This window comes from Pongo pygmaeus, chromosome 7, assembly GCF_028885625.2.
Source record: "Pongo pygmaeus isolate AG05252 chromosome 7, NHGRI_mPonPyg2-v2.0_pri, whole genome shotgun sequence".
Taxonomy (NCBI): domain Eukaryota; kingdom Metazoa; phylum Chordata; class Mammalia; order Primates; family Hominidae; genus Pongo; species Pongo pygmaeus.
Window position 1 is genome coordinate 137,224,309 of NC_072380.2, and position 576,716 is coordinate 137,801,024.

The following is a 576,716-nucleotide window of genomic DNA, read 5'->3' on the forward strand; positions in this document are numbered from 1 at the left end:
TTTTTAGATGTGGTCATGCAACCAGTTATTGTTGAAATATCTTGGAAATGTGAAGGGCAACAACAACAACAAAAATAAATGGGAAGATGCCCAATTTTCCGTAGAAAACTTAAGTGAAATCCAGAATGGCAAAGTTTTCCGCCTGCATTTACACAATGGCTTCCTGGGTTAGGGCTTCCTCTAGCAGAGCCCTAACACCAATGATTCCCCTCCTTCTAGGTGGAGACTAGGGGAAAGTCTAGCATGGCTAGAATGCCCCTGAGGCTCAGCAGTTTGCATAAATTGTTTATTAAGGGTTAGGAACAGTCTATCACTTTGCATATGTTAAGTAGATAGGAATCTCAGCCAGGCCCATTGGGGGTTTTAATTAAACTGTTAACATTTATTTTTCTTCATGGAATGTTTATTGTTTCATTAATTATTTAGGCCATCACAGACGCATGGAGGGTTTAAGGTTTTGTTAATGTGTTCTCCTGTAAAAGAAAGAGGAGAATGTTGGTTGGGTAATAAGAGGAATCATGTTTAATATTCATTTGATAGTAAAATAGTTTAATATTCATTTGATAGTAAAAACAAGGGGCCTATGGACTATTTCCCGTTCCCCAGCTGCCCAGCCAGGTCACTTGGTCTCTTTTACTATTTATTTATTTATTTATTTATTTATTTTGGAGACAGAGTCGCACTCTGTCACCCGAACTGGAATGCAGTGGCACAATCTCAGCTCACTGCAACCTCCACTTCCTGGGTCCAAGCAAATCTTGTGCCTCAGCCTCCCAAATAGCTGGGACTACAGGCATGCTCCACAATGTCCAGCTAATTTTTGTATTTTTAGTAGAGACAGGTTTTCACCATGTTGGCCAGGCTGGTCTCAAACTCCTGACCTCAAATGACACACCCACCCCGGCCTCCCAAAGTCCTGAAATTACAGGTGTGAGCCACCGCACCCGGCCAGTCACTTAGTCTCTTAAGTCACTTAGTCTGCCTTTAACATGAGAAGCAGAGACATAAAGGCTTTACATTAGAACTTCTGACTCACAGCCAGGCTCAGTAGTTACCGCCAGTAATTTGAGAACTTTGGGAGGCTGAAGCTAGAAGGTTCCTTGAGGCCAGGAGTTCAAGAACAGCCTTGGCAACATAGCCAGACCCCATCTCTACAAAAACTTTTAAAAAACAATCTCAGCTACTTGGGAGACAGAGGCAAGAGGATCACTTGAGGAAAGGAAAGAAAAACTTCTGAGTCAAGAAAGAAAGAGAGAGAGAAGAAAGAAAGAGAGAGAGAGAGAAGAAAGAGAGAGAGAAACAAAGAAAAGAAAAGGAAGGAGGGAGGGAAGGAAGGAAGGAGAAAAAAATAAAAGAAAGAAAAGAAAGAGAAAGAGAGAGGGAGGGAAGAAGGAGGAGGAGGAGGAGGAGAAGGAAGGAAGGAAGAGAAAGAAAGAAAGAAAAAAAGAAAGAAAGAAAGAAAGAAGACTGACTTTTGAGTCACCTAATGCTAATAGAGTTCTTCTGTGGGCATCCATGCTGTTTTGTTCCACCTTGCCACCCCTTCCCCTATTTCCTCCAAGTGCAGCAGAAGATGCCGCAGCCCCTCAACCAACCAACCATGCTAGTTTGTGGTGGATTTATTTGTAGGGAGCTGATGGTTCTGGTCTTTTCTCTCAAGACTCATTTCCCTGAAATGGGCTATAGACTGGAACTGCTTTGCTGCCCCAGTGTTGCCAACGCCCCTTGTCTGGAATGTATTCCTCCGGTGTAGCCTCAAGGGCATTGTTAGGAAGTATGGTAAGATAAATCTCTGTTGCTGTCAGGTTGTGTCCTCAGATGCCTTCTGAATACCCCCTCTCATGGGCTGAGTCTCTCAACCCCAACATACACAAAATGGAGCAAAGATTTTTATCCAGGACTGGATCCACGACCGTGGGAGATTAGCAGGACCAAACACCATTTATTTCATCATTCATTTCATTGTGTCTTTCTTTTTTCATGTATTCACTCGATCAGCAAGTATTTATTGAATGTTTGCTATGTACTGGTCACTGGGCTAAGCTCTGGAAGACACAATGATGAATAAGGCTAAATAAGACAGCGATGAATAAGGCCATTCCATTTTCTTCCTTGACTTGCTGGAAGAAAATGGAAATATATAATATATAAGTAATGAGCAAATAAAGAAGAGAGCAGGTTATAAGAATGCACTAGGAAAATAGGACGCTGAGAAAAAGCAGCTTGGAAAAGGGCACTTTAGGTGGGCAGGTAAGGCTGCTCTGAATGAGGAGGTGACATTTGAGTTGAGATTCATGAATTAAAAGGGATCCCTGTGAAAACCTGAAGGAGAGCATCCCCAAGAGGGGAAGCAGGGATAAATGCTGTCAGACAGCAGAGGACCTGGATCATGTTAAGAACAAACTGCAGACCAATGTGGCTAGAGGAGAGTGAGCAAGGGTGAAATTGATGTGAGATGAGTTTATAAGGCTGGGCAGGGGCCAGATTGTGCTGGCTTAGGTGGGGGCATGTGGACAATGGCCTAAGTACAATGGGAAGACAGTGGAGGGTTTTAAGTATATGGAAAATGAATTCCAGGTACAAATGAGGATTGCAGCTTCTGGTTAGAAATCTGGGCAGAAGATAATGGTGACTGTACTAGGGTGAAGGAATAGGTGTGGAGAGTTGTGGACACATTCAAGATATGTTTTAGGTTAGAGTTAAAAGAACTTGCTGACAGAATAGTTGTAGAGAATTAGGAAAGGAAAGATGCAAGGATGACTCATAACTTTTTGAAAAGCTGGACAACCAAGGGGTCAAAGAAGAAATAGAAGAGAAATTATAAAGTATCTTGAGACAAAAATGAAAACAGAACATACCAAAACTGACAGGATGCAGCAAAAGCACTACTAAAAGAGAAATTCAGAGTGATAAATACCTACATTAAGAGAGAAGATCTCAAATAAGCAACCTAACTTTACATTTCAAGAAACTAGAAAAATAAAAAAAAATCTAAGCCCAAAGTTAGGAGAAGGAAAGAAATAATAAAAATTAGAGCAGAAATAAATGGAACAGAAAATGAAAAGCAATAGAAAAAAATCAACAAAACTAAGAGTTTTTTGAAAAGATAAACAAAATCGACAAACCCTTACCAAGACTAACTAAAAAAGAGAACACTCAAATAAACAAAATCGCAAATGAAAGTAGAAACTTTACAACTGGTCCTATAGAAATAAAAAGCATAATAAGAGACTACTACAAACAGTTGTGTGTCTATGAACCAGATAACCTGGAAGAAATGGGTAAGTTCCCAGAAACATACAGCCAAGACTAAATCACAAAGAAATAAAAGATTTGATCACTACCATGAAGATTGAATTACTAACCCGAAACCTCCCAAGAAAGAAAGGCCCAGGACTAGAGGGCTTCACTGGTGAATTCTACCAAACATTTAAAGAAGAAATAACACCAGTCCTTCTCAAACCTTGAAAAAATTGAAGAAGAAAGAACATTTCCAAACTCATTTTATGATGCCAGCATTACACTGATATCAAAGCCAGCAGAGAAATCCCAAGAAAAGAAAACTATTGGCCAGGCGTGGTGGCTCACGCCTGTAATCCAGCACTTTGGGAGGCCGAAGTGGGTGGATCACCTAAGGTCAGGAGTTCAAGACCAGCCTGGCCAACATGGCGAAAGCCCATCTCTACTAAAAATATAAAAATGAGCCAGTCATGGTGGTGGGTGCCTGTAATCCCAGCTACTCAGGAGGCTAAGGCTGGAGAATCACTTGAACCCAGGAGGTGGAGGTTGCAATGAGCCAATATCATACCATCTCACTCCAGCCTGGGTGACAAGAGTGAAACTCCATCTCAAAAAAAAAGGAAAGAAAGAAGGAAGGCAGGAAAGAGAGAAAGAAAGAAAGAGAGAAAGAAAGAAAGAAAACTATTCACCAATAACCCTGATGAACATAGATGCAGAAAATCTTACCCATTTTGTCTTGGGATGATGATGACAGTGATGGTGTTGATGATAGGCAGAATATTTTTTGTAAACTCTGAGGAATAGAGAAGCAGCCAGAAATTTTTGATCATTCACTAATGTGCCAGGCACTATACAGAAGACTTCATACATTATCATTTTTAACTCTCCTATAACCCTATAATGTAGGCTCAATTATTAACACCAATGTAAAAATGAAGCTGAATCACAAAGTGTTTAAGTGACTTGCCCCAGGTAATACAATAGAAAGCAACAAGGACGGAGAGCTGGGCTCAGTGGCTCACACCTGTAGTCCCAGCTACTCAGGGGGCTGAAACAAGAGGATCACTTGAGTGCAGGAGTTTGAGGCCAGTCTGGACAACATAGCAAGACTCTGTCTCTTAAAAGATAAAAAAGAGAGAGAGAGAAATGAAGGCAGAAATGGAATTCTACCCACAAGAACCTCCCTAAAAATCCAAGTTCATGACTACCTTGTTTCCTCTGCATCCCCATTACCTAACACAGTACCTGTTACAGAGTAGGAACTCAATTAGTGTTGATTGTAAAGATATGGCTAGGGGTGCCTGATGCCAAGTCCATACACCACGATGTCCATCCACACAGATGTGGCAAGAAAATAATATAAAACCACTTGTGAAGTCATGACTCCCTGACTCACCTGTTTTTCCCCCTGTATCTCCCTTTCTGCTTTAGATCAGGCCCAGTGTAGCATCTTCACGATTTTGGTTACAGAAGAGAGAGCTGCAGGCACCTATATGAAAGAGGACCCATGGGCAGGAGAAGAGATGATTATGAGAAAATCCAGGGAGAGCTATTTCCTGAGATAGAGCTGAAAGTAAACTAGACTTCTCTATGAGGAGATGATAATAGCAAGTAACATCTTCCAAAAGCTAATATGCTCTATTCAATTAATCACAAAAATTTATGAGTTGGGGACTAGTAACATAATCACCATTTTATAGATGTAGAAACTGCAGGAAGGCAGGCTGGGGCAAAGCGGCTCACACCTGTAATCCCAGCACTTTGGGAGGCTGAGGCGGGTGCATCATGAGGTCAGGAGTTCAAGACCAGCCTGGCCAACATGGTGAAACCCCATCACTACTAAAAATACGAAAATTAGCCGGGTGTGGTGGTGGGTACCTGTAATCCCAGCTACTCAGGAGGGTGAGGCCCGAGAATTCTTGAACCTGGGAGGTGGAGGTTGCACTGAGTCAAGATGGCATCACTCCAGCCTGGGCGACAAAGTGAGACTCTGTCTCAAAAAAAAAAAAAAAAAAAGAAAAAAAAAGAAATTGCAAGAAGGAGAGGTTGAATGACCTCTCTAAGGCACCCTGGTAGGTGGCACAACTGGGGCTCAAATCCAGGCAGCCCCTCTGCTCATGACCATTACACCAGAATCTGGGAGGCATGTACTGTGGATGAGATGAGATTTTCCCTAGATTCCATAGCAATAAGCCCCAAACCCTGCCCTGACCACACAATACACCACCATCACCACAGGAGGATTGCCTAGGCTGGGTTAAGACCCACACACGATTTGTGTGGTCTTGTGCAAGTTACCCAGTCTCTCTTGGGCTCAGTTTCATTGTTAATAGAGCAGGTATAAAACTCAGCTCACAGGGCTGTTGATAAGGTTTGGCTCTGTTCCCACCCAAATCTCACCTTGAATTGTGGCTCCCATAATTCCCACATGTTGTTGGAGGGACCAAGTCGGAGATAATTGAATCATGGGCTGTTTCCCCCATACTCTTTTTTGTGGTAGTGAATAAGTCCCACAAGATCTGATGGTTTTGTAAGAGGAATCCCCTTTCACTTGGCTCTCATTCTTTCTTGCCTGCTTCCATGTAAGACATGTCTTTTGCCTTTACCATGATTGTGAGGCCTCTCCAGCCATGTGGATGTGAGTCCATTAAACCTCTTTTTCTTAATAAATTACCCAGTCTCGGGTAATCAAGAGAACGCATGAGTGGCCTGTGTTGCACACATTCCATTTATCAGCAGCATGAAAACGGACTGATATAGCTGTAATGCAGATTAAGTGAAATAGAATGCAAGACTTTTCATGGGACAAGGCCTGAGAAAAATACTGAAAATAAACGTAAGCTTGGACAAGGCCTGAGAAAAATACTGAGAATAAACGTAGGCTTTGGGCTGTATTTTGGGGTATTAATTTACATTGTTTTCTTTTACCCAGTTATTCCTTTCCCTTTGTTGCTATGCATGTTTGTGGCCCGCTACCTACTGGTCACCCCAGGATGGATGTAACGGGAGAGAGTAGAAATAGCCTGCCCATCTTCCTGAAATTTTTTCCCAAAAGCCTAATCCCCAGGATCAGGAAGGAATCCCAGGGACAAACTAAAAGTCTTTACAAGAAGCCTGGGGACAAAATGAAGAAAGGAAAATTCTGCTTGGGATGGGGATTTGAGATTTGGATGGGGGAAATGAGAGATGAGAAAGGTCTATAGGTCCTGGCTGAGGAGGGTGAAGAAAGGAAAATTCTGATGGGAAGGGGATTTGAGATTTGGGATGGGAGAAATGAGGGATGAGAAAGGTCTATAGGTCCTGGCTGAAGAGGGAAGCAGGTCCTACATCCCAATATAGTCTCTGGGTTTATCTGGGCAGGCAGAAGTACAGGAAGACTCCTTCAAAAGTCCCTTGACCCAAGTGCAGTGAAGAACGCTCAGAGGCCACGTAGATGTAGACAGTGGTAATCACAGCTGATCACCCACCATCCTTCCACACTTTGGCATCATCATAATCTTAAAATCACAGCAAAATCTCAGGTATCAGGAGGGCCTGCATAACTATGACCCAGCCCTCAGTGGAGAGAAGTCCAGCAATGAGGTCAGGCCAGGTGCAGTGGCTCATGCCTATAATCCCAGCACTTTGGGAGGCCGATGTGGGAGGAAATCATTTGAGCCCATGAATTCAAGACCGGTTTGAGCATTATAATAAGATCTTGTCTCCACACACACACAAAAATGATTACATTTTTTATTTAAAATTAAAATTTTTAATTTAATTTAATTTAAAATTTAAACCACCAGTATGGTGGTGCAGGTGCCTGTAGTCCCAGCTACCCAGGAGGCTAGGATGGGAGGATCACTTGAGCCAAATAGTTTGGGGCTGCAGTGAGCTATGATTACACCGCTGCACTGCAGCCTGGGGAATAGAGTGAGACCCTGTATCTTAAAAAAGGTGTGGGGCGTTGGGGGATGAGGTCAGTTTTCTATCAGCCAGGAGGAAGACCACCTTGAGATAGAAATAAAGTTGAATTATAGAAAATAATGCAGCCACTACTTGTTCCAAATGTAGGGGTTAAGTGTCCACTCACAATCAAGAGAACGCATGAGTGGCCTGTGCTGCACACATTCCTTATTGCACTGCTGGCTGGGACTCCTTGACCTGTTAAGGTTGAGGGAACAGTGCAAGCTCAGGCCCTTCTTCCAGCACCCCCATGCCATTCCCAGAACAGCCAGGAGCAGATCCAGGTTCAATGGGGCATTGAACTTAAGCATTTGTGGCCCTGTTTAAGAAAAAGAATCAAAATTACACATACAAAGTTAGGAACAAAAGTGACCTCTGCTGGCTTCTGAAGTCATGCCTGGCTCCCGCTGCTGGCACCAGCCTTCGAGTGCCCATGGCCCGTCCCTGCATGACAAACACACTTGCAGCCAGGCCCTCAGTGCTACCTGCCCCTAGACCGAGAGATAATACCAAGGACCTTAACAGCCCTGGTAGTCACTGCAGTGCTTGCTGCCAAGGGTGATGCAGTTGTCCATGTTCCAGAGCCCCGCTGCCTGAGCCAACAAGACACAGCACCTCCCAGACCCCAGAGCAGGCATGTAGCCCACACTTGGCCCTGCTGGAGGGACAGCCACAGCGTACTGCAGCTTAGTCACTGTAATCACAAAAATGTGGTAACAGATTCACAATATAAAACAAGTAAACTCACCCTTCAAGAACACATTGTGGGGCTGAGCACGGTGGCTCATGCCTGTAATCCCAGCAACTCAGGAAACTGAGGCAGGAGGATCACTTGAACCCAGGAGGTGGAGGTTGCAGTGAGCTGAAATTGTGCCACTGCATTCCAGCTTGGGTGACAGAGTGAGACTCTGTCTTAAAAAAAAATGCTTTAAAACTTGGAATGTAAATACATAAGTGTCTACTATATTATTTTCAGTACATTTGACATATTCTGTAATTAAAATAAACTTAATAATATATTTAAAAATAAGTAAATAAATATTTCCAAAAAAAGACTAGTAATAGTCTACACCTCACAGAAACCTTAGAAAACTTAATTAATACAAAGCATTGGAATCAGGGCCAGGCACATGGTAAACACTTGCTGAATATTCATTGTTTTCCTCAGTGCCACTGTTTTACATAATTTTAAAGCTTTCTTTTTTTTTCTTTTTTTTTTTTTAACTGTCCTAGAAGTCAACTGAGATGGGACAGAAAGGAAAGAAAACCCTGGAAGGTCTTCTTGAAGAAGGTGATCCTAAATCTGAATCCAAATTTTCAGAAATGTGTCTCCTGGGTGAAGGTAGCAAGACTTTGCCCAGCAACCCCTCCAACCCCATTTTTTTTTTTTTTTTTGAGACGAGTGGAGTCTCACTCTCTGTCACCCAGGCTGGGGTGCAGTGGCACGATCTCAGCTCACTGCAACCTCCACCTTCTAGGTTCAGGCAATTATTGTGCCTCAGCCTCCTGAGTAGCTGGGACTACAGGCATCTGCCACCATGCTCAGCTAATTTTTGTATTTTTAGTAGATTTGGGGTTTCACCATGTTGGCCAGGCTGGTCTTGAACTCCTGAGCTCAGGTGATCCACCTACCTCAGCCTCCGAAAGTGCTGGGATTACAGGCATAAGCCACAGCACCCAGCCCCACCCAGCTCCCCCCAGCCTCTTTTAACCTCGCCTGTCTTACTCACATATTTTCCCAGCTGCTGGTCTGTGCTCTTCCTCTCCTCTCTGTCTTTCATGTAAACCCCTCTCTAGAGGCTCTGTGGTTCCCAGGGGCCTTTCACGCACTGCCTAGAGAAAGGCCACTTACTGGCTAGTGTTCGCCACTCTCCCTCATGTGTCCTTGATTACAGGGACCAAGAGGTAAAATCAAACCATTTTCCAGCCTCCTCAGTAGTCAGGAGTAGCCATAGGAACCCATTTTGCCTTCTAGAGGCGGGCGGAAGTCCATGGGGCAGATGCTTCTTAGGTCTTTCTGCTCTGTCTTAATTGCTCAGGAAGCCCGGAAGTCCAGAAGCCATCTCAAAACCACAAAATTAAAGGGTCCCACCGAGGCTGAGAAGGAGCCTGGCGGACTGAGGATTTCCCTTTGCAGCAACACCAGCCCTGGACCCCTTTAATGAAAAGTAATGGCAAAAACCGTGATTACTTTTGCACCAACTCGTAAAAAGGGGTCCAGGGCTGCAAAGGGAAATTGTGTTGAAGTTTCCATTACTTGTTGCCAAACACACTCACGCACCTGACTATCCTGTCAGTAAGGGATTGTTTTTTGGTGTTTGTTTGTTTTGAGACGGAGCTTCGCTCTTGTTGCCCAGGCTGGAGTGCAATGGCGCTATCTCGGCTCACCTCAACCTCCGCCTCCGCTTCCCGATTCTTCTGCCTCAGCCTCCGAGTAGCTGAGATTACAGGTATGCGCCACCACGCCCAGCTAATTTTGTATTTTTAGTAGAGATGGGGTTTCTCCATGTTGCTCAGGCTGGTCTGGAACTCCCGACCTCAGGTGATCCGCCCGCCTCGGCCTCCCAAAGTGCTGGGATTACAGGCATGAGCCACCGCGCTAGGCCATAAGGGATATTTAATGGAGATGCATTGACAAAAGCCTGTGGGGGCCCTTGAGGAGCCCTGGACATCCCCTCCATCTGAAGGCCAAATACCGCACATTCCTCACCACCCTCAGCTGCCTCGGTGCAGGTGCCTGCTTCCATCTAGTGTCCGTATTTTAGAACTACACCACTGCTTTGGGACATGAACTATTTTTCCTTCAGCACTTTCTTTTTTCCTTCCATCATTAATTCATTCATTCATTTGTTCATTTATGAAAGGAAAATAAAATCTCAGGATCTCGATTTAACCTACCAAAAGGAAAAAGAATAAGCCAAAAGCCGAGTCACGCAAGAAGCTGCCTTTTCTTTTGTTCCTAAGCAGATGCTACAGATAAAAGGCCAGATATCTCCAGCTGCTGGATGTCCACCTTATCTTATCAAGTGCCGATTTACTGAGCATGAGACAAATACATAACTGACTATTCCCCTACCTGCTCCTTGTCTCTTGCAACATGTGGATTCTGTGATGTGACTGGACCTTCCCTCTTTCCCCTCCAGCCTGCTCTTCCCCTTTAGATCTTGAAGCCCACAAAATCATCTTTGGAGAACGGCACAGATCACAGACTGTTTCTGTGGTTTCTATATTCCCTTCTTCTGGCATGTGCCTTACATTGGCTTCTAAACTTTACAAACTTCTAAATTGACTGAGACTTGTGTCAGACATATTTTGTTTGACAAATTGGCATCCAACAGAAGGGACTCTGAGTGGAGGTGGTCCTGACTTTTGAGAAATCTGCCTTCGGTGCTTGGTACCAGCCCGGGCTACTTTTATTGCTCAGACTGTTACAGGAAAGGGGTCTGGAGCCACACCACAGAGTGAGTTCTTGGATCTCTCACAGGAAAGAATTCTGGGCCAGTCACAGAGCACAGTGAAAAAAGCAAGTTTATTAAAGACTACTCTATTACAGAGTAGGGCATCCTCAGAAAACAACAAGAGGAGGCCAGGCACAGTAGCTCACACCTATAATCCCAGCACTTTGGAAAGTGAGGTGCGACAACTGCTTGAGACCAGGAGTTCAAGACCAGCCTGGACAACATAATGAGACTCCATCTCTACTAAAAATTAAAAAAATTCGCCCTGCGTGGTAGCATACCTGCAGTCCCAGCTGCTAGAGAAACCAGGCAGTAGGATCTCATGAGTCTGGGATGTCAAGGCTGCAGTAAGCCATTATTGCGCCACTGCACTCCTGCCTGGGTGACAGATAAGGCTTATCTCAAAAGAAAAAAAAAGGAAAAGAAAAAAAAGCAAGAGTAGGATTCTGAACACAAATAAAATGCTATATAATAAGGGAGCTGGCCAGGCGCGGTGGCTCACACCTGTAATCCCAACACTTTGGGAGGCCAAGGCGGCTGGATCACTGGAGGTCAGGAGTTCAAGACCAGTCTGGCCAACATGGTGAAACCCTGTCTCCATCAAAAATATAAAAAATTAGCCAGGTATGGTGGTGTGCACCCATAATCCCAGCTACTCAGGAGGCTGAGGCAGGAGAATCATTTGAACCTGGGAGGCAGAGGTTGCAGTGAGCAGAGATCATACCACTGCACTACAGCCTGGGTAAAAAAGCGAGACTCTGTCTCAAAAAAAAAAAAAAAAAAAGAAGAAGAAGAAGAAGAAAGCAAGCTAAGAATAATGAACTTATGTGCTTTATTATAAAGGCTTGTGACCAGCTTGTGACAGGCTGATGTTATCCTCTTGTGTAACTATTGAGTTCAGCAGGAATTTAGGGATATACTATTACCTATTAGTATAAGAAACCTATTATCTATTAGTATAAGAAGCCTATTCTTAGACCAAGAATACTTTTTGGTCTTGAGATATCAGGACATCAAGACTTTTTGTTAAGTTCTGGGTCTTGTTTACTTATCATTAACTTATTCTCTCAACCATAAAGGTCTTGTGAAGGAGAGTGCCTAACTTCCTGGGAATGGAATCCGGCAGGTTTCACTTCATTTGGCCTTATTCAAGACGGAGTCACTCTGGTTTGGACGCTTCTGATATATTTTCCTCCTCCCTTTTATAAGGGGATCCTTAATTCTAAGGGGTACAGAGGGACAGAGGTCCATCTTCAGAAATGTCTTCAAGCTGAACAAGGGCAATGATATTCCTCCCTAACCATTAGGATCCCTTGTATTTAGATTGGAGAGTTCACTCAGCAAGTGTTGGCATGGTGAGGACCAATCATTATTGTGACTTTCAACAAAAGGCGAAATCTGGAAAATTAGTAAGTGTTCAATTTAAAGAAGCTATTTAATAGGTTTACCTTGTTTTCTTTTCTTTTTCTTTTTCTTTTCTTTTCTTTTTGTTTTTTTTTTTTTTTTTTGACAGCATTTTGCTCTTGTTGCACAGGCTGGAGTGCAATGGCATGATCTTGACTCACTGCAACCTCCGCCTCCCAGGTTCAAGCGATTCTTCTGCCTCAGCCTCTTGAGTAGCTGGGATTACAGCTGTGTCCCACTATGCCCTGATAATTTTGTATTTTTAGTAGAGATGGAGTTTCACTATGTTGGCCAGGCTGGTCTTAAACTCCTGACCTCAGGTGATCTGCTTGCCTCAGCCTCCCAAATTGCTGGGATTACTGGTGTGAGCCACTGTTCCCGGCCAGGTTTACCTTGTTTTTTTGCACAAAAATTACAACAGCAATAGATTCCACAGCAACAAAACAGAATCTGTTCCAAGCATCTGAACAAAAAGGTTTTCCATGAACCAGACAATTGCTGGAACCACCCTGATATGGGGTCAACTGATAGTGTGTTAATGGCAGAGATATGGGTGTCTAAGTCCTTCATGGACTGAGTAATATTATGTGAATAGTATGGAATATACAAACAACATTCCATTTTGATGATAGCACAAGATCCTCCTCGAGACGCTGTTAAAATGCCCAAAGCCATGAGGTTTCGTAAGGCTACCTGTCTAATTTGAGAAGTCTCTTCAGTTAGTAGGATAATGGCATGCTGTGTAGTATTGAAAGCTGTAGCTGTATGTTGGAATACAGATTCAACTTGCCACTTGACATCCATTACAGCCACCTCTGACAGTAATATAGCCCTAGAGTAAAACCACCAAGGAGGGTCGGGCGCGGTGGCTCATGCCCATAATCCTAGCACTTTGGGAGGCCAAGGGGGGTGGATCATCTGAGGTCAGGCGTTCGAGACCAGCCTGGCCAACATGGCAAAACCCCGTCTCTACTAAAAATACAAAAAAATTAGCTGGGCGTGGTGGCAGGTGCCTGTAATCCCAGCTACTCCAGAGGCTGAGGCAGGAGAATTGCTTGAACCCAGGAGGCGGAGGTTGCAGTGAGCCGAGATCATGCCACTTCACTCCAGCCTGGGTGTAAGAGTGAAACTCCATCCTGGAAAAAAAAAAAGAAAAAAGAAAAAAAAAAACACCAAGGAGACCTCTTTGGTCACCTGTGGTGAGATTTCCCAACTTTCCAGTTAGACAGGAGAGAGTCTAATTTAGTGAGGATATATCCTGGGAGATAAGGATGACCCCATGTACATCTTCCAATCCAATTACAAGGTAAACACAGCCAGCCATGAGACCCACATGCCAATAGCCAGCCCCAAGAAGAAAGACAAGCAACCAGTGGCTAGGACTTATTCTGCCATTCCATCCACACTTGGTCACTTACAAGGGTGTGATTACGTTGTTGGGGTGGTAACCTTCCCATATTAAAGGTCTCAGTCTTTTCATAACTGTTACTGTGTATTTCAAAGCATAGGGACACAATGCTTGATACCTGCACTTGGACAGCTGTCATCCACCCAAGTCCATCATGCACAGCATAACAGGGCAGGATGGAATTTAGCTGTTTCCTCATTCAACCAAAAAGATGCTTCCTTGTTTCATTGTGGGAAATGAAAGGGCTGGACCCTTTGTTTTCATAGTACATGGAAAACGTGATGGTTATTCACTCCAATCATAATGATGATCCCATAAACTCATATTGGCTGGCAGGATGTATCATGGCAGCACCACGGTGGAGGAGAGCTGTAGTTCTCCACACACCCGGCAATTCATTTTGTTGTGTAGGGAGGCTGAAGTTTGCGCCCATTCAGCAAAGAGATTGCCTCTTAGCTAATACCAATATATGTCCAGAATTGGGATATTAATCCAGATTTTTATGTTATTCATCTTTCTTGTTTCTTCTGAGCAGGAGCCAGAGATCACTGGTTGATTCACAGGAATAAGTGGAATCAGTCTCTTGTGTTCCAGCAGCCTATGGGACTTCATAAGAAACAGACTTAATTCAAGATCAATGAACCCAGCTGCTTCTTCCTTGAAGTGTAACTGTGGTTGAAGCACTAAGGAGTACTTACTTGGTAGGGTCCTTTCCACTGTGGGAAAGTTGATCTACTAGGGACCATTTTTTCAACTCATTAACAGGACCCCATTTCCTGGCTGGATTACAATAGGATTTTTTTTCCTTAGTGAGGGAAGGAAGTCTCTCATTTCTGTATTCAAGAAGAGCTTTTTGCACCTGACCTAAGTTGGCAACATAATTCTGTAATTTGAAAGTATCTATATCTACTAGGAAATCAGCAATTCTTTCAGAAAGGCCTTTCCGTACATTATTTCAAAAGGGTTGAGCCTTCCATTGGGGCAGCCCAAACTTGCAACAAGGCCACAGGCAATAGATAGAGCCCGGTTTCTGATGTTTCCTTTCAGAGCTTAGCAAAGGTCCTCTTTAGAGTTTGATTGGTCCTTTCTACTTTTCCTGAAGACTGTGGCCTCCATGCAGAATGAAGACCATATTGAATTCCTAGAGCGGATGCTATGTCTTGGTTATTGTTGCTGTAAAGATGGGCCATTATCACTCTACAAGCTTTTAGGCAACCTGAATCTGGGAATCACTTCCTTAAATGAAAATTTAGAAACCTTGATTGACTTTTCAGGCCAGATAGGAAAAGCTTCAATCCAACAGGTAAAGAAAGATATCAACCAACACTGATAAATATTGGAATCCTTTACATGGGGAATTTGGGTATAGTGTGTTTGCCAATCTTCTTCTGCGTACGACCCCCTATGCTGAACAGGCTTTACTAATGGAGGAGGTAAAGGTTGGTTGTTTGAGGTTTTTTTTGGGCACACAATTCACAGGCCCAAGTCATTTGTTTTACTGTTCTAAGAAAGTCTTTTCGGCCAGGCACAGTGGCTCACGCCTGTAATCCCAGCACTTTGGGAGGCCGAAGTGGGTGGATCACGAGGTCAGGAGTTCAAGACCAGCCTCGCCAACCAACATGGTGCAACCCCGTCTCTACTAAAAATACAAAAATTAGCTGGGCATAGTGGCAGACGCCTGTAATCCCAGCTACTTGGGAGGCTGAGGCAGAGAATTGCTTGAACCCGGGAGGCAGAGGTTGCAGTGAGCTGAGATCGCACCACTGCACTCCAGCCTGGGTGACAGAGCGAGACTCCATCTCAAAAACAAAAAGAAAGTATTTTCCTATAAACAGATGAGCCCTATTAATTGAAATGAGAAATCTCTTCCCAAATGAGTAGAGCCATGCCAATACTTAACTATTTTCCATTGATCAGCTCTTGGTACATATCGTCTGTCATTTTCATCAATTAGCCATCTGGAACTGCTTATAGTTAACCCATGGGTTTTAGCCCATTTTTGTTCTTTTCTAGTATTAACCATGCTCTAGCTTTATCGTCACCAAGGCAGTGGGCACCAACATGCCTACCAGATTAACTGGTTCCCTCAAATGCAGCTGCCTCAGCTGTAGCATCTGCAAAAGAATGCTCTTTTATTATTTTGGAATTTTCTTTCTTTCTTTCTTTTTTTTTTTTTTTTTTTTTGAGACAGAGCCTTGCTCAAGTTGCCCAGGCTGGAGTGCAATGGCACAATCTCGGGCTCACTGCAACCTCCGCTGCCCAGGTTCAAGCAATTCTCCTGCCTTAGCCTCCCAGATAGCTGGGATTACAGGCACGTGCCACCACGCCCGACTAATTTTTGTATTTTTAGTAGAGATGGGGTTTCACCCTGTTGGCAAGCCTGGTCTCGAACTCCTGACCTCATAATCCGCCCGCGTTAGCCCCTCAAAGTGCTGGGATTACAGGCTTGAGCCACCGTGCCTGGCCTATTTTGGAGTTTTCTTTTTGATGCCCCTTGCAGTGAATCACGGCAACTTCCTTAGGCAGCAAGGAAGCATCTAGCAGATTTAAAATTCCCAAATAATGTTCTATAGGGGAGCCCTTAGCAGTTAAAGAGTCCCCATTATTTCCAAATAGCAGCATGAGCATGAAGCACCAGAAAGCCATACCTGGAGTTTGTGTACATGTTAATTCTTTTTTAAAATTATTATTCTTTTTTGAGACAGAGTCTCGCTCTGTCTCTAGCCTGGAGTGCAGTGGCACAATCTTGGCTCACTGCAACCTCTGCCTCCTGGGTTCAAGTGATTCTCCTCCCTCAGCCTCCTGAGTAATTGGGACTAGAGGTGTGCACCACCACACCCAGGTAATTTTTGTATTTTTAGTAGAGATGGGGTTTCACCATGTTGGCCAGGCTGTTCTGAAACTCCTGACCTCAAGTAATCCGCCTGCCTCAGCCTCCCAAAGTGCTGGGATTACACATGTGAGCCACCACACCCAGCCCTAGTGGCCCATCTTTTAAATCTGGCCAGCTAGAATAAATTTGTTCCATAGCTTGTGTACATGAATGATTTAGGGTGCCTGTGGATCCAAGTAGATAGGTAGCTAGGATTAAGGTCTTCTGTTATACTTTAAGAGTTATATCAAGAGTATCTAGCAATAAAGCCTGATACTTTAATAACTATCCCCTACTCATCTATTGGTGCCCTTTAGCTTCTAGGGCCTCTGTTATTTGGTGTGGGGTCAAAACCTCCAGATGTTGTCCCAAAGTTAATTTATTGTCTTCATCTATGAGAAGAGCAGTTGCTGCAACTGCCCTGAAACATCTGAGTCATCCTGAAGCCACATGGTCACTTGGTTAGAAAAATATGCCACGGGTCAAGGGATGTATCTCTGTTTCTAGACAAGAACATTTAGGGCTGTTCCTTGTTTCTCAACCACATAAAGGAAGAAAGTAAAGCCTGTCCCTAAACCCACAGGGAAGAATTGTCCAAGTTAACACAGAAACCAAATGATTATTAGGTAATCAAAAGTAAAGACCACAATAGGGGACTCAGCAAAAGAAATGTTTCACTAGAGAAGGGAAATGACAAAGGTCTAGAAAGGAATGTCCAAGTTCAGGCCAGTAGTGGCAAGCAGGACAAGATTTACATGGCCTTGCCATTTGTAACCAAAAAGTAAAAGTCATTGCATTAGCAAGGAGATGAAAAAGAACTGCTGAAAAGCAATCTCTGGTTTTCCATCCTGGAGCAGTTCACCTGTGGGGGACTGGTATAATTGCTGCCAGGCTTAATCTTTCACATTGGACCTTTTCATTTAAAACTTCTAAATGCGAAATTCCAAGTAAGCTTTGCAAAAAAGGAGAGACAATAAACAATTCATTTAAGTGGTCTAGATCTAGGGAAAGTAAATATTGCAGAGCCATTTGTCCCCAATGTCTTCTAGCAACATGCCAGAACAGACAGGCAAATGGCCCATAACCCAAAGGCAAACAAGGAAAAGGAAAGTTAGAAACCTCAGGACCGGTTCAGCTAGATCTCTCTCATAAAGCAGCAGTAGACCATAGAAAGCAATCAGGAAACTGGCAAGTGGCAGCCTTTGGAAAGCTCTTACAGAGAGCACAAGGAGGACGAATCCACAGTGAATAATGGTTAACATCCCATTGTGCTAAACCCATTTTCAGCTGTGAGGGGCCTTTAATCCTCCCAAGTAGGCCTCAAACCCAATCTTAGATAAGTGTCCTTGTCCTTCATCGGTATAAAAATGTATTCCCCTACTTACCCAAAGTCAGTCAGTTGGTCCTGCGCAGGCTATTTCTTTTGGGTTGAAGGTCTCACCTCAATAAAGTCCTTGGGAGTTGCCCCAGGAAATGTTACTTAAAAGGAATTTTGTTCCAGACCCAAAAAGCAGGTTCTTGGATCTCAGACAGGAAAGACTTTAGGGCCAGTCACAGAGCACAGTGAAAGAAGCGAGTTTATTAAAGACTACTCTATTACAGAGCAGGGTGTTCTCAGAAAGCAAGATGAGGACCCCACACCAAAAATTATGTAGCTAGCTAAGAATAATGGTCTCGTGTGCTTTAGTACAACAGCTTGTGATCCGCTTGTGGCAGAGTATTAGTAGTGTTATTCTCTGTGTAGCTATTGATTTCAGCAAACATTTATGAAAATACTATTATCTTTAAAGAGAAACCTATTCTTAAACTAATAATGTTTTCTGTTCTCAAGATATCAGGACATCAGGACATTTCCTTAAGTTCTGGGTCTTGTTTAGTGAGTAAGAATCATTATCTTGTTCAACCAAAAGGTCTTCTTATGGGTAGAGGGTGTCCAGGTTCATGACATCTTGAACAAAGAATTGGACAAAATGTACAAACCAAGGAAAGAATGAAGCAACAAAATCAGATTTATTGAAAATGAAAGTACACTCCCCAGGATGGGAGCAGCCCCTGTCTAGGGGCTCAAGAGCCAGGTTACAGAATCTTCTGGGGTCCAAATACCCACTAGAGGTTTCCCATTGGTCACCTGGTGTTCACCCCATGCAAATGAAGTAGTGGCCTGCAATCAGAGGCTGAAGTAAAGTTACAAAGTTGCACTCCTATGCAAACGTCTGATTGAGGCCATTATTTCATTTGCATGGAGTGCACAGCAAGTGGCCAATGGGAAACCTCTAGTGGGTATTTGGATTGATTGGTGGCTTTCTGCAACCAATCAGAGGTACTTTCAATTTTCCATCTGCCCTGCAGAAAAGCAGGTTTGCAAAGGGAGTAACCTCTGGTCCTTCTGTTACTTAGGCATGGATAGTTGGTTTTTTCCTTTTGATTTAGTTCTACCAAGTCAGTGTGAATCAGCCTTAGGTTCCCTGCCTCCAGACCCTATTCTCCTGCCTCAGTCTTATGATGGAGAGTACTTAACTTTCTGGGAATGTAACCCAGCAGGTTTTGCTTTATTCAGCCTTTATTCAAAATGGAGTCACTCTGGTTTGGACTCCTCTGATAGTGGGAGTGAAGTAGAAGTGATAGGGTTTCTTTACAGTTCTTATATCCAACTATTTGATTTAGTCTATAGGGAATTCTCCTTTGTCTTCTTTAGGAATATCAAAGCATTTCAACAGGTATTTAGTACCTGAGAGCTAGCCAACTTGTTACTTTGTATCTTTTTAAGTATCTACTCTTTACTAGTTATTGTCTAAGACACTATAATGTCTCTATTCACTATAGCAATCTTCTGAAGATTAGATTCCATTTTATAAGTGAAGATTCCAATTTTGAGGGGTGATACGATTTATTGGAACTCAGATCCTTCCGACTTTCAAATAGTTGTTTCTTGGACCAAAGGACAGTGAAATGGTGATGACTACATCTGCATGAAAAGGGAACAAGGAAGCTGTATCTGACTCTTCACTTTCAGCAAATAAGGTGGCTGCTGATGCTAACCTGAGAGCAGCATTAGGCTATGGGAAAGCTTTCTCCAAATTCAGATCATCATTTTGTTACAGGAAAGGGGTCCCGATGCAGACTACAACAAGGGGTTCTTGGATCTCATGCAAGAAAGAATTTAGGGCAAGTCCGCAGTGCAAAGTGAAAGCAAGTTTATTAACAAAGTAAAGGAATAAAAGAATGGCTATTCCGTAGACAGAGCAGCTATGAGGGCTGCTAGTTACCCATTTTTATGGTTATTTCTAGATGATATGCTAAACGAAGGGTGGATTATTCATGCCTCCCCTTTTTAGACCATATAGGGTAACTTCCTGATGTTACCATGGCATTTGTAAACTGTCATGGCGCTGGTGGGAGTGTAGCAGTGAGCAGATCAGAGGTCACTCTCGTGGCCATTTTAGTTTTCGTGGGTTTTGGCTGCTCCTTCGCTGCAACCTGTTTTATCAGCAAGGTCTTTATGACCTGTATTTTGTGCTGACCTCCTATCTCATCTGGTGACTTAGAGTGCCTTAACCGTCTGGGAATGCAGCCCAGTAGGTTTCAGCCTCATTTTACCCAGCTCTTATTTAAGATGGAGTTGCTCTGGTTCATGCGCCTCTGACAATTTCATGTTAATTTTTCTCTTTGAATTCATGAGCAGTACTGAAGAGAATGCATGAGGTTTCTGGAAAATACCAATTTGAAGTCTTTTAGTCCATAAGATTCCGTGTTATAAATTTCTTCCTAGGCTGAAAAAAAAGTAATGGTTGACCATAAAAAAGATGGCGGCCACAGCTTCTCCACGGCAACGGCGACGCCATTCTCCAGCAAGCGCATCAATACATTTAGTTCCGGTCTGTGTGCACGTCATTTCCGGCACCGGCATGGCGGGGTGAGCGGCTGTCTTCCTTATTTAAGATCGGGAATTTAGTCAGCCTGGTGAGCGGACTCTGAGGAGATGGAGTATCGCTGAGGTGATGGGAGAGAATGTGGTCGTTAGCGACATGGAGAGAGAAAGTGGGAAGCCCGTGGCTGTTGTCGCAGTTGTGACTGAGCCTCGGTTTACCCAGCGATACAGAGAATATCTCGAGAGGCAGAAACTCTTTGATACACAGCACCGTGTGGAAAAGATGCCGGATGGCTCGGTGGCGCTACCGGTGCTGGGAGAGACGCTTCCAGAGCAGCACCTGCAGGAGCTGAGAAATCGTGTTGCCCCAGGCAGTCCCTGTATGCTCACGCAGCTCCCGGATCCTGTTCCTTCAAAGAGGGCCCAGGGTTGTTCACCTGCCCGAAAATTGTGTCTTGAGGTGAGTCGCTGGGTGGAGGGTCGGGGAGTCAAGTGGTCAGCCGAGTTGGAGGCTGATTTGCCCCGATCATGGCAACGGCATGGTAATCTCATGTTGCTGAGTGAAGACTGTTTCCAAGCCAAGCAGTGGAAAAATCTGGGACCGGAACTCTGGGAGACCGTTGCCTTGGCACTTGGCGTCCAGCGTTTGGCAAAACGAGGGCGGGTATCACCCGATGGTACTCGAACTCCAGCAGTGACACTGCTGCTGGGTGACCATGGCTGGGTAGAGCATGTAGATAATGGTATCCGTTATAAGTTTGACGTGACCCAGTGTATGTTCTCCTTTGGAAACATCACTGAGAAGCTTCGAGTGGCATCGTTGTCCTGTGCTGGAGAAGTGCTGGTGGATCTCTATGCAGGGATTGGTTATTTTACATTGCCTTTCCTAGTTCATGCTGGTGCTGCCTTCGTCCATGCTTGTGAGTGGAATCCCCATGCTGTAGTTGCTCTGAGAAATAACCTTGAGATCAATGGAGTAGCAGATCGGTGCCAAATACACTTTGGAGATAACAGAAAACTGAAGCTCTCAAATATTGCAGATAGGGTGATCCTGGGGCTGATTCCCAGCTCTGAAGAAGGCTGGCCCATTGCCTGCCAAGTGTTAAGGCAGGATGCTGGAGGCATTTTGCATATCCACCAAAATGTGGAATCTTTCCCAGGGAAGAATCTTCAGGCTCTTGGAGTCAGCAAAATAGAGAAAGAGCATTGGCTGTATCCTCAGCAAATTACCACCAACCAATGGAAAAATGGAGCTACCAGGGATTCTAGGGGAAAAATGCTGTCACCAGCCACCAAACCAGAGTGGCAAAGGTGGGCAGAATCTGCAGAAACTCGAATCGCCACTCTTCTTCAGCAGGTGCATGGGAAGCCGTGGAAGACACAAATTCTGCACATCCAACCAGTGAAATCCTATGCTCCCCATGTGGATCACATAGTCCTGGATCTGGAATGCTGCCCCTGTCCTTCAGTTGGCTAGAGGAGGTAGATCCTGGGACACATGGGATCCATGTGCGAGTGGCCCTTAATGTATCAGTTCAGTCCAGGTTGTCATCCCTTTTGTCCCCTGGTGATCAGTTTTTTCCATATTTTGTAGCCCTGAAAGCAGGCTCTAGATCAATTCAAATTATTTCATTTGTCTTTCATTGATAAAATAGAAAATGAAATACCTATTTGGGAGAAGCAGCATGGCCCATTGAAATGAGGCTCATCTGTGCAATTATGAATTCCAAATTCTGACCTCAGTTGTGGAATTGAAGTTTCAGTACGTTTTGGCCTCGGGTTTCGTTATTTGCAAAATGAGAGTTTCTTTGAACTGTCTCATGTGACTATTTATTAAGCAACTATACACAGGACATTGGTTATTTTAGAGTGAAAGACACAGTGCTTTTTCCGAATTGCTCTGGCTGCCATATAGAAAATTGACTGGAAGAGGGCCAAGATGGAAACAGGGAGACCAGTGAGGAGGCTTCTGTGGTTGTCCAGGTCTGAGGTGATGGTAACTTGGACTCGGGTGGTGGTAATGGGAGGTAGATTGATATGATAAATAAAATTAACAGACCAAGCAATGGAATCAGAATTAAGTCCTTAACATGATGCTGCTTTGTTATTATGACTGACTAAATTAGAGAGGGGAACAAAAATTATTTTAGTGTATTTCCATTCCCTTCCTGTGGCATTCCTAAATGATTGTGAGGGGATGTCTTATAAATTTGGTTTGTTGTGGTAGAAATATGGTTAAGAATAACCAGTCTATTTTTCTTTTTTTTTTAAAAGCTCATCTGCTGAGGACGAATCACTATTCTAAATCATAGGGAATCTAGATTTCTAGCCTCAAGCTTGTGCAATAGCTGCCAATTAATAGCTATTAGTTTAAAGTTCCTATTAAAATCTTAGATTTGTATAGGCCTCATACTCCCTCTTCATCTTCCTACCATGGCTGAGAACATGAGGGACAACCTAAGAAGCTACAGGGAATGTGAGATATTCTGCAGAGCATTTCCAGCCATACCTTATTTTATGGCTGTCTGCTGTAAAAGATGGTTTGCCATTGGAGTGACTAATTGTTTGTTGTTTTGTTTGTTTGTGTGTTTGCTTTTTTGTTTTTTGAGACAGAGTCTTGCTCTGTCACCCAGGCTGGAGTGCAGTGGCACCATCTTGGCTCACTGCAACCTCTGCCTCCCAGGCTCAAGCGATTCTCAAGCCTCAGACTCTCAAGTAGCTGGGATTACAGGTGTGCAGCACCATGCCCAGGTAATTTTTGTATTTTTAGTAGAGATGGGGTTTCACCATGTTGGCCAGGCTGTTTTGGAACTCCTTACCTCAAGTGATCTGCCCACCTCGACCTCCCAAAGTGCTGGGATTACAGGTGTGAACCACCACGCATGGCCCGAGATGACTAATTGTTGATTATCACTCAGAGCTTTGTTTTGGTGTATTTTGAAGCTATCTAGGCTGGTTTTCTAGGTGAAGGAAATATAGAAAAGTGTGGCCTTGTATGATTGTACCTGACATTTGGCTGGCTGGATTTGGGCATGGCTATTCATCCTTCTCATGCAACAGTAGCAGTAAAGACAGGTTGGTGCTGTTTGTGTTATCCAACAAATATTAAGTGCCTATTATATACAAAAGCCACAGGAAACATAACGATCCATTAGATAGAGTTCCTGTCTCTGAGGAATCCACAATCTAGCAGCAGAAATAACACAAGTACTCAAAGAAAGACTTGGAGTGCAGTAAGATAAGTGCCATGTGAGTGATAGCACGTTGTAGGAATGCAAAGTTGGGAGAGAAGAGTTCTCAGAACTGAATAGGGAAGTCTTCAGAGGTAGTGTTTGAATTGGCTCATGAAAACTGGGTAAGATTTTGATGGGTAGGTTGTGAGTAGAAACAGGCACTAGTAGAAGAGAATAACAGATGCAAAAGTTTGAATCCTCAGAAAATGGTATGTTGTTACTAGATAAGTTTGGAACAGAGGAAGCAGTGAGAGATGTATTGAAGATGCGGGTTGTTGTAAGGATTAAAAAGCACTGTGTCTTGTACGCAGTAATCCCCTAGGGAGATGTTAGCCAGCATGTGATCTCACCACAAAAACAAACAGCCTGCTTATTTCCATTCCCATCTCTCACAGAGCGGCCTTCCTGTGTTACCTTAATCATCTCCTCTTTTTTTTTTTTTTCTTTTTTTTTTTTGAGACAGAGTCTCGCTCTGTCTCCCAGGCTGGAGTGCAGTGGCGCAATCTCGGCTCACTGAAACCTCCGCCTCCTGGGTTCAAGCAATTCTCCTGCCTGAGCCTCCCAAGTAGCTGGGACTACAGGCGTGTGCCACCACGCCTGGCTAATTTTTTGTGTTTTTAGTAGAGATGGGTTTCACCGAATTAGCCAGGATTGTCTCGATCTCCTCACCTTGTGATCTGCCCACCTCGTCCTCCCAAAGTGCTGAGATTACAGGCATGAGCCACCATGCCCAGCCAGTCATCTTCTCTTTTACATAGTGGGTTTTTCCTCACTTGTGTGTCCATGGCTTGCTCTCCTCAAACTATAAAGATACCAACGTGGAGGTTGAGCCAATATGGGAAGGGAACAAGGAGAAACAATGAGGAAGAGGAGCCAGAGAGTCAGTCTGGGGACTGAGGATTTGCCTTTTTGCTGCAAGCTCTAGATAGACAGCTGATGTCAGGTGTGGCCAGTTGAACTCATTCGACCAATGGTGGTTGGACTCCTGCATGCTTGCACTCTCCCTCTCTCATATGTATACTATACGTATATATATTCATATATATAATATATATATGGGCCCTGTGTGTGCAGTGATGAAAGACTGACATGGCTCTGCCTTCATATAGTTCATTTGTTTTTATTTTTTGGAGATGGAGTCTCGCTCTGTTGCCAGGCTGGAGTGCAGTGGAGCGATCTCAGCTCACTGCCACCTCCGCCTTCCAGGTTCAAGCAATTCTCCTGTCTCAGCCTCCTGAGTAGCTGGGATTACAGGCATCTGCCACTATGCCCAGCTAATTTTTGTATTTTTGGTAGAGAGGGTTTCACCATGTTGGCCAGGCTGGTCTTGAACTCCTGACATCAAGGGATCCACCCGCCTTGGCCTCCCAAATGCCTCTTAGAATTTAGATTCCACTCATTCAACTCCTGACTCCTCTACTTTCTGTGTGACCTCAGGCAAGTCATGAATCTCTCAAGATTTAGTTTCCTTATCTGTACATTAGGGTTAACAATTGTACATATCCTATAGGGTAGTTCTTAGGTTTAAATGAATGTATGTTAAGCTGTCATCATCGTGACTCACTGAGTGGTGAATACTTTTGTAAAATAAAAAGTGTCTGAGACAGGTCTCAATCAGTTTAGAGGCTTATTTTGCCAAGGTTGAGGACACACATGGGAAAAAGACACAAGTCACAGTAGGATCTGTGGCCCGCACATTTTTCCAAAGAGGATTTTGAGGGCTTCAGTATTTAAAGGGGAAAGTGAGGGTAGGAGGGGTAGGGGTAGAGGAGAAAAAACAAAAAGGAGTGTAGGTAGTGAGTTAAGTGGTCACATTCTTGTGAGGCTTTGATTAGTGCTCACTGAATCCACATGTTACATGTGAAGTGGGGTAGAGGAACAGTCAATTATGCATTTGTCTGGACTCAGTAAATCTGCCTATGTCTGAGGTGGGCAGAGGGATGGTTTCTAGTCTTGTCTTTGTGCTGTATCTGTGAAGATAAGCTGTTTACATTGTCAAGGTAAGGGAGGCCAACTCAGGAGATATGTAACCTTCTATCTTGAAGCTGTGTTTAGGCAAAAGGAAAGGCAGTTTTTTTGCATGACTGAGTTTCCAGGCTTCACTTTTCCCTTTGGCATAGTAAGTTTGGGGTCTGACTTTTTTTTTTTGTTTTTTTGTTTGTTTGAGATGGAGTTTCGCTTTTGTTGCCCAGGCTGGAGTGCAATGGTGCGATCTCAGCTCACCACAACCTCCGCCTCTTGGGTTCAAGCGATTCTCCTGCCTCAGCCTCCCGAGTAGCTGGGATTGTAGGCATGTGCCACCATGCCCGGCTAATTTTTGTATTTTTAGTAGAGACAGGGTTTCTCCATGGTCAGGCTGGTCTCGAACTCCCGACCTCAGGTGATCCACCCACCTCAGCCTCCCAAAGTGCTAGGATTACAGGTGTGAGCCACTGCACCCGGCCTGGGGTCTGACATTTTATTTTCCTTTCACACTTCATTCTATCAGTTGGTCTTTGTATATGATGAACCACCACTTTCCAATTTGGCTGTGAGGGGTTGCTGTATGTCTGGCCTACTTGAGGCAGAATGTCATTATTTTGAAAAGCCATTCACTGATTAATTAGGAGATACTGTGTACTCTCTCCATTAAGCGCTGTGCTTGGAGCCAGTGACAGAGATGAATAAAACTGAGTCCTGCCCACAATGGGATCACTATCTGGTGACATGGATACAGAGAAGACAATGTCAGTGCTGTTTACTAAGTGCTTAGATAGAAATAAGGGTTTTTATGGGCACACATAGGAGAGACAGCCACCCTCATTTGAGGATGTGGGTTGAGGATTGGACAGGGTGACTAGGAAGGTAGGAGCAGGGATGCCTAAGGGAGTGTTAAAGAATGAGCAGGAGTTAATGTGTGGATGGAAGAACAGAAGCCTCCCTTAAGCTTTTTCTCTACTTAAGCATGTTCATTTACATTTCAGTTTTCTTTGAGGACTTGCTGGATTGCCCTGGTTGGGAAGAGGCATCTTATGGAACCATTGAAAAAAGACTGAAGGGTTCAGGATACTCATGGGGTCCTTGTCATCTCAGTCCAGCAATTTGTATAAGCTCTAAAGGCTTCCCATGCAAGCTTCAGTATTAGTTGCCAGTCAATGCAGCCACTTGATAGAGATATTGTGATTTTTTAAAAATAGTAATTTTTTAAAACTCCCTCGAACTTGAGCTGCTTTATTAACTTTGTAATTTAAAAAATTATATGAGTGCAGTAATATATGAGTACAATGTGTGCCTTTGAAATACACACATAGGCCAGGTGCGGTGGCTCATGCCTGTGATCCCAGCACTTTGGGAGGCTGTGGCACGTGGACCACCTGAGGTCAGGAGTTTGAGACTAGCCTGTCCAACATGGAAAAACCCTGTCTCTACTAGAAATACAAAAATTAGCCAGGTGTGGTGGTGGGCTTCTATAATCCCAGCTACTTGGGAGGCTGAGGCAGGAGAATCTCTTGAACTCAGGAAGTGGAGGTTGCAGTAAGCCGAGATTGCGCCACTGCACTCCAGCCTGGGAAACAGAGCAAGACTGTCTCAAAAACAAAAAACTGTACATGAACAGAAATTAAAAATAGTAAGAAACAAATAGAATTTAAATTTCATTTTCTCCTACCCTGGGCACACGTGACAAAATCCAATATATATCGTTCTGAACAGCCTCAGGGTATAGCCACTTTGTATTGCACAAGCTGTAAAAGTAGTCATTTTCAAACTAAACTATTATTTAAAATGATTACAAGCATTTAAAATGTTTAAAATAAAGATCCAACCCTGTTCACTTGGGAAACAGTTTGGCAGTTCCTTAAAATGTTGAACATAGGGTTATCATATTACCCAGCAGTGAAAACCAAATAAATAAGACATATGTGATAGAGGTATATATACCCAAGAGAATGCAAACATATGTCCACACAAAGGCTTGTACGTGAATATTTGTAGCAGCATTATTCATAGACAAAATGTGGAAACAACCCAAAGTCCATCAACTGATGAATGGTTAAACAAAATGTCATATATATACAATGGAATCTGTAAAAAGGAATGCAGTACTGATACATGGTTTCTGGATGAACCTTGAAAACATTATGCTGAGTGAAAGAATCCAGTTGCAAAAGGTCATTTATTATATGATCCCATTATATGAAATGGCCAGAATAGGCAAATCTATAGAAACAGAAAGTAAGTTCCCAGGTGCTGGGGGGAGTGGAGAATGGAGAATGACTGCTAATAGGTACTGGGTTTATTTTGTGGGAAGATGAAAATGTTCTGAAAATAGATGGTAGTGATGATTGCACAACTCTGTAATATATGAACCAGCCATTTAATTGTATATTTTTAAAGGGTGAATTTCCCTACTTGCTTCAGCAACATATATACTAAAAGGGTGAATTTTATAGTATGTGAATTATATCTCAATAAAGCTGTTAAAAAAAAAAGCAAAGAAGTTGGAAACACTTCCTACAGGAAGGAACACCAGAGCTGCATTTTATTATTTTTAGGGTCTTGCTTTGTTGCCCAGGCTGGAGTGCAGTGGCGCAATCAAGGTTCACTGCAGGCTGGGCATGGTGGCTCACACCTGTAATCCCAGCTCACACCTGTAAACTTTGGGAGGCCGAGGTGGGCAAATCACCTGAGGTCAGCAGTTTGAGACCAGCCTGGCCAACATGGTGAAATCCTGTCTCTACTAAAAGTACAAAAATTGGCCAGGTGTGGTGGCTGATGCTTGTAATCCCAGCACTTTGGGAGGCTGAGGTGGGTGGATCACAAGGTCAGGAGTTCCAGACCAGCCTGGCCAAGATGGTGAAACCTCGTCTCTACTAAAAATATAAAAATTAGCCAGGGGTGGTGGTGGGCACCTGTAGTCCCAGCTACTCAGGAGGCTGCGGCAAGAGAATCGCTTGAACCCGGGAGGCAGAGGTTGCAGTGAGCCAGTATCACGCCACTGCACTCCAGCCTGGGTGACAGAGCGAGACTCTGTCCCCCCCAAAAAAACATACAAAAATTAGTGAGACATGGTGGCAAACACCTGTAATCCCAGCTACTCAGGAGGCTGAGGCAGGAGAATCGCTTGAACCCGGGAGGTGGAGGTTGCAGTAAACGATCACACCACTGCAGTAAGTGGAGATCATACCACTGCACTGTAGCCTGGGTGACAGAGTGAGACTCTCTACCCCACCAAAAAAAAAAAAAAAAAAAAAAGACTCACTTGTAGCTTTGACCTCCTGGGCTGCAATCCTCCTGCCCCAGCCTCCTGAGTAGCAACCTTCCCCACACCCACCCCCCCCGAGTTCAAGTGATTCTCCTGCCTCACCCTCCCGAGTAGCTGGGATTACAGGTGTGCACCACCGTGCCTAGCCAATTTTTGTTTTTAGTGGAGACAGGGTTTCACCATGTTGGCCAGGCTGGTCTTGAACAACTGACCTCAAGAGATCCACCCACCTCAGCGTCCCAAAGTGCTGGGAATACAGGTGTGAGCCACTGTGCCCACCCATAATTTTTAAATTTTTTTTTATAGATAGAGGGTCTCACTATGTTGCCCAGGCTGGTCTTGAACTCTAGGGCTCAAGTGATCCTCTAACCTCAGCCTCCCAAAGGCTGGGATCATAGGCATGAGCCATGGTGCCTGTCCTAGAGCTGAATTTTGAATAGAATCAACTACGTAAAGGCAGAGGAAGTGAGGGCCCCTTAACCTCTTCTCCAAGATAAGCTATTTGTCTCATTGAAACTTTCTCTTGAATCTTACAGTTACCATTGTGTGTTTCCTGTAGGCCCTTCTCCAGATTCTCCAAGTTGTTACCAAGAACCTTTTCACTGGGGCCCAGAATTGACTCACAGTATCCATCCCAATTCCCCTTTCTCTTAAAAAGGAGAAGCTAGAAAACTCAAGTACTAAATTTCCCAGCCTCTCTTGCACAGATAGTGGCCATGTGAACCAGTTCTGGCAAGGAGCTGCAGGCAGAGGTCCCCGGGGAGGGCTTTGGGTCTCTGACCCTGGAGATGTAGCAGCCATCTCTCCAAGCATGCTAAGGCTGGCAGAGCAGCATTGTAGGACTGATTTCTTAAGGGGATCTTTGATCAGCTACACAGCTCTGAAATGTCTATCTCTGAACTTGTCATGTGAAAAAAAAATAAAATAAAATAACCTGCAATCTCACCCCCAAGTCTATTTAAGTCACTGTGGGAATTTTTTTTAACTTACAGGCAAGAAATATTTCTACCTGATATTCTGAGTACTAGATTAACCAAATAAATTAGACATATATAATAGAGGTGAGTAAATAAAAACTGAGTGGGAATGCTCACAGAGCTCATACCAGCCAAAACAGGGCATCTTGAAATCAATTCTTTTTTTCAGATGTTTCATCTGTTAATGCTTCCATCCAGTGAAATAAAAACTTCATTCAGCCTTGAAATTAATTTATCCATGACTCCAAGGACTGCCTTTGGTCTTTTTTTTTTTTTTTAATCAAAGTGATAGATACTCAATAATGGGATTCGTTCCCTGAACAGGAATCTAAATCAGGCTGTAGCCATAAAAGCGCAGAAGCTTAGCTACTAGACCACAGGCTGGAGTGTTTTGTTTTGTCTCTTTTCCCTTCTCTCTCTTCTTGCCCTTTCATAAATGTTTTTGGGCCCCAATCATGTGCCAGACACTGTGGCAACCACTGGGAGTAAAATAGCCAACAAATCAAGACTCAATCCCAGACTTCATGGACCTTATACTCTAACGAGAGGGATAGGCATTTATCCAGTAATCACACACCACATACAACATTTCATATAACAACTTGCATTCCAGTAAATGCTGTGAGGAGAGGTTCTCGGGGTGCAATTGGAACCTATGACGGGTTGGCCTGGTCAGGAAGGTCAGGGCAGTCTTCCCTGAGAATTTGATGACTTAGCTGCGAGCTGAATGGTGAGTAGGAATTAATGAGTGGCTAAAATGGGGAACAGCTTTCCAGGCTCTGACAGTGTGTGCAAGTGCCATGTGGAGGAATTTGAGGGGCTAAAATGAAGGGTAGGGTGGATGGAGAGGAAAGAGTAAGGGGTGAAGGAATGTTAATTAGGCTGCAGAGTTAAGTGATGGTCAGATCAGGCAGGGGGCAATGTAGGCTATATTAAGAACACCATCCCAACAGCAATGGGATGTCATTGAAGGGTCTAAGCAAAAATGTGACATGGTTAAATATGTGATGTCTTGCAAATTCAGTTTATCAAAATCCTAGTATTCTAAAACATTTAAAAATATACTCAACATATACACTAACCCCTAATATTCCTTCATCTGCCCGCCCTCATTTCCAACAACTTTGGTGACAAGGGATTGTACAAGGAGTTGGCTTCGCATACATAATTCATAGTCAATAAATTTTTTGTTTACGTTCGTGGGAAAAATGCTGGCTCATAGAATTAGTTGACTCAGTTGGGATGTATTCTTCCATTTTCTGGAAAAGTTTATGTACAATTATTATTCTTTCCTTAATGTTTGTTAGAAATCCCCAATGAAGCTATCTGGACCTGGATTTTTTTTCTTTATGGGAAGATTTGTAACTATAAATTCAATTTCTCTAAAAGAGTTTTTTAGGGTATCTATTTCTTGGCTGAGCTTTAGTAGTTTGCATCTTCAAGGAATTTTTCTGTTTTATCTAATTTGTCAAATATACTGATACAAAGTGTTCAAAATGTTCCTTTTAACAACTGTAGAATCTGTAGTGTTATCACCTCTCATTACCGATACTGATAATTTGTCCTCTCTTTCCTGATCAGTCGGCCTAGAGGTTTATCAAACTTAGCTTCTCAAAGAATTAGATTTTGGTTTCATTGATCTTCTCTATTGTATTTCTACTTTTTCTTTATTTTTTTTTTTTTTTCTTTTTGAGATGGAGTCTTGTTCTGTCGCCCAGGCTGGAGTACAGTGGTGCGATCTCAGCTCACTGCAACCTCCGCTTCCTGGGTTCAAGCGATTCTCCTGCCTCAGCCTCCCGAGTAGCTGGAATTACAGGTACCCACCCCCAAGCCCAGCTAATTTTTTGTATTTTTAGTAGAGACGGGGTTTCACCATCTTGGCTAGGCTGGTCTTGAACTCCTGACCTCGTGATCCACTCTCCTCTGCCTCCCAGAGTGCTGGGATTATAGGCATGAGCCACCGCGCCTGGCCTACCTTTTGATTTCTGCTCTATTTCTTTTTTTTCTACTTACTTTGGACTAGACCACCACCATTTTTTGCTCCCCACTCTTCTCCTTCAAGGACTGCAATTATACACATGCATTTGGCTGCCTGAAGTTGTCCCACCCTTTACTGATGCTCTATTTATTTTGGTAGGAGGTGTGTGTCTCATTTTGTTCTTTTTTCTGTCTGTTTCAGGGAGGTTCTACTGCTGTGTCTTCAAGTTCACTAATCTTTCTTTCTGCAATATCTAATCTGCCATTAATCTCATCTAACATATTTTTCATCTCATACATTGGAGTTTTCATCTCTAGAAGTTTGATACGGGTCTTTTTATACCTTCATTATCTGTAATATCTTCAGTCTTTCCTCTGGTTTCTTGAATATATGGAATATAATTATAACTTTTAATGTCCTTGTCTAATAATCTTCATCATCTGTAATTTCTGAGTCAGTTTTGACAGAGTGTTTTATTTTTTGTTTGTTTTGAGATGGAGTCTTGCTCTGTTGCCCAGGCTGGAGTGCAGTGGCACAGTCTCACTGCAACCTCCACCTCCTGGGTTCAAGCAATTCTTCTGCCTTAGCCTCCTGAATAGCTGGGACTACAGGTATATGTTAATCTCATCTAACATATTTTTCATCTCATACATTGGAGTTTTCATCTCTAGAAGTTTGATACGGGTCTTTTTATACCTTCATTATCTGTAATATCTTCAGTCTTTCCTCTGGTTTCTTGAATATATGGAATATAATTATAACTGTTTTAATGTCCTTGTCTAATAATCTTCATCATCTGTAATTTCTGAGTCAGTTTTGACAGAGTGTTTTATTTTTTGTTTTGCGATGGAGTCTTGCTCTGTTGCCCAGGCTGGAGTGCAGTGGCACGATCTCACTGCAACCTCCACCTCCTGGGTTCAAGCAATTCTCCTGCCTTAGCCTCCTGAATAGCTGGGACTACAGGTGAGCACCACCACACCCTGCTAATTTTTGTATTTTTAATAGAGACGGGGTTTCGCCATGTTGGCCAGGCTGGTCTCGAACTCCTGACCTCAGGTCATCCACCTACCTCAGCCTCCCGAAGTGCTGGGATTAAAGGTGTGAGCCACTGCACCCAGCCCAGAATGTTTTATTTTTCTTATTATGGGTTGTATTTTTCTGTTGCATGCCTGGTAATTTTTTATTGGATGCCAGCCATTGTGAATTTTACTTTGTAGATTATTTTCATATCCCTAAAACAGTTTGAACTTTCTTCTGGAGTATGATTAAGTTATTTGGACACAGTTTGAATGTTTTTGGGTCTTGCTTTTAAGCTTTGTTAGGTTATTCTAGAGCATTTAGTCGCGGGTTAATTTTTCCCACTATTGAAGCAAGACCTTTCTTAGTACTCTAACTGGTGCCTTGTGAATTAGGATCTTTTCCACTCTTGCTGACGGGATCAGGAATCATTCACCATCCTGTGTGAGCTTTGAGTATTGTTTTCTCTAATCCTTTCTGATGGTTCTTTGCCAAGCCTTTGGTTATTTCCTCTCATGCATGTACTGATCATTATTTAGCTTAATACTTTAGGAGAATGGTCAGCAGATTTCTGGAGTTCTCTGTGTGTCACTCTGTCCTCTCTAGTATTCTACCCTGTGACTCTAGTTGCCTTGGGCTCTCAGGACTCCCACTTATATCTCCTCACCTCACGGAGTCTTCTGGGTTCCCTCTCCCCATGCCAAAGCCTTTCTTCAGGCAGCAAGTTGGAGCAATTTTATTGCTCACCTTGTTTGCATTCCATCTCTCATGGATTACTATCCTTCACTGCCTGTGTCCAATGCCTTCAGGGCCATTGTTTCATACATTTTGCCCATTTAAAAAAAGTATTTGGAAGTTTATAATTACTTTCTACTTAAATTTAGTAGCTGTCACAATCATTGAAGAAATTCACTCTTGCAATAATATGCATATGTACTTCATTTGACACAGAATTTCAACATGTAAAGCATATAAGAATTTCTTGCCACAATCATGTTTAGAATGCTTACCTATAAGGTGAATATTAAAATATTAGTAAATACAATGACTTTTTTTCAGATTAGACATGATAAATAACCTGCAAGGTTACTTGACCATTGGTCACACAGAATTTCAGAGAGATCAGAACCAGTGTCAAAATAGGTATTTGTCTTTTTGGCTTTTTAAAGGTCAAGGTTGAATCAAGGGTAAACGAAAATATTGCATGAATATGAAGCTAAAATTGAATTTTATATAACACAACAACAGCATTGGGTAAATAGAGATAGGTGGATAGACAGACTGTCTCAGTTTCTTTTTAATTTTTATTTTTTTAATCGAAGCTTTACACATACATAATTTAAAAACTCAAAGGTAACAAAACCTAATATGAAAAAAGCCCACAACACCATGATGAAGCAGCTGTTCTGCAGGTGTTTTGCCCTCATCCTGTGTGTCTACTTTCAATTCCAAATGGGCTTATATGACCAAAGAGATGCAGGATCTAACCAACATGTACCAACAGGAACCATGAGCATGTGTATGGAACTGGGTCCTGAGGGTGCTGGACAAGAATTAAGTTTGTGTTTATATAGGACAGCAGTACCCATTTATAGTATTGGCTTAGGGTTATGTTAACTCTTCCACACTGCGTCATAATCCAAAGAGATCTAGACCATCTGAACATCCCACATAATGTCACAATGACCTACCACATTGATGACATCATGCTAACTGGGTAAGGTGAATAATAAGCAGCTAGCATACTGTACACTGGAGGATGGAAAATAATCCTTAAGACCCAGCAAGCTGTTAACTCAGTGAAATCTTTAGGGCCCAGTAGGCTGCTTGAATGCCAAGATATCCCCTTCACAGTAAAGGACAAATTATTGCATCTCACCCACTCATTTCACCAAAATTATTCTGCCACCAGGGAAGCACACCAAGCTGTGTAGGCTTCTGTGGGAATTCAGAAGTTGGCAGTACTGTTCTGACTCGTAAACTGGGTGAGATAGAAATCTGCCAGTTTTCAGTGGGATCCATAGCATGTAAAAGTTCTCTAGCAGGTATGGTGTATTTAGCCCTGTTGCACGGACCAATTCAGGATATTCTATGGGACAAGAGTAAATGTGATAAGAAGCCATGAAAGTTGACGGCAAGCTCCAATGGGAGAATCAAGGTCGACTCCTGGCATTCTGTGGCAAGGCTGGGCCATCTGCAGTGCAAAACCCCAAAAACAACTCTATCCATGCTAATGTGCCTTGGTAAGAACAAGTGACATCAAGTTCTTGGTAAGAACATGGTGACATCAAGTGACCATGTAGCCAGAGAGGCCCATCATGAGCTGGGCACAGGCAGGTGGTCAGGCTTCCATGTCATATCTGATTCTTTACCAATGTCCCTTCCTCAGCTTACAATTATGGCCACTTGGGAGGCTCTCATGTCTAGCTTATGGAGGACAAAAAAGCCTGAGCTGAATTCACTGAGTTTTCTTGGAATATAGGTTCAAAACAAAAATGAACTGCTACTGCCCTACAGCCCCACACAGGACTGGCCTTAAAAGACAGCAGTGAGGAGAACCTTCCCAAAAGGCATAATGTGGGGCAGTATTCCTGGTCATCGACTTTGTGTGGAAAGAGTCTTGAAGTAAGAACATACTTTCATGGCAAATAAGTTGGCTAGTTGATCAGGGGTCTGGAATAAGACTGGCATATCAGGGACAAGAAGTCTGGAGAAGCAGAGGAGAAATAGATATGGCACATAAGGAGGGGTTTTTGTATTGTATAACACAATCTTTATCTGCCAGAGACAATCCAACATGTAAGCAGCATTAAATAACCAAGTAGACAGATTTAGCCAGTAAACTTCAGCAGTTGCAGCCATCAGCTCCACCGCCCCCTCCCTCCGCCCCCAGGAATGGCATAGGGGGCTTATGACAAAGTAGTCATCTTGCAAGAATGCAAGTGAGCAAGAGGCCAATAGATAGCCTCCACTTATAAAATAGCCAATCCCCAGGCTGGGTGCAATGGCTCCTGTCTGTAATCCCAGCACTTTGGGAGGCTGAGGTGGGCGGATCACCTGAGGTCTGGAGTTTGAGACCAGCCTGACGAACATGGAGAAACCCCGTCTCTACTAAAAATACAAAATTAGCTGGCCGTGGTGGCGCATGCCTGTAATCCCAGCTACTCACGAGGCTGAGGCAGGAGAATCCCTTGAACCCAGGAGGCAGAGGTTGCAGTGAGCCGAGATGGTGCCACTGCACTCCAGCCTGGGCAACCAGTGAAACTCTGTCTCAAACAAAACAAAACAACAACAACAAAATAGCCACTACCCAATGTTAAACACCAAGTTCCTGATACAGCACCAACCCTCAAGGATACCAAACAGCTACTTGGGCAGCAAGTTGATTTATGTTGGATTCCTTCCATCCTAGAATGGGCAGTGATTCTACTTGACTAGAAACTGCCCATCTGCATGTATGAGTTTGACTTCTTTGCCTGTAAGTTGTTGGCCAGCTCTACTATTCACAGGTTTACAGGTATTTGATCCATCAACATGTATCCTGTGTAATATTGCTTTTGATTTAGGGACCCACTTTACAGCAAAGGAGGTGTATCAGCAGGTACATAACCATGAGATCCACTGGTCCTATCACATACTATACAACCGAGAAAATGCTAGCCTGATGGAATGATGGAAAACCCTTTTGAAGGTGAAACTGAAGCAAAAGCTTGAGGATAATAGCCTGTGAAGATGGAATGACCTTGTCCACCAGGGTACAGTACATACTCTAAATCAACACTCATTTTATGGTGCTGTGTCTCATATATACATAACATGCGTGTTTGGGAATTAAAGGATATAAATAGAATTCCCACTGTGTGGTAGGCTGAATAATGGCCCCCAAATATGTTCAGATCCTAATACCTGGATTCTATGAATATTTTACCTTCATGATAAAAGAGACTTTGTGGATATGACTAAGTTAATGACCTCAAGATACAGAGATTATCCTGGACTATCCAATAGGCCCAATATAATCATAAAGATTCTTACAAGAGAGAGGCAGATTTGCTTAGTAGATGCAATGACTTAGGCAGGAGGATGGGGTGATATGAGTAAGGGGCCATGAGCCAAGAAATGTAGGTAGCCTCTAGAAATTGAAAAAGACAAGGAAACAGACTTTTTCTTGAAGACTTCAGGAAAAACAGTCCTGTTGATACCTTGATTTTACGCTTCCAGAACTGTAAGAAAATAAATTTGTGTTGTTTGAAGCCACTAAGTTTGTAGTGTCATAGCAGTGATAAGAAATTAATATAACCACATACTCTCACTCCCAGTGACCCATGTGGGGAGTTTGAACTTCTCATCCCCACAACTTTGTGAGTCTAGAAGTCCTGATTCCCAAGAGAGGAACCTTTTCATGAAGAGACACAATAATAGATCCTTTAAACTTTAACTTGCTGAGGTTTCCCAGTTCAGGGTCCTTGTGCCAGGAGACCAGCAGGCAAGGAAGAGTCACCGTGTTAGTTGGGGTAATTGAATCCAATCATCAGGAGGAAGTAGCATTATCGCTACACGATGATGGCAGGAAGGAATATACCTGTATTTTACACTCAAGGTATAGTGGTCTCTTGAGACGTCCCAATATCAAGTAAAATGGACAACTTCCAAAACAGCAGGGTAAACATCTCCAAATACTGGCTCCTCTATAAAAGCAATGAGAACACAGACAAAAATGGTCAGTCAACTTTTTCAGAACTCTAGAAAGTAACTAAAAGCTTGAAATAATCTGAGGTGCCTTTATTCGAGAAAAACAGCTAAATCTTGGTAAACAGGGAAGCATTTTAACTTGCCTTATTCCCAGCCCCCACCTCTAATACAATGATAAATAGTAATGGTGACAGTGAGCAACCTTCTTACTCGTAAGTTTAGGGAGAATGCTTCCAGCATGTTTCACCATTAAGTGATATGCTGTCCTTTGTTAAGCAGTATCCAGAGTCCTATTATATTGTTGGCTTATCATGTTTCCCACTGCACTTTAGTGTCACTTTTCTAATGAATCAAGTGACTCTATATGTGTGGAGTTTTTCTAGACTTTCTGTTCTGTTCTGTTCCATGGGTCAGTTTTTCTATTCATGCACCAATACTATTTTGTCTTCATTACTATAGCTTAGAATAGGTCCTGATGTCTCACAGTATAAATCCTTCAACTTTGTTTTTTAAGACTGCCTTAGCTATTCTTGACCTTTTCCAGTTTCTTAGGAATTTTAAAATTGGCTTTTTGATTTTTGGAAACAAGAACCTGCTGAGATTTTTTTTAATTGAGATTACATAGAATCTATAGGTCAACATCTTTACAATACTGAATCTTCCATCTTGAAGCTTTTATTGTATCCAGTTGGGTGTAACTGTGAAATGAGAAGCAATTATCAGAAACCCGGATTACAGGATCCCACCTAAGGTGAAAGGTCCTATGCTTCCCATCAGTGGGATACTATAGCCATCTTCTCTGGGCTCTCTGCTTTGACAGATGTTTTCAACTTAAGTATTACCTGTACTCTTCCTCTCAGCAGTATCTCAGTCCTCAGATTATGCTTGACCATCACCCAAGATTAACATATTTTATCATTCATTCATATTCTAATGTAAATTAAGTCCTACTTAATTATTTCATATAATAATTCGAACTAATATCTTCACAGCACTCCTGAGTCATAAATGGAGTCACTGCAAAGTGCTGTGCGTAGTAACAGGGGTTCCAATGAGTGTATCTCCTACAATTTGTTTACTACATGCTATACTAGGTGTTTAAGATATATTGTTTTAATTCTTGTAAAAAGCATGAGAACGTACTTGCAGAGGATCAGATCTTAGGCTCTGGAATCAGAAAAATATGAATCAGAAACCTGGCTCTGCCACTACTATTGACTGATTAGTTCTGTGTCCTTGGACAAGTTTGGTGAGGGCTAAATTGGATAGTGCATGTTATGTATTTCATATCTTATCTGGCAATATTCTTTTTCCAAAATGATACTAAAGATTAGACAGCTTAAATACTTTGTCTCAAGACGCAGAACTAGAAAGAGGCAGAAGAGGGCTAGCATACTGCCAAGCACATAGAAAGTACTCAGTAAATGTCTGCTGAATGAACAAACCACAGTCAGTCAGTATATACTCAACATTTACTTCAAATGCCACTATATTCTCTGTTGTTTCCTTTAACTTACGCAACAAACTTACAAAAACTTTTTTTATTTCCACAGGTTTTTGGGGAACAGGTAGTACTTGGTTACACAAGTAAGTTCTTTAGTGGTGATTTGTGAGATTTTGGTCTACCCATCACCCAAGCAGTATACACTGAACCCAATTTGTGGTCTTTTATCCCTTACCCTCTTCCTACCCTTTACCCGAGTCTCCACATTCTATCGTGTCATTCTTATGCCTTTGCATCTTCACAGCTTAGCTCCCACTTATGAGTGAGAACATACGATGTTTGGTTTTCCATTCCTGAGATACTTCACCTAGAATAATACTCTCCTATCTCATTCAGGTTGCTGTGAATGCCATTAAATCATTCCTTTTTATGGCTGAGTAGTATTCCGTCATATATTTATACCACAGTTTCTTTATCCATTCATTGATTGATAGGCATTTGGGTTGGTTCCACATTTTTGCAATTACGAAGTGTGCTGCTATAAACATGCATGTGCAAGTATCTTTTTCATATAATGACTTCTTTCCCTCTGGGTAGATACCCAGTAGTGGGACTGCTGGATCAAATGGTAATTCTAGTTTTAGTTCTTTAAGGAATCTCCACACTGTTTTCCATAGTGGTTGTACTAGTTTACATTCCCACTTCTACATACACAGTAGTGTAGAAGTAGCAACAACAAACTCTTCCTATTTATTTGGCATCTACAAAACCAGATAATTCAAATAGAATTTTGATGGACACATCTGAATTTAATGAGAAGAGAAAAACCATAAAGTAATTTAGGATAAGAGATCAATTACAGTAATTCCCAGGGTCTAAGAAAAAGTTATGGTATATATTTTCACTGTCAATCCTACCTGCTTTGGTTGGAATGTGTCCCCCAAATTACACATATTGGAAACTTAATCCCTAATATGGCAGTACTGAAAGGTGGGGCCTTTAAGAAGTGATTGGGTCATGAGGGCTGGTGATCCATTCATGGACTAATGGGTTAATAGATTAATGGGTTACTATGAGAGTGGGATTGGTGGCTTTTTTTTTTTTTGAGACAGAGTCTTGCTGTGTTGCCCAGGCTGGAGTGCAGTGGTGTGATCTCGGCTCACTGCAACCTCTGCCTCCCTGGTTCAAGCGATTCTCCTGCCTCAGCCTCCCACCACGCCAGGCTAATTTTTTGTATTTTTAGTAGAGATGGAGTTTCACCACGTTGGCCAGGCTTGTCTCAAACTCCTGACCTTAGGTGATCCACCCACCTCGGCCTCCCAAAGTGCTGGGATTACAGGCGTGAGCCACCGTGCCTGGCCTGGGACTGGTGGCTTCATAAAAAGAGGAAGAAAGGCCTGAGTGGGCATGCTCAGCCCCCTTGATTCCCTGCAGTCCCCACCAGCAACAAGACTCTCCCCAGATGTGGTCCCTCCACCTTGAAGTTCTCAGCCTCCTCCCTAACTGCAAGAAATGAATTCCTTTTCTTTATAAATTACCCAGTTTCAGGTATTCTATTATAAACCACAGAATACAGACTAGGACACTACCCTTCCTACCAGTATCCCTATCTTCCACTTGAAGAAAATACATATTAGTAGAAGTGGGGAGTGAAGGGGTTAAATCCAAGTGCATGTTGCCTACTGCTTCCTCCCACTACAGAAGCTAGGGTGCAGATACATGATCCAATAAGCTTGACCAATTGGATGGTGATGTAGTTTGGATCTCCCCTGCAAATCTGATGTTGAGATGTAATTCCCAGTTAGAGGTAGGGCCTGGTGGTGTTTGGGTCATGGGGACTGATCCCTGATGGCTTGGTGCTGTCCTCACCATAGTGAGTTCTCATGAGATCTGATTGTTTAAAAGTGTGTGACACCTCCCACTACCTCCTTGCTCCTGTTTTTGCCATGTGAAGTGCCTGATCCTACTTCACCTTCTGCCATGAGCAGAAGCTTCCTGAGGCCTCCCCAGAAGCAGATGCAGGTACTAGGCTTCCTGTATAGCCTGTAGAACCGTGAGCCAATTAAACTTCTTTTCTTATAAATTACTCAGCCTTAGGTACTTATAGCAATGCAAGAATGGCCTAATATAGGTGGTCTTTCCTGGGACTTGAAATCTTGAGGAATAATGAAAACAACCCCTTAATAAATTCCCTTTTTGCTTAAGATAACCCAGAAGAATCAGTTTCTGTTGTAGGAAACAAAGACTTCATTAATGCAAATGTCAAGAGAAAATTCAAACTAGTTTTTACACATCCTACCTCTAAAAGTTTTGAAAGCTACTAAAAGCCTTTCTGAGCTGTTAAATCTGAAAGATTTATAACAGATTGTTATTTTTGAACACAGGTATTCTATGTATACAGTTTGTGTGTGTATTCACACACACACACACTCATGAACCACACTATTTGTGCAGACTCAATATAAATGTACACCTGAGTTGTGCAACATTCAAATCAATGCAGAAATCAAGCCAAGATTAGATTAGATTCAGTGAATTGTAGCTATTTCTTGGAAACATTACTTTTTTTTGAGACAGGGTCTCACTCTGTCACCCAGGCTAGAGTACAGTGGCGCGATCTTGGCTCACTGCAACCTCTGCTACCCAGGCTCAAGGCAAGCTCAAGTGATCCTCCCACCTCAGCCTCCTGAGCAGCTGGGACCACAGGCGTATGCCACCACACCCAGCTATTTTCTTTTCTCCCAAGACAGAGTCTCACTGTCACCCAGGCTGCAGTGTGGTGGTGCCATCTTGGCTCACTGCAACCTCTGCCTCTCGGGTTTAAGCAATTCTTCTGCCTCAGCCTCCCAAGTAGCTGGGATTACAGGTGACCACCACTACACCTGGCTAATTTTTGTATATTTAATAGACATGGGGTTTTACCATGTCGGCCAGGCTGATCTCGAACTCCTGACCTTATGATCCGCCCGCCTCGGTCTCTCAAAGTGCTGGAATTACAGGTGTGAGCCACCGCGCCCAGCCCACATCCAGCTATTTTTACAATTTTTTGTAAAGATATAGTTTTGCCTTGTTGGCCAGGCTCGTCTTGAACTTCTGGCTCAAGCGATCCACCCTCCTTGGCCTCCCAAAGTGCTGGGATTTCAGGCATGAGCCACCACACCCAGCTGGAAACATCTTTTATCTTAAAAATTCCTAAGCATCCTATAAATTACCTTACTATAAATTTAATTTTAACGTAGTATTTTAACACAGTTGCCAGGACCTCATTCAAACCTTCATTTTATAGGTGGAGAAAGAGAGCTCACACAGGGGTGTCCAAGGGAGAGAATACAGTCATGGGTTCTTAGTTTCCGCTTCTGGTTGGGTCAGTAAATACTTCCTCATCCCTCTTTTCCGCTTATCACTAGAAACAGAAACTAAAAACCATGGCTTCAGGCTGTTAACAGCCTAAAACAAAACAGAACAACAACAGTAACAAAATAAGGCGGGTTGGACAAGTTTGGCAGAGAGCCTGCTTGGAGAAGTTATGTGAAAAAAAAAAGACTGCCACCACTCCTGAAAGTTCTCGGCCCAAGATGGAATTTAGTCTCAGAAACTCTTACACTAATAAAATTTGTACATCAAATTAAGATCAGGGACAGTTAAAACATTAATAAAGACTGAAGCATTTGTTCATTTAAAAAATTTTATTTAATATTTACATTTACTTTTAAAATGAAAATTAGAGGAAAGCCCATGAACTCATTTTCCATGAACATAATATAATAGTACTCACCTATTTCCTCTACCCAACTTGTGTTTTAGATGAGTCCTTTTGGATCTTTTTCCCCATAATGGCCTTTCTCCTTTTGCTTTACAGTGCAATCAGGGCAGAATAACAGATATGTTGAGTAGCTAATTTATATCTCTGAAGATCTCCATCGAACTCTTAGGTTCTAAGTCTGCACCTTGCCAAGTTTGCTTTCCATTGGGAATTGTCATAACCACAAGGTTATTCCCCAGACATGCAGTTTGAGGAAATTAACCTGGCAGTAGTAAACAGACTGGATTAGAAAAGGTGGCAATCGTAATGAGGATATTGCAATAACCGGGGAAAGCTACAGAAGGATCTTGAGTTAGGATGATGACAGTTACAACAGAAAGGAGACCAGTACAAGAGACGGTTAAAACAGAATGGATACAATTTAGTTGAAGAACTGGCTGTGGGTGAAAAGAAGAAATCAAAGATGCCTGAAGTTGTGAGTTGCAGGTAGCCCTGGGTTTATAATCCTAGTTCTGACTCGTACTATCTTTGGATATACTAGCTGCTGACTACTAACTGAACAAGGTAGTAACCTTGTCATCTTGTAACTTACCTAAGTCTCAGTTTCCTCCTCTATAAAACAAACTACCAAAACAAAGCCGATGAAAAGATTGAAGTAAAATATAAAACCCTTAGCACAGTGCCTAGTATCCATTAAGCAGTAGATAAATGATGGCGGTCATGATTAGGGAGTAGGGTAGAGGATAAGAATAGAAGGTTAAAAACATGAGTAGCAGTAAGGACTTTTGGGTGGGGATTCGATCTTTCTACTACACATCACACATACAAGGGGTTGGAGGGGAGTTTGATAATGTGACTAATAATCCTCCTCCCCTTGGGGGGGATCTTGATAAAGGATAGCCACCCACATGGAGGCCTAATATAAACTGGATTGCAGAATGCACTTGAGCTGGGAGCCCAAGTGGGCCAGGCTTCTTGATTCCTATTTTATCCCCCTTAACCTAGGATAGCTAGGTCTATAGTGCAGACTCAGACCTAACTTACACTTTCATTTGCAGCTGAAGTTTCGGAACAAAGATAAAGATAGCCAGATTATATTAATTACATGGATAGGCAAGAAAGCATGAGCCCTGAGGAGGAAGGAAGGGACTGTCCAGGTGTACTTACCTCTAAGATGAGAAATATCAAAGACAGGAAACCCTAGGTTCTTGCCCTTCAGTCGCTATCTCCTTGCCATTGGTAAAATGCGGCCGATGAATGTCCTCACTTCTGTCCATCTGGGCAGGAGGTGGGAAGGGTAATGTGCAAATGGATGGCAGGAACCTTTTTCTCGGCAGCGCCCACCACACCCAGCCCAGTGCCACGCACCGCAAGCGCTCCATAAACGCACACAGCGTCGCCTCCACCAGGATCTCGGGCGGCCTTCGCGGGATTTCTCCTGGCGTCGGCTTTCAGACTCCCGCGGGTGGGATAAGTCGAGAGGGTGGCATCCTTTGGCTTTTCTTCTCCCAGGCAGCTCTGAACCATGTTTATGAAACGTTTAATGGGCTCTAATAAAACGGCTAATAATTTTGCCCCGCGGAAGCACCGACTGGCTCGCTAAGCCGAGTCTGCGAGGGTGAAGCTGCAACCCCAAGGCCGGAAAGCACGGCTACCGAAAAGCGCATGCGCCACGGGGTGGCACGAAGCTAGAGTAAGCCGAGGAGGTGGGCGGAAACCATGGCAACCATGGGTGATGACGACGTGGGGAGCGTCCCTAGCGCGGGATTATGACGCGGGATTATGACGCAGCCGGTGGGCGCGGACTCTGCGGTTCGCTTGACTGACGGCGCAGCCTCCGGGCCTCGCCACAGCAGCAACGGCAGAGGCCAGCGGGCGAGGTCAAGATGGTGGCTTCGCGGGCGGGGGAGGCGGTGGAGGGAGGAGGAGTCAGACCTTAGCCAGCCGGAAACACCGAAACCCAGAGACCTCTTGGGGAGCCGCCGCCGCCGTCCTCTCGGCCGTCGCTGCCTCCGCCGCCTGCTCCACCTCGAGGGACGCGAGCGGGCGGCGGGGCGGGCCGTGAGAGAGACAGAAGAGGAAGGAGGGCAGGGGCGGAGTTGCCCGCCTTAGCCCCCGCCCCCGGCCGCGGCCCCGGGCCCTGCCCCGCGCGGCCCTGCCCGGCCCGCCGAGCCCCGGTGTGGCAGCGGCTCATGGCGGCCGTGGGGCCCCCGCAGCAGCAGGTGCGGATGGCCCATCAGCAGGTCTGGGCGGCGCTCGAAGTGGCGCTCCGGGTGCCCTGCCTTTACATCATCGACGCCATCTTCAACTCCTACCCCGATTCCAGCCAAAGCCGGTTCTGCATCGTGCTCCAGATCTTCCTCCGGCTCCTTGGTAAGGGAACAGGGTACCGTCCGTCCCGGGACGGCTATGCGGGCCGAGACGTTCCCCGAGGAGCGGGCAGGCGCGCAGAGGCCATGGGTCGAGTATGTGTCTTTGGGAACTACAGTTTCATCCCTCAAAGGGTCGTCTTTACGGGTTGGGAGGGGGAAGGAGATGATACTTGTCTGAGTTGACAGCGGAGCAGTCCCCCTAGCGAGGATTCAGTGTTGTACCTGAGTGAGATGGGGAGAAAGTAAAGATGTGTGAGCATGCAGCTCTTTGCCGGTTTGTCTTGGGAAATGAGTACTGGCTTACGGCGTCCTATGCGACAGCCTTAGAAAAACAACTCTGCTATCCCAGTCTCGTCGTGTGTGACCTTGGACTTCTGCCAAGGCGTGAGCCTCAGTTTCCCTTTATTACAAAATGCAGAGTACTTGTATGTTGTCACTTCTGCTGCACCCAAGGGTCCACAGGATCGTGAAGTGTCTGCAGTAAATGACATCCAAGCGAGGGAGACAGGGTTTCGAATGTCAGACCTTGAAACCATTACCAAAAATTCTCATGAAAGCGGCGATGCTTAAATCGAGTCCTAAAATTTTCCATGAATAAACGAGAAGGTATTGAAGATGACTGTAAAAAGTGATGAGACATTTGCCAGAGACTTCTGAAAGTCATTGTCTTTGTTTCGTATGGATGGAGTGTTAAAAGTATCTTGTATTTCATTTCTTCCTTTCCATCTTCACTTACATCATCAGAGGGAGATGCATTTATGCGTAAAATAATTTTTTAAGTAATTGCAACTTGGCAAATTTTGTTGATGAGGTAATTCTGGTGATCGGTCTTAAGTAGGCTAGTGCTTTTGAAGTGTTGCTGAGGGCAGACTGATGGTGAGGTCTTTACCAAGCCTTTCTGAATTACAAGCCATCTGTTGCTTTATTCCTTCAAAAGAGGAGTGGCAATAGAGGCCGAATTTTGTTCTTAGCAATAAATAGCCATATTTTACATTTCTCTGGTACTTTCCTTTTGCAAAGCATTTTCACTGGTATTATCTAACCTAACCTTCAAACATCCCCCAGAGGTGGGTGGTGGTATTCTCATTTTACAAACCAGGAAACAGGGTCATAGAGGTTAAGTGTTTTGCTCTTGGTAGGCTGCCGGTAAGTGGTTGCCAGAGCCTGGGCTTAAAAATCTTTTGACATTAAATACGGTTTACTTTCCTCCCTAACAGCTGCAATCCAGATACAGAATGCAATAGTAATGATCATATGCTAGATCTTAAAACTAAAGATGTAAACGTGATGTTCAGCCCCAGCTGCTTCAGGAACCCACCTGCTACCTAATTCCAACCTTTCCTACTTGATACTGCTAACGTATACCACCACCATAATTTGTGTTAAAAATTGGGCTCTGTTTGAGAGGATTCTGCATATTCATCCCAGAAACAGTGTAGTGACTGCTTTGAATATTCTTACAGCATGATAACTGCAGATTCTGTGAGAATCCCTTTGGGACCTGGTGCTTTAATGCAGTACTCTGTTGAGCTTCAGGTTAGGCAGCTTCAAGGAAAAGCAGTATTTTCTTTAATTAAATAATTTGTAGTTTAGGAACATTGAACAAAGTAATCTGATATTTTCCTTGTACTAGCCATGCTTCTTTTGTAATAAATCTTGGAAGTTTGTGTTTGACAAAGAACAACATGACTTAAGGCAACTGCTCAGTGTTTTGGTTTCTTATTTTTACCTTTTAAAAGATGGACACCCTATCTGTTTCATAGGGTGTTAAAGACAATACTATTTTAATGCTTCATTTAATACCATATTTTGTTAGATATTTTGGTCTTTTGAAATCATCGCCAAAATATTGGTGTTGTTTATTTGAAAATTTTGATCCCCAGAATCTCTGGATCAGACTTTGAGAAATACGAAATACTCTTCAAATCTATCATCTGACTCTTATTGTGTCATGTAATTATGCTAATTTTTCACATTTGTAAGGATGATACGAATGAAAAAAACTGATTTCGGTGCTAAAAAATTATATGTTACTAAAAGACACAGGTTTGTGTGTAAATATGCCAATGGATAGTTGAAATTAATCGTTCTGCCTTGTTAGTTTTTTTGTAGTTGTAGACTTCTCAGTACTACTGTGTATAAGTCTTACCACTTGTCAACCTCACCTTTTTCTTTAAAATTAATGTGTAAAAATGGAAATGTCTAAGTAAAAAGCATTACCAGTTTTATGTGTAGTGGTAGAAGTATTTACTCCCCTCTACCTACAAAATGGTGCTACAACTGTACCTTCATTTGATATCAAACTAATTTGAGATTTCAACCGGTTAGAAAATAAAGCAACTCATTTTGGAGATCCAAATAAAATTCTATGACAATATATAGAATATTGAAAAACATAAAGCTGTGTTTTAAGGGATGTTAAATAGCAAATGAAACTCAACCCAGAGCAGCATAATGCTGAGTTAGCAAATTTAAATCCAAGGCAGAAAATGCAAGCCTAGGAGTTTGTTTTAATAGTATTACTCATATGGTGATAATTCATTGAGGTGGGAAAAGGCTTTAAACATAACAGAAGACCCAGAAGTTCCAAGGAAAAATCTGATAAATTTCAGTATATAAAAATGAAAAGCTTTTTTATGGCAAAGCTTAAAAAAAAATCCTTACATGACAAACTAAGAGAAAATACTTGTATCATAAGTGATTCACATTTCAGTAAGAGTTTTACCCTGCCAGGGAAGCTGAGGCAGGAGAATTGCTTGAACCAGGGAGTTGCAGGTTGCAGTGAGCCGAGATCGCGCCACTACACTCCAGCCTGGCGATAGAGCGAGACTGTCTAAAAACAAAACAAAACAAAACACAACAAGAAAAAACTTACACTCCCTTAGGAAAATGCCTAAGACAAGCAATTCACAATAAACAAAATGCAGATGTTCAGTAAGCAAGAGAAAAAGTATTTAGCCCTTCCTGCAGGAGCTTGATTTTATGGAAAAAAAGAAAAGTGCTTAGCCTTATTTATAATTAAATACTGTCAAGACCGCTTACAGTAGCTCACGCCTGTAATCCCAGCACTTTGGGAGGCTGAGGCAGGCAGATCGCTTGAGTTCAGGAGTTTGACACCCGCCTGGCCAAATGGCTCAACCCGTGTCTACCAAAAAATTAGCCAGGTGCAGTGACTCCTGCCCATAGTCCCAGCTACTGTGGAGGCTGAGGCACAAGAATCACTCGAACCGGGGAGGTGGAGGTTGCAGTGAGCCAAGATCGCGACTGCACTCCAGCCTGGGCGATAGAGCGAGACTGTCTCAAAAAAAAAAAAAAGTCAAAATTTATCAGATTGGTGAAGAGTTCAAAGTTTTATTAGTTTTGCAAAGGTATTTACCTTTTTGAAATAGGTAAATTTATACAATTTTGGAAGACTTTTTTTTTTTTGAGACGGAGTTTGCTCTTGTTGCCCAGGCCAGAGTGCAATGGCGTGATCTCGGCTCATCACAACCTCCACCTCCTGGGTTCGGGCGGTTCTCCGGCCTCAGCCTCCCGAGTAGCTAGGATGATTACAGGCAAGCGCCACCACCCCCGGCAAATTTTTTTCTATTTTTGGTAGAGACAGGTTTTCTCCATGTTGGTCAGGCTGGTCTCCAACTCCCGACCTCAGGTGATCTGCCCACCTTATCCTCCCAAAGTGCTGGGATTACAGGCGTGAGCCACCGTGCCTGGCCCGGAAGACTCTTAATTTCAGTGTAAAACCGTTTGGCAGTATCAACTGTCATTTACAACTGACTTGTGTTTTGTTTTGTTTTTGAGACAGCCTCGCTCTATCACCAAGGCTGGAGTGCAGTGGCGTGATCTCAGCACACTGCAACCTCCACCTCCCAGGTTCAAGCGATTCTCCTGCCTCACCCTCCCAAGTAGCTGGGATGCCTGGCTCGTACAACTTTTGACTCACAATTTCAATTCTAGGGAATTGGCCTAGAGAGATAGTTGTGCTTAAGGACTATGGGCAAGCATTACTGGAAATAACAAAGCAACAAACTTAATCTAAATATGTATTGATACAAATCTGTTCATTGTATTAGGTCTAGCCATGCAATAAAGTTGTTGAAAGGAATGAGATAGCTACTTTTGGTGCCGAAAAAGACTTCAGAAAACCTATGAAGTGAAAAAACAAAGCTGAAGTAATTATAACTGGCAGAGGAATAGACAGAGATTTCTCAACAGTGGCAGTATTGACATTTTGGACAGGATAATTCATTGTTTGTGGATGGGAGCTCTCCTGTGCACTGTAAGATTTTTAGCAGCATCCCTATCCCCTGCCCATTAGATGCCAGTAGCACCTTGCACCCCCACAACCCAGTGTGACAGCCAAAACTGCCCCTGGATATTGCCAAATCCTGGTTGAGAACCACTGGGATAGACAAATAGATTAGTACTTAGCTTTATTTATAATTACATAGCCCAGAAACAGACACCAATGTATATATAGAAATAATGTGTTTCAGAGATAGAATTGAAGTACATTGAGGTAAACATGGACTGTTGAATTAATGATCATTTTGTTATACCTTTGGAAATAAATTATACTAGATGTCTACCTTATGTCAATATATAAACAGTCACTTCTAGCCTGGGCAGTGTAGTGAGACCCTGTCTCTGCAAAAATAAATATTTAAAATAATAGCCATACTTGGTGGTGGGCGCCTGTAGTCCTATCTACTCAGGAGGCTGGGGTGAGAAGATCGCATGGGCCTAGGAGTTCAAGGCTGCAGTGAGCTATGATTGCATAACTGCATTCCAGCCTGGGTGACAGAGCAAGAGCCTGTCTCTTAAAAAAAAATAGTCACTTCTAAGTGTATTTTTACCTAGATGTATATGTAAATATGAAATGCAGAACTTTAAATTTTTAGAAAAAAATATGGAATATTTTATTTTTCCAATCTTAGATTAAGGAAGAAATTCCTTAAAAATATATGAAAGCAAATACATAATGAAGATTGATAAACTGAATGATATTGAGGTTAAAAACCTATGTTAATCAAAAGATCACGCCACTGCACTCCAGCCTGGGCAACAGAGCGAGACTCCATCACAAAAAAAAAGAAAGGAAGTCAAATCTTGAGTAAGGGGGAACTACTGTACTTATATTCACCTATTTATTATAAAGGCAATTACAAAAGACACAGATGAATTAACCCGATGGAAGGAGATGCACAAGGTGAGGCAAAGGAGGAGAGAAGGGGAGAAGGGGCGTGGAGCTTCAGTGTTCAGCTATCTGAGAGCTCACAGAACTCAGTCCTTTTGGGTTTTTATGGAAGTTCATTAAATAGGCAAGATTGATTAGATCACTAGTTATTGGTTTATGGACTCAAGCTTCAGCTTCTTTCTTCTCCCCAGAAGTGGGGGCTGGGGGTAGGAATCAAAGTTATAACCCTTAATCACTGGGTTGATTCCCCTGGCTACCTAGCCCCCATGCTGAAGCTATCTAGGGGCCCCCAGGCACCAGTCATCTGATTATTGTACAAAACAGTCATCACTCCAGAGATTCCAAGGATTTTAGAAGCTATGTCAGAAAATGGGACAAAGACCAAATATTAATTTTTTTTTTATGATATCACAGATGGGAAAGACAAAATAGAAAAACTTGCTTTAACTCTTCATTTAACACCTCTGTAGGGTTTGGCTTTTTAAAATCCATGTTCATATATTTTTGATAAAAGCATACTTGTTATAATTTTAGTTTAAAAGCAAAAGTTTAATTTTGTGTTATTAATACTTAGAATACGAGTTTTTTTTCCAACCTAAAATGAGAATCCAATAGAAGTTTTTTCTTTATAATTTATCAAGTATACCAACAGATTAACAACATTTCAAGACACTTTGTTGTAAACTTCATTGCGGAAGGCTCCCTTGGGAGTAAGGTAGTAGTAACATTTATTTCTGTGCTTTTCCATATTTATTCTGTCAGGTATTGAAATGTTTTTCCGCAAGTTGCTTTTTATTTTAAAGGTATTTCGGGTACTTGGAGAATTGTAAATATTACGTTTTGTACCCTGATTTTTAGTCATAAGTTTCCAAAAGAGGGTAAGGGTATGAATAGACTTTACACATAAAAGAGTGAATGAAACACTTTGTTATGTAACATGTAGAGTAAGTTTTTATTTTTTCTTTTGTTTTTATTTGCCTGTTTTTGGTAATCCAAATTGAAAAGGCCTGAACTCTTTCATGAGTTGAGTTCATATATAGTTTCAAAGTTCCTGAATTGATTTGGATACCTGCCTCTTTTTGGCTACCTTGAAAACTCTAGTGAACTCTCTTAATCACTGGAGAATTGGACTGAGATCTCTGAGTTGTGATTTCAGTAAATTCTGTTCTCAAAATTTTTTATAAAGCAGCATTTATATACAGCCTTGATTACTTGTGCAAGTCACTTCCAAATCCTAATGAGAAACTGTCTCTGGACTTTTATATTTTCTTAGACCTACAGTTTAAATACCAAGAAAGGGTTTCATGTCTAATGTAAAAATGCAGTGAAACTTTGATATTATTCTGCAAAGGCCATGAGAAAGATGATTACTTTGGAGACTTATTACTTGGGATACTGGCTTTTAAAATGAGAGCAGATTCTTCCCAAATTCCATAGGTAGGAACGTGAATATAAAAGGAAAATCTATGAACCCCATATACCTACAAACTTTGGGTAGGAATTAAAACAAACGTATACTGTTCTTGAAATGTTAACTCACTATTACATCTTGGGGAATGTGATTTTAATCAGGATTTTGTCAGATTGTAACTTGCTGGGACACATCCAAATTTTGAGGTTGTAGTCTTACTACATTATTTGTCTATCTCTGATGCCTTCCCTTTTTTTTCTTTGATACATTTGCATAAAGCAAAATGGCACTTTTTCACTAGAAATGTTTCTAAAACCCAAATAATTTCTTCATTTGTATGTAGTAAAAACAAGCTTCAGGAAAAAAGTTATTAGAATTTTAAAAATTAGTTATAAAATTATGGCAAAGCTCATGAATAGTTACTGAAGATTAATTTACTACTTTGTGAATAGCAAGTTGACAAAAATAATTTACAGTTCCTGCTTGACTTTCTCCCCTCTAAGTGGCATAAAGTAGAACTAGAGTTATTTTGTTTTGGTTTTGACCCAACTTAGAAGATTTGTTTTAAAGTTTCTGAAGTTTTGTCTCAGGAAAATAAGGTTGTTTTCCATGTAGAGAATGTTAGATTACATATGGCATCTGGTAGGCTGAATTAATTCCATTTTCTTGTTACCTTCCATGGAAGAAGTTTCTAATAAAAAAATCTTTTCTGGGCCGAGCACAGTGGCTCACATCTATAATCGCAGCACTTTGGGAGGCCAAAGTGGGCGGATCACCTGAGGTCAGGAGTTTGAGACCAGCCTGACCAACGTGGAGAAACCCTGTCTCTACTGAAAATGCAAAATTAGCCAGGCGTGGTGGTACATGCCTGTAATCCCAGCTACTCGGGAGGCTGAGGCAGAAGAATCGCTTGAACCTGGGAGGCAGAAGTTGCAGTGAACCAAGATCACGCCATTGCACTCCAGTCTGGGCAACAAGAGTGAAACTCCATTTAAAATATGTGTATATATATATATATATATATATTTCCTGTTAAAAGAGCCTGTTCTGAGCTCACAGCTCTTTGGGACATTATTAGTGGCCCATTTTCTTGGGGAATCAGGTGGTTTGTATTTAGAGGTTTATATGTCTTCTACTTTATTGTGTCCTTTTGTTTTCCTTTTCACAAATGACGTGACATTTTGGCACAGAATACATTTTAAATCCCTGGACAGAGTCATCACTTAAATGAACTAGTCCTTGCTTGTATGTGCAATGGATTGTGAAATGCATCCACTGTAATAATATGCAATGTCTTGATTACCTGCTGAAATAAGGTGGATAGATGGATATTTATTTTATTTAATATTTATTTATTTTGAGACAGGGTCTCACTGTGTCACCCAGGCTGGCATGCAGTGGCACGATCTCAGCTAACTGCAACCTCTGCCTCCCGGGTTCAAGTGATTCTCCCACCTCAACCCCCTGAGTAGCTGGGAGTACAGGCACGCGCCACCACGCCTGGCATATTTTTATATTTTTGGTAGAGACAGGGTTTCACCATGTTGACATGGTCTCGAACTCCTGGCCTCAAGTGATCCACCCACCTCAGCCTCCCAAAATGCTGGGATTACCGTTGTGAGCCACCGCACCCAGCCAAGATGGGTTTTTAATTTGGAGTTTGTCACTTTTTCTGTACTCCAGGGTATGGTTTCTCATTGAAACATAGATTTTATTTTTCAAGCAGGCTATATTTTGTGGTTGCCTTTAAAAACATCCAGATGTGACAGACATTTCCTAATGAATATTAATTGTACTTATTTTGAACAAAATATTGTAGGATCCATAGATAGACAGGGTAGGATCCTTGCTTTCTGTTATAGATACATGTGTAATAGGGTAGATTATACTTAGATAACTGCAGACTACAATATCAGGTGATATATGAGTGTTAAATATTTCACTAAGTTCTGCAGGTATGCTGAAAGAACAGGTTCTATCAAAGAAAGGAGGTTTCTAGGATAGGTAGGATTTGAACAGTCAGGGATTGGGAAGTTGGTGGGGACATCATTCCAAGCAAAAAGAATGTAAACACTGCTGTAGCTATAGTGGAGAAAGGAATGTGTTTGGGGAACCCAAGTCTGGAGCACTGATGTGTGTGTGTGTTAGGAGGAATATTACTGTAAAGCAAATTGGATCCTTGAATGCCAGGAGCAAGAATGTAGATTTTAGTTGATAGTAATTTCAGAGCCGCTGAAGTATTTTGAGCAGGGAATGAAGAAAGGCAATTTGGTGATGGCTTGTAGATGGATTTGGACAAGATGAGGGTTTTTTTTTTTTTTTTTGAGACAGACTGATTGATTGGTGTCACAGAAAAGGGAGATAGAGGTGTTAGAAGAATTTGGCAACTAATTGGCAAAGTTTGAGCATATGGCGCTGGGTTGGGAGTATCTCTAAGAGAACAATAACGGTACCTTCAACTGAAATAGCAAATCACAAGGAAAAGCTGATTCTAGTTTAAGGCAAGTTGAGTTTCAGAACTTTGGAGATTTGCAGTTGTAGGAGTGAAAGTAGGTGAGTATTCAGATGTCATTCCCATTGTTGAAACCTTGGATAATAATGTGTTTATTGTAATCCTACTTAAAATATGCATTTCTGTCAGAGTACAAAGAAAGATGGTGTCTGTGGAGTGGGGGAAGGAGAATTACCATTTTCTAAAAACATGTCTTGGTTTTCTGAGTGTTACTTTTGTAATGTGAAGAACAATAAAAAGAGTTGACTATTTTAAGAAACAGATTCAGCATTATTCAGGAAAAAGGGAACTTGGGAGATGTTTCTAAGTCTGAAGGAAACTAGGAGGAAAAAAAAATGGAATTTTGGACCCTTTGGAGAATGCTCAGAGTTAAGGAGTAGGAAATAAGAGCTGGCATGAGTTCACAGTTTGAAGAAAAGGAGGAATTAAGTGGAAGTATAAAACTTGAACTTGATTTCCTAAAGAATCCTTTAAAAAAAAATCTAAAACTTGGCTGGGTGCGGTGGCTCACGCCTGTAATCCCAGCACTTTGGGAGGCAAGGCGGGCGGATCACTTGACGTCAGGAGTCAGAGACCAGTCTGGCCAACATGGTGAAACCCCGTCTACTAAAAATACAAAAATTAGCTGGGCGTAGTGGCAGGTGCCTGTAATCCCAGTTACTTGGGATGCTGAGGCAGGAGAATTGCTTGAACCCGAGAGGCAGAGGTTGCAGTGAGCTGAGATGGCGCCAGTGCACTCCAGCCTGGGCAACAGAGTGAGACTCTGTCTCAGTCAGTCAATAATAAATGGATCTAAAACTTAATAGGAATAAATGTTTTCCATTTGGGTTATTTTTAACCCAATTTTTAAAATTAATTTTAATGATTATGAAATGATAAGGGACATATTGTTTTGAGTTTTAAAACTTGTTAAAATGTATATACCAATACAAATTCATCTTGAAGATAATTTAGTAATTTGGTGCCTTGGGCAGGTACAGTGTTACTTGAAATACTTTGGAAATTAGAAAGTAAGGAATGAAATTTTAGAGAATAGTTTAGTATGTTTGGTCTGTTCTCCTGAACTCTGACATTACAAAACCTTTATCACCTTTTAAGCCTAAATTGTCTTGAGGCTTAATATTCATAACTGAAAATATTCATATTTCCTAATTAAAGGAAGAATATCATAACTCTTAGTGGGGAAACATTCTTACAAATACTTCATTCAAATGACTTTGTCTTTCTTTCTTTTAGGTGTATTTGTATCCAGTATTGTTCTGATCTTGTCACAACGATCACTTTTCAAGTTTTACATGTACAGCTCAGCCTTTCTGTTAGCTGCAACTTCAGTGTTGGTGAATTATTATGCTTCTTTGCACATTGACTTCTATGGTGCCTACAACACGTCAGCTTTTGGAATTGAGCTGCTTCCTCGAAAAGGTCCCTCGCTGTGGATGGCACTTATCGTTCTACAGCTAACATTTGGAATTGGATACGTTACACTACTCCAGATTCATTCCATCTATTCACAATTAATTATTTTGGATCTCTTGGTTCCTGTAATAGGCTTAATCACAGAGCTACCATTACACATCAGAGAGACTTTAGTGTTTACTTCTTCCTTGATTCTCACATTAAATACAGTGCTTGTCCTGGCAGTGAAACTGAAGTGGTTTTATTATTCCACACGATATGTTTATCTTTTGGTGAGGCACATGTATCGAATTTATGGATTACAGTTATTGATGGAGGACACATGGAAGAGGATTCGTTTCCCAGACATACTCCGAGTCTTTTGGCTAACAAGAGTTACAGCTCAGGCTACAGTGTTAATGTACATCTTAAGGATGGCAAATGAAACTGATTCCTTCTTTATTTCTTGGGATGATTTTTGGGACCTCATTTGCAATCTTATAATTAGTGGATGTGATTCTACACTAACTGTACTGGGCATGAGTGCTGTAATTTCCTCAGTAGCCCATTATTTGGGGCTTGGAATATTGGCCTTTATTGGATCAACTGAGGAAGATGACAGGCGTCTTGGCTTTGTTGCACCTGTTTTATTTTTTATTTTGGCTCTTCAGACTGGGTTAAGTGGGCTAAGACCAGAAGAGAGACTTATTCGCTTAAGTAGAAACATGTGCCTTTTATTAACTGCAGTCCTGCATTTTATCCATGGAATGACAGACCCTGTATTAATGTCTCTCAGTGCCTCTCATGTGTCATCTTTTCGTAGACATTTTCCTGTGCTGTTTGTCTCTGCTTGCCTGTTTATTCTTCCTGTCTTACTCAGTTATGTTCTTTGGCATCACTATGCACTAAATACATGGTTGTTTGCAGTTACAGCATTTTGTGTGGAACTGTGCTTAAAAGTAATTGTTTCTCTCACTGTTTATACGTTATTCATGATTGATGGCTACTATAATGTCCTCTGGGAAAAGCTTGACGATTATGTCTACTACGTTCGTTCAACAGGCAGTATTATTGAATTTATATTTGGAGTTGTAATGTTTGGAAATGGGGCTTACACTATGATGTTTGAGTCAGGAAGTAAAATTCGGGCTTTTATGATGTGCCTACATGCATACTTTAACATCTACTTACAAGCCAAAAATGGCTGGAAGACATTTATGAATCGTAGGACTGCTGTGAAGAAAATTAATTCACTTCCTGAAATAAAAGGGAGCCGCTTACAAGAAATAAATGATGTATGTGCAATCTGCTATCATGAGTTTACAACATCTGCTCGTATTACACCATGTAATCATTATTTCCATGCACTTTGCCTTCGGAAGTGGCTGTACATTCAAGATACTTGTCCAATGTGCCATCAGAAAGTATACATCGAAGATGATATCAAGGATAATTCAAATGTATCCAACAACAATGGATTTACTCCACCCAATGAAACTCCAGAGGAAGCTGTAAGAGAAGCTGCTGCTGAATCTGACAGGGAATTGAACGAAGATGACAGTACAGATTGTGATGATGATGTTCAAAGAGAAAGAAATGGAGTGATTCAGCACACAGGCGCAGCAGCTGAAGAATTCAATGATGATACTGACTGATGAAAATAGCATTTATTAATCATTGAGGTATTTGTTTAAAATTCAGTTCATCCAAAATGGAGTAATATCCTTCACCTTCAGTGTGTAACCAAGCACAAAAACAGTATCAGTGTTGAATCTGTGAATGGTTTTCCGTTTACTGTGATGTGCTACTGTAAATATACCTCTTTAATTACTTCTGGTCTCTTTGGTGACCTGTTTAAATTTGTGTACATTATTGTACATAGAATAAAACGTTTTCACATTTTTATGACAAAATTTGAACAAATAGCTTTTTAATAGATGTAATGATCATATGGTGCGTCAACTGTGCCAAATAGTCTTCAATGAAATTATATAATGTATCTAACTTTGGACCTCAGTTTTCTTTAGAAATGGGTGGGAGAATGAAAATGCAAATCAGGAAACCACATTAAAGTCAAGGAAATAAAATAGTTTGACCAGAGGATAAAGGACATGAGAAAGTATTTTAAAACTAAAGAAAAAATTAGCTGCCAGAAGCAACTGAGGAACTTTTTTGAAACTTGAGTAGCAGTGTAATTGAGCTGAATTTGAAAGTCCTGATTCAGAGACTGAGGGTTGAGAAATAAACTGTATCAACTAAACTTTGATATAAACCAGAATGTGCTAAATGTTTTTTATGTAAAATTGGTATATTTGTTAGCCATTCTGTGTCTGCAGTATTGTCATAAAATTGTCCTTTCATTCTTTTGAAGATATTACCAAAAAAAAATAGTTTTTTTTAAAATTGTTTTAAACTAAGGTACTCAATGATACAAAAACATCCTGATCTGATTTTACAAGAAAAAGAAGGGGAATGGTGGGGAATGGTGTGTACCGATATATAGTATTTCTTTAGACAACTTGCAGATAATTTCTTTATTTTGAAGCTATCAGTAAGTTTTACTATGAAATTTTACATACATGATGGAAAGTGGAAGACATATACCAATTATATTCCAGGAAAAAATACTTTAATAGTATTGTTATATAGCGTATTGGCTAATTCCAGTGGATCCTCATCTCTGACTGCTGACATTATCTCCAATATTTGACTAAAACAAAATAAAAACAAAAATGGTTAAATCTCCAAGTATACATTTAGTTCTAAAGCTATATAATATTTTTCCACACAAAGGAAAATATTAGAGCACCTTTAATATAATAAAGCTTAACAGTTATTAAGTCTTTCAGCAATATCAGTAGAAAAACTTACTGCCAGTAACTAGAAACAGATTTATGGACTGTCTTGCATATAATTAGAGCTGAGAACCAGGTTCAAGTAAATTATTAAAGCAGCCATCTGTATTATGTTCACCAGTTATAGCATTAACCGAGTGGAAATGAAGAGTCCTTTTCAATTGTGAGTCATAGCATGTTCATTAGTGGGTCATGATGAGCATTTTAAACATTGACAAGTACATTGTACTTAGGGTAAGTACTGTTCCATTTTTTGTTAGGTTTTATTATGTATGTGTGTCCTAAGTCACAATGTAATTAATTTGTACTGGGGGACAGCGGCCACAGTTGGAAATCTGCTAGAGAACTAGTCCTTGAGAGACAGCAAATGAAGGTAATAGGTTGCTGCAAAAGTAATATTTACTTGGAAAATGTGTGGTTTTTGAGGGGGAGGGCTTTCTGTACCTCCACCCTTGCGAGAGAAATAAGCCCAGGTATCCATCCTTCAGTTTCTTTCTTTCTTTCTCTCTCTCTTCCTTCCCTTCCCTCCCTTCCTTCCTTTCTTTTTCTTTCCTTCCTTTTTTTTTCTTTTCTCTTTTCTTTCTTCTTTGAGATGGAGTCTTACTCTGTCACTGAGGCTGGAGTGCAGTGGCACGATCTCGGCTCACTGCAACCTCTGCCGCCCGGGTTCAAGTGATTCGCCTGCCATCACACTCAGCGAATTTTTGTATTTTTAGTAGAGATGGGGTTTCACTATGTTGGCCGGGCTGGTCTTGAATTCCTGACCTCATGATCCACCCGCCTGGGCCTCCCCAAATGCTGGGATTACAGGTGTGAGCCACCGCGCCTGGCCGCATCTTTCAGTTTCTGTGCTTACGATAAATGATGAGCCATAGTGTCTCCATACTTATACATAAGTAGAAGATTTTTAATACATGAATTAGAAAGTTCCAAAGTCCAAACTGAACATTTAAATATTCTTTGCCTAAGCTTTTTGTTCCCTTGGTGAGTATCTTAAATGTTAACACCTAAAGGAATTAAGGATGGAGATCTAAGACTAATGGGAATTTAAAAAATTGTTTTGTAATGTGACACAAAAGCCTTGCTTGATGTTTATACTAAGCAAACACTACACTACAATTTTATCTGAGTCAAGATACGCTAAAAGCAAATCTGTTAACATTTAAATTAAGATAGTGAAAATCCATTTTTCTTAGGAAACTACCGAATGTCCCTCTGTATGCACTTCTCAGAATTGGAACTCTGGATTCATGCTGCTGCTGACACAGTTTTGAAGGTCACAGCAGCTTTGCTAAGATTATATTGCATAGCAAATTCATTTTATTGAAATCGCTTATAAGAAATCTACTGGGCTGGGCCTGATGGCTCATGCCTGTAATCACAGCACTTTGGGAGGCTGAGGCAGGCAGATTGAGCTCAAGAGTTCAAGACCAGCATGGGCAATATGGTGAAACCCTATTTCTAGTAAAACAAAAAAAATTAGGGTGGTGGACGCCTGTAGTCCCAGCTACTCGGGAGGCTGAGGCAGGAGAATTGCTTCAACCTGGGAGGTGGAGGTTGCAGTGAGCTGAGATTGTGCCTCTGCACTCCAGCCTGGGCAACAGAGCGAGACTCCCTCTCCAAAAAAAAAAAAAAAAAAAAAAAAAAAAATCTATTGGACCTTAGGACATCCTGTTTTACTGTTTGATAATGCAGTTTATGGAAATCTTTGAATAACCCTTCTGTAGCCAAGCCATACTGTTTCCATACATCTTCAGTGGTCAAAGCTACAGTTATTCCAAAATGAATATAAAGTTGTTTAATGTCCCTGAGAATTTAGTGGCTTTTGTTTAATGTGGCACTTTTACAGTAGGCACAGGTTTTTTTTGTTTGTTTGTTTTTTTGAGAGAGTCTTACACTGTGGCCCAAGCTGGAGTGCAGTGGTGTGATCTTGGCTCACTACAACCTCTGCCTCTCAGATTCAAGTGATTCTCCTGCCTCAGCCTCCCAAGTAGCTGGGATTACAGGCGCCCACCACCATGCCCGGCTACTTTTTGTATTTTTAGTAGAGACAGTGTTTCTCCACGTTGGCCAGGCTGGTTTGGAATTCCTGACCTCAAGTGATCTGCCTGCCTCGGCCTCCCAAAATGGTAGATTACAGGTGTGAGCCACTGTGCCCAGCCAGGCAAAGGTTTTTAAAGTCTTGAAAGATCTACATGATTCCTGCCCTATCTCCTTTCTAGCCCTTCTCCATGCTGATACAAGTTATAGCTTTAAAAACAATAATTGCCACTCTGCTGCTTAAAATCCTTTGGGTGGTGATAAAATCTAAGCAAAATGCTGGCATATAAGAGCCCTCACAATCTGGGCTCACTCTACCTTCTCAGACTTGACTTCTACTTATACTGTGCATCCTACTTTCTGCCACACTTGTTCCTCTGGATTAGCCAGGCCCTTCTGCAGTCTGCCTTTGTTTATGGTGTTTGTCTTTCTCTGGCCTAACTCCCAGTCATGGGTAAACAACTGAAATGTCACCTTGGTATAGCTCTCTCCTGTTTCCCCTCAAAGCAGACAGTTGATGTGCCCTATGGTCCTGGTCATATATTCCTACTTGTATAACAGCACTACTGTCTTGGACTCTGTCTGCTTATTTGCTCCAGGAGGGCAAGGGTCCTCGCCTGACTCACTGAATGCCTTATCTAAAGTGCCAGGCACAGTGCACCTATTCATCTGGTGGATGGATAAAGACAGGGACTATCTTGGTTCTTCTGTGTAGCCTTAGTAACTAATACCTTTCCTGACATAGCAGGGGCTCCAAAACATCTGTTGCAAACAATTTATATCTAAAAGACCTCTATAAAAATAATTAGAATGTAAAACTGTTAACAGAATGGAGGTTGAGAAAATGACTTTGCAAGTAGGAATTAACTTGGCCAACTCAATTAGCAGTAGATCAGAGGATTGTGTATTTTTGAAATGTGGTTTAAATCTTTTCAGCTTGCAGATGGTAGATTTTCCTAAGCTCTGCAACTAACTGAAGAACACGTATTGATGAAGCCTTCACAGTTTTTTTTTTTTTTGGAGATGTATTTTCGCTCTTGTCACCCAGGCTAGAGTGCAATGGCGCGGTCTCTGCTCACTGCAACCTCCGCCTCCCAGGTTCAAGCGATTCTCCTGCCTCAGCGTCCTGAGTAGCTGGCATTATGGACATCCGCCACCACACCTGGCTAATTTTTGTATTTTTAGTAGAGACAAGATTTTACCATGTTGGCCAGGCTGGTCTCAAGCTCCTGACCTCAGGTGATCCGCCTGCCTTGGCCTCCCAAAGTGCTGGGATTACAGATGTGAGCCACCATGCCTGGCCAGCCTTCATAGTTCTTAAACAGTCTATATTTAAAAACACCTTGAAATTTTGTCTTGCAAATATATAGCTGAAGTCAACAGCTATAATCTTACATAAGATTAAGGAAATATAAAAAACTTACTTGGATACACTGTTGGCAAATACTTCTTGTAAGCTGGCTGCTGTCAAAATACCAGTTTCTTTTCTCTAGTGTCCTCTTAGTTCCCCAAAAAATTGGCTGGGTGTGATAGCTCACGCCTATAATCCCAGCACTTTGGGAGGCTGAGGTCAGGAGTTTGAGACCAGCCTGGCCAACATGGCAAAACCCCATCTCTACTAAAAATACAAAAATTAACTGGGTGTGGTGGCATGTGCCTATAGTTCCAGCTACTTGGGAGGCTGAGGCAGGAGAATTGCTTGAACCCAGGAGGCGGAGGTTGCAGTGAGCCAAGATCACTCCACTGCACTCCAGCCTGGGCAACAGAGCAAGATGGTCTCAAAAAAAAAAAAAAAAAAAAAGAATTATTTAGAAATACTGTCTTATCACTGAATTTGCAAGTACTTAACATTTCTTTATTTTTTTAAATTTTCTTTATTTCTTTAGAGACAGGGGTCTCCCTATGTTGCCTGAGCTGATCTTGAACTCCTGAGCTCAAGCAGTCTTCCCAAGTAGCTGGGATACAGGCGTAGGCCACCATGCCTGGCTGCTTCAGTTTTAAAGTCTTTGTCAGCTCAAGCATGTTAATAAAGGAAAAGAACCCTTCAAACATATTTTTATAGAATAATTCTTCACTGTTCTTATCTGGCTTATCTTCTAATACTCTTTTCCTGTTAAAAACTACTGAAAAAAAAGATGGTGCATATGCAATGAATAGTCTTAAAAGCAACAATCTATTTTGTTTTCTTTTTTACCCCTCATGAAGACACAGTACCAATTAGTTTTTGTGAATGTGTTATAAGTATGCCCAATTGTCTGAATTGGTAAACCATATAAGACTGATATAATCTAGATTAACTTATCTGTTTGTGCAAACAAAAGAAATTGGATTATGTACCCATTAAAATGATATAACCACCTTCTCCTGTTTGTTACCTTTACAGCTCTTTGACAGATGGGTAATAGCCCCTCTTTTCACCTGTGCTATGTATCACAATTTAAAAGATGATTCTGATCTGTTGCTTTTTTAGGAAATAAAACGTGCCAAAGTCCCACCCCCTTTGATTGGAAAAAGGGGGTAGGAAAAAAGGGGTTTGTCCTTAAGATCACTTATCCTTTTGTTCTGAGGCTTAAAGAAATGTGTTATTTCTTAGATTTATAGAGGCTGTCAAATCATTTAAATCCAAAATATTCTGCTAAGGCTTTCTTGTTACCAAAGAGTAGCAGGAAGCTGCAGTGAGAATGGAACTTAAACCAGGTATGCAAATTCCTCCAAATCACTGCATTAATATGGTGGTCTTGACCCTGAACTTCACTTGGATTTTGCAAAATTTTAATTCTGTCCCTTGCGTTAATTATGTAAGTGGCATCTGGTGGTTGACTAATGATTTTGAAGACCATGAAAGCAAAGTACTCACATTATATGGCAGGGTTCATTTCTGTCTTTTAAGCAGTGCCCACTTTCCCACTTCTTTTTGGTAGGAAATGCAGTTTTTATATATTTTGATCCAGCATGTGTACTTTTGACTCCACACCAAGGTGCATCTAGTTAAGCAAAGAAAGTGTCTCTTAAGGGGTTTACATTTTTAAAGATTTTTTATGACCATTATGTAATACATAACCTCTAAATGATAAACCACGATTCAGCTTCCAAAATGGCACAGTTATTGCAACAGAAAACAGTTCTAAGATAAGCACAAGATAAAATCTTGAATTGCATCTTAAATACCTTCTAAGACTCACTTCTGTTCCTTTTTTCTGCTAACATTGTTGGTGTGCAGCATGCTTTAAAAAAAAGACCTAAACCTTAAATACAATTGTATAACAACATGAAAACATTTAAGTTAAAGTTTTTTTTTGTTTTCAAAATCTTTTTCGCTATGCATGTAGTGAGGTTTGCATAAGTTAAACAAATTTCTATCTCTACTGAATGTGAAACTGGTTTTGAATATTTTTTAATAAAGAATTACACATTTTACAAGCATCGTACTTTTAATCTAATATTTTGTTTTCCTGACTGCCCAAGGAAATGAATGTGATTTCTCCAGAATGGCTCAGTCTTGACTTTCCTGAAGTCCATGGTATAAGGAGAGCCTTGACAGGGTTTAGATAAAAGTTTTAGCTTTTCACCTTATTTATTATTTTTTTGAGATGGAGTCTCACTCTGTCTCCAAGGCTGGAGTACAGTAGCACAATCTCGGCTCACTGCAACCTCTGCCTCCCGGGTTCAAACAATTCTCGTGCCTCAGCCTCCTGAGTAACTGGGACTACAGGCACATGCCACCACGCCCAGCTAATTTTTTGTATTTTTTGTAATTTTTTTTTTTTTTTTTGAGACTGAGTTTTGCCCTTGTTGCCCAGGCTGGAGTGCAATGGCATGATCTTGGCTCACCGCAACCTCTGCCTCCCGGGTTCAAGCAATTCTCCTGCCTCGGCCTCCTAAGTAACTAGGATTACAGGCATGTGCCACCATGCCCAGAAAATTTTGTATTTTTAGTAGAGATGTGGTTTCTCCATGTTGGTCAGGTTGGTCTTGAACTTCCGACCTCAGGTGATCCGCCCACCTCGGCCTCCCAAAGTGCTGGGAATACAGGCGTGAGCCATGGCGCCCAGCCTCACCTCGTTTTATTTTAAGAGGCAGCAGATTCTAAAATTCTTATACTAAACCAATATAAATTGTTGCACTGTACAAAGTGCTGTAGAATTAAGCCATTATAAAGACACTGTGTAAACAAAATTCTGAACAGATTTTGAAACTTGGAAGTGTGATGTGCTTAGTCAAGACCCCTTGTTTAGCTAAGTACTCGTAACTACAACCTCCTGAAGTTATATTCTGACATCTCATTTTCTAAGAGCTTAGACATAGCAAACTTCTAAATTGAAAAAAACCATTTGCATATGTTTTTCCATTAATTAATAACCCCCAAAGATCTTCTGGAAAGCATAATTGTTGAGGTTGAGCATGCTGTTTTAAAATACTTGTTCACTTAAAGTTTGAAGTCAAATTTCTTTCTCTAGCTTTCCTTTTTGTTTGGTATGGTTTAATATGAAACAAAGTTCTGAAAACAAACTTACCTGTCTCAATCATTAATTTTTCACTAGGAATTGACTTCAAAACTTCCAAATTAGCTTCAGTTTTCAGTGAGCTTAAAAAAAAGTGTATACATATATTTATTTTAAAAGGCAGCAATTAACGAATACCTTTTTTCATATCACAACGTGTCTAAAATACTACAAAACCAACCCAAAACCCCGTAACATTTTGTTTTCGGTATACTTTGGAAAGTATTTGCACACCTCCATACTTCAACAATCCAGATTAAGATCTATTTTAACCCAATCTGCCTTCTGGGAATGCAAGTTTCCATGCTTATTAGTTGGTTTCCAATAGCGTTCTGTATCAGTCTAAGTAAAATTTAACTTTTTAAAAGAATTCATCTGCTTCTGAGTGATCTGCATAACTTAGAGGTGCTCCTAAGGCTGTAAATGTTCTTTTCCTGAGTTTTCCACTTTTAGCCCAAGACAGATTCTTCACTCTACTTTAGCAGAATTATGTATCTGTACCCTTGCCATGGTTTCTTTGTAGGATGAATTCTATTCCTTGAATCTGGCTTTGGCCTCAAGACTTGCTATAGCTGCCTGTGGCAGCCTCTATCAGCCAAAACCCAGCTGACTCAAAGATCCATGAATGCAAACATAAATGCTTCCTGTAATGTGGCAGTGAGGTTTGGGATGGTGTAGCATATAATGTGATGACAACTAATACTGTTCTTATATTACTTTAAAAACACAATTTCTGTAATCACAAATTTATTTTAAATTAATTTTTTAGAGCAGTTTTACGTTTACAGCAATAAAAAGTATAGAGATTCCCCAACCATATGCCCCCACTCTCAAAATTCCACACCGTAGTGGTAGGTACGTGTGTCACTGATGAACCTACCTTGACACAAAATTGTCACCCCAAACCCACAGTTTACATCAGGGTTCACTACTACATGTGTTCTGTGGGTCTGGACAAATAGGCAGTGACGTGTATCTACCATCGTGGTATCATACTGAATAGTTTCGCAGTCTTAAAAATCTGTGGTCTGCCTATTCATCCCTCCTTCCCTCTAACCCCTTATCTTTCGACAGTCTCCATAGTTTTGCCTTTTCCAGACTGTCACATAGTTTGAATTACACACTATGTAGTCTTTTTCAGGCTGCCTTCTTTCACTTGTAAATACACATTAAAATCCCATGTTTTTCATGCTTGATAGTTCATTTCTTTGGGCACTGAATAATATTCCACTGGACATACCACAGTTTAACCATTCACCTACTGAGGAACATCTTGGTTGCTTCCTTATGTAGCATTTTTAATTTCAGCATTTGTTATTACAAAGAATTTAAGATATACATTAAATTAGGTAATATGGACCTCTCATACAGTTATCACTCAGCCCCATCAATCAACACATGGCCAATCCTGTTCCATCCACTTACCCCATCCTCTCCTGTATTATCTTAAAAGGAAATTCGAGATAGACAGTTTTAACATTTCAGCATTTAATTCAGGATGTTTCAGCATGTATCTCTGAGCATAAGGATTCTCTTTAAAAAATGCAACCACAGTACTATTATCATGTTTAAGAAAAATCCAAATCTTCTAGTATTCAAATTTCCAGTTGTCTCAGTGGCATACATTCTAAGTTTGATTAAATTAGGACGCAAATGAGAGGCCCACACATTGCCATTGGTCATTGTCTTCTAAAGTCTCAACTTATTAAAATCTCCTGCATCTTTTCCCCTTCAAATTTATTTGTTGAAGAAACCAAGCTGTTCATCCTGTGGAGTGCCCTAGTCTTGACTTTGCTGATTTCATCTGCGTTGCAGTTTAACAGGTTCCTCTGCCCTCTGTATTTCTTTTTTTTTCTTTTTTTTTTTTTGAGATGGGAGTCTCGCTCTGTTGCCCTGGCTGGAGTGCGTTGGCAAAATCCCAGCTCGCTGCAACATCCGCCTCCCAGGTTCAAGCGATTCTCCTGCCTCAGCCTCCCAAGTAGCTGGGACTACAGGTGCCTGCCACCATGCCTGGCTCATTTTTGTATTTTTAGTAGAGAGGGGGTTTCACCATGTTGGCCAGGCTGGTCTCAAACTCCTGACCTCAGGTGATCCGCCCGCCTTGGCCTCCCAAAGTGCTGGGATTACAGGCACAAGCCACCGTGCCCAGCCTGCTCGCTGTATTTCTTATAGGAGATCTAGAGTACTATCTACAGGCTGGATAGGATTTCGGTTGGATTTTTTGGGGGGAAGACTGTTTCACAGGTGGTGGTGTGATCTTTCATCCACAGGCATATACCTGGTGGTATTTTTGTGATCTAAGGCAGCCATGGATGCCCAATGCATAATTCACCAGGAGCTACAAAATGCTGATATAATTCTATCAGCCCTTTACTTATTAGAGTACTTCCATAAAAAGAAAATTCTCTATGTCTACTACTTGATTGCTCAAATATATGTAGTTTGTATAGAAAAACAATATGTATCTTTCTGTCAAGTGTTGATTCCCTAGCTTCTTCCAATGGTGCTATTACTTTAACATCACCATTCATTTATAATCTTTAAGGAGCTCTTATTCTTTTATGTTCTTTTAGCATTCTGTTCATATTTCATGTCCGTAACATCTCAAATCCCACTATGTTGGGTCTCACTGGGGTTAGTTTTTCTATTTATCTTGGCCTTTTTTCTTTCATGCTTCTGGTTCACCTCATTTGTCTGGTGGTCCTTGGATATCCATTTATATTTAGGGAGGTTGCTAGTGTTGCGTTTCCTTTGCTTTTGTGAAAGCAGGCCTGTTTTACTGCCAGTTCTCTTCTCTGAGTGGGGATTCTTAGTGGGACCTTCTTGTGGGAGTGGGTATATTATGGAACTTCATTTAAAAGTAAGAGTATAGGGAGCTAATTGTTAGGCTCATGGTTCTCTAAATGCTTTTCTTTGGGGACTGATGTAAGCACTACAAGCCTTAGTCCTCACCATACAGTTTTTTCAATTTTCTTAAGAAAACCCCCACCCCCGGCCCCTGTGTAAATGTTTACTGCTTTTGTCCTCTATGCACAGAAGTGGATATGGGAGTGAGATCTTTTCTCTGTATAGGCCCTCAATTAATCATCATTTCTAGTCCGATTTCACACTAATTCTAAGCCCAAAGCTCCCCTATTGGATTTTGCTAGACTTGCTCCCATCTCTTCTGAGGCCGCTTAGTGGTGTAATCTAAGCTTTCTCTTTCAGTTTCACCTGTCTTCAGAAATCTACAGAACAGACGGAGTCTCTCACTGTCACCTGGGCTGGAGTGCAATGGTGCAATCTCGGCTCACTGCATCCTCCGCCTCCCGGGTCACAATTCTCCTGCCTCAGCCTCCCAAGCAGCTGAGATTACAGGCACACACCACCACACCCAGCTAATTTTTTTTATTTTTAGTAGAGACGGAGCTTCACTATGTTGGCCAGACTGGTCTCGAACTCCTGACCTTGTCATCCACCTGCCTTGGCCTCCTGAAGTGCTGGGATTACAGGCATGAGCCACTGCGCCCGGCATCTTTTTTTTTTTTTTTTTTTAAGAGATGGGGGTCTCATTATGTTGCCCAGACTGGTTACGCCTGTAGCTCTAGCTACTGAGGATGCTGTGGCAGGACCATCACTTGAACTCCCGAGCTCACCCAGCTACAGAACATTTATTAGCAAAACTCTGGCCTTTTTTCTTTGCTATTAAAGATTCTTTCCTTTTTCAATATCTTTAATTTTATTTTAGTAGGATTTTAGGAGGGGTGGGTGAGATGTCATTAGTTCGACATTAAGTAGCAATTAGTGCTCTCTAGAAAAACAAAATTCTTATTTTCAGCCAGCTTGGTCAATATAGATATTTTCTAAAATATATTGATGTGCTTGGTATGGATAGTATATTTAGAACTTTTCACTAAATTTTCAGATTATTTGTATTTTTGTTCTCACTAAATCATGTCTGATTAACTTAATATTCTTCTCTGTCTATTCTATGACTGTAAAAATTTGCCCAAATACATATACTAATAAATATTTTAAATACAAGCCAGTATTTCTATTTAATAAGGTTTCCCATTTAGTAATGAGCAACTACACGATTCTGAAGTGAAGTTTGAAATACATCTTCCCGTTTTCTTTTTTTTTTTTTTTTTTGAGATGGAGTCTCACTCTGTCGGCCAGGCTGGAGTGCAGTGGCGCGATCTCGGCTTACTGCAAGCTCCGCCTCCCGGGTTCACGCCATTCTCCTGCCTCAGCCTCCCAAGTAGCTGGGACTACAGGCGCCCGCCACCACACCCGGCTAATTTTTTTGTATTTTTAGTAGAGACAGGGTTTCACCTTGTCAGCCAGGATGGTCTTGATCTCTTGACCTTGTGATCCGCCTGCCTCAGCCTCCCAAAGTGCTGGGATTACAGGCGTGAGTCACTGCGCCCGGCCCCCATGTTCTTTTTTTTTTTGAGACAGAGTCTTGCTCTGTCGCCCAGGCTGGAGTACAGTGGCATGATTTTGGCTCACTGAAACCTCCGCCTCCTGGGTTCAAGCGATTCTCCTGCCTCAGCCTCCCGAGTAGCTGGGACTACAGGTGCCCGCCACCATGCTCAGCTAATTTTTGTATTTTTAGTAGAGATGGGGTTTCACTATGTTGGCCAGGCTGGTCTTGAACTCCTGACCTTGTGAACCACCTGCCTTAGCCTCCCAAAGTGCTGGGATTATAGGCGTGAGCCACGATGCCTGGCCACCTTCCCATTTTCTTGGGGGAAAAATTCTAATTTAACTTTTAGGAACCAAAGACTTTATGTAATATGCTACTATAAATGGATTAAGTTATCATACCTCAGAGACTCAGATTAAGATGACAATGAATTAGATTTGAAAATAAGAATACAAACATCCACTTTAATAAATGACTAACCTATTAATTCTGAAGTTAATATTAATGTAGGAGTAAAGAATCTTTTGTGATTAGCTTAAAGCAACATCATAATGAACTCAAGATCATTTGGAAATATCTGAGAGGAGCCAGGTATGGTGGCTCATGCCTGTAATCCAAGCACTCTGGGAGGCAGAGGCAGGCAGATAGCTTGAGCTCAGAAGTTTGAGACCAGCCTGGGCAACATGGTGAAACCCCATCTCTACAAAAAGTACAGACATTAGCCAAGCATGGTGATAGGAGCTTGTGGTCTCAGCTATTATACTTGGGAGGATCGCTTGAGCCCAGGAGGTCAGAGCTACAGTAAGTCGTCCAGCCTGAGAGGCAGAGTGAGACCCTGTCTCAAAAAAAAAAAAAAAAAAAAAAAACAAAGAATTATGGTTTTAAGTTGGTGAAATAAAGATCTTCTACCCCCTTCTCTTAAAAAACAAACAAACAAACAAAAAACCAAACTTACAAGGAGAAAACCAGGATTTTTTAAAATGAAACTAGGAGACATATGTTACCCCAAATCACAACATATAAAGCTGAAAGTGGACAGAGTAATGATAAACGACCAGTGTTTAAGTGCCAAGTAACTTAAATGCTATGTGCCTGGAAAGAAAGACAAGCAAACCTAGAAGTAGATACAGTCCCTTTAAAGTGGAGTAAGGCAGGGACTGAAATGGAGATTGTTTGAGAAAACTCCAAGAGAAGATGGGGTTCCTAGGTTATGTATCTGTGACTTGGTGCAGAGAAAGAGGTGCTGGGTCTCAAGAGAACCCACATCAGAAACAGTTGGAGAACAACAAGCACAGAGGAGTACAGGCTTCAGGCACAGGCCTGAGCATGGAGACTGGGGCAGCCCACCAAACAGTGAGATCCTCTAACCCATCCTGCTCCAAAACACTGTCAGGGACATTTACAAACCCCTTCCCTCCACTGTTCCCCACTTTTCCAGCAGAGAACACAGGATCCCTTTCTGGAGAAACTGAATCAACCCAGAAAAAGATCTCTACAAACTGACATTTGGGAATCCCTAGCAAAAAGTCAGTTGGCCATCTGAGCCTGCCAGTTGCTGGAATGCCTTCTAGAGAGCATCCAAATGGCTTTTTTTTTTTTTTTTTAGACAGTGAAGGACTGCCTGACATTTAAAGAAAGTTTCCATCATCACAGAGACCAAAGGAAAGAAGAAAAGGTGACTGTGAGGAAACAAATGCAGGAAGACAAGCAGAAAGTAACTTCAAACTATAATTCATGTCTTTAGAGAGATGAGAAGACACTGCAGTATAAAAATAGAGTATTCAGAAATTGAAAACAAAAGTTGAAGTAAATTTCATAAAAAGGGTTACAAAATATAGCACTTTTTTTGGAAGGAGGGAAACAATGGAAATAGAATAAAAAGAATACGAGTTATCAGTCTGGTATGCCCAAGAAAAGAACAGAAGAGAAAAATCAAATTCCAAGGACAGGTAAAGATGAGCCCCCCACTGGAAGGGCTAATGAAAAAGCAACACCAGGCATGATGAAAACCATCAACACACATCTTCGTGAAATTTCACATCAGAGATGAAAAACTAAAACCTTCCACAAGAGAAGAAAACTAGGTCACAGGTAAAGGATTAGGAATCAGAGTAGCAACTTTTCATCAACACTGGAACCTACTGATGGGACAGTATAGATTCTCAATGAAAATGATTTCTGATCTTGAATTTTATGCAAGAGAACTATCCATTGAAAGTGGAGGGCTGGGTGCGGTGGCTCACACCTGTAATCCCAGCACTTTGGGAGGCCAAGACAGGCAGATCACGAGGTCAGGAGATCAAGACCATCCTGGCTAACACAGTGAAACCCCGTCTCTACTAAAAATACAAAAAAAAAAAAAACAAACTAGCCGGGCGTAGTGGCAGGCACCTGTAATCCCAGCTACCCGGGAAGCTGAGGCAGAAGAATGGCATGAACCCGGGAGGCGGAGCCTGCAGTGAGCCAAGATCGCGCCACTGCACTCCAACCTGGGCGACTGAGTGAGAGTCCCTCCCAAAAAAAAAAAAAAAAAAGAAAAGTGGGGTTCTCTCCCCATTCATTAACTATCCAGGCTAACTTGTAAGAGCAAGAGCAGAAAAAAAATTCATTTTCAAAATGGGAAAATGTACTTCAAACTTGACTTCAGAATCGTATAGTTACTCATCACTAAATGGGAAACCTTATTAAATAGAAATACTGGCTTGTATTTAAAAGAAACTTAATTCCCATGAAAACATCCTCAGAAGATGTTATAGAATGCGTTCCACTAAAACAAACACACAAGGAATACATGGGATCTAAAAATAGGAACTAGTCCAAACTGAAACAGACAGATGGAAGGGTCTGCAACTGACGGAACTATTAGATTATCTAGATAGGTTTGTTCACGTGGTATACCGTGCTTAACATTTCTTTTCTTGTACTACTTTTTGTTTTCCTGGATTAACCTCCCTCATATTTTTATTTACTTGGCTTTCTTAAACTTGAAGCCCAGCCTGGGCACATAGCAAGACCCTGTCTCAACTAAAAATTTAAAAAATAGCCAGGTGTGGTGGCATGCACCAGTAATCCCAGCTACTCAGGAGGCTGAGGTGGGAGGGTTGCTTGAGCCTGGGAGGTCAAGGCTGCAGAGTTGTGATCACGCCACTGCATTCCAGCTTGGGCTACAGAGCAAGTCCCTATCTTAAAAAAAAACCAAAAAACAAAAAACTTGAAACCCTCTCATACTTGGCATAGCACTGTGAAATTATATACTTATATAGGCATAATAATGAAACATTTATATAGACATAATAATGAAAACATTGAGTATGAATATAACCCAAAATTCTGAAATAACGACATTGAGAGTGATATGCAGAGAATGGAGGTAGGGGATTAGTACAAGATATAAGAACTAATGTGCTCATATACCCCAATGAGAATAGACAAAGGGGATGAATCAAGAGACAATAGTATATGGATATTATTTAGAAATATGGTGACAAATAGCAAAATTGTTGCTGCTAGAAAAGCTGACTTGGGGTAAGGTCATGCTGGGGGGACTCTGATATTTGTTTATATCTGTTAGTACTACTTGACTTTTTAATCTCTATGCATATATCCCCTTGCATATTAATTAACTTTAAAGTTAATTAAACCATTAATTTAAATATGAAAGCATCTTAGACATTTAAACTCTAAACTCTAGAGCAAATACGTAATTCCATGATTCTATTTCTCTAGATTTTAGTCAAAAACAATGCAATTGGAAACATAATAATTTTAAGGTTATGAGACAATGAAGAAGGACAGAAAGTCCTATACTATTTTGCAACTGATTTAATGGGCTACACTGACATCCTGTGAAAAGTCACCGGTGGAAGCTCTTACATATTTGACAAAACCAACCCAGGGAGCTAGCTGTGCTGACTGCACTGAGTGTGTGAAGTTTAGTGTGGCATAACAGCAGAAAGATCACAGAGTGAGAAGCCAGAGGACGTGGGTTCTCATACTTGGAGAAACTCTATACCTGTTTCCTAATTTCTTTGAGCCTCGGTTTCTTTGCTTGCAGAGATGTATGACTATCATAGAATAACCTTTCATCCATAGTCAGATATGACGTGTATATGTATACATAATGCTGTGAACACATGTTTTCAAGGGATCAAATGACCTGAGAATAAATTGGATTACCAGAGAAAGCCAGCTGCTGATCTCAACACAAAATTGTTTTCCATTATTAGAACATAATGTAGTAGTCTATAACTTTCGAGCTTTAACTTTTAATAGTAATGTACTGTTTAATTTCTTATATAAATAATTACTGAAATTCCCAGCAAAGATCAGTGCAAATACACACAAACTTTAATGAAAATAAATCTTCACCAGCAATTCACTGTAAAACAATTTAAGAAATCTGCTTAAATAAAAGTTAAAAACCAAAGCAACCTAAGAACGTACCAACCATTAAATCCTATATAAAGATCCAAGTCAATCAAAGCAGCTGCTGCTTCCTTGCTACCATCAAATGAATGCACCTGGGGACATACAGTTATAAGTTTATTATTATAATAATTACTCTTTAAAATTCTAAGTAACATTAATAAGACTTTGTAGGCAAAAATATAGATCCCTGTAAGTGTTTGGACCTCAGGGTTTCAAAGGTGGTAGTCCCCATAATTTTTATTTTCATATTATTTTTCACAATTATAACCTGTCATCATCTCCAGTGACATGATGCAAAACATTAGCTGCCGAGAATTTCTCTCTTTAAAGTGGCAGTGTTGCTGTCTCTGCACTAGCATTAGTGCAGAAGCTCCAGGAAGGGGTTTAGGAATAGACATATTCTTAGGCAAAAACATGAGGAAAGCTTAGTAATTTTATGGCACTATTTAAAAGAATTTTTTAAATACTGATGAATTTTCTGTTAGAGGATACTTTTTTTTTTTTTTGAGATGGAGTTTCGCTCTTGTTGCCCACGCTGGAGTGCAATGGCACTATCTTAGCTCACCGCAACCTCCGCCTCCCTGCTTCAAGCAATTCTCCTGCCTCAGCCTCCTGAGTAGCTGGGATTACAGGCATGCGTCACCATGCCTGGCTAATTTTGTATTTTTTTTTTTTTTTTAGTAGAGATGGGGTTTCTCCATGTTGGTCAGTCTGGTCTCGAACTCCCGACCTCAGGTGATCTGCCCGCCTTGGCCTCCCAAAGTGCTGGGATTACAGTGGTGAGCCACCGCACCTGGCCGAGGATACTTTTTTCTGGAAGAGAAATTACTTTTAAGAGGCAAGGCTGGGCCAGGAGCAATGGCTCACGCCTGTAACCCCAGCACTTTGGGAGGCTGAGGCTGGTGGTTCACCTGAGGTTGGGAGTTCGAGACCAGCCTGACCAACGTGGAGAAAACCCATCTCTACTAAAAACACAAAATTAGCCGGGCATGGTGGCGCATGCCTGTGATCTGCACTACTCGGGAGGCTGAGGCAGGAGAATTGCTTGAACCTGGAAGGCAGAGGTTGCGTTGAGCTGAGATCACATCATTACACTCCAGCCTGGGCAACAAGAGTGAAACTCTGTCTCAAAAAAAAAAAAAAACAAAAAAAAGAGACAAGGCTGAAGAAATTCTTATAAATGGGTGAGACTGTTGCTTAAAAAGCATAAACCATAATCTCAGCAATTTAGGAGGCCGAGGTGGGCAGATCACAAGGTCAGGAGATCAGCGAAACTCTGTCTCAAAAAAAAAAAAAAAAAGCATAAACCATTATATAATCAATAATATCAGCTTAGCAAGCAGAAGGGATTGAGATGCTGTTTCTCTCCTTCAAAGATGTAGGGGTCAAGACATAGTTTTCATAGTTTGGATGTATTTATATAATCAAAAACAACATATAACAACAGCCCTCCTTTAAAAAGTAGGGTCACCTAAACAAGTGACATCATATTACTACTGAGTCCAGAGAGCCTGAATACACTATGGATAACGTATTTCTCAACAATAAAGAAGCCTGCATTACACAGCTGCCTGTATTATTCTTTCCTTCACCATTTCCAGCTGACTAGAAAAGATGCCCTCCATTAATATCGAAATCATTTTAAACGTGATTCCTCACAAACCATTTCAGAAAACTAGTTATTAATTATTTGGCAATTTCTTTTTTGGTAAAAGTCAAACATTTAGGTTGGATTTGTTGTTGCTTTTGTTAATTTTAAAAACTATTAATAGAACCCAAGTAAATTCTTATTTAGAAATAGGCTGGGCACAGTGGCTCACATCTGTAATCCCAGCACTTTGGGAGGCTGAGGCGGGTGGATCGCTTGAGGTCAGGAGTTCAAGACCCACCTGGCCAACATGATGAAACCCTGTCTCTACTGAAAATACAAAAATTAGCCGGGTGTGGCGGTGCGTGCCTGTAGCCCCAGCTACTTGGGAGGCTGAGGCAAGAGAATTGCTTGAACTTGGAAGACAGAAGTTGTGGTGAGCCAAGATCGCGCCACTGCACTCCAGCCTGGGTGACAGAGCAAGGCTCTGTCTCAAAAAAAAAAAAAAAAAAGAAAAGAAAAGAAATAAAGCAAGTGGGCTGAGGGGTAGAGTCTGAAGGTTATGATAAATACCACTAATAATCCCAATGGCATTAGTTAAAACTTAAACCTCTCTCAATTCTTAAGTACAGTTCCTACAGGATAAATTACAGAGTAAGTAAAAACAGGAAAAAAGTACAGTTAGTACAAACAGGAAAAAAGTGCACAGTAATATTAACATTACAGCAATGCAGGACGCATACATATTACTAGTAGTATAAATGAGGCAGAGGTTGAACTTAGAGAATACGCATAAAACTGTCAACGTCAGGCTGCATGGGAATGCAAGTGCTTGGTGCTATTTCCTCTTTCCTTAGCAGGCATAGTGTAACTGTGATTTTATCTACTTGGATTACAGTTCTTTTGCTAGACACAGTCACTCACTGAGTCACTCTCCTGAAATTGCATATGAATATTTGTACATCTGAGCATTTTTCTAAGGCAGGTTTCCAAAGGAGTCCATGATTGAAGAGACTAAAAATCATGGCTGGGCAAGGTGGCTCATGCCTGTAATCCTAGCACTTTGGGAGGCTGAGGGGGGAGGATCATGAGGTCAAGAGATCGAGACCATCCTGGCCAACATGGTGAAACCCCGTCTCTACTAAAAATACAAAAATTAGCTGGACGTGGTGGTGCGCACCTGTAGTCCCGGGTACTCGGGAGGCTACGGCAGGAGAATTGCTTGAACCCAGGTGGCGGAGGTTGCAGTGAGCTGAGATTGTGCCACTGTACTCCAGCCTGGCGACAGAGCAAGACTCCAACTCAAAAAAAAAAAAAAAAAAAAAATCACTGCCATAGATATCGGAGGTATGTGGTGATGAGTTAGTATTTATGGGAAATGTCTCCAGAATAATGACTAAAATGGCTGTATCAGAGAAGTGTTTAGTGCAGAATGCAAATTACAGAAAGGAGAATGACTCTCTAGATCAGAATAGTAGGTGAATACAGCAGACAAGAAATGAGAAAGGCAAACCTAAAACAAATGGTAAAATATTTCAAAACATAAAAATTGGTTTATATTTGCTCAAAATTTGGATGGAAGAACATTAAAGAATAGCTGACAGAAGAGACGAAGAATATCATGCACAGCATTAGGATGTGTAGAAGTGAATTCAAGGGCCAGGCACAGTGGCTCACACCTGTAATCCCAACACTTTGGGAAGCCAGGGTGGGCAGATTGCTTGAGTTTAGGAGTTCGAGATCAGCCTAGGCAACATGGTAAAACTCCATCTCTACAAAATACACAAAAAAATTAGCTGGGCATGGTGGCGCATGCCTGTAGTCCCAGCCACTTGGGAGGCTGAGGATGGCTTGATCCTGGGGAAGCAGAGGTTGCAGTGAGCTGAGATTGTGCCACTGAACTTCAGCCTGGGTAACAGAGCCAGACTCTTTCTCAATAACCAAAAAAAAAAAAAAAAAAAAAAACCACAAAAAACAAAATTTCACTGGGTTTTCTTGTGAATGGAATTCTGTACGCATTCTTGTACTCTGAACAAAGGAACTGTAATTAAAACTGATTTGTGTTTATGCCACACTTGGTCCATAAATTCAACAGTAAATTTACATGTCTTTCAAAGGATGGAAAAAGAAGCTCCTAATTCTATTGAATTCTATCTAATTCATATGTTTTTGTTATTCCTTTTTTAAAAAAATTTAAAAGTTGACATCTGAATTAGGGACCATCCTTAATAATCAAGATGCTTTGTGTGTCACATAAATGTTAAGTATCCCTTATCCCAAGTGTGTGGGACCAAAAGTGTTTCATATTTCAGATTTTTTCAGATTTTGGAATATCTGCATATACATAAAAAGAAATCTTTGGGAAGGGACTCAAGTCTAAACATGAAATTCATTTATGTTTCACATACACCTTATACCATACCCTGAAGGTAAATATTTTAAATAATTTTGTGCATGAAACAAAATTTGTGTACAATGAATAATCAGAAAGCAAAGGTGTCATTATCTCATGCCAGTGCTTAAAAAGGTTCAGATTTTGGAGCATTTTGCACTTGGGAGTATTTTGGATTTTTGGATTAGAGATGTTCGACCTGTATTAAAAATGACTATTTTATACTTACCACTCCCCCTACACACCGATCTCTATTTCTTTTCATTATGTCTGTGAATTAAAAACAAAGAACTTTTAGCAAATAGCTTGATTTCTACAAAATTCTTAAGTTCTGAATGAGACTTTGGTTTTAACTCACCCAAAAATTCAGCATGTGAGTTTCGACAATGAAGAAACATTGGTAATTTTGTTTGTTCTGACAGTTCAAACTGTTTTTCAAAATATCTGCATAATGCAAATAAAAAAATTCTCATTACAAATTGTATTTTAGCATGAGGAAGGTAATGATGTCAAAAGAGCTTTTCAATTAAAGGTATTTAATTCTCTAGAAATTACAGGACAAAAATCATGAATATTTAAAGCGCATCAGGCTTATCAAAGGGCTTTTATAACTTACAACTTCTGGAAAGAAATACGTCATTTTCTGGGCTGACAAAATTATCTGGGCCCTTTAATTTTCAGAAAGTAACACCACTGGCCCCTTGCCACTGGGAGCACCATCAGTGGGAGTCAACTCACCAAGCAAGAAGCCCGGCAGAGCTTCATACTGCATGCTAATCTATTCCATTTTGCAACCAGTTTTTTATGTGCTGTTATAAAAGAAGTTATTGCCACTGGGCAAAATGAACAAGGTTTCCCTCAAAAATGAAATCTAAGTATTTGCTAAACAGCAAATAACTCAATTATACTATTAAAAAAAGAAAATTACATGATAAAGTGGTAGCCCTGAATATCTTAAAGAGTACTTGATAAGAAGGTTTTTCCAAGTACCAGATACCATTGTCTCATTTGATCCTCAAAATAACCTGAGTATAAAAGCTGGTGTCAGAGAGGTGTAGTACTTTGTCCAAGATAACAATACCTGGCATGGCCAACTTGGAACCAGAATTTCACTGCTGTAATTCCAAGTCCCAGCCTAAACGACAAAAACCTGTTACGTTTTCAAGAAGCTTCCTTCTGGTCCCGGAGTATAATGACAATATTCAGAGGATACAATGAATGTTCATTCTGTTTGTTTTTTCACTTCAACACAGTGCTCCCCCTTGTTCTCACAAATGGTAGGTTCAACTGAATCAGGATAACAGGTGGCTTATTATTTTCTTAAATGTGCTTACCTCTTCTAAGCCCTTTAATTTGGGGAAACAATTTCTCTGTTTAACTTAAGCCTCTTTTGCTATATTTTTCTATATCATATTTCCTGATGTGCAGGACTATTTTACCCACTTTGCTCTCTTAAAAATGCTAAATTTTAAAATTAGAAATAGAAATGTACTTCTTAAGAAGCAGTCTTCAGGGCGGGCATGGTGGCTCACACCTGTAATGCCAGCACTTTGGGAGGCCAAGGCGGGTGGATCACTCGAGGGCAGGAGTTCAAGACCAGCCTGGCCAACATGCTGAAACCTCGTCTCTACTAAATATACAAAAATGAGCCAGCATGTTGGCACACGTCTGTAACCCCAGCTATTCGGCAGGCACGACAATCTCTTGAACCCAGGATCAGAGGTTGCAGTGAGCTGAGATCGTACCACTGCACTCCAGCCTGGGTGACAGAGCAACACTCTGTTTCAAAAAAAAAAAAAAAATTAAAAATTAAAAAAATAGAAATAGTCTTCCTAAAATTGGTGGTCTATGTCTGTATTACCAAATGTTTGGGTCTTAAAATCTCCTTTTCAGATTCTGCTGGGTTAGAATAAGCAAAAATATTTTCCTTTCATTAACAAAGTGCTGAAATTTTGCAGTGTAGGAAATATTAATGACAACTTGGACAAAAAGAGATTTTAATAATATAACCAGTCACTATTTCCATAACCTCTAAAGTAAACCAAATGTCAGCAATTAAGTGTGCGCTAGTCATTATGTCAACTTTACTAATATATTTGGCTCTGGCTACACACAGCAGGCAGTACTCTTCATTGTGTGCACTGCTCTACGCTGTACTGGTTATTTTTTCCACACACAATTCCATGGACCAAACCACATGACCAAGCTACAAATTCACAGTATCTAACGGTCGGATGGAAAATTAGCTTCCTATATGAATGTAGGCAAAAGTACAGTTTATGAAAATAACAGAGGCCAGCTGGGTGTGTGGTTCAAGCCTGTAATCCCAGCACTTTGGGAGGCCGAGGTGGGCGGATTGCTTGAGCTCAGGAGTTCGAGACCAACCTGGGCAACATGGTGAAACCCCATCTCTACAAAAAATACAAGAATTAGCCAGGTGTGGTGGCATATGCCTATAGTCCCAGTTCTTGGGAGGCTGAGGTGGGAGGATTGCTTGAGCCTGGGGAGGTCAAGGCTGCAGTGAGCCGTGATCACACCACTGCACTCCAGCTTGGATGACAGAGTGAGACCCTGTCTCAAAGAAAAAAGAAAAAGAAAATAACAGAAGCCCAAGCAATGGGCCCACAGAATTTTACATAATTCAAGAAAAGAAAGGTCCCTGAATTCATGCTAGCTACGTATCATAAAGAAGCCATGTGGTAAAAAAAAATTATTCCTAATGATACAAATTGAGGATAACTAGTACTGAACATCAAACGACTATCATCTTTAGAGAAGAAAAACCCACCATGGTAACTAGAAATAACAATATAAGTTACAGGGTAGGAATTGGCATCTATTAAGAGACTTCTCTGCCTGTTTTACTCATTTATTATTTTTTTAAAGTTCATAAATGAAAATAATTTTCCACTTGAGTTATTTGCTCATCTTAGTGAAGCTTCTGATTTTATTACTGCTTCTTACAGTTGAGGTTTAACTATCTAACAACAAGAGGTAGAAAAGTTCAGCTTCAGGAGCAGTTGTTATTAATTAGGATCAAGGCAAATCCAAAAAGCCCAGTGAGTTTCATGGGTATACCTCAACACAGGTAGTAATCCCTCCTCTGTAAGCTGCTTGATGGCAACATGGCCTCAATTGCTCATCTCTAGGGTCCCCTAAATCCCCAAAAGATTGTTTTAAAATCTTCTTGTAGTTTTTAAGACCTGCACAGTGTTAACATTTTAAAGCCCCAAGAAAAATGCCCAAAGCAAATTCCTCCTACCCAAGAGAACAGAGCTCTAAATTGCAACAAGGAAAGGAGTGTAGCATAAGGCCAGGAAATTGAAAATACAGGGTATGGCTTAAAGGATAAACTTTCCATAACTAGATCAGGCCTTTCCTTGTTTTCACTCTTTGCTTCTCTTTCTTAGTCTTTAAAAAATACTTTTTCCAGAAAAGGTCTAGGTACTAAAACAAGAAAAAAGTATTAAAAAAAGAAAAAAAAAACTTTTAAAAGTTCCAAACGAAAACAATAGCTAGCATCTTCCTTTAGGGTGGTAATTATTTCTAGTATGAGGAATGTAACAACAGCCATGATTGCGCACGTACTCTGCATGACTCATGTCACTATGGGCTTTATGTGCCTTATGTTAAGAAAGGTAGGCAGCAATCTCCCCATTTTAAAGGGGATGCATTAACGGATGAAGTGACACCAAAGGCAGTTGTAAATCTCACCCAAAGATCTGCTGATTCCAAATCTCATCCTTTTAACATGGTCATACACCGCCTTCACTTACCATTATTTTTCAGACACTACATCTATTGTATATTAATTTTTCTGTCTTGTCTCCTAATTTTCTATTTTTCTTTTCTCATACATCTCCTTTTTCCTGACTACATATTTACTTAAAAACAAATCATGGCCGGGTGCAGTGGCTCATGCCTGTAACCCTAGCACTTTGGGAAGCTGTGGTGGGCGTATCACTTGAGGTCTGGAGTTCGAAACCAGCCTGGCCAACATGGTGAAACTCTGTCTCTACTAAAAATACAAAAAAATTAGCCAGGCGTGGTGATGGGCACCTGTAATCCCAGCTACTTGGGAGGCTGAGGCAGGAGAATTGCTAGAACCTGGGAGGTGGAGGTTGCAGTGATCCAAGATCGCACCACTGCACTCCAGCCTGGGGGACAGAGTGAGACTCCATCTCAAAAAACAAACAAACAAAATCATACACTGGTTGTTCCAGATGGTAGAAAAGTGCAGACCAAAATCTGAAGTCTTCTAAAAATAAACCCAATAGTGAAAACTGAATTATAGGCTTTTTATCCACGCTGCTCAAAGGGAATAAAAAAGAACCTTCCCTCTGTATTAAATATTCAACAGACATCTACTAAGTGCCTACCATGTGCTGAGAGTACTGTGCTAAGTGCTATGGAACTGTCACATGAGTAAGACTTGGTGTGTGCCTTTGAGGAACTCAAAGACACCTGTCTGTTGTGGGGAGGAAGGGATAATGAAAACCCATTTCTGTACAACATGGTAAGTGCTGAAACAAGTAGAGTGCTGTGTACACAGAACAGATTGCATGCTGTGAGTACACGCTAGGGGAAAAGGAGTGAGGGGCAGAGAATGTGGGTATTTGTTTCCTTAACAACAACCAAAATGTGATTGTTACTAGTGTGTCTTTTTTCTTTTTTTTTGAGACGGAATCTTTCTCTGCTGCCCAGGCTGGAGTCCAATGTCACGATCTTGGCTCACTGCAACCTCCTCCTCCCCAGTTCAAGCAATTCTCCTGCCTCAGCCTCCCAAGTAGCTGGGATTACAGGTGCTCGCCACCACTCCCGGCTAGTTTTTGTTTTTAGTAGAGACGGGGTTTCACCATGTTGGCAAGGCTGGTCTTGAACTCCTGATCTCAGGTGATCGGCCTGCCTTGGCCTCCCAAAGTGCTGGAATTATAGGCATGAGCCACCACACCCAGCTGTTTTTTTAACCAAGTCATCTGATGTTTTATTATTAAAATTTTAAAAATCTCAAGTAGAACTGCCTATGTTATCAAAATTTCCTCCTACTTTAGTTTGTCATTAGCTTATCCACTGCGGAAGAAGCCAGTGTCACATGCTGTCACCTTAGAGCATCCCCCAGAAAGTCAGTCCTTCCCTCTGCTGTTCACACACTTTAGTGACAGCACTTCCAACTTATTTTAATTATTTATGTCCTCTCTTGGAAAAAGTCTTATTCTTCTTTGTATCATGCTGAGGAGGCACTTGGTAATCATTTACTGAATGGAGTTTGAACCTCTCTATTAGAAATTAACACTTGGCATGTGAGTTCAAGCACAAGCTGTGATATGCATATTCTAAGATCAGACGCTATTCTGATGATGGTGAAGAATCTTCAGAACAGTTAAATTAAACTGATACTGTCAATGTTTTCAATTAACCTCAAAACTGAGTTTAAAGTATTGAGGTTGCATTTTAGAATCAGTTCTAACTCATTTTGGATGAAAAGTCTTACGGGCAATAAAACATGGGGACTCTGCCATTGCCCTTGCTTGTCATAACACAGTCTATTAGGCTTACAAGGCTTATCCTGACCAAAACCAGACATTAAAGTTGAGGAATATGATATCTGGGCTTAACCTAAAGAACTATTAAAGAGAACTGTTCTTCTATTTCAATGTGAACATGAGAACTTTTAAGGTTAAGTGAGCTGGCCTACATAATATTCGACAGAGGTATAGGGCTTTAGTAACCCTGCTAGTAACCACATGAATGTCCCTGAAAGGCACAGCAAATAATATACCACAAACTAAACAGTTCTAAAAGGGATGTATAAATGAGCGACCTAAAAGAGAGAGTAGGTATCCACAGAGCATTACGTTAACCCATCCTATTCTACTTGGTTATAGATCTTCACACTTCAGAACTTTGGAGCTTGAGGTCTAGGATATGACAGACTCCACTAGTAGATCTGCTCCTCCCCAAAGTGATTTTCAACCAGGGGGTACATATCAGAATCCCATTTGTGGGGAGCAAGGAGGGAAGGGGGAGGAAGTATACTTTCCTCATGCGTAATTTTAAAAACTCCCTTCAGGCCATCAAGTCACTGGCTTAATCATATGACCATATCATCATATGACAAAATTATTAATTATTAAATATTATGATATAGCTGGATGGTATCTTAAGAGAGAATCTGATCCTAATTCGTCTTTGTATATAAGAAACTAAGGAGGACAGAGGATTGTTTATTCTTAAAGGTCTCTAGGGACAGATATTCTACCTTATTCATATTTCTGCATACTATGAGTTCTCAGCAGTGGCTGGCACACAGTGCTCCATAAATATTTGTTGAATGGATGAATAAATTAACCCCCTTTAGAAGCTCAGTCTAATGTTTTATCATTTTCATAATTAAGATGTTTTTGAAATTCAACAAAATGCTTACGTTTTAAATTCAGACTGTGACCTAAATTTTCTTTTCAATCTATAACACTCACCCACCAGTATGATGACAGGAGCTCCAAATTTAGCTCCAGGCAATGGGTTACAGGAAGTCCTGCAGGGTCGTGAGCTTTGGAGTTTTCTCAGCAGCCACCATTCAACATGGCTCCTATTAAAGGAATCTCACAGTTCCAAACTAGCAATATTCAATGCCCAGCAAGAGTAAAATAAGCTTTTCTAGCTTTGGTGATTGATCCTATAATACTTTTGTGGGTTTTTTGTTGCTGGTTTTTTTTTAGAGACGGAGTCTCCTTATGTTGCTCAGGCTGGTCTGGAACTCCTGAGCTCAAGCAATTCTTCTGCCTCCGCCTCTCAAATAGCTGCGACTACAGACGCAGGCTGCTGTGCCTGGCTTGTAATACACTTTTAATATCCTTTGCTCTTAAATTATATCTCCCAATTTGGGAGGCTGAGGCGGGTGGATCATTTGAGGTCAGGAGTTTGAGACCAGCCTGACCAATATGGTGAAACCCAATCTTTACTAAAAATATAAAAATTAGCCGGGCATGGTGGCACATGCCTGTAATCCCAGCTACTTGGGAGGCTGAGGCACGAGACTCATTTGAACCCAGGAGGTGGAGGTTGCGGTGAGCCGAGATCACGCCACTGTACTCCAGCCTGGGCGACAGAGAGAGACCCTGTCTCAAAAAACAAAACAAAACAATCACATTCCCCAAAATAATTTAATTCATTCCACTGGAACTGTTCACATATGAATGCATCTGTTAAACAAGCAAACAAAAAATGTAAAATCTCTATCATGTAAAACTCATCCCTAATTTCTACCATTACAATAAAATTAAATGGTTAACCAACCAGGGAACTATGCGCTTCCATCCCTTACGAATTACATGCAAGTATGCATGGAATTTGTTTCACTTACTTTTGATATACAAAGGGAAAAACAAAAATATCCTCATGCTTAATCCAACTATACTCTCACCTGATAAAAGATATTTTAAAAATCACTCATGATTTTACAATAATTTGTAAAGTCAACAAATTTCCTTACTTGAGTTGAGTATCTTTGGGACAAAACTGCAGTCGGTCAAAATCTTTAAAAAGATAAAGAAGAATAATTACTCCTAACTTATACAGAACAAATTACTTATTTTCAAACAAAGTCATTCTAAGAGGCGAGGCTGGCACTCACCAAGTCCACATTCTCCTATTGCCACAACTTTCCCTTTATTGTTTTCAGCAAGATTTAGCAACTCCTTTAAGTAAAGATCAGGGTTATTCTTTTCAAATTCACCACATCTTGTAGGATGACATCCAACTGTACTGAAAAACATATCTAACAGAAAATAATGTCTTAGGATTATTTTCAAAGTATTTTCTCATATTTATATTTATTATGATCTTTAGAGGATATCAAGTAATTTCAACTGGTTTTCAACAATGGCAATAAATTACTCAAATTATAAGAAATGCATTATGTTAATCATATGACAATTTTTAGAATACCTAAACAAAGTAGGATATGAATATGAAAATTGCTTTAATGTATTAATAAAATAATTCAACTTTTTCTAAAGCTTGGCATTTAGGGCTGTAGAATGCAAAGTGAAATTTTTTTTTTTTTTTTGAGACAGGGTGCCACTGTGTCACCCAGGCTGGAGTGCAGTGGTGCTATCACAGCTTACTGCAGCCTTGACCTCCTGGGCTCAAGTGATCCTCCCACCTCAACCTCCCAAGTAGCTGGGGCTACATACGCATGCCACCACACCTGGCTAATTTTTAATTTTTTTTTTTTTTTGGTAGAGACAGGGTTTCGCTACGTTGCCCAGGCTGGTCTCGAACTCCTCAGCTCAAGCGATCCACCTGCCTAGGCCTCCCAAAGTGCTGGGATTACAGGCCTGAGCCACCATGACCAGCACTGATTTTATCTTTTATATTCACCATTCATGTGACTATCTTGATTGGTATTTTTTGTTTGTTTAACACCTATTCCTCCATTATTGATTCATGTATTTAATATAGCAATAAAAATGTATTCCCTTAAACAGGTTAATAGTGGGGGTGATTTAAAGTGGTGGAAAGGGGGATTTGTTTTTCTAGCAAGTAAATGAGGTTCACTTATTTGGAGGAGACTCTGACAGCTTGACTTGTATAGAATACAAATGAGAAGTCAAAAACACTTTTTCAATGGCTTAGCTGAGCCCGAACCATGGGAAAGGTATCAAGCTTTCCTCAGGCTCTCATGCAGATGTTTAGAAACAAAGGAAGCAGCACTTTTAAAGCTGTAAGAATACAAGTTACATGGAGAGGAGTGGAAGAGGGCTGGTAATGGAGGTGGGAGAACTTTAAAAAGCATAGATGTTTGGGGATAAAAAGTAAGGATAAAATGTTCTTACGTATCTCAAAAACTCTCTGGAAGATAGTCTATCTTTAATCACTAAGAAAAAGTGTCAATGGGGTGGGTGAGGTGGCTTACGCCTGTAATCCCAGCACTTTGGGAGGGCAACCTGGGCAGATCACGAGGTCAGGAGTTCAAGACCAGACTGACCAACATGGTAAAACCCCGTCTCTACTAAAGACACAAAAATTAGCTGGGCGTGGTGGCACGAGCCTGTAATCCCAGCTACTCAGGAGGCTGAGGCAGGAGAATCACTTGTACCCAGGAGGCAGAGGTTGCAGTGAGCCGAGATTGTGCCATTGCACTCCAGCCTGGGTGATAGAACAAGACTTTGTCTCAAAAAAAAAAAAAAAAGTGTGAATGGATCCTAAAAGACAAGTGTGGATTTTAGAGAGATTTCCATAAAAATACAGCTTTTAGTAAGTTTTCACACATAAAGGAAACACATCAGTATTTTAAAATACAAAATTTAAAAATTATGTGGAATGTTTAATTCCTCAGTGTCTAGTACATAAGATATGCAAAAAAAAGTTAAATTCGTGAATGCCAGATAAATGAGGTTTTATCTAACTAGGATTCCTTTAATAATCAGTCCTAAAACTTTTAAGATTTTAAACAAATGCAAAATGTATGAACATAAAGCGAGCATATGAGATATTATAAGGTGTTATTATTTGCATTCCTGGTACCTTGCACAGTATCTGGTCCATCTAGTAAAAATTTAATAAAATGACCCTTCACAGCTTAAGTTAAAAAAGAGTAAATAAAAAGCAACTTGTATCTTAAACACGTTAAAACACACACATGAATTCCACATCAAAAACACCTGAGGTTGGTTGGGTACGGTGGCTCACGCCTGTAATCCCAGCACTTTGGGAGGCCGAGGCAGGCGGATCACGAGGTCAGGAGATCAAGACCCATCTTAGCTAACACAGTGAAACCCCTTCTCTACTAAAAATACAAAAAATTAGCTGGGTGTGGTGGCAGGCACCTGTAGTCCCAGCTACATGGGAGGCTGAGGCAGGAGAATGGCATGAACCAGGGAGGCGGCGCATGCAGTGAGCCGAGACTGCGCCACTGCACTCTAGCCTGGGCAACAGAGCGAGACTCTATCTCAAAAAAAAAAAAAAAAAGGCCGGGTGCAGTGGCTCACACCTGTAATCCCAGCACTTTGGGAGGCTGAGGCGGGTGGATCACGAGGTCAGGAGATCGAGACCATCCTGGCTAACATGGTGAAACCCCGTGTCTACTAAAAATACAAAAAATTAGCCGGGCGTGGTGGTGGGCGCCTGTAGTCCCAGCTACCCTGGAGGCTGAGGCAGGAGAATGGTGTGAACCCAGGAGGTGGAGTTTGCAGTGAGCCGAGATCGCACCACTGCACTCCAGCCTGGGTGACAAAATGAGACTCCGTCTCAAAAAAACACCTGAGGTTAAACTGTGTACCTGGATAACTTTATTCTCATTAGCTGAAATCTTAAAATAATCTTCATTGAGCAGTATGAAACGGTTTTATAAACATCTGATATACCAATGAGTACTTTGAATTTTGTCATCTTAATCATGTCCCATTTAAATCAGTCCATTTTCCTATTGTTTCCACAGTCATGATCCATTGTATTGAACCTGAAGCAGTTTTCAGAAAGACTTCTTCAAAATTACTTAATTCATTTTTTTTTTGGTAAAAGAAATACGAGGATACCATTTGTTTGTGCCAAATGCAGTGCATCTTTACTGTCTTGTAGATTTCCACCTGTAATCATAAACTGAAATGGAAAGAAAATAAAATAAGCTGACTTTACTAAGGCAGCAATAACAGTTTCCTAAACATGCCTTCCTACCACTTCCTTATTCCAGAATGCTCTTTCCTCTGTGACTGTCACACACCTACCCTTTAAAATTCAGGTGGGAGATTACCTCCTATGCAGAGTAGTACCTGACTACACCTCAGGGATGTATGCATGTATGTGTGTGTGCATGTAGAGGTGTAGAATTCATCACTAGACTCTGTTAAAATGTATTTATATATCCACCTTTATTATTAGACATTGCGTTCCTTGAGGACAGAGATCAGGTGTTATGAAAGTGTGAATAACGAAATCAATGATTCAATAGTGTTGATTGATTCAACAGTTCTCCAAGTGTAGTCTGGTAACTCCCAGTAGGTATGTGAAGTCAAAACTATTTTCATAATAATAATAAGACGCCTTCTGTCTTTTTCACTCTCACTCTACTGCAAGTGTCCACAAGGTATTCAAGAAGCTACACGATGTTTGATACCACCAGAGACTGACTACAGAAAAAGATATGAAAATTCAGCAGGCTTCTAGTAACACAGTCATTAGAGATTTGAAAAAACATACAACTGTACTCATGTTGCTAATTTTTTTGTTCTGGAATATACTTGTTTTTCATAAAAATATGCTATTTATGTTATCCAGTAGTTTCTTATTTTAAAAGGAATATTTAAAATTTTTTGTTTTAATTTTTAATATAGTATATATCAGTAGGTAAGACTCACACAAACAAAAGCTCTTTGGGGGTCCTCAATAATAAAGAATGTGAAGGGGTTGTGAGAGCAAAAGGTTGGAGAATCAGTGAGTTAATGCATGCTAATGAATTCTCTGTAGGAAAACGTATGGCTTTTGGCAAATAAGCATACTTCTACATAGACCCATCAGAGTCCACTCAGTAATTAGAATGCCATCTTTCCTCATCTGTTAAAATGAAAAGGTCACTAAAGAGTTATGTGTTGATAGTGAGAGCACTGAAGCAGTGCTGTGTAAGGGGCGCCTTCTTCTGAAGGCGTGATTCAAGTACAATGATGTATATTTTTGTAAAGCATACTTCAAAAGTCTCACTAAAATGATGAATTCATTCTAGGTACAACTTAGGGAGAAAACACAAAACAAAGGTAGAATTGCAAATGATAAACAGATATTTTCATATAGCTATTTAAATCTTTAATATGATTAGATATTGCGTATCCATTCAGGAAACATAGCCATAACTAAATCCTTGACTATCTGTAAAGCAGAAGATGTAAGGCAGGGCGCAGTGGCTCACGCCTATAATCCCAGCACTTTGGGAGGCTGAGGCAGACGGATCACCCATGGTCAGGAGTTCGAGACCATCCTGGCCAACATGGCGAAACCCCGACTCTACTGAAAATACAAAAATTAGCCAGGTGTGGTGGCAGGCCCCTGTAGTCCCAGCTACTTGGGGGGCTGAGGCAGGAGAATCACTTGAACCCGGGAGGCAGAGGTTGCAGTGAGCCAAGATTGTGCCACTGCACTCCAGCCTGGGGGATAGAGCGAGACTCTGCTTCCAGAAAAAAAAAAAAAAGACAATAATAAAAATATTGGGAAAACTTTCTTGTTACTAACATACCTAAAACTTTAATACTAGAACAGATGCCTACATCCAGTATTTAAATTACGTAAAATACTAACCAAGTATACTTTTTATTTTACCTACAACTTTTCTAGATAGTTGAAAAAAACGGCAAGACAAGAGGGCATCATCTCCTCTCCCAGTGCATAAGATAACGACGATGGGCCGGGCGCGGTGGCTCAAGCCTGTAATCCCAGCACTTTGGGAGGCCGAGGCAGGCGGATCACGAGGTCAGGAGTTCAAGACCATCCTGGCCAACATGGTGAAACCCTGTCTCTACCAAAAATACAAAAAAATTAGCCGGGCGTGGTGGCGGGCACCTGTAGTCCCAGCTACTCAGAAGGCTGATGCAGGAGAATGGCGTAAACCCGGGAGGCGGAGCTTGCAGTGAGCCGAGATCATGCCACTGCACTCCAGTCTGGGTGACAGAGGGAGACTCTGTCTCAAGAAAAAAAAAAAAAAAGATAACGATGATGATGACCTCATGGTGGTGGCTTCCATCATGCACATAACGAAGGTTGTTTATGCCAGGTATAATACCAAATGCTTTACATTCAATATTTTATTTAGCCTTCATAACAACTCTATTAATTAAGTACTATTATCATTCTCATTTTACAGATGAGAAAACTGAAGTCTAGTGAGATAAAAGACTGCAGGTTATAAAGCTATGAAAAATGAAGCAGGGGCTGGATACCACGTTTGTTATGCCCTAACTATGCTTTTAACTACTACAATATAAATGCAAGGTATTGAATTAAATTTCAGTTTGGAACCATGTCCAAGTAAAAATCACTTCAGTTCTGTCATTCCTAAGTGTGTGTGTGTGTGAATAAACATTAAGATTAAATTACTCATGGCTAACACATGAAAACTTAGGAGCTTAGTATTTCGGAGTCTGCAGAAAAGCATTGTTTAAAGTGATTTACCAAACAGAGTGACTATAATGAGAAATTAATGTAACTTTTATCTTTTCATATTATTTGTGAATAATAACAAATAAAAGTTTAGAGTTGGAGACTGCAAAACTCATTTAGTCAGCAGTATTACTTTCCAAAACAAATTATTCATCTTGGAGGTAGTAGCTACCAAGTGTCCTGGTAGCATACTATGGAATTTAACCTTATTTCTTAGTGTATGTGTGGGCTAGCTCTCTGTTTTAAAGCTAATTTAAAGAAATATCTATTCATTTGCTTAGTAGAACTCTCTAAAAAGCCGTAGACATTTTATTACTGTAAAAATTAAAGTATTACTCCATTATTTAAATGGTATGCCCAAACTATAAATAGCTACACTTGGTGTCAGGTACATGTCTTTTTAATTATTGCTTAATTCTGACAAATGCTAAATTACATTATAAAATTGATTAAAAGTTGTCTCTTAAGCCTGGTAATTCACATAGGTTTAAAAAATTTTTTTTCAAAGAGGTTTTGCCATTTATCATATATAAAAACTATACATGAGATTTGTGTAACTTAAATTGCTATGAACAGAGTATTTTGATATTTTGTTTCAATTAACTTTCTAATATCACAAGTAGACAATATGTACCCCAACTGTGGCATTGGTTTATTCCTTTCTATTCTGCAAAATTTTAACTAAAATTTAGTTAAAAAATGAATTTTAAAAATCTCAAGAATAACAAAATGGATGTTACCTTTTTAACACCAATCTCGACAGCTCTCCCTATTACATCCTGTAAGTCATCTGTAAAAGATAAACTCTCCATTATGAAAATCTGGCAGACAAAAATTTCACTTTTTTTTTTTAGCTTCTGTGCAAATGGCTATTTGAAGTTTTATATTTGAAATTATAAACTTCTACAGGTAAGAAGACCTTAATTAAACTTTATTATAAATGTTCATGATCATGGTTTATCAATAAATGTGTTTCACTTTGTTTATAGTTTTATCTAAAATGCACAATGAGTTCTTTTTTTTTGAGACGGAGTTTTGTTCTTGTTGCCCAGGCTGGAGTGCAATGGTGTGGTCTCGGCTCACTGCAACTTCCACCTCCTGGGTTCAAGCGATTCTCGTGCCTCAGCCTCCCAAGTAGCTGGGATTACAGGTGCTTGCCACCACGCCCGGCTAATTTTATCGTATTTTTAGTAGAGATGGGGTTTCACCATGTTGGCCAGGCTGGTCTCGAACTCCTGACCTCAGGTGATCCGCTTGCCTCAGCCTGGGCAAGGGATTACAGGCGTGAGCCACTGTGCCCAGCCATGAGTTCTTTATTATTTCAAATTTAAGAGCAGATTATGTTGCCCAGGCTGGTCTTGAACTCCTGAGCTCAGGCAATCCTCCTGCCTCAGACTCCCAAATTGCTGAGATTACAGGTGTGAGCCACAAGACTCAGCTTGAATTATGCTTTTCAAGATCCCCTGAGGCAGAAAATTTGTCTTCATAGGAAACTATTCGCCTTAATAAAGGAAATATTTACCTTGATGCTTTTGAACCTCCCTATAAATTCCTCTGAACATAGGGTCAGTCAAGTTGATACCAATATCTGTAGAAAGCAAAAGTCATTGATTAATTATTGAGTCTCTACTTGAAACTTGTACTTAAATAAAAAGCTTCTGTTACTAAACTTTTTGTTCACACACTCATCTACTCAAACAATATCCAAGTGCCTACCACTTGTCAACTACTGTGCTAGAAACATGGGATACAAAGATGAATAGGATATAATTCCTGCTTTCAAGAAACTCACTGCAGAACTGGTAAGGCAGATCCATTATCAGACAATTACGAAATATTAGAAGTAAACACTGGTACTATGGGGACACAGAAGAGGAACAACCAACCTAGTCTGGCGGCTGGCTCAGAAGAGGCTTCCAGAAAGAAGTCATCATTGAACTGAATCTTAAAGGATGAGTGACTATTATCCAGCGGAAGAGAGGTAACTGCAGAAAGAGGAAGCAGTAGGAGCAAAGCCTTCAAGATGGGAAAGAGCACAGTGCTTGTAAAGAGCTACAAGCTGTTCCGGCTGCTGGAGAGAAGAACAATTGGCCCTCTGTATCTCTGGGATCTGGATCTGCAGATTCAGCCAACCACAGGTCGACTGAAAATATTAGAAAATAAAAATAACAACACAACAATAAAAAATAATATAAATAAAAGCACAGTAAGGTATAAAAACCATTTACATAGCATTTACATCAAATTAGGTATTTTAAGTAATCTAGACATGATTTAAAGCACACATGAGGATATGCACAGGTTATAGGCAAACACCATGCCATTTTATGTAAGGGTTTTGGTATCTGCAGGAGGTCCTGGAACCAATCTCCTGCCGATACTGAAAGAAGACAGTGTAAGGAAGGGAGGGGTCAGAAGACACCAGACTCAGCCATGGTACAGACACTTGTCTTTAAAATACTGGATGCAACAGGAAGCTCTGTTCTGCTGTAGAATATAAGGGAACATGGGGAACAACGAGATATGAAGTCAGACTGTGACTGGTCACAGGCAAGAAGAAAAATGCCTCCCTTATTGAAAATACACATCATTTAGCTTTTTGCAGGAGGAGAATCTCAAAATTTGCAGTGGTGGTAGCAGCTGATTACCAACAGACTCCCTATATTATTTCTGCCAAGTTTCAGCTTCTTGGTATGTTCTCATTCTAATTTCTGCCAAGTTGGTTCCCAGGAATGTCTGCTCCACCAATAAGACACACCTTGAAAGTGAATGGGAGTTTAGAAAATTTAAGAGACAGTGAAGAGAGTATTCCAGGCATTTGAAACAATAGGGGAAAAAGTAAAATGCAGAAAACTACAAAGATATTTGGGCACTAACATGTCAACAAAGATGGGTGGGATGTGGTACCCTTTAAAAGGGCTATTAACATATAAACATCATCTAATACTATACACACAATATAGGAGTTTGGTGGAATGGCCCAATCCGAAGAATTATTATCTAGTTTCTTTATAAGTAAGTAAAGGAAATTAGATAAATGGGGCAGACTGAGAAAGGAAACCCAGGGAAGAGAGGAGAGGCCTTTCCGCCTAAAATAATCCTTCAGAGAGGTTTAGTCTAGGGTCACCGATCATCACTGATCATTAGGAAAACAGAAATGGTCTGTTTCTCTTCTAGACCATTTCCCCTTTGTGCAGTGTTAAGCAAACAGTTATTCGTAACACTTGTCAAAGATTTTGAGGAAGCCTTTATTCAAGAGAGACTACTGACAGAAGGGAAGGTTTTGCAGAAAGGGGAGGGACTGGGCTCAATTTTGAATACAAGGACAAGTGAGGATTTATTGCCACCCAGTAGAATGGGGATCAACAGATGAAAAATTACTAAGGGGAAACATCAAACGTGAGGGAAGATTCTGGGTTTACTCAACTTGATGGATTTTTGCTGAAGGCAGGTCAGAGTGACAGGATATTCTGCTTGAGGATTTGAGATTTGGGATGGGGGAAATGAGGGATGAGAAAGGTCTATAGGTCCTGGCTGATGAGGGAAGCAGGTCCTACATCCCAGTATAGTCTCTGGGTTTATCTGGGCAGACAGAAATGCAGGAAGACTCCTTCAAAAGTCCCTTGACCCAAGTGCAGTGACAAGCGCTTAAAGGCCATGCAGATGTAGACAGTGGTAATCGCAGCTGACCACCCACCATCCTTCCACACTTTAGCATCATCATAATCTTTTTTTTTTTTTTTCTTTTTAAGACGGAGTCTCACCCTATCGCCCAGGCTACAGTGCAGTGGCACAATCTCGGCTCATTGCAACCTCCGCCTCCCGGGTTCAAGCAATTCTCCTGTCTCAGCCTCCCAAGTAGCTGGGATTATAGGCGCCCACCACCACACCCAGCTAATTTTTTGTATTTTTAGTAGAGACAGGGTTTCGCCATGTTGGACAGGCTGGTCTCGAACTCCTGACCTCAGGAGCTCCACCCACCTTGGCCTCCCAAAATGCTGGGATTACAGGCATGAGGCACCACGCCCGGCCAGTCTTGGTAAATTCTTGTACCCTCGCACTGCTGGCCCAGATAGTCACAGCTCACCCGCAACAAATAAGTGAGTCTTTCTGAGCCTCGGTTTTCTCACTAGTAGGGTGGACATAAACTTTCTCCTTCCAGCAACAAAATGTGGCTCAAAACCAAAAACAAATATGAAAGCATTTTGCAAATTAAAAGTCCTGTTAACATGTAATTATTGGGAACACTGTTATTACAAACACTGTAACATGCCAACAACAAATGGAATTTGAATCAGCTTTAGCCATACTGTCATATCACCTTAAGTGGTTAAGGCTCCCGATCCAAGAATGCATTATCAAATAGCCAAATGTGAGTCAATATGTTTTGAACATTAAGACTCATGATGTAATCATGAAAACAAAGCCACTCAAAATCCTATTTATTTAATTTGTTCAAAATGTTCTTATCTATGTTAAGGGGTAGTGAGAAACAAAAACCTTGTATCTGAGAAATGCAAGCACCTTTAAATTATCAGGCCCAGAAAGGCATTTAAAATGTTCACAGCAGTCCAAGCTTACTCCCCTTTGAGCTAAATAATTACTTCTTGAAGCCACTTGCTATGTGGGCTCTAGACTGACGCCAAGTGGCCCTAAAATGCCATACACCCTATAGTTCAACAATACATAGCCAATCACTAACCAATGTTATTTCTGTAAACCAATGAGAATCCCTGATTAACAATTTCTGTAACTGTGCCCCCCCCTTCTGATTTGTCCTTTAAAAATTTGAGCCTCTCTTTTGTTCTCTGGAGCACTCCCCAAGGCAACTTGGAAGTGTGTCCTGGGCTGCAGTCCTCAACTGTTGTGCTTGAATAAACTCTGTAAACTAGATTCTGACCTTTTGGTTATTTGAGGTTGACAATAGTATCTTTTAAATTGAAAGTCTCTATTAGACGTATGCCTATTGGCATGTAAACTCAAACAAAGTAGACAAATACTGTATGAAAACCAATGTCTAGCCAGATCCAGCTAAAGACAGTAAGTAGCTTGAAAAGCTAAGAAAGTAAGAGATACGGGTGGGAGGGAATGACAGGAAGAAAAACAAGGCAAAGTGGAAAATTACTACTTCCAATTAGGGGAGAAAACTGAAGGATTCATACATTCAGTAGCATGTCACCCTATATAGATCAGTAATGTTTCTTTTTCATTAATTTTCTTCAAATAGCTGGCTTGAAAAGCAGCACCTACTTTATTATTTAAGAGTTCTTCAAATACTGACTTCTCATTTTCAAAACAAAGTAAGAGTAAGAAACAGCACTGTTTATAACCAGGAGAAAACCACAACTCTTAAGTTGAAGCCTCAGTTATTGGGCTCACTGAATCGTGTCACATCACTGTCACCTATGATCTAGGGATACAAAGGGACAGCAAATAAGGCACAATTTGTTTTTTAGATATTGCTAGTCTTTAGATATAACCCCGAGTTTATAGCAAATACAGGGGATTAGAGAACAAGCTCAATGACACTATTATTTAGCAAACAGACAAAGCCAGGAGATAGACTTTCTGTAGGGTGTTGACTTAAAATCACGAGATCTATACATTAGGGAAGCACTTTATTTCTTATACTGACGTGCAAGCTGCAGGCTGGGAAGCAGAGCCTTTGGCTGAGAACAAAAGCCACCATTTCAAGGGAAGAAGTGGGGAACAGGAGTTTTACACTAAATGGGCTGGCTAATGTACATATTTAACAGGTTATAGGAGGAGCTATGTATATTCATGAAAGGTGGACTCATGCATGTATGATAAGCAAACATACACGTTACACAAACCCCATGTTCACTTTGGGGTGGAGACTTAACATTAAAATGCAGTAAAATTAAGCTTTATATGTCAAAAGGTGCACAGCCTGAATAAACCAGCCAGAACTAGTCTGTGACTGGTGGTCATTTGTCAGGAAGGGATGCACGGTGAAACTGGTCAGCTGTCATGTCAAAACCACAAAAAAGGAGGGGAGTCTGGCTGTGGTGTCAGGTGGTTGGCTGAAGTCAGCAGAGGAGTGAGTCTTGTTTCTGTTCCAGGGCTGGTTTCTATTTAACTCTTACAAAAAAAGTCTGGTATCGGTTAGTGAGAAAGGGGGTGTACTGAGGTGTGACCAAACTCTCATCTCATCACGGCTGGAAAACTTAGCTTTCAAAGTTTTTCTGGGGTCTCCTTGGCCAAGGTAGTGTCCATTCAGTCAGTCGGGTGGGGCAGGGGGGTGCTTAGAAATTTACTTTTATTTCATGTTTCCCCATTTTAGCCATGATCTGCTGCAAGCAGCACCAGTAGCCAAATCTTTATTTTGTCCCATGTCATTGCCAGGGTGGTGTGGCTACCTGTCCCAGATCCATCCCTACGATAGCCAATTGGACATCCTAGATCAAGCAGGAATAGAGAGATGGCAGGCCCTCATTAACCCGTAAAGTATAAGAGATATAAGAGCCAAAAGGAATGGCTACAAAATTAACTTGCCTGTAAGTTCTACGCACTGAGCCATCATAATTCTGGTTTTAACAGGGGACTTCTTGCAGTCCTATTATAAGTCATTTAAATGTTAAGAAAGAAAGTATGATGGAGACTATGAATATAACAAACACTTAGCAGTTTGAAAGGGATTTCCCAGGCCAGTTGGAAGCCAACTAAACAGATCACTGAGAGGATTAGTAGTTCATAGCTCTTGTAACCATTTAAGGTTGTTTGGATAGTCTTTCTCTAACAGTGTCTTTTTTTTTGAGATGGAGTCTTGCTCTGTCACCCAGGCTGGAGTACAGTGGTGCCATCTCGGCTCACTGCAAGCTCCACCTCCCAGGTTCATGCCATTCCCCTGCCTCAGCCTCCCAAGTAGCTGAGACTACAGGCACCCGCCGCCACACCCGGCTAATTTTTTGTATTTTTAGTAGAGACGGGGTTTCACCATGTTAGCCAGGATGGTCTCGATCTCCTGACCTTGTGATCCTCCCGCCTTGGACTCCCAGAGTGCTAGGATCACAGGCGTGAGCCACTGTGCCCGGCCTCTAACAGTTTCTATTTCACCTGAAGTACTTATGTAACAGGAGGTATGGGCCAAACAACTCCTTGTTTGGCTAGGAGAAAATCTACGGCAACTTTATTATCTAGTACTACTTGAGCCAAGGAGTTTAGAGACTTTTGTTGAGCTACAAGGCTTTTTGCAGCGTCTGCAGCTATCTTGAGGTGGGAAATTAAAGAAAACTAAAATTAAAAAGATAGAGAAATAAGTTTTCCTGTATTAGACTGACTTGTCCCAGAGGCAGCAACAGGCACACCCGAGACCCAGGAAAAGTCTTGATAATGGTATCTAATGTGCTCTGGAGACTCTTCCAGCACTCCCTCAACATAAGGAGAAGAAAAACAAATTTTCCTTTGCTTTATGGTATGAGTTTATAGATTCTTATTCTCTGTAACTAATAACTTCAAGTATTCTGTTTTATCTAAGAAGTACAACAAAGGTCACGAGAAGCCTGAGTAGGCCTGAACTACAGCTGCCTGGGCACCACAGTGAAGGTTATGGGATAAGCCTGTGCCTAGGCAAACGTAGATAACGGACACCTGGGTTGCTTGGCAATGGTCACGAGCAATCCTGAGTTTGTCCTGCCTCTGTATCCCTGCTTTCACACCACTGTAAGCTTGCTTCAAGCTAGCCCACCCCCTTTTGTGAAGTGTGTATAAAAGTCAAGTGCTGTCTTTGTTTCGGGCTCAGTCTTTGGACCTGAGTCTGCTGGGCCTGAGTGCACTCAATAAAAGATTCTCCTGTTTCAACCCGAGGTCTCTCTCATACTCCTAAATCCCGCAACAATCTGACTAATAGTGGCAGAGACTTTTCAAATCATATCCTTATTGACTTAAATCCCAACACTCGGAATTAATATTCCCAGGATGCTTTGATCTGTATCATCTTCACACCCTGCCAAAATAGACCTTTTAGTTTAATAATGGAGAGAAAGGGGGTCCTTCTGTAAGTCTGTGTAAGGATACGGGGGGTTACAAAATATCTCAGCAAGCATGAACCTTCTAACTGTAGGCTGCCGATGCAACAGTGTGCCCAAAGCTGTGCAGGTGGATCAGACCCAATGCCACATACAAACACACAGCCTGAATGGCGGGCACAAGTGATACTCCTGAGGGTATCTTAACTAGCAGATGCATTCATGAGGAGTCCTGACATCACCAAACTAAACCATGGGCCATTTCTCTTGCAAGCTTTCCAGAATCCACTCACTTATTTTAAATGTAAATATTGTGGGCACTGTAGGGATATATTTTTAACTTTATTTATCTGATGTAGATGACACTTGTCTATCCAGTAGTTCATAGGTCAAGAAGGTCCCATGGTAGGCCGGGTGCAGTGGCTCATGTCTGTAATCCCAGCACTCTGGGAGGCCAAGGCAGGTGGATCACTTGAGGTCTGGAGTTTAAGACCAGCCTGGCCAACACAGTGAAATCCAGTCTCTACTAAAAATACAAAAATTAGCTGGGCATGGTGACAGGTGCCTGTAATCCCAGCTCTTGGGATGCTGAGGCAGGAGAATCGCTTGAACCCGGGAGGCGGAGGTTATAGTGAGCTGAGATCTCACCACTGCACTCCAGTCTGGTTAACAGAGCAAGACTCAGTCTCAAAAAAACCATAAAAAACCCAAAGAACAACAACAACGACAAAGAAGGTCCCATGGTAAAGAATGGGTTTCCAATGTTAAAAACATGGGACAAATCAAAACAAGGGGTGACAATATCTGGGCTTTGAAGCAATTGGACCTGGAAAATCTACAGGGAAAGGGGTTGGTCTGGGTAAGTGGTGACATTAGGGACATCTGAGCAGTCAGTGACAGATATTACCAATGGCACATATCTATTATGAATGGATCAAGGAAGTTGTTGGCAAATCCAGCAATCCAATAGGTTTCCTTCTACTAGCAACATTTGGGACAGCTTAACTAAAGTGTTATCATGCCATTCTCTGCATTGAGACAAGACAGAGGGACAATCGCAAAGAGAGGGAAAGGGGACAGTACAGGTATGAGAGTAAAAGGAAGGGAGGGAACAGCCATTTAACAATTCAGAAAACTGAACCAAGGGAAAAACCATAAATCCCATACAAATCCACGGGGATTATCTGACAAACTTAAGGGACTGTCCTTAAGTAAGAGAACACCTCACTACCGGAACAAAGCGATGATGTCCTCAGGAGTGGGAGTCATAATCCCTGCTCAGTTCTGATAAAGACAAGAAGAGGAAGCCCACAGGTAGCTAAACATTGAAGTTATCTAGCAGAAAGGCATGGAACAAATTCTATTAGTTTAGATAGAGGCAAATTATTAAATGAGACCCAGTGTCTTTGAATACAGTCCTGGCCCTGGGTCTCACGAAAGCAGTTTATGTTGACTATTGCCTTTTTCTGGGTCTAAAGATGAGGCTCTGGTTAACTGAAGTCTCGTGTAAAGACTGGCACCAACTTCCAAGATTCAGCAAGGGTTGTTGTTTTCAGATGAGACATGTGCGAGCAGGAGTCAATCTCTGTAACTTAGCAGCACGAGGATTCATTAATAGCACCCATCCAGTAGGCTGGAGGAAGTATTTTAACTGATGTCTCTTCCACTACTTGTCATCACCAAGCTGGAGGTGGCAATACTGGAGTTTACGACCTGTCGGGAAGCTGTAAAAAGATTCTACAACCTGCAGTGATTGATCTTTATAGCTTTAACAAGCCCCTGGCAATAAGCCTCAAGTTCCCTCCTGTAATTGGGCAGGAGAAAATATTTCTTGGTCTAAGTGCACAGACCAACCAGTAACAATTTCAAAAGGGGAGAGCTGACATTTATTGGTGGGAATGGACTGCAGAATCAGTAACGCTAATGGGAGAGCTTTAGGCAAAGACAGGTTAAGTTTCTGTAACTTTTGCCAGCTCGCTTTCAATGATCCCATTAGACTGTTCAACTAGCCCAGAGGACTGGGGGTAATAGGCACAGTGAAAGTGCTGTAAAAGGGCAGATTTAAAAAACTTGTTCTAGTATTTGGCAGGTAAAATGAGTGCCTCTGTTGCTGTGGAATTCAGTGGGAACATCCTAGATAGGAATGGTTTTTCTCAAGCAGCATTTTGGCCTCCACCATAGCTGTTGCTTGTTTACAGGTGAAAGACCTACCTCAATGAGAATACATTGTCAACCATTAGAAGAACAAAATTTAATCTGTGGGATGGTGGTAACTAAACGAAATCAAGTTGTCACATGGTTAAGGGACCCTAGGGAAGAGGAAATTGTCCTGGAGGGAGCTTCAGGAGTTCACCTGGGTTATACTGAGGGTAGATATTGCAGAGTTTATATAGCGGAGGGGCAAGAGCTGGAGAGAGCCGCCATAGAGTAGTACTGTCTACCCTGCTGAATCATTTTGTCGGATTCCAATGGGTTAGATTATGTATGAAGGTTGTTTGTCTTTGCAGGGTGCTGGGCAGGACTGGATGTCCATTTGGACCTTCCTGTAATTTTGTCTGGGGATTGCAAGCACAATTTTGTTTCATCCATTTCCCTCTTCCAGACTCCAAGACTGTCTTTTGTGAAAATGGGTATGGAAAGGTCTTCAGATGGGGAGGGGAGCAAGGAAGAAGGAAGAGCAAGGAGGGGGTAGGGGGGAGGAGGAGGAGGAGGAGGGGGAGGGGAGGAGCAGGAGGAGGAGGAGGGGGAGGAGGAGGAGGAGGGGGTTGAGTACACATAACTTGGGAAGGAGCTACATGCTGGGCGGCAGCTTTAGCTGCTGCATCCACTAAGTGGTTGCCTTCGCTGTCTTCTGTCTTGTCAGAGAAATGTCTCTCGACTATGATAACGGCTAGGGCTCAATGAGCCTGAATGGCATCTAAGAGAAACAAAACAGTCTTTGTTTTTGTTTTTTTTCTGAGACAGAGTCTCACTCTGTCGCCCAGGCTGGAGTGCAGTGCAGCTCACTGCAGCCTCCATCTCCCAGGCTCAAGTGATTCTCCTGCCTCAGCCTCCCACGTAGCTGGGATTATAGATGCATGCCACCATGTCTGGCTGATTTTTGTGTTTTTTATAGAGACGAGGTTTCACCATGTTGGTCAGGCTGGTCTCAAACTCCTGACCTCAAGTGATCCACCTGCCTCGGCTTCCCAAAGTGCTAGGAGTACAGGCATGAGCCACTGCACCCGGCCTAGTCTTTGTTCTTAATAGGTTGTCCAGAGGAAGTAAAAAATCTTGTTTCTAGAGCATGCCAAAATTACGGGCAACTCCAAAGACATACGTGCTGTCTGCATAAATATTAACTGTTTCATCCCTGGCCAGTAGGCAGGCCCAAGTGAGGGGATGCTAATTCTGCTTGTTGGGCAGATCGGGCAGTTGGCTGGGGGCCTGATTCAATGGTTCCCATCAGAGAGACCACCACATAGGCTGCATAATAGAAGCCAGCAGAATTTTTGAGAAAGGATCCATTAATGGTAAGGGGGTCTCCCTTAAGTCTATATGAGGTGAAAGAAAAGACAACGCAGTCTTTGGGTGCTTTAATCTCTTATTAAAGGCAAAATGGGGCCAGGCGCAGTGGCTCATGCCTGTAATCCCAGCACTTCAGGAGGCTGAGGCGGGCAGATCACGAGGTCAGGAGATCGAGACCGTCCTGGCTAACACGGTAAAACCCCGTCTCCACTAAAAATACAAAACATTAGCCGGGCATGGTGGCGGGTACCTGTAGTCCCAGCTACTCAGGAGGCTGAGGCAGGAGAATGGCGTGAATCCGGGAGGTGGAGCTTGCAGTGAGCCGAGATGGCGCCACTGCACTCCAGCCTGGGCCACAGAGTGAGACTCCATCTCAAGAAAAAAAAAAAAAAAATGCAAAATGGTAGCTACATTAAGGAGGTTACAGTAAATTATGGTTAGGTTAGAAGAGGAGAAAAGTATCTCATAGGAGGTCAATCAACTGCCTTAAAGATGCTGAGTGAGGGGACAGGTGCAAAGGGCCTAAATTGAATGAGAAACATATACAATGAGAGGGGATCCCAGGAGTAATTTTTTGGTAGCCTTTATGAGGCCTGAGGGGGTGGCAACTGCCCTTAGTACAGGAAGGAATGCCTCGTGAAACTGGTCAGCTGTCATGGTGAAACTGCAAAAAAGGAGGGGAGCTGGTCACAACGTCTGGCAGTTGGCTGAAGTCAGCAGAGGAGCAAGTCTTCCAATCTTTGTTTTTCCAGGGCTGGTTTCTGTTCAACTTTTAGGAAAATAGTCTGGTATTGGTTAGTAAGGAAGGAGACCAGGACCAACCCCTCATCTTGTCATGTTTGGGAATCTTAGTTTTTCATGTTTTTCTGGGGTCTACTTGGTCGAGGGGGTTCTGTTCAGCCAGTTTAGGGGGCTTAGAATTTTATTTTTATTTCACAGGGACAACCAGCCCAGCTGCTTTGGCAAGTCAGTGACATTACAAAAAGAAATGCGCAGCCGGGCGCGATGGCTCACGCCTATAATCCCAGCACTTTGGGAGGCTGAGGCAGGCGGATCACGAGGTCAGGAGATCGAGACCATCCTGGCTAACACGGTGAAACCCCGTCTCTACTAAAAATACAAAAAATTAGCCGGGCGTGGTGGCGGGCGCCTGTAGTTCCAGCTACTAGGGAGGCTGAGGCAGGAGAATGGCGTGAACCCGGGAGGCGGAGCTGGCAGTGAGCCCAGATTGCACCACTACACTCCAGCCTGGGTGACAGAGCGAGACTCCGTCTCAAAAAGAAAAAAAAAAAAAAAAAAAAAAGAAATGCGCTAGAGCAAGGAGTTGGTAAACTAAGGCCCACAAGCCACTGCCTACTTTTGTTTGCCTCTAAGCTAAGAATGACTTTACATTTTTAAATAGTTGAAGAAAATCAAAAGAATATTTTGTGACACATCAAAATTATAAGAACTTCAAGTTTCAGTGACTGTAAGTTTTACTGGAACATGGCCACACCTATTTACATACTGTCTATCACCTGCTTTTGAATGACAAGGTGTGAGATAGGAAAAAATGCAAACTGCTTTCTCCTACTGTATTCTCATACTCACAATACTCTGAATTTTTTGTTTGTTTGTTTTAAGTAGAGATGGGGTCTCACTTTGTTGCCCAGGCTGGTCTTGAACTCCCGGGCTCAAGCAGTCCTCCCACCTTGGTCTCCCGAAGTGCTTGGATTACAGGCGTGAGGATTCACTTCTGACGTCAGGTATGTGTGGGGTTTCCTCTCCCAACAACCAATTCTCTGACACCAGCTGGGTGACCTATAATTTAACTCAATTCTCACACTATCTACCTGGATATAACATCAGACCGCAGAGGTCAAGGGCTCAGTCCCACAAGACTCTCCCCATTTCAGATACCAATTACAAGCAGTAGGTTCCCAGGTTACCCACAACTTGTCTAACTTGGCTACAATAAGAGGTTCCCACAACCCCCTTCTCAGGTTTGATCATTTGCTAGAGCAGCTCACGGAACTCAGGAAAGCACTTTACTTATTACCCATTCATTGTAAAAAGATGCAATTCAAAAATGGCCAGGTAGAAGAGACACATAGGGACATGTATGGGTTTTTATAGGGGCTTCACTATGTAGGTATGATTGATTAAATCACTGGCCATTAGTGAACAACTCAACCTTCAGTTTCTCTCCCCTTCCCCAGAAGTGGGAGTGGGTGGGAGGGACTGAAACTTCCAACTCTTTAATCACATGATTGGTTTTCCTAGGCAAACCCCCATCCTGAGGCTATCCAGGAGCCCCCAGTCATCAGTCATCTTATAGCAGCATACAAAAAGACACTTAGCACTTAGGAGATTCCAAGGGTTTCAGGAGTTGTGCACAAAGAATGGGAGCAGAGAACACATATGTATTTACTATTACATCACAGTACACACAAGGGCAGAGTTGAATAGCTGCAATAGAGATCACGTGGCCCTCAAAGTCTAAAATATTTACTATATGGCCCTTCAAAGAAAAAGTTTGCAAACCTCTGCACTTGATTTAAAAATTTAAGGAACAATCAAATGTGTGGCTCTAAATGGGATACCATTTTGGACATGACCACCAAGGGACATTTTTGGAACAACAGGAAAAATCTGAGTATGATTCTGGTACTAGTTAAGATGAACATTTCCTGAAATGGAAAGGTGGAGACTGTGATTGAAAAAAGCAGAGTACAAAACAGTAGCCTCAGTATGATCTTATTTTGTTTGGTATGCCTACAGAAGATCTGGAAAGATAGACATGGAGGTGTTATGTGTGATTTGGAGGAACTGTATTAATCTGCTTTTGCATTGCTATAAAGGAATACCTGAGACTGGGTGATTTATAAAGAAAAGAGATTTATTTGGCTCATGGTTCTGCAGGTTGTACAAGATGCATGACACCAGCATCTGCTTTTGGGAGGATCTCAGGAAGCTTCCAATCCTGGTGGAAAGGGAAGAGGAGCCAGTGTGAACTCATTACCACAGGGAGGCCATCAAGCCTTTCATGAGGGATCCACCCCCATGAGATGGATGGTGGGAAGTGACCCAAACACCTCCCATTGGACCACCTCAACGTTGGAGAGCAAATTTTAACATGAGATTTGGAGGGGACAAATATCTAAACTATATCAGGAATGGAATATGATGTTTTTATTTTCACTGTTGTTTGTATTTTGCATTTTCTTCTTGCACAGATATTTCTCATTTTTTGGTGTAGTGTGTAGTCTAAGATCAATGCAGTAGAGATTTTGGCATATAATAGTTACACGTAGAAGTATTTTTGAGAGTGGAAGAGTTTGTAAATAACATCCAGGGAATAGAATTCCACTTGTGGAGACAGAAAAGAGAGTATAAGCTGGGCTAAAGAAATTCTCATGCTGGCCAGTGGCTCCACGTGTAATACCAGAACTTTGGGAGGCGGAGGTGGAAGGACTGCTTAAGGCCAGCAATTCAAGACCAGCCTGAGCAACATAGCAAGACACAGTGGTCTACAAAAAAAAAATTAGCCTGGTGTGGTAGTGAGCACCTCTAGCCTCAGCTACTTGGGAGGATGAGGCAGGAAGATCACTTGAGCCTAGGAGGTCAATGCTGGAGCCATGATCTAAGCCACTGTACTCCAGCCTAGGTGACAGAGCAAGATCCTGTCTCAAAACAAACAAAAACCCCCACTGTTGAGGTATAGTTCTAAGGGGCAGCCACTTGTTATGCAAGTAGAAAAGAGAGAAATGTAGAATTACAATGGTCAGCTGTCTTAAACCAAAATCTAAGGTAATTTTCATAAAATTGGTTTAATTTTTCATGCAATTGTCCCATGTGAAGTTTGTCCGTAGAACAATCTTCCAGGGATTTAATATGGTGTTTTTCAAAGTATTGTTCAGAACTCATTATTAGGCTAAGAAATTAGTCTAGCGATTCATGGGCAGAATTTTTTAAATGACACAAACTGAAAGATTAAATATCAGAGTAGGGCATATACCAAGGATAGAATGCATAATATGATCTCATTTCTGTTTCAAAAAGGAAAAAAAAACTTGATATGTTATATTTTTATGAATCTGTATAACAATCTATTAAAAAATTAGGGAAGGCTATATTTCAAACTTTTAATATGGTTACTTTAGGAAAGTGGGGCTAAAGGAGACCATGCAGAAAAAAATTTATTCCAATTATTTATTCCAATAAAGTCACCTTCTTTAAGAAGTCTTTTCTTGCTTATTTTATCTGATGCTAATCCCTTTACTAATTTTCTTATCACCTTAGCACTAAAGGCACTCATTCATACTTTCCCAAACAGTCATTGTACTACGCTTCTAGGAAAAAAATATAAATACCATACCAGTATCTGCCTTAAGAGTTTGATCTAGTGGGAAAGGCATACTCATATTTAATTATAAATAATGTGGTATAAGTTTTAAGGAGTAAGTAGGCAGACAGGCAACAGGGTAGTTGGTAGGCAGAGGAATATTTTGGCCCCAAACTGCCACTCTAAAACCTTGTCAGAGGTAACAAACAGCATGCACAAGTGTTTATAGAGCAGCCCAGGGATGGGCTAGAAAAGTAGGCAGGACTGGACCACAGAAGGGCTTTGTATGGTGTGAAAGCATTTAGGCTATCCTGAGGAGAGTAAATGAAAGATTTGAAGCAAAAGAAACATTTAGCTGATTTGATTTTTAGATACACCAAAATGGAGTCTACCTGGAGGATGGATTTAAGACATTAACTTGAGGCAGGGATTTGGTTATATAACATAAACACACTTTTAAACAGTTATGTGGCCTTTCTTTATGGAGTACTTCATGGCTCTTTATTCCATCTCCCTCATCAATTATATCAAAGGTTAGGATGGAAAGGCTAAGACACAGCAATGTCTTATTTGAGAACCCCTCCCCAAACCCCTACTCCAGGCTTTCCCACAGCAATTTCAAAACCTTTTTCCTGGCACTTATATTCTCCCCTGCATTTGCTTTTGACTGTACAGTACATAGGTCTTAGGTCTCCAGTCTGAAAACTGCACCACTAGATTTTACAGTTCCACAGGACTTAGCACAACGTCTTTGAAAAAAAAAAATACTGCTTAAATAACTCTCAGATCTAAATGTATAATCCTAATCTCTTGATTGCCAGACCACATTCCCAATTGCCCAGATATCTCTACCTGGATGTCCTATAATTATCTCAAACTTAACCTAATCCAAATGGACCTGGGTACCTCTCTTCACCGCCAAACTAGTCATGCTCCCATTTCATATGTAAGTATTTTTCCAAACCCTGAGTCATCTTTGTTCACTCTCTACTACCGGCCATGAACACTCAGCTGCTAAATGCTGCACACATCTCTTCCATTTCTCTTTTCCATTACCCTAGTTTAAGCTCTTGAAATGCTTCCCTACCTCTCCCTATTTCCCACAAAACCTACATAATAGCTATCAGGATTACCTTGCTAAATAAAGCAGAGGTGTGATCACTGTCATTTCCCACCTTCAAGTAGCTGGAAACCCCACAAAGACGAGGATCATGCCCATTTAAATCCCGGCAGCATTCTCCCTCTCTTGTTCTACTGATGCTGACTGGATCATTGTACTTGCCAAGTACAGTTTGTTTTTCTCCCCACTACTTGTGTTTTCTAGTTTCTCCACCAGATGGTGATGACAGTACAACTGGGAGCTTTGTGCCCTGTGTTCCTAGGCCAGTGCCAGGCCCACTTGAGGCGCTCACTATGATATGAACGAATGAATGGTTGAGTGAATTGGTCCCCAGAAGCGGTCATCCCCTCCGCCAAGGCAGAGGGGAAAGGCCGGGAGGTGCACGTGGGATGAATGGAAACACAGTGATTGGCCTTCCTGGAGTTTTCTTTTTAAAAAACTGAATACATTACAGATGTTGAAAAGAGCACAAAAATCATAACTGTATGGCTTGTTAATTTTTACAAATAAATACACCCTCGTGAATCCAGAACCTAGATCAAGAACCTGAACATTACCAGCACCAAGAAAACCTCCCCGCGCCCTCTTCCACTGAGCGGCCCTTTCAACCCTTACAAAGCCGGACGGCGCAATTCCTGGGTCCTGTGACCTTGGTGACCGACGCCCGGGACAAGTCAGAAAGACCCAAGGGCGGGGAAAACTCTCCTCTTACCGATAAACTTGAAGCGACTCATGACCGCAGATGGGGAACCTCCCCGGCGGAAGCGGAAGTGGCCTCCGGCAGCTCCGCCCTTCCGTCTGGCCCCGCTGCGACAGCTGCCGCAGGCGTGCGGTTTCCCGGCTCTCCCCGCGGCCGGGGAAGGTCAGCACCGTAATGGCGTTCTTGGCGCCGGGGGCCTACCTGACCCATCGGCAAAAGGTGTTGCGGCTTTATAAGCGGGCGCTACGCCACCTCGAGTCGTGGTGCGTCCAGAGGTAAGGGATGGGGACCCAGGACTCGGGGAGGTGACCCTGGGGGCCCCATGGATGTGGAGAGGCCCCTGGGTACCTGGAGGTTCAAGGACTTCGGGAACGGAATTGGAAGGTGGCCTCTCGCTTCACAGAATCCTATGGTAGACCCGGGTTCTAATCCAGGCTTCGCCACCCATGGCCGGGGGACCTTGTAGAGTTGCTTATCGGGTCTGGGCGTCAGCTTTTTGTTTAGTAAAACGGACGCAGGACCAGCGCAGAGGGTCGCAGGAAAATTAAGTGAAATAAAGGAATGTGCCTAAAATTGTAATTGTCATGGGTCCAGCGCTCGCTAAATCGTTTTCTTCACGATCTTCTCCTTTCCAATATTAACAGCAATAAGCTATGCATTATTTTCTTTAGTCTGCAAAACTCTAGGAGTTAGGAATTATCTTAAGCTTATTTTACAGATAAGGAGATAAGCACAGCTAGTAACCTGCGCAAGGTGATAGCGTTTGTAAGTGTCTGAGCCAGGATTAAAATTTAGGTCTTCCTCCAAAGCATCATCATTCCCCCACCCCTCCCATTAGCTTTTCTCTTTTTAGTGCCAGCCTCCACTCCAGTCTTACGACTCCCCAAACCTAGTTTTATAAGAAGGGCTTCTGGGAAAAAAACTCTATGGAAAATGGAGTAGGCCTGGAAGAATTGCAGAGGGTATCCTCGAAGCCCAGATTGCATATCTGTGACTATTAGAAAATCACTGACATACTTCTCTTGATTTGGCAGGAAGATGGCCAAGTACAATGTGATGGGATTGTTTGTTTCTTCCTTGAGTTCTCCTTATTTATTTATTTATTTGACAGAATTTGCAATTCAGATTCTATGCTGTATGCTAAATATATAAATGTTAGTAAATCCATTTTTGAGCTGCAGCAGCTCATGGATTAGTGGGGGAAATGGACATGTAAACAAATCGATGATGAAGGAAGTTGAGCCATCAAGGATTCAGGTATCCCAACACAAATGATAAATGTTTGAGGTGATGAATATCCAAATCACCCTGATTTGATCATTATACATTATATGGATGTATTAAAATATCGCATGTACCCCATAAATAGGTATAATAATTACGTGTCAAAAAAAGTTAAACATGAAAAAAAGAATTCAAGCAATACTGAACTATAGCTGGGAATACTAAAGTCCATAGTCCTAGAGGAAAATTATATAAACTAGCTACTATGACAACTATGGCTCAGCGTTTTTTGGATCTGACATTCTTTCTCAATCCTTGCCTTAATTTCTTCCTCCATTTGCCCTCATTGTGCTGTTCTCTGTGGTTCCATCCTAGGCTTACTGTGTTGCTGTATGTGCTCGGGCAGCCTCATTTAGTGCTGTCACCACCTGCGCTCGTTTGTCTCTAGAGCTGTAGTTCGAATTGCTTGTTAGATCAGCGACTGTTGGCTGGGCATGATGGCTCACGCCTGTAATCCCAGCACTTTGGGAGGCTAAGGTGGGTGGATCACCTGAGGTCAGGAGTTCGAGAACAGCCCGGCCTACATGTGAAACTGCGTCTCTACTAAAAATACAAAAATTAGCCAGGCGTGGTGGTGGGTGCCTGTAATCCCAGCTACTCATGAGGCTGAGGCAGAAGAACCGCTTGAACCTGGGAGGCAGAGGCTGCAGTAAGCCGAGATCGCCCCATTGCACTCCAGCCTGGGCGACAAGAGTGAAACTTTGTCTCAAAAAATAATAATTAAAAAAAAATGGAAAAGATCACCAACCGTTCTCTCAAACTCAATTCATCTAAATTCTTTGAAATCAAACTTGTTTTCCTATCACTCCCCATTCTGACTCTTTTCCCAAATTCCCTGCCTCCGCTAATGGTATTATTAGTAATTCAGTTACTGAGCTTTAAGTCTCAGAATTGTTCTCAAGTATTTGCTCCTTATTCCTTTGCCAATAACACACATACTCATACACCATGTATAATTAGACACTGGTTTTTGTAAATTCTCTTTCCAGTATGATATTAGTAACTGACATTATTGAACACTTGGGATGTACCAGGCGCTTTTTAAAGTGTGTTTATCTTATTGAATGTTTATGACAACCTTAAGATATACACACTGTTATTACCACTATTTTACAGAGGAGGAACCCGTGGCCTAGAAGACTTTTTTTTTTTTTTTTTTTTTTTTGGTTAGACGGAGTTTAGCTTATGTTGCCCAGGCTGGAGTGCAATGGCGCGATCTTGGCTCACCGTAACTTCCGTCTCCTGGGTTCAAGCAATTCTCCTGCCTCAGTCTCCCGAGTAGCTGGGATTACAGGCATGCACCACCACGCCCGGCTAATTTTTGTATTTTTAGTAGAGACGGGGTTTTGCCATGTTGGCCAGGCTGGTCTTGAACTCCTGACTTCAGGTGACCTCCACCTCAGCCTCCCAAAGTGCTGGGATTACAGGCGTGAGCTACCGTGCCCAGCCTTTTTGTTGTTGTTGTTGTTGTTTTGTTTTTTTGAGATGAAGTCTCGCTCTTGTCCCCCAGGCTGGAGTGCAATGGCGCAATCTCGGCTCACTGCAACCTCCGCCTCCCGGGTTCAAGCTGTACTCCTGCCTTGGCCCCCAGAGTAGCTGGGATTACAGGTGCCTGCCACCACGCCCGGCTAGTTTTTGTATTTTTAGTTGAGATGTGATTTCACCATGTTGGCCAGGCTGGTCTAGAACTCCTGACCTCAGGTGATCCACCTGCCTCAGCCTCCCAAAGTGCTGGGATTACAGGCGTGAGCCAACATGCCCGGCCTCATTTTTGTATTTTTAGTAGAGACGGGGTTTCTCCATGTTGGTCAGGCTTGTCTTGAACTCCAGACCTCGGGTGATCCACACGCCTTGGCCTCCCAACGTGCTGGGATTACAGCTGTGAGCCACCGCACCTGGCCAGAAGACATTAACTTACCCCAAGTTACACAGCTAGTAGTGGCAGAGCTAAGATTCAGGCCCATACAGTCTGACTGGAGGGCCTGTTCTCATAACTTGGAAGGCTAAATGTCTCTCCTGTCTCCTGTCACCATCACAGCTCCCTACTTTCAGGCTCTCGTCAGCTGTGTCCTAGATTATTGTCAAAACCTCCTAACTGATCTTTGCCTAGTTTCTTTAGAACTTGACTTTAACTTGCCTAAGTTTATGCAGCTAGTGTCAGAGTCAGGATACAAACCTAGCTCTGTATGAGCTAAGCAATACTGTTTCCGCCAAGTAACACCTTTCTTATTCATCTTTGTATCTCCAGAATTTAGCATAGTGACTAGCACAAGATAGAAGGAAATGGAAGTTGTCATTTGATGAATGTTGAATGATCCTACAGAGGTTATAGCTTTTCTCTTGCGAATGCTCTTTTCTTTTTTTTTGTTTAAATCCTCTTTCCATTGTTGGATGTAAGGAGAAAACGGTTAGGGTATATATTTAATACAGTATTTTTTTGCTGCTGCTGTTTGGTGGGCTGTAGAGGAAGCAGCCATGATGATACGGCTGCTCCGTTGGGAGGGTTGGGGGAGGTCCACTGCCCATCCAGAAGGTATCAGAAGTGCAGCCTCCTGTCAGACAGCAACACTGACCACATGAATAGGTAACATTTCTAATCTTCAAAATCATTTTGGTTTAAGAGACAAATACCGATACTTTGCTTGTTTGATGAGAGCCCAGTTTGAAGAACATAAGAATGAAAAGGATATGGTGAGGGCCACCCAGCTGTTGAAGGAGGCTGAGGAAGAATTCTGGTACCGTCAGCATCCACAGCCATACATCTTCCCTGACTCTCCTGGGGGCACCTCCTATGAGAGATACGATTGCTACAAGGTAGGTGAGAATTATAATGATGACTGCCTTCTGAGAAATAGACTTTGTTTCTTCAGTCCCAAACCTCAGCCTTAGAAATCACTTGCCCTCCAAGGGGTAGCTAGGAGACTTATTTCCTGACAGTTGTCAGATGCAGGCCTACCTCATTTTATTGCATTTTGTTTTATTGTGCTTGGCAGATATTGTATTTTTACAGATTGAAGGTTTGTGGCAACCCCGTGCTGAGCCAAGTGTGTGGGCACCATTTTTCCAACAGCATGTGCTCACTTCCTGTCTCTGTTTCTCAGTTTGGCAATTCTTGCAATATTTCAAACTTTTTTTTATTATTACTCTATCTACACACAGTTGTGGTGAACTGTGATCAGTCACCTTTGATGTTACTATTGTCATTGTTTTGGGGCACAAAAAAACCATGCCCATATAAGACAGCAGACTTAATCGATAAATGTGTGTGTGCTGACTGTTTCACCGACCAATAGTTCCTCTGCCTCTATCCCTCTCCTCAAGGTTCCCTGTTCCCTAAGATGCAGCAACACTGAAATTAGGACAATTAACGACCATACCATAGCCTCTAAGTGTTCAAGTGAAAGGAAGAGTTACATGTCTCTCACTTTAAATCCGTTACACATCTCTTACTTTAAATCAAAAGCTAGAAATGATTAAACTTAGTGAGGAAGGCGTGTTGAAAGCCAAGGTGGGTAGAAAGCAAGGCCTTTTCCGCTGGTTAGCCAAGTTGTGAATGCAAAGGAAATTAAAGGTTTTTTAAGGAAATTAAAAGTGCTGCTCCAGTAAACACACAAATGATAAGTGAAACAGTCTTACTGCTGATATGGAGAAAGTTTTAGTGGTTGGGACAAAAGATCAAACCAGCCACGACATTCCCTTAAGCCAAAGCCTAATCCAGAGCAAGTCTTTAACTCTTCATTTCTATGAAGGCTGAGAGAGATGAGGAAGCTGCAGAAAAAAAGTTGGAAGCTAGTAGAGGTTGGTCCATGAGGTTTAAGGAAAAAAGCCGTCTCTGTAACACAGATGTGCAAGGTGAAGCAACAAGTGCTGATGGAAAAGCTGCAGCAAATTATTACACAAAATCTGGCTAAGATAGTTGATGAAGGTGGCTATACTTAACAACAGATTTTCAGTGGAGATGAAGTAGCCTTATTTTGGAATAAGATACCATCTAGAACTTTCATACCTTGAGAAAAGTCAATGCTTGGCTTCAAAACTTCAAAACTTCAGGGACAGGCTGACTCTCTTGTTAGGGGCTAATGCAGCTGGTGGTTTTAAATTGAAGCCATTGTTCATTTGCCATTCTGAAAATCCTGGGGCCCTTAAGAATTATGCTAAACCTACTCTGCCTGTGCCCTAGAAAGGGAATAACAAAGCCTGAATTACAGCAAATCTGTATACAACATGGTTTACTGAATCTTTTAAGCCCATTGTTGAGACCTGCTACCATGTCTGCTAACACAACATCCATTCTGCAGCCCATGGATCAAGGAGTAATTTCCACTTGCAAGTTTTATTATTTAAGAAATATATTTTGCATAGTTACAGTTGCCATAGATAATGATTCCTCTGATGGATTTGGGCAAAGTAAAATTTTCTGGAAAGAATTCACCATTCTAAATGCCATTGAGGATATTTATTATTCATGGGAAGAGATCAAAATATCAGCTTTAACGGGGTTGGAAGAAGTTGATTCCAACCCTTGTGGATGATTTTGAAGGGCTCAAGACTTCAGCAGAAGAAGTAACTGCAGAAGTTGTGGAAATAGCAAGAGAGCCAGAATAGAAATTGATCCTGAGAATATGACTGAATTGCTGTAATCTCATGATAAATCTTGAGCAGATGAAGAGTTGCTTCTTATGGATGAATATGAAAGTGGTTTCTTGAGATGGAGTCTCCTGGTGAAGATTTTGTGAACATTGATGATAACAAAGGACTTCGCATAGTACATCAACTTAGTTGATTAAGCAGCAGCAGGGTTTGAGAGGAGTGACTCCAATTTTGCAAGAAGTTCTTCTGTGGGTAAAATGCTATCAAATGGCATCACATGCTATAGAAGTGTTTGGTGTAAGGAAGAGTCAGTTGATGTGGCAAACCTCGTTATTTTAGGAAATTGCCAAAGCTACTCCAGCCTTTGGCAATCATCACCCTGATTAGTCACCAGCCATCAACATTGATACAATACTCTCCACCAGTAAAAAGATTGGTTTTCTGATGGCTCAGATGATTGTTGGCAGTTTTTATCAATAACGTATTTCTTTTGTTTTTGTTTTGGAGACGGTCTCTGTTGCCCAGGCTGGAGTGCAATAGCATGATCATAGCTCATTGCAGCCTGGACCCCCTGGGCTCAAGCAATCCTCCTGTCCTAGCCAACCAAGTAGCTAAGAAAACAGATGCACACCACCACACCTAGCTAATTTATTTTATTTTTTTGTAGAGATGGAATCTTGCTGTGTTGTCCAGGCTGGTCTCAAACTCCTACCCTCATAGAATCTCCCTACCTCAGCCTTCAAAGGGCTGGGACTAAAGGCAGGAGCCACCTCACCCAACCAATAATGTATTTTTAAATTATGTCTTTTTTTTGTGGGGGGGGGACAGAGTTTTGCCCAGGCTGGAGTGCAGTGGCACAATCTCGGCTCACCGCAACCTCCACCTCCCAGGTTCAAGTGATTCTCCTGCCTCAGCATCCCGAGTAGCTGGGATTACAGGCATGTACCACTATGCCTGGCTAATTTTGTATTTTTAGTAGAGACAGGGTTTCTCCATGTTGGTCAGGCTGGTCTCGAACTCCTGACCTCAGGTGATCCGCCTGCCTCAGCCTCCCAAAGTGCTGGGATTACAGGCATGAGCCACTGCACCCGGCCTAAATTATGTACATTTTTTATGTATATTATGTGAGGTTTGCCATATCAATTGACTTTTCCTTTTGATAGCATTTTACCCACAGAAGAACTTCTTTCAAAATGGGAATCAATCCTCTCAAACCCTGCCACTGCTTTATCAACTAAGTTGATGGACTGTTCAAAGTCCTTTGTTATCATTTAATCAATATTCACAAAATCTTCACCAGGAGGACTCCATCTCAACAGACATCATAATGCTGTTGGACACTTTATAGTATAGTATAAACAAAACTTTTATATGCACTGGGAAACCAAAAACATTTTGTGACTTGCTTTATTGTGATATTTGCTATATTGCAGTGGTCTGGAACCAAACCCCCAGTATCTCTAAGATGTGCCTGTACTGTTTTTTAGGTGTCAGTTTTCTCTCTCTGAGACGTCATTAAGACTTTTCTTTCTACATTCAGATTTAAGGTCGTACAGTATACTTTTTGCTATAACAAAGTTCATTTTGGACTTTAAAGTTAACCAACTTGGATTGGTGCTTAATAGTTCTGAGATACTCAAATTAAGAGTTCCAAGTAAGATAAGACTACTCTGGATATTTAGAGAAGGCAGGTAGGGGAGGAATGAAGCCAGTTCTCCTTGGACTGATGATGGTGCTATTTTTCAGCACCGTCTTTGAATCTAAAGCGTTTTCCTTTATCTTTGGTTCCTACTTATCCTCTGCTGTTCCTTGCTTAGAGTTAGAAACAGTCTGGTAGTTGCAGTGGTTATAAAAATATACCTAGATCTTTGTCTTACATCTCCTGAGCAGGCCCTGTCAGGGATAGGTAAATGTGTCCTGTGGATTGATACCATGATTTCCTCTCCTGACAGGTCCCAGAATGGTGCTTAGATGACTGGCATCCTTCTGAGAAGGCAATGTATCCTGATTACTTTGCCAAGAGAGAACAGTGGAAGAAACTGCAGCGGGAAAGCTGGGAACGAGAGGTGCGTTCTACTTCTACTTCGTTATTCCTTAGCTATGTAGATGGAGTGAAGTTTTGCTCCCCACGTGCAGAGGTCCAGATTCCAGCCATGACAGTTACTCTGGGCCCTTGCTTCTCAGATATACTTTAGTATCTAAGTGTATCAATTTAACATTTATAACCACCTTACAAGTAAGTTAAAGTGCATTCCCTGGTCGTTTTGGCTTTGTCTTTGATTTTGCTTCAGATCTCCTTCTCTTTAGTCCTTTGCCTGACTTTTTTGCCTTCTTGCTATACTTTCCCTTAACCTGCCTCTCCACTATTTTCTTAGGCATTTTTCAGTCATGTTAGGATGGTCAGTTATATTTTTAAAAGCTCAATCTTGCTGTAGTGTGAAGAATATATTGGAGAGGGGAAGAGGAGAAGCAAAGAGACCCTTCTAGGATTATTGCAGAAGTTTAGTCAAAAGGTTGTCATGACTAACACTAGGGTGGATGAAGTGGATATGGAAGGAAATTGACTCAGGACATCATTTGGAGGGATGTGACGACTGACTGGATGTTGAGGGTGGGCGAGGGACGGGGAGGAATCAAGAATGGTTTCTGGGGCAGGGTGCGGTGGCTTACACCTATAATCCCAGCACTTTGGGAGGCCAAAGTGGGTGATAGCTTGAGGTCAGGAGTTCCTGACGACCAGCCTAACATGGTGAAACCCCATCTCTACTAAAAGTACAAATAATTAGCCGGGCGTGGGGGATGTGCACCTGTAATCCCAGCTACTTGGGAGGCTAAGGCAGGAGAATTGCTTGAACCCCAGGAGGTGGAGGTTGCAGTGAGCTGACATCGCGCCACTGCATTCCAGCCTGGGCGACAGAGCAAGACTCCATCTCAAAAAAAAAAAAAGAGAGAATGGTTTCTGGGTTTTAAGCTTTAACATCTGGAGTTTGGTGATGTTTACTGAGATAGGGAAGATTGGGGAAAGGGGCACAGGTGTCAGAACAGCAATCGAGAATTCATTTTGGAAGTGTGAAGTTTTGAGAATCCTGTGAGACATCAAGTGCAGATGTCAGAAGCCAACTTCAGATGTGGAAATGTGGAACTCCCAGGAGAGATTTGGCCTAGAAACAGAAACGTGGGAGTTTTCAGTTTTAAAAGCTATGGAGAGATGTATGGAATCCTTAGGAGAGAGCATAGAGAAAGAAGAAAAGGAGAAAGGATTCTTTGTCCATTATAATTAGGCAAAAGATTGTATATAAATACATTTGGGTTAGAAGTTTTGAAGATGACAGACTTGTATGATAGCTTCTTTTTTTTAGTGAAATAAGAGGAAAAGCCCAGAACGAGTGGGTGCAGCATATTTGGAGAATGGACAAGGTGTGATAGTCATGAGGCGAGGAAGAGCTTGCTGGAGAGTAGTAGGATGGCCAGGCGGCAAAGGCCCATTTGAGGTTGGGAATAATTAGTGAGTAATGACTCCGATTTGCTCCCATATCTTTTTTCTCTTTAGCAATACTAAGCTGTATGAGCACAGGCCTGAGGGTATATGGTTGGGTTTGGCTGTTGCTCAGAGAGTGACAAGGGACTTGAGGTTATTCGAAAGGAAGCTATTGTCATGATGGAATCTAAGCTGGATTTAAAAAAAACAAAGTCAAGCCAGTGGGGGCAGATGCAGACAGGGAAGGCCAAGTTTGGAGGATCTGTGAATTGGTAGTCTGAGTTTCAAGGAGGCATTTAAACAAATGAGTGGGAAAGGGAGAGTGTGGTTGGATAGTGGGATATTTGAATTCATGATTTGGAAGTTGTGCTGGTTCTGGTGATAACACTGAGGATATTGACCTTTGGAAGTATTTGGCCACGAGGGACCCGAAGGAAGGGCACTGTGGTCAAAGGGGGCAGTGTTTTGTCACAAATGTCTCACCGTTTAGAAGCTTGAAGTATATGCATGGTGAGCTGCAGGTTCATTCTGCCATTGATCAGTGGCATGCCATCAAACAATTCCTCCTTTACATATTCCATCACTTCAACATTATTAAGCAGCACATGTGACTGGAGGCCCAGGGCAGCCACAATCTAGAATGGGTTGTCCTCTGTTAGGACATTTATCTTGGCCATAACTAGAACTGGAGGTAGTAGGGCAGCATTTGGCAGAACTGGGACTGGAGGTAGTAGGGCAGCATTTGGCAGAACTGGGCATATTTTTACATGTGATTTTGTGATTTATTTTTGTTCTTGGTTGCTAGGAAGGGGGCTTAGAATTAACATCCCCAACATATTACGAACTGAGGTTTCTTAATGGTGCTTTTGGAGAACACTTAGCTGAGACACAACAGTAAATGTTTTTCTGGTCAGTGGGTGAGGGACTGTGACAAGGAGAATTGGAATGATAGTTGTCATGTTTTTGTCTACAGAATAAGAGGAGGTCCAGATAATGAGGTGATGAGAAAAGGGGTGGGGGGAAGAATAGGAGGGGTAGGCTTTGCTATTTAAAAGAATAGGAAAACCCTTAAGGAGACTTTTCTAAAAGTGTGGATATGAAAATAAAGCAGGTATATGTAAAAAACACTTTTCAATATTGTGATCAGATAGTGTGTAATGTCGGTGACACACCATAGACATAAAGCTGACCCTTCACTGCAGCAGACAGATTTTTATAGTCAGTTAGATTCCTTTGGTAATGATTCCTTCCTTGCCTCCTTCTAGGTTAAGCAGCTGCAGGAGGAAACGCCACCTGGTGGTCCTTTAACTGAAGCTTTGCCCCCTGCCCGAAAGGAAGGTGATTTGCCCCCACTGTGGTGGTATATTGTGACCAGACCCCGGGAGCGGCCTATGTAGAAAGAGAGAGACCTCATCTTTCATGCTTGCAAGTGAAATATGTTACAGAACATGCACTTGCCCTAATAAAAAATCAGTGAAATGGTCTCTGGTATGACTGACGTTCTTCTAAGAATTACCGTGATGCCAAGTGACTGTGCCACTGTCATTGTTTTATTAATTGTGCATGTAAAGAAAATGACGGGACATGTAGTCAGTCAGCTGTGTTCTCTGCAATAAATCACTGATAGCATATGTTACCAGTAAGGAAAAACTGAGGCAGAACCAGATTGAGGCGAACAAACTCTCAAGTCAAAGGCCTAATTAGCTGTGGTAACTAGAAGGAATAAACAAAGCCAAGAACAGAAATACTGAGTATTTAAAAATAACCTTTTTGGTTTTCTAAAGATTTCACTAATGGAACTTTAGTTTTTATTAGAAGAACAACTCTCCCTAAGAAGTACATAGTCAACAAATAAGCATGGAATTTGTGGAGTTCTCTCAGGGGTGGAGGTTTGATGGTTGGGGTTAAATGGTCCAATCTGGGATAAAACTTTGTGGCGCTTATTTTAGAAGCAGTTTTCCAGCTTTGCTTCTGCTACCGTAGCTTGGATTGTCTGCGGACTCAAAGGTAAGGGAATAACAGAACTCCTTAAATGTTTCAGAAGCTTTGTTTGTTTTTGTTTTTTAAAAATAAAGCAGTTTTTAAAACTTTCAACCCAAAACAGCTGCTTTTAGTTCTTGATCCCTCATTAGATAGAACTGTTTTCAAATAGTTTCAGGCAACTCATGATCTTATAGCCATCACAAAAATATTTTGTCACTTTTCTATGTAAGCTCAATTTGAGTCCCAGTCCATCTTCTAACATTTGACTAAGACCTCAAACTGAATTGTAACAAGACTTGAAATACAGGACTTTTTTAATCTAGTGGTTCTTTATTTATAACGTAGGCTGAAGCAATTGTTACAATGTAGAAGGGAGACACATTACACAATTGTTATTTATACAAGTTTAGAACAAAAAACTGCACAGGGAGAGGTCAACTCTCAGTACAAACTAGCAACTAAAGCACAATAATTTACCGTTAGAAACGATTTCTTTATTTTTAGCTGTGACACTGCTTTTACAATATGCAAAAACACAAGCAGAACTACCCAAGGTGTGTTGTCACATTCTTTCTACATTGAGTTTGGCAACATTTTATTTATTCAGATTATACTAACGTTTAAAAACTAAACAAGTGAAAAGCTGTACCAAGGTACAGTTACATCCATTTATTTCAAAGGTTTAAAATACCACTTTTATCTATTGTGATTACCTTGCAGCGATTTCTGCTTTTGCAAAAACCATCTCAAGCATCATATGCACAATGCATCAGCTACTTGTCATCAAGATTGGTGGGCTAAACCACAGGCACTACTGTTGCTTATATTCTGTAAAAGGAGCTTGTTTTTCAAAGAAAAAAGCTTAAATAGTGTCTAATAATCATGCCTTTGCTTTAAAGCCGTAACATAAAATGTCCTTGAGCAATCGCAGCAGTGTTCAATGTTAATATGTAGAACAATGACCATACGGTACGTTACTCTCACATCCAATGCAGTTATCTGTTAAAGCATAAGATTAGGTAATTGAGGGTTAGAGCCAACAGGAATCTGCAGGGTGTCTGAGACCCACCAAACTCCTCCTCGAGAGGGTTCGGTCAGAAATGTGTCCTGTTATGACCTGACTGCTAAGGGACTTGCTTGCTTTTCTTAAACACTATTGTCTTCAAATGTGATCCCTTTAAATCTACACATCTCTGTTGGCTTTAGGGGATGGGCAGTATAACAAATTTAACTTCCACTTAAAAAAGACAAATCCTTTCCAAAAAACATTACCCAGAATACACAAAAAGGACAGTATAGTGGTCAGATTCCCAGTGACAATAAACAAATCCTCCTCTCTTCAATGTTTACTGTGAAGCCAGTTAACTGTCATTTATTTGAAAGAAGAAAAGAAAAACAAGCCCCCAGATTGGTAAACACATTGGCAAGTTGCTAGACTCCAAGCTGGCTACCCTTGTCAAATCCGTTCGAGTTTTTTCAAAATATTTGGGCTTTTTAACGCACCCAGCCTGCTGGGCACAGTTAAGTAAAAGGCATTTACTATAAGAATTCCCTGCTATCATTTTTAAATGTTTTCACATTTTTAAAACTGCCTTACCCTTTTGGATGTATTTGGATTCCATGAAGGTGAGTACAATCAACGAGAAACTGAAGTGGGAGATTCTACGACTGCCCAGAGGCAGCAGCATGCATGGGGCTGGTTGTGGGTGCTGTGTGCAGTCCAGAGGAATCGTGGGAGAAAGGAAGTCCTTAAACACCGTACAGAAACAAACACTGCAATCCAGTATGGCTTATTCGGATGCATTTACCATGAAGCTACTAGAAGAAATTCAACCTACGAGGCTACTCTTAAATGTAACAGGACCGGCTATGTTGACGGTGTGCCCCTCCCGTGGCCCTCCCCCCAGTCCCAACAGTCTACCATTTCCAGATGTCCTTCACTCTGAGTATTGCGCATCAGTTGTTACTCCTGCTTTTTCATCCAGAACATAGTATATTTAAATGAAGATTTACCTCTTACCCATTTAGCTTGTACATTAAAATAACTTGCATTTGCTTCTAAGCTAGACTACTACAATGCATCTACAAAAGCTTGTGGGGAAAAAAAAAGAAGAGTGAAGTATAGTAAATCCTTTTCTAAAATTAACTACTTCGTGGTTCCCCTGCCCCAACCCCCCTTATGCATTTAAAATTTTACAAAGACTTGTAAAAAAGTTAAATGGAATTTGGCACCTTCAGAAAAATCAAAAGGGAAACTAAGATTAAAATGTGCAGAAAGAAAATTGTCTGTCAATATTTACAAATTAAAAGATCAAGATTATGTCAGTTACATAGGTTGGTTTTAATTCTTATCTAAAGGTGTCGAGTACTTTCAAAAGAGCTATATTCCCAGTTGCCTACAAAATCTTTTGTTTTATTATAGATTGGAATGGATCAAGACAAATTAGGTTTTATTAATGAAACAGTTCATTCCCCACCAGCGCATTTCTTGTGAGCCTAAGAGAAGCGAGGGGCCGAGCGATCGTTTGTCGTGGTCTTCTTCAGTTTCACGCCCCTTCGGATGGCGTTCAGCATGTCTTCTCCCTGTGGAGTATCCCTTGGGCTCAGGTCTGCAGGGTCACTCTCTGGAATCTGGCTTGGGGAGACAGTGGCACTTGGGGGTTCCCGTTCCTGGTCTTCAGCTTCGCTTTCTGGAATTGCCTGTCTGTGCTCCTCAGGGATACTGGGCTTCGGGCCTGGAAGTGGAGGGTTAACGGAAGCTTGGCCGCTCCACATTGAGGAGGGCATGCTGGTGACACCTTGGGGGCCCTCACCCACAGATGGTGACTCAGGGCTGTGCTCCCCCCGCTCTTCTGGCCCATCTGGAGGGGCTGGCAACACCCCTGGGAGGTCTGGGACGGTTGGGGTCTTGACAGGGATCACGGGTGTCTTGATGGGAATGGGACCAGCTCCAATGGCTCCCCGGCGGACAGAAGGCTTGGTGGAAGGGGTCCGTCGGATAGTTGCAACCCCTGGAGTGACCACAGCAGGTCCCAGGGTGGTGGGGAGGCCAGCAGTTGAGGCTGGACGCTTGGCTTGGAACATCCGTCGGTAGGACTGGCTGATGTCGCTGTTTCTTGGAATGGTGGAGGACTTGTCAAACTCCTGCTGATCTGCCTCCTGGTCACCACTTACAGAGAAATAATCATAATCTGAAACTGATTATAGGATTTGATTAGACATATTCAAGACAGCAGCTGTGCTTTTTTGATTCTTCTGTGCTGGGAGGACAAAAGGCACGTAAGGCAGGGTACACACACAGTCTCATCCCAAGCTTCCCCCAGGCTTCTCTACCATCTTCAGAAAGCCTCACCAACTAAGAACTCCCTGGCAGGGATCTTTGCTTTGTTCACTGATGTGTCCCAAGTACCTAGAACAGGGCTGGACATGGTAGGCACTCAACTATCGTCAATGGGGAAGAAGGTAAAGCTGCTAGGCTGCAGCGAAGCTACCTCCAAGCATCTCTGGGAGGAATAAGGGGGATGAAAGAAGACAAAATCTCCAGTCCAGAATTCAACATGAAGATCAAACCTCAAATAGACTAGCCTAGGCTGTAACATCTCCCTGATAATTAACTGGAGAGGCGGGGGCTAGACAAAGAACAAAGCTACTGACAGTGAGTCCCTGACAATAAGGGACAAAGACAGTTTCCATCAGTGTCATGTGCTCACTTCTTCGTAAGACCAATCTCAGGGTGATGTGGGAGCTTACAGATTAAACAGCTCACAGCCCTGATTCTGAACCACCGTACTATTGATAATTTGGGCCGGATAGTTCTTTGTTATGGAGGACATGGTGGGGAGGGGCCGTGCTGTGTATTCCAGGATGTTTAAGCAGTATCCCTGCCCTGTGCCCACTAGATGCCAGTAGTACCCCTCCAGTTATGACAACCAGAAATGTCTACAGACATTGCCAGATGTCCCCTGGGGAATAAAATCACTCTCCAATAAGACTCACTGTCTTAGAGGTTTTGAATGATGAATTGCATAGCTTCTGGTCAATTACCATAGATATATTCCAGCTGTTAGATTTTCATCTTGCCTGACTTGTGTGTGCAGTGGACTTGAGGATGAGGAAGGCAGGTTTGATAGAGGATTTGGCTGGAATAGGTTAAGAACTTGGGCATTACACTCTAACACACTTAGGTTCAAACTCCAGTTCTACTTATTGGTTGTGTGAATATGAGCGAGTTACTGAGCCTTAATTTCCACTTCTGTAAAATAGGGATGAAAATACCTACCCCATAAGTGGCTGTAAAGATTAAATCAGAAAATAACCATAAAGTGGGTAGTGCAAAGTGCTAAAACAAAAATGAAGCTATTCCTTTGAGACAGGGTCTCGTTTTGTTGCCCGGGCTGGAGTGCAGTGGTGCAGTCAGATCACTGCAGCCTCGACTTCCCAGGCTCAAGCAGTCCTCCCACCTCAGCCTCCAGAGTAGCTGGGACCACAGGTGTGTGCTGCTACACCTGGCTAATTTTTGTATTTTCTGTAGAGACAAGAGTTTCGCCATGTTTCCCAGATTGGTCTCGAACTTCTGCAGCTCAAGCAATCGGCTCGCCTCGAGTCCCAAAATGTTGAGATTACAGGTGTAAGCCACTGCCCCTGGTCTGAAGCTATTCTTATTACAGCATGTCTCCATTCAAATTGGAGACTGCTGTGTATGATGCTGCAAAATGCAAAAAGCTGTGAAAGTCCAGATCCCTTTTTTTTGTTTGTTTTGTTTTGTTTTTTGTTTTTTGTTTTTGAGACGGAGTCTCGCTCTGTCACCCAGGCTGGAGTGCAGTGGCGCAATCTCAGCTCACTGCAAGCTCTGCCTCCTGGGTTCACGCCATTCTCCTGCCTCAGCCTCCTGAGTAGCTGGGACTACAGGCGCCTGCCACTACGCCCGGCTAATTTTTTTGTATTTTTAGTAGAGACAGGGTTTCACCATGTTAGCCAGGATGGTCTCGATCTCCTGACCTCGTGATCCGCCTGCCTCGGCCTCCCAAAGTGCTGGGATTACAGGCATGAGCCACCGCGCCCGGCCTCAGATCCCTTTCTTATATGGCAGCTACCTGACAACTACAGATGAGCTCCCCAAAGCATTCCCAGATGATGAAAACAATCCTGACGCCTGTTAGTTAGCAAGTGGTGGGTTGTGGTTAAAATGGACCAGCAGTTTTCTATCTCCTCACCTGGTGCTACTCAGAAAGCCTAAGTGCACACCCCAGGCTGCCTCATACCTTGGGAAGGGATGGTGTCCTCAGAGCAGCAGGGGGTGGTTGTCTGGGTGCTGTAGCCGCTGGAGCACTGAAGCGAGTCCCGGCTGCTCCTCTGGGTGTCCAGCTGCAGGCCCCGAGACAGGGCCAGGGCCAGCTCCTCACAAGCCTCCATCTCCTCACCAGGCTGCAGGTTGGAGGAGAGAAAGACACAAGGTTGCTTCAGGGGGGGCCTCAACGTCACTCCTGTTCTGCCCCCATGAGCACATGTCTGTGGGCCCAGGGGGCTACTGACTTGCTTGGGTCCCACTCTGACCCTAGAAAGTTCTGCCTCTCTCATTCCCACACAAGGTTTTTTCCCGGGGACTTTGCTGTAGAGCAGGAAGTCAGGGAATGGAGCCCAGGTCCCTCCAGCTGCAAGGCTGCCTTGGCCCACCAGTTGCTGGCCAGAATATGATCCCCAGCCAGGCTGAGGTGGCCCCAACCAACTATTGAGAACAAGAGCATCACCCTGGTGGCAGCCGACACAGTCATGCTCCGTGGTCTCTGAGCCTCCTCAGCTGCTGCAGGCGGGCCGCTGGCGGTAGTGGGTCCTCCCGCGTTGGGGTCCGGTTCTCGCTTCTCTTTGCGGCGCTGCAGGGTGTTCACCAGAGGCTGGTCATAGGGCCCAGGCTTAGCCCAGTCCTATGCAGAACAAGTGCGGTCAGGAGCCAGGGCCTCTGCCTCCACTGGAGGGCTGCAGGGACCCCATAGACAGCTCCCCAGAGAAGGCAGCTGGGCCCCTTAAGGGTAACCTCCGGCTGGGACAAGCCACAGGCCCTCTGCATGCCCTCTCCAGGCTCTAAAGGGCAAGGAATGGAAACCCTTTGGGAGCCCCCTGTGTACCTCCCTTTTCCTTGTTCTCTGCCCAAAGATTAAAACCCCTCACCCACCAGGTGGCAGCAGGAGACCCGGCAGCCCCCTAACAGGTGAGCGGTGTAAGCTAAGGGGACCCGCCAGTGGACAGCACATCCTGCTTCTCCTGTCTGAAGGGACCGCTGCTCCTTAACAACACAGATGGCTTCCCGTTAGGGGAATGGCCACCAGTGAGCACTAAAGCTACATCAGCCCTTCTCCCTCCATTCCCAGGAAACCAGCCTCAAAGGGCATGGCAGGCTCCCTGCCCTCTCAAGCCCTCAGAAGGAAAGGAAGGCGCCCAGGGGCAGTAGAAAGATTCCAAGGAGCCTTGAGAGGCCCACACAGCCTGTGAGGGCTAAAGTCAAAACCTGCTTAAAATGCTGGCAGCCAAGGGGCCTACTTTTCAAATTAGGGTCCTCCTCTCAAAAGAGAGCAGAGTATCCTCCTGGAGGAGCATTGATCGGACTTGCTAGGGGATCATTTTCAAAGTTTGTCTTTATATTAAAGCAAACATGTTTGAACACTCAAGACTAAAACTAAAGTCTGCGTGTACTGTTAAGTTCAACATGATCATCCCAAACCTGCTTTGGGTTATGGTTATGTTACCACAGCCCAGCAGGGAGCTCATTAGGGAAAATGGGAAACATGGCCAGAAGGAAAGTCCCCCCCGGACCCCTTAGAAGCTCTGATCATGCTGACACCCTCAGGTGGCCCCCGGGAGGGATCAACCCACGGATTTCAACTTGATGCAAAACTGGGCCTTTCGACTTGGAACTGCCGCTGCCTGCGGTGCACACTGCACTGCCGTCTATCAGGGATTGACCAAAGTCCCCTGAAAGAAGACCCTCAGCCCCAGCTACCTGTGGAAATTGCTGTCTTAGAGCTGCTGGCTGCTTTCTGGTTCTCCCCCAATGGGAGTTTCCTGAGGGAGAGGCATTATGGGGAAGAAGGCAGAGTGTGAAAGGAAGGGGGTGAGGGGATAGTCGGGGTGAGGGGGTTGGAACAGAAGAGGGGTGAGCACAGAGGCAATGACAGCGGGAGAGGAGGAGGGGGAGAGACACAAACCTTCCAGCTAGGGATCTGAGATGACGGGAACATGCCGGGCCCAATGGTGTAATAATGAGCGTAGTCTGGAAGGTGGACAGAGGTGACCCGAGGGAGCAGGCGGGAGGCAGGCAGGCAATGAGGGAAAAGGCCTGCACCCGTGGGCCCCACGTGGGACTCACTTGATAAACTATAGTGAGAAAACCCGTTAGACAACTGGAAACAAACAAACAAAGGGGGGGAAAAGGAAAAAAAATTAATATGACAGGATGAGTGCGGAGATACAAATGGCACCAACATTCAAGGGAGGGGAACCTGAATATTTATAAATCAAACAAACACTGGGGCTCCGCTGCTCACGGATGATCCGTGATGCAAGAGAAAAGAGCTGGGGTGCAAAGAATGCACATCAATTTGACACCAAATAAGCATCTCTGTTTGACCTACGTTTTAGAAGTTTGAAAATTGATCAGTGCCCTCAATTTGTTGCCTTCTCAATGGTTTTTGATTATGTAACTAACGAAGCTTCATTTCATGGTGATAGTGTTTTGCTTATTTCATTATGCAAATTTAAAAATTCCAAAGCATCTTCAAATGAATCTGTTCATTCTAGGTTTCCAAAATCATCGCATTGCTCAGGAGCACATTCTCAATCAAGGGCAGGGAGGTGGGGGTGCAAACTAAAAAGCAGAAAAGCACACAGCCTCTGACACAGTGACATGGCTCATCCAACGGTCTGGTGGGTGGCTCGGGAAGGGAGGGAGGAGGATGGACAGGCACGCAACACCTGGTCTGGGAGAAAGCCTTCACACCTCCAAATTCCCCATACCCCTTCCTCTCCCTTGAGACGACCATGTGGTCATTGTTCAGCAGCCAGGCACTCATTCTAGAAAATGCCCTCAGCCTTGTCCCACCCTCTGTCCCCAAGAGGAGCCCCACTCTTGGTGTCGATTCTGAGCTTCCAGGTTGCCGCGGCTGTGAGGGCTGTGTGAGCAGCAGACAGGGGGACCAGGGAGAGTGGGGCCGCTGTGGCTGCCACCCGGGCGGTCACCTTCTCTGTGGACACCCAGGCACCCATGGTGGAGCCCGAGCTGACAGAGGTGGGGGAGCTGCACTCGCTCACTGACTGGCAGGTTTCCGAGGCTTCGGAGGAGGCCGAGCTGGACGAGTTCTGCAGCAGGGGAGGGGCCACACGAGGGGACCAAAAGAAACCGAGCCACACGCCACCAAAATATAATAAATAAAAAAAGGAATGGGGATGGGAGTGGGGAAGGGCACACACAGAGAGAAAGAGACAGACATATACACAGAAGAGGGGAGGATGAGAGAAGCAGAGGGTTAGGGTTACTTTTCCCCCAAAATTGCATCCATGCAGAGGCTTTCGAGTCCTTGAAAAGAAGCGTGCGACCCAGCCAGCCCTAGATCGCTAGACTGTGGGTCCCCAAGGACACGGATTTGTGTGTCTTTTGCTGGGACCCAGAAGCATGCCTGGCACCAGAATATCTGGTCATGACATTGGAACTTTGTGCTCTCTTGGGTGTTTCTTCACATGCCACAGGCCCAGGTTCCCAGGGAGGCCCTGCCTGTCACCTCTCTTATATGCACAGGTGTTATTTATTGCATGAGGGTGGATCCTGGCTTGGGCTTTTGCTACATGTCTGCCTGGAATGGCTCGACTTCCTGGACTCTCCCTTCATCAAATGCAGCCTGTGGATCCATGAGGGGTGGTTTCCAGCTATGAAGCCTCATCAAGATAGACTTTTAGGTTTCTCATCCTGGAGTGTGATTGTGGGGTTTGGGGCAGTGAAGCCCTCTGGTCAGCACAGTGTTTCTGGTGGCCATTGTGGGGTGGAATGAACCATCTCTGGAGAGGTCTCATTTGGGAAGCCATCTCTTTACGCTGATCTGAATGGAACCCCAGGTCCCTGCTGGAGTACTAGTCAGCCACGGTATGCGCTCCCAGTCTGGCTTCCTGATGTTCAGCTGCGGTAGGGACTGTTCCTGTGACCTCACCTACACCCAAGTTTCTTCTAGTCCTGGACCTGGCACATGGCTGGTGCTCAAAAAATAATGAATGAGTGACAATGATCATCTCTTTCATGTAAATTGCGTCTCCTGGGCACTGCTTCGCGTCCATCCAGGTACTTGCTTTATATTTTTTCACTGTTAACTGCAATCTCTGGCTTAACCTCAGTTTGTTTAAATAAGCTGACTCCTCTCTATTGTAATTTATCCGAAAGTGTTCCTGTATTCACCATCAGGGAGGCCAGAATCATATTTCTGTCCCTTTCACCTACAAAAGAAAGGTCCCTACAAAGGAACAGAGATTTTGCTTTCCTGTCCTGTAAGGGCAAGGAGCCAATCAGACACTCAACAATGTGTGGGGCTCAGTGGACCCAAAGCAAGGAGAGACTGCATGGTGGACGGACATCCCAGCTGCACTCTGAGCTCGGTGTCTGGTTAGCAGCCCAGGATCTGAAGTTGGAAGGTTTGGATTTAAGTCACATTTGTGCCACTTCCCAGTCGAGAAACTGTGAACTTAAAAAATTTGAGGTTTAGAGGGCTTTATCAACAAAAAACGGCCAGATGTGGTGGCTCATGCCTGTAATCCTAGCACTTTGGGAGGCCAAGGCAGGAAGACCGTTTGAGGCTAGGAATTGGAGAACAGTCTGGGCAACATAGCAAGGCCTCATCTCTACAAAAAATAAAAAATACAAAAGAGGAAAGGAGTGAGGGTTGAAAAATTGCCTATCAGGTACAATGTTCACTATTTGGGTAATGGAAATAGAAGCCCAATCCCCACCAGTATGCAAGGCACATGTATTCTCAAATCTAAAATAAAATTAGCCAAGCATGGTGGCACATGCCTATAGTCCCAGCTACTTGGTAGGCTGAGATAGGAGAATTGCCTGAATCCAGGAGTTCAGGGTTACAGTGAGCTATGATCCCACCACTGCACTTCATCCTGGGCAAGAGTGAGACCCTGTCTCAAAAAAACAAACAAAAACAAAACAATAAAACAGTAACCCACTGCAGGACTGCAGGTTCAGATTTCTTTGGACTTCTGCTCATTTTTTATAAAGAACCTTTTTTTAAAAAAAAAAAAAAATAAAGAACCTCTTGACTCAGATGGAATAAATGGCTCTAGGGTAAGACCCTCATTGAAGGCATGGCCCCACTCCTGGGCACAGATGGGTGAGGGCACAATTTGAAGAGTGGAGGGAGGTAAACCAGAGAATTCTGAACAAATTCCATCACTAGGCTTTCATCTCAGACCTGTGTTACTCAGTAGAGAAATGAAGGGCTCCTGCGCCTCCTAGATGTATGCCCCCTTTCTCCCTAATAAAGGGGAGGTTACTGCCTTCAGGAGATTGTACCCTCTGGCTAATGTGATCTGTACAATGACCTTCAATTTCCCCTTTACCTTATAATAATAAGCAGTCATAATGCCTTTCTTAAAAAATAAGAATTCTCTATTAAGTTTTGTAGCATCCCTGAGCTCATTAAAACTACCCTAGTGGCCAGGCGCAGTGGCTCATGCCTGTAATTCCAGAATTTTGGGAGACCGAGGTGGGCGGATCACCTGAGGTCAGCCTGACCAGCCTGGCAAAAGCCCATCTCTACTAAAAATACAAAAGTTAGCTGGGCATGGTGGTGCGTGCCTGTAATCCCAGCTACTCGGGAGGCTGAGGCAGGAGAATCACTTGAACCCAGGAGGCGGAGGTTACAGTGAGCCAACATTGCACCACTGCACTCCAGCCTGGGGTGACAAAGCGAGACTCTGTCTTAAAAACATAACACGACAAAACAAAAAACTACCCTAGAGTTGCTAGCCACGCATGTCTTGGGCACAGGTTTTCAGATTTAAGTAAACCCAACATGCCCTCTTCTGCTTCCCTCCATGCCACGGGAAACACTCTGTTCTACCCCATCTACACTCCCAGTCTTAGAAGGGAAGGCTGCAGCACGTGGCCCCTCCTTTTCAGAAAGGGGTGTCAGTGCACACTACTATGTTAATTTGTCAGTCAATTGAAACACACACACACAATTATGCTGCACACTAGAACAGCCCAGAGGAACTGCACATTCCAGCCCTCCTCCTGACCCTTTGCCCTCTCTGCTTGTGAGCAGCACATGTGGTTTAGTGAAGCACACAGCGGGGAAGAGGAGCTCCTTACAGACCGAGCCAAGCACCCCGGCTGGGACACGCACCCTGAAGCACTCTCAAACTATAGCCGTGGCTCTTGGCTCTGAGTGCGTTTTAAATTGAGTGTGTATCCAAGGAAGACAGACAGAGGCCACAGTCCCCCAGGATGGCTGAAAAATGCTAATGAGAGCGCTGAGCTGTGAGGAGAGGAACGCAGAGCTCTGACATGGGTTTCCCAGCAGGTGGGGCTGTGGGGCACCCAGCATTCTGTATGTAGAGCTACTTGCCAAGTTCAAGGCCGACACCAACCCAATGACACTAAGGGAGAGAGGACAGAAAGAGGATCACATACACTGATGATGCACATGAAGGGTGTTCAGATGCCCTGACCAGCTCCTGCTTTCTGCTCCAGCTGGAACCACTGGGCTGGGCTGGGCCTAGCACCATTAAACCCAGCTGTAGTTGGAGATTCTGCCACACCTTCCCTTCCAGAATCTAAGTGCCAACAGAATTATGTGCAGAAGCTCTGATGATTCATTCTCATTCTCAACACAGATTGATAAAAGGAACCTGAGAGCGTCAAGGAATGGTATTGGAAGCGCTATTCAACCATAGAATCTCAGCCATTCAGGGAGAACCTGAGATGTGGGGGAGGAGGTGTCCCCATTGTGCAATGCCCTTTAATTACAGCATTTAATTATGCCAAGCTGGGCACTTACAGGGATGCCTGAGGGTGGTCAAACCTCTTTCAATCCATCTACTTACATGAGAGCTCTCCAAATCGATGTGGTAATGCAACCATTACCACCACGGAGACAGGCTTCAAACCCACTTATAGCACCTCTCCCTTTGGGGGAACAATACATCTAAAGATGAGAAATTAAACCAGAGGTTTCTCAAGTCAGTGGGCAGGGGATTGTCTAAGCCAAGGTGCTTCTTTGGTTCTGGCCATTGACGGTGGTCAGGGCACCAGGTGTGACAGCTGCTCCTGGAGCCAAGGGCACCCTTACCTGGTTGGGGGCCTCTGGTGGCATGGGGGATGGTGACTTGGACTGGAAGGCGTCCTGGGATATGAATCCTGAGTCATGGGAGGACACGCTGGACAGCCTCACAGGAGCCTGCTGGGCCAGGTTGGAGCTGCGGTAGCGGTAATGTGAGCTGGGGGAATGTGAGTGGGAGCCGCTGGACCGGGAGTCACTGCTGTTGACACTGTTCAGGCTGCTGTGGAGGACAAGCAGGGGTGAGGGGTGGGCACGGAAGGTAAAGAAAGGCGGGCAGTGGTAAGAGGAAGGAGGAAGGAGGAAGGAGGGGAACAGACAAGAGGCAGAAGAGAGAGGAGCACAACATAATGCAATTAGCTCTCTGCCCTGGAGATGCAGCGCAAACCACAAGACACGTTTTCAAAACACCAAATCATGAAGGTAGTCAGCAAAACGCTTTTCCAGGTGATCCGGGGGGAAATACAGCTGCCAGGACTCAGGTCTCTGATGGTAACCATGTGGCGTTCTTAGGAGGGAGGTCTGGGGTTCTAAAATGTCAAGTGCGCCCAACTCTGCTGCTTCGCCTACCACCAAAACGAGGGGAGCTGATGTCAGTAGCAAGAAAAGGGACAGGGCTAATCTGCCTGCAGGAACCATGAGCCTGCAGCAAAGCCCACTGGGGCTTCAGCATGACTGGAATGTTCTTGGATGGACCATCTGGGTCCACATGACCAAGGCTAACCCAGCTAAGCACTGCCAATGGATTTGCTGAGGTGATTTCATCCTAGGTGAGTCTGGTCAAGCCCACTGTAAAGAACATCAGCAAATCAACTCACTAGGTTGGTGTGCATGTGTTTTACCTTTTAACAAAGTGATGCTTTAATTAATGGTTTTACTCTGACCCCAGCTGTTTCTGTGTTAAAATATCTGTGGGTCTGGCACAATAGCACACTTGGCAAGAGGCAGGCAGCTTTCAGCGACTAAGGGCAATCAATGCTCAGCTGTTTGCTCTTGAAATGGCACAGTAAACAGGATGTCAAATAATGACACACCCGCTCTGGATTTCTGTCTGCATTCCATCTCCACTCATAAGAAACATGCTCCTGGCCGGGTGCGATGGCTCACGCCTGTAATCCCAACACTTCAGAAGGCCAAAGCAGGTGGATCACCTGAAGTCAGGAGTTCGAGACCAGCCTGGCCAATATGGTGAAACCCCGCCTCTGATAAAAATACAAAAATTAGCCAGGCATGGTGGCAGGCACCTATAATCCCAGCTACTTGGGAGGCCAAGGCAGGAGAATCGCTTGAACCTGGGGAGGCAGAAGTTGCAGCGAGCTGAGATTGTGCTACTGCACTCCACCTGGACAACAGAACAAGACCCGATCTCAAAAAAAAAAAAAAAAAAAATGCTCCACACTCTGTATAGTAACTTAGATCATAAAAAGCAGAAAACAGACTCCCATGGTCCAAACAAACAGAGCTGAAATAAAAAGGGCAGTTGTAGAGGCACCAGCAGGGATGAAGTAAACAACTAGGGCTGGGATTGGAAAATTCATGGTTTCCACTCCTAAGCCTGCAAGAGACTCTGGTTTGCAAAATCTGGTAGCTAATAAGGTACTCAGGGGCTGTGTGACTGTTCTACACTAGAATTTCTTGGTGCAAATGTTCAGACAGACATAGGGGAGCGTGCTGGAGGAAATCGCTGCAGTGAAGAATAAATATCATGATTTTTGCCTTTCCCTTTTAGTCAGCCAGAAGGGGGCAGTTGGGGACCGACAGTAAAGCTCACAGCAACTCCACCCCGGCAGCCTCAGAGTTGCAGATGTCAGTGCAACATGGTTTTCTACTCAAACTAAAATCATAAGGAAGAAAAAAACAGCCACGAAACTTCGTTTTACACTAACGAGAGATTTTTCTTGGCAACAACAACAAAAAGGCCTCTTTCACACACACACACACACACACACACACACACACACGCGCGCGCGCGCAGACACACACAGTCAACGAAAGACAAGAAACAAACCAATATCTTCAGGGGGCAGAATGTCCAAGATGCAGCATCTTAGGTCTGAACTTCCTGCTAAGTGTATAGTGTACAAGCTCCGCAGTGAAAGGAAATAGGCATCAGCGTGCACCAAAACATCACCATAGACAGATTAAGCAGATCCATCCTGCCCTTTACTCTCAGTGCTAATACACAGGAAGTGGAAACTCATTTGGCCTTGAAAGTTAAATTAAAAGAGTAACAGGACTACTATACCAAGAGAGATAAGTGGTACATCATGCTTCCGTCTTTCAAGGAGAGGAAAATAAACTTTCCTACTCGGCAAGCCAAGAACTGACTTCTAACAGAAAACTGCTAGACAACAGTTTTGCAGATGGCAGAACTATTCCAACAGATTTTGTTCCAATAGGGAACAGTACTAATTAATAGAGGTGTGGTCGTGGTAATGGCGGTGCTAGTAGTAGCAGTGACTGACAGAGCAAGAACTCTATTTACTTTATGAAACCCTGAAACAAAAATATGGGGCAAAATGAGGGCATAAGCCATTGTTACTTCCTTCGTTTGTTCTGGCAACAGTGAGATCAGCCTGTGTAATAATCAACCCAGGTTCACCATTTTTTAGGCCTTAGAAGGTTTTCACTCTGCTAAACAGGAAAATCAAATGTGATCTCATAGAATGGGAAAATCCCTACAACATACAAGTGAGAGAGAATAAGCTACATCCACGAGTCAAGGGCTAATGGGGTTTTCTTTCTGATCCAAAATTAATCCAGAGACTAAAGAGCAAGACCAAAATAATTACCATTCTTTCAGCTCATCATCCCCCTATTTCCTGTTTGAGAATGAGCCATTCTAAGAGATAAGGGACTGGCTCGATTGCTCACATTAGCATAAAGAAAAATGACCCGTCCTGAAAGCAAGAGTGGACCCCGGCTTCACTTACCTGCAGACACTGGACTTTCTGGACATGGTGGTGCTGGGGGAAGAGGGTGGCGTCTGATATGACCAGCTGTAATCAGAACCTTTCAAGTCCAAAATCACCTAAGGGGACAGAGCCAGCTGGGTGAACGAGGTGCTGAGAAGGGAAGTGTTAGCCATCAAAGCTTAACATCCACCAAAGCATCAAAAGGCTGCCATTGTGGGGGTGGGAATGAAAGGAAAACATGTTAAAAAACAGTTTTTTTTAATTGAAGAGCCACAGTACCAAATCCATCAATGTCATAATCCTTTTACTGAGAAAGTAAAACTATAATTAATAGGGAGAAGGAAAGGAAGGGAAAAGGAAAATCATGAAATATCAGTCGAGAGAGGGAGAAATACAGTGACCAATTAATAATTTATAAGAGCCATTTTTACCCAAGGCTAGAATTTGCAGGATTTTCCTCTTGTAATGCCATAAAGTTAATCATGGTTCCCAGACTTGTTGGTAGCGCATTTTAACCACTTGATATTCAGTGGTCATTTCTGCCCTATTTGACCAGCACTAGAAATTTTAAAGCCTGACAGAATCAAGAACAAGCCAATTCTTTCACCATTATTTCTATATCCGTCTCCCTTGCTTGACAAAGGGCCACATGAGTATAAGGTCCACCTTTCATTCACATAAGAAGCACTCAGTAAATGTTTATTTGTCAAGTGAATGCATGCATGCTCTGGTCTAATAAATATAATTTGACAGAATAGAAAACACGAGCTCCCAAATTTGCCCTCTGAGCCAGCTCTCCAAGGAGACGAAAAGATTGTTACCAAGCACAAAAGCCAGCGTGTGATTCATCAGTTCCCCCAAATATGTCTCTTCCCATAGTGTGCGTGTGATGTGAATTAAATGAATAAAGCATAAAAATGTCATCTTTTTCATAAGATGAGAGAGCTCTCCATGCATTGCTCAATTAGAATGGGAGAAATGGAGAATGGTTGACAATGTCAACCAAAACACACCAGCGATGTGTTCTTAGGAGAGTTGACTTCTAGAGGGCAGATGAACACAGCAATTAAGTGTGTGGGATCTGGAACCTGACCGCTTGGTTCAAATACCAGTTCCACTACCTACTAGCTAGGTGAACCTGGCTAAGTGACTCCATCTCTCAGTGCCTCCGCATCCTCCTCTATAAAACAAGCATAATCATGAAGATGAATGGAGGAAGTCAGGCTATGTAAAGAGCTTGGGACAGTGCCTGACACACAATAGGTTCTACGTAACAGCTCGCTATGGTGATTTCATATATTACATCATGAAGGACATGGTGAATATGACTATAATTTAAGACCTGACAAATGCCACAGGAACACTCAGGGCCTTGAGCTTTTACCTCTTTGGTTTGATCCTGTAAGTGCTTAACCCCTGAAGCCTACCTGTTCACTTGAGGAGGGCAGTTTGTGAGGGTCCATGGTCAGGCTTTTTAGATCTTCCGAGATGGTCTGAAGGTGGGTTATTTCCCCTAGCATTGAGATTTCTTCTTCCTGAAGGAAAAGTCATTCATGAAATGTTATTATCTTGAGTGATTCCCTTCATCGCTCTAGTCCAATTGTTTTCATTAGGGTCTCTGTATAACCCTTTCAGTTTTTCAGAAAAGGCACTGATGGGACTGACAAATCTTTGCTGAAGGTACTACATGCCTTTCCTTTTGGGAAATGAGATGGAAAAAGAAATCTGCCATAATGGAGGAGTGACCTGTGCACAGGGGACAGTGGGGAACACACAGGCCTCCCTCCCAGGGCCTGGGGGACTGCCAGGCCTGCTCAGATGGTCTGACTGTGTGTTCCCACGGGATCCTGCAGCACAGCCCTCTTCACACTGTGGCCCTTTTCTGAAGTTGCTTAGCTTCAATGGATGACACAACTTGGAGATATTTTGGTCCAGATCTTTGTGACAGTGCCTGTGTGTTCAACAGAGGCTAACTTTTCCCCTTCTTTCTTATGCTTTTCCACCAACTTAATAAAAGACAAGTAAGACAGGAGCTGGGGACCATGGAAGAAACATCTCATGTGCTTTATCAAAGTGCCAAGTTGGGACTACGGGGCCAGGCTAGAATGATCCATGGAAAAGTTCTATGCTCAGAGGAACAACTCAAATTCAGACATTTTGCTAGGGCTAAGGGAAATGAGCTGGTACCTTCGAATCAGCTTCCAGAATGCCTACAGTGCAAGTTCTCAATTACGGCATGCAAATGATTTCCTTAAAAATTAAGTCTAAATTTATTCATTGAGGCTCTTGGATATTCATCTCACGGTCACCCCTTGGTACTCGACTTCAACAGTGAGTCTCAAAACCACCTGGAGTGCTTCTTTAAAACACAGACAACTGGGTCCCCACCCCCAGAGGTTTGGACTTGGTGGGTCTGGGTTGGGCCCAAGAACTTGCATTTCTAGCCAGTTCCCACGTGATGCTGCTGACCTGGGGACCTCACTTTGAGAACCACTCTGCTGAGCCTTCTTGACTTGGTGAGACAAAGTAACGTGGAACAAGTGGTACTAGAACAGTGAATGAGGAGTGAGCTACGTGGCCATCAGCTTGCACTGAATCACTGGTCTGTACAAGAGATTCCACCATCGTGATTCCTGACAGTAGATTCTCCATGACTCAACAGTGGATGGATAAAATTAGAAGGAAGCCACCTCCACACCAGCAGTTTAAACCTTCTGGAGTTTTCCATTAACTTACAATCACTGGCCGCAGCATAGAGATGAAGGTGCAGAATCGGCCACGTTCTTCAATCAAAGCCTTCCGGACGGCCTGCTTTTCTGTTTCTTCCAATAAGAGATACTTATCATTGACATCTTGGAGAGCACTGTCCAACTGAGGCTGGATATCACCTCTCCCTGCACAAAACAGAGACCCAAGCACGGCTTGCTGAAACACCAGCTTCTGGAACAAGTGCCCCTCCTCCCTGGGGTCCTTGCTGGAGTCAAAACCACAATTTTCCAGGATGTAAAAAAAGTATTTATTCATGCCCCAAAAGGATTTAAGGTGGCTGTTTTTCTAGGACCAGCCATTTCCAATTTCCAATGCCCAAAGGGCACATTTAGCCTGGCTTATTCCTGACAAGGAAAATTTCCTGGGGCAACCCTTTATGACTTGCCTTCTCACACTGCACAACCCCCACCAACTCTTCTGCCAACACAAGCCTGGAACACAGAGCCAGACAGCATTCTTTCCTTTCAGAACATTCTGAAGAGGCTAAGAGATGTGGAAACAAGGTAAGAGCCTGTGGGTGTTTCCAAAAACGGGCAAGAGCTGGCTTTGTTGGGTCAATCTCAATCAAAGAGCCTCTGTCTGGATAGAAGGGTCTGCTCCTAAAGACAAAGGTGGCAAGCATCTGCTCTCCTGGCTCTGGGGGCCCATGGGAATCCTTGGCAGTTACTTTGACTCTCTAGTGGACAGTCTTGAATGCTCTTGCTGTAGAACAAGCCCAGTAACAACAAGACCTCCAGACAGGTCTCTGCTGATGAAAAACTGAAAGTGGGGTCTATGCGGAGCCTGGCCCATGTTCAGGAATTATCTGGCCAGGTCCACAGACCCCAGTTAGGTGCAGGCAACCATTTCTGGAATTTAAGACAGGGTGTTAATCTTTTGAATGACTAACACATGGTCAGCAAACCATCTTTGCAAATAAAGTTTTATTAGAACACAGCCACATCCGTTTATTTACCATATTGCCTGTACCAGTTCTCCCTACAATGGCAGAGTAGTGTGACACAGGGTATGGCCCCCAGACCATGGCCTCTTGCAAAAGAAGCCTGCTGCCCTAAAAGATAAACATGGACCAACAGGCACTGTGTCCAAAGGAGCAGCTACTACAAATCTGATCTGTAGGTGGGGACAGCAGGGTGACAGCAGGGAACAACCAGCTCATGAGCTTCCACCCTGGGCTGCCTATGCAGGGGCCTCACCTATCACTCGAACCAGAGAGATAATTTCTAAACTTCTTCAGGGCAGGATTTTGGTCTTTCCCAGCACAGCCCCTGGTACAATGTCATGTGTGTCTACAGCAGGTGCTTGATAAATGTCTGTTTAATAGTTTCAACACAAAATGTTAGAGCTGGAAGGGGTTATCCAGTTGGGCCAATCTGCTCATGTTTCAATGGAGACCAAGTCCTAGAGAAGTCAAGGGACTCATCTAAGGTCACAGAAAGAATGGCACAGAGGCAGGGTTGAGCAACACTGCCTAATTCCCTTAACAATGAACCTATTCTCTGCCCCATCGCCTTGTAGGAAGGGCCCTGCAGTTTCCATCTATCCCTCTTAGTGATGTAGAGAACATTAAATGCAATGAACTATTTGGTCTGAAGAAAGAAAGGGTCAGGGAAAATTGCCTTGGATGTAGGAACATATTCTGTATTTTTTGCTCATAAGCAGAGGAGAAAGTTTAATTTGGAGCAAGAGGCAATCAGGCTTAAAGCACATCCCAATAGAAAAGGTAGTCAGATTTTAGTAAGGAAAAGTCACTTCTCAGACAGGGAATAAGTTCTAAGTTAGCACATAATGAGAAAATTATAGTCAAAGATCACCCTTGAAAATGCCTTAGATGGCCAGTAAATACAGTATGGACAGCTTTGTGTATATAACTCTCATCAGTCAAGTGAGTACAAATGTGTAGATAGTATGTATCTCAGTCCACGGAGGGGTGCTACCCAACGATTACGCTATACTGGCCCCTCCTCTGTGGTTTTGCTTTCCAAAGTTTCAGCTACCCATGGTGTGGTAAAATAAGGTATTTTGAAAGAGAGAAAGAGACTACATTCACATGACTTTTATTACAGTATATTGTTATAATTGTTCTATTATTACTGTTGTTAATCTCTTACTGTGCCTAAATTATGTATTAAACTTTACCATAGACATGTATGCATGGGAAAAACCACAGTATATGTAAGGTTCGGTACTATTTGCAGTTTTAGGCATCCATGGGGGGTCTTGGAACGTATCCCCTGAGGAGAAGGGGGAACTACTATATGTAAGAAATTTGCTGCTTGAGAAGTCTCTGCATAATTTTCTCCTTTTTGGAGACAGAGTCTTGCTCTGTCATTCAGGCTGGAGTGCAGTGGAATGATCATAGCTCATTGCAGCCTCAGCCTCTTAAGCAGCTGGGACTACCAGCGTGCACCACCATGCCCAGCTAGTTTTTCAATTTTTTTGTAAAGATTGGGTCTTGCTTTATTGGCCAGACGCTCTTGAACTCCTGGCCTCAAGTGATCCTCCCACCTTAGCCTCCCAAAGTGCTGAGATTACAGACATGAGCCACAGCGCCTGGGTGTTTCAGCATATTTTCAAGGTGACCCACTCCCCTATTCTTCCATGTAGTCACTACCTCCACCCCTCAGAATAATTCTTTACCATGCCTTCAATTTCTTCCTCAAGGATGTAGGAGTAATCACCACCATACATTAGTCCAGCCACTGAGCCACTGGTTTCATGTGTTTTTAGTAGACAAGAAACCTGTAAAAACATTCTCCCATTCTCTCCGGGAATTTGCCTCAGGGCAGGTGCTCTGTTCACAGAGACCCACCACCTGTGGACAAAGGCTTACAGAGGGAAGGCTGGGTGTCACCAGCACTATGAAAACTGTGAGTTTTCTCTTCTATTTTAAAATGCTGGCTAGTGCAAAATTAATCCACATATACTTAATGTGTGTATGATACGAGTCCACCAGCAGGGAAGCTCTGGAAAGCTGTAAACCCTTGCTTTTCCTCTGCAACCAGCCAAATAGCATGGCCAATTGTGGGCCTTGTTGGGCCACATGACTCAGGGCTGGTCTACAGGGTTACTTCTAGTCTCTCGATCTATTCTATGATATTCTAATAACAAAACACAGAGGGCTGCAGACCACCTCAGAATGTTCTCATTCTACTCTTGTGTAGAATGCATTCATGGGTTCTGCCCCCGTGGGACTGAATCCTACTCTCGTGTAGGACGGTGAACAGAAGTCGGGAGACACCAGATTGAGACACATCGTGTTTGACCAAATGTGCTCGGTGGGCTTTGATTATGGTAGCAATTTAAAAAAATAACAGCCTATGAGGCTGGGAACGGTGGCTCATGCCTCTAATCCCAGCACTTTGGGAGGCCGCAGCGGGCAGATCATGAATGAGATCAGGAGTTCGAGACCAGCCTGGCCAATATGGTGAAACCCCGTCTCTACTAAAAGTACAAAAATTAGCTGGGCGTGGTGGCACATGCCTGTAGTCCCAGCTACTGGGGAGGCTGAGGCAGAAGAATTGCTTGAACCTGGGAGGGGGAGGTTGCAGTAAGCTGAGATCATGTCACTGCACTCCAGCCTGGGCGACAGAGCAAGACTCCATCTAAAATAAATAAATAAAATAAAATAAAAAAATAACAGCCTATGATTGTCAGAAATTGGAAAAATGTATGTTTACTTCCTTTCATAAGTTATAAGGCACATGTCTATCCATAATTAATAATGCTGACTTTAAAAAATATATCTACATAGGAAAGAAAAAAAGGCCACAGAACCCAGTGTTATCTAATTTGGAAAATATAAATTTAAGTTATCCTATGATTATAGCAAAGTTATTTTAAATATGTATTATAATTAAAGGACTCTCAAATTGTAGCATTCTAAAATAAGTATACTCTGTAAAGATTGCTATAATTATAGTCAGGACATTTCCATTCAGGATAGATGATAAGCTAAAACTACAATGTTTATTTATTAAATTCATTAATACAACATGTAATTATATTTATTAAAAAAACTGTGAAAGAAATTATTTCATGTCCCAGTTGGATATACTGGTTTTAAGATAGAGTGATCTTTTGAGGTCCACAAATTCAGAGAGTTGTGTTGGTACTGATTTAATATATACAAAAGCCCATTCACTTCACTCCCATCGGCAGTGTTAGGAGAGTCACCACTGACTCCTTGAGCACTGGTCCTGGCTATTCCAGCTCCCACGGACTTGACTCCATCCTCTTGTCTCACCTCTGCTACCTCCACCCTCACTGGGCCATCACGATCTCTCACCTGAACGGATGCCAACAGCCCCTAATGTCTCACCCCAGACTGCACTTGGACTAGCTCGCCCAGAGCAGCCCTAGGTTACTTTCTTTCTTTTCTTTCTGAGACAGAGTCTCGCTCTGTTGCCCAGGCTGGAGTGCAGTGGTGTGATCTCAGCTCACTGCAACCTCCGCCTGCCAGGTTCAAGAGATTCTCTGGCCTTAGCCACCCAAGTAGCTGGGATTACAGGTGTGTACCACCATGCCCAGCTAATTTTTGTATTTTTAGTAGAGACAGGATTTCACCACGTCAGCCAGGCTGGTCTTGAACCCCTGACCTCAAGTGATCCACCTGCCTCGGCCTCCCAAAGTGCTGGGATTACAGGCATGAGCCACCACACCCGGCCGTGGATTACTTTCAAAATGCAAATATTCTCACTGCTTTTCAACAGCTCCCATTGCTCTCAAGGAAAGTCCAATGTCCTTAACATGGCCTGCCCTGCAAGGCATGAAAGGTCATTGCCTGTCTACCTCATAGCCTCAGCCTTTGTGGGCCATTCTCTCCCTCTCTCCTCTCCCTCTCATCCTCCAGGGCCTGGGCCCCTTCCCATCTTCACTCCGCTGTCCCTCTGCTACATTCCTAACACCTTTTATCCTACAGGTCTCGCTTAATTCTCGATCCTTCAGAGAATCCTGCCGTGAACTTTCTCCCCAGATTAGGCTTCTCTTACTTGATCTCTGAAATCCCTTATACTTATTCGCAGCACTACCCCCGGTTTGAATTTCATCTTTATTTCTCTAGTTATTTGATTGACGTCAGTCTCCCCTAGTCAGGGGGCAGTCCCACGGGGGCAGAACCCATGAATGCTTTTGCTCAGTACTGTATCTCCTCAGTCAGCACACTTGCCTGGAAGGCGGCAGGTGTTCAAATGTTTGTAAATGAATCAAGCACTGATACAACTTGACCAAGTTTGCTCACTGGCCTCAACCATCATGCCCTTAAATGGCCTAATGCTTCAGAACTACCCAATTCCAGGACTATCAAGCAGCCAAGAGGAGGAGGGAGGGGGTGCCTTAGATGGGCTTCCCAGACAAAATTCTTGAGCAAAGAATTGCTTTCAGCTTTCTTCTGTAATATCTTAGGCATCTTCAGTCTTGAGTTTTTTTTTTTTTTCCTGGTGCTAGTTTCCAGGTCTTGTGTATTCACGCTGGGGAATTCTGATGAACAGCAGCCAGGAGCCCCTTATCCCCCCACCCCAGGGGAAATGATGATGATTCTCTTTGCAGAAAATGTTCCTGGGGCAAAGCATTGCGAATGCATCATGTCATGGGCCAAGGCAGCACCCCTAAAGAAGGAAGGAATTTTTTTTTTTTTTTGAGACAGAGTCTCACTCTGTTGCCTAGGCTGGAGTGCAGCGGCACAATCTCAGCTCACTGCAACCTCTGCCTCCTGGGTTCAAGACAGTACATCCGACTAATTTTTGTATTTTTTGTAGAGACAGGGTTTTACCATGTTGGCCAGGCTGGTCTCGAACTCCTGACCTTAAGTGACCTGCCTGCCTCGGCCTCCCAAAGTGCTGGGATTACAGTGTGAGCCACCACACCCGGCCACAGAAGGAAGGAATTTTTAAGTGAGGAAACTTTACAGAGTTTTCTGGAATGAAATAAAGATCCTGTATCAACTTCAACACCTGCATTTTATTTTCCTTAATCATTACATAACACATTCAAGGCAGGAATGAATATCCCTTTTGATAGATGGGGAAACTGAGACTGAGGGAGGCAAAGTGGTGTGCACAGGGCCACAATCATGAGCACTAAGCTAGCCACGGGTACAGCTAGAATCCAGCCCCAAGTCTTTCTCATTCTGAAGATGAGGTTCTTTGTGTTTCCTACTCACAGCAAACATGAATGCTGGGAACAAGCCGCCAGGGAGCTAAACAGCTGATCAAAAAGCCAGTGAAATGTGATTGGTGTTATCTGTACTGGCCCAGCCTCTTCACACACAAGCTGCACTCACATGGCAAGCTTCATGGCTAAACAAGCTAGCGGCTGTTCTCTGGCAAAGGGCCCTCCAATGGGGAAGAGCAAACCCAGGATACGCTGGGCCAAGAATGCTGCCAGGAATCAGCAAAACACCCCAAGTCCTTTCTTTCTTCGGAGAGAGGTGAATGGAGAAGCCATTAGAATCCTGCAAAATGACTTTCACCGCCCCTGACTCACACAAATTCATTCTAAGATATTTCATTCTAAGACAGCCACTTTCCCCCATTTTTACACCTCACCAATCAGGGTGTGTCTTACAATCAATGGTGTGTTACAGTTTAATCGGTAGGTTTTTTTTTTTTCCTTTCTTAGTGGTCTGGAAAATAATGGTGCATCTGACAATTGCTCGTATCCCAGAGTCAAATGAAACATGGGATATAAATACTAAAATACAAAATATAAATCCAGAAATGGACATGCAAGGTGACACTGGAGATTAGAATTTGGAATGAAAAATTCTGTCTTCCCAGCAAAAGGAGGCTATCCTCATTATCCCTTTATAAGTCATCTTCTACTCTTAATAACCCACAGTGGGTTTTGACTGATTCCCAAAAGAAAAATCCAACCTGAAATCAAAAGATAGATGTGATTAGATAAGACTGAAGGCTTTTAGCCTTAAAATTTTTCAAACAAACTCAATTTCTGTTATTTTTCAACCTACTGTGCCCCCGTTTCCCTTTACCTGTGGGATGTAAATAATAACAGTATCGAACTCACAGGGCTGCTGGGAGGGGAAATGAACTAATCCACATGAAGCGTTCAGAACAACACCCAGCAGGTGCTGAGCACTCACTAAATGTCAGGCACTATCAGCTGCCACCACGGCATCTCTGAAGTTGTCCTTCTGACACTGGGTAGTTTAGCAGGTGATAGTATGCAGGGTAGGGTGGGGTTTTTTTTGTTTTGTTTGTTTGTTTTTTAAAGAGAGCTTTCAGTTCAAGGTCCTTTTTGATGTAAGAAAATGCAAAAGATCCCATGATTCTTTCACTACAAGTAAGAGTTTTATCATCAAGATTCTTCACTGGTCCCTGGGCAATCAGTTGTTTATCAAAGCAAAGGATAAAAAGAGACATTTCAGAGAACAACTAGAAAATGTCCCAGGCCAACCTGCAGCTCACCATCCAGAGTGTCTCCAACAGAGCATCCTCACGGCTCCAAAATGCTTCTTCCTTTGTGGTTAAAGAAATACTCCACCATCTGCCAACCTGACAACCGGATCCAGAAATTTACCATTGCCTTCAACTCTTCCTTCTTTCATTTGCATTTCTCCTAAGTAGCTCTTGAATCCACCTGTCTTCCTCTCTATCTCTGTGGTCACTTCCCTGAGCCCAGGCCACCATCATCTGTCACCCAGACAACAACCGCCACTTACTAACTGGATGTCCAGTTAAGCCACAGTCTAATCCAAATACACACTGTCACAGTGGAATTATCTAGAAGCCAAAAAGGCTTCAAGGGCTTCAGTAGAGTCCTGAACATCTTTAATGTAGTAAACAAGGCTACAATCTGCATTCTTTATAAGAAGCCAGTCATTGTAAATATGGTGCTTTCCTGTGTTCTGCAAGTCCTTCTAGAGAATTATTAAACTTGATGGGCGAGGGGGTCATAGAAAATCCCAAATTTGTGGTCGGCTGGGCAGAAGTGTGAGGAATCTGAGGACCCCACTTGTGGCTGATGATTGAATTTGGGGCAGTCTCACGGGACTGAACTCTTAGCTTGTGGGGTCTACACTAACACTAGGTAGTGTCATAACTGAATAGGACAGCCAGCTGCGGTCAGAGAATTGATGTTGGAATATAAATGCATTCTTCGTTCTGGGGAGAGCTTGAGTGTAGATGCTACTTTTACCTCCTTAGCAGCTAACAGAGTCTAGCACAGAGGAGGCTTGTCATACCCCTTTCCTGAATGAATTAATGAAAGAACAAACTAATAAATGGAGGCTGGAGTGTTTTGCAGGACTCATCTGCAGCAGTCAAGGATGTTTATGAATGGAAGAATGGCACCAGGTGTGAATCAATTAGTCCTATGAAAACCATAAAGGGCTGATGGGTTGCAACTCAAGAGAGGCAGCAACTGCTTCCCCACCCTGCCATTCTGTCAGGCTTTGCCCATCCCGTTGGTGTTCTCTAGGGAGATGAAAACCATACTATGAAAGGAATAAATATTTCAAGCAAGTTGTCTGTTTCCTTCTCTGCTGTTTTGTATTTGGTCAAAAATTAACGCTAAGAAAAATACTCAGCTCCTGGTGTGCCTCCATACTCTACATACCTCTCCCCTGCCCCTAAATGCAGCCACAGGGAAGTCAGGTGCACTGCACCTTAACAGTCCTATTGTGTACAGGCATACCCAGGGCATTCTGAGACCAGAGTCATGGGCAAGGCACTCAAGGAGTTGTGTCTACGTGAGGTTTTACTGGAGACAAGCTTTGCAAAGGAAGAGTTCACAGCTCTAGGCTTCTGGTGGATCTGTCTGGCTTGTGTTTACCTAGAATCCTCAGTTATAAAATACATCTAATAAATAGCCCGGCCTCTGAAGGTTACATGCATTCACCTGAAATGCAACATCTCTTTGCAGTAGATTTATTTTCTTTTCTTTTGGAGACAGGGTCTCACTCTGTCGCCCAGACTGGAGTGCAGTGGAGCGATCTCGGCTCACTGCAACCTCCGCCTCCCAGGTTTAAGCGATTCTTCTGCCTCAGCATCCCAAGTCGCTGAGAATACAGGTGCATGCCACCACACCCAGCTAACTTTTGTATTTTTAGTAGAGATAGGGTTTCGCCATGATGGCCAGGCTGGTCTCAGACTCATGACCTCAAGTGATCCTCCCGCCTCGGCCTCCCAAAGTGCTGGGATTACAGGCATGAGCCACTGTGCCCGGCCTTGCAGGAGATTTCTGAGTTAAATTCAGACATCTATGGATTCAGGTCAGGGGCAGCTTTCTGATCGTCACAATAGGTCTAAGGGTAAAATTCTACCACCCCTGCTTCCACCCAGACAGAAGGGGTCTGGCTGTGCCTACATTCTGTACTTCCTCAACAGCCCTTCTAAGCCCTGGGCTTGGCCTCGAAGAACTGGCTGGAACCATCCCACCGTCTGCTCCTTGTTCTTCCTCCTCACTCCACTGACATCCCTGTGGGAAGGAGAGCTCCTAGTACTGTCCCTCTTCAAAAATCAACAGGCGTGGGGTTGCAGGGAATCTAGACCGATTCAATTTTTACCATAGAGGCAGAGCCATTGATCCATTGACTGCAGGTCTCAGGGTCATTCTGAGAGTGCTTTCTGCTGGTTTTGTAAACATAAGAAACATTCCTGTGGGTGAGCGCATAGGCTGGATACGGCTGGGGGATGAGCCTAGGGGAACCACTGTGCCTAGGGGGAAGGATTCACATTTCACAGGCTTTTTCCAAGAAAGGAAGAATGATGTGGAGAGGCATTTGGGGTCCACTTTGGAGTCTGATCAGAATTGAGGCCCAGTGATTGAACCATCCTGGAGGCAGGTCAGTGTGGGGTGGGGAGACGCGGTCCAGGAAGCCAGAGGCTGAGTAGCCAAGGGTCACTATGATTCTCTATGCACACAGTCCACCCTTGGTGGGATGACAGCCCTGCCTCAAGGCTGTCCCTGGAGCATCACACACACAGTGTGACACGTCTACCCTTCACCACTGTTGCTGGTGCTCCTTTCTAAATGACAAGAGCCATGTGTTGGTGCATGCTGTCCTCTCTACCTTGAATATCCCCTCCTCATTCTTTAATAGCTGACCCCTCATGCTCCTCATTATCACTACCCTACCCCCAGGCTTAGCGAGACTCCTTCCTCTCTGCCGCCAGGTTACACCTTTTGCTTATATTCATCCCAGCACTGGCCGGCAGGGTGGCTCACACCTGTAATCCCAGTACTTTGGGAGGCCAAGGCAAGAGGATCACCTGAGGTCAGGAGTTCAAGACCATTCTGGCTAACATGGCAAAACCCCGTCTCTACTAAAAATAGAAAAATTTGCCAGGTGTGGGGGCAGGCACTTGTAATCCCAGCTACTTGGGAGGCTGAGGCTGGAGAATTGCTTGAACCCGGGAGGTGGACGTTGCAGTGAGCCGAGATTGTGTCACTGATCTTGATGGGGTTTTGCCATGTTGGCCAGGCTGGTCTCGAACTCCTGACCTCAGGTGATCTGCCTGCCTCAGCCTCCCAAAGTGCTGGGATTACAGGCGTGCACCACCACCACGCCAACGCGCCCGGCCAAGCCAATTCTTAAAAATAATTAAAGAATTATTCTTTTCTCTCTGTATAAATATTTTAAACATTTATGAGAGCTACAAATCATAGAACTTTTCTTGTGTCTTTATACCCAAATTTACTGTGGCTTTGCCTATGAACCAGCCCCTATAAGAGAAAAAATTAAAGGGGGTTGCAGAGATTTCTCTTTGAAAGATAAGCAGAATCTTTAGAACTTACAAAAAGTCAAAAGGCTATACAGTTTCTTTTCATTCCAAACTGACCTCCCATCATTTCAAATAAATAAAATGCTCTATTTACTCCATGAACTGACTCATGCCAGGCTCTCGGCAAAGGTTCCAGTAAAACTCAAGACTCAAGGGACTGTGTCCCCAAAAGGCTATGTACTATATGACTCCATTTGTATAAGATGTCCAGAATAGGCAAATCCAGAGACAGAAGGCAGATGAGTGGTTGTCAGGGTCAGTGTGGGTGGGGAGACTGTGAAACAGGGAGGGACTGCTTAACAGGCATGAGGTGTCTTTCGGGGATAATGAAAATGTTGTGAAATTAGATAGTGGCGATGGTTGCATAACACCATGAATGTACTAAAAGCCACTGAAACTTATACTTTCGAATGGCTAAAATGATAAATTCTGTGATGTGAATTTTACTGCAATAAGCAAAACAGTGGCTGTGTCTTACCTTCCTTCCAAAGGTTTACTAGAAACTGTGCAAGCTGTTTCATAACCACAATGTTGAGAACTGGAAAGGATGATCCTTTTTAAAGTTGGTGAACCACTAGCCCAACATCGCCATGAGGGGAAATAGAGGCAGACGAGTGTCCCCTAAGATAGTGGGCTGTGTCAGCCCCAACCATCAAAGGAGACCTTTGTGCACTGGGTTTGCTGTAAATGACAGAAGCCACTTCAAAAGCCTCTTTGAAGCTGTTCAGTAAAATGCTCAGAGAACACCTGGGCACACTCAAGCAAGATAAACCACACAGACACCTCGCAGACAGACCTCCCAGGACAGAGGGACAGCAACAAGACTCCAAAAGCAACTTGAAGTTTTGGTAGCATGATCATCCACAGAGTGAAGTTCAACATTCAGTCAAGAAGAATCATTCTGATTACTTAATTGGAAGATCTGATACTTCTGAAATGAAACATTTCACAAACTCTACTGAGATAAGAAATACTTTTGATTTATTTTTTAAAAAATGAATCATTGGTTATGGAAAGAACTATATGGTCTTGCAGAGAGGACAAAGTTAAAGATGTTTTGCAAGCTTAACACAACCAAATCTGATTTGAGAATTATTCTGAGGCTTGCAGCTCTATGTATCAAAACATAGATACATATATACGCAGGTATATATGTATGCAAAAATGCTTATTTACTGTGGAAATGACAGTTTAAGTCACTCTGTATTTCTTTTTTCCATGAGTCTAATATTGAATTATGATGATTCAAAGGCTCTCAGAGTGTTGTGCTAACATTGTAAATGGCTAAACATCCAAAAAAGAGAACAATTAAAACACAACGCACACACAATTTTCTTAAAGTTGTGGAAAATTAGGTAGGCACAGTTGATTGTTTTGAGCTGGTAGGAAAACCTGGGCAGCTAGCAGAGGTCTGGACAACCACGGAAAGCCCACAGCAAGGACCACACCGTGAGCAGCCACCAGAGATTTGGGATGGTAGACTTACCAAGAGTGTCCACTGGCGGGGGGGCACACGGTGAGAAAGTGCAGGATACACAATTGACACAAAAAGGAAAATAATAAAGTCAAACTGGTATTCAAGCAGCAGCAGTCTTACCTTTGTTTCATGTGTTAAACAGTCCATGGCTCGCCACCAAATTTTCTATTAGGGCTGATTAAACCCACATCCACATTCCCCTTCTCTGCTTTACTAATATCTTCTTTCCTTCTCATCTAAACAAAACCTTCCCAGTTAGTAATGACCACCCCCAGAGAAGACAGCAAGGATTTTTAAAAAGAGAGATGAAGAATATATACCCAGAAGAAGCCAAGCTTTGGCAAGAAAACCTTTCAAGTGTCATTTACCATCATTTGAAAAATATCTAGGAAATTCCTAGGAAACAAAGCTTAGGGTGGGATGAAAATGGTAAAGAAAAAATTAAAGAGTTTAAAATTGTAGTATAACAGCAAATACTATGCTAGTATAGAACTCTGGGAGTCTGTTTATTACATTTATAACATTGGCTTTGCAGCCTCTAGTGGAAAGTGATAGAGTCAAATATTTAAATGTCAGCTGTGCAGTTAACATACTATAATGTTCCAGTTCTCTCTGTCTCAAGAAAAGTCCCTGCTGGGTGCAGTGGTGTGTGCCTGTAATCCCAGCTACTAGGGAGGCTGAGGCGGGAAGATCCCTGAAGCCCGGGAGTTCGAGGTCAGCCTAGGCCACCTAGTGAGATGCTGACTCAAAAAAAAAAAAAAATCAAGACTTCTTAGATTTAATGACGTCATGGTAATAAGCGGAACAATGACCATAATAAGCACCTAATGAATGCTGGCCATTATTATTTTTAAAAATCCCTTATAAACTTTTTGTAGTTACAGATGGAAACAGAAGGCTTTACCAGAATTAATTTTATTTATTTATTTTTTTGAGACAGTCTCCCTCCGTTGCCCAGGCTGGAGTGCAGTGGCGTGATCTTGGCTCATTGCAACCTCCACCTTCCAGGTTCAAGCAATTCTCCTGCCTCAGCCTTCCGAGTAGCTGGGACTACAGGCGCCCGCCACCACGCCCGGCTAATTTTTGTATTTTTAGTAGAGATGGGGTTTCACCATGTTGGCCAGGATGGTCTCCATCTCTTGACCTCATGATGTGCCCGCCTCAGCCTCCCAAAGAGCTGGGATTACAGGCATGAGCCACTGCACACAGCCCAGAATTAATTTTTAATTTACATTGATAGTAACATGGGAGTTAAATGAGAATAAGGCTGCTGAGTTCGTATGGTCGGGTGGCACACGTAGGTAGTAAATACAATGTAAAACACCTCTCATTTCTGATGCGCTCTCTTACTTTTCCCCACTGGGTCATGGTCAACTCCAAGACCTCCAAGGCAATGAGCTGATATTATGAAGCAGGAAGAGGGCTCAAAAGACACTGTTGAGAGCCCAGGGCTACTGGGTCCGCTCCACGCCATCTCCCCAGCATCCTGCTGCCTCCGTCCCTCCACCTGTCGGCAATGCTGGCTCTGCCCCATGCTCTTGACCCTGTGCACGAGCCCAGAATTTCTCTGAGGGTGAGGACTGGCTAACTCCTTGCCTCGTGTTTACTTCTAGTAGGCATCCGACAAGCTTGCCTTCAAGAAAAACAGGCACACTCATCCACAGCCATAGTATATCCCAAGCTGCTAAAAAATGATTTTGAGATAAAACCTACCAAAGGCAAACCATTGAAAGTTTCTTGATGGAAATATTTAAACACCTTTAGATTACAAACTACCTCTCTATATAGTAAGAAACAGTCGAAGAATGTGATAAAAGGTGGTATCTGCAGAGTAAGAAGGAAAGTGAGCCGCTCACAAAAATCACATCCATGTGCATCTGCCCACATCAAGGATGGTGGTAAAACCACGCTTACATGCACAAAGGCACTTGAAATGCTAAAAGGAGAGTCTGGAGAATTTTTAGATCAAAGATCAGAGTTTTTGAAAAAGGCATGGCAGGAAGCTGCTTGAGAATCTCCTGGAAACGTATTAAAAAGGAAGTGATTATCTGGCTGCTTACGTCAGATTCCATCTATCAGGACAAAAAAAATGTATCCGAAACCTTCATCCATCTGAATGCATGGTGCGTCAAAAGGAACTGCTAACACTTTTACAAACCGAGGGTCCGGGAATCTGCCACTTGAAGGAGATGAAACAGATCCCTCGAGGTTTTCTAGTAGAAAGGGAAATGTCAGCTAACCAGACCCCTAAACAACTGAAAGCCTCAAATAACCAGATTTCTTCCAGCCCTTAAGTGAGTTGTGTTTTCTTCAGTCCATTCTCAGCCATACATATGCCTCCTAGGAGAGCTCTCCATAAAACAGTCCAGTCCGAATGTGACTCTAGTACCTTTCAGAAGGCTGCTTTCATCCCAGAAATATACAAATAGAAACACCTGGTCCAAAACTGCACTTACTGATTTTAGAAAAAAATCTTTATAAAGGATAGAAATAAAAATTATTTTCTGGTGGTATCTTGAAGTAACTAGAAATTCTCTAGAACATTCCAAGCTATGGATCTGACCGATCTCGTGGACCTAAATCCACCGTGTGGAAAAGACATGGTGCCAGAGACTGCCGGTGTGAGGCTGTGGCTGAGAAGACAGATGCTTCAGAAACCCCTGATCTCAGCCTCCATTCTCTCAACTGTCAGGCCAGTGTGCCCTAAGAAACCACACAACTAAATGCCAATCATTCCCAAGTCCCAGGGCCAGATGCCTCTCTTCATGTTATGCACAGTCCAGCATCCTGTGGGTCCCAAATCTTCCTATCCAGCCTTGATAGGAGCTCATTATCCTGCAGGCAGCCCGAGCCAGTGCTAGGAAGGTCTAATTGCCAGAAACTTCTTTTGATGTTGCACTGCAATCACCCTATCAGTCTTCACCCAGAGGTATAAATTCTGCTAATTGGGCAATGCCAGTGACTTCGAGTGACAGAGGAGGACCAATTCAGCCTCCATGCAGAACTTAGATAAAAGGATTATCACTGCAGCCAAGAACTTAGGGCCTCTGAAAAGTGAGTAGTGGAAGAGCTGAGGGGAAAATAGCTATTTTTTCTTCTTTCATCCTTTTCACCAAACTCCCAAACCTTTTCTAAGCCTAAACATCTTCCCTGGACCATCTCTCCCAGCCCAGGAATCATTTCTCTCTCAAAGCTGCCAACCTGTCAGTTACGTGGAGTTCAGCCCCGAACTGTGACCAGGCTGCTCTCCTCCAGGCCTTGGACTTCATGGAATATGGTAGTAATTTTACTTATTAATGTTTACCTCTAGAGTCATTAAAATGTTACTACGTCACAAACCCTATTACTTGTCAAACACTAGCTCCCAGGTGCCCTGGTTAGATAGGATACAAATCTGAGAAGCTCCAGATCAAAAAAAAAAAAAAAAAAAAATACGAAAGAAACTGCTGGGGACAATGCTGATGGAAAATCTGATTGTGAGTGAAAATTCTGCTGCCTTTATCTCAAAATGGGTTTACGGTTGTTGTGAAAATTCAGGGTGGGGGGCTCATTTTATAGAAATGTTCAAGGTTAAAAACTGTGTCCTATCATTACCCCACTACACACCACCCTCCACAATCCCATTTCTCCAAATGTGTCTTCTTCTATTTCCAACAGAGAACTGCTGGTTTAGGGGAGAGAAAATTCAGGCTGGGGGATCCCAACTCGAAAAGGTTGTCTCAGATTAATGGTAAACACCACCCACAGAGCAGCCTGACGGAAGAACCCCATCTTATCAGTTGTGAAGCAGCGGATTCAGAAACTTGGTGTCAAAGAAGAATAGACTGGAAGGAATGTCGCCTTCTCTAGCTCAGGAGAAAGTCCCTACATTTTTAGGTGGTAGTAAAATGTCACAAGTGCTTGCAAAGTGGATGCTGCTAGATTTTTCTCTTCAAACTCCCAGTCCATTCTGGAGGAACAAAGGTGGGTCAAAGATCTGACGATTCATTGGTTTGCGAAGGAGTATAAACGAGGACGTGGGGGAAAGGCATCTTGCCTGGTTTTGCTCAGTGGTAGATTACCAAGCTCCTCCCTCACGAACACCATGGAAAATCCCCTGTATGGCCATGACTCCCAGCTTCCCCTGCACCCATTCCTAGCATTCTCACAAGACTTAATAAAGGGGTTTGAAGATTATAGGCTGTGAAAGCTGCAGGAGAAAATGACATAATTTGTGTAATAATTACTAGAGAACATTTGCATAAAGGCCTTTCTGCATTATCCCGAGGCTTCTAAGAAATTTATAGGTATCATTACGAAGCACAATAGGCATGGAAACTGTCAAACTTGGAAGACAAAGGTGGGGGAAGGAACATGTCAAGTACCACTTGGCAAGGGCCTCAAATTAATACCTATTCTGCACTTTGAGAATGTGAACTCAGATAGGTCCTATTTGCTCCCATCTGTTTTCCAGGGCTGTCATACTTAAGGAAGTCTCTGAAGTGAACACCTTTCACTTCAAAAACAAATCAAGCACTCCATCAGGAAGTAACATCAGTGGCAGAATTTTAGGAGTTACCTTTTTTTGCTTTCTTCTGCAGTTTCAGTGTATCCGAGGACTTCTTTTTTATCTCTTGGCGGGCTTTCTTATATTCTAAGAGAAAACAGATATGGAATAATTTTACCACTTTGCTTAACAGAAAATATGTTAGGAACAGCCATTACGTTTGTAACAGAAAGCATAAACTGTGACATGCCATCAATGGCTTTATCAGAATACAATATAATAATCCATGATGACATTTACAACCAAGGGGCTACAGACACAAAAACAAATGCACAGTGGTCTTGCCCTGTCATATTCACTCATACCAGCTTTGAGGGGAGGCTCCATTTGGGAATACTTTTTTTTTTTTTTTTTTTTTTTTTTAAGACGGAGTCTTGTTCTGTGTCCAGGCTGGAGTGCAGTGGCGTGATCTCGGCTCACTGCCACCTCCACCTCCCGAGTTCAAGCGATTCTCCTGCCTCAGCCTCCTGAGTAGCTGGGATTACAGGGGCCGACCACCACACCCAGCTAATTTTTGTATTTTTAGTAGAGATGGGGTTTCACCTGTTGGCCAGGCTGGTCTTGAACTCCTGACCTCAAGTGATCCTCGGCTTCCCAAAGTGCTGGGATTACAGGCGTGAGCCACCACACCCGGCCGGGAATACTTTATAAAAATGAAAAAAAGTCACAACTTCTCAGCTCAAGTATCTGGAAAGATTTTTCAATATTATCTACTTTCCCAAGGCCCAAATCCACAGTGTTTTGCAAAAACAAACAAACAAACAAAAAACAAAAAACCCCTATGTGGAAAAGATGCTGGCCAGATGTTAAAATCCAGAAAAAGTGTCTCATACAGCAGGAGAAGCTAGATCACACAGTGGGGAGACTGGGCAAGAAGAACCAGCTGCCTTACTTTCAGCATGGATCCTGTGGCTAGATACCACAAACACCTCAGAGGGGCAGTCCAAGTGTACCACATCCCCTGCCAACCGCTTCCTCCTCCACCACTGGCCCATTCGCAGACTGCCCCATTTCTGTTGCAGGCATCCTCATCATCCAGACATAGACACCTGGGATGATGGTCACCTGTGACACTTTTCCTCTTTGCTGCCCTCACAGTCAATTAATTGCCAACTGCTGTACATTTCACCTTGGCCAGCTCCCTTGCAGCCAGCTCTGAGGTTTCCCTTCTACTGGCCCTAAGCCTATTTATACACACCTGGAATCACTGTGCAGCGTGGCGGCTCTCCACTCTTTTCTGGCCACTCTCCCATCTTCCCTGCCTATCTGCATGGTGTTCTATCTGGCTAGGGCACCTTCACCACTCTAACGTCAGCGTGATGAAACCATGTCCATCTACTGGGATCCCTCCAAATGGCGCCTCGTTTTCTAACTCCTCAACCAAACCTCTCCAACCTCTAGGGCTCCCTGTATCTCTCTCCCCCGACATCCTGTGCTCTGCCGTACAGTCTCTCCTCCCTCCCCCTACAAGCTCCCCAAGGGAAGGAGCAGTGTCTGGGTCATGTCTGAGGATCTTGGGCTAGCAGAGTGGGTTGTGTGTGGCTGCTACTCGGGTGGTGCTCCCTGAGTTAAAGGCTGAATCGAAAAGATGAAGGAAGTGCTGTGTCACCGAGGCTGGGGGTCAGGAGCTTTGTACCCCACAACCTCTTGGCCCCTGTGCAGAGAGGCCACTTAGCAGGTATGCAGGGCCAGACAATGGGTCTCAATTCTCGTTCAGGCCTAGGCTGTTCATCTCTGTATGTGACCCCAAAGAAGAAAATTGAGACGTGCTTCTCTGTATGCAGTGGGAATGGGAAGGAGGGGGAATATTCCACGAAAATCAAGGGACCTGTGTTTTATTGGATGAGTAGAACTCTCTGCAAGACCAGCTGCCTTCTCCCAATGGGCTCAGCACAACCACTCTTATAAAAGGCCTTACACATCCAATTTGAAGTCTCAGCTTTGCTGTACCAGCAAAGGAGAACATTTAATAGAGAAGAAGGAAGCTCCTGCAGGGTGGTGGGGGCCCAAAAGGCCTCAGAAGGCTGCACCAGCTCCTCACACAGACAGAGGGTGAGGAGAGACCCATGCAGGGGTGCAGGCTCCCTGAGGGCAGGGGCCTGGCTGGCTGGTTGTCTACTGCATCCCCAGGGCCTCAACCAGTCCCTGGCATGCAGCAGATTCCTAACAAATACTCAGCCAATGAATGAGCCAAGTCAGCCAACACAAAGTGAATTGGGCCAAACATAAACTATCAATTCTTTCCCCATCTGAAAAAAAAATTCAAATGGTTCTATTTTCTTTTATCCAGTGAAAAGTACAGATGGATAAATCCTGTGAGCCTAAGAGAAGAAAATTCATGATGTGATTAACACACAATGGGATCCAGTTAATCCTCTGAATTTGCCTCTCTCCCTAACTTGAAGTTAGGGTAGGGGGGATAAAAGATTATATATTAACTTTTTTTTTTTCTTGAGATGGAGTCTTGCTGTGTTGTCCAGGCTGGAGTGCAACAGTGCAATCTCAGCTCACTGCAGCCTCCGCCTCCTGAGTTCAAGTGATTCTTGTCTCAGCCTCCCGAGTAGCTGGGATTACAGACACATGCCACCACGCCCAGCTAATTGTTTTTTTTTTTTTTTTTTTCTGTATTTTTAGTGGAGATGGGGTTTTGCCATGTTGGCCAGGCTGGTCTTGAACTCCTGACCTCAAGTGATCCACCCGCCTTGGCCTCCCAAAGTGCTGGGATTACAGGCATGAGCCACCACGCTGGCCTATATTAACTTTTTAAATATAACTGCTAAGTATTTGGCTATTGTACCCATACTTCTGAATCTCAACACAAATAAGCCATCACCCTCCCTGGTTCTTTTATCAAAATGGTTTGTTGAAGTTCTACATAAGACCGATTTCCACTAACAATGAAGACACGACTTCAGGAGTCTATTGTCTGTGATAGACAAATTTAAAGGATGCGCACCAAAAACCAAGACCAACTTATTTATTTTTGTGTCTCCAGAGCATGCACGGGCATGGAATACGCTAAGTACTCGGTAGCATAGGTGCATGATGAGGGGAGGGATGAATAATTTGAATGTGCAACTTTCTGGTGGCTACTGATAGTTGCTGGGCACATAGAATGATTTTCATTATATAGCTTGAAGCAGGCAGAATAAACCATCCCCATAGTCACAAAGAGGCCTGTTTTAGGAGCCACCATTCACACTCCCAGAGCTCCCGGTTGGGTCTTCATTGCAGTCTTTTACTTTGCTTTGTAACAGGGTTAATTTATTTCTGTTTCAGTAGATACCACACTCATCCTTCTGCAGCCCCCACAGCCCCTAGCATGTAAAAAGCATCAGAATGACCTGAACAGGGGATGAGAAGCTCTTACAAAACAGTCTGGGTGGCCTGTGTGAAGGGAACACAAACACCCTCACTCGAAAGCATCAGTGCTATTTGCTCTGCAGATTACACTTAGTTCCTCTCATACCATCAAGGTCCCTGACAACTCACTCAACCAGTTCACAAAGACTTGTCTCACCTACCTGGGACAACGCACAACGAGAATGGGCAGGAGACCTAGGGTAAGCTTATATCATTAAAAGTCTGGCTTTCAAAATGTGCTGAAGTGCCTTAAGTATGAATGGTCGGCATTTAAACCTGCCATTATGATTTACGCTTCTTTGGAGGGTTAGGGGGAGGCAGTGTCTTGCTCTGTCACCCAGGCTGGAGTGCAGTGGTGCAGTCTCTGCTCACTGCAACCTCCGCCTCCTGGGTTCAAGCAATTCTCATGTCTCAGCCTCCCGAGTAGTTGGGTTTACAGGCATGCACCACCACACCCGTCTAATTTTTGTATTTTTAGTAGAGACGGGGTTTCACCAAGTTGGCTAGGCTGCTCTCAGACTCCTGGACTCAAGTGATCTGCCCGCCTGAGCCTCCCGAAGTGCTGGAATTACAGGTGTGAGCCACCACACCCAGGCTATGATTTCTTCTTTTTTTTCCTTTTTTTTTTTTTTTTTGAGATGGAGTCTTACTCTGTCATCCAGGCTGGAGTACAAGGGTGCAATCTCGGCTCACTGCAACTTCTGCCTCCCGGGTTCAAGTGATTTTTATGTCTCAGCCTCCTGAGTAGCTGGGATTACAGGCACCCACCACCATGCTTGGCTAATTTTTGTATTTTTAGTAGAGATGGGGTTTCAACATGTTGGCCAGGCTGGTCTCAAACTCCTGACCTCAAGTGATCCGCCCGCCTCGGCCTCCCAAAGTGCTGGGATTACAGGTCTGAGCCACCAGGCCCACCCTGTGATTTATTCTTAATTCAGCTGAATACAATTCATGCCACTGAGGGATCAGACTATCAGCTGCTGAATGTTGGTTCACACCAAAGAAACAGCACTCAGCCTCGCAACAGGATCACTGTGTTCTCCTCATCCCCTGACACGGACGTGCCTACGGGAGAGTAGGGACAGAGCGGGCCCTTAGCTGTTTTGGTGACACCAGTAAACCTAGCACAGGGGCCAGGGCCAGGCAGCTGCTGGCAACTTCCCACAGCGCCCCCCAGCATGCAATGATGCGCTAGACGTCTCGCCCCTGTACCTTTTGCATGGTCTTTATCCAGCTGGTTGGCCACTTTCTTCCATTCTTCCATCTGTTCTTGAAGTGGGTTTATCAGACAATCAATTAAAGCGCTTTTACCAAGCAGGGGGAAAAAAACGGAAAAATTAAATAGATACGTTCTGTTGTCAGGATTTAAATGTGGTTGTCAAAACATACCTAAATCACAATTACCTGAAAACTGACGTTCTCATCTAAACCCCAGGGCTCCAGAACAGCCATGTCCCAAGAATGCTTTTCTTTTAAGACAGAGTCTCGCTCTGTCACCAGGCTGGAGTGCAGTGGCGCAATCTCGGCTCATCGCAACCTCCACCTCCCAGGTTCAAGTGATTCCCCTGCCTCAGCCTCCCAGGTAGCTGGGACTACAGGAGCACACCACCATGCTCGACTAATTTTTTGTATTTTAGTAGAGACGGGGTTTCACCATGTTGGCCGAGATGGTCTTGATCTCCTGACCTCATGATCCGCCCTCCTCGGCCTCCCAAAGCGCTGGGATTACAGGCGTGAGCCACCGTGCCCGGCCCCAAGAATGTTTTTCAGTGACTATTAAGAAGCTGTCAATGTGACTGGTGGGAGTGACCCTTCTTCCCATTTTCCTTGTGATATTCCATCTTTTGTACTAACAAGCTAAGTTGCAGAACCACAGGGGTCACCCCTCTGAGAGCTGCACAACAGGGACCCCCAAAATGCAAAGACACCTGGGCCTTATCTCACCCCCAATGGAGACTTTGAGGGTGGGGCCCAGCGTCACTATTTTTAAAAAAGACCCACAAGATTCTGCTGTGCTTGTGGCATGACAGGTCATAAATATACACTAAGTGTGCACAGCCTGGAGAAAGAGAAGAGTGAAGAGACCCAGAAAATTCTCCAGCTACACTGCCAGCCTCGGGGTTACTGAGGGGTGAAGGTCTCTGAAGGTGTGCCCCTTCATTTTGTGTAGTCTCCCAAACAAAATCACATAAAACTGCTGAATGATGCTGATCTGCTTGGAAAGCAATGTCCATTTTCACTTGAACATTTGTAACCCAATTCCAGTGCCAGCTACTACCATTTCTTCCCTATTCGGGATGCCTGGAAGCCACACGGGAAGCTGGCAGTGTGGAGTGGTCTGTGAGCTGCCACATCCCTCAGTGAGTCTGGAGGATGCACACAGGATACCAAGGCACATCTCACTCTCCAATTTCACAGCCCCTCTTCTTACGAGGCTCCCGCAGGGCAGCGGGGGCCCAAAAGGCCTCAGCAGGCTGCACTGGCTCCTCGCACAGACAAAGGGTAAGGAGAGACCCATGCAGGAGCATAGGCTCTGTGAAGGCAGGGGCCTGGCTGGCTGGTGGTCTGCTGCATCCCCAGGGCCTCGACCAGTGCCTGGCATGCAGCAGATGCCTAACAAATACTCAGGCAATGAATGAGCCAAGTCAGACAGGTTGTGGGGATTTAAATGCTGTGTGCCACGCATGACTGCTTCCTTAACCTGAAATCTGCAAGGGTGTTGGTGATCGGGGCCGAAACATGCTCCTCACCTCGAAAACTGCCTCAGCTTGGCTTCAATGCTTCTGTGCCTCATGCACATCCTGGTGAGAGCAGATCCAATCTCCCTGGTCCCACCTGAAAACACAACAGAGGCAAAGGTGAGGGATAGAAGACTAGCAGGGATCATGGAGGTCTTTAGAGAACTTTACAAACAAGTCAGATTTCACCACATTGTAAAATCTAAGCCACCATCTTTAGAAGCTTCTCACCATGCCCATGTGTGCATACACACAGGCACACGTAAACATGTATGTATGTATGTATGGTGACAGATTTCTGTATCACCAAAACTATCAACAAAGTCTGCTCCTACTATATACCACACTCTGTGATAGTTTCTATTCCATCTGATTTTTTTTGTAATGCTGATTGTAATCTAAAAATTGACTTTACAACCTATAAATCGACCATGACCTATAGTTTGAAAAATACTTCTCATGAAAGATAATCAAGATAGTATCTGCTGTTTAGGGAAGAGCTGTAGTTTTTCTCAACAATTCTGACAAAATAATCCTGTTAACATTATTTAGAACAGCCAAGGCAGCCATGCTAGCTAATTATTTCAAGACAAATGTCCTAGAATACAAGTAATTCAGAGAATAGCAAGGCTAAAGCAAAATGAGGTAATAAGACTTTTTTTTTTTTGAGATGGAACCTTGCTGTGTCGCCCAGGCTGGAGTGCAGTGGTGCAATCACGGCTCACTGCAACCTCTACCTCCTGGGTTCAAACAATTCTCCTGCCTCAGCCTCCTAAGTAGCTGGGATTACAGGCGTGCGCCACCACACCCAGCTGATTTTTTTATTTTATTTTTTTAGTAGAGACAGAGTTTCACCATGTTGGCCAGGCTGGTCTCGAACTCCTGACCTCAGGTGATCCACCCGCCTCAGCCTCCCAAAGTGCTAAGATTACAGGCGTGAGCCACCATGCCCAGCCAGTAATAGGACATTTTTTAAATGGGCTTGAGCAACACCAGTCTTCAAGCTCAGCAAATAATGAAGGAAGTTGCAGCCCAGTTTGATTTTCCCGAAATTCTCGTCATACTTTTCCCCTTCAGGCACACCTTCTCTAACATTATTTTTAAAGTTCTTCTCTTCCTTCTCCCTCTTAAAAACAATGCTTGAATCAGCATTTACTGGGGCATGGGAGAGCAAATTATAACCACACATGGCAATTCTGCACTGGAGGGCACAATTATGAACATTATGAAAACACTGGTGCTTGTGAATTTGGGGAAAAGTGTCAAATAAAGCACTATTTTTAACAGACAAGACCTTCAGGGGAAAGCCACAGGGATTTGTGGCAGGTTTAACCATGTTGAATTGGTAGAAGAACATTCCCTCTCTTATTAGTACTCGTGACATTACTATGGGTTGGACTTTCCTGTGCCTTCTCTTCTAGAAATCCCCATTTACTATTTCAGCTCCACCTGTTTTCCATTTCATTTTGCAAAACCATCAGACTTCTAAAACCAAATAATAGTAACTGTGACATATATACTGTATATTAATATTTCTATATTTTATTTCAGTCTGAAGAGAGAAACCTTCTTAGGGCAATGCCTCTATTCTTCTAAAAACAGGGTTTTCTCAACCTGAACAATATTGACATCCTGGGCCGAATGCTGCTTTGTTGCTGGGCTGGGCTGTGCAGTGTGAGATGTTTAGCAGTGTCCTTGGCCTCTACCCACAAGAAGTCAATAGCAGACTTCCTTTAATCCCACCCCCAGACTTGTGATCCTCCAAAATGTCTACAGAGAGTACCAAGTGTTGGGCAACAACTCACTCCTGTTGAAACCACTGCTGTAAAAGAACCCAAGCGAGGGCCAAGTGTTGCCCGAGTCTGACTTTTATGACCAGAGTCTCTTAAAAATGTACCTGTCTGCAAAGAGCAGGGGATGCCACGGCCATCTAAGCGTTGCCATCTACCACTGTTCACACCAGGGAGAGCCAGCAGAGGGCGCCGTTTTCACACACTGCCCCGCCTTCTGCGCTCTCCAAGTTCTGAGCTTTTTACTGCACATAAGCAAAGACGAGGAACATTTTATCCCCCAGGAAATATTTCCTATTTTTTTCTGGGCCTTCGTTTGATTAAAAGTTAATAACCTGGTCACACAAGGAAACTGGCACACTCACTCACTGATGGTAGGAGTGTAAACTACTACTTTCCTGGAGCAAAATGTGGTGGCATCTATCAAGAAAAGCCTTGAAAGATTTTTCTTTGACCCAGCAATTCTCATCCTAGAAATTTAACTTGCGGAAATGTTTAAGAGTGAAAGAAAGTCCTTACCTACAAGGGTAGTCATCGAAATGTTGTTCACAGCGTCAAAAGACTGGAAACAAAATCCCATTACAGGGATCTGGTTAAATCAACCATAGAGCACCACCATGCGATGGAATTGCACGTGGTCATTTAAAATGCTGGAGAACAACGTTTAAGGTTGCAGGAAGACGTACAGCGCTTAGGATGCGCCAGGCACTGCTGTGAGTACTCTGCACACTTCAACTCATTTAATCCTCGCAGCACCTCCAGCTGCGTCGGTACTGTGACCATCCCATGTTATAGAAAGGAAAAATGCCCAAGTGATTTGTCCCAGGATACGTCGCTAGTAAGTGGAACTCAAACCTAGGCTGAAGCTCCAGCCTCTATGCACTTATCCCCTCGGGTATATGGCACTTGTTATGGACAAAGGGAGATGGGACAGAGCAGAGAGGAGAGCCTAGAACAATGTACACCAAACCTACTGGTCTACACGCTATTACAGGTGTTAGTGCTTTAAAGCCAGCTCTCACATTTTGCTTCTAGAGCCTGGCCCTGTCTAATCGGTACCACAGGGATTGCGCTCCATCCTTGCTAAGCTACTACAGGGAGTTCAGGGATGGAGAGCTGCTTCACGGATAATTCACGCCTCAGTTTCCTCAAGATAGAATTATGATGTTGGAAAAGATCATCTCAAATGTCAGTGCCCCCATCCGTTTCTCTGCTTCACTGCTTCTGCCACCTTCCCAGGTATTTCCCATAGATTGCCACTGGTCACTTATTATCCCCAGGAAAGCCCAAAGCTTCTCAGAAACAGATGAACTGGCCGGGTTCAGTGGCTCACGCCTGTAACCCCAGAACTTTGGAAGGCTGAGGGGGGCGGATCACCTGAGGTCAGGAGTTCAAGACCAGCCTGGCCAACATCATGAAACCTCATCTCTACTAAAAATACAAAAATCAGCCAGGTGTGGTGGCACATGCTTGTAATCCCACCTACTTGGGAGGAGTAGCTTGAGAATCGCTTGAACCAGGGAGGTGGAGGTTGCAGTGAGCTGAGATTGCGCCACTGCACTGCAACCTGGGCAACAGACTGAGACTCTGTCTCAACAACAACAACAAAAGAAATAAAGGAAAGGAAAGGAAATAGCTGAACTATGATACAATAACAACAATTTCTACACATAATGTATGTGGCTCCACCACTGTGCCTCTGTAGAACAGGAAGCCCTAGAGAGGAGAGGAAATAAAGAACCACAAAGAAAACTTCCAAACAGCAGTGTCTCTGTCCAACTGGCATGAGGACAGGAGGCAGATGACATCCTCTGTGGACCCCAGGACTGAGCTATTAGAATCACTGCTGATCTCGGCAACATGGGGCACCCTAAAAATAGGTCCATCTGTGGAAGTGCTTAACGTCTTATGTTCTTCCTAACCCTTGCAAGAACTTAAAACAAAAATCAGCAGGTTTGAATAAGCTTCAGAGGAAACTGGCTTGAGCTACAAAGACAGAGAAGACATCTGGAAGAGCTCCCATTTGCGAGTGGGCATATTTATGGAAACAAATGGCTGGCTGAGGCACATACAGCAGCTTGAGTGAAGACAAGTCCCTACTTCTGTGTTCTCGGCACCTAGCACTGGTGTTGAATAAAGCAACCGACATTTACCATTTTGAGAGCAAACCACCAGGCTGGCCCTATCTGGAGGCAGGACCAGGGATCGGGTTTGTATTTTGTTTAATCCCCACATACTTGTTTAAAAGATATAAAATAAAAACAAGATGCTTAATCTTAGCAAAGTTCTATATTGATTCCTGGTCAGCCTAGAGATACAATGCTGTATTCGTTTCCGTTTGCTGCTGTAATAAATGACCACAAGCTTAGTGGCTTAAAACAACAGAAGTTTATTATCTTATAGTTCTGGAAGTCAGAAGTCCAAAATCAGTTTCACTGGTCTAATATCAGGGTGTCAGGTACCACAGGGCTGGTATTCCTTCTGGAGGCTGCCAGAGAGAATCTATTTCCTTGCCTTTTCCCACTTCTAGAAGCTGCCTGCACTCCTTGGCTCGTGGCCCCTTTGTCCATCTTCAAAGCCAGCGGTGCAATCTACTCCCTTCTCTGACCTCTGCTTCTGTCCTTACATCTTCTCTCTCCCCCTCCGATTTTCCTGCCTCCTTCTTATGAGAATCCTTGTGATTATGTGGGGCCCACCTGGATCACCCAGAATCACCTCCCTGCCTCAAGACCCTTAACCACATCAGCACACATCAGCAGAGACCCCTTTGGCCACGTACAGTAACATTCACAGGTTCTAGGGATTAGAACGTGGACATCTTTGGGGCATCCTTATCATGGCCATTAAAAAAAGTTAAGAGTTGTGAATCTGGAGAGTGTGGCAGGGCACTGTGGCTGACTGCAACACCCATTCGCCTTCACATGATCGGTCTAGGCCCATGATGCTAATTCCATCCCCTTTGGCAGTGGCTGGTTCGGAGATGGGACAAAAATATGGAGAGGAGGCTGCTGGGGAGGCCTCTGGGGAAGTTTTCCCGATCTTAAGAGAAACACACCAAAGGGCTCCACAGGCCACAAACAAGGAAGCAGACTGTGCAGCTGCTGCCATCAGCCATCCTATGGCCATGGGGACACCTGCCTCAGGATGGCACTGCTGTGGACAGAACAGAGAAAGGGCCTGAGTCTCCAGTGACGTCCCTTAGCCACCAACCTGAACCTGCTCTTCCTCTGGGCTTGGCACCCCTGTTTTGCAAGCATATTCATTTTCTTATTTTTAGAGCCACTTTGATTTGGTTCTGCTTCTTGAAAGGAGAAGAAAGAAAGGAGCAATGGCCTCTCATGCTTCTTCCCAGAACCAGGAACCAACATGTTGCTAAAAGAAGTCTAAGTTGGTCACTTGATGCCACTGCTTAGAGATGCACAAATACTTTATGGCAAAAACGTAACCCTGTTCAATGTGGTACATGTAAAAACTTTCTCCCATAATGAGCAAATGCTTTTCTAATAAAGCAGCACAAAATCAGCCAGTATGATCTGTGGGTGATCTGTGAAGGAATCATCAGTGGAAAGGAAGAAGTGAACCATCCAGGGGTTGGGCTGCCAAAGCATGACTGCTGAGGCCCAAGCACCATACATTTTGCATATGAAGACGCACGCTCCACAAGCGTCCACGGAGTATTTGTATTGGCTTTTGGGGGCTGCTGTAACAAAGCGCCCCAAACTGGCTGGCTTAAAGCAACCATAGTTCTGGAGGCTAAAAATCTGAAATCCAGATGTCGGCAGGGCCGTGCTCCCTCTGAAACCTACAGGGAGAGTCCTTCCTTGCCTTCTCCTTGCTGCTGGTGACTCCGGCATTCCTTGGCTTGCAGCTGCATTGTTCAAATTTCTGCCTCTGTTGTGCTAGGCTCACAGCCTGTGTGTGTCCATCTTCCCATGTGACACGTGTGAAGGCATTCCTGTGTGTGTGTCCAAATTTCCCTCTTCCTATAAAGACCCCAGTCCTATTGGATTAGGGCCCACCTTAATCACCTCATCCTAACTGGATTACAACAGCAAAGACCCTGTGTCCAAATGGTCACATTCACGGGCGCCAGGGATTAGGACATCAACCTGTCTCTCCGGGGGTGCACTGGACTCCATGGCCCATGCAGCAAAAACTAATGTGATTTCAAGGACGGTGAAGACAGGTGCCAGGCCCTTGAGCAGCTTACAAAGATTGGTTGGAGGGACACATAAAACGGTGCAGGGAACACCGTCCTGACAGCAACCCTCTGTGGTAGGCATTAGCAGCCCCATGTTACAAATGAAAATACCTGAGGCTCAGGAGGGTTAACAGCCTTGCTGAGGGCCACTTGCTGGTCAGCAGTAGAGCCAAAACCCAAGCCTGCGTCTACAGATACCAAGGGCTCTCTCTGACTACAACAAGCTGGAGACATTCCCAGCTGAGGACAAAGAGGCACATTAAAGTCACAAACAGAATACAAATTGTTTAATGCATATTTGGGGGGGGTAGGGAGGAAATAAGAAAAGCAAAGTTTCCTTGCCCCCTAAAGTCCAAAGTCAGATTGCCCCTTGCTGCAGAGACCTGGCAGCGACAGGCAGGACAGTGGGTCCTTCGAGTGGCATTGTCCCATCCCTCCAAGCTGCCTCATTTGCAGGCAGCTGCCACCTCCCTGCATAGCAGGGGACTAATGGCAGGCATTCTTGGGGGCTACAGTGTGGGCAGGTGGCGAGCGAGGACTGAAAAGACGTTTTGTCAGGCCCAGCTTCTGCAGCGTGGAGGGGAAGGGCTGGAGGAAGCCAGATTGAAGAACTGCTTTGGTGAAAGTGTGCCGCCGTCACAGTAAGTCACTGCATCTCTGCTGTTCCCGAGAGCTGACATTGCTCCAAGGCTAATTAGGAGCCAGACAGAACCAGAGGAGAGGAGAATACTCTCAAGCATCTCTGCAGGAGAGGGGTCCAGGGCAGGAGAGTTCACCTAGAGTGGGGTATCTCGGCCTCAGCCCTGCTGACATTTTGAACCGGATCATTTTTTGTTATCAGTAATGACCATTTTGGGCCAGGCATGATGGCCATGCCTATAATCCCAACACTCTGGGAGGCGAAGGCAGGAGGATCACTTAAGTTTGGTCTCAAACTTTTGGCTTTAAATGATACCAGCTAGCAACACAGCAAGACCCCATCTCTACAAATAAATTAATAAATAATTAACTGGGTGTGGCAGTGGATGCCTGCAGTCCCAGCCACTCAGGAGGCTGAGGTGAGAGGATCACTTGAACTCAGGAGCTCAAGGCTACAGTGAGCTATGATCACACCACCACACTCCAGCCTGAGTGACTGAGATCCTGTCTCAAAAAAAAAAAGCAAGAAAAAAGGAATGATCATTTTTTGTGTCCTGTGTACTGCAGGATGTTTTGCAGCCTCCCTGGCCTCTAGTAACACCCCTCAAGTCATGACAACTAGAAATGTCCCCAGGGGGGCAAACTCATCCCTAGTGAGAAGCACTGGTGTAGGAACATGCATCCTTTTTCCATAAGGAGGGCTCTCTGTTTCCAGTGCTGGTCCAGGGAAGCCACCTGATGTGCTCACCGCACCAGTGGCCTCCCTGCAAACCCTCGCTGCAGAAGCTCTGAAAAGCTATGAAGTTCGTTGCCTACTCCCAGCTTCATAAGCACAGAGGTAATAGGCAACGCATGTTCTCATAATGAAGAAAATGTTCCACTTGCCATTAAAGAAACACCAATTTAAAAACACACAACTGACATTCCCCACAAAGCCAACAGGCACTAACCCCCTCTCCTATGGCCTTAGGGACCCATTAATTCAACTAGAGGCAGCTTGTGTACAAGCCCAAAATACCAGAAATACCCAAATAACTAGGAGAGGGAGCCCGAGAGGCCGTATCAGCAGGATCTAAGGCCACAGCCATCTGGTTAGGAAGAGCTCCTTCACAGGACCCAGCTAGAATGTGGAGGAAGAATGGGTGGTGGATAAGAAAGCCACCTCCAACCACTCAATGGCTTGTGACTTCTGTCTGGACACCGACCAGCAATAAACAGCCAGACCCAAAGTGTCCCTGAAGATGTCTACAAAACAGCAGCTGGAACCCTAACACCAGTGGTTGCTCCCTCCCCATTGCCCTTGCCACCTGCTGATGGAAGGGACCCTGTGCACTTGAACAGCAGCTCCCCTTCTCCCACAGTGAAACTGATGACTGTACCTACTAGGGTTCAAGTTTAAAAGATCTAAGTAGCCCAGCGCGGTGGCTCACGCCTGTAATCCCAACACTTTGGGAAGCTGAGGCGGGCCGATTGCCTGAGGTCAGGAGTTTGAGACCAGCCTGGCCAACATGGTGAAACCCTGTCTCTACTAAAAATACAAAAATTAGCCAGCATGGTGGTGGGTGCCTGTAATCCCAGCTACTCAGGAGGCTGAGGCAGGAGAATCGCTTGAACCCGAGAGGCAGAGGTTGCAGTGAGCCAAGATCATGCCACTGCACTCCAGCTTGGGGGACACAGTGAGACTCCGTCTCAAAAAAAAAAAAGAGAAAGAAAAAGAAAAAAGAAATGAAAGATCTAAGTAAAGTGGAAATCTCTGGTTCCTGGGCACAAAACTACCACACACACCAAATATAACAAATGTGAGTGTAGGCTCGCCTGTGACATACTGTATCAGGAATCTTCTTCTAAAACAGATGCACACCAAAAACTTACCTATTGAGGTAAGTGACCCCCTCCTCCCGCAACTGACCTCCAAAAGGGTCTTGGGGCTCCTTGGCAGCTGTATTCCCATCTGCCTCCTCTTTCCCACACACTTGGATGGCAGGCACACCCCACGCAGCCTGCAAGCCATAGAATTTCAGTAGCAACAGTGTCTCTCACCGTGGCTAATCTAGAGTCTTAGCAGAGACTCCTTACTATCGTCTAAATGAGCAGGAGGATAAGCAGAGTACCACAGGGTGAAAGGTTTAGCTCTGAAATTAGCCAATGTGGCTTCAAAGCCCAGCTCCCACATTTGCTGCCTGTGTGGTCTTTGCAAGGGTATGCCTGGTGTAGGCTCAAACGTAGATGGTTGTACTCCAAAAAAAAAAAAAAAAAAAAAAAAACCCAAATATGCTGACCAGTGTCTCATGCTATCTTTGTTGCATAAATCACACCCAAAATGCATCATCTGTGATTTCCATGTCGGGCTTCTTGTGAAGCAATCTGAATATCCTAGATTTTTACAAATTTTGTTCCCAAATCTTTTACAGTTGCCTCATCCATACTTAATTTGATGGCATTTTTGTTTTGCAAAAGTAACTTTTATTAATATCATATCTTTCTAAACATTCTACTTCTTTTGTAGAAATGACAAATCTTGGTTTTCACATTCACACTGCAAACATTTACATACCTTATAATTAAATTATTTAACAACAGTGTGTGCAACTGGCATATACAGGTTTATAAGTGCACACAGTGGATGCTGGTGAAGCCTACAACTCAGGTGTGAGAAGTGTGTGTGTGCATGCTAGAGAGAGTCTGTGAGCTTCCTGAAGGCAGAGGCTGGAATATTTTACAGGGAAAATAAGGAGCACTGGTTACATCACTGCTCCAATTAGGCAGAACGGTGATGTAGCTATAAGCTGAGTCCTACAGGAAGGCAGAGGCTGGAGTAAGTAAATGTGGCTAGGCTGGGGCATCTGTCCATAAGGACACACTGGACACCAGATCATGGCCCCCACTCCTCCCACATCTAATATCCACTTTCTCTAAGGGGCTGGCAAATCAGTACTTAGAGGGCAAATGAACAGTGCAAAGAGCAGCTTTCAAGAAAGCCAGAATTATTCCTTCTTCCCAAACATCTCAGAAGACCAAAGGCCTAGAAGGAACGGTCCAGAGGGCTTGCCTGGAAGGTTCTGTTTGTACTTATTAATAGTTATGCATCCACAAGATGGTTATTTAATGGAAGTGAAAGCTGGGGGACTGGGAGGCTCATGAAAACCAACTCCAGTGAGCCTCCATCCTCTGCCCCCGCCCCTTCAAAACAGGAAGGCCGTTGCCCTTGGCTGAACAGCTTTTTAAAGTGACCTTGACCCTAGGTTTCCCTTGACTGTAATTTTTTTTTTTTTTTTGAGTCTCACTCTGTTGCCCAGGCTGGAGTGCAGTGGCGCGACCTCCGCTCACTACAACCTCCACCTCCCGGGTTCAAGCAATTCTCCTGCCTTAGCCTCCCAAGTAGCTGAGATTACAGGCACCCACCACCATGCCTGGCTAATTTTTTGTATTTTTAGTAGAGATGGGGTTTCACCATGTTGGCCAAGCTGGTCTCAAACTCCTGACCTCTGATGATCCACCCGCCTTGACCTCCCAAAGTGCTGGGATTATAGGCATGAGCCACTGTGCCTGGCCCCCTTGACTGTTAATTTTTATATTTCAGAGCTCACAACAGTTGCATCACCAGCTTCCTTCCAGCCAAGAATGAAAAGGAAAGCTCCTACAAAATTCAGGGCTCGGGACTGTGTCATGGGACACTCGGGGCCATTTAGGGACACTGCTGCAATGGCCCATGGCAGGTTGTAATATTTTAGTTTCAATATATGAGAAAATAGTCTCTCCTTACTCTTAAGCCCCTGCTCTCAGAGAGCCCAGAAGTCCTGAATTGGCAGGGGTCTTTTCACCTTGACAGCGGGCTGGAGGACTGCCCGGGTGTTGCATCACAGAAGTTGCCTCAGCCTGCATCACTGCCACTCAGGCTGGACTGAGCAGGGCAAGGCTGGGTACACCATCTGCTGCCCCGGGGGATGCCTGGAGGCCAGCACTAGCCATGGCTGACACAGCTCTGCACACACGCACACACGAGCGTCAGACTTGACCATGAAGCTGAGCACCCCTCTTCTGCAATCGCACTGGCGTGTTTCAGGATTCTTTTATTTTATAAGGTGAAGTGACGGAACACAGTCTTTAAAGGAAAGTAAGAGTGTTTCCAAATGGCATCAGAGTGTGAACCTGAATTCTAATAAGAGAAGAGGAAGCTCAATTCTTAGGCCTGGAAAAGTTCAATCATGACGCCCTAGCTAAGACCATGCTTTACCCAAAGATTTCCACCAGGTGTGTCCAATCTTTTGGCTTCCCTGGGCCACAGTGGAGGAATTGTCTTGGGCCACACATAAAATACACTAACACGAACAACAGCTAATGAGCTAAAAAAAAAAAAAAAATCACAAATAAATCTCATATATATATATAATTTTTTTTTTTTTTTGAGACACAGTCTCACTCTGTCATCCAGGCTGGACTGCAGTGGTGTGATCACAGCTCACTGAAACCTCCGCCTTCTGGGTTCAAGCGATCCTCCCACCTCAGCCTCCCAAATAGCTGGGACTACAAGTGTGCACTACTACACCTGGCTAAGTTTTGTATTTTTAGTAGAGATGGGGTTTCGCCATGCTGGCCAGGCTAGTCTTGAATTTCTGGCCTCAAGTGATTTCCCCGCTTCGACCTCCCATACTGCTAGGATTACAGGTGTTAGCCACCATGCCTGGCCTCATAATGTTTTAAGAAAGCTCACAAATTTGTGTTGGGCTGCATTCAAAGCCGTCCTGAGCTACATGAGGCCCGCGGGTTGAACAAGTTTGATCTAGACCAAGGGGCAAAACCCAAAAGGCTAGTAGGTGGACAACTATAACCCAGACCAACAAAATAACTGATCAGCAAGGAAGCTCCAGGCAAGAGGCTAGCCAGACCTCGGCTAGAGGTGGGTACATCAGCCTGGGGGTCTATAAGGTGGATCTCTTAGGTGATCTCCAAGTTAGACTGGATGACCCCTCCTCCTGGCAACCAAGATGCTAGAGTGGAGAAAGGACAGTGTTCCTGCAATCAACAAATTTTTAGGAAATGTTACCTTGGTCTAATTATTGTTCAATGAAGTAAAGAGACAGCCCCCTGCCCTCATAGAGTGGACATCTCCTATAATTGGAAATGATGGATCTTCATGGTAACCTTAGAGCTGGAAGGTGCCTTAGAAAACTCATGAAGCAAGAAACCAGCCGTTCCTTGCTGTTGGGCATCCCACTCTTTTTTGTTTTTTCTGAGATGGAGTCTTGCTCTGTTGCCCAGGCTGGAGTGCAGTGGCACCATCTCAGCTCACCACAACCTCCACCTCCCGGGTTCAAGCAATTCTCCTGCCTCAGCCTCCCAAGTAGCTGGGATTACAGGCGTGCGCCACCACTCCTGGCTAATTTTTGTATTTTTAGTAGAGATGAGGTTTCACCATGTTGGCTAGGCTGGTCTCGAACTCCTGACCTCAAGTGATCTGCCCGCCTCAGCCTCCCAAAGTGCTGGGATTACAGGTGTGAGCCACAGTGCCTGGCCAGGCATCCCACTCTTGCCTTTAATTAGCAGAGTGCTCCTGATGCACGCAGGACTTCCACGCTTACTGCTGTTTCTCTTGTTCAGGGAAACTCATCCTTGTTCTTTAAGCTGCACATTTGTGAGGCAGCCGGTCCCTGCCAGGAGGACCGTCATTTTCATTAAAGGTCAAAGCCAGCACTCAGGATATTAAGAACTTCAAATGAACAAACTGTTCCTCTGGCTTCATCAACATTTTATTTTTACCCTTGGGCGTGGAGAGATGGACAACCAGAAGAAAGTGGCATCATTTGATGCCCTACATTTGTTTAACTACAGGGAGGGAGGAAATGGAGAAGCAACCAGTTTCTGGTATCACAAGTCTTCATAGAGACCAGACTCTGTTCGCACAAGTATCCCTGCTCCAATCAGTAGAGACCCTGGTCACACATAAGTCACTGAGCAGCGTCCTGATATCTTATGTTAGCCTTGGAAATGGCTGCAAAACACAAACTTTTTTGTCTGTGCCATTTACAAGATCATCTCGGTTGGGTATGTCCAATCTTTTGGCTTCCCTGGGACACATGGAAGAACTATCTTGGGCCACACATAAAATACACTAACAATAGCTGATGAGCTAAAAAAACAAACAGGCCAGGCATGGTGGCTCGCCTAAGGTTGGGAATTCAAGACCAGCCTGGCCAACGTGGTGAAACCCCGTCTCTACTAAAAATACAAAAAATTAGCCGGGTGTGGAGGCGGGCGCCTGTAATCCCAGCTACTCCGGAAGCTGAGGCAGGAAAATCACTTGAACCTGGGAGGCGGAGGTTGCAGTGAGCTGAAATCGCGCTACTGCACTCCAGTCTGGGCAACAGAGTGAGACTCCATCTTAAAAATAAATAAAATAAAATAAATGCAAAAAAAAAATCTGTTTTAAGAAAGTTGATGAATTTGTGTTGGGCCACATTCAAAGCCATCCTGGGGTGCATGGGGCCAACAGGCCATGGGTTGAGTAAGCTTGATCTAAATGTTCTCACAACAAACATACAATCTGATTTCAAGGAAACTAACAGAAGAGAAACATTAGTCCTTTAAGCTGTGAAAATAGGTTCCTTAGGACAAAAGTAAAAGAACTTGAAAAGATTTTCAAAAATAAACCCATAAAGCCCCCAACAAAGGAAGTACAACTTCCCTTTTGCTACAATGGCAATCCTAACCACTCATTTCAATCTTCAAGGAAGAGAAAAACATGCAGAAAATTTCCTGTGTGGTTTTTTTTTTTTTAAACCTGTTTTATTCAGCTACTGTATATAGCTGAGTATGTAATGAATAACCCAGCTGGTGTTTACGGGACAGCTAATACTGCACATTCAGCAAACGCTAGGTAGGGTCAGCATCCCATTTTTGGAAGACACCATTGTGCCCACACACAGGGTGGAAGACACTGCAAACTGTTATCATATGATAATCTTCCAGCCAATCTCCCACTTCTCAGTCTCTCCCACTTCACGACTTTTCAAAAAGCAGAGGAAACAAAACCACACACAATCCTACCACCATCTGGCAGCTTCAGACCAGCAAGCATGAGATTCTGGCATGCACCGTACTGGCAGCCACAAAGACCAATATTCCTCTTTGTTGCTGTTTTAAAAGCAAAGCGAGAATGGTAATATGGAAACACAAAAACACGGACACGCTCACACTATGGGAAAACCATATCAGGAGCAAACACATTCCGACAGGGAGGCTTCCCTGTCTACGTTTTGGATGGAATGGTGTCTGGTTGCAACACCCTGTGGGGGTGTCACCTGGGAAATGCCAGCTGTCTCCCCGACATCTGCCACCATGAACCCCCCACTGCCATGGTCTGCCTCTGCTGCGTGGGCACAGAAAGATGCTCCTGCTGAAGCCAGGTCTGAGCAACTCGATGACGCCAGCTCCTGCCAGCGAAGCAGATGTGGCCTGATGCAGAAACCACATGTCGTTTTCTTAGTTCACAAAATTTAACTGTCGGGTAGATAAGATGCTCACAGTATCCGGATCAGGGATTATCTCCCAGTCAGCTTTCTTGGGTTGTCAGGTAATTCAGAAGGTGGCCAGATGAATGTGGAATCAGAACCAGGGAGTTAGTGTTCTAGGGATCAGAGTAAGAGCCTGCTACATCTATCCCCAACAAAGGGATGGCTCTAAGCTGGGACTCTGCAGAGACAGCCCTTGCGCTGCCTCCCTCCCTGCCCTCTCGCTGGGCTCCCGTTGGAGATCAGAACTCCCTGTGATAAACATCTATCCTTGAACCCGCTAGCACCTAAAATCATGCATGTGTCACTGGCCTAAGAGCTACTTTATTCCTTTAAGAAGTTTCTGTACATCCCCAAACTATGCCAGAATATAGTGACTTTATCATCTCTCAGGAGGTAATCTTGCAGTTTTTCATGTTATTAGGAATAGCTACCAGTGACTGAGTGTGTGCAACATGACAAACCCTTGCAGGAATGTTGTATTCATGTTTTTAAAATCTCATTATACTCCTCTTATAGGTACCATTATAAAGTAGGTATCTTTTTTTTTTTTTTTTTTTTTTTTTTGAGACAGAGTCTCACTCTGTTGTCCAGGCTAGAGTGCTGGGAGTGCAGTGGTGCGATCTTGGCTCACTCCAACTTCTGCTTCCTAGGTTCAAGCGATTCTTGTGCCTCAGCCTCCCAAGTAGCTGGGACTACAGGCATGTGCCACCATGCCCAGCTAATTTTTGTGTTTTTTGTGTTTGTTTTTTTTTTGAGATACAGTTTCACTCTTGTCGCCTAGGCTGGAGTGCAATGGTGTGATCTTGGCTCACTGCAACCTCTGCCTCCTGGGTTCAAGCGATTCTGGGATTACAGGCACCCACCACTACGCCCAGTTAATTTTTGTATTTTTAGTAGAGACAGGGTTTCACCGTGTTGGCCAGGCTGGTCTCAAACTCGTGATCTCAAGTGATCCACCTGCCTCAGTCTCCCAAAGTGCCAGGACTACAGGCACAAGCTACTGCACCCCACCAAAAGTAGGTATCATTATCCTCGTTTTACAGATGAGGACAAGGGTACTCAGAGAGGTTAAGTAACTTGCCCAAGGTCACAAAGAATTCAGAATTTACATCCAGGGCTGAGTCGAGAGCTAGAACTTTTAACCACTCCATTCTTTGGGGCATCTCACTGTTGCCAGGACATTACCAACCAATAGAAACATTTGGCAGATAAGGAATTAGGTTTCCTTCCCCCACCCCCAATCCTATAACTGGGAGAAAATAAGAGCCCTTCCCCCGAACATCTGTTTTATCAGCCAGATTCAAACCATGCTGTCGCCACTTCCTCGCTCAACTGTGCATAGTTGGCCGGTCCGCATCCAAGGCCATGAGTTCAGGGTGGACATGTACTGTCAGGCTTCAGCAGGAATCACCTCCTGCCAGCTTCCTTTGGCAGGGTACACTGCTTATTCATGCAGAGGACCCCTCCCTATTTGCCAGGAGAATCTATCCTGAAATCACCCTTTCAGCTACTGACTCCCCTCTGCAACCCGTCTTAGCAGGAGGCATCTTCAGGACAGCTTCCCAGGGATGGCCCTGGGAATCATGCTTCGCTGAATTCAGGATCCTGTTTTCTAGAAACTGACGTTTTAGAAACAGCTTCAGACATAGAATAAGCTCAACAAACGTTAAGTGGAACCAGGCAGACATGCCAAGCTTCGCGTTCTACGCTTGTAATATTTGCTCTTCCTCGATTCTCTCCTGGCTCCTCCTCATCCCTCTTCCCCATTTTTACTGCACACCTTTACTGAGTTAAAGTTCTAGAGGAAAAGCGGCTGCAATTAAGCCAAGACTCTATCAAAGGCCCTTGAGGGATACAGGCCAGGGACAGAGGATGCATTCTGCAGTTGATTTCCTGGCCAAACTCATCTGGGGTCATTTAAACTAACTCATATACTATCTTCTTCTCCTTTCTATCTCCTCAATTTCTATCTCAAGTCATACCTTCCCCAGATGGTTTCTGAATGAGTGTCTGGATGGTTTCTGATCTAAACAGAGTTTTAAAAAAAGTAATTGAAATTCTAACCCTGGAATAGCAAACAAGAGGCTGGCTGTTACCACTCAAGAGAGAAAGCAAGTATGAGGCTTGCGCAGGAGAGAAAGCAGCACCATGACACGACCAAAGTGCCCTTGAGTCCCTACAAGCTGGGCAAGCCCCAACCTCCCAGCCTCCATCTATTCAATGGAAGGGCATAACTGGTTTTAGTTTCTAGCTCCCAAATCGAGTCTCAGGTCAAGCAGTGGTAATGTGAATCCAAAAACTATTCTCAGTAAGTCTAAAAGCCTCTTTACTGCTCAGGCTAACTTAAGCACTCACAGTCCTTTGCTTTCTGTTGGAATTATATAAAGCCTGATAAAAATGACCCCAGGTTAACAGTTATTATATATCTCTAAAGAAAAGGGGGGACTTAATTATTACTTAAAAATGTAACTTGTTCGGTAAATAAGATTTTACAAAGCTTGAGGTAGGTCGGTAGAGATTGGTAACGTGGAGAGTCCTCAGTGGTTAGAAGCCACTGCTGGAAGTGGAAGATAAAATGTGCATCCCCAAAACATTTTCCCAGTCTTGCCCAATTACCATAAAAATGGGACACGATTCTAGCATCCTGATGACGTTCTGAGGTTAAACTAAACTGCTCTATATTAGATGCCCCTCTGAGAGCTGGTCACATCATGTAATGAAGACTTTACTAGATAACTAAAGCCACTCTGGTTCCTCTTCTGGTTCTCCTTCTCCTGCACTGTTTTCTTCCCCACACCCACTTTATTAACTGTGTTCTTCTAACAGAATGCAGATAAGAATAACTACCAATGAATGACTGAAACCTGACTGTGGCTCAGTCATCAGTTAGGAAGTTGCCAGAAGGCAATGGGATTGTGGGACGCAGGGGATGACCACGTGTCCCATGGATGAGCACTGGAGCCAGGGTAACATCATGGCCTCGCCTCCTCCAACAAGGTCAGTGCCCAACTGCAGAGAACCAGTAGGGTGTGATTTATTGCCACTGTATCATGCATGTTCGGGTTGCCGACATCACTTCATGCAGTGGGCCTGAGTGTTCTTTCCCACTGCCCTGGGGTATGATGGGGGTCCTAATTCCCAACCCTTAAGGCCTATGCAAACAGCTGTTTCCTTGTTTTTTATTTGTTAGTTATTTTTTTAGAATGAGCTCTTCATAGACAAAGGCAAGGATGGTAAGTGGGTTTATCTCGTGGGCTAATTCTGATCAGGTGTATGGATGCCTGGGGCACTGTGTGGAGGGTGCTGTGGGCAGCTATGCGCTAGATGGAAAATGGATTGGCTAGATCAACTAGTAATGTCTGCTACAATCGCAGGACAGTGGAAGGATGCAGACTCTGTATTTGCTACCCTGGGCCTAGGATATCAAAAGAGAGCTCAAGACACAACTTGTTAAACTTCAGTATACACAAGGATCACCAGGAAACTGTGCTAAAATGTAGATTCTGATCCAGAAGGTCTAGAGATTCAGCATATCTGAGAAGTTCCCAGAAGACGCTGACTTGCTGCTAGACTACCAACCACACTTGGAGTGAAAGGGGCTAGAATGTTTCACCAGCCAGAATACTTTCCCCAGCTCCCTGAGAACATCATCACCACACAGAGCCCCTGCCATGTGAAATCCAGCTGACGGGATGTCCTGAGACAGTAAATATGACTGTCTGCCAGTTGCACCACTAAAGGACACAGGGTCTGCTGCTGGGACAGGCTCCTGCTGATGAAGCTTCTCCACCCCTTGCCTTAGCGTCCCATCCCAAACCACACTCTTCTGTTTAACCAGAGGTCCTCCTACCAACGAGTGAAACGGCAACCCTGGTCTAGAGGAAAGACAGAGCATGGGAGGGTTGACAATGTCTCAGGGCAAAGTGGCTCGACAGCAGAAGAGTAAGGGGTCAGAAAGAGTCCCTCGGTTCCCACCTGCTCCTATCTTTCCCATGTCTAGGACATTCACGTAGCCTTCAGAGTGACTTGGTATAAAAAGGTGGGCAAGGAGTAAGCTTTTATCTTCTCCCTTGCAGAGGATTAGAAGTGGTTCAGAGGCCTCCAGTCCTTGCAAATAAGGATGGGAGAACAAAGTCAGGGAGGGAGAGACTAAGGGGAACAAGTGCATTCTCACACTTACCGTGCTGTCCTGGGCTTACTGCTCCATGGGCCTGTGTCCTCCATTAGACAGCGACCACCTTGGAGGAACTACGTGTGAGCCATTCCTGAATTCCCAGTATCTAGCAAAATGCATGACTTAGAATTAAGACTCAATTGATGTTTGTAGATAAAGGGGAAAGAGTTTTAAAATTGGACACTACCTATTCTGAAGAGCAGGTACTCCTAACATTTTGGCAGCTGAGCTAACTCTGAGCTCCTGGGATGGGGGGAAATCAGACATTCTTTATACATATCAGACACCCATGGATCCCCTCTCCCTGGTGATGTGCAAACAACAGGGACAGGAGATCTGGACCATAATGCTGTGAGCTCCGGGAGGCCTGCCTAGTTTGTGATTCAAGGTCATCTAGGGAAGGAACATATTTAACTGCTAGTCTAATAAAGGATATTTAGATCAATCCTCAGCTTTTCTGCCTGCCTTTCAAATAAAATTAAGTATATGAGCACCTACTATGTGCAAGGTATTAACAATAGGATCGTGATTCTTCTTCCACATTAGACATGCACAAAAGAAAAAAATGAAAACAAAACAACAAATCAAGTCGTTTTATTTTGTGACATGGGGCTGATACAGACCTCAAAAGTACCCATAAGGCTGGAACCGGGCCCATTAAAATGCTCACAGTACTCGGGACATATTTTTTTTAGAAGATAATTACTAACAATCTCGGAAGCTTCAGGTCCCCTTATATGCTACAAGAAAAGCCTTCGCGGGAACAGATCTGTTGCCATGACAACAATCACTTGGCTGCGCATAAAGAAGGGCGGGGAACCTACCAAGTGGTATTCTCAACAGTCAGCCCTGGGATTTCTTAAAGCCACTTTCTAAAGAACCATCAGCATCTAGGAGAATCTAAAAGCTGCGTGAGACCTTAGGAGTAACCTAGTTTCACATGACACCAGAATTTCTTCTTTATCGTCCCTGCCAAATAGTCATCTGGACTCAGCTGAAACATCTCTGGGGCCAGAGAACTTGCTCCCCTTTATGCCAGGAGGAAGAAGGTAGGGAGCTTTCTTCAATCATCCCTGGAGTGAGGTGAACAGAGGTACAAGAAGGGAGGGAGTAATTACCTGAAGAACCTTCCCCTTTCCGAGCAGGAGGTTTAGGCTCTGGCAATGCCTGCCATGAGCTCAAGGAGCCCAAACGAAACAAAAAAATGCCTGGAAGGTAACTTCTCCCAGGTCTCTAATACAGAGCTGGTTTCCAATTCTAGCCATTCAATGCCACCTGGAAATCCATGGTTGTCACTGTTATGCTACATGGAAACAGCACCAAGGACCCTGGTGGTATTCCGTGAACCATGTGGAAGGCTGCATGGGGAGCCCACAGCCAGGTGCCTTGTATCCACATGCTGTAGAAACAGTGCACGTGCCTGAGTACACATGTGCACAAACCCACCAGACAGACCCCCCAGCACGTGACTCAACAGTCACCTCTGTAGAGTATCACTAAAGATGGCTTCTCCCAGGGCCCTGCCCATCAATTATCTTTTGAGACAAATGCACGTGGATTCTTAGGTAACTCACAGGTAACTTACTTAGGAATATATTTGTGTAGACCAAGACTGGGAGAAAGAGCCAGGGGTGAGCTGGGGGGATTGCTGGGTAAGTGACGTACATCACAAAAGTGGATACGAGCCCCACTGAAGAAGAAGTAAATACCTTGCCCATGTGTTGCTGCTACAAGGAGCGGCGTGACCTGTGGAGGAGCCTTTCAGGCCCAGCTGACCTGAACACACGACCTCCAGCTATCAGCTGGCATCCCCCCATTACGGTGAGGTTCCACCAAGACAGGTGCCTGGGATACTCTCCCACAGGCCTACTTTCGTTCTGTCCATGCAGAACAGACCCTCAGCTCCCTTCAATTCACCACGTCCCTCAGCTCACCACCCACCTCGACACTTTCCAGATGGCCTTTAGATACCATCGGCATCTTTCAGTAATCACTCTGGGCTGACACAGTGAGACCTGGGACCACCATCCTGAACAAGCTTAATGGCCCATTTCATATGAGAAAGAGAATCAGAAATATTAAAAGGAAATACCCTGTTTTTAAAACTCCAGTTTACTTAGTACCTTATCAGTAACGCCTACCATCCCAAAAGAAGACTGGAGAAATAAAAAAGATTTGCATGACGTACAATGATCTTGATCTCAGACACCCAAGCAGACACTCAAGCGTATTTGCACAGAAGCAGATTTGATGTGAAGATGGCACCTGTGAACAGGGACCTCCCCAGAACCAACGCTTACCCCAGGGAGAGCTCCGCTGCCTGTGGGGCTCACAGAACGCCAGAATGCAGCCCCTGGGCTTTTCTACCAAGGTTCCCAATCAGGAACCCAGCACTCATTTGGGGAAGAACCTGGCAAATCATCTTAATGGTACTTAATTAGCAAGCTTTAAAGTTTCAGGCAGGAATTAGCTGCTGCAGGAATTAGTAGCAATTTGGTGAGCATCCTACAGGGGTGACATTGGACCACTCCAAACAGTTTCCCCCAGCAGTAACAACTGGAGGAAAAAGAAAGCACAAAGAGCAGCTCCTGACCACAAGGCAGAGGACAAAGAGTCTGGCAATGGCAGGAGCAGACACATCCTCATTACACAAAAGAAGCCAGGGTCGTCCCCAGCTGTGGATCTGGTAGCCGCCATTTCCAGATGACTGCACATGCCCACAGGAAACAGCACAGGCACGGCAGTCATTAGGAGAGAAGAGCTTTGCATTCACATGACTGAAAAGACAAGCTTGCAGTCCCCGAGATGCTGGTTTATTTTAGGAGACAATTACCCAGTTGTTACAAAGCTGAAACTGACCTTTCAGGTAGAAATCTTCGCATCAGGGATCTTCTTGTCTTAAGCAGGAAAAACTGAGATTTTAAAGACCAAGTTTGTATGTGTGTGTGTGTGTGTGTGAGACAGAGAGAGAGAGAGAGAGATAGAGACAGAGACAGAGAGAGAGAGAGAGAGAGAGAGAGAGAGAGAAACACAAGTGAACCTAACAGCAGGGACAGATTTCATCACCAGGCAATACTAGGTCACTAGATTAACACTGAATTGTATTCAGCCCACAAACAAACATTCGAAAGCAGATTAAGAACTGTTGTGTTGGAAAACGAGATTAAACAAATCCAATTTTCTTATTTTTTTAAGTTCAAAAGACTGAAACCCATCAAGTGAATTAAGTAAATAGGACAACCACTATCCAGCCCCACTAAACAAGTGGACAAATTCCGTAGGCAGGCTATCCCTGCAAATTTCAGTTCTCAGAAAGCAGAGCACGGTGCTATGACAGGAAAAGAGGTCTCAGGGGCATTTCTGTGGCCCTAGAAGGATGGCCTGTTTCCTGAAGGTATGCTGGAGGTATGCATCTATACCTAGGCTGTCTCTCAATACACTCAGCCGCCCGAGGACCATCTTACAGATGAGGAGCAAGACTCAGAGAGCAGAACAATTGGCTCAGGGCAACCCACCGAGCAGGAGTATACCACAGAGGTTAAGATTCAGGGTTCTGGAGCTGGAGATCCCTGGTCACCGTTCCAGCTCTTCCTCCAACCAATGGTATAACCCTGGGTGACATCTACTCTGAATCTTTGTTTCTTCATCCAACAGGAGCTGTTCCACAGTGCTATCAAGGATTGAATGGGATAATCCAAGTAGGATGCTGAGCACCAGGCCCTGTGCACACAGAGTCAGATCATCATGCAATTAACATGCAAACCTACAGCTGTCTGATTCTAGACCTCTTCACTGCCTTTGTGTGCACAGCTTCATGCAACAAAAGACTCTCAGCTAAATCTGGTTTTGGATTTACTTCTCAACTCACTGCAAAATGTATTTGAGTTTCCTGTTTCATGTATCAACTCCTATGCAGAAATGTGTATAACAATTGGGAGGAGAGTGTCACTGCCTCCAAAGGCAGCTACAGAAAGGTCCTTCAAGCCTATGGGGGCTGCTACGTACAGCTCCACAGGTAGCTGACTGCACAAGTCTAAGAGAATGCTATTTCCATAGACGATGAGTCATGGGCATCCTAAAGTCTGGTTTCTACCCCAGTCAAATCCAGAATGAGATCTGAGTGGAACTGAGTCATGGCACTGCCTGCTCTGCTGCCCCATCCCTTTCTTTCCTTTTGTTTTCCCTGTTGGTAAACTTCAAACTACATTAATTTGTTCTCAGCCACAGCAAGGTTTAAAAGTTAGGGATATGGCTGGGCGCAGTGGCTGTCATCTAGCACTTTGGGAGGCTGACGCAAGAGGATGGTTTGAGCTCAGGAGTTCAAGACCAGCTTGGACAACATAGTGAGACCTCATTTCCACAAAACATTTTTAAGAACTAGCCAGGCGTGGTGGTCTGCACCTGTAGTCCCAGCTACTTTGGTGGCTGAGGTGGGAGGATGGCTTAAGCCCAATAGGCTGAGGCTGTAATGAGCCGTGATCATGCCACTGCACTCCAGCCTAGGCGACAGAGCAAATACCTGCCTCAAAAAAAAAAAGGTAGGAATATAGCAAGAGGTGGTAGCAAAGACATGGGTCCTGCCCCACACAGCTAGGGGAAAGAACAGGGGGATTACCTGCGACTGAAACCTTGCTCAAATGGAGGCCAGGAGCTAACACCAATGGCTTGCCACATCTATAAAAACAATCACACATTAAATTCTCAGGAGGTTTTACTCCTCTGAGGGTGAGGCCACAACACCATTTCCCTCTCCTTTCTAAGGGATGGGTGTGTTTCTTTTCCCAGTGTGGAGACAGGGGACACTCACCTTCGTCTTCATCATGGGCATGGAAAAACCATCTCTGATTTCCAAACCAATGGCAGAGCCACCAGCAAAGGCCAACTTCACAAAGAGGTGTAGGATCCAGAGGACTATGCTTCAGCTGTTTTGGAAATGGATATGTTTTTTCCCCAAAGAAACAATGTCATGAATGGTAGTTAAGTTCTCAGGCTGGCCTGCAAACTTAATCCATTATATACCCGCATCAGATGCTGCTGAACCGGACCATGCCCCATGACAATGTTTCTACAGGAAAAAAGTACCCAATTTCAACCTGGGACATGGATTTTAGTGACAAGGGGAAAAAGTGAGGGGGACAAAAGGAAGAGGTTCCTGCCTTTGAAAGAATGACATATTTTATGTGTTTACTAAATCATCCATACCTACCATGCACAGACTCTCGGGTTAGTCAATAAAATAGTCCTTGCCCTAAAATAAACACAGGCCCAGTGGTACAAAATTACAGATAAATAGTACTGGATGACACAATGTGATTGGAGGAGGTCAAGAAGGGCTTGTCTAAGCTGAGATGGAAGGAAGACAGTGTATGTTGGAGGTTCCAGAAGGTGGGAAGACGCAGCATTCCAGATGAACAGAAGAGCACACGCAAAAAACGCCTGGCAGTACAAGAGAACAGTGCGTGCCTGGGGGGTCTCTAAGGAGTCCAGTGTGGCTAGAGTGCCAGGGATGTGACATGGCAGTGAGAGCATTAGGCTAGAGCAAGAGAGGCAGGAGGAGGCCAGGCCTGGAAATGGCTTCAGGAAGGCCATGCTGGGGGGTAGGCAGAGCCCTCACCCCAAGGCAAATGGAAAGCTGTGGAAAGGATTAAAAGTTAGGGATGTGGCCACGAGGTGGAAGCAACCCAAATATCTGCTGGAGATGAATGGATAAACATATACATACAATGGATTATTCAGGCCTAAAAAAGGAACGAAATCCTGACACAGACTCCAACAGTGGATGAGCTCTGAGGACATAATGCGGAGTGAAATAAGCCCACCACAAAAGGACAGATACTGTGATTCCACTTCCACGAGGTGTCTAGCAGAATCACACTCACAGAAACAGAAAGGAGAATGGAGGTTATCAGGCGCTGAGGGGAAGGGGAAAAATGCGAGTTGCTGAATGGGTTCAGAGCTTCAGTTTTCCCAGAGGAAAAAGTCTTGGAGGTCTGTGGCACAACATTACAGAACCCTACACTTGAAAACGATTAAGACGGTACATGTTATATTATGCACATTTCACCACAACTAAAAATTAAAATTTTTTTAAAAACCAATGATCTCATTATAGCTTTGGTTTCTATTCTGGGGATGATTCTGGAGGGGAAACTGAGGCAAGAACAAGCAGTGCCTCCTTCCCTAACCAGATCAGTCTAGAACTACTGGTGGCCCTAGAACCAGCCGTTCAGGATCACAGGAGGAAGGGCTGAGGCCAGCGCCCCTCTCCTCGTCAGTGCCCTGGACGCTATGACTATTATGGCAGCCAGGCCCCATGGCCTTCGACCTTCAGGATTCTCCTGCTTCCTCCTCAGCATCACTCTTCCCTTTGCCACCATCAGAGGTGACACCAGCATAGATCCACGTGGCTCTGGGCCACCTCCACCTCCAACTGAACCAAGAGTGCAAGTTCATGATTCCAAATTCAGGGCACAGATAAACCAAACCAACACATTCAACATGAACATGCAAATGCTCTGCTGTGATGTCAGAAGAGGCCTAAGATCCTAGGCTTCAGCATGCAACAGACAAGATTCCACTGCAACAAACCACAAAGGAGAGCCTATGTTTATTTGCATTGGATTTGCAGGGAAGATGCTGGAAGTAAGACCCTTGACCCAGGCATCTTCTCATGAGGTTTTTGTCATTGCTGTGGCTGTTGTTAAGTGTGCCTGTTTCAGGCAGTTAAAAAAAAAAAAAATCAGCTTTATTACTTGAGCTCAGCCCACCAATATGCTTCAGTATGTTCTGACATCCTGCCCATGACTAGATTATGTGACCCAACCCCCATATGTCAGTGCTGGGCAGAGGAAAAATAAAAACAAACAAGACTGTCCCTGCTGTCAGTCCAGGTCTCACCGGAGAGTGAGACACATAAGCAGACCGGCACAGATAGTTCCCAGGTATTAGAGTAGAGAAACACATAACAGAGGGGAGAAAGGGATCCTTTGGACTCCCCCACATTCTTCAGCAACTTGCCTGTCTGATTCTGAAGTGATTTCTGTTGCTACAACTTAGAACCTAGACTGACAGTATCAGGGACAGAACTAAGCCCTTCTCAATTCACTCCTTGAGCAATGAGACACTCAGTTGTTGAAATCTTCAGATTATGAGACTGACGTGCTACCTACTGCGCTAAGGAGGCAACTGAGTTGCTGAAATCTTGATTGCTTTTTCATTTCAAATTTGAACCTTTCATTTCAAGTTTACAAAAATAGGGATCGATTAACAATCAGATTAACTGGCATTTCGTCTGGAGACTAGCAATTCACCTGACCTTTGGCCTGTCATAAATCCCACTGTTTTTCTCATTAGGATTACATAAGGGGTAAACCAACAGATGGAAATGCTGTCTGGTCAGAGAACGAGGGCAGTGTCTACTTCTACCACACATGAGTGTGTCAGACTTCGAGTCCATGCCTAATGTTTTTTCCAGAATCATTCCCAGAATACCAGTGGCAAGAAAAATGATTTTCAGGAAGGCGGGGCATCTCTTTCTTTGCTGTTCTGTGAAGGAAACCAGGAGGTGCCTCTAAGGGGCAGGGTCTCCGCCACTTGCTTCCATTTCTAGGAGATCAAGGACCCACCAAAAAGCCCGCTGGGTCCCAGGGGGCTCCCATTCAGACCGCAAGCAGACGTGGAGGCCCAAAGGCCTCTGACTCCTTTAACCCATTTATCCTAATTTGCCTGGCCAATTACAAAGAGCCTGGAATTCAGTTCTTCCATTTCTTATGAGAGAACCACGAGAGCTGGGAAGGTTGTTAAAAATCATCTTGCACTTTAAAGAGAGATCTCACCTAAACCAGAGATTTTCAAGAGAATAATTTTTTGTACAGCAGCAACCCTCTATTTTGATTTGGGATGTTTCACAGGATGAGAGGGGTGCAGGGGCTGTCCACAGATTGCCATTCTCCAGCCCCACCACAAGCCCCGGGGCACCCTGTGTGAGCTCACCTACCTGATCATGCCACTCAACATCAGAGCGGACCTGGAGTTCAGTGACCTCAGAGATCCAAGAAAGTCACTTGGCAAAATTTACCACCATGTCTTATACTCCTCGCTTGAAGTAGTAACCTGGTGCTAAGCAACGTTTAGACTTTATTTCTAAAATCCCTGACAACTCTATGTGGCAGGCATGAATATTCCCATCGCAGAAGAGGAAAATGAGACACATAGGCTATAGCACTTCCAAGAGGTGGCCTGGCACATTAGCCCTCATTACACCCTGATTCTATTTTTGGGAGAGGAATTATTTATGTGGGTTATGCAGGTTTTCTGTCTTGGGTAAAGTATCATGTAAGAGTACTCACCCCTTCCAAATGGACTGCTACCTAAACACTTCCTATAATAACATTCTCAAGATGCCTTTGCACAGAGAGGGTAAGGAACCTGCCTGGGGTCACACAGCTAACATGCAAGGGATCTGGGTTTCAGACGAGGTCATGTGCCTCCAAAGCCCATGCACCAGACTCCTCAGCCTTTATAACCTAAATCCCTTAGGCTGCTGCTGCCCAGGCCTGTCCACTTCAAAGTCCCAGACCTCAGTGGAAGGCAAACAGGCAGCCACCCTCCACATACCAATTTTTCCCAAGCAAATGGACAAGTACCCAAAACACACTTTTCTATTTCACAACATTTCTGGCCTTCATTCATGCCAAAAGTAAGCAACTGTTGCATCGTTCCACATGATCACACGACAGGTTCCCAAAGATGACTTCAACAGGGCAGGGTCTGTGTACCAATTTTTTCATTTTTAATCTGCAGTTGACAAAACTAATACTTGGGCAGCTGGCAGAGTAGACTCGGTGAACATGCTGCTGAAACCACACTTGCTCTTTATGATCTGGGACCAGGTCATAAAGAGCAACTAGGACAGCAACTAGGAACAGGAGCCCAAAGTCATTCTTTCCAATCCAAAGGAGACACCAAGTATGAGGTTTCCTGCATTTGCCTTCACACTGGCTCTGCAATGATGCTGGTAGCTGGCAGCTCTCCATAATGTAGCTGTCTGCTCATCCACAGTACAACAAACACCAGACCAGAAGAGGGGCTTTTCCCAGATACTTGGAAAAAAGGAGAAGAAAACAAATACAAAAAGCAGGTTCTAAGGAACAAAGGAAAACAGATAGATGCAAAGCAATCTTAGATTCAGTAACTTTTGCACATCCTCAGTGTCATTTTACACTAACAGAACAGTATGATGGCTGGAAGATCTAAGGAGTTAGTGCTTTGCTCCAAATGATTTGGACAGATGTTTACTAAGTTTGCCTTTCTAAATTTGCTTGTACGTGGTTAACGGCAGGTGATTAATATTCATGCAAGGATGATTTCACCTGAATTTCGTGGAGTTGACATCTATTAAAGTTAACAGACAAAAAGGCAGAGCTGTAAATGTTCTTTTAAACTGGCATCTAAGAGTCTTTGCAGGAAACAAGATCATCACAACCTGCCAACACATGCACTTCAGGTGACAGGCGTCCTGGCAGCTCCCAAATGCTCTGTTCTTGCTCCTGCTTACCTCCCAGCTTCTGTACACACCGTTCCCTCCACTGCTGGGATGGTGCCCTTCTCACAGGATTCTGTGCACCTCTAAGACCTCGCCTGGGTATCACCTAGACTGAGCAGCATTTCCCATGCTCTGCCTCCAAGGGACCCTCCTCTCTGCCTAAACCAGACCCCTGTGCCCCGTCACACCGGTCCTGCCATTGTCTCTTTACTTTTTGTCTCCTCTGCCAAGACTAAGCTTCTTGCAGGTGGGGCTCCCCTCTCTTGCACAGTGCATGGCACGGAGCAGCACTCAAAAAATACCGCTGAATGATGTTAAAGAGGAAAGGAACAAATCACTGTGAAATTTGGGAGGGAGGAGGTGTCATTAAAGCCAATGGGAACGGAAATGAACCTGCACAAAATAGATCTGGTTAATCTTTTCAGACTTTTTTTTTTTAAGGTTTTCTGCAATCACTAGCTGGCTAGATGTAAGCATCACGGAATTCAGACTCCTGGCACCAGAAGGGCTTCTAGGTCATGTGGCCCAACAGCTCCATAATGCAGGAAACATGTGTCTGCTTTGTGATGGGTCCAACACATAGCTGACGCTCTGTCGTCCTGGCAGATGCGGCTCCCTTTAGGGCCATCAGCGGCAGGCCTGGTTTTCAGCCAGGGAATAATAGTACAAAAATTACAGCACAACTGTTTTTCTTTTCTTTTCTTTTTTAAGACAGAGTTTTGCTCTTCTTGGCCGGGCTGGAGTGCAATGGCACGATCTTGGCTCACTGCAACCTCCGCCTCCAGGGTTCAAGCCTACCTCAGCCTCCTGAGTTGCTGGGATTACAGGCATGCGCCACCACGCCCGGCTAATTTTTTATTTTTAATAGAGATGAGGTTTCTCCATATTGGTCAGGCTGGTCTCAGAACTCCCAACCTCAGGTGACCCGCCCGCCTCAGCCTCTCAAAGTGCTGGGATTACAGGAATGAGCCACTGTGCCCAGCCAGCACAACTGTTTTTCTATCCGCTGCTTTAACTTTCTCCTGTTCATCATCTTCAACAGATGCAAAGAAACTTAGTGGTTGGGGCTTCATACCCAAACTTGGGCATTTTTGTCTGTGGGAAAATGCTACACTAAAGTCTTCTAAGAGAAATAGCTTTTGCTCCTCTCTAGAAAATCCAAGGTATTTGTGGAGGGCATCGGACTGGCTCTGCAACTCCCAAGGGTGTCTAGCAAGGTCACTCCAAATTGGAGTGCCTTGGACACTCCAAATATTTCACAGTTGATCTTTTACCAACATAAACCCTGTGTCAGCCATATGTCTTCATGTCCACGGGCCTTAATTCCTTCCTCCTGAAATTCCCATCGAATGGTACAAGCAGCAGCACAGGCTGGAGTCACCTAAAAAGCTAATTAAGTCCATTGATTTTATTGCTAGAATACTCAGGTCAGGACCTGACCACAGGCTGAGCACAGATGTTAGTAGCAGGAACGGCTATCTTGTTAATATAGAAATAACACTGAGAAGAAGAAGAAAAAACCATGAGGATTTTAAAACATCTTTTCATCTTCCTGCACAAAAAATTAAATTAAAAAGAAGAACAATGGAATTTCAACGCCTCACTGAGCTCTGATAGAGCGAATGACACAGTATCGTGAATGGCCAGACAGGGAATACAGTTTCTTGCATTAAACAGGATCGCCTAGTTCAGAGGCCATCCGCACCCACATTCCAGCCCCTTCCTGGTATCCCTCTGGGGAATCAAGACCAGGGAAGGCCAGAAAAGAAGAAGCGTAGCTCCTGTGATCCTCTGGAATCCCTCCACTGATAAAGGCAACTTCCAATGACTCCTCTTCCTTCCCACACATCCCACTCTTCCCCTTTCCTCCATCCAAACCCACAAAGGAAAGAAAACAATGACAATACTGCGATCGCCATGACTCTGACCTTTAAATGTTTAACCAGAGATCTGTTAAGGGCCAGATAAAAAAGCAGGTGATTAGCTTTCAACATGAGTCACAATATCCCTGCAGTGAAATAATTCAATTAAATATTTAATGGTCTTAGGTTTTGTTTGAGGCACTGTTAATGACAGCCTCACTAGCCCCAGCCATGGTCTCAGGAGTGAAGTGGAAGGGGCCAGCTCCCCAGGAGGGAGAGGTACTTGGTGGGGGAATTCATCCTTAAACAGGGACTGGAAAGCCAGGCCCATGGGCAGGAGGGGTGTCTGCCAGGGGGGCATCACGGCACCGTCATCCCAGTCATATAGAAGCACCAGCCTTGACGTGATGGAAGGGTTCCTATCACTTTCTGTTGTTTTTTTTCGCCCTGTCACCCAGGCTAGAGTGCAGTGGCGCCATCTCGGCTCACTGCAACCTCCACCTCCCAAGTTCAAGTGGTTCTCCTGCCTCAGCCTCCCGAGTAAGTAGCTGGGATTACAGGTGCACGCAACCACATCCGGCTAGTTTTTGTATTTTTAGTAGAGACGGGGTTTTGCCACATTGGCCAGGCTGGTCTCGAACTCCTGACCTCAAGTGATCTGCCCATCTTGGCCTCCCAAAGTGCTGGGATTACAGGCGTGATCCACCGCGCCCAGCCCCTATCACTTTCCCCAGAGAAATCCTTACTAACCCTTGGAGAGTCGGAAAGATTCAACCAGAAAGTGGGTTCTGGGCACTCGAACCATACGTTTCAGGTTTGGGTTTGGTTTACTTTCTCTCAGTGATGCACCACCACGAGGTGGCTTCACTCTCTCAGTTAAGAACCTCCCTGATGAATGAGTAAGGACAATGTGAGAGACAGAAAGAAAGAGAAAGAGAGAGAGAGAAAGAGAATATAAATATATTTTTCAGCCTTAAAAAAGACAGAGATCCTGCCTTCTGCCACAATTCGGATGAACCTGGAGGACGTTATGCTAAGTGAAAGAAACCAGACACAGAAAGACAAATATTGCATGACCTTGCTTGTACGTGATCTTACTTATATGTGGAATATATTTTTTTAAGTAGAAGACATAGAAAATAAAACAGTGGTTACCAAGGAGCAGGGGTGGGGGAGGTGAAGGAGGAAACGGGAGATGTAGGTGAAAGGACACAGAGAGGCAGATATGCAAGATGCATCACCCAGAGACGTGATGTGCATGAGGACTCCTTGTCAACAACATTGAATTATACTGGGGATTTCTGCTAAGACAGTAGATTTTAGGAGCCCTTGCCATATTGAAAAAAAAAAAAAAAAAAAAGTAAATGGGTGAATTACTGGCTCACTCCTGTAATCCCAGCACTCTTGGAGGCCAAGGCAGGTGGATCACTTGAGGTCAGGAGTTCGAGACCAGCCTGGCCACCATGGTGAAACTCTGTCTCTACTAAAAACACAACAATTAGCTGGTCTTGGTGGCACAATCTTGTAATCCCAGTTACTTGGGAGACTGAGGCAGGAGAATCGCTTGAGCCCGGGAGGTGGAGGTTGCAATGAGCTGAGATCACACCACCACACTCTAGCCTGGGCGGCAGAGCAGGGAGTCCATCTCAAAAAAAAAAAAAAAAAGTAATTATGAGAAATGACAGATATGTTAACTTGCTTGACTATAGTAACCATTTCACTAAGTGTATCAAAACTTCATGTTGTACACCTTAAATATACACACAAACACACAAAAGACAACCTTCCCTGACCCGGAAAGTAGGGAGATGGGGCCCAAGGCAAGGTCAGAGCACAGATGAGCCCATCCCTGTGTAACAGTAAGAACAATCCAGCCTGCTTGCCTTTCTCACACTTTCCAGGAAGGCAGGTCACTACGATGAGAGGAAGCACTCAAGTGGTTCCTAATCCAAAGAACTGTCTCAACTGAAGGATTCCAATAAGAAGTCTCCCACAAGCCTTGACTGGCTGTTTCAGAGTACGGTTACCCTACTGAAAATTGTTTAACTTCAACCCTATTTCTTGTCCTCTGAACTCACACACGTTTATCCTTCTTACGAAGACGACACACAACTAAACTGCATGTATCTGTGCTCATATGTCTACAGTGAACCTGTCATATGTCCCCAGACATTTTTTCCAGTAAGGTATTGATCAACCACCTTTGTAAGCAGCAACGGGAAAGGAAAAAATTATTGGAAAATGTGGTTAGGCTCAATTTTGTGAATGCCACATTTTCTTTTACCAAACATAACCAAATCCAACACCCAAAAGAGTTTGGTGCCCTGACCCTTCCCCCAAACAACTCATCTGTCCAATAAGCACTTGCTGGCTTCACAGATTGGCCCAAAAGAGTGAAATGCATAAAATTAACTGTCCAATTTAAGCATTTGGCCTAAAAAAACCAAAGAGCACCTGAAACACTGAAGGATCCTCTGCTTTTTTTTTTTTTTTTTTTGAGACAGGGTCTTGCTCTGTCACCCAGGCTGGAGTGAGTGTGCAGTGGCGTGATCTCAGCTCACTGCAACCTCTGCCTCTTGGGTTTAAGCGATTCTCCTGCCTCAGCCTCCTGGGTACCTGGGATCACAGGCCCACACCACCACGCCGACTAATTTTTGTATTTTTAGTAGAGACCGGGTTTCACTATGTTGGCCAGCCAGGCTGGTCTCAAACTCCTGACCTCAGGTGATCCACCTATCTTGGCCTCCCAAAGTGCTGGGATTACAGGCAGAAGCCACCTTGTGGGGCCCGCACTAAGCACCTTCTAAAACTCATTGCCATCTTGCCTTTCTCTGGGAAAGTAAGGAAACTGCCTCCTTTCTTGTCAGCTCATCGAAGCTATCAACCATTGCTTCCTGTGGGTGAACTGATATGTGCTGTTACACCAGCTTAAAACAAAGGAGAGAGGCTTACTTTCAACCCCCATTTCACTCACGCTCATATTTGAAAAGGCTTGTCACTGTGCGAAGACTCATATAGGACAGAAGAAGAAGAGGACAGCCCCTGTCCTCAATGAGTGGACCATAGTCTGGGGGAGAAAGCAGCAAGCCCACGATTTATTATTTTTGGACTATCAGAGAGCTCTAAGCCAAATGGCTCCGTGTTCAGACAGCAAGAGTGCACCCGCTTTCTGAGCAGGGAAGGGACATTTTCAGAAGATCTTCAGCCCAGCTTGTAAAAAGAGAAACTGGGAGGCACGGACCAGACATTCAGATAACTGGTGACCAAAAGCAGCCTAGACTCCGGCTGACGACGTGACAGAGAAAAAGAAAAGAAAGGGATGGGTACAGGGGAATCACAGGGGCAGTGTCTATTCAGCCTGGTAGCTCCAGAGCAATGACAGAGGCAGGGCTAAGGATCCCAGGGCAGTCTGACACTTGAAGCCCAGGTACCTCCACCTGGGAGTCCCACCAACAAATAATAGGGAAATCAGGAGAAGGCAGTTTGGTTTGGCTGAGTCTCAGGTGCCGGGGGGAAGGCCAAATATCCCTGCACCATGTCAGCCACATTGATGGCGCTGAAATAAATGTCTGTTCAGATGGATGGAGACCAACCACCAGACGGCTGGAAATGCGAAACTGAAGCTGACTCAAAGAGGTGGATTTGCCCAGAGCGGGGAGGTGTGTGGGCACAGGAATGAATGAGGTCTGCACACAAAGCTGTTTGCTACCCTCCACATTAAAATGGCAGATGTCTGGCAAATGCCTAGAAATTTCCTGACACCCATTGTCCTTGTTTCATAGATAAATGCTGTAGATGACATGCCCATATTTCCCCAGCCACAGACCTCAGCGGCTGTAACAACACGTGCCTCAAATCTGTCAGGGCCTGGGTGTGTGGATTTCAGATCCAAAAATGCAAATCTTTTCTTTTCAGAGGAATGGTTTTCTGGGCAGGGTTCTGGGCTTGGGAGCCAGAAAGGAGACCGAATGAGAAGGCATTGTGCAAATGATTGTCATCCTCGTCTGTCAGGATCAGATTCGTGTCCTGCCTCTGCCTCTCTTTAGTTACATGACCTTGGAAAGGACACTTGATCTCTCTGAGCCTTGGTGGGCTCATCTGTAACATGGAACTCTGTACCTGCTTTGTAAGATTCTTCTAAGGATCATCGAAAATACATGGCAGGAGAATATATAAAACGTAAAGCCCTCCACGTGAGCAAGGGTTTCTTGGCAAGCAGCTGAATTCTTCTAATCTAGGCATTGTACCTAGCAAAATAATTCTGGCTCATTCGTGAAGGCAGAATTACAGTCCAGAGAAATGAGTGCATGGTTGGGAACTTAAGGATCGCAAATGCTGAAACTTTAGACAGACCAGCATTTTCGGACACATTCAGTTCTCCAACACAGGCGGCTTTCATGGCGAAGTTCAGCTGGTATAGACCATCTGCTGGCGAGGCAACTCTACCCCCAGAAGCAGCCGAGTCCTGGCTCTGAGAGAGAAGGCCAGTTAAGGCACTCCCCCTGACCCCACACACAAAAACTACAGCTTTGAGAATTGTTGTAAAAGAGGCTTAAATGTTCCAGCTGCAAGTGTAGCTATGCTGCCTTCTTTAAATGCATCTAGTTCCTTTTATTTCCTGATGAACAGACCCCCAGGCACTGCTGCAAGACAGGAAGGCCACACATCCATTTTCATGAGCAAACCCTCATCCACAACACTGTTTTCATCCAAGAAATCCAGACATCAGGATTATATCCATGCAAGGTCCCCACTGCCTGTCTCCCTCACCTCTCAGTTGGCTCCAGGGTCAGATTTTCTGTAGGCTGTGACTTTAGTTTAAGCATAATGAACACCTACTATATGCAGCAGGAAACTGTGCAGAGTCTGATGAAGACTGAAAGGGAGAGGCTGCAAATCAAACCCAAATAGAATTCTAGGGCCAGGTCTTTTAACCATGGCACCATGTTGAAAAGGATGGTCATAATGAGGATAAATGAAAAGGCAAGACAAAGTCAACACCACAGTGAATACGAAGGGCTATGGGACAGGAAGTTGCAGGTATGCAGGTCTTCCAGGAGTGGAATTATTTCTCACCACACTAAGCCATTTTAGTGTTTCGTCAGTTCTTTTCTTGGGAACATTCTACACACAAAGCACTGGTCTGGGCCAGCCCACCACCAGCTTTTCTGCCAGGATGCTTGAGCTAAAAAATGATCCTATAAGCCAGGCATGGTGGCACGCACCTGTAATCTCAGCTACTCGGGAAGCTGAGGCGGGAGGATAGCTTGAGCCCAGGAGTTCAAGACCAGCCTGGGTAACCTAGAGAGACCCACGCTTCAAAATAAAAAAAAAAAAACCAAACATGATCCTACAGTCAAAGTAGCTCCAGTCAAAAGGATTTTGAGAAACATTAAATCCAGAAATAGCAAACTTAGCCACTGGGCTGGAGGGGGGCAGAGTGTGAGATGAGGATCTAGTGAGGTTCCATTCAACAAGGTGGTTTGTGGGGAGGCATTCAACCTGCCCTTGGGAGGAGATAAGGAGGTACACCCGGTCACAGGAATGGGGTGGTTAGAAATGATTATGGTGTAGTGAGGACCAATCAGCAGGCCGCTACAAGTTCTGTCTGGGACTCTACGTTCCAGGTTTATTCCTCTGGGCATCACCACAGCCTCTACTGCAACAGACAAGAGGAAAAGGCAACAAGAATCACATCTCCATGGTGATGGTCACAGAGTCTGATATATGCTCCCCCAACACTAGGAAAGGTCTCCCAAGGCAGGTCCTGGTCACTGCTGCTGGTGAGTCAGCAGCCTGCACCCAGCCCCTGCCCAGCCTGCACACGGGTTGGACACGAACCTGCCATACAACATTGCTTCATTCCTCAAGTCCTGCGCACATTCTCATTTACCAGGCAGCAGCTGTGTGGCTCACACCAAAGTTTGCACCGAGAAAACCTTCCAAGGCTGCCACCAGGATCTCAAAAGAGAAAGTAAGGCTGTGCTTATCCTCCCCTGCAACCTGGTACCTCTGGCCTCTGACCCTGCTGTCTCCATGGCCGTCTGAGCTATCTAAAAATCTGGAATCATCTTACAGTGTTTAAAAACCTGGTTCAATTAAGTTATCAAGTTGGTACTCAAAAGATGAGGGCTGGCTATCAGTGAGAAACTGGGGCATAATCGTTACATTAGCTAACACTGACTGAGTGCCACTTCATGCATTAGGCACTCAACATTTCACCTTCTCCACAACCCTCAAGGCAGGCATCTATCCTATAAAGGAGGAGACCAAGGCTCACGTAGGTTAAGTTGCTGATCCACGGTCACAAAGGGAAAATATGTTGAGGCCAGGATTCAAACTACGGCTATCAGATTTCAAATCCCTTGTTCTCAACTCTTCCTCCATAGCACAGGGCCACAGTCAAGGAGACAGACAATATAAGACCGGGAAAGTAGAGGAGGGTGTCAGGAAGAATTCGTGGAGCAGACACAATGGGATCAGAGACTAAGCAGCCCTGGGAGATGGCCGGGGGTGGCAGGGGGTCCCCCAGGGATCACTGAAAGGGTAATGTAAGAAGAGGAAGCTCAGGTAGGAAGGTGAAAGGCCTTAGAGGTCAGCCTGAGCTTCCACAGGCCATAGGGAGTCCGGGAGAGAAGCAGAGGGAGACAGCGTGAACTGAGCTTTAGAAAGAAAACTGTGGCATTGCTATTTCCCATAAAAACTCTTACAGATAGAAAACTAGCAGTGACTGGTCGCAGTGGCTCACGCCTGTAATCCCAACACTTTGGGAGGCCGAGGCGGGCAGATTACTTGAGGTCAGGAGTTAGAGACCAGCCTGGCCAACAAGGTGAAATCTCATCTCTACTAAAAATACAAAAGTTAGCCAGGCGTGGTGGCATGTGCCTGTAATCCCAGCTACTCAGGTGGCTGAGGCAGGAGAATCGCTTGAACCCGGGAGGTGGAGGTTGCAGTGAGCTGAGATCGTGCCATTGCACTCCAGCCTGGGTGACAGAGGGAGACCCTGTCTCAAAAACAACAACAGCAACAAACTAGCAGTGATGAAAAGTACAGAGCAGGTCACTAATACAAACAGAAACCAAGAGTTTGCTGAGAACGGGTGCTTCCCGTACCAGGCTGTGAGTCTGAGCTCCAAGACATCAGCCGCGTCAGTCTTATCATCCGACTCCCAGATCATACTCCCCAGGACACGGCACCAATTCTCTCTTCCAATTAAACCACCGCCACAGGATGCTAAATCCAGTGATACGAACCGGCAGCAGGATGTTTGCCCAGCCTGGGGCTGGCATTTATGATCCTTATTAGCAGGAAGGCTCTGTCTCCTGCTCCCCACGGCTCAGCTGTGGAACCTGGAGCTCCCACCAGCCCCCGCAGCAGGTGCTCCGGGAAGGGGCAGAAGAAAATGATGGCAGGACTTGGAGAAGCCGGGACACCAAAGTCAACAGTTCCAACTCCATTGGGGAACTTTCCCCATCGATGACAGCAATTTCCCTAACATCTAATTATAGGCATTTTGTCAGCTAAATAATAACTTTCATGAATTAAATGCCCACAGTGAGCCAGAAACTGCAAGAAGTACTTTGTATAATTTCATCTAATCCTTGCAACAACCCTCTGAGGCAATTCTTTCATTGTTCATCCTCATTTTAAAGATGGGGAAACTGAGGCTAAGAGAAACCTGCCATAGGTGGGTAGACCTAGGACTCAAAGCCGGGTGGTGTCTAGTTCCGAAGTCTGTACTTCTTCCATTACACCACAGCAGACCCTCAAAGTAACACACACGGATTTTACATGATCCCAAACTATCTTCAGAGCGGTTTTATTTCCCAAGAGGGTCCTTGGGGCAGGAGGGAAATGAGTTAATCATAAGAGCTCACAAGTGCTGGGCACTCACGAGCCAGGCCTAGGCCTAAGCTCTGTGTACACATTCATTCATTCATTTTCATTCTTTCAACAGCCCTGTGCATAAGCACTGTCATCATCCCCATTTTATAGATGAGAAAACTAAGGCTCGAATAAAGGAGGTTAAGCCACTTAGAGTTATACAGTTAAGAAATTCTAGAGCTGGATGGCCGGGCGTGGTGGCTCACACCTGTCGTAATCCCAGCACTTTGGGAGGCCGAGGCGGGCGGATCACGAGGTCAGGAGATCGAGACCATCCTGGTTAACACGGTGAAAATCAGTCTCTATTAAAAAAAATACAAAAAATTAGCCGGGTATGGTGGCGGGCACCTGTAGTCCCAGCTACTTGGGAGGCTGAGGCAGGAGAATGGCGTTAACCCAGAGTTGGAGCTTGAAGTGAGCCAAGATCACGCCACTGCATTCCAGCCTGGGCGACAGAGAGAGATTCCGTCTCAAAAAAAAAAAAAAAAAGAAAGAAAGAAAAGAAAAAGAAAAAAAGAAATTCTGGAGCTGGATACTTAGTTCTAGCAGTACCTAACTCTGAAGCCCAAGATCTGACCTCTCCCTAAAACAGACCTGAAACACGAGTTCCCACATCCCTGGTTGGTGAGACAGCCAAGTGCCTCCAATGTAAGTGGCCTCCTGTCCTGCTGGAGGCTGGACAGGTATTGTTTCCATCGTAACACACAGAGGCCACAGCCTGCCTGAGGGGAGGGTTCTCTCTCCCAGACACCATACCACAAGGCCGCCCCCCCTCCATCTGGGAAGAACCAGGGGTCTTTCCAAAGTGAATCATCCAAATAACTAGTCTTTACCATTTTAACTGTCATCTTTTAAAAACATATTACACACACCGTGCGTTCTTAAATGGAGCTACTGCCCAGTGGCTGCTGACTCATCACCCTTTAAAGAATTGAGTCGCTGAGGACGCATGTGGCAAGGCCAAGCCAACTGCGTCAGCCCTGCTTGCTTAATCCTGTCTGAAGCTTCCTTGAAATACTTCACCTGCTCCATGGAATATAATTCATCTTTTAAAATTGCTTAAAACTTTTAGACCAAAGGAATTTACATTTAATAAAATGACCAGGGAGAGTTAACTTCCCTCCTCCTCCCCTGGAAGAGGTCACCTTCAGAAGTGACCTATTTCCTCCCTGAGCCCAAAGAGGTTGTGGACCCTAAAGGGCCCCAGTCTAAGCCCACCCCATGCCACTGGGCTGAATGGGGACCACCACATTTTTTGGCAAGCCATCCATCAACAGAGTCACCAACAGGCAAGCAGCCTGGGCTACCGGAGCAGACTGTCAGCCACATGGGAGGAAAGATGGGGGTGGGGTGGGAGCAGGAGCAGAGGGGAGGACCTGAAAGAGGAGGTGGAGAAAGGCTGGGTGGAAGAAGAGGATGAAAAAGGCCACTTGTGACTCAGGGGGCCTATGGGCCAGCAGCAAGATCATGGAGCCCCAGCACTGCCTGACCCACTGCATCACCGCCCACATTTTTAACAAGGCTCCAGGCCATTCACAGGCACTGGACAGTTTGAGAAGCACTGGTCTACAGCACAGGCTTTGGTGTCAGAAACATCTGGGTACCAGCCCCAGCCACACTACTCACTTTCTATGTGACCTACAATGAGCTACGTAGCCCCAACCTGCCTCTACTGTCTCATTTGTAGGGCAGTACCTACTTACAAGGTGGTTTTAAGAGGAAATTAAAATAATGCAAATAAAGTACTTAGCACAAAATCTAATACAAAAAAAATGAGCAGCTGGCTCTGCTATCAACACATAAAGCTTAGAACCCAAGTCACCAGATTCTGCCTCTCATTACTTCTCATCATTACGGAAACCTTTGGAGGCCTTTGGCCATGGCGTTCTAGAACCTGCTTGGTATATTGCAATGCTATGCCACCTACCAGCATGTTCTTAAATACACATGTATTTAAGGCAGCATCATCACTGAGATAAAAAGTTACCAACTACATCTGGAGCCAAAGATACACGTGTATAAGAAAGGGAAAATGAGGAGGACTGGGAGCACTTGAACATTTCATTGGCCTGCACCCTGAGGATTTGCCCTTGAGCCCGAAACACACACACGGCACAGAGGTCAAAGGCAAAGAGTAAGGAATCAGCAGCTTTGGGAAGGCGGGGCACGGGGACAGGCCAGGTCTCCTGGACTCGGATTCCAGGCATGCTGCCACAGCTGGGTGCTCCCGAGGACAACACAGACAAAGGTCACTACCTTGACCCACCAATCTCCCTAATGACACAAAATGCCCTTTACTTCCAGAGCCAGCAAACACAGCAACCTGATTTCACAAGACATGAGCCCTTCTGGACCCTAAGGAGCACGTCCACGTGCTAGGAAAAGACGAGCACTACACGACAGTCCCGGCACCGCTGCACAGCTCAGACCCTGTCCTGGCCCGCAGGCCACTGCCTCCTCAGAACTCTTCTTTTCCCCCATGCTCCCAGGCTTTGTTGGTGACCTCACCATGCACCAGGCCTTAACTCCTGGTCAATGCCATCCTGCCTCTCATCTCATCCTGAGTCTGAGCATCTCTGGCACTAAAATTTCTCTGATCGCCACCACAGTCCACTCACTTCACTCCCAAAGCCACCATTCAGGTTCCGACTATGAAAGCCCTCGGGCCTGCCAGCTTCTGTCTCTCCAATTCAAACTGCTTTTAGCACCACTGCTTAGCCAACCTCCTACAGCGGGTCTGATCCCATTGTGCCTTGGGTGGCTCTCCACTGCTTACAGAATCACACCCACGGCCCTCCAAAGGCAGAGGCAGCAAAGCTCAGGCTTCCCCCATTGCCTGTCCACCCACTCGGCTCTTCCACTGCAGCTACTGGAATAACAGATCCGAGCTTTGGGCCTGCTGCTGATGATGGTGGTTGTATCGTTTGGTTTTTAACAGAAAGCAAAGAGAAAGAGGAAAAAAGTTAAGGAGCATCTGGGTGCAGTGGCTCATTCCTATAAGCCCAACACTTTGGGAGGCCAAGGCAGGAGACTCGCTTGAGCCCAGCAGTTTGAGACCAGCCTGGGCAACATAGCGAGACTCCATCCCTTCAAAAAAATTTAAATAATTAGCCAGGTGTGGTGGTGCACGCCTGTAGTCCCAGCTACTCGGGAGGCTGAGGCAGGAGGATCCCTTGAGCTTAGGAGTTCAAGGATTCAGTGAACTATGGCCATACCCACTGCACTCTAGCCTAGGAAGCAGAGTGAGATTCTGTCTCAAAAAAAAAAAAGGTAAGGAACAAGTTTCTCAATCCTGCCTTTTATTAACACATACATACCATACATAAGGTCAGTAAAAAATAAGATGAGGTTGGGCATGGTGGCTCACACCTATAATTCCAGTGCTTTGGGAGGCCAAAGCAGGAGAAATACTTGAGGCCAGGAGTTCGAGACGAGCCTGGGCAACATAGTAAGACCCCACCTCTACAAGAAATTAAAATAAAAAATTTAAAAAAAATTTAAAGATAGATTTCGCTATAACCTGGAAATTTCTCCAGCCAAAGGGTTGTTGTCATCTCAGGCATCAACGGCCTCAATAATTGTATTGTTGGTCAAAACCTTTTGGGAACTCATCTTTAAGAACAGCATTCGGAATTAGGTTTTGTTTGTTTGTTTGTTTGTTTTTTGAGACGGAGTCTTTCTCTGTTGCCCAGGCTGGAGTGCAGTTGCACCATCTCAGCTCACTGCAACCTCTGCCTCCTGAGTTCAAGCGATTCTTCTGCCTCAGCCTTCCAAGTAGCTGGGACTACAGGTGTATGCTACCGCATCCAGCTAATTTTTGTATTTTTAGTAGAGATGGGGTTTTGCCATGTTAACCAGGCTGGTCTCGAACTCCTGACCTCAGGTGATCCACCCGCCTTGGTCACCCAAAGTGGTGGGATTACAGGCATGAGCCACCACACCCGTCCTCAATCCTGCCTTTCATTAACCCATACATATCATACATAAGGTCAGTAAAAAATAAGGTGGCGCAGGGCATGGTAGCTCACATCTACAATTCCAGTGTTTTGGGAGGCCAAAGCAGGAGGAATGCTTGAGGCCAGGGGTTCGAGACCAGCCTGGGCAACACAGTGAGACCCCATCTGTATAAGAAATTAAAATTACAAAATTAAAAAAAAATTTTTAAAGATGGATTTTGCCACAACCTGGAAATTTCTCCAGCCAAAGGGTTGTTGTCATTTTAGGCATCAAAGGCCTTAATAATTTTATGTTTGGTCCAAACCTCTTGGGAACTCATCTTTAATAACAGCATTCAGAATTAGGTTTCTAAGTGACTCAATAAAAGGAGTCCTTGTCCTTCACAAACTCTCCTGATCACATATAGTATTGAATGGCTTTGTCACTCGCCTTAGTCTTGGGACTTAGCTCTGACTCTTATTTCTAAAAGGAAAAATTAAGTCCACTCTCAGTAGGTGAAAACCTATCATAGGCTGGGCACAGTGGGTTTACACTTGTAATCCCTGTACTTTGGGAGGTCGAGGCAGGTGGGTCACCTGAGGTCAGGAGTTCAAGACCAGCCTGGCCAACGTGGTGAAACCCCATCACTACTAAAAATACAAAATTATCTGGGTGTGGTGGCACGCACCTGTAATCCCAGCTACTCAAGGGGCTGAGGGAGGAGAATCACTTGAACCCAGGAGGCGGAGGTTGCAGTGAGCTGAGATCATACCACTGCACATTCCAGCCTGGGTGACAGAGCAAGATCCTGTCTCAAAAAAAAAAACCAAAAAACCAACAACAAAAAAGAACCCTTCAATGCCTTCTAAAATAATGTTTGTTGATCCTAATACTGCCTAAATTTCTGACGGTGGTTCTAGAAGTGCTTTCCCAAAAGGTTTGAGTAATGGCCACACTGACAGAATAGGTAGAATTAGCCTCCAAAGGCAATTCATATAATTACTTCTCTCACACTTCAAGATACGGTCTGGTTCAAAATTTATGTATCAAAGTATAAATTCATCAAAATGTCAAACAATGACCCACTCTAGGTGGCTTCCTTTGAGACCAGTAGGAAGGATATAAACCAGTCCTTATTTATTTATTTATTTTTAATTTTTTTTTTTTTTTTGAGACAGGGTCTCACTCTGTTGCCCCAGCTGGAGGACAGTGATGCAATCATGGTTGTCACTGCAGCCACAACCTCCTGGGCTCAAGCGATCCTCCCACCTGAACCTCGTAAGTAGCTGGGACTACAGGCGCACAACATCATGCCTAGTTTTTTTTTTTTTTTTGTAGAAATGACATTTCACCACATTGCCCAGGCTGGTCTCAAACTCCTCCCACTCAAGTGATCCTCCTGCCTCAGCCTTTCAAAGTGCTGGGATTATGGGCATGAGCTGCCCAGCCAACAAGTCTTTATTTAAATGAGAGATATAAAAAGTCCCAATTTCCCCTATGTTTCCACATGCTTTTCTTCTTCATCCTCTCAAACCACACTCCATAAATATTTGTAAAAATGATTTGATCTTGGTCTGTCACCAAGGATACACTCCTCACCTAAGGGGTTATGACAACAGGGAAATACTCATCTCATTTTTGTGATGGGCTGATTAGAGCCAGAAACCTTCTGATTTCCTTGATCTAAATTTTTTTCCCTCTTGTAGCTTCAAAAAAAAAAAATGCTAGCAAATGCACAGTCCATGTCCTTGGTATTCAAAGTGTGCTCCCTGAATCAGCAGCAGCAGAATCACCTGGGAGCGTGACAGAAACACAGTGTCCTGGGGACCCATCTGTGCTGGACTTGCTGAATCAGGACCTACATTTGACAGGGTCCCAAGCAATTCCCACGCACATCGGAGTTTTGGAAGTGCCGTTCTATGCTGTGAGTTTAAAAGACAGCAAATGATTTTTTAAAACATTACTAGTCTTAATGCACTTTTTGTTTTGTACGAAATAATGAACTGTCCTCTGATTCTCTGTTCTTATCTACAAAAAGAAATGACTGTCTATTCTCCCCAGGTTTTTGTAAGAGTTAATGCTGAATGCCTAGCTCAAAGCCTGGAACATTAAAGCTGCCCAAACTTCCATTTATTTACCCTCCAAACATCACTTCCTTCCTCTAGCTCTTTCTTCCTATAAGTAAAGTTCTTTCTTGCTTTTAGGGTTTAAAAAGGTAAGAGAAGGTAAAGGAATAGCATTTCAGAGAAAAGGAAGAAAGCAACAAATACAGGGAACAGAGTCAAATGACAGAGGAAACTCTAGATCACCTTAGAGAATAAACTCTTAAAGTCAGAAGTCTATACACAGAGAAGCTCTGGTTTGGTCATCCTTCAGGTAGCAGGTGCAACAGTTAGTTGTAGAAACATGGATGTCGTTATCTAATTCTGAGAAGACTCAGGACTTCTTCACTGCAAAGCTCAGCAGAGAAATCTATGTCAACAGAGACATCTGTAATGCTTGACATATCCCAGGCAAATGCTGGAACACCTCTGTTCCTATAAGATCTCCCGTGCCTCCCCACCCAGAGCACAGAAGGTCCTTATCACTGTCGGTCTACTCTAATCAGCAGCTTTCAGGTTATCTCCCATCTGCCATGCTAAGTTGCTTGAGGCTAAGGAGAGTAGCTTAATCATCTTTAGACTCTCCATAGCACTGCAAGATCTAGTAGACAACGGGAGCTCAATCACTGGTTGTGTGAGTGTCCTGAGCTCCTATTCTCTCTGAAGCAATTGCCCTATTTGTAGATGGAATCAACTATATTTTATGGCTCCCGGATTCCCAATTTTATTGGATTGCTATCATGCCTTCCATCTAGTTGCTAAACAAAACAACAAGAAAGGCCACCTGCCTCAATATTCTCATTTAGGCCAAATAAACTGCCCTGTTACATACACCAAGCACCAGAACGAGTCTTTAAGGAAGAACACTCAGCTCTCTAACATTAAAAGACACAAAGGCAGGAAAGCCAATACATTCACACTGGAGGGTGGAGGGTGCAGGGTGCATTCGACAGGCTCCTTAGGCTAGGGGTGCAGAGTCCAAAGAGCGCAGCCCTGCCTCAGATATGGGTTCCTGTGCTGAAACCTCAGCTATCTTTCTCTTTGTTCTTTGAGACGGAGTCTCCCTCTGTCACCCAGGCTGGAGTGCAGTGGCACGATCTCGGCTCACTGCAACCTCTGCCTCCTAGGTTCAAGCGCTTCTCCTGCCTCAGCCTCTGGAGTAGCTCGGACTACACATGTGTGCCACCATGCTCAGCTAACTTTTTGTATTTTTAGTTGAGATGGGGTTTCACCATGTTGGCCAGGCTGGCCTCGAACTCCTGACCTCAAGTGATCCGCCTGCCTCGGCCTCCCAAAGTGCTGGGATTACAGGTGTGAGTCACTGCACCCCGCCAAAGTTTGGTGGCCTATCTTTCTCTATTTTCTAAATGTGTTTGAGGCTCTAAATACTAGGAAAATGTAACAGAGGTCATTAACTGAGGGAGCTTACCTCCAAAACATTTTCCAAAGGGCAGAGAACATAACATGATCATTCTGACAGCTGTGACAAATGTGGGTTTATTTGCCTGACTGCCTCTGTGTCCATTTATCTACGATCACTGAGACCTCATACTCCTGCTCAGGAAATGCACCCAGCTGTCCACTTAGAGCCACAGCTGACCAAGAGTCTCAAAGTCTTCCTTGACAATCAGAAAGTACCTAAGCACCCATTGCCATTAGAGAGGGTGCCCTTGAAGGGTAACCACTTTACATTTGGCACAAGGACTTCTTGGCCCCATCGGGACCTTGCACGATGGCCTTTGATCCTCTGCAGAGGAACCAACAGTCAGCATTTGCTGCGGGCAAGGAGCCAATAGCAACTGACTCTGCTGAAATTATCCTCTCCCAGGTCTTACTTATTAAATTCAGAAGTGTCCAACTCTGAACTAAGAGGGGATTTTCCTCTGGCATCCATAAAGATGGCTATGGAAGGAATTAATTTTCAATCTTTTGCTGTGTGCCCTGTATCTTACATGTTCCCTTATTTAATAGCATGATCACCCAGGGAGTTGGACGTGTACCCTAAAAGATGAGGAAACGCAGTCCTGCCTAAGACCACAAAGGAAGCACCTGGCTCCAGAACTGTCAGATCCTGAAGCATCCGTGTTGGTTTATGCTTTTCTAGATCCATCCTACTCCCTCAATATGAAGAGCTCAAATAAGGTGGCTAGACTTTAAAGTGAACTTATTTATTCATTCAACATTATTCGGTGAAAGGGACCAGGAAAATGGAGTGGTAACTTGAGAGGGAGACAGAGTCAGGGGAGTTTTGGGATGGTGACATTAAAGTGATGCACACTCACGGCCAATCTAGAGTGAGGAATATACAGGAGAGAAACCTGAGCAGCATGGGGTGGGGGCTGAGACCCCAGAAGGCCCTTCTCCCACAGGAAAGGGGAAGCCAGACCCACGGCTCCAACATGGGCAGGCTGGTGGTAAGCTGGGTATCTGGCGTTGGGAAGATGGGTGCTGAACACTTGCAGAAAGCAGGAGGGAGGGGGTTAGATCACTTGCAAAACCTTGGCCTTGGCCCAGCTGCTGTTTCACGCTGGGGCCTACAGGAAACAGGTGGTCACCTCCTCCGTTCACACCCTAGAAGGGATGGAATTTATGTGTCACATTTGGGTCTCAGATTCTCCCCTCAAAGCAGCATGCTTCCGATGGGTGTCTAAGTGAGGGGGGGTAATCTTCCCCCACAAGCTAAACAGCTGCTTTTTGTGGTTATATTTTGGATGTATACTCTTGCTCATTCGTTCCTTCTGTGCAAACGTTTACTGGGCCCAGGTGTAAAAGTTGCTATGGGAACATGAAAATAAATTAGGCTGAACTTGCCCTCAAAGAACATATCCTCTTATAGAAGACTTACACACAAGTTAGATAAATTAAGGAGGTTAAGCAGGGTTTGGCAGTTTAGGGGGAGTAGATTAATTCCAGCTGGGAGCAGCGTAGTACTTCCCAAACTTTAATGTATAGAAGAATCACCTGAGACATTTCCCCTATGGGGTCTCTTTCTCCCCAAAAAATTCTGTTATTCCTGGATCTTTTTAGAGCAGAAGACAATGACTTTGCTGATGGCATAGTCCTATGAGTTGAAGAATGTGGCCTTTAACAATAAATCTAACAAAGATGTTACTCAGAATTATTTCACCTTATCATAGAGATCCAAGGAAATTTCAAATTTCACAACTACAAAAGGCTTAAAGTCAGGAAACTGCAGTTCAATTGTTAAGCGTCTCTCTCTTCAACCCATGGAGCTAAGAAGGTACACATCAGTGTTTGTGATCAAATCCACTACCCCAAACTGGGCCTATCTTAGAGTTTAGTAATGTTGATAAGTGGCTCTTCAAAGGAAGCCTACATCATCCTAAAATAAGCTGGGAATGAGAAGAGTCCCAGCTGAAACAGGAAGGGGATCACACACAGACATTCCATTTCCAAATTTCCTTCCCCGGCGGAGATCCGTGCCCTTCCGTCCAGTGTCAGGAAATCGGAGGGTCTGTGATGGGATAAGCAGACACCTGCTCTCCCCACATTCTTGGAGCTACTCAATTCTCCCCGGAGAATAGAAATGGGCCACAGAGCTCATTACCACCATTCAAGCGTGAAGCTGAAATATCTCCCATTTAATAACCCAGGGGTCTTCAGAGTAACACCCATCACAGACGCATTTCCCACCTCTTTGTCCAGGATGCAGGAGGGTAACAAGCGCCCTGAGGCCACAAAAGAATGAGGAGCAGAGGAGGAGGCTTTTCTTAATCACTAGTAACTATTGCTATCATGTTACGAGCAAACAAATATCATTTTGGAAATCCAGAACAATCCCCATGAGGTAAAGAATTTTAACTAACTGGGTGGGCCAGTTTGAATTCATCAAAAGGCTGAACTGGCAAGCATTTACTACACATTGTCACAACAAAAAAGTAATTTTATTTTTCAAATGCGTATACAGCAAGGGGCTAAATTAAAAAGGTATTGGCGGCCTGGCCCAGGTGGCAGGTCATGCCTGTAATCTCAGCACTTTAGGAGGTCAAGGCAGGCGGATCACTTGAGGTCAGGAGTTCCAGACCAGCCTGGCCAACATGGTGAAACCCCATCTCTACTAAAAATACAAAAATTAGTCAGGCTTTGGTGGCGCACACCTGTAGTCTGAGTTACTCAGGAGGCTGCGGCAGGAGAATCACTTGAACCCGGGAGGCAGAGGTTGCAGTGAGCCAAGATCACGCCACTGCACTCTAGCCTGCGCCACAAAGCGAGACTCCATCTCCAAAAAAAGTGTTGCCTTAATGAAGATGTAAAATTATCATAACAAAACAAAAATTTAAGTGGTTCCTATAAAGTGCTATAAGAATATATTCTATTAAATACACTATTATATCTTTCTGATGGTATTACCTTAGATTTTTTTTTTTTTTTTTCCCTGAGACAGGGTCTTGTTCTGTGTCATTCAGGCTGGAGTGCAGTAGCACCATCTTGGCTCACTCCAACCTCCACCTCCCGTATTCAAGTGATTCTCGTGCCTCAGCCTCCAGAGTAGCTGGGATTACAGGCTGTGCCACCATGCCCAGCTAATTTTTTGTATTTTTAGTAGAGATGGGGTTTTTCCATGTTGCCCAGGCTGGTTTTGAACTCCTGACCTCAAGTGATCTGCCTGCTTCGACCTCCCAAAGTGCTGAGATTACAGGCGTGAGCCACCGCGCCCAGCCCCAGATTTCTTTTCTATGTAGTGCCATGACTGTTACTAACTAAATGTTCATCATCTGGAAAGCCTAACCTTTTGTTCAATTTCTTGCCCCAATAGCTAATAATCATAATAGTGAATAAGGTAAACATTATAAGTAGGCAGAACAATATGAACAGTTTATGATATTTGGCTGACATTATAAGTAGGCAGAACAATATAAATAGTTTATGACATGTGGCTGACATTTAATGAGCACCTACTATGTGAAAGGTGCTTTCATCCAGACTATAGGTATTTATTCCCTGGATCCTCCCCAGCTGCAGTGCTGGACAGTTGTCCATCTCATTTTAGGATCCTCATTCAGAGGAGGATACTGAATGTCTGGCCTCCCCTAGGCCTCACAGCTGGTAGGTGGGTCAAGCTGGGATACAAACCCAGCCTTCTTGATTCCCTACCCACTGTTATTTCACTGAGCCAAGGCTGAGAAACGCAGTCACTCTGGTTCTATAGAAGAGCTGCCTTCTCTGATGTGATGGCTGTTCGATTATTTTAAAAAGTCGGGGTAGGAAAGGACTAAAAAATTATATGCACACACCTTAAACAATTTACTGGAACGGAAAACATTCATTCCTCAATCTTGTGAAGGGCCAAGGCCCTCTCTTTAGAGTGGGGATCTGCTGACTAGAGCTCTGTGGTCTTCCCGGCAACAACCACACCCCATCCACACACCCTGCAATGTCAGATTTCAGGTTCCTTCAAGGAGAGTTTCACTACTTACAAAGCAGAAGATCCTTCTAGGTTTTTTTTTTTGAGATGGAGACTCTCTCTGTCACCCAGGCTAGAGTGCAATGGCGTGATCTCAGCTCACTGCAACCTCCGCCTTCCAGGTTCAAGCTATTCTCCTGCCTCAGCCTCCTGAGTAGCTGGGACTACAGGTGCCCACCACCATGCCTGGCTAATTTTTGTATTTTTAGTAGAGACGGGGTTTCACCATGTTGGCCAGGTTGGTCTCGATCTCTTGACCTTGTGATCCACCCTCCTCGGCCTCCCAAAGTACTGAGATAACAGGCGTGAGCCACTGTGCCCAGCCTCAATCCTTCTAGATTTTAACTACACCATCCCCTCTTTATTTATACTGATTGTCTCAACCACACCTTCAACAACAGGAGTTTCTTTATAAGTTGTCTTGCAACTTTTTCCAAAACACATAACTTAGTTTTCAAAAAAACAAGTTCTCTTTTCACACTAATATGTCATCCGTGTACGTACTATTTTGGTTACATAATTACAAAAGCAAGTACATGTGGCAAAAAAAACAAGTCTGGGGAAAAACCCGCAACTGACCAGTAAGCACAGAGCTCTTCTGGGGGAAGGGACATGGCAGGGGACAAGGAAGAGAGCCATCACAGCCCCCAGTGCCCTGATGGGTCCGATGCACCAGGGCAATGGAAGACCACAGTCACTTTGGCCAGCAGGCCCAGTGCAGGATGGTTAACAGAGCTCCCTCCGCACCCCCCAACCCCCATATACCTGTGAGCACCTTGGGAAAACAGTAAACATTCCCATCAGAAAATAAAGCCGTGTTAGAGAAAAGAACAAAAGGACTGAGACACAATAAAGATGGGTTCAAATAACTACCAGTCTTTTCTAGTCCCAGGGTCTCTCTGAGCCTCAATTCCTTTGAAACGTACAGTTAAAACAAGATTCCTCGTGCAGTTGCTGCAAGAATTAAATAAGAACATACGGGAAGTGCCCAGCCCAGGCCTTGGAACACAGAGATTACTCAATAAACGGGCTCTTTGCCTGATTTATCATGGTACCTCTCTCCCACGGTGTCTAGCAACATGCTGTGAAGTAAGAAGCTCTGATGGCTGGACAGAAAGATGGACAGATGGTCTGGTGTCAGAACTGTAAAAATCCTTCAGTTTAGTACCTTGCTTGGCTCAAATGGCCCCCCTAAAACAAATCAAGTATCTGTAGCTGGAGTCAGAGTGTTCCTCACCTGAAGATAAATTCTAATTTTACCATGGAGAGACCAGAGTGGGAATAAAAGGAAGAGATAAACAGAAGAGAATTTAAAAAGTATCAGACCCAGATGTGAAACAAAAAACCGGCTCACTGGCAGATGAATCTTTTTTCCCCTCTTCCCGCCAATTGTGGTTATTAAGAATGAGGACACATTAGAATAAGTGTGATTTTTTTTTCAAGGCACAGAGAAATTTATAGACAGCTAAATCCAGCAAAAAGATAAATCATTTACCCTTAGTTTTCAGTAAATAGAAAGTCTCAAAAAGTTGAAAGGAAAACAGTTCCAGAATAACCACCATGTGGTTTTGGTTTCAAGTACTTAGCATTTCATAACAGGCGCAGTTCACTGAGAAGATATTTAAACTCTGAAACGAGGCAGGTGCAGAATACATGCTTTCAATTGTGGATGTGATAGGAATGGAAAGTAGGCAGAAATGGAAGGCTTTTTTAAATTTAACGAATAAATCAGCAGATAAAGCTTTCACTCACTGTAAATTTTCTGTTTACAAAAGCTCCACATGCTAAGATGACACACCCAAAGACTAGGGAGGGGACACTATACTGTGGAAAGAAAAACATCTCCATTTTCAACAGAAGGAGCCCAAAGTCAGCCTACCCTTTGAAGTTTCAGTTAGCTCCCATCTTCCTGCCAATCACCCACCTTAAGTCCAGGAGGCTTTACAACTATTAGATCTCTAGGCATCTCCTTAGCTAGTAACATATTTATACTGATCCACCCAAGTTGGAAATATGAGTCGTTAAGACAGCCCCGTTTCTTCTGGGTTTTTTCTTTTCTTTTCTTTTCTTTTTTTTTTTTTTTTTGGAGATGAGTTTCACTCTTGTTGCCCAGCCTGGAGTGCAATGGTGTGATCTCGGCTCACTGCAACCTCTGCCTCCCGGGTTCAAGCGATTCTCAGGGCTCAGACTCTCAAGTAGCTGAGATTACAGGTGCATGCCACCACGCCTGGCTAATTTTTGTATTTTTAGTAGAGACAGGGTTTCGTCATATTGGTCAGTCTGGTCTCGAACTCCTGACCTCAGGTGATCTGCCTGCCTCAGCCTCCCAAAGTGCTGGGATTACAGGCATAAGCCACCACGCCCGGCTCTTCTGGGTTCTTAAGCACGATGTTAAGCCTCAGTTTTCTCATCTGTGAAACAGGAGCAATGAAACCTACTTGAGCCAGCCATTGTGAGAACTAACAATAACAGACTCAGCACATACAATAAGTCCTCAATCCATGGTAGCTGCTATTCTTCTTTTTCTCTGTATAATTAAGAGAGAAAACTAAGTATCTTTGATCAATAAAATTTGGCAGAGAGAAAAAAATTGGTAACTCCTAGTGTTAATAAGACTTCCAAAGAAGCATTTGGCAATACAACAGAAGCCTACAAATGCTTACAGCCCTCACTCAGCAATCCCACATGAGGACTCCATCCTAGGGAAATAAGATATGCAAAAAGATGCACAGGGATGCCTTCTGTGGCATCATTTAGAATACTGGAACTCTATGAGCAAAAAGATAACCAACAGTGAGGGAAATGGCCAAATAAACAGTTGTGTATTCATAGGAGTTGTTTCTGCAGCCATAGAAAAATGATTACAATATGATCATTTAAAAACAAAAATCTGGCCGGGCGCGGTGGCTCATGCCTGTAATCCCAGCGCTTTGGGAGGCCGAGGCAGGTGGATCACCTGAGGTCAGGAGTTCAAAACCAGCCTGACCAACATGGAGAAACCCCATCTCTACCAAAAATAAAAAAATTAGCCAGGCGTGGTGGCACATACCTGTAATCCCAGCTACTCAGGAGGCTGCGGCAGGAGAATCGCTTGAACCGGGGAGGCAGAGGCTGTGGTGAGCCGAGATCGCACCATTGCACTCCACCCTGGGTAACAAGAGTGAAATTCCGTCTCAAAAAAAAAAAAAACAAAAAACCCCACAAAAATCTGTACTCAAAACTTTGGGATTTCATGTTATAAATATATTTAAAATAGTATGTACCCATTGTGTCTATAAATATTAGAAGAAGTACAACAAAATACTACATTAGGTATTTCCAAATGGCAAAATTACAGGTAACTTTTATATGTTGTCAGAGAATTGTTTGTGTTTTTGAAATTCTGTGCAAATAATTTATTTAAAGTCAGGAAAAAGTTATTAAAAAGTTTGTGGGTGTGGGTATGTGTCTGTGATGGAGAGAGACAAAGCACACTAAAGAGAAGCCAACTGGAAGCACGCCATTAATTGCTGATGCTTGAGTACAGAAAGAACAGAAAGAATAGGATTCCCTTTAGGCCCATGGTTTGAGTTACATTAAGCCTGTGGTCATTTCCTTTAAGACCTGGGCACATGGGGATTGCTCATTTTCATGTACTATTATTTGTGCCAAAAGAAAAAAAAGAAAGCCTCTCAAACCTCAAACCACATTGAAATGTGTGAGCAGCACATAATTCTGTAGCATTTTGGTTTCCTTGGCAACCTTATCTCTGTCTTCTTTGATCTCAACCACAGATGAAAAAGTCTTGGTTCTCCAAAGTCCCTAAGATCAACTGCCAGCTAGACAGTAGCAGAACATGATAGAATGCTCATTCTCTAAGAAAGAATTTCTAATTAATGAGTTTCTTCACACCAAGCTCATTCCACAATGGATTTTAGAGAACAGATTCTTGATGCATTTACCATTTGAGTTCTGAGCTGTCTGATTTTCATATTACCACAATTTAATTTTAGCATCACGTAAACATAATTAATCTTTTTCACCAAGTGAACGAAACAAGGAAATTACATTTAAGCCTCCAATTTTGCTAACTAGTACTGGTGTCTAAATATTTACCTGCTCTCTTCACTTCAGGTCCCTTGAGCAGGACGTGGGGGCGGTTTCCAGGCCTAAATCTAACCTGCAAATGTCAAACTGGAAAACACTGCTACAGAGGCTGTGAGCAAAGCCCTGAGGTCTGAATACTATCGGCAGAATGTTACGAAGAAATCAGGAAATAATTCCAAATGGACATGGAGAAACCTAAGTCATCTGTTTATGATTCAGTAAGTATAAGAGGGCTTAAAACATTTTATGGAATTTGCGTCCACCCCTTAAGTCATTTTTCTAAGAAAATGTCTGGCTGGATAAACTGAATGAAATTAGGTATGTCACACACAGTTTCATTGAGCCATAAATGTTTACTGGGGGCCTACTATATATGTGGCATTGATAGGTCTTGAGGCCCAAATGTAGAGAAGGACATTTCTGTTCAAACACCTGAACCAGAGACCCTCTCAAAATAGTGCATCAAAAATGCATTTTTCAGCCAGGTGCAGTGGTTCACACCTATAATCCCAGCACTTTGGGAGGCTGAGGTGAGAGGATCACTTGAGGCCAAGAGGTTGAGACCAGCCCGGGAAACATGGAGAGACCCTGGTCTCTACAAAAATCAAAAACAAAAAAACAAAAAACAATTAGCCAGGCATGGTGGCGTGCACCTGTAGTCCTAGTAGCTACTCAAGAGGCCAAGGCGGGAGGACTGTTTGAGCCCAAGAGGTTGCAATGAGCTATGATCGCCCCACTCACTCCAGCCTGGGTGACCTTGTCACCAATTTTTTTTAAAAAAATACAATTTTCAATGTGTAGAAGAAAATATAAGGCTCCAATGAATGTTGGGTGGCTAGTCCTGTCTTCGCAATCGCTATCAATGGCAAAAATCTTAGGATAAACTCAAATTATTCTTTCCACGAGAATCCAAAGGACGCTGATCTGAGAACAGCTATGCGGATATGTTTCTGCTGGGGTATCACAAGCTTAAAGCACACCAGTTTACCAAGCTTTTCTCTTTTTTCTGTTCTTTGAACTACTTTCCCCAAATCTCATTTTCTCAGTTGACGCTCAGCATGATTTTCAATTTTAAGCTCCAACCTTTGACTTAAACTCTTTATCATGAGTATCCAGAAAGCAAGAAGGATCATAAGCATCTTACTATTTTGAGTACTCTAAGCTCTTAATGAAAGTATTTGCCCATGTTCCCAAAGAGACAAAACCCTCGCCGAGCTTCCTCGGCTTAAGTGGTGACAGCAACAATCTTTGCTCTTTCAGGGCAAGAAGGTCTCTCACCCGATTTCAAAGAAACTATGATATCTTCCTTCAGAAGCTGCTCATGCAAATGAATTCTAGTTGTTCCTGCTGTATTTCTCCCCTCCTCTCCACTGTGAATGTCTATTTAGAAAAAAGTATGTAAAATAAAACACACTTTAAAAACACTTAACGGACAGTGAGGGTTTTTAAAAATTGTATTCAACTCATTTTTTAAAGGCAGTCCTGGGCCACGCTGAAACCTCAACTTGTCTAAGCTCCTTTGGGAAACCAGGAATCAAATTCCTTTGTGTTTTCTTCTGTCCATCCCACTGGAATATTATCAAGGCTGGGATTATAAATGGGATTATAAGCCTTAGTCTTTTATTTCAATGGCTGTGCCATCTCGTCTTTAGCCAGTTACATACTGAACACTTCACAATCAGGAGAACATGTAATAATGAATATAACTGCCATCTAATCAGCATTTCTTGGTAAATAGTCACTTATTTACCATTCATTCATTTAAAAAAATCTAAAAATATTTTCCTGGGTCACAAAGAATAACTGAGTCTTGGGGCTTCTCAAATTATCTTTAGATAAGGCATCTCTTACACTTCTACTGACTTTTAAAAGCAAGTTACATCCACAGTTTCATAATTTAGACAACTTGTAAGAAATGCAATAGCAAGATCCCTAGAAACTTAAACTATTACTGAGAAGACAGAAGAATTTGGATGTGATGAAAACAGGGTTTCTCAAGTGCTTTAAAAGACAAAATGCCCGTGAGTTTTAAACCATCCACAGAGAACAGAGCCATCAGAAAGCTATTGCTTAATATCTTGAAGGAAAATTTGTATCACCTATTTTTCACTAAATAAACATGTTGTATAACCTGCAGCTAAAAGCTATTTTCCTCATGGTTAAAAAAAAAATCTGCACCATTACATCTTTCTCTCTCTCTCTCTCTCTCTCTGACAGTCTTCCTCTGTCACCCAGGCTGGAGTACACTGGCTCTACCATGGCTCACTGCAGCCTCGAACTCTGGCCTCAAAATGGTCCTCCCACCTCAGCCTCCCGAGTAGCTGGGACTACAGGCACGTGCCACCACACCCAGCTAATTTTTAAATTTTCCTTTTGTAGAGATGGGGTCTCACTATGCTGACTAGGCTGCTTTCAAACTCCTAGGCTCAAGTGATCCTCCCGCCTCAGCTTCCCAAAGTTCTGGGATTACATGCATGAGCCACCATGCAGCCATTCTTCTTTAAATAAAAGGAATTTACCTACATTTTCAAAAATTACTTCAAAGTACATTTTCGTACTATTTATGTCTTATGTATGTGCTAAGTAATTCATGTTTGGATACATCTAGATTTACAGTGTTTTATGAAATACGATTCTTTTGGGTGGAATTTGTTAGATATCAAAGTTTCTTTTTTCCCCTTAGCTTTATTAAGGGTATAACTGAGAAATTAAAATTGTTATGTGTTAACAGTATACATGTTATGCTTTGATACATGTATATGTTATAAAACGACTAAGATATTTTTTGTGGTGAGAGCATTTAAGATCTAGTCTCTTAGAGATTTTCAAGTCTTCTTATTAACCATAGTCATCATGCTATACAATAGATCTCCACAACTTATTCATCCTAACTAAAACTTTGTACTTTTAGCCAACAACAGTGTTTATCCTCAATAAAGCACGTTCTAATACATAAAAAAAGATGTGTGGCGTGTTGAAATATTACTATTTCTTCTATCATGTTTTAGCTCATTTCAAAAGAATTAAATCATTTCTCACTTCTTCAATTGTTACAGCTCGTCAGCTATAAAAATAAGCAAAGCAATTCAAGTTCTTTGAAATACCTGAATGACTATATAGATGTATCTTTGATAACAGGACACAGGATCAAGGTGTAAGTCATGTGCATTAAAATCCAGAACTCTCTAAAATCGGAGGCTGAACAAGAGCTTCTGGAGCCACCTACAGGTCCCCATGGGCTGTGTGATCCAACCCATCACCAACAGTGGGGTCATGTCCTGAGAGAACTCAATCTTAAAAACAAATGTCTCCAATCAATCTAGCGTTTCAAGAGTAGCAAGGGGAATACAGTTTACCAGCAGGCCTAAAGCAGATTTAGCCTCTGTAGCCTCTGCAATCCTATTTATGGTGGGCATGGACCATCAGCTTCTTTATTAATGTCTGAAATCAAGAGGTGGCAAGACTCACCCCATCCCAGCATTTCAAAGCCTTTTACTAACAGAGGAATAAACTAGGGCAAAAGAATACCAAGGAGCTACCAGAGTTGCTCCAAAGATTATGAGTTGATGTTCAGAAGGAGATGAGTGATCCGCTGAAAGGGTTTGTTGTTACTATTACCTAGTGCTATTGAATTTTTTTTTTAAGTATTTCAACACACCAACAATGGACTCTTTGGGTGCAGTTTAACTTTAGCTCTCTTCTGTTACAAAAGTTTTGGGTGGGCTACAAAATAAGGAGTTGCTTAAGAAAACCTCACATCCTCCAAGCAGCACCACATCAACAATGAATTTCGTCTCACTGGAAGCTCACTTTGCCCTCTCTCCCCCAACTCCTCAGGCCCACAAAGCAGCCCGTCACAGCTCCTTAGTAGGGGGACAAAGCCAGCATTTGTAAAAGGGAGCCCCATTTCCCAGAGATACATTACCTTGGAAAGGCTTCAGGTCTCCACACCAAAGTTGGTGGGAAGCACAGTGACTCCAATAAAGTCCAGCCGTTTCCCTACTCTCTCCTCTCAGGCTCAGGATTATAGGAAGCATCTTCATCCCAAATAGCAGCCACCCCCAGATACTGACCAGGCAGTGTTCCAAGGAAAGGTAAGTGAGAAAATGCGAGAATCAAAGGCCATGGGGACTGCTGTGAGATGGACACCACAAGGCCATCAGTACGCCATGATGAAAATGTCATATTTATCCAATGCCCACTGGGCCCAGGTCTGCACTCATCGAGTACTATGGGGTCTACCCTGAGCTACCCTCAAGGAGCTCTACAACATCCAGCCTCTATGAGACATCCTCCAAGTAGGAATGCATCCAGATTAATCTTCTCCAAAACAGAGAGTTTCCCTTTCTATCTGTTGTGGGCAACCTGCCATCCTTCATAAACTTTCCAAAAATAATAATATTGACAATAACCATTTCCATTTAGACCAAACCCTAAATCAAGAGCTGGCAAACTATGGCAGCAGGTCAAATCTGGCCCAATGCCTGTTTCTGTAAGTAAAGTTTTATTGAAACACAGCCAGGGCCATCTGTTTATCTATTATCTAGGGCTGCTTTTGCTCTACAATGGGAGTGTTGAGTAGTTGTGAGAGACACGGTAGTCTGCAAAGAGTAAAATATTTACTGTGTGGCCTTTCACAGTAGAAGTTTTCCCTAAGTGGTACAAAGCATAGAAACCTCTAAGGAGAGGTGTCCATCATTATCAGCAGGAAGCAGCCCTTCCCTGAACAAACCCCCAGCACGGAGCAGCGATGGAGTCGGGGGTGCTGAGATGGGAGCTGTGCTTCCTGACCAGCTTTCGTGACAATCACATGACCCTGGCGAGCCTTGGCACCTCCGGCTATACAATTCAGGCATCAATACCTACTTCACAAGGCTGTCTTGAGGGTCAGACAAGACAAAGTACACAAAAAGCTCTCGGCACAGGCAAATTACTCCCCAAGGTGCTCCATTAATGGTAATGACCCTACTGACCATTGTTACTCAAGAAAGAACGCAGGACTAATGTGAATCCCTGCAATACTCATCTTCAGTCATTAAGGTTCCTACTGCCATGACCTCGAAAAGATCATAGACTCAGCAAAACAACCAAAAGAAAGGACGCAAGGCTCTCTCTGTGTTGAGTCATAGAAAGGCACAAGGTCAGGACTTAATGTTCTTGTGCTTGGGGAAAAACACTGAGCTGTTTCAGGTTGGAATCTTTCAATTATCAAACTTACGGCAGCCTCCTAGATATGGAAAAGACTAAGAGCATTGTCACCCAGGGTCTGTCTCCGAACATTATGTCTTTCATCCTTTTAACAGACAGCAATTGGTACAAAGTATCCCCAGACAGTGGCCAAACTACACACAGGCCAACAGAAGTGCTGAAGAGCCTTTTTTTTCTTTTTTCCCCTCGAGATGTAGTCTTGCTCTGTCACCCAGGCTGGAGTGCAGTGGTGCAATTTTGGCTCACTGCAACCTCCGCCTCCCAGATTCAAGCAATTCTCCTGCCTCAGCCTCCCGAGTACCTGGGATTACAGGGATGCACCACCACGCCCAGCTAATTTTTGTATTTTTAGTAGAGATGGGGTTTCACCATGTTGGCCAGATTGGACTCGAATTCCTGACTTTGTGATCCACTCGCCTCGGCCTCCCAAAGTGCTGGGATTACAGGTGTGAGCCACCGCACCCAGCCAAAGAGCTTATGTTTTAAAGGGCTGTGAAACCACACTCCTGTTGCTTCAACTGACTTGACACCCACACATGCTAGATGTGACTCCCTCCAGTGAGAACACACAGCATGGACAGGAATGAGATCATCCGTATATGGTACAGGGCAGGGACCGGACACAACCAAATCCTGAGAACGTGCTAAGATAGAGAAGCCGTGTTTCCTCACCCTTCTCTCCGGTCCTCCCATTTTCACCCCATCTTCCCTGACATTTGCAAACAGAAGCCATGCATAGCCTCTGATCAACCCAGCCTTCTCCCATGCATGAACATCACATTCTCCTGCATTAACGCAACTGATCCTAACAAACAAATCTTAGCAGGTGCGCAGGGCAGGGTTTGGGTGCTGGTTTTATGGTTGGGGAAACTGAAGCTGAGAATGATGGTATGGCTTGGCAAGCAAGGATCGGAGCTATCTGACTTATCCACTGCTCCAGAGCCATCCCCAGGGCCCAGTAAGTACTTGATAGTTAACATAAATGCTTGATTAACAATGGTGTATGGCCCGGACTCAAATTTCAACTCCTCCACCTAGTAGCTGTTGACCTTGAGAACATCAGTTTACCTCTCTGTGCCCAAGCTCATTTATCTGTGAAATGGAAACAAACTATCATATAAAGTTGTGAGACCTAAATAACTTATTTAAAGTGCTTAGAACAGTGTGCTTGGCACAAGTGTTCATTAAATGTTGACTTCTATTACTTGCTGAATCAAATCTACCTGACTTCCACCCAAATCTTCAGGCCACTTCTTGTCTTCTCGTGTGCACTGTCATTCTTCAAACATGCATTACAGCAATTTAAAAAATTATGACCTAAGAAAGGCCACCTCCTAGGATTTCAGTATTAAAGCCCCATGCAACAATGACATTTTTCAAAAAGACATCTGGTTTCAGCTGATAGCATACCACAAAGTAAGCTGATAGCACCAGGCAGTCACGTGTGGCAGTTCAAAACAAGAACTTGAGCGTGACATGCCCGTGTGAAGAGCATGCTTTGACATACACAGCACACACAGCACAATCATATAAATTATATTTTACTGCTCTACCTACCTATGGCTACCAAATACAGTCCACATGGTCTTTTTTTTTTTTTTTTGGTTGGGGGGAAGGGCATAGATTACTACAGTTAGAAACATGTTACATTCAAAACCATTTCCCTAGCTTAGCCCTCTAAATAAAGGCTGGGGACAATTCCTGACTGCAGAAGGGCCCTTCCCCGAAACCACAGACCAGATAAAGAGCTATGTGAAAGCATTTGCAAGAAAAGCAGTTATTTCGGTTTTCCTGGGACATAAGCCTCCATCCAGTCACACAATACCAGCCATGGAGAAAAAAACCCTCCCTGAAGAACTTGCTAATTCATCTGAGGGGCTCAGAGACAGGAAAATTCACTGAGCCTGGGTTACCCTGATCCCCAGACTCAAGGACCCAGTGACATCCTGTTTTTGCTGGGTTCTCTCATTCATATCTCAGAGCTGCCAGGTGTGCCCCGCCTAGAAGAAGGATTTTGGGTCCTCTCCCAGACCCCAGGCTTCCTTAGAGGCAGGGGTGGGCTAGTCCTTGTCTGTCAGAGAGCCCGGTTGTGTCAATTTTCTTCTCACTAAAGGATTTTCACTCTCCAACTTCAAAACTCAGTTCCAAGGCCACCTCTCCCCTCGGAAACCTTCCCCTGGCTAGATTCACCCATTTCAACCACCCCGGGGGTTCCCTTCTCCTAATCCTCCCTGTTTACTCAGAATCATAAACTGTTTAATAATTGGATGGGACTCGGTAAACATTTATTCCAACTTCTTAGACAGTAGAGAAATGTCTTCTTTATTTATTTTGAGACGGAGTGTTGCTCTGTTGCCCAGGCTGGAGTGCAATGGCACAATCTTGGCTCACTGCAACCTACACCTCCCAGGTTCAAGTGATTCTCCTGCCTCAGCCCCCTGAGTAGTTGCGACTATAGGTGCACGCCACCACGCCTGGCTAATTTTTTGTAGAGACAGGGTTTCACCATGTTGGTCAGGCTGATCTCAAACTCCTGACCTCAGGTGAGCCACCTGCCTCAGCCTCCCAAAGTGCTAGGATTACAGGAATGAGCCACCATGCCCAGCCGAGGAATGTCTTCTATACATTAACAATACCCAACAGAAATACAAAACAAGCCACAATGGAAGCCACATGAGTCGTTTAAAAATTTCTAAAGGCCACAGTCACGTAAAAAGAAACAGGTGAAGATTTGGAGACCAGCCCGGCCGACCTGGTGAAACCCCGTCTCTACTAAAAATACAAAAATTAGCTGGGCGTGGTGACAGGTGCCTGTAATCCCAGTGGGAGGCTGAGGCAGGAGAATCACTTGAATCCGGGAAGCGGAGGTTGCAGTGAGCTGAGATCGCACCATTGCACTCCAGCCTGGGCGACAGAGCGAGACTCCGTCTCAAAAAAGAAAAAAAAAAAAAAACCAGCCATCAAGAGCAATTCTAAAGAGTGATCCCACTGAGTCTGCTTTAACGAATATCCACCTAAAATGCTCTGAAGTTCTTTTTTCATTAACCTATCATCAACCCGCGAAAGGTTATCATCACCTCTGTGATCTTATTTACATTGCGACTTGATGGCAGTGAATTCTCTGCCTCACCTGCATTCCAAGTTATCTGTCTATTGCAGGGTGACTTTCAAAGTCAACTGATGATTTAAATCCCAAACATATTCACTTCCGTGGCCAGACACTTGGGGGGTTGGCCTGGAATGCCCGGATGGGGCACAGGAGCTAGGCAGATGGGAAAGAAACTGAGGAAGGAATTCAGAAAGATGAATCTGATTTTAAAAGCCCAGACCAACCAATTCCTGTGCCAACAAGAGGGTAGTGTGGCAGCCCTCTGAGGGGTGACAATTGGTTGGGGACAGTACAGGAAGTCATCAGCTCAAAGTTATGCCTAAATGCAGTGTGTGGTTTAGTCCATCACGTTGAAATAAAATAGTTAGCTAATAACTTTTCATATGTTATGTCTTCTGTAACATTTTATTCATTACAACTATGTTGGCATATCACCAGAGAAAAGATCATATTTGCTAACTTATAAAAAACAAGACGGGCATGGTGGCTCACACCTGTAATCCCAGCACTGTGGGAGGCCAAGGCGGGTGGATCACCTGAAGCCAGGAATTCGAGACCAGCCTGACCAACGTGGTGAAACCCCATCTCTACTAAAAATACAAAAATTAGCTGGGCATGGTGGCATGTGTCTGTAATCCCAGCTACTCAGGAGGCTGAGGCAGGAGAATCGCTTGAACCTGGGAGGCTGAGGTTGCAGTGAACCGAGGTCGTGCCAATGCGCTCCAGCCTGGGTGACAGAGCAAGACTCCATCTCAAAACAAAACAAAACAAAACAAACACACACAAAAAAACAAAAAAATAAAACAGGGAAAAATATCTCCCTTTTCCCCCTAGGACATACAAGCATGTGTGACTTTCTTTGAGGCTGCTGGGAGATGCCTATAATCAACAGAACTACTAGACACAAATCACATTCAACAGATGCTAGAAACTTTAACTCACTGATCCCCTCCATGTCCATCAGGAAGCGGCTAGACATCCTGGTTGCAGGAAAAGGCCTTCTTCCTATCACAGACTCCCATCACAGAGAAGTTACAGAACAGCCACTTCTTGGGTTATTTACATTCCAGAGCTCCTGCTAGACGGATGCTTCTGGAAACGTCTTACTGCTACCCCACACGAGGGTAATGAGGTGCATCATCGTCGCTGACCTGTAGCTGTGGGAGGAGCAAGTTCCTCAAGCCTCAACTCCAAAGAAAGGAGGGACAGGCCTGAAGCACTCCTGATGGTAGTTGCCGATACAATTCTGAAGGTGAGAATCTTTGCTAAATGAATTTTTAACCTATAGTTAAATGTTTCACTGTCTTCGCTCAACCAGTGTTCATTTTAATGAAACAGATCATTAGCAAAGAAACAATTCCCTGGTATGCAAAGCATCACAGAAGCACATGTTCCCATCCACTCTCTCCACCTCTGCCTCTTTCCACAGTGAGAGGACTTTCTAAAAATGTGAGGCATATTAACGAGTTCTACAGCAGAGTTCTTCCTCCCTCCTCAAAGATCAGGAGAAATGATCAATCAAAATTCTGGAGAATTTTAAGAAAAACAAGAGTTTCATGAAGTATAAACATTGAAAGGTTCATACTAGACCACATGAAGTATGAAGTATATCCTTATGCCAAGAACACCAGGAAGTCACCAACACTGATCCTAACCCAGCGTAACTGCTACTAGAAGGTGACCTTGGCCAGCTGCGTACATTTCCAGGTCTCAGCCATGTTACCAACAAGGCAGGGTGTAACTCACATGACTATCTGACAAGCATAATGTAATGTACCCATTAGTAAACGTTACAAGCAACATGCACAGCCCTTTAGAGTTTCCTTACATTACTCATCAGCCCTATGAAGTATCTTCTGTCTACTTTAGCAAAGAACCACCTGAGGTTCAGATAATTTCAATAACTTGCCCAAGGCCACAAAGTTAGAAAGTAACACAATAGGGTACTGGACTCTAGTTTTCCAATGCCGAAACTTCTAACTAATTTAATAATTTAATAATACTGCTTTAATATCAAAGGCACTCTATTCTTAATAATAAAACCACTGCCCAAATGAAGCACTTCTCCACCCTCTCTTTTCTGCTCTCCAGCCCCCTAAACAGCAGAGCAGAACACGGATTGGAAAATGATGCACAGATGAGAGTTTTGATAACTGCAGCTGCCCTGTGGCTGCAACTGCTATCGGGGCTCAGGCCCAGGCTTGGGGACCTGCTGGGCAGGCCTGCAAGGAGCCCTGCCTGGTGCACAAACCGAGTCTGCTGACCCTCCCAGGGGAGCTTTTGTTCTCAAAGTCATTGCAAATGACTCTAAGAAACAACACGTTAGATGCTGACTCTATTGCAACAGTTAGTGGTCAAAGACAATGTACTTCTGGCATCTTCGGTTTAGACTTCCCCTTGCTAGGCCTGGAGGTACACGGGGTTCCCAAGAGCACAGAGAGTCAGATACGCCCTTCCTCAACCAAGCAGAACAGGGAGGGGTTGCCACAGTGGCCTCCACACAAGTGAGAGTGATCAGAATCCATACAACTCAACAGTCATCTGGCACCACGCCATGCACAGGAGCCCAGACTCGCTCTGCAAAAGTCAAAGATAAAGATGAAAGCTTTCTGTCTTTTTACCACTAGCTGCCTGGGAGATAAATACTCTTACAGCCACACCCATAATACAAGTTGGAGAGAGATGTGTGCAATGACAGTGGCACATATAAAGCACTGTGGGACTACTGAACCCAAGCAATAGGCTACTTACTGATTGGGGAGAGAAAGAGGGATAGGAGGATGTGGGAGAAAGAGTAGCATCTCAGCTGGTCCTTGAAGCATCAGACAGAGATCAGAGGGAACCACATTCCAAGAGGGAAACTGTAGACAAAGGCCACAGTAAAGTAAAGAGTGTGTTCCTAGGATAGTGTGTCCAGAGTTTAGGGTAACAGAAGCTGGAAAGATGTGTGTATAACAAATGGTGAAATGCTCAAAGAAGAAAACCTACTTAGGAGGTTGAACTTCGGTAGGCAGAAGAAAATAAAATCTTTGAACTTGGAATGATATAATCAGAAGGAGAAAAAAACCTAATGTGTCTTGAGCATTGAATCTGACTGTGTTAAGTCCTTTTCATGCACTATTGAACTTCCTATCTCCTTTATCTTAAGAGATAGATCCCCGTTTTTCAGGAGAAGAAACTCAGACTCACTAACTTATCCAACATTACTCAGCTTAAGTAGTGGGGCTAGAATACTTGAACTCAAAACCAACTCTTTCCTTTAGGAAGAGAAAATCAGCTATGGAATAAAGGCTGAACTGTTAAGGAGGACAGGTGTAGAGCTAGAGAGACCAGCTTGCAAAATAAAGTTCTTAAGAGAGCTAAATGAGCCCGAATCCATTCATAGAAGGAAAACAAGCACACAAAAGTGTCAAGGCATTTGAGTAAAAAGTACGATCTCTCTAAATTGCTACCAAAAGGACAATGAGCCAGGACCTTTTTTTTTTTAAATGAAAATGAAGGCTGGGCACAGTGGCTCACGCCTGTAATCCCAGCACTTTGGGAAGCTACGACAGGCAGATCACTTGAGGTCCAGGAGTTCAAGACCAGCCTGGCCAACATGGTGAAACCCTGTCTCTACTAAAAATATTAATACAAAAATTAGCCAGGTGTGGTGGTGAATGCCTGCAGTCCCAGCTACTCAGGAGGCTGAGGCAGGAGAATTGCTTGAACCCAGGTGGTAGAGGTTGCAATGAGCCAAGGTCATACCACTGCATTCCAGCCTGGGCAAAAGAGTGAGTGAGACTCCATCTCAAAAAAAAAAAAAAAAGAAAAAAGAAAAAAAAATGGAGTTGCTCCTTCAGAGCCACCCCTGAAGTATTCCAACTGCAGGCAACATGGGGATAGAGGAAGGTGTTAAATGACACTATGAGGGTACAACCAACCAAGTCCAGAATGCAGAAAATTCTACAGGACAAAGGACCCAGTAAATGGCATTTTTACAAAAACAGGAAGGCTGTAATAAATTAGACTAAATTAAAGGCATATATCAACTAAATGCAAGACATTTGAGTCAACTGGGAAAATGGACTCTAGACTAATGATGTGAATGAATGATTGTTAGTTTTGTTAGAAGTGGTAATGGTATTGTAGTTATGGGTTGGTCTTGTTGTTTTTAGGCCTAATCTATTAGCAGAGTCCATGCATCCATGTAGATGGGTGAAATACTAAATGCCTGCACTTTGCTTTACAATACTGCAGGACACAAAAAGGGGTTGGGCTGGGGGGCAACATGTCTGAAAATAAGAACAGCAGAAAGTTGACAGTTACTGAAGCTGGGTAATGGGGTAAGTGGGGGTTCATCATAGTATTGTCTTTTTTGTGTGTGTGTTTAAAACTTCCCATAATAAAGTTTTGAAAATGAAGCCACAAAAAATGGAATGGAAATTTTTTTTCCTTTTTTCTCAACACATGTGTTATTAAAGGCAGAGTCAGCAAAAAAAAAAAAGAGGACACACACTACTTAGTCACAGATGGGTGTGGACAGAAGTTACTTTCCTCTGCACTGAGCAGAAACAGAGGGCATGACATGAAGACTCAGCAGCAACACTGTGACAGAGAGGGTTCTGGGGTCAGCTCCGAGCCCACTGCACATACAGCATGGACAAGAGCACGTTCACACGGTCCTTACCAAGTCCAAATTTAACCAGGATACAAGGACCTTCTGATGATACACAGTGCCCCCAGGCACCTACCTCCCTACAAAAAGCATGAGCCTCTCAGCTTGCATACCCATTATTGGCCCATTTCAAGCTGTTAAATTACAGCAAGCTTTATAAAATGAAGTCCCGTTCCATCTGCTGTGGACTAAGTGTTTGTGTCCTCTCCCAAAAGTCTCATGTTGAAATCCTAATCTCCACTGTGATGGTATTTAGAGGTGAGCCTTTGGGAGGTAATTAGGTCATGAGAGTAGAACCTTCATAAATGGGATTAGTGCACTTATAAGAAAAGACATGAGAATGATCATCTCTCCCTCCACCATGTGAGGATATAGCAAGAAAGTAGCTATCTACAAACCAGGAAGAGGGCCCTCACCAGGAGCCAAATGAACCAGTGTATTAGTCTGTTCTCACACTGCTATAAAGAAATACTTGAGACTGGGTGACATGATTTGGCTCCGTCCCCGCCCAAATCTCATCTTGAATTGTGGCTCCCATAATTCCCATGCATTGTGGGAAGGACCAGGTGGGAGGTAACTGAATTATGGGGGTGGTTTCCCCTATACTGTTATTGTGATAGTGAATAAGACTCACGAGATCTGATGTTTTGACACAGGGTTTCCCTTCTTGCTTGGCTCTCATTCTCTCTTGCCTGCCGCCATGTAAGAAGTGCCTTTCGTCTTCTCATGATTGTGAGGCCTCCCCAGCCATGGGGAACTGTGAGTCCATTAAACCTTTTTCTTTATAAATTACCCAATCTCGGGTATGTCTTTTATCAGCAGCATGAAAATGGACTAACACATTGGATAATTTATAAAGAAAAGAGGTTTAATTGTGCAGTTCCACAGGCTGTACAGGAAGCATGGCAGCTTCTGCTTCTGGGGAGGTCTCAGGGAATGTTTACTCATGGCAGAATGCAAAGAGGGAGCTAGGAGCTTCACATGGCTGGAGCAGGAGGGAGAGATAGAAGGGGGAAGTGCCACACACTTCTAAACAACCAGAGCTCCTGAGAACTCACTCACCATCAACCAGAAGAGCAGCAAGGCACCAAGGGGGAAATCCACCCCCATGGTCCAATCACCTCTCACCAGGCCCCATCTCCAACACTGGGGATTACAATTCAACATGAGATTTGGGCAGGGACACAGATCCAGACCATATTAGCCAGCACCTCGATCTTGGACTTCCCAGCCTCCAAAGTTGTGAGAAATAAATTTCTGTTGTTTGCACCATCCAGGCTATGGGCTTTTCTTTTAGGAGCCTGAACTAATTTTCATTTTATAAAGCTTGCTGTAATCTTTGCATTATTTCAAATGAATCTGAACAAACCCCAGCAATTTTGAACTTGTTTTAGAGGATACCTCTTAATATTAACCTGCCAACTGAACTCAGTAAGCAATTCCTTTACAAGAACTTAACACTAGTTAAGAACCTGAGATATAACTAGAATCAGGGATGATTCGATGAAATGAATAATGCACAATAAAAAGTGCATTATTAAAGTACCCTTCTGCCCTGTTTAGAACAATGAGGGGACTTTAAATAATTAAATAATAATAGCTAAATGGTATCAAGTACCATAGTAATTTAAGAGTTCACATTCTGTGTATCTGAGAATTTATAGTTTATTAAGTTTTTCTCCATGACAATCTATTTCTGTGACTTGCATCTTGGGAATCATGTGTATATAGGGTATGCCTTTAGCTGATAATATTTAGGAAGGTCGCCCTTTTAAATAAAGTGAAACACTTAGATTGAAACACATGAATGGCCACTCTAGTCTAATTCCAGAAAAGCTACCTAAAAATCACATGGAGTTGCTCAGCTAATTTCTCAGGAGATTAAAGGCTAAGAATTATGATTTGGCTCCTACTGGCAAGCAGCTAATACATTTAAACTGTATTGGTCCCACTGGTTAAATTTTAAAGACCTCAGAAATTCTTAGGAGGAAACAGACCACATACGATTGTTGTCGCATCCAAGGGGACCATGTAATGTGCCTGGCATTCACCCTGGATTCTCTACTCAAGTGCACTGATGGGACAACACCTGGGCCGCTCCGCTCCCACCTGGGTAACATGAAGATAGCAATAAATGTAGTGGCTATTTCTAAGAAGCAATTACTTCAGGCAGTGAGGGCTATCCCAACCCAGAATTAGAGTCCAAATACAACAACTAAATAGAAATAAATACATACACACAAAATGGTAAGGAATCATCTCTCTTCCTGACTCTCTCTCTCTTACTCCTAAAACCAGACCTTGTGATTCAGTTCCCATGGAACTTGAACTTGAGTAAGAGCCAGAGTATTAGAAGCAGTCTCTCTTTTCACATACTGAAAAGTACCACCCCCCAGAAACATGGCAGATAGGATGGCCACTCTGAGTAGATCTCAAAGCCACACAGCTGTCCCGAGGATATGCTTGGACTTCAAGACAGTACACAGGTGTACATTTCGGAAATGAACCTTCAAAAGCCCTTCTCTGGCTCTGAGCTCAGTTGTAGGAGATGAAAAAGCATTCAGCAGCCCAGAGTTAGGAATCAGAAAAGCACAAACAACCGTTTGAGTGATCTGGAATAGGCTTTGCCACAGAAACAGGGGCCCTTCGAAAGGAGCAGCACTTTAACCAAAAGAAAGTAAACAAGGGAGAGTGGGGGCAAGGAACCAATGGCACTAGTTTATAATTAGAATGTGTATTTTGGTATTTAGAAAGTTGCCCATGTGCATGCACACACACACACACACACACCCTCAAGCTGAAGGGTGGAGGCAAGATCAAGGGGATAAATCAACAAGGCTTCCCACACAACAGCACAGATCACTAACCCACGCCTCCAACAGAAGAGGAAGTTCCTTGTTTAGAGCATTAACCCTCCCTCCCACTTGCTGGGGCTGAGATGCCTCCCACTACACACCAAATATGAGGCTCTGGCTTAATGGAGGAATCAGAGCAGCCACAATATTTCTACAAAGCTTGTTCTAAATGCACATGATATCAGTGTTCTAAAATTCTGAATGTGGTACAGCTTTCATGCTAGTGTAGTATGGAAATGCCCCTCAACTCTCCCATGCCTTTCTTCCTCCTGGGTGCCCTGTGATACTCTGGTTCTCCTCTATACTAAGCAGCCTGGGCCAGTGTCTTCCCACAAGAGCAAAGGATGAGGGACTTGTGCCCCAAGGCCCGAGTGGAACACACATACACACCCTCCCACGCACACATACACACATGCACAATTTGGTTCACACTGTATCCTCTGACAGTAGTCACCTCTTGGCCCTGAGGCCATCTTCAATCAACAGAGAAAATGGAACATTCAGTGAAAAGTAAAACCAGACCCAGCCACCAATAAGATGCCAGAGGGCAGTGGGATGAGTTTGATCATTAAAAAGTTTAGCGCTCAGAACCTTCATCCTTGGAGGAAAGAGTTTTCAGTAACAACAGCTCACCAACACATGTAGGTTTTAAGAAATAATATTTATCATCTTTTTCCAAAATGAAAGGATAACCTGAAAAGTAAAAAGCTTGGGAAAATGGTACCCATACTCTCACTACCCAGAAACAACACCAATGTTAGACATGTCCCTTTATTTCCTTCTAGGTTTTTTTTTTTTTTCTGTAAACTGATGAATTTTTACTAACAATTCATGCCTGCACAACCTGATTATTACGGGATCTAGACAAAGAGCAAGTTCATGAACCATGTTTTTCATCAAAGCACTAGCTCTTAGAAACAGAAGCTACGATTGTCTCAGGCTAACACAAAAGGAGCCCTGCAGCTGGGAAGATACGTGTGACCATCAGCTTGAAAACTGCACAGGCCATAGGGTCAGGTAGTGGAGTCCTAGCCATGCCAAAGGTGCAGACACTGCTGGGAGAGGCACAAAGCAGAGCCTCCCCAGCCCAGATGAGGGGTGGCAAGGCTTCCTTCCTGGTCAGCCGCCCCCTACAAACACCACCCCTCCAAGGCTGGGGCTAGGGAGGAACCTGGGAAGTCCAATCAGCACTGCCCCATAAAGGATTTCCCACTTTCCCACAACCCACCATAGCTGCGACAGCCTGTTCAGCTTGCTCAGCATACATTCAGGACCTGTCACACTGTACAGCCCACATCTGTCTGCACTGCTGACTCCCCTTAGACTATGATATTTGTAAAGTATGAGGGCCATGTTCCATTCATCTTCATGTCCTTTGTGTCTAGCAGATAGAACAGGCTCAAGATGGCTCACACTCATCCATGAACACCAAGGAAGTAGCCAGCTTCAGGTTCTCTTTTTTTTTTTTTTTTGAGATGGAGTCTCACTGTCGCCCAGGCTGCAGTGCAGTGGCACGATCTCGGCTCACTGCAGGCTCCGCCCCCCGGGGTTCACGCCATTCTCTTGCCTCAGCCTCCCGTGTAGGTGGGACTACAGGCACCCGCCACCTTGCCCGGCTAGTTTTTTGTATTTTTAGTAGAGACGGGGTTTCACCGTGTTAGCCGGGATGGTCTCGATCTCCTGACCTCGTGATCTGCCTGCCTCAGCCTCCCAAAGTGCTGGGATTACAGGCGTGAGCCACCGTGCCCAGCCTCAGGTTCTTTTTAGATTAAAGAGAAAGGGAAATGATCCAGCCCAGTCTTGTCCCAAGGTGGCCAGCTTCAGGTTCTTTTTAGATTAAAGAGAAAGGAAAATGATCCGGCACAGTCTTGTCCCAAGCTCAGCTCTTTAGTCTGAAAGTTAACGGGAAAGGCAGGGGTGGCATGTTAGATCTATTGATCCCATGTGCTACAACATTCCAGGGGCCCCTGCTTGGTGAGCTATGTTGGGAGAGGGGACAATGTCAATGCTATAATTCTGGGTGCCTACCTCACACCACTCAGGAAGACCATAATCCAATGACAACCGAGAATGAATAGAAGCTCGTCTGGTTTCTTGGCATCCAACACAATTAGGGCCCCTCCACCAGGGCTCTAGGAGCACCAAGAACAGTGATACGAATGTATTCCAGGGCCTGGCACATAGTAGGTGTTCAATAAATATTTCTGAGGCCGGGTGTGGTGGCTCATGCCTGTAATCCCAGCACTTTGGGAGGCCGAAGTGGGTGGATCACGAGGTCAGGAGATCGAGACCATCCTGGCTAACACGGTGAAACCCCGTCTCTACCAAAAATACAAAAAATTAGCCGGGCGTGGTGGCGGGTGCCTGTAGTCCCAGACACTCGGGAGGATGAGGCAGGAGAATGGCGTGAATCCTGGAGGCGGAGCTTGCAGTGAGCCGAGATCGCGCCACTGCACTCCAGCCTGGGAGACGCGAGACTCTGTCTCAAAAATAAATAAATAAATAAATAAATAAATAAATAAATAAATAAATAAATATTTCTGAATAAAAAAAAATACTGTATGCCAGACACAGCATAGGACACCAAGAGAGGCCACCAGGAAGCTTTTCCATCTAACACAGTAGTTCTGTCTAGGGCATCCATAACTATTACCTGGAGAGCCTTTCCCCAATACTCAGGATCCAGGCTCTGCCCCAGGCCTCCTGACGCACCCTCCAAAGACAGGGTCTAGGCATACGTACTGTCAAACAGCTACCCAAGTGATTCTCAGGTAAACTCCCACATTGAAAAGCCCCTGCTCTAGAGAGTAAACAAAAGCTATTATTTATTATATTTGTAAATATTGGGGGTTGTGGGAGAATAAGGCAGTAATGCTTTTTTATTTGTAAGTACCAAAACTTCCCTCCCTGTCCTCCCATGGGTTAAATTTTAAAGTCCTCAGAAATTCTTGGGAGGAAACAGACCAGGTACAATTGTTATATCCAGGGGGACCATGTAATGTACCGTTGCAGTCAGATAAAGCTCACGGAAATCAAGGGCAACTACTAATGGTCCAAGGGACTGAGAGACGTGACCAAGAGCCTTTCCTGATTGTTTTCTCCAGGTAACCAAGGGGCAGCTGCTCTCCTTTAGCCAGGTGAGAACACTGGATATCAGAATCTGGGCCCCACTCCCCGCCCAACACTGAAACCTCCCTCAGGGATGCTGTGCCAAGAGCTGCCTGGCTGGGTTCTGGAGCCGAAATGGGCAACCTGTACTTAGCCTGCACTTGGACACCTGCACACGTGTCTCTTTAGGAAAAGAGGGAGCGCCAGCAGCATGGCCAGACACTCCCTTTTGGGCTGTAAGTTTTTCCTGAGGCTGCCTGCTAAACCTCATGCTAAGACAGACAGACAGACTGACTGACAGACACACAAACGTCCACAGCCTTGGGGCCCCTTTGCTCAAGAAGGCTTCCCACAGACACCTTGGCAAAGACCTACAAATGAAGCCAAGGACACGTGTCCTCTGAAGGGGAGGAAAACCACCAACCCCTGTGCTCACTCGACCCTCCCATCTGCCTTCCTCAAACCGGAAGCCTCTGAGGCCAGTTAGGAAACCCAGCTTTGGCATGCACCATCAGCCCAGAACCCCTGCCTGCCCAATCCACGCTCCCACCAAGGTCAAGGGTAGAACCGTCCCACCTCCCCTTTCTCCCCACACTCTTTAAAGCAGTAGATTCTGTGAATTTTCCTTTTCCCTTTCTTGGCTCCCCTGCATATGTGGCTCCTTATTCCTCTACTTAGAAAAGCCGTCCTCCTCCCACCTCCTCTGCAGACCCTCCAAGTATCAGCTTTCGATATTTTGTCCCTCTGTCCATTCCCATGTCCTTTTGTAAATGGCCTCCTACGGGAAAAGCACAGTGAATACAAAGATGAGTAAGACGTGGTCCCGTTCCTCAAGGAGGGCGGAGACACACACACAGACAGAAAGTTAGGACACGAAACACCATGAAAGAGAGAAGCCTAGGGCATCATGGATCACATACAGGAAGCACAGATCACAGGGGCTCCTCAGGAGATGACACCCCAGTTCCAGTCTAAAAACCCAGGATGAACTGGTGCTGGCCCAGTGGTGTCTGCAGACAAAGGAGAAATAAAGCAAAGCACAGCACAGAAGTAACCTGTGCCCAGGTCAGTGAGAAGACACTTCAGCAGGAGAAGCAGGTGACGTCCAGGTGCGGAACCCCAGGAGAGAGCAGCTGGAAGCCAGCAGGCAGAAGCCAGTGCCTGCAGGGCTACCCCCTCTCCAGTCCTTGGAAGTGCCACCCATGGTTCTGCTGGGCTGTTCCCAGAGGTGGTTTCATGACTTAGAACCACAGGCGTAAGTTCAACCTGTCATCATGGGGCAGCCAAGCCAATGGTCCTAATTAAAGTCTCCTGAGACACAGGCGTGGCCATCTCCTTCCAGCCAGGCCCGTCTCTAGATAAATGCTCCTCTACCACAGTGCCAGAGGCTGCTTCTCCAAGTAGCTTCCCACTGGCCTTTAATTTGGTAGCACCCAGGCATTCTAGTCTGAACCCAACCATTTCAGGTTACAAAATGTCTCTCTAATCGTTGGGAGTATGTAGACCAGAGTTTAGGAGCACACAAGATTAGAAGCCACACTCTAAAATTGAGCCCTTCATTTCCCCTTAGGTTTTAAATAGGCATATGACCACTTGGTCATATTATACCTAAAAGCATACACACTCACAGCCTCTGGTAACATAGACTTACAGGCAACAGGGCTCTTTTGTGTCAGGAGACCCCTCTAAAATAGCAAAATCTGCAACGAGAGCACTTGACTAGTAGCTTTTGCTTACATCAAGTCATAGTCGCTTCAGCCTCCAGGCCTGTTTCCTTCTACATAAACACTACCACCGTCACCACCACCATCCTCATCATCAAATACAGTGAACAACTGCTACGCATCTGGCACTGTTCACAGTAACACTAGGAAGTAGACTATTCTATTTCATTGATTCTAAGACCAATCCTAGAATCCATTTTACAGTGAATTCCTTCCCCCCGACATGTTAACACCTCTGAAAGCCATTTCATAGTTTAGTTGGCAGCATTTTTTTTTCCTTAGTGCTACATAAACTAAAGGTACAGCTAAATTGATAGTTCTTGGATTTGAGGAAATAAGCATTTTTTTATCCCCATCTTATTAATATGAACACTAAGCTTGGAGAGGGTAAATAACTTGCTGTAAAACAAATGTTTGTACCAGATAATCTGGTCAGTAACCAGCACTTAAACTATTTGAACATGTCTATAATAAGAAGCAGGGCTGCCTTCCAATGTTGAAATAAAAATTAGTCCTGCTGTGTCTAAGACATTTCTATCTTTGGAATTCTTTAAAGATTTATTTGCTTAATTTGATAATCTGTTCAGTGGCTAATTCTTTTTTTCTCCTTGATTCATTCCATGGGCACTGCCTTCTCTCCTTTTTCCATCTCCGCAGACCTGAGTTCGTAACATTTCATCCACAGTTCACCCACTTGCTCAATCTCACCTTTGGGCCCCTGATTACTTTGTCTTCATCCCAATTCTTCATACTTTTCCAGGAAGACTTTGGTGATTTCCACCTGGCTTTTCTCCTCTCTTCTCCTTTCTCCTGGCCTCTCACAGGGCCCTGGCTTGGCCAGGCTGATCTCAAACAACCTAGCTATAAAAAAATCTGGCCCCCAAGGCCGGGCACAGTGGCTCATGCCTGTAATCCCAGCACTTTGGGAGGCTGAGGCGGGTGGATCACCTGAGGTTGAGAGTTCAAGACCATGCTGACCAACATGGAGAAACCCCATCTCTACTAAAAATACAAAATTAGCCAGGTGTGGTGGCGCATGCTTGTAATCCAAGCTACTCAGGAGACTGAGGCAGGAGAATCGCTTGAACCCCGGAGGCGGAGGTCGCGGTGAGCCGAGATTGTGCCATTGCACTCCAGCCTGAGCAATACGAGTGAAACTCCTTCTCAAAAAAAAAAAAAAAAAAAAATCTAGCCCCCAGAGACAGTCTACAGTGTTGAAGTTCCACTCTACTGCTGATGAGTCTCATGATTTTGGGCAAGTTACTTAACCTAGCTATGGTCTCCATTGCTTCATCCATAAAATATTAGACCCTATTTCACAAAGCTGTTGTGAGAATTCAGAGACAACACATGTATTAATACAATGTGCTCATTAGCACCCAGCACACAGTAAATGTTCAATAGTCCCACTGCATGATAACATTCTGCTTATCTGTTTACAGTCTCCATTAAACTGATCTCCCTGGGGTGGGGACTGGATCATATTTCCTAGCACAGCCCCAGGACAAGCACTGTGGCTAGCTCACAAGAGCTTAAGAAACTGTTGAATCAATGAATAAATGGATGCATGACTGTGTGTATAACACATGCAAGGCACTGTGCTCAGGAACACAAGGGCAAGGCAGCCATGCAAACTATCAACTCTAATACAAATGCTAAATAGATGTTCTGGTAATGTGCTGTACAAGCACGAAAGAAGGAAAAATTAACTCTGACAGGAAAGTGCACTGAAGAAAAATACTGATGGAAACACAGGAACAAAGAAAAAGGAACAAAGATATAAGAGAAAATGGCACAAGCAACGACAAAGAGGCTTAGAATGCATGGTCTAGCATGGGCATCCGGCTAAGTTCACCACCGAGATCCACAGACCCCTTGAAATTGAATGGAAAACTGAGTGAATATGTACCTTTCTAGGGAGGTGGTCCATAGCTGTCTGTTCCTCGAAGGGATCTGAGGTCCAAAAAGATGAAGGGCCCCTGTGATAGGCTGTTGGTCATGGGACAGGGAGGGCGGAGGGAGAATGAGGAGCGGTCATCAGTGCAGAGTAAGCCCAGCCCGCCGAGGGTTAGAATACCAGTTGGCAGATGGTGAGCTTTATCACGTGATGATTAATGGAGGTCCTGGGGGGTTTTCAAATAGGGAAGAGGGGTGATCAGATCTGAACTAAGGAAAGAAAATCCATCAGCAGTAGGGACAGGAGGAGGTCAATGGAGGAGTCTAGGGGGAGAGTTGAAGAAGCCAGTGGGAATAAGGACAGAAATTAAAATTCCCATTTAAGAAGCAGGGAAAAGTCCAAATGAACCCAAGACAAATCTAGTCTCGATAGCTGTATAAAAAGAAAAGAAGAACAGATCTAAGAAGCAGGCTAGGATTCAGGTGGAGGGGAGAGGAGACGGCCACGCCCTGGGTTTCTCCCTATCTTAGGATTTGATTTGAGATGGTGAGTTTGAGGAGAAGGCATGACCCTCATGGGGAGGCGCTCTCCCCAGAGGATGCAGAGCTCACTAGGGGACCAGGCCTGGGGCTGTGTGTGGATTCTGGCACCCTCTCAGGGCAACTGTGAAAGGGTGACTGACATGTTTCTGAGAGAAGGCCGAGACAGAAATGGTTATAATGGTAACTTTGATGTTACATATATTTTACCACACACAAAAAAAAATAACAAAAGGCCGGGCGTGGTGGCTCATGCCTGTAATCCCAGCACTTTAGGAGGCTGAGGTGGGTGGATCGCCTGAGGTTGGGAGTTTGAGACCATCCTGACCAACATGGAGAAACCCCATCTCTACTAAAAATACAAAATTAGCCAGGCATGGTGGTGCATGCCTGTAATCCCAGCTACTCAGGAGGCTGAGGCAGGAGAATCGCTTGAACCCGGGAAGCAAAGGTTGTGGTGAGCTGAGATCACACCACTGCACTCCAGCCTCGGCAACAGAAGCGAAACTCTGTCTCAAAAACTAAATAATAAATAAATAACAACACCTCTGGGATGAGGTATTATTATCATTTCAGACATGTGAGGAAACTGGGACTTAAAAAGGATCTGTGGTTGGCCACACAGCTACTGCACTCCGAGCTAAGATTCAAAGTCTCCAAGTGGTCAGGCACAGTGGCTCACACCTGTAATCCCAGCACTTTGGGAGGCCGGGGTGGGAGGATTGCTTGAGCCCAGGAGTTCAAGACCAGCCTGGGCAATATGGCGAGACCCTTTCTCTATAAAAAAATTAGCCAGACATGGTGGTGTGTGCCTGTAGTCCCAGCTACTAGGGCAGGGGGTTAGGGGACCCCTGAGGTGGGAAGATCACCTGAGTTCAGAGGGTCGAGGCTGCAGTGAGCCATGATTGCACCACTGCACTCCAGCCTGGGGGACACCACCCTGTCTCAAAACAAAAACAAAAAAAGTCTCCAAGGCTTTCACCTCCACCGCTGGGCTCTAAAACCAAGATGCCAACAGGCCCGGCCAGCAACTGAGGAGGACACAGCGCAATCGGCCACAGGTGTGGGCTGGAGGAAGGTGGTGATTCACTTTTTGTTTTCTCACAGGCACAATCAGTTCCACGTGCCCCGTCTTGTTAGGCATGTTTTGTTCAGGCCCTAACCCTACCAATGTGTGTTCATGGAGAGTGATGTTGTGGACAGGAGGTGTCACCAGATCTGCTTCATCCAACAGACACACAAAGCCAGGTTTCCATACCTCAGCTCACATCTACGGCAGGAATTCATCCTGTCCTAGCTCCATTTGAAAACCCTCCTTTCTCGTTCATGCCCCTACCAGGTCCACAAGTGAACTCCTCCCTCCCTGTCATCATAGCTGGCTAAAAACTTCCCAGTAGCCCCTTTGTGTCAGGATGGAAAACAGACCTACAATGTCAACTTAGCACATACCCCTGACACTCTTCGACAGCATGCCAGACTCGGTTATTAGGAAGGGAAAATCCGTACCTCTGAACAGGACCAGAAAAGAAAGATGAAATGGCATCAGCGGTTAGCCACAATGAAGACCTCAGTGTGTTTGGTCACCCATCAAAAAACTGACCTATACCCAGAACCCAAACTCCATTCTTAGCTATATCAACAGGATCTCACCCCAAACAAGCTTTTGCCCAGCAAATTCCACAAAGCTTGTCAAGGTTTGACTCCCTTTGTTCCCGTGAAGTGCAAAACACCACCACCACCACCTTCTTGTACACAGGGGCCCTTTCCCACACATTAGTTTACCTCCAATGATGTCCCACATGTAGCAGGTCCCCAAAGCTATTGAATGAACACAAACATCACTGTTTAGACAGATATTCTGATTGTATCTGGCTTTTAAACTTTTGTTACAAAGCAGGTTGATTGCCACTGACTTCATTTTGTTCCACTTGAGGTGCTGAGCAAAAGATGGATCTCTCAGTAAACACCAGCCACAAAATAAGACTCCCCTACCACCTACACACACCAAAAGTACAATCCTCAGAAAAGCATGATCACATGGTGCAATTAGAGAAGATTTCAGCCCCACAGTTTTGGATTCTATTTTCTGGATAAATAATTACTCATTTTCTAATTAAACAATTAGTAGAAAGCACAGCCTGAGAAACCACGTAGGTGTCCACCGTCTCGCTCTGCTGAGACAGTGTGACAAATGATGCTAACTCAGGGGTGAATAAAACGTACTTGGCTCCTACTGTTTGCACAAACTGATACAACCACACAGCCCAGAATTTACAGTATAGCTCACTCCAAACATGAACACTTTTAATGATTGACATCCTAAACAAGAAAACAGTTCCTTTAGATGAAGGCCAGATTTCTTGGACTTGGGGCAAACAAGAGAGCTGGCTAGTGAATATATTGAAGGTAGTTTTGTTTATTTTTGGGTTTGTTTTGTAGGACCACTGCAGAAGGTTCCAGCCAAAAACTAGCCAAAGACAGTGACCTACATATTTCTGGCTGCTTTCTACTAACATTCAGTGTCTTTGCCTATATACATTCAGGGATACAAAGCAAAGCAATGACCTTTGTAGATCATGCGCTAAAATCTGCTGGTTCCATTTGGCTAAGCAAAGTTAATGTTTACTCTTTTGAGTTTAGTATTGGTAAAGGAAAGTAGATAGCTACAGAACACTGGAGGAATCTCCCTACACTAGATAAAGGCAGATGGTACGCGCGTCTTGCTCCTGCTCTACTAATAGCATCCAAATATCTCTGCAGTAGGATGTGTCTGCAAGCACAGGCTATTTTAACATTCATTCATGTAAACTTCTTATTCATTTCATTCACTCAATAAATATTTACTGAGCGCCAGGTACTGTGGATACGGAGAACATAAGACAAAGTGCTGCCCTCATGGAGCCAACATGCTAGTTGGAGGGTGGAAACAGGCAAAACAGGTCATGAAAACAAATAAGAATTTCATAGAATTCTAAGTGCCATAAAACACTGCCAAGGAACATAAAGGATAAATGGGGTGTGCAGTGGGAGGAGGATGGGGTATTTTTGCTGGGCAGTCAGAAAAGGCTCTCCTGAGGTTATATTTGAGCTGAAACCACACAAAGATCTGCAGAAGAGCAACCAAACAGAGGGAACAGCAAATACTGTGATCCTGGGATGGAATTTGGCCAATATGGTTGAACAAACAAAAGGGACTAGTGGTGGCAAAGGAGATTAGACTCAGGCAGGCAGCACCCCACACAGCCTTGCAGGTATGGTTAGGGACTCCTGACTTTGTTGTACTTGCAAAGGAGTCTCGAAAATCAATAAAAAGCTACAAATTTAAATACGAATGTATGTATGAGCTCAGCAAACATGATACACTTAGGATTGATCATTTCAGCAACATGACTAAAAGCAAGGAAGTGAGCTTCAGATAAACACCATTTGTACAGCCCCCTAGGGCTTACCAAGAGCTTTCCTAACATCATCTCATTTGGATGTTTAGACTGGGGCAGTGAAGTCAGAGGTTAAGGACAAGCAATAAAAAGAGCTCCTAGCTCTTAATTACTAAGAAACCAATTCATCCCGTCTCCAAAGTGGTTAAAGAGGAAAACTCCAGAGACCGTAGATTAAAAGAGGTGGTTTTAGCGTTCTTCTCCCTCTGAGGACGTCAAATAATCTCTCTAAAATGGCTTAAGATACAGAGCCCAGGAGTGCCAAAAGGCCAGGTCAACCAAAAGAAAACACAGCTACCATTTTAAATATAAGACATGGGCATCCTTAATTTTCCATAGTGATTAGTCCTGATGAAGCCGTCAAGACCACAGCTATGATCTTCTAGAACATTTTCCTTTTTTTTTTTCTGAAATGCCTTTGCATGCCAATGCCAATAAGCTCATTGGGCCTAGATTGCTCCAACCACTGCCTTTCTAAACTGGGCTCCCTTCCACATCCACCATGACAGGCTAGGCTCCCTCAAATACTTTTCTCCCCATAAGATTTCTGACCTCCAAAATTTTCCCACTGAGCCCTCCTCCAGAATCAAATCGTCACCTGACCTCATGACCCGCACCAACCTTCTTTCTCCCATTGCTTCTACCCCCGTTCTCCACTCCAGAGACCTGTCTCCTCACAGTTGTGCATGGGTACCAAGATGGACACCATACCTCGAATGATGGGGCCCCTCTTGCTAGGCTGTCCTCCCTCTTTCCACCCACTTGCCAAGTCCTCAAGGGCCAGGAAAGTCATGACTCTCTCACGAAGCCTCACTTCACTAGTCTCGCCCTCCTGGCTGCCTTCTACTCTAAAATTGCATGGCGTACACAGCAACCCCCAAAGTTTCTCTAAAGGAAAGATAACTTTTCTGAAGATGACCACAGTGGAGACAGAGTGTTCCAGGACATTCCTATTCCCACTGGGTGGCTCAAACATTGGAGAAGGATTCATGGCAACAGCAAATTAGTTCAAGATGTCCTGATACAAGTTTGCAAACAGTGGTTACTGGACACCTGACTTCATCTTGACAACAGAACAACACCAGACACCTCTTATACAAGAGGTGTCTTCATTAAGAACACAGCATTCTGCCCCAGGAAGCACATACCGTGATCAACATCCATTTCCTTTACCAAAATAACTTAGGGAGAAGAGATTGAAAGTCTCTGTCCATAAACACACTATGATCAATACTATTTGTGCAGGCAAGGCAAAAGCTCAATTTTTGCCATATTCAGTGACCATCAGGAAATTTCCCAACCAATGCAACTCACACAAAGGGTGCATGTTTCCATGCATAGCAAGTACTACTCTGTGAAAGTTTTAAGAAAAATCCAGCAGCTACATCCATAGAGATAACAGTTGGAATGCATGCTTCATAATTTCTGAAGGAACACTAACTAAGAATGTAATTTTTTCAGCATTTGTGAAGTAATAAGATACATCCAGACTATAAAACATACAAAGACAGTGTTAACACATTAATATTATTTTTGTTCACTTAAAAATATAGAGAAGGGGCCGGGCACAGTGGCTCACGCCTGTAATCCCAACACTTTGGGAGGCCAAGGCAGGTGGATGACTTGAGGTCAGGAGTTCAAGACCAGCCTGGCCAACATGGTGAAACCCCATCTCTACCAAAAATACAAAAATTAGCCAGGTGTGGTGGCATGCCTATGATCTCAGGTACTTGGGAGGCTGAAGCAGGAGAATCGCTTGAACCCGGAAGGTGGAGGGTGCAGTGAGCCAAGATCACACCACTGCACTCCAGCCTCGGCAACAAAGCAAGATTCTGTCCACCCTGCCCCCCCAAAAAAAGGTGGGGGGAATGGCTGGGCACGGTGGCTCATGCATGTAATCCCAGCACTCTGAGAGGCCGAGGTGGGAGGACTGCTTGAACCCAGCAATTTGAGACCACCCTGGATAACATGATGAAACCTCATCTCTACAAAAAATTAGAAAAAAAAATAGCTGGGTGTGGTGGCACGTACCCATAGTCCCAGCTACTCAGGAGGCTGAGGGGGGAGGATCTGTTGAGCCAGGAAAGGTGAGGCTGCAGTGAGCTGAGATTGTGCCACTGCATTTCAGCCTGGGCAACACAGCAACACCCCATCCTAAAATAAATACACACATGCACACAACACACACACAAACATGCACACGCACATACACATGCACACACACACATGCACACACACATGCACGAGTGCACACACACACACACACACACATATATGGAGAAGGAAGAAGGGCATGATGAAGAAGAAATGAGACCTCTCATTTATTGTCCAGGAAAGAGAGCCAAGCCCCAGGAACTGAAGTTTGCAAGCTGTGAGGACTTCCTTCAGGGTCACCCCAAGCTTGCAAATGAAGTTTCTGGATGTTCTCGCTGGACTAGTGCACTACGTTAGGAAGGTGAGCTGTGTTTTAAAGTGGCCCTGAAACACATAATGACAGCACAGGAGATATGAAGAAGGGAAAGCCACATAACATTAAATAAGAGACCACACTCACTTTCACAGCAAATGCCCCTCTCAGAGAAAATCACCCCTTAGCCGGGCATGGTGGCAGGTGCCTGTAATCCCAGCTACTCGGGAGCCTAAGGCAGGAGAATCGCTTGAACCTGGGAGGTGGAGGTTGCAGTGAGCTGAGATCGCACCACTGCACTCCAGCCTGGGTGACAGAGCAAGACTCTGCCTCACAAAAAAAAAAAAAAAAAAAAAATCACTCTTAAAGAGTACTACCTGCAGGTGGAGTAAAAGCTGGTCACGAACACATGCATGACCCAGATGTGGTGCCAAGGGAACCGAACCCACAGCCACCATTCCACAACCCTGCATGAAAGTCCCCAGGGGAGGTGGAACAGTGAGAGTTGCTCTCAGCCACTCCACCCTGTGCTATTTTAAGCACCATGACTTCATTCTTGTTTGTTCTGAAGCAGCACAGATGGGCCGCGTCAATTTATGTTACTACAAGAAGAGAAGGAGACCCAGATTCAAAGCTGCACGTTTCTCTTGCCTTGTGTTAGGGCATCCTGAAGCTGGAACTGTGATGTGTCGAGCAGAGGAAAGCACTATTTCTTTTTTTTCCTCTCTCTTTTTTAGAAGCCTAAGAGTATTTCACCAACGTGGCCATATCTCATGGAATCAACAGCCAGATCTACCTGAAAAATGGCACAAGGTGAGTTGCTAATAAAGCCATCGAGCCTTTGCAGCTTTGTCAGTGCCACCCAACTGTGGAATCCGTGGCCCTTGCTCCAGACACAGGAAGGGTCCTCTTCCTCAGAGAGCAGGAGACAGGACAGGGTCAATGATCCAAGCTGCAGCACGATTCAGGGTGGAAGGGGGCTCCAAACCACACCTCACCTGGTCACCTCGGAGGGCACGAGGCTCTTCCCTGAACCTTTCCAAGAAACTTAATGAACCAGACTGTCTGAGGGGCAGGCACAGAATATATTGTTGTTGTTTTTTTTTATTTTTTGAGATGGAGTCTCGCTCTGTTGCCCAGGCTGGAATGCAGTGCCACAATCTCGGCTCACTGCAACTGGGTTTTGAACTAGGTAGAGGTGGTCATTACCCCACATTATGAATGCACTAAATGTCACTGAATTACTCACTTTAAAATGATTAATTTTGTCTTATGTCAATTCCACTTCAATTATAAAAAACACTTCAATTATAAAATATGCATAATCTGCATCAGCATCACTATATATGGTACACCCCACGCATCACCAGGAGCTGTCAGCCTTGATGTACCTGGTCCGCCTCCTCGTGCAAGCAATTCTCCTGTCTCAGCCTCCCAAGTTCCTGGGATTATAGGCACATGTCACCACACCCGGTAATTTTTATATTTTTAGTAAAGACAGGGTTTTCCCATGTTGGCTAGGCTGGTCTCAAACTCCTGGCCACAGGGATCCACCCCCCTCGGCCTCCCAAAGTGCTGGAATTATAGGCATCAGCCACCACGCCCGGCCAGATTACATTTATTAAACCTCTCCCAGGCACTGCACAATCTGGTTAAAAACTCCCAACAATCCTACGAGGTAAGTCCTCTTATCATTCTTTTTTTGAGTCAGAGTCTTGCTCTGCCACCCGGGTTAGAGTGCAGTGTCACTCTCAACGCACTGCAACCTCTGCCTTCCAGGTTCAATCAATTCTCCTGCCTCAGCCTCCCAGGTAGCTGGGATTACAGGCGCGTGCCACCATGCCTGGCTAATTTTTGTATTTCTAGTAGAGATGGGGTTTCACCTTGTTGGCCTGGCTGGTCTCAAACTCTGGACGTCAGGTGATCCACCCACTTTAGCCTCCCAAAATGCTAGGATTACAGGCATGAGCCACCATGTCCAGCCCTCTTAACATTCTTGCTCTTTCTGTTTCCAAACAGAGAAAGCCAGCTCCAAGAAGTCAGGAAATAACAAGGCTGAGCTAGCCTCCACTTCACGGCGGGTATGTCGAGGAGCTTTGCCTGCCCTCTGAGGGGCAGAATAGAAGCTTCTTGAGGAACACTGATCTTTCACTAGTCTACCCAATGTGTCAGCCTCCCCTGCCAGCAAACACCATGTAGAAATAATGAATAAAGATGCAAGGAAAACAGGAAAATCCAAGAGCCAGTCCCACAACTGCCACTTCCCAATGACTTGGCCTCGAGCAAGTTCCATTGCCCTTGAGCTCTGTTTGGGTCCCCTATGTGTAAAGGTGTGTTTGGTTCTCCCTCTAACACAGGGTTGGGGACCAAGTACATCCAGGCTGACAGGTCCTGGTGATGAATAGGGTGTACCATATATAGTGACATTGATGCAGATTATGCATGTGTGTGTTTTATATTTTGAAGTGAAATTGACATAAGACAAAATCACTTTGAAGTGAACGACTCAGAAGCATTTAGTGCATTCATAATGTGAGTAATGACCACCTCTACCTAGTTCAAAAACATTTTCATTGCCCCAAAATATACCCCCATGGCCACTAAGCAGTCATTCCCCATTCCCTACTCTCACCAACCTCTGGCAACCTGGAAACTGCTTCCTATCTCTATGGATTTACCTATCCTGAGCATTCCCCATAAGTGGAATTATATGATACGAGACCTCTTGTCTCTTGACTTTCACTAACACATGTTTGAGGTTCGTCCCAGTTGTAGCATCTGCACTTCATCCCTTTTTATGGTTGAATAATATTCCATTATGTACATACCACAATTTGTTTATCCATTCATCCAGTAATGGGCAGCTGAGATGTTTCCGCCTTTTGGTTATCGCGAATAATGTTGCTGTGGACATTCATGTAGCAGGTGATGTCTTTTAAGGCACTTTCACATTTCATTCTAACAAGTATATGAGGTAGACCCTAGTCATATGAATGGCACTTGAGCTGTGCTTCCTTCCTCATTAATCCATCACTTTCTAATCCCACCCCACTTTTATAATAAGAAAAACAGCAAAGAACTTCTAAGTCAGGCACATGAAGAGTTTGTGAAGGAATAAAAAGGTGTTGATTAATAATTTGATTTTTAAAAATTAATCATAACTCAGAATGTGTAACAGGACTGTCTCAAAACTGGACATTATTCCTAACAGGCATGGAAAATGCAAAGATGGTATTAAAGATTAAATTCTTTAAAAAGTAAAGACACTGCAGGGACATGGAAAGAAAAATGATACAGGAAAGACCAAAGCAAAGCTCTTCATCCCCAAATCTTTGCCATCTAATTTAGTGACCAGAACACTCAGACCTTTCTTTGAACACAGCCATTTTTATCAAGTCAAGATTTCACGACCATCCAAAGACTTTTGGCTCAAAACCTCACGTGGACAGACGCAAATGTGAGGCAACCTGGCCAGCCTTCTGCTGCTCTGCTACAGGTCTGGGCAAATGAAAGAACGTGCTCAAATCTAAACTCAGGCAATGGAGAGGCTAATGTTGTCAACATCAGTATTGTCACTGTTTGCTTCCAAGACAACTCCTCAGCAAAACAAAGAGTCTCAACTCCCTCTAGGTGTTAAGAATCTTCAAGTGTCAAGTGAAAAGGTCTCCGTTCCCTTGACTTCTTTTTTAATCCAAGGTTTGGGGCTTCAAATTCAGTACAAAGTGAGCGCAATCACAGTAGGCTACCTGAAGGGGCAAAATGCAATCTCACCTTAGGAGCCAGGCCTGCCAGACCCAGTCCCATCAATCAGCCAACCACAGGCACAAAACACACGCTGATGAAAAGGACTTGGCACTGTGCATTGTGTCATGTCCAATACTCGTCACTCTATACATAATAAAGTCAGTCAGATGAACATTCTCATACTGTGTTCCCCATGTGATGCAAAAAATAACAAAATTGGACTATTGAGAATTTTAAAGGCACACAGAAAAAAAAAGGAGTGCTAAGCCTACGAATTCTCTGGCTGGAATGATACCAAAGTCCTCCTTCTCATGGTCTCCGCAATCACCAACTGTTCATTTCTGTCTTTTGTCTTCCCCAATCAAGACTCTCAGTTCAGGGGTACACAAATCAGGAGGAGGCATAGAGAAAAAAAATTTTTTTAAGACTCATCTTGAATACTTAAATTTTACCAAAGGCAAGGAAAAGGTAAGAGGAAATATATTTTCTACCTCTACCTCCATACCCCTAGCCCTTCCCTCCCAAGGTACTTTGCTTTAAAGTGAAATCAGGGACATTCTGCCAGGAAAGGTCATTTAGTAAACATGTCAGGCTTTGAGGGCCCTTTGGTCTCTGCTGTGTCTACTCACCTATGCCACTGTAGCACAAAAGTAACCACAGACAAAACCCAAACGAATGGGCTGTGTTCCCATAAAACTTTAGGGATGCACTCTTACATTTGAAATTCATACCATTTTTGCATGTCACAAAATATTACTGTTTTCACTTTTTTTCCCAACTCTGTAATAGTCATTCTTAACTCATGGGCCAATAGCAGGCTAGATTTGGCCCAGAGGCTGTAGTCTGCCTACCCCTTCTTTAAATCATGGATGCTAACTTTTTAGGATATGGTGTATCTGGTTTTTTTCTTTATTTATAGGGGAGGGAGGTTTAAAGTTCTGCATAAACCAGAAAAGAACAAGGCAAGGACATTACAACAGCATATTTCAGAAAGAAAATACCTACCCCCTGTTCTGTGAATCTCAACAAAATTTAAAGACTCCTTTAGTCACCTGTTGGCAGACGACCACAAATTTTAAAATATGCTTGCTTACTGCTAAAAGTTAAATATTTCATTCCTTTCTCTTCGATAAAAGAAATTCAAGCATAGTTACTCCTATTTTCTGAATCAAATCAGTAAGTACTCACTAGATGCCTCTAACGTGTCCAGTACTGGTTATGCTGCCAGAAAGAAAGGACATCAAAATATATCTTTTCCCCCAAACATTTTGATCCCCAAGAGATTTTAGTGTTATATCTTCAGTATGAAGGTGACAAATTGAGACTGATCCCTCCCAAACCATGATCTCAGCTGATCCCCTTTCATCCACTGAATGCATTTTAGAGATGTTTGGCCAGTGGATAGTATACATATTTATGGCAAGAAAGCTGGCATAGTATCACAGGAATAATTCCAGTCTTAAGATCCTGGTTCCGCTCTTTAGCTCTGAGACCTGGGGAACGCTAATCAGCCTCTCCAAATTCTCTATCCAGTTAAGAGGAGACCTAAAAACATCCTTCTCAAATAGCCCCAACACTTTAGTGCAGGGTCTGTGTATTAGTCCATTTTCATACTGCTATGAAGAAATACCCGAGACTGGGTAATTTATAAAGAAAAAGAGATTTAATGGACTCACAGTTCCACGTGGCTGGGGAGGCCTTGCAATCACGGCAGAAGGCAAAGGAAAAGCAAAGGTACGTCTTACATGGTGGCAGACAAGAGAGCGTGTGCAGAGGAACTGCCCTTTATCAAACCATCAGATCTTGTGAGACTTATTCACTATCACAAGAACAGCACAGGAAAACCCACCCTTGTGATTCAGTTACCTCCCACCAGGTCCCTCCCACAACTCGTAAGGATTATGGGAGCTACAGTTCAAGATGAGATTTGGGTGGGGACACAGCCAAGCCCTATCAGCCTGGTAGGCCCTAATTCATCCTCTCATTCAACAAAGGTTTTACTACTACAGTGTACTGGGCTGCAAGAGCACAAAGATGAACAAGGTACACCCAGTTTCTACCATCACGGAACCTGCAGACCAATTCGTTAGCTATTTTCATCAGAAACACACAGGCATGCCTGACACACTCCTTCAACTATAAAACACCTATCCCTTCTTTACTTTCCCCACTACCAGTTCCACTTCAACCTGTAAGTCTGGGAGTAGCTCTGGAACATGAATTCAGGAGATCCTTGGCATTCAAAGGCTTAAACTCTCATGGTTGGCGCTATACAGAAGTTCTCTGGTCCACAGCAAGTGCTAATTTACGGTTTGGCCAAGACAAAGTCTGAATCCTAGAGGAGGCAAGGTTGTTTTGTGAGGGCAAGTCCTTTAGCCAAGAAGTAAGCCAAGCCTAGTGCTGGCATCTCAACTTGGGTTTGTTCTCTTCATTTAACCAAAGGTTTTATTTAATCCTTGCAACTGCTCTAATAGGTGGGTATGACCATCCTCACTGCAGTTACACACTGTAGTGGCTGCTTAGCTTTTGAAAATTCACAAGGGTCTTGTGTTATCACCCTCCAGTGCTCATGATCTAGGCAGTGGTATCTAATTCTGGCTATCCTTAGACTCAACTTGGAAGCTTTACAACATACTGATGCCCAAGTCCCATCTCAGATTAGTAAAACAGTTTACCTGGGAGTGAGGCTCAAATGTTAGGACTTTTAGAAAGTTATAGATATTAAGGTGCATGAACTGTCTTCCATTCTGGACAGTTGGCCCCACTGGGCGAAAATCCTTGCCTGATCTGCTTCTAGAGCCCTTTTAAGAAGCCAGCCCAGTCCTCTGTGGAACGTGTTCAGAGCATGTTGGCTAGACCAAGGAACCAACTGCCATATGGTCACAATGAAAAACGTGGATGTGGTATGGAAACTCCTGTCACCTGACTCATAACCTTCCCTATCCATGCCCAAAATGAACTTCAGAAAATGCCAACACAAGACTTATAGTTTATGGGAATCTCGAAATTTAGCATGCATTTGCAATAAGGTCTAGGAGAAGTAGCATAGAAAGCTGCCTAACTCTTCAACAGGAGAAAATTCATACAATGCATTGTATAGGCTTTAACAAGGACACCCAACAGGTACCCTCAAATGGAATTATTCTCATGTACCCACTATTTTGGGATTTAATTAAAATCTCCTTTAACAACTGCCAAGACATTCTTTAAACTTAGTCTTTATTACCTTCTCCAGAATTTTTTTTTTAATACTAGGGTGAGCAAAATGTTAAATCAGGTTCTCTTGATCATTATGTATGTATTAAACCCTTGGAAACATACAGGGAGAGCTAAGACTCCTATCAGTTTCAGTGTTCAATACATGAAGCATGAAAGGCAGAATGGTTCTTCAAGATGAGATGTTTAAATGGCAACTTCTTTGTCACTGGATCAGACCACACATGTGGAACACAAGGGCTTTGTCCAAGCAGGACAACTCAATCGCAGGCTCAGGAATTTGATATTGAGAAAAAGTACTAGGCAAGATCAAGAGTCAAACAGCCTGGGTAGGGAAGGGCAGGAGTCATCCAAACGGGGTCCTCACCCCCTCCAGATGTCAAAGCTCCAGGGGCCACTGCCAGCCAGAGCTGCTGCCTCTGCTCTCAGCTAATAGTGGCTAAGAAGGAAGCCCTAGGCAGCTGAGTCCCAGGGGAGAGCACACTTGGAGGGGCATCACCCCAAGGAAAAGGTGGAAAGGATTATAGGAAAAACCAAAGGTTATCTATGTGCCACAAGGAGGGGCTTCAGGTTCCAGTCTCTAACATAACATTTCTACAGTGTTAATAGCATATAATGTACCTATTATACCAATAGTATAGTATTATAATACTTCCATTATAGTTGTCTCGTTCAAAGAACACCCAGGTGGCCCTGACTACCAATGGATTCTAAATAGAGAAACTTAACAACCTGTTACATGTGTCAGAGAACATTCACTGTTGCCAAGTAGTGTTTCTATAGGTATGAATGAAGGACACTCCTCTTAGGCAAAACAGGTAAGGCTTTGAGGAGCTGTCACATCTACCCAGCTGCTTTGAGGTCATTGCTTCTCTGCATTTTATGTTACCCCAGTCTCTACTCCTAGGGGAAGATGGTTCAGCAAGGTCACCAAGACCCTCCTGGCCAGAGTGGGGGTTTCTTTAGACCACAGGAGAGGAGCTCCTTAACCACCTTTAAGCAAGTTAATAATCTGTTCAGGGCCACCTGAGGATTAAGTGGCATAGACCAGAGTAGACAGCGTCCCCCAGCATGAAAGAGACTCCAATGTCCTAGTGTCAGAGGCAAAAAGGAAAATTACAGAGCTCAGCTTCCTCCTAAGTGAAAAGCTGAACTTTTAAAACCTTACACAAATGTGTCTACGGAGTCGAAAACAACACAGAGAAGCTGTGACATTTAAAAAAAAAAAAAGAGCAAATGATGAACTCAAGTAACAAATCTTCCACTCAGCATCCCAGTGGCAGAGAGAAATGCCAACCTCAGGACTCCTACATGTGTTTTATGCTGAAGGAGCTATTTCAAGCAGGAAAGGTTCTGCTTCTATGCCATTCCCAGTTTCTGTTTTGTTTTGTTTTGAGGTATGTCTTTTTAAATATCCACAATAAAAATGTAACCATCCCAAATATATTTCAATGATAGAAATACATGACCACTGTTTAGTTTAAATCAACACTATCTCTCTCAAAACTGCCTCCTAGCTGGGTGCAGTGGCTCATGCCTGTAATCCCAGCACTCTGGGAGGCCGAGGCAGGTGGATCACCTGAGGTCAGGAGTTCAAGACCAGCCTGACCAACGTGGTGAAACCCCATCTCTACTAAAAATACAAAAATTAGCCGGGTGTGGTGGCAGGCGCCTGTAATCTCAGCTACTCAGGAGGCTGAGGCAGGAGAATTGCTTGAACCTGGGAGGCGGAGGTTGCAGTGAACCGAGATCATGCCATTGCACTCCAGCCTCAGTGACAAGAGCAAAAAAACGCCGTCTCAACAAAACAAAACAAAATAAAACAAAACTGCTATAAAGATTACTATAATTGATACAAAGCCCAGAGCATAGTGCCTGACACATTTGTATGTGCTGATAAATACTAGCTTTCCTGATTCATATGAGCTAACGATTGAAGGCTACTATGAACCAGGCACTGAAAGCTCTCAAAGACTCCACACACACCTTTTCAAAGACTCCACACACACCTTCTCAAAGACTCCACACACAGCCTACAAAGGTGCTGTTATCACATCCAATTTACAAATGAGAAAACAGGTACACAGAGGTTAAGGCAACTTCCCAAAGGTCACACTGCAAAAAAGAGTGCAGGCTGGGATTCAACTCAAATCAAAGGTTCTTAAACAGCAGCCATGCAATTTCTTTAACAAGAGGGTAGCCCTCATGCCAGAATAATTGACCATCTTTTCCATTTTATGCTAAAGCCATTTTGGGGGTTGTTTTTAAGTGAAGTCAGAGCAGGGTGGGGACACTAGTCATCAACGTGTGCCCACCCCCATCTTCGGCAGCCTCCCCCAGGCTGTGCTCAGCCCTATTTGCTAAATAGCAGGTCCCTGGAGGTTGCACAACCATCAGCAGCAAAGTAGCTGGAATCCAAAACTAACACGGCTATCCCTTCAACGCTTCCTCTTCTCCTCGGGCAAATAATCCATCAGTGCACAAGGCCACAGGTGTGAGGGGAGACACAGGAGAGAGGCCCCATTCCAGGAGAGTAAGCCTTTGGATCTGAGCCTCACGGAACAGGCAGGCTCTAGCCTACAGCCTCCATTCCTGCAGGGTGAGAATACAGTAGACAGGAGGCTAAAGTGGCCGGTTTGGCTCTCGTGATGCAGAAGGAAGCCTGGAGTCAGCAAGGGGAGACCAGGCTGCTGAATGGGCCAGTGGCTAACTGCAAGACCAGCTCAGGGCAGCTAACTGAAACAGCAGCTCCTACTTCAACGAAGGGCAACTGGGTGGGGAGGGAAATGACCCAGTGTGGACATTGTCCTTACAGCACACACAAAAAGCACATGCCTACGTATGATGATGATGGGATATCGCACTTCAAGGCAAATTTATACTAAACATCAAAGAAAACCAGGGCTTTTCTGAAACCAAAACACATTTCTAATCACTTTCTTGAAGAAAACAAAAATGGATGGGCTCTAAACCAGCTATAACCATTTTGTCTTACTTTTTGAACATTGACAAATGGTCATCCCAGCCCTTCCTTCCCCAGTCTATGACCTTTTCAGACCATCCTGGTTCCTCTCCTGATGTTTCCTAAAGTAGTGAAATGACAGTACATTCAACTGTCTGGCCCCACTTTATTTCCATGTGATTTAAACCTGATGTTTAATGTGACAGCACTTCCATTTAAAGTAAGCAAAAAAAAAAAAGAAAAAAGTTTCTTATACACAAATGTTTTAACGTTTAATGTGTAATGTTTAACATTTGGTTAAAAAGGAAGCAGCCCGTGATTTTTAAAAAAATGAAATTTTAAAAATGGAAGAAAAACAACGACCCCAAAATCCTCATTCAAGGAATTGTGAAGAGAAACAAAGTCTCACAATAGCCTGCAGTACACTATCAAATACTAGCTTTATGTATATATAGATATATACGTACATACACATATAGATATGTACACACATATATAGATATATGTACATGCAAGGATCCAAACCTAGTAGGGTATTTCCAAGAGTGCCAGCTTCTCTGACACCCTGGAAGGGAACTCAGAAACACAGGTCTCTCTCCAGACTAGAAAACCCCAACTGGAGGCCAGAGGTGGGACATGCCCTAGGAAGCATCCAGACAGATGGAGTGGAACAACACAACCTCTCCAACACGAAGGAGCCCACTGCCATATCTGAATCTGGCTGCAAATCTGTCAAGACACAGGGCAGGTGGAAACATCAGAAACCATCTTACTGAGATGGTCAACCGATGGCTGAGCAGACACACTCAGGACCAAGACCCCATAATACAGCAGTTAAAAGCCTCCTGGCTCTGGAATCGGAGCCCAGTTGCAGCCTCTTCCAGTGTCAAGAAGAGAAGTTACCAAGTGGATGGTGGTGAGGCTATAACAAGCCAGCACCCACACTCGGTGGGGGCTCTGACACCACTCCCATTTCCATTATCAAACCAAGGAGAGCGAAAAAGTGACCCGGGCCATAGGATGCTCAAATACTCATCATCTGAACAAAACAGAATCTTGTATCTGACAACAGCAGAGCAGCACAACCATTTGGTTTGCAGCCACGGCCAAAACTTGGAGATTGCAAATGTACCATCAGAGTACAGACAGCCACAGGATAGCAAAAACCTTTCTTTATTTCTTTTTTTCTAGACGAATGAACTGTAAGCTACTTTGCATTCCTTTCAGCTTCTTATTTTTTAGTGTCTTATACCATGGCCATTAAAAACAATCTCTAAAAAGTCTTTGTTGCACATCAGAATGAGACAGCTGGGTTACTGGCATGAGGAAATGTTCAATCTTGTCATTTTGCAAAGGAATTCATATTCATAATTAATGACGCTTTTGTCCATGCCAGAAGGAAAATCTAAAGGCTCAACTATGCCTAAGTAAATTCTATCCAAGCCAACTGCAGTACGGTTTTATAAATTATAGAGCAACAGAAAAGAACAAGATTTTGTGAGTTGCAAGCATAAAGAAAAGAATGAACGACAAGGCGGCCATGTTTCAAGGAAGCAATGAGATTAGGAACATTCATTTCTAAAAGGATGGGTAGATTTTCCTTCTCCCTCATAAAAGCAGCAGTAATCGAAAACTTCAACATCCTAAGAAAAGGCATATATTTGACCTGCTACATATATTTCAGAGATTCAATAACACTTTGTTTGTGAGTGTGCCAGACAGATACCACTAGGTTCCATCACTGGCCCCAAATGTCAACTAAAGATAATGAAGAAGGGGGGCAGATAAGCTACAAAGTTAGGTTTGGTTTAAGAGGCATGTCTATGGAGATGCTGGTAGATAAGTAGAAACCCCCTTGAATAAACGCTAGTGAAACACTTCAAAGAAATGTCCTTAAAGGTAACTTTGCTCGTCACACAGCCATTAGATAAACAAATGTGTGTTCAAGTAGAAACTCATTCCATTCATTCAAAGAAGATTTATTTGGCCCCTACTATGATGTTAGGGGCTAAGGCTATAATGATAAAACACAAAACACTGCCAGAGGCTGGGAAGGGTGGGGACAGGGAGTAACTGCTTAATGAGTATGGGATTTTTGTGTGTTTTTCTCATGGTAAATAAATAAATAAATAAATATAAAACAAAAAATTCACCATTTTAATTAACCGTTTCTAAATATACAATCCAGTGACATTAAGTATATTCACATTGTTAATGTAACCATCACCACCTCCATCTCCAGAACCTTTTCATCATCCTGGTACAGGGCTTTCTTTCATGGTAATGAAAATGTTTTGGAATTAGATGAGGTGGTGTTACACAGCACTGCAAAAATGTCCAAACTGTCACTAAATTGTTCACTTAAAAATGATTAGTTTTATGTCATATGAATTTCACCTCAATGAGAAAAAAAATAAAAGAAAGGAGCCGGGATGCAGTGACCCATGCCTGTAATCCCAGCACTTTGTGAGGCCAAAGTGGGAGAATCTCCAGACCAGGGAACAGGTAACATACAGTACAGTGATACGACAGTGAAGCCCAGATTCTGGGCAGAGCTCTTGGGGGGATCCCAAGCCCCTCAAGGAGGAAAGGCGTCCTGGAGGAGAGACCGCCTGAGATAACCTTGGAGGGTAAGTCAGAGTCTGCAGGTGAGGGAAGGGAGAGGGCATTCCAAGTGTGTGTGATGCAGGAGAGACTGACATATTCAACACACCTGGGGCATGTACTGGGGAGACAGCCAAAAACCCCACATTCATTCAAGACACCATTCATCCCCCAAATCTAATCACAAATCATACAATAAACTAGCAATCATTATAAATATACACCATACTTAAAATATTTGTTTAAAATAATAATTATAAAAAATACTTTTAAAATGCCGGAAGAAGACATTCAGGAGAAAATAAGGACTGAACTGGATCCCAAACAGCGGCAGAAGTTGGAGACAGACAAGTGGGAAGGGACAGGCCACGGGGGGCGAAGGCGGAACCCAAGTGAGCACCACGTCTCTAAGTGACCAAGGAGCCAGCAGTCGGAAGGTGGCCAGGGACCCCCAAAGTCCCAAGTCACAGGAGCACCACGACCTCTCATCACAGCTGCCTGGGCTTTACAATTTATAAAATGCTTTCACAACTATGACCTCATTTGACTTCCACCGTCACCCTGACAGGCAGGTACAGCAGACCTAACTGTCATCTCATAGACAACAAAACTCAGGTGTGTCCGGCTGTACTGACCCACCCAGGGCCACACAGCTGTGAGCAGGCAGAGGGGGCCTGCAGCCGCCTTCTGATCCAGCTCCGCCTCCCTGAGCCCTCTCTCCATCACGCAGGCAGCACAACACGATTGGGAACTCAAGTGCTCTGTTCACCCCATTCCTATTCTCATTTGACTTAATCTTCAGAAAACAACAACAAAAAACCTGCATATTTTCACTCTGGGAAATGACCTTTTGGTAAAAAGGAAGCAGTCTTTTTTTAGTAAGATGTGGACTGTTTACAGAGCTGTATACGTGCAACTTGGCAGAGTAGTTGTTTTTCAGATGAAACAATGCATGGACTGTCGAATTCCTAACATCATAACTTAGTTATGAATGATTTAAAACCTAGCTTCAATGAACCAAGCTAGCTACAACTGCCTCAAAAAAGGCATTGCCATAGTTCCATTAAATTGCCCAACAAAACCCAAAGAGGTCTAGCTTGGTGGTTCTCAACCAGGACTGATCTCAATACACATTTTTGGTTTTCACAACTGAGAGGGGTAGAGGCCGAGAACGCTGCTAACCAACCTACAATGCACACCACGCCCCTCACAACTAATATTTATCCAGCCCCAAATCACAGATTGAGAAGCCCTGGTCTCAATTCTGAGGTGTTTCCATAAAGTGATCCCTGAGGTAGGAAGAACGTGGTACTAGAGTCTCACATAGACAAGACACACACTCCAGAAACGTATGTCTGGCACACTGGGTTAAAATGTCAGGCAGCTTCAAAGTTGTGTGCCATTTTAACCAGGTGACTTCAAGTCACCAAGAGTTTCCTCATTTGCAAAATGGGGTTCCCACTACCTTTCTCAACCTGAGATAAGGCAGCTGGCGGGCAAGTCGAGAGCCCCAACAGCAGAGGACCCACAGTCAATGCTCAAGACTGAGGCTGGACTGAGCTCACTAAATAGCACACTCTCCCAGCACTCGCTTTTTCCAAAACATTTGAAAACACAGACGCCAGAGCAATGGGCATCATCTAAATAAGGGTGGAGGCAATTACTATCCTTCAATCTCATTAAGCAGGAGTCCATATACCTGCATGGAAACCAGGGCTTGGGATCACTGTCGTCTCCCACAAAGACATACTGTAGTCAGCGACCGGTAGGACCACCTGGACCACTGCAGGAGGTTGGGTGGTGCGTGTATTTACATGGCTCATATTTCCTGTAGTTCCAGCACAAGCAACACCTCTTGCACTTGGGCTTAAATCGTATTATCCAAATGAAGTATCACTCTCCTAATCAGCATCCCCTTTAAGCAAGCACAGATGGCAATCACGTGCTTAAGTGGCAAATCAAGGGCTGAAATCTGGGCAAGCTCTCCCAGGCTCTCGGATCTGGTTCTGTGAGTGGGTTCTGAGAGACAGGGGTCAGGAAACACAAGATGACTGGCACGCGCAGAGAGCTCAAGGTCTTTTGTCTGCCCTCAAGCCCTTCTGGTGAACCAAATGGACTCCACCAGAGTCAGCGGGTAAACACCCTTGTCAGCCTCACAGGCCAGTCATTCTCAAAGAGAAGCCTGTGGATCAGCAGCACAGGAAGAAGAATCTTTACTATCGCCTCCACAATTCTTTTGTGTTTTATTACATCCTTTGGCCATCTCTGAGAAACTGTGCACTGTCCTGCTTCTGACAATCATGTTAAAAGGGCGCGTATTAAAGGTCCCTTTCTGTCTTAGCAGAAACAGTATTTTTTCATTTTACTTGTAATCAATCAGCTTTGCCCCCTTTCCTGATTTTAAAGGCAGGAAGAAGCAGCATTGTATTGAACTGTGAAATGCGCTCAAATGCGGCTCTAAAGGGAAGTACCACCCGGGCGGCTGGATATTAGTTTCCATGGTAACCGAGGTCCCTGGGCCCTAGCACACACAGCATGAAATGCTGCAGATTACCACAGCAGTGTCTTTTACTAGAAATAAGAGTTCCATGGCAATTGTAAACATTTGGGAATCAAAAAACGTGTATTTGTGTGTATGTGCATACATGTGTGCGTGTGTGTATGTATGTGCATATGTGTATACTGTGTGTATATATGCGTGTGTATGTGTATGTTGTGTATGTTGTGCGTGTGTGTACGTGTGTGTGTATATATGTGTACGTGTATGTTGTGAATATATGTGTATGTGTGTACATGTGTATATCTGTGTATGTATGTTGTGCGTGTGTGTACGTGTGTGTGTATATATGTGTACGTGTATGTTGTGAATATATGTGTATGTGTGTACATGTGTATATCTGTGTGTGTGTGTTGTGTGTATGTGTATGTTGTATGTGTGTACATGTGTATGTTGTGTGTATGTGTATATGTGTATGTGTTTGTACGTGTGTATGTGTGCATGTAGATGAATTGAAGGCAATGTAAATGAATTGAAGCCTCATTATTCTTACAGTTAAGAAGCTTATGTCAAATGAAACAAATGATTAAAATGTAAGCAAAAATAGCCTCCCCCCTTCCAAAGAGCTAAAAGAAAACAAAAATATCTTCTGCAGAAAAAGGAAGAACCAGAATGGAAGCAGAGAGCTGCTTTGGAAACCAGATGACCACGGGTTTCTTATTAACACACAAGCAAACCAAAATGTCTGTAAACAATCACCGGCTGAGAGCACAGAACAGAGATTTTTTTCACAACCTATGCCATGTCCTCCTTCAACCCCCTCACCATGAAACCAAGAACACAGAGCCAACAACTGCTTAGGTGGTTTTTAAGGGAAATCACGCAATAGAAAACCCAAGGCTAGACTCCCCACTCTCCTTCTTCCTAGCTGTGTGACCTCGGACAAGTGACTTCACTGAGACTCAGTGTCTCCAGTAAAAATGAAAAGGTTGCACTAGACACTAGGTGAGCAGAAGAAAAAAAAAATCCTGTATCTTCTCAAAAATGAAAGGCCAGATAGTTACTTAAAAAAAAAAAAAAAAAAAAAAAAAAACTTCCAAGTAGTTCTCACTTTAAGCTTTCTTAAAGTAGTGTATACAAATCAAATTTCTTTAAAATGAGTCAGGAGAATTCACTGCCAAATTCTCAGTGACAGAAGACCTTTTTTAGTATTCTATAACTATTCCTTGAGTTATTTTCCGGTAACAACACTTTTCCTACAGCAGAGGAAACAAGCGCAGGTTAAAGTGAAAATTTTAGTTCCAACTAGCTTTCACATTTTGTGTGTGTTTTCTAGCTGAGACTTTTTCAGAGGGAGCACAGAGAAGGCATCTATGTGGTCTGACCAAACAGACCCGTCCTAGAAAAATACTAGTTTGACAACTTCAAGTGTCTTCAAGTTCACATTTACATTTCAGATGGTTATTTTTATCTAAGATGGGCAGAGCAGACCAAACCAAGTTCATAGCTCTATGGCAAATGATTCTTCACAAGAGAACATTAAAAAAAAAAAAAATTCTTGGCTGGGCATGGTGGCTCACGCCTGTAATCCCAGCACTTTGGGAGGCTGAGGTGGGCGGATCACCTGAGGTTGGGAGTTTGAGACCAGCCTGACCAACATGGAGAAACCCCATCTCCACTAAAAATACAAAAATTAGCTGGGTGTGGTGGCGCATGCCTGTAATCCCAGCTACTCGGGAGGATGAGGCAGGACAGTCACTTGAACCCGGGAGATGGAGGTTGCAGTGAGCCAAGATCGCACCATTGCACTCCAGCCTGGGCAATGAGAGTGAAACTCCATCTCAAAAAAAAAAAAAAAAAAATTCTTTGCTTCATCTGCATGAACTAAAATAACTGCATTCTTTTCATGAATGTTAATACTTTACCGAAAATGACTACAAGGTGTGTGTGTGTGGCAGTGGGGATGGGATGGGGTATTAGTTATTAAGCCAAAACAAAAAGCCAATCTATGGGAAGCAAAGGCAAGAACTAGGATGGAAAGAGGTGGGGGAGGAGAAGAGGGGAGAATTGTCAGTGCTTGTATACAAAATGCACGGTGGCTCTGTTAGCTGGAAGTAGGAAACTGCTGAGTAAACCACTTTATTATGTAAACTGCCTAACAAACAAATAACCATGCTGCACACAAATCAACTCAGTCACCCATAAAAACACACATCCTCTCCAAGCTTGGACCTTCCTCCCCACTGCTGCTGTTACCGCCACCGCCACCACCACCACCACCACATAATTCACCGGCATTGATGAAGGCTGCCGAGGTTAGACAGAGAACAGCACACACGCAACCAGATGTAATTCAAGTATCATCTGGGGAAATACACTAAAGCCTAATGGGGAAACCCCATTGAATGGAGCAAGAATTTTTCTCTGTTAGGGGTAAGACAATCCTGAGCAGGACAGACACACATGCTTGGGTGTGGAATTCTGATATCCCTCACTATCCCTGCTGGAGGATTATAGAATTCTGATGACATCCTGCCCTGGGGATCCAGGATATGTTTTGGTAAATGTGGGATTCCGGTGAGTTCATTCTGGGCTAACACATGATGACTGCCCTTTCAAGTGTCATTCCAGGAAGACACGGTTAAAAGCAAAACACGACTGAGGCAGAAGCACTGGTTGACCACAATGAACAATTCTCTCCGGCAACTGTTGCGACCCAACCAAAGATCAATAATAAAAGGCCACTTGTCAAATGGGGAACAGTGCTGTCGTCAGGCATCAGTTTTTACATCAAGAAAAAAAGAGCAATGGGATTAGAAAGGAGGGATTCATTTTATCAGCAGTAATGCTAGGCTCATGGTTACAAATCTCCTAAATATACGCACTTGCCCATCAAAATAATCAGACATATAAGCAACCATAACTCCATCAACTGAAAAACATCAAAAACAAGGTATTTTTTAAAATTTATAAAATAAAAACACTCTCTATAAATATACAGATTCATTGTTATTTCTAGTCCTTATTATAGTATGACTTGTAAAAATGCTAAAAATGCATGACACCCTACTGTCCTGGGCTCAACACAAAGTCTGAAGTTTCATAGAAAGCACACCCCAAAAAATGACAGCTTTAAAAAAATGGAGAATAGTAAGACAAACTTCACATGCCTGGGCCATTTTTAAAAAGATGTTTTATTCATAGCAGATGTATATATTGTGCTAACAAATTAAAATGACGCAAAACAAATTGAAGTGGAAAAACACCAAAATGATGAGACCAAAAGCAGAATGTACATTTACAACCCCATTTAAAACAATATTTTTTACATCACCTCCCACTAGGGCAATGGCAGCTCTAAAACCTGTGTATAGGAGGGCTTAAGAGCTGGAAAATTTATCTTGAAGCTATGCTTACATAATAACCACAGTTTTTAGCAATGTTGCCTATTATTATAAATATTAATCATTTTTATAGATTTTATTTGTACTTTATGTAAGATTGAGATTATAAAAAGTGTTCAATATAAAAAGTATATGGATACACATACATACATACATACATGTACACAAACACACACACATATATATAGTTTAGGTGGTTTCAAGAGTTTTTTATTTTTTTTGAGACCAAGTCTTGCTCTGTCGCCCAGGCTGGAGTACAATGGTACGATCTTGGTTCACTGCAATCTCCGCCTCCCAGGTTCAAGCGATTCTCCTGCTTCAGCCTCCCAAGTAGCTGGGACTACAGGTGCCCGCCACCACACCCAGCTAATTTTTGTATTTTTAGTAGAGATGGGGTTTCACCATATTGGCCAGGCTGGTCTCGAACTGCTGACCTCAAGTGATCCACCGGCCTCCACCTCCCAAAGCGCTGGGATTATAGGCGTGAGCCACCGCATCCGGCTGATATGCCTTTTTATTTTTAATCAAATGAAGAAATTTGACTACATTCCTTTATGGTAATATTCAAAGAATTTTCAGTTCCAGACCTAAAAGAAGGGCCTTTTTTATATGATGTTTTTAATTTGAAAAAAAATTGTTTTCAGTTTGAGGCTAAAGTGTTTGCTAAGTAGCAATAAGAAGACAAATATTTCAGGTGATAGATATCCCAATTACCCTGATTTGATTTTTTTTTTTTTTTTTTTTTTTTTGAGACAGAGTCTCGCTCCATTACCCAGGCTGGAGTGCAGTGGCATGATCTTGGCTCATTGCAACCTCCGCCTCCCGAGTTCAAGTGATTTTCATGCCTCAGCCTCCCGAGTAGCTGGAATTAGAGGCCCGCCACCAAGCTCAGCTAATTTTTTTGTATTTTTAGTAGAGCCAGGATCTCGCCATGTTGACCAGGCTGGTCTCAAACTCCTAACATCAAGTGATCCATCCACCTCGGCCTCTCAAATGATTTGAACTTTACACATTATATGAATTTATCAAAGTATCATATGAGCCCCCATAACATGTAGATGCATCAATCTTTTTAAAAAGAAAAAAAAAGTTTGCTAGGTAGAAATAGTAAGACTCTAATTACATGAAAGAGTTCTGGGCTTGAACACCAAAGGCAATCCAGAAGTTAAGGCTAGTGAAGTCTCAATTAAACAATCTGGTTAAAATAAAACTCAGGAGCAAACAAGAGCAGTCTGGCTGGAGCCAGGGAACAACCCAGCTGAGAACCCAAACAACCCAGCACCTTCTCCCCTCAGAGGGAAGATTCCCTCCCCTCCTCCACTCCATCCATGAAGCAGGGTGGGTGCCTTCTACCCAGTTGTCCCTTGCACCAGAGATTGACCTCAGGGAGGGGTCACCAAGATTCAAATTCTGAACTCCAGGGAGGAATCCTGCCAAGACCCCATCCCAACAGCCCCTTGCTCGAGAACTGACGGGCTTCCCACCAGGATCCATGAGGGCTGCATAAAAGTGAAAGCTACTGTTTGCGCACAGTCATTCATTCAGCAGATGGGTCTGCACCCTGCTGAAGGCCAGATACTCAGCATCTGGGAAAGTGAGTTCCCAGGAAGGAGCAGGTCCTGTTGGAGGTGTCTGCAATCTGGTGGGGAAGATAGTGACAGCACAGCTAGGGGAATCCTCTGACTCCAGCATGTCCCCCGAGGCCCTGAGCAAGGACCCAGTTTACTTCCTGAGGGAAGACAAAGGTCTCACAAGTGATACAGCTCTTAAACCCCTGGGAGACAAGCAGCAGATCCTCAAGCATACAAACAGGGTGAAGAAGGGGAGGGCTGGAAAGGACATTCTGGGCCTAGAATGCACATGTGCCAGCAGATAGGAATCAAGGGTTTTAAGGGTTTCAGAAAACAGTGAGCAGTTCTTTGTGGGTGCAGTTGCTGGCCATGGGTGGGGAGATGTCATTGGACAGGTGGGTTATGGCAAGATGGCAAGAGGCTTTACGGGACAGCACAAACATACCTCACTGGAGAGCAACATCTCCTGGAAAGCTTTTCAAAATTGGAGATTCTTGGGTCTCACCCAGTTATTCTGATTCCATGGGAGTGGCACAGCCTTGAAATCTGTGCCTTAAAGTGAACTTCTTGAGTGACTGTGACGCCTAATGCCAGATCTGGATACCATGGCATTTACCAAAATCTGTACTGCAAACATGTAACACATTTGTAAGAACTAAGCCATCAGCAATTTTCTTCACCAACCTCGGCGATCCAGACTCACTGATTAAAGTGCACGTCTGATGGTCTAGCCTTTGATGCCTGTCCTAGAAGGTCCGGTGTCCACCTGCCTTCCTCCTGTAAACACTCCAAGTCTGAGAGGGGGCATCAACCCAAATGCCCATCTGTAATTTTCCCTTTTCTCTTCTAACCTTCTCTCTCCATTATCTTTGGCTTAATCTTGCTTCCTCCACTTCCTTTGTACTCAGAGCAAAAACTGGAAGCTCTAAAGATAATATAGAAAAGGAAATTTACACTGTCCAACTTCATTCATAGTTAATGAGAACCAAGGCAAGATTTAAAATCATAGAATATAGAGCCAAAAAAAATTACTTGTGATCATCTAGGCTCCTAGGCCCTTTATAGGTGGGAAAATGGAAGCTCAGAGAAGGGAAATATTTACTCAAGGTCACATAGCTGCAAAGGCACGAAGTCAAACCTACGCATCCCAGATCCCAAGCTAGTTGTTATTCTAACTACCGCATATAGACTTTTGTTATTTCAACTACATAGATTATTTTTTGTGCTACACAGATTTTTTTTAATGCATTCAGGATCAAAATGAGGAATAAAATTCATACACCTGTAAGCCTCTGCCCTTACACATCAGGGACTTGCGCAGAGTATGGAGCGGACGACACACTCCCTCTTAGTCAGCACTGGCCCATCCTGGCCACTGTGCCATCTGCTTGTGTCAGCAAGGGCCTTTGAAGAGCAGTGTTGTGTGACTCTCATTTTCATCTGCCTCTGTAATTACTTTTATGGTTTTGAACAACCATCTCAGGGAAGTTTAGATGATAATACATCCAATGCCTGAGAAAGGCACTTCAGATTCTCAGAAGGAAGGAAATGGATCCCAGGCAGACTAGATCATCTCTAATGTCCAGAATCTTAAATTTGTCACCCTAAAAAGTAGGCATGATTTCAAGACTGAAAATCAGGATAGCTAGCCTTTATTGAATGTGTACCATGGGCTGGGCTCTGTTCTGAGTGGTTTATGTGTATTAAGTCTTTTTGTTCTCACCACAGCCTATGTGGTAGGTACTTATCATCTTTTTCTTAATTTCCTTAATTTTCCTTTTCTTATTTTTTTAAGTAGCCCAGACAAATGCATGCCACTCAGTTCAAACATTTCTCAGCTCCTGTGATAGCCACATGCTGGTCCATTATGGAGGTGAAGGAAGCAGAGACCCTGCTCCACAAAGCCTCGGGTTCCATGTCTACCAGATACCTAGAAACCAATTCTTTGTGTTCAATAATACAGAAAATGGTACTTTCATATTTAAAACAAATTGTATATTCATCCAGAGTCTAAAATCAACAAAATATGGAACTGCGCCTAGTGCTAATAAACTGAAATTCCATTATAGTTTAATTATTAACCCAAATATACACATTATAATATCCCCTTATACACTTTGATTTAAAAAAAATGAAAGCAATTAAGTTCTAACATATTTGCACATTCTGTTTAACAATAGGTACATAACAACTACATTGATTTTGCTCTTATAGTGACTAGTATTCAAAGTTTTTCCTAAGTAAATTTTATTAATAGCTAGTGCAAAAGATTTCCTATAAAGGACAAAGACCACTCAGAGCTGTTTCCTTTTGGAAACAATATGAGATGCTAATATTTTGGAAACCAGAGAGACCCGCTAGCTTGAAATGCTGGGCACTTGCCCAGAAGAGATGCACTTAATAATAACTGCGATTCTCTCCTACCACTTCCATCAAGAGGGACTAAAAAAAAAAAAAATACATGTAAAGGCTCTAAGCAAGGGAGTAACCAAGGATATTCTTTCTGGAGAAGGTAGCTATCAAACCACAAACTCTGTTAGAGTCACGGCCTACACCAACCCTAAGCCCAAATCTATTTGCTGCTGACCAAAACAGCTTGAAGCACTTTTTACAGATTATCATTTCCTTGGTGATCCATACATCATTAAATATAGATCACTTGTAGGACTCCAAAAGGATATATACATGGGCATTAATTGCAGCAGAGCTTGTAGGAGCAAATACCTGGAGATAACCTAAATATCTATCAAGAGAATAATGACTCAATTGTGTTATAGTCAGACAGTGCTATATTCAGAAATCCCATTTGGCCGCTAGAAAGAATCAGGTGGATTTATAGGTACTGGAAAGATAACTATAATATACTATGCAGTAAAAAGCACAGGAACAATGTTTCTTAGGGGCTACCTTCTGAAAAAGGTCACACAGGTATATTTTATTCCATGTGTCATTCCACATATTGTGGAAAACTGGTGTTTTTTTTGCCTCCCAGGCATGTTTGTTTATATATGCAAAAACATCTGTAAATTACACTAAACCCAATTCCCAGGAGGGGCGGGGAAGTGGGGAGGATAAATTTTACTTTATATACTTATTTCAATTTTTTTTTTTTTTTTTTTTTTGGACAAAGAGTCTTGCTCTGTTGCCCAGGTTGGAGTGCAGTGGTGCAATCTCGGCTCACTGCAACCTCCACCTCCCGAGTTCAAGCAATTCTCCTGCCTCAGCCTCCCAAGTAGCTGGGATTACAGGTGCCCGCCCCTATGCCCAGCTAATTTTTATATTTTTAGTAGAGACAGGATTTCAACATGTTGGTCAGGGTAGTCTTGAACTCCTGACCTCAGGTAATCCACCCGCCTCGACCTCCCAAATGCTGGGATTACAGGTGTGAGCCACCGTGCCCAGCCTACTTATTTCAATTTTTTAAACCAAAGAACATGTTCTATTTTTTAAATTTTTAAGTAAAAATTAATAACAATCACTTCTGACACTTATTAAGAAGGACATTGAAGTTTCTCTTATCTCTGTAAAATATACCTTCTTTCTATCACCCATATACTTTTAGGTCATTTGAGAGTTCTCCCACTCTCACATTCAATGAAAATAGTAGTACATATGGATTTTAAACAGAAAGTATCCTGGCATCACTAAAAATGATCTGAAATCCCATGGTCTAAAAATATGTCAAAGCAGCCGGGTGCGGTGGCTCACGCCTGTAATCCCAGTACTTTGGAAGGCCAAGGCAGGTAGATCATGAGGTCAGGAGTTCGAGACCAGTCTGGCCAACATGACGAAACCCCCTCTCTACTAAAAATACAAAAATTAGCCGGGCGTGATGGTGGGTGCCTGTAATCCCAGCTACTTGGCAGGCTGAGGCAGGAGAATCACTTGAACATGAGAGGCGAAGGTTGCAGTGAGCTTAGATCGTGCCATTGCATTCCAGCCTGGGTGACAAGAGCAAGACTCTGTCTCAAAAAAAAAAAAAAAAAATGTCAAAGCAGGGGTTTGTTCACTACGAGATTATTTGCCTTTGGTGAAATACATCACCTCCAAACTCCTACTCTACCCCCATCACTTCTGTAGTGAGGGTCTTTGGTTTCTTTTTGCACAAGTAATGGCTGTTTTTCTTCCCTTCAAAGATGACAATTTCCAGGCCCTCCAGTGTCCCGCCAAGAACCATTCTGGCAGCAGCATCTTCAAAATCCCAGGTTCCCACTACAGGAACTTATGGACAATCTGGGAGTCTCTTTCCAGTCCATCTATAGGATCCATCCAAGAATTAAACATTAAAATATAAAAACATTATTATCACAGAGCCTCAAACATGCAATGCCAGATATCTAAGTTCCTTAAAACAGTAGAGCAGCTTTAAAAAAAAAAAAAAAAAAAAAAAGACATATTCTGGGCCAGCCACGGTGGCTCACGCCTGTAATCCCAGCACTATGGGAGGCTGAGGCGGGCAGATCACCTGAGGTCAGGAGTTGAAGACTAGCCTGGCTAACATGGTGAAACCCATCTCTACTAAAAATACAAAAATTAGTCGGGTGTGGTGGCACATGCCTGTAATCCCAGCTACACGGGAGGCTGAGGCAGGAGAATTGCTTGAATGTGGGGAGGCAGAGGTTGCAGTGAGCCAAGATTGCGCCATTGCACTCCAGCCTGAGAGACAGAGCGAGATTCTGTCTCAAAAAAAAAAAAAAAAAAAAACCCATACTGATGACTATTACAGAAAGATATCAATACGGCTGCCAAGTCCAGTTCCAGATACTGCTGAAGTAGAAGAAAATATAAAATGCAATAGTATCGGCCCTGCAATGGTTTGCATATTAAGTTCTTCTTTACAGTTGTATTTTCTCAAGTTTCTATAACAGACACACGTAAGCTATGGAATAATTTTTTTAAAGGACTTTTAAAAAGATATTGGTTAAGATCCACACCAAGCTGACATACTGGATGAAGAAATCATGGTTCTAATTTCTCTGTCGCATTCTCCAAGGGAATGCTGTAAAACCCTGTTGGCATCCTGGAAATGAGGAGAAATATTACTTCCCCTAGGAAAACCTCCTTCACTCCCTGAGTTAATTGCTCACTTTTCTATATTCCCCTAGCACTTTGTTCTACAACTATTACCACACCAAACATATAATTTCTATGTTGAAATTCTCTATTTATACTTCTCATTTTCCCCACTCAATTGTAAGCCCCTCTAGGACAAGGAGAGTCATATTGCTTTTTGTGGTCCCATGATAGTGCCTGAAATAAAAGGAGTTTGTTCAATGAATGAGAAGGGTTCTTGCTGCAAATTCATTCAAATATTTAATTAAGCACCTGTGATGAATGAGTATCATTGCACTGAAGGTACCCATCAGGTGGTTCGGAGAAACTTTCATGTGCCTGGGAGCAGTCCCCAACACTTGCCCTAGAACCCAAATTTTCCAATGTCACCACGACAATGAAAAGAACAGGCCTATAGCTGCCGGTACAACAAGAAGACCCAGAAAGACAAGGCAAAGTAAGAGGCAGGAGAGAGTAGCTGCATTGCAATGAAAAGGAAATCACCCTCCTCCCTTTGAATAAGGGAATTGTCTGTTACTGGTAATGTTGCATGTGTTGCTTTTCTTTTTTTTTTTTTTTTTTTTTTGAGACAGAGTCTCATTCACTGTTGCCCAGGCTGGAGTGCAGTGGTGCGATCTGGGCTCACTGCAACCTCTGCCTCCCGGATTCAAGCAACTGTCATGCCTCAGCCTCCCAAATAGCTGGAATTACAGGCACGTGCCACCACACGCAGCTAATTTTTGTATTTTTAGTAGACATGGGGTTTCGCCATGTTGGCCAGGCTGGTCTCAAACTCCTGACCTCAAGTGATCCACCTTGGATCTCTTGCCTTGGCCTCCCAAAGTGCTGGGATTACAGGCTTGACCCACCGTGCCCGACCATAATGTTGCATTTCTAAAGACGGTCAGGCATACGGGGGTACTCATTTTCTTTTTATACTTTTCACATGTTATGAATAACCTTTATATGATTCAGTACTTGCTGAAGCCATTAAATTTTTTTCATTGATTTAACAAACATACTTTAAACATCTCCTATGTTCTAGGCACTATGTTTTGGGGCTTCAGACATGAATAAGTCATAGTCTGTATCTCAATAGGTTTGCAGTCAAATATGAGGGACACATAAATAGATACAACACAATGAGATCCTTATTTTAAAAGGTTCCTCATTTTATGGAAACTCAGAAAAATGGTCTATCCAATCATCCCTACTGGTTCCCATTCCACGAGGAAACAAGGAAAACCCACGTAAGGAGGAAAACGCAAATTGCAACCAAAGGCACAGCTCAAGGTTCAACAACCAGCACGTCATTAAAGTGATCAAAGAAACCATCAAGCCAACTCGTGCAGAAACGGTGGTTCATTTTCTTCCTTTTTCATTCTTCTTCACATGTGCTTTATTATCCGGAAAACTAGTTGCAACTTCTAATATGTGGAATCCCACAGAGTTTTAAAAAATGGGAAAATACAAGTCAGCTCAGCTCTGATAACTTAAGCTGCATCTTCTTGTGCAGCCACCCAAGGGGAAGAGCCCACGTGCTGAATGCAGTTAACGCTGGGAGTCAGCCTCCATCTGCTTACCACGTGTGTTGGTGGCCATGTCAGCCACTTTCTGAAAGGCGTCCAAGAAGGCAGCTGCTGCTACTACTGTTGTCCTAAAATGCAAACAGATAACAAAAGCATGAGGAATGTCTCTCCCTAGCAAATTCATTACAGCTCAAGGCCTAAAACCTCTGCTAAGGAGTACATGTAACCTTCCTCCAGAAATAACTCAACTGAGCATGGACAACCATTGGCTTGCTGAACCCACTTTTTTCCAAGTACTCCACCTGAATAATATCCAGCTCATTTGGTGCTAATCAATAAATGCTAGTAGCCCTTCCCATTCCATTTCATCTGACTGTATAAAACCATTACCAGGGCCAGGCGTGGTGGCTCACGCCTGTATTCCCGGCACTTTGGGAGGCTGAGGTGGGTGGATCACTTGAGATCAAGAGTTCGAGACCAACCTGGCCAAGATGGTGAAACCCCATGTCTACAAAAAATTAGCCAGGCGTGGTGGTATGCACCTATAATCCCAGCTACTTGAGAGGCTGAGGCAGGAGAATAGCTTGAGACCAGGAGGCAGAGGTTGCAGTGAGCGAAGATCGCACCACTGCACTCCAGCCTAGGTGACAGAGCAAGACTCTGCCTCAAAAAAAAAAAAAAAAAAAACACCCATTACCAGGCAAAATTTTGTACAGGAGGAAAACAGAGGCATTTCTACCTAAAAGGAAAAATAAAACATTTAAAAATATTAAAAAATATAAGTGGTAGAGATGAAATTAATTTTGGAGTAGGAAAGCAATATATATATATGCACATCAGTTGGGGGAAGGAATCTGGTAGAAAGATCATGTCGTTCAAACAATTCATTTTAGGAATAGGAGAACTGAGGCCACAAATACAAGGCCAAAAACACAGCCCTAGTTCATACTAGAGCTGGGACAAGTATCCTAGCCTCATGACTCACAGGCTTGGGCTTGACCCACTATAAGACAAGATCCTGGCAGTGTGACTTTTCTCCCTAGATCCTAGTTATAATGAAACTGAGATACTACTGTTTCAACCTTAGGACACTATTTCAACCGAATCTTCCAAATTCCTACAAGCCGAGAATGGGGAGAAGAAGGTACTATAGTCATTTATGTCCTAGAAATTATTTTGGGTTCTTAATATTTTTTTGGACACCATAGGATGCCTTGAGCCCTCTGTGATCTACTGGTTCCAAGAGTCATGACCTAAGGCATTATTTAATGTAGTCAACACTCCAAGCCAGGGCCATGGATTCCACACAAACAAGCCCCAGAACTAGAATTCAAGGACGTTACAATCAAACTTGTAACTAAGTGTTAATTTTCAAGTATTTCTTATATAACTCCAGTCTTTACTGAGCGTTCCTAAGGATGCAAAGTTGCTGAAGGAAGAATAACAATAAGGACTAGAAAGGGAAGATTTCAAAATAGAGAAAAATGAAACCAGCTGTAGTGGCTCATGCCTATAATCCCAGCACTTTGGAAAGCTGTGGTGGGAGGATCACTTAAGCTCAGGAGTTTGAGACCCGCCTGGGCAACATACTAAGACTCCATCTCTACAAAAAAAAATTGTTTTTAAATTAGCCGGGCACGGTGGTGCATGCCTGTAGTCCCAGCTACTCAGGAGGCTGAGGCAGGATGATCACTTGAGCCCAGGAGGCCAAGGGTGCAGTGAGCCATGGCTGCACCACTGTACTCCAGCCTAGATGACAGAGTAACACCCTCTCTCAAAAAGAAAGAAAAGAAAAAGGGAAAGGAATGGCCTTTAAACATTAGCAACAGTAGTTTTGAAACAAAAGGTTCCTGGAAGGTGCTGGAAGTAGTTCCTGGGAAAATCTAGGCAACAGTCCCTTAGAGCCAAACTTCAAAATGAGGCCTGTTATTTTCCAGTAGAGCAAGAAAACATTCTGCTCAAAATTTTTAAAAATAATGACATACACGTACACAAAACCACTTTGAAGCATATTTTTTAAAGAGTTGACATCAAACTCAAACCCTGGAAAAATTAGCTTTATCAAACATCTTGGGATTTATAAATAGCTTGTTCTGATTTACAATTAATATCTGACACAATGGCTAGATTTATTCTCATCCAACTCAATGCCAATCATCCAAATTTAATGAACCAGCTGTAGAGGTGTCTTGCATATTACACGGTCACCAGGGCTCCACTGAAAATTAGGATGGTGATCAATTTTGAGGCTTTTAAATGGCAGTCATATTTCACTGTCTGACGTAGTCACAAGACATCTTGGCCCTCTCTGATGGGGCAGAGCAAACTTGTAACCAACAGAAACACAGAGGAGTGATTCAGCTTAAATATACTAAGGCTTCTATGCCTCTTCTGCAATCTAAACTTCATCCTTTCTCTAACACACAAAATTAAACTATGTGCATGAGGCCCCTATATTGCTCTCAGCCCTGTACTATTAGTTTAACAAAATAATAAAGAAATGGTCCCTGCCTTCGGGACAAAACATTGTTTAATAATATAAAATGTATCCTGTACCAGTAAGGACAGGTTAAGATTACTTTAAATTTTACTTTATATGTTTAAGACAGCTGATCCATTCATTACTTTAAGCTTCGAGATCCTCACTGATAAAAGGGGAAGATAACAATTTTCTTGGTCTACCCTGAAAGACTGCCAGACAGTTAAATGAGGCTGAATCTTAAAAAAGTAGGGGGAAATGTATTTAAATGTTTTATTGTGTTACTACAGGAGGAGACCTCCCACAGGATAGAGATGAAGCTACCTAAAATAAATGGTAATCATGGCAGACATGGAGATGGGAGTAGATATGGCTAAATAAGGTGAGGCTGGTGAAGGACTCAGGTGAGGAGCCCTGAATCCTGAGCAGGGGAGGTGGGATCTGATGCAGTAGAAAGTAATTACAAGAGCTTAAGCAGGGCTTAAGTACAGGACTTGACAACTGGGGAAGGTGCAGTATTCCAAGTTCACTGTCCATCTGAGGCTGCAGTTCATGGATGGAAATCCCAGGCCCCAAACAAAGCTGAAGGAATGAAAGAAAAAAGGCCTACCCTTCCCGAGTTCTTTAGTCTATAGGGCACCATGGACCCTCCAGTCCTATGGCTAACACTCTGGGCAGTGACCCCTGGTGTCCACAGGCAAAGGCCCAAGAGCATCACATCATCCCTCTCCCACCTCTCTGTCGTCCACATGGCTCTTTATCCCAGAAAACCCCTGCCTGCCCTGCTCTCTGAACCATCTTCCTCCATCCAAACCAACCAATGACATCCCCTACATGCCATGAACCAGGGCCATCAAAATAATTCCTTTTTAAAATGTCCTATCCTTCATGAAGCACCCACTAAGTGAAATTGTATCCCTTCACCACAATGATTTAAAAGGGTAGAGCTTTAACAAGAAGATGCCAACGTATTTTCTATTTCATATCACATGATATACGAACAAGCATGAGACTAGGCAATCACAGCCCCTTAGAGCTCAGCACTGGATCCTGTTTAGGCAGCTTTACGGAGGCATAATTCACATACCATAAAATACACCCTTTTTCAGGGTATGAGTCAATGATTTTTAGTAAATTTGGAGTTGTACAATCATCACTGCAATCCAATTTTAGAACATTTCCACCACCCCAAAAGATCTGTCTTATCCACTTCTCACTCTCCTTTTTCACCCTATCCCCAAGCAACCAATGATCAACATCTCTCTAAAGATATGCTTTTGCTAGATAGTTCATGTAAATGGAATTACACAATAGTCAACACAAGGATTTATTTTATTTTATTATTATTATTTTCTTTTGAGGTGGACTCTTGCTCTTGTCGCCCAGGCTAGAGTGCAATGGCACAATCTCGGCTCACTGCAACCTCTACCTCCCGGATTCAAGCGATTCTCCTGCCTCAGCCTCCCAAGTAGATGGGATTACAGGCACCCGTCACCATGCCCAGCTAATTTTCGTGTTTTTAGTAGAGATGGGATTTCGCCATGTTGGCCAGACTGGTCTCGAACTCCTGACCTTGTGATCTGCCCGCCTGGGCCTCTCAAAGTACTGGGATTACAGGTGTGAGCCACCACACCCGGCCAACACAAGGTTTTAAACTCTATTTGTGGAGAGGCAGTAAGCAGAATGGAGGAGAACATGGACTCTGGAGCCAGAGAGCCTAAGTTCAAATCCTTGCTCTGCCATTTAGTAGTGAGACTATGGATAAGTTATTTAACTTTGCTGTGCCTCAGTTTCCTCATCAGTAAAATGGGGATACTGATGGTATGTACCTTGTGGGGTTACGAGATTTAAACAAGTTAACAAATGCCTGGCACATAGCGAGCAATACATAAATGTTACCCTTTGCTACCTTACATACAGTACCTACCTCATTTGACTCTCCAAATTCCTATGGAAGGAGGAAAGCAGACATGAATGAGTCCCATTTTACATATGGGAATCAGGGCCCAGGATATATGGCTACAGGTGATCATGCTCCAATCAGAACCCAGCACAGGCTTCCCTATCTGTAGCACTTCCTGAATCAACCCTAATCAATCTGCATTTTGGTCTGTCCCACTCCATCCTTGTCTGAGGATGTTGTCCTTTTCCCGTAGAACACGTGCTTCTACTTACCGAAGCTGGGACTGCAGCTTTCCTGCTTTGTTTATGAAATCTTCCCAAACTGGATAGCTCCCCTGCAACAAATCAAAGACATCAGTAAGTCACACTGCGATAGACATCTGATTACTACATTAACAGAGCACCCAATTCCAATCATGCAGGGAACGATCTGTGTATGTTCTCTTCCTTTGCAGGTCTGCGATACGTTTCCCGGATTCTATATACATGTATTGGCTCAGGAATCAGTTTAGAACGTGCTCAGTTCCTATAATCTTGTAAATACTACAAACATCAACTGAACTAGTTTGGCAGAATCTGACACATACACTTTTGAGTTGGTAGATGGTGGGTCCAAATTTAAGGTGTACAGAACACTTAAAGCTCCACCCTGAACCACTTGTTCATGAAACATGGCCCTGGCTGTTCTCCCCCTTGCCCCAAACAACACCAAGCAGGGAACCAGAGTGATTGGGGCTCTTCCCCAGGACAGGTGGTTACAGAAAGCATTAATTAGACTATCAGAATCTCAAGATTGAAAAATTACCTAATGCAGCAGCTCAGCTGATGGCTTAAGCCCAACACCTAGGGCCAGTATAGCAAAAGGTGGTTCCCAACACACTTCAGCTAACAGGGAACTCATCACCTTCCCAGCCTATTATCAGCCACCCTGCGCTTGATGTTCATGCAGTTCTAGTTCTAACCTCTGGGAGCCCTCAGTTAAGATCAATAATCCTGCTTCCACGTGGAAGTCTTTTCAAAATCCAGTTTCACATCCAACCCCACTTCTCCCCGGGACCCTGCTTCACACCCCGACTGCAACCCAGAGACACTCAGCGTGTCTCTCTGCTCTTCCACTAAGTGTGGTGCACAGACACAAACTCAAATCTGCAGGTGCAAGTCTGACAGGGCAAAGCAGGCAGGGATGGACATCTCCCTTCCTACACATGTTAAATTTATATTAAGATCACACAGCCCACCAACCAAGAGGCGACTCAAAATCAACCCAGAAAGGGGGAAACAATGGGCTGAGAAGTGGTATTTGGCATTGATCATTTAAGTACAGAACTGAGGGCTGGGAGACATGGCTCACAGCTGTAATTCCAGCACTTTGGGAGGCCAAGGTGGGTGGACCGCTTGAGGCCAGGAGATCGAGATCAGCCTGGCCAACGTGGTGAAATCCCCATCTCTACTAAAAATACAAAAATTAGCCAGGCATGGTGGTGCATGCTTGTAGTCCCAGCTACTCATGAGGCTGAGGCATGAGAATCACTTGAGCCTGGGAGATGGAGGTTACGGTGAGCTGAGATCACACCACTGCACTCCAGCCTGGGCAACAGAGCAACACTCTGTCTCAAAAAATAAAATAAAATAAAATAAAACAAAACTAAGACTAAACACCTGGGGATTATTTTTGCAGAATAGAGTGTAAATGTTATGAACCCTGACAAGGTAAAAACAACATATGCTACCTCTTGATATTCTTGTTCAGGAAAGGAGGAAAAAATTATAATGAGGTTAATCAACTCATCTTTCATTACAGAAGCCCAACTAAAACTGTCTAAAACTGCAACCCAGCTAAAACATAACAGTTTTACCTTCCTAATGGTATTAAACATCATTTTTTCTTACCCTTAGAGCAGGTTCTCAGCCTCAACACTACGGACATTTGGGGCCAGATAATTCTTTGTCGTGGGGGGCTGTCCTGCACATTTAAGATGTTTAGCAGTATCCCTATCTTCCATTCATTAGATGCCAGCGTTCCCCCACCCCCTATTTGGGAAAACCAAAAATGGGACATTGCCAGATGGCCCCTAGGGGACAAAATCATGCCTAGTCAAGAACCACTGCCTTAAAGGCACATCTGAGAAATCAATTTAAAGAAAGTGGTGAAGAAACAATTACAGTATTACTTCAGTTTCACTTTCTTCTGTTAAATGAAAGTACAATTAAGTATGTTTTTTCAAAAGATCATGCATAGCACTCATTATAACAAGGAGCACTCATTATAACAAGGAACACCTTGTTATAGAATCGCCTATTTATATACTTCCCTAGCTGTCAATTCTGTCTGAAAATGTACATAAGAGATATCTAGAAAATTGTCTACAAAATATTAATACAGGTTACTTCTGGGAGTTAAAATCTGGACCAATGTGTTGCTTTCTCCTTTGTACTTTCCTTTATGGCTGAAGTCTTGTGAGTTTTCTTTATAAGGGTCATGTATCATTTTAATGAAAACAATAAAGTCATTACATTTTTTAAAACTTAAGATCAAATTAGAGGTTCTGGCAACAACAGCACCATGAATTTACAATCCACCCAAACTCTAAAGTCTGTTTCACACACGCTGCTATATCACATCCATCAGTTCTGCCTTCATGCATTTGAGACCTGCTTGGCCCAAGCGCAGGTTTCTGGATTTATTCCTGTAAGTGGCAATTTGCCCCTATGGGAAACTAAGCAACAGCCGGGCAAGAATCGTGTCTGGCTGGCTCCTGGCAGAGGCCCTTTGGCAGCTACACCTGAGCTCCTGTCAACCAACACCTGTGTGAGGGTCTTGTCACCACATGACCTCCCTCCCAAGTGTGTGTCCTGGGGGTTACTTCCATCCAAGAGCAGAACTGTATATTAATTTATGTCAAATGAAAACTTGTGAGAGCTCAGGCTATCATTCAAGGCCCATCAAGACATAGTGGGGACTCCAATTATGACACCCAACATACATACCATTTTTTTAATCCAGTCCAGATAAGAACACCCCTTGTACACCTACATCCAATTAAAGAGATGAGGGCCAAGATCAGAGTCCTCAGGATGGCCACTGGAGATCTCTGTCCAGAGGGACAGCAGTTGGCACCTCTAAGAACACGAAGGCTCAACCAACCAATAGCAGCTTCATCTGACCATTCCTTCTCTTTCTGACCCACAAGACATGATGAAAAGCTTTCTGAGAAATCTGAGCACATTCAGAAACACTGCTCACCTACTTCTAGGCAAAGGTGCTACCATCTCTCGGCTACACAACGAAGAAGGACCAGAGAGCCCGACCCTCCTCTCCCAAACACCAACCACTCCCATCCAGGGAGCCCTGGAGAAATATTATTAAGACGATCAAAGTATTTCTTAAGAAAAAGGTGGGCGAGGGGCAGTGGCTCACACCTGTAATCCTAGCACTTTAGGAAGCCGAGGCAGGAGGATCACTTGAGCCCAGGAGTTCAAGACCAGCCCAGACAACATGGCGAGACCCCATTTCTACTAAAAATACAAAAAAAAACAAAAACAAACAAACAAAAAACAGGCCAGGCACGGTAGCTCACGCCTGTAATCCCAGCATTTTAGGAGGCCGAGGGAGGTGGATCAGGAGGTCAGGAGTTCAAGACCAGCCTGGCCAAGATGGTGAAACCCATCTCTACTAAAAATAAAAAAATTAGCTGGGCGTGGTAGCGGGCACCTGTAATCCCAGCTACTCAGGAGGCTGAGGCAGAGAATTGCTTGAACCCGGGAAGCGGAGGTTGCAGTGAGCCAAGATCGCGCCACTGCACTCCAGCCTGGGCGAAAGAGCGAGACTCCATCTCAAAAGAAAAAAAAAACCTAGCTGGGTGCTGTGGCACATGCCTGTAGTCCCAGCTACTCAGGAGGCTGAGGTGGGAGAATCGCTTGAGCCCGGGAGATCGAGGCTGCAGTGAGCTGTGATTGTGCCACTGCACTCCAACCTGGGCAACAGAGCAAGACCCTGTCTCAAAGAAAAAAAGCCAAAGGAAAAGATGAGGCATGTTCATTGAGAACATGCAGAACTGGCCAGTGGCCTGGGCAGGGAGCACTGGGTCCTGATGTCCAGTCACAGCCCTGCCAGTCATTGACTAGGGGAAATCATTTCACTTCTCAAGGATCATTCCCTTATAATGATGATAACCAAAACAAATAATTCCATCACCATTACCAACACCACCAATTATTGAACATTGAAGAATGAAGGAGATAAATAAAGATTGCAAGTACAGAAGCCCAACCTCTTGGATTGAACCTTAGCTCTCCCATTTGCTATGCGACATTGGGCAAGTCATTTGACCTCTGCATGGGTTTAAGTCACGTCTTCACAGGGCTGGGAGGAGGAACGAATGAGGTTATATACAGAAAGCGCTCGGTGCAGTGCCCAGCACACCGGAAGTGCTCAACAAACATTTGATATGAGGGATCCAAGTGGCCACAGGCTCTGAGTAATCTCCTTTAGGATGTGTGGGGAACAGACTGTAAAGTCTAAGTCAGACTGTCCATCCAGACTGGCACCCCCCTTTTGGAGTCCCCAGTATGGAACCAGCCAATGTGGGAAGCATCTGCATCTCCCTATTAGTGAACCAGGGTTAGGCAGAAACAGACCAAGGCAAAGGCAGCTGGGTGTTCAGTGCCAGATGATTTCTCTGCTGCTGCTAAGCAAATGGCAGGGTGGAGTACTCAACTCTGAGATGAGTGTGCCTGAAAAAGACGACTACTCAAACCACTGAAGAAACTTCTTATCTGCCCCCACTTGGAGCCTCATTTCAGTCTTTACCAAATTAGCAACAAAAGGAGGGGTCCCCTTTCTAGTCAAGGGGTACAGCTAACAGCTCCCCACCTACGAACATCCACCCAGCCAGAAGGTTGCCCAAAGTAGCTTGTTGCTGACTTAATGACACTTGACAGTCTATCAAAGAGAGTCAGGCCCACCTGTTTTAGGCAATATATAATTTAATAGATTCTAAAAAAAGAAAAAAATCAACTTCTAAGAACAGAAGACAAAAACCTCCTTGTTGAGAAATGAAAAAAAAAAAAAGTGAGTAAATGTCATTAAAATTTAAAGGCAAGGTGATGTTGGGTTGTTCCAGATATTTTTGTAAGTTTCTTTCAAGGAAAAAAGAAGTTTCTACCCACCTGAGAGCAGTTTTACTATAATAATTCAAGCTTAGAGGAAGTAAGAAAGGAGGAAGAAGGTAACTGTAGAAAGATTGAAAGGCAGCAGAGAAAAAGTCCTGCCTTTTGGACAGCAAGACTACATAAAGGAGACCATACTCAAGTTTCAAGAGAAACCCGCAACCCAAGACACTGGAAGCTCTTAGAGCCCTTTAGGAAGCAATTCCCCGACTGTCCTTGGTTTTTGCATCCGCATCCACCGACCAAGAAGTCCCCAGAAAGTTCATTCCTGAGGTTGCTGGCTGAGCTCTGTCCCCATTTGAGGAAATCCCTCGGAATGCACTCCCAGAGCCGTGAAAACGATTCAACACAGACCCCACTGTGGATTTCACCTGAGAACACATAAAGGCTTCACAACGTTCCAGACAGACCCAAATCAAAGAAAACAAAACTCCCGCCACGCCCCGGCTTCTGCCAAGTCCAAAGTCACGAGGCAAAATGAGAAGGCGCTCCTCCTCCAGGAGCCCCCTAAATTTCTTCAGAGAGGAGAACAGGGAGTTTCTGGAGCCGTTGGCAGTGCGTTGGTTGAAAATACAACTCAGATTACACTGGGTTCTAAGAAAGGAAAAGGTCCCTATTAAAGAAACGGAAAGAAAAAGCCAGTTTGTTTACAAGCGTATAAAGAGGACTCCCTCCATCAAACTGCACGGCAGTCTCACTTCCTTGGGTGAGAGATGGGGCTTCCCTGAATATGTGATCTCACCCACACTCCCCACACACACCACAACCTATGGCTGCTTCTCTTCAAACCTCCAGGGGGATTCAGCAATCTTGAAAACTCCTATTCAGCCGTCACTACCCAGCTGTGATACTTCTGGAACATTCTCTGACACACCCCCTTCCCACCCACCCTCTGGGTTAGCTGCGCCTACTCCCCAACTTATCACATCATACAGTTTGCTGTCTATAAGCCTGAGGGCTTCCCCTCTGGACAGTGGGACAAGGACAGAGAAATGAAGTGAGGAAGGAAAAGTACTTCTGGTAGGGGGTGCAGCTGACACAAAAGAAGGCAGGGAACACTGACCAGCTCTCTCCAAGGGACACTGGAGTGGCACATTTATGCTGGCCACTCCTCCAGGCAGGACATGGCGAAGTGGCCCAGGTGGGCAAGGGCAGCCTTCCAGGGCAAGACCCAGGGTGGGGCCTTGGGACAGCAGAGGAAGACCGAGGTGGCCTTCATTCAGACAGTGAGTGACATAAATTCCAGACCAGACAGGTGATGGGAGAACCTGGCTAATGGTCACATACCTGGCATCACTCTGGTTCCTGGGAGACAGAGGAAAATAATGAAGTCATTTTCTTAGTCTTTAGAAAAAAGGCCTCCTAAATCTCCTTCAACTGAAGAGTTTGGTGGCCACCTAAACAAATCCACAAGTTGGTCTCCCCACCCCACCCTCAAAGTGGAGCTTGGGAGACACCGCCGAGTGCCTCTCCTCATCTTCCTCCTCTTCCTCCACTTTCCCTAGAGCCAGGACCCACGGCAGGCCATTCGCCTAACACAAGCAAGGCACAGCAGTCGGCCAACAGCCATTCTGGCTTAGGGTTGTTTAGCTTCGTTTTGTTTTGTATTAAACAGAGGCCCAGGACGGCATCCCACACATGGTGCAGAGAATAACTGTGTGTAACTCATCAGCACGGCTGGTGACCGGTGCTGCATAAATAATGCAGCAACTGCCTCTCCCAGCCCAGCCCCACTGGGACAGCTGAGGGAATTTGACACCATGCGGCCACACAAGGAACACAGGGGCCGGGAACTGCCAGAGAAAGGGCAACTTGGGAGGAGCCACAGAGCTGGGGAAGACTCACGTGAGGAGGAGGAATTCAGTTCAGGGGAGAATCAAGTAGAAACCAGGAGGGTAGAGGCTCTAGAGAGTGGGGTTCCAGCTCAAAGGCCTTAGATCTGCCCAAAAGGTGCCAGACAGAGGCTGGCTCACCAGTGGATCTGGCTGAGAAATCAAGCCGTGGGGTATATGACCAGCCAGGTAACTTCCCAAGTATCTCTGTTCACCTTGACAAGCATCACTGTCATCACCATCATCATGAAGCATCACCACTTTCTAAAGAGTTGCCAGGCGCCAGGTATATATATTGGCCCTTCCCAAGCTGTAATTTACATATCCATCATCTGGGGAGCTTGCAGACAGGCAGGTTCTGATTTGCTTGGTCGAGGTGGGGCCGTTTAATCTGAGGTGCTGCTGCTCCTGGTCCACAGACCACTCTCTAAGGAGCCCAGCTTGATCCTGCATTCTCACTGCATGCTCACAGCAGCCCAGGCAGGCAGGTGCTGCTGTTATTTTAGAGCTGAGGAAACTGATGCCCAGAGAGGTTGGAGCAGAGAGCTCCAGGTTGCAATTGGATGCCAGATCTGACTTTGTAGCCCAAGTGTTCCCTCATTCTGGGAAGTGCAAGTAACCACATGAACAGAGCCAGCCTCCAGCCCAGCCCAGCCCCAGGGCTGCAGAGTGGCTTAGACAGCAGGTTGGGTCGCGCTTTATACGTGGGCCCTATAAGAGCCCAGACAAGGTAGAGCAGAAGAGGACAAGGGTGCCCTGCACACATGGCACCTGATTACAACTGCAGATGGCCCAGAGGGATTGTAATACCACCCTAGAAATGGTCAGCACCCCCAACCACATGAAAAAGAAAGCATGAAGCTGGGCGCAGTGCCTCACTCCTGTAATCCTAGCACTTTGGAAGGCTGAGGCAGATGGATCACCTGAGCTCAGGAGTTCGAGACATGGCAAAACCCTGTCTCTACTAAAAATACAAAAAATTAGTGCAGCATGGTGGCACATGTCTGTAATCCCAGTTACTCAGGAGGCTAAGGCATGAAAATCGCTAAAGCCCAGGAGGCAGAGATTACAATGAGCCGAGATCACGCCACTGCACTCCAGCCTAGGTGACAGAGTGAGACTGTCTCAGGAAAAAAAAAAAAAACAAGGAAGAAAACATGAAACACACAACAAAGAGAAATTTCTTGTGTAGAAAAATGCCTGGTAGAAACGCACCAAGAGGTTCATAGCTGTTGGCACTTGTGGTATGATTATGGATAATTTTATCTCATCTTGGTTTTCTGTGAACACACAAACTGATCTTCTTCTACCAGGAGATCAGTAGAGTCAATCTGGGAGGGGCTTTTAAATCTCCAGCTGCCACAGCCACCCCTGCCACCATGACCCCTTCCCAGGTCTGCGGAGACCTCAGCAGGGCGAGTGTGAGGAACATAGCCAACAGCATCCTTCCTCTTCTTCCACTGGGTATACCCTGGATGAGCTCAGCCTTCAGGTTACCCTGAAGCTGCTTTACGCAGCTTCCAGAGGAGGCTGGCACCTTCTGACCTACGCTGGAGTGGCTCTGGCCTCCCTGCTTCTTCAAGCATGAGGCAGGAATCCGCTCAGCTTCCAGAAGTGGGCGTGTGGGATGACAGACAGGGCCCGTGAATGCCTGTCATAGCTTTGTCCCCAAAACCACCCTTCCCCACCCAATCCTGCAAGATGAAGGGCTCCTAAGATCCTCAGATGAAAGGCACTGGGTAAGCCCATCCATCATAAATACCATTCCTGAGCTTTTATTCTCTGATTGGGGGTTGCCTAATCCACTAATTATCCCTGTCCATCAAGCGGATGACAGCCTTGGGGATAATCAATGGTTGCTTCCTCGCCTGCCCACCCTCAGCCACTTGCCCAAGCACACCAGCAATAAATATGCCTATGAAAAGGAAGACTGAACCACAAAAGGTGCTCCCTCTGTCCATCCGTCCATCTCCCCTCGCAAACTGCTCCATTTGTAACTATTAACACCCTAACCAAACAAATCAAGGATATCAAGCTTTTCCTCCTCCCGCATTACTAGGTTGGATGCCCGGGCTGTTTTCTGACATCTGGGTGTCTCCACTTAAAATAAAAAGAACCAAACAAATATGTCAACCGTATCTTCCAAGTCATTTTATTTCTTAAGTTCTCCACCAGGAAGTATTCCTTTCTCTATCCTGAGCTGCCCAACAGGGGAGCCCCACATGAGGTTATTTAAAGTATGATTAAATAAAATTTAAAATTCAGTTGTTCAGCCCACTAGCCATACCTCAAGTGCTCTGCAGTGGCTAGTGGCTACCGCACTGAACAGCATGGACACAGAGCATCTCTACCACAGCAGAAAGTTCTATTGGACAGCAATGGCCACCCCACGACAATGGCACCCCTAAGGGCATCACTACCTTAGGGTGCTCTACAACCACAGCTAGGTTTTTGGTTCTATTTTTTAACCACTGTAAAATGTATGTACGTGTTCCATGCTCCACATTTCTTGAAAAACAGAATCCCTCTCCTTTTTCATCCCCTAAATTCAACTCATTCCCCAATTTTGGGTTTGTTTTGAGACGGAGTCTCGCTCTGTCACTCAGGCTGGAGGTGCAGTGGTGTGATCTTGGCTCACTGCAACCTCCAACTATGGGGTTCAAGAGATTCTCCTGTCTCAGCCTCCCAAGTAGCTGGGATTATAGGCATGCACCACCATGTCTGGATAATTTTTGTATTTTTAGTAGAAACAGGGTTTTGCCATGTTGGCCAGGCTGGTTTCAAGCTCCTGACCTCAGACAATCTGCCCGCCTCAGCCTCCCAAAGAGCTGGGATTACAGGCATGAGCCACTGCGCCCAGCCTGTTGTTTTGTTTTGAGACAGGGTCTCACTTTGTCACCAAGGCTGGAGTGCAGTAAGCTCACTGCAGCCTCGACTTCCCAGGCCCCTCACTGCAGCCTCGACTTCCCAGGCCCAAGTGATCCTCCTGCCTCAGTCGCCCAAGTAGCTGGGACAACAGGGAAACACTACCACACCCAACTAACTTTTGTATTTTTAGTAGAGATGGATTTCGCCATGTTGCCCAGGCTGGTCTCGAACTCCTGGATTCAAGCGATCTGCCTGCCTTGGCCTCCCAATGTGCTGGGATTACAAGCAAGAGCCAGGGCCATTACTGCCATGACATTTCCTTTATTATTTCAGATAGTTCCTCCCATCAAAAGAGAGAGGAAGAGGTTTATGGTTAGTCACTGCCTGCATCACCAGCCACCTGACATTTGTATGGCCAAGTTTTCAAAGGTGAAAACCTGCCATGTTGGAATCCAAACTGATGTCATGATGGGCACTGAAGGCACTGCCTCACATGTATGCTGTATTCGAGAGTACAGAAGTCTTTCAAAACACCACTGAAAGGGCGGCTGGTAGAACAAGCATTTAACACTTCCCTACTAACCACAGGAAAATCGGGCACAGAAAGAGTAAGTAATTGCCCAAGGTCAGGGAAGGGTTTGCCCTCATGCCCGGTTAACTGCATTAATTGCTCCTAAGTTTGCTCAGTTATTTATTTATTTTTTTTGCAATGGAGTCTTGCTGTGTTGCCCAGGCTGGAGTGCAGTGGTACTGTCTTGGCTCACTGCAACCTCCGCCTCCAGGTTTCAAGTGATCCTCCTGCCCCAGCCTCTGTGTAGCTGGGACTACAGGACTACAGGAGTGTGACATCATGTTCAGCTAATTTTTTGTATTTTCAGTAGAGATGGGGTTTCACCATGTTGGACAGGCTGGTCTTGAACTCCTGACCTCAAGCGATCCACCTACCTCAGCCTCCTAAAGTACCGAGATTGATTACAGGCATAAGCCACCACTCCCAGCCTGCCTAGTTCTTTTTAAAATAAAATTGTATAATGGGTTCACCTAAGACTGACTGATTCTCCACATCTGGAAACCTGGGAACTCAATATTTAACCACCAAATACAGGGGCTGGCTGCTTTTACCTAGCATTTGTATACCTTTAATCCTCCCCAGAATAATACATATCTACCCTCTAACCTTTGTCCTCCTATCCAGAGGCCAAAGCTATTGCTCCATGTGTTTATTCCTGTCTATAAATGTCCACATTAGATAATGAACCTGAGCAAAACACCCAGTGGCTTGCACACCCAATGAAATGTTAGACCTTCTAAGCATGAATTCACATTGGTCCATTTACACTCACCCATTTTTTTTTCCCTGGAAGTGTCCACTCTGACCTGTCTCTACCCAACTCCAAAACTGCTTCTGCATTTTAGGGATTAGTTCCTCTTGGGGCCAATCTCTCCAATACCCTGAACAGACACACAAACACCCTCTACCCTAGAGAGGATCACATTTGAGGTTTTGCTCCCCTAAATACACACATACCTCCGTATTCATTCCATATTCCCTTTTTTTGTTCTTTCTTTTCTTTTTCTATTTTTTGTTTTTTCTTTTTCTTTTTTTTTAATTTTTGTTGTTGTTTAATTTGTTTTCTTTTCCTTACTTTTTTTTGTCCATATTCCCTTTTAAACTGAGACCTGTCCGCAGCCAAGGGCAGCGTGATGAACTTGTCACATCTACCCTGGGGCAGGCACTGGCCTTGCTGCGCTGTACACACTTAGTGTGCTCTGCCGTCTTCCACGAAGCAGATTTCCCCTTTGGAACAGAGACAGATAGCACCTCCTCTGTGACCTCAACTCCCACCCAAGCTGCTAGGAACGATGCCCTGGTCGCCAGTAAAGAGTCAAAGGCCACCAGTGTCACAGTGGTAACTGTGTTTGTCATTTCTATAGCCATTTTTTTTAAAGTGTCTTTCCACTGAATGTCATTTTTCTTGCCTGGAGAGAGGGTGCTGAGGTGTAGCCATATTCCAGAGCCTGAAAGGCCTTTTGTGGCCTGGTGGTTAAGAGCATGACTCTAGAGTCAGCCTGCCAACTCCAGATGTGCTCACTGGGTGACCGTGGGCAAGTGATTTAATCACCTGGTGCTGCCCTGTCTTCATCTGTAAAGGATGCTGATGGCAGTCCCTGCCTCAAATGATGGTTGTAGGATGATGGGGAAAAAGACAAGTGTTTAGAAGGGTGACTAGCAAGTAGAACTCAACTCCGCTTTGATAACTCAAGGTACAATGCCAGTCACCCTGACTGGGCCACGAATGGGCACTTACTATGCACAGGCACTGAGTGAGGGGTGGGCCATAGACAGAAAGAGACCAAAGCGTTGAGGAACTCAGTCTAGCAGTAAAGCTGATGTGGAACTGCAGATCCCAAAGCCCCAAGGGCAGCATACTCGAGATACAAAGTGCTGGACAGTGCGGTTCCCAGAGTGAGGCAATGCCTCACCTCGGTCTCAAAGGATAAATTGGATTTTTCTTGGCAAAGAGAAATGAAACAAAGACGGAGGAAGCATTCCCTGCAAAAGACAGCATTAGCAAATGAAAGGAAGTTGAGATCATGCTCTGTCTAGGCACAGAACTCATTTCGTCTGCCTGATCACATTCCAAGTATATCTGTGGTGGAGTCGGGGATGGGGACACACGGGTGGGAGATAGCTTCCTACATACTTCAGGAGTTGCAGAGGAAGCTCTCAGTGGCTCAGGTGGCCCAGGGGCCACTCCCACTTCCACCTACTGCTGGTGGAATCCCGGCAAGACCTATCAGAGAATGACCTGAAGTGTTTGCTAACACTGCAGATTCTAAGCCCCACCCCAGATCAACAAAAAGTCTCTTGGGATGGAGCCAGGGAATCTGCATTTTAACCCATTCTCCAGGGACACTTTTGCTCATTAAAAATTACACATAGCAAGATTTGAGAATCACTGCACTAGAAAAGATGCCACATGTCCCTTTGCACCCTTGGAAGCAGGGGTGTCAGCTAGGTCCTAGTGTCCACATCTAGCTCCTTCAGATGTAATCCACGGTGGTGAGCCCTCACACATGGGAATTGGAAACCGAGACATGTTTTTCAGTAGGCTTTGGGTAATGGGTTTCAAAAGCCTTGAAAAACAAACCCACATTTTGACCAAGGATAAAAAGTCCTTCAGGGGAAATCACTGATGTAAATCAATGTCTAGTCACAAGGATGTACTTGTTGTAGGGTTGCTTATAATTAGTAAAAAAAAAAAAAAAAAAACTGGACGCAACCTAAACACAAATGAGGGAGGTACTGGCTTCTGCCTCAGGGCTTCTGCGCATGCTCTCTTCCCTTGCACTGAACACTGCCCCCACCCCCTGCCCACATCTTCACAGTTCTTAAGTTGTTGCTCTAACGTCACCTTCTCTGCGAGGCCAGCCCTAACCACTCTACTTAAAAACAGCAACAGACCGGACACGGTGGCTCATGCCTGTAATCCCAGCACTTTGGGAGGCCAAGGCGGGCAGATCACTGGAGATTAGGAGTTCGAGACCAGCCTGGCCAACATGGCGAAACCCCATCTTTCCTAAAAATACAAAAAAAAATAGCCAGGTGTGGTGGTGCATGCCTATAGTCCTAGCTACTTGGGAGGCTGAGGCAGGAGAATCTCTTGGACCTGGGAGGCAGAGGTTGCAGTGAGCCAAGATTGCACCACTGCACACTCCAGCCTGGGGGACAGATACTCGGGAGGCTGAGGCAGGAGAATCACTTGAACCTGGGAGGCAGAGGTTGCAGTGAGCTGAGATCACGCCACTGCATACTCCGGTCTGGGGGACAGAGCAAGACTCCATCTCAAAAAATATATACATAAATAAAAATTAAAAAGAAAAACAGCAACAGTGCTTTTTCCCCATTGCACATAATCCTACTATACAAGAGAATTGACTTATTCCATGTGTCTCCTTCACCTGCACCTCACTCCACTAGAACGTAAGTTCCAGGAGGGCAGGGATTTGTGTCCACTGTGTTCGCTGCTATAGCCCAGCACTTAGAACCTGGTACTAGTAGCTTCTCAAATATGTTTTGACCAAATGAATTCATTAGAGAAATACAAAGCAGTACAACACCACACAGCCATTAACAATGGCACTGCTAACAACTACACACACGGAAAGGCAAGGACGCCAGGCCGCTAAGTGAAGAAAGAAGTTTCTGACAGTCTTGGCTCCCTGATCCTTTGCTGAAAATGTGCGAGCTCTTGTGAGTGTGAACATAACCCACTTTCTCATCAAGCGCTTGTGGGTGACTTATTTTTTACTTAACTGAAGTTTCTAGTTTTTCTTCCATTAACTTTACATTACTTACATAATCTTTGAGAAGTAATCCCTCATGAAATGCTCTCAAAACATCTGCTAATTTTTTTTTTTTTAGAAAAACGCTTCTTCCTCAGTGACTTAATTAGGGTGTTCCTAATTAAGGCCAGCACAACATCAAAGAGGCCAGGTTCCAGGGGACCCCCCGCTCCAGGTCAACTTCTGGTTGCAGGATGACCTCAGTCCCTCCAGCGGAGGCTCAGACAGAGGGCTTGGCTGTCGGCTAGTCCTGGCTCTGCTCCCCGCTCCCTGCTTCCTATTGGGGTGCCTCATCCAATTATTCAGGCCCTCGATCACATCCTGCTGCCGAGCGGGCTTTGAAGGTTCAGTAAACAGCCACTTCAAAACAAAGAGGGGCCATTAAACCAAACTCAAAGACTTCCTTAATGGCTGCGTGCTCGGCTGCAGGAGAGGAGTCCGGCCTCAGAAGGGAGGTCTCCCTGGGAACTAATCCCTGAGCTCTCCCAGCCTCCTACTGCAAATATCTGCCCGCTTCCTGCTTTGCACTCAATCACCTGGGGTGCAGAGCGGTTATTGGAGTGACCCTTGACAGAGGGGCTCCTCCAGCAAAACAAACGTGTGTCGTGTGGCTGCCACCTTAGACAACCCTATTGCACACTTCGGTCTCACAGCTCAGCTGCTCCCAAAAACTGCACTGGCCTGGCCCAACAACTTCATGTCCATGGCCAGGGCATATTCCTCCTAATTAGAGGGAGACCCCTTGAGCTTCTGGAAGAAGCTCAGAGGCAAGTCTAGATTTTTGTGTGTTTTTATCTCTCATCCTGAGTCCTAATGGTACAAATAGAGCGATCAAGGAGATGAATGAAATACACCTGTTACAGAATCTAAAATGCTAGGCTGCAAAAGCGAGAGACAGCCCAGTCTGGTGGAGAGGCGCACAGAACCTGGGGCCAGACTGCCTGGACTCAACTAACTCCCAGCTGTGCTTCTCACTAGCTGTATGACATGGGCAAATGGCTTAACCGCTCAGCATCTCAGTTTCCCCATCTGTAAAATGGGAATTATAATAGTTACTAAGACTACCTCGCTGGGTGGTTGGAAGATTAAATAAGTTTGTGTCAGGCACTTAGCATAGTGCCTGGTTTGCATATAAATGCTTTTAACATAAGCAAAATAAAACTCAGTTCTGAGCGAGGGTCTCACCCAGATCAAAAGCCTTCCTGGACTCTGTACTCCCACCCTAAATGGGAATCAGAGGCCCTCCCCAGGACCCCCCACACAATCTTGGGCTGATCTCTATGGTGGTGTGGATTACACTGAACTCTAATTACCTGCCTGCCTGTCTCCTAGACTGAGCACTTCAGGGCAATGACTGTTCATACTGTCCACAGGTGTTCCTCCACCCCCCAGCAGCACCTGACATGCAGTAGACATGCCATCGTATTTGACGAATACATGTACTGTGTCCTTTCAAATTACTTATATGTTGAATGTTGAAAAGCACTGCACTTGTCTCTACTGCATTATCAAACTGAAGACATTGGTTGCTTCTATTCTTTGAAACATCTGAGTGCCACTATCAGCAGGAGGCTCTGCCAGGAATTACTAGGGTGGCTCAAATAGATACGAGCATTTATTTAGCACTTATTTCATGCTAAGCCCTCGACTTTTACTTTAATACTCAACAACTTTAAGAGGGAAGGATTATTCACCTCTTCTCCCATTTTACAGGTAAGAAAATCAAGGCTCAGTAAACTTGAGTAACTTGCTCAGAGCAATAGAGCTAGGAAGCGCTAGAGTGGGGCTTCAAGGCCCAAGGATAACCACTTTTTAAGGTAGGATATAATCAATACTAGGTAGAATGTCACAAAGAATGTGAAAAATGGCTTTAGGGTTATCCAGCTTTGAGGGAAAAGGAGGCACCAGAGAATAAGGTCACTGTCTGATGGAGCCTTGAAGGATGAGAAAGATTTCAGTAGGCAGCAATGGCAGAGACAGGACAGGACAAACAACAAGAGTGAGGAGCACAGGCTGTGTTCAAGGAAGCCTGGGAGTCCGAGTTAGGGAGCGCTGGACACATAGCAGGCCACTTAGCTGGGGCCAAATCACAGGGGTCCTCACACAAAAGGTTAAGGCAGGACTGCCACATTCGGCCCATGGGAAGAACCCAGATGTGGCCAAGACTTGGGAAGCTCCTGCTACAGCACAGACTAGAGGCACAGGATGGCCACTTTTGGTGGTTGCCCCAGAAAAAGGAGGAAACTCAAAGGACGTAGATGGGAAAGGATGACCCTAATAAAGCAACTTCCCTCCCCCCGGCCTCAATCTATCTGACTTACAAATGTCCTAGCCAAGTACCCCACCCTCTCCTTCCCTAATAAACAAACAGTAGGGTTTGCAAATACAGAATGCAAATAGGTCCTGCTGGGCCAGCTGACCTTCGTAATGAACTCAGGGGCGATTTACTTAGCAAGAAAAAAACTCAACTTCTCCATTTCCTGCAACTTCACTGCAAGCTCTAAAATACAGCTCCGTAAGGGTGGGGCAGTGTCTGCCTAAGAAGTGGTGGAGATAATTACTCCACTGATTTTAAGACTTCAAAATACCCCATTCCCAAATCTATAAGACAGAATAGTAACCACTTCTAACATTTGAGTGCACGTTTGCCAGGCAATGTGTGAAAACCTTCACAAGCAATGTTTCATTTCAGAATCCTCCAACAACTCTATCAGGTTCATTAGACCCATTTTACGGAAGAGGAAACCAAGACTCAGAGATTAAATAACTCGCCCATGAGATTTGAATCAGATTCCTTTAACTTCAAGGTCAACTCTAGCTCCAGAATTTCTATGGATGGGTTTAGGGGCAGTGTTGTAGCCAGCAGAAGGTAGAAGATAGTCAGAAAGCTGTGTTACAATGCAGGCACACTCTAATTATCTAAATGATATGTTATAGATCTGCAGCTGTTCAGTACGGTAGCCACTAGCCATATACGGCTATTTAAGTTTAAACAAATGAAAAGTGACTAAAAATAAAGTCAATTCCTTGATTGCACTGGCCACACTTCATGTACTCAATAGTCACATGTGGCTAGTGGCTCACGTATTTGACAATTTCCATCATCGCAAAAAAAAAATCACAACGGACAGAATCAATAAATCATGGCAAAGTATTCTAAAGATCCTTTGTTGCTGTTTATTTTTATGTTTCAGTTTATTTACTTTAACATTTAACTCTAAGGTTTTTTAATTTTTTTTTTTTTTTGAGACAGAGTCCCATTCTGTCGCCAGGCTGGAGTGCAGTGATGTGATCTCAGCTCACTGCAACCTCTGCCTCCCGGGTTTAAGTGATTCTTCTGCCACAGCCTCCCGAGTAGCTGGGACTACAGGTGTGCGCCACCATGCCCAACTGATTTTTGTGTTTTTAGTAGAGATGGGATTTCACCATGTTGGCCAGGATGGTCTCGATCTTTTGACCTCATGATCTGTCCACCTCGGTCTCCCAAAGTGCTGGGATTACAGGAGTGAGCCACCGCACCTGGCTTAATTTTTATTTTTAATTGTGGTAAAATACACATAAAATGTACCATCTTGACCATCTTTAAGCATCACAATTCAGTAGTGTTAAGTATATTCACACTGGTGTGCAACTATATGAAGGTACTTTTATATTCAGATTTGGGTAAGATTAAGGCTTTTTTTTTTTTTTGACAGAGTCTTACTCTGTCACTCAGGCTGGAGTCCAGTGGCATGATCTTGGCTTACTGCAACCTCCACCTCCTGGGTTCAAGCAATTCTCCTGCCTCAGCCTACTGAATAGCTGGGACTACAGGCATGCATGATCACACCCGGCTAAATTTTGTATGTTTTGCAGAGACGGGGTTTTGCCATGTTGGCCAGGCTGGTCTCAACTCCTGACCTCAGGTGATCCACCCACCTTGGCCTCCCAGAGTGATGGGATTACAGGTGTGAGGCACCTCACCCAACCAGAAAAGGCTTTGAGGGAAGACTTACACAGCTCAGTGATTCTCAACCTTGGCCATCACTAGAATTACCTGGGGTGCTTTTCCAAATCTTAATGCCGTGAATGTACCCCAGGGCACTAATCAGAGCCCTGGCCCAGGCAGCAGCATCTCTAAGCTTCCAGGGAACCCAATGGACCCTGCTCTGTAACCACACGCATGCTGCCAAACCTCGTCTTCTGGTGAGACCCACTCCCACGGCCCTTGGAGACCCTGTCGCATAGTAGGCAGCAGAGGAGACCCAGGCAAAACCTGCTGCCCACCTCCATGCCCAGGAAGCTGCTGGTGCTGAGTGAGCTGAAACTTTCTACTGCTTTGAGAGAAAGCAAGCAAATAAAAAGACACACAGTTCAAAAAGCACTCAACTCAATTGATTTTTTTTTCACCCACTTACATTAGACAGGAAAAGAAAAACCACTTAGAACCTATGACCAAGGCCAGATATGCCAAGAGGCAGCACAGGAAGGAGTTTTATTGGTGAACCCATCCACTTCTTCAAACACAGACTTGCAAGGGCCCTTGCCCAGACCCCAGAGAATCTTAAACAACCCAAACCCTCCCATTTGCTCAGTAGGTAAAAACACTGTCACCTCCAAACAAATCAGGAAGCAGGCGAGATGAGAGAGCCCCAAGCCTAGATTTCCAGGCGTTGAGACAGGGACTGCTCTGGAGTGGATTCTGCGCTGGGAATTGCTACTTTTAAGTTTTTGGTTGTTTGGTTGTTTCTGATTTGCCTTGGTGGCTCATACACAGATGAAACCTGCAGTCTACTGCTAATTCAAGGGAGAACATCAGCAATCGTGACAATGGGCTTCCTTAATGCTCAGCCAATTAATTTACTCCTCAACTTCATTTTCCTCTCCTGTTTGCTACTTAATAAGGCCATATCAGCAGTGCTATCTCCAAATCTGAGTAAACGGCTCACGGCATCAGTTAGTTCCCTTTAAAGGGCCCCAAAATTTCTTGTCTGACATCCTAGGCAGCTAAATCTGTCCTCTGGCTTTTGTTTGGTCTGGAGTGAGGTATTTCTTTGTTTTTGCAGAGGTGTGGGTTTTGGGGGTAAGTGTCCTGAAGGCAGTTCCGAGAAGTAATGGGGAACTCAAAGTGACCTCATTTGTCCATACCCAATTTGAACATCTAAATGGTCTCACTACAGAAGGAATCTTGCCAGCTATCGCCACCCATGCCTGCGAAGATGGAAAAAGCAGAGATGCAAATTGGAGATAAAGCATCTAATGAATCAATAGTTTCAACCTTTTCACCCTCCAAGCATTTTAACAGCCTTAAGTAAGTTAGCCAAATTGACAGACATCATTTTAGCTTTTTTCCTTTTCCCTGTGGCTGAGGTGCAAAAGAAGAGTTCAAAGGGCAAGAGGTCAGCAACTGAGAACACATAGCACACAGGGAACATACTTAAATAGTGAACAATTTTTTAGTATATCTGAAATGCAAATTTAATGGGAAATTCTACGTTTTTACTTGCTGAAATCATTATGCCACGTTTGGTGCCTGAAACACCACTGATGCTCAATAAATACTACGGAATGAGTATATGTTACTCTAGTAAGAACTGGGCAATGGCTGAACCAGGCAAAATCCAAACTCAGCTTACCTTCTATGCAAACCAGGACCTAGGAATGACCTCTCTTGATTTGGAGCATTACAAACTGCGGAATTTCAGAACATAAAGGTTCACAGCATCAAGCTAGAAGTTCCAAAAAATTTGACTAAATAGTAAAGAGTTTTCACAAAAACTAAATAGGAAGGGGTTTTCACAAAGACACACTCAAACCAGGGCAGAAACGATTTCCAAAGAACAAGATTGGCACCCAAAAAACCAAAAAGATGAATCTACATAGAAGAGGTCCTAAATCTCTGGGCACCCATCCCAGGCAGTTCCTGCTGTCGATTTTATGACATCTTTACTTCACCTTCTTCTCCCATGGGCCCAAAATGAGGAAGCTGTAAAACCCTGGCCAAACACAATCATTTGCTAAGAGAAAAGCCAACATGGGGCCCATCTGTCCTTTACAAGTGCTCTGCTTGTCCTGCCTTTGTGTGGCTGTCACCGTTTACAGGGAGTAGCCCACCTCCCTCAGAGCACCTGGCTGAGGCCTTCGCTGGGTTTTCAGTACTGTCCTGGAGAAAACTCTTTTTCTGAGGCCTCCAAGGAAACTCCTGCAGAGACTGATGCTCTTCTCTAGGCTGAACCACAGCCCTTCCTTCACGGCCACCATATTGGATTCACATTACCTGTTTACAGCCCACAGGACAAGGAGCTCTCCAAGGGCAGAGCCTAGCAAAAGGCCTTCCACACAATTGCCCTCCATAAACAGCAAGGAAGTGTACTTCTCTTCAGATGGGAACCCCAAAACAAAGCAGCGAGGTGGAAAAAAAAACCCTGAAATCACTATCCAGTGTTGGACCCACTACCCACATTCTCCATCTTACGATATGGGAGGGAAAATATCACGACATGGCTTCGAACCACAAAAAGATTTTCATGGAATTCAAGAAGTCCCTTTAGCAGTTCCAATTTTAGGCAGAACTTAGGAAAGAGGATAGTGATGGCAAACACGGGTGGGGGGCGGTGGGGAGGAACTGAACAAAGCCTCTATTCTGCTCAGCACAGGTGCTGGTAACAGGACACCCCTGTCTAAAGTGACACATGGGGTGGAGGAATCAGGTGTGGTTGGGGTTTTCTTGCGCCAGTCACATTCTGTACTCCTAACCTCGTACAAAGTTCTCCCCGCAGCAGGCCCAGTTCAGCTCTCGACATGCTGATTCTTGAGCAACAAGGGTGAAGAAAATATTTGATTTCAGACATCCGACTTTGTTTTTTTAAACCAAGTTAATTATTAAAAGAAGAAAGACATCCGCAGAGTGAGCTGTCCTCAATTTTGGCCAGCAAAGTCTCCTGGTCTTAAGAACTCCCCAGACATCACCAAAATCGATGCCAGTTCAATGACTCAAAAGCAAAGGCACAAAGCTGCTGTTTGAGACATGGAGCCCTCCCTTCCCAGGGCTTGGATAGAAACTCCAAAAAGATTCCAGGACCTTCTTGATGCAGTCAAGATTGTCTACATACACATCAGAAGGCAGTCAACATCACTTCCAGACTACTGCTCCCCAGACAAACCAGCTATGGGCCCTTCCCTCCAGCCACGTGAATATCTTGTCTCCCCTTTCCTCTGGAACCAACTCACACCAGCCAATTTGATCAGTGATTTACTAATTTCCATGGATGGGAGGAAAGGCAGCCAGTAGGTGATTTTGCACAACACTGTTCATTAGTGCCCACCACCACAGCCGGTTAGAATAAACGAGAAACAAACCACCAGGCTTCCTCTCGTCAAGGAATCGATACGTTATTTACTAGCTGCTGCTTGCTTTACATGGTGCTGTTCCCCAGTGGAGAAAAAGTCAGGATTTCTTCCACACCTTACCCCCTGAAAAGGATAAAACCCATGCCCTGACAGCCAGCCGAGGACTTAGATGAAGTATCTTTAGAAGAAAGCACAAAGAATCCTCTCTCTCTTGCTTTTGCATGTCTTGAGGTTCTCTGGTTTCAGAAGATGGAGGGTGCCAGGCCTTGAAATTATTCCCTTTTTTTATTGTTTTCTTTTTTTCTCCAAAGAGGAAATTGACTCCCTTCCTGTGCTGCTGTACATTTTGAAGAATCAAATGCTACTAATAAAACCATTTTCCTTACCCTTTTCTCACCCAGCCTAACATCACTTCTGAGAAAATAACCTAAAAATTTTTATCAAGATGGCATTCCAAATGGGTTTCCGACATTTACGCTTTTCCCTCAGAGCAAACAGATAGGAGACCAAAGGCATTATAAACCCATTATGGGAGTTTAAAGAAGAGGAAAAAGAGGATAAGCAGGTCATTAGAAAGTCAGTTGATTTCAGATATTAAAAACTGACTTTTGTTGCTGGTGACTTCATGCATCTGCACACTATATACTGCTTATCAGAGCTGTTCAAATTTAAAAATTTTTAATTTCCATTTAAAATGTCACTGTCACCTAATCCATGATGAAGTCTTTTAAGAAGCAAAGCCCAAGAAAATATTCAAGAATTGTCTTATGCATAAACAATCTTGGAAATCAGACACTCCCTCTCTCTTCATCTCTCGAGTCTCCAAAAGTCTAAAACTCTGCAGAACCCAAGGCATGTTTTAGTCTTCCATTCCACTCCACCTTGCTTTTAAAATTTTACTGCCAAAACAAACAAACTAAAAAAAAAAAAAACTTCAAAATAAATGATTTCCCATAGGATACTGAACAAACCTACTAAACTCAAAAGGAAAGAAGTCAGGATACACAAACTCGCCGTGACTGGGCATTAAAGAAGATGTCTTTATTTTTAACTGGAACCATACAGGGGAAAAAACACCACCTTGGCACCCATGAGTCCCCAGCCAGGGCATACTGCCACGCAGCCACAGGATGGCAGGTGGAAAGCAGGACAGCCCACCCTTTGGGCAGGTCACCTTCTGAACGGCTTTCGATTCAAATAGTGAATGGGAAGAACCGAGCCTGGATTCTGGATTAAAGAACAAAGAGAAAAAACTCCAGATGTGATCACTCCAGGACTGCAGTGGACAGATCCGTCAGTGTGCACTGGGGGCAACAGAATGAAACGGGCTGTCTTTCAACAGGGAATAATCCATCTAATTCCAAGTGCCTGGACTATAAGCATTCCTGGGCAAGCAGAGTCTGGCTGCAGATTATGCTATGCTAAGGACAATTTGTGACAAAAGGCACGAGAGCTGTAGAAAGATTTCAAAATGGACAAGACCAGGACAGAGGCACCTTGGTAAAGTTCACCCTGGGTGAGGTGGCAGTTGGTTCTGAAAGGTGGAAGCAGGCCATGACAGCTGAGCATTCCTTCCCAAAGACCATCTCCGAGGCACGAAGCCTCTCTAAACCTTACACTTCATCAGACAAAAGCTCATCCAGGCGCCCAGGCAGCGGCTGAAGAGGGGCTGTCCACACCCACTCGGTGCACAGCTTTCCAAACCTGCCCACTCGTTTTGGAAGCGAGCTTTTAATTAAACACTACCTCCCCGGATCTGGATCTGTTGAGGCAAACTGGGGCTGGGCCAGAGCCAAAGAGAAGCTCCCTAAATACACATTAAAAAAAATAATTTCCCCCACCGCTCCCAATTCCCACCTCCAGCCAGCTCGCGCGGCTGGTTTTATTTCCTCTGGATGAATAACACGGGGCCCTGGTCTATCTCTAGGCACCAGAAAATCCACATCCGAGGATCAGGTTATCCCCAGTCCCACCCTTTGCAGGAAAAAGCCAGGGTGTTGTTCCCCGCCCCCACACGCGCGCGCGCACACACATGCGCGCGCACACACATACACCATCTTCACAACCCTTCCAAGAGAAAACCTAGAGAGTGTGTCCGTTTGGGTCTGGGAGGGCGGGATACAGTTATTTCGGGGACCCCAATCTTGCCTTCAGGCTCAGCTGGGGGAAGGCGGGGCCCCTGCAAGGCTGCCCGGGAACTTCGGCCCCGCGCCCCGCGGGAGGGCTGAGAGAGGGCACGCACACCTTTACCAGCTTCGGAACAGCCCAATTAATAACTAATTTGCTCAGATCCCCCACTCCAAGTAGACCTGACAGCCAAGGAGGGACTGGCTTTGCCTCTCAGTCTCCTAGGCTAGGGGACTCCTTCCTGCGCGCGGGCAGAGCCCCCACTTCCTCCCCACCACGGCGCCAGGCGCCCCCACCCCGTGCCCGGGAGAATCAGGTGTCCTCCCGGGCATCCAGCCCCCGCGGGTCCCAGACACTTACTTCAGGGACAGACAATGGGAAAACTTGGAGCCAGTGCCCTGAGCCCCCGAGGGAAAGAAATGGTGCCGCCCCCTGGGACAATGAGCGGGGTAGATGGCGTGGGACAGCAGACACCCCCCCCAGAGAAGCCGCCCGCCCAGTGACCCCGCAGAGCCCGAAGCAGCGCCCCGGGTGAGCAGGTGACACTCGGGCCGGGAGCTCCAGCAGGTGGCCGGTGGCCACGGTGCAGGGAAGGGCCGGGTGCCCGGCCCGGGGTGGAGACGAAGCGCGGCGGCGAGGTCAGAGCGCGGCGGCCGGCGCCGCAGCCGCACCCCCGGCGTCCTACCTTCATGTCGCTGATGATGGTCTGGAAGAGGCCTCCGAGCGCGCTGCATTCCTTCTCAATCACAGCCTCCATTTTCCCGGCTCCGGCAGGGCGAGGGCACACACGCGGGGCCTCTGGACTGCGCGCGGGGCCGGGGCTTGCTCACCCCAGAAGGAATTTCACCTTCCGAGAGACCCACCTCGGACTCGCAGCCTCTTCTGCAGCGAGGACGGGGTGCACCAGACCGACTGTTCTCTGCCCAAAATAATAACAGTAATTTAAAAAGCCAAACCGCTCTGTAGGGTATTCGCCTACAAGCAGCGCTCGGCTCCTGGCCTTAAAAATGCCGGGAGAAGACTGACAATCAGGCCACCACTGGTGCCCACTACGGAAACGGCAAAGCCCATCTTGATGCAGAAAAAATCGCCCGCTGACCCGGGGCCAGCGCCATTGAAAAATGCAAGATTTTCCAATTTAATAAATTTTTCTGCAATTAAAAAAAAAAAATCGCGCAATAGCAGAGCGTGTCAGCTCGCGGCGTCCAGATCTGTTGCTCGCAGCTGCGGTCGCCGCCTCCTTTTCACTCCTGCGCGCCCGGCCCCGGCGCTCGCTCTGGCTGGGCTCCCGGGGACGTTCGGAGAGGCGCACGCGCGCTCGCGGCCGTGCGTCCGCCGCGCGGGGGCGCGCTCTCGCGGCCGTGCCGCCGCCGCACGCGGGCGGGGCTGGGAGCGCGCGCCCGAGAGGCGCGTGGGGCGCCCGCCGCAAAGGGGAGCCTGCTGGTCTGCTGGCGGGCAGGCGGCGCTGGGCCGGAGCCTCTCCCTCCGGTGCGCACCGCGCACCCTCTCCTCCCCCGGCCGCCCGTCGCAGCGCGGAGGGGGCGTATCGGCACCCTGCCTGGCGAGCGCCCACCTTACAATGGCTGCGAGCGCGCGGGACGGAGGGTGCACCGCCGCTCCCCGGGGCTTGCACGGGTGGCGCGCCTAGCCCAGAGCCCGCTTGTAGTGAGCGCTCAGTAGGGCGGGAAAGCTGCTGCAGCTACTGCGGCCTTCTGAGAAAACGCCCATTCTCTGATGTCAGGACTGCATCGCCGAGTCCTGATTGCAAATAGCGAAATATATATAATTAAGGAGAGTTCGGGGGCGTATCCTGCAATGGGATGCCGAGTTCGATAAAGTTGCAGGATGCTGGGAAAGTGGATTGATTTGCTGTTGCTAAATGAATGGAAACAGCGTTAGAGCTTCTGTCCACGATCCATCAGTCTATCGAGATTGCTGATTGCCTATGACTTGGACGGTTGATGGTTTTCAGGCCCACTGAGAGCAGCCAGCGTTGGTATAACCGCAGGGAGCCCTCCTGGGAGGGTGAACCTGCAGAGCGCAAATGTGCCCAGGTTGATTTGGGGCCTAGTGGTCCGTTTTCACAGCTCCACTGCCTATCTGCATAACCAGGAGCCCTCATTCAGATGAACGCCAAATGGGCCAGAGGGAGGAGAATCAAATGAGCAACTTTTAAAAGATCTTAAGACATAAGCACCTAACTCCGGACAGTTCCTTTAACCCTTGAGCTAACTATTTGAAGCAGAAAACACAACAAAAGAAAAGACTGGGGAGAGTGGGGCCAAAAGAAACCAAGTGCAAAATGCTGTACACTTGTGTCAGATTCACTCCGTAATGGGAAAAGGTCTGGCTTTGAAAACTTTATGGATCAAAGGGATGCATGGAGTTACACAGCACAGCTGCAGAGGATAATGTTCCCCTGGATCACTCTGCCCAACTCTTAACTGCAACCCACCTTCCCTACCGTCTCCCCGAAATCACCCGGAAGAGTGTTACCTTAAGGAAGTAACTGATCTCTTGATCACCCCTGCTGGATCCTGTCCCCAAGGGCATTCGAATGCATCCGACTTATCTTCACCTTGCCAATAACGGGTGCTTGACACATAGTTTGCTGCCAATCATTATTGTGACTTTAATACTATTGGTATTCTAACGATCAAGATGACTGCTTGTAGAGCCAGATTGCCTGGATTCAAACTCCAGTTCACAACCTACTAACTGTATGCCCTTGGGTATGTTACTTAACCTTTCTGGGCCTCAGTTTCCTCATCCATCTGTAAATGGGGATAATGATGGCTTCTACCTGATAGGGCTGTTTAGAACATTACATGAGCTGATCGGTGAAAGCACTTAAAGTGGTACCTGGCATCTCGTAAATAATCATTCGATAAATCTTATCAACAGAAGAAGCAGGAATGAGGCCAAGGCTCATGTCCAGCCCTGGCCCCATTTCACTTCTGTAACATTGGCATCCTGTCCCAGGGACATTGCTGAGGGTCTACTGTGTGCAATCTGGGCATTTTATATGTATTATGTCTACTTGAAGGAAATTACCATTCTGGTCCTCGTTTCACTGTTGGAAGGAATCCAACCCTGGTTTTCTGACTTCCATGCCCCAGGTCTCCCTTTTACCCAGCCTCCTGAACTCCTGGGATAAGGGGCCTTAGCCCAGTGGACACTTGGTCTAGCTTTCCTGCCACATGCTTACATTTCAATGCCCCAAATACCCCAACTTTAGCAATGTTTGCCAAAGCACACCTCTGTTGTGGCCTTTTTCCCTGGACCTGACCACCAGGCCCTTGTCTCTCATGAGAACTCCTTGAAAGGGAGGCTGGAAAATTGTTCCCAGATGCAGGAAAGTGGGAGTGACACCTGGCACTTTTTTTTTTTTTTTTTTTTTTTTGAGACAGAGCCTCACTCTGTCACCCAGGCTGGAGAGCAGTAGTGCGATCTCGGCTCACTGCAACCTCCATCTCCCAGGTTCAAGCGATTCTCCTGCCTCAGCCTCTGTGTTGGCCAGGCTGGTCTCGAACTCCTGACCTCAGATGATCTACCCGCCTTGGCCTCCCAAAGTACTGAGATTACAGGCGTGAGCCATCGTGCCTGGCCAGCTGTCATACATTCTTTCCTTGTTTTCAGATTCTCCTTTGTTTCTGGCTGTTGGGGACTTCCCTTCTTTCAGACTGGCTCTGCATATATTTAAAGAGATTCTGATTACATTTTACCAACTGTGTCTACGTGGCTATGGCAGGAGGGGTTTCAGGTTATAGAATCTGCCTCTGCGACAATAGAGTGTCCCGTTTTTGTTGTTTACATGATGAAATGTTGGGTTTTGTGTAATGTATAATATTTTACACTTTTAGGTAAACTCACATGCCTCTGATGGATTCGAAATAACCAGATATATTTCTGAATTGCTTTATATGGTGTGTAAACATAGGGTTTTCTAAACTAATATCTTTTTCATGCTCTTTTATTGCTACTCTGACCAGACCCTTATCTTACTTATAAAATATATGTTTTTCTCATAATGCTTATGTGGTACAGAAAGAGCTAAGCCCCAGAAATACTGTTAATGAGAGGGAGATCAGGTCCTGGACAGTCTTGGTTTATAACTTGCAGCAGGGATATCTGCTCCCCTGAGAGCCCAGTTCTCCATATCAAGGCACTGCAGAAGTCAAATTAGTAGTCAGCAGGCAGCTTGGGAGCACATAAACAAAGCAAAGGAGATTGGATGCTCCTGGGAGGACAGGCGTGGTTTGGTACAAAGCAGGTGCTCAAGAAACGTCTCAGGAATGGAATCCAACCAGGTTCCTACCCCACTAGAGAGCAGACACAATGTCTTGGCGACCTAGAACCATCAGATACAGCCTCTCTTCCTCAAACAGTCCTGGAGAAATACAAAATATTATGACTTCTTTCCCCTTTTAGATCTTCCAACCCTGCTATTTGACTCCCATGATTGGAAGCTACAAACTGGCCTGCAGAGGAGTTTTTAAAATTAGAAAATCTAAAAAAAAAAAAAAAAATTGGGAAATCTAAAAATATTTAGAAATTGGGAAACTTCACCTCAAGGAACAAAGTTTCAGCACTTCCAGGAAGATAGGAACATGTGGCAATTCAGGGCTCACATTCCCACCTGGCCTGGGCCTGGGGGACAGCTGGTCCTTGGGGGGAGAACTTGCTCTTTACGCTCTCCGCCACCCCCTTCAGACTTGCTACTAATCACTTCATCACCTTTCATTGGTTTCCTGCCCCAGTGACACATTCTGGACATTAGGGTTCTATCTGGCCATTTTCCAGCCTGCCATCCACAAAACACATACAAAACATCTCTTAGTGTGAGTCAATGTGACAGATATTTTTAATTGATCCTCGCTAATTTCATTTTCAAAAGGGGCCTGTTTCTAAATGGGAACTTTTATATGCTGATAACTCCCGAATTTGTCTAAAGAATTTAGTGACTCGATCAGAAAGAATCCTGTTTATAGGTGACCAGGGCAAGCTTGAGCCAATTTTGTTTCATAGATGAGCTATGGTATTGATAAATATACAAATAACTAACCTCTAGTGTATACTCACTGTGTGCCAAGTACTATCCTAAGTAATCTCACTCAATCCTCACAAAGCCTTAGGAGTTAGCACTTCGATTATGCTTATTTTACAGATGAAGAAACTGAGGCACAGAAGGTGGGTCAGGAGGGAGGAAGCAAAAGAGCTAGAATTCAAACATAGCAGCATGACTTCGAGCCCACTGTCTTAACCACTGTGTCACATAACTGCCTCTAATGCAAAGATCCCTCTCGAAGGTCAGAAGTTTCACAAACACTGCCTTAAGTCTCATTGCTAACTGGGAGGCCCCACAGAGCAACCTGGCTGTGCATTAGACTCACCTGAGGAGCTTCTAAAACATACCCAAGCTTGGCTAGGCATGGTGGCTCACATGTATAATCCAAGCACTTTGGGAAGCTGAGGTGGGAGGATCACCTGAGCCTAGGAGCTCAAGACCAGCCTGGGCAACATAGTGGGACCGCATCTGTACAAAAAATTAGCCGGCTGTGATGGCATGTGCCTACAGTCCCAGCTACTCAGGAGGCTGAGGTGAGAGGATCGCTTGAGCCCAGGATGTCAAGTCTGCAGTGAGATGTGTTCACACCATTGCACTCCAGCCTGGATGACAGAGCGAGAACTTATCTCAATTAAAAAACAAAACAAAACAAAACAAACAAGAAAAAACAAAACCCAAGCTTGAAGCAAATACCATAATGGGGTAACATTTGGGAAATCTAATGAAGGGAAAATGAGATATCTTTGTACTATTCTTGCAACATTTCTATAAGTCTGAAATTATGTCAAAATAAAAAATTAAAAGAAAAAAGAATGAATTAGAATAATATTCATTGACCTGGAGGGATTTCTGCAGAAATTATTGTGTTCATAGTAAGATCCAGAAAAGTATGTGTTATGTGATCCTGCTTCTGTAAAACAAACGCTAACAAAATCCATCCACACACACCCATTCACATATGCACGTGCATCTGTATGTCTTTATGTGATAATGGAATAAAACATGCATGATACATTTTTAAAAATTCCATAGCCAACCCCTACCAGAGGTTCCTCTTGAATTGTTTAGGAGTAGAACCTGGTCCTGGGTACTTTCTTTCAAAGTTTCCTAGATAGTGTTCTTAATGTTGCCACACATTTGAATCACCTAGGAAGCTCTGAAACAGCCTGATGGCCAGGTGACAGCCCAGGACAATTAAATCAGATTCACTGGGAATGGAGCCCAGGTATGGATGTTTTAAAATTCCCAAGGGGATTCCAATGTACAGCCAATTTGAGGACGAGGCAAGGTCCTTTGAGCAGCCAGAGTTGAGAATCACTCCTGAGGAACAAGGGAACTCATGTGTGTAGCCCTACTATGTGATAGGCCTTTGACATCCACTTTAATCCTAGGAATAGCCAGTGAGGTAGGAACTCCCAAGGAAATAGAGGCTGGCTCCAGAGATCAGATAGCCTGCCAGAGGTCACAGAGCTACGAGAAGGCAGTGCACACTCTAACCCCATCATCCACTGGGCAGTTTGGCAGGAAGCGGGGAGGGGAGTTGTTTTGGGAAGACTTCACTGACTCTCAATCTCTCTTCTCCAAGACCACAGGGGTTGAAATTCGTCTAATAGAGATTCTTTCCTTTGGGTTCCTCCTCGTAGGAGCTATTAAAAACAATAACACTCCTGGCACGGTGGCTCACACCTGTAATCCCAGCACTTTGGGCAGCCGAGGCGGGTGGATACGAGGTCAGGAGTTCGAGACCAGCATGGCTAACATGGTGAAACCCCATCTCTACTGAAAATACAAAAATTAGCTGAGCATGGTGGCGGATGCCTGTAATCCCAGCTACTCAGGAGGCCGAGGCAGAGAATTGTTTGAACCTGGGAGGCAGAGGTTGCAGTGAGCCAAGATCACACCACTGCACTTCAGCCTGGGCGACAGAGTGAGACTCCATCTCAAAAAATAAAAATAAAAAATATAACAACAAATAGTCATGAAAAGAGTTGCATGTTAACAGGATCTTGATGTCTGCCCAGTGAGTGCTTGATGTTTTGAAAAGAGGAGAAAGTCAGAAAGATGCTCAAATGTGGGACAAGAATCTATTTAAAGGGGTAGGTCTGATCTTTTGTCATTTTCCTGCTCAAAATCCCTTCCTTCGCCAGCCTCATCCCAGGCCTTATTGAAAGTTCCAGGTGTGGCCAGGCACGGTGGTTCATGCCTGTAATCCCAGCACTTTGGGAGGCCGAGATGGTCGATCACTTGAGGTCAGGAGTTTGAGAACAGTCTGGTCAACATGGTGAAACCTCATCTTTACTAAAAATACAAAAATTAGCTGGGAGAGGTGGTGGGCAGCTGTAATCCCAGCTACTCGGGAGGCTGAGGCAGGAGAATCGCTTGAACTCAGGAGGCAGAGGTTGCCATGAGCAGAGATCACGCCACTGCACTCCAGCCTGAGCAATAGAGTAAGACTCAGCCTCAAAAACAAACAAACAAAAAAACACACAAAAAAGAATGTATGACAGCTGATGCTTTAATTGCCCCAGGAGGAGTCCTTGGTTTCAATAATCCAAGGGCTTGGCCTGCGTGTTCACCCCCAAGGAGGACCAGAAAAAGAGTCCCTAGTCCCATGCAAGTCAGGGATGTACCACTGAGAGCCACCTACAGAGCTGCGACACCCCATAACTGCTGCACTTCAAGGGCAAGTGGATGAGAAACAATCTGCCCACCAGGACAGGTGGCTGACACAGCAGCCTGGCAGTCTTAGTCTGGGATCTGGGTAGAAGTGAAAAGCATTCAGTGAAAAATTTGTGACAGAGGCCTGCACCACAGCTGCATTTGGGGGTTTCAATTTGCCATATCTTAAATGGATCCAAAATACTTAAAATGAAAATTACTGTGAAAAATTGTTACTGGTCTAAAATCATCCTGGGTAACCCAGAAGAAGCAAATGAGAAATGGCTCTGAGGGGATCCGCCCTCAATCAAGTCCTCACAAGATTCCCGCAGAAAGCCTCCTGAAATGAGCTTGGGATTCAAAACTATAAAGAATTGATCAATACAAGGCCACAGTGCACTCATCACACTCAAGAATCAGCAACTCCCAGCAGGGCTCAACCCACAAGAACTGAAGCTAATCCATCAATCAGATAGAGGTAAGCAAATTTAAAATAATTCAAATATAAAAGAAGGACACAAAAACAGACACTATGAAAAGAGAAAAGCATCGTGAAAAAGGAATCTAAGAAAGCCTAGAAACGAAAATTATAGTCACTGCAATTACCATGTATATTTGAACTATATATGGACAAGTTAGAGAACTGAATAGACGTGGAGCTGAAAAGGGAATTTTTTTAATCAGAAAGTTCAGAAGGAAGCCCAGAAATAAAGAAATATTAATAGAAAATAGACAAAAGAGGTTAGGAGACACGGAGGACATGAGAATACAGCATATTGCTAGTTCCAGAGAAAATGGGGAAGGGGAAAAGATACTCCAAGAGATATTGCCTGAGAATTTTGTAGAGTTGAAATGCATCAATCCTCAGTTGTAGGGAGCACAGCAAGCTCTGAACAAGATAAGCCAAATGAATTGATTTTTTTTCATACTGAATTATCATACTGCAAATTGTGATTTGCAGTATATACTTATTTCTTTCAGTGTCAAAGAAAACTCCTTATATTAAAAAAAAATTTTAAATTGTATTTGTTGTAACATCCTTGTTGCTGGGGGGTGTGGTAAAATCATTTATTTGCAGGATTTGGCATAACAGAAATCTGCAGAAACAGGAGAGTCGGCGCAACGGCCCTTTGGAAGATATCTAGCAGGATCACTGTGCCGACCGCACCCTTCCTTTCAAATTTATCTTTCATGCTGCTTTTCTGGAGTTTTGTGTCTGTAGGGTACAGGCAGGAAACAGACGGCCCACTCAAACTGGGTAAGAAGGAAGTTTAAGAAAGAGACTATTTGCATGGACATGGGCAGGGTGTAGGGAACGCCATGGATGGTGCAGCTCTGGGGTCCAGCAATGGTGAGAAGCCATCACCACCCCTGCCAGGAGAGGGCAAGAAGAGGGGGTAAGCTGGAACCCAGAGAGCCAGCTGCGTGGAGGGGGCTGAGTGTGGCAGGAGCTGTGGCCCTCTGAAGGGCCCTGCAACCTACCTGCATGGCAAGAATCAAACTCCAACAGACATTTGTCCACAGAGTCCTGGTTTGCTCCCGTCGTTCTTTCTCAAAAGTACCACAGTTTGGACAATAAATGGCTTGATCACTTGTACAAAGGTGCCTGTTGGTACAGTCCATACAGAACAGCTTTCTGACAAAGCAAAGCAGGGGAGGTTGGAGAGTGAATTGGGGGTCAAGGGAGCAATGGAAAATATTCAGCATGAACATCGACTGCTCAGTAGTAAATGTCTTTTTGTTTTTTTGTTTTTTTGAGACAAGATCTGGCTCTGTCACCCAGGCTGGAGTGCAGTGGCACGATCTCAGCTCACTGCAACTTCTGCTTCCCAGGCCCAAGACAGCCTCCCACCTCAGCCTCCCGAGTAGCTGGGACTACAGGCGTGCACCACCATGCACAGCTAGTTTTTGTATTTTTTGTGGAGATGTGGTTTTGCCATCTGCCCAGGCTGGTCTTGAACTACTGAGCTCAACTTCACTCAGCCTGCAGCAGTTACTGAATGCCCAAGAGAACAGTGGCGGTAGTAGGGGGTGGCAGGGGCACAGAGGGGCAGGGGGATTCTTCTTGACAAGAAACTGTTAGATTCCCTCTTTAGATTTTCACTTAAGAAGACTTGGCTTTGTGGTCACAGGGGTGAATTTAGGCTTCTGAGCCAGGAGGCATTTAATTTGCCTGCCTCCCAAAGTGCTAGGATTACAGGCATGAGCACTAGGGTTAAAAAAAGACTGGCTATGTCTTTTTAATTAAACCAGCTTTATTGAGGTATAATTCACATACCATAAAATGCACCCTTTTAAAGTGCAAAATTCAGTGATTTTTAATATATTCACAGTTGTGCAAATATCACCACAATCAATTTTAGAACACTTTTATCACCCCTCAAACCAGCCCCCTACCTATTAGCAGTCACTCTCCATTTCCACACAACCTCCCTTTTCCCTAGCCCTACATAACCACTAATCTCTGTCTCTATGGATTTGCCTATTCTGGACATTTCATGTAAATGAATCATACAATATGTGGCCTTTTTTATCTGGTTTGTTTCACTTAGCATACTGTTCTCAAGGTTTATCCATGCAGTAATGTGGATCAATACTTTATTTTTTTATGGCTGAATAATATTTCATTGTATGGTTATATCACATCTTGTTTATTCATCAGTTGATGGATAAACAACTGAGTTGTTTCTACTTCTTGGCTGTTACTAATAAAGGTGCTATGAACACTTGGGTGAGTTTCTGTGTGGGCATGTTTTCAATTCTCTTGGATATATACCTATAGTGGAATTGCTGGGTTATGTGGAAAATCTATGTGTATCCTTTTGAGGAAATTCCAGAGTGTTTTCCCATAAGTGGTTTTTTATTTCTTATAATTCATAAGGTTTTTTACAGCATGAAATAACTGGTAGAGTCATTGTCCATCTGTTTGTAACAGTTGACACCATCCATCCACATAAAAAGATTTGGCTGCTGTGGCCGGGCGTGGTGGCTCACGCCTGTAATCCCAGCACTTTGGGAGGCCAAGGCGGGTGGATCACAAGGTCAGGAGATCAAGACCATCCTGGCTAACACGGTGAAACCCCATCTCTACTACAAATACAAAAAAATTAGCCAGGCATGGTGGCGGGTTCCTGTAGTCCCAGCTACTCGGGAGGCTGAGGTAGGAGAATGGCATGAACCCAGGAGGCAGAGCTTGCAGTGAGCCAAGATCGTGCCACTGTACTCCAGCCTGGGTGACAGAGGAAGACTCTGTCTCAAACAAACAAAAAAAAAAATTTGGCTGCTGTGAGGTCCCCAAATAGTCATTGGTGGCGTGGTAAATCTCTCCATTTCCTAGCTTTGTAATCATAGCAGATTGTTTATTGAGTCTTCAAATAGCATGATTTTAAAGATTTTAACATTCATTTTGGAATAAACCATTGTTTAGATGTTTCTAACATTAAGACACTCGGGCAAACAAAGTCTTATTGTAGTCAATTAATGGTCTGACTATATGTCAGTCTCTTGTAAGTTTGTCTAGTAGGAGTCTGTCACTGAGAGCTTAACTCTGGATTTACTGGCAAGGCCAAGATTCCGTACCTTGCACTGCAAGCTTTGTGTGTATTCTGGTTTGTTTGGACAACAGAGTATATTAAATGGCACTGGAATTAGACAGACATTGGGGAAAGATGTTGAAACCAGCAGTTTAGCATCCATCATCTTTGCTCTGTCCACTTTATACATTTAAGTAACCAGGGTGGCTCAGAGATTCCTCCCCAGAGCAACTCTACCAGATTGCCTGCAATTTCAAGAGATTTTTCCTGAGCAGACAGCAGACTTTCTTCTCCTAGGTCTTGAGCTTTTCTTTGAAATCAACAACAGAAACAGCGATGTGGGAGACTATTTTTAATGGGGGCAGTATGTAAGATGGAATGGGCATGGGGTTTGAAGTCACAGAGACTCAAGTTCGAATTCTGGTGTTTCAGTGCTTCAGCTGTGTCCGTGAGCAAATTACTTGACTGGCCCATCCCATTGCATAAAATACAAAATGTAACGCTCATTTCAAAATCTTGGGAATTAGAGATAATATGGTTAATGAGCTTAGCCTGCAGCAGTTACTGAATGCCCAAGAGAATGGTGGTGGCGGGGGCAGGGGGGCAGGGGGGCAGTGGAATTCTTTTTAACAAGAAACTGTTAAGTTTCCTCTCTAGATTCTCACTAAGGGAGGCTTGGTTTGGGCTAATAGGGGTGAATTTAGGCTTCTGAGCCAGGACACATTTAGTAAATTGTTTCAAAGCAGTTCTGTCTTGTTTACTTTTAATAATGGGTTTGTTTGCTTTTAATAATAAGAACCAGACCCAGCCCTCCTATTTTCTGAAGGTTGTGAGCAGATGGAGGCTTGTGACCTGGAGTTCAGCAGTAATCTTTCCAGTCACAAGTGGCCAGTGGCCACAGGCAACAAGTGAAAACAGGTTGTGTACAGGGAACCATTTCATTTGCAGGGGGTAATGCTATTTACCTGGGATCCTATCCAGCAGCTTCAAAGGTGGTGGCAGCCATTTACCCGACTAATGAGCACAACACCCCCTGGCTCCCTGTCTTCAAGGCAGGAAGATGCTGTGATGCACATCAGGAGACAGAGGGAAAAGAAATGACTTGCCCACCTGAGTGGCAGGTGAGTCACATAGGCTCTCTGTGCCTCGCTTTCTTCATTTGTAAAATGAGAGGGTTGGTCCCTTCCAGGTGATGTCTTCCATATGAGTCTGGCTGACCTGCAGGCCTGATTTTAAGCTCTCTCTGTGTTCTTTGTCTGTTTGAGATATCTAGACATATATGTCTGTCTCTGTGTGTATGTGCGTGTTTATGTGTTGCAGAAACAGTTGGGAAAAGAGATTAAGGAAGGGATGGTGCTGTTGGCTCCAGGCAGTGACTCAAGGAGGCATTCATGGTGAAAGAAGAAAGGCCTTTCTCAGGTGATGCTTCATCTTCCCCCATGTGCTCTGATACCCTGTCCCTGCCTTGATGTGTCTACAAATACAAACAGCAGGAGACCCACATCAACAGACAAAGCAGGTGGCTGGCCGCAACCCATTCTTCTTCCCAATGGCCACTGGGACAGTTCCTTTCTCCCAGAACTTGTTGTTTATATTTATTTTACACTAAAGGTATTTTAACATAAACCTGTTGAAATAGGAGAGGGCTTCCCATCTCACACCTCCACAGACGTGTATTTTCTAGAACAAACTCAAGACTAATCATAAAATGAAAACAGATTTCCACAAAGTTGTTCTTTATAATCTAAATTTTTTTCTGACAGGCAGCTTAATGCTTCAAAGGGCAACCCATTCCTTTATTGGTTATAACTAATTGTTTGAGATTTTCTTTAGCATGAGTTGAAATTTTTCTTCCTTTGTCAAAGTGAAGGAAGGGACTTGTATACAAGGAAGGTCCTTGTATAAACCACCTATCATCAAGGTACCATCTCTCTTTAAACTTTAACTCCCAGAGGAGAAATACCTACAGCCACACAATTCATGTACTTTTTAGTCATTGGGTCTCTATGACTATTATCATTATAGAAACTATTTTAATATAATAATAATTTGAAAACTGGATTTTAAGAATTCAAATTTAGAAATAGCAGTTCTCTCAAGGGACTCATTCATGAATATGGAAAGATCTTTTTTCAAGTAATTCCCCCCGGGGGTCCTTTAAATAGCAATCACCTTCATTTTGATTCAATTTGTAGAAATCCCATTTAGATGCATTACTGGACCACCGCATTGTGTAAAGGAAGGTAAATTATGTGTTGGGTAACCATTTGGCTCTCTCTTTCTTCCCAACTTGTGACTAATTGATTTTGCCATTAATTGGGATTTCCCCTGGAGGCCATTTGATCTGTTTGCAGGATGAGCAGGGAGTTAGGGCAGCCCCTCCAGATGGGATGGCTTTCAATAAGCAGACAGTCCAAAGGGGCATCAGAGTGATACAGAAACGATTAATTGAATAACTCACTTGAAAATCATGTGCTGCTTTAAAGACCTAAAAGCTAAGTAAATACCTAAGTAAAGGCATACTGATCAAGTAAGACTCCTTGTTGTAGCCTGGCTGAGAATAAATGCCAGGAAGAAAAAAAAAATTTTTAAGAGCATCCCATTAATGGATTCTTTAAAATACTGGAAGCATGATTCCAGGCAATAACATACTGTAATCCCCATAATACTCACATTTGCATAACTCTACATAATTTATGAAGCATTTTCACAGATATTGTGCAGATCTCACACTGACATGGGGGTGGGTTGGCTGTGAAAGGGCTAAACTGGACTTACCTTCCAGGAGCAGAGACAGGCTTGGAGCTGTGGACTTCTCAAGGGCACACAACTAGTAAGTGGCAGAAATATCACCAGAACCCAAAAGTTCTAATTCTAAATTTCTTAACAACACACAGCACCATCTCCCCAGTGCATCACAGCTAAAACCACCTTACTGGACTCTGTTTTACCCTGGAGAAGAACGCATACTGACTGAGGACTCTGCTCCATGCCTGGCAAAATATCTGACATTTGAGGACACAGAGATCCAAGCAAGATTGCTACCTGCCCAAAGCGTCTAAGTCCCGGGACACATGCCTGCATCATTTTCTGATATTTTAAAGCAGTGGATTCCTTTCTATGGGCTGTGAAGAGAGGGTCCTCCATGGAATGTGCTGAAGGGGTTCATACATCCTTATGAACCACCAAGCCTTGCATATTGAGAGACTGAATATACAAATGGACAACTGCCAGACCATATATAAAAGCAGAACTTGAACCCAAAACCTGCAGCAGCCTGGCCAGGAAACCAACCCGCTTATCTACAATAATCAGCCTGGAAAGCCAGCTTACTATGAGTCAGACTTGCAGGAAGCCAGAATTGCTATCCCTAGTAACAAACCATGAAGCTAAACGATAACTTCTGTAACAGTTGACCCAAAATGGCTAGGATTTGATTAATAGCTGACAGCCTTCCTGATTTTTGTCCCTGCTTCCAATTTAGGACCAACCAGAGAAGGCGAGATATGCACCCTAATCAATCACATAGGATGCCCCACTTCTCATTAGCCGCCTCCAGCTTCTCCAGGACAACAGCTTCCAATCAGGACCCTCTGAAGCCTTCCCTTTTTCCCATCTGATAAGTTTTCCCACTCCTCTTCCTGCTTTTGAGTCTCTTTCAGAACAATGAGTTGGTGGTTGACTCCCTTGCTATAGCAAGCTCAGAATAAATAGCTTTTGCTTTTCTCATTTGGTTTGTCTTTCTTCATTTCCACAGTATAAATCCAAGAAATAATATGTCTCATTCATACATATACCCTTCTCTTCAAATATTTGTAGCTACTGTTGCGATGTGCAAAACACAAATTCAGTTAGAATGCACAATGCCTATTCTGTGGAATCACTAACACTTTACTTTATGGTACAATGCATCAACCCCCTTGCATTAAAACAAAAAAAGTGCATTTGTAAGTACTAATTTTTAAAAATACTAAGTGTAAAAGCAAGTTACAAACCAGCATTTATATTATTATCCCAAATTGTAAACACAATAACAAATATCATGGTGGCAAAGAAAGCAAGTTCTGGAGCTCGGTTGCTGAGATTTAAACCCTGCTCCACCCCTTGCTTAATTGGACCATGTGCAAGTTTATTTACTGCTCTGTGAGCCTCAGTTTTCTCTTTTGTCAAATGAAATCTAATAATCCTGTATCGGGAATGTGATGTGAGGATTAAAAATAATATAGGCAAAATGTAAAGTGCATGGCAAGTGCTTTGCTCATTGCAATATTAGCTACTAACACTACTGTTATTATACAATATGCAGAAAATGATCCAGAAAATACACAAAAGCAGTTGTCAGTGACAGTTGTCTCAATGGATGTCATAATGAGGGACTCCAACATTCTACATAATACATTTCTGTATTATTTGTATTATTTTTACAAGTATGTTTTAGTTTTATACAGATAAATACAATTTTAAATGGTTAAAGGTGGCCTCATATTTAAAAAGCATATTGGGAGCCACTGTGTTAGATTATGCAGTGCAGACCCAGAGAACCAAAAGGCTATGTGTGGTGGGAATAGTGAGGCAGAACAAGAACTTTCTAGAAAAGCAGAGAAAGGAGAGATCCTGTGGAGCAGAGCTGGGAACGAGGCTGGAGAGGAGAAGGAATAGCTGTCCAGGAGCAGCTATGCATGTAAACTAGACAGACATGAGGCTCTATTTTATTGAGAATTTTCCTTCTCTTATCTCTAAGTGCCCTCTCCCACTACCATCTAGCAGTCAGCTTCATCCCCTGAGAGGACTTAGGGAAATGGAAGGAGGAGAGGAGCTCACTTTGTCTACCTCATAAGAGGAGGACAAGGGAAGCCTTGTCCTGGGAAATGGGTATCTACCTCTTTGCATTTGTTTACTAAGAAGGGCTATTCAAGTGATTTTCCCTAGAATAATGAAAGATGTTTCTAGAAGGTTTGCTTTCTCCCCAACACAAAGAAGCAGCCAGGAATTCCTAAATATCAAGCTTTTTAAAAAAAATTCCATTTCACCAGGCAATCCGCTATGCACGTGAGAACAGCACCTACTTCATATGCTTGTTGTAAGATGTAATCAAGACCACGTACCTAAGCTGTTTACACAGGGGCAGGCACAAGTTAGGCATACCATGAACATTTGTGTCTTAGTCTGTTTTCTGCTGCTATAACAGAATACCTGAGATGGATTAATTTATAAACAATAGAAGTTTATTTGGCTCACCGTTCAGGAGACTGGAAAGTCTAAGAGCATAGTGCCTGCATCTGGTGAAGGCCTTCATGTTGTGTCATCTCATTGCAGAAGGTGGAAGGCAAGAAAGGGCAACAGTGAGCAAGGAAGAGGAGGCCGGACTCGCTTTTATAACAAAGGTACTCTGGAGATAAATTACCCACTCCTGTGATAACAACATTAATACATTCATGAGGGCAGAGCCCTCTGACCTAATGACCTTTTATTAGGCCCCACCTCCCCAAAACTGTTGCATGGGATTAAGTTTCCAACACATGAACTTTGGGGGACACATGCAAACAATAGCAATTTATAAATAAGGATCAAAATTTGTTGAGGACTTAACAGGTGAATCCAAGAGCTACAGTGGGGCTCCAGGCACAATCTTTGCCTTCAAGGGGTGTATTAGTCTGTTCTCATGCTGCTAATAAAGACATACCCAAGACTGAGTAATTTATAAAGAAAAAGAGATTTAATGGACTCACAGTTCCACATGGCTGGGGAGGCCTCACAATCATGGTGGAAGGTGAAGGAGGAGCAAAGACATGTCTCACATGGTGGCAGGCAATAGAACATGTGCAGGGGAACTGCCCTTTATCAAACCATCAGATCTCATGAGACTTATTCACTATCATGAGAACAGCATGGGAAAAACCTGTCCCCGTGATTCAATTACCTCCCACCAGGTCCCTTCCATGACACATGGGGATTATGGGAGCTACAATTTGAGATGAGATTTGGGTGGGGACACAGCCAAACTATATCAAGGGCATACAGATTGAAGGTGGAAAACTCAGGATAAGGCAATGACAGTATAATGAGGAAGACAGAAATGCTCATCAAAACCCTACTGGCTTGGAATCTACTGTCCTAATATTGAAGCTAATGTTCTTCATTTTGCAGCCACTTCTGCTCTTCTCTCTTTATTCTATTTTGCCTTTGTTTAAGCAATGAAGCTTAGAAGGCAGGGTTCATACGTGGGTCAGACTCTTAGGTAAATTTTCCATGTACAACAACACAGGAAACCAAAGCAGGACCTTGGAATCCATTCAGGATTGTGATGATTAATTTTATGTGTCAACTTAGAGGGTGTTTCTAGATGAGATTAACATGTAAGTTGGTGAACTTTGAGTAAAGGAGATTTCTCTTCATAATATGGGTGGGCCTCACCCAATGAGTTGAAGATCTGAATAGAAAAAAGAGACCAATTTCCCTGAGCAGGAAGGAATTCTCCAGAAGACTGCCTTTGAACTTCACTGGCACCACTGGCTCTCTTGAATCTCCAGCCTGTGGGCCCATGCTGCAGAATTGGACTTGCTAGCCTCTAGCCTCCATAATCACATGAGCTAATTTTTTATAATGAAACTCTATATTTATTTATTACTAGAATAAATCTCTATATGTTTATGTAAATCTCTCTTGCTCTCTCTCTCTCTCTCTATATATATATATACACACACATATACATATATATTTACAGAAGTCAATAACTGTGGCCCACAGGCCAAATCTGGCCTGCCGCATGCTTTTGTAAATAAAGTTTTATTGGTAGGGTACACAACAAAGCACATTTATTTACATATTTTCTATGGATATTTTTGAGTTATAACAACAGCTGAGTATTTGTGATATATGGCCTGCAAAGCCCTAGCAAGCCTAAAATACCTATATGAGTGTATGTGTATATATATAAAATATAGATGTATATATGAAATGTCTACATATTATTTGTACATTGTGTGTTGAATAATAGCCTAAAATACTTATGTGTGTATATATATATAAAATATATATGTATGTATGAAATAATGTATAAATATATTTATACACTGTGTGTATATATATATACATGAAAGAGAAAGAGAGGGATTTACATATATATTTATGTGTGTGTATATATATGTGTGTGTGTGTGTATATATATATATACACACGTATATATACACACACACACACACATATCCGTTATTAGTTTTCTTTCTCTGGAGAGCCCTGATGAATACAGGTATTTTTCTGTCTGCTCTCTTCAGCCATCACATTGTCATCTGGAAAAGGCTGCCACATAAGCAACTTTCTCCTTCACTTCCAACTTGCTAAAAAGTCAGTATTGAAAAATCACGTGCACACTATCTAATGGCTTAGTCCACTACACTGCATCCAATAAATGAACTATTAGGCAGCCAATACAATAATAATTATGAAGGCTGTGTGGAAACATAAGGATATTTTAAAATTTAATGTGAGATGAAAGAAAGCAGGAAGAATGGCAAATATAGGCATAACTGTGTGAAATGTGTATTGTGTGGATAGATTAGACAGGAATAAAACAAAATGGAAATAGTCCCATTGAGATGACAAAATGACTTATTTATTTAACAAGTATATGTTGAGTGTTGTCTGCTACATGCCAGGCACAGTTCTAAGCCTTCAACTTTCTGTCTCTATGGATTTGCCTCCTCCTGACATTGCATAGAAATAGAATAATAAAAGCCAGGAGCAGTGGCTCCCAGCACTTTGGGAGGCCGAGCGAAGATATGTGAAGAAACAATTGTGAGATTTTTTTTCTCTTTAAAAACTTGCCTAATACCAGCTAGGATAGTCATAATCTTAAAAATGGACAATTATAAGTGCTAATGAGAATGTAGAGAAATTGGAACTCTCAGACATTACTGGTAGGAATAAAAATGGTACAGTCTCTTTGGAAAATAACTCAGCAACTCCTCAAAGGGTTAAGCCTAGAGTTACTATATGATCCAGCAATTCCAATTCCAGGTATATACCCAAGAAAATTAAAAACATATGTCCACACAAAAATTTATACACGAATGGTCATAGCAGTAGTATTTATAATAGCCAAACATATCCATCAACTGATGAATGAATAAACAAAGTGTTATACCATACAATAGGATATTATTCAACCATAAAAAGGAATAAGGTACTAACCCAGGCTACAACATGGATAAACCTTGAAAACATTATGCTAAGTGAGAGGAAAAGGCCAAATATTCCCTCCCTTCCTTCCTTCTGTCCGTCCTTCCTTCCTTCCTTCCCTCCCTCCCTCCTTTTCTTTTCTTTTCTTTCTTTCTTTCTCTTTCTTTCTCCCTTCCCTTCCCTTCCCCTCCCTCCTTTCTTTCTCTTTCTTTCTTTCTCTCTCTCTCTTTCTTTCTTTCTTTCCTTCTTTCTTTCTTTCTTTCTTTTTCTTTCTTTCTCTCTCCCCCCACCCCTTCTTTGTTCTTTCACAGGGTCTCAATCCCCCAGGCTAGAGTGCAGTGGTGTAGTCTCGGCACACTGCAGCCTTGACCTCCCAGGCCCAAGTGATCCTCCCACTTCAGCCTCCCGAGTGGCTGGGACCACAGGTGTGCACCACCACACCCGGCTAATTTTTTTGTATTTTTTGTAGAGCTGGGGTTTGGCATGTTGCCCAAGCTGGTCTTGAACTCCTAAGCTCAAGCAATCCACCTGCCTTAGATTCCTGAAGTGTTGGGAACCACTGCTCCCAGCCTCTATTATTCTATTTCTATGCAATGTCCAGAGTAGGATTCATAGTGGCCAGGAGCTGGGGAAGGGAGGAGGAGAGACTAGGGAGTGCCTGCTAAAGGGCATGGGGTTCTTCTTGGAGGTGATGAAAATATTCTGGAATTAGTGGTGATACTTGTACAACTCTGTGGCTAATTGTACACTGTGAAAGGGTGAATTTTATGGTAGTGAATCATATGACAATAAAGCTGTTATTAAAAATGGCCTAATGGTGTTGTTATGTTGCTTTTACAAATAAAATGTGCAATTAATGTTTTTTTTAAAAATAGCCTGCCTGTTTATTAAGAAGTTTATGTCTGGTTCTTCAATAACAGTGACATGGCCTCAACTTACTTCAGCCAAATTCTAAGGAAACCATCCAGGCAGGTTCCCGGTGTGGGCCAGGAACAATCAAAAGAAGAGGGACAACAGCTTTATTAGTTTGTTCTGCACTGTTATAAACACCTGAGGCTGGGTAATTTATAAAGAAAAGAGGTTTCATTTGTGCACAGTTCTGCAGGCTGTACAGGAAGTATGGCGGCATCTACTTCTGAGGAGGCCTCAGGGAGCTTCCAATCATGGCAGAAGGCAAAGGGGAAGCCAGCACCTCACATGGCGAGACCAGGAGGAAGGTGGGTGGGAGGTACCACACACTTTTAAACAACCAGATCTCATGAGAAGTCACTCACTGTCATGAGAACAGCACCAAGGGGGAGATCCACCCCCATGATCCAATCATCTCCCACCAGGCCCCACCTCCATCCAACACTGGGGATTCCAATTCAAAGTGAGTTTTGGGGAGGAACACAGATCCAAACCACAGCACCAGCTATCACTCCCAAGCCAGGATTTCAGAACCATGTAAACCTTTGATTACTTAGGTCAACCCTGAACAGCTTCACACAGAGGGCACAAGTTTAGGAACTGAATGATTAATACACCCTCACAGTAAACTGGGCCTGAGATTTAACAATAAAAACAACAACAACAAAGACTGCTAGTTTTAGAATATTTGGTCACCACAGTGACCCTGTAAGATAGGTTCTGTCATTAGCCTAATTTAACAGGGAGAAGAACTGAGGCCAGGAAAAAGCCAAGTAATTTGCTTAAGGTAGCAAAATACCCTCGTTGCCATCTGCCTCTGTAAACCCTTGTTCCGCTTGGCCATGATACAGGTGATACTAATGTGTGTGTTGCAGTAGCTCATTGGTTTTCTATTTTACTCTGTGGGTCATAGTCCCATGCAGTTGGTTGTGTTTTGAATAGGTCTCCAGCAGCCTGAGGAAAGAGGCTAGGTCAGAACCCAGGAGGCTGGGTCCCAGCCCAGATTCTGCCAGCAAATGCACATCTAGCTCTCAGATGAGCTCCTTTTAAGTGTTGCCATCATACACAGCTCTGCTCATTCTCAGCGCATTTGTCATTACTTGCTCCAGGCTGGCCTTCTCAGCCCGTCTGGCCTGCACTGATAATAATGACAACAGCCACCACAACTAGAACTCACAGAATGGCACTCTGTTCTGAGTGTTCCATGTGCATTATCTCATGCAAGCCTCACTCTGACCCCACAAGGGGGATGCTATTAGTATTCGTTTTTTGCAGGTGGGGAAACTGAGGTATGACACGGGTAAGTAACTTGGCCAACATCATCATGCAGATGGTATGATGGAACCAGGATTCTCCAGAGGCAATTTGATGCCAGGTCCAGAATGTGGAGGCTCATGGCTATCACTCCACCTCCTGCAATGTCAACTGTATATGGGCAGAGGTATGGCTGCCTGATCACCACCGAATGCCCAGCAATTACCTACCTCAAGGCCTACTACATGACACAGGCCTAACAGGTATTATGGAATGACTGAATGAATGAATGAATGGCTTCTATCTAATCTGCACAGGGTCTAACATAACCTCCCATACACACTGGAAGTTAATACTATTTAGTCTCCCTGATTGATTTACTCTGCTTTCTCCCTGGGCCATGGTTATTGTCAACAACCAAAGAGAAAGGCTTCACTATACACAAATAGTCATTCGTTTACTCTGCCCCATCAGGCTTTTGTTCATATATTCCTGATGCCCAATTGTTTCTTTTGTGAGGTTTGGATGCCCTGTTGAATGAAAAGGAACATTTACACAGGGTACAGTGGCTCATACCTGTAATCCCAGCACTTTGGGAGGCCGAGGTGGGAGGATCGCTTGAGCCCCGGTGTTCAAGACCAGCCTGGGCAACGTGGTGAAAACCCTGTCTCTACAAAATATGGAAAAAATTAGCTGGACATGGTGGCACTTGCCTGGAGTCCCAGCTACATAGGAGGCTAAGGTGGGAGGATCACTTGAGCCCATGAAGTCAAGGTTGCAGTGACCCAGTGACACATATTTGTGCCACCATACACCAGCCTGATGACAGAGCAAGCCCTTGTCTCAAAAAAAAAAAAAAAAAGCAAAACATTTACTTCACCAGATGCTAGGGGAAAAGAGGGATCATTTGCTTGTTGCCCACCCAGATCTATGCCACAATTTGCTCTTCTTTCTCTTTGAGGGGGTTGTTTTTTATTAATATACTCAATCAGTGGCCCTGCCACAAATGCTTCCAAAGAGCCATCACCTGCAGGTCCCCTTGCTCTCTCTCTGGAGCTTGCCCACTTCTTCTCCTTGACACCATTTACGGGAAGCAGTGCCGCGTTTACAGCCGTGTGGACCGCCGCTCTATGGAACCCAGCTCCCACACTGGATGCCATGGGGTCCTGTTCGTTGCTGGCAGCTTTTTTTGGGTTGTTCATTTCCACTGCATAGCACTAATAGCTTTTTCAGACCTCTCCTGGGATGTGGACTATTTTGTATTTGTAAGACACCTTTATGGAAATGGCCTTCAGGTTTAAAGTGTCATGTGACCACTTGTTCAGTTGGAGATGACCGTGCCAAGGCCTCATTCATCGGAAAGTGAAAGTGCGTGGCCAGTAAGTGTGACATTGAGAATGTCCTTGTGGCACTGGATGTCTCTGCAGGACTCAAGTGAGGCTGGTTGTATGAAATAATGTCAGGGAAAAAAATAGGGTTTTTTTTTTTTTTTTACTGATTCTAATGATTGTTCTGCTAGCACTTTAAAGTCGAGTGAAAGAATACAAAGGAAGTTCAATTGTGTGGGGACAGGCTAAGAAAAGAGGAAAGAAAGGAAGTGTTAAGTTTGAAAGCTGGGAGGTTTTGCCCTTCCAAAGCAGTGGCATGGGATCCACCCAAATGCCAAGTTCTCATCCTCATCGTCAGGGTAGCAGGCAAAAAGGGGTTTCCAGAACCATCATTTGAACCCTCACTGTGTGCCGGCCACCCTTTCACTGTCTAATTCTTATAACAGTGCTATGAGAAAGTGATGATCGACTTATTCTGTAGTTTGAAAAACTGACTCTCTTGGCCAGGCACGGTGGCTCACGCCTGTAATCCCAGCACTTTGGGAGGCCAAGGTGGGTGGATCACGAGGTCAGGAGATCGAGACCATCCTGGCTAACACGGTGAAACCCCGTCTCTACTAAAAATACAAAAAATTAGCCGGGCGTGGTGGCAGGCGCCTGTAGTCCCAGCTACTCTGGAGGCTGAGGCAGGAGAATGGCATGAACCCGGGAGGTGGAGCTTGCAGTGAGCCGAGATCGCACCACTGCACTCCAGCCTGGGTGACAGAGCGAGACTCCGTCTCAAAAAAAAAAAAAAGAAAAGAAAAACTGACTCTCAGGGAAATGACATGACTTGGCCAATGCCACACTGCCCAGAGACTGAGTCATTATTTAAACTTAGGGTTGTCTGACACTAGAGTCAGGCTTTCCCCTTTCTGCCACCCTCGTGCTGGCAACAGACGGCAATCACATCAGTGACCACGGCAAGAAGGACCTGTTCCGTGTCCTCACTCTGGTAAGCGCTGCTCTTTTGTCACTTAGGAGATTCTCCCAGCTGCTCTTCCTTGGTGTCCAGTAAGTAAAACTGACAAGAAACAGAAGAATCTCTTGCAGCAAACTGAATTCTCTATGACATACAAACTTGAAGAAGGATGCCTCCAAAGATAGAGTAGCTGATGGAAGACACTATAAAAAGAAAGTCCCCTGCAGGGAGGAAGAAAGAGGCCGGAAGGAACTGGCCAGAGACGTGAATCACCCTGGGTGCTTAACCACGAAAAGCCTGAGGAGGCCCCTGTGTTTGTTTCCATGGTTCCCTACCCACCCGGCAGAACTCATTTCCTCTGTAGCTCCCCCTGATGCTTTGAGCGTTCCTCTCACTGCTCTGATATTTGTTGAGTGTTTCCACGCGATGGTATATAGTTAAGATTACGTTCTCATGCCAATAATAACACAAACATATGCAGCGGCTTAAACAAGACAAGGTTCATTTTTCTCTCATGTAAGGTCTACAGGTTGGCCATGCAGGAAAAGCATGGCGGCTCGTTGGTGTTGTCAGGGACTCTGGCTCCTACTTTCTGCTCTCCTTTCCTTGCTCGCGGTTTCTTTATTCAAAGTTGCCTCATGGCCTGAGATGGTTCCTGGAGCCCTTCATAGGTTGGAAGAAGGAGGAAAAACAGAAGGGAGGAAAGGGGCCTTTCCCAAATGAATCACCTGCTTTTAAACAGCCTTCCAAGGAGTCCCTAATAATGCTTCTCCCTGTTTCTCATTGGCTAGAATTTATTCACATGTCCATATTTGGCTGGAAAATATAACTGTATTTTGGAGATTGTTGGGCAGCAATGTGCACGTCTAAAATTTTATGGGGACATACTGATGGAAGAATGGTTATTTTAATAGACAAAAGTCAGCAAACTGGGACCCACAGGCCAAATCTGGCCCACCGCCTGCTTTTGTAAATAAAGTTTTATTGGTACACAGCCAAACTCATTCATTTTCATATTTTCTATGGATATTTTTGTGTTACAACAACAATTAAATATTTACGATGATAGATGGCTTGCAAAGCCTAGAATATTTATTATCTAACACTTCACAGCAAGTTTGCTGACTCCTAGAATAGACAAACAGCAAATAGTAATTTGTGGCAAATACCCCACCACCAGGCACTGGGCTGGGCACAAAGGTTCATGGCTGTGGGTTCCATTCTTAGGTGGCTGACAGTCCAGGGGATGAGACAGCCAAGTCAAATTCTAACTACAATATTGTATGATGAGTGGAACTGTTCCATTCTGTTTAGTGTGTTATGGGACCACAGAGGACACCTAAAACAGACTGTAGAGAGGGAGGGTAGGCAAGCTTTCTAGATGAGCTTAAAGGATGAGAAGTTAGAAAAGAGAAGAGCAAAAAGAATTCCAAGCAGAGGAGAAAGCATGTACCAAGATTGGAGGTGTGAAATGGCAGTCATTATGCGTTCATCCCACTGTGTGTCATAGCAGCCCACGAACCTGTCTCCTCGAGAGACCACACATCTTTGCCTCCCCCAGGCCTGGTACCAATGTGTGCAGGGCCTTTTCCTTGCAGGGGCTCCAAACACTTGTCAGCTGCTTACATTGACATTATCTGCAATCCTGTTACAGTAACGCCTATGGGTACCGATCCACTGACCCAGAATTTAGAGTGGGTGGGGATAGAGAGGAGAGACACTGAGTTCCAATTCCAAGCTTAATTATCAACAGATAAAAGCAAGGGCTTTGGATGAAAATCTCAACCACTGCTACTTCCTACCTTGCATAAGCTTGGACAAGTTGCTTAACTTTTCTAAGTTTCATTTTTCTTCATCTATAGAAGTGAAGGTTGTGTCACGAGCACGTATAAGCTTTCTCAATCTCCATGCTATTGGCATTGGGGGCTGGATAATTCTTTGCTGTGGAGGGCTGTCCTGTGCATTGCAGGATGTTCAGCAGCATTCAAGGCCTCTATTCACTAGATGCCAGTAGCAGCCCTGGAGCTATGACAATCAAAACTGTCTCCAGACATTGCCAAATGTCCTTGGGGGAGCAAAATCACCCCTGCTTGAGAACTGATCAGCTATTAGTAGAATTAAATGAGATAATGTGTTATATCTGTGTTTAGTAAGTGTGAAAACTATTTTTATTGTCTTCATTAGTACTCAGAAAATATTTGAAAGGACAAATGAACTCGTGGAAGAAGAATGAAAACCTCACAGAAACTATTTCTGGTTTAGGCTGGCAAACACAGGAAAGGAATTCTTAGCTGTGATAAACAAAATTTGCTGTTAAACCCACCTGTTGCAAATCCACATTATGTTAGGAATGTTGGCTGAATTACTTTCAAATGAGCTGCAGGGGACATCTGTTATATTTTTATTTTTTATTTTTTTGAGATGGAGTTTTGCTCTTGTTGCCCAGGCTGGAGAGCAATGGCACAATCCTGGCTCACTGCAACCTCCACCTCCCGGGTTGAAGCGATTCTCCTACCTCAGCCTCCTTGAGTAGCTGGAACTACAGGTGTGTGCCACCACGCCTGGCTAACTTTTGCATTTTTAGTAGAGATGGGGTTTCTCCATGTTGGTCCGGCTGGTCTCGAACTCCCAACCTCAGGTGATCTGCCCCCCTCGGCCTCCCAAAGTGCTGGGATTACAGGTGTGAGCCACCATGCCCGGCTGGACATCTGTTATTTTGTTGCCTATTTCTACCTTGCTTGATTTAGGTTTGGGGAAAACACCTACCCCCACTTTCAGCCACGTGCTTTGCGTGAAGCTGAACTCTACATTGTTGGTTCCAGTGGTGAATCATTGGAGTAAGGTCCAAGTCACCCGGGGAAGCCCTTTCTCCGGCTCACAGTGGTTAGTCAGAGAGAGGGAACAGGCTTGAGCCAAGGCCCAGTCAGAAAACCCAAGGGGGTTTTCTTGGTTAACATGAAAATGGAGCTACTCTTTCCCATTGGACTTGAACGTGAGAGGTCTTAAGATCTAGACTGCACCTGGAAAGTGAGGTCATGTCTGAGAATAAGGCCGACACATGAAGGAGGACAGAATTGAGCAGAGACATGGAAAAAAACTGAATTCTGGTGATTTTGTCTGCATTCTTGCAGTCAACTATGCCTGAAGCCCACCTTACTCCCTAACTGTTCATGTTCTTCAGCTGATACGTTTTATTTTCGCTTAAGTTAGTTTGGGCTGGTTTTCCTGTCTCTTGAAACCAGAAGACCACGATACTTGATCCTGATGACATCAAGAGTAAAACACTTCATGGCTATCTTCACACATTTCTAAAAATAGACTTTGGATCAGTTGGGATGCTTTGGGTGACAATGGAAAAACCTAACTCCAAATGGCTAAAGCAATAAATGAATTCATTAGCTCATTCTTGAAAAAGTCCAAAGTAGTGTAGGCCTCAGGCCTGGGTTCCAGATCTATTCCAGATCAAAGTAGTGTAGGCCTCGGGCCTGGGTTCCAGATCTATTTCTCTGTAGCTTTTTTGGCCAAACTGTTCTCACTGTTTTGCCTTTGCCTTTAGCCTGGCTTCCCTGGTAGCACGAATGTGGTAGTGGTTCCAGACCACATGGGAATGTGCCACCCAGGAAAGGAAGAGGAAGAAGACTCTTCTTAACTGAAAACCATCAAGCACACGTCCCGGCCTTCACTTTGGTTAGAAGAGCTTAGATCACATGTCATCCTTACACCAAGGCAAGCAGGAGGGGGTCTCCCTGGTTTGTAGCCAGGGCCCAAAGCTGGACCTCGGGATTGGATCTGTGCCAACCCAAGCTGGGAGCTGCATCATGGTGGGGAAGGGCATGGGCACTGGGAAGCATGCTCACTGCTCACTTTAAAACAAGAAAATTAGAGTAAATGTCAACTGAAATGTCACCTTTAGTGACACCTTTCAGTCTCTTCCATTGCATATCAGCACTCCTTCTTCTGGGCTCGTTCAGGATTTGCTTGTTTATATAAAAGCAATTATATCACAGTTGCCAGAGTTATATTTTTGTTTAACATCTATTCTCTTTACTAGACAATCTGGGCAGAGCCCAAGTCCAACATCTTTTATTTCCTTTAGTATAGCCTCGTACTCAGTAGGGGCTCACTCTTTCTCTCCATTTTTTTATCCAATAAACTTTGTTCCCCCACAAAGCAAGGACAGAGTTTCAAGCCCAGCTGACCGAAGAGTCTAAATAGAGTGTCTGAACTGTATTTTCCTGACCAAAACTTGACTGTCTTCTCCAAACTTACTGGCTATGTGATCCAGGACAAGTTACTTACCTCTCTAAACCTCAGTTTCCTCAATTATAGAATGGGGATAACAGTACTATTCACCTTATAGAGTTGTTCAGAAAAGTAAGTGAAATAATGTCTATAAAAGTGCTTAGCACAGGGCTAACTCATGGGAAGTGCTTACCAATGTTAGCAATGGCTCTTTTTTTTTGTCATTGGGTGTGTGTTTGGGCATGTTGGACGAATCTACCAAGGCTGCAATTTCTTTATCTGTGAATGACAGAAAACAATCTCTACTTCATGAGGCTGGTGTGAAGAACAAAAAGGAAGATCTTGGCATACAGTAGGTGTCAACTAAATGTTAACTCCAATTCACTTTCCCCATGCCCATCCCAGCATGGAATAAGAGGGAGACATCCCTTTCATTCCTTCTGTCCCTCCCACAGATGGAAAAGGAGTTTGAGAACCTAAAGGTTTGTTTTATAAATAAGGATGAAGGATCCCTTATTCGAAATGCTTGGGACCAAAAGTTTTTCAGATTTTAGATTTTAGAATATTTGCATATACATAATGAGATATCTTGGGGATGGGACCCAAGTCTAAACATGAAATTCATTTCTATTTCATATATACCTTATACACAAAGCCTGAAGGTAAATTTATACAATAATAATTCTGTGCATGAAACAAAGTTTGTGTACACAGAACCATCAGAAAGCAAAGATGTCACTGTCTCAGCCACCCACATGGACAATCTGTGGTTGTTTGTCATCACCACCATTCCTGACTCTGAATTTATATGCTACTGAGAAACAATCATTTTCTCATATTTACTCATACATGAAGACCTAGCAATACAAAATGGACATACTATTAATACAGTAAAAAATCATGTGTTCAGGGTAAAGAAGGAGCACAGTGCATCACCCGAATACCTGGATCAGCTGCTAAACAACAGCAGCAACAAACAGCGGCTGGCTTTTAGTCTCCACCTGCGATGCTGTGTTTTGACTAAAAGGTTACTGTACACTGTATTTTATTTTATTTTTTTGTAGTGAGAAGAAACATCAGAAGCACTTGAGGGACCAAAAGTGGGTCCTCCAGGGAGGAGGAGGCATTCTGTTGGATGTTTTAAAAAATCTTTCCTCCAGAGTCATCTGCCTCATCAACAAAAGTTTTGTCTTAGAAGTCTTCTTTGCATCGTGGGGAACCTGCCACTGGAGGGTCCAGCCTGCACACGTAGCATTTATTACCCTTTGTGGGTAAGCTCGGAAAAGATACATTACAGTTGGGAGGGTCTCTTTTCCCTTGGGGATGCTGATAAACTGTCATGCTTCTGTTTTAACTGTGACCATCACGTGAGGTCAGGTGTAAAATTTTCCTCTGTGGCATCATGTCCAAAAGGAGACTCAAACAATTTCAGATTTTGGATTTCAGATTTTGCATTAGGAATGCTCAAACTGTATTTAGAAATCAGGGGCAAAGAAACCCTTCCCTAGGCTTAGAGTGATATTGTGGTTGAGATCTGATAGTTGCAGACCATGCGATCCAGTTCTGTTGTTCTTTTTCCGACCACTGTCAACCACATTGGGCTTTCAGACAAACCTGCAGACAGTGAGGTTGAAACTTGGGTTGGAACAGAAGAGCAATATTTACGTGAGCAGCTGCAAAGTGTTCTCATTTACGTCTGTGAAAGACAATGCTGGCCAAGGCAGGGGAACTCTTGCATTTTTTGTTAAGTTACTGACTTTTTTCCCGTTTGGATGTTTCCAGTTACCTTAGTGGACTTGTTTGTCCTGAGTCCCAGGACATTGTTTAAAATGCCAATTGGCTCAGGTGGAAGCTACTAGACTAAAACAGCTTTACAGCATGAAAAATCTTTTGGATTTCAGACAGTGATTTATGCATTGGTGGCTGTGATGGGGGGCAGAAGGAGTTCAGCTATCTCTAGCCCATTATTCATTTCTGTATCACAACCCTCTCACATTACTTGATGTAGTGTCAGGGCTTAGCAGATAGTTGAGGAGTGCATGAAGGGTGGAGGAATCACTACTAAATAGGCCAAAGCACAAATTCCAACCAATCATGTTTATAGCTTATTGATGACAGAATTTCAAGGCTGGCCAGAGACTTGTTTTGACATTTACTGACTTGTACTTTCAGAAAGATCAAGAGGAGCCAGGCGTAGTGGCTCACGCCTGTAATCCTAGCACTTTGGGAGGCCGAGGTGGGTGGATCACCTTAGATCAGGAATTCCAGCCCAGCCTGGTCAACATGTTGAAACCCCATCCCTACTAAAAATACAAAAATTAACTGTGCATGGTAGTAGGTGCCTCTAATCCTAGCTACTTGGGAGGCCAAGGCAAGAGAATGGCTTGAGCCCGAGAAGCGTTGGTTGCAGTAAGCCGAGATCGCACCAGTATACTCCAGCCTGGGTGACAGAGCAAGACTCCATCTCAAAAAAACAAAGACCAAGGGAGAATCTGTTAGGGCCAGTTGGCCTTGATTTTCAGTTAGTATAATGAGTGGTGTGAGCCCAGGCAAAGTGACCATATCCCTGAGTGTGTAATTGGTGAGTGTCCAGGGCCTGCCAGTTCGGCTTGGGGAAGGGGGGCAGAAAGTTCCTGCTGCTAAGCCCCTCTGGAAGGTCATTACGTTCAGGTTAGGGATCATGATGTTATTCTCTATTTTTCCTGTCACCTCACTCTTATCAAGACTTCTGTGTGCGGTAACACATGGGAACACGGGCTTAGAGAAGTTGGATCTGGAAGGGGCCCGTGTTTATCCATTGGGCCTGCCAACCATAGGCATCAGAATTATCTGACATACTGGCTCAAAATACAGACTCTTGATTCCAACTCGACCTGCTCAGTTGGCTTCTCTGAACCAAGTTATTCCTCAAATTATTCTTACGTACACTAAAATTCGATATCCACTCTTTTCATCCAGCTTATTTATTTTATATAGGAAGAAAATGAAACCCAGAGAAGTAAAGTGACTTCCCTAACATCACACAGCTAGTTTGCAAGAGGAGATGATTCCACTGTGCTGTCAGGAGTGCTGAATTCTCTTTTATGTGTTGTTGTAAAGTGTTTTCATCTGTATTCTCCCATTTGGTTTTCTCAACCACTCTTTACATGAGAAAAAATACATTATTTGTTTTCATGTCATGAAGAAAAGCAGTTTTTATTTCTATTTCTGTGTTAGCAGCCAGACATGACCTTCTCAAGAAAGTTACCACTGGCCCATCTAGCACCTTTGTGCAAATTAGTAGAAGGCACTTTTTCTTCCAGGAAAATAATAGTCTGTCCCATGTGACCAGCACGCGGGCTGGATGTCAGCCCCTCCTCTCATTCTTGGTTGAATGGGCTTGGGCAGTTTCCAACCTGTACAACTATGCATGACAACCTTGCTCTTAAGGATGAAGATCGTGTCTTGTACTTTGGTTTTATTTCCCAGTGCCTAGCCCAGAGCTAGCCTTATACATGTTCAAGAAAGGTGGTTGAAATAAATTGCCCAAGGCTACCTGATTTATCAGTAGCAGGACTGGGAACCTCTGATTCTAAGGCATGGCTCCCAGACACCTTACACAGGAGACAGCAAACTGAAATTTGGAATGGTGTCTATACTCCATCTATTGGGAAATTGACCAGTATAATTTATTTTTATTTATTTATTTATTTATTTATTCATTTTTGAGACAGGTTCTCACTCTGTCACCCAGGCTGGAGGGCAGTGGCATGATCTCAACTCACTGCAATCTCTGCCTACTGAGTTCAAGCCATTCTCCTGCCTCATGCCCAGGCACCTGCCACCATGCCCAGCTGATTTTTGTATTTTTTTAGTAGGGACGGGGTTTCACCACATTGGCCAGGCTGATCTAGAACTCCTGACCTCAGGTGATCCACCGGCCTTGGCCTCCCAAAGTGCTGGGATTACAGGTGTGAGCCACCATGTCCAGCCAAGACCAGTATAATTTAGTTCTCCAGAAATAAATTACTTTGGAGTGACCCCTGAAAACCAGTCTTCAAAGTCAAGGCTGGATTTGTGGAAATTCCCAACCCCGATGTCAGCACCAAGAAATGTAGCTGAGAATAGCCTGATTCCCCCAACCTCCTTCAACAATTCAAATTTTATCCTCTGCATTTGGCAGAAGTTAAATAACAGTTTTCAGTTGCAGAGCAAAAAGTTCACTATCAACCCATTTCTGCAACCCCTTGAAAGTTATAAACACCTGAACACTGGCAGTCCCACCTGGCCCATAATCATGGTAGTAGCACTTTGGCCTAGTAATAAACATCCAACTCTTAGCCTTTTTATTACACTGCTCTTTCAAAGAAGCATTTAGCTAATGTTATCAGAGAGAGGGGTCTGTTTCCCCTCAGAATGCCTCTGAGGAGTAACTTTTTATTGCCCAGGGGTGGAACATTCTCAGCTTCAGCTGTAAATAATAGAGTTGCCAACTTTTATTGTGCTCTTTGCAGGGACCAGGCCACAGGCTCAGGGCTCAGGGCTTTCCTGATTCTCTCATTTCATCCCCACAGTCACCCTATGAAGTAGGTGTTACTATTCTCATTTTACAGATAAGGAAACTGAATCAGAGCTGTTAAGTAACTTGCCCAAGATTACATAACTAGTAAGTGGCAAAGCCAGGACTCGAACTCACACCCCAGGGTATCTGACTACTAACCTGTTGTATTAGTCCATTCTCATGCAACTAATGAAGACATACTCGAGACTGGGTAATGTATAAAGGAGAGAGGTTTAATTGACTTACAGTTCCACATGGCTGGGGAGGCCTCACAATCATGGTGGAAGGTGAAACGAATGTCTTACATGGTGGCAGGCAAGAGGGCATGTGTAGGGGAACTCCCCTTTATAAAACCATCAGATCTCTTGAGACTTATTCATTATCATGTGAACAGCATGGGAAGAACCTGCCTCCATGATTCTATTACCTCCTACCTGGTACCTCCCACAACACATGGGGATTATACAATTCAAAGTGAGATTTGGGTGGGGACACAGAGCCAAACCATATCACCCGTGTTGCTAACTCTCACACAATACTCCCTTAGCCTTGTGTGATGAGCTCTGGACTAGGTGCTGGGCACAAAGACCTGGGGACCGAGCCTCGTCTTTTTTGTGGGTGTTTATGCTTTTCTATGTTCAGAGTGCTTACTGTGTACTCAACACCATGCCCAACAGTTTTCATTGATTTATATGCATTTTCTAATTTAATCCTTAAAGCAAACCTATGAAGAAGTACTATTGCCCCCACTGTCTTTGTGAGAAGGTCAAGCTACTCACTCAAGGAGAAGGTAGGATTCCAAGGGCAGGTTTGCATGACTCTGAAGCTTGTTCTCACCCAGTGGACCACCCTTACTGGAATCTAGCAGTGTAGACAGAAATGCAGATTCCTGGGTCAAACCCTGGACCTACTGAATCACAGTCTCTGGCAGTGGGGCCAGGAAATCTGCTTTTCTGCCAAATATCCCAGATGGGCGCAGTGTGCCTTATGTTTAGAACTCACTTCTCTATCTTGATGCTGGCAATGTAGACATTCCATGTTTTGAAAATTCATGGATTGTACATTTCTGATTTATGTACTTTCCTTTATCAATCTTATATCGTAAAAAGTTTGCTTAAAAAGTCCCCTCCCATGTAGGACACAGTCTCTTCACTATGAACACTTTGCTTCTTTGCTAGTCTATCTCACACGTCATCACACTGTTAAATTTCCAACTGTAATTCGCATGGGACACCACGGCGCACGGGGCCTGAAAAACCAGGCTAGAGAATGTCCTGGAATCACCTCCTTCCTACCTTAACGCAATCACACAAAGGTTACCGGCAGTTCTCATTTTCTTTTCTCCAGATAATTCCTCCAAAATAGATTACCCAAGTGCCTCACTCTGAAAACATCCATCGTGTTCTCTCAACCCTGAAACCCAAATCAGTACAAAACGGTCCCTTGGGGCCATCCCTCTTGACTAATTCTCAAAGTTTCCACCACCAAGTTGTGGGGTGGTACCGGGAACTTCTCCTTTTGGGCTTATTTGGCCCATGAATCACTCTTTGACTAACCTCGTCAGCTGTTGTTTTCCCCTCAACACTTGGTGAGGGTTTTTCCTCCTCTTCCACCTTCCTTGTCTTCTTTTGGAACCTCTGTAGAACCTTACAACAGAAATATCTCTTAATCTTCAACCTCTATTGATTCGTCCACTCATTTATTCTTTCACTTACTTATTTACAGGCATTTATTAAGCATCCACATGTACCAGGAACTCTGCTAGGGGCAAGAATTTAGAAAATAAACAAGAATGTGGGCCCTTTCCTCATGGAACACAAAGTGTTTCCAAGTCACTTTTGACAAATACTTCTGGAGCTGACTCTTTTAATAATAATGGTCTTGCTGTTGATGATATTTTTGAGCCTTTTCTTCATGGCAGAACCTCTAATAGTTACTTTAGATGTATTGCTTAATATCTTCAACAACTTCATGAGGTAGGTACCACTATTGTCTCCAAATAATACAGATGAGGGAATCGAGGCCCAGAGAAGTCATATCATTTTCCCAAGATCACACAGTTCATAAGGGCTGAATTCTAGAGCTAATCTGGAGTCTGACCCTAGAGACAGGCCTTTTTAGTTACACAGGCTCTCTGAGCCCTACAAACCATCCAATGAGAAGTGTCAGAAGTGCAAGGAAAATAGGCAAAAGAGAGAGGAAGAAAGATGTTAAACAAGACTCTGGTGAGAACATAATTTTACCCTGGTTGACTCTGGATATAAGGGCATCTGAAAAGTACATTGGCTATAAAAGTGTGTTTCCAGCTGTCCTGGAGCCATCCTTTCTAAAAGATAACATGTTCCCCAAACCATAGAACCATAAAATCTCAGTGTTGGGCAGGATCTTGATGTGGTATAATCCAAATCCCACTAGATGCTGAATCTCTTTACGGTCTCTGAAACCTGTCAGCCCATGGCTTCCATTTATCTGCATAAGTTCTGAATTGTGGGAAAGTAATGGCAAAAACTGCAATTACTTTTGCACCAACCTAATAGCTTGATAGTGGTAATCATTTCCCAATGTATATGTGGGATATGATGAGGTTTCTCTTCAAATAATCTAATCAATCTTTTACTCTTTAATTCATAATAACGCTCCCCCACTTTTTTTCCTTTTTCTCCATTTTTTTTCCTTTTTGCCTTTGTTAGATGCCCAGGCACGCCACAGGACCAGGCGTTATCAGTACCAGCTCACATTCCTTTCCTTATTTAAAAAGAAGACTAACTTTCTAGCTCATTACACACACCCCTTCCCCTTCCTCTCCACTTTCTTCTACGTGCCCACCTTACCTAAAAAAATTCAAATGTTTAGCCAACCAGGATTAGTTTAAATTATACAACCCGACCCCGGCCAATGGGGAAAGGGTACAGAGGCAAGACTTGCGTCAAAAATAAAGTCTCTCGTGACCTTTGTTCAGGTGTGCTCTTGTGGCGACTAGCCAAGGAGGCACCCCTCTGCCCAAAAATAAAATTGCTAAAAATCCTTTGTTCAAGTGCTCAATTTCCTTAAAATTTTTAGCGTTATTCCTAACATATACATATTTCAAAAATCACATTCTACAACTTGAATATATACAGTTTTTGCTGTTGAGATTTCAGTAAAGCTAGGAACAAATGTTATGCTCTTTGGGAGTTCTCACGTTCTTTGATTCATATGTCCATACCTGAGTCAAATTCACTTGTTTATCAGTTAAATCACAAAATACTATGTCATGGATCTTCCAAGTCCTCAGAAATACCACAAGTGGCAGGGGCTTCAATTCACACAGGCCAACAGTTGTCTCCTTCAAGGATCTCAGGCGCAAATGTCTTTGGGGTCAGTCAAGTTACATGAATGAATGAAGTAGGCAGGGGGTAAGAACCGTGATGAACAAAAAAGCACGCCCTCTGGACAATGATTGCCACATGGTACTATAGGCTCTGTATTGCGAGATCTTTCAATTTGTCAAGAGAAGCCAGAAATCTATTTTTTTTTTTAATGTAAACTTTTCTAACTTTTAAGTGTTGAAAACCAATTCCAATTTTTTTTTTTTTTTGAGATGAAGTCTTGCTCGGTTGCCCAGGCTGGAGTACAGTGGCGCAATCTCGGCTCACTGCAACCTCTGCCTCCCGGGTTCAAGCAATTCTCCTGCCTCAGCCTCCCAAGTACTTGGGATTACAGGTGCCTGCCACCATGCCCAGCTAATTTTTCAATTCCAAATTTTAAAATCTGGTGTAGGCCACCATGACGTGGGCAACATTGGATCCCCAGTTGGCCAGTGTGTGACCTCTTGTCTGTGGCACTTGGCTGATGTGAAGCCTTGGGAAGGGACAGTTGGAGGAAAACATGCAGAAGTGAGAATTGATGCTGAGGTGGCAAGCAAGAAGCAGAGTTGGGATTGACAGTTAGGGGAAGTATCCTGGAAGGAGCAAAGCAAGAGGGAAGAAGGGAGTTTCCGGGATCCTTGAATTACATGGAATCATTATACAGAATTGTTCAGAGACAGTCTGAATTATGTTCCAAGTTTGCAGAAGTCTCAGAGATAGAAGGAGACCACCACCAGGAAAGAATTTAGATTCCCCCTTTTTAACTTCTTTGATTACATGACAATATTGCTTATTTGTGCCATATATAATATAGTGTGTATATATAGATATATATGCACACATGGTAGTGAATATATATGTATATAAATTCAAGTTTGTAGCCAATCAATAAACTTTAGAGCAATATGAAATAAATTTCATGAAAAAAATGGCTCCTATACAGCAGTTATTTTCTTTGTACACCCTACTGATAATTGTTTCTTCTTTTTTAGAGATAGGGTCTCTCTCTGTCACCCAGGCTGGGGTGGCACGATCATAGCTCACTGCAACCTCAAACTCCTAGGCTCAAGCCACCCTCCTGCCTTGGCCTCCCTGGAATTACAGGCATGAGCAAGGACATGGGGCCCCTATCCATAATTTTATTCTCAGCTGTAGTCTAATTGTGCATAGAATGGTAAGTGTACCTTTAGGGTTGTTGTAGAAAGGCTGGGGTCTGTTTTCAGTAGGCATGGGTTTTATACTCAGCTCTGTCACTTTTAAGCTGTGCGATCTTGAGAAGTTACTTAACCTTTGTGGGCCTCACTTAGTATTTCTCATTTGTAAAATGAGAGCATCTGGAAGATTCTATCAGGAATGAACAGAGAATATCTCTTTAAGCCCAAGGCTTCATTACTGTCAGGGCTACAGTTAAGAATGGGCTGTTGCCCAAGGGAGTCATTCTGGTCCTGTTGTTTAAGGGCCCATGGAATAGTTAATGCTCTGGATTGGATAATGGCTTCAACATGTCCTGAGAAAGGAGAACAAAACATAAAAGTATTTTTCCTTAAAAATTTGCTTTTTATTTAGATGGGATTTAGAGACATGACCTGTCAAACCTTCCTCAGAAACATTCCTCAAATACTCTTCACCTCCATCCCCATAGCTCAGCCTAAGCCTTCTCTCTGATCTTCTTGCCTTTAGTTTCTCCTTTCTTGGCAGAACTTTCTTCCTAAAAAAAATTCAACATCCCATTCTCCTAATGCAAAACCAGCGGATGACCTGGTGCCTGCAGGATCAGGTCAAACTCTTTGGCCCGGCATTCATCCAGGGCGCCTCCACCTTACCCTCAGCTCCTGTCTTTCCTCAGCCTCCCAGTCCCTTTAGTGCCTGTGTTCCCATCAAAGTGAACTTCTCACCATCATGCAGGCAAACCACACCCTTTCACGACACCATGCATTTTTTTTTTTTTTTTGAGACGGAGTCTTGCTCTGTCGCCTAGGCTGGAGTGCAGTGGCGCGATCTCGGCTCACTGCAAGCTCCGCCTCCCGGGTTCACGCCATTCTCCTGCCTCAGCCTCCCGAGTAGCTGGGACTACAGGCGCCCAAAACCATGCCCGGCTAATTTTTTTTTTTTTTTTTTTTTTTTTTGTATTTTTAGTAGAGACGGGCTTTCACCATGTTTGCCAGGATGGTCTCGATCTCCTGACCTTGTGATCTGCCCGCCTCAGCCTCCCAAAGTGCTGGGATGACAGGCGTGGGCACCGCGACCAGTGACACCATGCATTTTTAAATCCTACTCCCTCTGCATGGATTGTTTATTTGCTTCTTGACAAACCCCTAATTCTCTTTCTAGGTATTGGGGATTCTGCAGGATATATGTGGTGATGTTATTCCTTTCCACACACAGCTGCACTGTGTCTGACACAGGATAGTAAGAAGGTACTCAATGAATGCTATTTTGATGGGTGAATGAATGGAGGGATGAATCCTTGAATAAGTGAGTGAACCAGTGAGCAAATGAATGATGAATGGATCAGTCAATGGAGAGTTGGAAGGATGAATGAAAGAGTGAATGGACAAATGAAGAAGTGAATCATGGAATAAATAAGGAGACACATGAATGCAGGCAATTAATTCATGGTTTTTAAAAAGCCAGACTATGTGGCCAGAAAGGAAAACTGAAATGGCAGAAGAGAGACAAATGAAAGCCCCCTTTTGTTTCTCTGCAGCTACCAGCAGAAGGGCTAGTGCTGCTCTCTCTTCTTTCTGGCTCCAACCTCGACTGTTCTTTTGCCCTGGGTTACCTTGACCTTGGCATTTCCAAGGAGAAGTTGACCCCTTGCCTGGACACTGTGTGCTCTCTCTTCCTCTGTGTTTTCAGAACAGGCTACTCATTCTGCACAATTAGAGAGTGTGCACCTGAGAAGGCTCACAAGCTGTGACTCTTGGGGAGACAGCAAGGAGGAGGATGCTGGGAAGGTGGGTTCTGTGGTCTCACACTGATGAAAAAAAGAAAAACAGACAAGGCCGGGCGCAGAGGCTGACGCATGTAATACCAGCACTTTGGGAGGCTGGAGTGGGTGGATCACGAGGTCAGGAGATTGAGACCATCCTGGCTAACACGGTGAAACCCCATCTCCACTAAAAATACAAAAAATTAGCTGGGCATGGTGGCGGGTGCCTGTAGTCCCAGCTACTTGGGAGGCTGAGGCAAGAGAATGGTGTGAACCTGGGAGGCGGAGCTTGCAGTGAACCGAGATCACAGCACTGCACTCCAGCCTGGGTGAAAGAGTGAGACTCCATCTCAAAAAAAATAAAAAATAAAAATAAAGAGACAAATGGTGTTCTTTCCTGTTATTATTTTTAAAGTCTTGCATCAGTTCCAAGGGAGCCAGGGAAGCTTTGGGATACCATCCTGCTGGGTCCCTGGAAGGGTTTTCTTCATTGATAGCCTAGTCCTCCCCACAGGAGGCACCAGGGTACATGTGTCTTCACACTTCCCTGCTTCTGTTGCTTAACTTGTCCCCATTCCCCACTCTGCAATTAGGATACCTGTGAGAGCTGCCATTGATTGAGTACTTAGCATTTCCCTTATATGATCTTATTCCATCTTTATAAGTAGTAGGTATTCTTACCCTCATTATATAAATGTGGAAGGTATTGTTATCCTCAATATATAAATGTGGAAATTGTGTCTCAGTGAGGTTAGGTAAGTGGCCCTAGTCCATATAGGGATCTGTATGTAGTGAAACTGGGATTCAAATACAGAGTTGTTTGACTCCAAAGTCCATATTCATAAATAGTACAGGGTATAGCTATTAGGATTTCTCTAAGAGTGTATCCTAGGATCCCCACAGGAGACAGATGGCCCATTCTAAAGGCGTTATTGAGGGGAGTGTAATAAGGGATCAGTTCAAATGTGTGGGTGGTGTTCAGGTAAACTGAGGAAGGCTGGTGAAGCCCCAGGGGCTAGCAACAGCAGGGAGCTGCTTCCACCCTTAGGTCTGAAGACATCAGGGTAAGCAGCGCTTTCCTGAACTGGAGAGAAGGAGCCACCTGACAATAATTGTGCCCTTGGCAGAGGACTTCAGACAGTGGCCATTCAAGGCCTGGCAGCCTGGGAGCCGGGAATGAACACCCCAGCCTCTCTCTCGGCTCACCCTCCTCCCTGTCTGAAGCCACCTATGGTCCAAATCCAAATCCAACCTTGGCCAGGCATAGTGGCTTACGGCTGTAATCCCAGCACTTTGGGAGGCCGAGGTGGGCAGATCACTTGAGGTCAGGAGATCAAGACCAGCCTGGCCAACATGGTGAAACCCTGTGTCTACTAAAAGTACAAAAATTAGCCAGGCATGGTGGCACATGCTTGTAATCCCAGCTTCTTGGGAGGCTGAGGTGGGAGGATCACTTGAACCCAGGAGGTGGAGGTTGCAGTGAGCTGAGATTGCGCCATTTCATTGCAGCCTGGGCAACAGAACGAGAGTCTGTCTCAAAAAACAAACAAACAAACAAAAAATCCAGCCTTAATGGGAGGGCACAGGAGTCCACTGAGGCAATCCATAGAGGTCAGTCTCCCAGGGTACAGAGCAGCAGGAGTGGGCTGGAGAACAGATCTGGAGGGAGAAACAGTTAATAGCTAGCCAAGTGGTAAGCTCAAATTTGATTTTCTTTGGGAACTCTTTTGGGGTCTTACCCAAGTCAGAATAAAACATTTTGAACTGCCAGGGTAATGTCCCTTGTACCTCCATTCATTGCGAACTTCCTCTGGTTTCTCTTTTAGGTGGATGTTTATATGTGTGTGTGTATATCATCTATCTCCCTACGAGAACACAGTACTTTATTTTATTTTATTTTAGACAGAGTTTCGCTCTTGTTGCCCAGGCTGGAGTGCAATGGTGCGATCTTGGCTCACCACAACCTCCGCCTCCCAGGTTCAAGCAATTCACCCGCCTCAGCCTCCCGAGTAGCTGGGATTACAGGCATGCACCACCACGCCCGGCTAATTTTGTATTTTTAGTAGAGACGGGGTTTCTCCATGTGGAGGCTGGTCTCGAACTCCTGACCTCAGGTGATCCGCCCGCCTCGGCCTCCCAAAGTGCTGGGATTACAGGCATGAGCCACCACGCCCGGCCCAGAACACAGTACTTTAAAAGCATGTTCAGTGTCAAACCATCTTTAGGCCTCTCTTCTCTCCCCAGGTGTTAACATAGAGCTTGGCACTTTGTGGGCCTTCAGAATGATTGGTTAAATTTGCGGAGTGCTAGTAGCACACAAGCGTAGTTTGTTCAAGTGTTGTTTATTGTGCCAAGTTAATGGGTTTGCATTCCATGCTTCCTGCTTTTGTAAATTTTTAAAGCATGCAAGCCAGATCTAATAGTTCTAATTACTTAACTAGAGGCCTCAGTTCTTTTTATAATTCTATGGGGCCTCTATCTCTGAGTTTCCATACTCCTTGTTTACTTATTAATGTCAGATTTTGGACTACCTTCATACTTGTTGTGTACTTTGATTCTTCCCCAACAAAACCAGAAACATCAGGGAATAGATTGTACACAAAGTGATATGATAGTTGGAGTATCAGAGGAGGTGTCAGAATACGCTTCCACTGCCTACTGTTTGGCAAGTGGCCAAACCTCTTTGAACCTCAGTTTTCTCATCTGCAAAATAGGGATAACAAGTAAGAACATGCAGGTGAGGGTTCTGAAGCTAATACATGCAAAAGTGTTTATGATTTTAACAGTGGAGCAAGATAGTGGATTTTAGTGACTCTCAGACAATTCTTCCACTGTGATTTTTAGAGCTATCACAGTAAAAGGCTACAAAGAAAGTCAGAGGGCTTTGGGGGTAGACTATCAGAGAGCAACTGTAGATTGCAATCATCTCCTAGTGAATATCTTAATCCTGAGTATGTGGGGGTTATAAATAGATTAATCTAAAGTGAAAAAAATGAAATTAAAAGTATTAATGCAAAAAGTTGGCATAAAAACTTCAAAAATAGAAACTAGGCTGGAAGTTTGGAAGTAAAATTCCATCATGTTCTAGAACAAGGCGGGAAAACTTTTTCTATAAAGGGCAAGATAGTGAATATTTTAGGCTTTATGAACTGGTCTCTGCCCTGTCTTACACAAAAGTAGCCACACACAAACCATAAATGGATGGATGTAGCTGTGTGCCAATGAAGCTTAATTGCAAAAGTTGGTGGCAGTCTAGATTTTGTCTGTCAGCGTAATTTATCAACTCCTCTTTTAAATGAGCTCAGCTTTTCTATGCCAATACAAGCTAGAGAAATTGCCCACTGTCTCCTTTATTGTTATGTTAGATTATAAGAGAGAGGATTGATATTTATTGAGCACTTGACATCAGTCACTGTACAAAGCATATGACACAGATAATCTCATTTAATCCCATGAAGACAGTGCTATTACCTGTATCTCCATTGTACATTTTTAGTGATTGAGCTGGGATCCAAATATGGTCCTGTCTTACTCTAAAGCTCAAGCTCAGTCCACTTCACATTACTTACAGGTATGTCAAGCCTTTTAGCATTATGTTTAATCCACTAATGTTTGATGTAATTATCTATACAGCAAATTTGAAATTAAGCCTACTATTTTGATATTTGTTTTCTGTTTTTCTCATCTGTTTTTAATTTTTATGTTCTACCTTCCTGCCGTCTCTTGCTTTAAATTCAGTGTTTCTTAATCTTTTTCATTATCACCTCCTAATGAGCCATTTAGACATTTTTTCCTAATCACATCCCCCTGAATTTTAATACCACAAATATACTGTATATCTGTTTATATACTCTATGTATATCAGTGCTTTATATGTTAAAAATAGGTAAGATTATTTTATTTCCAAGAACCAGTTTTCAACTCCTTTGGTGCAATATCGCCCTGTTTGAGAATGCATGGCTTGAATAATTCATGGAACTTCATTTCAACTTATATATTGGCTTCTTAGCTATACTTTTTTGTATTTTTTTACTGGTTGCTCTAAAGATTAAAATAAACATCTTTAACTTTTCCCAGTGTATTTAGAGTTAATGTTGTACCACTTCATGTAAAATGTAAGAATGTTATAATACAGGTCCATTTTACCCACCCACTTCCACTCTTTGTGCCAAGTTGTCACAGGTGTTACATCCATTTAAGCTATAAACCTCTAAGACAATGCTATAATTTTTGTTTAAACAGGTATATGGATTTTAAATAAACAAAAAATAATTTTCATATTTATCCACAAATTTACTTTTTCTGATACACTTTTTTCTTTCCTAAAGATATGTTTCCATTTTGTATAATTTCCCTTTGGCTCTAATAACCTTCTTTACTGTTTCTTTTTTTTTGTTTTGTTTTGTTTTTTTTTTTTTTTTGAGACTGAGTCTCACTCTGTTGCCAAGGCTGGAGTGCAGTGGTGAGATCTAAGCTCACTGCAACCTCTGCCTCCCAGGTTCAAGCAATTCTTGTGCTTCAGCCTCCCAAGTAGCTGGGACTATAGGCACAGGCCACCATGCCCAGCTAATTTTTGTATTTTTAGTAGAGATGGGGTTTCACCAGGTTGGCCAGGCTGGTCTTCAACTCCTGACCTCAGGTGATCCACCTGCCTCAGCCTCCCACAGTACTGGGATTCCAGGTGTGAGCCAGTGTGCCTGGCCATTGCTTCTTTACAATGCTGATCTTCTGGCGGCAAATTCACTCAGTTGCATTAAAGGATATTTTCACTCAATATAGAATTCTGGATTGACAGGTTTTTTCCTTCAGCAGTTTCAAGATTATATTCTGCTGTCTTCTCTATAATTTCTAATGAAAAGTTAGGAATTATTCAGATTGTTGTTACTCAGTTATTAGTTTTCTCTGACTGCATTCAAGATTTTTTTCTGTCTTTGGTTTTTAGCAGTTTGACTATGATTTCACTAGATGAAGTTTTCTTCAGTGGTATTCACTGAGTTTCTTGAATCTGTAAGTTTACATCTTCCACCAAATTTAGGAACACTTGGTCATTATTTCATATTCAAATATTTTTTTACCCCACTTCCTCTCCCTCTGGGATGCCAATTATATGTATGTTAGACTGTTTGGCATTTTTCCACAGGTCTTTAAAACTGTGTTCATTTTTTTCAAGCTTTTCTCTTTCTCTCCTTCAAATTGGATAATTTTATTGATCTATCTTCAAATTTACTGGCTCTTTCTCCTGTGAATTTTCATTCTGCTATTAAGCCATTCAGTGACTTTAAAATTTCAGATATAGTATTTTTTTTCAGTTTTAGGATTTCAATTTGGGTGTTTTTTTTTTGGTTGCTATTTTTATTTTTCTTCTGAGATTTCCTATCATTTCATTCATTACAAGTATATTTCCTTTATATCCTTGAACATAGTTATGATAGTTTCTTTAAAATTCTTGTCTGTTAATTTGAACATATGGGCTATCTCTGCCATTTTTCTCTTTTTTTTTTTTTTTTTTTTTGAGATGGAGTCTCACTCTGTCACCCTGGCTGGAGTGCAGTGGCATGATCTCAGCTCACTGCAAGCTCCACCTCCTGGGTTCACACCATTCTCCTGCCGAGAATCAGCCTCCCGAGTAGCTGGGACTACAGGTGCCCACCACCATGCCCGGCAATTTTTTTGTATTTTTTAGTAGAGACAGGGTTTCACCATGTTAGCCAGGATGGTCTTGATCTCCTGACCTCGTGATCCGCCCACCTCGGCCTCTCAAAGTGCTGGGATTACAGGCGTGAGCCACCATTTTTCTCTTTAAATAATTTTTAGACATAGTAAAGTTTTCCTGTTGATTTGTATATAAATTAATTTTGGATAGTATACTGAACATTGTGAGTGATCTGTTGTAGAAACCCTGTATTCTGTTGTGTTACTACAGGCAATATTAATTTCTTAAAGTAGGCAATTAACTTGGCTGAACTTGAAGTGCAAACTCTCTCATTCCTGTGGTTTGCAGCAGCTTAAATATCTTTTAACGTTAGCTGTGCTGTTTGACATCCTTGTTTTACATCAGCTATGATTACCCTGAACTATATTCTCTGATTATTCAAGTCAAAAACACTGCACGTTATCTCGGAGATTTAACTGCTGTGTATGGCACAAACTAGGACCTATCCTCAGACACAAAGCCATAAAATATGAAATTTATCCTGTACTGTTTCTTTCTTCCAGATGTTATATGTCTTCCGGGAATTACTTGTTTTTGTTCACTCTGCAGTGTCTCCAGGTAGTGTGTGTAGTTATATATGCTTTTACCATTCTTTCAGTGGTTACACTTGAGATTTTTATGTGCTTCCTTGACATATTATTGTTAATATAAAGTGCACTTTCATAGAGAGTACTTTTACTACTTCCCAGAAAATGCAAGGACCTACAAGAGTACTTGAACATCATTCACCTCTCCTGCTTTTTGTGTTCATGACACATTACATGTATATTATACATATATATCTCAGAGGGAGTATATACCACAATGTTAAGATTATTACTTCTGGATGGTGGGGGTTGGGGTGATATATTTTTATCTGTACATTTTGCTTTTTCAACAATAAGCATGTGCTTTGCCAAAAAATTTTTTAAAGAAGACAAAGCACAGAAGAACACTTGCCTTGCAGACCCTAAGCCAGAGCACTTCCTCCCTGCTCAGCTGCTCTGCACAGACAGACTCTTGTCTCTCCACTGGACAACAAGGGTGAATCAGAATGTGGGCCAGGCTGTGAGTGAGCAGGAAACCCTTCAGGCCAGTGAGGGATGCAGAGTCACAGTTCAAGCAGAATGAGGAGACATGCAGCCCAGTTGCTGCTTGCTTACCAGCTCATCTGTCCCAAGAGCCAAAGGCCACTCTATTCAGGATGATCAACAATATCTGGTTGAGGACGTGTTTGAGCCCAGGGCAGCTGAGAACAGGATGTTGTGCAATGCCTGGGTAAATCCAGAGCCTTCCTTTCTCAGAGCCAGTGGATGCTGCCAGCAGTCCTAAGCCCATATGAAAGATAATTAGGCACAAATTCACAGTAGCCTTTTATTCCTCACACTGCCTTCTCAGGTGTGGCTTTTGTCCAAATTATGGGGCAGGTCAAGCTCAATGCTTCATCCCTTCTCTGCCTGCCTCTGACTTCCTGAGTCTAGGCCTATCAAAACCCAACTTTCCTGGGGTCTCATTTCTGCAAAACTCTACTCTCTGCTAGGTGATAAGGGGGTGATTAAGTGAAAATACTGCTCTGTATTTCTCTAATGCTTTTAAACTATTTCCATCTAGATTTTTTTTCTGAGTCCTACAACAAGAGAATACAGAAACCACTAAAGTGAAGTTTTCTACCAGTTTTCTTTTTTTTAAAATTATACTTTAAGTTCTAGGGTACATGTGCTCAACGTGCAAGTTTGTTACATATGTATACATGTGCCATGTTGGTGTGCTGCACCCATTAACTCATCATTTACATTAGGTATATCTCCTAATGCTATCCCTCCCCCTTCCCCCCACCCCACGACAGGCCCTGGTGTGTGATGTTCCCCTTTCTACCATCGAACTTATGAAAGGACCTACGTATGTGTCAATTCGCTTCTGTTTTTTTCTTGTTTTACAGTTTTAGTACAAAAAGGAGTAATTTGGTAGGAACGTTTTTAATGTATTGCCCTTGTACTTTGAGAGCACCAAATCCTGACCACTAGACCACTAGGATGCTCCTTGACTTTGAGTATGTTTTGTCAAGTGCTTGGCATATGGTAGGTATTCAATAAATGAATGACGACAATAAAATTGCGGCACGGCCTCGCCATCCTAGCGGCTAGATACAGACTTTCCACAGAACTTAAGATGATGGTGTGATGGCATTCTTAGCAATTCCGGACAACTCATATTAATTAAAACATTTCACTCCATGTTTATAAAATATTTCTTTTTATAAAAACATTAAACAAGCAAATATTAAACAAATGTTATAATTAAAGAACATACTTAGGGACTTCAACAAATTAATTAGAGTTATATTTCAGTCTCTTCTCAATAACTTTAATTCTCATGATACTTCATCTTTGGCTTCTTTATAATCCCCATAGAAATGACCCTAGTTTTGATTTGATTGAGTGCTACCTAGGTACCTGGTGCTGTCCACTCAATGTATGATCTCATTTACTTTTCCCCGGGAACTCTATGAGGTAAGTTCTATTAATATCTCCCTTCAAAGACACAGGAACTAAGGCTTTTTTTATAAAGTAGATGGCTTTTCCGGCGTCTCACAGCCAGAGAATGTAAAATCCAGTCTTGGAGCCCGAGGTCATGTTCTATCATTTCTCTCTGCTTCCTAGGTTAGTTTATTACAGAAACTCTGTACATTTCTTTTAGTTATTAAATTTTAGTTAAAAGTAAATGCTTATTGATTTTTCCTACTCTTATCCAAATTCAACACATACTTATTGCATATTTACTGTGTGCAAGGCATTGTGCTAGAGGTAGTGTGGAGGACATTTAAATGTGCAAGAACTGGGGAAGTTCCTGCCAGGATTTTCTGCTCTAGAAATGAGCTGGGGATGGCAGAAACATTATTTACCTCGCTGTAATACAAGACAAGACCAACTAAGGTGAAAACAAACGTTCGTTGATATTCTATTATGTGTCAGGAACCTTGGATACTTTATGTACATGATCTCAGTTGATGTTCTGGTTTTATGGAGAAGGCATCAGAGGCCCAGGTTTCTTAATCATTTGCTCAAGGTACACATGTAGGAAATGGGAGAATCCTACTGTATTACTCAGGGTTCTCTAGAGAAATAGAACCAATAGAAGATGTAGAGATATATAGAAAGAGGTTTATTATGAGGAATTGACTCACATGATTATGGAGTCTGAGAAGTCCCCTAATTTGCCATTTTAAAGCTGAAGGCATGGGACAGTTGATGGTATAGTTCCAGTTCAGGCCTGAAGGCCTAAGTACTGCAGAAGCCAATAGTCTAAGTCCCACTCTGAGTCCAAAGGTCTGAGAACCAGGAGGACTGATGTCTGAGTGCAGAAGATGGATATCCCAGCTCAAGCAGAAAAAAATGTGTCCTTCCTCCACCTTCTGGCTCCATTCGGGTGCTCAATGAATTGGCTGATGACTGCATACACTGGTGAAAGTGAATCTTCTTCACTCAGTCTCCTGATTCAAATGCTAATCTCTTCCAGAAATACCCTCACGGACACACCCCAAAATAATGTATTACCAGCTATCCGGGCATCCCTTAGCCCAGTCAAGTTGACACATAAAATTAACCACCACACGAACACACCAGGATTTGAACCTTGGCCTTTAATGCCTACCTCAGAGATAAATACAAGTTCAAAGGGATGAAACATCACTTGAGTTTTAGGGGATGAGCAAAAGCATGAAGGAGAGATGGCATTTGGAATCACTGAAAGATAGAAAGACTGAGTCAGGGATCAAGTAGAGAGGGCGTTCCAGTGGAGGAATAACAGTGCGAACAAAGGGTAGAAGCTGCACTTGAGCTGCGTGTTGGAAGAAGGGTAAAGAGTGTATTGAATGGAGGATAGGGCGTATGCACAATATGCAGGAAATATGCTTGGGGTGTGGCAGTTGGGCTTCCACCAAGGAAGACTTTCTCTTGATAGGTGATGGAAAGATATTAAAGGTGTGGGGCAGGCCAGTGATGTAACTAGGGCTGCTTCTTAGGAAAATTAACTTTATGAGCTTCAGGCTGACTCATAACAGATGTCACCCCTGCTGTCCTGGACTCCAAGCTGCCTTTTTTTTTTTTTTTTTTTGAGATGGAGTCTTGCTGTCACCCAGGCTGGAGTGCAGTGGCGTGATCTCGGCTCACTGCAAGCTCTGCCTCCCAGGTTCACACCATTCTCCCTCCTCAGCCTCCCAAGTAGCTGGGACTACAGGCACCTGCCACCATACCCGGCTAATTTTTTATTTTTTATTTTTAGTAGAGACGAGGTTTCGCCATGATAGCCAGGCTAATCTCGAATCCCTGACTTCAGATGATCCGTCTGCCTCAGCCTCCCAAAGTGCTGGGATTACAGGCATGAGCCACTACACTTGGTCCCCAAGCTGCCTTTTCTTGGCTTCTCCTTCTTCCAAACAGTGAAGAAACCTCCAAAGACAAAAAGCAATCAACCAAGCAAATAAAACCACAGCTCAGTGTGTATCCTCATTCCTCCCCACCTTCAAGAGTTTCTGTCTTGCTTCTTCTCTTAAACTCAGTGAGGAAACATCCTTCCTCAGGGAAAACTGTATTAAAAAGCTTTAGATTCACTAGTAATAGAGAAGTACCAGTTAAAATTAAATGAATCAGCACCAAATTAGTAATGATTTTTAAAAATGATAGTACTCAGTGCTTGTGAGGATGTGTTGACAAACACACTAATGTGCATTGCTCAGAGGAATCAAAATTGATGAACACTGTCCAAGATTTCTGCTTGCAGGAATCCATTCAAAGGAAATCATCTAAGATTAAGACCGAAATTTACACCCGGAGGAGCTCACCTCAAAATTATTTGAAACAGTTCTGTTGTCCGACCTTAGAATGAAGGTTAAGTAAAATAGGATGCAGTCATATGATAAAATGTCAAACAATATGATGATGAGTATGATCAAGTTTAATTCTTAAAAGGAATTTTGATTACATGCATTATACTTAAAAACTTGAATTTCCTTCTCTCTTTTCAAATTGAGCATTGTGGGTAAAACTAATATTCTGATTTTTTTTTCTTTAACATCAGTCTCTTTTTGAAGATCTCTGTCTTCCTGGAGATATTCCACTATGTTGGGTTTGAAATGTGTCCATTCAGAGATCCACACAAATACTTTCCATGTGTGCATAGAAAATACACATTATTATTTTGGGTTGTATTTTTTAAAATTATGTGAGAAAATATTTATGGCATGCCAAGTAAGAAAAGCAAGAGACTGTATGATACAAACAGCATCATCTCAAATATGTACAACTAAACTCATGCTTAGAAAAGAAACTAGGCCAGGTGCGGTGGCTCATGCCTGTAATCCCTGCACTTTGGGAGGCCGCAGCGGGTGGATCACCGGAGGTCAGGAGTTCAAGACCAACCTAGCCAACATGATGAAACCCCTCTCTACTAAAAATACAAAAAAATTAGCCAGGCGTGGTGTCACATGCCTGCAATCCCAGCTACTCAGGAGGCTGAGACAGGAGAACTGCTTGAACCCGGGAGGCAGAAGTTGCAGTGAGCCAAGATGTCACCACTGTACTCCAGCCTGGGCAACAAAAGCAAAACTATGTCTCAAAAAAAAAAAAAAAAAAAGAAGAAAAGAAACTAAAAGAGACTATCTCCCAAATATTAATGGTTTATTATCTTATGTGGGGAGGATTTAGAGAGATTGCCTTTTTCTTCTGCATATTTTTTCTAGATATAGCACATATTAATTTGTAATCAGAATAAAATTATGAAAAAATACATATAATGTATCAAAATGTCCTGTTTCTGTGACACTCCTCTCCTCCACCCCCAGAGAAGTCTTTTTACACTGTATTCTCAAGGGAGAAGAGACCCTGCCTTCCCCACATCTCTTTCCATGTGTCTCACAGCTGGCGATAGGGATATGTCAGCTTTTTACCTGGAACAGCTTGAGCATCTCACTGCAAGAATTTCAAGTAACCATGTTCTTCCACATCAAATAGAACCTCCCGAACTAGAAATCATCACACTTAATGCTACTATATAAATATTGTGGGCCAGTGCAGTGGCTCATGCCTGTAATCCCTGCACTTTGGGAGGCCGAGGCGGGTGGATCACCAGAGGTCAGGAGTTCAAGACCAGCCTGGCCAAAATGGTAAAACCCTGTCTCTACTAAAAGAAAAAAAAAATTAGATGGGTGTAGTGGCGGACACCTGTAGTCCCAGCTACTTGGGAGGCTGAGGCAGGAGAATTGCTTGAACCTGGGAGGTGGAGGCTTCAGTGAGCCAAGATCGTGCCACTGTACTCCAGCCTGGGCAACAAAGCAAGACTCTGTCCGGAAAAAAATAAAAATAAAATAAATAAATAAATAAATATTGCTTAGCATTTAATCAACCTCCTAAATAGTTTCATAAAACATGAAGTCACTTGGTCCCCAGTAAAGGCAGATGAGGTTTATCATGAGGAAGCCCATTTGCCCACATTCACCTGCTCTCACCTTCTTTCTAATGTTCCTCTGTCAGCAGCCTCATCGAGATCCCACACCCAAGTCGTGTTTGTATCCATAGAGTCCAGGACAATGTGCAGCCCCTAGTAGACACTCAATGAATGTTTGCACAGACATGGAAAAAGGAAGACAACAAAAGAAGCTGGCAGAAGAGAAAGTGAGAAAGATCTAGAAGTTGCTACCTCCCCAAGAGGCCCCTAGGAAGGGATGCATCTTGAGTTTAATATGTTTGTTGTAAGACAGGCAAAAGCAAGGCCTTGAGGGCAGAATATTGGCTTTTGAAAGGAACAAGAATTCATTCATTCATTCATTCACCCATCACTTTAGCCATATAGTAAGTAGCTATAGAGGGCCTATTCTGTGCCTCAGGCTGTGCCAGGGCTGTGAGCAGGGAGGCAGATTCTCTGTGCTATTATGGAGCAGGTGAGGGACAAGGGCAAGTTTGGGGAGACAGAGAATAAGCAACTAAACAAGTAAGTAACATTTCAGGCAGTGATAAAGGCTGTGGGGAAAACCCAAACAGGGTGTTGTGATAATGTCTGGGAGCAGCACACCCCAAGGGTAGTTTATTTTTATTTTTATTTACTCATTTGTAGCAGGGCCTCGCTCTGTCACCTAGGCTGAAGTGGAGTGGCATGTTAAGAGCTCACTGCAGCCTTCACCTCCCTAAGCTTAGGTGATCCTCCCACCTCAGCCTCCCAAAGTAGCTAGGACTACAGGTATGTGCCACCATGCTCTGCTAAGAATTTTTTTTTTAAGGAATGTGGTCTCACATGTTTTCCAGGCTGGTCTCAAACTCCTGCACTCAAGTGATCCTCCCACCTCAGCCTCCCAAAGTGCTGGGATTACAGGAGTGAGCCACCGTGCCCAGATAGCTGAGGGTGGTTTAGACTAGGAGGTCAGCCACTCAGTTTTGTCTCAGAACAAATCACTGAATCCCGATATCCTGTCCTGCCTCTGTTGGCCTCCCTCAGCCTGAGTTTTATTGCCCCAGCTTATCTCATCTATTCATTCATTCCAGTGTTTATTGAACTCCACGTGCTGTCAGACATTGTGCTTGGTGCTGAGACTACAGGAATGATACGCCACAGCCTCTCCCCTCCTGAGCTCACAGAGGAGCAGGGTGATACTTGATGGCAAAGTGATGAGATCAGTGCTGGAAAGAGCCCAGCAAAGTGCTGTGGAGACCGGGGCCCGGGGAAGTCTACAGGGAAGGCTTTCATGGCAGGAAACGTAGGCCTTAGCGTAAGAGTTCAGTTTTCCATAAGAAAAAAGAAATGGAGTGTCCAAGATTTACACCATTTCTTGAAGGAGCTAGAAAGGGATGCAGTAGCCCAGAGAGGAGGCAGTCTTCCCTTCGTGACTCTCTGCAGGCTGAGGATAGCTGCTGCGGCAGCCTTGATTCTAACGGGATGCCAGCTAAGGACCGTACCAAAGTGGAGCGGTCACTCAGGGCCACGGCTGGGCCACAGGCCGAGGGGTCCCTACTGGGAGGGGAAAGGAAGGATCCCAGCCAGTTGCCCTTGGCAAAAGGCAGGGGTCAGTCATGTTGGCAGCACATCAGAAATTCATTAAAATAGTTAAATGGACATAAGCATTCACAGTCTCTTGGCAACAAGTCCTTCCTTTTTCCAGTTCTAGTATGTGCCCAGAGCTGGGATGGATGGATGTGTGTGGCGTGGGTCGGGAGGTGGGGTGGTGGATGTACCTGTCTTTTGGCCTGGTTTCGGTAGAAATTCAGCGGCTGGGGTGGGGAAAAGGCTTATTTCCTGCTGGCAGCTAGTTGGGTGACCGCTCCTCTCTGTTGGATTCCTATTCTCCTTGCTGCCTGGGGTACCACTCCGGGTCTTTGGGCTGGTCCTGCAGCTCTCACTCGGCAGACAGACTCTGTGTGCCTCCTGCGCTCTGAAGACAGAGGACAGACCTCCACAGTGACTTCTGACAGACATTTCTGTTCTGGAGCTACTTCCTTTGGCATTTGACAGTCAGCAGATGAACACTGTTTTCATGGGTCCAAGGAATTTTGGTTCCCAAGGGGATTTTATAACAGTCCACTATCGTTTGGTTGTTTTCCTTATTTTTAAGAATAATACGGGCCAGGCACGGTGGCTCACACCTGTGATCCCAGCACTTTGGGAGGCCGAGGCGGGCGGATCACGGGATCAAGAGTTCGAGATCAGCCTGGCCAACATGGTGAAACCCCATCTCTACTAAGAATACAAAAATTAGCCAGGCATGGTGCTGTGTGCCTGTAATCCTAGTTACTCGGGAGGCTGAGGAAGGAGAATTGCTTGAACCCAGGAGGTGGATGTTGCAGTGAGCCGAGATCACGCCACTGCACTCCAGCCTGGATGACAGAGCAAGACTCTGTCTCAGAAAAAAAAAAATAATACTAATAATATAAAAATAATTTTAATGTTTTTCTATAAGGGTGTGCATACTTGATTTTTTTTAATAGAAGATATGGATAACTGAAAAGAGGAAAAGTAAAACACGGATAGGTGCCCAGGTCTTGGCTTGGAAATGCCATTATCCACTAAAAGCAACCAGGCCCCTTGGAGAAATGGCTGATTTCAAGGCTTAAAAAGTATAAGTTGAATCTGGAACATCATGTTGTGTTAGAAAGACAGGGAGTGCTCACAATATATTATGGAGCCTGTCAAAAAGATACAGGAGCTAACTTGAAGGGCTCCTACTGGCCAAATTGAGGACAATTTGGAGCATCAAAATAAATATGGACAGTAGTGGATTATAATCCATTGACGAAAATAAGACTATGAGCCCATTTTGATAATAAATAAATAATTAATTCCTCATAATTAATAAACATAGAACGATTACATTAAAAATCATTTGGCAAGTTTCATCAATGAATTCTAAATTGAAGATGGGGAAGAAGTCTGATAAGGGATTGAAAATGTACAATAGTCTCAAAGTATCTTCCCTCAAATTATCTATTAGGTACATAAGGAGAAACAGAAGGCATACTATGGAAAAAGCACAAATGTTAGCTAGACGATAAAAGTTAATATCACTCCTAAGGGACAAAAAGACATCACGTGTCTCTAGATGTGATACCTTCAGAAGGATACAACAGCATTTATGTAATATTTCAGACAAAAATGCATAATGTGATTCCAATTATGAGGAAGTGTCAGACAATCTAAATTGTCTATAAAATAATAGTCGTGTGTTTTTAAAAACTGTTGCTGTAATAAATGACTAAGAAAAACCAATGGACTCTTGCAGATTGAGAAGACAAAAAGATGTGACAACTAAATAGGATGCGCTGTGCTGAACTGGATTCTGGACAAGGAAAAAATAAATTCCTATAGAGGACAAATGGGGACAATTGATTAAGTTGGAATACAGACTGTAGCTTAGATAAAAGCATTGTATCAGTATTATATTTCTGGAATTTGCTAATGGTTCTGTAGTTATGTAAGGGGGTATTTTTGTTCTTAAGAAACGCATATTGAAATATTAAGAGATAAAAGGCGTGATATTTGTAACCTACTCTCAAATGTTTCATAAAAAAAGACTTATGCAAGCATAAATGTAGATAGAACATAGAGCCTGTGCTAGACAGAAATAATAACAAATAAAACAGTGTGTTAACAATTGGTGGGTCTGGGGGAAGGGGATACAGAGTTGTCTGTAGTATTGTACTATTCTTGAAACTTTTCAGTAGGTTAGAAATTATTCCAAAATAATACATTCTAAAAAGAACAAAAACAACATTGGAGTTACCTATTTTTTTTTTTTTTTTGAGATGAAGTCTTGCTCTGTCGCCCAGGCTGGAGTGTAGTGGTGTGATCTTGGCTCACAGCAACCTCTGCCTCCCGGGTTCAAGCAATTCTCCTGCCTCAGCCTCCTGAGTAACTGGGGTTACAGGCGCAAGTCACCATGTCTGGCTAATTTTTTTTGTTGTTGTTGTTTGTATTTTTAGTAGAGACAGGGTTTCACCATGTTGGCCAGGCTGCTCTCAAACTCCTGACCTCAGGTGATCTTCCCTCCTTGGCCTCCCAAAGTGTTGGGATTACAGGCATGAGCTACTGCGCCCGGCCTGGAGTTACCTATTTTTTAAACACTCAGCTGTGACAAAAAGAACACCTGTAATTTTACTGACATCAGGCGATCCTTGTTTACACCATGGTGGCGCTCAATCCAGAATTGCTTTTCAAACAAAACTGGAATTAGAATGATGCCAAAGTTTTGCTAGTAAAGCAAAGTATTGCCCATGGCTTTTCTCTGTACACACACATACATACACATGCTTTATAATTCATCATAATTATTAACACTAAGGCTAGGCGCAGTGGCTCACGCCTATAATCCTACCACCTTGGGAGGCCGAGGCGGGTGGATCACTTGGAGCTCAGGAGTTGGAAACCAGCCTGGGCAACATGGTGAAACCCAGTCTCTACTAAAAATACAAAAATGAGCCATGCCTGTAGTTCCAGCTGCTCAGGAGGCTGAGGCAAGAGAATCGCTTGAGCCGGGAAGTAGAGGTTGCTGTAAGCTGAGATTGCACCACTGTACTCCAGCCTGGGAAAAAGAGTGAGATCCTGTCTCAAAAAAAACCCCAAAAAACAGTATCTATCATTATTTGTATTATTCAATTTTATTCAATTGCCTTTATTTATCTAATCAATAGTTGCCAAATGTAGGTTTTTTTTAATCCCAGTTTTCTCCCCCCGGCCTTTTTTTTTTTTTTTTTGGAGACAGGGTCTTGCTCTGTCACCCAGGCTGGAGAGCAATAGAGATCACGGCCCACAGCAGCCTCGACCTCCTGGGCTCAGGTGATCCTCTCACCTCAGCCTCTAAAGTAGCTGGGACCACAGACACATACCACCATGCCCAGCTAATTTTTTAAAATTCATTTTTATAGAGATGTGGTCTGCCTATGTTGCCCGGGGCTGGTCTCAAACTCCTGGGTTAAAGTGGTCTTCCTGCCTCAGCCTCCCGTAGTTTTGAGATTACTGGTGTGAGCCACTACACCTGGCCTTTTCTCACTATTAACAAGGCTTCTGAGAATATGCTTGTAGATAAATCTATGAGCACAGCTATGAACTTGTCCTTAGGATAAATTACTAGACATGAAATACCTAGGTCAAAGGGCTAACATATTTTTAAAGCTTTTGACATGAGTAAAAAACTTTCAAACTTCCTTCCCAAAAGTTTATACCAATGCATTGCCTCACCAGTTTTTTATGAGATTATCTATTTTCAATTCCCTTACCTCCAATCGTATTGATTTTTCACCTTTCATCTTTGCCAAATGCAATGAAGGGAATGGTCTCCACTTTGTGGTTCTAATCTGTAGTTCTTTGATTATTCCTGAGAGTGAACCTGAGCACTTGTGTTTCTTCTTTTTCCAATGATAGCTAATAATGTATTTCATCAAATCGAAGGACACACTGGTTGTAAGATATATCACCATTATTTTATGTGCCATTAAAGAAAGAACAGTGCATCCCAATTTCTGAAATGTTGAAACATGTGCACTTAGAATTTGTGAAATAAGTACTTTAAAAAGTACCTCTGAGATCTGTGGTCTGACAGCTCAGATTCAGGTCAAGAAATGAGGCTGCCTGGGGCCCTGTGCAATTGGGCAAGTTGCTTAACCTTCAGGAGGATTCGCAAAGTCCTTTGGGATTTTTCAGTACCTAACAGGCATTATTAAAACAAAGATAATAATACCTTTCCCGACCAACTTGTTTTTCACTTTTCCTAATGTTTACTAAACACCGATGTTCTGTGTCATTCCCAGTGTCTGCACATGAGGAGTTTGCAATTTAATGGGGAGACAAACAGATAATTGTTCTGCCTGGGGAAGTCATGTAAGGCTAAGAGAAGGAGGTGAAGAGGCAGAGGGAGAGCTTGATCTTGTGGGATTTATTCATTCGGCAAATATTTATTCATCCTCTACCATAAGCCCAGGACTACGCAAGGTGCTGAGGTTGAGTGGGTATTTTTTTTTTCCTTGAGAGCGAGTCTCACTCTGTCACCCAGGCTGGAGTGCAGTGGCGTGATCTCGGCTCACTGCAACTTCCACCTGCCAGGTTCAAGCGATTCTCCTGCCTCAGCCTCCTGAGTAGCTGGGATTACAGGCATGCGACCCCAAGCCTGGTAAATGTTCATATTTTTAGTAGAGACGGTGTTTCACCATGTTGGCCAGGCTGGTCTCGAACTCCTGACCTCACGTGATCCACCAGCCTTGGCCTCCCAAAGTGCAGGGATTACAGACGTGAGCCACTGCGCCCGGTCCAAGTGAGTATTTTTAAGACGTGCATAGAGGATGGGCATTCGGGGCAGAGGGAAGAGTAGGGACAGTGAGGTAGAGGAAGCTTAAGTGTTTCCTGGGAAACAGGGAGTGGTTCCCAGGAGGTGGGAAGCTGCAGAAGATGGGGCAAAAGATGAGATGGGATATTATCAACCCCATTTGGTTGATGTAGAAACTGAGGCTCAGACAGACAAGGTATGCAATGTTCTCGGGCCCCATAGAAAGGGAGTACTGTATGGTGTTGGATTTATCTCTTTGTGCATCTGGCTCTGCACTCCTGCCCAATGATGAGATCTTTAAGAGAAGAAGGCACCATCTTTTATTCTAAGTACCTAGCACAGTCAGGTCCCATTATGGATGTTGCCATACCTACTTGTTGAATGAATGAATGAGTCAACTATTACAGAAATGACGAACGTCGAGTCCCCTTCCTGCAGCCCACAGGTCTGAATGAGTTCAGGGTCAAAGAACTGTTTATATCATTTCTGTCCAGGTATTTCCTAGAGGCCTACACTGCCCAGTCCCTGGTCCTATCTTACCTGGATTGTGCAAGGAAGTGGCTTCACTGGTCTAACCACTCTAAATTGAAACCCTGCTCAGCCTCCGAGAAGGCAACCTGAGTTGGAAGTACAGGCAGTAGTACCTTTTAGGGCCTCAGGGTGAGCACAGGTAGGCCTGTTCCTAGAACTGCCTCTTCCTGCTGAGACTTCCCTAGAACAGTGACTCAAGGCATTTAGGCAAATCTTGTTTCCAAGGTAATTTGCCTAATGAGAAGGATGAGTAAGGGCTTTATGAACTGTAAAAGGCTGTGCAAACAGGAGAGATTACCATTTGGTATTGCTACTAATCTCATGGAAAGAGTGTTCTAACAGGGACCTGAGTAATCACTTTGTCCGTCGTCTGTCTCCATTTTGCAGATGAGGACAGTGAAGCCAAAGAGGAGAAGGGGCTTGGCTAAAGTTGTCCAACAGGCAAGGAGAGCCAGAAAGTAGAGCACACTGGTAAAAAGCTGGCGCACCTGGGTAGAGAAATGGGTCACATCTCAGCTTCACCCATTATTAGCTGCGGGGAGCCTGGTAAGGTGAATAAGTTCTCTAAGCGTCAGCTTCTTCATTTATAAAATGGAATAATGATAATTAATTTAGGGGTTGTTGTAAGGATTGAATAAGGTAGCAAATGAATGGAAAGACCTTTATATGTACCTGGAACGTAGAAGGTGATGAATAAATGTTAGGTGTTACGACTTTGCCACTATTATTATTTATTATTATATATATTGGCAGAGGTGGGCTAGGATACATGACTTCCTGACTCCCATTCTGTTTTCTGCAGTCACCAGACTCCTGGAGTTCAGCATATCAGACTAAGTTTACTACGGCTTCATTCATTCATCACATATTCAATGAGTGCCCTTTATGTATTAAGCAAAATGCTAGTTACCATATGTGTTGGGGTGGTGACAGGGAGTGGGCAGGTGATAAGCAAGAGGTATAAAAATGAAACAAACATGGTCCGTGCTGTCAAGATGAGTATAGCCTGGAGGGATTAGAAGTGGAAGGGAAAGGAGGAGCTACCCCTATGTACAAGAGGCAAATCACCTTACAAGGTAAAATTGATTCTGGAAGTCATTTTGGGAGATCAAGGAGCCATTCAGAAACCGGAGTAGGTCCATGCCAGTTCAACCTCTTCTGGGATCAAAACAAAACCCCCCACACAGGACAAAACCTCCACACACAACACTCCTGGTTCTGATGGCAGATGCTCATTCCCCAACCCAGAGGCTAGAGGACCTAAATGGCCCTGTCTGGGGAATTGAAGGAAACCAGGACTCTCCCCTTTGGGGAACCCAGCTCCACACTGTCACCAGTTCTCCTTTTTGAAACAGAAATGTGCTTCTCTGTGCAGAGCAGCAGGCATCCATGGAAGAATCAGATCGGGACAACATCTGTCTCTGCCCTTGGGAGAGATGAGATCATGTTTGTGTGAGGATTGGAGATAAGGCTTTAAACAAGGGGCCTGGGGCGGCTGTCCATCAGCCACCACGTCAAGGTCAGACAGCATCAAAGTCAGGGAGGCATCTAGAAATGAACGTGCAGCAGGTTCTCTAACAGCAGCAATGAAAATGACTCAAAATCAAGAGAGGAAAGAGAGGGGGAAAAAACAGGCTATGAGCCAAACACTTTCATAGATGCCATCTAATTTAGTCTTTACCACAGTCACCTTTTACAGATGAAGACACCAAACTTAGAAAGAATAAGAAACCTGCCCCAGCTAATTGATGGTGAAACCCAAACTTAAACAAATACCTTGAAATTAACACCTGAGAAAAGAGCAAGGGATCTCTGGACTGGTTCTTATGCCCTACCAAACCAGAATAATGAGAAGCAAAAAGCATTCTGTCCAGTGGAACATGATTTCTTCTTCCAAATCCAGCTTAAATAGCACCTCTGCTGCCTGATCACTCTCATCAGAACAACCACTCCCTATTCCGAATTTCTTTAATCAAGTTTTTTTTGTTGTTAAATATTTTTACTATGTTTATGGCACCTACATCCAGACCTAACTGCTTGCCTTTTTAGCAAGGGTTCTCAGACAGGAGAAGGGCTATGTGGAAATGGACGTGCTCCTAAAGTGGAAGGACAGTGCATCCTGCTAGAAAGAGCAAGAGATAGCAATTCAGAAAGACATGCATGCAAATCCTAGCTCCACCACCTGCCAGCTGTATGATGCTCTTCCCTTACTAACTCTTCTCAGGTTCCTCATCTTTGTTTTGCTTTAAATTTTTCATTTTTGTGGGTACATAGTAGGTATATATATTTATGACATAGATCAGATATTTTGATACAGGCAGGCAAGGTACAATAATCCCGTCAGAGTTAATGGGGTATCCATCTCCTCAAGCATTTATGCTTTGTGTTACAAACAATCCAATTATACTATTTTAGTTATTTTTAAATATACAATTAAATTATTATTGACTATAGTCACCCTGTTGTGTTATCAAATACTAGGTCTCTTGCTTCCTTCCTTCCTCCCTCCCTCCTATTCCCCACACCCCCTTTCTCTCTTTCTTTCTTGACAGGGTCTTGCTCTATCACCCAGGCTGGAGTGCAGTGGCACAAACTCAGCTCACTGTAACCTCTGCCTACCAGGCTCAAATGATCCTCCCACCTCAGCTTCCCAAGTAGCTGAGACTATAGGTGCACACCATTATACCTTCCTTTACTTTTTTGTAGAGATGAAGTCTCACTATGTTGCCCAGGGTGGTCTCAAACTCCTGGGCTCAAGCGGTCCTCCCGCCTTGGCCTCCTAAAGTGTTGGGATTACAGGCGTGAGCCATTGCGTCTGGCCCTTATTCATGCTTTCTAGCTATTTTTCTGTACCTGGTAACAACCTCCACTTCCCGCTAGCATTTCCCCCTCTACTCTTCTCAGCCTCTGGTAGCCACGCTTCTACTCTCTATCTCCATGAGTTCAAAGGTTATAATTTTTAGCTCCCACAAACAAGTGAGAATATGTGAAGTTTGTCTTTCTGTGCCTGACTTATCTCCCTTAATAACTTCCAGTTCCATCCATGTTGTTGCAAATTACAGGATCTCCTTAGTTTCTTCATCTTAAAATGGAGATCTGAATATCCTCTTTACAGGTTGTTCTGAAGTATTTTAGAGACAAAACACTTAACACTCCTAGGACAGTACCTTTTATGTGGAACCCCCTTTCCCCTTGCTGTGTGTTTCCATGTGGAGGGACATCAAAGCATGTAACACTCCTGGCTTCTTTCTGGTCCTGTGCTCAGGATTCCACAAGGAGGAATTACCTCCTTGGCAAATTTGGGAGTAGGAAATGGGCATATGTACACCTGCCCCCTATCTACTTTTCCTTTGGAATTCAGCTGCCACCAGAAACACACATTCTGCCCTACTCCTCCATACGTTATGTATTTCTGGGGAGGTACACTACATGGGGAGGCCAGCATTTTTCCATCACTGCCCAGGACCAGGTGTGAGTCAGGCTGATTCTGGTCAGCAGAAGTCTGTTGTTGCCTTAAACCTAAGCTGAGCTCTCCAATACTATCTCTCCTATTTTGTTCTCCACCTGCCAGACTCCCCTCTTATTTTAAATGGTTCGGAACAAGGTGGGGACTACAAGGTGGTGATGGGTATCCTTTAGAAATCTGCTCTAATCTCAACATGTTCCACATCAGGCTTTCAATAAATAGGAGGTGTCATTTGCACCAAAAGTAAACTTCTTGTGTTTGTAGTGCTGACTCTGCCCCTTCTATGTCCTCTCTTAGGCAACTCTCTCAGTGCTCCCCACCCCGAGCTGATGTTCTTTCCCACCACTCCCAGGACACTTCCTAGCAGTGTTGACCTGAGCTCAGTCATCAGCAAGTGTCTTGCTGGGACACTTCCTTAAGCCCTGCCCCAGAAAAGTAAACTTCCCTTTCCAAGAAGCAAGATACATATTCCTTTTGATGGAAATTTTTTATGGTAGGTTCTTAGCTCCTTGTTCTTTGTAGATGTAGACTCTCTGGTGCATCCGTAAGGCGCTCTGCTTGCTTTCCTGTTAATATGAGAACATGGAGGTGATAGAAGGGTTAATTTTCAGAACTCAAAGGGGCTTCCCTGCTAATCTCCACTGTTTGTAAAAATGTGAGATTTAGCCAAAGCAGTAGTGCTAATAGTTAATTAACTAGCAGGAGAACCATGGAGCAGTGGGATTTAAATACCCATGTGTACACCTGCACTCCCCTTTTAAATTCCCCAAGATCCTGCATTTGGAAAATGACATGGAGGAAACCCATAGCAACCTTTATGTGGGTTGAGGGATTATAAGTGATTTTGAACTTCAGATATCTCAGTGTTTTAAAATAAATTTTCTACAATGAGTGTGTTTTAATTTTAAAATCAAAAGAAAAAGGGATTAAACATAAAACTCACCTGTAAAAACATATGATTTGGAGAGATGCAAAATAATTCCAGAGCCTTTAATAATGCTTATGGGGTACCTAGTATGTACGAGGCACTGTGTCATTTGCTGTGGAGAATGCAAAGTGTGTAAAACACGGTCCTTGCCCTGAAAGGGATGAGGCAACATGAACAACTACCTCCTGAATTTGTAAGTTGCAGAGGTTGAGCTAGGGTGATCTGCAAGGATGCGGGTGTGACTTATAGGTAGTGTCTGTTTAGCTCAACAAATTTTTACGGAGGATCTACGTGGCAGGTCCTGTCTTAGATGCTGAGATATGTTAATCCATAGAAACAGAAAGAAAATTGTTGGTTACCAGGAGCTGGGGGGAGGGGGAAATGGAGACTGACTGCTTGATGGGTACAGAGGTTACTTGGGTGGGGAGTGATGGAAAGAGGTGGTGGTTGCACAACACTGTGAATGTACTAAATGCCACTGAATTGAACACTTTACAATGGTTAATTTGATTTGTTAGAAGGGGGGAAACTTGATCCTATGTGAATCCCCCTAGTTACCATCTATCTGTCTCCTGAATGACCCACGTGTCCTGAATGTCAGTCCATATTTGTTGTTTGTGCTCCTTTGCTCCTGTTCACTCTGCAACTATGGTAATCTGGCTTCTTTGTCCCCATCACTTCCCTGAAGCCACTACTAACTGCATAATTATCAAATCCAATGACCATTTTAAAATTCTTTTAATAGTCCTTATCAGACTAATACACCCAACTGCGCTTTGGGCATCTCCACTTAGATGTCCAATTCCAGAGGCCTCACTTTTTCATCTGTAAAATAAAAAAGGACCCATCTCATAGGGCTGTTGTGAGGATTGAGCACAGTGGTATGCTGGTCAATGTTTAACAACAAGCTCTGAGGACAGAGGACTCCTGATTCATAGCATTTGCTGATTTCTGTGGTGCAAATTCTCCCACTAAGGCTGATTTCAAGGAACCAATGTAACATTATTGCATGTGGAATTAGATATGGGAGCCATTATATCTTACTTGCACCATGCAGATACAGTGGACATTATCTGAGCCTGGATAACAGTGAAGGGTAGTAAAATAATTAGGAACTGCCGGGCGCAGTGGCTCACGCCTGTAATCCCAGCACTTTGGGAGGATCAGGCAGGCGGATCACCTGAGGTCAGGAGTTCGAGACCAGCCTGACTGACATGGAGAAACCCCGTCTCTACTAAAAATACAAAATTAGCCGGGCGTGGTGATGCACACCTGTAATCCCAGCTACTCAGGAGGCAGAAGAATCACTTGAACCCGGGAGGCGGAGATTGCGGTGAGCTGAGATCGTGCCATTGCACTCCAGCCTGGTCAACAAGAGTGAAATTCTGTCTCAAAAAAAATAATAATAATAATAATTAGGAAGTGATGAGTTTCTATTATATTTGTTTATAATCCAATGTATTTAATTGTGAGTATATATAATTTGATTTTTAATAATTGCTGTGTTTAGTGATTTTTAATAATTGCTGTGTTTAGCGACTGGCTTGCAAAATTCTTGAAAATTTAATAATCGGCTCTTGCAAGCTAGTCCAAGCTGGCTCCAGGTACTGTTGAATGAACTACAGCTTGTACCCAGCTTAAGAGAGAGCTCAGCATATGTAAAGTGCTCTCTGAATGGTAGCCAATGTGATTCTTGTCATTTATTTTATTACGCAATTTGTGACTGTAGTAGGAAAGTCAGGAAAGACATTTTAAATGCACCTTTGTATGATTTTTAGTGTCGCATTATTTAACTGAGGAACATGGACTTGAGGGATGCCCATGCAACATGGTTTACACATAAAATTACTGTGTTTGACATAAATTCAGAACTGAAACCTGGAAAAGAACTAAAACACTTTGAGTTAAAAAGTATAAAAATTTCGACTTACTGTAGTATTGCAGGTGAGAGCAGGAAGTTGGAGGCAGCTCTTCACCAGGGGCTGGAGAAGTAACAGGAAGGATCACAGTGGGTGGTGCTGTGCGGCGGTCAGAAGCAGCAACATGGAGTGCTGTCATGCACTGCAAAACGACGTGCTGGGTTGACAACGGACCCGTGTGCCACGGTGGTCCCATTAGATTATGATGGAGCTGAAAAAGTCCACCTAGTGATGTAGCCACAGTGCATAGTGCAAGACATTACTTATGCATGGTGATGCTGCCGTAAACAAACCTACTGTGCCGCCAGTGGTATACAACAGAGCGATACAATCATGTACAGTACAGAATACTTGATCATGATAGTAAACAACTATGTTACTGGTTCGTGTATTTACTATACTTATTATTGTTATTTTAGAGAGCACTCCTTCTACTTATACAAAAAAGGTAATGGTAAAACATCTTCAGACAGGTTCTTCAGGAGGTATCCAGAAGAAGGTGTTGTTATTCTAAATGACAGGTCCATGCGTGTTATTGTCCCTGAAGCCCTTCCAGTGGGACAAGTTGTGGGGGCGGAAGACAGTGATATAGATGTTTCTGACCCCATGTAGGTCTAGGCTAGCATGTGTGTTTGTCTCTTAGTCTTTAACAAAAAGTTTTAAAAAGTAAAACAATTTTTAGAAGTAGGGAAAATCTTATAACATAAAAATATAAAGAAAGGAAATATTTTTGTACAGCTGTTCAATGTGTTTGTGTTTTAAGCTAAGTGTTAATACAAGAGTCAAAAAGTCTACAGTAGTGGACAGTAATGTCCTAGACCTTCACATTCATTCACCACTCACTTACCAACTCACCCAGAGCAGCTTCCAGTCTTGCCTGCTCCATTCATGGTAAGTGCCCTATGTAGATGTATAATTTTTTTTTTTATTTTTATACTGTATTGTTACTGTAGCTTTTCTGTGGTTAGATACACAAATAGTTACCATTGTGTTACAATTGTCTATGATATTCAGTACAGTAAACTGCTGTACAGATTTGTAGCCTGGGACCAATAGGCTAGACTATATAGCCTAGGTGTATAGTAGGCTAGACTGTCTAGGTTTGTGTAAGTACACACTATGGTGTTCACACAAGGATGAAATTACCTAATGATGCATTTCTCAGAACAGATCCCCGTTGTTAAGCAACACTTGACTATATGTATATTCCCATATTTGTCTGTTCTCACACAGCTAATAAAGACATACCCGAGACTGGGTAATTTATAAAGAAAAGAGGTTTAATGGACTCACAGTTCCACATGGCTGGGGAGGGCTCACAATCATGGCGGAAGGAAAGGGAAAGCAAGACATGCCTTTCATGGTGGCAGGCAAGAGGGCATCTGCAGGGAAACTCCCCGTTATAAAACTACCAGATCTCCTGAGACTTATTCACTATCCCAAGAACAGCATGGGAAACCCCCCCCCCCCAACCATGATTCAATTACCTCCCACCAGGTGCCTCCCACAACACATAGGAATCATGGGAGCTGCAATTCAAGATGAGATTTGGGTGGGGACACAGCCAAACCGTGTCAGTACCCTTGTAAGATATAGAATATTCTGTCATGTGTATGTGTGTGTATGCATGTATTTAATGAATAGAATATTCCAGATCTCATGCTGTTTCTTTTTCATTTCCCATAGCGCCGTTTCCGTGATCTGCATTACTACACATATGTATTTGTATCTGTCATGGTCCAGGCAGGGAAAAGATGGACACACACATGTTGCATAGTTGGAGAATTAGTGAAAGGACTATTTACAGAGGTGTGGGCAGGGTTAGGAAAAGCACCTGATGACGGTGAGGTGCCCTGGAGCTAGGAACAGCCATGGGAGCTAACCGTGTCCTGGACTGTAAAGGCCAACTCCATTGAGAGAGCCACCTGGAAAGGGCCACCTCACAGGAGCTGTGGGGATACAGCCATCAGCTGCCCCCAGGGGAGGACCTTGCTCCCTGGCAGGGAGGGAGAGAGGGGTGTAAATACTCTGGCTTCCCTTTCCTGCCACCTTCTGGATCTCCTGACGGTGCTTCCCATTGCCCAAACCCAATCAGAAGGTAAGGAGCTAAAAAGCGCATTGATGCACACCCTGCAGATGAGCCTCCAGGGACCAGACCTGGGCTGAGATAAACAGAGAGCCCATCTAGAGTTGCAAATGGAAGCCATCCAGCACAATATTGCAGGACATAAATCAACCATATTAGGATTAACGTCAATGGGGTGGGGGTGGGGGAGTGGAAAGGGAGTGAGAACTTGGAATGTAAAAGAGCATACGAAAACAAGAAGCTGTTTGCACGAATGTTGAGGATAATCATGTCTTAAATGGAGGAGTCTAACTCAGCTCTCAACTCTGAGGTTGAAAAGAGAAAGCAAATCTGATGTTTGCTAGAAAGGCAGCAACCATACTAAAGAAGTCTTTGGAAAACATCTTTTCCTCCCATACTGTTTGTGTTGCAATTCAGACCTTCCCATGTGAACCCCGGGCTGGAGAGAGAATTGAGTCCTTGTGTGAAAGAATGGGTTGGCCACAGGAAGGGGCCCAGGGTGAGGTCCATTAGATGAAAAACAAAAGCAGAAATGTGTGTGTGGGCAGGAGAATGGGTCTCAGGAGTATATTTAAAAATTTGTATTTATCAAGAAAGAGGAAGAGAAGGCATGTAGGCAATTAGGAAGGGATGATGCTTTTCTTATAAAAAAGAAGGGGTGTGTGTGTGTATATATACACATGCAAAGAAAAATGTCTGGCAGGCAAAATGCCAAAATATGAATGGTTTTGGATTATGAAGAGTTGTGTTTATTTATTTTATCTGCTTTCCTGCATTTTCTACTTTTTATAAAGTAAACCTGAGTTATTTATGCAATAAGAAAGGATTTAAGCAAAAAAGGTAGTAATATCTATGCAAAACACTCATAGCCAAGAAGACCGATGGTATCTGAAAGCTGTGCCACATTTCTTCCCTCTTCTCACCTTTTCCTCCTCATCTCTCCTCCCTCTTCTGCCTCCAGGTTCTGTACATGACTTATTAGCTCACAGTGAGTTGATTGACTGAGTCATTTGCAGTGGAAAGTCACAGACATGACTTGGGCTCAGCTGAAAACAAGAGGGTCATCAAAATGATTTCATTATAACCGCCACTTGGGAACATTCTCTACTTTCCACCAAGAGGCTGAATGAGGGTTAAAAAGTAATCCTTCCTGGAATTTGGTACTTATATCAGTTTCTCAGGGCTGCCATAACAAATTACCACAAACTGAGTGGCTTGAAACAACAAATATTTATTGTGTCAGAGTTCAGGAGTCAGAAATCAAGACGTCAGAGTTCGCTTCTTCTGGAGGTGCTGAGGAAGGATCTGTTCCATGCCATTCTCCCAGCTTCTGGTGGCTGTGGCCAATTCCTGTCATCCTTGGCTTGTAGCTGCTCACTCTAACCCAGGAGTCCCCAACCTCTGGCCACAGAGGGCCCATGGCCTGTTAGGAATCAGGCCACACAGCAGGAGGTGAGCGGCTGGTGAGTGAGCATTATCAGTTGAGCTCTGCCTCCTGTCAGATCAGTAGCAGCATAAGATCCTCATAAGAGCTCAAATCCTATTGTGAACTGCATATGTGAAGGACTAGTTGTGTGCTTCTTATGAGAATCTAATGCCTGATGATCTGTCACTGTCTCCCATCATCCCCAGATGGGACCATCTAGTTGCAGGAAAGAAAACAAGCTCAGGGCTCCCACTACTTCTACATTATGGTGAGTTGTATAATTATTTCACTGTATATTATTACATTATTATTTCTGGTCCATGGAAAAGTTGTCTGCCATGAAACTGGTCCCTGGTGATGAAGATTGGGCACTGCTGCCCTAACCTCTGTCCCTCTGTGTCATATGGCTTTCTTCCCTGTGTGTCTGTGTGCCTCCAAACCTCCCTCTCTGTATAAGGACACTAGTCATTGGATTTAGGGCCCATTCCAATCCAGTATGACCTTATTTAATTTGATTACATCTGCAAAGGCCATATTCCCAAATAAAGTCATATTTGTAGGTAATGAGGAGTAGGGCTTTGACATCTCTCACTGGGGGACACAACTTAACCCACAACAGTGCTATTTGCTAAAAACTTAGAATTTTTTAACATTAACATAGAGAAAATACATACTTAGGAATATTTATGAAGTAATCATTAATATTTTAAAAATTCTTATTGAAGTATAACATAACACAAGGAAATACAAACTCGTAAGCGTTTATCTCCATGAATTGTCACAAAGTGACACAGCCATGTCGTCAGCACCTGGACCGAGAATCAGAACATTACCTTTCCTGCAGAGGCCTTCCTCTGTCCCTTCCCGGTCCTTACCCTTAACATCATAGGTGCGGTTTGTCTACTACTGAGCTTTGTACGTATGGAATAATACAGAATCCACCTTTTGTGGCTGGTTTCTTTTGCTCAACATTATGTTTTTGAGATTCATTCATGTTGTGTGGAGCTACAGTTTGTTTACTTTTAATTGCCATGCGAATTTCATTCTATGACTATTCCACCATTACTCTGCTGTTGATGGATATTTGGGTTGTTTCTGTTTTGTTTTTTGCAACTACAAATAGTGCTGCTGTTAATATTTTTGTACACATCTTTTGATGGATATATTTACATACCTCTGTTGAGTATATATCCAGGAGTAGAACTGTTGAATCACCGAGTAAGTGTATGCTCAGCTGTAGTAGATATTGCCAAGGAGTTTTTCAGAGTAGTTGTATCAATTTATACTTTCACCACCAGTGCACAAGTGTTCCAGCTGCTCTATATCATCAACAATCCTTTGTAATGTCTTTTTTAGCATAACCATTCTAGTGGATGGATATCTTTGCAAACAAGGTATTCAATTCACCATTGCTCATAACAGCAAACAAAATGAAACAAACCTGGAAGTGTTTAATGACATGAAAAGATGCTTATGACATACTAAGTTAAAATAAATGTATAAAACTCTATAAACCCATTTGAAAAAAAAGTAACGGAAAGAAATCTATACCTCGCTGTCTTCTTTACCTTCTATCTGTATATATCCTTAGCATGCTCTGTTTCCTCTGCTTGAAATGCTTCTCCTCCAATTATTTTCATAGATGCTCATTCCTATATTTCAGGTCTGGTGTATCATATACCTGTTGACCATTTGTATGTCTTCTTTTGAGAAATGTCTATTCAGATGTTTTACCAATTTTTAGATCTGATTATTTGGGGTTTTTGCTATTGAGTTGTTTGAACTCCTCATATATTCTGATTGTTAATCCTTTGTCAGATGGGTGGTGTGCAAATATTTTCTCCCATTCTGTAGGTCATCTCTTAACTTTGTTTTGCTGTGCAGAAGGTTTTAGCTTGATGTAATTCCACTTGTCTGTTTTTGCTTTGGTTGCCTGTGCTTTTGAGGTCTCACACAAAAAAATCCCAGACCAGGCCAGGCGCAGTGGCTCACGCCTGTAATCCCATCACTTAAGGAGGCCAAGATGGGCCATTCACTTGAGATCAGGAGTTCAAGATCAGCCTGGCCAACACGGTGAAACTCTGTCTCTAATAAAAATACAAAAATTAGCCAGGCATGGTGGTGGGTGCCTGTAATCCTAGCTACTTGAGAGGCTGAGGCAGGAGAATCGCTTGAACTCAGGAGGCAGAGGTTGCAATGAGCTGAGATCGTGCCACTGCACTCCAGCCTGGGGGAGAGAGTAAGACTTTGTCACAAAAAAAAGAAAAAAAAAATCCGAGACCAATGTCCTGGAGAATTTCTTCACTATTTTCTTCTAGTAATTTTATAGTTTCAGGTATTGGACTGAAGTCTTTAATCCATTTTGATTTTATTTTTGTATATGATGAGAGATGAGGGTCTAGCATCATTCTTCTGCATATGGATATCCAGTCTTCTCAGCAGCATTTATTGGAGACTGTCCTTTCCCCATTATATGTCTTTGACACCTTTGTTGAAGATGAATTTGCTGTAAATGCATGTATTTATATCTGGGTTCTCTATTCTGTTCCATTGGTCTATATGTCTGTTTTTATGCCAGTACCATGCTGATTTGGTTACTATAGCTTTGTAGTAAACTTTGAAGTCAGGTAGTGTGATGCCCCCACTTTGTTCATCTTGCTCAGGATTGCTTTGGCTATTCAGAGTCTTTTGTGGTTCCATATAAATTTTAGGATTTTTTTCTATTTCTGTGAGAATTGTCATTGGTATTTTGATATGGATTGCATTGAATCTGTAAATTGCTTTGTGTAATATTGTCATTTTAACAATATTAATTCTTCCAATCCATGAGCATGGAATATCTTTCCATTTTTTTGTATTCTCTTCAATTTCTTTAATCAGCATTTTGTAGTTTTCTTTGTATAGATCTTTCACTTTTTTGGTTACATTGATTCCTACGTATTTTATATTCTTTGTAGCTGTTGTAAATGGAATTGATTTCTTTTTCAGATTGTTCACTGTTTATGTATATAAGTGCTAATGATTTTTGTATGTTGATTTTGTATTCTACAACTTTACTGAATTTGCTTATCAGTTCTAACAATTTTTTGGTGGAGTCTTTAGATTTTTCTAAGTATGAGATCATGTCATCTATAAACAAGGCTAATTTGACTTATTTCTTTCCAATTTGGATGCCCTCTATTTCTTTCTTTTGCCTAATTGCTTTGGCCAGGACTTCTAGGACTATACTGAATAAAGGTGGTGAAAGTGTACATCCTTGTCTTGTCCTAGATCTTAGAGGACAAGTCTTTAATTTTTTCCTATTCAGTGTGATGTTAGCTGTGGATTTGTTCTATATGGCCTTTATTATTTTGAGATATGTTCCTTCTATACTCAGTTTGATGAGGGTTTTTACCCAAAGGGATGTTGAATTTTATCAAATGCTTTTTTGGCATCTATTGAAATAATCATATGGTTTTTGTTCTTGGTTCTGTTAATGTGTTGCATCACATTTATTGATTTATGTATGTTGAATCATCCTTGAATCCCTGGGATAAATCTCACTTGCTCATGGTGAATGATCTTTTTAATATGTTGTTGAATTTGGTCTGCTAGTATTTCATCGAGAATTTTTGCATCTATGTTCATCAATAATAATGGCCTGTATTTTTCTTTTTTTGTTGTGCCTTTATTTGGTTTTGGTATCAGGGAGATGCTGGCCTTATAGGATGAGTTTAGAAGTGTTCTTTCCTTTTCAATTTTTTTGAAGCATTTGAATAGAATTGGTATTAGTTATTTAAATGTAAGGTTGAATTCAGTAGTGAAGCCATCAGATCCTGGGCTTTTCTTTGATGGGAAACTTTTTATTATGGCTTCAATCTCATTACTCATTATTGGTTTATTGAGGTTTTCTATTTCTTTTCTTTTTTTTTTCTTTTCTTTTTTTTTGAGACACAGTCTCACTGTGTCACCCAGGCTAGAGTGCAGTGGCGCAATCTTGGCTCACTGCAACGTCCACCTCCCAGGTTCAAGTGATTCTCCTGCCTCAGCCTCCCGATTAGCTAGGATTGCAGGCGCCCACTGCCACAACTAGCCAATTTTTCTATTTTTTCAGTAGAGACAAGGTTTCACCATATTGGTTAGGCCGGTCTCCAACTCCTGACCTCAAGTGATCGGCCCACCTTGGCCTCCCAAAGTGCTGGGATTTTCTGCTTCTTCATGGTTCAATCTTGGTAGGTTGTATGCATGTCCAGGAATTTATCCATTTCTAGGTTTTCCAATTTTTTGGTGTATAGTTGTTTATTTTTTAATATTTATTTATTTATTTATTTATTTTTGAGATGGAATTTCACTCTTGTTGCCCAGGCTGGAGTGCAGTGGTGCAATCTCGGCTCACTGCAACCTCCGCCTCCCAGGTTCAAGTGATTCTCCTGCCTCAGCCTCCTGAGTACCTGGGATTACAGGCACCCGCCACCACACCCAGCTAATTTTTTGTGTTTTCAGTAGAGATGGGGTTTCATCATGTTGGCCAGGCTGGTCTTGAACTCCTGACCTCAGGTGATCCACCCACCTCAGCCTCCTGGTGGTTTATAATAGCCTCTAATAATTATTTGTATTTCTATGGTCTCAGTTATAAAATAATATATATAGCTTTAGGCATACCCCTTAAGCTCTTATTGTTTCTCTCATCTGTTAAATCGGAAAATTGCAAAATAAGGAGAACAGTATTAGCCTAACAGTGTTATTGTGAAGATAGAATGAAATACCGAATGTGAAAGTACAGTGCTTTGAAAACTGTGGCTCACCATACAAACGTGAGTTAGGGTTCTTGTGAGCAGATGACAGAGAATCCACCAGACTCCAGCTCTCTGAGACACCTGGCACATTGTCCCCTGAAATTTTACTTGCAAAATCAATTCAAATTGGCTCCAATACAGACTCTTCCTCATGAACTGAAAGTCAGCCAAAAGACACTGAACAAAGAGCTGCAGTGATTATTACCATCTCAAACAACAAGCCGTGTTTACCAGAGATGCTGGCTTTAGGATCAACCTTCTTGAAGGAGGTCTTTATGTATTGATTGCAAAGTTTCACCAGGCAGAATATTAATAACATTTCCCAGGGAAATGAAATTGAAGGGCTTTGCCAATATCCATTACAACCAGAAATTTACAAATGGACTTAAAGGGCTGAAGTCTGTTAATCTGATTTCCCCTTCCAGTCCTACCTATGGGGAGGCTGCACAGTCAGAGGTGGGTGGTGGAGGTCTGCACAGACATCTGGTAGCTTTTACTCTCTGAGCAGGCATCACCTTCATGCTCATCATCACCATTATCAGAGCAGCATCAATTTGCTCAAATCTAGGTACTTCCTTTGGGCTAGATGCTTTACAGATCTTCCTTTGGGCTAGATGCTTTACTTTTCATCACTATCCCAATGACACAGGGTCATTTTACAAAAAATAGAAATGAAGTCTCAGAGCAGTTATGTCTTGTCCATGTGCCTACAGCCGGGAAATGGCAGAGTAGGGATTTATGCTCAGGGCTTTGTGTTCCAAAGCCTGAATGCCTAACCACTCATCTATACCACCTCCCAGGGGGAGGTTGGTTGAGCTCCTTAAGGCTGCAAGGGGCAGATATCTGCAGGCAATGTTCAGTTACAGCAGTTGTTGCAACACTGCCTCTTGGCTGACTCTTCTCAGGGGGATAGTGATTCCGAGTCCTCTGGCTTCACACACACACACACACACACACACACACACATACACACACACCTCATTGTTTAAGACCTGGCTTGGCCTTGTTGGGTTTACAGCTTGAGCTTGAGCATCCTTTTTTCTGCACAAGCACCCAAAAGTCCTGCTTCCCAAAGTAATGTCCCAACTGAGGGCTTGGTGGCCGTCCAGTGCAGAGCATTTGATTGGGCAGAGAGTATTCCCTAGCAAGTCATAGAATCACCTAGCACAACACTCTTGGGGCCATTTCTTGAGAGGAAGTCTCCGAATAAAGCTGGCACTTAGAACTTTATGGCCCTCTCTCCAGTACAGAATCCTAGAACCAAAACCTTCAGACAGACCTGTATTCAAATGGTGCCTCTGTCACTTACAACCATGTGATCTTGGGCAATGGTGACAAGACTATCACCATTTTTCAGGTACCCATGCAGTTTTTCAACTCTTGCCCCTCTTCTTCCCCAGCCACACCCCGGCTCTTATATTTCCAGTGTCTATTGTTCCAATCTTTGTGTCCATGTGTACTCGATGTTTAGCTCCCACTTATAAGTGAGAACATGCAGTATTTGTTCCTGTATTAGTTCAATTAAGATAATGGCCTCCATCTGCATCCATGTTGCTGCAAAGGACCTGATCTCATTCTTTTCATGGCTGCATAGTATTCCATGGTGTATATGTACCACATTATCTTTATCCAATCCACTGCTGATGCGCACCTGGGTTGATTCCATGCCTTAGCTATTGGAAATTAGCTCCATACTTTTAATACATAATCCTAATTATAATCCTAATTGTATTTTTTGTGATTATTTAGTATTTGTTTTGTCCCACCATCCCATAAGCTCACTGAGGGAAAAGTAAGTTTATTTGGTTCACTGCTGTGTTCTCTGCACATACAACCATATCTAGAACATGTGAAATGCTCAATAATTGCTCACTAGAGTGAATTACTGAAAAAAGGGGGTCTGAGGTCAGGTTTTCTAGAAGTAGAGCCTAATATGGGCACCCTTGCACAAGAAACTTATCAAAGAAGGGCTTTCAGAAGAAAGAGAGTGAGAGCAAGTCTTAAGGAAGGATGTGGTCTCAGTCAGAGGCCAGTCTCAGCCTGACCCCCAGGGGGCTCTGGGGTTGGGATTCTCCACAGGTTCGCTGCCTCCTTGAGGCCCCTCTGTTACTCATTGGCTCCAAGTGGTTGGGACGGACGGGAGTGTGTAACCTCCCAGGAGGATGTCTCCTGATGACTGAGGGCAATTCTCCAGAGAAAGGGGCAGCTGTGAGCATCATTCACAGAATTCAGGCATGGGTGCACCCATCTGCACAGGAGATCTGGATGGGGCACCAACAGCATGCATGACAAATAGAGACATACTTGGTGTGCGGGAGTTATAACCAGACGCTGCCAATGCCCCATTGGAAAGTTCTGTGATCTTAGGATGTCTATAGGAAACAAGTCCAAGAAGGAGCACAATTCTTTCATCTTGTGGGATTTTTATTAGACATCACAGAAGCTGGAAAGTTAATAGTCCACATCTCTGAGTAGCCTGGGCCTTGGCATGTCTTCTCAAGCCTGAAGCACCTGCTGGTGTGGCCTTAGCACCCTGGGGGCCCCCAAACAGCACATTCCACCCTCCAGGCTCCCTCTTCTCTGGAAGAAAGATAGACCTCTCACTCTCTTTCCCTCCCTGTCCCGCAGGTGCCTCTCTCAGCGGTGGCCTGGCAGCCTCCACCAAAGAATGTCACTCTGGCCTGAGGCCCGGCCTCAGACAAAAGCCCTTTGGAGCTAAGCCTACATCCTCTGTCTGACAGGACCCTGCCCGCCTCCCCCACCACCAACTAGGGAGGGCAGCTAAATTCATCCTCCTCAAAAGGATGGATTCCACAGAGCAAGGCCGCCTCCCTACTCAGGAAGTAAAACCACTCTGAACCCTTGATCTCTGCCCTTGGCTCCTGGACAAATAACTGACTGTCCTCACACAGAGGGCCCCATGGCCCCGAGAGCAGAGGCAGGGAGGCCTGCAGACACGTGTGCACTGGGGGCTGCAAGGAGGGAGCCCAATGCCAAAAACAAAACACAAAGCCCTGAGCCCCAAACAAATCTTCACACCCAACTCGACTCTGATCAGGGCTGGGAATGAAACTGACTCGAGTTTGAATTCCTGGCTCTGCTATTTACTAACAGTGCACTCCCATGCCAGTCATTCCCTGAAACTCAGTTTTCACAGCTTTCAAATAGAGAGAATAGTATTTACTCTAAATTACGTGTTTTGAGGATTAAATGAGATAACATAAAATCTTGGTACAAAGGCTGGCACTTTTTCAGCAAACCAGTCTTCTAATACCATCCTATTCCTTTGAGCGCCTAAAGCCCCTTGATGGGAGATCCAACATTTAACCTGCTTGGAATCTTGCAGATGTGTCCAAATGCCCTCCTTACTCAAGCTCACTGATGCTGTTCGTTCTTACCCTTCCTCCTTAGGCCAAGTCTCAACCTCTTTGTGATTCTACCTGTTCCTACTGGAGCTCTGCATGGCTGGCTTCTGGAAGGCCATCAGCTGTGATCTCACCTGGACCCAAAACTACAGCTCCCACTCACTGCCCATCATATGAGCAACTGAAAGTCCTGGCGTGGTGTTGGAGGAGCTGTTTCCTGATTGCAGAGTATCTAGAATGGGAGGCCTGTCAGGATGGGATTTTGTTGGCAGGTTGTCTTGCAGATGGCTATGAAGACAATTTTGCTTTATGCTGCCCAATTCTGGTTGCTTCCTCCCCTAGGAAATGAGAGCCTTCATGGTGGACATGGCCTTAAAGATCAACACTGTTGTTTTATGGCTAAAAAGATGGACATACAGAGCGGTGAAATGCCTACAAAACTAGAATGCTACCCAGGCCCAGAGGCAGCTGTTTGAACATAACCATGGAGAGGACAGTTTCCCCTTCCTGGAGCACCCTCTTCCCTTCCCTTCCCAGCACCTTCCTTCCCTGCTTCTCCATCTGTTGTCACCTTTCCCCTCTGTACTGGATTGAACAGTGTGCCCCAAAAATTCATGTTCACCTGGAACCTCAGCATTTGACCTTATCTGGAAATAGGATCTCTGAAAATGTAACTCAGTTAACGTGAGGTCTTACTGGATTAAGATGAACCATAATCCAGGCCGGGTACAGTGGCTTATGCCTGTAATCCCAGCACTTTGGGAGGCTGAGGTGGGAGGATAACCTGAGGTTGGGAGTTTGAGACCAGCCTGACCAACATGGAGAAACCCCGTCTCTACTGAAAATACAAAATTAGCCGGGCATGGTGGTGCATGCCGGTAGTCCCAGCTACTTGGGAGGCTGAGGCAGGAGAATCACTTGAACTTGGGAGGCGGAGGTTGCGGTAAGCCAAGATCGCGCCATTGTGCTCCAGCCTGGGCAACAAGAGCAAAACTCCATCTCAAAAAAAAAAAAAAAAAAAAAAAAAAAAGATGAACCATAATCCAATAACTGGCATCTTTATAAGAAGAGAGAAATTTAGACACAAACGCACAGCGGAAAGGTGGTCACATGAAGACGGAGGCAGAGATTAGAGTTCTACGCCACAAGCCAAGGAACGCCAAACGTTGACATCAACTATTAAAGGCAAAGAAGAGACAAGGAAAAATTCTTCTCTAGAGCCTTTGGAGAGAGCATGGCCCTGCCAAAACCTTGATTCCAGACCCCAACCTCCAGAACAGTGAGATAATACATTTCTGTCGTTTTAAGCCATTCAGTTAGTGGCGCTTTGTTACAACAGCCACGGGAAACCTGCACCCTCTTGTCTGGTGCTCTCCTCCATCCTTCCCTTGGTGGAAGAAGAATAGACTCCTAAAACACACGAATTTACACAAACATGTTAGGATCGAGGGCCCATAGCTTCAGTATTTGCATTTTTCAGTATTTGTTCCACTAAAGGTAACAAAGTGGAAGCAGGACTGGGAATTCTCACAAATGGAGGCCTACTTACAGCTCTACAACTCACCCTTACAAAAAAATGTATCATCACCTCCATTTGATAGATGCAAAAGCCAGGGCTCAAAGAGGCATGAGCGAGGGGGGGCAGGGTTGTGTGGTGGCTAAGAGTGTAGTCTGTGGCCTCATAGTCAGCCTGTGTCCAGATCCTGGGTACTCTACTTCATAACTGGCCATATGAACTTAGGCAAGTCAATTTAACTTCTCTGGGCCTTGGTTGCCTCATCTGTAGAATGAAGATGATAATAATAAAATCTATCTCTAAGATAGATGGGTGGTGAAATCTATCTCTAAGATAGATGGGTACCATGGGTACCCTGCTCACTACCTGAATGAAAGGATTAATGGTACCCCTAAACCTCAGTATCACACAATATACCATTGTAACAAACCTGCACTTATACCCTCAAATCTAAAATAAAAACTGAAAAGAAGTTTTAAAAAAGTAAAAACAGAAAAAAATGGAGCTATGTGTATTACTGGAAGCTTCTGGTAATTTACGTATTGTGGCTCAGCTGCACATCTCTTTGCTCTTTCAACCCTGCAATACCTCTGTAACCACCCCCCTGTATTAAATTCCTTCTGGCTGAAATACCTAGTGTAGTTTCTATAGTCCTGCCTGGAGCCTGACCCATCCATGGGGTATTCAACCTGGACCAGCAGGTCAGCAAAGGCATCTCTGAAGAAATATATTTAAGAGCTCAGACCTGAAGGATCAGTAAGAGTTATTCAGGGGATATAACTCGTCTGTTTGGAAGACAGGAAATAAAGGAACTTATAAATACAAAGTCTCTGAAGCAGAAACAGAGAAGTCCTATATGGCAAAAGTAAGTGCTCTAGAAGAATGGAGGGGGGTAAGTAAGGGTCAATCATGCAGGACCTTGGAAAGACACAAAGCATTAAAGAATACTAGGTTGGAGAATGACACAAATAACTGTATTATAATAAGGATAAGAGGCGGTTATCTTCCCATGTCTATAAAATCTTTCTGGGGTTGAACTGTTCTCATCGTATGTGGCAGTTCACTCTATGGCTGGAATTCTTTCTATCAGAAGAAGTGTAAACCCAGAGACAGTTATCTAACGTGGGGTTTTTGTGTAAATAATAATAACAAAAAAAGGTGCTTTTTCAAGGTAGATGTAACCCCACTGCATGGTTTGGCTAAAGGAAAGCATCTTTCTAAAAAGAATAAATTATGCTTCCTTCTGGCAAAAGCAGCCCAAATGTCTTTGTGCAATGCATAAAATGCACAGCCACAGTGGCAGCCTTTGGAGTCAGGCAGACTCGAATTTAAATGTCATCTCTACTTGCCATCTTGAGCATTCACCCTAAAGTCTTCAAGTTTCTATTGCCTCATCTGAAAATTGAGGCCTAACAATGTGTGTCTTATACAGCTCTGGCAAGAGTTAAATTAGGTGATACTTGCAAAACATCCAGTTCAGTTCCTGGTGCCTAATAGGTTTTTAAAAGTGATCATTTTAATTGCTAGCAAGTCTTGTTATTTTGAGTCAAAATCAACCTCCTTGTAACTTCCACTTCAGTAGAGCTGCCCCCAAATTACTTGAGTTCCTCTTCCACATGAGAATACTTCTGCCATTTGAAAATAGCTCTCATACCCTTTCTTTGGGATGATTTTATGCTCTTGTTGGTGCCCGGATCCATTCCTAAGCTGTCCTCCCCATCCTGCCCACCAAGACTCAAGCCTCAACTTTTCTCCTAGCAGGTCCTCTTTTTGATTCACCAACAATCAAACTAATTGGCTCTCTGGGTTTGTCACACTGACTACACTGGTTTCAAATGTTAGTATTTATTATCTTATCTCCCTGATGGTTTTCCTGACATGGCAGGTGCTTCAGATGGAAGTTCAATGTGGTTGTCAGGCTTGAAAGAGCATGTGTTTCCAAGAGTTGGCGTGAACAGGGACACAGGAAGCAAATTTCCAAGTTGTGTCATTTTCTGCCATCCTGTGATTACTCACCAGGGCCTCTTCCCTTCTCCACCTCCTCTGGAACCACACACACATGAAGAGAGAAATGGACAGTGACTTAGATCATAAACAGCATTCTCCAGCTCCTGGCTGGGCTGGGCAATGGAAGTTAGCTGCCAACCATTTGTTGAATTTGCATATTTTGTGATGTACAGCCCATGACCCTCCTGGTCATCACCCATTCAGGTCATCCTTTTGCTTATTCATTCATTTATTCGTTCAACATTTACCTATTTTGTGCCAATCCTGTGCTGAGCACTATGCACGTATGATCTTGTGTTCTCTGAACATCCATGAGGTGGGTGCTATTACTATCTCCATTGCCGTAAATGAGTGATTAGGGGTATAGCTTACTTAAATATCTTGTCTGTTTTTGCACAAGCAGAGTTGAGATTCAAAACCAAAGGTCGGACTTCCAAACCAGTGTTTTTAACAATGCCACATGGCTCTTCTTTTTCTGCAAAAGAGTGTGTATTGGAGAGTGGTTCCCACCTGTTTGTTTCTTCTTTCCCACCAGCAATTTTTATGTGTGCTTGGCGGTAGAGAGGATTAAGTGTGAAGTGGACGTAGGTAGATGGTAAGAAACTTGCCTGCAGTCACACAGCTATGAAGAGCCAAGCCTCAGCCCAGGGTGGAGCTCATTATAAAGAACCTAAAGCCTGGCTGGACACTGTGGCTTATGCCTGTAATCCCAGCACTTTGGGAGGCTGAGGCGGGCAGATCGCCTCAGGTCAGGAGTTTGAGACCAGTCTGACCAACATGGAGAAACCCTGTCTCTACAAAAAATACAAAATTAGCCAGGCGTGGTGGTGCATGCCTGTAATCCCAGCTACTCGGAAGGCTGAGGCAGAAGAATTGCTTGAATCCAGGAGGCAGAGGATGCAGTGAGCCAAGATTGCAAAATTGCACTCCAGCCTGGGCAACAAGAGTGAAACTCTGTCTCGGAAAAAAAACCCAAAAAAACCCCAAAAAAACTAAAGCCTGTGCCTTTTCTTCACTGCCTCATGCTGTACCATTCAGCCTGCAGATGTACTCATCCAAGCAACTGATCTTTTAAGACAGCCGTTATATACCAGGCATTGTGTGGGAGAACAAAAGTCCATCTCCTTTGCCTCAAGGCTGTTAGATCTAGCGCTGCAAATTTATGTTCCAGAACTCCTTGGGGGATCAAGTGGAACTGTTTAGAGAGAGGACACTCCAGATTCAGGATTGAGCATGTTGAACACTACACAGCTCTGGACTATCCATTTTGCATGGTGTGTGAACAGCATCCACGTAACTGAAAATGGCAGCCCTATATATCTTCTTTACGGAAACATTGAGGCAGGAAAAGCATTGCTTAGTCAGTCATTCATCCACCAAAATGTGTGTTTTGAGAGTCTGGACCTAGGCACTATGGGGTTAGGGTTGGGGTTAAGGTAAGGGTGAGGGTTAGGCTTGTCTCCACTCTCAAGGAGGCTTGCATCTCACTTATAAGGGGATTCAGGTGAAAAGAGAGTTAATGAAACAAGACTGGCCAGAAGAGCAAGCAGATGGGCATGTGAGAAAGGGCACTGAGGCCGGGCGCGGTGGCTCATGCCTGTAATGCCAGCACTTTGGGAAGCCAAGGCGGATCACTTGAGGTCTGGGGTTCAAGACCAGCCTGGCCAACATGGTGAAAACCCATCTCTACTAAAAATACAAAAATTATCTGGGCATGGGGGCGGGCGCCTTTAGTTCCAGCTACTCGGGAGGCTGAGGTGGGAGGATTGCTTGAACCCAGGAAGTGAAGGTTGCAGTGAACTGGGGTTGCATCACTGTACTCCAGCCGGGGTGACAGAGCAAGACTCTGTCTCAAAAAAAAAAAAGAAAAAAGAAAAAGTTCATTGAACTTGGAGTAAGAAGACTAGGCTTCCAGGCCAGCTCTGCCACTAAGTAGACTTCTCAATCTGAGTTGAAGCCTAAGGCTTTCCTTGGCTCCTGCCCTTATGCCTCAGGTCCCTGGTCTCTGGATGGTTTTCCTCTCTCAGCATACATTGTAGACTGAACTCCAGGTGATGAGGTTCTCCAGTTTGACCCCAGGCCCCTCCTCTGGGCAGCCATTTTGGATCTGGCACAGGCACCTTCTCTGGCTCTGGCTCTAATAGCGAGTATCTAAAAAATGGGTAGTGTAGGGGGGGTATTTTAAAATCTTAAGGTCTCACTGATGCCCTTGAAATTAAGCCATGTCTTCTGGGTTTGGTGTGTGGACATGCACAGGCCACATTTCACTCATGGTCCTGTGGGGAAAAGGAAATGTTTTAGGCCATTTTTTTCCCAGAAGCCTGCCCTGAGTGGAGGATTCAAAGGTATCCTTCCGGAAGTGCTCCCAGGAGAAGCGAGTAAGGAAGTGGAGGAAGCAGGAGAGGGAAGGGGAAGTTGGGAGGCAAGGGTGTGATTCCAGCTGACGCCCACCCCTCATCCTGATCCCCATGGGGACACTGAGTATAAATTGCACCTCCAAGCTTGTCCCACCTGGAGTCAAAAGAACTGTGACCCCACACAGTTTGTACCCTATACCTGCCTATTCTGGAAGGCAACACTGTGAAGAAAGTAGCAGCACCGTCTTTAGAAGTAGGAGACAGGGACAGTCAGATAGCTGGTCAAAAGGTGGTCCTGAGTGGGGAGACCAATAGGGGCCCCCACAGAGTTTCTACTCTGTTAATCTTCTTTATTACAAGAAGTGATCACCAAGAAGGTTTCCAAAAGTAGAAGAGGGGAGACTTTAGTTCACTACTGTGTCTGCGGTCAAATCCAAATTGTTGACCTCCTGTCTTCCTTCTGAATTCCAGCTTCTCACCAGCCCAGATGGCGTCCTTTTCCACTTCAATATCAGCCCAAACAAGACCCACTTAGATTGATCGCCAGCAAAAACAAAGCAACACAAAAACACAGCCACATTCAAATGAATTTTGCAGAATCTGGTTTTTTTTCCCCCTTAGATATGAGCACATCTGCTTCTCTCCAGACCTTGGCAATCAGTGTTGATTCTATGGCAGTGCCTTCGATGGGTCCTTGTGGCATATTCTGAAAGGGGCTCCTCATTTCCTCCTCACAGAGATAGTTTCCTTCCACTTACTGTCGATGGCTGATGTAAGGTGCTCATGTCTGGATAATAAACAAGCCACAGCAGTTGAGGAACAGACACCTTTTAAGTTAAAAAATTAAAAATGCCATATACATAGCCCATTGGAATTTAATTTTTAAATATGAAAGTATAATACGTAATTTGTTTATCAAATATAAGTAAAATAACCAAACATTAATGTGCTAAATTATATACCAACGGTTGTCAACCAGGGACAATTTTCCGGCCCCTGCCCCAGGGGGCATTTGGCCATTTGGCAACATCTGGAGAACTTTTTGGTTGCCATAAGAAGGGAGAAGGATGTGCTACTGGCATACAATGGGTAGGGGCTAAGGGCACTGCTAAACATCCTACAACGCATAGGACAATTAGCACAACAGAGAATTACCTGGCCCAAAATGTCAACAGTGGTGAGGTTGAGAAACTCTGATCTAGACTGTTTTATTTTGGTGTAAATTTTGCATTGGTTCTCTATATTAAGGCCTATTTTCAACAGTTTTGAACTTTCCAAATCCCAGTGTCAAAATATTTTTGAGCACCAATTTGGAGTAAGACGCTGTTGGAGGTGCTCTAGTATTAACCCTTTGGTATGACTCAGTCAGTAACCTCATGGTTCACTCAGCAGTGAATTTCCTCCATCTGAGTTTTCTGAGTTCCAGCATCAGTGTGGGTTACCAAGGTGGGAGGCAGGGTCCCGCACTCAGAAGGAGGCCCCAGGCTTGGGGTTTAAGGCTGTGCTATGGCCATTCTGAAGTTCTTAGTCTTTGAATTTGTGTTTTGATAGTGAAGTTCGAGAGGACAGTGAAGTATGCAGCATGCTTGATGCCTCAACTCACGTGGGGTCCCACTTCCTGCTGCCTCCCCGCCTGGCTGGAATGGGTTCTCGGCTGCCCATTCCTCTACCCACACCCAGTGACTGCTGCTTCCCTCTGCCCCTGGCCAGGTCTGAGAGCAGGTTTTGGGAGGGTTGAGTAGGGTATGTGCACCCTAAGGACCAAGTCAGGGGACAGGCCCCAGGTACCTGTGAGGGGCTGCCCTCACCCCAGAAGCATCCCTATGCCTGAGGGAGAATGATGTTAAATAGTGAACAAAAAACACTATGATGGGCTGAGAGAGAGAGAGATGATGGAAGAAAAGAAAAAGGGGTTTTTTTTCTCTGCTTTTTGAACAAGAGGCCTCATGTTTCATTTAGCTAGACTAGGTCCCACACATCATGTGGCTGGCCCTGTCAAGAATCGATAGCTACTGCTCGTCAACGCTCTTTCTTTCTAAGCAAAACCTTCCTGGTGGAGTTTTGGGGTTGCCTTTTATTCGGGAGTCATGAAGTCTTCCACAGCAGTGTACAACAAAACCTTTTTGGAGAAGGCTTTAGACCCAACCAGTGATATATCTAACATATTGCTAGAGACTGAATGTATGTGTCTCTCCACGTTGAAAGGTGGGGCCTTTGGGAGGTGATCAGGTTATGAAGGTGAAGCCTTCATGAGTGGAATGAATGCCCTTATAAAATAAACTCCAGAGAGCCCCTTCACCCCTTCCACCATGTGAGGACACAGTGACAAGGTGGCCATCTGTGAGCCGGGAAAAGGGCCCTCCCCAGACACCAAATCTGCTGACCACTTGATCTTGGACTTCCAGCCTACAGAAGGGTGAGAAATAAAATTCTGTGGTTTGTAAGCCACAAATCTGTGGTATTCTGTGACTGCCGCCTGAATGGACTAAGACAACGATCTTTGAATTACTAAATACCAACGTTACCAGAGAAAAATGAAAAGCTATAGCAAGAACAATAGATTCTCTTTTTCCTAGTTGCGTATAACCAGGCCACTCATTTTAAGCCTACTAGGATTCTGGCTCTCTTTCTTTCATTGCGTTTTGCACGTCTGGACCAGGTTTTATGTGCTTTGGGAAGGACTTGCTTACAAGGCACTTGGTGGCATGCCTAAGGATCGACAGCAGAGACTTCGCCACGTGTAGAGAACAGCTGTGTTTTGCGCCTATCTACTAATTATGTTTGTAAATGGGAGAATGTCGTCTTGTATGTGGTTTCATTATGACATTCCTCCTGGTGGTGAGGTTGTGGGAGGAAAGACAACTCTTCTGTAGTCGTTGGAGGCTACGAACGTTTGCCAGCATTCCTGACAAGTGCTGAATGGCGGCTTGGCTTTGATCATGCCTCACTGACAGGCCGTAGTCTTCTGTATTTTATAGATTAAGTTCCAGAGGCTTGGTAAAAGGTCAGGAAATTTATTCCTGGTCACACGACCAGGAAATAGAAAAGCCAAAACTTGAACTCAGTCCAGACTGACTCCAGAACATGAATTCTTGCCTCTATGCTTCTGCACTCCTACCAGCATTCCCCATTGGCCTCCAGTGCTCCTGTGTGCACTGTCAGTGACCAGGAGGACCTCAAACGGTAATCCCAGCTCCTCTCTCTCAGTTTCTATGAGGCCACCAAGTCAAGCAGACAGGGGAGACTGAAACCCATCCTGTCCTCTGCTCCTCAAGCCTTGATCTGACTTCTCCACCCAGAGGAATGGGTGCCTTTATCAAATTCATCTGTCCACAAGGATCAATTTTTTTTTAATTCACACAAAGGCACTGGATAGATAAGCAGCTTTTAAGGGTACATAAGGGCTGTTTCTTCATTTCACCTTCTTCGTCTTCCTACTGGTTATTATCTATCTTTGGGTGCTCAGGACCATGAGCATCAGCAGGACCTTCCTACAAAGTGGCCACGCCCTTGATCCTTAGGCCAAAAGACTAAGGGTTTCTTAAAGTGTGTGGCCCAAGGACCATGTCAGAATAATCTGGGTGGTGGTTAAAAATGCAGAATTTTATACTCCATTCAGATTGCCATATGTAGGCTTTCTGGGGTTTGGGCCTGATAATCTGCATTTTATCAAGTTCAAGTCCTTACGCCTTCTAAAGTTTTAGCAAATCTGTTTCTGCTGACCACTTTGTTTTGGCTTTGAATCCACCTCTGTCCAATCCTAAACAAACTCTTGACTCTGCGACTGACCCTCCTGTGTCCTTCTTCAATCCACCATGCTCTGTGGGTGTTCAGTCTGCTAGTATCTGCTTTTCCCTCTGGACTCTCCAGACAGCTGGCACCTTTGCAACTCTGTGGTGCTTCAGGCAGGGACCCTCATTCTGGGGACATTCTGAGTCCTGTGCACCTCAGGCCTTCTCTGCTCTGAACTCTTGCACTTGCTCGCCTAACCCTTGGATCTTGCTAACTCCTCTGCAACTTCACTTCCCAGTCCCCTCTGGCCTAGCAGATCAAAATCCTTGTCACAGAGACTCATTCTCATGGTACCTCATGGTACCACTGTGGTCCTGAGCAGAGGTCCCTGACACAAGGCAGAAGGGCCCAGCCCTGTCTGGAGGCCTCTGCTCTCTGCCTAGTAGATGCCTTTGCTGTGTCTGGCTCAGGTCTGCCCACAGCCTGTGGTTGGGGAAACATGGTAGGCTCTGAGTTTCTGGTTTATAGATTTTAGGAACTACAGGGAAAACCTCAGTTCTCATATATGAGTCATTCAGAATAAATGTTAGAGTTGGAAGCACCTTTTAAAAGAGTAAGTTAAAGAAGCCAGCAGTAAAAGGATGGATGTTCATATTTTAGTGTTAGATACATCATCTGGTAGCACCCACAGAAGGCTCATGGTTGAGCTACTCTTCTCTAGGGGAAATGATTTAATTATAATGACACTAAATCATCACGGTACTAACTCATGTGGTATTTTATAGATTTCTTATATTGTATTTTATTTGATCCTCATAAAATACCAATGGCTAATAGTTACTCTGCTATTAGGCACTGCTCTAAGACTTTTATGTATGTTAATTTCTTATGCTCACAGAGAGGCTAAGTAACTTGCTCACAGTCATGCAGCTGTGAGAAGCTTAGCTAGGATCTGTACTCAGACAGTTTAGCTTCAAAGTATGTGTGTTTAAGATAAAGTTATAGCCAGGCACGGTGGCTCACACCTGTAATCCCAGTACTTTCAGAGGCTGAGGTGGGTGGATCACGAGGTCAGGAGTTAAAGACCAGCCTGGCCAAGATGGTGAAACCCCATCTCTACTAAAAATACAAAAATTAGCCGGGTGTAGTGGCAGACACCTGTAATCCCAGCTATTTGGGAGGCTGAGGCAGGAGAATCGCTTGAACCTGGGAGGCAGAGGTTGCAGTGAGCCGAGATTGTGCCATTGCACTCCAGCTTGGGCAACAAGAGTGAAAATCCATCTCAAAAAAAAAAAAGATATAACTGACTCACATACTCCCATTTCACATATGAGAAACATGAAGATGAAATAGGTGAAATGGGAGAATCACTGCCGACTTTTAAAGGTGGTGGGATACATAGGGCACATTACTTGATTTTAGCAGTCATGTTTTTAAGGCCAGTAGGAGAACACCTAAGAGGTAGAAGAGGATCACAAAAGTAGGTCTGGCAATCCTGGTAGTAACTTTAACAGTTAGAAAAAAAAAACACCTATTTATTGATTTGGTTGACATTTTGATACTTTTTTGAGCTTCTTTTAAGAACTAATTGGGTTCATATTAATGCATATGTTTATTTAGCTGGGCACAGAAGTAATGGCTTTAATAAAATAGAGCAAAATGGAACTTCTAAAGCAAAAAAAAATGCATCTGAAATACAAAACACATTGAATGGTATTAACAGCAGATTAGACACTGTAAAAGAAAAGATTAGTAAACTTGAAGACCTACCAATAGAAATTAATCAAATGAAAGCAAAAAAAAACAAGATAACAAAAAGAATAACAAAGACTCGATGACCTGTGTAACTATATTAAATGGCCTAACACAAACTTAATTGGAATTTTAAAAGGAGAGGAAAGAGAGGAAGGAGAAGAAAAAAAAGACAACATTTTAAAAGTTCTAAATTTAACAAAAACTTAAACCCCAAAATTTAAGAACTTAAACAAAATCAAAGCAGGATTAACATAAAGAAAACTACTCAAAACATATCATAATTAAATTCCTAAAAATTAATGATAAAGAGAAAAATTTTAAAGCAGCACAATAAAAAATATATTACTCACAGAGGAATAAGTGTAAGAATTTTCCAAACTTCTTTTAAAAACAATGCAAGCCAGAGGACAATAGAACTGTACATTTGAAGTGATACATAGTTTAAAATGAACTTTTAAAAATATTTTTTAATTTTTCAACTTATTTATTGTTATTACTATCATTGCAATTCAAAGTAACAGAATCAAGACATGCTGCTGATTTTTAATTTATAATTTCATATATTACCTAGTGATTTTTAAACTTTTTCTTCCTATGAGATTTAATTCTTACACCATCATCTGCACCTCTCCACATCATCCTCTTAATATTGTTAAAGCACTATTGTTGGCTATATAAATAGTGTTCTTTGAAGTGTTTAAATTCTCCAGCAGTAAGCCATCTTCTTACTTTCTTCTTCTCCCCTGGGCAGTTATCATATCAGAAACACTTTGCCATGCTCTCCCCTTTATTTGTTCCCTGGATACCTCCCTCAGAGACACTTTCATATTTGTTCTCAAGTACGTATATGGCAGTTGATCTCCAGACCTGAACCAGGGCTGTCATCCTGGAAATTCTCTTTGTCACACTCTTGGGTTGAAAACACTCTTTCATGGATCCTGGGTTACCTCTTATTTTGCTGGAGCACATCTTCAAATAACTTCCTAAGGAAGCATGACAGATGTAAATTTTTTGAAAAAAAATTTTTAAAACTTTCAGTTTCAGGAGTATATGTGCAGGTTTGTTAAATAGGTAAATTGCATGTCATGGGGGTATCATGTATAGAGTATTTCATCATGCAGGCAATAAGCATAGTACCTGATAGTAGTTTTTCAATCCTCACCCTCCTCCCACTCTCCAGCCTCAAGTTGGCCCCAGTGTCCATTGTTCCTTTCTCTGTGTCCATGTGTACTCAATGTTTAGCTCCCTCTTATCCAGTATTTGGTTTTCTGTTCTTGTGTTAGTTTGCTTAGGATAATGGCCTCCAGCTCCATCCACGTTGCTGCAAAGGACATGATTTTATTGTTTTTATACCTGCATAGTATTCCATGGCATATATGTACATTTTCCTTATCCAGTCTACTGTTGATGGGCATTTAGACGGATTCCATGTCTTTGCTATTGTGAATAGTGCTGCAATAAACATGTGTGTGCATGTGTCTTTATGGTAGAATTATTTATATTCCTTTGGGTATATACCCAATAATGGGATTGCTGGGTCAAATGGTAGTTCTGTTTTAAGTTCTTTGAGAAATCATCAAACTGCTTTCCACAGTGGCTGAACTAATTTACATTCCCACCAGCAGTGTATAAGCATTCCCTTTTCTCCAACAAGATCACCAGCATGTTACTTTTTGGCTTTTTAACAGTAGCCATTCTGACTTACACACTGATGGTATCTCACTGTGGTTTTGATTTGCATTTCTGTAATGACTAGTAATGTGTGCATTTTCTCATATGCTTCTTGGCTGTGCATATGTTTTCTTTTGAAAAATGTCTGTTCATGTCCTTTGCCCACTTTTTAATGAAGTTGGTTTCTTTTGTTTGTTGATTTGCTTAAGAAAATGAATTTTTTTTGAGATGGGGTCTCACTGTGTTGCACAGGTTGGAGTGCAGTGGCTATTCACAAATGTGATTGAAGCACACTGTAGTTTTGAACTCCTGGGCTTAATCCTCTTGCCTCTGAGGCAGCCTCCTGAGTAGCTGGGACTACAAGTGTGTCCTACTGCACTCAGCTGAACAGTGAACTATATTTTTGAAGAAAATAAAGTCAACCAAAAATCCATATCTACCTAAAATATTTTTCAAAAATAAAGGTGAAATAAACAATTTTTAGATAAACAGAAGGTAAGAGAATTCATCACCAGGTTACCCACAGAAAAATGAATATTAAAGAAGTCTTTGGGCTGAAAGAAAATGATAACTTGAAACTGGTTATACAAAGCAATAAAGAGCTTTACAGATGGTATATATGTGAGTAAACATAGACAAATTTTCAAAAAAGAGAATTGACTGTTTAAGACAAAAAAAGTAGTGTAGATTTTATAACGTATGTTCAAGTATGACAACAATAAAATCACCAAAAACAGAAGGAAAATAAATTAAATATACTCATAAGCTCTTTACATTACACATTAAGTTTTATAAGATGATGAAAGATGGAATGTATTGATTCAAAGATGCATAATATAAACCTAGGGCAGTCACTAAAACATACTCAATAATCCAAAAGAAGGCAAGAAAAGGAAAAAAACGAACAATGTTAAGTGGAATAAATTAAATTCAAATAACAAGATGGTTGACTTAAACCCAGCTATATCAATAATTACATAAATATAAATGGTCTATACCCTCCAATTAAAAGTCAGATGTTATCAGACTAGTTTTTAAAATCCAGCAAAATGGCTTACAGTTTTAAAAACTGACGATCCCAAGTTTTGGCAAAAATGTGGTGCAACTAGAACTCTCATATATTATTAGTGGGAATGTAAAGTGGCATAATCACTTTGGAAAACTATTTGGCAATCCATATTAAAGTTTTGTGTGTGTGTATATATGTGTGTATATATATATATATATATATATATATATATATATATATGCTCTAGCAATTCTACTCAACAGGAATGCATACATACATTCACAAAAAGAACGCATAAGAATATTCATAGCAGCACTTTTGTAATAGCTAAAACCTGGAAACCACTCATATTTTCATCAACACTAGACTAGATAAATAAATTGTGGTATATTTATACAATGGAATATTGTAAGACAACAAAGCAAACAAATCACTGCCATATGCCATAGCATGGGTGAATTCTACAAAAGAATATTTAGTGAAAGAAGCCAGATAAGAAAGCATATACTGTATGATGTTATTTAAATGACATTTAAATAAAGTCCAAAATCAGGCAAATCTAATCAATTTGGAATGAAGTCAGAACATTGGCTACTTTTTAGGGGGTGGTGTCTAGGAGAAGGCAGAAGGAAAAGTTCTGGAGTGCTGGCAATTTTCTAATCTTTGATTTGTATGGTGGTTACTTGAATGTGTCATTTTTTGTAAAATTACATCAAGCTGTACAAATAGGACTTACACACTTTGCTCTGTCCATGTTATATGTCACTAAAATGTTTGTTTGTTTGTTTTTTAAATAGAGATGAGTGGCGTTCCAGGCAGGGAGCTAGCATAAGACATGGAGAGGGAAATAATATGATATGTGGAAAATGACAAGTAGCTCAATGTTGCTGGAATATAAAACCAGAAGTGGGTTATAGAAGGGCTAAGGCTGAGGCCGGGCGCCGTGGCTCACGCCTGTAATCCCAGCACTTTGGGAGGTCGAGGCGGGCGGATCACGAGGTCAGGAGATCGAGGCCATCTTGGCTAACACGGTGAAAGCCCGTCTCTACTAAAAATACAAAAAATTAGCGGGGCGTGGTGGCGGGCTCCTGTAGTCCCAGCTACTCGGGAGGCTGAGGCAGGAGAATGGCGTGAACTCGGGAGGCGGAGCTTGCAGTGAGCCGAGATAACGCCACTGCAGTCCGGCCTGGGCGAAAAAGCGAGACTCCGTCTCAAAAAAAAAAAAAAAGAAAAAGAAGGGCTAAGGCTGAAGAGGTGTCAGTTACAGGTGATGGAGGTGTCACACTAAAGAGCCTGGACTGTCTGCTGAGGGCAATTAGGAAACACCAGAGGGGCCCAAGCAAGAGCTACATAATAAGATTTAAAATTAAAAAAAAAAAATTGTGTCAATCCTTGTGACAGGGATCCAAAATAGACACAGGGAGATTGGTTTAGATGCTCTTGCAAAAATCCAGATGAGAGATGATGAAACACTGAGTCAGGGCAGTGGTTGTGGGGCCATTAAAAGAGCATGATTTGAGAAATAGGAGACAATATTGGTAAGACTTTATAGGACGTGGGAGGTGAAGAAAGCAGAGTTGGGATGATTCTTAAATTTGTAACACAAATGACTGCATGACTGGTCGTTCTGTCAAATGAGGCAGTGAAATCCAGGTGGAGTTCAGGAAAGGGGCAAAAGACAAGTTCAGTTTAGACAGTTTGGACAGGTTTACCAGATAAGGCAGCACTCAACTCAAGGGGGATTCTTTGGGAGCTATTTTGGGGTCTCCTGTTTCCTGGAATCAATGACCAATTTAAATGCCAGGTCTCTGATGTTCTCTACAATTACTGTTTGGTTTTCTTGCCTTTTCTGGTCACAGTGCACATTCAAGACACAAAGCCACGGTTGTCAGCAGCAGATCCAGCAGCACCATGGTCCTGGGGTCTGAAAGACTTCATCTTGCTTTCCTCTGCTGCTCCAGACAAAGGCCATCTTGTACACTATCTATTTCAGTCATTTGTATGAGCGCCGTGGAATATTTTCAAGCTATCCCTTTTAAGCATTATCTCTTGGCAGTTAAGAAAATAGATCCATCGCAAGCACTGGAGTTTCTGAAAAGGAGTTTAAAAATAGCTCCGGGTGCTAGACAGCTGCAGTTATTGGGAAACTGAACCCTTGGCTTGCACTTTTGCTGGTTTTCATTTCAGACTTGCAGCTGGAAATCAGTAGCTCTTCCTCTGTTGGAAACAGATGCAAAAGGAAGAAGGCATGAATCAGGACCCTCTTTTGACTTGGGGTCACACTTGGCAATCTGAATGCTGAGAGGCACCAGGGCAACGAAGAGTGAGCATGTAAAACTCTTGAGTTTGAAACAGCCTATCCAATATTATCTTTATATTTGGAAATGAAAATAAAGCTTGTTGGTTTTGTCATGCAAATTATAGGAAGCAAATCAGATAAAATCCTCTTGGCTGGTAAGAATAGGCAGAAAACGCATCAACTGATAACAACACAATGCTTTACATGCATTCTTTGAGAACACTATGAAGTGACTGCTATTGCCATTTCCATCTTACGAGTGAATGAGAAAGGAAATTGTAGAAGAAAGTGACTGGCCACAGAGCCAGGGAGTTGGGGAGGTGGGGTTGCCACACAGTCAGGCTCCAAAGCCCCTGCTCCCAGCCATTGAACTCTACCATCTTTCAACTGGGGATGCATGCAATGTTCATGTTTCTCAAAAGGGAGCATGGGTGTTTAAAAGTAGAAAACTCTAGGAATAGACATGAACAAATCTCTATTTTAAGCCTAGCTATACCATGATGCCACTCAATACATTTTTGCTGAGTAAATGAAGGACTGCATTTTAAATAAATAAAGGAGGACCCTTAGCCTTTTTCTGTTTGTGTTTGTGATTTTTTTTTTTTTTTTTTTGAGATGGTGTCTTGCTCTGTTGCCCAAGCTGGAGTGCAGTGGTACAAACACGGCTTACTACAGCCTTGACCTCCCAGGCTCAAGTGATCCTCCCACCTCAGCCCCCCAAGTAGCTGGGACTACAGGTGTGCACTACCACATCTGGCTAATTTTTGTATTTTTTGTGAAGATGAGGTTTCATCATGTTGCCAAGGCTGGTCTCGAACTCCTGAGCTCAAGTGATCCACCTGCCTTGGCCTCCCAAAGTGCTGGGATTACAGGCATGAGCCACTGGATCTGGCCCCCTTAGTCTCTTTAAGATTCTGTTTCTTTATCTGTAAAATGAATATAATAATATATTTTGGTAGGCTTCACAAAACTTCCAAGGATCAAATGAGATAATGAGCTTTTTACGGTAGTGAAATAGCCTGGAAATTCATTCCTAGTTAATTCAACCAGTGGTTATTGAACACCTACCATGCGCTTGGAGCTGCATATATATCAGTGAATTAAGAAAATAGAGTCCCCGCTTATGTTCTATCAGGAGGAGATAAAAAATAAACAGACCTACTAAGTAGGTAAAAATTCTAAAGTGTGTTATGATGTATCCCTTAAATGATGAGGGAATATGGAAAAACAAAAAAATAAAGTGGTGTAAGCATGATTGACATGGGGATGGGCTGAAATCTAAAACCAGGTGCTCACAATAGGCCTCACAGAAAAGGTGACATTGCATTGACATTTTAAGGTGAAGGAGTTAGCTCTGCGGACATCTGTGAAGAGTGTGACAGATAATGAGGTGGAAAGATGGGCTGCTGTGTAAGCGGAAGTCATTGAGGAGGAGTTCAGGGCTTTGTATGGATTTGAACTCTGCTCAGAAAGAGACAAGGCCCACCAGAGGGCTTGGCATGACCTGGCACGTTTTAAGGGATCATGCCAGCTGCTGTGTTGAGAATGGATGTAGGTGGTAACGACAGGAACAGGGGATGAGACCACTTCCAGAAGAGAGGTAGGAAGTGTCACCTTCTGTATACATTTCGAAGAAAGAGCCAGTGGATTATGACGAAACTGGAGGAAAAGCTAGAGAATGAGCTCCAGAATCCAAGGAAGGAAGTGGACCAGGGCAGAGGGTGCATTAGATCATATTGACAGGTCTGGCCAATGAGGGCTGGGGCTACCTGGGAGATTTGATGTGGTCACTGTTGACCTTGACAAGAGCCATCTTGCTGGGGGGCAGGCATGGACACTGACTGGAGTGGGTTGAAGGAAGAATGGAAGGAGAGAAACTGGAGACAGAGAAAAATAGGAATGTGTTTTTTTAAATTTTTATTTTTAATTGTGGTAAAATACACATGAAAGCGACCATTTTAACCATTTTTTAAGCATACAATTCAGTGGTGTTAAGTACATTCACATTGTCATGCGACCACCCTCCAGAACGTTTTCATCTTGAAAAATGGAAATTCTACACTCATCAAACAAGAACCCCCATTTCCCACCAGCCATGGGCAAAACATCATCCTACTTTCTTTTGCTATGAATTTGACTACTCTAGGTACCTCTTGTAAGTGGAATAGTATGTATTTGTCATTTTGTTTTTGGCTTATTTCACTTAGCATAATATGTTCAAGGTTCAACCATGTGTTAGAATTTCCTTCCTTTTCAAGGCTGAATGATGTTCCATTGTATGGATTATACTGCATCTTATTTATCCATTCATCTATTGATGGGTGACACTTGGGTTGCTTCTGCCTTTTGGCTATTGTGAATAATGCTGCTATGAACATGGGTGCACAAATATCTCTTTGAGACCCTGCTTTCAATTCTCTCAGGTATATACCCAGGAGTGGAATTGCTGGATGAGGCAGAGAAAAGTTTTACTGCAAAGGGAAGAAATAAAATGGGGTGTAGTCTGAAGAGGAAGGGGGAGACACAAGAGGACTTTTTTTTTCTTTTAAAAGATGTGAAAATTGGAGAAATAGCCTGTTTTCATTTGATAAGACTGATCTGGGCTGGACGTTGTGGCTCACACCTATAATCCCAATACTTTGGGAGGCCAAGGCGGGTGTATCACCTGAGGTCAGGAGTTCGAGACCAGCCTGGCCAACATGGTGAAACCCCATCTCTACTGAAAATACAAAAATTAGCCTGGCATGTCCTCGCGGCAAAGCTAGAAGAAAGTGAGTTTCTCCTTTCCAAAGGTCTGTTCCAGTGATCGGTTATCTGTGACCTCAACTACCAGTATCTGTGATACTTGGTCCAAGTCTTCCTCCGTGAAGCCAGGGGCAGGGGCAGCCCTACCCAAACATTACAACTAAGAACAGAGAAGGGATAGTTCCCCAAGGAAAGTTAGTTTGTTACAGAAGAATGGAAAATGAATGTGGACAGACAAAAAAAAAAAATAGAAGATATTTATTAGTTTTTTATCTTTGTTATAATAATGACGATAGAGACTCAGAGAAGTTACTCAACTTATAGCTAGAGTGGTAGAGCTGGGTTTTGAATTCAATGGTTACAATTTTTTAAACTTTTTATTTTGAAATAACTATAGATTGACAGGAAGTTGCAAATATATATGTGTGTGTGTGTATGTGTGTGTGAGAGAGAGTGTGTGTGTGTATGTGTGGGTGTGTATATGTATATACGAGGCAGGTCTATGTACCCTTCACCCAGTTTCCCACTGAGTATCCCAATGTGTGATTATAGTACAATGTCAAAACCAGAAAATTAACATTGGTGCAATCCACAGAGTTTATTCAGATTTCACAGGTTTTACATGCACTTATTGTATGTGTGTGTGTGCCCTTCTGCGTGTATAGTTATATGAAATTTTATCACGTGTATTTGATTCATGTAACCATTACCATAATCAAGATAGAGAACTGTTTCATTACAACAAGCCTCCCTTGTTCTACCTCTTATAGACTTATCTCCTCTCCTTCCTTATCCCTCGCCCTGGAAACCACTGATCAATTATTCTCCATCTCTGTAATATTGTCGTTTCAAGAATACTATAAAAATTCAAAAGATTACAATATGTAACTTTTGAGATTGGCTTTTTTCACCCAATGTAATTCTCTTGAGATTCATCCATGTTGGCTGTATTAAGAGTTTATTCCTGTTTATTGCTGCATAGTATTCCACGGCATGGATGTTTAACCATTTACCCATTGAAGGACATCTGGGTTGTTTCTAGGTTTTAGATATCTCCAATAAAGCTTCTACGAACACTCATGTACAGGTTTTCATGTGAACTTAAGTTTTCATTTCTCTGAGATAAATGCACAAATGTGCAAATGGTAAGTGCATGCTTAGTTTTATAAGAAACTGGCAAGCTATTTTCCAGGGTGATGCTACCATTTGACATTTCCACCAGCAGTGTGTAAGTGATCCAGTTTCTTTACATCCTCACTAGCATTTGGTGTTATTGCTATTTTTTTTATTTTAACCATTCTAATAGTTACATTGTAACAACTCATTGTAGTTTTAATTTGAATTTTTCTAATGGCTAATGATGTTGAACATATTTTCATATGCTTATTTGCCATCTGTACATTTTCTTCTATGAATCGTTTATTTGTGGTTTTTGGCCCATTTTGTAATTGGATTGTTTTGTCTTCTACTGTTATGTTTTGAGAGTTCTTTATATAGTCTAGATACAAGTCTGTTAGATGAATATGTGGTTTGCCAATATTTTCTCCCAGTCTCTGGTTTATTTTTTCATTCTCTTTTTTTTTTTTTTTTTTTTGAGATGGAGTTTTGCTCTTGTTGCCCAGGCTTGAGTGCAATGGCGCCACCTCGGCTCACCGCAACCTCCACCTCCTGGGTTCAGGCAATTCTCCTGTCTCAGCCTCCCGAGTAGCTGGGATTACAGGCATCTGCCACAAAGCCTGGCTAATTTTTTGTATTTTAGTAGAGACAGGGTTTCTCCATGTTGGTCAGGCTGGTCTCGAACTCCCGACCTCTTGTGATCCTCCCAAAGTGCTGGGATTACAGGTGTGAGCCGCTGCGCCTGGCCTTTTCATTCTCTTAATAGGGTGTTTTTCAGAGCAAACATTTTTAATTTTGATGAAGTAGGAAGATGCCTCAATTTTTCCTTTTATAAATTGTGCTTTTGATTTTAAGTCTAAGACCTCTTTTACTTAGCCGTATGTGCTAAAGATTTTCTCCCATATTTTTCTCTAAAAGTGTTGAAGTTTTATGTTTACATCTAAGTCTGTGATCTATGTTAATTTTTTGTATAACGTTATAAAGTATGAGACTTAAAACCAAGAGATTTTGTTTTGTTTTGTTTTGTTTTTTGCTCCAACACCACTTGTTGAAAAGAGTTTCCTTCCTTCATTCACTTGCTTTTGCACTTTTGGTATTTTTGGTAAAAAATCAGTTGAGTATATTTGTGTGGGTCTATTTCTGAGTCCTCTATTCTGTTTCATTGATTTGTGGGTTTGTCTCTCCACCAATATCATACGACCTTGGCAACTGTAGCTATATAGTGAGACTTAACACAAGGTAGAGTGCTTCCTCCTACTTTTTAAAAAAGTTATCACAGCTATTTTATTTTCAACATTTTTGCCTCCCATACAAATTTTAGAATAAGCTTGGCTTTGTCTACAAAATCTTTTTGGGATTTTGATAAGAATTGTGTTAAACTATTGATAATTTGGGAAGAATTGACGTCTCCACTATGAGTCTTCCAGTCCATGAACATGGTATTTCTCTTCATTTATGTAGGTCTTTAATTTTTCATCAGTATTTTGTAATTTCATCAGAGACATAGTATATATATTTATACCTAAGTATTTTATTTTCTTTGAAGTGATTGTAAATGGTATTGTTTTTAATTTCAGTTTCCCAATGTTCATTGTCAGAATAAACAAATGCATTTGATTTTTGAGTGTTGATCATGTATTCTGTGTCCTTACTTAATTCATTTATTAATTCTAGGAGGTTTATTTTAGTTTATGTTTTTTAGATTCTTTAGGATTGTATAAATAGACAATCATGTTATCTGCAAATAGAGATGATTTTATTTATTTCTTTTCAATCTGTATGTCTTGTATTTCTTTTTCTTGCTGTATTGCACTGGCTAGAACTTCTACTACCCTGTTGAAGATGTTGAAAGCAGACATCTTTGTCTTATTCCCAATCTCAGTGGGAAGATGTTCAGTTGGCACCATTAAGTATGATGTTAGATGTTTTTTTTTTGTAAATGCTTTTTCACAAAGTTGAGATATTTTTCCTCTGTTCCTACTTCAGTGAGTTTTTTTGAAAAATAGGGATCATACTTTGCTTTCACAGGATTGCTGTGATGATTCTAGGTGAAACATAAGTAAAAGTTTATGGCTGTTGTAGGCCCTCAAATAAGGTTTAGAAAAGGAACCTTTGGACAACATTAAGGTGAGTCATTACAACTTAAAGTGAAACCTTCTGTAGACAAATGATCTCACATTTTCACTTCTAGATATCTCTTCTGAAGAAACATTGGCTCATGTCCCAGAGATTTATATACAAGGAAGTTTACTGCAACCATGGCTGCAACAGAAAAAGCCATTGTGTACCACAGTGTCTATTTAGCCAATTGTCCATCTTATTCTGAATGCCTAAAGATAGACAATTGGCTAAATAGAAATTGTGGTACATCCATACAATGGAATACCATGAAGCCATTGACAAAACATCAAGATTCTATGGACCAACATGGAAAGAGTGCCAAGGATGGGCACGGTGGCTCACACCTGTAATCCCAGCACTTTGGGAGGCCGAGGCGGTTATATCACCTGAGGTCAGGAGTTTGAGCTAGCCTGGCCAACATGGCGAAACTCTGTCTCTACTAAAAATACAAAAATTAGGTGGGCATGGAGGCAGGCACCTGTAATCCCAGCTACTCAGGAGGCTGAGGCAAGAGAATCGCTTGAATCTGGGAGGTGGAGATTGCAGTGAGCTGAGATTATGCCATTGCACTCCAGCCTGGGCAACAAGAGCAAATTCTGTCCCCAAAAAAAAAAAAAAGAGAAAGAGTGCCAAGACACAAGGTTAGGTGAACAAAGGAAGTCTCAAAACAGAACAATTTGATTTTATATTTATAAATGGCATAATATATAAATAGGGCTTATAAATTTATACTTATATTTACATACATCTAATATATAAGTGTATATTTTTAAAACCCAGTCATATATTGTAAACACATTCCTAAGTGCATAGAAAAAGGCCTAGAAGGACTTGATACTCATTTGTTAACATCGGACATCCTTCGGGTAATGAATGGGATTGGGTAGAGTACAAAAGGGTACAAAAGATCACTTTAAAAAACTTTATAAATGTACTTGGTCTTTAAAACTTTTTTTACAATGATAATGTTTATATTTACTATCTGTTTACCTAAATAAGACTCAGGTAGTGTGGGGCGGGGAGTAGCAATTTCTAATGGTAAAATTTCAGACAATTGTTGTCCATAGTCACTGGGACCCAGAATTCCTGAGCTCTCTTTGTTCTATTGCTGGCTGCAATATTAGTTGTATGATTTTGGACAAGTCACTTTCTCTCTCTGGGCCTCAGATTCCTCTTGTAATGAGGAGATTACACTAGAGTACCGATGGATAAGCATTTTTATTATTCACATTTAAGCATCTGACCTCTCTTTGCAAATAGGTTTTTGTATGTGGAAGCTTTATGTACAAAACAGAAGAAAGCATGTCAACAACCCAACCATTTGTGCCCCGGATCCATTTCAGCACTAACGTTTTCTGACTGCAGTTGAAGGCAGTGAACCCAAAGCCACCCGTCAGAACTATACTGCCCCTCAGCTGAGTGAAAAATAACTGGGTGATTTCAAGTGACCCACAGACGCTCAGGAGTGACAGTTGCTCTCATAAAATGTGTCCCTGAGCATTAAGCCCTGGTGTTGGCAGAGTCTGATAGCTCAGGGACTGTTTGAGTTCCAAGGAGATCATTACTGTTTCTAGAGAGTTCTACGAGGACCCTGGGTCTTTGGAAGAACTATCCATTTGTGGTTTTTAGGAGAATCAGGTCCTAGATCACTGAAGCCACAGCCCATGGCCCAGAGCTGTAGCTTTACCACTTCGGGGCTGCAGCAGGGAGGCGAGGCCACCTGGGGAAACTGAGGCAAGAGTAGAGGTCAAGTGCAACACACAGCATGCTGTGAAATATGAGAAAGGCTCATAGTGTCTTTTCTTTGAAATGAAAAGCGCCATCTCGACTTCTGTGGAATTGGGTCCAGCCTTCCTTGGCTATAACAGGCATGATAAGGATCATTTTGCCTCCTTTAGGAGCGGGGCTAGATGTCCTACAATTCTCTGCATTAGTTGAGCCCATGGACGGTAACAGCCGTGGTATGAGTTATTAAAAAAAAAAAAAAAACAGCACATCGCCCAGAAAAAAGCCTGGACCCTGTGCTTTTGGGATTCTATTCGCACGTGGTTTGGACTGGCAAGACTCGAACTCAGAAAGAGGGGAGTCCCTGAAAGGGGAAAGGCGGATGTGCAGGGTCACTCTGGCCCAAGTCTTCTCTGTGGATTGAAGCAAAAGGTAGGAAGCCAGTGTTTAATACCTCCCTGCCTTTCCCTGCCCATTTGTGGGATGGAGAGCTGGGGGCTTGGGTGAATGACCTGTTGTAGTTCAGGTCCACACTCCTACCAAGGCACACCAGCCTGGAGGGCGGGAGACCTGGGCTCAAGCCCCAGTTGGGCCACTTTCTCATTGAGGCTAGTCACATGCCTTTCCGGGTTCTAAGTTTCATTGTTTTTAAAAAGACCATTAGATTAGATACCTTTAAAGGTCCCTGCCAGTAACATTCAGTGATTCTAGAACTAGATTGTAAGAGCCTGGCAGGGTTCCACTTATTTGGTAAGAGGAAAGGAGTAAGATATAATGGTTAAGTGTGTGGAAGCTGGAATTAGATTTCCTGAGTTCAACTCCTGACTCTCCTTTACTTACTGTGACTTTTGGAGAAGGTTTTTAATCTCTCTGAGCCTCAGTTTCTACATTGGCAAAATGAAAATAAGAGCTGTAGTTGATATTGTCATTTTAAGGGATGCAAGTGATAATCTGCATGAAGCTTCAGGATCCAACAGGGTAAATGTTCAATAAGCCTTATCTTATTGTTTTTTATTTCCCCAGTTTAAGATCATAACAGGAACTGGCTAAAATTACTTCTTGATAAAACAATGCCCCTTACCATAGATTCAATTATCCTACAGGCCAAATCATGTGCCCCATGAGGTTAATTTGTTTATTCAATACTAATTAATCACTATTTATTGAACATCTTAAGTGTGGCAGACACTGTGACAGGACTGAGGATGCAAAAGCATCAAGATCTTATTATAGGGCTGTGGCTCACGCCTGTAAACCCAGCACTTTGGGAGGTCGAGACAGGTGGATCCCTTGAGGTCAGGAGTACAAGACCAGCCTGGTCAACATAGTCTTGTTGGCCATGACCAGCCTGGCCAATATGGCCAACATAGAAACCTCGTGTCTACTAAAAATACAAAAAAAAAAAAAATTGGCTAGGCACGGTGGTGTATGCCTGCAGTCCTAGCTACTTGGGAGGCTGAGGCAGGAGAATCGCTTAAACCCAGGAGGCGGAGGTTGCAGTGAGCTGAGATTGAGCCACTGCACTCCAGCCTGGGCGAAAGAGCGAGACTCTATCTCAAAAAAAAAAAAAAAAAAAAAAAAAAGCTCTTATGATAGAACTTACCCTAATAAATACTCTAATAAAATCCTAATTTGGAACACACCTCACTAAGAAACATTTATTAAGCATTTATGGAGTTCAGAGAACTGTCCTGGTGTTGTTGGAGATTCCGTATGATGAATCATTTCCTCCACAAAGATTTTAGAATTTTGAAGGGGAAACAAACACATACTTATGAAGCAACTTAGCATGAATTTCATGGCCTTCTCTTATGATCTCCAGTGGTGAGTAATTTGGACATTTGTGATATGCTGAGCATTTGTGTCATAAGCATCTCACTGAACTTCCTGTGGTAGTCACTAGTATTAACTCCATTGCAGCCTGGGTAACATGAAGAAACCCTGTCTCTACAAACAAAACAAAACAAAACAAACAAAAAAAACACCACATGGTGGTGCGTGATGTAGTCCCAGCTACTCGGGAGGCTGAGGTGGGACAATCGCTTGAGACCAGGAGCTTGAGGTTGCAGTGAGCTGTGATCACGCCACTGCACTCCAGCCTGGGTAACAGAGTGAGACCCTGTCTTGAAAACAAAAGCAAAAACTCCATTACACAGAAAAAAGGAATTCACCCCTGAGAGGGTAGGTAACTTGTCAAGGGTCACACAGTTGGCAAGAAGGAGAGGGTTGTCCTCTCTTTAGTATACCCCACTGTATTAGTTAACTTGAGCTGCCATAAGAAAGCACCACAAACTGGGTAACTTAAACAACAGAAATGTGTTGTCTGTTCTAGTTCTGGAGGCTAGAAGTCCAGATCAAGGTGTCAGTAGGGTTGTTTCCTTCTGAGGGCTGCAAAAGAGAATCAGTCCCATGCCTCTCTCCTAGCCTCTGGTGGTTTGCTGGCAATCTTTGGTGTTGTTGGGCTTGTAGATGCATCACGCTGATCTCTGCTTTCACCTTCATGTAGCATTCTCCCCATGTGCATGTCTGTCTCTGTGTCCAAATTTCCCCTTTTTATATGGACACAGTCATACTGGTATAGAGATCACCCTTATGGCCTCATCTTAACTTGATCGTCTGCAAAGGCACTATTTTCAAATAGGGTCACATGCGCAGGTACCGAGGATTAGGACTTGAACATTTTTTGGTGGGGAGACACAATTTAACCCATTCGAGGCTTTGGTGTCTCTCACTTGCAGTTCTTTCACTTCCTCCCGAAGACAGCTTCAGGCAGCTTAGAGTTGGATTTCGTCCTTGACATTCTAATCAGCTGACGGCCAACTCCTTGTCAGGGGTCCTGTGCTTGCTGATGAAGTTCCCTGTGGTGCCAGGCACTCTCCCCATTGAAACAGGCTAGCTGGCATGATGAGAGGGCAGGTAAAGAAGGCACGTCACCTTCTACAAACCAAAGTGTAACAGCAATAAGATTAATATAGCAATGACTATTTATTGATCAGTTATTGTCTTCTAGGCACTGAGTTAAGTATTTTTCATGCACAATCTATTTATTCCACACAGCAATCCTAGAAGATAGGAATCACTATCTCATTTCACAGATGAAAAAAACCTGAAGCTCATAGAGATTAGATCCAAAGCCATTGACTGTTTGTGGCCAGGAGTTCAAGACCAGCCTGGGCAAAATACCAAGATCCCGTCTTTACAAAAAAATTTAAAAAATATTAACTGATTATGATGGTGCATGCCTGTAGTCCCAGCTACTTAGAAGGCTGAAGCAAGAGGATCGCTTGAACCCAGGAGGTCAAGGCTACAGGGAGCTATGATCACACCGCTGTATTCCAACCTGGGTGACAGAGTGAGATCCTGTCTCTAAATAATTGATAATAATAATAATAATAATAATAATAATAATAGCAGATGTTAGCAAATACTGCTTTACTATGTTGTCTCCTTTCCATGGAGCTTTTGGGTTAAATAACACCCTTTCCCCCTTCCCCTAGTATGGTTGATTTGAGACTCTGCCCAAGCCTTGTTAGTTCATATCCTGGGGCTGTGGATGAAGTCAGTGAGTTGTAAGAGTGGTTAGTGCAGTAGCCACAGGCAATGTGACCTTGAAACAAAGATGGGCAAGGCCCGGAAGAGGATGCCTGTCACTAAGGCTCTGCCCAGTGCCGTTTTCCCTGAGCTGTGGGAGCTTCACACCGTCACTCCCTTGTGCAGGGACTGAAATAAGCCCATGGTTTATTCTGGAGGTTGCTCTTGACATTGCTGTAGAAAATACCATTGTTTCCATTGCTCTAGAAAGTGGGCTGGGCCGGGCACAGTGGCTCACTCCTGTAATCCCAGCACTTTGGGAGGCCGAGGTGGGTGGATCTCCTGAGGTCAGGAGTTCGAGATCAGCCTGACCAACATGGAGGAACCCTGTCTCTACTAAAAATACAAAATTAGCCGGGCGTGGTGGCCCATGCCTGTAGTCCCAGCTACTCAGGAGGCTGAGGCAGAAGAATCGCTCGAACCCAGGAGGTGGAGGTTGTGGTGAGCTGAGATTACACCTTTGCACTCCAGCCTGGGCAACATGAGTGAAACTCTGTCTCAAAAAAAAAAAAAAGAAAGAAGGGAAAAGAAAAGAAAAAAAGTGGGCTGGGGCAGCCTTTTCCAGGGAGTGAGGCCTTGGGCGGTGACTGAGCAGAGGCCAGGAGCAGGGAAAACAGAAACAGGGCTGCTGAGACCCAAACCAAGACCCTCTGCTGTCTCTATCATGTATTTCTCTGATTATAAAAGTAATCACTGATTATTTATTTAAAAACACAAAAGTGTTTCTTCCTTTCACAATCTTAACCATGTTGGTGCGTAGAATTCCACACTGCTTCCATTCACATATAAAAATTATTAATCATATATCAAAAAGATCATATGATTTTTCATCTGCTTTGGTCACTTAATGATATGGAGTATCATGTCCTGTCTGTGCAGAAAGCCCTCCCTCATTCTTTTGAATGGTTATACAGGATTTGATTGTTTCATTGTGTGGATAAAGCATAAATTGTTTAGTGTTAATGATAGACATACTATTTCCTACTTTTTGTTCTTAGAAACAAGATTTTTTTTTTTTTTTTAGAGACAGGGTCTCACTCTGTCACCCAGGCTGGAGTGCAATGGTGCAATCATAGCTCACTGCAACCTCAACCTCCCAGGCTCAAGGGATCCTCTCACCCCAGTCTCCCAAGCAGCTGGAATTACAGGCATGTGCCATCATCACGCCTGGTTGATTTTTTAGTTTTTGTAGAGATGGGGGGGGTGTCTCACTATGTTGCCCAGGCTGGTCTCAAACTCCTGACTTCAAGACTGTACCCTCCTCAGCTTCCCAAATGGGATTGCAGATATGAGCCACCACACTCAGCCAAAATTCTTGTACATACATCTTTGTCTTCTTGCCCAATTATTTCTTTAGGATTTATTGTTAAAGTGAAATTGCTAGGTCAAAGGGCACACCTATTTGCAAGTTAAAAATTTGAAAGTTCATTTCCAGGTTGACTTCCACAAATGTTAGATATGGTAATGTTCCCACCAATAGTACAGGGGACTACCTGTTTCCCCTCCTCTGCCAATTAAGCATTACACATGTAACAGAAGAAAAAAACCATGTCTCATTGTAAATTATGTTTTAAAAATTATAAGTGAAAGTGACCGTATGTTTATGTTTATTTGGACATCTATATGTCCTCTTCTGTGGCTACTGTTTATGTTGTTTCTCGACTGGGATGTCCTCACGGAATCTCCAGAAAGTTGCAAACTTAGTGTGTATCTGGACTTTCTTTACCACGACAGGGACCCTGCATGGTTGGCTTTCAATTATCTGGGGAAAAAAGAACCAGTGACCCTGAGACTCCAAGGTCAGCTTTAATCATTCCTTCACGAATTCAGGCCAATTCATTCATTTACTCTTGCAGTCACTTGGAAATTATTCCTGTAGTAATCCATTGCTCCGGTTTACTCATTAATCATTTTTCAAGTCATTATTGAGCATCTGCTGCCTAGGAAATGCCAGGTCCCAGGGGCGGGGGTGGAGACTGGAAGGGAAACCCTCTGTGGTGATTACTCTCCCTGCCTAAGGGCAGAGATCAGTCCCATAAATGGCGGAATTCCGGGCCACTGGGTAAGAGAAATGGAGGGAAGGACTGTGACCAGGGAAGGCTTCCTGGAGGTCACCTGTGAGAGGATCAGTAGGATTTGGGTATAAAAAGATGGAAAAGGGTCCCAGCAGAAAAGCAGATCGAGGGAAGAATCCCCTTTGCAGGTGGAGGAGAAAAAAGTATAAACAAAGGCAAAGGTGAGAGCTGTTATGTAGCAGGGAACCCAGCTCTGTGACATGGGTTTGCTAGGCATGGGGGTGGCTGGAGCAAAGGCTCTTCTGTTTTTTTTTTTTTTGGAGATGGAGTCTCACTCTGTCGCCCAGGCTGGAGTGCAATGGGGTGAGCTTGGCTTACTGCAACCTCTGCCTCCCAGGTTCAAGCGATTCTCATGCCTTAGCCTCCTGAGAAGCTGGAATTAACAGACTCGTGCCACCATGCCCAGCTAATTTTTGTATTTTTAGTAGAGATGAGGTTTCACCATGTTGGCCAGGCTATTCTTGAACTCCTGACCTCAGATAATCCGAACACCTCGGCCTCCCAAAGTGCTGGGATTACAGGCATGAACCACCGTGCCCCGCCAAAGGCTCTTCTTAAAAGGGGTTAATGGAAGATAATGTGAGATTGGCTAGTGGTGTGGGACTTCCTTTGTCACCGCCCAGAAACTAGACTAAGGCAGAGCTGTACTTTAAGAGATATTCTGGCAACAATGTAGAGGACAGACTGGCAGAAAGACACCTTAGCTAAGGCTGTGGCAATAGCCAAGGACAGTGATGAGGAGACCCTGAGTTTGGACACTGATGGGAAAGGCTTGAGGGCTTGGGGAAGTGCGAGAGCCCTGGGCTAAGAAGTGGGAGGCCTGGGTTCCACTGCCATGCTGCCACTGCCTGTCCGTAAAGGGAGTTGGGTTTCAGGAGGGTCAGAAGATCAGCTTTTATGTAGCAGGGAACCCAGCTCTGTGGCATTCCACTACTCACCAGCTCCTGTGGACCCTCCACTGGTTTCAAGGTGCTCCTCTAGATGTGGGGCCAAATACAGTGAGAAGACATGGTCGCAGGCAACAAGGAAGACAACCGGGGTAAGGCAGGACTGTACATGAAACCACTGGAGGAGAAGAAAGGGCTGTTGACATATTCCCTTTTCCTACTTCATTTTTTTGACAACTGCAAAACAATTTCATCTTATGGATGCTCCATAATTCATTTCCCAATTTCCCGATGGGTGAAAATTGACAAATTTTTGTTGTCATGGAACTCTTTGTGCACTGAATTTTGATCGTAGACGAGAGTTATTTCTGTAGGGCGGTTTCTTGGTGGTGAAAGAGTGCATGCATTTTATTTATTTATTTATTTTTGAGACAGAGTCTCGCTCTGTTGCCCAGGCTGGAGTGCAGTGGCATGGCTCACTGCAACCTCCGCTTCCCAGGTTCAAGCGATTCTCCTGCCTCGGCCTCCCGAGTAGCTGGGACTACAGATTAGCGCCACCACGCCCAGCTGATTCTTTTGTATTTTTAGTAGAGATGGGGTTTCACCATGTTGGCCAGGCAGGTCTCAAACTCCTGATGCCAGGTGATCCGCCTGCCTTGGCCTCCCAAAGTGCTAGGATTACAGGAGTGAGCCACTGCGCCTGGCTGAGTGTGTGCATTTTAGATTTTGAGAGCTTTTGCTGAATCACCCTCCGTAAAGGATTATCTTTATTATTCGGATGACTAAACCGAGGATCCAGGAAGTTGTGTCATTTGACCTCGGCCATATCAATGATAGAATTTTATCACAGTTTGAGTCTAGGTGGGTCTATCTTCAAACCTCTATTCTCCCCATTACTCCACTCTATTAGGCTATCAGTTCTTAAAGCTCTTTCCATTGTCTATTATATTTTCCTTCCCCACCCTGTAACAATCACCAAGAAAAACCCTACAGTGACAGAGGCCTAGGTATAGGCCTCTTTCTTTTCTGGGAGACAGAAAAGAAGTGCGGAGGGGAGGCTAGATTCCACTCCACAGGTAGCTCTGGGATGGGGACAGCATGGCTCCCCAAGATGAGAGCCAGTGGTGGCAGCTTTAATGTGGTAAAGAAACAAGCTGAGTTTCTGCGTGGAGGAAACAGCTCAGCCTGAGAGGGAGCCCTGGGGGCTTCCTTGGAGAAAAACTGGTAGCTTCCCAGACAGCCTGCAACCTTAATCCAGAAAAATCTTTGATAAGGAGTTGTCAGCTTCCAATGCTTCCCATCAGCCAAATTGCCTTGGATTCTCAGGACACCTCTGCCCAAAGGGCTGAGTGCTGATGTCAAAAGCCCTGTTCCTGGGATTCATTACAATTCTGGGCTTCTCTCCCTTTCTGCTTCTGCTCATCCTCCAGCTTCTCCCTACCATCCTCATGGAGACTTGAAGTGACAATTCACAAAGCTGGGAGCTTCCCACAGTGACTTCCAGCCTGTGCTTGGTGCCTGTTGTACATGGGACAGAATTGGATGGTGGGTTGGAGGCAGGCCGGGGCTCAAATCCTGGACCTTTCTCTCTGGAACCCAAGGCAAGTGACTCAACCTCTCAGGATTTGTAAAAAGACACTAGTGTGCCCAGTCATAGAGCTGCTGGGAGGATTAAGGGCAATCATCACTATTTTTCATTTTCCAGGCTCCCCAGGTTGTAGAGGTGACAGCTTCTGACGTTTGACACAGAGGCCAGTGAAGATAAAAATAATGACAGCATTTATGGGAGGCCGAGGCAGGCAGATCACGAGGTCAGGAGATCAAGACCATCCTGGTCAACATGGTGAAACCCTGTCTCTACTAAAAATACAAAAACTTAGCTGGGCGTGGCAGCACACGCCTGTAGTCCCAGCTACTCGGGAGGCTGAGGTAGGAGAATTGCTTGAACCTGGGAAGCAGAAGCTGCAGCGAGCCGAGATCATGCCACTGCACTCCAGCCTGGGTGACAGAGCGAGACTCTGTCTCAAAAATAAAATAAATAAAATAAAATAAAATAAAATAATAAAATAAAATAATAAAATATAATGACAGCATTTAAGGACTGCTGACCCTGAGCTAGGCAGTGTTCTAAGTCTTTACTTGTGTTATATATTTGTTATCTATTGCTCCATAACAAATTCTCCCAAAATGTAAGCAACAAATGTTAAAATGTATTTTATTTTATTATCTCACAAAGTTTTTGTGGATCAGGTGTCTGGGAGCAGCTTGGCTGGGTGGTGCTGGCCCAGGGTCCTTCATGAGGTTGCAGCCAAGATATCAGCTGGAGCTGCATCATCTGAAGGCTCAATTGAGGCTGCAGGATCCCTTTCCAAGATGATGTCTTGCACACCTGGCTCATTTGTGCCGGGGGTTGGCAGGAGGCCTCAGTTCTTTGCCATGTAGATCTCTCCAGAGCGTTGCTTAAGTGTCCCTATGACATGGCAGCTGGTTTTCCCTACAACGAATGCTCCAAGAGAGCAAGGCAGAAGTTGCAATGTCTTATATGACTTAGTGTTGAAGTCACACTATGTCATTTCTGCAACATCCTGTTGGTTACACAGGTCAGCCCTATCCATTGTGGGAGGGGCCTATACAAGGACACAATACCAGGAGGTGAGAATTACTAGAGCCATGTTGGAGGCTGACTATACATCTATTAACTCATTTAATCCCTGAAATGCACCCACGGAGGCTTAGAAGAGACCAAGGTGAAGAAGGAGGTACTGAGTGTGGGAGACCAAGAGGAGCAGAGGCAGAGGTTCTAGCGACAGTGCTACACCAGCATCAGCAAGGTGTGCAGGTTCCTTCTTGTCTAATGGCAATGGTGTCTCCAGTGGAGAAGCCGGGTCAGGAGTGGTTGGTGAGTTGTTCCTGGGTGTGTCTCTTCTAAGCTTGACTCTTCGGCCCTGCTGGAGATTCTGTGAGCCACCAAATATATAAAAGGCTTGACTGCTTAAACTAGTTGAAGAAGGTTCTATTACCTGCAATGACGATCTGCAATGACTGCTACGAGCTGTTCAGAGCACAAAGACTCTCATTATTCTTGTCGATTGAAGATCATAAGTATGAGAGAGCCATCAGCATAATGTGAATGGTCCAAGGGCCACATCGTCTTAGGTGTTATTAGCAAAAACATAGCCCCTAGAAGAAACGAGGTGAGAGTGCTTTCCTATTCTGCACTGGTCAGAAGACAGCTGGAATAAGTCTGCAAGCTATTTATTTAAGAGAGACAGTAACAAATTAGAGCCTGTCAAGAGGATAGGGGCCAGGATGGTGGCAGAACACAAAATGAAACCCTGAGGCCTAGGAGATGTTTTCTGTGGGGAAGAGAAGACACTGAGGGGGCTGTGGAGCTGTTTTCACATATATGAAGTGTTCCCTTACGGCATCATGGTGCAGAAGGCTGGAAAGACTCAGGCTCAAATCCTGGTCACTTCCTCTGTGTGGCCCTGGACAGGCCCTGCTATGGTTTGGATATTTGACCCCTCCAACCCTCATGTTGAAATGTGATGCCCAATACTGGAGGTGGGGCCTAATGGGAGGTGTTTGTGTCATGGTGGCTGATCCCTCATGAATTGCTTGGTGCCATTCTTGCATTGTAATAAATGAGCTCTCACTCTATTAGTTTTTGTGAGAGCTGGCTGCTAAAAATCCTGGCACCTCTGCGCCACCCCCTCCCCATTCCTCTCTTGGCATGTGATCTCTGCACACTAGCTCCCCTTCCCCCTTCCATGAATGGAAGCTTCCTGAGGCCCTTACCACACCAGACGCTGGCTCCATGCTTCTTGCACAGCCTGCAGAACGATGAGCCAAATCAACCTTTTGTCTTTATAAATTACCCAGCCTCGGGTATTCCTTTATAGCAACACAAATAGACTAAGACAGGCCCTTAAGTTCTGTGAGTACTTTATGGCAACAGTAACATATAGGAAATGTTTAATGTATGTAGGCCTTCTCCCCTTTACCCTCAGCACCCATGAGGGTATAAGAGACAGATTTGAACTTGGTCTGAAAATGGAATGCAAGCAGTGATTGCCTGCCCTTGGAGGAAATCAGGTACAGGCTGGGTGACCTACTGGACTGTCTACCCTTATTGAGCGCTTCTGGAGGCTGTGTCCATGTTAAGCATGGTACATGCATTTTCTCACTTATTCCTATTGACAATCTTGTGAGTAGGTGCTATTATGTCCATTTTGCAGGTGGAGAAACTGAAGCCCATAGAGATGAAATAGCTTGTGAGTGGCATTGTCAGCATTTGAACTCAGCCCTCTCTGACTCCAAAGGCTGTGTTTGTAACCATTCTTGGCTGCTGAAGGCAGGGGAGTGGGGAGTCGTGGGCAGAGAAGGTAGGGGGTGGGACAAGTATTAGGAAGAGCTGGCATGGATGCTGTCTAAGACTCTTTCTAATTCAGAGCTTCAAGATTCTTTGGTTTCCTCGAGGCTGTGAAACAAAGCTTCTGGCACAGGCTGTGCCTCAGCCCAGCCTCCCAACCCCCTGCAGAATGTCTGGCACAGCAGCCTGACTTTCCGCTTCTGCAAGCCTGGAAGGAACGAGACAGAGAAGGGGCCTCACTGCTCCCCAAATGCCATGGCAGGCCCTCACAGTGGGGCCCCAGGCAGCCAGCATTGTGCAAGCCGGAGAAGCAGGCCCTGGAATCCTTTCTTTTCCGGAGAATTTACACGCAGGACAAAGAGAGCCATTATCCCCTTGGCTACCGCGGCTGCTGCCCAGGCCTGTGGCCCAGGTGTCACATGCTGCCGCCATCTCTCAGCCTGCTTTCTCTCTTTGTCTGAGGAAACACAGAGCTTGGCCTCTGATCCCTTCCCTGACACCTCCCCAGCCTCCTCCAGGCCTTGGTTTCTGGCCACTGCTTTTCTGAAATGAACTTGAATCCTGGTAGACTTGGACAAACCAGAGGCAGTTTTGAGGGTGATGGACCAGGCTAGGGCTTTGGGTTGCTGCCGCTGTATCCCTGTGACCACATGTGGACGCCAGCGCTGTCAGTGGGGGCTCTGGCGCCCTGCATAGTTTACACCGGGCTCCATCAGGGCTTTCCATTGCCTACAAAATAAAGCAGATTTCCTTCGCTGGGCCTTGCACCCTACACCCCCTCTCGTTTCCACATTCCGATTACACAGCAACATGGAAGCAGCTTCGGGAGCTTCCTGTCACTCTGCATGAACCTCTCACCTTGGTACATTTGCTTACGTTATCCTCTTCACTTAGGGGATCTCTTCCCACCTTCTTCACTGGCTAAGTCTTCCTCATCCTTCAAACCTAAGCTCAGGTGTCATCTCCAAGGCCTCAGCTCCCCTCCACTGGGCTCCCTTAGAACCTTCAGTTGTTATCTGCCATGGGCCAAGTGGTGTGCTGATTATGGGAGGGGCCTCTTGAGCGAGACTGCCTGGGTTCAAATCCTGACGCTGCCATCTACCCACTGTGTAACCCTGGGCTTCAACTTGTTTGCCTATAAAATGGAGATGATTGGGTGCTTGTCAGGATTATGTGAAATCACACCTGTGGTTAGTAAAGCCCCTGGCACAGAGTGAGTGCTCAACAAAGGTGGCGTTATCATCATTTAACAAAGCATTTATCAAATGCCCTCAGTGTGTTGTATCTCAACAAGGCTGGGAAACACAAAGAACAAGATCGATGCAGCCTTGCTGCTCAGGGAAGCATGCAAACGGAAGCCCAAGAGACCTCACAGCCCCTGGGATACAGGTTATGGAAAGGATGGGTCAAGGGGCTACAGAATCAAACCCGGAAAGGGGAGTGGCTCCAGGTGGGATTCCTGTGTCCCCGCTGTTTGGGACAGATCCTCATCTTCCATGGAAGGCTGGGCTGAGGCATTGGTCTTTTGCCCGTCTTCCACCTGTGTTCCTGGCTGCAGAGCACTCAATGGGTGGGGTAGAGGACTTCCGGAGGGATTGCAGACTGTCTTGCTCATCACATTTGTGCCTCTCTCCTGGGTCATCCCTACCAGCATACAAGCATGCAGCACTGTCTCCCCTCTTAAGAAATAAGAGCAGACTCCCCTGAGCCCACACCCACCTCTGCTCCTTCCCTCCACATACACACTTCTTGGCTTTCTTTCCTAACAAATTTCCTCTAAGGATGGGCCTTTTCCCAGACTTTACTCCCCACCCTCTCAGGTTCTCCTCAGTCTATTCCAATCTGCTTTCATCCTCATTGAACTACTATTTAATTCCATGAAGGTCTCCAAGGATCTCCATCCTGCCCAAACCACTGGAGAATTTTCATTCTCCTTTTGCTGGAATTGAATGGTGATTTGACCAGCTCATCGTTGCCTCATTGTATTGGTTTTCCATTCCTGCAGCAGCAGATTGCCACAAAGTTAATGGCTTAAAACAATACACATTTGGCTGGGTGTGGTGGCTCATGCCTAGCACCTTGGGAGGCCGAGGTAATCCCAGCACTTTGGGAGGCCAAGGCGGGTGGATCACCTGAGGTCAGGAATTTGAGACCAGCCTGACCAACATGGAGAAACCCCGTCTCTACTAAAAATCCAAAATTAGCCGGGCTTGGTGGCACACGCCTGTAATCCCAGCTACTCGGGAGGCTAAGGCAGGAGAATCGCTTGAATCCGGGAGGTGGGTGTTGCAGTGAGCCGAGATCATGCCATTGCACTCCAGCCTGGGAAAGAAGGCGAAGCTCCATCTCAAAAACAACAACAACAACAGCAACAAAACCCACACACATTTATCATTTTACAGTTCAGTGGGTGAAGTCAGAGATGGGTCGCACTAGGCTAAAATGCAGGCAGGGCTGCATTCCTCTCTGGAGGCTCTAGAGAAGAATCTGTTTCCTTGCCTTTTCCAGATTCTAGATACTTCTAGAGGCTGCTCATATTTCTTGGTTTGTAGCTCTCTTCTTCCATCTTCAAAGCCAGAAACACCAAATACCTCTGTCCATTCTTCAGTAGTCATCTCTCTCTCTCACCTTAACCAAGCAATATTATCTGCTTTTAAGTCCTACCCAAATAATGCAGGACAGTCTCCCCATTCCAAGGTCCCTAACCTTAATCACATCTGCAATGCCTCTTTGCCATGTAAGGTCACATATTCACAGGGTCAGAGAATTAGGACCTGACATCTTTCAGGGGTCATTACTCTGCCTACTCCACTGATTCTATAAAAACTTTCTTTCCTTTGTTTCTGGAATGCCATTCTTTCATTGCTTTTCTCCTGCTGAACTGGTTTTAGACTTCTTTACTGGTCTTCCTTCTCATTGTAATTTATAAATGCCAGAGGGCCTTAGAGCTCAGTCCTCAAGGGTTCTATATTCACCGTGTAGGACTTGCACTCAGGCCGTTGGACCTATACATATTCTTAGCTCCTTATCTTCAGTCTCAATCTCTCCCCTAGTTCCAGATTCAAAGACTATCAAAACATCTACTTGACATTTTCTTTAGGAGACACCTCAAAATGTGCATTTTCTCATTTAACACCTGAAATTTAACATGTCCAAAGATGAACTCTGTATTGTTTCCAAATATTTTCTTTTTCCTTCTCTTCCTCATCTCAGGAAAAAGCACCACCATCTGGCTGGGACCAAAAGTCTAGGAGTCATTCTTTTTTCTTTCTTTCTTTCTTTTTCTTTTTCTTTTTCTTTTTTTTTTTTTTAAAGGAGTCTCGTAATCCCAGCACTTTGGGAGGCCAAGGCGGGTGGATCATGAGGTCAAGAGGTCGAGACCATCCTGGCCAACATGGTGAAACCCCGTCTCTACTAAAAATACAAAAATTAGCCAGGTATGGTAACAGGTGCCCATAATCCCAGCTACTCAGGAGGCTGAGGCAGGAGAACCACTTGAACCCAGGGGGTGGAGGTTGCAGTGAACCGAGATTGCACCACTGCACTCCAGCCTGGCGACAGAGTGAGACTCTGTCAAAACAAAACAAAACAAAACAAAAAAAACAAAACAAAAAAAGGAGTCTCACTCTGTCACCCAGGCTGCAGTGGCACAATCTCGGCTCACTGCAACCTCCGCCCCCTGGGTTCAAGTGGTTCTCCTGCCTCACCCTCCCAAGTGGCTGGGATTACAGTTGCCTGCAACCATGCCCAGCAAATTTTCATATTTTTAGTAGAGACAGGGTTTCACCATGTTGGCCAGGCTGGTCTTGAACTCCTGACCTCAGGTGATCCGCCCGCCTCGGCCTCCCAAAGTGCTGATTACATTCATGAGCCACCGTGGCTGGCCTAGGAGTCATTCTTGACGACATTTTTTTGCACTCCACTTCCTGGTGAGCAGCGTGTTGACTGTACATTCAAAGTAGGTCTTGTGTCCACCAATTTGTCATCACTGGCCATGAGCATCTTGGTCCAAGCCACCACCTCATCTCACCAGAATTACTACAACAATCTTCTAAGATCCTGGCTTCCACCTGTGCTGGGCATGGTGGTGCATGCCTGTAGTCCCAGCTACTTGAGAGGCTGAGGTGGGAGGACTGCTTGAGCCTGGAAGGTCAAGGCTGCAGTGAGCTGTGATTGCACTACTGCACTCCAGGCCGGGTGACAAAGCGAGATCTTGTCTCAAATTTAAAAAAAAGAAAAGAAAAGAAGATGGGAGGCAAAGCTTCTGAGGGAAACTGTCTCCATGGCAACCGAGGCCCAGTGGCTGCTCTTGAGGGAAGGCCAGAGGGGGCAGTGGGCTGATGGAGCCTGTGGGGACACCACGGGAAGCAGCAAGTCAGTGCCCAGCCTGGCACACAGCTCAGACCCCGAGACCCCCTCCCTGACTTCCATCTCATCACTCTGGCCTTGGCAGACCCAGCAGATGGGCTCTCAGCAGAGCCCTGGAACTCAGCCGAGCCGGGCTCTGCTGGCACAGGACAGCTCTTCACTCTTGAGCCCGACAGAGCTCCCCAGACCAGGAAATTCTGGATCATGAAGCTCAAAGGAACCTTACCGGGTAAAGAGCTATCCTGCAGCAGGACTGCAGATGAGAGCCCCAGGATGGTGCTGCCTAGTGCAGTAAGAATACTACAACCCTAGCAGCCAGCCTGCCTCTCCCTGGGCACCTGGAGCACGCTTCACCTTCCCCCTCTGCACCCTCACAGTAACTATGGAAACTGGGCTATTTATCCCCACTTCAAAAATGTGACCTGAAGGCCAGACAGAGTAAGGGTCTTGTTCAAAGTCACACAGCCAAGAAGCACTGGATCTGGGGCTGGGCACGGTGGCTCATGCCTGTAATCCCAACACTTTGGGAGGTCGAGGCGGGCAGATCACCTGAGATCAGGAGTTCAAGACAAGCCTGGCCAACATGGTGAAACCCTGTCTCTACTAAAAATACAAAAATTATCCAGGTGTGGTGGCTCATGCCCGTAATCCCAGCTATTTGGGAGGCTGAGGCAGGAGAATTGCTTGAACCTGGGAGGTGGAGGTTGCAGTGAGCCAAGATCGTGCCATTGCACTCCAGCCACGGCGAAAGAGTGAGAGACTTTGTCAAAAAAAAAAAAAAAGAAGTGCTGGATCTGGGACTGGGACTCCATAGCCCCCTTCTCTGTTTCTGCTTTCTGTCCCGTGCATTAATCCCTCCTGGGTATTGGCCTCAGGCCCACCTGCACCTCCTTGTTAGGCTGCTTGTCACAGAAACCTTTCTTTTGCAGCATGCTACATGGCGTGTCTTGTCCTTTGTGTGCTGTTGATTTTGGGCCATTTTGGAATCACATTTTATCCTACTATTTTGGTAATTAATACACATCACTAACTCTTCTGCCAAATGTCCACTGCGCCCATGCTCCGTGCCAGGTGGGCCACAATGAATAATAACAACGCGAATGCTTACTGGGAAGCGTTTTCTTTGTGCCAGGCTCTGTCCCACGTGCTTCGCGTGGATAGATGCTTTCGGCTCTCCCAGCAACCCTCTAGGGTAGGATATTTTGCTGTTCCCATTTTTCAGGTGAGGAGACTGGCTTGGCTTCTAGCTTTTGGGCGAGAAAGGAAGAAACATGCATTTGTTGAGCACCTGTGAAGTGCCAGGCCTGCATGGGAGGGAGCATCCCCTCCATTTTTCAGGCGAGCAGGCTCAGGTGCAAACGGGAAGTGCATGGGAGAGGCAGAGGCTGCTACTCTCTGCCCCTCACACTCACTTCCCTCCCCCTGACCTTCAAGGCCATTTCCTCCCCCTTTTTCCACCGTAAGTCCTCTGGAGCTGTGTCCACCTCTTAGGTGATGGCAGCAAAGACAGCAAAAGGGTGTCCTGTGACATCATTTCCTCTTTGTCCAGCGCACTTCCTCTCTTCCCCTCCTGAAGTTCACTGTGGCGTCTTCCCTGTCTGGGACAGTGCCATAAGCCCCGGCCTGACTCTCCTCAGTCCCTGCCCCCGACTCAGCACACCCCATATCCCCCATGACCCACTGAGGCCCTGCTCTGAATGAAAGAATGAATGAAAGAGGAGGCGGCCCTTGGGGAGGAGTGACTACCCAGTCCCCTCCCTTTCAGAGCCATGTGGGTGACACGACTTTCAAGGGAAGAAGCATCCTTTTTTGTTAATTTTTAATTTTTGTGGGTACACAGTAGGGTATATATATTCATGGGGGTGCATTTTAAAGCTAAAAATTTATTATTCCTTTTTCTACTACAGAAGTATTCCATGTTCATTGTTGAAAAAATGAGAAGATTTTTTCGACAATGTGACTAGGGTGAATCTCTTCAGTTCTGAGCCTTAATTTCTAAAAAAATATCTAGGAGGGAACAAAAGTAAGTATCCTAAGCATACAAAGACTTTGTACTTACAGATCTGCTCATTGCAGTATCGTCTGTGCCCTTGAGAAATTAGAAACTTGCTGGAGATCCATCAATAAGGGATCAGTTACAAAACTATGGCACATTCGACTGGGGACTGGGGCTCAAGCCTGTGATTCCAGCACTTTGGGAGGCAGAGGTGGGTGGATCACTTGAGGTCAGGAGTTTGAAACCAGCCTGGCCAACATGGTGAAACCCCATGTCTACTAAATACACACACACACACACACGCACACACACAAATTAGCTAGGTGTGGTGGTGGGCACCTGTAATCCCAGGTACTTGGGAGGCTGAGGCAGGAGACTCTCTTGAGCCTGGGAGGCGGAGATTGCAGTGAGCTGAGATCACACCATTGCACTCCAGCCTGGGTGACAGAGCGAGACTCCATCTCAAAAACAAAAACAAAAAACGATGGCACACTCATATAAGGTCCACAAAAAAGTATGATATGAATCCATATTCATTGAGTTAGAAACTTCTCCTGGACTTTCCACTGAATGATAAAAGCAGCATTACAGTGGATGTCATGGGTATTTTCTACTTGCCTCTCCTATTACTGTTGCCAATGGGCTTCCATGCCCTCTAACTCTGGTTGGGTTGGCCAGTGGGAGACATCAGCTTGTTAGAGGTTGGGAGAAGAGTGAGGCGAGAGTGTTTATTCCTCTGACTCCATCTGTGCTGGTTTTCTAGGGCTGGTTGTGACTGCACTGAAGGCTACACTTTCTGACAGGCTCTGATTTGCAATAACCACTCCTTCTAGTAGTCTTTCAGCCCTAAGGGTGTTAATGGTTCTCCCCCATTGCTAGCTCTGATGTACTACACTGTTCCTTGCTGGTTTTCCTAACCTCTGCCCACATCTATGTAAATAGTTCCTTTATTAAACTCTCCTCAGTTACCCAGTTGAGTATTCCATCTCTTTCTGCCCAACCAATACAATAACACAGTCCCATGTAAGTAAATTCATATCCATTCATATATCCAATAAGAGAGGTCTGGAAGGATGTTCATGAAAATATTACTGTTTCATTGTGTTGGGATTTGGGTGGGGTTTTTTTTCTTCTTTTTGCTTTTTCCGAAATGCCTAACCTTTTCTACAATAAGCAAGGATTATCTTTGAGTTCAGAAAACTAAACAAAACAAGCAAAGCAGTTGTTGTAGAGGTCAGATGAAAGCAGGACATGACAAGTGCTTTGTACATTAGGACTTGCCATTCAAACTTAAGGTCCCAGTGAGTGAGCCAATTGGTCCAAAGATCTCTAGGATGTTTGCATTGAGATCCAATTCCTGATTTCCTCAAGATAAAGGCTGATTTCCCTCCAGACAGAGTAAGTCAAATGTGAACGAACAAGTCCAGCATCCCTGGTTTTTTCATTCCAGAGCATCTCAGCAAACAGTCAAGTTCAGACCAGTTCTTCTCCAGTAGTCTGCCCCCACCTGTCCTCCAGGTCAGTGAGCCACCTGCCATTCCCAAGCCCCTTAATGTGCAAGGGCAGAGAGGGCCTTATGAAACCCAGGGCGATGAACTTGCAGTGAAACTGCCCCTCTGGTCTCATGGGTCAGCATGTCTGTGCCAAAGTAAAAGAGATGACTTCCAAAGGAATGCCTTCTTTTTCATAGAACTTGGCAATGAATTAATCATTGTTTATCGGGGCTATGTGATCCTTGGTCCCAGTAATGGTGCTAAGACATAAATCACAGCTCTTTGGGGGTGGGGTTGAGAAGGGGGCCCAGGATAGTTCTAAAGCCCCGTTCTTCTAACACGAAAAAAAATATCCTTGTTTTCAGGCGGCTGGGAGTGGACTCTGGGCTATTTATAATCTGCTGCTGCCGAGCTAAGGCATTTCTGCAGCTGGGGCTGGGAGATAATCAGCACAGTTTTTTTTTTTTCGTTTTTTTCTCTAGCCAGGTCTGCAAAACAGACCCATCTCCCCTGGTAGTCCACCCCAGCTCACCCCAGCCCAGCCCAAGCGCTTTGCCCCAGGTCTTCTGAGCCTGGCCTCCCTCACTTGGCTTTAGCTTCCAAGAAAGCAAAGGGTTCATTTAACAGCAGAAAGGCCAAAATATCTCAGCTCAGAGTTGAAGGCAAGGATTGTGACCTGCTGGCAGATGGATTTGCCTAGAACTAGCCTGTGGAATGTCCAAGGAACTTGGCACAAAGGGTCTTTCAGAGCTATAGGGAAGGGGCACGTGCCAAAGACTCCATTCTCTTCTCTCAGAAGTTGCTCCGGATAGAAAAACAGGGTCCCAGGGGAGGGCAAACACCAAAGTACTCCCATTGTATATCTCGGCAGGAGAGCAAGCACAAAGGCAAAACTTCTGGAATAAGGCTCAAAAGACCTGAGTCTTAGCCCTGCTTCCACCATGACAGACTGGTGACACACTGGTGATGAGGGGCAGGCATCTTCAGGTCTTTGGATCTTAGTTTCCTCATCTATAAAATGGGCAGCTAGGCTCAGGGGTTTCCTCACTTTTTTCTTTTTCTGGTTTTTTTTTTTTTTTTTTTTTGTAGACAGACTGTCTTTCTGTCGCTCAGGCTGGAGTGCAGTGGCCTAATCTCAGCTCACTACAAATTTTGCTTCCCAGGCTCAAGGGATTCTTCTGCCTCAGTAGCTAGGAATACAGGCACCTGCCACCACACTGGCTAATTTTTTGTATTTTTGGTAGAGACGGAGTTTCACCATGTTGGCCAGGCTGGTCTTGAACTCCTGACTTCAGGTGATCTGCCTGCCTTGGCCTCCCAAAGTGCTGAGATTACAGGCGTGAGCCACCCTGCCCGGCCAACACTTTTAAAACCCTTTAAGGCACTTTTATAGAAACAATATTGCCTAGAAGCAGAATATATAAAACAGATACAGCAGGGTAACTGGTTGAAATGGAGTAGAGAGGGAGCTGAGGCAGCAAGCCCACCCAGCAAGCCCACCCACTTGGCCTCTTTCTCCGTCTGACCTGATAGATCAGAAGCCTAGCATTCTGGGAGAGTTGGATCACTGCTAGTTCAAGAATCTCCAACATTTAATGAATTTTGAAATTCACTCTTTGGTTCATCCATTTTTCCTCACCAAGTATTTACTGAGCTCCTACCATGTATCAGCTTGGTCTTGGTATTGTGGATAAAAGGATGCTAAGAAAGCCATTGTTTTCGTCTCATGGAACTTGCTCTCTGGTTGGGGAAAAATATATGAATTAAATAAACACTATGTGTTCATGTATGTGTATTACTGGATTGAATACGGTCCTCCTCCAAAATTTATGTCCTTCTAGGAACTTCAGAATGTGATCATATTTGGAAATAGGGTCTTCACAGATGTAATTGGTTAAGATGAGGCCATACCAGAGTAGGGTGGGCCCTAAATCCAGTATGGCTGGTATCCTTACAAGAAAGGGAGAAGGGACATGAAGACAGACACACACAGGGAGAATGACAGGTGATGGCCAAGGCAGAGATGTAGCTACAGGCCAAGGAAAGCCAAGGATTGTCAGCAAACCATTAAAAACTAGGATGAAGCAAGAGAGGATTTTTCTCTATGGAGGCAGCCCGGCCTGCTGCTAACACCTCAATATCAGACTTCTGGCATCCAGATCTAGAAAAGAAGACATTTCTGTTGCTTTAAGCCAAGTGTGTGGCATTTACTACAGCAGCCCTAAGAAACTTACAAAAATTTAGATGGGCTGGGCACGGTGGCTCACACCTGTAATCCCAGCACTTTGGAATGCTGAGGTGGGCAGATCATGAGGTCAGGAGATCAAGACCATACTGGCCAACAAGGTAAAACCCTGTCTCTACTAAAAATACAAAAATTAGCTGTGTGGTGCATGCCTGTAATCCCAGCTACCCAGGAGGCTGAGGCAGGAGAATCGCTTGAACCCAGGAGGCGGAGGTTGCAGTGAGCCGAGATTGCACCACTGAACTCCAGCCTGGCAACAGAGCTAGACTCTGTCTCAAAAAAATAAATAAACAAATAAAAATAAAAATACAGATGGCTCTCATTTTTCACAGTAGCTATGTTTTTTTAAAAAAAATTATACTTTAAGTTCTATGGTACATGTGCACAATGTGCAGGTTTGTTACATATGTATACATGTGCCATGTTGGTGTGCTGCACCCATTAACTCGTCATTTACATTAGGTATATCTCCTAATGCTATCCCTCCCCCTTCCCCCCACCCCATGACAGGCCCCAGTGTGTGATGTTCCCCTTCCTGTGTCCATGTGTTCTCGTTGTTCAATTCCCACCTATGAGTGAGAACATGCGGTGTTTGGTTTTTTGTCCTTGCGATAGTTTGCTGAGAATGATGGTTTCCAGCTTCATCCATGTCACTACAAAGGACATGAACTCATCCATTTTTATGGCTGCATAGTATTCCATGGTGTATATGTGCCCCATTTTCTTAATCCAGTCTATCATTGATGGACATTTGGGTTGGTTCCAAGTCTTTGCTATTGTGAATAGTGCCACAGTGCACATACGTGTGCATGTGTCTTTATAGCAGCATGATTTATAATCCTTTGGGTATATACCCAGTAATGGGATGGCTGGGTCAAATGGTGTTTCTGCTTCTCACAGTAGCTATGTTTTATAAAGTCACTACAAACACTGAATTAGTGAATACTGAACCATTGATCCTAGAGTAAATATAGGGTGAGGCTCCTGTGAACCTCTGGTTTCATCAATCAATCAATACGTAGCCTTGTTTTATGTATGTTCTTGTTTAAAGACACCTTACTTAATACACATTGTTGATTCATTGACATTGAATTCAAGACCAATAGCAATACAAGATGCTTGACTGAATATGACCTAATACTCACATTTCCTCTGTGAGGCACAACACAGCCTTCTCATGCTCATGAACGCTAGGCAGCACTTAAGCACTATGCTTGGGGCCATTTGAAATAAGCAGTGACACCATCAACAAAAATCTTGAAAATGTGGGCCAAGCACGGTGGCTCATGCCTGTAATCCCCCAGCACTTTGGGAGGCTGAGGTGGGTGGATCCCTTGAGGTCAGGAGTTTGAGACCAGCCTGGCCAACATGGTGAAACCCCATCTCTACTAAAAACACAAAAATCAGCCAGATGTGGTGGCACGTCCCTGTGGTCCCAACTATTCGGGAGGCTGAGACGAGAGAATCTCTTGAACCCAGCAGGCGGAGGCTGCAGTGAGCTGAGAAAAAAACTTTTTCTAAATGTTTTTCTCTTCTTCTTTCTCTTTCTTTCTTTCTTTCTCTTTCTTTCTTCCTTCCTTCCTTTCTTTTTTTTGAGTCTCTCTCTCTGCTGCCCAGGCTGGAGTGCAATGTGTGATATCAGCTCACTGTGACCTCCACCTCCCAGGTTCAAATGATTCTCCTGCCTCAGCCTCCCCAGTAGCTGGGACTACAGGTGCATGCTACCACACCAGGCTAATTTTTGTATTTTTAGTAGAGACGGGTTTTCATCATGTTGGTCAGGCTAGTCTCAAACTTCTGATCTTGTGATCCACCTGCCTCGGCCTCCCAAAGTGCTGGGATTACAGGCGTGAGCCACCACGCCCAGCCTAAATGTTTTTCACCAAATTGTTTTATAAATGTTTGGCACTAAACTGACCATGAAAAGGACACTTGTTTGAGTATGAGAGCATGAGAGCAGAAACAGGAAGGCAAAGTGTCTCCTTGTTGGATCTCAGCTGGGGATGGGTACATTGGGTGACTCAAATCTTTTGCAGCACTGCATGTGTCTGCAAATGACCTTGACAGTGGTTTAAGTGTTGATTTTGGAGTTATAAATACATTTTCGGGATTAGACAAATTCACACATACAGAACCTGCAAATAATGAGAGACTGTGCCCACATACACGCACATTCAAATTATATGAAATGTTGTGGAGGAAAATAATAGCGTATTTTCAAAGACAAGAGAGAACCCCTTCCTTAGGTGGCACGGTCAGGGAGGCCACTAAAACGGTGGCATTTCAAGTCAAGGCTTAAGGGATAGAGAGGAACCAGGAGGGCAGGGGAGAGGTTTACCGGCAGAAGGGGCAGCTTGTATAGTCCCAGTGGGAGGAAGGACAGCTGTACTTGCGTGGTGAAGTGGGAGTGTGAAGAACAAGACGGCAGAACAAGTATGGAATGCGAGAGGCAAGTCAGGCAAGGGCCTGAGTGGGTCAGGGACAGCCTGGGAAGATCCTGGGTTCGGATTCCATTCAAGGTGCAATGGGAAGCTTTGGCGTGTGTCGGGCAGGAGAGTGAAATGTCCTAGGTAGAGTTAAGGTTTTCTCTAGCTGCCCCATGGATTTGCCAGGGCAGGGTCTGTTTCCCTCAGCTGGCTCATCTGAGAAATAAATGTGTGATACTCTCAAATCCTTCTTTGGATTTAGAGAGGGGTATAAGTAAATGCCAAGTCCCATGTTACAGTGTGGTAATACTTGTTTGTTCCACTCATAACGGCATTTATTTTTTAAGTCAGATCTACTAGGACTATAATGCTTCAAACCACGGGAGTAAGCCTTGCATGTGACTACTTCAGCTTCCACAGCAGGAAAAGGGAGGGAGATATTTTTAGAAGGGAGACCTCTCAGTGCCCCCTAAACCAGGCTGGAGGCACTGCCTGGCCCCAGAGGACCGTTGGCCTTGCCTATCAGCTTTCATCGTGGAGGAGGCGTGGGTGGACCGAGGTACCACAAGTTGCCAGGAATGCCTGACCAGAAACTGCTCTTGGGTGGGTCCCAGAGCTGCCTCCCATTCACTTAACCCTAGGGCTGCTGGCTTCCTGGCCTTGTGAAATCTTTTAGAGGCAGGAAGAAGCCTGAGCGCTCTCTGACGCCACTTGAGTTTGACTTCACGGGTTTGCCATGTGCCCCTGAACAAACCAGTTATCCTCTCCATGCCTTATTTCAGTATGCCCATCTAACACTAATTACCACCCCTCCCTGACTGCCCCCAAACCTTACCAGAAGAAATGGCATGAAGTTACGGAGACACTTTGAACTCATCAGCAAATTGTGCACTGTGAGGGGAAAGCACTGTGGTGGCCATTTTCTTTTCTTCCTTGAGAAAGTCCCTTGCTAATCATGAAGACTGGCTGAGTAAGCTTGTTCCTTTACATTTGGTGAGTAAGAAGGCCCCTCATGCTACCTCATCATATGTTCTTCCTCTTTTTCCTGGCTTATCAACACTCTTCTGTAGGACATGCTGAGGAATTAGTATGAGTCAAAAGGAAGAATGACAAATAGGTGGTATTTCTGGTCTGGAGTTTGGAGGGCAAGTTCAGTCCAAAAGTTAGCTGCTTCAACCATCGTGAAAGGTGCAGAAACTCTAGGATGAATACACTTAGTATTTTTATTATTTATTTATTGTTTTAGATGGAGTCTCACTCTGTCTGTCGCCCAGGCTGGAGTGCAGTGGTGCAATCTCGGCTCACTGCAACCTCCACCTCCCGGGTTGAAGCAATTGTCCTGCTTCAGCCTCTCAAGTAGCTGGGATTACAGTACACTTGGTACTTTAATATGCAAACTGCCTACCTGCTCCAGAGAAGCAGACTTTGTTCCTCAGTTTATCGCAACACTCAGCCTGTCAGTCAGGTTGTGGGATCCCTCCTATCCAGGAACTGTATGCTGTTGTCCCGGTTCTGACACTTTCCCTCTGAGTCCTTGGACACCTTACCTAACCTCTTGGAAGCTCCTGTCTGTGAAGGGTGTGCACAGAGAGCTTCGGTAGCCTGCGAAGCAGCCATCTTCACTTCCACGGAGCAGGTATTTTATTGCATTATTTCGAGCTCAAGGACTCCAGAATTAGATCCCCAAAATATGCCTGAGAAACATTTACTCCCCAGGAGCTCAAACTAAGTAATGAAAACCATTGAAAACAACCAGGCAGCCCATGTCCTGAAGTCACCTTTTCCTGGGAGGTCCAGGAGAGTTTTTCCTACTTTCCCTGAGTTATCCCTCCCTTTCCTTCCCTTCCCTTTCTTCCCCAGAGGGCGATGCTTGTTAATCAAGGAGCCTGCATTTGCGCAGGTATAGATAATTACGCATTTACTGGGTGAATTGCACCTAGGAGGGGACGCCAATCTGTAAAGCACAACCAAACCTCTTGCCTTCAGTCCTCAGAAGATCTTCTGGTTAAAATCATCTAAAAAGTTGTTTCAAGCCTCCAGAACAGCTGAGATCAGCAAAAATAAATGAAGCTTCTTCCGTGTGGGTGCAGGTGCTGCCTTGGGTGCTGGAATGTGGAAATGAGGAAGATCCTGCCTGAGGATTTCATGACAGGTGAGGGGGAGAGAGGCCTGAAGAAGTTACCCCCGGGGAAGGTGACAAGTGCAGTGATAGGATAAATACGAAGTGCAAAGAGAAGACAGACAAAAAGTTCAGCTAGCTAAGAAATGTGCTAATAACACCTTGATCAATCATTCCTCCACTTTTTTTTTCTTTTGAGAGTCTCATTCTGTCACCCTACCCAGAGGGCAGTGGCAGGAACACAGCTCATTGCCGTGTCAACTTTCTGGGCTCAAGTGATCCTCCTGCCTCAGCCTCCTGTGTAGCTGGGGCCATGTGTATTGCACCACCAAGCCTGGCTTATTTTTTAATTTTTTTTTTTAAAAAGGGGGTCTCACTATGTTGCCCAGACTGGTTTCAAACTCTTGGACTTAAGCAGTCCTCTCATCTTTGCCTCCCAAAGTGCTGCAATTACAGACATGAGCCACTGTGCCCAGCCTCACTTTTTTAAAAAAATAAAAGGTTATGAAGCATCTCAACACAAGATCTCCTTTGCTCATCACAACCACCCAGTGAAGCAGGCAAGACAACAGAAACTCCCCACCTGTGATAGATGCGAGGCCTGAAGTCTCCCAGGTACCCACAACAGATGCAACACACAGCAGTGACCAATGGTAGGGATAACAAGTATCGCTTCCGCCCATTCAGTACTTCTTGCATGCCGGGCCTGTGCTAAGCGCTAGATGAACACAGTCTCTTTTCATTCTCATAGCTCTTTAAAACAGGTATTATTTTCTTTAAAAAAATTGTTTTGTTAAATATAAATATCATGTACCATATATATATATAATATATAAAAATACAGGTAATTTACCATTTTAACCATTTCAAAATGTCCAGTTCAGGAGCATTAAGTACAGTCACATTGTTGTGCTACTGTCACTACACCATCCACAGAACTCTTCCTCTTTCCAAACTGAAATTCTACGCACTTTAAACAATAACGCCCTATTCCCCCCTCCCTCCAGCCTCTGGCACCCACCATTTTGCTTTCTGTCTTTGTGAAGTTGACCACTCCAGCTTTATCATATAGTATTTGTCTTTTTTGACTGCTTTATTTCAATTAGCATAATATCCTCAAGGTTCATCTATGTTATAGCATATACTGGAATTTCCTTGTGTGTGTGTGTGTGTATGAACCTCTATAAAGGATCCTTCCTTTTTAAGGTTGAACAATATTCCATGTATGTATATATCCAGTTTTGCTTATCTGTTCATCTGTCAATGAACACTTGGGTTGTTGCCACATTTTAGTTATTGAGAATAATTTTGGCTATTGTGAATAATCTGTACACGAGTGTACAGATATTTCTTTGATAAAATAGGTAAATAAAATTGTTTTATAAAGAAAAGCAATTTATTTCTCACAGTTCTGGAAGCTGGCAAGTCCAAGATCAAGGTGCTGGCATCTGGTGAGGGCCTTCATGCTGCATTATTCCACAATGGAAGGCAGAGGATTACAAGAGCAAGCAAGAGAGGACTGGCCTCACCTTTATAACAACTCACTCTTGCAATAACCCATTCCTTCTACAACAACAACATTAATCTTCTTTTTACAGTGAGGGAAACTGAAGTGCAGACATATTAATTTCTCCCAGTTTGTCAAATAATTCGTGGGAGAACCAGTCTCCGTGACTCCAAAAATAGGGTTCCCAACCATTGCACTATCCTACCGCTAAAAACCATGGGTTTTAACCTCAAAAATATATGAGTTCAAGTTTCCAGCTCTGCCACTAACTGACTGTGACACTGAGCAAGTCACTTAATCTCTCTAAGCTGAAGGCTATTGTGAGAATTAAGTGAAGCAATGTGCTTAATTATAGTGCCTGGCACATAGTAAGTGTTGAATACATATTGGCCTTTGTTATAATTGTATTAAGTGGTAGCAAGTGTGTAGGAGAACTGACCTGAGAAGCCAGGGTCTTTGATTCCTTGGCTGGAACCTGCCAGGCGGGCTACAGGGCTCCTGGCCAGACACTGGTTCTTACCAGCTGTGTTGTGAGCTGTGCCTATGCTACCTTTGTTTGTATCTCATTGGACAGGCAGATCTGAAGCCTGGAAAGGCCATCTACACTTCTGTACCAACCCAGGGCTAAGAATGTCACAGGCATTGTGTGACTGCAAGGTGTAAAGAAAAAAGCACTGTCAGGGAGTCAAGAGTAGGGCGTCCTAACCCAGCGTACCCACTAAACAGGCCCCTTCTCCTCTCCTCTGGGCCTCAGTTTCCCCACCTGTAGATGAAGGGTTTTACAGGTGCTGATTGCCAAGATCTGCATGTTCTAGAAACTCCTAAGCTATGATCTCCATTTAGTGTTGCCCAAGGCTTGCGTTGTGCAGTCAAACTCTGGGACTGAGGCCTGCTTGCTGTGTAACCTTGAGCCAAGGGCTTGTTATCTGTGCAGGCTTTAGTTTTTTTCATGATCAAAAATGGAGGATAATAACAGAGCTTGTGTTATGGGGCTTGTCTTAGTCTGTTGTGTGTTGCTGTAACAGAACACCACAGGCTTGGTAATTTATAAAGAAAAGCAATTTATTTCTCACCATTCTGAAAGCTGGGAAGTCCAAGATCAAGGTGCTGGCATCTGGTGAGGGCCTTCGTGCTGCATTATTCCACAATGGAAGGCAGAGGATTACAACAGCGAGCAAGAGAGGACTGGCCTCACCTTTATAACAACTCACTCTTGCAATAACCCACTCCTGCAACAACATTAACCCATTCACGAGGGCACACCCCTCACGGCCTAATCACTTCTTAAAGGTTCCACATCCAAGTACGATCATAATGGCAATTAAATTTCAACATGAGTTTTGGAGGAGACATTCAAACCATAGCAGGGCTACTGTAGGGATTAAGCAAGATAATGTATCCGACGTAATTCAGTGCTCGGTAAATGCTGGCTATTAGTATTCTTCTTGGGATGATCATAGTGGATACTTGTTGACTTATTGACTTCTAGACAAGAGACCAAGAGTAGTACAAAAGGGTATAGTAGAGTCAAATATTATTTACTATCAATGATTCTTGGATTGCCCCTCTGATAATAACAAAAATAACCTACCTTGAAAGTTGTGGTGGAGATTAAGATAAAAATGTAACACCACCACTGTGCTAGCTTAATACATGAAAATTGGTAGTAGAATAATTTCTTTTTCTTTTTTGTTTTTTGAGATGGGCTCTTGCTCTGTCACCCAAGCTGGAAAGTAGTAGAGCAATCATAGCTCACTGCAGCCTCGACCTCCCAGGCTCAAGCAATCCTCCCACCTCAGCCTCCCGAGTAGCTGGCACTACAGGTGTGTGCTACATGCTCGCTAATTTTTAAATTTTTTTGTATAGACATGGATCTCGCTAGGTTGCCCAGGCTGGTCTGGACCTCCTGGTCTCAAGTGATTCTCCTGCCTTGGGCTCCCTAAGTGTTGGGGTTATAGGCATGAGCCACTGCACCTAGCCAAATTATTTCTATTTTAACGTTTCAGAAATTTGTTTTTCTTATACATTATTGGTGAAAGTGTATGTTGGTGCAATTCTATGACAGGCAGTTTGGTGATAGTTATCAAAACTGTAAACACATCTGCACTTAGACCCAACAATTCCACTTCTAATTACAGATATACAGTTGAAAAGTTATTTGTTGCAACATTCATTATAGATGTCCAGTAGTTCAGGACTGATTAAATGAGTTATGAATTAGAAAACTACACAGTTATAGGCCAGGTGCAGTGGCTCACGCCTGTAATTCTAGCACTTTGGGAAGCTGAGGCAGGAGGATCACTTGAGGTCAGGAGTTTGAGACCAGCCTGGCCAACATGGTGAAACCCCATCTCTACTAAAAATACAAAAATTAACCAGGCGTGGTGGCATGCACCTGTAAGCCCAGCTCCTCAGGAGGCTGAGGCAGGAAAATTGCTTGAACCCAGGTGGTGGAGGTTGCAGTGAGCCAAAATCGCACCACTGTGCTCCAGCCTGGGTGACAGAGTGAGACTCTGTCTCAAAAAGAAAACTATACAGTTCTAAAAAAAGATAGAGAAAGCTCTTCATAGTCTCATATAGAAACATCTCTAAGATGTATCATTTACTGAGAAAATTAAGAAGCAGAACACTATGTATCACTCTACAAATATTTACCTTTGTTTAAAAAGGACTCCAGGAGTCAGGGATATATAATCCTATCAGCATGTAAATATGTTTGTAGGCACAGTTTTTAAAAATCTCTGCAAGGATATACAGTGGGCACCGAGGTTTCTAGGTGACCATCAAAAGAGAGAGACTTTCCACTTTGTCTTTTCATAATTATTTCTTGCAACCTTGAGAACGTATTACCTATTCAAAAAATTAAATAAAGTTTTATTAAGAAATAAAAAAGAAGGCAGGAAAGAAGGAAGGAAAAATGGAAGGAAGGAAAGGAAGGAGGGAGGGAGAGAGGGAAGAAAATGACAGAAGGAGGGATCTGTTTCTAGCAGTCCTTCTGGACAGAGTAAGGGTGATCTGATGTATCTGAAGGACAGCAGGCCTGTCCTGGCTGAGGAGGTGAGAGACGTGTCAAGCATCACTGTGCACTGGATTTGGCTGGCCTTGAGTGTTTGTTATGATAAGGAAGGAGACACTTATTTACCAGGCAGAATTTCACACCGGGAGAAGTGGCAGCTGTACCTGGCAGGCTGACTTTTGACGGGGTGTGACAGTGAGCTTGGGCTGCCCTCATGATCAGCAGCACCCCTACTCTCATGACCCCCTCCTCGGGCACCCCACCCTCCCAGCAGGGAGGACACAGGTTCAGCCTGTTGACACCGCCTGTCCTGAGAAAACAGAATAAACATAAAGGGAAGGGCCTATGGCATTTGTTTCCTTCCATCGGCTGATTTCTTAGATGAATTTATTATGGCAAATGTAAGAACCAGTGGTCCAAAGTTCTCAACACATGCAAGGCAGAGATGGTGATATTCATTCCCTAGGCCAGCACCCCTCCACCTTACTGGACAAATAATTTACAGAACTGTCATCTTTGACCTAGGAGTTTTAATAAGTTCCTGTCATTCATGATATGAATTTAGAGATGAATAAACAGTTATATAGAGAGATGTGTATTTCTGATCATTATCTCAACATTTAACTTTGAACAAATCTCTCTTCCCAGACTTTGGCACATATTACTATTATAATCATATTATTAATACATATGATAATGTTCATTTGTATAACATAAAAATATACATGGAAAACAGTATAAATGTAATAGCAATTTACAGTTTGTTTTCACATCTATTATCTTGTTTAATCTTCAAACACCCCTCCAAGGTGGGTGTTTATTCAACAAATATTTAGTGAGTGCTCATCTTGTCCAAGATACTGTGGTAGGTCCTGGAGTTTCAGAGATGCAGTAACATTACCATGGTGTGCAAGGTCTAATCTAGTCACAGTGATCCACACACAAAGGGGTACAGGCTGAGTACCCCTTATCTGAAATACTTGGGACCAGAGGTGTTTCAGATTTTGGATGATTTAAAATTTTTGAATATTTGCATATACATAATGAGATATCTTGGGGAGGGGACCTAAGTTTAAACACGATATTTACTTGTGTTTGATATATATCTTGTACACATAGTCTGCAGGTAATTTTACACAACACTTTTATAATTTTGTGCATGAAACAAAGTTTTGACTGCCTTTTGCCTACAGCTCGTCCCTTGAGGTCAGGTGTGGAATTTTTCGCTTACAGCATCATGTTGGCACTCAGAAAGTCTTGGATTTGAGGGCATTTCAGATTTCGGATTTTCGGATCAGAGATGCTCAACCTGTAATGCAACTACAGAGAAATTTGAGGTGATGAAGGAGGGCAGAGAGAAGGGCACCAACCTAACTAAGCAGTGGGGAAAAGATCAAAAAGGCTTCCCAGGGAAGATATGGCCTGAGTTGAGCCTTCGAAGATGAATAGGAAGTGACCAGGCAAAATGAGTGAGTGAGTTGAGATTGGACAGTCAAAAGGACTCCTCACGCTCTGAGATGGGGGACGGAGGGCTTGGGAAAGATGAAGGAGGTGCTAAAGGAAAAGATGAATGGAAATGGAGAGAAGCTTTGGAGGGTGGCAAAAAGCTGAGGGATGGAGAGAGAGGCCCACTTCATAGAGGAGGAGACTGAAGCTCACAGAGATGGATCCTGACCACTCTTTAGATCTCAGGTCAAGTTGCCCTTCCCCTCCCCTTCCTTTTTGTGTTGTAAGAAGGTCAGGTCGATGTAAACAGACAACCTACAGAATGAGAGAAAATTTTTGCAAACTGTGCATCTCACAAAGGTCTAATATCCAGCATCTATAAGGAACTTAAACAAATTTTCAAGAGAAAAACAATCCCCTTAAAAAGTGGGCAAAGGACATGAACAAACACTTTTCAAAAGAAGACATACACACAGCCAAGAAGCATATGAAAAAAATCTCAATACCACTGGTCATTACAGAAATGCAAATCAAACCACAAGGAGATACCATCTCATCCCAGTCAGCATGGCTATGATTAAAAAGAAAAAAGATGCTGGCAATCTGTTATTTTTCTGTTGCGGAGAAAAGGGAACACTTATGCACTGTTGATAGGAGTGTATTGGTTCATCCATTGTGGAAAGCGGTATGGCAATTTATCAAAGAGCTAAAAGCAGAACTACCATTTGACTTAGCAATCACATTACTGGGTCTATACCCAGAGGAATAGAAATCATTCTACCATAAAGACATGCACACAAATGTTCATTGCAGCATTATTCACAATAGCAAAGACATAGAATCAACCTAAATGCCCATCAATTACAGATTGGATAAAGAAAATGTGGTACACATACACCGTGGAATACTATGCAGCCATAAAAAAGAATGAGATCATGTCTTTTGTGGGAACATGGATGGAGCTGGAGGCTGTTATCCTTAGCAAACTAATGCAGGAACAGAAAACCAAATACCACATATTCTCACTTAGAAGCAGGAGATAAATGATGAGAATTTATGAATGCAAAGGAGGAAACAATAGACAATGGGGTCTACTTGAGGGTGGAGGGTGGGAGAAGGGAGAGGAGCAGAAAAGATAACTATGGGCTACTGGGTTTAATATCTGGGTGATGAAATAATCCGTACAATCAACCCTCATGAAACGAATTTACCTATGTAACAAACCTTCACATGTACCCCTGAACCTAAAATAAAAGTTAAAAAAAAAAAAGAGTGGAGGTGGCAAACAATGAGTCCTGAGTCTTGAGTCCACGTAAAGCCAGATAGGGGAATCATTGAGTCAGCATCTAAAAGGGATCACTGGGTTTAGCATCTTTCTTCAGTGAGCTGCAGCCAAATGATGGGAGAAATTGGACTCAATGCACCTTAGGTGACTGTTTCTCACTCCGTATTACTCATTCCTCAGGAAACTTGTTAGTCCAAGACCTATTCTTTTGTGCAGAGCCTTTATTTATTGGTTTGGCCTGCTTCCCTGAAGAGTGGTCTGTCTGGTTCTCTCACCCCAGACACACCAGGGCTGATCCAACACATCTGGCTCAACATCACCCACAAGTCTCAACAGGGCCCTGAAAACCGCCTCTGACTCCACAACTCACTGTCCCACGCCCTGGGAGGTAGGCTGTGTCTGGGCTTGCTCACGTCTGGGAACAGCAAAGTCTGGCCCAAGCCTGTTCAGCCTGTACCCTGCTTGGAAGTTGGCACAAACCTCAGATGTTGGGCTCTGGCTGGGAGCATGGCCCCAGGAATTTGTAGAAGGGAAGTCCAGTGGAGCATCCAGGCAGTGGGAGAGGGTTGGGGGTGGAAACTGGCCTCTGCTCCCTGTGGGAGTGTGGAGCAGCTCACAGAACATGAGGCTATGAGCACAGGATGGTGGTTAAGAGGCCAAGGGGTGTCCTGTGTTGGGATCCCCAAAGCAAACACAGTGAAAAGGACAGATGACTCACTCATTAAGGAGGCACTCCCAGGAAAGCCCAAGATAGGAGTGGGAGACATGGGACAGGGAAGAGGAAGAAGCTAAACAAAGGAGCAGCCTGACCTTGAACCATAAAAAGGACTCTTCATCCTTTGGCTGATGAGTGATTCTTGCAATGTCCCAGCAGCAGCCTGACCCTGCAGGGGAGCTCTGCAGCAGAAGTTGTGCCTTCACCAGGAGAAGCAGGGCTCTCACACTGCCACTGGCTCAGGGCTGCCTCGGGCTCTAAGCTCTCAAACACTTCCTGCTCTGAGTGGGCACAGCAGCTCCAGTTGCTCAAGGGCAGGTCTTGGAAGAAAGCCTTGGGTACAGTCCATTAGCACAAAAAGGTAGAAGCTAGAGAATGGTGCTCAGAATCATAAAAGGGAGCCAAGGGGATCTGGGACAGGTGGCATCGGACAAAGCTACGTTCCTGTCCCAGCTGTTTCTACCTCTGCAACCAAGGGTAAATTATTTAATCTTACTGCCAAATTGTCTCAACTATAAAGTGAGGACACCCTTTTCACAGAATTGTTGTGCAAGGTAAACAAGAGAATACAAGCAACATGCTTAGCATAGGGCCTGGCACATATTAGGAATTATTTAATGTTGTCGAGTCTGGCAAATGCTCTTCCAAGTGGACTTAACCTTGGGAATACTGATGACAGTGAAGCTGAGCTCCAATGCCTTGTTCTGTTCCTTACGTTTCTTTCTGCTGGTAGTTTTCTTCTTTCCCTTATCAGACACCCAGCCTCACTTACTCCTTGGCATCAGGTGAAATCTCAGGACCTCATGCTCCATGCCACCCACCTGCCCCGTGGCACCTTCACCCTGGACTTACTCTCCTGATGCATCATAGAGCAGAGTGTCCAAGGGCCCAGCCTTTGGAGTCAGACAATCTGGGTTTGAATCCTTGCTCTTACTCTTACAGTTGTGTGACCTCCTTGGCAAAGGGCTTGGTCTTTCTGTACCTCAGTTTCCTTATCTGTCTAATGGGGATAATAAGTGCTCTACCTCTTAGAGCTGTAGTGAGGTTAGTGAATTAATTTATGCAAAGTGCTTAGGATAGGACATAGCGCTCAGTGACTGTTGTCTGGTATGATCATCAGTATAAAATGATCCTGGGTCAGATCCCCACTTTGTTTACTGCCCCAATTCTTGGGTTTATAATTTTCTGATCAGCCCTTGCTGCTTTCACCCTCCAGCCCTGGCTGGGCTCCCACCCTTGTCCTCCTTTCAGTCCCTGGAGCTGCAATATCTCTACCTGTTGGAGCCCCAGATGCTCAGCATGGGAACAATCATGAGCATGCACACAGCTCTTTCTGGTCTTCTATGCAGCACATGTCTACCTTGATCTGTGCCTCCTTTATCACATGAGGAAATTGAGGCCCAAAGCAACTGAGCAACTTGCTCAAGTTCACCCTGCTCCCAAGCAATGGAGCCCTTATTACCACCTCCCCATCGACTCCAAATTCAGTGCTCCCATACACTCCCCACTAGAGACCAAGGCTTGTGACCACAGCACAATTCACCGCTTCCTCTCCAACACCTCTGCACAGATCGGCCCTTGTGACAGTGTCACCACAGAGTTTACTTGTTTGTCTTTCCTACTGGACTAGGAGCCTCTGGATGCAGGGGCTGTGTCTTACTCATCTCTCTGTCCCCAGCCCCTGTCACAGGGCCTGGCATGCGGTAGATGCCAAATATGTGTTTGTTAAATGGATGAATGAATGAGTGATTTGTCCTTGGCATATACCCAGGAGTCATAGTGGCAGAATATGTGGACATTCAATTTTACAAGATAATAACAGGTGATTTTTCTTAGTGGTTGTACCAGTTCAGACTTCCCACCAGCAATGTGTAAGGCATGGAGTTGATCCCCATCCTCTCCAGCACTTGGGCACCGTCAGACAATACATTACAGGTGTCAAAAGACAAAATTACACACGTGATCTAATTGGCTTTATTTGCAACTTATGAATCAGGACAGTGTCTCTTCTACAAATTTAGAAAAGGCACTCTGATGAGCTAAGCAGATGAAGTAGGCTATATAGGCAGAAAAGGGCTAAAGAAGGCAGAAACCAGGAACAAAAAGCAAATTGGTCATTTCAAAGTTAATTTTCTTATAGGGTTAAAGCAGAGAGGACTTCCTTAGGATGGTAGCTAAAACTGGCCTGTTTGGGGATTTGGCTATTCTCTTTCTCTTCTGATTTTTCATAAGGTCAGATAAACAACTTAGTTTCAGTTGGGTGACATGGAATTTTAGTGTTTGTGACTTCATTTTGGTTTGGTCTGTTGGGCCTAGTGTAGGAGCTCAGTCCAAATCAATGGCCTCCTATAAACTTTCTTTAACACAGGAGACTGGGCATTTATATATTAGGAGTCACCTCTTCTGAGAAGCCTTCTCTGACCCTCTGTGTCTGGATTAGCTGTTCTTCTCCTGGAATTCTATATTTCCCCATTATAACACTTATCATACTCTATTGCAATTGTCCAATTCTCCTTTCTCTCCTCCTTGAGACTGTGAGCTCCATGAGGCCAGGATGTCCATTCTCTTAACAAATCTTCACCAATATCTACTATTGTCAGACTCTGTACTAGATCCTACCATGATTTAAAAAGAACAAAAAACCCCATAAAATCCATAAACTAGAGCCAAGTGTGGTGGCTCATGCCTGTAATCCCAGCACTTTGGGAGGCTGAGGCAGGCGGTGCACCTGAGGTCAGGAGTTCAAGACTAGCCTGGCCAACATAGTGAAACCCTGTATCTACTAAAAATACAAAAATTAGCTGGGTGTGGTAGTGGGTGCCTGTAATCCCAGCTACTTGGGAGGCTGAGGCAGGAGAATCGCTTAAATCCAGGAGGTGGAGGTAGCAGTGAGGTGAGATTCCTCCATTGTGTGCCAGCCTAGGGAATGGTGAAACTGTCTCCAAAAAAAAAAAAAAAAAAAAAAAATCCATGAACTAGAAGAAACTCCCAGTCAAGAAGGGATGGGGAAGAGTCATTCTTTCAAGTAAATGATTGCATTAGGATGTGGTAAGTCCTAAAACTGAGCTGTATCATTAGTACAAAGTCCCATGGGAAAATGAAGAGATAATTTCAACCAGCTGAAAGGCCCAGGAAGACTTAGCAAAAACATCTTGGCCTTGACGGATGAAGCAAGAGTGCATTACAGGTGGCAGGGTTAGGATGTGGAAAGGCATGGAGGTGTGGAAGGCATTGAAGGTGTGTAAATAAGTGACACTGCTATCATGTAGCATAGAGTACTGAATAGAACAAGTACCTGGAAATGTGTGTTAAATGAATCTATAAATGAATGAATGACCTCTATGGCAAGAAAAAATTTGTCAGATCTTACCCCAAAAGATCAAGACTAACTACATGCAGGTCTCGTGAGCAGGATGTTAGTGACGTTAATGCTTGAGTCTCCCCCTTTGCTGACTGCCTCAGTGATTCCAATATGGTGCTTCATTGATGCAATCATAATGTAAGTTTCTGCCATTATGTCAAGCTGTTGCTGAAAACATTACAGGGCTCTCTCAATGCTATTATGTGACATTGGCATAATCTTGTCTGGAGATGGGTGGCTAACTAGATGACAAGTCAAGGATATTGATTCCTCCATAGTCAGAGACTAAGTCCACTCTATACTTCTCTATACAAGTTAAGCCACACATGCAGATTGTTCTTCGTTGTAGGTGCCCAGTTTTAAGATAGACTATTTAACCAACATCGTGGTTACCTTCTGTTATGGGTTGAATTGTGTCCTCCATGAAAAAGATGTGTTGGAGTCCTAATCCCCAGTAGCTCAGAATGTGCCTTTATTTGGAAACAGGGTTGTTGCAAATGTGATAAGTTAAGATGGGGTCATGGTGGAAAAGGGTTGGCCCTTGATCCACTGTGGCTTATATCCTTCTAAAATAAAGCCATATGAGAGAAAGAGACACACACAGAGGGAAGATAATGTGAAGAGACACAGGCAGAAGATGGAGATGGCCACTGGTAAGCCAAGCAGGAAGGACTGGAACAGATCCTTTCCTCCCAGCCCTCAGGAGAAACCAATCTTGCTGACACCTTGACTTTGGGTTTTTGGCCTCCAAAACTGGGAGATAACACATGTCTGTTCTTTAAACCACCCATTCTGTGGTACCTTATTTCAGCAGCCCTAGCAAATGAATCCACCTCCCAATGTCCCTTCTACCCCTTTGCTGTGCTCATGCAGTAGGAGAGAGTGGACAATTTGGGCATGTGACCTAAGAGATACCAAACAGGGAGAAGCCCAGGATTGTTTTGTTCCTTGGTTAAAGAAGAAATATCCTCTCCTCCTGAGAGGAAAATGAGAAACAAGAAGACCAAAAAGCTCTGGCTGCCGTCTTGCTACCCAAAGGAAAGTCATTCTGAAGATGAAGCCAAGAAAAAGGCTGAGAAAATTACAGAGAAATGGAAACACATCCCTAATACCACCATGAACCTCTGGATCAAAGGCCTTGCTTGAAGCAAACCAACACCAATAAACCTTATTTACTGGTTAAGCCATTTTGAGTAAATTTCCTGTGATAGGCAACTTGAAAGCATTATAAGCGATACAGATGTTATCAATTGAAACACGTTTCTTCAGGGAAGGATAATCAGGATGATAAAGGCATATTAGGAAAAACTAGATAAAAGAAAGATTTACAGGTGGGCCACATGGGCCGCTTTCAACATAGAAAGAGCTGTCTTGAGGAAGGACTTATACTGTGTGGCCCCAGAAGAAGGATTAGGACCATCGAGTCCTGCTGGGAGAATTCCTCCCCAGCACAGGCAATGAGGCAGTGTATTGTCAGTGGAGAATTTGAAAACAGTGATAAAACTCACAAAAAGTCTATGTTCTTTTATTAGCATTGCATACTGGAAATTCTAAAACACTTTAGTGATAAAACGTTCCCTCCTGCTGGAACAGACAGCTCTCACTGCCCCTCCACCGCTTGTTACACCACTGCCAATGAGGAAAAATTATAGGGAGTTAAGTTTCAGCTTTGGTAAAGAAAGATCTTTCCAACAGGAAATAATGGAATGTACTATCTTGAGGTTGATGAATTATCCATCACTGGCAGCGTTCAAATAGAGGCTGGAAAGCCACTCTATTTGAATGTTATTCAGTAGATTACTGAATTCAATGGAGGAATTACCTTAAATGACCTTGAGACACCAGATGATTTCATGAGCCTCTACAAAGAATGGCAAGTAAGCAATTGAGACAAATCTGTTCAAGTTAGAAAAGAATCTTTGAGTGAAAGGAGGGTATTTGGGTCTTCCCCATTAGGATGTGAGTAGCAATAAAATAAATAGAAATATTCGAAGGTTACCTGCTTGAGTGCAAATGCCTTCATGGGCATTGGTAATCAAACTACATGGAGGAAAGTAAGAGGTAAAGTCTGTATTTACTAATGGTTAGAGACATTGTCATTTGGGATCCAGGGGATGAGCTAAAGTATTCAACTATCCAGAATCTAGAAGGTCATGAAGAAGAAGACCCAAATACTAGTAATGAGATGCCAAAGTGAACATGACCCCATCACACTAACCTAGGGCAGATCATTTAACCCCTCTGCATAGCTCCAACCTCGTTGTGTTGCAAAAACATTAAATGTGTTAATATGCACAAAGTCTTTATCTGTAAAGTCAGCCTTGGCATAATGTAAGTGCTACATGAATATTAGTCATTATTATCTTAAAGCTGCTACTTTAGTGACCTGTAAGTCTCTTCTGCTCTTCCACATTTCTTCAAACTTTCTTGCTCAGAATGTCAGGACAAAGTTATTTCCCATTCAGATCCCATGCCAGCCACTTAGTAACTGTTATACTAATTGGTTTCTTGGAGGCTGAAATTTTCATTTGGTGTCATTAGAATATGTTTAATATGACAAGTTATGTATGTGTTCATTTACTTATTTATTAATTTAAACACTTACTGGGTGCCTACTTTGTTTTAGAAACTGTTTGAGATCCAAGGGTTAGAACCATCAGTAAAAATAGACCCAATCTTTGTCCTGAGAAGGCTGATTGGAATGGGGCAGTGGGAAGTGGGTATAAGACAGACATAAATTAAAAATCACGTGAATGATGGTGACATCACAGCTCTGGTGGTGCTATCATGACAGTAAGCCACACTACTAAGACTATGAAATTAGGCAATACTCTAATTTCAGGGCGTTGCCCTAAAGTCTGGGATGGGGGCTTCTCTGAGCAAGTGATGCTTAAACCAGGATCTAAAATGCATGTGAGTTAACTAGGCAGTTAGGAAAATTCCAAGTAAAACAACAGTGCATTCAAATGTCCTAATACCTATCAACCACCATTTACAAAGTGCCTACTTTGCATCAGATGCTCCTATGAGAACTTTATATTCATTACTTGATCTAAACGTCACATCAACCCTTTGAGGTAGAAATAAATGGCCCATTTTACAAATAAGGAATTGGGACTCAGAGTGGCCAATAATTGATACAACATCACACATCTTGTAAACAGGTTCTATCTTGGCTCAGTCTAACTCCAACACTGTGCTCTTAACTCTGAGAGCAGAACTGTCATATTTGTCTTTCTAACTAAAGACTAGAACAGTGTCTAGCATGTAGTAGATGTTCAATTAACCCTGTTGTATAGACATTGAGCATAATAGAATTGTGCTGAGGGGAGAACAAAACCACTATGTGTAGGGATGAAGGATGACTAGACTGTGTATGGAAGGATAGAAAAGGTAACGTTTCGAGAAGAAGGAACTTCCATGGCAAAGCCTGCATGTGGAAATACACATGGCCTGAGTGAGGACACTGCTTGAAAGAATACTCTCCTTTGATAGATAGTGAAATATCTTTGTCATTTGAAATATTTAATACAGTCAGGAAGACCACTTTGGCCAGCCCTGAAAATGTCATAGATCTAAATTATCTTTCAGACATCTTCCAACCTGGGACTAAACTAATACAAAGTGTCCTTGCAAACAAGTTCCAGAAATTTACCAGTTTCCAAAGCCATTACCTAAGTGGGGACCTAAGTAGAGCAAGGACAGATGAAGTGAGCTGGTAGTCACTGAAGGAAGCCAGGCAGCATGACAGACATTAGGAAAGATGGAACCACACCTGGGTATCAGATGACTTTCAAAGCACAGCCTTAGACAAAAGAGATGCATGTGAGCCCCCAGCACAGTGCTTGGTGTATAGCTGGTAGTGTTTCTTGTAATTAAGCACCCAATTTAAAAAATCATTTTTGCCAAATCACTGCCTTTGTTTTATAAAACAGGGCTTTTGCTCAAACTGCTATCCAAGGGGTTGAGGAATAAAATTATTTTCCTTTCCTACCAAGAGACTGTCCTTGGGCTCTTGCAGGATTGGATCTGGGCAAGCACTGTGATTTCATTCCATCTCTCTCATGAAGGCAAGGGAAAGTATTGCCCGAGGTCTGGATTTCAGAACTTCTGTGGACTGCAGAGTCTGGAGATGTGCGGTTTCTGGGAATGGATGCCTAAGACTTCATTTCCCTTCTCTGCAATGTGCCTATTGCTGACACCTTAGGGTTCAAAAGGTAAAAAAAAAAAATGTAAAAGTCACATTTGTAAATTTCGGTCTTCAAAGCACAGAACTGTACACCCTTGTACATTGTAGGCGATATATTATTATATGCACAATATTGCATAAGGGGGTACTATTATATCCCCATCTTACAGATGAGTGAACTGTAGGTTAATTTTGCCCTAGGTTATACAGCTAGAAAGCGGTAGTCTATAGTTTCCTTTTTCTCATAAGGAAGCATAATCTATCGATTAAGAGCATAGCTCTCTGTGCCATTAGGAACTGGACTCAAATTCTAGTTCTACCACATTTTAATTGTGTGACTGTGGCCAAATATTTAATCTCACTAAGGTTCTCCCTCTGGAAAAAGTGTCTGTCTTAGTTCTTGGGATACTGTGTCCCGTGTTCTCCCTTCTGAGTATATAACTGTTTGTTTTCTTTTTTTCTTTCTTTCTTCTTCTTCTTCTTCTTCTTCTTCTTCTTCTTCTTCTTCTTCTTCTTCTTCTTCTTCTTCTTCTTCTTCTTCTTCTTCTTCTTCTTCTTCTTCTCCTTCTCCTTCTCCTTCTCCTTCTCCTCCTCCTCCTCCTCCTCCTCCTCCTCCGTCTTCTTCTTCCTCTTCTTCTTCTTCTTTCTTCTTCTTCCTCTTCCTCTTCCTCTTCCTCTTCTTCTTCTTCTTCCTCCTCTTCTTCTTCTTCCTCCTCCTCTTCTTCTTCTTTTTTTTTTCTTTTTTCTTGAGATGGAGTCTGGCTTTGTCACCCAGGCTGGAGTGCAATGGCACGATCTCGGCTCACAGCAAACTCTGCCTCCTGGGTTCAAGCTATTCTCCTGCCTCAGCCTCCTGAGTAGCTGGGATTACAGGTGCCCACCACTTTGCCTGGCTAATTTTTGTGTTTTTAGTAGAGACAGGGGTTTCACCATGTTGATCAGGCTGGTCTCGAACTCCTGATCTCATGATCTACCCACCTCAGCCTCCCAAAGTGCTGGGATTACAGGCGTGAGCCACCGCGCCCAGCCCTGTTCTTTTTTTTTTTTTTTGTCAGCTTCTCTTTCTGCCATAAATCAGATGTTGCCAAACCATCTGTTCTCCTTTGTCTTTTCTTCCCTCATTTCTCTATATTCTCTTCTTTTTGGCGGTCTCAGGCAAGTGGCAGAAGGAAGGGTAAATGGAGAATTGCACACTGGCTCTTTAATGCTTCATTTGGAAATAAGACCTTTCACTGGACAGAAAAAAATCACATTCCTGCCTCTAAGTTCAAGATGGCATGTGCTCTTGAATGTGGAGAGCATCAGGCATCTCTTTTGGAGCCATCTCATACACATCAGCATCCTCATCTCTTGCCTCGTCTGGAAGACTTCCAAAAATGTATTTCTCATCCATTAGAAATCTCACAACTGATCATGATTCCTTGTTTGCTTTGGCTGCTAGGAAACCCAAAGCCAAATTTACTATCCACCTCTAGCATTTTACAGGACCTATGGAATGAAGATTATGTGTTAACCTTATGGATTAAATTTAATTCAATTCTCCTTCATTTTTCCTTTATCTAGTTTCTCTGTGTTTAAAATTCTGTTGTGCATATTTGTATATGCCACTCAAATTATTTTTTAATGCATCATGTAAATAAGTGCATGCATATATATATATGTTCTAAACATCCATACGATATATTTAGCCCTTAAATTTCATAATAAATACACACGAGAATTTGTCACTGCCCACTGGGAATCTCCACTGGGTTGTCCTACAGTTGCCTCAAATGCAGTATGTTCCAAACAAAACTTATCTTTCCCTTGAGTGGTCTTCTTTACTTAAACTCCTCTTTCCACTAATAACTTAGACATGTGAGGAAGATTGCAAAAAAAAGATCCTCCACCCCTCCCTGTATCCACATCTCATTGGTTTGTCTTTCGCAATTTCCTAACATCCAGTCAAATGAGTCACTGAATGCTTTTCAAATATGTCATGTGCTTCCCCATTACCATAACTTTGCTCATGCTATTTTCTCTGTCTGGAATATCCCCTACCAACTCTCTACCTGTAAGAATCCTTCTCATTCTTGAAAACCTATCTCAACTGTTTTCTTGTATAATGCCCAGCCTCATTAGCCAACCAATAAGAGCATTGTTTTCTTCCAATTTTACTTATTTTGTTTGACTTACTTAACTTTACACTATACATTTCTCATATACTTTTCTTAGCTTCCTAACATTTAGGGAGCTCCTTGAGGGCAAGGATCATGCCTTACTTTGCTTTGTATTTGCAGCACCCTGCTTTTTCTGGCATAATTTTGAATTGCCTTGAGCCTAAAGTTCATTATAGGTGAACTTTAATACCTATCAAATGGGAACATATGTATGCCTGACTCTCCCTCTCCTTCTCTCTCATCCATTGCATCTTTGAGCTCTTTAAGCATGTCCCCCTAACATATTTTAAATCTATCTTCTCTTCACAATTTCTACTTTCTTGGTTCAGACCCCCATCATCTCTCACATAAATAATTTCAAAATCTCCCTAACCCCTCTTCCTGCCTTCAAAGCTGGTGAGCGTAAAATGCATATATCTCCTCTGCTTAAAACTTTTCAATGGCTTATCAAGGGCAATGAAATGAAGTCCCAATTTATTTTATGGCATAAGAGGCTTTACATAATCTAGCTTGGCTCATTTTTCCTGTCTTAATCTCTCTCAGAATCGACACTTCTTCTGGTCATGCATTCCTTCCCAACCCTAACCAAGAAAATTAGGATTGGCCATGTGTTGGGCATTTATTGTTTTTGTCTGCTTATTCCTCCTCTTATTCTAGAATCCTGCACTTCTAACAACATAGTTGACCAGTTAGCATACTTCATTTCTGGCCGGGCACAGTGGCTCACGCCTGTAATCCCAGCATTTTGGGAGGCCGAGGCAGGCGGATCACCTGAGGTCAGGAGTTCAAGACCAACCTGGCCAATATGGTGAAACCCTGTCTCTAATAAAAATATAAAAATTAGCTGGGGTGGTGGTGGGTGCCTCAGGAGGCTAAGGCAGGAGAATAGCTTCAGGCTGGGAGGCGGAGGTTGCAGTGAGCCAAGACCGTGCCTCTGCACTCCAGCCTGGCAACAGAGCGAGACTCCGTCTCAAAAACAAACAAAAAAAAGAATACTTCATTTCCTTCCCCAGGACATGGTCCAAGCAGACCCTTTCCTGAGACTTTCTAAATGGAGCTGTGTGAGAAGAGTTCCTTTCTGTTTTGCCTCTGGAGCTGAAGGTTGAGAACTCAGAGCTGCCCATGTTCTACCCTGTGAAAATAAAGGCAGTCAATTCAGGGAGACAAGCAGAATCAAGGCTTCCAGAGCAAGTCCTTCACATCACCCTGGATACCCTGGCCCTGATTTCCACTCCCTGCCAGGCTTGTTTGTCCAATTCTTCTTTTTGTTCCAAGCACCATCCCAGCAGGCTTAGTTACCTGTAAGCGTTTGGTTAATCTCTCTTCTCAGCTAGACCGTAGGCTCCCCGAGTGCAGAAACTATGTTTATTTTGTTCTCTGCTGGATCTCCAGCACCTAAATAAATGTTTATGGTTGACTGCAAGGCAGATCTGTGTGGGGAATGAAGAAGAGTATTAAGACCTCCCAGATGGGCTGCTGGAGGCCTGTACAAGGTGGAACTTTGCATGGTGAGAAATGCAATTCAGTAGGAAAACAAAGAACTCCTTCATCCTCCTCTAGACTCTGCAGGCAAGTGATCAGCTCAAGGTAAGATTTGCTTTCTATTAAGGGTCTGGAACTTCATACTTCCATAATAATGGGCAGACATTATTTTGGATATACTTTCTGATGGGATAATATCATATTATTTATGAGATCTCAGTTTAGTTCCTCAGAATCCTTCTTCCCCAACTAGACACAAACTTAAGAGTGGGTATACGCCCAAGAGAATTGAAAACATGGCCACACAGAAACTTGCACACAAATATTCTTGGCACCCCCATTCATAATACTTAAAAAGTAAAGCAACTAAAATGTCCATCAACTGATGAATAGATAAGTAAAATGGTGTATCCATATCATGAAATATTTGGCCATAAAAAGGAATGAAGTTTTGATGAATGCTACAACGTGGATGAACCTTGAAAACATTATGCTAAGTGAAAAGAAACTGGTCACGAGGGACTGCATATTGTATGATTCCATTTTTATAAAATGTCCATCTCTGGTTTCCCTTCAGAATGAATAAATCTTTTGCCTTTTACTAAAATGTCCAGAATAGGCAAATCCACAGAGGCAGAATATAGATTACTAGTTACTAAGGGCTAAGAGGAAGAGGATGGGGAGTGACTGATAATGGGTATGTAGTTTCTTTTTGGGTATGAAAATGTTCTGCAATTGGATAGTGATGATGATTGCACAACCTTGTAAATATACTAACACTTACTGAATTATACACTTTCAAAGGGTGAAGTTTATGGCATGTGAATTCTGCCTCTATTAAAAAAACAACTTCTTTTTTTTTTTTTTTTTTTTTAATTTATGAAGTATTTATTGATGATTCTTGGGTGTTTCTCGGAGAGGGGGATATGGGAGGGTCATAGGATAATAGTGGAGAGAAGGTCAGGAGATAAACACATGAACAAAGGTCTCTGGTTTTCCTAGGCAGAGGACCCTGCGGCCTTCTGCAGTGTTTGTGCCCCTGGGTACTTGAGATTAGGGAGTGGTGATGACTCTTAAAGAGCATGCTGCCTTCAAGCATCTGTTTAACAAAGCACATCTTGCACCGCCCTTAATCCATTTAACCCTGAGTTGATACAGCATATGTTTCAGAGAGCATGGGGCTGGGGGAAAGGCCATAGATCAACAGCATCCCAAGGCAGAAGAATTTCTCCTAGTCAGAACAAAATGGAGTCTCCTATGCCCACCTCTTTCTACACAGACACAGCAACAATCTGATCTCTCCTTCCTTTCCCCACACTTCCCCCCCTCTTCCTTTCAACAAAACCGCCATCGTCCTCATGGCCGGCTCCCGATGGTCGCTGTCTCTTCGGAGCTGTTGGGTACACCTCCCAGACAGGGCGGCCGGGCAGAGGCGCTCCTCGCTTCCCAGACGGGGCCGCCCGGGCAGAGGCGCTCCTCTCCTCCCAGACGGGGCGGCCGGGCAGAGGCGCTCCTCGCTTCCCAGACGGGGCCGCCCAGGCAGAGGCGCTCCTCGCTTCCCAGACCGGGCCGCCCGGGCAGAGGCGCTCCTCACTTCCTCCCAGACCGGGTGGCAGCCGGGCAGAGGCGCTCCTCACCTCCCAGACGGGGCGGCCGGGCAGAGGCGCTCCTCACTTCCCAGAGGGGGCAGCCGGGCAGAGGCGCTCCTCACTTCCCAGACCGGGCGGCCGGGCAGAGGCACTCCTCACTTCCGAGATGGGGCGGCCGGGCAGAGACCCTCCTCACTTCCTCCCAGACGGGGTGGCGGCCGGGCAGAGGCGCTCCTCACCTCCCAGACAGGGCGGCCGGGCAGAGGCGCTCCTCACTTCCCAGACTGGGCGGCCGGGCAGAGGCGCTCCTCACCTCCCAGACAGGGCGGCCGGGCAGAGGCGCTCCTCACTTCCCAGACTGGGCGGCCGGGCAGAGGCGCTCCTCACCTCCTAGACGGGGTGGCCAGGCAGAGGCGCTCCTCACTTCCCAGACGGTGTGGCGGCTGGGCAGAGGCGCTCCTCCCTTCCCAGATGGGGCAGCCAGGCAGAGGCGCTCCTCACTTCCTCCCAGACGGGGTGGCGGCCAGGCAGAGGCGCTCCTCACTTCCCAGAGGGGGCGGCCAGGCAGAGGTGCTCCTCACTTCCTCCCAGACGGGGTGGTGGCTGGGCAGAGGCACTCCTCACCTCCCAGACGGGGCGGCCGGGCAGAGGTGCTCCTCATCTCCCAGACGGGGCGGCCGGGCAGAGGTGCTCCTCACTTCCCCCCAGACGGGGTGACGGCCGGGCAGAGGCACTCCTCACCTCCCAGATGGGGCGGCCGGACAGAGGCGCTCCTCACTTCCCATACAGGGTGGCAGCCGGGCAGAGGCGCTCCTCACTTCCCAGATGGGGCAGCTGGGCAGAGGTGCTCCTCACTTCCTCCGAGACGGGGTGGCGGCCAGGCAGAGGCGCTCCTCACTTCCCAGACTGGGCGGCCGGGCAGAGGCGCTCCTCACTTCCCAGACTGGGCGGCCGGGCAGAGGCGCTCCTCACTTCCCAGACTGGGCGGCCGGGCAGAGGCGCTCCTCACCTCCTAGACGGGGTGGCCAGGCAGAGGCGCTCCTCACTTCCCAGACGGTGTGGCGGCTGGGCAGAGGCGCTCCTCCCTTCCCAGATGGGGCAGCCAGGCAGAGGCGCTCCTCACTTCCCCCCAGACGGGGTGGCGGCCAGGCAGAGGCGCTCCTCACTTCCCAGAGTGGGCGGCCGGGCAGAGGTGCTCCTCACTTCCTCCCAGACGGGGTGGCGGCTGGGCAGAGGCACTCCTCACCTCCCAGACGGGGCGGCCGGGCAGAGGTGCTCCTCATCTCCCAGACGGGGCGGCCGGGCAGAGGTGCTCCTCACTTCCCCCAGACGGGGTGACGGCCGGGCAGAGGCACTCCTCACCTCCCAGACGGGGCGGCCGGACAGAGGCGCTCCTCACTTCCCATACGGGGTGGCAGCCGGGCAGAGGCGCTCCTCACTTCCCAGATGGGGCAGCCGGGCAGAGGCGCTCCTCACTTCCTCCCAGATGGGGTGGCGGCCGGGCAGAGGCGCTCCTCACTTCCCAGACGGGGCGGCCGGGCAGAGGTGCTCCTCACTTCCTCCCAGACGGGGTGGCGGCCGGGCAGAGGCGCTCCTCACCTCCCAGACGGGGTGGCCGGGCAGAGGCGCTCCTCCCTTCCCAGACGGAGTGGCCAGGCAGAGGCGCTCCTCACCTCCCAGAGTGGGCGGCCAGGCAGAGGCGCTCCTCACTTCCCAGAGTGGGCGGCCGGGCAGAGGCGCTCCTCACTTCCCATAGGGAGTGGCAGCCAGGCAGAGGCGCTCCTTACTTCCCAGATGGGGCAGCTGGGCAGAGGTGCTCCTCACTTCCTCCCAGACGGGGTGGCGGCCAGGCAGAGGCGCTCCTCACCTCCCAGACGGGGCGGCCGGGCAGAGGCGCTCCTCACCTCCCAGACGGGGCGGCTGGGCAGAGGCCCTCCTCACCTCCCAGAAGGGGCGGCTGGGCAGAGGCGCTCCTCACTTCCCATATGGGGTGGCAGCCGGGCAGAGGCGCTCCTCACTTCCCAGACAGGGTGGCGGCCAGGCAGAGGCGCTCCTCACCTCCCAGATGGGGCAACCGGGCAGAGGCGCTCCTCACTTCCTCCCAGACGGGGTGGCGGCCAGGCAGAGGCGCTCCTCACCTCCCAGACGGGGCGGCCGGGCAGAGGTGCTCCTCATCTCCCAGACGGGGCAGCCGGGCAGAGGCGCTCCTCCCTTCCTCCCAGACGGGGTGGCAGCCGGGCAGAGGCGCTCCTCACATCCCAGACGATGGGCGGCCGGGCAGAGGCGCTCCTCACTTCCCAGATAGGGCGGCCGGGCAGAGGGGTTCCTCACATCCCAGACGATGGGCGGCCAGGCAGAGATGCTCCTCACTTTCTAGACGGGGTGGCGGCGGGGCAGAGGCTGTAATCTTAGCACTTTAAGAGGCCAAGGCAGGAGGCTGGTAGGTGGAGGTTGCAGCGAGCCGAGATCACACCACTGCACTCCAGCCTGAGCACCATTGAGCATTGAGTTAGCGAGACTCCGTCTGCAATCCCAGCACCTCGGGAGGCCGAGGCAGGCAGATCACTCGAGGCCAGGAGCTGGAGACCAGCCCGGTCAACACGGCGAAACCCCGTCTCCACCAAAAATACAAAAACCATTCAGGCGTGGCGGCGCGCGCCTGCAATCCCAGGCACTCGGCAGGCCGAGGCAGGAGAGTCACAGGAGCCCGAGGCAGGGAGGTTGCAGCGAGCCGGATCATGGCAGTACAGTCCAGCCTAAAAAACAACTTCTTAAGGGTAAAAAACCAGACTTTCTATATTTTCTATCTAAACAACTCTCATATTTCCTATTTTTATTTTGTTATCTTGATTTTCATTTTTTTTTTTTTACTCTGCTCCTATGACAGATTACATTTCCTGTGTTGTCCAGAGCTTGATTCTAAGGTTTTATTTTTGGTCAAGATATTCTGCTGCAGCCTTGCCAAAGTGAAGATGTGTTAGGCCTAAGGAAATTACTTTGGAGGAGAAAACTGGAACGGGGGCTGACTGAGTAACCCATAAGCAAGAATAATCAGACACCTTCATTGGAAGGCATGAAAAGGAGACCCAGAACACCCATTCTCCTTCCCTGGCAAAACTCACAGCCTCAACTGTACTCTCTGTCTTGGGATCATCAGGCCATGCTCTTTATCCCTGTCTTTCTGACAGCTCCTACAAGAAGGTCCCAACTCCCAAGCTCCATAATTCCTTGATTTTGCCTCATCTCCCATCTTCTCATTTGCCAGTGTGTCTTCCAAAATCCATTGATAATTATCAGCAAAATCCTATATAATGTCAAAACCTTTTCTCTAATTTCTCTAGTTTCCTTCACCCTCTTGCTCTAACCAAGACACGGCACTATTGAGGGCCACCAGAATTGAAGGTCATGTGACAGATGATACCACCCATTACCTCTTCTGGTTCCAGTCTTTACCAGATCCCTGAGTGACTTCCTATTATGTCCTACAGATTCTAGTTCCTGGCCCACTTCCACTCTCTCCATCACTACTCCTGAACTAGTTTCTGATGATTTCAGTGTCCACATAGGTAAACTTTTCAGTGTCCTTGCTTCTCAGTTCCTTGATCTCCTCACCTCCAAGGATCTTATATCTCAGCTACCCACCACCATGGTTATACCCTAGGTCTTATTATTCTCAATATCTGCACCACCTTCTATAATCTTAATTTTATCCGTCTCTCTCTCCCGGATCATCATCTTCTCTTTCACTCCTTCTGGTGTTCAATGTCAAAGATTCTCTAGCTCCATCAGGATCCTCAACCCATTGATCTTACCAGCTTCCAACAATACGGACTGGTCAAGTAAACCATGGTCTATCCAGGAACATATAACACTTGCAAGTATTGACTCTGGAGTCAAACAGCTTGGGCTCTCCCACGACTCCCTCTGTGACCTTGGGCAAACAATTTAACCTTGCTAGGGGTATTTGACCATTATTATATGAGATACTGCAAGGTAACGAGCATGGTGCCAGATCTATTTGGGATTCTTTTTTTTTTTTTTTTTTTTGAGACAGAGTCTTGCTCAGCTGCCTAGGCTGGAGTGCAGTGGTGCGATGTTAGCTCACTGCAACTACCGTCTTCCAGGTTCAAGCGATTCTTCCGTCCCAGCCTCCCAAGTAGCTGGGATTACAGGCACCCGCCATCATGCCCGGCTAATTTTTATATTTTAGTAGAGATGGGGTTTCATCATGTTGGCCAGGCTGGTCTTGAACTCCTGACCTCAGCTGATCCACCCACCTCAGCCTCCCAAAGTGCCGGGATTACAGGTGTGAGCCACCATGCCTGGCCTATTTGGGATTCTTAATAAAGGAGAATTATTAGTATGTTTAATAAACACTGTATGTTTTCTCAGTCTCACAACTGTCTGTTTCCTTCCAGTAATAGCACCCCAACTTTACTTGAGAAACACCTATTTTCCTGGTGCAAGAAAGGGCTAATCTCCAACCCAGCCCCATGAAATGGCAGGTGAACCCCAGCCTGCTCAGTGGGAGCATTCTAAGCCTTGGAAATAGTGACTGATTCAAGCTAAGCCAAGCCAATGGAAATCTACATAGGCACTTTGTGTTAGAACAACTGAGACAGAGGAGTTCTCTACTGGATGTGGGGCTGGTAGGACATAAGCATGCGGGAAAGTAAGCCCACTTGAAAGCAGCCAACACCAAGAAAAAGGAAGGAAAGAGTTAAAGGGAGGCTGGTTCTCAGGGGGTTGTCTGAGTCCTTGGGTCCAGCCATGCTTAAAGTCTACCTCTAGACTTTTTAGCTTCATGGGCCAATATATTTCCTCAATGGTGCTTGAACCAGTTTGAGTTGGGCTCCTATCTCCCTCAGAGTTCCCACTATTCCATTATTATGCAGTTGAATATCCTTTATTTGAGCTTATTTGAGAAGTCCAGGATCAGAAGTGTTGCAGATTTCAGATTTTTAAAAAGATTTTTAGAATATTTACATATATATAATGAGATATCTTGGGTATGAGACCCAAGTCTAAATACGAAATTTATCTATGTTTCATATACACCTTATATGCATAGCCTGCAGGTAATTTTGCACAATGTTGTATTTAGTTATTTATTTATTTTGAGACAGGGTCTCGCCCTATCACTCAGGCTGGAGTGCAGTGACACGATCACGGCTCACTGCAGCCTTGACTTCCCAGGCTCAAGCAATCCTCATGCCTCAGCCTCCTGAGTAGCTAGGTCCATAGGTGCATGCCACCTCACCTGGCTAATATTTTAAAAATTATTTGTAGTGATGGGGTCTCACTATGTTGCCCAGTCTTGAACTCCTGGGCTCAATCAATCCTCCCATCTTAGCCTCCCAAAGTGCTGGGATTACAGGTGTGAGTCACTGCACCTGGCCATACAATATTTTACATAATTTTGTGCACAAAACAAAGTTTGTGTATATTGACCCCAGGCGCCTCCCGGGTTCAAGTGATTCTCCTGCCTCAGCCTCCCGAGTAGCTGGGATTATAGGTGCCCACCACCATACCTGGCTAATTTTTGTATTTTTAGTAGAGATGGGGTTTCATCATGTTGGCCAGGCTGGTCTTGAACTCCTGACCTCAAGTGATCCGCCCGCCTCGGCCTCCCAAAGAGTGGGGATTACAGGTGTGAGCCACTGTGCCTGGCCATTTGCACAATTTTTTAAAAAGAAGTTTCCCACATGAGAAAATGCAGCCATTCCTTGCCACACCTGTGATCAGAGCATGAAATTCCACCTGTCTCAGTTGCCCCTCTCATGATCCTGCAGAGTGTCTGGGACTGGGTGAACCTGTTCTCCATCTGTTCTGTGGGTTTGTGGCTCCTTGGTGTGCCAGACCTTGCAACCCTGCACCAGTTCAAATCACAGAACCACCATTTACAAGTTTAAACAGTCCTAGGGCAATTGAGAAGTTCAGAATGGATTAACCATGCCCCCTTGGGAGAGGGGCAGGGAGAGTGATATGTGTACAGAGCTTTCAGAAGGGATTAATCACAGCTGTGGGAATTGTGTGGTGGTGGGAAGGGCTATGGGAATATTTACATGCGGTAATATTTTCCAGCTTGTACACAGCACCCTCTTTATTGCTAAGGGTTTTATGTCATCAATTTCCTAGCAGAGAAAGGTGCTTTTGCCCACATTGTGAGGGTGGAGAAGCTAGGGATCCGGAAATCTTAAGTGACTCATTGAGGGGTGCACAGCAAGCACTGAGTAGTGATTTAGGGTTCTTGATTCTGTGCCCTGTCTTCTTGCCAACTTTTTCTACGAGGGCTGTTGCAGACATGTGCAGGCTGCCTGGAAGAGAGCAAAGCCTCCTTCTCCTTCTATGAGTGCATTGTGAAAATTTATGTCAAAATTATTTTCTCCAGGTTTTTACTTTTAGAAACACTCGGCTCTCTCCTACTGTCTATTACCACCTATTTGGTGGTAGGAGCCAGATCCATGGTGTGCCTGGCTACCGTCTCTGGCTCCAGATAGGAGTTACTGCTTGGGAAACTTGCTATTTTGCATACATGGGATCATTTGCATTTTGGGATGGCTTAGCTCATCTCCATTCTAGACATCCTCCTCAATTCCCATCTTGTGTACGTGCAATGCTGCAGCCTCCTGGACAGTGATCTGGTCTCCATTTACCATGCAAACCTCCTAGCTTTGAGCTGTGGTCTCATGGCTGGAACACCTTTCTGCACCTTTCTCTGCCTGTTCATCCTACATTTGTGATTGATAGTTTATCAGTCACTTATAGGGTGCTCACTCAGTGTCAGGTTGCTATTCTAAGACTTTACACATAATAACTCATCTCATCTCACAAGACCCTAATTAGGAAGCTACCATGATTATTATCCCATTTTACCGGTAGAGAAACAGAGGAACAGACACTTGCTCAAGATCCCAGAGCTAGCAACCACTGAAGGCAGGATTCAAATCCAGACAGCTGGCTTCAAAATCCATGCTCTCTTCTCTTTTTTTTTTTTTTTTTAAGATTCAAGGGGTACATGTGCAGGTTTGTTACATGAGTATATTGTGTGATGCTGGGATTTGGGCTTCTAATGGTCCTGGCATCCAAATAGTGAACATAGTACCCATTATGTAGTTTTTCAACCCTTGTCCCCCTACGTTTGGACACCCCCGTGTCTATTGTTGCCATCTTTATGTCAATGAGTACACAATGTTTAGCCCCACTTATAAATGAGAACATTTGGTATTTGGTTTTTTGTTTCTGCATTAATTCACTTAGAATAATGGCCTCCAGCTGCATCCACATTGCGCAAGGACAAGATTTTGTTCTTTTTTATGGCTGTGTAGTATTCCATGGTGTACATGTACCATATTTTCTTTATCCAATCCTCTGTTGATGGGCACTGGGCTGATTCCATGTCTTTGTTATTGTGAATAGTGCTGTGATAAACATATGAGTGCAGGTGTCTTTTTGGTAGAAGGGTTTACTTTCCTTTGGGTATGTATAGTGAGACTGCTAGGTCTAATGGTACTTTCCACAGGGGCTAAACTAATTTACATTCCAACCAAAATAGTATAAGTATTCCCTTTTCTCCACAACCTTGCCAACATCTGTTATTTTTTGACTTTTTAATCATAGCCATTCTGCCTGGTGCGAGATGGTATCTCAGTGTGTTTTTGATTTGCATTTCTCTGATGACTAGTGATACTGAGCATTTTTTCATGTTTCTTGGCCACTGGTTTGTCTTCTTTTGAGAAGTGTCTGATAATGTCCTTTGCCCACTTTTTTTTTTTTTTTTTTTTTTTTTTGAGTTGGAGTCTCACTCTGTCGCCCAGGCTGGAGTGCAGTGGTGTGATATCACTGCAACCTCCACCTCCCGTGTTCGAGCAATTCTTTGCCGCAGCCTCCTAAGTAGCTGGGATTACAGGTGCCTGCTGCCACGCCTGGCTAATTTTTGTATTTTTAGTAGAGATGGGGTTTCACCATCTTGGCCAGGCTTGTCTTGAACTCCTGACCTCATGATCCACCCGCCTTGGCCTCCCAAAGTGCTGGGATTACAGGCGTGAGCCACCACGCCCGGCCACCCACTTTTTAATAGGGTTTTTTTTTTTTTCTTGTTAAGTTCCTTCTAGATTCTGGATTAGTCCTTTGTCAGACGCATACTTTGCAAATATTTTTCCCCATTCTGTAGGTTGTCTGTTTACCCTATTTGTGGTTTCTTTTTCCATGCAGAAGTGCTTTAGTTTAATTAGATCCAAGTCGTCAATTTCTGTTTCTGTGCCATTTGCTTTTGAGTACTTAGTCATACGTGTTTCACCTATGCCAATGTCCAGGAGAGTATTTCCTAGGTTTTCTCCTAGGATTTTTGTAGTTTGAGGTCTTACATTTAACTCTTTAATCCATCTTGAGTCAATACTTGTATATGGTAAGAGGTAGGGATCCAGTTTCATTCTTCTGCATATGGTTAGCCAGCTTTCCCAGCACCATTTATTGAATAGGGTATCCTTTCCTCATTGTCTATTTTTGTTGACTTTGTTGAAGACCAGTTAGTTGCATGTGTGCAGCTTTATTTCTGGGCTCTCTATTCTTTTGCATTGGTCTATGTGTCTATTTTTGTACTAATACCATGTTGTTTTGGTTAGTGTAGCCTTGTAGTACAGCTTGAATTCAGGTAGTGTGATGCCTCCAGCTTTATTCTTTTTTCTTAGGATTGCCTTGACTATTTAAGCTCTTTTTTGTTTCCATATGAATTTTTGAATAGTTTTTCTAATTCTGTGAAAAATGACATTGGTAATTTGTTAGGAATAGTGTCAACTGTAGATTGCTTTGAGCAATGTGGACATTTTAAAGATATTGATTCTTTTAACTCATGAGCGTGGAATGCTTTTCCATTTGTTTGTGCCATCTATGATTTTTTCAGCAGTGTTTTATAGTTGTCCTTGTTAAGATCTTTCATCTCCTTGGTTAGGTGTATTCCTAGGTATTCTTTTTGCAGCTATTATAAATGGGATTGCATTCTTGATTTGGTTCTTGGCTTGAACCTTATTGGTGTATAGAAATGCAACTGATAATTAACTTTACATTGATTTTGTATTCTGAAACTTTGCTTAGGTACTTTATCAGGTCTAGGAGTCTTTTGGCAGAACCTTTAGGGTTTTCTAGGTATAGAATCATATTGTCAGTAAACAGAGATAATTTGACTTTCTCTTTTTTATTTCGATGCGTTTTATTTCTTTCTCTGGCCTGATTGCTCTGGCTAGGACTTCCAGTACTATGTTGAATAGAAGTGGTGAGATGGAACATCTTCATTTCGTTCCAGTTCTTAGGGGGAATGCTTTCAACTTTAGCCCATTCAGTATGATGTTGGCTCTGGGTTTGTCCTACATGGCTCTTATTATTTTGAGATATGTTCTTTTGATGTTCTTTTGATAGTTTGTTGAGGGTTTTCATCATGAAAGGATGTTGGATTTTATCAAATGCTTCTTCTATGTCTATTGAGATAATCACATGGTTTTGTTTTTAATTATGTTCATGTAGTGAATCATATTTATTGATTTGTTTATCTTGAACCATCCTTGTATCCCAGGAATAAAGCCCACTTGATTGTGGTGAATTAACTTTTTGATGTGTTGCTAGATTTGGTTTGCTAGCATTTTGCTAAGGACAAAATCCACGTTCTTCAATACCACCCTGCTTTGCTCCTTCCCTACTCATCCTTTTTGTCTCTTGCCCTGTGAGGATGCTCCCCTGATTTTGGAAGTCATCCTGTTTCTGCGGTGTGCTCTCAGAGTACAGTGCTGGCCCCACCAGGATTTCTTTGTCTAGCAGTGGGATATGAATAGCCTTGGCCCCCCACCATGCGGGAGTTCTGTACAGACTGGTATTTAAAGCGTTCATCTTTATGTCCACAGCATTCTCACTTCTGGATCCTCGCCTGGTGTTTTAAACACTGGGGATGTGAAATCTATGTCAGCAAAAATGAACTGAAATCTAATGAATTAGAAGTTTCCATAATGAATAAACTCTAATGACAGTCTTGGTGAGATGCTTCTAGAGAGAGTTTAAAAAGTATAAAAATATGCAGATAGTTCTCATCCATCTAAGAGTTAATTATCTTCTTTTGAGGATTATTCAGCCTCCTGCTTCTCCTTCCATTTCTTCTGATCTTATAGACATTTCATAGCTTGAGAGAATCATTTAAGAGGATAGGAAGTGATGAAATGTACACGGATCACAGCAGCTCCATGTCTCACTAGTTCTGTGACTTTGGGAAAACCACTTGAGCTTCCCGAATCTTGGTTTCCTCAGCCATAAAATGGGATCATAATCACACTTAGCTACCTTATTGGGGAGAATTAAATGAGATACCACATGTGGAGCAGCTGGTCCAGGGCATGGTTGATGGTGAAAGCTGTATAAGTGTGATTGCTGTTATCGTCTCTAAGGCCCTGCTGGCAGGATGAGAAGAAAGGAAATGAAACTGATAAATCTCTAATGTATGCTTCTTAATGCCTAGATAAAGGTAGAAGAGTAAAAGGTTAGCCAGACTGATCAAAATGAGACATAAAGTAATAATGAATTTTTTCCCATGCAGTCTTCAGTTCCTTCTTAAACAAATATATTTATTTTATATAAATATCTGTAGCAGTGCAATTTCCTGAAAGAATCAATTGCCATAATTCAGCTGAACCCATATTTACTCATTCAACACACAATTATTAAGTACCTACTGTATGCCAGTCCCTGTCCTCAAGGAACTCACAGTCTGATGTGAGGGATAGACTTGTAAGTGGATAACTCAAAATAAGAGTTGATTCCAGTGATTTGCTTTTTCAATGATTAGAGAATTTATAAGAATGTAGAAAAGGGGATAGATCAAAGGAAAGTTTTATATGGGCAGTAAGATATGAGCTGGGCCTTAAAGCAGGGGTATGCCACTCAGAGCTCTTGGTGGCAAGCAACAGAAAGCTTCTCTCTGGCTAGTTTAAACAAAAAAGGGGAATGTGTGGGAAGGGGATCAGCAATGCCAGAAGGCAGAAGTGACCAGATTTGGAAAATGGGCAGAACCAAGAGCCATGGAAAATGAATACAAATCCAAGTAGAGAGAGACAGAAAGAAGAGGCCTGTTCATCCTCACTGCTGCCTAAATGTCCTTGTATCACTCTCTAAAAACCAAAGTCCCACAACAGAGTGAATGACAGGCTGAGCAGAGTCAGACAACCAGATGCTGGGTGAGCCAGGGTGGGGTAGAAGGATCTTGCCTTTGACTTCTTTAGAGAACTCAGGATTGGCCACTTTTCTTAGTCCATTGGGGCTGCTATAACTAAATACTATAAACTGGGAAGCTTATAAAAAAAAGAGAAATTTAATTTTCATTGTTCTGAAGCCTGGGCAGTCCTAGATCAAGGCAGCAGTATAGTAAATTTGATGTCTGGTGAGGGCATCCTTTCTGGTTCATAGATGATTACTTCTCACTGTGTCCTTACATGGTGGAAGAAGCAAGGAGCCTCTCTAGGGCCTCTCTGATGAGGGCACTAGTCCTGTTCATGAGGGTTCTGCCCTTGTAAACTAATCATTTACCAGAGGCTCCACCTCCTCATACCATCACATTGGGGGTTAGGATTTCAACACGTGAATTTGGGGGGAGATGCAAGCATTCAGACTGCATCACTCCTTTCTATCAGAATCAAAGGCATGGGGAATTCCCTGAGGGGAGATCAGCATCCTAATAGGAAGGAAATGATGTTGGGTACCAGACAGCAAAAAAAGAGACAAAGGTCCTTCATAGGTAGGTAGGATCTCAATAGTAGGCAGCTGGAAGGAAAAGCATGCCAGGGATGGAACAGAATCTGTAAAGGTGGAGGAGAAGAAAAGTCTGGGGTTGTAGCCAGAATAGTGGTGTAATGCAGAGAGAGTGCTATTGAAAAACAGACGTAGGCAGGCTGGGCCCAGATCACAGAGGGTCTTATAAAGGCCACAGTAAGAAGTCTAAGCCCTAGTCTATAGCCAAGACCAGCCAGGAAGTTCTTTAAGAAAGTAGATAGTCAGGCCTGCGAGAGAAAACTAGACTCTGGAGCTGTGTTTTGAACCTGTTTTCTCCACATGCTCACAAGGGTGCTGATTGAACAGTAACAATAGCAGTGAAAACTTCAGGGGTAGCACTTTGAAGAAAATGAAGCAGCTCTGTCCGTGGAAGACATTTCATTGCCCCTGTAAGATTGGCTTCAGCACCACAGCCTGAGTCTGAGGGCCCTGCAGGAGCCCAGGGGCAGAGGCCGGGACTCCGAGCAGGACTGGAACTCATGAGATCAGCTTCACAGAGAAGAAAATCTCTTAAACTGCTTCATTTGCCACTGGATTCACATTTCCTTATTAGTCAAGATGCAATGAGACTGAGTAACTGTCCAGGTCTCCCTTGGATAAAATCTGGGGTAGTGTTTCACCTGCCCAATATCCATTTGTGGTAACAGCCCCTCAATATTTTTATTTTGAAGCTTGTCTACCCATTGGATCGTGAGTCCATGAATTTTTAGAAAGTGTTGACCCTATATTCTGGCTTCTGGAAAAGTGGGGAGATGATCTGTACCTAGGTTTGGCCAATATGAGAACTCCATCCTCTACCTACCATAGTGATGGGTTCAGAAATGGACAGGTGGCCCCAGGCAGTCCAGAATGTCAGCTCTGGGACTCTGCTGGGGCCATTGGGAAGTGTTGGGGGGAGTGCTTCTGGATGGTTGCCAAGTGGGTACGTGGTAAAACAGGAGCTGTGCTGGCCACCCTGGCCACCTAATTGGGAGACCCGGCCTCACAATGAAGCCGGCGCAGAGAAATGTGGTGCTGAGAGAGGGAGAGACACACGGAGTCCTGGGTCCAGCCCCATCTGGCCTAGATTTCCTAGGGGTATCCGTTTTTAGTTTCTAGAGCCAATATATTCTCTCACTCTCCCCTTCTCACTCTCACTCTTGCTCTGTTTTGCTTAGGCCACTTTGAGTTGTTTTTGTTACTCACAAGTAAAGGTATCCTAATTCATAAAATCTAGTGGGGTCCAGTGCAGTGAAGGAGAGGGGCTTGAGGCCTGGGCAGGCTCAGTATGGTGTCTGCTAAGGGAAGTCCGAGGCACCAGGGCCAAAGACAGAATCTGGTTCTATTGGGCTCCCGCTTCCAACTGATTTAGGTGGTTTTGACCGTGTCTCCATTTGGCTGGAGGGTTTGGAGTGTCTGATCACTTTTTTCTTAATATGTTGATGGATTTTGGTGGGTTATCTCTCCCTGCCATATTTTCTTTATGAACATAGAGAACTCAATTTTTTAACTTGGAGGACAAATTAAAAAGAGTGGAGAGTCAGGCTACACAGGGGAAGATATTTTGGGGAATGAGGCCACTTTCCCAATGCTCCTCAATTCATAGCACTTGGGAGACCACCCTCTTAATTTTCATTCTGGTCAGAAGTTCAGAATGGTGGCTCAAGGACCAGAACTGGACTCCAGGTGTATTCTGTTTAGCTTGCAGAGTATTGCCATTTTTTAAAGTCACTAATGTTTAAAAATCAAGAGATTTCATCTATATTTCTGAGTTCTTCTGGAAAAAAAAAAAAGGAAGTTCTGTCTATATGAGAGCCATTTTCCTATTTTCCTACTGGTAGCTGTAGCTTGAGTTGGGCAGCAGCTGCCCCTGTTAGACAGGTGTAAGTGCTCCCACCCGCCACAGGTGTGCTTCATTCATGTAGGTCATCTTCATGACACCTAAGCATATGAGTCACTGGAAATGTCTCAAATCCCTCTGGACATGTAGACGTGGCTGAACAGTTGTTTGTGGGTTTATGCCACTACTATGGATAAAATAATTCCCTGGTGCTATGAATAGAAAATTCAAAATCCCTTGGGGTTCATCTTATAACATACACACTAATAAACCCCTTTGGGTTGGAAGAAAAGTGGTTAGGTCCATGAGGAGAAGAACTAGGAGCAGACTTGGTACTCTTTCCTCCTTTGGTTGATTTAATCCTACACCAAAAGAGTATAGACCCCAGGATCCATAATGCCTGAGTTAGCAACCCACCTCTGCCAGTCATTGTCTATATGCTCTTGGTCAAGTTCATTAAATTTACTGTGACTCAGTGTTCTTATCTGTACGAAGCACTATATTCTCTTCATCTGTAAAATGTAGTAAATTCTCGTCTTGTAGGATTATTGTGAGGATTAAGTTAGTTAATACAAATTAGCAAAGTGTGGTAGCACATGCCTGGGAAGCTGAGGCAGGAGGATTCCTTGAGCCCAGTAGGTCGAGGCTGCAGTGAGCCATGATTGCGCCACTGCTCTCCAGCTTGTGTGACAGAGCAAGACATCTTCTCTAAGAAAAGGAAAAAAAAATCAGTTAATACACTTATAACAATGCCTTGCACACAGTAAATACTCAATAAGTGTTAAACTCTATGTATATACTATGTAATGTTTACATATTTATATGTAAGTTACATATACATTTATAATGCCATATTTATAGAAATATTATGGGCTGGGCACAGTGGCTCACGCTTGTAATCCCAGCACTTTTGGAGGCTGAGGTGGGTGGATCACGAGGTCAGGAGATTGAGACCATCCTGGCTAACACAGTGAAACCCCATCTCTATTAAAAATACAAAAAATTAGCCGGGCGTGGTGGTGGGCATCTGTAGTCCCAGCTGCTCAGGAGGCTGAGGCAGGAGGATGGCATGAACCCGGGAGGCAGAGCTTGCAGTGAGCCAAGATCACACCACTGCACTCCAGCCTGGGCGACAGTGCGAGACTCCGTCTCAAAAAAAAAAAAAAGAAATATTATGTATCAGGCAACACTTACATGTTCCACATTTGTACAAAGTACATTTCTAGAAAGCAAATCCATTAAGTTTTTATCAGCTTCCATTATAGACAACATGGTGCGTGTTTTTAAGATGTAAATAATCTGGCAGAAAACTTTTGCTTAGAAAGCAAATAAACAATGACAAATCTCATGTGGCTCTGATCATCGCTATTCTATTTATATATTTTTTCCTTTAATAATTATAATTATCATAAACACATACTTTCTATGAGAGTGTAAACTGCTACAAACTTTTTTAGAAACCTGAAACGTTTTTCTTTAAACTGTCAGTTGCTTGCTAATAGCTTCTGAGCACCGTATTTTCACCATACAGGGAGTTATTGAGAGGAGACGTGTCAAAGCCCAACACAGCTGTCACTTCTTTACGAAGCTAGAGTTCAAGCAGTTGAAACAGATTTATAGAAATATCCTTTATTCTACTGATTTATTATGTCCCAGCAAATACAAGTGCAAAGTAAATGTCCCAAGCGACTCATCTTTTGCTATTAATGGCTTTCAATAAAAATAAGGTATGTGTTCTCAGGGTATGAATAATTCAGGCAGAGGATTTTTGCTTGGAATGGAATGAGACAAGGTAATGCTTAGTTTCCAGATATCCCAGTATTTTTCTGTAAGAAGGCAGGAGAACATGATCTTGAAGCCCTCAGGCTTCAGAAATCAGACATCTTGGGTTTAAACCCAGCTTCACCATTTATTGGTTGTATGAGCTTGAACAAAGGCTTAACCTTGCTAAGCCTCAATTTCCTCATCTATAAGGTGACAGTGATCACCTTACCCATCTCCAAAGATTAAGTGAGATGATATGGGAAAGAACCTTGGCCAGGGCCTAGCACTTAGTAATCGGCTTTTATCTACATAGAGCCTGCATTGCTGTAATTTTCCTCTGAAGCACTTTTATGACTCCAGGATCATATCAATCATGCATTCCTTTCCCTGTTTTTTTTTTTTGGATGACAGAAAATCCCATGCCTGGAGACACTCTGGTGTAACAAAACTCCCTATACTCCCCCTGCCCCTACCCCTCCGACTTTTTTTTTTTTTGAGACGGAGTCTTGCTCTGTCGCCAGGGTGGAATGCAGTGGTGCGATCTTGGCTCACTGCAACCTCCGTCTCCTGGGTTCAAGCGAATCTCCTGCCTCAGCCTCCTGAGTAGCTGGGACTACAGGTACCCGCCACCATGCCCAACTAATTTTTGTATTTTTAGTAGAGATGGGATTTCACCATGTTGGCCAGGATGGCCTCCATCTCTTGACCTCGTGATTTGCTCGCCTCAGCCTCCCAAAGTGCTGGGATTACAGGTGTGAGCCATCGCACTCAGCCTTCCCCACTTTTTCCTTTGTTTTTTTATGCACTAGTAATGGTGGGCCATGTTACCACATGACGGCATTAAAGGCTTCTCTTTCATATATAATACCTTCATATACAATGTTTGGAGTTCTGAAAATGCTGAAGTTTCAGACATTTCAAAAATAGCTCTTTTCTTAAAAAAAATTAGATATACAAGGTTGTGTGTTGGAGTTGGGTTCCATGGGAAGGTGACTCTGAGATGGAGATTTGCACAAGGAGTACTTTGGGGATCAATGCCTGTGAGACAGCAGGAAGCAGAATTGGGCCAAAGGAGAAGCTAGGCTATGATACAGTTGCAACAAAGGCCTCAGCCCATCCATGCCAACTTTGGAGCAGGGATGGCACTAAAGAGTTGTTCTCAATTGTCAAAAAGTGTCCAGGTATTTATAGCCTGACGTTAAGCAGTCATTGGATGCAGGTTGCCAAGGGGAGGGGCTATGACCAGGTTGGCAGGTTGGGGGCAAGGCAGTGTAGGGGGGCGGTGAGGAACCCTTTCAACTGAGGACAGTTGTGGCAGTGGAGGGTGGGGAGTGGTATTGAAGAAAAACACAGAGCTGTTAAAGCAGTAAAAACAGATTTTATTCAAGACTATTACCAGTTCTATGGGGTCCAGAAGTAGCAGAGAGTGATTACAAGAGGAGGCAGAACAAGAAGAAACAACAACCCTCCTGCTTTCCCCGCTGGGGTTAGGTCTGAGCTCACTCAATTCAAACTTGGAATTGAATGAGAAGCTGAAGTTTTGATATTACGTTACACTGGACACTTGGATACCTGGAAATGACATTGTTAATACCTGTAATACCCGAATGTTCCTGGGGAAGCCATGGGATCTTCCCTGGATATTAACCTGGGGTAGGGAAGAAAAATATAACAGAATTTAAAGAAAACAATGGGGAAAAGGAATTTGCTTCCTTTCCTACTTTATCAAATCCAACTCATTTCATTAGCCAGTTTCTCCCAATAAGCCTTCATTATTGTGCAAACTGCATCTCAGTTATATACAACCTGAGATAACTTGATTGACAGTGATTCTGTGTGACTTGATTAGAAAGCCAATGAAGATTCTTTTTAAAAAAAAAAAAAAAAAAACTCTATTGCAATAAGGGAAAAGAGACTAGGACAGAACTGGGCTCAATTCCAAATGCAGCCTGGGCAAGTGGGAATGTATAGCCAAGATGCAGGGTAAAGGTCAGTGGATGGGAATTACTAAGAGGAAACATCAGGAGTAAGGGGAATTCTGGCTGAACCAACTGAGCAGATACTACCTGGGAGGTGGAGAGGCTAAGGAACCTGATCAGATATCAAGGGTGGGGGACTCTTATTAACGGACTTAGCAGGGTTCTTGCGAAAACTGGATTTTACAAGGAAGTGCACAGATGGGCCTAGGAAGGTTCAGGAGCCTGACTAAAGTTTGGTCTAGCAAGGAATCTTCAGTGGGGAATCCAGCTGAACTGTCAGCTTTCAACACTTGCAGTGGCTGGTGGAATGATGCTTGGGCCCTGAAGGAGAGGATCTGGATGGTGTACCTCAGGCTCCACTGCAGTCCACCCCTGTACCACTTGGACTCTTCTGCTTTGTATACAGAAGTGAATGAGGTGAACTACACCCGTGCCACTGTAGCTGGTCCCAAGTAACTGATTCTAATGGCCTCCTTTCTCTGCTATTCCTTCTAGATTTCCCTTGCCCTCAGCTAACATCTCGGCTGATCTGGGTGGCTTACCTGCTGGTGTGGCCAGACCCTCATCTGAGTGGTCTGAGCCCCTAGAGACACTGTCCTTTGTCTAGTCTGTTGCCTTTGTCTATTTACCTTAAAAACTGGGCAAATGTCACTGCTGTGGAGGGTCTTAGACTCTCGGGATTTATTTCCTGACCTCTTGAGCATGTGTGTCTTACCAAGACCTCCCCCATCCTTGCCACTTCTTGTTCATCTGGTCTGATTAACATGATGCCATCAATACAATGAACCAATGTGATGTCCTTTGGAATGTCTGGACAGTCCAGATCACTTTGACAAATATGTGCTAGCTCCTGATACTCATTTGGCATATCATTTCATTCCTCTCTATGGGACAAGACCATAAATGTACATACTGGTATCTATTTCCAATGAATGCAAATTGCTTCTCATTATCCTTTCTTATAGAGACCAAAAAGATGTATTTGGGCCAGGCGTGGTGGCTCACACCTGTAATCCAAGCACTTCGGGAGGCCAGGGTTGGAGGATCACTTGAGGCCAAGAGTTCGAGACCAGCCTGGCCAACATAGCAAAACCCCGTCTCTACGAAAAATACAAAAAATTAGCTGGGTGTGGTGGTACATGCCTGTAACCCCGGCTACTTGGGAGGCTGAGGCACAAGAATTACTTGAATCCAGGAGGTAGCAGAGGTTGCAGTAAGCTGAGATTGCTCCACCGCACTCCAGCCTGGGGGACAGAGCAAGACTTTGTCTCCAAAAAAAAGACCCATTTGCCAAATCAGTGGCAGCCTCCAGTGTGCCTGAGACCAAGCTAGCTGGCTGTAATTCAGATCCAACTTCTGACCCAGCAGCTACAATTGAAATAACACCTTTGCAGGAGTCCACTATCATCCCACAGGATGCATCTAGCCTTTGGAGGAGGCAGATGAGAGAATTAAGTGGAGTCATGGTCAAGAATCGTGCTTTTAGGCCTTTAAGGGTAGCACTAGTCTCTACTGTCCCCCCAGGGATGCAGTATTAATTTGGTTAACCATGCTGGCTGTAGGGAGGTGGCAATTTCAAGAGCTTCCTCTTGCTCTTACCCACTACACTCGCTCTTACTTCACAAACCAAAGAACCAACGTGTGTGCTCAGTGACTTGCCAAGTATACCCACTCAAATTGCGTATTTGGACTGGAGAAGTGGCCACTAGGTTCTTCTGTGGACCCCATGGAAACATAGTGAGCCAGACTCGATTTATTACCTGGTACCTCAGGCCCCAAATCTACCAGCAGGAACATGTCAACCCTTCAGGTCTTAAATATCAATGATATGTTGGACCCTGTGTCCAGTAATCCTTGAAATATTCAGCTGTCTCCCTTTTTCCTGGATGTAATTACCTGAGTAAATGGCCATAGATCGCTTTGGGAAAGGGCTGGGGAAATCACTGCCAGATATGTTTGCCATGGTGTCGCAGGACCTTCCTCCTGGGTACTCGGCCTCTCTCTTAGACAGTGTGTTCTGAGTTTGAATTTGGGCTTAATTCTGTAAACTGAGCAAGGGATCTTTACTTTGTATTGGGTTAGCTGCCCTTAACATCCTGATTGTATATTGAGCAGTATCCTCCAAGTCTGTCCATCTCTCTTGCTCCTAAGTATGCCTTATTTTTTTTATTTTGATACGGAGTCTCGCTCTGTCATCCAGGCTGGAGTGCAGTGGTGCCATCTTGGCTCACTGCAACCTCCACCTCCTGGGTTCAAGCGATTCTCCTGCCTCAGCCTCCCTAGTAGCTGGGATTACAAGCGCCCGCCACCACACCCAGCTACTTTTTGCATTTTTAATAGAGACGGGATTTCACCACGTTGGCAAGGCTGGTCTTGAACTCCTGACCTCAGGTGATACACCCCTCTCGGCCTCCCAGAGTGCTGGGAACATAGGTGTGAGCCACCATGCCTGACCAGTATGCCTTATTTTTTTAGCCATCCCAGCTCTAGATGGGCCACCACTAAGATGATCACCATCCTGGTTTGCAGAGACTGTCCCTGTTTTAACATTGAACATTCTACATCCCTGGAAATCCCTCAGCCCTGGGAAAACCAGAATGGTTGGTCACTCTGGGCTCCCCCAAGCCCTCCTAGGACACAATACTACTTTGCCACTAATTATAATAATTGCATGGACCTTACTTCTGTTGGTTAAGCACTATCTGGCCTTTATTCTTTTAGGATTCTCTCATTACCAGAAGCCCAGTTTGGTTACTACATCTCCTACCGTTAGCTGTGGTCTTCAGAGGAGGGCTACCACTGAGCTTCTCAGAAATACCAGCACCCTAACACCAGAGCATTTCTTAGTACTTTGCTAGATAGAGTTTCCTCTCTGCAGGAGGTTTTCAGGCCTTAAAAGTATATCCATCCTAGCATGTCCTCTTCTCGGATATTTTGACTCCTTCCAAATCTGCCACTATGACCTGGCATTTCTGTCACCTGGTGTTGACTAGGCTTTCTCGGAGCTTCCCAGGACCATTCTAGCAGTATGGCAGCACCGTCTTTCACAGTCCTTGCCACGATGTTAAATCCCACATTATGATAGAGTGCTCCAGTGCTGATAGGCACTACCTCAGCCAGCTTGACATTCTGATCCTCTGGACCCAGCACTCTCAAGATCCAGTCCTATTCCTTCTTGCTTCTGACGGTACGTGCAGACCGGGCAGACCGTGTCCCACACCCAGCTCACTTGGTGGATAATGCTATTCCTTCCTTACTGGACCCAGGACTTCCCTGTCTGAGTTACATTGTGACAAACCTAGTAGCTCCTGATCTAGTGCCAGCAGGGAGGTGGAGGAAAGTCCTGGGGAGAGAGAGTTACAAGGTAGAGGCCTCTGAGTCATCTTGTGAGCATGGGGAGGAGAACCTGGAACAGGGAGCTGTGGGCTGCGTCTGCAGGCCCTGAGGGCTCCCAGTTATCTAGAGAGATTGGCATAGATATCCCTACCTCATCTCAGGGCTCCATTTTTTCTCATTAGATCCTGACTTTGCCGCAGCAGTTCTGCTCTATTTGGGAATGTAAACTTCTTGAGAATTTGGCTACTTTTATGATTAATCCTGGTCCTTATCCTCAGCTCTATCTTGTCTCCTGGCTTCAAGAGTTTCGTGTATGCTGACAAGAGGCCCTCTGGCTTTCACATTTAGCCTTTAATTGCTGATGAAACACCTTCAGCCTCTTATCATTGAGGGTTTTTGTTTTGTTTTTCCTGTTCAAAAGGATCTGTTTTTTCCAACAACAGCCATCCAATTCTATTATGTCTATACTACTCTGTCCACAAGCTTAGCCTGATCTATTGCTCCCACCTGGTGTACTATCTCAGTTCACCACTGGGGACAGTGTCAATTGCATTGGTGCACATGACAGGGACTGCTGTTGCTCTACCTGCCACCAGTGATGGAGTTCTCAGAGTCTCTTTCCTAAGGTCATTCCTGGCGCCAACTGTCGCAGGTTGGGTTTCTGGGGAAGCGGACTTCGAGATGGAAACTCACTGGGAGAAGGGGGGAATCTCAAGATGAACCTCAGAAGGGAAAGAAGCAGGACTGGGCAGAGGGAGAAGGTGGCCTGTGTTACAGTTGCAACAAAGGCTGTCAGTGGATCCCACAGGGATCTCTGGAGCTGGGATGGCCCTGCCTTGCAGCAAAGGGAAACAAGCATTTATACCCCTTCATTGACCAGTCACTGAATGCAAGGTGCCCCAGGAAGGGAGCGTAACCTTTAGCCAGGTAGCTCTCTTTGTGGGGTAGGGGTGGGGCCACACGACACTCCCAGCATCTCTGGGCATGAGGGCCTCAGTCCCAAAGAGGAAATTTGGATAATGCATCCCAGCCTTGTGTCTATTGAATGTGCGGAACATGAGGGAAGGCAATATTGAGGACACTTCTGAATTTAGAACTGGCGAGATCTTCCATTTCATTCACTTGAACTAATGCATATTTGGTCACTGTGGATGTAATAGTGAAAAAGCCACATCTCAACTCTAGAGGTGCTTCTGGTTTGGTGGGAGAGAATGGCCATAAAAAGATCAAAAGGCCAATAATGTGGGGATTGCTGGCTCTACCCTCTCATTTTATAGAAGAGGAAACTGAGTCTCAAGGAGGCAAGATGACTTGACCCAATGTCTAAAATGAGTTGATAACAGGTGTGAACCGGGACCCCAGCCTTGCAATTCTCAGGCTAGGGTCTTCATCCCGGCCCCACAGTGTCCCTGTTATACTTTGAAATTGTTCAAGGTCACTCACATTTTTAAATGCAAACAAAAGAAAATAATTAAAGATAGAAGATGAAGGATTCCTCATTGCAATTCAGGAAAACTCACTTTATAAGCCTAGATTTTCTATTTGAGTTCTCATCATTGATTCAATTTGGATTCTCCTAATGGGAAATCTAATCTAATGATCCATTTGAAGTTATTTTCTATCATGTTACTGAAAGCCGAAGAACTCTACTGGACAGGTAGATTAAAGGGGTTTAATCTGTTGACTTTCAAAATTTGTTTCATTCTGAATACTTGGGTGAGGGACTATAATTTTTGAGCATAGCCTATCTCTTGTTAGGAGAACAGGTTAGAACAATCTCTGCTTCCTGCTTTGTTGTGTGAACATTACCTGGTGCAGCTTTCCTGGTAATCTTGGCTGCCCTCTTGGAGAGGTGAGATCATGGAACAGTGGGGGTGTGAGAGAGTTTTGTGCTCTGGGCAATGACAGCTTTTCTGGATCAAGGTAGCAGAATCAGAAAAACATCCCCATGCAAATGCTGGCAGCATCTCAGAACAGTCTAGGTGGTCAGATGGGGCCTTGGCAAGCCCCAACCCGCGAAGCAGAGGGCTGATGTGATAACTCTGCTGACACTGGCCACACCAACCTGTTGCTGAGGTTTGGTTTGGGCTGAATCACCCCTATGGCTAGAATCATCAGCTCAAACAAGCAAATTCACCCACTCATTGTTTTGTTCTCATCTGCACACTGCCAGCTTGGACAGAATCTAGGCTCCCTCTTTGCCAAGCTTGAGCTTTCCAGAGTCAACACTGCCACTTCTGAAGGGGTTCGAAGCAGCTAGAATGTAAAAACCTTTTCTTCTCACCCAAGATACTTGAAATCCCACCATAATCAATCAATAAGCCTGGAATGTCACAAGCGATTGTCCCTTCCTTCAAGCTGTTAACTTCTTCTGCAGTACCTTTCCTTCACCGCCCCGCAAAATTTTCTACCCTTCTCCATCATAGGTCTCATCAACGTTTTAATTGAGTGCTAAGAATCTAAGGATAAAAGCATCTCAATTTTAGGCTTTATTTTTTACTTATGGTCCAAAATGTGTATGTGTTTTTCCTGTGGTCCAAAATTTATATAATGTACTACATATTAAATTACAGTTTATGTATTTATAATGATGATATAATACATGAATAATCTATTTAAATTATTATAAATATATAAACTATATTTTATATTATATAGTATATAATAAATAAATAACATATTTACTATATCATTATAAATATATAAACTATATTATGTAAATAGTATACTATAAATAAATATAAATATGCATTACATATTTATTTGGGACCTGGTGTTAGCACTCAGCTGAGCTCCCACATTAAGCCCCATCAACATGTTAACTCCTTCTGTGTAAAGATGCCCCAACTTCCCCAGCTTGAGGTGTTCTCGCCTGAGTGTAGTCATTGCATCGTGTATGCACTTTGAGTGAACACTTAACCACATTGTTTGTAGTATTTCCCTTTCTTTTTTTTTTTTTGTGACGGAGTCTCACTCTGTTGCCCAGGCTGGAGTGCAGTGGTGCGATCTCGGCTCGCTGCAAGCTCCACCTCCCGGGTTCAAGTGATTCTCCTGCCTCCCGAGTAGCTGGGACTACAGGCACCCGCCACCACACCCAGCTAATTTTTTGTATTTTTAGTAGAGATGGGGTTTCACTGTGTTAGCCAGGATGGTCTCTATCTCCTGACCTCGTGATCTGCCCTCCTCGGCCTCCCAAAGTGCTGGGATTATAGGCGTGAGCCACCACACCCTGTCTATTTCACTCTTTTTATATCTTTCCCACTGAACTGAATTCCTTCCACTTACAATCGATCACATTACTCAGAATATTCTTATGACCTAGTCTAGTCCTCAGCACTCTAATGACACTCAATAAATGTTTGTTGAACGCATGAACTTAGAACAATGCCTGGCTCATAGAAAATGTTAAGCAAATATGTGTTGAATAAATAAGGAGGGAACAAATTAGTGAGCATACACTGGACACAAAGTGGATCAGTCCCTTCCAAATATTTGCAGAACTTGGATGAGAGAACAAATTAAGGCCTACTTATCATATGTCTAAATAATTAAAGCTACACAGTAAGTTAACAAACAAACTGTTGAATAAAATGTTCTCTCCTTCTGCCTTGGCAAATACATCTTCGGAACCAAAAGTCAACAGATACATGAAAAGTTACATATTTTGTGTTACTAAAAGTAAGCAAAATGTCAAAGATGTCCAAATCTAATTAATATTACAAATGTTTATTCTGTAGATAAGCTGATGATATTGGGGTAAATAATAGAGGAATATGCATAATTCATAAATTATTACATATCTAGTCCATACCATTTTTTTGCCTTTATTTCAGCAAAAGCACTGGAAGGTTTTGATGGGGGGGTTATGATTTTTTACATAATTTATTTTCTATTGATAGTAACACCAGATTGCATAACCTTTCTTGGATCACGGAAGTTTTTAGATATTTTTATAAAGAAATTAATTTCAAACTGGAGTGTAGCCGTTTATTGCAGGTAGTGGTTTACAGTGGCAAAAGTAGAAACAAATGAACCCATCATTATGGGAATAGCTGAATACATTTTGGCATAGTGGTACTGTATTAGTCCATTCTCACATTGCTAGAGAGAAATAGCTGAGACTGGGAAATTTATAAAGAAAAGAGGTTTAATTGGCTTACAGTTCTGCAGGCTGTACAGGAAGCATAGCAGCTTCTGCTTCTGGGGAGGCCTCAGGACACTTCCAAATGTGGTGGAAGGCACAAAAGGGAGCCAGCGTCTCACATGGCAGGAGCAGGAGGAAGACAGAGAGTAAGGAGGTGCTACATGCTTTTAAACAACCAGATCTCAGGCCAGCATGGTGGCTCATGACTGTAATCCTGGCACTTTGGGAGGCCAAGGTGGGAGCACTGCTTGAGCTCAGGAGTTCAAGACCAGTCAGGGCAACACAGAGAAACCTCATCTCTACTAAAAATATAAAAATTAGCCAGGCATGGAGGCACTTGTCTGTGGTCCCAGCTACTCGGGAGGCTGAGGCAGGAGAATCACTTGAACTCAGGAGGCAGAGGTTGCAGTGAGCCGAGATTGTACCACTGCACTCCAGCCTGGGTGACAGAGTGAGACCCGATCTCAAAAAGAAAATAAATAAACAAATATACAACCAGATCTCATGAGAACTCACTCACTATGCAGTACCAAAGGGGGATGGTGTTAAACCAGTTCATAAGAACTCTACCCCCATGATCCAATCACCTCCCACCAGACCCCACCTCTAGCACTGTGGATTACATTTCAACATGGGATTTGGTGGGGACACTGATCTAAACCATATCAGGTACCATATTGCGAAGCCACTTAAAAGAATCAGTAGGAGCCAGATCAGTTGACTTGGAAGAATTTTCGTGAGGTATTCCTGAGTAAAGGTATTCCTTACATACACGTATGTAAAGAAGCGTGTATAATCCATCACATTTCTGTAAAATAGACAATGCCAAGAACTTATTCATGTGTGTGTATTTTTTACGTATTTCTGTATGATTTATTTTAAAAGGGAAGAAATCACATGATTGTTCACCAGGATTTTCTGTGAGTGTGGGGAAGGCTGGTGGTAGTAGTGACACAGGTGTAAAGGAGAGGCATTTATGAAAAGAAAAAGCAAAAACTGGTGAAAAAGAGTACTCCATGTTTGATTTGATCTCAACTTTTCAATATTTATATGAAAGACAGGAAATGAGAGGGATATTTACATCTATATTTACTGATATATAGGTATGACAATAGATAGCTAATTGTCCAAACAAGTACTGTGACATTGTTTTATTTCATTCACAGTGAATCAACAAACTAAAAACCTTGTCTCTATATGTGTATACTTTTAGATAGATGATCAAGGAGAAAGATATGGAAAGGCATGTTCCAGGCCAATTAACACTAGTTCCCCCAAGGGACTGAAATAAAAGACAGAGCAAGAGAAAGACAGTTTTTGCTTTATACACTTCTGTTTTGTTTCACTTGTTCCAAAATCATGGAACAAGTAATATATTGCCTTTACAGTTTGAGAATAACAAATCCAGATATTTTTAAAATTGCAAGTCCATTAGAGACCTGGGCTTCTGACCATCTGATACTGCCACCTACTATCTCTATTTCCTTGAGCTAGTTCTGTAACCTTTTCAATTCTCAGTGTTCTCCTCTTCAAAATGGGGATCATGGTCTCTGACTCATAAATAGGAAGATAAATAAATTCATCCAAGGAAAAAAGCATGGTACCCAGCAAATAGGAAGCACTTCATTAAGTCTTCGCTATTATTATTACTTTTTTTTTTTTTTGAGACAGAGTCTCTCTCTGTTGCCCAGGTGGGAGTGCAATTGTGCAATCTTGCCTCACTGCACCCTCCACCTCCCGGTTTCAAGTGATTCTCCTGCCTCAGCCTCCCAAATAGCTGGGATCACAGGCATGCACCACCATGCCCCGCTAATTTTTGTATTTTTAGTAGAGACGTGGTTTTGCCATGTTGGTCAGGCCGGTCTCAAACTCCCGACCTCAGGTGATCCAAAGTGGATCCTCAGCCTCCCAAAGTGCTGGAATTATAGCCATGAGCCACCACACCCAGCCTATTATTACTATTACTATCATTATTGCTCCTCCTCCTATACTACAGCAAGAGCGCTTGAACCAGATGTAGGGGAGATAGCAGCTGGAGAGCATAACAGAGGCACTGACGTGTGAGCAGCTAACGAGGCCTTTTACAAGACATCTGTGACCACACGGCCAGGTAGAAGAAAGCCGTTAAAAGCATCAAGGTAGTTAGGTAAAGCTGAGTCTGAAGTAAGTAAAACATTGTTACGGGATCCTTGGGGTGTCGCTTTTCTGGCCAGAAACATCTGTAGCCAATGGCGCCTTTGCGTGAGTTTTGTTCAGGTCCACTGGGCTCTTTCTGCCCACTTGGCCCGGCAACTTATATGTATTTTTGTATTTTGTGTGTACATTCGTATCTATCTATCTGTCTATCTATCTATCTATCTATCTATCTATCTGTCTATCTATCTATTCCCCACAGTGAAAATAATCTACAGGATAGGTAAATAAATTAAGGCATATTCATGCAATGGGATACAATACAGTGATGAAAATGAACTAATTATAGCTACATGAAACTATACTCATGAACACAATTTGGGTAAAAGAAACTGGAAACAAGAATACGTAGGGTTTTTGACAGCTGTACTATTTTACATTCCCAACAACAGTGCACAGGGTTTCAGTTTCTCCACATCCTTGTCAACATTTGTTATTTTCTGGGTTTTTGATAATAGCTGTGAAAGGAAAATAAAAACTTGGGCCGGGCGCGGTGGCTCACGCCTGTAATCCCAGCACTTTGGGAGGCCAAGGCGGGCGGATCTCAAGGTCAGGAGATTGAGACCATCCTGGCTAACATGGTGAAAACCCATGTCTACTAAAGATACAAAAACAAAAAATTGGCCGGGCGTGGTGGTGGGCGCGGTGGCGGGCGCGTGTAGTTCCAGCTACTCGGGAGGCTGAGGCAGGAGAAGGGCATCAACCTGGGAGGCGGAGCTTGCAGTGAGCCAAGACCGCACCACTGCACTCCAGCCTGGGCGACAGAGCGAGACACCGTCTCAAAATAAAAAAAGAAAAAAAACTTGGTACCCCAATTCCTTCTGCCAAAAGGAAGCAATTAAGCTGAAAGCTGAGTCCTGCAAGAAGTTGCCTTTTCTTTTGTCCCTAAGTAGAGAGCTACAGATAAAAGATTAAACATCTCCACAGCTAGCTACTCTGTGTTCACCTTATCTTATGTAAAGTTCCGATTTTCTGAGCATGAGACATGAATACATAATTGACTATTGCCCCACTTGCTCCTTTTCTCTTGCAACCTATGGATTACCATACCCTTCCTCTTTTCCCTCCAGCCCACTTTTCCCCTTTAAATACTGAAGCCCTCAAATTCACCTTTGAAGAAAGGCACAGACCACAGACTGCTTCTGGGGTTGCCTGCTTTTTTTCTTCTGGGCATGTCCTTAACTTTGGCAAAATAAACTTCTAAATTGATTGAGACCTGTCTCAGATACTTTTTGGTTTACATAACCATCCTAATGGATGTGATGTGGTATCTTATTGCGGTTTTGATGTGCATTTCTCTAATGATTAGCGATGTTGAGCATCTTTTCATGTGCTTATTGGTCATTAGTATATCTTCTTTGGAGAAATGTCTATTCAAGTCACTTGCCCATTTTGTAATCATGTTGAGTTTTTTCAGTTGTTGAATTGTGGGGGTTCTGTATATATGCTGGATATCAATCTCTTGTCAGATATATGATTTACAAATATTTTCACCCATTCTGTGGGTTGCCTTTTTACTCTGTTGATAGTGTTTTTGTTGTTGTTGTTGTTGTTGCTGTTGTTGTTTTCGAGACAGGGTCTCACTCTGTCACCCAGGCTGGGGTGCAGTGGCATGATCTCGGCTCACTGTAACTTCCACCTCTTGGGTTCGAGTGATCCTCCCACCTCAGCCTCTCGAGTAGCCGGGATTAGAGGCAAGCACAACCACACCTGGCTAATTTTTGTATTTCTGGTATAGACAGCCTGGCCATGTTGGTCAGGCTGGTCTTAAACTCGTGACCTCAAGTGATCCACCTGCCTTGGCCTCCTAAAGTGCAGGGATTACAGGTGTGAGCCACTGGGACCAGCAAATAGTATCTTTTGATATACAGTTTTATTTCAATGTTCATGAAGTCCAATTTGTCTATTTTTTCTTTTACTGCCTGTCCCTTTGGTATGATGTCCAAAAAAATCACTGCAAAATCCAGTGTTATGAAGTTTTGTCCTATGTTTTCTTCTAAGCATTTCCATACTTTTAGGTCTTACATTTATCTCTGATCTATTTTGAGTTCATTTTTTTATATGATGTTAGGTAAAAGTCTAGCTTCATTCTTTTGTATAGGGATATCCAGTTTTCTCAGCACCATTTGTTTTTTTGTTTAGTTTTGCTTTTATTTTTTGTAGCGATGGTGTCTTACTTTGTTGCCTAGGCTGGTCTCAAACTCCTGGATTTAAGTGATCCTCCTGCTTCAGCCTCCCAAAGTGCTAGGATTATAGGCATAAGCCACTGCACCCGGCTCCAGCATCATTTGTTGAAAAGACTGTCCTTTTCCCATTGAATGGTTTTGGCACCCTTATCAAAACTCACTTGCCTAAAAACATAAGAATTTTTTTTTTAGAGAGGGTGTCATTCTGTCACCTAAGCTGGAGTACAGCCTCAACCTCCTGGGCTCAAGGGATCCTCCTGCCTCAGCCTCCCAAGTAGCTAGAACTACAGGTGCACACTAACGTGCTCAGTTAATTTTTAAAAATTTTTTTTGTAGGGACAGGGTCTCACTATGTTGCCCAGGCTGGTTTCAAACTCCTGGGTTCCAGAGATCCTTCAACCTCAGCCTCCAAAAATGATGAGATTACAGGTGTGAGCCATGTACCCAGCCATATGAGAATTTATTTCTCACAAAATTAAAAATAGAATTACTGTATGATGCAGCAATGCCACTTCTGGGTATATACCCAAAAGAACTGAAAGCAAGATCTCGAAGAGATATTTGTACATCCATGTCCATACCAGCATTATTCACAATAACTAAAATGTATAAGCAACCCAACTGACCATTGACAGATGAATAGGTAAGCAAAATATGGTATACACATACAATGGTAATATTGTTCAGTCTTAAAGAGGAAGGAAATTCCAATATCTACTACAACATTGATTAATCTTGAGGACATTGTGCTGAGTAAAATAAACCATTTACAAAAAGACGAATACATATTATTTCACTTATATAGTCAAAATTATAGAGACAGAAAGTATTAATAGAATGGTGGTTGCAAGGGGCTGGGGATGGGGTAAATGGGGAGTTGTTGTCTGATGGGTACAGAGTTTCAGTTTTACAAGATGAAAAGAATTATGGAGGTGGATGGTGGTGATGATTGCACAACATTATGAATGTATTTAATACAATTGAATTGTACACTTAAAAATGATTAAGATGGTAAATTTTATGTTATATTTTACCACAATCACGACAAATATTTAAAATGTTTTTAACAAAAGAATGCACACCGCATGCTTCCATTTATATATAATTCAAAAACAGGCAAAAACTGACCCATGGTGTTAGAAATCAGAATAGGGGCTACCCTGGGGAGGAAGACAAAGATAATGATGCGGAAGGAGCGCAGAGGGACCCACGGAGTATCACTAAGGCTCCATTTCCTGACCTGAGAGGTATAGGTAGAGGATGTATATCACCTGTGGTGATTCACTGAGTATTTTTGATGTATGCACTTTTCTGCAGACATGTTATAGTCCAAGAAAAAAAAATAAAAGTTTTTAAAAATAGAGAAAAATAGACTCTGAGTGAAGGCCTCAGGAGGTTTCCTTTTGTAGCTCCTCATGTTACCATTGAAATTGAAAATTCGGAAGAGCCAAGGTCAGGTACCCAACAGAGCGGGTGTGGTGGCTACAATTAGATCTGCAGGAGAATAGGACTTGGGAGAATGGGCTGGAAGCAGGAATCTAGTCAACAGCGGGAAATGCCCATTCAAACCAGAATGGAAGGGACAGCCCAAAGTCAGAGGTTGGCAGGAAGGAAAGGCTGGGCCACCAAAAGACTACGTAGCGTGTATTGACTGAACTTTCTATTGAGGAGGTGCAGGAGGTGCAGGGGTGCCTGGCAATGAGTGACACTAGGGTTTATTGCCTAGGAGCCAGAGCTTGACCAGGGGGTTGCAACCCAAGGCAGCTAGTGGGGTATGTTCAAACCCACGTTAGTATTTACCCAAGGGTGAGCTGGGGAAACTGAGATCTGCTGGCATATTCTGAAAGAGAGGTAGGACTTAAAAATGAGGTTAAAAACCAAAGAGTAGGTGATATGACCTGGACTGGGTGGGGGGATTAGTAGAGAATTAAAAATTTGAGGGAATTGTAGTCAATGTGTTACCGTAGGTAGCTAGTCAGCAATGAGCAGGGAAGGAGAGCCCCTCCCTACCACAACTAGGAATGTCAGGTGAGCATCAGGTGATGGTCAGGCAGTTGTTAACTGTCTCTCTAAAATAATAATTGGTTGCAGCCAGCGCCAGGGAAAGGCAGTTTCCCAATAGATAGAAAAAACCCGAAGTTGGTGATCAGCAGCTTCCCGATAAGATCTCAGGAGTTGGGCAAGTGAACTCAAGCATACGTGCTAAGAGGCAAAATGGCAGAGTTTAACTTGTATATGACCTTCTTCTAGGAACATTCGACTGGTAAAGGAATAATGCCTCAAGCAATCATGTGTAAAACTCCAGTAAACACATTGCACATTCTTCCTTCTCAAGTGCTGGTAGGCCACTGCACATGTGGACAGCCCACCTCAAAGAAAGAATTGTGGAGAGAAGTAACACAACCCTGGAAGCATGCCAGTGTGTAAGACCCCAAGTCAAAAGTCAAACCATGCACTTGATCTCTCAAGCCACCTAGCTGGCCCTCTTCTAAGTGTACTTTACTTTCTTTCATTCCTGCTCTAAAGCTTTTTAATAAACATTTATTCCTGCTCTAAAACTTGTCTTGGTCTCTCCCTGTGCCTTATGCCCCTCAGTTGAATTCTTTCTTCTGAGAGGCAAGAATTGAGGTTTCTGCAGACCCCTGTGGATTCACTGCTGCTAACATACTTTGGTGCCGTGTACCTTGGATAGATTTCCCTAGTGGTAAGGCAACTCTACGCCTTGCCTTCTGCCACTGGAAGTATTCAACCCCTGTATGCTGTTTTCTTCTCCCTCTTGCTCTCCTGCTTACTAACCAATCCCCAGAATGATTGCTCTTAGCCACAGTGGCTCTGCTCACCTTGGCTGATCTGTCCTCTCACTCTGATGTGTGGTTCATAGGGGTAGGAAGGACCTTGGAGTCTACACCAAGTAGACGTGAGACACTGTTGGCCCTCCTGGACAGGAGGCTTGTGAGAGTGGTGGGGCTAAAGCCTAACACAGTGCAATGTCTGGAGTTTTCTCTGCTTTTTCAACCAAAATTGGCTCTTTCCCAAAAACCCACACCACCTATTTTCCTGTTTTCTCTGTGTGTATTCTGAAATGGCCTTACACAACCACTGGATCATCCACCTCAGGGTAAGTCTGCCTCTTCTCTGTTTTCACTTCGCATGCCATGTGACTTCCTTCTCTGCTGCTGGCTCATTGCTGGGACAGGCACTAATTGGAACCCAGGCTCTGCAAGCTCCTTATGACTTACCATATGCTTTTCATTCCTATTATGCCCCAGAGCCAAGTTTACCAGTGGCTTTTGAAGCAGCTTGTCCACTTGTATAGAGCCTCACACTGTGGCCCTTTAAGGACCCCATCTACTTGCTTGTTTTGAGGTAGCACCACTTTGGGAGGAGGGGAAATTCTTCCTTACCATTTACGAGTTCTTACTCCCAAGCCCTAAGTCCTCCAGAGGTTTCTCCTTTATGTCAAGAGGACAAATAAACATTGCCCTCTGGAATCCCAGGGCCTGCCATTTTTGTGAGCATATGAAGGCTTTCCATGAGTATTCCTCTGGCTTCCTCCCACTTCCTCCTGTAGCCTCCATTTCTCTAATCACTTCCACACCCCTTTCAATATGCCTCAAGACCTTCAAGATCATATTCAAAGGGAGGGAAGTCCAGCCTCCTTGCAGCAGTTAGCTGACAAACAAGCTTCTCATCTACTTAAAGAACATGGGAAATGGGAATCTGAGAAAAGAGATAATAATTTTGTTGCTAGAATGTGCCAAACAAGAGTCACTATAAGGTCATAGAGACTAGGATATAGGCCAGCCCGAGGCCACAGGTGCAAAAGACCCAGAGGACAGAGATGAAGGTTGGTTGCAGGCTATCAGATTACCATTAGAACAGAAATGAAGGCAAGGTTAGGGGCACACAGTAAGACCAGTTTATTCCAGAACCCCAAGAATGAATGGGGATGGGGCCTGTTCACTCTGGTATCTCCTTTGTTCTCAAGTGGGTAATTGTGATGAGATGGGAGGTTAAGGGTATATGGTAAGACCAGTTCATTCCAGAACCCTAGGGATGAATGGGGAGTGCCCGATTCAGGATAACAGGAAAATAAGAAGGGACGCCTTCTGTTTCCTTTTTTTTTTTTTTCTCCTCTATTCTGTCTTCACAGATGGGTAATCATGTCTCCACACCACAGGACATGCCCCTCAGATGCATCCTCAAGAACTGGGAAAAGTTTGATCCCCCATGCCTTAAAATCAAAACCTAGTGATATAGGAGCTAAAAAGAAATTGTTTAGGCAGTTAGTGAGGATGAGAGTCCTCAGTAAGGTTTCCCTTTTAATGAAAAGCAGCCCCCAAATCATTTCTTTTCTGACAAAGAGCAGCCTGAAAAATCGAGCTGCAGACATAGATAAGCAAGTGGAAGCTTGCACAGGTAAATGCCAGCAGCTGTACAAATAGGAAAAGGCTACTTGGGGGCCAGGTATGTTCAACATGAAGGTTCCCTCTTCCCTTTTCTTTGTTGTCATGTGTGCAGTAAAAAAAACAGGCAACATGGCCCATCTGCATAACGAAAGATTAGGGTGGGATGGCCAGCCTCTTTGCACGCTATATAAAGGGCACACCTGGTCCAACCAATCTCTTGTGCCCTATGTAAATCAATTCCTTGAGCTCATCTATAAAACCCTGTTCATTTCACCACAAAACTGGAAGACTCACTCCAAAGCCCCTCTTTCTCTGCAGGAGAGAGAGCTTTTCTCTTTTCTCTTGCCTATTAAACCTCTGCTCTTAAACTCACTTCTGTTTGTTCATGTCCTAGATTTCCTTCACTTGAGATGATGAACCTTGGGTAGAACAGAAAGAAATTCTGTGTGAATATATTAGCTAAAATTAAAGTGATATTATTCAGTTTATCTACAAATTATATATTGAAATAAAAATACATGGTTTCCTTACAGCACTGTTCTGCTCTTTTTTTTTTTTGTTTTTTATATGGAGTCTCACTCTGCCACCCAGGCTGGAGTGCAGTGGCAGGATCTCGGCTCACTGCAAGCTCTGCCTCCCAGGTTCATGCCATTCTCCTGCCTCAGCCTCCGGAGTAGCTGGGACTACAGGCACCCACCACCGCGCCCAGCTAATTTTGTGTATTTTTAGTAGAGACGGGGTTTCACTGTGGTCTTGATCTCCTGACCTTGTGATCCGCCTGCCTCAGCCTCCCAAAGTGCTGAGATTACAGGTGTGAGCCACCACACCCAGCCAGCACTGTTCTGCTCCTTAACAGAAAATTGTAAAGGGTTATAAAAGGTTTATGAGAATCTTACCTTATGGTCAAACTGATTAAGATTGAATAGATTTGTCTATAAGGTTTTATTAAGAACTGGGTTTGACATCAATAGTATGCTGATACAAAGGTAAAATCCAGCTTTCTTTGGGTATTTGTATAAATGTGTTATTGGTATGTATTCCAAAATTATGCAAAACTCCTGTAATTCTGATATGACTTAGTATATGTTAGCAGTAATAATTCTTATGTTAAATTATTGTGTATAATTGTTAAGTTAAATTATGTTAACTAATTACCACTGAGGTAACAAATTTCCTTATTAATTGTGTCTTTGACTGTGGCTCCCCTAAGACATTTTGTTGCCCACAGAAAATTGTTGTCATGTTTTGATCCTCTTTAAAAGATGGTTTTATAATCAGCTATAAAACTCTGACAGGTGCTGGTGAATGCAGGTTTCTGATAACTTTGGAGGCTATTACATTAAAATGGAGAGAAAAGAACTTCCAAGACTCTCTTGGAAAGTTAATGTGTTCATAAATATCAAGCAGAACAGGAATTAACTGAAGTAATCTTTTTTAACTTTTACTTAAAGCATTGCTATTGCTTTATTTTTCAAAGTCAAGAAAACTTTTTTTTGAGCCATTTACAGCATTTAACAATTGAGTACTCTTGTAAACAAAATTTGGAGCATATTTGTTTCTCTCACCTGATTTATCCAAAATTTGGAAACTGTTTGTGAGTATTCTTAACTTATGGCAATATAGTTATTTGCATAAATTCAAAAAGAATCTGTTTTCTTTCACAACAGGGCACAACTGGAGAAACTGGTTATTTTACCAAGGCATGGACCAGAATGGCATGCTTTCCTTTAAGGAATCAAAGTTGACTTATAGACCCAATAAAAGCCCGCTGGGAAGACTAGCCTCATATCTTGTCTACACAATACCTATATAGGGTTTCCTGACCTGTAGTAAATAGAGAATGTCACTTTCTGACAGGCCTAGGAACTCCAAGTTATCTCAGGGTCTCAAGAGGAAAGGAATTTACCTAACTCATATAGGTATTTAATGGCACAAACCCATAGCTGGGCTTAAGGCTTTAAAAAGTTTTATCTGAGGCTGGACACGGTGGTTCACGCCTGTAATCCCAGCACTTTGGGAGACTGAGGCAGGCAGATCATGAGGTCAGGAGATCGAGACCATCCTGGCTAACATGATGAAACCCCATCCCTACTAAAAATACAAAAAATTAGCCGGGGACGGTGGCGGGCACCTGTAGTCCCCGCTACTCGGGAGGCTGGGGCAGGAGAATGGCATGAATCTGGGAGGTGGAGCTTGCAGTGAGCTGGGATCGCACCACTGCACTCCAGCCTGGGCAACAGAGCGAGACTCTATCTCAAAAAAAATAATAATTTTTTTTCTTTTTGAGATGGAGTTTCCCTCTTGTTGCCCAGGCTGGAGTACAGAGTGCAATGGTGCTATCTCAGCTCACCGCAACCTCCGCCTCCTGGGTTCAAGTGATTCTCCTGCCTCAGCCTTCCTAGTAGCTTGGATTACAGGCATGTGCCACCACGCCTGGCTGATTTTGTATTTTTAGTAGAGATGGGATTTCTCCATGTTGGTCAGGCTGGTCTCGAACTCCTGACCTCAGGTGATCTGCCCGCCTTGGCCTCTCAAAGTGCTGGGGCTACAAAAAAAAGTTTTATCTGGAATTCCTTATGGAGCAAAGTTCCATCAAAGCCAATTTTAAAAGGAGCCTATATGGCAAATAATTATTCTTGTTGTGCTTTATGTAAATAATCAGGCCAAGTATAATAAGACTAAAGCTTATTTTGCAAACAAGTCAGTCCTATCATAATTTGTTGTTAATAAAAATGAGGGCTGGAGAGAGAAAAATTATATTTCAATAACTATGTTACACTTGTTATTAGGTTCTAGTCTCATCAGTTGTTTCTGAGTTTTTGCCTGCAATTTAGACTAACCTTGCTTATTCTTGTGAACAAACTAGTGACTGCAGTTCAGAAGAAACAAGAGGGATGGGTAATGTAAAAATCTGGATCAATATTGTAATTCTGGGCACATATTGGAATCAGCTAGCAATGCTATGCACCCAATTAGCAGACATTACTATAGCCACCAGCTACCAGGGCATATTGGCAGCCTCAGGATTTTTTTAGAGCTCTCCTCACCCCCTTTTTCATTTTGAAATTCTTCTAAGTCTAATAACCTGATTTGTCTCCTCTTACTTCGGGCCATCAAGCTCCAGATGATCCTCAGTGAGGGCTACCATCCTCTCGATATTCAAGAGTCACCCTTCTACAGGGGACTGCCCATCAGTGGGACACGACAGAAGCAAAACTCTGCCCCTGTCTCCCATAGACTTGACTGAATACCACTTTCACCACCCATGGAGACACCCTGCCCTGACAGCTAGCAAGAGGCCAAGACCCACAGAACAACCACCTCCACTCCTCTGTCAGCAGGAAGCAGTTACAGAAGACTGATCTTCATCTATTTTCCTGAGAGAATTAGGGTCTTGGACTCTTGAGGGGTGGTAAATGTTACAGTAGGTAGCTAGTCAGACATGAACAGGGAAGAAGAGACCCCCCACCCCCACTACCACCAGTAATGTCAGGTGACCATGAGATGATGGTCAGGCAGTTGTTAATTGTCTCTCTAAAAGAATAACTAGTCTCAGCCAGCACCAGAAAAAGGCAGTCACCCAATAGGTAGGAAACACCTGAAGATGGTGATCAGATGCTTCCCAATAAGATCTCAGGAGATAAGCGAATGGGCTCAAGTATGCACAGTAAGAGGCAAAATGGTAGAGTTTAAATGATATATGACCTTCTAGGAACATGCAAATGGTAAGGGAAGAATACCTTATGTGAGCATGTGTGCAACTCTAGTAAACACACTGCACATGCAGCCCCTCCCAAGTGCTGGGAGGCCACTGACCATGCAGACAGCCCACCCCAAGAGAAGAATCAGGGGAGAACTAATGCAATGCTGGAAACATGCCAATGTATAAGACTCCCAAGTCAAAGGTCAAACCACACACTTGATCTTTCAAGTCACCCAGTTGGCCCTCTTCCAAATGTACTTTACTTCCTTTCTTTCCTGCTCTAAAGCTTTTTAATAAACTTTCACTCCTGCTCTAAAACTTGTCTCAGTCTCTTCCTCTGCCTTATGCCCCTTGGTAAAATTCTTTCTTCTGAGGAACCAAGAATTGAAGTTGCTGCAGAACTGTATGGATTCACCGCCAGTAACAAATGAAGCTGAAGTTCACAGCTTGCCCATGTTGGCTTGGATGAGGGACAGCAAGACATGGGTATCCAGGTTTCTTAAGATACAGGGTCAGGAGGCAAGTCTATAGGACTGTCATATGGATAAGATTTGCTGTTTGCCCAGTGGTCAAGTCTTAAGACAGAGAGCCCCAAACCCAACCACCAATACATAAGAGGACTCAGGTTCAGAACCAGAGAGACCTGGGTTCAAATCCTTGCTCTGTGACCTAATTGCTAGGTGAGTTGGGGCAAGTCATTTAATTTTCCTGCAGCTTTGTTTCTTCATCTGTAAAATGGACATAACAATACTTCACAGGGTTGACGTGAGGAAGAAATGAAAGGAATTGCACACAAAAGACCTGACGTAGACTAGCTACCATAGTGGTAGCTGCAGCCTCAAATACCAGTTTCTGTGAGCATTAGTGTTAGGCACTGTGAAATCTATTTTGGCAACTCTGCTGTGATTTGGAATCTTTCCCAATTCTTGGCTGTTCTTGGCATAGATGAGTTTTCTGGACTAAGTGGCCTCGGCCTAGTAAGCTTTGACTCTGTTTTGCCAGTTAGGCCTCTGTTAAAATTAAACAGATTATCAGGCACTGTTCCCAGTTGCCCTCCCTCGAGGAAGGAACTTTTTGTTTGGACACGGTCCCTGCCTTCTAGCGTGGGAGAGAGGAGCTGTCATGGAATGACCAAGGCTCTAGGTTTGTCATCCTCTGCTGCCTCCTTTGGCCTCTCTGGGGCCCCAGCTAGGTGAAGTCAAAGTGGCCTTCCAGGTTCCTTGGCTCCCTTCTGAATTTCCCTGCAGAATTCCACAGCTAGCACTCTGGACCTAGCGCAGCCTAATAATTACCTTGCGTGCCGCACCCAGCCTTCCCAAAGACCTCTTTCTCCTGCCTTCTCACTTGAGTCTCTGAACTCCCTCCTGCACTATCTACTGTCAGCTTCTGGCTGAGCCCCCTAAGAAAGCAGGAACTCACATAGCCACCTCCTCTCACCCACCTTCCATCTTGCTGTATATTTGCTAGCTTGTTTACTTTGGACAGCATGATCATTCAGTCTTTCATCTAGTTTATTTCACCAGATCATTTAACAGGTGTTGCGCCCAGAAGGTTCAGAATAATTCTGGGTGAAAACACAGTTCTTAATATTCAGGCACAGAACTACAATGACCATGATTTTAAACTTAGATTGTGTTAGTGTATTAGTCCATTCTTGCACTGCTACAAAGAAACACCTGAGACTTGGTAATTTATAAAGAAAATAGGTTTAGGCCAGGCATCTTGGCTCACACCATAATCCCAAACACCGGAGGAGGCTGAGGTGAGTGAATCACTTGAGCTCAGAAGTTTGAGACTAGCCTGGGCAATATGGTGAGACCCCATCTCTACAAAAAAATACAAAAATTAGCCAGGTATGATGGTGCATGCCTGTAGTCTCAGCTATTTGGGGGGCTGAGGTGGGAGGATTGCTTGAGCATAGGAAGCAGAGGTTGTAGTGAGCTGTGTGTGCCACTGCATTCCAGCCTGGATGACAGAGTGAGACTCTCTCTCTCTCAAAAAAAAAAAAAAGAGTTTAATTGGCTCAAGTTCCACAAGCTGTACAGGAAACATGATGCTGGCATCTGCTCGGCTTCTGGGGAGGCCTCAGGAACCTTGAAATCATGGTGGAAGGTAAAAGGCAAGTAAGTTCTTCACACAGCCAGAGGAGGAGGAAGTGAGGGAGGTGCTACACACTTTTAAACAACCAGATCTTGTGAAAACAAAAACAGCACTAGGGGGATGGTGCTAAACTGTTAGAAACTGCCTCCATGATCCAATCACCCCCCACCAGGCCCCACCTCCAACACTGGGGATTACACTTCAATATGAGATTTGAGTGGGGACACAGATCCAAACCAAATCAGTAAGTTATTTGTTTTATGACTGTGTGATGAGAGTAACATCTGTGCTTCTCCATTGCTCCATTTTCCTGTAACCATTTGTAATATGATTATATACACATATGTTTTTGTCCATGGTCCCTGGCTCATAACTCCCACAACGCTTGTTACAGTCTTTTGTTATAATGTTGGGGTGTTTTAGGCCTCAGAAGCAAGCCTCGGGAAACAGAATCTCTGACCTTCCCCTGTCATCCTTTTACCTGCCCAAAGCAGGACGCTAATGTCATGGTGGTTCAAAAGATCCTCATTTCAGAGAGGAGAGGGTCCCGCCCCATACTCTGCTACACAGAGAGGCCAGGCAGAATCTGGACAGGACTTGCTGGGTTTCCACACTCAGTCTACAACTATGAGATCATACTCTTTTTGTCCAATCTCATTTCCACAGGTTTGTCAATCACGCCTATGTAATGGAGCCTCCCAAAAAACCCAACAGGACAGGGTTCAGGAGCTTCCAGATAGTTGGACACATGGAGTTTCCTGGAGGGTCGTCCCCAGGGAGGGCTGTGAAGCTCTGTGCCCCTTACCCCATCCTTCGCCTATGCATCTCTTCATCTGTATCCTTTCTAATACCCTTTATAGTAAATCCATAAATGTATTTCCCTAAGTTCTGTGAGCCACTCCAGCAAATTAACTGAACCCAAAGATAGGGTTGTGGGAACCCCAAAGTAAAGCCAGTCAGTCAGAAGTTCTGGAGGCCTAGACCTGTGACTGGTGTCTGAAGTTGGGGGTGGTCTTGGGGACTGAGCCCTCCACCTGTGGTTTCGGAAGCTGCCACTAGGTAGATAGTGTCACAGTGGAATTGAATTATGTAGCATCAGAAGTGAATTGAGTTGGTGTCTGCTGCAGAATTAATTGCTTGCTTGCTGGTAGGGAGAAATCTTCACATATTTTAAAAGTCACAGAAGTCTTCCGTGCTAACTGTTGTTTTGGAGGTGAGAGCGGAGGAAAAACATCGTGTGAAGAGTTTTTCCTAAACATCATTGGCTGGCCTCCCCTCACCACACACAGTGTCTGCTTCCACGCAGGCCATTACCTGGGGCTTGCAGGACCTTCCTGCTCTACCTCCGAATTAATGCTTCATAATTCCTAAAAGAGGGGATCTGATGAGCTCACCTTTTCATCTTTTTCCATTGGTCCACATCTTAAGCAGTTGCTCAGAATGTGGACTGGCTGCCTTGCATCCAGTACACACATCTAATCCAGTCGGGTTCAGGCGGAAGTGGCAGGCTCAGTTGGAACAAAATATGGCTGCTGTGGTGCTCCCTTCAGCAGAGTATTCAGTGGCACAGTTTCACCCTGTAGGTGCATTAGGTATGAGCAAAACGCTGGTCCTAGTGCAGGGTAAAGTGCAAACCTGGATTCAGGTCCTGGCTGTAAGTCATTTAACTTCTCTGTACCTCAGCTTTGTCATCACCACACACCTCCCCTCTCAACTATCCAGAGTCATTAGGAGGCCTAACTAAAATCACATGTGAAAGGGCTTGGACAATTTCTAGGTGCTTCACAAATGTAATAATACTGACATGTTTCTTCAGTACCAAGATACACATTTTTTATTGCATTAAAAAAAAAATCTGAATCCTCTTCCAAGCTCACCAGTTGTTGGCAAAATTCAGTTCCTTATAGCTGTAGGGCTGAGGCCTTCAGTGCTTGGAGGCCACTCACAGTCTCCTGCTATGTGACCCTCTCCATAACACGGCAATGTGCCTCTTCAAGGTCAATAGGAGAGGGTGTCTGCAGCTAGAAACCTCCCAGACTTCTTCCATCTCTGACCTCTGAAATCTCATTTGAAGGGTTTACCTGATTAGGTCAGGCCCACCTAGGATAATCTCCCTTCTAATTAACTCAAAGTCATCTGATTAGGGGCTCTAATTATATCTGCAAAATCCCTTCACCTTCATCATATAACATAACTGAATCAAAGAGCAAAATCCCATCATACTCTCAAGTCCTATCTACCTTAAGAGGAGGGGCTTAATTGGAATGCATACACCAGGGGTTAGGAATCCTGGGGCCATCTTAGAACTCTGCTTACCACAGTCACTAAAACTCTAGGAAATATGGCAGAATTATAAGAAACATTTATTATGACTCCCAGTTTCCTTTTATATCTTCCTGTACCACCTGACAGCTGTGCCCAAAGTGACTCTCCAGACACCTCTAGTAGAAAACTTATTTTTTAATTCCTTTCATAGCCTTTCCTCCATTTCCTTCAGGTCTCTGGGTGGCAAATAAATTTCATCTTGCTCATCAAACCTGCTGATAGATAGTTGCTGCATGGTGTCGCCAATGAGAAGGATTGTCAGATTGCTTTTGGGGTTTCCTCAGAGAATTAAGCCCTAATACTCAAAGGTGCTGAGTTTAATGGATTAATTTCCCTCTTGTGCATCTACAGTGGGACTACTTATGTAGCATAAATTCATCATTTCTGTTCTCTGATTCAGCTGAGCAATGCTGGTTGAGATCAGGCAGGCTAATCAGTTACTGGCATCTGCCATGGGGGCTAGCGAGGGGAGTGATAGCGTAGGTGTCATGAACTTGCCATTCTTGATCCCCAGCTTTTTGGCTGTGGTGCATCACCATCCCAAACCCACCCCTGTCTTCGAATGTCTCCCAAGGAGATTCCAAGACCTCCACTGCGGTGTGTGCAGAACACATAAGAGAAAGGATCCTTCTAATAGATTGGTGAAAAAGTAATCGTGGTTTTAACCATTAAAAGTAATGGCAAAAACCGCAATTACTTTTGCACTAACCTAAAATAATAGCTGATGAGCTAAGACATCTCTCTGCACTCACTTTCTCTCTCCGCTGTGCGTTTCACTCTTCCTCCTTCCTCCAAATGTTAGGAAAATGAGTCCAATAAGAAATACATCCATAAAGCAAAGGCATCCTGGTGACTGCTGTACGCGTCATGACTGTTCACCCAAAGCCTGGCATTGCCTTTAGGATGTCCTTAAGACACAACTGACAGTAATGAGAATATCTAGACAACTTCAGTCAAATCAGCAGACATCATCCTTATCTCTTCTTTAGCCTAAACCTGGTTACATACTTTTCCACGATAACAGTCAAGCTTATTTACACTGACTCTCTTGTAAATACCTAGGGTGTTTGTCTCTGTCTTCTACTAGACTGAGTTTCTTAAGGGAAAGGGACTTGTTCTCCTTTTAATCCCTACTGCCTGGCATAGGGCTCAATTCATAGTCGCCTCCTGGTAAATTCTTAATGGAATGAACACATTAATGAATGAATTTACAAAAACTTCTTCCAGGTACCCAGGACTAAATAGCCTGTTTGGTTTGTCTGTTTCTTTCTTAATAACATCCAAAGATGCTACCTCTGTCCTCCCTTTATCTTATGAGGCAGTCTGGTTAGATGGCAAGGAAAAGAAAACGTGGGAAGAAGGTAAGTGAATTACACCAGGATCTGAAAGGAAACAGATAATGTTAGTGATTGTTCTTGTCAGCTTGTAATAGGCAGGATATAAATACACGTTAGAGAAGAGGAAATTCAAAACAGATACAGGGAAGCAGGTTCGAAGCTTTGAAGACTAGTATGTTCAGAACCTGCTTACTCAGGAAATTAGACCGTGACCCTAGGCAAATCATGTTTCATTTTGCTGTCATTGTCTTGAGATAAAATTCTGTGAGCCCGGGAGCCCCACCCCTTCCTGCTCATTTCTTGAGAGAAGAAATTATCTTTCAAGTGGTGAGGTCTGGTTTAAGGATAAGTGCTTTCCCCTTTATCATGAGCCCAAGTTGTTGGAGAGGAGTGCTGCCTTTCTTCTTGGTGGCTCCCTAATCCCACCTTTTTTGCTAAACCTTAATTTTTGAAACATTCATGAAACATAAAACCCCGGATTATAGCTTTCACTAGACCTACCATGGACTACTTAAATTTATCTTGTTTTTGTTAATGTAGTTGTTTTCATCTAGAAAAAAAAAACAGTCGATAACACACAGATGGGTATTTTGAGTTCAGGAAAATGACTTCCCTTGCCCATGGCAACTTGTAACCAAAGGACTCAAAGTCCTTTATCCTGCTATCCTGTGAACTAGAGGGTAGCTACCGTAGACGACAAGATGGAGCATGCAAATTGTGCTTCCTGGAACTACAGGGGTTCAGAAGCCATCACTTTGCAAGGGAAACCAACAGCCTGATGCTGATGTCTGGTTAAACTCCACACCAGAAAGACAGGGTGTGCAACGGGAAATGGAGGGGCAAAAGTCAAGTGCTTGGCTATCATGCAGCTAGCAAGCTTGAAAAAATGCAGAAGGACACAGAGAGAAATTCTTAAGAGCTCAGCTAGCTCCTGCAGACCTTATGTAGCTGCCTTGCACCTCCATGCATCCTGGTTGCCTGAGTGCTGTGTTCCAAGTGTGGAAAATGCCATTGCTCCCTGTTCCTAAGAACTCCCAGGAAGAACTCTGCAGGCTCAGTCTTTTTTAACTGGCATGCAGAGCGCACATAATGGCTAGTTCATGATGTCACGCACATCCGTGTGAAGAGACCACCAACAGGCTTTGTGTGAGCAATAAAGCTTTTTAATCACCTGGGTGCAGGTGGGCTGAATCCGAAAAGAGAGTCAGCAAAGGGAGATAGGGATGGGGCAGTTTTATAGGACTGGGGTAAGCAGTGGAAAGTTACAGTTAAAGGTGGTTATCTATTGTCAGCCTACGAGGGGGTCACAAGCTGCATAGTGGGGAGATCATAAGACTCTTTGTCCAGAAGAAGAATGTCACGAGGTCAATTGATTGATCAGTTGGGGCAGGGAAGGAACAAGTCATAATGGAATGTCATAAGGTTGGTCAATCAGTTAAGACAGGAGCTGGCTGTTTCACTTCTTTTGCACTTTTGATTGCCTCAGGCCATCTGGATGTATATGTGCAGACTTGGGCTCAGAGGCCTGACACATGAAACAAAACACTTGCTTACATCTGTTATCCTCCTCTACAGGAGAAAAACTTGCATATTTTATTTGTTTGTTTGTTTGTTTGTTTGTTTTTAGAGCTAGGGTCTTGCTCTGTTGCCCAGGCTGCAGTGCAGTGGCATGATTGTAGCTCACTGCAGCCTTGAATTCCAGGGTTCAAGTAATCTCCCCAAGTAGCTATGACTATAGACATATGCCACCACTCCTAATTTTTAAAAATATATTTATATTTTTTAGAGACAGGGTCCTGCTATTTCCCAGGCTGGTCTCGAACTCCAGAACTCGGAGGCCCAAGCCATCCTCTCAAGTTGTTGAGATTACAGGTGTAAGCCACTGCACCTGGCAGTTGTGTGTTAGATATTTAGATGTGTGGATACAGTTGTGTATTAGATATTTAGATATCTAAATATGTGGGCTCCGAGTCCCTGATTTATTTCTAGAGCAACTGGATAAAGGGCTCAGGAAAACTTCCTCAGCTGGCTTGTGGTGCTAAAGAAAGATTTTTCTAGAATGGAGTCCAAATTAATGCTCAAATGCCTTCTATGGCCAGGCCGGGGATACGTGAAAGAAAAAATAGGGGAGATTACAAATTCAGTTGATTGTGTTTTTGTAGAAAGTAAAATGTTTCCTCTTCAAAGTTTCACTTCTAGTTAAAGAATAAATCATAAGTGTTGAAATAATTGTTTCTTTTAAAGACTAATTTTCTTCAAGCCTCCTTGCTTTGTGCTAATAACTCTTTGTTAAGCCCTATCCTGTGTAACTGTTGGACATGCTCACAGGCACATTCCAGTTCATAGCTTATGCCCCTTCCTTATTTGGAAATGTTATTGCTTCCTTAAACCTTTTGTAAGCAACTTCTTCTCCTTCTTTGTTCTTCCCTGCACTTAACTATTTAGGAAAGTTTTAGGCTATTAGCAAATCAGGTGTCAGTTTAATATTGTGAGGTCCCGCTCCAGCCAATGGATGCAGGATACAACAGTAAGGATGACCCAAGTGTGTAAGGATAAATATGTCTGCTTTTCCTTTGTTCATGTGTGCTCTCTTTGTTCAGGTGTGCTCTGCGACTGAGCACCCTTTCTGCAGAAAGTAAAGATTGCCTTGCTGACAGATCTTTTGTCTCTGTGCAGACTTTTCTTCAAGGCACCAGTGATCTATTTCTAACAGTTTTGGTAGCAATCATACAGGGATACATTCTCCTTCAGGGGTGTCTCTAGTCCTCTTTCATGAGGTGGCACCCCAGTGCCTCTTGCAGTGGCCTCAGGGGTAAAGGTCCGAGACCCACCTGGTGTGATGAATAAGCAATGTGGAAAGAAACTGGCCAGCAACCTGGGGTAAATGATCCTCACATACCACGGCGAGTACTCTCTGCACAGACCAAGGAAGGAAAAGCCACAGGAGCTGGTAAAGTACTTCCTTGGTGGTCAAATTCTGGAGGGCTGAAAGTGTGTGCACGTGAATGATCACAGACAACCCTGCTTGCAGTGTTGTGTGGATGGTGACAAGTCCTACTGCTGGATAGAGTGAGTGGGTCCTCTCTGCGGTTCCATAACTACCTCATATGGCTTAGGGCGGATCCTGCCATGGGATTTCTACCAGCACGCCAATGCTAAGAGGGGCCTAATTCTCCCTTGGGGGAGTGGCCAGAGAGGACAACACGAATGGGAAGTGTGCAAGGGACCTTCAGAGGGGGAATGGGAGGAAACAGGTTGACCTCCCAGGGCAGGCAAGGCAAGACACCCCCTGGTTTGAAGGGTTGAGACTTCCAGGGCAAGCAAGGGAAGACACCCCTCATTTGAGGGGTTGAGCCTTCCAGGACAGGCACAGCAAGACACCCCTGGTTTCAGGGGTTGAGCCTTCTGCTAATTTCAGGGATTGGACCTCAAAAGAAGGTGAGAAATCCCCATTGGGGGAATTTGAATCTCAAAGAGGTGAGAAATCCCCATTGGTGGGGGGTTGAACTGTTATGGGTGGGTCATTGTTCTTAGAGTTCCCAAGATGGTGGCAGGCCACTCCCAAAATGGGGGCGGCCACTCCCAAGATGGCAGCAAGCCTTATGTTCTCTGACCTGGGGTTCTTGGCCTCACGAATTCCAAGGAATGGAACCTTGGGCCATGTGGTGAGTGTTATAGCTCTATTAGAAGCCATGGGTCATGGAAGAGAACCGTGGAACCCAGTGACTTGTGCTCAGCTTGATTAGGACAAACCGGGGCACTTAGCCATGCAGGAACAATGGTTAGCCTGTAGCCCAAACAGGAGCAGCAATGGGCACCTCGCTGGATCAGAAACACAGCGGACACCCTGCCAGATCCAGAGGGGTGAAAGTCAACAGTGGTCTGCGACAGCATTGTTTAGCAGTGGGTGGACAGCAAGCAAAAGCTCAGCTTGAGCCGGAACAAACACAGACCAGAAGAGTGTGCAGTTGCAAGATTTAATAGGGTGAAAACAGAGTTCCCATTCAATGGGAGGGGACCCAAAGTGGGTTGCCACTGCCTCTCAAATACCTGCGTTTATATCCCAATTACTGTCCCTCCCCCTGTGCTCTCAGGTGATAGATGATTGACTATTTCTTTACCTCCTGCTTTTAGCCTAATTGGTATTTTAGTGAGCTCTCTTTACTACCTGATTGGTCAGATGTGAGCTGAGTTACAAGCCCCATATTTTAAAGGTGGGTGTGGTCACCTTCCCCAGCTAGGCTTAGGAATTCTTAGTCAGCCTAGGAAATCCAGCTAGTCCTGTCTCTCAGTCCCCCCTCTCAACAGGAAAACCCAAGTGCTGTTGGGGAAGTTGGCTGATGACCATTCTAACTGCTTCCTGCTGAATTGGGGCGTAGGAGGGGTCTCACAGTTCAGATTTCCTTGGGAGGGGTGCCTTCGATGTCATCAACATTGGCGCATGGGCTAGCAGGCCAGTCCAGGGGTCTGTGGTTGATCTTAGTCATAGACTGCATCTGGGGCTCCATTTGAAGAACAATTTGTAGTTTTACAGTTTTGATTCTGGAAGAGACAAACTTAACAAGGAGGTTAAAGATACAGGGATTGAAATGTATGGCCTGAAGTGCAGGGGCATATGGGTGTGGGTGGTGAAAATGGGGTTTCCTTTAGAAAAACTCCCATACAATGGGGCATCAATATTTCCGGGAAGCTGTGCTCTCCACAGAAGCTCTTGGTAAGGGGAGCTACTGGTAGTACAGCAGCATGGAAGAGGTGCAGTGAGAGTGAAAGAGGGTAAGAGAACAGTAAAGAGAAAAATATGACAAGGGAGGGCCATGGGAATCTGTGATTCTAGTTACTTTCCTCACAGTTGTCGCTTGAAAAGCAGGTGCAGATCCTCTAGAGGTTCACAGGAATAACTAGCATTGTCCCCTGGAGTGAGGGGATTACTTTCAAGTATTCCATTATCACTGACCACTGCATACCCCACCTTTTGAAGTCCTTTTTCTACAAAGGAACTTCCATCAGTATACAAGTTGAGGTCAGGATCAGTCAAGGGAACCTCTAGAAGGTCCCCTCAAGTGGCGTAGGTTTGAGCAATTGTTGACAGTTATGTATCTTTTCTTCATTGTCTGGAAGAAATGTGGCTGGGTTAAGAGTTGCACAAGTGTGTAGTCGCAGCACTGGCCCTTCAAGTAATAGATCCTGATATTTAAGCAGACAGTTATCTGACAGCCACAAGTCTCCTTTAGCAGTGAGTATGCTGTTCACATCATGAGATGTCCAAACAGTAAGATCTCTTCCCTTTATCATTTTAACTGCTTCAGATACTAATACTGCTACTGCTGCCACTACCCATAAACAGTGAGGCCAACCCTTTGCCACTACATCAATTTCCTTACTCAGGTATGCCACAGGTTGCAAGCTGGTCCCTCAGACCTGTGTAAGGACTCCTAGAGCTATTCCTGTCTTTTCTGTGACATATAAAGAAAAGTCTTGCCCGTTGGCAAGCTTAACACTGGGGCTTGGGTTAGGGCCTTCTTTAGGGCTTGGAAAGCAGCTTCTGCTTCAGGTGTCCATTCTACTAAATGGGTATTGGCTTTCTGAGTTTCCTTAATTAGTGTGTGTAATGGCCCCTTCTTTTGCTAGAATGTCCCTCCCTAACACAGGAGTGGGTCTTTCAGGCAAAATTAGAAAGGCATGTGAAAAGAGTAAAGTTCCCTAGTCACAACTTAGTGGCTGGGAGAAGTATCTAGTGACTGGCTGTCCTAGGACCCCTCAGATTTTGACAGATCTGGAGGACAGTTGTCTGGGACAGGAGAGTAAGACTCAGAAGGCCATGCTACTGTCCAGGAGACAGTTAACCTGGCTCTCAATGGTCAAGCATACCCGGGGCTCTGTGAAGGTGATGGCATGGGCTGGCACTTGCCCTGGGCACCCTCAGTCCTGCTGCTGGATCATCTGGTTAGTGGCTTCTGACTCAGAGGAATGTCATCCCCTGGGGCAGTGGGCCTTCCAGTGATTCCCTTGACATAAGGGGCATGGACGAGGGGGAGGCTTATTTCTATTCAGACAATCTTTTTTAAAGTGTCCTTGTAGACTGCACTGGAAGCAAGTCCTATTAGGCATTCGATTTTCCCAGGCTTTCCCTTTTCCAGAGCCTCCAAAGTCTGCTTGCCTGAGGGCCATGACTAAAGCGGTGGCTTTTTTTTTTTTTAATCCAATTTGTCCCGTTCCACCTGCTCCTCCTGATCTCTATTATAAAAAGCTGAGGTTGCCAAGTTCAATAGGGTTTCTAAGTTTTGCTCCAGGCCTAAGGTGGACTTTTGAAGTTTTTTCTAATGTCTGCAACTGACTGAGTGATAAGCTTATCTTTTAAGATCAGTTGGCCTTCAATAGAGTCAGGTGACAGAGAGGTATGCTTCCTCAATGCCTCCCTTAGTCTCTTCAGAATGGCAGTAGGATTTTCTTCCTTTCCCTGTGTTATAGTGGACATCATTGAATAATTTATAGGCTTCTTCCTAGTTTTCCTTAAGTCCTTTTAGCACTCAAGTTAGCAAATATCTGTGGCACCAATCTCCATGTTCTGATTCTGCATTCCAATGAGGGTCTGCACTGGGAACTGCCTGCTGGCCAGTGGGGAATTATTCTTTTTCCTCTGTTGTCATCCTATCATTGACCTGACTGAGATACCAGAGATCGCCAAACTCTTGGGCTGCAGTTACGGCAGCACTTCTTTCATTTGGGGTGTCTGATCTAGCAGCAGCATTATATCTCTCCATGTCAGATCAAAGGATTGTCCCAACCCTTGTGAAACATCAATATAGCCATCAGGATTATCTGAGAATTTACCTAGGTCTATTTTAATTTGCTTCAAGTCTGAGAGGGAAAAAAGTACATGCACTCTGACTGGGCCGAATTCTCCTCCTCCCACCACTTGGAGAGGCATAACCAGGGAATATTGGCACTCTTTGCCTCATTGTTTACCCCTTTTTCTATCTCTTTCTGGACCATTTGGGTTGAAGCGGGGTCCTTATTAGTTGAGGAAGGAGCTGGGGGACACCGGGGTGGGGAGGTAGACTCTGAGGGCTTCCTGTGGGGCATAAATTACACTTTTTACATAATTGTGAGTTGTTTCTTAATAAAAAGAAAGTTTGCACATATGGCACTTCCCTCCATTTGCCCTCTTTTCTACAAAAGAGGTCTAGCTGTAAGATGGTGTTATAATTTATACTTCCCTCAGGAGGCCAGGTTTCTCCCACTTGAAGAGGATATTGTGGCCAGGCGGCACTGCAGAAGAATATATGTCATTTCTTTCTTAGCATCTGAGGGTCAAATTGGTCCTAATTCTCCAGAATACATCTTAGGGGCGCTTTTCCCTTGAGGGGAATGTTTCCCATCTGGAAAAAGAAAATAGGGATGCCAGCACCCCTAGTCATTTCCCCATGAGCATTAGTTCTAGAGCATCTCTATGGTCCTAATGCTTGTTCCTTTCCAGGGTGCATAACCACTCATGGACCTCTGCTTATCGGATTATTTATGCCCACCGATGTAGCAGTCCTGCGCCTGTTTTGCCACCTTTCTTGACCACAAAGAAGGGGGTCTAGGCTGCTGGATTCTAGTGGTCCTTTACCAGCATGCCCAACATTGCCTTTGTGCTCAGAGGTGACTTCTAGAGCTGGGCTGGGTTCCTGAGTATTTGATAACAACCCAGTTGCCCCATCAAGATGCATTCCAATAAACAACAGTTCTTATGCAAATTCATTTCAGAGAGGGTGTAGGTAACCTTTTAAGTCAGGATTGAGATAGAGTTTTTTTGAAGATGATAACCATTTTTTCCAAAGCGAACTTCCTTTATGTCTGTGGACTAGACTGTCTAAGGCCACAAGATTAGAAGTTAGGATAATACAGGTTACACTGTTAACTTTTAGCAAACTTTACTTTTGTTGAAAACATTCTAAGTTTGGGGTTTCAATTATCCTTTGCTATTAATAAGACCTTGTTTAGTCCAAATTAACTTAGAATTGGTATAGATGGTTTTTTTTTATTATGCAAGTACTTTAAGGCTTGGCTGAGTGCAAACAGCTCGCATGTTTGAGCAGATCATTTATTAGGCAATTTTCCTAACTCTGCTTTTATGAGAGTTTCCCTATTGACTACTGAATACCCACTGTGTCTTTCTATTCCTCAATCACCCGGGAGGAACCATCTATCGTCCTGTCCTGAAGGGAGTTTCTCCTAGAGTCTGGTTGGACCTTTGTATGGTAATTAAGATTTAAACATCCTGTTAGGAAATCTGCTGGGTTAAGGGAATTTTCAGTGGTTAATGTTAAATCATCTTTTTCTAACAGAATAGCCCTATACTTTAAGATTTTTGAGTTAGTAAGATACCTTTTTGCCTTTTATTTACTTAGGATACTTCTAAACTGGTGAGGTGTGCTCACAATGAGGTTTTCTCTAAAAGTTATTTTTCTACTTTCTTCTGCTAGCAAAGCAGTTGCTGCTACAGATTGAATGCATTTGGGCCACATATTGAATGCATTTGGGCCATCCGTGGGCTACTGGTTTGAAGATTTTTGATAGGAAGGCTCCGGGTTGTCACTGGTCTCAATGCTTTCAGGCTATGCCCTTGTTTACACCGACAAGAAGTTGGTATTGGAGTGTTAGAGTCACGGAGAAGACCTTCAATTATTAATTATAGTTTCTAAATTTACCTTGCTTTTAAAGGAATAGGATACAGTTTTTTCTTTACTACTTCTCTCTCTTTCTTTCTGTCTTTGACTTCCTGTCTCTCTTCTCTCTCTTTAGACTCCCTGTCTCTCTCTCTCTTCTCTCTTTCCCTTCTCTCTCTCTTTCTCTCTCTTTTTCCTCTCTCTCTTTTCCCTTTTTCCCTCTTTTCTCTCTCTCTTTCCTCTCTTTTTGTAGATGGATTTTGGGAACACAGTGGAAGGACGTTCGCTCATTGCCCCCGTTTGCCACTATAGGAATATGTGCCTCCCTTTAATTTACTCAATTTGCTTTCATCCTGATCTATTGTGTTGTTGCAGACCTAGTTCCAGTTGTTAAAGCACTGGGTTATGAGTTCTAAGGTCCTGGCCAAGGAGCCAAGGCTTGGAGATTGTATTGCAGTGGGGTAAGCTCTGGGTAGAAATTGGGGGAGGAAAGCATCTTACACAATGGGAGAGCAATCCTCCTAGCCATTTACAAACTTGGGGCCATGGCTCATAATAGAACTTGGGGCCCTGGCAAGGATGGTGGGGAACGAGTTCCATATAACTGCCCATGTCGAGAGCTATATACCTAAATTGGGAGGGGCACCAGGGACAAGACTCCCTGGGTTCATAGCATAGATGCCTAAGGACACAGCATAGAGCTTCCTTAGATCCCTTTGGAGGTACAACTTGCTCTAATACTTGGGAGAGGAAGTGAAAGTCTGAAGCATTAGTATCTAGGAGGCAGGGATCGGAGGAAGTAGATTCAGAGGTAAGGAGAATTTTGGGGCTACACTTTCAAGAAAGTTGTGTTTGGGACCCAGGAGGTATGGGTCACAAGGAGAGATGGGGCACACTCATGGGCGACTGTTGAGTAGAGACTTCTGGCTGCACCATGATCTCGACCAGCCAATGCCGGGAGTTTGAGACGACAGCTTTCTGCCTCTAGTTGGCCCTTGGCTTCCCGCAGGAAATTGTGAAATCAGAAGCTGGTTCCAGGCAGACCAATCCTCCCAACCCAGAAGGGCTGGAAGTTATTAGAAAATCTTTATCCAGGAAGCCTCACACCTGAGTCTTAAGTCCAGCGGCCACACTAATCATTTTTAACTGGCCGAGAGGTGCCTGGTATTTTCCTCCAATTCTTTTTTTTTTTTTTTTTTTTTTTTTTTTTTTTAGACAGAGTCTCCCTCTGTCACCCAGGCTGGAGTGCAGTGGCACGATCTCGGCTCACTGCAAGCTCTGCCTCCCGGATTCAAGTGATTCTCCTGCCTCAGCCTCCCAAGTAGCTGGAATTACAGGTGCGTGCCACCATGCCTGGCTAATTTTTTGTATGTTTTAGCAGAGACAGGGTTTCACCGTGTTAGCTAGGATGGTCTCGGTCTCCTGACCTCGTGATCTGCCCACCTCGGCCTCCCAAAGTGCTGGGATTACAGGCGTGAGCCACCATGTCCGGCCTATTTTCCTCCAATTCTAAGGAATGATAGGACAGAATAGCAAGCAAAAGTGGTCTGATATTACTCACCACTTTGGAGAATCCCCGTACAGTTGCCACTAAATGTTACAGGAGGGTCTTTGTTCTTAGAGCTCCCAAGATGGTGGCGGCTGCTCCCAAAAAGTCAGCAAGCCTTTTGTTCTCTGACCTGGGGTTCTTGGCCTCACGAATTCCAAGGAATGGAACCTTGGGCCATGCGGTGAGTGTTATAGCTCTATTAGAAGCCATGGGTCACAGAAGAGAACCGTGGAATCCAGTGACTAGTGTTCAGCTCGATTAGGATGAACCTGGGCACTTAGCCATGCAGGAACAATGGCTAGTCTCTAGCCTGAACGGGAGCGGCAATGGGCACCTTGCTGGATCAGAAACACAGTGAGACCCTGCCAGATCCGGAGGGGTGAAAGTCAACAGTGGGTCTGCGATGGCGGCATTTAGCAGTGGGTGGATGGCAAGCAAAAGCTCAGCTCGAGTCGGAACAAACATGGACCAGAAGAGTGTGCAGTTGCAAGATTTAATAGAGCGAAAACAGAGTTCCCATTCAATGGGAGGGGACCCAAAGTGGGTTGCCACTGCCGGCTGAAATGCCTGCATTTATATCCCAATTACTGTCCCTCCCCCTGTGCTCTCAGGCGATAGATGATTGACTATTCCTTTACCTCTTGTTTTTAGCCTAATCGGTACTTTAGTGAGCTCTCTTTACTACCTGATTGTTCAGATGTGAGCTGAGTTACAAGCCCCATGTTTTAAAGGTGGGTGCAGTCACTTTCCCCAGCCAGGCTTAGGAATTCTTAGTCGGTCTAGGAAATCCAGCTAGTCCTGTCTCTCAGAACCTCACACAAACCTCTGGTAGTAAGAAAAATATTCAGAAGTCCCCTTTTCCCTTCTTCTCAGGGGAAGAAAGAGGCTAAGCTCCACTCCTGCTGGTCGCTCCCTTACGGAAAGGGGAAGGGGAAGGAGAGGGGAGAACAGCAGCATAAGTGTCTAGCAGAGGCAAGGGAAAGACCAGCAGAGAGGAAAGAGAAACTGGGAGAGGAAGTCAGAGAGAAAGAAAGAGAAAGAGAGAGATAGAAGTACTAAAGAGAAAACAGTGTACCCTATTCCTTTAAAAGCCAGGGTAAATTTTAAACCTATAATTGATAATTGAAGGTTTTCTCCGTGACCCTATAACACTCCAATACTACCCGTAAAGAAGCCAGAAGCCAGTTAGTGCAAGACCTTAGAGCTATTAATCAGATAGTCCAAACTACCCACCCTGTTGTTATGGTAATAGATTTAAAAGATGCCTTCTGAGCTTGTCTGTTAGCAGAGGACAGCCAGGACCTATTTGCAAGTGAGAAGACCCTCACTCCAATCAAAAGTAGTAATACCGATAGTCTTACCCCAAGGGTTTTACGGAGTCTTCAAACTTATTTAGTCAAATATTCAAACAAGTCATTTAATTAGCAAAGGTAAACGGAAAATTGAGCTTGAACAGATTGAAAGCTTAATTCTTGCCTCTGCCAGAGACTAAACAAGAACTTAGAAAATTTTAGAATCAGTCGGATGGATACTGTAGTCTATGGGTAGACTCTTATGCTCTAAAAAAAAAGCTTATACAAAAAGCTCACACAAGACAGGCCAAACCGCCTCATTTGGCAATTACCAGAAATCCAACAGGTGGAAAGGTTAAAACATCTATTAGTAACTGCCCCTGTCCTAGCTTTACCCTCCTTAAACAACCATTCCACCTTGTTGTTGGTGTAAACAAGGGCATAGCCGGAAAGCACTGAGGCCACTGACAACACGTAGCCTTCCTAATAAAAAACCCTTAACCCAGTAACCTGTGGATGGCCCAAATGTATTCAATCTGTAGTGGCAACTGCTTTGCTAACAGAATAAAGTAGAACAATAACTTTTAGAGGAAACCTCACTGTGAGCACACCTCACCAGGTCAAAACTATCTTAAGTCAAAAAAAAAAAAAAAAAAGCAAAAAGGTAGCTTACTGACTCAAGAACCTTAAAGTATGAGGCTATTCTGTTAGAAAAAGATGACTTAACATTAACCACTGATAATTCCCTTAACCCAGCAGGTTTTCTAACAGAGGATCTAAATCTTAATTACCATACAAAGGTCCAGACCTAGGAGGAACTCCCTTCAGGACAGGACAATAGATGGTTCCTCAGGGGTGATTGAGGGAAAAAGCTACAATGAGTATTAAGTAAGTGATAGGGACTCTTGTAGAAGTAGAGTTAGGAAAATTGCCCAATAATTGGTCTGCTCAAAAGTGTAAGCTGTTTGCTTTCAGTCAAGCCTTAAAATACTTATAGAATCAGGAAGGAGTCATCTATACCAATTCTAAGTTAATTTGGACTGAATGAGGTCTTATTAATAGCAAAGAATAATCAAAATCCCAAACTCACAAGGTTTTCAACAAAAATAAAGTTTGCTAAAAGTTAACAGTGTAACTCGTATTATCCTAACTTCTAATCCTGTGTCCTTAGGCAGTCTAGTCCACAGACATGAAGGAAGTTCACTTTGGAAAAGAACGATGATCATTTTTGGAAAAAAAAAAAAAGGGAGAATTTATGTAAAAAGAATGTTATATGGTAAATTCTTGTCCTAAAATAAATTAACTGGTTGTTTAAAGAAAGGGATGTTTACAAGTCAGAAAATTGAGGCATGTTAAAGAATTGTCTGCGATAGTCATGAAAAGTTATAAAAGGGAATTTATGCAAGAAATGTTGTATAATTTAAAAGTAATTAGGCCTCCTGAATGTAAAATTATTGAAGAAACAGTTTATGTGCAAGATGTGTAAGGAAAGAAGGCACTAAGGACTATAGAATCCACTGCCGATGTCCCCACATTTAAAACAAAGGGTCAGTTCCTCAGAAATTATATATTTGATTTATCTTCCACTTTCCTTTCCCTCAAAACTAAAAGTCTTTTAGCACAGGTACCACCCTAGAATTTCCGGTAAACCAGCACCAGCCTGAGGATCACGTTCTCTTCAAAGGGTGGAAAGAAGGGAAACTCAAGACAGCCTGGGAAGAACCCTACCTTGTGCTGCTAACCACTGAGACTGCTGTTTGTACAGCAGAAAGGGGATGGACACATCACACCCGAGTCAAGCAAATGCCATTATCATCAGAATCATGGGCCATTGTTCCTGGATCAAGCCCTACCAAATTAAAGCTGAGAAAAGCTTAGTCTATCTGTCTTTTCCTTTCCTTTCCTTACCCAGTGCTTATATCCATTACTATTCCTACCACTAGCAACTCTAACCCCACTTTAGAGTGTTTCTATGGTTTAGGAGCAGAGGTCACTGGAAAGGATCCTACAGGCTTCTTTAAGAGGCACTTCATTCTCCCTCCTCCACCTCCTACAACTGTCCCTTTCCCAAACCTATGCAATCAAGTATGCCTCGCCTCATGCCAAATTACAAAAGCAAGGTCTCAGTAGTAGAAATAGGAGACCTAGGGCAAACCATAGCCATTGAAACAGGGTATAAAGATGTAAATGCCTGGTTAGAATGGATTAAATATTCCATTCGCACTTTAAACAAAGGTGACTCTTACGCTTGTGCATATGGTAGGCCAGAGGCCCAGGTTGTCCTCTTTCCACTAGGATGGTCCTCAGATCAAGTGGACATGGAGTGCATGGTAGCTCTTTTTCAAGATTTCACTGCCTGGAATAACGAATTGTGCCAAGTTTCCCCTGAAGTTCAACACCCTGTGAGTCAGCCCCCGAGGACCATCCAGCCTCCATCTTCCAAGACCAATTTTACCTTGTGTCTCCAATAACAAGGGGAAAAATTTGGCATTCCTTGGAGACTTAACAGGATGCAGTGAAGTCAGGCACTTTCAAGAGCTGACCCATCAGTCCGCCCTAATTCATCCCTGAGTGGATATAAGGTGGTATTATGGAGGACCTTACTGGACACTCTGCCAAATAATTAGAGCAGTACTTATGCTCTAGTTCAATTGGCTATCCCTTTTACTCTGGCATTTCATCAACCAGAAAAAGAAGAAAAGGAGAGAAGAGAAAAAAATGTAGCCTCAATTCTTACCTCTTTAACGACTATAATAATTATACTCCTTCTTCTTCGGTGTTGTGTTGTACCCATACATTCAGGAGTTAATCAAAACAACTAAGCCAAGATATGTTAAGCAAGTTTGAAGCGGAAAACTATAAAGTAAAAGAGGAGGGAATTGTCGAAAGTAAAATGTTTCCTTGTCAAAGTTTTCCTTCGTGTTAAAGAATAAATCATAAGTGTTAAAAATAATAGTTTCTTTTAAAGACTAACTTTCTCCAAGCCTCCTTGCTTTGTGCTAATAACTCTTTGTTAAGCCCTATCCTATGTAACTGTTGGACATGCTCACAGGCACATTCCAGCTCATAGCTTATGCCCCTTCCTTATTTGGAAATGCTATTGCTTCCTTAAACCTTTTGTAAGTTCCTCTCCTTTGTTCTTCCCTGCACTTACCTATTTAGGAAAGTTTTAGGCTATTAGGAAATTGGATATCAGTTTAAGACTGTGAGGTCCCACTCCAGCCAATGGATGCAGGACAGAGCAGTAAGGATGACCCAAATGCATAAGGGATAAATATGTCTGCTTTTCCTTTGTTCGGGTGTGCTCTCACCATTGTTCCATCTGTGATCGAGCACCCTTTCTGCAGAAAGTAAAGATTGCCTTGCTAAGAAATCTTTTGTCTCCGTGCTGACTTTTCTTCATGGCACTGATTTTCTATTTCTAACCATTTTGATATTTCTAACTGTTTTTTAAATCATTGGCCAATGAAACTAAACAGTGCTGTGGATGGGCCATCTTTTGTTGCCGGGTGTGATTCTGTGAAATATTTGGTCCCCTTTCCTGGCATACAACTCCTAAAATCCTTGGAATCTCCAAAGTCCTGTCTTTTTGTATGCTAGTGTTGACTGATAGCTTTAGGGTGGAGCTGGTCACAGGAAAGACCAAGGCATGATTAGAGGGTTGGGCTCTCAGCCACACCCCCCAACCTCCTGGGAGCAGGCAGCGGCTGAAGGTCAAGTTGACCACCAATGGATAATGGTTTAAGCAATCATGCCTATGTAATGAAGCCTCCCTAGAAACCCAAGAGGAACATGGAGGCTCCTGGAGGGTGGCTCCCTGGGAGGCCATGGCAGCTCCAAGCTCCTTCCCTCACACCTCGCTTTGATACAAGAGCTAAAAATAAATTATTCAGGCAGTTAGTGAGGGTAAGAGAGCCCTTGGTAAGGCTTCCTTTTTAACAAAAACGGCCCCCCAAATCATTTCTTTTCTAACAAAAAGCAGCCTGAAAAATCAAGCTGCAGACATAGAAAAGCAAGCTAGAAGCTTGCATAGGTAAATGCCAGCAGCTGTGCCAATAAGAAAAGGCTACCTGGTGGCCAGGCATGTTCAACATGGAGGCTTCATCTTCCCTTTTCTTTGTCAACCACATGTACAGTAAGGAACAGATAACATGGTGTTGACCAGGTAGACAGCCCATTGGCATAACAAAGATTAGGGTGGGGTGGCCAGCTTCTTCATGTAAATGGCACATCTGGTCTGACCGATCTTTTGGGCCCTACATAAATCAGACACCGCCTCCTTAAGCTTATCTATAAAACCCTGCGCATTTCACCACAAAGCCAGAAGATCCACTTGGGAGCCCGTCTCTCTCTGCAGGGAAAAGAGTTTTCTCTTTCTCTCTATTAAACCTCCACTCTTAAACTCACTCCTGTGTGTTCACATCCTTGATTCCCTTGGTGTGAGGAAATGAAGCTCAGGTATCACCCCAGACAATGCCGCTTCAGCCCTACACATCTCTTCATCTGCATCTGTTGTGATGTCCTTTATAGCAAACTGGTAAACCTAAGTGTTTTACTGAGTTCTGTGAGCCACTCTAGCAAATAATCAAACCCAAAGAGGGGTTTTGCAGGAACCCTAGCTTGAAGCCAGTCAGTCAGAAGCTGTGGAAGCTGGGACTTGTGACTGGTGTCTGAACTGGGGGCCGGGGCATTCTTGGAGACTGAGCCCTCAACTTGTGGGATCTGATGTCATCTCTAGGTAAATAGTGTCAGAATTGAATCAGAGGACACCTGGCTGGTGTCTGCTGCCAAATCAATTGCTCACTTGGTGATGGGGATGACATTTGGTCACAGAAGTCCATCTGTGTTGATAATTGTGGTGTGAGGGCAAGAGACACCCCCAGGCCAAAAGCATGCAATCCCCACCCATGTGGTCCCCTGGAAAGGTTGAATGTGTTGTGTTTCCCCATGTGGCCTTGGGTCAGGGATTGGGGGTCACACAAAACTTCCCCACCCACAAGCTCCACCCCTTCAGCCCAGTTCCACCCACTGGGTGACTCTGGACAACTGTCTGGCCCTCTCTGAGTCTCAGTGTCTTCATTTGTAAAATGGAGATTACACCCACTGCATAAACACAGTGTGTGAGGATGAGGCATGGAGAGCATTTGCCACTGTGCCTGACACACATTAGAGATGGCAAGGAAACTGCAAGCCACTTGCACACAGCAAGCCCCCAGTAAAAATAGCCCCAGGCAACCAGCCCGGTTGTGTCTGAAACCTCCTAGCTGCAGCTTCCACACCTGCCTGGCTCTGCACCTCCTGATCCACTCCTGGGTCTCTTTGGTTCCAGCCCCAGCTTCCCCACCTCCTTCCCAGGCCCACACTTGATCCTGGGACCCCACTGCAGATTCAGCTTCTCTGGCTTTGCCTCTGTCCTCCAGATCCATCTAGAGGTAACTGACTCATCCTTCCAACGTACTTGGAATGAGTTTCACTGTCTCAAGTCTAGGTTCTAGGGGGCCCAGGCTGAAGCACCCATCAGTGGGGGACACAATTTGAAACTGAAAACTGATTAAAAATTTGCTGTGGAGCTCTGCTCATAGGGCCCTTCTTGGGGTCCCACTAGTGACTAAATTCTATGGCCTCACAATCTTCGCAGACACTGTTTCCTGGCCTATTTCCTCTGACTAAATTCTGCTCATCCAGTAAACCCCCACTTAAATGTCCATTCCTCAGAGAAGGCTTCCTTGACTGATAATTAGAAACTAGTCCTCCCCTGCTATATTCTCAGGAGAACTACTATGCATGTTTCTTTCATTGCATTTATTGTAATTTGTACTTAGTATACTTGAGTGATGATTTGTTCAATATTTTTCTTCCCTTATGTTTATTAGGATATACATATAAGAAAAACTCCAAAAGACAAAACAAGTTTATTTCTCTCTCATATGAAACTTAGAGTTGACTCTGCTCCACAGAGTCACTTGTTTTGCCATTCCTCATGCGTCACCTTATTTATAAGGTCTGAAAGAGCTCACCTCATTGTCCTCATTCCTGCCAGTGGAAGGGATAGGGGTGAGGGGGTACAGGGAGGGTAGTCAGACCCTTTCCCTTTAAGGGCTGGAGCCAAAAGTTGCTCTTGTCACTTTCACTCAAATCCCATTGGTCCAAACCCAGCCACAAGACCACATGCAGCTGCAAAGTTGGCTAGGAAATGTAGTCTTTATTCTGGGTATCTATTTACCCTGCTACCAACCAGAGAATCTATTGCTAGAGCAGAAGTATGAGCAGATGTCAGGAGACAGCTCATGGACCTCTGCCTACTACACCCTGACTGTAAAAAACATGACTGCGGGGACCTCATTTCTTTCTGTCAAGACTTTACTTGTACTCAGTCTCAACCCCAGTGCTTCATCCAGATGAGAGATGGGGTGCCTTGGGGTAGATGATAGTGGAAATTTAGAGAAGTGGACAGGCTTAGGATCCAAGTTGGAGGTGAGGCCCATGGGACTTGCAGATACATATAAGTGATACAGGAGATAGAAAGAAACTATTTAGGCAGATAGTGAGTGTCAAAGAGTCCTTGGCAAGGTTTCCCTTTGAACAAAAGCAGCCCAAAAAAATATTTTTTTCTAACAAAGAGCATCCTGAAAAATTGAACTGCAAACATAGATAAGCAAGCTGGAAGCTTACATGGGTTAATGCTGGCAGCTGTGCCAACAGAAAAGGGCTACCTGGGTGCCAGGCATGTCCAATATGGAGGCTCCATCTTCCCTTTACGTTGTTACCATGTGTACAGTAAAGAAACAAGCAACACAGCACCCGTCAGGTAGAGAACCCATCTGCATAATAAAAAATTAGGGTGAGGACAGCCAAAAATCCATGATCTCTGCAAATGGCACACCTACCCCTAACCAGCTCATCTATAAAATCCCCTGCATTTCACCGTGGAAGCAGAAACCTGTTTGGGACCCCTCACTCTGCCGGAGAAAGCTCTTCTGTTTCTTTTGCCTATTAAACCTCTGTTCTTAACCTCACTACTTGTGTATCCTCATCCTTGATTTCCTTGGCCATGAGACAATGAACCTCGGGTACCACCCCAGACAATGAGGCTGCTTCATGAGTACAAGTATCTGTGGAGGACAATAGAAAGACATCTTATTGTATTATTATTTGCCTTTTCAAGCATGTATTCCTTAATTACCCAACAAAATTCTAAGCTCCTCAAGCTGGAAATCAAGGTAGAATATAAACATGGGTCCCAATCTCATTTCTACCATTTAACCAGTTGTGGGAACTTGAGCCTCAGTCTTTTAATATGTAAATTGGGGATTAATATACCACATTGTGGGATGAGACGGGCTAATTCTGAGGTAAATATAAATGTTGAGCACAGTGCCTGACATATATTAGATACTCAGTACATAAATTGGAGCTCTTCTACTGCTGCATAGCCCCTCACCCATCCCAGAACCTGGTGCAGGGAGTATCAATCACTATTTGTTGTTGGAGGGATATGCAGATGGGGTAATCGTTATGCTCTGAACAAAGCCATCCAGCATTTTCTCCAGAAGGATTGATGTCTGCTGGATCCCCACTGGACTTCAGGTTCTTAGTGATGCCTTCTTCACATGCTCCTCTTTCCCAGGAAACAGCTTTTTCCTGGATTGGACCCTCTGAGTTCTGTAGAGATACCCACGACTCATTGTCATCGACCCAGCACCCGTGCTCAGTTCAAATGTTACCTCTTCTCTTAAGCCTTCCGTGGTCTTCTTCTTCCTACTAGCTCCTGCCCAGGAAGACCTAGAAGAACCAGTCACTTCCTATATAGTCTTCCTGCTCCCTGCTCTTGTATCTGTCTGAGGGTTTATCTCACTGGTGACTGGGGAAGATTTGGGGCTGATTCCATTTGGTATCAACCAAGCACAGCCTGTGTGGCTTTTCCTTCTACCCTTTAATTACTCAGGGACTTGGGCCATTAAAAGAAGGTTGTCTGTACAAGATTAGTCAGAATGTGATTGAGCAGAACCTTGCAGGCACACATGGGCATCACTTTTGCTAATTATCAGAGGGCAACATGCTGGTTGCAAATGAGGTCAGATGCCAAGGAGAAGAGGTGCACTGTAGCTCCCCAGCATAGGCAAAGTGCATTGCTCAGAGGTATAGAAATGCCACAGGCTGCAGGTGCTAATCTAGTTTTCAGAGAACTCTCTGGTTCTGACATTGGACTCTGCTGGGATGGAAGCCAGGCAGATCTGTGAAGACTGATTTGGCACGGCTCTGCTGTACATGGTTTCTCTAGGCTTGGACCCTTCATCTTGGTCCCCACCCATCCCACTGACATTGCTCCTTCAGAGTTCCCATAAAGACTCTTTTCTAGTCTCAGAGGAAGAAAGTGAAACTTTACCCTGTCTTGCCTTGTAATATCTCAACTGCAGATCTCATCTGGGACACGCCCTTTCTTTCTTTTCTTTCTTTTCTTTCCTTTTTTCTTTCTTTCTTTCTTTCCTTCTTTCTTTCTTTCTTTTTCTTCTTTCTTTCTTTTCTTTCTTTCTTTCTCTCTTTCTTTCTTTCTCTCTTTCTCTCTTTCTCTTTCTTTCTCTCTTCCTTCTTTTTCTTTCTTTCTTTCTTTTTTTTTTTTGACAGACTCTCACTCTGTTGCCCAGGCTGGAGTGCAATGGCCTGGTCTTGGCTCACTGCAACCTCTGCCTCCCAGGTTCAAGCAATTCTCCTGCCTCAGCCTCCCAAGTAGCTGGGATTACAGGTGCCTGCCACCACACCCAGCTAATTTTTGTATTTTTAGTAGAGACAGGGTTTCACCATGTTGGCCAGGCTGGTCTCGAACTCCTGACTTCGTGATCCGCCCGCCTCAAACTCCCAAAGTGCTGGGATTACATGTGTGAGCCACCACACCCGGCCAGGGACAAGCTTTTAACAAGACACTTGAAAACTTTTTCTCTAATTCTTCTATATCATCCCTTCACTAAGGCACAGGGGCAACTTGTTCAGTTATCTGAACAAGGAAGGAGTCACAGGTAGCCAGAAGCATGAATGGGTGCTTGGGGGAAATTTTGGTTAAGAGTTCAAAGATTGACTGCATTACACTGTCATGTGAATGTTTACTCTCATCTTACCCTGACACTGACAGCTCCTTGCAAGCTGAAACTGTGCAATAGTGCTATTGTCTTTACATGCAAGACCTCTTTGGGACATGTTTTTTGAAACACCACATCAATAGACCATAAATGTGAATGAACTCCCTTTGTTAGAAAATCATCATAACTTCATAAGCGTCTCAGGGTTCAAAGTTAAAAAAAAAAAAAGAAAGAAAATTATCGTAACTTCCATTTGTAAGCACTTTACAGATTTGTCTTCATGACTTTATTTAATCCTCCAAACAATCCTGCTAAGAAAGGATAGGCATTACCATTTCTTACTTTATGCAGGGCTGAGGCTGAGATCAAGTTCTGCTTGCTTCATAGCCCGTGTTCTTTCCATTAGGAGGAAGAACAGGAAAAGGAGGTGGGAAGGGTATGTTACCATAATCAGAATCCTGGATTCCCTGATAGCATCTTCGGCCAAACTTGGAAGTGAAGTCCCTTATTTCGGGGTCACATGGAAGCCTAGGGTGGGTGAATAATCTGAGAAAGAATGCTAATGCTGGATAATGCCTCACTTGGTCACAGTGGCTAATAGACTTCACTGCTTTAGCAAAGAGTTCTCCAACATTTTTGTCCCCTCACATTCTTGAAAATTACTGAGGCTCTAAAAGAGCTTTTATTTATACGGGTTGTACCTATTGATCTTTGCAGTAGTAGAAATTAGAATGGAGGAAATTTTTTCAACTTTTATTTTACGGAGTACATATGCAGGTTTGTTACATAGGTGTATTGCATGATGTACCTATGCATGATGCTGAGGTTTGGAGTACAAATGAATTCGTCACCAAGATAGTGAGCATTGTACCCAATAAGTAGCTTTTTTCAACCCTTACTGCCTCCCTCCCTGTCTCGCCTTGAATTCCTCAGTGTCTGTTGTTCCCATTTTTTTTTTTTTTTTTTTTTTTTTTGTGAGAAGGAGTCTTGCTCTGTCATCCAGGCTAAAGTGCAGTGGTGCGATCTCAACTCACTGCAACTTTTGCCTCCCAGGTTCAAGCAATTCTCTGCCTCAGCCTCCCGAGTAGCTGGGATTACAGGTGCCCAACAACACACCTGGTTAATTTTTGTATTTTTCGTAGAGATGGGGTTTCACCATCTTGGCCAGGCTGGTCTTGAACTCCTGACCTTGTGATCCACCCATCTCGGCCTCCCAATGTGCTGGAATTACAAGCATGAGCCACCATGCCCAGCCTGGAAGCATACTTCTTTATGCAATAGCAAAAAATTACATTTATTAATATGACCACTGATATCCTCAGAAACATCTGTAAGTATTGGAAAGCTATCAAATGCGTAGTGGCAAATAACATTTTTTTCTCAAAAATTCTAATTTTCACTTGAAAGCTCAAATGTTGTCATTGGCAACAGTCAGTGGTGTTCCTTGATGTGACAGGATCACTTTGTTCATTTGTTAAGAAAATGCCTGCCAAATACCCAAGTCTAAATAAGTATAGTTTGTCAGCCATTATCTCAAGTAAAACTTGCATTGCATGCAAAAAAAATAGTTCAGCTTGCAACTTAAATAATTGCAGAAGTACTTTTCCTCAAGACAACCATTTTATTTTGGTATGCAGCAGAAATACTTTTTGTGGACTTCCCATTTATTAAGAAATCAGTGTGAAACTGGCTATTATCTCTCATGTGAGTGATTGAGGGGATGAAGAATCAATGCCACTGCCTCAATTCATGCTAAGGCAGTTTTATTTACCTGTCTTTGCTTTGGCATCGTAAGTGAAGATGGAGAATTGAAAATGGAGAATTTTCACTTATGGAGAAAAGGCAAATAATGTTTTTGCATTATTGGGGAAATAGCTTTGACCTTGAGGACCCTCTGAAAAGGTCTTAGGCATCCCTAGGGGCCCGTAGATCATCCTTTGAGAACCACTGACCTCACAAAATAACTGGTGGTGGAATTCAAGATTCAGCTGGTAGAGAAGAACAATCATTCCTCTCCATATCAGGAGATTTGTGTTCAGTCCCATCCCTTCTCTGGCCTCAGTTGTATCTTCTGTAAAAGAGGATAATAATATGTCCTCCCTCCAGAGCTGTTATGAGAAGTCAGTCATGACAATGTAGTGAAAACATGTGATTGTGGATAAAGCTCTGAGTGAATCAAAGAACTAGACAATTTATTCAGGGTCTGTGAGTATTGTAGGGGAGGAAGAAACCTAAGCCTCCCATCATATTGCCAAGATGACCATCTGCTCTGCCCATGTAACTCAAGCTAGAAGGGGAAGGAGCTGCTACCCATAGTGCCCCCTCCAGGGACCAGCAATAACCTTGAAGCCTCCTCCCTCTCCCATTGCCCTTAGTGACTCCTCAGTTCTGCCCGGACACCCTACATTGCTTTAGTCAATTTACTCTTCTCCTTTCCAAGACAAACACAGGAGAAAATCTAGCTTCAGGGCTAGGCAAAGCATTCCTACACTTGACACGAAAAGCACAATCCATAAAAGGTGAAATTAATCAATTAGACCTCATCAAAATTAAAAGCTTTTCTCAGCAGAGGCCCTGTTAAGATGAAAAGGCAAGCTAGTCACAGACTGGGAGAAAATATTCGCAAGTCACACATCTGACTAAGGACTTGTGTCTAGAATATATAAAAAATTCTCAAAAGTGAACAGTGAAAAAGCTGTTTAGAAAATAAAACATAGAAAATGAGCAAAAGAGCGCCAGGTGAGCGCTGCGGACTGAGCCGCCGCAGGCCGGCATGAAGGCCTGGGGTCTGGCTGCTGCCTGCTCCTAGCTGTAGTGCCATGAATGCCTGCAGAGCTTGCCGTGCCTCCTTGACCCATGCAATGGGACTTCCCTGGCCTTGGATCTGACCTGTGTGGGCCCGCCGGCTCTGCGTAGCAGGTGCAATGCACCGGTTTAGAACTTCTGATGTCTCTCAAGCCACTTTAGCCAGTGTAGCCCCAGTATTTACTGCAACAAAATTTGACAAACAGGGAAATGTTACTTCTTTTGAAAGGAAGAAAACTGACTTATACCAAGAGTTAGGTCTTCAAGCCAGAGATTTGAGATTTCAGCATGTAGTGAGCATCACAACCAGAAACGACAGGTTTATCATGACAATGGAGTATTTGAAAGCTGTGATAACTCCAGAGTGTCTCCTGATATTAGATGATGGTAATTTAAACTTAGAGCAATGGCTGTTCTGGGAACTCCCTTCACAGTTGCCTGGAGAGGGTCAACCTGTTACATACCATTTACCTTTTGAGTTTAGTGCTATGGAAGCACCCCTGCAATACTGGATCAACACCCTTTAGAGGAAACAGCGTTTTGCAGACACTGACCCTTGAGACCTTAGAAGCTTTCAAACATTCTTCTGTGGACAAAAGCAAACTGCATATTTTACTACAGAATGACAAAAGTCTATCAGAGTTAGAAACAGATATTAAAATTTTCCAAGAGTCAATTTTGGAGATCTTGGGTGAGGAAAAGTTACTAGAAAAGCTCTGTCTATTAAAATGGAGTGAACCACCAGTCTTTGAAAAGAGCATTACTGGGATTCGCCATGCAGAATGTAAGGTTAGCCGAGAGAAAAGACGAGAGAGAGACCCAAGGTCAGGCGAGGAAGTTTATTAACCTGCCAGGCTGCTCCACCACAGTCAGAGGAGGCAGCCCTGAGCTTACAAAATGAGGGGTTTATATGGGGGAGAGAGACCCTGGGGTTGTTTCTCGGTTAACTTTACCACATATCATCTCGTGACCGGCTTACAATATATTATCTTGTGAAAATAGGAATTTACAAGAGGGTGTTACTTAGGTTTATCCACGTTTCTCGTGACCTCCCCCATGCCACCCGGAGGGCTGTAAGCTAGTCTGGTGACCTTGCTGGAGCGCCTAGATAAGGGTTCAGGAATGCAGCTGCAGAGTATTCAGGGTAGGGGTCAGCTGCACTGAGAGGCGGGGGCAGGTCCTGGAGCAGCTTGTCCCTAACACAGAAGAGATGGACCTGCTGTTGGAAAACTACTACCTATTGGCTGACGATCTCTTCAATACAGTTTGGGAGCTTAGGGTACTGATTGATGATTCACAAAGTATTATTTTCATCAATCTGGACAGCCACCGTAATGTGATGATGAGGTTGAATCTACTGCTGACCATGGGAATCTTCTCTCTTTCACTCTTTGGACTAATGGGAATCACTTTTGGAATGATTTTGGAATCCTCCTTGAAGAGAACCCTAGAGTGTTTTGGCTGATTACAGGAATTATGTTCATGGGAAGTAGCCTCATCTGGAGGCGCCTGCTTTCATTCCTTGGACGACAGCTGGAAGCTCCATTGCCTCCTATGATGGCCTCTTCACTGAAAAAGATCCTTCTGGCAGATAGAAGCATGGAATTGAAAAACAGCCTCAGACTAGATGGACCTGGATCAGGCCGAAGCATGCTCACAAACCATTAGGAACAACCCCACGGATACTGACGTTTTGTGGTAGTCACAGGAAACTTCTGATCCTCTTTTATTATTTTCTTGGTTAGAGTCAGACACTTGAAAAAAATTAATGTCCAATGACAAAAATATTTTGGCGATCACAATACTACAACGTGATTGCATTTCCAGAATTCTGAGTTAAAGAAACAAAGTGTTTGTTTTGTAAAAGGCTGAAATTCTATTTCCTACAAACTTTAAATGCTGTTTCTATAGGCATAAGGGGTGGCAAGACAAGAACAGACAGTTGTATACATTTTATTGAATTTATACATATCAAGAAAAGTGCAATTTTGTGCTGGATGAAGCCTAGGAACTTGACAAAGCCATAGGTAGCCATAGTTCTTTGTCAGTACAGGAAATTACGTTCACGTGAATTTCCTGATTCTCAAGTAACTAAAAAGCTAACATTCTATGTATTAACCTTAAAACAAACTCTAGAAGTTTGTGGTTTAAAAACTAAACTTTGACATAATCTTATTTTCTTGTATTTGCACCCCTTTTTAATATAAGGTGAATAAAAAGCAATGATAATTTAAAAAAAGAAAATGAGCAGAAGTCATGAGCAAACCTTTCACTGCAGAAGATGTACAGATGGTAAATATGCACATAGAAAGACGTTTAACATCATTACGTTAGGAGAATACAATTTAAAACCAAAAAAAGAGATGTCCTGGGTATACTGTACTACATACAGTTTAGCAAGATGTTACCACTGGGAGAAAATGAGTAAAAGGTACACAGGTTTTATCTGCACTATTTCTTACAATTATACATGGATCTATAATTGTCTGGAAATAAATAGTATCTTTTTAATAAATTAAGTAAATAAATAATGCCACAGCCCTGCTCCAAATTTCCAAGTTTTTCCCATCACACTTGGAATAAATCCCAAGTACTGATCATATCTTACAAGTCCAACAGGCTCTGGCCTCTGCCTCTAATTTCATCTCAGATGACTCTCCTCCACACATACTCCTTTCTCAGCACACTGGCTTTCTTGTGATTTCTTGAATATCCAAGCTTATTCCTACCCGATCAGGGCCTTTGAATTTTAAGTGTCTTCTACTGGGAACCCTCTTTTCCCAGGTCTTTGCATGGTTTTCCTTCATCACTCTGTTCTTTGTACATTTGTATATTGCCTGCCTCTCTAAGTGGACTGTAGGCTCAATGTGGGCGGGGTCTTTGCCTACACGGTTCACCATTGCACCTGTCAAGCATGGCGTGTGGTATGTGCTCAATAAATCTTGTTGAATGAATGAATGAATGAATGAATATTAAAATGGCAGGTTGACTTGGGTCAGTGTTTGCTTTACCACATTACTCTGTGCTGAGCCTTCCTTATGCTCCTTACAAAACAGATCTGCTTAGGCATGGGGAAATAGTTTCAGAAATAGTAAGATCTAGGTTTGAGTCACACTCTTAACACTCTTCTGCTCATTGTCCATTTGACCAAATCACATCAACTTTTTGAGCTCTATTTTCTCGTCTGAAATATGAGTTGCCCTAAGGAGCCTGGGGATATTAAGATATCAATATCTCTCCCCTCTGAAATATGAGTTGCCCTAAGGAGCCTGGGGATATTAAGATATCAATATCTCTCCCCTAGACCTGCTTCTCCTCCTGGGTATTCCCATTTCAACTCATGGTGCCTCCATCCACCCACACACCCAAGCCAAGAACCTGGATGAATCAGCCTCAGTGCTTTCCTTCTTCATTCACCCCACGCCCGAGCAATTGCCAAGTCTTGACCAGTCTACTCCTAAATCTTTCTCATGTATCTCTTCCATATCTCTCTGTCTTCCCTGCTCATCATCTCTTGCCTAACCATTGCAATATCCTCCTTAATTGGTCTTTCCCATTCATCATCCATAATGCTGATGAAATAATCTATTATGCAAATTTGATTATATCAGTGCCTTGCCTAAAACCCTTAAATCGTTCTGCATTGGTTTCCGGATATAGAGCAAATTCCTTCCCTTGACACTGATCTGGCTCCTACCCATCTCTTAATCCCTTTATTCACTCCTCCCTAACACTTCTCATAAGCTGAACAAGCCATATGCTGGAGCAAGCTGTCCTCAGCCACACCCCCTGACTTTGCACATGTTGTTCCATCTGTCTGGATGGCCCCCCTCACTGCCTGGCACCTCTAAGACTTCCAGAGTCCAGCTTAGCATCACCTGGTGGGCATCCCTGACTTGCCAGTCTGTTTGGTGCTTCTCTCTGTACTTCCATGATAACTCAGGCCCAAGTCTATCACAGCACACAATAGAGCTTAGCACATAGTAGGCACTTAAAACAGTTAGCAAATCAATGATTTGGGCCAGACATTAGTAAGAGTATTAAACTTACAAATCATTGTACATGGTGCAATGAGCTATGAAGGGATGGGCTTTTTTTTTCTTCTTTTCTCTTGCGCTAAATGAAGATGTCTAGTTATAATATTCTGCAGATAACCTGGCTTCAGCCCTGCCCAGGGGCAAAAAAAATAAAAGGGACAAGATGATCTTGGAAATCACCCATCTTCAAAGTTCTTCCAGCTCAGTGTGTGATCTTGGCTAACAAATGAAGTCTGAACTCAAAGAGATGTGGGTTTGAATCCCAGCTCTGCCACCTAGTAGCTGAATGACCTTGAGCCTTAAGCTCTGTCAGGAATATAACGGACCTCCACAAAGGGTTGTCATGAGGATTCAATGAAATCATGCAGGAAAGGCACTTAGAATGGTGCCTGGCATTCATGGTAAGCATTCAGTAAGTATTTATATATCTCCATCTAGTGGTCTTGACACAAGAAAGGAAGGCAAAAGAAGAAAAGAATAAATAACAGGAACCAAGAGGCATTCCAGATTCGAGGATAGACAGGGAGGGGCGGTGAGCTGTGCCTGACTGGAAAAGCTGTAGCTCCTTCAATGTAGGGCAAATAAAGTGGACATGGAAACGCAGAAAGGGAGCTTGTGGGGAGTGGGCATTGCTGTTTATAGACAACTAGGGCAGCTAAGGTTTAGGGACCTGGGTGTATATTCCCAGCCTGCGAGGCCTATGTATAGGCCTAATGTAGCCTGGTGTTTTCCAGAGTTAGAGAAAGTAGAGGCCTAGGCATCCCTGCCAGCCCCTGGCGTTCCAGCCTGAAGGCGATTTTGGTGCCTTCATTCTGCCAATGTGTTACAAGCACCTAGTCAATGCCAAGTATGGGCTGTGCCAAAGGGTGAGCCCCAGGGTGAGGGCTGCAACTGAAATCTCTAATGATCAATCTGGTTGGTGTTCAGCAAAGAGCATTAACTTTGGAGTCCAAGTGGCCTCGGTTATACTCTGGCTGAGCTCAGTACCAACTGTGTGGCACTGGCTGCTTCATTTAACTTTTCTAATCTTCAATTTTCTCACCTGTAAAATGGAAATAAACTACTAACCTCAAAAAAAATGTAGAGTACTAATTGAGATAAAGAAGAAAATCGCTTAGTACAAAAAAGGCCGTCTGACTCGCAGTAAGGGCCCTTTTATCCAACTTGCTCAGTTTTCCTTTATTCTTATCACTTCTGGGCTAGCATTTTATATAATTTACTTGTTTGCTTTATCTCCTGTTTCCATCACTAAAACTTACACATCATGGGTGCAGGGACTCTGTCTAATGTCTTGTTTGCTGCTGAATTCTCAGCACACAGCAGTAACTGGTGGTGTTGAATAAACAACAAATTAACAAAAATTCTATTTCATCTCTTTCAATAGAATGTAAACTCCATGACAACAGGATTGCATCATTTATCTCTTGCTGCATTACAACTCACCCCAAAACTTAGTGGTTCTAGACAATGGTCAAGGTGTCTGTAGATCAGGAGTTTAGGAGCGGGTCAGTTGGGCAGTTCTGGCTCAAGGTCTCTTTGAGGTTGCACCTCAGATGCTAGCTTGGGCTACAGTCTCCTGAAGGCTTGGCAGATCCTGGAGGATCCAATTTCAAGGTGGCTTACTCACATGGCTGACTGGTGCTGCCCAAGGGGTCCTTTCTGCTGGCCCTTTGATGGAGCTCTATGGACTGCTTTCCTGATATGGCAGCTGGCTTTCCTTAGAGCAAGCAATCCAAAACACCGTGAAGAAAGCTGAAACTGCCTTGATGATCTAGTCTTACGCCACATGGTAAAAGTCATATATCGTCACTCCCTCCACATTTGATTGGTTACTCAGGCTGATCCTGATTCAGATAGGAGGAAACCATATAAGGGCATGAATACCAGGAGGCAAATATTGCTGGGAGCCATTTGGAGGTTGGGCCACCCAAGGACAGTTTACCAGTGTAACACAATGACAGTGCCTGGCATGTGGTTGGCATTCAAAAAGTATTTGTTGAAGGCATGAATGCAAGTGCTTGGGACTGGGTTTCACATAGTAAGAGACTCGGGCTCTGCCTCCAAGGAACTAGCATTCGAGTGGAAGAGAGAAATGCACAAAGAGGCATTTATCATTCTGTGTCCTGCAGCAGAACATGGCCTAAAAATCCAGATCAGGGAAGAGTTACTGCAGTGGGTGACATATGAGTTGAGTTTTGAAGGGTGAGTTAAGTAAGCCAGGTGAGGAATGACAGGAAGGGGATTCTGAAAAAGAGGGAATGGCACATGCAGAGTTTCAAGGAAAGAGAAGGGGCCATGAGCTTGTGAGCGAGCGGGTGGTGAGAAGGAGACAACAGGTAGCATCTGATGCCTGTTTAGTTTCCCTTTTATATAAGTCAGACTTTCATGAGTGCCTTTACTATAGTAATCATTAAAATGATGAAACAAAAATTGAAAGCAAATGCTGAGGTGATGCACTATTGAGATTTATTTTCTCACAATTATTTCTGTTCAACAAGCATGGAGCACCTACCAGGGCCAGGCTCTTGCTAAGTGCTTGGGGATGCAAAGATCAATAACATATACAACCTTTCCTCCTGAGCAGCTAGGGATATGAGGGGGCAGGGAATGGGCTGTCCACAAATTATGATGATACAAATCACAGTCATAATGTAAGTACCTGGAGAAAGGCACGTGGCCAGAACCCAGAGGGCCAAAGGAGGGCACTGTCGCAACCATTTGGACGAAGAACCAGCTATGCATTTGGGCCTAAGAAAATCAAAGAGACCAACTTGATCTGTTGTCAATAAAGATACAATTCTTTGCACAATTCCCTTCCTGCATGCCCTTATGACCTACTGTGAGGGGGGTCCTGCCCTATGAACCTGGAAGCCCAGGTGGAGATGACCTGGGTGGGAGTGGGAGTGGGGATGTGGCAGGGGCTGCTTCAAGGTGGTCTGAACACCCCTCCAGCCTGCTGTCCTCCTTCAGCGGTGTCAGGCATGAGGCCTCTCTGAGTCCATGGCTTGGAAAGATGTGGAAGAGAAAACAGGGAGAAAAGGGGAGCAGACAGTAAGCATCCCGAGCCTCACCCCAAGATGGCTGGGCCTTCAATTATGATTTAGTATTAGTGCTCCTTTGTGTAGCTTCTTCTGCATCCTTATTCCTAAGGAAATGAAAGTACTTCCCAGGCATTCTGCCCTGGCACCCATCACCAAGTGAGCCGAGTGGAGGAGCAAGTCATGCTCCATTTTCAAAGGAAGGAGGAGGAAGCCGGGGGGACATGGCCAACTTGCTTACACAGTGAATTCAGGAGGGAGGCAGGGCAGCAGACCACCAAGGATGGGTGGGGAGAGGCCTCTGGAGATGGCCTGGAAGCTGAGCCCCAGAGAAGCAGCCTGAGAAGGGGGCATGAGGGCTGCACTCCTGCTCTGCAAGGCTGCAAGGCATTCGTGAAGAGCCACTGGAATCTGATACTTTCCACTGCCTGGTGGACCAACCCTAGTCTCACCAGACCCCTTTGGGAATTTGAGGAACTGAGAACCCAAAGGACAGCAGATGGCTCTTCCCATTTTTCCTGCGCTCTCTGTTGTCCCAGAGAAGCTGCTCCCCAGGCTCTGAGGGCCTCTGTTCTCCAAGCCATGCTACAATCCAACAACATCAGTCGGCCACCAACGCACTCTTTTCTTCACTAAGGGACATTAACGTCACACCCAATTATTATCACCCACACCACTGAGAAGGAGAAACCCTCTCCAGGTGGCATGAAGAAATAAGGCCACAGCCACCCACAGAGCACACTAGCACACCAAGAAGAATCAGATCTGGTCCCCACCCTCACCCACAGTGACAAACTAGGTCATAACATGGAGTCCCGGCCACAGAAAAGCCTAAGGAAGGAAGAGGTCAGTACTCCAAGGGGTGGAGGTGGGAGGCAATCAGAAAAGGCTTCATGGAAGATACACCTTTTCAGCTGAACCTTGGGAGACTCTCTGCCAGACGGACTGCATGGGGAAGGCATCTTGGGGAAAGAAACAACTTGAACAAAGATACCCACAGGACATGGGCATCCTGAGGCTCCACAAGGCTCAAGCCTAGGGGGTCAGGGTGGAGCACAGACAGGCAGAGCCTGAGTCACAAAGGACCCTGTGACCAAACTAAAGGTGTGCATTTTCCCCCAAAAGTCAAGATTTGGGAGTCATTGAAGTGTAACATTTGAGCGGGCATTCCTTTTAATGGCTATGGGACCCCAGTCAAGATATTTAACCTCTCTGGGCCTCAGTTTCCATATCTGTGAAATGCGAACAGTGAGAATATCTTTTTATAGGGTGCTTAGGGAGCTTTTAAAAGATATTATGTACATGTAAATAATTCAGCATAGTGACTAACATATAGTAAATGCTCCACAAGTCACAGCTGTAATAACAAAAATAAATCATTAACATTGGTACATTTTAGAAAGCTCACTCTAGTTTCTAGGTGGAGAGTAAAGACGAGAACAAGAATAAGCCCAGAGGGACCGCGTAGGAGGCTATTGCTCCAGTCCAGGTGTCAAGTGATCATGGTCTCATGGAGGCCCTCCCTGGAGAGGACTGCATCAGGAGACACTGAAAGCAGAGAACCACCTGGAATGTGTGGCTCTTGGGAAGTGGGAGTGGTGAGGGAGAGGGAGAAATATGAATTTGCCTGCTAGTCACTGAAATCGGAGTGACAGCTTGGGAAACCAGAAAGGGGAATGATACAGTAGTTATTGACATGACAAGTTGGAGAATTTCAACTGTCCAAGAGGAAGCAGTGAAATGTACATGGCTGGAGAAGTTGGTCAGGAGTAGAACTGAGAGGCAGGAGCACAGAGCTGGCAGCAAAAGCCACCAGAGAGGACGAGATGGCTCAGGGGCAGTGTGTAGCCTTGAAGACAGGAAGAATAGGACTGATATAGTTTGGCTGTGTCCCCACCCAAATCTCATCTTGAATCGTGGCTCCCACAATTCTCATGTGTTGTGGCAGGGACACAGTGGGAGGTAATTGAATCATGGGGCGGGGTCCTTCCCGTGCTGTTCTTGTGATAGTGAATAAGTCTCACAAGATCTGATGGTTTTATAAAGAGAAGTTCCCATGTACAAGCTCTCTCTTGCCTGCTGCCATGTAAGAGGTGCCTTTCGCTTTCCACCATGATTGTGAGGCCTCCCCAGCCATGTGGAACTGTGAGTCCACTGAACCTCTTTTTCTTTATAAATTACCCAGGCTCGGTGTGTCTTTGTCAGCTGTGTGAGAACAGACTAATACAAGAACCTTGTCAAAATATTTGAGAGGGTAGGCTGAGGCCTTCTCTCACCCCACAACCAGAGTAGGAAATAAAGAGAACCCTGAAGTTGTTGACTGTATCCACCATTAAGAATGCTAGGTTTTCTGTAAATTAAACTTTATTTTCCATACTCTAAAAGTGGTTGAAGATAAAAGTGAATAATAGACTCTTAATGTGGACAGTTTTCTAAATAGAGATCTTCATATCTTGGTTAACAGGATTTATTTGAAATATTTAAAATTTGAAACAGCATTGCGCCATCCCATGATTTTAATCCCATGCCCTCTATGAACAGGTCAAGGTCATCAGAAAAGTGTGTCTCCACCCTCTAAGCCAGAGCCCACCTGTCTTTCTAGACCTGACACAGATACCACCTCTTCCACTGGCTCTTCCTCACCTGCCTAGGGCAGCCTTGGCGTATGGAAGTCCTTCTAAATGATGTTCCATGGCAGAAGCAGTGAGACAGGATTTTTGGTGAAATAAATGTCACAATTCTGCCTACACATTAGAATTACCTATGGAGTTTTTATTGTTGTTTTCTTTCAAGTCCCTGTCTGGGATCCTCTCTAGAGCTATCAGAATCCCTGGGGTGACTAGCTGTGAGGCTGATTAAGGAACCAGTTTTCCTCACCTGACTAACCTGGTCATGGGTCACTGGTCACTCGGGGGAAGACAGCACCAGAGACCTGCGTGGATAAGTGCAGCCCCCAGCTGCACACCAGAGCCCCCAGGCCCATGGAGAAGGCACTTCTCTGGCAGGACCTCAAGCACAGCAGCCTGCTCCAGCTCAGGAGTGAGCTGAGCCAGGCCGGAAGGAGCCGGCGACTGTGAACGTTAGTGCTGTCTTATCTAGACAACCGCTGTCTGCAATTGTGTGGAAAGGCCGTGAGCTGAAGTCTTGGCTCCATGTTATCCCAGGTCATCCCTCCACTGTGAAAACTTTCCAGGAATCATCCTCCCAGTTAATTTTCTGTTCAGGGATCTTGGTTGGATGAGCGTCTGGCACAGTCACCTTGTCACTTTTCTTCACCTTGCATGACAGTTTTCGTGTCCATCACCATTGATATTTTGGATTAGATCATCTGGGGGTGGGAAGCAATTGGTGGGGGTGCTGTCCTGTGTATTGTAGGAGACTTAATAGCATCTCTGACCTCTACCTAATAGATGCCAGTAATACTCCCCTCTTCCCTCCTAGTTGTGACAACCCAAAATGTCTCCACACATGGCCAAATGTCCCCTGGTTGAGGACCTCTTCTCTAGAGGGAGAACTAATTGAAGGTGGAGTTCATGTTTAGTTCAGCTCTTTGTTCTCTTCTAGTGCTACGCAGAGTGCCTGGCGCGTTGTGGGTGTCCACCCACTGACTGAGAGATGAACTTTCTGTGTCATGGCTCGTGTACTTCTAAACGTTGGGGACAGAGAGCTTTGTGAGATGGTAAACTATGATTGTCCCCTCTCACTCAAGGACATAGGTAGCAGGCTTTGTGCTGCTTCTCTGCCTCTGGGGAGGTTTTTGACCTGACTTTTATTTCCCCTAATCCACTGAGATCAACAGGATTTAAGAACAAAATGATTTTTCTCTGGGTTAAGAAGAGATTTTCAGAGACTTGAGTAAGAATTAAGAGAGAGGTTGGTGAGTCCCAGGAGTGTTCTGAGGCTGTGGCTGGAAATGATGCATCAGGAGGTTTGGTTCTGGGCTGAGGTCTCCAGGTTTAGCCAAGACCTAGAGTCCCAAGTGTAGCAAGAAGCTGCAGGGACCTCCTGGGATGAAATAATGGACATCTGAGTGGATGGGAGGACTGCTAACAGGCCGGATGCTCTGGAAACCTGGGTATTATATAAGATCTCAGATCCCTGGCACAAACTCTGGAGGACCCCGGGAAGAGAAATTCCAAGAATGACAGAGGCAGTATGAAGGCTTGGAGTTGAAATCAAGTTGATTTATAGAAAATAGAGATGCCAGTATTTCTGGCACATCTGACTTTTGGCTTGGGATTTGTACAAAGTACAAAGTGCCAAATTAATAATAGCTAATAATTATTCAGTGTGTATTGTGTAGTAGACACCTTTTTCAGCTTTTAGTGAATTATCTCTTAATCTTTGCAAGATTCTTTAGTAGTTTCCTTGTAATCCCCAAACTAGAAATAAAGAACTGGAAACATATTCTAGTTAGATGACTTGCTCAAGGTCTCACAGCATCTCAGTGGTGGAGGTAGAATGATAAAAATAGCAAACACGTATCCTGCATCAAGCACATTTTACAGACTTTGCCTCTATTTATTTAGTCCTCACAACAATCGAATGAGGTAGGTATTATTGCGACTCCCATTATATGGATAAACAAATGGAGAAACGGAGATCAATAATTTGCCCAAGTCTCCCAGCTCATAGTTGGAAGACCTGGAATTTGAACTTGGGAAGATTGACTGCAAAGTCTGTGCAATCTAACCATGAAGCCATGCTTTGGAGACTCCAGGACCCACACTCTTAACCATGCTCTGCCGGATGGACCCCTGGATACTTGCAAATGACTAAGTGGTAAAACAGGATTTTAGTAGGAACCAAAGGATGGTTAGAACCAGAAGGGCTTGCTCATATCTGGAAAATGAGAATTAGGCAAAGCTCTGAGTTGATGTCCCAGATCTGCATTTAAAACTAACACTGAGCTGAAGACCAACCCACCTGCCTATAAAGGTATTAGCTCACTTTATCCTAAAATAGAAACACCAGTGCTGGTCCAAGCTCTGATAACTGAAGATAGCAACTCCTTGTACTATGTCTGAGGCATTCACCAACTGGAGCATGTTAAGAAGAGGAGAATGGGAAGGAAGAGAAAAATTGTGTCATAAGAGAAACAATGGAAATAATTGAGAATGTGAACTTAGAGAAGAAAAGTCTCAGGTGCCTTCAACAACCCTCCAGCTCTGAAGATCAAACCATCCTTGGGTTAGCCTGGTGCTTCTTGTCCTTGACAGTCTGTTTTCAGCTTTTGGTGAAAAAGCTACTTTGGGTTCACTTTTTGTCAGTTCATGCCCTGTGGTAGGCTCCCCATATACAATGAGTGGCTTTGTTTACCATATACAATGAGTGGCTTTCTTTAGACTAATGATTTAAACTAATGGCAAAAACAGGTTTTGGGGGCTTTTGGATTTTTTTTTAGATAGAAAATTCTAAAATTAGACTGGATAGAAAATTCTAAAATTAGACTGGATATTGGATGATAATAAAAAATTAATGTTATTTTTATCGTTGAGATACTGACCTTGCAGTTATATAAGAAAATACACCTTCTTACCCCTCACCACCTACTTTTTTTAGAAGATGTATTTTGTTGCGGGAAGTCAGGGACCCCAAACGGAGGGACCAGCTGAAGCCATGGCAGAAGAACGTGGATTGTGAAGATTTCAAGGACACTTATTAGTTCCCCAAATTAATACTTTTTATAATTTTTTATGCCTGTCTTTACTGCAGTCTCTAAACACAAATTGTGAAGATTTCATGGACACTTATCACTTCCCCAATCAATACCCTTGTGATTTCCTATGCCTCTCTTTAGTCTCTTAATCCTGTCATCTCGTAAGTGGAGGAGGATGTATATCGCCTCAGGACGCTGTGATAATTGCGTTAACTGCACAAATTGTAGAGCATGTGTGTTTGAACAATATGAAATCTGGGCACCTTGAAAAAAGAACAGGATAAAAGCAATGTTCAGGGAATAAGAGAGATAACCTTAAACTCTGACCACCGGTGAGCTGGGCGGAACAGAGCCATATTTCTCTTCTTTCAAAAGCAAATGGGAGAAATATCACCGAATTCTTTTTCTCAGCAAGGAACATCCCTGGGAAAGAGAATACACCCGAGGGTGGGTCTCTGAGCTGGCCCTCATGGGTGTGGCCATCTTCTATGGTCGAAACTGTAGGGATGAAATAAACCCCAGTCTCCCATAGCACTCCCAGGCTTATTAGGAAGAGGAAATTCCTGCCTAATAAATTTTGGTCAGACCAGTTGCTCTCAAAACCCTGTCTCCTGATAAGATGTTATCAATGACAATGGTGCCCGAAACTTCATTAGCAATTTTAATTTTGCCCCAGTCCTGTGGTCCTGTGATCTCGCCCTGCCTCCATTTGCCTTGTGATATTCTATTACCTTGTGAAGTACGTGATCTTTGTGACCCACACCCTATTCATACACTCCCTCCCCTTTTGAAAATCCCTAATAAAAACTTGCTGGTTTTGCAGCTTGTGGGGCATCACGGAACCTACCGACATGTGATGTCTCCCCCGGATGCCCAGCTTTAAAATTTCTCTCTTTTGTACTCTGTCCCTTTATTTCTCAAACCAGCTGATGCTTAGGGAAAATAGAAAAGAACCTACATGAATATCAGGGCAGGTTCCCCGATAATATTTAAGATAGAAATGATCTAATACATAGAATTTGCCTTAAAATACTTCAGAGAAACAAAAGTTGGGATAGATGAAACAAGTATGGCAACATGTTGATGGTTGTTGAAACTGGGCAATGATTACATAGTTCTTTGCATTCTTTTATGTTTGAAAATTTTTATAATAAAAAGTAACACGTTTATATGTAAAAATAAATTTATATTTATATGTAAAAATTTATATGTAAAATTGACCCATAGATATTTTGATAGGAAATACAGAGGTCACATGCCTAAAAATGACTAAAAAATTTAACAACTCATTTAATGGAATTCAGTAGCTAATACAAAGTGCAAGGGCAGGGTCTAGGTCTAGGTCACTCCACTCCATTTCTACACTTGCTTAATCTTTACCTGAAGCGTCTTTAGGAACACAACCCAGGCAAGTCAAGGAACATTCTCTAAAGGAACTTTCTGTGGTCTCAAGCAAATTGCCTCACCTCAGCCATTTCTTTAATCAAGAACATCCTCATTTGTGGATACATGAAAGACTTCTCGGCACATTTATCCCCAGAGACAAGAGCTTCATCACAGGTCAGGTTTAGGGTAGTCCCCAATCACACGGGAGAAATCAGCCATAGGATTTGAAACCTTGAAAATTTGACATTGAGTCATAGAAATGACCTGGTGTATAAGTGTTTCTTCTCCAATGAAGACTTGACTCTTAGTGCCTACCACCCAGCTTTGCATATGGTAGCCGTTCAGATACTTCAATTAATACAGATAGAAACCCTAGCTCTTAGGCATACACACTAGTGTTTATAGTGTGCAAGCCGTTTCATAAGAAAGGGGGTAATAAACATAATAGACATATAAGCATGTAAATGCATATTGGCTTCCATTTTTGAAAAGAAACAATGGAAGGATAAATCCCAAAACTAAAGGAAATGATTATTATAGAGGATTGGAGGCAACAGGTTGGAGAGATGGAATGGCAACTTTTTTGGACAATGTCAGCTATTCAATATGTTTTACATGGCTGAAAAACAAAATTAAACTCAAATCAAAGTACCTGGGGACATATTTTGATGCTGGAACAATGTACATGTTTTACATTTTTAAAAAGAATCAATCTCTAAAACCTGAAAACCATGGAAACAAATGAACCTAACTAGACATCAAGTTGGTGATATAATCATGTAGGGAAAAGAATCATTTCAAAACACATTAAGACTCAGTATTTTGACTGTATAGTCATAAAGCAGTGGTCTTTTATAATAATAATATTTCAGATAGTAATATTTGACATTTCAAATAATAATATTTGAATAATATGGGAAATATATATTTATTGTAAGAATTACAGTATTTCTATATTGTAAGATATATAGTAAGATCAGTGATCTTATTTATCATATATGTATTTATTGTATACATATTGTAAGATCAGTGATTATGTTAATGAATGCCATTGGGATTCTAGACTTTAAGCATAGGAGAGATACAGTATAGAATTAGAGAAATTGTTAAAATTCTGTAATATTAAAAGTTCTGGGTCTGGTGCCTTGTGATCCTTGGCTTCTCTCTCTCTCCATGGGCCATTTCCTTTTGCAAGACCTCTCTGGTGGATTCACGGGCTGCTCACAGCATAGTGATCTCAGGATATAGACAAACTTCCTTCATGGTAGCTGGCTTCCAAGAGGCAGAAAGCAAAGCCACCAGGCCCATGAAAGGCTCTGCCTGGGAGTAGCACAGCATCACTTCCAGGGCCTGCCCAGCAATCCCAGGGCCTGCCCAGCTTCAGGGGGTGGCGAAACAGACACCACCTCATGATGGAAGAGTGGCAAGGTCACAGTTCAGGAAGCTATGCAGGAGGGGACATACTGTTGTGGCCGATACTGGAAAATACAATCAACCACAGTGAAGTGGTGGATAATGGAGCAGGTCCCAGCCTCCCCACCAATGGCTCAAACAGGGCTTCTGACTCCAGAAACAACAAGGAATGGCAAATTCCCAACCCACTGGCCACCTGACATTAGCTTATCAACCCTTCTAGATCATCAAGAGGCTTTCAGAACTCTCTTGAGTTTCTCCTGATTTACAGACACACTTTCATTTCCCCTGAGGGTGGTATGAGTGAGTGGGCAGCATCAGGTAGCTGAGAGGGAAATTTCCAGCAATGTCTGCACTACAGAAGACTGAGCTTGAGGCCCCTGTGCTCCGGGAAGTGCTGCCTGCAGCTGCTGTTGAGGGAGAAGCATCAGGGGCAGGAAACCATCCCTCAAATCCTCTCCACTTGCTACTCCATCACCCTGCGGCCAGAGTGGGACAATGAGACGGAAGCATCAGGAAGCCTGTTGCTCCAGGAACTCAGGGAAGGTGGGGGCACAGGAAGGATGCTGGGATGGAGGGGCACAATTTCAAAGGAACAAGTGTTGCCTGAGTGCTTCGTCATCTGGCAGCTTCTCAAACGTGGGGACAAGCAGCCTTGTGGGCACAGCGCCCATGCTCAGAAAGTTCTAGGGATGGATTCGTGGGTGAAGGAGAGCGAGTTGGGACTTTGAGGCAGGATCGTGGTGGGGGAATGGAGGGCCTGTGGACAAGGAGGAGGGGGCTGCAGGCCAGGACACACCTACGAGTAGAAGAGTCCTGCTGTTAGGTTAGATTTCCCTAGTTGCTCTGTGGGCCCACACACTCACAAAGGTGATGAAGGTAAAGAAGACAGGCTGAGACTCCATTCCCCGCTGATCAATTTGGCCAGTGAGGCTGGTATAGGAGGTGACTGGCCTCTGCCCTCACCTACCTCCCACCAGCGGTGAAGGACTTCACTTCCACCCTCCTTGCTTCCGGCCAAGTCCGGCTCCTCTATTTCAGCTCTGTCTCACTCCACACTCAGAGGCCGGTGGAGGGGCCAGATCAGGGTAAGGATGCTGGCGGGAGGTTCTTTTGGAGAGAAGGCAAAGAGAAAGAGGAGTGGGAGGAGAAAGATGTTTCGTTCTGAGCTTTATCTAGCAGGGGCAGGACCAGAGGCAGGGGTGCACCAGGCTCGGACTAGACTTAGCCGAGTTCTGCAGAAGAAATGCTGCTTTGTCTGCATGTGGTCTCTACCCTGGCCTGCTCTGGGCATCTGAACTAACACGAGGACACTAGCAGAGAGATGGCCCAGGTTTTAGCAAACCGTATTAACTACTACTGCATAGTTCCACCCATCTTTACTAAGCCTTCCAGACCCTGAGAGCACTGTGGCCCCTGCTGGTGGCCAGATGTCTCGGATGCCTTTCATTTTTGCTTGCCAAGCCTACCTTCCCCTTTTGTCTGACAGCACCTCCCTCCATTTCTTATGGGAGGAAAAAGAGGGCCACCTCTCATGTACTTTATGTGGTCCCAGTCAGATCCCCTATCGTGATGCTCCATGCTGTGATGGGCAGATGTCCCAGGCTAGCCAAAGAACTCCATCCCCTGGGCCTAGTGACTGATTCGGGTGGGTATCGGATGTCAACTGGGCCAATTGGGAACTTTTCTAATCCTTTATATATGGATGCTAGAGGAGATTATGTGTGTCTTCCTGGAAAATCAGATGTGGTAATGACTTCTATAGGCCTAGGAATATTGATGAAGCCTGCCTGAGACCCAGAGGACAGCAAAGCCAAAAGATACAGAGACAGAGAGAGAGAAATCATGACACCATTTGAGTCCTCAAGGAAGCTCCAAAGAGTTAGCAAAAGCTCAGACTTTGTCCTCAAGCCTTCCTCAAGCACCGCTATCCAGAGCTCGCTGTCAAGTAACAGACAGCAGGAAAGATCAAATCAAGGATGTTGCCTCTCACTCAAGCCTGTTCCTTCAGGCAGACTCAGGACAACTGCATTTAAATTGAGACACTGGGGCTAAGCAGAGCGTGGACGTCAGTAAATAAAGTTTTTAGGCTAGAAGCATGCCAAACCAGATTTTGTCTTTAGTTATTTGTGCATGAACTGGACCGGAAGCAAATATTCTTAAAGCCTACGTGGATTTCTTAGGGAATTTTACTGCCCAGGAAACCCTAAGTCTGACTTGTCAAAGCCCTGGAGCCAGGAGGTGGCCGGGGCCCCAACCATGCCCCTGAGGGAAGGAACTGTAAAAGCTCTGCAGCCCCTCCCCACCCCTCCCACAGCCATCGCCTAAATGCCTGCTTCAGATGGACGGGGGAGAATCTTCTGGAGCCTGTCAGCCAAGGGAGGCTCTCCTGGAAAGTACAACCAGGGTTGCCAGATGGGCTGACCGAGAGATTCGCAGAAAAAAGACTTTTAAGCTCCTGCTCAGCAAGATTTGAGCATTGATATGGATCCGGGTAACTTATATGTGTTTTCTTATCTTTTTTCAGAATGGGAAATGTTATTGCAATTTTCCTATACAGAACCACTGTTAAGTATGGGGCAAGGGAGAGCTTGGGGGTGACAGAGTGATCCAGTTTCTCCAGGAGCTCCTCCTGGTCCCAAGTGCTTTTCCTGCAGATGCTCCTGATCTTTGCACAGAATCGAGGCATTTGGGCCTTGTCTCCCTCAGAGAGAGGGTAGATGTGTCTGTGAGGAGGACCCACAAATATTTGGTGGCCAAAAGCATGGACAGTGGCAGACACTGTTAGATGTCAGTCAGTGCTAGTTCCTCCCTCCTTTTAGACTAAAAAGACACCCCATTTTTGGTCTGGGCATGGGCAGCGTTACTTCCAGCATCCTTTGCTGCTGGGCGTGGCCAAGTTCCCAGATAAAAATGAGCAGAAGAGAGAGAGGAAACTTCTGGGTCACGCTTGTCAAAGAAAAAGGCGTTTCTTCCGTTCCGCTTCCTCTCCCCACCCTGCTGCTGGAATTCGGATGTGCTTGTGCCCATCTTCAACCACACAGGCAAGGACAGTCCCAGGAATGGCCAGTTCTGTGTCAAAACTCCTGAACCTATAAACTCAGCTGTTCTCAAGTCCTGTTTTTTTTTTTCCTTTGGGGGCTTTTGTAAATTTAGCAACTCTGTCTGCGAAAGTATAGCAATTATATCCTATAAAAATTACTGTGATACTGGAAAGGTATAACACTAATAACCTTGGGAAGCTATAACATTAAACAGTAACAATTAGAATGAAGAGAATAAAGACACAAATTTAAATTCATAGTGTACTGTATTAGCACTTTTATGACTGGTTTTAGTAGTGCAAGTGGCTACGGCTTTTCAGGTGGATTACAGCACTGGTGAGAAGAGACCTTTCTTGATCTTATTCTCGTGTTCTCACTCTTGTTCTCCTTTTCACTGTAAAATTCCTGAGAGAATTAGCCAAGGATGCAGAATATGATCAGAAATCTGGGGCCATAAGAAGCTGGAGCAGCAAAACACATTCACAGTGCAGCCAGCCCTTGGCTCCCAGAATTCCCAAAACAAGTGTGCTCCCTACAGAAATACGGTCCTTGGAGTAGGAGACTAACAGAGCTAAGGTGCTCATTTCCACTATACTATAGCCTGGTTTTGCTATGGAATTGTATCATCATTTCAGAAAGAATTTATGCTGACAACTCATGCACTTAATTGAAAATATGCTCATAGACCTCCTCATACTTTTTAAGCCACAAAACATCAGCAGGCTCTCTCATACAGAAGGAGGAGAAAACAGAGTGTGTATCCTTCACATGTGTGAGCAGTGTCCTTTCTCTGGCTCTTCAGGGTCTCAGCAAGCCATTTTCCCATAGTATAATAATTTCTGTAATCAAAGTGACATTCTGTGCATGTATTGTCACTTCTTAAGGTGTTTAGAGCATGCCAACAAATCTGATTTATTAGATTCATAGTTTTAATTATTTGTTTATCTAAGAGCTTGATTACAAATTTGTAATGAATGCTTAAATGTCTGGGGAGATTTAATGTGAAGTTTTGTGCTTTTGCTGATTATGTGTAAATAGTGAATAAATATTTAGAATTGTTAAATGCTAAATATTAGAAGAAGTGTTGTTTATAGATTAATGAGTTAGCACATTCATAAAAGACAGGTAACAGTGAGTTTTTCTCTCTGCATTAATAACCACTCAGGCATTAATGGTTGTCAGTTTCCTTATCCATGCGGAGAAGGGGTTGAATTCAATCATTGCTAAGTTTTCATACATCTCTAAAATGCTGGATCATAATGAAAATTCAGAAACTCTTTCGCTCATGTTCACACCAGATTTTTACCATCCTACAACAACTTAGACCTCCAGCATGCCTTTCATTCTTTTATAATATCACAGCTGCCTCTGTGTAAATAGACTGTCAGCATTACATCAAGGCACATGTCTGATTGATAGGTCTGCCAGGCACCCTTACATACAATCAAAACTCAGCCTGTCTTGAAGATAATTACCAGCTTCAGCACATCTCAGCTGCTGTCAATAAACTTTCTTGTGTGTGCCAGCTTCCCATAGCAATGGAAGAAAACCAGAACTGCCCACTTCTTATGACATTTTCCATCAATTTTTTACAAAGCCTGAGCATTTGCATAGTGCTTCACTGTTTATGGAGCAATTTCCCTTTCTCACAACTGTCCTCATTTTACAGATGAAGGATCTAAAACCTGAAAAGAGGCCAAATGATTCCTCAAAACCATGCAGGTACTAAGTAGCAGAGCCGATCTCAAACCCAGGTGTGTCTGACTTCCAGCCTAATGGCTTTTCCTTAAAAACACCCCCAAACTCTTGGTAACATCTATGCAATGAAAAGGGTTGTCATGAAAACTGCTTCCCAGTTTGTTAAATTTTTATGCAGGTCTCCAGTGTCAGAAATGCTGAGTATCACTAATCTCAACACCTTCTCTCTGCTATATGAGCTCTGGCAGAGCTTGTCTCTAAGGGCTAGACAGGAAAAAAAAATCTGGGTTCAATTAAAATATGTCAATAAAGACAACTAAAAGAAGCTCCAAAATGTTGCTGCCCTTCTGCGGGCTGTCTGTGTGTAATGCCGGCTCCTTCACTCTTTTATGGCACCATGATTGTGTTTTACCCTCCTGACTGTTAACTGCCAACTGTTAACTGTTAACTGCCCAAGGTTGCCCTGCTGATGTCATGGCTGACCATATGACTTGCTCCAGCCAATGAAATGTGAGCAGAAGTGACATGTGCGGCATACCAGTAGAAGCTTTGAAGAGCTATTGCCAATTTCCACTCTCTCTGGAAACTGTCATTAGGGTTAGGGAAACTGTCATGAGATGCGCATATTTTAGATAGAGGCTGCTTGCCTTAGTTTGGGCACCTAATGAAAAAGACATGGAGGCCAGGAGCGGTGGCTCATGTCTGTAATCCCAGCACTTTGGGAGGCCAAGGCGGGTGGATCACCTGAGGTCAGGAGTTCGAGACCAGCCTGACCAACGTGGCGAAACCCTGTCTGTACTAAAAGTGCAAACACAAAGGGAACTGCATGGCTTGTTTCTACCTGAACATTGTCAAGTGATTTCATTCTTTGAAACACGGATGTGAAGTGTGTCCAGCAGTCTGAGAACAAGAAGAAGAAGAAGAAAATCTAATCTCTCAGGGTGGCTGTGTGCCAGCCCTGCTCTCAGCACTTCCCAAGTGGAACTCCTTTACTTCTCCTAACAACTCCATGACATGGGTTAGACTGTGATTGTTCCCATATTGTTGATAGGGAAACTGAGGCATGCAGGTGTTACAGGGCTCTCTCAAGTGGCAAGCTTTCTGGGTGATTACACAGTGGCAGAGCTGGGGTACCCCATGATGTCACCACACTGCTATATGGAAAGGAACATTAATCGAGCACCTACGTGCTTAATTCTCTTAATTCTGTGACTGAACTCTCAAAACACCCTGGGTAAGCATTATCATCTCCTATTTCACAAGTGAAAAAACTGGGATTCAAAAAAATTAAGTGACTTACCAAACATTACAGAGCTAGTAAGCCAAGACTTGGACACTGAGATGGAATTCTGCCTTTTAAGGTGGCTAAGCAACAGAAGGATGTTCCTTTCCCAAGGAGGTAAGAAGCAGTGGCCATGTTCAGCACAATTGTCCTATCACACTTTCATGGCAGGGAACGAGCAGTGAGGATGGGCACTGCCCTGTGTCCTAGCAGATGGCTGCCTTCTGGCTCCCCAGCCTTGGCCAGCAGCCCTTCTATCTTCATGTCATGACCTATTTTTGTTCACCCAGTTAGTGTATGGCCTATTTCTTTCCTTAAGAATTACTTCATAACTTTCACAGAGTAATAGCACATGCTGAGCACAGCATTCGTGAACTTGGACACACACACACAAAATGTCCCTTTAAATTCACAGAGCAATATCTGAGATCCAGGTAGAAAGACCAAAAGGAAAATTAAGAACAGACTTTCAGACCTGCCTTCCCTTTGCATTCAGGTTCGTTTCCTTTTTACAGCTGCCCAAGTCATGAGTTCATAGGGCCTGGATGGCTGTACCGGATTGCTCTCCAGCTGGTCTCTCTGCATCCAGAAATTTCTACAACCTACTGGGGTAAAATCTTTCTCAACCCTGCTTTTCATCATCACATCTTAAATACCTAGAGTTGGTTCCCTATTGCCAAAAAAAAAATCCATTGTCCATGTAGGGTTCTTCTGCCAAAACGAGGAAAGAGTGAGTTAAATGTTGGTAGGTGATGTAGAGATGGTAATTAGGCAATGTAATTAGATGTTGTTGAAAGAGCTGAGCTATGAAATGCATTGTGATAAAGGGGCTGCCTATGTAAGTAAACGGGTATAATGAGGTGTAAAACTCCCTTTCTCTCTCTCTCTTTCTGCTTCATAAGCCTTTCTGCTTCTCAAGTCCAGATCTGCTGTTTTTGGGGTTTCCTTCCAATTTTTTTGCTGCATCCCTGGGGCCTTGGCTCTTGGGCCTGCTGCCTCTTCCCACTCTATACCTTTGGATTCCTTATCTTTGGCTCCACCTTATTGCTCCATTCTCCAAAGACAAATCTACGAGGCATAGGATTTTACAGAATATGGGGTGACAGAAATAGCATAGGGAAGTGTAAAAGCCTAGAAGCTTCTTACAGACGCAGCCCCTTGTCTGTAGCTCCTGACTCCCACTTAAACTTCTGTTGGAAGCACCCCGGGGTAGCAGGATCCAGCTCAGAAGATGGGGCTTATCCACCATGCCTTTTCCTAACCTGACACCCACCCAGATAATCTTTTCAACATGCAAACTAGAGCATATCACCCCCTGCTCAGGGCCTTTCTGTGACCTCCCATTATGCTTCACGGGACTCCTTGCTCCTTAGCCAGGTCTCTGGGTCCTCCATGATCAGGTCTCTGCTCTTCTGCAGCCTCATCTCTGCCACTCTTCACCTTTTGTGCTCCAACCCAATCTGGTTTTCTTCTCATGCTTTGAACACCCCAAGTCTGTCTGCTTCAGGAGCTTCATACTGGCTAATCATTCACCGTAGCATACTCCCATCTATAGGGCTGGCTCTTATATTATGGGTCTCAGCTAAAATGTCATCCCTTCAAAGAGAGCTTCTTGGACCACCCCAGCCATTCTCTATCCTATTTCCCTCTTTTATTTTCTTTGAAGCACTTACCCACTTTCAGAAACTATCTGGCTTACTCATGTGTTTGTCTCTAGATTGTCTACTTCCCCTGCTAGACTGTACTCTCCCCAAGAGAGCAAAGCTGTGTCTGTTGCATTCACTGTTGTCTTCCCAGAAGTAAACAGCATGCTGGAGACCCTCAAATACATGTGAAATGAAGGGACACCTTGTGTTATTTCACCTGTTTCCACCTGGTTCCCAAGTGGCAAGCTTGCATTGTGGTTGCAAAGTGGCAAAGCTGGGATATCACATGATGTCACCATGATGCTATATGAAATGTAACATTAATTGAGTACCTATGTGACCAGTTCTTTAATTCTGTAATTGAACTCTGAAAAAACCCTAGGTAAGTATTATCAACTCCAACTTTAACAGATGAGGAAACTGTAATTTTTTAAAAAATGACTTAACCAAACATCACAGAGCTGTAAACCAGGATTTGAATGGGTGAACTGCACTCAGCCTTCATCTCAAGTCAGTTTGCCTCTTACTCCAAGAAGCCACGGTTGATCCTGACTACATCACATATGGGTTGCCTGGATTGCAGTCATTCATTCACTAAGCGTCTTTTAGGAGGTCACATGCCAGGCACCGTGTTAGGTAATGATTTCTCTGAGTCACAGGAGCCGTGGTTCTGACTTTAGAAAGTTTCTCATCTGATGCGAGGGCAGGAAAGTAAATAAATTAGTGAGGGTGGTCCTTGTTGGGACACTCTGGTTGAGAAATACCCAAAGTGCAAAGTGACAGGGACTAGAGGCATCTCCATTGGACCAGACAGCTCTGGATTCGTCTTGAGCTAGGTCTCTGGAGGTAGGTGTCAGCTACAAGGAGAAAAGCAGCATATTTTGAGATATGGGATGCAGGGCCTTTTAGTTCCGTAAATTCGAGAACCATAGTGTGAATACCACATGCCCTGGGCTGACCTAAGTGGGCTCTGGGGGAAGGTATACTGGGCAGGGAGTTTGGAGAACTGGTTTCTGTCTAATCCTTCTCTAACTCTGTGACCTTGAATGCATCACCTCCCCTCTGAGTCTCAGATTCTCTTTCTGGCTGGCATTTAATGAAACCTAAATATTCTAGACCTTCTACTTGTTCCATAAGTGCTCAGTCCTACACTCATTGTCCTCTGGCACCAATATACTGATTACTCATTTTATGCCCAGCAGAGCACCACGTGTTTTGAAATATACAAATAGTGGGAAATGAAATCTTTGTTCTGGATGCAGTTATAATTTGGAAAGTGAGGAAATAAATTATAACAAGGGGAAAAAACAGGTTAGCACAACATCTTACAACATTTGCTAATTATTTCACATGTGTTGGTCTTATCATTCCAATTAGATGTCAAGCTTTAGGTCAGAAACTCTGTGTTCTTTTTCTTTTTAATATAGTCTTTACAATTTTCTAGCTGTAAGAAAATGTTCTAATTACTTTACCTTCCTAAGCTTTCATTTTATAATCTGTCAAAGTACCTAATTTGTAGGGTTGCTGTGAGGAGTAAATGAGCTGTTGCATGGGAAGCACTTAGCACGGGGCCTGATACATAGTAAGCCCTCGGTAATAATTACATCTTCCATGCTGCTAGACACAGAGGGATTGAAATGCATAACAATAGAGATGAAACACGAAGAGTGACAAATGAAGATTGAGTGTGCACACCTTCTGGAGGAGCCCTGATTGAGTATTTTAAGTAAGTGGACTAACTGTATTATTGTTAAGGAATTAGAAGCATGTAGGTAGAAGGCTGTGGTAATGGCTCAAACAGAAGGTGGGGTCAGGACTGGGATGGAGTCTAAGAAGGAGACACTGTAGAGAAAGAGTCAATAGGATCTTGAGGATGCTCTCAGTCAAGGTTTTGGTATCTTCTCTGAATGGGCAAGCCATTAGCATTTTTTCATTGCCCATGGCTACCTGTTGCAGGGACTTAATTACAAGTGAGTGCATCTGAGAGGTCTGGTGCTCCCTGGTTTCTCCTAGTCCCCCTTCTCATAGACAGGTAAGCGTGCTGAAAATACTAGGATCACAATTACTCTCACCCTAGTTTGTTCATTAAGCAAAGGTTTTATGCCAGGAGAGGTAAGCCAATAAGAATAAAGGCCAGCACCTCCATGAAGTACCTGATCCTAAAGCAGGGGTATCACTCAAATAAAAGTGCACCATTGTCCCTACTCCCAACTCTGGAACCATGGTTCAGAGATTTCTGTCAGAGTAGGACTTAACCCATCAAACAGCTCTGAAGCTCTCCCCTAGGAACTAACTTTATCTGAAACCAAGGGTGGGGAAGCTCAAGTCTACAAGCACTCTAAAAAATATTGGAGGTTTTGATGGAAAGCAATTAAGAGAAGGCTGGTATTCTATGGGACGTGTGGGCTAAGACAGTTTGCCAGAGAGAATCAGGGGAAGAGACAGCTAAGAAGAGCCTGTCTGGGGTCAGTACAAACCTCAAACACTAACCTTGAAAATTACCTCTGCAAAGGAGCCCAAATTTGATTGGATCAATTGGATAATTGTTGAGTGATTTATGCCCCTAGGGCATTGTCAAAAACAGTAGAGCAATCAGCTGGAAATTAGTGAAGCCTAAAAACTGGGGTGATAACAGAAAGAGACAAATAGAGACCTGGAGAAAAAAAAAGCACTGTCATCCCAAAATGACAGTGCACATGCCCAAGTCTGAGTTGTCTGAAGAGCAACATCATCACACTGTGGGGAATATACACTTTACTAAAATACTTCAGTAAGTCACAAAAAAAATAACAAGTGTGAGGTGGGAGGGAATATCTAGAATTGTCATAATATGTTATCTGAAATGTGCAGTTATCAACAAAAAATTATGAGACATGCAAAGAAATAGCAAAGTGTGACACGTACACAGGGGAAAAAAAACAAGCTGCAGAAATTATCTGTGCAGCGGGGAGACAGATACTGGATTTAGTATGTGAAGATTTCAAAGTAGCCACTATAAGTATGTTCAAAGAACTAAAGGAAACTATAATTAAATAGGTAAAATAACAATGTCACATCAAATAGAGACTATCAATAAAGAGATATAAACTAGTAAAACCAATTGAAAATTTTGGAGTTGAAAAATAAATTAAAACTTTTTATCTAAAAATAAAAATTTTAGAGAGGCTCAACAATAGATTTGAATTGGCAGAAGAAAAAAACTAGCAAACTTGAAGATAGATTTGTAGAGCATATACCATCTGAAAAACAGAAAAAATAGTGAAAAATGAACTGAGCCTCAATATGGAACACCATAAAGCATGCTAACATATGAGTAATGGAATTATCAGAAGGAAAAGAGAGAGAAAAACGAGTAGAAAAAATTTTCAAAAATAAGAATAGCTGAAAACTTTCCAAATTTGATTTTTTTTAAAAAAAAACTAAAGATTCAAGAAAATCAACAGACTTCAAGTAGAATAAATGCAAAGGGATCCACACACAGATATAGCATAGAAAAATTCTGAAAGCCAATGATAAGGAGAAAATCTTAAAAGCAGTAAGAGAAAGATGACTCATCACATATAAAAGAACCTCAATATGATTAACAGCTGATTTTTCATCAGAAACAATGGAGCCGAAAGGAAGTGGGATGCCAGATGTAAAGTGCTGAAAGAAAAAGAAAACTGTCAACTAAGAATCTTGTATTCAGCAAAGCTTTCAAAATGAAGGAAAAATCGACATTTCTCTATTAGAAAAGAAACAGAATTTATTGCTAGTAAATGTGTCTTCCAAGGAGTACTAAAGGCAGTTCTTTAGGTTGAAAACAAATGACCCCAGAAAGTTATTTGAATCCACACACACGTACATTAAGAGCACCAGTAAAAGTAATTATGCAATTATAAAAGATAGTACACACAAATACTCTTTCTCCATCCTTCTTTCAATTGATTTAAAAATCAGTTGTATAAAACGATGTATAGATAGTTGTATTGTTTCACTCTAACATACGGAAATATGACTTGTTTGCCAATAACAGCACAGAAGTGAGTGAGAGAAAAGTTGTGTCAGAGTAGGACAATGATACCAAGCCAGATGGTTATCAAAATCCACAGGAACAAATGAAGAGAACCAGAAATTGCAAATAAGGACAGAGTACCAGAGAGGAGAGAGATGTACAGAGAATTATGGAGGTGGCTTACCTTGAATATGCAGCTAAGTAATGATTAATGCATACATACAAGAAACTACTGGAAGACAGAGAAAGAACCACAAGCAATTAAAGGTAACAGCACCCAACACTCACACATGACTGGAAATTGTGCCTTTTCCCACATGCCAGACTGGAAAATTGTGTGTTCCACAGGGCATTGAGTAAAGTACATAGAAGGATTTTTGCTTCATTAGTAGGAAACAATTAGCCCTAGCCTAAATACTGCTCTGGTTCAACCTATCAATTTTTTTTTTTTTTTTGAGACAGAGTTTTGCTCTTGTTTCCCAGCTGGAGTGCAATGATGTGATCTCGGCCCACTGCAACCTCTGCCTCCCGGGTTCAAGCAATTCTCCTGCCTCAGCTTCATGAATAGCTTGGATTACAGGTGCCTGCCACCATGCCAGGCTAATTTTTGTATTTTTAGTAGAGATGGGGTTTTCCCATGCTGGCCAGGCTGGTCTCAAACTCCCAACCTCAGGCAATCTGCCTGCCTCGGCCTCCCAAAGTGCTGGGATTACAGGTGTGAGCCACTGCGCTGGCAAACTATCAAATCTTAAAAGCAAGACCTGAAAGGATCAACTTATTTCCAAGTATTAATAATTCAACTGAGTTCTAGAACAAAACTCAAAAATATTTATCAGAATACAAAAATATCCAGGCCCCAACAAGATAATGTTTAAAGTATATGTCAGCCAATAAAAAATTACAATGCATGCAAAGAATCAAAAAGATCTGCTCCAGAGTAAGGGGATAAATGGATCAATCAAAACCAATCCAGAAACTGACACAGATGTTAAAATTAGCTGACAAAGACATTACAGATGCTGTTTGACTTGTGATGGGATTATATCCTGATAAACCCTTGTAAATTGAAATTATCATAAGTTGACAATGCATTTAATACATCTAACCTACCAAACATCATAGCTTAGCCTAGCCTATCTTAAACATGCTCAGAAAACTTACATTAGCCTACAGTTGAGCAAAATCATCTAACACAAAGCCAATCTTATAATAAAGTGTTGACTTTGGCTTCTAAATACCATTCTCCACTAAAAGGAATCAAGGTTCTTTGGAGAAATGACTGATTCTAGGGTTTGGATTAAAAAGTACAAGATGAATCTAAAAGATATTTTTGTGCCAGAAAGCAAGGAAGCTCTCAAAGACTATGGAGTCATATCAAAAGGACCCAGAAGCTAACTTGTAGATACCTCAAATAGCAAATTGGAGACAATTTGACCCTCAAAATAATTAATATAAGGGATTATAATCCTTGTGGTAGGCAGAATAATGGCCTACAAAGATGTCTATGCCTGAATCAGTGGAATCTATGAACATGGAATCTTGCATGGAAAAAGGGAATTTGCAGATTTGATTAGAGACCCAAAGATAGAAAGATTATCTTGGATTATGTGATAGCTAATATTGAGTGTCAACTTGATTGGATTGAAGGATGCAAAGTATTGTTCCTGGGTATATCTGTAAAGGTGTTGCCAAAGGAGGTTAACATTTAAGTCAGTGGACTGGGAGAGGCAGACCTACCCTCAATATGGATGGGCACAATCTAAGCAGATGCCCCCATGGCTAGAATAAAGCAGGCAGAAGAGCCTGGAAGGACTAGACTGGCTGGGTCTTCCAGCCTTCCTGTTTCTCCCTTGCTGGATGCTTCCTGCCCTTGAACATTAGACTCCAAGTTCTTTAGCTTTTGGACTCTTGGGCTTACACCAGTGTTTTGCCAGGGCCTCTCAGGCCTTCTGCCACAGACTGAAGGCTGCACTGTTGGCTTCCCTACTTTTGAGGTTTTGAGACTCGAACTGGCTTCCTTGCTTGCTCCTCAGCTTGCAGACAGCCTATTGTGGGACTTCAACTTGTCATTGTGTGGGTCAATACTCCTAATAAACTCCCTTTTATATATATATCTATCCTTTTAGTCCTGTTCCTCCAGAGAACACTGACTAATACAGATTATCTAGACAGGCCCAGTGTAATCACATGAGTCCTTAAAAATAGAAATCCTTCCTGACTACAAAGAACCAGAGAGATGGAAGCATGAGAAGGACTCAACCTGTGTTGTTGGCTTCCAAATGGAGGAAGAGATCCAGGAGACAAGGAATGTGAGTGGCCTCTAGAAGACAGAAAAGGCAATAAAATGGATTCACCCCTAGAGCCTCCAGGAAGCAATGTCACCCTGTCAACACCTTGATTTTTAGCCCAGTGAGTCCTGTGACAGATTCCTGACATAAAGAACTGTTAGATAATGCACTTATGTTGTTTTAAGCCACTAAAATGTGATTTGTCTCAGCAGCAATAGAAAACTAATGCAATCCCTTTGAATAAAATAGGAAGGTGTAAGTCCATAAAGATAGAAATAAATGAATAAATTGAAAGTTTGATGAGGAATAGGATATCTATTTCAAAATAACTCTGCACAAAACACTTATTAATTACAAAGGGTTAAAGAGCAATTTGGAAGTTATTCCTAGTTCTCTGCTAGGAGGAACCTAGTGGATACCACCCTAATCAAGTGATCTAACTGAATATCAACAGCAGTGAGACAGATGTAAATTATGCCTCAGCCAGTAGTATCAGTGAGAAGAATACAACACTTCTGTGGTATTTCCACCCAAGATACATAACTTAAGGAAACATCAGAGACATTGTAAGAAATTCAGATTGAGGGACATTCTATGTAATAACTGGTCAGCTATCATCAAAATTGCCAAGGTCATTTAAGGGAAGACAAAGGAACTTTTCCAAGCTAAAGAACACCAAAAAGCCTTGACAATTAAATGCAATGTGTGGTTTTGAACTGGATTATTTTGTTGGAATCACTGGCAAAACTTGAATGGGTTCTGAGGATTAGATTGTAGTCAGTATCAATGTTAATTTCCTGATTTTAATGGTTATATTTTGGTTATGTAGAAAAATTTTTGAAAAGTCATACTAACAACAGATAAATAATTATGGTAGCTTGTCTCCAAGATGGCTGACCAGCATAAATTTCTTCTCCCTGTATCCACACAAGCCAAGGTTGCAGTTTATTCCTTTGCTCCCTTGAATGTGGCCTGATTTGTGACTGCTTTGGTCAACAGAATACTACTAAAGTCATGCTGTGTGACTTCTGAAGCTAGCTCCTAAGAAGTCCTTGCAGCTTCTGCCTGCGACTCTTAGAACACTTGCTTTGAAGGACGCCAGAAGCTGTGTTGAAAGTCTGAGCACTCTGAAACCACCATGCTGTGAGGAAGCCCAAGCTAACCACATGGGCAAAAAAGATGCCCTCTGACTGCCACCATTTGAGACACTCTAATTTAGAACTGCCTCATTGAGCCCATGAGGCCCTGTGAATGATAATAATAAATAGTTTTTAACCACTATGTTTTTGGATTTGTAATAAGTTTATAGATAACAAGAAAAAGTTATATTAGCATGGTAATAAAATTATGGATATGTGTAAGTTTGGTGTTTTGTTTTTTTTTTTTTTACATTAAGCCTGTATTACTGTTGTAATTTAGGAAATCACTTGTTTTCCTCCAGCACTTCAGTGTAAGAGTGGCACTACTTAGAATGTACTTCTTAAGATATGGCTGTACATAGAACAAATTATTCACCATGATTTCCTTAGCATCCAACAGAATACCTGAGTGTAGTAGATGCTTAATAAATATTTGTTGAATAATTGACATATGGGAGAGTGCTGGATAAACTCTTTGAGGATGACAGGCTGTTTATTCATTTATCTACTTCGATTTATGTGAGTCTGGCATCATATTTTTTTTTTTTTTTTTGCTGTCTTTAAAGAAACCAAGAAGAAAGGCCGTGTGTTGAAGTTATGATTTATTGCTTTTCTCCCCATACATTTATTTCTTCACATGATCATCTCCTCTGCTTTCTGCTGTGACTAACTCGCTCTAGCTGTATGAACATTTTGCCACTATTCTGCTCCCTTTATACATGCCTAGGCAAAGATTGCACAAAAAATAAAATGATAAACCAAGCTCTGTTGCAAATAAAACTTAGATGACATGCCAACAGCTCACATCAGTCAATATGTAAAAAGAATAATATCCATGGACAAGTAGGGCTAATTTCAAGAATACAAGAATAACCCTGGGGAATTAGTTAATATAAATAAATCATGTTTCATATATCAAAAAAAAATGATCATCTTGGCTTTTAAAACATTCTTAGGAAACAAGATCTTGAGGAATACTTTATTAACATGATAAAAAAGATTTACATTAAATGAGCATTTATTGAAACATGGCATATACAAGATAATGTTGAATTTTAGGGATTAAAATATTAAATAAGGCAAGTCACTGTTCTCAAGAACTTAAAATATAAAATATTAATCACAGAACCTTACCAGCCTCTTTTTCTGCAGTGGATCTATAATGTTACAATTGGAAATTAATGCAAAGGAAATGTTTCAAATTAAGATATTTGCGTAATGATCATTGCAGTGCTATGTTCAATAGCAAAGTATCTTGACCTTAATACCCGACAACAAGGGGATAGTTATGTAAATTATTTCATATTAACTCAACGGAATATTATACACTCATTAAGTTTCATTCAATATGCATGATATACAACCTAAGACACAGATTAAATTAGTTCAAAGGCAACGTAGGAATATTGAACACTGTATATTAAGTAAAATTAGTTCTTAAAAGTGTTAATACAATACAGATTTTCTCAATGTCAGCACTACTGGCATTTTGGACTAGATACTTTTTTGTTGTAGGGGGCTATGTTGTGCATTGCAGGATGTTTAGCCACATCCCTGGTCTCCATCCATTAGATGCCATATCACATGCCACCTCCCTCCCTTCACTCCCTTAGCTGTGATGACCAAAAATGTCTCCACACATTGCCAAATGTTCCCTGGGAGGAAATTTCCCTTTAGTTGACAGCCACTGGTATAACACAATATTCTATATAGTTTGACTACAACTATATTAAAAACTGGTATGCAGGCCGGGCACAGTGGCTCGTGCCTGTAATCCCAACACTTTGGGAGTCTGAGGCGGGCAGATCACTTGAGGTCGGGAGTTCGAGACCAGCCTGGCCAACATGGTGAAACCTTGTCTCTACTAAAAATACAAAAAGTAGCCAGGTGTGGTGGTGCATGTCTGTAATCCCAGCTACTCAGGAGGCTGAGGCAGGAGAATTGCTCGAACCCAGTGACTGAGAGTGCATTCCAGCCTGGGTGACAGTGTGAGACTCCATCTCAAAAATAAATAAAATAAAATAAAATTGCTTTTTTTAAAAAAAAAAACTTGTATGTGGCTGGGCATGGTGACTCACGCCTTTAATCCCAGCACTTTGGGAGGCCGAGGCAGGTGGCTCACTTGAGGTCAGCAGTTCGAGACCAGCCTGACCAACATGGTGAAACCCCATTCTACTAAAAAAAAAAAACGAAAATTAGCCAGGCATGATGGTGGGTGCCTGTAATCCCAGCTACAAGGAAGGCTGAGGCAGGAGAATTGCTTGAACCCAGGAGGCGGAGGTTGCAGTGAGCTGAGATCGTGCCATTGCATTCCAGCCTGGGCAACAAGAGTGAAACTCCATCTCAAAAATAAATAAATAAAATAAAATTAAAAAAAAAAAAAAAAAAAGCTTGTATGCGGCCGGACATGGTCACTCACGCCTTTAATCCCAGCACTTTGGGAGGCCGAGGCGGGTGCATCACTTGAGGTCAGGAGTTCGAGACCAGCCTGACCAACATGGTGAAACCCTGTCTCCACCAAAAAAAATACAAAAATTAGTCAGGCATGATGGTGGGTACCTGTAATCCCAGCTACTGGGGAGGCTGAGGCAGAAGAATTGCTTGAACCCGGGAGGCAGAGGTTGTAGTGAGCCAAGATCATGCCATTGCACTCCAGCCTGGGCAACAAGAGCGAAACTCCATCTCAAAACATAAATAAAAACAAAACAAAACAAAACAAAAAAACTTGTATGCAAATAAATAAAAATTAGAGGAAACAAAAACAAAATAATACTTGCTGCAATAACTGATGAAATTTTGGATACAATCTTTTTCTTGGATTTTCTAATTGTTTTAGCAGTAAAAAGAGCACAATTTTAAAATTTGCTTTCTAAATAATCCTGAATAAGAACAGCTCTCAGCCCAGGGATATCAGGAATGCTCTCTGGCAATGTCAGCTCCCTCTGGTGGGCTGATGCATAGTCTTGATTTCCTTTATGTCTCTCAATTTTTAGCACTCCACGAAGAGACCTTGGCTAGCTGCACATCTCCCTACATGGGTATGTCAAGATCACTGACTCTGCTTATAGCAGTTCCCAGATGAAACTCTTCATAATTTCAGACGCCCCTTTAATACCAGTGAAGATTTACCTCCAGGCCCACAGTCTGGGTCTTTCCAGAGACACCCACAGCAAGATGTCACCTGCTTTTTGATGTCATCAGTGTCAAACACAAACACCCACCACTGTGGTTTCCGTGTCTAATTCGCAAATGGCTTTGACTTTGAGCTGGCCCACAATGTTGAATTAACCCCACTCAGGTATCATCTTTCTCCGTGGGTGAACCCATAGTGACCTTTCCTTCTGATTCTTCTTTTACTCTAAGGGCATGATTTTGGCAAACTGTCTATATGTACACTGGAAACAACTTCAACTTGCTTTTGTGTTGATTTCACTTCTCCACTTTCAATGCAGAAAGCTAATCAGCAATGCCCTAGGTTACTAAGAGAGGACAATTCTTTCTTAGCCCATTGAGTTATGAGCATTTTCTTGGAAATGCAGCAAAAATGTGTTCTGACAGATGCCTTTGGGTCCCTTGGGTTCTTTGCTAAGACAGCTATAGAGAGAGGGCTCAATAAGGTGGGGCCTGTGATGGGACATTGCTTTTACTGCACTGGTGATAGAACAAAAGTCAGACAAGGCACAACACAGACTGATACAACCAATCACCCAGTCACACTGCAGCCTTAGGAAACCCGTGAGCTTGTGGCAGCAGGCAAACTTGCTTCAGAGTTCCAAGAATCCAAATGTTCCTGGTGTGTCCATTGTCTTGCGATATAGACTGAGATCACAGGATTGAAGATACAACCAGAGTCAGGCTGTTGAAAGAGACTGGCTGAGTAGTGATGAAAAATAAACTTGGTCAATCTATGCTTAGTTTCTTTCTCTATCATATCTGTTCAACCTATTTTGTAGGCTATTTGTGAGAGTCAAATGAAATAATAATAGCAATAATAATAGAAAACACATAGCACTTCTTACATCAGGCAGACACCACTTTAAGCACTTTATATGGAACTTAAAGCAGTGGTAAAAACATTAAAAATAATACAGCATTCTGCAATTGTAAATGCTATTATTAGAAATATCATTAGAGTTCAAGACCAGCCTTGGGCAACATAGGAAGACCTCATTTCTACTAGTTTTTTAATTAGCCAGGTGTGGTGGTGTGCACCTGTAGTCTCAGCTACTCTGGATGCCGTGGTGGGAGAATCACTTGAGCCCAGGAGATCCAGGCTGCAGTGAGTCATGATTGTGCCACTGCATTCCAGTCTGGGCAACAGGGCAAGACCCTGTTTCAAAAAATGAAAAAGAAATATAGGCCAGGTGCAGAGGCTCATGCTTGTAATCCCAGCACTTTGGAAGGCCGAGGCAGGCAGATCACTTGAGGTCAGGGTTCAAGACCAGCCTGGCCAATATGGTGAAACTCCATCTCTATTAGAAATACAAAAAAATTAGCTGGGTGTGGTGGCACGCACATATAATCCCAGCTACTCGGGAGGCTGAGGCAGGGGAATCATTTGAACAAGGGAAGCAGAGGTTGTGGTGAGCTGAGATGGCACCACTGCACTCCAGCCTGGGCAACAGAGCAAGACTTAGTCTCAGACAAAAAAAAAAAAAAAAAAAAAAAAAAGAAAAGATTTGGGTGGGTGCAGTGGCTCAGTCCTGTAATCCTAGCACTTTGGGAGGCCAAGACAGGAGGATTGCTTGAGGCCAAGAGTTCAAGACAAGCCCGATCAATGTAGTGAGACCCCATCTATAATAAAAAATAATAATAAAGAAAGAAAGAAAAAATATAATTACTAATCATTTCATCCTGCCCTTCTATGGCAGCAACTGTATCCAGGAGCAGGTGTTTGCCATAACAGATATTGCAGTCACCACTGGCATATTAGTGTTGACCAGAAGACAAACGGCCTAGCTAGCCAGGTGGGGTAGACTATGCCCCTCTCTAGGAAGCCTCATGTCCTCATCCACATGATAAAATTTGCCTTTCCCAGCGGAGGCCCCCAGACTGATGGTGACACCCAATCTGCTTGCTGCTCAGCTGTCAGAGCTAAGTTGCCCAGGTTGTCTTCTCTGACAGTTGTCATCAGCCTCATTCTCCATTCTTCAGGAGATGAGTCATTTTTCTTTCCTTTACTCTTGGTTGTATCTTTCACATACTGGCTATAGTTTTGGAGCTTTGGCGTCCAAACTGGTCAGACACAGTGGCACAGAGAAAAGGGAGAACTGGCTCCTCATGACTGCACTACTCCCAACCACATCTGTTCATTGACCTTTGTCACTCAAGACTGAAAGGCCACTTGCTTTCAAAAAAAGAGATAAAGATTTATGTCTCCTGCCAAAGGAAAGAGAAGTCTGGCTCTGAGCCATGACAGGGTTCTCCTTGCTGCAGCAGATGAGCAGGGAGGTGTGCAGGTCCCCTCTGTTTCTGCCCTGTGACGAAGGCAACAATTCATCTAAGTAGTCACAGGACAGTCCTGATTTCCAGTTATTGTCTCAGGATAATTATTCATGGAGCCTCTTTTAGTCTCCAGAGTCCCGTTTTCAGTGATAAATCACATGGTCACTCTACTTATGACCCATCATGGAGTGCTGCATTCAGGTGCAGTGGAAGACACACTGCCGTGGGGCTGGAAGACCAGAACCCGAGACCTGCCTCCATCACTGGTTCCACTGGCTTGGGCAACCCACTTCCGCCTCCCAGGAGCCTCGGTTTTCCTGCCTGTAGAAGGGACATATTTTCCTTCACAAACTTGTGATGAGAATAAGTAGCATATTGGCATGCAAGCACTTGGTCACTGCTAAACAGATGAAAGTCCTTTTTATCATGACAATATACGTCAGAAGCCCTTTATTTTGTCCTGTTATCCAGTCCTATTATCCTCAATAATATCATTAATGTCTTGAAGCAAAATCTGATTTTCCAATAGGTTTCTCCTTTATGCAGGTGAAGAGAATCCATTTTAGATTAGTCCCTGTCCCAGGTAACAAATCACTTGTTCTCCATGTGAATTTGACATTATGCAACTGTCCCATTGTAAACTGCCACACCCTTTGTGCATTTCCCCTTTCTCCTTCCTTTTCCCACCCTAATAAATAGTCACCATGTAATTCATCCCAAAGGAATGTGGTTGAACTTTCTGGACACTAACGAACAAAGAACTTGATGATCACAACCCTTTGTGAAGATGCGCATTCTTGATCACTTGGCCTGATGTTTCCTAGGATGTGTGTGTGTGTGTGTGTGTGTGTGTGTAAGAAAAGTCCCAACATTGATGGCCAAAACTCAGTGATCTGAATGCACAGGATTTCCTGCTAGAATTGTTTTTTTAATGCAGAATCTTGTCTTCACCTTTTCATCCCTATGCACTTCCTACAGAGATGATGGACGAGAAGGACATACAGCTTCATTCAGTGACATGACATGCTGCTCTTGGCAGCCCCATGAAGACCCAGGAACCTGTGAAGTTCTACTAAGGGGTCACCAGTCACGGAAAACATGCCCAGGTTTGCCTGCCAGGAAGAGGCAAGCACCCAGGGCGTCAACTCTATTTTATCAGGGCACTTTCTGAGCAATTAGTGGCCTGGTGCCATTATAGATGCCATTTGTCACACCATAAACTTTGTAAAGGAGTTCAAAGGGAACAAATGTGGCATGCAGAGCAATAAGCAATAAGTCAGAGATGCTCCTGTTCTTAGATCTTTCAGGATGAGATTTTATTAGGCCAGTTTCTAGGATTTCCTCTGAAGTACAGAAAATCCAGTGAATGGCTTCGAAAGCAAAAGCTTTTAAGATATGCTCTCAAACGAAATGATTTCTTCTCTTTTTTTAGATGTTGCAGGGAAAGGAAGAGAAAAGAAAACTCATTTGTTCATTCAATAGATTTATTGAACTGCCAGGTACTGTTTTAGATGCTGAGAATACAGCAGAAATTAAATAGACAAAGAACTGGCTCGTGGAGTTAAGATCCTAGTCAAAGAGAACGATAATAAACAGAGAAACAAACACATATAAAACAAAATGTCAGATAACCATAGGTCACTGGGGTGTCATTTTCAGCCAGGGTGACGAGAAAAGGCAGGAGAGGGACAATAGTTCCCCCTCCCGTTGTTAACCTTTTTTAAATCTAAAGTTCTTCACCTTCAGTCAAGGGACTTCCCCAACCCTGACCCACTCACTTCGTCTTTCTGGAACTCCCTTCAGAAGAACTCTTTGACTGAGCCCCAGACCGGCCTTGACGTGTTAAAGAACTTTAGACAGTCCTTTCTCAAGACAATAGCTTGGCAAAGAATGTCATCAATGTTTTGCGGCAAAATCTTATTTTTCTATGTTAAAAGCTAAATAGTATCCCACTCTGTCTCTGCAGTCCTTCAGTAGTAAGAACTGCATGACATACCCCCAAGCAGATGTATGGCTCAGATGAACTGAGATGAAAGGTAAAATGCACAGACACACACAGAATTTTTAAAATATCATGCCCTTGCAATTACTGAGTTCCCACTGAGTGGCAGACACAATGCTAGCCACTGGCAGGACAGAGATAAATAAAATATAGTGCCTTTCCTCAAGGAGAAGTCTAATGGGGTCATCTATAATGCGAAGAGTTGGGAACAGATTAATGTTTCTCAAGGGGATGCTATTTGCATTTGGGCAGGATATTTTTATTTTTTTAATATGAGTTCTCACCTCGTCACCCAGGCTGGAGTGCGGTGGCGTAATCATGGCTCCCTATAGCCTTAACCTCCTAGGCTCAAGCCATCTCCTACCTCAGTCTCCGGAGTAGTTGGAACTACAGGAGTGAGCCACTGTGCCTCACTAATTTTTGTATTTTTTGTAGAGACAAGGTCTCACTTTGTTACCCACACTGGTCTCGAACTCCTGGCCTCAAGCAATCCTCCTACCTCTCAGCCTCCCAAAGTATGGGTATTATAGGCATGAGCCACCATGTTTAACCTGGGCAGGACAACTTTTTAGTGTGCAGAATCTACCGTCCTATCCTTTGTAGGGTCTTTGGCATTGCTGTTTGTTACTGTCTTATTTTGCTAGGGCTGCCATAACAAAATACTACAGACTGGGTGATTTAAATAACAGAAATTTATTTCTAACAATTCCAAAAGCTGGAAATCTAAGGTCAAGGTGTGGGCAGATCTGTTTTCTCCTTTGGCCTCTCTCCTTGGCTTGCAGATGGCCATCTTCTCTGTCCTCATATGGTCTTTCCTCTGCGCGCGCATCTCTTCCTCTTCTTTTAAGGACATCAGTCATGTTGGATTAGGATCCACTCATATGACCTCATTCAACCTTAATTAACTCTTTAAAGGCCCTATCTCCAAATATAGGCACATTGGGGGTTAGGGCGTCAACATATGAACTTTAGGACACTTGCCCGTCAACTCCTGATAGCACCAACCAAGGATAACAAAAACAGTCCCACACATTCCCAAGTGTCTCCTAGCACTTTAAGTGGAATTCCTATTCTGATGTTCAATGTGCAGAATTTCCACATCTTCTTTAAATAGTTACAAATACCTGTGCACTTGCCAATTTGGCCATCATTTTCTGATCACAGGCGAAACATTTATCTGAGAAAAGTGACTTTTTAATGGACTCTGGGAAATCCAATGCATTACTTACATCATTAGATAAAGCTGACAATACCTCTCTGTTCAGAGGTTGCTAGCCCTGAAACAATATACTATTAACACAGGCAGAAGGATTTAAAGTGGGTATTTATGTATTGCCTCCCTGGATCAAATACATTTTTTTGACAAGTGAGTATTATAAAAATCAATAACATTCTGTTCTGAAATCTAGTATAAAAAGAATTTAATAAGGAATTTAAAGGGAGGAAGCGTCTCGGGAGAATTAAAAGATGGGTTCCAGATAGAGGAAGAAGACAAAGGATTACCCTCCAGCGGAGTTGCAGTTGTGATATTAAACACATTAACCTGGACAGGTGCCGTGGCTTGCACCTGGGAGGATCGCTTGAGCTCAAGTTTGAGGCTGCAGTAAGCTCGAACTGGGTGACAGAGCAAGACTTTGTCTGTAATAAATATACAAATGCATGAATGAATAAACACATTAACCAGGAAGTCATTTGCATGTGATTTCCCTATTAATACTCACCCCATGTACTGAGTAGGTACAGTGTTAAGCACAACACTCTAAACATTCCATATATACTATTGTTTGATTTAATATTGTGAAAGGGCAATTCAAATATAAGGATACTTCTGCAGCTCTTCACTCTTCTTCAACACGCTCCCCCACTCATCCCACCACACACACCTCTTAATTCAACATGGAGCGGAGACAGGCAAGTGCAAGAAACAATGGTAGGTGACCTAGGAAAGTGACAGTGGGGATGCTGAGTAGGGGACTTTTTTGAAAGTTATTTAGGAGGTGATATCTACAGAATTTGGTGTGTGGTTGATTATGGGATAAGGGAAAAAGCATAGTCAAAGGCAGTGCCCAGTTTGTAGTCTCATGCAGCTCATTGCCTGGGGATGACATTCACTGCAGTAGAAAATACAGAAGAGGGAACAGGTTCGTGAATTCAAAAGAGATCTGTTGGGCTCTTCCCTGGGCAGGAGAAGGTTTTGTTGAGGGTCTTCACTCCCACTACCTCCTAGTGGTATTGTGATTATCCTCAAGCTCCTTCTGTCCATCTCCTCAAAAGTGTGAAAAATTGGAATACTACTCCCTTCCTCATACAGGATGATTGTGAGGTGAGAACAGATGTGACTGTGTTTGGGTCGTGGAAGGCACTCATGACCTTCTTTTACTCCTCTCCCTTCTTTTCTCCTTCCAACTCTAGATTTATATAATTCCACAAATTCCATTCAACCTGACCCTTGAAAATATAAGATCCTACAAGGAAGAGTTAAGAGACAAAGAATAAAATACAGGAGACTAAAGGAGGTGACGCCTGGTGGGTGCTCACTGATGGTAGATCAACCTTAAATCAGAAGGCAGGTGCAGAGTTGAAGGTAGGGGGTAGGGTGTTGGCATCAGAAGAGAGTCCAGAAAGATATCCTGGAGAAATGTTGCTGTTTTCACAGTTTGACTGGCAAGCACCCTGCTTTCCAGCATTTGGTATATTTAGAAATGAATCAGGCGCTCTTCTCAGGCCATGTTTCATAATGTGTACTCGAACCTCACATTTCCAATGGGTATCCTCCTCTCTCAGGGTCCTGCTTAACTTGAGACCAGTTTTGTAGGTTTCTACAGCTTTGGGGCTCCAAGAACTAGAACTGGCCCCCCAAGCACCGGAATTCTCCTATAAAGCCAGGAATGAGACCTGCCTACTCTTGATCTTTTGTTTTCTGGAGGAAGACTGGCTTGCAGGGGTAGGGGTGGGGGAAGATGGGGGGTGCCAAGATGAGAAGATTTGACAACAATTAACTTTAGAGGAAATCTGTGGCCAAGGAGGAAAAGTGACCCGTAACATTCTGGAGTGAGGCATTTGGCACCTATGCACTCTCTCTCTAAGAATTCATTCCAAATGATTCACTTCACAGAGTATCTATGCTCAGAATCCGCTGTTACATCCACATTTATTCATGTTAAATCTAATTGGTACAAATATCGCTTTATGTTTGCATAAAGATTCCTGGAGATTATGCAGTGTTGGTTTGCTCTGCAGCCTTTCATTTTGCTGCCGTCTTACCAAACAGCTGCCTCTGAAGCCGCCTGCTGACAAAGTATGGAATTTTGAGCATTTGACCTAACCAAGGAAAGTGCTATCCCAAGCTAACAAGAGAGAAGACATCATCATGCCACTGTGCTCCAGCCCACTCGATTGATGCCCTGGGTTTGCTGTAGTACCAGAGTCAAATCATCTTGAACAATTCTTTCCCCTCCCAAAGCCCACACCCACTCTCCCAGCCACCTTCAAAAGAGATGTTGCCATCTCCCTAGCTAGCCATTTCAATATAGGCAAGCCTCTGCATCGGGACTCCATGCTTCTTGGGCTTCCAATAGCTTTGGTGCTCTGTGCCAGCCCATACTCACTCCCTAAGCCATGCCTCTACTCTGTTTCGCTCCGCCCTAGAGGTGCTGAGTCAGGTGCAAAGGTACTTAGAGCAGTGATCATTTCAGTAACAATTCTCTGTATACATTTCCAGGCCCAATGATGCAGGAAGCAGAGGGAGGGGAGAGGCTGGAGAGAAGAAAAAGAGGCAGAGATCTGCAAGCACCAGAAAGCCCACCACTAAAAATAATCACAGCAAACCCCATAACTCTGGAAGATGACGATTACTGTCTGCAAGTTACTGAGGCTTAGATTCAATTTCTTGGTCAAGAATCACAGATCTTGTTTCTGAGGCAAAGGATTTGCCCTGATTATTGTTACAGTAGGTAGCTAGTCAGACATGAGCAGGGCAGGAGAGCGCCCCCACCAACCCCCAGCCAGGAATGCCAGGTGACCATCACGTGATAGTCAAGCAGTTGTTAAACTGCCTCTCTAAAATAATAATTGGCTGCAGCTTGTACCTAGGAAAGGCAGTCTCCTAATAAATTGAAACACCTGAAACTGGTGATCAGCAGCTTCCAGTAAGATCTCAGGAGTTGGGCGAGTGGGCTCAAGCATACACACTAAGAGGTAAAATAGCAGAGTTTAACTGATATATGACTTTCCTCTAGGAACACTTGACTGGTAAGGGAAAAACACATCAAGTCCCTAAGAGGCAAAATGGTGGAGTTTAAATGGTATATGACATTCCTCCAGGAACACTCAACTCCTGAGGGAAAAACTCCAGTCAGTAAGAGGCAAAATGGCAGAGTTTAAATGCCTGGGTAGGGGAAAAATGCCTCAATTGAGCATGCATACAACACCAGTAAACACACTGCACATGCTCCTCTCCCAAGTGCTGGCAGGCCACTGTGTATGTGGACAGCCCACCCCAGGGAAGAATCAGGGGAGAAGGGACACAAGACCCCAGAGGCATGCCAACGTATAGAACCCCAAGTCAAAGATCAGACCACACACTTGATCTCTCAAGTCACCTGCTTGGCCCTCTTCCAAGGGTTCTTCCTTTCGTTCCTGCTCTAAACTTTTTTTTTTTTTTGAGATGGAGTCTCACTCTGTCACTCAGGCTGGAGTGCAGTGGCAGAATCTTAGCTCACTGCAACCTCTGGCTCCCAGGTTCAAGCAATTCTCCTGCCTCAGCCTCCGTAGTAGTTGGGATTACAGGCGCACACCACCACGCCTGGCTAATTTTTGTATTTTTAGTAGAGATGGGGTTTCACTATGTTGGCCAAGCTGGTCTCGAACTCCTGACTTCAGACGATCTGCCCACCTTGGCCTCCCAAAGTGTTGGGATTACAGGCGTGAGCCACCGCGCCCGGCCATTCCTGCTCTAAACTTTTTTTGTTTTGTTTTGTTTTGTTTTGTTTTTTTGAGGCGGAGTCTCGCTCTCACCCAGGCTGGAGTGCAGTGGCGCGATCTCGGCTCACTGCAACCTCCGCCTCCCGGGTTCACGCCACTCTCCTGCCTCAGCCTCCGGAGTAGCTGGGACTACAGGCACCCGCCACCACGCCTGGCTAATTTTTTGTATTTTTAGTAGAGACGGGGTTTCACTGTGTTAGCCAGGATGGTCTCGATCTCCTGACCTCATGATCCCCCCTCTCGGCCTCCCAAAGTGCTGGGATTACAGGCGTGAGCCACCACGGCCAGACTTGCTCTAAACTTTTTAATGAACTTTCACTCCTGCTCTAAAACTTGCCTCAGCCTCTCCCTCTGCCTTATGCCCCTTGGTGGAATTCTTTCTTCTAAGGAGGTAAGAACTGAGGTTCTTGCAGACCTGTACAGATTCGCCACTGCTAACAGTATGACATCATACTGCCCCTCATTACACAGCTTTGCACCACCTGCCAATTAATAGCCTCAACTCATCATTTTAACCACCTCCTCCCTTAAAATGCAAACCTACCGATAGTAGGATAAAACCTATTGACAACTGACGACTTAGTGCCAGCTGTTCTGATTGTATAATCAGCTCAGTACCAAACCCATATCTTCGCCTCAGGGGAATTCCTGGGCTTGCGGGAAGGACGAGGGATTGTCATTGTTTTCCTCGGGCGGTGGTGGGAAATCAGCAGAGTTAGGAAACCTTTGCCATCTGAGGCAAGCAAGAGGTGCAAGGAAGAGGATCAGATTGGTAGACAGGAGGGCTGCTTTTATACAATAAAGAATTTGGCTGGTCTTTGTCACTGGTTCCTAGAAAGGGGCTTCTCAACCCTCGGAATATCGCGAGTGATAGGAGCACCTTTGTTACTCATGGTGGGCCCCTCAGACCTCACTTGCATTTATGCTAATGAGGCTACTCTTGGTGAGCCCCTGGAGAGTTTACACAAATGAGATGACCTAGGGTAGGGTCTGGCCACACCAGAAAGGCCACTTGTTTGATTAGACTTTGAGTCCTAGCTACTTAGGAGGCTGAGGCAGGAGAATCACTTGAGCCCAGGAGTTTGAGGCTACAGTGAACCATGATTGTACCACGGCCCTCCAGTCTGGGTGGCAGAGTGATATCCTGTCTCTGGAAAAAAAAGACAGAAGGAGGGAAAGATACAGGCAAATCTCTAACCCCTTTCACCACCCGGTGCATCCACTACTTTTACCCTCAAATGCTAGATTGTGATGTGTAAGGCAATGCAGTGTTCGTGGCTTACCAAATCCAAGAAGAGAGATTTTTAACCGGGGTTCCTTGAGTCCTCTGCCTTCTCCACATCCTTGGCTGGGCTTCAGAGTGAGTCTGAGGAGCCCTTAATATTACATGCAAAGCTTTCGTAAGTCCACCTATTTTGTTTTCTGGAGAGAGTATCCTGTCAGTTAGGGTTTTAAGAGGAAACAGATGGCATGCTGAAAGATGGACAAGAAGGAGTTATCTGTATTACCCCTTCCCATGCAATGGGGTAAGTGAAGCCAGTTTAGTGAACTGTTTACGCAGTTGTGAACAGGGTTGTGCACCAAAGTGCACCAAGGACTTAGCAATGTTGTGAGGGCATTCTACCTGCGGGACTGAAGGAGAATGGAAAGGGAGCCATTAGCAGAACTCAGGGAACTGCAGCCTTGGGATAGGGGTCACCCAACTACATGCGTGGACTTGGGTAGAGGCACAGAGTCTCTGCCAATCACAACTGGCTGGGAGAGGGCCAGTGAATAGGTACCCCCCGTCCCCATCTCCAGTCAGTGCCTCTCATTGGCCTAACCAAAACACAGAGAAGGGAGTCAGAATAACATGTTTCATAAAGATCAGTCTCAGCCTACAAAGATCAGCTTCCTTGGGCATAGAAAAGGTCAGAGAATACATTCGGAGGGAACAAATTAAAAATAACCAGCATGAGGTCCCAGGTTGTTATCAAATTCCTGCAGAGGTACCTGCCAATAAAATGTTCAGAAGTACTGTCTTTATATCCCACCCAGAAAACCTTCTGCCATTTGTAGCCCAAGTCCTCATTAAATCCATATTCTCTTTCTCTTTTGATGGAACTTTAAACAAATTCGTTCCTTATCATCTGAGGTTCTGGGTGTCAATGCCAACTGGGAGCCTATTTCTCATTATTTTATGTAGGGGAAATTACAATGCATTGCAGTTCAACCCCAAACCTCCAAATAACTCTAGGGAGACCCCCTGAAACTATTGTTATGGAATAAAAAATGAAATGCTCCTGATTATTGTAAATACAAAGTTGCATGCAGGATTGTGTAAAGACAATACCAGGTTGGACTGCCAGAACGAGCCAACAGCGCGTGATGTGCTTCCCCCTGCAGAGAGCCTATGAACAGACGTGCAGTCAGGGAGGTTTCACATCACCAAAATTCCTATCCCAGAAAAGCAAATGTTCATAGCTCTGGGAATGGAATGAGACCCTTGTGGAGAGCCTGTAAACGGACGCATGGGGGCGCCTGTCCATATGGATAAGATAGGGCTATAAACGCTCTTATCTTGCCACGGCTCTTCTAGGCCTCTTTAGGGTTAAGGCATACTTCCTTCTGAGAATTTCTGGTCTAACCAGTTGTCTAGCTTCACGTCCTGTTTCTATGGATTGTTTGTAACCAGCTTTTGCTGCAACTGTTACTCTGATTAATATCTTGCTAATCATAGGTTATGGAAAGACTGTGTTTCTGTTTTAAGGCTCTTTTAGAAATTACTGATGCACACATTATATTGTAAATTCTTATCCCTGTATACTGTACTTCTGCATACAGATGTTATGTTAAATAATTACTTCATCCCCATGTGACCATCTCACCTCATAATCAAATGACCCTAAATCCCTCACTAACCTACCCCCGCCCTCACTCAACTTAGTAATAAATGCTGGTATATCTAGTGCATTGTTGGCATAGCGGGACCAGAAGGCAGTGACTCCCCTGGACCCAGCTTTCACTATCGTGTGTGTCTATTATTTCTCTACCTGCCGATCCGCCTGGGAACAAAGAGAGAGCCCCGTTGCATTGTGGGCTGCTGGCCAGATCCTGCAATAAACAACCTCCTAAAGTGTAACTCAAATATATAAGGAACATGAATACTTATAATGTTAGAATATAAAATGCTTAAACTTTGCTTTGTGATCACCAAACAATATGGTTGTTAAGAAAAAGCTGCTTAGTTGGCAGTAACATGGCCTTTCTCATGCTCATCCTAAAACATCCTAAAACATGGGGCAATTTTTTTTTTTTTTTTTTTTTTTTTTTTTAGGCAGGATCTTGCGTCACCTGGGCTGGAGTGTAGTGTGATGTGATCATAGCTCACTGCAGCCTTGAACTCTTGGGCTCTGGTGATCCTCCCACCTCAGCCTCCTGAGTAGCTGGGACTACAGGTGTGTGCCACCATGCCTGGCTAATTTTTTTATTTTAAATATATTTTTTTTGTAAGTTGCCAGGCTGGTCCCGGACGCCTGGGCTCAAGTGATCCTCTCACCTCGGCCTCCCAAAGTGCTGGGATTACAGGCGTGAGCCACCTCACCCAGCCTCAACATGGGCATCTTGTTTGCTGGCATACGACATGCTCTTCATAATATCTACAGCAGTGCGTCTCAACCCTCTTTTCCTTATCATCCGCCACCCCATCTTTTCAGACATTTTTTATTAACCACTCCCCCTCCATTAAAATGTAACACCACAAATATACTGTATAACTGTTTAAGTCTTCTATGATGTATGTCTGTGCTGCATGCATGAAAAGGGTATTTTTTTCATGCTCCCCCTGAAGAACTCCTTTTGTCCACTTGGGGGCGATATCACCACTGTTGAGAAAGCACGATCGGACCCCGCCCCCGCCCCCCCCCCCCCTCCCGACCCTTCCTCCATCTTCCAATAACAGTTTGCTCATGGCTAGAACACGTAATTAGAAGGCAAGCGTCACTCTTCTTTCATTTCCGAGCTGGACCTGTGGTGCCAGCCTCAGCCTGCTTACACACACCATATAGCCATCCTCCAGCTGGAAGTTCTGTCTGCAAGCTTGCTACTCCAGGGAACGCACACTTTGTCCGTGTGCCCTCAACCCCAAACTAGAGCCTCCCTAGCAGTTTAGCTGTGTACTAACTAGAGTCAGTTACAGAGAATAGAATTCAGTTGAGCTGACATAAGGAATAAAAGATACATTACAAGGATTAAAGGACTTTTGGAATCTCTGGGAGGACTGAGGAAATGGACTGTGGGCTGAGCTTCCAGGAGTGTCAATCAAAGCTGCTGCTACAACTATGGCAATTACAGCTTCAAAGAAGTCTTGGAAATATAATGTTTAGCTTTTTCAACTGTATTAGTCTGTTTAGGCTATCATAGCAAAATACTAGACTGAGTGGCTTAAACAGCAGAAATTCATTTTCTCACAGTTCTGGGGTTTTTTGGTTTTTGCTTCTTTTGTTTTGTTTTGTTTTTTTGACAGGGTCTCACTGTGTCATCCAGGCTGAAGTGCAGTAGTGCAATCATGGTTCACTGGAGACTTGAACTCCTGGGCTCAAGCAATCCTCCCGCCTCAGCCTCCTGAGTAGCTGGGACTATAGGCATGTGCCACCATGCAAAGCCTTTTTTTTTCTTTTTTTTAAAAAATTGTTTGTACAGATGGAGTCTCACCGTTGTCCAGACTGGTCTCAAACTCCTTGGCTCAAGTGGTCCTCCTGTCTCAGCCTCCTGAAGTACTGGGATTACAGGTGTAAGTCATCATGCATGGCCTCATTTTCTCACACTTCTGGAAGGTAGAAGTCCATGATCAAGGTACTGTCAGTGTTAGTTTCCATGAGGCCTCTCTTCCTGGTTTGCAGATGGCCACCTTCTTGCTATGTTCTCCCCTGGCCTTTCCTTTGTGTGTACACAGACAGAGATGTCTCCGGTGTCTCTTCCTCTTCTTACAAGGACCCCAGTCCTATCAGATTAGAGCCCTACCATTATGACCTCACTTAACCTCAAACACTTCCCTTGAGGCCCTATCTCCAAATACAGCCATACTGGGGATTACAGGTTCAACATAGGAATTTTGGGTGAAGGCCGGGTGTGGTGGCTTATGCTTGTAATCCCTACACTTTGGGAGGCTGAGGTGGGCAGAGTATTTGAGGCCAGGAGTTTGAGACCAGCCTGACCAAAATGGTGGAACCCCATCTCTACTAAAAATACAAAAATTAGCCAGTTGTGGTGGTATGCACCTATAATCCTAGCTACTTGGGAGGCTGAGGCAGGAGAACTGCTTGAATCCAGGAGGCAGAGGCTTCAGTGAGCCAAGATTGTGCCATTCTACTCCAGCCTGAGGGGACAGAGAGCGAGATTCCATCTCAAAAACAAAAAACAAAACAAAAAAAGAATTTCTGGTGGACACAATTCAGTTCATAACACCAACTCTTCTCTGCAGGAACGCATAATGAAAGAAAGTGGTAATAGATATTGAGCAAACCAATATACAATACCCACCACAGCTTTAAAAAAATAAAGGTTAAATTATTCATTTCAACATAAGTAATAGTATAAGTTCGGAAGCCATATAAAAAACAGGTTAAATAAATACTGGTATATTTACCCAATGGTATATCATGCAACTGTTAAAAAAAAAGAATACTGGGAGCTCTATGATAAATGTCTGTACTATTATAGAAAACTCTCGGTTGGGTGCAGTGGCTCATGACTGTAATCCCAGCACTTTGGGAGGCTGAAGCAGGTGGATTGCTTAAGCCCAGGAGTTGGAGATCAGCCCGGGCAACATAGTAAGACCCTGTCTCTACAAAAAACAAAACAAAACAAAACAACAACAAAAAAACCAAAACCCAAAATTAGCTCGGAGCTGAGAGTGGTAGCACACACCTGTGGTCCCACATACTTAGGAGGCTGAGGTGGGAGGATTGCTTGAACCCTGGAGGTTGAGGTTGCAGTGAGCCGAGATCATGCCACTGGACTCCAGCTTGGGGGACAGAGTGAGATCCTGCCTCAAAAATAAAAAAAAAAAAAAAAAAGAGAAGAAAAGAAAACTCCCCATGTTGTTAAGTGAAAAAACTAAAATTTAGAACAAAGTGAATAGTTTACTATATGTGTAGCAAAAGAAATGAATGAATATATGTCATCTATCTTTATTCATTACCTATGTATCTGTATATGTACATATGTATATAAGCAGGTAGGTAGGTATTTGCTCACATATGGCATATCTGTGAATAATACACAAAGAAATAATACAACTTTGGTTGCCCCAGTGGAGAGAAGAACTGGATAGCTGGGGGCAGGGATGAGAGAGGACATTTCATTTTATGTATGTATTTTGGAGGTTTTTGTTCATTTGTTTGTTTGTTGAGGAAGCAGATTCTGAGACTGTTTAGTGTCCAGGGTGTTGATTAGGAAATGGCCTTGGTATCCAAACCTGTGGAAGGGTGAGAAAGGAATCAGGATTGAGCAGAGGGGGAAGACCTACAATTTGGGCCTGACAACAGATTCCTCCATCAAGGCCATCAAGAACTCAGGAGTTGGCTGGGCACTGTGGCTCACACCTGTAATCCCAACATTTTGGGAGGCAAAGGCAGGAGGACTGCTTGAGCGCAGGGGTTCACATCCAGCCTGGGAAACAAACTGAGACCCCCCTCTCTACAAAAAAAATTTAAAAACTAGCAAGGCATTGTGGCACGTGACTTTAGTCTCAGTTACTTAAGAGGCTGAGATGGGAGGATTGCTAGAACCTGGGCAGTCGAGGCTGCAGTAAGCCGTGATTGTGCCACTGCACTCCAGACTGGGTGACAGAGTAAGACTGTCTTAAAAAGCAAACAAACAACACTCAGGAGCTGAAATAGTGCATTTAAGAGTTATCCTGCTTTGGACAACAGGAACAGCCTTTTATATTTCTGCCTTGATCAGTCCCCCAGATGTGGGCTGCCTTGGAAAGGGCATGAGCTCCAGAAAGGCTAGTCTCTGAAACTGAAGCACTCCCTGAGGGAGCTAACAGCTGAAAGCTTTCTGCTCACAGCACTCTCAAAGGTGGGCAACATGTACTTCCTTGGATTCTGAGTGATTCATCTCTGTGTCTGTCACTTATGGCCTATATGATTACGATCTAGCCTCTTGAAACTTCTCTGACCTTATCTCCAAGTACTGTTCACTTCACTTGCTCTGCTCCTTATTGTTTCTTGAGTTTCCATCTCAGAGTCTTTTTTCTTACTGTTCCTGTCTTAATTGTTCCTCCCTTAAATAACAATGAGGCCCACGCCTTTCTTCCTTCATACTTCTGCTGAAATATCTCCCTACTGAGAGGACTTCCCTGATCACCTTACCTGAAATAGTACACTTTCTTTAACTTCCTTTACTTCTTTTTCTAATACTCATCACTGCTTAACATACATTTCTTTGTTTACTTTTTGTTGATGTTCATTTATGATCTCCCTCACATTGTTTGGTGCCCTGGTGTATCCTCAGTGTCTAGGATAACACAGTAACAGGCACATAGTGGGCTTTCAACAAATATTTGTTAAATGAATGAATGAAGGAGTCAGGCACTGTGCTAAGTTGTAAGATAGAATTACAAGCAAAAGTGGAGGCAGGCCCTGTTCTCATGGAGCTTGCTATCTGGATGGAGAGGCAGAATAATGCATCAATCACACAAAGTTGCAGTCATGACATAGGCTAAAATGGAAAAAAAGATATGGTAGGAGAAGAGCATGTAGAAGAGCCTTGAAAGCTTCTGTGAGAAAGTTATGTGTAAGCTGAAATCTGAAGGATGAGTAAGCTTCAATTAGGTAAAGGAACATGGAAGAATCAGGTTCATTTTTGGAAAAGATCCCTCTGGATTCAACAGGGAAGAGTGAATGAGAGGGAGCAAGGATGGGTATCTATAGGACTGTTAGGAGGGCATGGAAATCCTTCAAATGAGGGGTGATGGTTGCCTGACTTAGAGGTGACCCTGGTGGTTAGGAGAAACAACTACAGGTAAGAATTATTTATTACACAACAGATGAGGCTTATTTATGAATTGTATATGGAAGGTAAGGAAAGGGAAGTGAAAAGAAGGACTTCTGGGTTTCCATATAACTGGATGGATGGTTGAAAGAATATTGGAAGAGAAACAGGTTTATTTTGTTTTATTTTGTGTTTATATGTGTATATAGAGAAGAACAGTGAGAGAGAAGACAGATTATGATTTTGATTTTTGACATTTTGGTTTTGAGGTGTTACTGAGACTTCCTGTATGAGATGCCAAGTAGACCATTGGTTATGAGTGAAGAGCTCAGACATGTACCTTGGGCTGGAGAAGTAAATTTTTGAGTTGTCTGCCTAGGTAGTATTTGAAAATGTGGGAGTGGATGACATTGCCTAGGCAGAGAACATTTAGTGATAAGAGGAGAGGATGATCTTGAGGGACTGACTTGGAAAAGAGACTAACAGGACTGACTAGAGATGTTGGAAGAAAAGGAGGAGAATGTGGTGTCACCTCAAAAGAGTGTTTCTAGAAGACGAGTCCATAGCCATATCAAACCTCCTGTAAAAGGACCTGAGAACTAAAAAATACCAGTTGCACTACCTAACATCATGGAGGTCATTGGTGGTGCTAGTGATTTTTTGTTGTTGTTGTTGCAGGAGAAATGTTAAGGTTAGTGGAAAATTGATGAAATGGAAACATTGTGAGTAAAAAGAAAAGAGAAAAGCTGAGGGACTATTTGGGGATGGGGGTGGAGGGATGGAAAGTTTAGTTGGTAGTGTGAAGTTTCCAAGAAGATAGGTAGGAAAGTGAGTACCAGTAAAGGGCTTATTAAAATACCAAAGAGCTCAGCACTTTGGGAGGCCGAGGCGGGCAGATCATGAGATCAAGAGATCAAGACCATCCTGGCCAACATGGTGAAACCCTGTCTCTATTAAAAATGCAAAAATTAGCTGGGCATGGTGGCGCACACCTGTAGTCCTAGCTACTTGGGAGGCTGAGGCAGGAGAATTGCTTGAACCCGGGAGGCAGAGGTTGCAGTGAGCCGAAATCCTGCCATTGCACTCCAGGCTGGTGACACAGTGAAACTCCATCTCAAAAAAAAAAAAAAAAAAAAAAAAAAAAAAGGCCCCAGAGGGACTGTGTTGTAACAGGAGGGAAGAAAGAAAACGGCAGGGTGCAGACTTGAGTAGATTTCTGTTTGGTAGAGGTGAGATAAAGGGATTGGCTTCTATTTTCTCTGTAATGAAAGAGGAAGAATTAACTACTTTTCCAGGTGTTAATAAGGGTGCCTTGTAAATGAATTGTTTTATATGTGAATGGATGCCTTAGCTTTCTAACTTTCACAGATAAGTAAATATATATCCATGCTCATAGCGGTGGGAACAGAAACAATAGGTGTTTAAAAATACTAGATTGAGGCCGGGAGCGGTGGCTCACGCCTGTAATCCCAGCACTTTGGGAGGCCGAGGCAGGCGGATCATGAGGTCAGGAGATCGAGACCATCCTGGCTAACACGGTGAAACCCCGTCTCTACCAAAAATACAAAAATTAGCCGGGCATGGTGGCAGGCACCTGTAGTCCCAGCGACTCGGGAGGCTGAGGCAGGAGGATGGCGTGAACCCAGGAGGCGGAGCTTGCAATGAGCCGAGATCGCACCACTGCACTCCAGCCTGGGCAACAGAGCGAGACTCCGTCTCAAAAAAACAAAAAATACTAATTGATTTTGATTCTAATAGTGATGATAATTAATCTGATGATATTCTGATGGCGAGGAAAAGTATAAGCTCCAATCAGGCCCCTGTCGTAAGCCGCCTGACAAGTGAGAGGAATGAGGTTCACAGTTGGCTGGTCACAGCACAGGGAAAGGAAATCCACCCCCACGCTCCTTCTGGTCCAGGACCCTAAGGGTTAAGATCAACGAGAGTTGGCCATCACTGTTTCCTAGAGCGGCCCCAGCAAAGCCGCCAGGGGAGATGAGGGTAACTTCCTGTTTCTGCCTTCCGGGTTTGAGAGCTTAGGACCCTGGGTTGGTGGGGTCAGAGGGAGAGGGGGTGCCTTCCTCCCGGACTGCTGGGGGTGCAGGGCGCCTTGGGTGTAGCACCCAGAACAGTGAGTTCCTTCTTGGGGGGAAGGGAGCCGAGGGTTGCGGGCTAGAGGAGTGGAAACAGCCCCGTCCAGGCTGCAGTGGACGTCCGGGAGAGTTCCCGCTGCTGCCAGGGGCGAAGGCCCAGCATCTCCCGCCGGCGGGCCACCGTCATCCTTGTCCGCGGGGTCCCTTACGGGATCTTGTCGGCCGGAGACCGTTTGGTATCCTGGAACTTCACCCCCCAGCGTCTCCAACTTGTCCCAGCCAGCGGTTCTTAAAACTAGGCTTCAGGCAGTGCATTTTCTTTGAAGGCTTTCTGATCAAAGCACGGCCCCACTCTGATCACATTGTTGCTCTAGAACAGTGAAAACACTCCTTCCCCGTGGAGAGACATCTTAATGGCAGCCTTGTATGGCCTTGCATTTGCCACCATTTTGCTGAGCCACTGTTCCGGGGGCTCCTTTGCTGCCAAATTTAATAGTATTTTAGTAGGGAAAATGGGGGGATGGTAATGTGTTGCCCAGACTCTTGCTGCTTTTGTAAATACTTTGATAACAGTATGTAACTTAGGACAGCAAAATATATATAACTCCATTCGAACAACTCCACCCCCTTCCTTTTTTTGCATTCAGGTGTATGGTTTTTTCTCCCCCCGACTCAAACACTGGAGATATTAGTAATGTAGACTAGTTTCACGTTTCTCTAGAACAAATCCCCACTTGCTGAGTGTGCTTAGGGAATGTCGACTCACTTTGTTAACAAGGTTTAGGAATGTAGACCTGTTTTCTAAAACGCCAGTCAATATATTCTAAAATAAAGGGACTCTTTGAGGATTCTTTGCAGTTTGGGATTATGCCCAGCTCTGCTTCCTGTTCTAGTTTACGATAATAGATCAGAAGGTGAAAAAGGTCAGCATCCAAACAGACTTGGAGCTCAATCTTGCTCTACCACTTTCTAGGTGACCTTAGGAAAGTTTCTTAATACCTTTCAAACTCATCCTATAAAATGCTGGTAGTTGTTCATACACTTCAGAGGGCTACTGTAAGAATTAAATGACAAATGTGTGCAAATTATTTCATTCACTACCTGGCACATAATAGGCAGTAATGGTGAAGATACAATATAAGTACATATACTATTTTTTGTTTTTAAAATGTGTGCATTTGTATATCCTTTTACATCCTTATTTTTCTCCCAAATAATGATATTCTTTATATTCTGAAATGGATGCCAAAAGTCCATATGTCACTGCCTTCCTGTGGTAGATCACATTTTCTTCTTTTTCTTTTTTTTTTTTTTTTTTGTTGAGACAGAGTCTTGCTCTGTCACCCAGGCTGGAGTGGTGCAATGGCACGATCTCGGCTCACTGCAACCTCTGCCTCCTGGGTTCAAGCGATTCTCCTGCCTCAGCCCCCTGAGTAGCTGGGACTACAGGCGCCCGCCACCACGCCCGGCTAATTTTTTGTATTTTTAGTAGAGACGGGGTTTCACCGCATTAGCCAGGATGGAACATTTTCTACTCCCTTAAAATAGGTTAGTGATTGTTGGCTCCAGAAGACAAAGTTTAGGCTGAAATGGATATTGTGAATATGATAGACTTAGGAACTAAGTGCAAGGAGGAAGAGGTCCCTCTTTAGCCTCCTTTTTATATTGCAGGGTTATTGGCTATAATTATTCCACCTCTGCTTTGTCCTAATTTCTCTTTACTGGTTATGTAAATCCTAACTTTCCTTTGAAATTGACTTCAAAGGTTTCCTTCTGTCAAGACCAAGTTATTCTTTTGAAACTAAACAGGGTGCTTTTTTTCTTTAGCTGCTGCTTATGCCTGCATATTGATTCCTTGAAGTCTTTGTAAGTTATATTATTGGTGTCTTAAAAAAAATACTTTGCTTTTTAAATTAAAAGTGTTTCTAAGCTACGTGTGGACAATGAGGATTAGTATTCTGTCTTTGAAGTTTGATCCTCAGACCTTTAATGTGAAGATTTGCTTTTTTGCATTGTTATTTCAGGGTTAACCCTTAATTCTAAACACTTAGGTCTGAGATAAGATTTTCTAAAAGGGCTGCTAAAAGTTGTGTTTCTTATTTTCGGTATGGTTCATGGAACATTCTGTGCCTCCTATTGTTGTGTTGGAATGGTTGGGAAGGAAGGAGGAAGAATAAGCTTTAACAAATACCTCCAAACATAATTTATTTCCTTCCACAGGGTTTCTGATCTCTAACTTGGCTGTGATCATTGTGATGGAGCAAGAAAAAAAAACTGTTGGTCTCCAATTCTAACGACTTTATGGAGAGAGAGAGTTTGAAAAGCCCCTTCACAGGTGAGGGATCAAGACGATTATCTGAATCCTTAGGAAATTCGATGTAGAAAGAACAGGACACTAGAATGAGACAAACCTTAATTTAATTCCTTGTTCTGTCACTTATAAGCTGTGTTAATTATTTCAGCCTCATTGTTCTCATCTTTAAGAAAATGAATAATATCTATTTCACATATATTTTAGAATTAGTGAGATACCACATCCAAAGCTACTGTTCTTGATAAATAGTGGCTATTGTTATTTCTATAGCATTTGCTCAGATTTTAGCAAAGCTATTGTCTAGTTTTTACCTGAGATGGTATCCTGTTCAATTTCACTCCTATTCACATCAATCCTGTTTTTTCTCTTAAGTCTTCTAGAACAAAACTTAACGTATTTATTTTTAGATTGATGTTCCCTTTGCCAATAATGATTCAAATAATTCATTATTGTTGTTGCTAAGTACAAAAAAAATCCACCTGCTTCTGGTAAACAGAGGAAAAGAAGTAAAACTGTCTTTAAAAACTTTTTTATATGAAATTATTTATGAGGTTTTACAGTGTTATTTCCTCTCTTCCACTGCAATTTAGAATTTATTTCTCTGGCAGAGATTCGGAATATGATTAGAATATTTGTTTATTCTTGCAGGAGGTGCAAGTATGAATAATTTGGAAACTGTTCACCACAATAATTCTAAGGCAGATAAAGAGAAACCTTCAGAATGGTCTAAAAGACATAGACCACAACATTATAAGCATGAGGATGCAAAAGAAATGCCACTGACATGGGTTCAAGATGAGATTTGGTGTCATGATTCCTATGAGAGTGATGGCAAGTCAGAGAATTGGGGAAATTTTATAGCTAAAGAGGAGGAAAAACCCAATCACCAGGAATGGGACCCAGGAGAACATACCAATGCCTGTGTCCAGCAGAATTCATCCTTTGTAGACAGACCCTACAAATGTTGCAAATGTTGGAAAAGCTTCAGTAATAGTTCTCATTTGCGTACTCACCAGAGGACCCACTCAGGAGAAAAGCCTTATAAATGCTCTGAGTGTGCAAAATGCTTTTGTAACAGTTCTCACCTGATTCAGCATCTAAGAATGCACACAGGAGAGAAGCCCTACCAGTGTGGTGAATGTGGGAAAAGCTTCAGCAATACCTCCCATCTTATTATCCATGAGAGAACTCACACGGGAGAGAAACCCTATAAATGTCCCGAGTGTGGGAAGAGATTCAGCAGCAGCTCTCACCTTATTCAGCATCACAGATCACATACGGGTGAAAAACCATATGAATGTTCTGTCTGCGGAAAAGGCTTCAGTCACAGCTATGTCCTAATAGAACATCAGAGGACTCACACTGGAGAAAAACCTTACAAGTGCCCTGATTGTGGGAAGAGTTTTAGTCAGAGTTCCAGCCTCATTCGCCACCAGCGGACACACACAGGTGAGAAACCCTACAAATGTCTTGAGTGTGGAAAAAGCTTCGGTTGTAATTCTACTCTAATAAAACATCAGAGAATACATACAGGAGAAAAGCCTTATCAATGTCCAGAATGTGGGAAGAATTTTAGTCGTAGTTCAAACCTTATTACACACCAGAAAATGCACACAGGAGAGAAATCCTATGAAAGTTCGGAATATGAAGAAAGTTTGAGTCAGAACTGCAATGTGATAGAAGAATGCAGAATCCAGTTAGGAGAGAAACCATATAGATGTTGTGAATGTGGAAAGAGTTTTGGCCTTAGCTCCCATCTCATTAGACATCAGAGAACACATACAGGAGAAAAACCTTACAGATGTTCTGTGTGCTGGAAAACTTTCAGTCAGAGTTCCACCCTGGTGATTCACCAAAGGACACATACAGGAGAGAAACCTTATAAATGTCCTGATTGTGGTGAATGCTTCAGTCAGAGCTTTAACCTTATCAGGCACCAGAGGACCCACATAGGGGAAAAACCTTACAAATGTACCAGCTGTGGGAAATGCTTCAGCAGAAGTGCCTACCTCAGTCAGCATCGAAAAATTCACATAGAAAAGCCTTTTAAGTCTCCCGACGGGGATTTTCCTCATGAATGGACTTGGAAAAACTGTTCAGGGGAAATGCCCCTCATCCCTTCATTTTCTGTCTCAAATTCATCTTCTTGAGTCCCAAAGCCTGGTTGGTGATGGTTTTTTCTTCCTTGTTGGACCATGACAATTTAGGTATTCTGTGATTGTTGTGCTATAAAGTTTCTTTGATGTGTTTGTCAAAACATTTGGAAAAAGTCAACCTCCCAGTTTAAAGGATGGGAAGACCCCAATCACCAGGTTATTGGATCTGTCCAGTGAGAGATTCATCCACCAAGGATGAAGAAAGGAGGACTTTTAAAAATTTAAGGTAAGATAGTAATAGCTTCAAAAGAACACGTACAGAGTAATCCTGAGAGTAAGCAAAGGAACCATGAGAACCTGAAGCTAGAATTGCTATTGAATTACTTTATTTTCTCTTCCCTTATTGGGTAGAGATACATCATTACTGGCCTCAGGGGTTTACCCAGAGAAAGGGTATTTTTGAGCAAATAATGTGATTTCCTGGCTATTTTGTTGGGGCTTAAGAAGAGATTTTTTTTTTTTTCAAATGCATTTTTAGTCACTAAAAATTAACTGTTGTACCATCTAGAACTATACTGTCCAGTACTGTAGCCTCTAGCCATATGTAGCTATTTGTATTAAGATTAATTGAAATTTTAAATCCAGTTCCTCAGTCACACTAGCCACTTTCTAAGTGCTCAGTAGCTCTGTGTGACCAGCGGCTGCTGTATTGGATATTATAGAAGGTTCTTTCATTCAAGATCATCATTCTTGACAGACCCATAAATATTTCCTATAAAGACTGTAGAAGTGTGTTCTGGAGGGTTTGCTCTCCAAAAGGAATTGTAAGATAGAGTAGCATTGGGATAGAGTATTGAAAACACTGGGTTTAGAGATTGGATATTTTAATGATTGTGTGTTCTAATTCATGTGCTGCCAACTGAGTTATCTGGTGATATGACCTCACTGTCTTGACCAAAGCCAGAATAGAAGGCAGGATTCCTGAATTCTATCTTAAAATTTGTAATGAAGAGCCTTTTCCCTAAATTATCCCATTATGTAATTCTTGGTCAGCTCAAGAACTGGGTTCTTTTTCTAATAATTAACTCACTAAATCTGAGCCAGTGTCCAAGGACAGTTTGCCATTAAGAAGTACTGAAACTTCTTAGCTTTGGTACTGACAGTTTTCTTTTGCCTCTTGACATAATTGGTATATGGATCTGATAGCTGAGGTCCCATCTTCCCTACTCATTCCTATGGGAGTGATGCTTTGGAAATTATTAGATATATCCTATTCCCTTCCTCCCATTTTTTTTCCTACTAGTGCAAAAGGTAGATGAGTAGGAAGATTAGGACTCCTGAGTTGCCCATGATTTCATCTAATTTTTGGATTCAGAATATATTTTATGAATAATATGCAGAGATGCATATTAGGAATTTGAAGCCAGAATGGGTCAGTTGTAGCTGCTACAAAGTTCTGTAGCTGATGGTCATTTAATTGCATGGGGATTATTTTATCTTTCATGATTGTGGTGCACCTGATGCTGGCAGGGTATTTGTGTGTTTTTGTATTGTTATTTGATTACAGAAATAAAGCAAAAACTAACAAATAAAGGTATTGAAGAATTTGGGGGAAATTTTCTGCTTTCAAAAAAGGGGGAAACCATTAGGCATTATTGGCTTTTTATTTTTATTTTTTTCTTATTCATTAATTTTTTTTTTTTTGAGACAGAGTCTCACTCTGTCGCCCAGGCTGGAGTGCAGTGGTGTGATCTTGGCTCACTGCAAGCTCTGCCTCTTGGGTTCATGCCATTCTCCTGCCTCAGCCTCCCGAGTAGCTGGGACTACAGGCGCCCGCCACCACACCTGGCTAATTTTTTGTATTTTTAGTAGAGACGGGGTTTCACCGTGTTAGCCAGGATGGTCTCGATCTCCTGACCTCATGATCCAGCTGCCTTGGCCTCCCAAAGTGTTGGGATTACAGGCATGAGCCACTGCGCCCGGCCCTTATTAATTTTTTTAAGGGATAAGATCTCACACTGTCACCCAGACTGTAGTGCACTAGCACCATCATAGCTGACTGCAGCCTCAGACCCCTGGGCTCAAGGGATCTTCCCATCTCCGCCTCCTGAGTAGCTAGGACTACAAGCACATGCCACTGCAGCCAGCTAATTTTAAAATTTTTGTAGAGACAGGGTCTTGCTATGTTGCCCAGGCTGGTCTTGAACTCCTGGCTTCAAGCAGTTCTCCTCCCTCAGCCTCCCAAGCTGCTGAGATTACAGGTGTGAGCCACCACACCTGGCCCATTGGCTTTTGTGTGACCTCACCTGAGTATTTTTCTATCTTTGTATGTTATCTAGTATTGCCCAAATTTTCTTAAATTGTAATATTTCAGGACAAGTTTTTATGGTAACTAATAGTTTGATTAATGCTTGATAACTAAGGAGTTATCAACTTAGGAGTTTGCTGATAAACTTAGGAGTTTGCTGTTAAGGCTGATATTCAGTTACAAGGCAGCAGTGGTTGGGGTGATACAAAATCAATGCTCTGTGGTAGGTAACCACTCTGAGCCTCAGTTCCCTCATCTGTAAAGCAGAAATAATGCCTACCTTACAGGGTTACCATAAACATTAAATGAATGTTTGCAAAGCATATAGCACAGTGCTTAAACATAGCAAGGTATCAATAAATGATAATTAGTTGCTGCTATTATTATTAATTGAAACAAACAGAAAAAAAAATGTTATCCACATGTTTTAAAAATAGGAAGTAGTAGTACAGCCCCAAACTTATGTTACTTGTAGATTCTTTATGATCAACTTCAGGAATTTTAAGGGATAAAATATTGGAAAAGCACAGGACTATATTGTTTGCAGACTGTCTAAAACACATTTATTCACCTTGTAAGCAGCTGTAACAAAGAAACAGGAAATTTTACTAAATTTTCTTTTTATTCATGAAACAAAGGATTTGGTTTAAATTGGGAAAGAACAAAGTCGCAAGTTCAATTTAAGTTAATTTGCATCTGAAGAGATTAATAACAGGTACAATTTATGTCCTGTCACCATCACCTATACAATGTACTATGATGGCTGGCAATATATAAAACCTATTTCACAAACCTTGATGTCTACCAGAATAAAGATGTTCATATCTTAGATGGGTTAAGATGGGCTCCATTCTCTTTGGATTGAAAATGAGGAAAATGAGATTTGTACCTTATGATGGAGAAGATAACATAGTCAAACGTAATATGTGATGCTTTTATCTCAGTTTCATTAATCAGCAAGTAGGCTCTTTGTTTAGCTCCATGAGAAAGAAATTCTATATTCTCTATTTTTCTTGCTAGCATAAAGGACTCAGCATGTGAATAAAGAAAGCATTCTTTATTTATGAGTGATTTATTTCATGGTTTCTTTTTAATTAAATAGAAGAGACCTATAATGTATATTTTTCCTACTCAAAGAAGGAGCTCATATATATTTTCCATACCATAGCATAGGGAGAGCCATGTCAATGCATGTACTCACAACTATAGGAGGGAACTCACTCCCTAACTGCTGTACAGCCTACCAGAGGGCATGTAAGCATAAGTCTCTATTGTAATTAAGGTAAAGTCTTACTCTCATCATCCCAAGTCATCCAAGCGGGGTCTACCAACTGGGCCTTCTCCTTAGTGCTGTAGAAGTTTCTTCACTGATGGTGAGAGGTAGTGGAGTACAGCCGTACTGTGACTATTGCCCTTTATACGTTAATCTGACACATTGATCTCAGCCAGTCTAATTTTCTGAAATCATGGTGTTTTAGTATCTTTACTGTTGCCATAACAGAATACCTTAGCTGGGTAATTTATAAAGAAAAGAGGTTTATTTGGCTCATGATTCTGATGGCTGGAAAGTCCAAGAGCATGGGGCCAGCATCTGCTTGCTTCTGGTGAGGGCTTCTGTGCTGTGTCATAACATGGCAGAAGGTCAAGGGTGAAGGGAGCAGTGCAAAGGGGCAGAACATGAGAGTTGTAATCACTTCATAACAGCTCGCTCTCAGAAACTAATCCTGTCCCATGGGAGAGAGAGGTCTCACGTGAGAGAGAGAGGTCACTCACTGACAAGAATTGTAGAAGAATTGGCAGCACGCTGCCCATATGAGCAGAAGGAGCCCCCGTGACTCAGATGCCTCCCATTAGGCCCCACTTCTTAAAGGTACCACCTCCCAACATTGCTGCACTGGGAATTAAGGTCTTAACATGAGTTTTGGTGGGAACACTCAAATCATAGCATTTGGTAACAACAAGACTGTTGTTACAGTAGTCCCCCCTTATCCAAGGTTTTGCTTTCTGGGGTTTTAGTTACCCTTGGTCAACCATGGTCTGAAAATATTACATCACTACTCTTGCCCTTTGGGGCCTTTATTCAGTAAGGTCAGGATTATTTGAAGATAAGCATTGTGATACCACAACAGTAGATGTGATAACTGAGATGGCTACTAAGTGAATTATAGCAATCCAGGCCAGAAATGGTGGGACAGTGAGACATTTTGTCATGCTACTCAGAACAGCAGGCAGTTTAAAACTTAGAAATTATTTCTGGAGTTTTCTATTTACATCACAATGCATACATCATTTATTTCATTTCATGTCATCATGAAGCCATTGTACTATTTCATCATCACCTCAAGAAGAAAGGTAAGTACAGTACAATAAGATATTTTGAGAGAGAGACCACATTCACATAACTTTATTACAGTATATTGTTATAATTGTTCTATTTATTTATTGTTAATCTCTTACTGTACCTCATTTATAAATTAAAATGTATCATATCATTTAATTTATGTGATAAAATTAAACTTTATCATACATAAATTTTATGTATGGAAAAAACTTAGTATGTATAGGGTTCAGTACTGTCCTTGGTTTCAGGCATCTACCAGAAATCTTGGAATGTGCCCCCAGCAGATAAGGGGGACTACTGTGCTTCTTAAAATTCTGTATTTGATTTAATGTATTTATTTCTTCTTTCAAGCAGTATAACCATTCATTCAACAAAAATTTACTTGATGCCTAACATTTATTTAGCAGAGGCCATGTGACAATGGGGGGGCAAATGTGAGGACAATGCAGTTGTAGGAAAACATGCAGCTTTTTGCTTGGCTACTTTCTCCTTGGCAGCTCTGGAACTACACTTACTCTACTGAATCCTTCATATTCAAACTTAATAGATGATCTGAAAAGCTAGAGATAACAATAGATTAAAGTGGGTTATGTTTGCTCTGTGAAAATGCAAGCTCTCCGAAGTTTGACACAGTGCTTTGCACATAGTTGTGCTTAATAGTTATTGAGTGGGTGTCATATGCTTATGTGTTTTATGCTAATGTCTAAGAGTATGCCCTTCCAGGATATGGATCCATTTTTGTGACTGAATGGATCAAGTTTTGTAACCCTTAAGCCTAACACAGAGCCTGGCATATGAAGTGTTTATGGGTTTTGGTTGAGGGGTTTTCACCAGTGAATAAAGTCTACTGGATTAGATTGTATAATCTCAATGTCTCCTTGGGCTGGTTTGTAAATGAAAGTTGCTGTGATAGGAGGCTGGGTGTATCCTCACACTAACCTTAGAGGACATTTAAAAAGTGTCCTGGCCGGGCGCAGTGGCTCATGTCTATAATCCCAACACCTTGGGAGGCCAAGGCAGGCGGATCACTTGAGGTCAGGAGTTCAAGACCAACCTGGCCAACATGGTGAAACTCCATCTCTTCTAAAAATAATAATAAAATTAGCCGGGCGTGGTGGTGTTGCCTGTAGTACCAGCTACTCGGGAGGCTGAGGCAGGAGAATTGCTTGAACCCAGGAGGCGGAGGTTGCAGTGAGCCAAGATCACACCACTGCATTCCAGCCTGGGTGACAGAGCAAGACCTTTCTCAAAATAAATAAATAAATAAACAAACAAATAAATAAATAAATAAAAAGTGTCCTGATAGTTCACTACCCCGAGCTTCAGATTGGACTCTATAGGACAAGTTTAAAACTTGTTTCAAATTTAAATTTCAGTCACTTTCTAGCTTTGTATTTTGTACTTACCTTGTAGATTTGGTAAGCAGTGAATGAGGTGAACTTGGCATATCATAGGTGTTAAGGAAATACTTTTTTCCTTTTCTCTCCACCTCATTTGCTCATAATTTTGCCAGAGATAGACTTTAGGGACAGAAATGTTTAATCATTTGTTGGATGGATTATTTCTAGGTTTCTAAAATAGAGACATTAATAACACTTAGCTCATGGGTTTATTGTGAGGATCAGTGAGATGATGCATGTAAAGTGCTCAGTATTCCTGATACTTAGTCATCACTCAGTATTAACTGTTACTACCATTGTTATCATCAAAGGTGGCTCTAGACCAGCATGGGTCTTTGGATCGTCTTTTAAGTTAGCCTCAGTGACATGACTGTCCCCCGAGGCCACTAAAATAGTGCAATCTTTTTATTATTATTTATGCCATGAGTAGGAAGGGCCATGAATAAGTGTGTGGGGACATGAATAATAGCAAGCTGTTCAGGAGGCTGATAATGTAGCACATCATTTTTATAATATGGCAGCCAGTTGAGCAACTGCTGCATTTTCTGTTTAAAAATTATCCCCAGCTGAGTGTGGTGGCTTATGCTTATAATGCCAGCACTTTGTGGGATGCAGAGGTGGGAAGATCACTTGAGCCCAGGAGCTGGAGACCATCCTGGGCAACATAGTGGGACCCTGTCTCTACAGAAATTAAAGTTAAAAAAAAAAAATACCCTACCTGTCACTCCTCTATCTCTTATTTCTATTTTGTCCTCGTTTACCTCTTTCTGGCCCTAACCTCTGCCTCATCCGTCCATATGCCAACCCAAATTTTAAGATTTTTTCTTTTTAAGAGTCAGGGTCTTGCTCTGTCATCCAGGCTGGAGTGCAGTGGTGCAATCATGGCCCACTGTAACCTTGAACTCCTGGGCTCAAATGAGCTTTTTCCTACCATTTAATTTGTTCCCCATCCTTTCCTCTCATCACCCTCCCCTCTACCCCTGCTATGAGGTTGGAGTCAAGTCAAAGCTGAGGATGGTGCAAGTGTTGGGGTTAGTTAGAAGGATACAGATGGAAACAGAATGCCAGGCAATCATGACATAGTGCCCCTGTAGCCGCTTCCAAGCAGAGGCGGCTTGTGGGCACTAAGACAGCCAGGTTTCTGATGTAACATTGCACATTGCTTGACTCTGGTAAACTCAGTACATATTCTAGAATTTGACAGGTTGAGGGATGGAATGAAAGCTTGATTGAGAAATGAACATTATTAATTTTGAGCCTTACTAAGTCATGGATAAATGTTCACATTAAGAACATATTAGTTCATTAGACTGATAGACACAGGTGAAAGATTTTCCCCCTTAACATTGCTTTTTTCTGATTAAAGTAATACTAATTGTAAAATATACAAAGAAGTATAAATTAGGAAATACATTTAAGTATGAAGGCCAGAATTAAAATGACCCATAATCATTTTTTGATTATGCTGAGGTCTTTCCCAGTAACCTCTTTTCTAAGCATATATATGAATAAATATTTAAAATTGGATTATACGGAGTGTGTGTGTGTGTAAGTGTAGCATTGTGTCTTATTTTTTCTTAATATTACATCATTTGTCATTTTACTTGTTTTAAAATTGTTAGGAAGCTTTTAGTGGCTTCATAATATACTGAACGATTGTGTCATAACAATGTAATTGTTTTAATGTAGGACATTTATATTGTTTCTACTTGTTTGCTATTAAAAATAAAATAACACTGGCCAGGCACGGTGGCTCACGCTTGCAATTCCAGCACTTTGGGAGGCTGAGGTGAGTGGATCATCTGAGGTCAGGAGTTCGAGACTAGCCTGGCCAACATGGTGAAACCCCATCTCTACTAAAAATACAAAAATTAGCTGGGTGTGGTGGCATGTGCACCTGTAATCCCAGCTACTCGGGAGGCTGAGGCAGGAGAATTGCTTGACCCTGGGAGGTGGAGATTGCAGTGAGCCAAGATCATGCCACTGCAATCCAGCCTGGGGACTCCGTCTAAAAAACAAAACAAAACAACAACAACAAAAAACCACTGCTGTGCTGGGCACCATGGCTCACACTTGTAATCCCAGCACTTTTGGAATCTGAGGCAGGAGGATTGCTTGAGGCCAGGAGTTCAAGACCATCCTGGGCCACATAGTGAGACCCTATCTCTACAAAAAAATTTTTAAAAATTAGCGGGCATGGTGATGTGGCTATGGTTCCAGCTACTCAGGAGGTTGAGGTGGGTGGATTGCTTGAGCCTAGGAGGTCCAGACTGCAGTGAGCCATGATTATGCCATGGTACTCCAGCCTGAGCAACAGTGAGACCCTGTCTCAAAAAAGTAAAAATAAAAATACTACTTTGAACAGGCTGTTTTTAGCTGCTGTTTTGTTTTAGTGTTGTGGTTGTGATTGTTTGGTCTTGCTTTTATGCTTTTTTTAAAAAAAATACAAATCTTAGAGTACATGTCTAATTATTTCCTTAGCATAAATTTCTAAAAGTGAGATTATTGAATCAGTGGGCATAAATGATTTTAAAGGCATTTTGTTTAATTGCTCTCCAGAAATTATATCAGTTTAAAGTATCCTGGTGGAAGAATTTTCTTAAACACCTTTTTTTGTGGGACAAAGAAGAACAAATGATATGTAAATAGATCATATATTATTATAATTCTTTTTTTTGTATTATTATTATATTTTAAGTTTTAGGGTACATGTGCACAATGTGCAGGTTAGTTACATATGTATACATGTGCCATGCTGGTGTGCCCCACCCATTAACTCGTCATTTAGCATTAGGTATGTCTCCTAATGCTATCCCTCCCCCCTCCCCTCACCCCACAACAGTCCCCAGAGTGTGATGTTCCCCTTCCTGTGTTCATGTGTTCTCATTGTTCAATTCCCATAATTCAAGGCCAACACATTAATATGATGAAAACCTTCTCTTGAGATTTTTGTTTTGGTTTGTTTTTGAGACAGGGTCTTACTCTGTTGCCTA

At 43.7% G+C, this 576,716-nt stretch overlaps 6 protein-coding genes, 3 long non-coding RNA genes and 1 pseudogene across 18 annotated transcripts in view; 5 read left to right on the plus strand and 5 right to left on the minus strand.

Annotated features, from left to right (window-relative positions):
* Positions 1 to 20,217: 20,217 nt before the first annotated feature.
* TRMT12 (tRNA methyltransferase 12 homolog) lies at positions 20,218 to 22,258 on the plus strand. Its single transcript, XM_054499023.2, has one exon. It carries the CDS (start codon positions 20,326 to 20,328, stop codon positions 21,670 to 21,672), a length of 1,347 nt encoding a protein of 448 aa, XP_054354998.1. The 5' UTR covers positions 20,218 to 20,325; the 3' UTR covers positions 21,673 to 22,258.
* An 11,670-nt stretch (positions 22,259 to 33,928) lies between these two features.
* LOC134740043 (uncharacterized) lies at positions 33,929 to 44,589 on the minus strand. The gene is made up of 3 exons (XR_010127283.1): positions 43,709 to 44,589; positions 42,554 to 42,803; positions 33,929 to 37,330 (listed from the first exon to the last, which is right to left on the minus strand). It is a non-coding gene; the product is annotated as an uncharacterized LOC134740043 (long non-coding RNA).
* RNF139 (ring finger protein 139) lies at positions 44,486 to 57,338 on the plus strand. Its single transcript, XM_054499022.2, has 2 exons — positions 44,486 to 44,914; positions 55,267 to 57,338. The coding sequence occupies exons 1-2, from the start codon at positions 44,734 to 44,736 to the stop codon at positions 57,078 to 57,080; spliced, it is 1,995 nt and encodes a 664-aa protein (XP_054354997.2). The 5' UTR covers positions 44,486 to 44,733; the 3' UTR covers positions 57,081 to 57,338.
* A 592-nt stretch (positions 57,339 to 57,930) lies between these two features.
* On the minus strand, positions 57,931 to 108,535 carry TATDN1 (TatD DNase domain containing 1). Its single transcript, XM_054499024.2, is given in 14 exon segments — positions 57,931 to 58,135; positions 63,178 to 63,304; positions 64,835 to 64,905; positions 73,243 to 73,315; positions 73,318 to 73,353; positions 73,678 to 73,750; positions 77,868 to 77,908; positions 77,997 to 78,082; positions 85,131 to 85,173; positions 85,272 to 85,415; positions 88,177 to 88,240; positions 91,525 to 91,574; positions 92,307 to 92,372; positions 108,436 to 108,535. Coding segments are annotated over 14 exon segments (999 nt in total). The 5' UTR covers positions 108,458 to 108,535; the 3' UTR covers positions 57,931 to 58,032.
* Positions 105,481 to 119,258, plus strand: NDUFB9 (NADH:ubiquinone oxidoreductase subunit B9). The gene is made up of 4 exons (XM_054499025.2): positions 105,481 to 108,698; positions 112,329 to 112,521; positions 116,250 to 116,363; positions 119,041 to 119,258. The coding sequence occupies exons 1-4, from the start codon at positions 108,466 to 108,468 to the stop codon at positions 119,170 to 119,172; spliced, it is 672 nt and encodes a 223-aa protein (XP_054355000.2). The 5' UTR covers positions 105,481 to 108,465; the 3' UTR covers positions 119,173 to 119,258.
* Positions 119,259 to 120,068: 810 nt separating this feature from the next.
* On the minus strand, positions 120,069 to 298,788 carry MTSS1 (MTSS I-BAR domain containing 1). Of its 5 annotated transcripts, none has more exons than XM_054499018.2 (14): positions 298,044 to 298,788; positions 273,960 to 274,021; positions 269,360 to 269,433; positions 160,644 to 160,728; positions 159,106 to 159,197; positions 154,543 to 154,617; positions 137,733 to 137,890; positions 136,424 to 136,531; positions 135,015 to 135,112; positions 132,094 to 132,304; positions 127,988 to 128,107; positions 125,506 to 125,679; positions 125,020 to 125,182; positions 120,069 to 122,955 (listed from the first exon to the last, which is right to left on the minus strand). In XM_054499018.2, the coding sequence occupies exons 1-14, from the start codon at positions 298,113 to 298,115 to the stop codon at positions 122,255 to 122,257; spliced, it is 2,193 nt and encodes a 730-aa protein (XP_054354993.1). In that variant the 5' UTR covers positions 298,116 to 298,788; the 3' UTR covers positions 120,069 to 122,254. The 5 variants fall into 5 exon arrangements, with proteins under 5 accessions (XP_054354993.1, XP_054354992.1, XP_054354991.1 ...); XM_054499017.2 differs by lacking the exon at positions 127,988 to 128,107 and adding an exon at positions 126,958 to 127,152 and having other exon boundaries at positions 125,506 to 125,628; positions 298,044 to 298,786; XM_054499016.2 differs by lacking the exon at positions 127,988 to 128,107 and adding an exon at positions 126,958 to 127,152 and having other exon boundaries at positions 298,044 to 298,785.
* A 107,309-nt stretch (positions 298,789 to 406,097) lies between these two features.
* Positions 406,098 to 431,145, minus strand: LOC134739959 (uncharacterized). Of its 4 annotated transcripts, none has more exons than XR_010127125.1 (3): positions 430,982 to 431,145; positions 413,747 to 413,885; positions 406,098 to 408,999 (listed from the first exon to the last, which is right to left on the minus strand). It is a non-coding gene; the product is annotated as an uncharacterized LOC134739959 (long non-coding RNA). The 4 variants fall into 4 exon arrangements; XR_010127124.1 differs by lacking the exon at positions 430,982 to 431,145 and adding an exon at positions 421,634 to 421,693; XR_010127122.1 differs by lacking the exon at positions 430,982 to 431,145 and adding an exon at positions 414,097 to 414,146.
* Positions 431,146 to 510,220: 79,075 nt separating this feature from the next.
* On the plus strand, positions 510,221 to 511,805 carry LOC129042136 (magnesium transporter MRS2 homolog, mitochondrial-like; annotated as a pseudogene).
* A 13,440-nt stretch (positions 511,806 to 525,245) lies between these two features.
* On the minus strand, positions 525,246 to 530,453 carry LOC134740044 (uncharacterized). The gene is made up of 3 exons (XR_010127284.1): positions 530,157 to 530,453; positions 526,641 to 526,780; positions 525,246 to 525,735 (listed from the first exon to the last, which is right to left on the minus strand). It is a non-coding gene; the product is annotated as an uncharacterized LOC134740044 (long non-coding RNA).
* A 32,709-nt stretch (positions 530,454 to 563,162) lies between these two features.
* ZNF572 (zinc finger protein 572) overlaps positions 563,163 to 576,716 on the plus strand; it is a 27,414-nt gene continuing 13,860 nt past the window's right edge. Inside the window, exons 1-4 of one of the 3 annotated variants that reach the window (XR_008504312.2) lie at positions 563,188 to 563,302; positions 565,485 to 565,599; positions 566,227 to 567,960; positions 572,299 to 573,514. Coding sequence is in view for 1 of the 3 variants with exons in the window: in XM_054499840.2 (XP_054355815.1) it covers positions 565,566 to 565,599; positions 566,227 to 567,728 (1,536 nt within the window). In the remaining 2 variants the exon portion in view is untranslated. Of the gene's footprint in view, positions 563,303 to 565,484; positions 565,600 to 566,226; positions 569,280 to 572,298; positions 573,515 to 576,716 lie in introns of those variants that run through there. The other 2 variants (XM_054499840.2, XR_010127285.1) reach the window with 2 other exon arrangements.

Excerpts from the sequence above, each read along its gene's own strand:
- NDUFB9 (XM_054499025.2), top strand. The coding sequence starts at position 108,466 with ATGGGGAACCTCCCCGGCGGAAGCGGAAGTGGCCTCCGGCAGCTCCGC. Across the intron at positions 108,699-112,328 it reads GAGTCGTGGTGCGTCCAGAG|AGACAAATACCGATACTTTG; the intron begins GTAAGGGATGGG and ends TTTTGGTTTAAG. Across the intron at positions 116,364-119,040 it reads GGGAAAGCTGGGAACGAGAG|GTTAAGCAGCTGCAGGAGGA; the intron begins GTGCGTTCTACT and ends GCCTCCTTCTAG.
- RNF139 (XM_054499022.2), top strand. The coding sequence starts at position 44,734 with ATGGCGGCCGTGGGGCCCCCGCAGCAGCAGGTGCGGATGGCCCATCAG. Across the intron at positions 44,915-55,266 it reads GATCTTCCTCCGGCTCCTTG|GTGTATTTGTATCCAGTATT; the intron begins GTAAGGGAACAG and ends TCTTTCTTTTAG.
- TRMT12 (XM_054499023.2), top strand. The coding sequence starts at position 20,326 with ATGGGAGAGAATGTGGTCGTTAGCGACATGGAGAGAGAAAGTGGGAAG.
- MTSS1 (XM_054499016.2), bottom strand. The coding sequence starts at position 298,115 with ATGGAGGCTGTGATTGAGAAGGAATGCAGCGCGCTCGGAGGCCTCTTC. Across the intron at positions 135,113-136,423 it reads TGCCCTCCTCAAGTGAACAG|GTGATTTTGGACTTGAAAGG; the intron begins GTAGGCTTCAGG and ends CTGTCCCCTTAG. Across the intron at positions 127,153-132,093 it reads CACCAGAGGCCCCCAACCAG|TTGTCTAACGGGTTTTCTCA; the intron begins GTAAGGGTGCCC and ends GTTTGTTTCCAG.